The sequence below is a fragment of the Mesoplodon bidens genome (genome assembly GCF_964165515.1).
Source record: "Mesoplodon bidens genome assembly, chromosome: 1".
NCBI classification, from domain to species: domain Eukaryota; kingdom Metazoa; phylum Chordata; class Mammalia; order Artiodactyla; family Ziphiidae; genus Mesoplodon; species Mesoplodon bidens.
The window spans coordinates 216,398,994-216,975,709 of record NC_138176.1 but is presented as its reverse complement, the minus strand read 5'-3'; the positions used below and the strand labels follow the sequence as shown (position 1 = coordinate 216,975,709).

The window sequence follows — 576,716 nt, the reverse complement described above, 5'->3', positions numbered from 1 at the left end:
GGCAACTGGGACAAAGTGAAGAGAAGTAGTTTGATCTAAACAGGAAAAGACATAGAGCCACCGAAGGAAGCAAAAACCAAAACCAAAACCAAAAATGTTCAGGACCCAAGAAGGATAGCTAGGGATAGGGAAAGCGAGAGTGACAGGAGAGGCAACCTGGGCTGGAGATTTTGGAAGAGAGAAATTTGAGTAGCTGCCATGCGCTGTGGGACTTGGGGGAGAGAGGGATGGAGAAGGGGATTTGCAGCAAGTTTGTCACGGTACTTCTGAGCCACTCTTACCTCTATCAAAGAAAGCTTTAATAAAGATCTTCATCACTCTTCAAGATTTGGGGATGGGATTTATTTTTCTCTTGGATAAGTTATCATGAGGGGTTAGGCTTTAAGGAATGGCAGAGAAGCCCAGATTTATTTGCAGCTATCTATTTGGACCTTTCTAGAATGAACCACCCTGTGGGTATGGGTGCCGAGCTTGTCCACACCGTGTAAAGTGGTGATTGTAAAAGGGTGTGCCCAGGAGGTGGCCAGAGGGCACAGCAGGATGTGACGGTGGCTCAAGCACAGAGCGGTGACAGGGTATGTTAGAAGGTGGCCCTCAGCAGAAGCCAGAGACCTGAGGTACAATCACCTCTCCAGGCACTGCTCACCAACACACTTCGGGTCACCTACCAGTGGGCTTCCCTAAGACTTGTGAACAGTCTTTAGCACGTTGTCTTTGGGCCTTCCATTCTGAAGGATGTTTGGTGAAGGATGTTTGGTGAAGAATGGCCCACTGGCGAAGCAAGGTTCCAGCTGCTGGGTACAGGGCGGTACTGGGATTCAGTAGTGCAGGCCTTCGAGACCAGAGCTAGTGCTGCTTAGTCTCAGCCTCAGCTTCCTCACCTGCAAAACAGCAGTCTTGGGAAGATGACATTAAGGATGCCTTTCAGCTCTGACACGCACTGATACCTTTCCAGGTTCTCCTTCTTTACTGCAGCTATTGGCGCCAACTGGTCCTGCTCCAGAGGCCTGGCCGACTCCCCTTCCGCACTGCGCACATGGTGCCCTTGCCAGTCAGACCTACCCGGGAGTGAGCAAGGACAGGGGGCCCTGGCTAGAGCATGAAAGCAGCAGGCTTCTGAATAGTAAGCACTAGGCTGGCTGGGGGAGAGGGAGGGCATCTCCCAGTGACCCAGGAGCTCTGGGAACCACGGCCCCTGCCTGCGTGCGCCCATGGGAGGGTGAGAGTGCACGCGCGCGCGCACACACACACACATACACGCAAACGAGACGTTAGAGCCTATCCCTGGAGTTCAGACAGCTTGCCTAGCAGGAGAAGGCAGCTTTGTTGTTCTCCAGACACTTCTCAGAGCCACTGAAACAGCAACTGGATAAATATAGGAGGATGACACCATCACTGAGTGCGTGTGCGTGTGCGTGTGCTAACAAGCCCGGGAGCTGCAGACCGCCACGTGGTCCCCAACCTCCAGGAATGGACACTCGAGCTTCCCAGAGCCAGAAAATCTGAACGTAATGTGCCTTCATCAAAGAAGCCCGGCAGGAGGGTGAGATGAGGCCGCTCCTCCGAGCTTTCTCAGAGGTCGCCCTCCGCTCGGCCCTGCCTATATATAGCCCTGCTGACTGCAGTGCACATGCGATCTTTCTGAATGAAATACCAGAAATCCTTCCAGGCTCTGTGAAAGCAGCAGCTAAGTGGCATTTGAAAGTCCTAAGAAATGAGTGGGGGAAACAGAGCAGGTGTTTTTTCTCCTCATGAAAGGCAAACGCTGATTTGGAAGGTTTTGAGGTAGGGAACGTGGGCCAAACTCAGTACTGCCAATTTTTAATTACCAGCACAATTAGCTGCCTGGCTTCACAACAAGCCTATTTTGTCAAGCTCTGTTTAAGAACCAGCAAATTGCAGCGTTAGCACCAAACAGATGAACGACGCAGTGATCATATCCTACTCTCGAAAAATCAGTCCTCTTCCTACAGAGTCCTGGGCTTGTAGCAGCTCCTGCCACCAGCAAGTACATGACACCCTCTTCTTGGCCCTGACTAAATTGGCATAAGGGCAGGGATCATGTCTCTGTAGGGCCGTCTGCCCTGTGGTTGATCACTGCACATTAAGTGATCTATATTAAATCGGTGTGATATACACATCAGCGTTAACTCCTCAGGATAAAACACAACAGAGCCCCTCTGTCCTCTTATTGGCATCCCTAGTGATGACCATCACTTGAAATAAGTTCCAGCTATTTAATGTAAAGGCATACAGCCCCTACAGGTTACTAAGTAACATCTCCTTGGGGACAGGATTTCTATGGGAGACCCAGTGTCCAGGAGTGTCCATAGGGCCTTGGAATGCCTGGCAGAACTTTTCTATTGTTTAATCTGTTACTCACATCAAGCCTCAGGGACTCAGACAGGCCAGGAGTGCTCCTCTGGGGTGTGTGAGGTCTCTGAGAAGCAAGAGAGGCTCAGAAATGACAGCAGAGGAGCTTTTCAAGGAAAGAGAGACTGCAGACACTTCTGGACCACAGACTTTGCCTCTGGGATTGAGTCAGAGAAGCAGAAACCACACACTTTGATCAGTTCCTACTGTGCTTTCACTGAGCCTGCAGCCCTTTCCTTCCTGGGTCAGACACTCCAGAGCAAACCTTAGGGCAGTCATGGTGGAAGGAATCTCAGACCCCTTGGGAGAGACCTACGCAACGATTCTGATTTCAGCTACTCTGCAGTGGGACGGGCGGTGGACTGAGTAGTGTTAATTGCAGAGTCACTAAGAACATCTTGCCCGTAGATAGTACCTCCCTTGATACCTGATTCCACCAATTATAAATCCACTTGCAAGAGACAGGCATTGCTTTTCTTTGAGAGTCATCTGCAGATACTGAACAAGGGAAAGCCAGTCATTTCCCACACTTTCCCTACAGATACCTACAAATGTACAAACTGCATTTCCTAGGTTTCCGTACCGAGTGGCTTCCAGTCAGGTGAGGCCAAAAGAGGCCCTAACAGGAAGGGGAGAAGTTGGGGTATTTCCATCCCTCTCTCTCTGCGTGGGTGGCATCTCTCGTGGTATCCGTGTTTCCTTGTGGTCCAAGCTCTCACCAGGCAGCTTGGCCATGGCTCCAGTGTCCTCTGGACAGTCCAGGCTCTTCTTCCTTGACACCTCCAGCTCTAGCTGTTATGCATCTCTGCCTCACCATCTCCTATTAGCTCTTCAGCTCTCCCATCTATTTGTATCTAGGTCCCCTGTTCATTCCCTTTATTGAACTATGTGACTTGAGCTCTGTTTTCTTGTCTCGACTCTGGCTTATTCAAAGGGTTGTATATAAACATAAGTAAGCCTAATGATAATTTTTTCTCAGCAAGACCTACAGTAGCAGGGAAGGCTTGGGAAGCTCAAGAAATAAGGACCCAAAAGGGAAAAACGATGAAGATTTTCCCCCAGGTCTTGTCTACCCTACAACAGGTCCCTCTGCCTCTAATGTTGTGTAGGAAGGCCATAACCCAGCAGCCCCCTGCCAGCATCCTGACTTGTCACTCTCTGGCTTTACACCATGGAATCTTTGCCCCTGCTGACATCTGTTTGCTGATACCCATGATTTGTGAGCTCCCAACTGCAGACTTTTGCACACCCATCCTCCTCCCCTATGACAGTATCTTTCCTACTCACCTCTCTGTCTGTATGACTCTTCCTCCTTTGCAGCCCTACTTAAAGCCTAAAATCTGAGCATTCTGTTATGGGTGTATGGCCTTAGCAAGTTATAGATGCAATCTGAGCTCCAATGCTCTTGCACTCTTTTGTTGGTTTTTGCCAGAGATCTTAGAGTTTTAATCATACATACTTTCCTATTTGACCAATAGAATTCTAAGGTCTATCCAGCAATGCGAGCATGTCTACTATTTCTTTTGCTCCCCGTTCCTACCCTTCCCTCGGCCCCTCCAGTCCCGACAATTATAACATCTAGCAGTGCTCTAGTGTGTTCAACAAATATTGATATACTGCCTAAACAGCTTCCCTCAGCTAGGAAGATAGGCTTGTATCTACTTGTCAGGACGGCATGCTTTCTGTGGGAGCAACGCTGGTCTGAAAAACCTCAAATCTGTTCTTTCTCTGACAGATCACCCCCAGTAGAATGCAGTCTCCAGGCATGAGGTTTGCTCAGTCATTATTTTTAACCCTCCCTGGGCCTTGTGTGTTCACACTACATTTGCAGTGCAGTTGTTGGTTTTTTGTTTGTTTGTTTGTTTTTTCCCCCAGCACAGACCTCCTGAAGGGGATTCTTGCTGATGGCATCTGTGGCAGAGACGAGCTCATGCCTGAAGAGATAAATTATTTACGGTGAATGGTGCCCTAATGGATTGTGTGATCAATAATGCTTATAATAGTACAGCACCGGTCAAATCACAGAAGGGCTTGAACGCATGTCTACATCATTCTGAGAAGACAGGGTCTACCAGATATCAAAAGGGAAAAAAAGGGAGTACTCATGACATCAACCTCAAAACAGCTCTAAATGAGGAGGAAAGTGCAGCACTTTTTTTTTTCGTTTAAAGAGACAAGTCAGTTTTTAGTCACAGGGATCACTGCACCAAAATGCCCCCAACAGTAGCCACTTACCAAGACCAACCTTACTGCACTGATCTAGCAAAGAGTCTCCCCGTGTTTCTAAGCTTTTCCAGAAGCTCCACAGACAGAAAGCTGAATTTCTCCCTGCGTGTTGGTATAAGGCCTGCCTGTAAGTAATGAAGACATTAGTATCTGTTGCTTAGAGTGTTAATTGCTTCTCTGTATTGCTTAGCTCCTGTTTCTAGGCAACATCCAATAGCTCAACAGGCCTCTGTGTGCACGTATGATCCCAAGTCTGAACTTTCTCAAGACTCTGCTCTTTTTGTCTGCTGGAAAGCTCCGCTGGGAGGTCCAAATGGAATTTCACACTCAACATGTCCGGAGTCAGTCGCATTATCTCCCTCTCTCTCCCCACCTCCTACCTGCTACCTTACTGTCCATCGCCCCCCCGCCAAAAATGAATCCCTGTTTTCCCTCTTTATCTACTGTCATCCTATCAGTGGTGCTGACATCTTGTGGTTCGCCATGCCAGAGCATCATGCTCTTCCCTTTCAAGGCCCAGCTCACATGTCTTTCCCTCCCTGAAGCCTTTGCTGGAGTCCGAACCCCCATGGTACTTGGGTCTCTCCCACTGCACTCATCACATTCACGCTGATGTTACGGATGTTTGTGCATGTGTCATCTCTCAAACAACACAATGAGTTTAAGGTATGGTCCATGTCCGATCATCTTGGAATATCCCAAAGAGACTAGCACAACACGATAGCAGACTTTCAATTAGCATTTGTTGAATAAATGAGTGAATGATCTACAAGCAGGCGGTGGAGGTGGCATAGGCCATGTTTGTCTTCTTTATCGCTTCTACCCCTAAAGTGTGCCCTAGAGGAGAGTGGAAAGGAATTAAGAGGAATTTAGGTGAAAAATCTCTGAACACTTTCACTAGACTGAGTTCTACTTCCTCTTCTCCGGATTCTTGTAGGTGTTTCACAAAGACATAAGAGTCCAAGGTGTTGGTCCGTAGCCCCAGCTCAGGAGCTCAGGAGACAATCCTGGAGAAAGGGGAGAGGAACCTGGGCTCTTCTGGGCTGGTTTGAGTGTGGAGAAGCTATCCCAGACATCCTCAAGACTCCAGGAGGCTGCAAAGGAAAGAACCAGATTGAGACCCCAGCTACGGCGCTGGAAAGTGCCTTTCTAGTCCTTCATGGGCTCCAATAACCTAACAAGGCTGGTGGCAGGACCACGGGGCCTGAGGCTTCACTTCCACACACTCACACAGGCTTTGTCTCATCTTTCTGAATCAATGGGGTTGTCTTGGTAGACAAGGTGTAGGGGACAGTGAAAGACAAAATGATTTTTAGATAAACTTCATACCCAGGTCTAGCCAGGAATAGGGCACTCAATCAATGGTAATTTCTTTCTGTCACCCCCTGCAATTGGTGGAATCCAAGATGCACTCCTGGGTGTAACTCTCAAGATAAAGGCTCTTTGCATGATCTCTAAAGAAAGCTTTCCTTCAGGCTCTAGGAAAGGTGCAATAATAGATTTGTAGGCAGTTCCCCAGTCCAGGTTTTAGTGCCCATATCACACTGAGTTCCAATATGTGTGGCAAAATCTCTCCTTGTTACACGGTGCTGTAAGGCTCAATTGTTGCAGTGAGAACTTTAATTTTGTATTTTCTCACTTGGGTGCAATTAAGTTTTCAAACATAAAAGTGAGCTAATGTCATCTTTGAGCATTTCACTTACTTTCTTTTTCTTATAAAGGAAACCGCCCTTGAATATATTTGACTATGTGATTGCACAGTCAAATAAGGACACATTTAAATGTTCTAGTGGGTAACTGCATCTACAATCTACTTTCATTACTGGCTTCCAACACTATACATGTATAGGAACACCTACCTTGATAATGTCTCTTGATATTCACTTTGGTTTCTTATGAATGACATAAGCATTACTTAGCTGATTTATTTCCCCTTCTAATCTTAGCAAGTCACCTGATTATCATTGAGGATGATATCCATTCTGGAGAGACCAGTTAGGATGACTTCAGGACTAGAAATACTATCTGGCTTATTTTTAGTGCATTTCATCTAAGGATTTTTCATATGAATAGGGAAATGAAAACCTTTAGATAGGTGACTGACTCTGCACAGTCTTACATTGATTGGTCCAGGGCCCATGCCAGAAATCACATCCATGATTCCTGATTATTCCTTCAATTCCTCTAATTCTTTAAAGGCAAGAATCTCAAAGCACCATATGTCTTTAATACCTTTTGTCAACTAGGTTCTCCTCTCCTGTATAACTTACCCCCTGGACCATAGCAAGTCGCTAACAATAAGTTATTGATGAGAGCATGATAGAAAGAATGAAAAAATAAAATGTCAAAGAACCCCTTGACCTTCTGTGGTTACTGGACCTTGTCTCTAGTTTTGTAATCTGAAAAAAAACCAAAAACAAAACAAAACCCGGCTGATCCAATCCATGGCTAGAGAAATCAAAAGCATGTTCCATGTGCTTTTGACAGTCAGGATTCTTTACAGAAACATAAATTCTCAGGAAAAGAGTGATTATGTAATTCCACGGCAGGTTGACTGTTATGGGAAAATGTGTACTTTGCATTTATCAACGTTCAGCTGTAACTGTCTGTAACTTCACAACTGAGACCCAGGCTCTCATTTTATTTTCTTAGCTAGGCAGGATTGGGCAAGGATCCATCCTACCAGAAAAAAAAGCCCTCAGGACCCCGACCTCACTCCAGTAGAGAAAGGTGTTGGTGACAGAGTTCTAGGAGAGGCTTAGCATGAATCTCTGTGGAGCCAACAGCCGGTACAATTGCCATCTCTGAGGAAAGCTATGATTAAGAGCTTGACCCTCGGTAGTAAACAAAAGGGTTATGAGATTGTATGTAGCACCGAAGAGTTTGCTGGACTGAATATTTGTGAAGCCCACAAGTACAGAAGTATCAGAAGGAAGATACTTTCAAATTTTGTATACTCCATCTCTCTTGATTCTGCAGAGATGAAGAGGAATTATTTTTTAGCTAAAAGGCCCTGGGAAGGAACATTCAAAACCTTACTCTTTTAGAACTTACTAGAAGTATGGAGGAAAGAACAACCGAGTCCTTTCTGCTGTAAGTTCCCCATCAGATATATGCACGATCCTCACCTACAGCTTCAAATATGCCCCCATCTTGAAGCTGGGAGAAAAGCCCAGGTTAGTTCTCCACCATTTTCCGCCCGCAGTGCCCACTCTAGGGTGACGACTGCCTTTCTCCCTGCACCATGACCTAAATATCCTCTCGGCTTTTTTGTAAGCTTAGCTCAGAGTGGCAAATGTCCCTTTCCTCAGGCCCCAGTTTTTTGAGGCATGTGTAATGTAAGAAGATGGCTGCCCAAGCCAGCCAGCTCCTCAAGCCTGATCTATCGATCAAAATGTCACTGCCGTTAGGGAGGTGCCAGCCCTCTGTCCTGAGGTGGTGGCTCATTCCAGAAGAAGGCTGCCTTCCTTGCCTGTACACATGATGTGTTTGAGGACAGGAGCTGAAGACTATTTCCTCTGAAAACACCAAGTTAATCCATTTCCTTAAAGCCACTTAGATGCTAAAGAGCAAAAGCAGAATTCCTACTAGTGCTGTTGACATTTTCTGCCTCCGAACGATTCCCTTTCAATCAACAAAATGAGTGCTTTACGGAGTCTGAGCTTGGCTTGAACAGCACAAGAAAGACCAAAATACCTCCCATGAGAACCCTCCTGACACAGGCTGGCTTCCATCCACATGCTCAGTAGATTTTAGGTCCTTCCCCACCCCTCTTGCCCAGCATAGCTACCCGGCTTTCTCTCCAGGGCTATTCTGAGCTTCTGCCAACATCCAGTGATGAGGCTGACATTCATTAGCGCTGATGATTCATATGCTGTGCTTTCTGATCTGGGGTCAGGCACTGAGGAACATCTGCAGGAGATGCTGGGCTCTGACTGCTCATGCCTCTGCTTTCTAAAGAAACCTGTAAGGTGCCAGCAAATGTAAAGATGCAGGCTCTAGCCTCGCCTATCTGTCCTCCCAAGGAGGGCGGACTGAGATGAGGAAGGGGGAGCGGGAAGAAGGAAGCGAGGTCACACGGAAGCATCATGCTTCTCTGATGCTCCAGCTCTCTTCATGTATGAAACAATTCTGGTTCTTTGCTAACAAAGCATTAGTCACTGGGAACCTTGTGCCGTCAGAGAATTTTGCTTACAAATATGGCAGAGAAGCTGCAATGTGCTCACCAAACCTGTTGCCTTTCTCTCCTGGGTCCACAGCTAGATGACATTTCCCAGCCTTCTTTGATTAGATGGAGCCGTGTGACAGTTCTGTGAAAGATGTGCATAAGTGACGTCATTACCGCTGAGGCAGGCCCACAGGACATCCGGCATGACTTGCGCGCTCTCTCAACCCCATTAGTTGGCCCAAGGTTGACACCCAGGGTGAACTTGGGAGCCACTCATTAAAGGCAGAGGTTAGGTCCCCAGATGACTCTGGGGAACAATGGACTGCAAAGGTGGGTGAAAAGTAACCTTCACTGTGTTCAGGCACAGAGACTTTGGGGTTGTTATAGGAGCTGGGCTTACTTACCCTAACTAATACAACCATCTCCTTTCACCCCAGTCCCCAAATTGTGTGGCTGCTGCTCTAAATTTTTAAAATATTAGCAATAAAGGCTCCAAACTCATAGATCTTTAAAGAGGCAAATGACATTACAATTCTAAAGGGGGCTGTTCAAATCCTTTAGTCTTAGAATTCATTTGTATCCAGTACGGCTCGAAGTAAGTAAATTCCATGGTAAAGCTTTGTTGTTTTGAGTCTAATCACAGATTTGAGCTATAGTCATCTTTGTTGATATAGAGTCTGACTCGTATTCTGTTTGTCTTCTAACTTTAAGAAATTTCCACTGGCAGCTGAAGAGTCCTAATTCCTTGAAAGGGAAAAATGAAAAAAAGGAAAAGAAAAGGAAAAGGAGGGGGGTGGCAATTACGAACTGACTTCTTTTTTCCTTATCAATTCATTTGACTCCTGAATTGGTATTTAGCATTACATTTATTTGTGTAGGCTTCTTGCAGATGGACCTGTGCTCTGTAATACTTTATAACCTTCCCAATGGCTAGCACAGGATTTTATAGTTTGCTGAATAGTTTAGAATAAAATCCTTCTTTGTCCACCTTTTACTTGCATCCCTTGGAACATCCCTCTTTTCAGTCATTTTGCATTTTTGACCTCAGGAAAAGGATGACACAGCAAAAATTAGAGAAAAGAGGAGTAACTAATTAGCCATGGCGAGGAAGGGAGTCGGAAGAAAGCTCCAAGCACTTAAAGGCTGGTGGGTCCCTGAGAAACATTCCAGGGGTCCAGCCATGCAGGATTGAAGAGGAAAGACAGACATCCTCCTAACGCACCTTGGTTGGTTCTGCCTAGAGAAGGAAGGGACCTGCATCCAGGTTCCCAACTAAAGCCCAGGAATCAACGTGATTCCACGAGATAATGCTATTCTCATGCCCCTCCGTGGTGTGGGGCACTGCTCGGAATCATGTGAGTGGCAAAGAAATGGGGCAAGGTTTTGGACAGCCTCTTCTGAGGCCCAGGCTTGGGTGGCAGAAGCAGTTAACACCTACCTGCCAAAGAGGTCCTGGAAAGAGCTGAGAGAGAGCTGGATGTGAAGGTGTCCCGTGGTCAGGAAAAAGGGATGACTCAGCAGCCCCCTGGTGAACCAATAACTGAAGACCAGATGGCGAGTTAGACACCTCGGGGGAGGCCAGCATGGATGGAGAATGATCCTGAGGACCAGATGTCCCCTCCCAATACCTGGCACTATGGAAGGCTCCAAAATTTAGATGCAACCCAGGGAACGCTGGGAGCAGGGAAGCCAAATTAATTGAAATTCAATTTCTGCAATCCTCAGAGGAACGGAGGCTCAAAAAGAAAAAAGGAAAGCAAAGAATTGCATCTCTGACACTCCTGAATATATGGAATGAAACTGATACCTGTTAGGTGTGATCCAAGAAACAGGGGTTTCTATTAACCTTAATGAAAAGACAGAAGTATGTTAACTAGTATTGTGACTTCAGAACAATGAAAACCCCACCTTCCCTGACCTCTGTGCCGGTGTGTGAATTTCCACCATGAGTATCTGTTTTGCCCTTTGATTTAAGATTTTCCTCTGAAAAGACACATGCTGTTGAGGGATGTTAACCTTATCAGTTGCTTATTCCTTAATGTGAATCAGTTTATCCGATGTTTCTCTGACATCAGGGTGCAAGCAAGGAACGTTCCCTAGAGAAGGAGGGAGACAGAGGGTGAGGGATGGGGAGAAAGGAGGGACGGACGTGGGAGGACAGGAGAGAATGAATGAATCAAGGGGCGAATATATGCAAAAAGAGTAAGAGAGTGGTACCTCTGGATATGAATTTTGCCTACGTCGTAATTTGGGGTAGGAGCAGCCATATGGATGGAGATAATTCTGTGTTGTTAAAAACTGTCCTGCTTCCCATCAAGGTGGCTGCGCTTCCTGAAGGGGGGTGGGGGATCTGAGGGGAGGGGGGCGCTTTGTGTGATTTGTCTCTGAGAGCTGTGTGGGCTAGGGCAGCAGCACCCACCAGACCTCATTCCCTCCTTGAATCTCACCGAACCTTACAGACTAATGAATTCATTAAGCCCGACGGGACATCTGCAAGGCAGGTGCCTATTAAATCAGTTAAGCACCGATAAACATGATTTCAGGATAGAGATGGTGCTCCGAACAGGCAGAAAGGACGATTCAGAAAAGTCCCAGGGCTGATAAAATAACGGCTTTCTCTTGAGGAGTTAAATCAGCCTTTTGTGCGACGGGGCTGCGGCAGGGCCAGAGCATATAAAGCAGGTGTGGGCTGTGACATGAATCTGAAAAGTTAAGCCAGGGGAGAAACAGGTAAATAACAGCGAATGTAAGACCTAAATCCCGCGGCAAGGCCAGTGACAGGGAGAGAGAGTCGCTGGGCAGCCACGGAAAGATACTATTAAGAAGGAAGAAAGCAATGCCCGGTGCTTTGTGTACCAGGATAGTGAATTATGAGGTTTTTTCCTCATCGTGACCTTGTGATATTGAGTAGCGTCCCTTCCGACAATCACTGTTGACATCTGCTACACGCGCCGATCGATAGACATTTCGCGTAGGATGTGGAGAAACTGTGTTCTGAGAGGCAAAGGCGGCAGCCTGTGTACCTGGTCCACCGCCGTGTCACCTGCTCTGCGGGGAGATTAGGCTGTGGAAATGGGTCAGCATCCTTCAGTGGCCTCAGCGAGAGAGGCTTTTCCGCTGCACTTCAGGGATGAGCCGGTCTGCGGGTTATTTTCCACTAACCCAGGCACGTGGCCATTCATTAAATCCGGAAATAAATCATGCGCAGGGCCCCCGGGGGAACTGCATTTGCTTTGCAAGGTTCTAATTCCGCACATCCAGCTAGAAAAGACAGCCGCTCCACCCTTACCAGTTCTGAGGGAATAAATTGTTGCTTATATTCGGCCTTAAGAGATTGCCCATCGCCTGGCTGGGATTTTGAAACGGCATTTCTCAAAAAGAACATGCTCATTAACACCCGTTTTGGATTTGATCCTGGTGAATATGGGGGCCAGTGGGGCTTGTAAAGACATGCCCCTCTTCCACCACGGGGAAGAGAATCCGCCATCACATGCGGATTCACACCTAATAGGCAGGTGGACGTCCCCTGCCAGAGTTTGCCCAATGTGCCCAGAGCAGCGTCTGGAATTTCATTGTATAAGAATCACCCAGAGAACTTGTTAAAAATATATATATATATATATATATATATATATTTTTTTTTTTTTTCCTGGGCCTGGATCCCAAAGATGCTGATTAAACAGATCTGTGGCAGGGACCCGGGAATCTTCATCTTTGTAAGCTCCTCAGGTGATTTCCCTGCGGGTGGCCTTATGACCCTAGTTTGAGCCAAGCCCAGCCAGCAGGCAGGACAACTTGGAGGACAGGTCAGTGTCTCTTTTCATCTTGGGTATCACCTCCCCTCCATGCTGTTCTTGCTGACTCTCAGCCCTTGCCTGCAGTTTCCTTCCTGCCTGGCTTGATTCTGTTAACTCCACTGCCAGATTGCACTTGGCCTGCCCGACTCTGACCACTGACTCCTGGAGAGCAAGCGTCTGTGTGACTTCAACCCCAGTGTGGCTGTGAGTGGCAGATGTCATGCTCACATGGGGTCGTGGTGAGCGGCAATAGTTAGGGCTTCAGCGATTTTTTTTGCATGGTCTAGGCCACCAAGGTTACTTTTTTCTAGTACTTTGCTCCTTACCTGTCAGCTAAAGGTACCAGACATAAGCGCCTACAAACTTCCACCCGGGGTAAATGTCAAGGGGAGGGATCCCCATCATTACATTATAAGCACTTTCTTCAAGTAGGAAGGAAATATACTGCTCAACTCTCCCAATAACCTGTGCTAGTGAAGAAAGCCACGGCACAGATAATCCAGTTCTTTTTTACTTTGAAATTAATTGCATGGTTTCTTGACAGCAGATATGCTTCCTAACTGTGCCTTGTTTTTACTGGTATGTGGCTGATATTTCCTAAGCCATATGCCAGCTGATTGCATGGTGAGATGGGAGTGTGTGGGGTGGCTAGGGGAAGTTAGTATGGGATTTGACTTGAGATTTATTATGATAACTACATTTATACGCAGTATGGAAGCTCTCAAGCTCTCACGTCACAGGGCCCAGACATTTGGACACAGAAAACCCTGGACAACAAATAACTGTAAGAGCCAGAACGTGGGCCAGGAGCTACTTCTAGCTGTGTCCAGAACAGCAGAAAGGGAGGCAAATGTGACGGCAGAGTTGACATGGATGACATCACGAGGCCTGTACATCCACATCAGAGTCTCGCCAACTTTTCACGTCGTGGGCGGGGTTTGCACTGGGATGATAGGTATGGTCGCTTCTAACTTTGAAATTCCATGAACTTAGAACCGCAAACCCAGTGGTCAGATGTGGGTCTAGAAATGAGAGTGACCCTTAATAAAGTCTCCACTAGCCCCAGAAACAACATAGCCACTAAAATTCCATGCTTTTAGAATTTGGAGTCATTTCTTCCAAGTTTTTGAACAAGAGAATTCAGTCAGTTGGTCAGCCAATTAACATGCACCCAGATGAACTCCCCCAGGGTCCAAGTTCCTGCCTGGCAATGGGCAGGATAATTGGGTATTAAACAGAGAATTGCATTCACACGGGCAGGGAAATTTTATGCTTAAGCCCACACGGAAGCAATAATATCTTAAATCAGGGATCGCTTAGTCTTCACGGTGGCATCAAGGGCTTCCATGGGAGGTAAACTGAGACTTGTTTGGCAGGTCACTGCCGCCTCCTCGATACCTTTCCTTGGTATTGACACTGCCTTATTTTCCTACTCATAGATGGAAAGAGGCACTTGCAAGTTGGAGGGAGATGGGCATTCCAAGCGGGGTGACCTGGCCTGACACATCTGGAATATGTGTCTGAGACGGCCAGCCTCAGCATTACGTGGTGCTTTGGAAGCCATGGTCGTTACCACACTGGCCAGTGTGGGTTTTAGGCTCTAGTTACAGCTGTCTCTATTTTTAGGTTCTTTGGACCTTTAAGGGTCTTCTTTAGCTTCTCCCCAACTTAACCAAAGTGGTAGAAAGTTATGACTGAATAAGAGAAATCTAAGCTAAGAGTTGGTTTCTGGGGACCCTCACCCTAATTTTTCTACTGCGTGGTATGCAGCATGTGTATTTTGTGTGGTGTGTGTATGTGGTAGGGCTGTGTGTGATGTGGGGTGGAGTTGTTTGAATGTGTGTATGGATGTGTGTGCTGTGTACGGCTGGATGTGTTATGTATGTATATACACACGTGTGGTATGTGTATGTGTGAGTGATGTGTGGGTGGATTGGATGATGCGTATGTGTTCATGTTTGTATGTGAATATGCATGTGATGTATGTGGGGTGTGGGAGGATCTCTGTACATGTGTGAGGTAAGTTTGTAAGACATGTATGCATGGTGTGTGTGTATGGTGTGTGGGTATATGTGTAGTGTGTGGAAATGTGTTTTCATGTGTGTGGTGTGAATACATTTGTGCATTTTGTGGGGGGTGTTTATGTGGTGTGTGTACGTGTATTCAAGTCTGTACTGTGAGTGTGGAGTGTGTGTTTGTGTGATATGGAGTATATATGCGTGTGTATATGTGTGATATGTATTGATGTGGTGTGTATGTAGTATGTAGGGAATTGTGGGGAGTAGCACAGTTGTGTACATGTTGGGGGTATGATGCGGGGCAGTTTGTGTACATGTGCAGTGTCTGTGTGGTATAGATGCGTGAGGACTGTGGGGTTGACGTGTGTATACGTGTGTGATATATATGGATATGTGTGTATGCTGCATGCGTGTGGTATGTGTAGTGTGGTGTGTTCATGAGTCTGGTGCACGTGGTGTATAAACATGTGTGATGTGTGGTACACGTGGCACATGTAAATTTGTGTGATACGTGTGTATATGTGTCTGTGGCCTGTCTGTGGTAGGTATGCATGTAATTGTGTACATGTGATTGTGTACATGTGTGTGGTATACGTAGAGGGTGTGTGTGTGTTAGGTGTGTGTACACACATGTGACACATGATATGTAGGTGTGGTCTGCGTGTGGCATGCATACGTGTGCCATGTGTGCAGAGTGCATGTGTGTATTGGCGCGTGTGTGGTCTTCCAGCTGAGCGGCAAGCCCTTTGGGGGACCAGCTGCTCTCACTCCCAGAGCACCTCCACTCAGAGAACTCTCGAGAGCATTCTTGGCTGGCAAGAGTCCATTTCCCAGGTAGCGTGAAGGCTGCATGACTCCCATGGTCGTCCTTGACAACCTCCTCCTGCATACATCACACCGCCCCTCCCAGTGCTGGGCCGGGAACTAACCAGCCGTGATATTGGCAGTCATGCTCGTGTGCTCCAACCACCCACCTGCATGTGAGGGGGCGAGGGGCACAACTGCACGCGCCACCCCATCTGGGCTCCTGACATCAGTGCACATCCTTAACGAGCAGGCTGGTTCATTAGAGGGAGATGCGGGCTGTAATTCCATGTTACATCACCTCCTGGCTCGGGTTTGTCTTTGCAGACACTGGGTCTCATCCATCGCAAGCTACACATGGCTTGTTGAAAGAACAGAGTTAGGGAGGGCCGGCAGCAGGGCTCACGGACCAGATGCCACGGTCCCATCCCTCCCTTTTTTTTTTTTTCAGCCTTTTAAAATGTTTTCCTCTCTTGGTTTAGCCTTCTCCTACCCACCCAGTAAAAACTTTGCACCTGTAGTAACTACCATTTATCAAGTACCTACTCTGTGCCAGGTACAATCTTACATGATCTCTGATGCTCATGGCAACCCAGCAAGGTCAGCATTCTCATCCCGCGGAATCAATAAGGAAATTGCGTCTGGGGGCTTAAGGGGCCTGCCTGCGTGGAAGAGCATGGGTGGGAAGCCAGGTCTGTCTGGCCCTTCCCACTTACAGATGGGCCCACCCACACGGTAGTTAGTGCTCAGCGTTATCTGGGTCCACTGGAAAAAGGAAGCGGGTTTTTCCCTACGTAACCTTTGTTACAAGGGGAATACTGCATTCTCATCAAATTTCTCCAGAAATTTGGAAAAGCCCTATTTCCATATTATGTCTCTTGGCATCCCCAGTCTGCCCAAAGATAAACATTAAAATCTACAGACACCTAAAAATGCCCCAGCTTTTCACGACCCCAACTAAGAATGCAATGACCAAGAGCTCCTTTCCTGCGGGCTCTGTCCGCAGTCTGTGTCTTCAAGGGACTGGCCCCTGGCCCACTGCTGATCCGCTAGGGCAGGAAACCAGGCCCCGCATCAAATAAGCTCACTCTCTCCGTTTATTCCGCTCAGCCACCTGGGATCTTCAAAGACCTGTTTCTTTGAAGAACAAAGAATTTTCCTCCTATCAGCTAAATTGGCTCTTCTCTCCTTTGGTTCCTTAAGAAAACCTGCTCCTGATTGCAAGGATGTGTCTGTTGCACAGGGGCAGGAGGAGAAGTATAATGTATTGGCTATGAACACAACTTTTAGAGTTAGACCTCAGAGATTCAAATCCCGTTTACACTGCGTACAAACTTTGAGATGTGGAGATTCGTTTAGATCCTCTAAGCCTCAGTTTCCTCATCTGTGGTGTGAGGAGAATAATGTGTGCAAAGCTATGAGCGTGATGTCTGGCCCCCGGGAAAAATTCAGGATGTTCACTGTTATCATTAGAGTTTTCAGTTGGAATGAATAGGAGACTAGGTGAAATTTGCATGATTGTACTTTTTACAGTAAGCCATTAATGATGAAGCCGTTTAGCTTTGTTCTCTGAAAGAACACAGATTTGATTAATTACAACAAGACTTTAAAATATTTCCGTTATTCAGAAATAACCTACAGAGAGTCCAAGCTCGTCCCCCCCTCCTTCCTCCCACCTTTCCTAGTCCTTCTTTTTCAGAGAGAGATAAATAGCAATTTTGTTGTCAGATTCACTGCCTCTTGCTCACCCTGGTAACAGGCTAAGGCTTTAACCTTGATTAAGCAACATCACATCTGATGCAATTCTCCCCTTCAACCCAGCCCTTGCTCTCCGGGCTCAGCCCTGCACTAGACTCTCCACCCCTGCTTAGCATCAGAACACTGCCAAGGCTAATCATCCCCCAATTTTTCTTTGAAACAGTTGTCTACCTACTTGAAGTTGGACCATTTTATCTATTCTGCAGGACAATCCTGCCCCTCAGAAAACGCTGGAGCACGTTAAGTTATTTCAAATGCACTTCAGAAGCAGGATCCAGAATCCAGGCCACGCCCCTCCCTGTATTTCCCAGCCGAATCGCACTGGCATTCTCTCATGAACCCAGAATGCTTTCCACTTACCCTTCCTATAAATGCAAGGCAAGAAAAATCTCTTGACACAACAAATTCAGAGTAATAGATGGATTTTTGGCACTTCCCGCCACTCAAAGCAAGCCTATTTCTAGATCATAAAGTACGAAAGGAGAGAGCAATCAGGTTAACATTGAGGAAAATTGAACATTGATCAGTGAATGTCTTTCACTCAGTCTCTCAGATCGTTCTCTCTTGCACACACACACACACACGCACACACTCATCCTTAAAGGGTACCTATTTCTTGCACATCATCCTTATGTTAATCTCAGTTCAAACACAGATGTGCTGACAGCACTGAGTCAGTCATTCACACTCACAAAGCTTTAGATTCCACTAAAGCATTAAAACTGGACAGTGAACTTCCAGTTTGGAGCCCAGACCTACTCACTAATAGAATGACCTCCTTGTTATGGGTGAAGACATATTTGACATTAAATTTGTTGCAAATTTTAACAGCATTCAATCTTGAGGCTGTGAGTTACTGCATCCTACATGTGTTGGTACCTTACTTGGATTAAAAATGGGATAAATCAGTAAAGAGTCCTTTCACCCAAGGCCATGTTCCTTTTACACAAAGGTCATATATGCACTAATTGGACAAAATATAAATCGTTTTTCTTTCCACGTTCATTTGTAGATCCTGACCTGTTTTGTGTCAAGAAATCACAGGGAGCCCAACTTGTGTCATCAGGTTGGCTTGATTTGCAGATGATCTCCTTAAATCATAGAGTGATATTAAATGCAATTCCAAAATAAGGAATGTAAAGTTCAAAGGGACATTTATAAAAAAAAAAAAGCCTATAGTGTTATAGAAAAGGTGATGGGAACCTTGACTCCATTTGCTGTCCTGTGTCATAGAAACTTTGAGGACAGGAGAAAAATATAACTCCCGCTGATAACACCTGTCACGTCCTTCCTGGGAGAGCTGATATAGAAGAACTTCTATCATTTTGATCACTTGAATAGCTGGTTTCTCCTTCTCCTTGTTGTAGGATTCATTGGTCTGGTCTCTAATTTCTATAAAGTTTACAATTTTTGACCTTGAATAAAGTGGGTAGACTCCATTTTTATTTTTCCTGTTAAATATTTATTTTGAAGATTTTAAGAAAAGTGTCCTGGCAGAGTTTTCATTCCAAGATGCCCATTCTCTAAACTTAAAAATAAACTAGGCATATACTTACTGGGAAAGGAAATAGATGAGTCTGCTTCCTTAACAGTAGGTGCAGTCTCAACGGGTGTGAACAGAAGACAACTTCTTCCACCCTCGGCCTCCCGCCTCCCAAGACACAGGTGCCCCCAGATACGATTATCAGATAAAATATAGGATGCCCAGTTAAATGCGAACTTCAGATAAACAACAAATAATTTTTAGTATAAGTTTGTTCCAAGTATTGCGTGTCCTTTTTCCTTTGCTCAAGCTGGCCACCCTACACCAAAAGCCTTTGAGCAAATTCTCCACAGCTGTCCTGGGGAGTCAGAGCTAAAGAGATGGATAATCCCACAGAATCAAAAGCGGGGTGGTACCTAAATGTCACTAAATCAACCTTTCATTTTACAGATGATCAAACAGAGGTCGAAGAGATAAAGACCATTTCTAAGAACCCGTAGCTCCAGCTCCTGTCTCCCAGGGCAGTGCTGGGCCCTCTAAGGAGCCTGTCTCCTTCCACAGTTCCTTGAGGAGTTGGCTTCTGACTTTATTTATTTATTTTTTATATTTTTTGCAAAGCAGAAATAAAGACACAGACATAGAGAACAAACGTATGGACACCAAGGGGGAAAGGGTGGTGGTGGGATGAATTGGGAGATGGGGATTGCCATATATACACCATTGCTACGATGTATAAAACAGATAACTAATGAGAACCTACTGTATAGAACAGGGAACTCTACTCAATGCTCTTTGGTGACCTAAATGGGAAGGAAATCCAAAAAAGAGGGGATATATGTATACATGTATACGTATAGCTGATTCACTTTGCTGTACAGTAGAAACTAACACCACATTGTAAAGCAACTATACTCCAACAAAAATTTTTTTAAAAATTAAAAATAAAAGGATTCCAACTTTAGAGTTAGCACACGGGCACATGCACTCCGTTTCCCTGTGCCTCTGTCTACTAAAGCAGTAAGAACGCAGCACAAGTAAATCCTATCACCTCCCAGAGAAGGGAAGGAGGACTGGCCACCTTCATAGGGAAGGGATGGGGGGAGGCAGAGGGAGGGGAGGCAAATTAAGGAAAACAAAGCACAGGTTAGCATCTCAATAAATTATCCTGCCTTCTAAGACTCGCAAGTCAGGCTTTCTTAAAGTGGGGACACACTCACGTTATTAACTTGTGATGACTGTGGTTGGTTACAGAATCTTTCCCCTGGAGACCTTTCCGAATCAGACAGAAAACAATTTGTCTTTGTTAGCCAAGTTGCAGACCTACCTAGAGACCTGCAGGGGGATGAATTTAAATGACTTCCCCAGGACTCTTCTGAACCTTGGAATCCATGAAAATTTAAACAACTAATATTATAATGTTCAAATCTAAGACTAGAATAAATGCAAAAGTAGCTCGGTATTATTACAGAGCTTCAATTTTGCTCAAGGCTTTACAGAATCAAGGAAAATCCCTCTAAAGGCCATGGGAACACCTGGGTTGCTTTCTTGAAACATTACAAGGAAAGTGTAGCACATTGGTTGATGATGATTAAGGATGCTATTTACATGCATATAGGACACTCAATTTCCTTACCACTTGCAAGGAATTCATTCTAGAGAGCACCTGAAATAGGAAAATGCATTGTTCAGCTATAAACTGGGATAATCAAGGTCGGAGACCAAGATGCCAAGACCCCCAATTTCCCAGACTCTCCAGTGGCTCAAGGGGCTTCATTTCCAACTCTCCCCGTTCCCATTTCTTCTGCTTTTCCTAAGTAAGCTGATTAGGGGAGCACGGAGAGTGTTCAAACAAAGTTCCTCATATTCCCTGTGCCTTAAGTGGTCCTATAACCTGTAGATAAAGGAGGACCATCCTCTCCCCAGCCCTGTAGCTGGGTGAGGGACTTGCAAGGTAGAGGTAAGTTCTCTGGGACCCAAGTGACAAAGACCGGGGCTAAAAGGCGGGAAATAGATCACTGCCTGTGGAAGCTACCCACATAACCCAAATCACCAACAATTGAAGCCATGAATATATAGTTGGAATTGTTTCACATATTTTGAGGGCTGGGAAAGGCTTTGGAGCCTACCTAGTCTAACCAGTTCATTTAACCAGTGAAGAAAGAGGGACTCATGACCAGAAATATTTTTTCAACCATGGTTGATATGGGAGAACCCTTCTTCCCCATACCCATGGAAGGAGACTCGTTAGCATAGAACCCCTGGCCTTCCCCCACTCCTTACCCCGGGGAAGAAAGGGTGACTTAATAGGATGGGGACTTTTGGAAGAGATTGTTCCACCTGGCCTCTTCCTCCTCTGTCTTTCTTGGGAATAAGTTGTCCACTGGAGGCCTGTTCTGCTTGCCTCTTTCAGGGAAGGTGCTCACTTGGTAGGGAGGGGAAAAGATGGTCTGCTCAGGTACAGGGCTGTAGAGTAAGTTTGCTTAAGTCTAGTGTTCAGTATTGGGAAGACCACTTGTCTTCCAAAACAGATATGCACATTCTTTTTTTTTTTATTGAAGTATAGTTGATTTACAATATCGTGCTAGTTTCAGGTATACAGTAAAGTGATACTATACATGTAATATATAATTTTTCAGGTTCTTTTCTGTTGTAGGTTATTACAAGACATTGAATATAGTTTCCTGTGCTATACAGTAGGTCCTTGCTGTTTATCTATTTTTTGTACAGTAGTGTGTATCTGTCAATTCCAAACTCCTAATTTAACTTTCCCCCCCCTTTCCCCTTTGGTAACCATAAGTTTGTTTTCTATGTCAGTGAGTCTGTTTCTGCCTTGTAATAAGTTCATTGGATCATTTTTTTAGATTCCACATATAAGTGATATTATATGATATTTGCCTTTCTCCGTCTAACTTACTTCACTTAGCATGATAATCTCTAGGTCCACCCATATTGCCACAAATGGGCATTATTTTGTTCTTTTTTATGGCCGAGTAGTATTCCATTGTACATATGTACCACATCTTCTTTATCCATTCATCTGTCGATGGACATTTAGGTTGCTTCCATGTCTTGGCTATTGTAAATAACTATGCCGCATTCCTGAATATCAGCTTTTGTAGTAATACAGGTGAAAAGTTTGGCCTCCATCTGCCTTAGTCTTTTGCCTTATTTCTCAATTGGTTCTGAATTCCAGCAGATGCCTTGGGACTCCTCAAATCCCACATTCACACCAGGGGTTCTCAAACCCTCAGGTTACATCCAGTTTGAAAATCTCATGGACCGTCTCCCCAGAAAAATGAGTTCTACAAAGCCAATATGTAGGCTTAAACACCAGTTGAAACAGCTCTGATTCATCTTCATGTTGAATTATAAAAGTTGATGTATGAGCAAGCCAGAAAGATTGAATACGCTCTTTCTAGGAGTGTATAAAAGCACTGGTATTTAGCAAATGTCTGCCATACCAACATTCAGCTATTCTGGACCCACATCAAGTCTGACTTATTTCACTAATTAAATAATAAAATTACTGAGGGACTGTTATATGGCAGCCTCTCATTTAGGCACTAAGGAGGGACACAAAGAAGGACAAGATAATATTCTTAGCCTCAACAAACCCAAAGTCTAATGGGGAAAACACAACACTGTGTAAAATTTCACAATACAATGTACCTTGCATTTGGTGTGGCCATATCATTCAGCTCTTGGCAAGGGAGTGACATTGGAAGTGGTATGTGCAACCTTCAGTTCATGTCCCTAAAAGGAAGAAAGAAGAGCCCCCCTTCCATTTTCTCCCTTTTTTAGAACGTGGCTGTGATGGGGAAAGCTGGAGCCTCCATCGTGTACTTCAGGATGGAAGCTATAAGTTGAGATGACAGAGCAAGAAGATGTAAGAAGCCTGGGGTTGGGGGGATTTCCCTGGTGGTCCAGTGGTTAGGACTTGGCGCTGTCACTGCTGTGGCCCAGGTTCAACCCCTGGTCAGTGAGCTAAGATCCCACAAGCCTTGAGTGTCATGGCCTAAAAAAAGTAGGCTGGGTGGCTGACACCATTGTGCCAACACACCAGCCCTGGAATGCTTACCTGGGTTTTTCTTTGGGAGAGAAATAGACTTCTATCTTGTTTAAGCTCTGTACTTTTAGGACTCTTTGTTACAGCAGCCAAACCAGCATCTAAAGTTTGAGCTAATACAATATGCAGAGATACTGACTCATTGGAAAATGGCACTTTCGATGTGATGAGCCCAGTGGCGGCAGGAATTTTTATTCTGATGTTATAGGCATGAAAGCAAGGCAAATCAGTTATATCTTCTAGCAAGCCAGAAGAATAGAATCAGAGCTAGAATTTTCCTCTGATATTTCCATGTCCAGTACTTGCTTTACTTAACGTGTCAGGTATACAAGGATAGTCCTTAAAGCAAATCCTTCCAAGGATTTCTAAGCAGTTGACCAGCGGCTGCCATGTGCCAATCACTTTGTTGAGCACTGGGGACAGAATATCAAGCAAAAACAAGGTCGCTGCTTTCATAGTCCATATAGTTGGTGATAGAGGTTACTTTATCACAAAAATGAGTGTGTCATTATGTACTCACACTAGTTTGCTTGAGGGAAGGAACATGGACTTCAGGGAACATATCACAAAGGAATCTGACCTAAATAAGAGTTCCTGGGAAGGCTTTCCTAAGGACATGTGCTTGAGCTGCACTCAGAGGTATAAAAGGATTTAACCAAGTGGAGAATGGGAGAGAGAGAATGTTCCAGGTGGAAGCAACAGTGTGTGCAAGGGCCCTGTGGTGAGAGGAAGCATGGCCGGTGTGAGGAACTGGATGAAGGCTTGGCTGAAGTGCACAGAGACAGGGAGAGCGGTACATGATGAGACAGAAAAATAGTGGAGCCAAATTGCAAAGGATCTTGAGGACCATGTTAAGGAACTTGGTCTTCAACCTCAGCGTACTTCATACCCAAGGAAGGATTTAAGCAGAGAATGGGGAGAGAGGGGAGGATGATACGCTTATATACACACACTGAACACTGACTCTGTGTATTGTGACAAACAGATGGGGTGGGGTGCAGAGTGAATGCAGGGAAAATATTACAGTTGCCTAGGTACGAAATGAGGACCATTAGGACCAGAGTAATGTCAGCGAGTGGAGATGGTTGTTAGCTGGAAGTTAATTTCCTGGCATAAAAGGGAATCACATCCTTAGACAGCCAGATGTAGTTCACATAGATATCTCAAAAGAGGCAAAAAAATGAAACCACAAAATTATGTAAATGGTATGAATTGCAAGTGTGCCAAAGTTCCAGAATCCACTATAGTAAAAATTTGCTTTTGCTAGAAGTTTTGTCACCTTTGACAAAATAAAGAGTTTTGTGGTGGGCTTCCCTGGTGGCGCAGTGGTTGAGAGTCCGCCTGCCGATGCAGGGGACATGGGTTCGTTCCCCGGTCTGGGAGGATCCCACATGCCACGGAGTGGCTGGGCCCATGAGCCATGGCCGCTGAGCCTGCGCATCCAGAGCCTGTGCTCCACAACGGGAGAGGTCACAGCAGTGAGAGGCCCACGTACCACAAAAAAAAAAAAAAAAAAAAAAAAGTTTTGTGGTAAATTTTTGTGTTTGTTTTACCTTCTTCCTCTCCTTTGAGAGCCAACAAATCTCAGTCATGTAAGTTACATTCAGGGTAATGATTTGAGACTTTCACTAGAAATAAACACATATCCCCTGTGGAAATTTGTTAAGTGACTAATAGAGAAATCAATGGCCATCACATCCTCTGGATATGTCTCTACTGTTTTGTTTTGTTTCAGCCCCTGTATGTTTTTATGCTGCTTTTCTACTAAAATGGGAAAATAATAATCTCTTTGTCTGTCTAAAAATATCTCTTTGTAAATATTCTTCAAAAGCTCATAAGCTCCTTGAGTGAAACTATTCCCCTCCCTTTCACCAAAAGCACAAAGATAAGTTATTCCTTGATGAAATTATTGACTGTACATCCCATAAGATTCCCTTCAATAGCAAGTAAATATTCCCTCAATAACAATGGATGTGGAATGGAATAAAAATGGAACAGTGCGGAGAATATGAAAATTCTTAGATTTAATAAAAGATTTCCGAGAGGATCCAAGGAGGCTGGTCTTCCACAGAAGGGACTTGGTGACTCACAGCAGCTGCCTCTCCCCAGTGGCAGGGGCTTGCAGCCTGGAGGGGTGTGGCCTCCACTGGAAGGTGAAGGAGCACCAATTACTGAGTGGTCAAAAAGTCACAGGCTGGAGTCTGTGTTGAGCTCTGTCTCTTTAAGCTCCTGAAAGAGAAAGCCCACTCTGAGAAAGGAAGTCTCCTAGTTGCCTTTCCACATCTTACTAATTTAAACTAGGGGCATAACAATACATTTTTAGAGTTTAAAATTATAAAATTTGTCCCGGATTTTAGACTAATCTTCAAGAAACTTTTTTTAAAGTCACTTTCAAAAATACAGAAACTCAAGTGAGAAAAACAAATATTGCATATTAACGCATATATGTGGAACCTAGAAAAATGGTACAGATCAACCAGTTTGCAGGGCAGAAATAGAGACACAGATGTAGAGAACAAACGTATGGACACCAAGGGGGGAAAGTGGCGGGAGGGGTGGTGGTGGTATGAATTGGGAGATTGGGATAGACATGTACACACTGAGGTGGATAAAATGGATGACTAATAAGAACCTGCTGTATAAAAAATAAATTAAATAAAATTCAAAAATTCAAAAGAAAAAGAAGGGAGCCTGTAGATTTCATGAGGTCACCATACTGTCAAAAATCCTTTTTTCTCTTCTGATATTTAAACATCTTTTGTGATGTTTAAATTTTAATATCATCAAAATTTTAAAACTTTTCTGCATCACTTCATTCAGCTAAATGTGAGAATAATTCTATTGCTTATCAACAATCAAGTCAATGAGATTAGGTTGAAAATTGGTAAAATAATGCTATATAAATGCAAAGTACAGGTCAAGTTCTAATAAAACCATATAGACTTGCAAAAAGGAAAATACAGAAACTCAAGTGAAGATTGCAAAAGAGGTCCTTAAAAATCTAACTAGGAGGGAGAATAATATTAGCATTTATGTTGTTGGTATGTGCATGAGAACTCTAGGTGGACTGACCATTCTGGTTTGCCAGGGACCCAGGGTAACTCCTGGACACAGAAGTTTTTGTTTTAAAACTGGGACGGTTAGGAGAAAATTGAGATAAGTTGGCCACCATCCCTAATATACGTGGTTTATTCCTCTTCTGAAAAAGTTTAAGCATAAATCAATCAATCAGTAAGTATTGAGTATTTATATCTGCTCAGAACTTTGCTAGGCACTGTGAGAAAATAAGTCATGGTCCATCCCTTGCCTGAAATTCTGTGGCTCCTTCACTGTTTCCCAGGAGTTTATAATCTAATTTCCCTGAAATACTCAATGACTGATTGCTAAACATTATTTGTCAGGCACTGGGGTTGGCACTTGGGATACAAAGATGGATGAGATACGGAGTCTGGCCTCAAGGAACTTACTCTTTTTTGGGGAAAACAGACACAGTAAGATACAACACAATTTGGTAAAGGCTGTTACAGAGCTGGGACGAAGGCCTGGGCATGCACTCCATAGCAGGGCACAGCTAACTGTGGCTGCAGACGTGTGCAGACACAACCATGACACCAGGCAGCATGTGGTATGTTTCATGCAAGTGGTGGTCTAGACTCTAGCTAATAAATACTGTAATAGTTCAAAGGAGAGAAAGAGTCCTCTTAGCGGGTCATCACCCCTACGTGTTCAGACGAAGAGCTTATTGAAAAGATAGGATTTAAGGTAGACCTGGGTCAAATTTTAATAGGTACTTATATGTGTTGTAGTTGTACATTGTAATATGTGGAATACTACTCTGCCATAAAAAAGAATGAAAATTTGCCATTTGCAGCAACATGGATGGACTTGGAGGGCGTTATGCTAAGTGAAATAAGTCAGACAGAGAAAGATAAATACTATATGGTATCGCTCACATGTGTAATCTAAAAAATACAACAAACTAGTGAATATAACATAAAAGAAGCAGACTCACAGATACAGAGACCAAACTAACGGTTACCAGTGGCAGGGGGAATACAGGGGCGGTGGAGTGGGAGGTACAAGCTATTGTGTGTAAGTAAGGCTCAAAGATTTATTGCACAACATGGGGGAATATAGCCAATATTTTGTAATAACTGTAAATGGAAAATAACCTTTAAAATTGTATAAAGCTACTTCCCTGGATGTCCAGTGGTTAAGGCTCTGCGCTCCCACTGCAGGGGGTGCGGGTTCGATCCCTGATCGGGGAACTAAAGTCCCGCTAAGGTCAGATGATGAAGGATCAAGAATTGCTGAGAAGTTTGGAATTCCTTCTATAGATACTGGGGAGCCATTGAAGCCTTTTGAAAAGGAAAGTGCTTGGTGAAAGTTATATTTTAAGAAACTTAATCTGGAAAAAGTGATAACCCAGGTCTTGCATGAATTAAAAAAGGCTCTGAGTTAATGAATTAAAACCAAGGGAGTTTTACTATGTGTGGAAGGGAACATTTTTTAAAGTTCTCCATTTTTACTGCAGAATGTAGCTGCTGGCTGGAGGGAGGGAGGGAGGGGATCTTGGCATCTCCTTAAGGGGGCTGGGATGTTGATGCACCTGCAGAGAGAGGAACTGGCCCCTCCTGTACAGAAAGAATCATGGCAGCCAGGAGGGAGCCTCTTTCTCCACTAAGAGCTATCTCACAAGTGGAGGAGGTCACCTACAAGGAGAAATCAAGGGCACAAGATCTTCCAGCTCCAATTTCAAAATAAAAACCAACCAGGAAAATGGTTACCCCTACGTATGTCTAGACTGAATTAAGCAAAAGTAAAGAGAAAAAGCCTCTGTGTCATTTTCTATCACAGATTCCTTCAAATTCCTTTCTCACAGTCTATTTCCGTTTCTAATTCTACCTGTACAAAATATAATCATGCCTGCTTGTAATCACTTACGCATACATGAATACTAGTACGTTAAACTTGTTCTTCTATTTACAAAGACAGAGTGATACAGAGTAGCTTAGGAATTGCTTCTTTTCCCTATGATTCTAAACGTGCAGCCAGTTTCTTTCTAAAACACATATTTGCAGATGTCACTTTAAACACTATTTTCTGAGATTATATTTTCCATAGAAAACAGATGTCTGCAATTATCCCTTTTTTGACCTCTGAGACTTATCAAAGTCAAATAGGTAATCATCCAATCAGACGGGCTATCATTATCAGAAGAAAAGTAATTATAATCTGAATATGTTTGAACATGATTATTATAAGCTTTAAACTGTTACACTTTTGATTGGGGCAGAATTGGAAGACATTATCACTTCATAATTCAAATGATGTAACTTCACTTGTTTTTGTCATTTAGAATCTGGAGAGCTAAATTTATTTAACAATATAATTCTTTAAACATGAAGCAAATTATGCAATAATCTCTTTAAAACCATGAGAATGCTTCTCAAAATCTTGACAGTGAAATTAGGGGAATTTTTTTTTTAACTAGAGCAAATCAGAGCTCAGCCCTGAGCCCCATCAGAGTGGAAAGCTTGAGGCCGACATGTTCATTTGACAGACATTTTGTGATCTGCTTGGTTCTGTTCAAAAGACCAGCTACCTTCCTGCCTACCTCTGGAGGCTCACCCATTGCTGGCCCAAAGCAAAAGGAGAACTAGGCCAAAATATACAGAAATGATAAGCAAGAAATGAAGTGGGAAAATGGATAAGAAAAAAGTATCTTTCCCAGGAAGATGTGTCAACAGAAGAGTGAATTAGATTCAAAACCAGAACTGAGAATTCTTTCAAGGACATAAGGATTTCAGGCGAAAAAAAAAAATAGGGTTGAAAACCTCATGCCTGATAGATATTGAGTAAAACAGCATTTCCCTTTGAAAAGAATTTTTTAAAAACCTGAAAGACAATCGTTCAGTCCAGACGTTTGATTAGGTGTTTGCTTAACTTGGTGAGATGTCCTGATTTTTCTCTTCCATCCTTTCCAAGAGCTGTTCCTGTCACACTGCACTTTCAGGCGGGCGTGCCCTTCTCCCCAGGGAGAAGGTGGGAAGAGGCAAGGCATTCCGGGGCCCCTGCAGGACCGAGTTCACACTGAACCACATAAGCACATGGGGCCCTGAGAGAGAATTGCTGTAGCTTGGAAATGTTGGTATTTGTGCTCTCTGAACATGGCCTGGGCTGAGGGCTAGAAACAGTAAGATAGAGGAGCCTTTACAGGGTTGGAAAGGTACTGAACGGTTATTGTTCCCTAAGCACAGAGTTTCTTAGAACAATGGTTTAAGAGGTGCCATTTAACTTGTAATTCTATCAATAGTTCAGCGGAGTGAAGACCTGTGGCTTTCTCCCCTGACAGCAGAACTTTGGTAAAAGCCAAGTTCACACAATCCCCTTCCACCTCCCTTATTCAGAGGTACCCTTTCTTCTTGTTTTTTCTTTTTTTTTTAACTTTTAATTTTATATTGGGGTACAGCCGATTAACAATGTTGTGATAGTTTCAGGTGCACAGCAAAGCGACTCAGCCATACGTGTGCATGTATCCATTCTCCCCAAACTGCCCTCCCATCCAGCTGCTACATAACATTGAGCAGAGTTCCCTGTGCCATACAGTAGGTCCTCGTTGGTTATCCATCTTAAATATAGTGGTGTGTACATGTCGATCCCAGACTCCCTGACTATCCCTCCCCCCACCCTGTTTTTCTTGTTCTTTTTTTTTTTTTTGCTGTACGCGGGCCTCTCACTGTTGTGGCCTCTCCCGTTGCGCAGCACAGGCTCCGGACGCGCAGGCTCAGCGGCCGTGGCTCACGGGCCCAGCCGCTCTGCGGCATGTGGGATCTTCCCAGACCGGGGCACGAACCTGCGTCCCCTGCATCGGCAGGCGGACTCTCAACCACTGCACCACCAAGGAAGCCCTCTTATTCTTTCTTGATGTGACTTCTTCCCTTCCCCTGCCTCTGCCAAGCCTATGTATCCAATTGTTTCATTCAAGAAAGAGCTAGTAAGTACAGTGTGGATAGAGCAGTGAACAAAACAGACATCTCTGCCCTCTGGAGCTTACTTTCTAGTTAAATGCTTGCCAATTCCAGCTGCTGAAATATTAACTGTTAACAAAAGGATTGACAGAGTTATCAAGGGTTTATGGTAGTGCTTCTTTTATCACCCAGGGAATCAGCATCTCTGGGGGTGGGACCCAGTGAGAATGTGCATTGTTAACTGCCATCCGCCCGCCCCCGGTGATTTGGACCCATCGGTGATGAGGACGCAAGGTGAGACTCCCCGCCCAGAGATGGTGAGAGCCTTGTGCTGCCCGCATCTCTGCAGGTGCCTCTTGGAATTTCAGCACATGGACAGGTGCCCATTCATTACACCTTTCCAAGGCTGGGCTGCACAGAAGCCTCCTCTGCTCTGTCTGGTGCTGTGGAGACTGTGAGGCCAGTGCTTTGTTAGTCCCTCAACAGCAGAGATCCTGTTTTATGAACATGGCTAACGATTTGTAACTCCCTATCACCTAGCACAGTGCCTGGCCTAGCATGAGCACCCAGAAACATCCATGTGAACGAACGGCTGTCAATTCCACTTGCCAAAAACTTTAACACTCTGTTCAGTCCAAGTAGAAAGAACTTCCTTTGTCTGTGTTCTCTCTGTTGGTCAGAGATTCCCAGCCTAACTTACTGTCTTGCAAGATGTCAAAGTGGAAATTTCCAGCTTGATTCTGACTCTCCATTTCATGTTGCCCAGACATTTAAATGATGGCACTACTTTTAGATGGGGGATATATTGTTGCTGTTTCGTCCATCATGCTGAATGTTTTATACATCCAGGCACTGCTTCTGATGGATTTAGCTTATTAAAGTGCGTGGCATCCAGCTGCAGCTCCCTTTTCTCTTTCCTTCTAATTGACTTTCAAGTAACCAAAGCAGCCTATTAACACATGGGGTTTTCATCAGACCTGGCACATTACTGTCTTTGAGCCTCGTGATCACATCACTTCCCATCTTTTCAGAATAGTCTCCCTCCTCCATTTTGCCTGGTCTCATTCTATCCAACTTTGAAGACCCACCCAGCAAGCTTGATGGCCCTGTCGTCTCTGAGTGGAGATACCAGAAATCTGAGTAAAATTTTTTTTCCACAGAGCGTTTTTTGACCACTACAATTGATCTCCTCATCGCTTAGTGTAATTATTTTATATAGAAATCATCTTCCTCCTTTGTCAGTTATCTTTTTTTATAGTTATAGATGCTCCCATACTTAATTAGCTAGATGAATAGCAGTATGGCAAGTGGGTCAGAGCATAGCTGGAGGGGTCCAGTAGACCTAGGTTTCAATCTGGGTCCTCCCCTTGGTGGAGATGTGACTTACAGCAGGTTACCTCTCGACTTCAGCTTTGCCATCTGTAAAGAGGTGATTCTGTCTACCTGCATTAAGCATGTTTTTTTCTTATTCCGATGCTTTGACATCTGGGGCCTTGCTGACTCTGGAGAGAATGTCCCTCCCAGAGCTAGCCAGTTTCTAGAATTGGCAAGGGACTGGGCCTGCAGACATGCCTTTCCTATACCAACCAACCAATCCAGATTCCATAGCTCCAACCACTTCCTTTATGGACTCTCACATTTATTTGGACCATGAATACCCTGCCTTAATTACCCCAGGGCAACTAGAGACAGGCCATAGGCCCCAGAACCCACTAAGATTATTCAAACCAGCCAATCCTATGCCAATTTGCCCTACTTTGCCCATTTCTTCCCACAGAAGCCATGATAAATGTTCTTGCCCACGATTTCCCCGGCTCCCTCTGCCTCCTGACTGACCCTGGGGCTTACCCAAATGGCCTCCCCTTGGCATGCCACTACTGTTTCTAGGGAAACGTGAGTAAAATCTTCTTCCTTTATGACAGTCATTTCCATGTCTGCACCTTTCCATACCTGATTAAAACTAATCCTGGATATATATATATATTTTATTTATTTATTTATTTATTTATTTATTTTTTTGCAGTACGCAGGCCTCTCACTGTTGTGGCTTCTCCCGTTGCGGAGCACAGGCTCCGGACGCGCAGGCTCAGCGGCCATGGCTCACGGGCCCAGCCGCTCCGCGGCATGTGGGATCTTCCCGGACTGGGGCACGAACCCGTGTCCCCTGCATTGGCAGGCGGACTCTCAACCACTGTGCCACCAGGGAAGCCCTATCCTGGGTATATTTGAAAATACTACCTCATATGGTTAATGTAGTGGTTCTCGACAGGAGATGATTTTTAACTCCCAGGAAACATTTGGCAATGTCTGGTGACATTTTTAGTTGTCACAGCTGGGGAAACAGGTGCTACTGGCATCAGGTGGGTAGAGACCAGGGAAGCTACTAAACATCCTACAATGCACAGGACAGTCATCCGCAGCAAGAATTATCTCACCCAAAATGTCAATCAAGAAACCCAGGGTTGGGCTTCCCTGGTGGCGCAGTGGTTGGGAGTCCGCCTGCCGATGCAGGGGACACGGGTTCGTGCCCCGGTCCGGGAAGATCCCACATGCCACGGAGCGGCTGGGCCCGTGAGCCATGTCCGCTGAGCCTGCGCGTCCGGAGCCTGTGCTCCGCAATGGGAGAGGCCACAACAGTGAGAGGCCCGCGTACCGCAAAAAAAAGAAAGCAAGAAAGAAAAAGAAACCCAGGGTTACAGGGAGGATTCAGTTAGGTAAAGTAAGTCAAGTGCTTGTGATCCTCAGGCTACAGAGTGTGTTAGAATGACCTGTTGGGCTTATTAAAGTGCATATTGCTGGGCCCACCCTCAGAGTTTTTAATTCAGTAAAGTTAACCTGAGGATTTGCATTTCTAACAAATTCCAAGGTGAAGCTGACACTGCTGTTTCAGCACCAACTTTGAGAGCCATTAGCCTAATTCATAGCAATCATTTAATAAATGATATCCCATAATTATTATTGTATCAGATCCTTTAGGTCAGAGACTGAACCACATACCTCGAATCCCACGCAGCACTGGGGTTTACAAACAGGCATTCAGTAAAAGGTGCTGATGGCTATTTGACATTGAAACATTACTATGTGGCAAGCTCTACTTACTAAGATACACTTGGGAGTAGATTTAAGGATTTGTCTAGTTAGGAATATCTTCTAGTTAGCTATTGCTGCATAACAAGTTACCCCCAAATGTAGTGGCTTAAAATAACAATCATTTTACTATATCTCATGATTTTGTGGGTCAGGAATTTGGGCAGGGCTTGGCTGGCTGATCTTCTGTTTCATGAGGCATTGACGGAAGCCACTTAGAGATATTTACCTGGCTGACAGGCTGATTCCTTCACATTTCTGGTACCTTGCAGATGGCTTGAAGGCTAGGTACCACTGGAACTGTGCACTAGAATTCCTTTATGTGGCCTCTCCATGTGGCCGCCTCAGGGTAAACAGACTCCTTACATGGCAGCTTAAGGCTCTAAGAAAGCGTTCCAGCTAACAGGGTGAAAGTTACATGGCCTTTTATGACCCAGCCCCAGAAGTCGCATTTTGTGGCTTCTGCTGTACACAATTGGTCAAAGCACTTACAAGCGGCCTCCCTGACTCAAGGGTAGGAGATAAGGATCCCGCATTTTAAGGGGAGGAGTGTCACAGAACTTGTTGGCTGTGTTTTTAAACTACCACATGTTTGGTTGCAGCTCTTTTGCTAGTGAAGGGAGTGAAACAAATAAGCAGACGACCCTCAGACTTTTTAATTTTATTCTGTTATTCTCTGTTCTGAATGTCTGATGTTAAATCCTCTCCCTAAATATATCATTGCAAGCCAAGCAGCTTCCCCACTATTGTTTTCACCTTATGACTGCGAGTGGGAATAAGTGTCTATATACCTGTCAGAATCGCCTGGTGCAGTAAAACCCACAGTGAAACGCCCTTCCCTGTTGCAGGTTCATTACCCAGCATGAAAAATCACATTCCCCCAAGGACACAGTCCCAGATGGTATTTCTCTCTCCCATTGTAGTCTACAGTGCCCGTGAGACAGGTCTGCTCCTGTCGCTGTCGCCAAGCGAGGCGATGGGGTCGTGTTCAGCCAGTTCAAACGTGACGCTCCCGTTGTCTCTGAATGGAAGCACGGGAGGCCTGAGTGACGCCCCCTCTCATGTCTCCAGGGCGGTGCTCCCTCTGAGATCCTGGGCTTTCTGACGGATCCCACACGTCAGCAGGAGCTCAACGATGAGCTCACCAGCAGCCAAGGATTACTCTGGTTGCATTACTCTCTGTGATTATCCAAAAGGGAAAACAAAAAGTCATTTAAACATGAAGCTTATGCTCCAGTACAACAAAGGATCTCCTGGAAATCTTTTATTTTTTAAATGACATTATAATGTATGCTTTGTTTTGTTTTCATCACTTTTATCAACATTTCTTAGCAGAGGCCCGAGCGGCTTGGTTTGGATAAGGGGAAAAAATGATAATGATTCATTTGTATACATTTGCCCTAGTGGGAATTTGATGTGGTGGAAATATTATTGGAATATTAAATTAGAGGCACTCAACACTATTCTCTGTTGTATTCGAAGCCAGACACAGGCTACAAATAGTCCATGGGACCAAGAATGCCGTGATAATTCAGTGACTCATGAACCCCGACCAGAGTACCTTGGTTATTTCTAAACTGAGTTGATATAAGCTGTATCCTGTCTCTGGGGTCCTTCGTGGCACTGTTTTAGTGAATTCTTTAGCGAGTGTCCTCTTCTGCTTATTTCTCTGTTAAATTCCCTCCATTAAGGCCACAGGTGCTGTGGTTCTGGAGAGAATGGGAGTAGGCAAGCACATACCCAGCTGTCCCAAAGGCCTTGTGCCTTCCAATAAATCTGTCCCCGCAAGGTGTTCCCATGCTGGTCCTTAGCAGCTTTCCCCCTGCATCAGAGCTGACCCACTCCTGAGACCAGAGCAGGATATCAGTCAGGATCTAACCAGGAAACAAGAAACCACCAGATAATTTGAAACAGAGATCTTGACTACAGGGATTGATTACACAGAGGATGGAAGAGCCCAGAGTCCAGCCCGGGGCGGGGGTGGGGGGCAGGGAGGCATCCAGAGACTGCAAATGTCGGCAGCTGACACTGCTGCAGGGCAGAGGACAGAGGGGAGGGGATTCCAGAGCTGGGGGGTGGGGGGCCTTGTCACCAGACGCAGGCTGGAACCACAGTGGGCAGACCTGCCTGGCAACCACTGGAGCCAGGGAGGTTTCGCAGCTGCAGAGGAGGGAAAGAAGTCCCTGCTTCTCCCTCCCTACCTCGCCCTCCATTCACCCATCAGTGCCTCCCATCCTCCAGTCTGGGAAAAGCAACCGACAAGGGTCAGACCCTTTGATTCAGAACAGGGTAGAGAAAGGGCAAGAAACAGACCCAGGGGCAACAGCCAGGGCGTGCACTGCAGGAAGCCCGCGAAGCCATTCTCACTCAGCCAGGATCCTGCACACGTCTATACTTCAGCCCAAGGTCATTGTCAGCTGCTCAAAGGTCTCAGCCAATGGCATTTATTCTGACTACACTGATGTAACCTTGTCCAATAACAGTCTTTCTCGTTAAGGCTCCACCCTGGTCGCATCTCCAGCTTTGGGCAACCTGCTCTTCCCACCTCCCAGCCGGGACCTCTTCTTCCTGTCTCTTGCCGCTCGCTGCTTTTCTAGCTCACTGACTCTCACTGACTCGCCAGCTCTTTCGCAATGTGGCTTTGTCAGTGATCCATTTTTGTAAGCTCATCCTCAGCTCCAACAGACGTGGCCTGGGTTTGGTATCAAATCATCCATAGAAATATCCTCACGTTTTCTCTTGTCCATCAGAAGGTGGTATTCTGCTCTCATGATGGGTCTCCTTCGAGCGGGAAGGGAGTTGGACCCCACTTCTTTTCAGGAGAGCTTGTGGGATGGGAAATATTGCTGTGACTAACTTTGAAAATACAGTGAGTCCCTGGCCGAACCTTTATAGATCTCCTCCATCTTAATGAGTAGTTTTTCTCAAACTATTCTCCCACCTTCTATCTCTCCCTCCCTCCCTCCCTCCCTTCCTTTTTATTTTCTTATAATTCCTAGAGACAGTAAGACTTAATCTTTGGGAAACAGTACATCTCTGCATACAGCTTAATCCTAGATTAAGATTTAATGGTTCTTTACTGTTTCTTGATTTTGCCAGACTAGGCTCTAACATCTTCACTATTAACTTATTCTAATATACTAATAGGAAGAAACTGAAATCAGGACCTACCCCCAGAGAACTGACTCCACTTGCTAACTTCCCCACGACTGTCAGGCAACACAGCCATTGTCTAGGTGTATAAGACCTTCTCAACCACAGCATTTCTCTGCAACTGTTCCTATTTTTTCTTTACCCATGTCAGGGGGTACACAGATCAGGGGTTAAACAGATCCCCTTATGAAAGGACTTACAACGATCAAGCTGGAGATGGGGCCTCAGAATTAATTCTGCCATATCTACCCAGCTGGGAGTGGGTGCCCCCAGACTGCAGTTCTGGTGAGGAGATAGCTCTCCACCAGTGAAAGGGGGTCCTCCAGTCCTTCCTGCCTGCGTGCCTTGGTCTTTTCACAGGGAAGGAGGACAGGAAGAGGTTTTTCTGGGGTGATCTAGCTCCCACGGGGAGAGAGAGAAGCAATCACATGAGGAAAAGAAAAGATGGTCTTTTCTCTTGAAGTTACGTATTCTATAGAAACTTGTCAGATCACTTTGTCTTAATCATGAACTAGACGTCAAGATCCTTGAGGGCATGTGCAGGCTATACACCAGAATGCCCTGACCAGCAAACAAGCATTTAAATACCTAACAAAGAGAGGACAGAAGCTAATTTAGACCAAGTGAAACACTCTCTTTTTGGGTTCTGATTCCCCTGTCTCAGGGGCGATATCTGGGAACTATAACGGTTATGATTGTGCTGAGCTTGGCTCTAAAAACCTGTGGTTTTCAAACCTATGAGAGCTAACTAAGCTGTTATAACAAGTGTTTTGCAATGTCCCTTTAATCTCCCGATGAAATGAATAAATGTAACATCTTCACTCATTTCAAAAAGAAATCAACACCATACCTTAACTGATATAAAGACACATTATTTATAATAAAATAATTGTCATTTCAATATGTAAATGCTCAGGGACTGTGCATTGTGACCCTAGAATTCACAGTGACGTCCTGAGGTTTCCCCGCTGTGGAGAGACCCCAGGAACATAATAGTCACAATGCAGCCCATACAGGTGGTTGTTTTGCCATCTGTGATGTGATTTTCTGAAATGGTGAATGACTCTTGACAATACAGCGCACCTTGTTTTATTGCACTTTGCTTTATTGTGCTTTGCGGATATTGCATTTTTCACAAATTGAAGGCTTGTAGCAACCCTGCATCAAGAAAGTCTAACAGGACCATTTTTCCAATAGCATTTTCTCACTTCATGTCTCTGTGCCACATTTTGGTAATTCTCGCAATATTTCAGACTTTTTCATTATTATTATATTTGTCATGGTGATCTGTGACCAGTGATCTTTGATGTTACTATTGTAATTGTTTTGGGGTGCCATGAATTGTGCCCATATAAGACAGGGAACTAAATCGATAAATGTGTGTGTTCTGACTGTTCCACCGACCAGCTGTAGCCCCATTTCTCTCCCTCTCTTTGGGCTGCCCTATTCCCTGGGACAAACAGTATTGAAATTAGGCCAATTAATAACCCTACAGTGGCCTCCAAGTGTTCAAATGATAGGAAGCATCACATGTCTCTCACTTTAAATCAAAAGCTAGAAATGATTAAGCTTAGTGAGGAAGGCATGGTGAAAGCTGAGATAGGCTGAAAGCTAGGCCTCTTGCACCAGACAGTTAGCCAAATTGTGAATGCAAAGGAAAAGTTCTTGAAAGAAATTAAAAATGCTACTCCACTGAACATACAAATGATAAGAAAGTGAAACAGCCCTATTGTTGAAATGGAGAAAATTTTAGTGGTCTGGATAGAAGATCAAACCAGCCACAACATTCCCTTAAGCCAAAGCCTAATCCAGAGCAAGGTCCCAACTCTCTTCAATTCTATGAAGGCATGAGCGGAGAGGAAGCTGCAGAAGAAAAGTCTGAAGTCAGCAGAGGTTGGTTCCTGAGGTCTAAGGAATGAAGCCGTCTCCATAACATCAAAGTGCAAGGTGAAGCACCAAGTGCTGATGTGGAAGCTGCAGCAAGTTATCCAGAAGATCTAGTTAAGATAATTAATGAAGGTGGCTACACTAAACAACAGATTTTCAGTATAGACAAAAAGCCTCCTATTGGAAGATGATGTCATCTAGGATTTTCATAGCTAGAGAGGAGAAGTCAGTGCCTGGCTTCAGAACTTCAAAGGACAGACTGACTCTCTCATTAGGGGCTAATGTAGCTGGTGACTTTAAATTGAAGCCAGTACTCATTTACCAAAAATTCTAGGGCTCTTAAGAAATATGTCTTTGCTCTATAAATGGAAGAACAAAGCCTGGATGACAGCACGTCTGTTTACAGCATGGTTTACTGAATATATTAAGCCCACTGTTGAGACCTACTGCTCAGAAAAAAAAAAAAAAGATTCCTTTCAAAATATTACTGCTCACTGATGGTGCACCTGGTCACCCAAGAGCTCTCATGAAGATGTATTTACAGCAAGATTAATGTTGTTTTCATGCCTGCTAACACAGCATCTATTCCGCAGCCCATGGATCAAGGAGCCATTTCCATTTTCAAGTTTTATTATTTAAGAAATACATTTTGTAAGGCTATAGCTGCCATAGACAGTGATTCCTCTGATGGATCTGGACAAAGTAAATTGAAAAGCTTCTGGAAAGAATTCACCATTCTAGATGCCGTTAAGAACTTTTGTGATTCATGGGAAGAGGTCAAAATATCAGTAGTAACAGGAGTTTGGAAGAAATTGATTCTACCCCTCATGGATGACTTTGAGGGGTTCAAGGTGTCAGTGAAGGAAGGAACTGCAGATGTGGTGGAAGTAGCAAGAGAAGTAGAATTAGAGGTGGAGCCTGCAGATGCCTGAATTGCTGCAATCTCATGAGACAGTTTTAACAAATGAGGAATTGTTATTTTGAGATGGAATCTACTCTGGGTGGAGATGCTATGAAGATCGCTGGGATGACAACACAAGATTTAGAATATGACATAAACTTAGTTGCTAAAGCAGTGGTAGGGTTTAAGAGGACTGTCTCCATTTTTTTGTTTTGTTTTTTGGCAACACCACGCGGCAGGCGGTTGGGATCTTAGTTCCAATCAGGGATCGAACCCGAGCCCCCTGCAGTGGAAGTGCAGAGTCCTAACCTCTGGACCCCCAGAGGAGGTCCAGGACTGACTCCAATTTTGTAAGAAGTTCTACCGTGAGTAAAATGCTCTCAAATGGCACTGCATACTACAGAGAACTTGCAGGGGCGTTGAAAAATACGTTCTAAATTGTTAAAGCTAGCCTTTATGAGTGTTTTCTAAGTGTTAGCAACAGTTCTAAGAGCTTTATATGTATGAAATTATTCGTACAATGATTATTTCCTTCTCACACGTGAGGAAACAGAGGCACACAAAGGCTAAGTAACTTCCCAAGGTCACAGAACCAGAAGGCAGTCAGAGTGGAAGTCAGACGTTAAGCAATCCGGAACCGCAGGAACCATTACCACTCCCTTTCTTTATTTGCATCTCCATTCATGAGACTCTTTTTCCCCAACCTGTTCCCTACTGGCAGGTCTAGCCTCTGATAGTATGACCTCCAGTTGATCACAGGGAGCTGTTTACTTACTCCGTCCTGTTTCTCTTTCTAAGCCTGAGCCTCCAATAACAGCATCTCAGCTCGCTCTCAGACATGCCTCAGTCCTCAGCTCACCCCCTGGACCCGCCTGATCTTGCTTTTCAGCCCTGGGTCGCTGACCTATTTCATCCATTCTTGCAATATGATAACCAACCCAAGAAAAAAAGAGGCCTAATTTACCGCCTTCCCTCTGCTTTTCCAGTGATCCCATCTGAGCCCCACTAATCTTCTGCTCACCTCTCCTCACCTCACGGAGCTCTTCCGTTTGCTCTGTCAGACCACTGGGTATAGCAATGATAACCTGCTCTCATTCCCGGAGACGCTCAAACAAAGGCCGCTTCTCAGATGGGGTGTTTCAGAGGCAATTAGCTCACCTCTCACCCAGGGCGGCTCAGCAAGAGCTTCGGAGAGCAGCTCTAGCAGGCAGAGGGCCTGCTCCCCACCAGGCCCGCCGTCAGCTGTGTGTTAGCACGTTCTCGTTGGCCTCTGTGCAGGTGGGTTACAGGCTCTGCAACACTGATGGTCCAGAATGAAGTCGTGGAAGACAAGGTCTCAATTTCCTACAGGGAACTTGATGTCAAGTAAGCAAACATAAGTCACTAGGTCTTCAAAAATCTACTTCACTTGACCTTTGAACAACACAGGTGTGTTGAACTGTGCGGGTCCACTTATACGTGGATTTTTTTCAATAAATGTATATGTGTATTGTAAATATATTTTCTCTTGAGATTTTCTTAATCAGTTTTTCGTTTCTCTAGCTTACTTTTTTTTTTTTTTTGGCCGCGCCATGTGGTATGCGAGATCCTAGTTCCCCGACCAGGGACGGAGCCCAGGCCCACCAGCTGTGGAAGCATCGTCTCAACCATTGAACGGCCAGAGAAGTCCCTCTCTAGCTTAATTTACTGTAGGAATACAGTATATAATATATACATATAGCACACAAAATATGTGTCACTCAACAATTTATGTTATCAGTAAGGTCGCCAGTCAACTGTAGGCTATTAGTATCAATAGTTACGTTTTGGGGGAGTCAAAAGTTACATGGGGATTTTCGACGGTGCAGCCTTTGGCAATTCTGAACCCCATGTTCAAGGGTCAACTGTAGTTACTCTGGCAGGAATCTCCACTAGGCCCTCCTCCAAGGACAGCATCCAGATGCATGTGATTTTTCAAGAGACATAAATGCACTAGAACAGGATTATGCCCATGATTTTAATTTGCACGTGCCTCTAACGGTTACTCTAAGGGAATTTTCAAATCAACACTTTGATGTTATTCTCTTATGGCTATTTCTTCTTCCCTGCTTTCTCCGCTCCTATGCAAGCAGCCCAAATCATTGAACCCAACACTCTCTTTCAGAAATGAGGAGAGAGGAAGATATAAAAAGACAAGAAGAGAGAGAAAGCAAAGCACAGCAGGACTGTGGGGCTGAGTTTTGGAGGTTACGGCTTTAACCCAAAAGGCGAAAGAGTGGGGGGTCTTCAACTTTGAACCATTTGAGATCCTAACAATAAGCCAGCCTTCCAAATTGAGTATCATCCCAATCAAGTCACAGCCAGACTATGTGTTTTCCTCAGTGTCAACAAATGTAGGCACCATGAAAAAGAGATCCTGTTCTCTTTCTCTTCTTTCCTTTCTTCTGTCTCTCCTTCCTCCACTTCCTCCTGAATGAAACAAACACAGAGGGATTCATCTGATACTAAAATGTCTGTCTCTCACAGGTCTAGAGAGACATTGGTCAGGCTACATGGAAACATTTTAAGCTCCTCCTAAAAAAAACAAAGGGAACAAATAAAATGTACTGTATTAGTTATATTTGTAAATGAAATATTTTAACTCATCTTTCAGACTTTACAAGTTCCATCTCTCAGTCACTACAGTGCTGCCAAAGAAGAAATTCTTGTATGTCTGAGTCACCTCTCCTGAGTGTCAGTTTCCCTTTTCTGCCATCTAGATTCTTTTGACAATAAAACCTAGTCTTGCAGCTTCCTATGCCACTGGTGTCTCTTGCCTTTGCCGCTTTCCAAGCTCCGGTCACACCTTTTCTAACTGCTCCTTGGCCGTCGTCACCAGGAGGTCCTCAACACCTTCACCTTGACACACCTGAACTTGCCCCCCCATAGGCACCACTCTCTCACTCCTCACCCCTCCCATACTTCCAGCCCCCTTGGCCCCAACCCTGGCTGAAAGTAAGCCCACTGTGTGTTTGCGTATATTTGATTTTGTGACAAGGTATTTGTATACAAGATGTACCTCTACACTAGATGTAAGTTCCCTAAGAGTAGGACCCGTACCTGATTCATCTTTATATTCATCACATCATTTAGCAAGTGCCTTGCACATTGGACTACTCACTGTTTATTTCATGAATGAAGAGGGTACTCAGCCTTGAGCATGGGTTGCAGTGAAATCAAAGGGACTCAGACGGATGGGGAAGGGCTGTAACACTGTTATGGCAAAGTCTAGGGCGGGGGGAAGGGGCCACAATGTCCTCTCCAAATGCCTTACCGACTACTAGTCATCCCAAATGTTCAATGAGGCATGATTGACCGACTGACTACGCTCATCTCTTCTGCAAGGCCGTTGGAGCGATGGGGAGATGGCATTTTCTTTTCACTATCTCCACAGGCACCAAGTTAGGGGGACACGTTATACCCGCTTTCTACCTAGTGTCATGAGCCATGGACCCCACATCCCTGCCCCTGCTGGACTGCCACGAACTTACATAATGTCTACAAACTTCAGATGAAAGGTTATAGGTCAGCACCGTCATCATCATAGTATTTCATTTTCCTGCTCTGCTGTGAGCTTCCTAAAAATAAGGATCTATCTACCTTAGTATTTAATTCATTCATCTTTATAACTCTGACACTGGCACATTGGTGCTCAACAAGTATGTGTGGAAGACCAAATGTTTCTTAGAGCTTCATAAAGATGGGTTAAAAATGCTCATGCAAGGACACATAATTACTAAGAAAAACTATTAATCAGCTGTTTGTTAATATTCACAAAATTGGTCCTAGATCAATATGCTTGAACTAACATTTTTAAAAATATTAAATCAGAGCAGTTTTTACTCTCACAGTGTGTCCTCTAGACCACTTGTATCATAATTACTAGTGATGTATTATATATACATATACATTTCATATATATATATATATATATATATATATATATATATATATATATATATCAGATTCATGTGCCCACACCCCAGAATGACTGAATGTTATTCTTTGGGGTGAGCCTGGGAACTTACATTTTAAACACGCACTATAGGAGTTGCCAAGGTAAACTAAAATTTCAGGACATTGACCTAGAGTGACTAGTGAGAGAACTGTCATGGGCTTAAGGGGAAAGTTGACGCAACTCTGAAACTCAGTTATCCAAAAGATCCAAGGATCTATTTCTGAGTTCTTTAAGCATATGACAGATCTCATTTTGTCTTAGATGGCTTAGAGCCAGGAAATTGGACAAGATGGCCTCAAGATCCTTCCTAGATATGTAACACTATGAAAAACACATTCTCTATCATCCCCCCAAATTTAACATGCACAGGAACAAAACTCTGGACCTGTCATTCTGCGTTGGTGATGAAAATGGCTTGACTCGTTCGTTTTCCTTTTCAGTTGCTTTTTCGTCTGCTAACTCAATCCAACGTTCCTCAGTGACTACTTAGTGCAAGGTTTGGGCAAGATACTTGCAATGAAACTTAGGATATGAATCAACCATCTATAAGGAACTCACCACCCAGGACATGAGAGAAGAGATAATCATACGAAAGTTAGAGAGCAACTCAAAACACTATAAGAAAGGTCATGAGTTAGTGTTTGTTGAGTACGTGAAATTAATCATATACTGTAAATGATAACGCCTCAGAGGGTTCCAAGGAGAGCAATCATTTCAAGCTGGAAGTGCTTTTGATCCCAGTCTCTACCAGTGGGAGAAGATTTGGAAAGGCAGGAAGGAAAAGGGAAGGGTGTATCCAGGAACTGGAATGACATGAGCACATTTTGGATGAGAAGGAGTAAAAATCGTCTGATAGGGGTGGAAGCTTAATAAAGGTGGGAAACAGATGACTAGGTTGGAGAGTGGCTTTGTGTGTATGGGGGTTACTAATGCCATAGCATCAGTATTTGGGACATTTTTCTATAGGGAAACTGAAGGATTGTGGGTCATGCAGTTTGGAGAAAGTAGTATTTTACAAAGATCAATCAGATGGCAGTTTTAAGATGATATTTAAAGAGAAAAGATGTGAAGTAGATAGACCAGCTGGAATGCTGTTGTAATGGACCAGACACAAGGTCAGAAGACTTTCACCAATATTAGAGCGTGGTAGGAATGAAAAGAAAGAAATGATTTTGAGAGATATTGTGAAGTAAGAAAGGACAACAGAACTCAGTGACCAATGGGAGACAGGGCTGCATAGGAGAAAGAGGAATCAAAATGGGCACCCTTTTTCATTGGATAAATATTGGTCACTGGTCAACCTTTCGTAGGCAAGGTGTTTCCTCTGTGTCTGAGCCTTGCCAATGCGTTTTTCCATTGACTTATATCAGCTTCAGTAATAATCCTGTCTGTGTGCATTTCCAGGCATTTCTCTATTGCATTCCAATGTGAGATGTTACCAGTTCCACTTGTTGAGAGCAAAGTGAGAGTGTGACAAAAACCAGGCCATTATATCAGTGATCAGTCATATCTTGGCATATCTGCCTTTCAGTGAAAGTACACTGGGTCAGATGTGAGGAAGTAACCAGCAAAAAACCATGGATGATGATAGATAGATAGATGATAGATAGATAGATAGATAGATGATAGAGAAAAGAATTATTCTTAGGAGGAAATGGTCAGCCCCTATGATATGCCAGCATTTCAAACAACTGAACCTGAACTCTGGTTTCCACAGTGGGTTTGGCTCCTAGGAGAAGAAGGTGCACGCCATTCTTGGGGCGAACTTAATAGCTCAGAAAGAGAAGAGAAAGCAGACCCAGAATCCCCTGAGGGAGAGCTGTGCTCCAACTCACAAACCATCGAAAGGGGATCTTCTGCTTCTACAGTGAATGAGTGTCTGACCAAGTCTGTAAATAAGGAACTTGAAATAATGAGAGTAAATGAGAGAGGCTTGCCTGGCACAGGCCAGCTCTTCCAGAGAGAAGGGCCAGTGCCTCAGGTGAGGACAGCCTGATTATACGGACTGTGTCTTATCCGGAGAGAGGCAGAAAATGTCCTAACCTAACCCTCAATCGAAAACTAGATGTTTGATGGACATGGGGATGGAGGAATTTGCACAGAATACCGCAAAAAGTGGTCAATGAGGGTGTAACTCCGGAAAAAGGGACAAGATGAGACCTCGGTTCAGATATGAGTAAAAGGTGGGGAGAAATTGTTAATAAACATCGCAGCCAGAAAATGGGGGTAATTTCCACATCTGGGCCTTCTGGAGCTGTGTGGGCAGAGGGAAAGGATCTACAGAGCTGGTAGAGTGCTCGGCAGAGGGTAGAGAAAGAGCATCTCCACAGACTGCCTGGGTGAAAGCCCCCATGTGGTGTGGGTCTGGAAGGCTGAGAGCCCCATGACCACCTGCAGGAAGAGCAGTGGCCACCAGCAGTAGAAAGGAGAGGCAGTACTGTCCCAGGACCCCAGGACGCCATTCCCGCCTGCGATGCGAGTTTTCACCAGCTTGTCACCACTTCTGCCTGGGCATGTCCCCTGCCCAAGGAGCAGAGGTTAATATGGGGAGTCCCAGCACCATAGCCAGAGGTACATGGATTCTTCTGGCAGCTCTAGCGACCTGCCAGGGCAGAAGGCTCTCACATGGAAACAGGAGAATGGAAACAATGAGGAGGAGGATGCCGGCAGATGCTGAGAGCTTGTTATGTGCCAGGCACTGTACTAAGCTCTTTGCACTTTCGATTGCTTTAAACCCTCCCAATAAACTGATGAGACCTTATTATTATCCCCAAATGAGGAGACTGAGGCACAGAGAAGTTTGATAACTTGTCTGTATGTACACAGCCTGGGTTCCTCAACACTGCGGAGATACCTCAGATGACTCTCCCTTTATTTGTCTGAAAAACAAACTCACAGGAAGAGCAGAGGCACAGATTAACTGACTGTCCCCCTAGGCTACAGACCTCTCCCGTAAATGTTTACACACACAGAGGCCTTGAACAATGCCTGTGCGCAGCTAAGTGAAAACCTTTGCTTATCTTCCAGATGACCCCCTGATGCAGGCAAAGGGAAAAAGTAAATTTGCTAAGCTTCCAATGTAGCCATCGTCCCCGTCAGAGGCAAGAGCATCTGTGTAATGATGAAAAGCACTATAATTTTAACCTTGTTATTGGACTAAGCACAATTTACGCTAGTGATGAACCAAAAAGGAAAAGATTTATGAGATGTAAGATAGCAAGATAAACTCTTGCCCCTTAGTGGCTATTAGAAACATTGCCAAAATACCATAAATGTGTGAAGAATGACATTATTATTTTTGCCTGTCCGCTGGGCATTCCCTACACTGCAAGAATGTATAGCGGCATAAGTCCACGGTACAGATGGTCGAGCTGGAGGGGAGAGAGAAGCTGCACTGACCAAGCCCCGGTCTGAGGTGGATGGATGTAGGGCAGGTGGCTTTAGGCATGGGGAGCACACCGGGTCACTTAAGGCACCACACCTGCCAGCATCCTCTTTATCTCCTGGTCCGGCCACCTGCTCTTAGGGCAGCTGCAGTGGCAATACCCTGTCCCATGTTTCATCAGGATTTGGGGTCAGATTCAGATCGACCACAAAATCTCGATCCTGAAAGGACAAGACAGTCCAGAAGGCACAAAGAGACCCAGCTGACACTCATCTGCCTGCCTCATAAACACAAAGCCCCATAAACAGAAGCTTCCAAGAAGTTAGAGCCACCAACTTGGCCCCAGGGAACCATGGGAAGCCTTACAAAAGAGAAAAGAAATAGACACCAGAATGTGGTTTAACTGAAACCACTTTGGAATCATTCTTGCAGCTGGCCAGTCTAGACTGGTTATCCTGGAAGGGACATCGTCAACATTCACATGTGAAGGTCCAGTCACAGGAAGTTAGTCATGGCTGAGTTTGCTGAGTCAGGTCCGGGATGCAGATTTTGTAAAGGCCTGGGGTTAAATCATGGGTCCCAAACTTCCCTGACCCAGCAGCCAACCTCATGGGCAAGAGGTATTTAGGCATTGACCTCTGGAGAAACTTGAGAGCAGGACCGGTCTTAGTAAGATAGGACAACAACTATTGGGGAAGTTGGGGTTCTAAGATTCATTCGGCCTTTGGAGACATCAGTCATTTCTTCTTGAGGAGCCAGTACAGGGCTCTACACCTCATGGGCCTGTCATATAGAAGCCAGCCGACTGGGTGAGCTTTTACTTTCCACAAATTGAGTGTCATCTCAATGGATCCATATCTCTCCTATACGGATATTAAGGGAAACAGTTGCAGAACATCTGCCAGTCACTTGAGGTGTCCTGAAGAGAGATACTATGTGAATAGGTGCTATGTAGATAGTGTCATGAAGCATGAACTTGTGAAGTTAGTGGTGTGGAGTCCTTCCGTGTGTAGAAATGAGGGCCGTGTGCCAGAGATACTGGATTGAATTATGGTGACTCCTGTATCTGACCAAGAGAGTACTTTAATTGCTGCATTCCATATCTAAATTTAGGCTGCAAATGAAAAAACAGTTTTTACAACTCTAAGTACACTTTCTACTACAGAGAATGGTGACTAAAGCAAAAGCAAAAATAGCTGCTTGCACCACGATTTGAGAAAACCTAAATCTGAAAATAATCATTTTTATTTGCATACGACCAAATAAGGACATTGGGGAAGCAGTGAGTCACCAGTGTTTTAGTATCTACCAGCTTCCAAGATGATGTGAGCGTATCCTTTAAGATGAGATTTGGATATTCTGAAATTTACATTAAACCTTACCCCTGATGTGTAACCTTAAGCTCCTGTCTGAAAAATGGGTTGAATCACAACTTTACAGAAGAGTTATGGCACAGCTCCAATGAATGATTTCAGTACTTTCAGAACTTCAAATACATGGGAATAATTCCTCACATCGGAAGAGTACTTTAGGTTTTTAAAGCACTTTCACCTACATCATCTCATTTGATCACATTTGATTCTCATAAAATCCTTGAGGCAAGCTGTTTGTAGGTGTGTGGTTGTCATATCAAAATATCAGTGAACTGGGGGTCTTTGTGTAGAGACAGGATGAATCACTGCCGGGTAGGAAACATGGCACAGATGAAAACTAGATTTAGAGATCTAAACTCCCTGTTAACATGTCACACGGCCCCTGTATAAACCAAAGCTCATAAAGTGCCAAAACTCAGCAGAAAGGTTTAGGAATTGCTTGCAATCCAAGTGTGTTTTCTTCTTCTCTATGCTTTTAGAAGACAGTTTAAAGAGAGTTAGGGAATGTTCTGGCCTTTTGTTTTGAAACCTCCTCGGCTTGTTGTCTATTTGTCTGCAGATTGTGAGATTGGTCTATTTGCTTTAAACAGAATGAACAACCTTTAAAATAAGCAGACTTCTGTGACGGGTTGACTTATTTTGGATGTGCAAAGATGCTCACTGAATTTCTCATCTAAGACTTGAAAATCCTTCTGTCTCCGTTAGTATGACACAGTTAAGAGTTGAAAGGGGAGCACCGTCTGTTGTAGCATGTTTTGGAAGGTGGCAGAAGAAAAATGTCTCTGTTCTACAATATGAGCAGCTATCTGCATCTCCCCAAGGATTTTTCATGAACCTAAGTAGGAAATCTTAGTCAAGTTCCCAAGGGCAAACCATCTTTGTCAGGAGACCACTGAAAACAATTTCCAAAGATGGAGGACACGCCTTCTGTGTTCCCAGCAGCTGGGTTAGCACTGGGGGGGGGGCAGGATGGAGGGTGTTGCTCAAGCCCTGCATCTCAGGAGAAGCATTTTCTAGAGAGTTGTGGATAACTGCATAGGTTTCACATATTAACGTATCACAGCAAAATAATAAAAATTAATGAAGATGACGTCCATGTTGTAGCCCCCCACCAGCCCCCTGCTTCTCGCTCTGTACAGAGGGGAAGGGGTGGAAAGAGAATGACAGGGCTGCCGCCAATCAATGCAGCTTACATGTCAGCCCACCCCCATCCAGAGTTATGGCCCATCTTTGTGCACACAGCTCACCGTGCAGGGGTTTCTCCAGCCAGAAAGGAGGCCATGAGGGTGAGTGAGTCATGGGGTGCTGGGCATCAGGACCTCAAACAGCAGGTCATTAATAGAAACCAGGGCTCTCGGGACACAAGGGTCTGGTCCTGGCTCCATCTCTAATTATTTGTGTGACTTTGGACAAGGCGTTCTACCTCCTTCACGTGTACAGCCGGCAGGGGGCGTGTGTAGGTGGTGGTGTTGGACTAAGTGTTCTCCAGGGCTCTAACAGCTCCTAAAAATTAGGACACTTTTGGTAAGGGATGTGTAGGGAGGTTGTGAAACTGAAGCGTAATTATCCCTGTTGGCTGTAAGAGAATAGACCTTGGAGGTGGTGCGAAAATAATCCACAAGAAATCCTTGTGATGGGCTGGGCAACTACATAGAAATATGGAATTGTGTGTTCTGGAGATCTATGAGGCCATATAAAACGGGGCTCATACAAGAAAGCCCACACCTTAACGCAGAAGAGTCAAGCGTTTGAACCGAAGCTCTGCCCTATCCTCTTTACAATCTCTCCCCATGATAATATAGCACCTTGCGCACACAATGAAATGTCAGCCACAGAAAACATTTCCCTTGGCTTTGTTGTTCCAGAACGGGATTCTTTTGTCCTCAATATAATGGATATGCAGAAACAATGATAGAACAGAGATTTTTTTCTAAAGCGATGACATACACACTGCCGCTTCCTCCCTCCCTCCTTTCTCCTTACCCCCACCCCCCAAAGTAAATCATTGTTTAAAAAAAAAATCCCATTGTCTATTGTCCACGGAGATCAAGATCTGCCTAGGAACAGCGCTGGCAGGCTCGCAGCGGCCGCGAGCAGCCGGTAGGTGGCGCACGAAGGCAGCGCAGGCGGGAGCGCGGGACCGACCCGGCGCGGGGGGCGGTTCTCGTCGCCCACACGCCCGCCCGCCGCCGCCTTCCACCCCCCCTCCCGTGCTAATTGCTGGATACTCTACTGGGACTTCGGTTAGGGGAAAAGAAAGCGGGAATGGGAGGCGGGGAAGGGAGGTGGGGAATCCGGTTCCGAACGCACAAAGCCTCCGGGGTCTCGGCGGCCCGGGAGCAGGGCGCCCCCCTTCCCCCCGTCACCTTTCACCGCCTTGCCGCGCCCGGCCAGGGCTCCGGCCAGAGGAGCACACAGGCCACTGGTAGCGGGAATGGGGGGTTGGGGGCCCGGTGGGGTTGGTGATCTGGGTGCAGAGCCCCACGCCCCGGTCCTTGGTGCCCGCCTGAGCCCGGACACCTCCCTCCCCAGCTCACGCATCCCAGGCATCGGAGCCCAAGGCCACCCCAAATGCTGTCCAGCCGCGTGCAGGGCTGCCTTCCGCCTCGGGCAAGGCCAAGGCCAGGGACAGGATCGGCGGCGGTTCAGGTCCCCAAGCTGCAGGGTCCGCTGAGCCTCAGAGCAGCAGGGTCCCATGTGGCTGCCTGGGCCCGGCTGGCGCCATCATCAAGCCTCCTTCCAGGAGGAGTCTGACCGATCCTGCCCCTTCCGTGTCGCGGGCTGGCGCTGTCAGTTGACGATGAACGGGCCACGCGGTCGTCCGACCCCCAACCTCTTGTCTAGTAGAACATGGTGTTAACGATGCTTGATGGCCCTGAAGTCAGAAGCCTGGGTTGAAACGTGAGCATTGACACCTGGGGTTTTGTAACCCTGGGGATGTTCCTGAACTCCCCAATCCTCCATCTCCCCAGCTATTAAAAGAGGCAGTAATACCTCATAAGAATGTTGTGAGGATTTTTCAAAAGCGGTGCTTAACTTAGCAGGAGGCCAGGCTAGAGGAACTTATCATTAACAACCTGACTCTCCTCGGAGGGGGAGGGAGATACACAGTTTGCTGCCCTTGAAACAGATCTGGCATCACTGTTGCCTAGACTGAGGAGAAGGGGGCCAAGAGGGGAGCCGAGGCACATCCTCAGACTGGTCACTCCCAACAGAAGATGCCATCTGTCCGTCGCTCTGCAGCCTTCATATGCTGTCCCTCTCCCTGTCCCGAGGCTGGTCTGCGGCTGTGTTAGGCCCTGCTCCTCTCCTTCCTCTCCCTTGGATATACATTCTCCCTCCTCAGGTGGAAAGTTCTGAGACAGACAGTGTGTGACACGAGCTTTGGAGTCAGACACACTCAGGTTGGAATTCTGACTTCCACATTTGCTAGCTGGGCGGAGCTTCAGTTTGCTGCTTTATGAAATGGTGGTCGCGATACCTACCTAAGAGTTCCTGTGAAGGTGAAAGGAGATAACGTTTCTAAACTGCTAGGCATGTATTGGGTTGGCAAAAAAATTCATTCATGTATTGGGTTGGCAAATGAACTTTGTGGCCAACCCAATACTATCTGTTCAGTAAATTTTTAAGTTTACAGTTGAAGGTAGGTTAGATAATCTTGCAAAAGATAATGAACAATCACTGGAGTTTCTGCAGACATCCACCAAAGCTGAACCCCAAAAACTACTAACAGTGAGTTTCTGTACTCCTTTCTGAGTCAGCAAGCTTTATTTCCCTTCCAGGAAAAGAGCAGAAATCCAGTGAGGGTACATTCTCCCCAGAGCCTCATGGGGGTAACTCAGACACTTAAATAGGCTTATTAAAATGGGCCACCAAATGCCAATTTTAGAGCAGTACTCCATCTGGAAGTTTCTCTGGGGGTGGGCCTTGCTTTAAAGTTGCATTCTAAGCCATGGTGTGTGCCTGGATAGTCAGTGACTTGGTGACTGTTAGCATTCATCACATGTGTGCTGCTGCCCAAGCAGGGGTGTGGCTGGGGAGTGACGCTGACCCACCCCCTACCTGAGGCAGGCAGGAGGTCGGGAACTGTTGCCCCTTCTCCAGAAGGACACTTGGGTATTTCCATGAGCATCAGATTTGCATAGCTCTTGGGAGGAGCTCAGGGATTTGTATAGCTCTTGGGAGAAGACCGTGTCCCTTGGGCAGCGGTTGGGCCACTAGGCAGTCTTGGTAGCCAGCCTCCAAGATGGCCCCCAATGACCCTTGCCTCCCGATATTCATGTCCTAGTGTTGTCCCCTCCCTGTTAAGCAGGGATGACCTGTGTAACCAAGTGTATGTTACAGAATCACAGTGTGTGACTTCCAAGGCCAGCACATAAAAGATGTTGTGACTTCCATTTTGCTGTCTCCCCTATCACTCACCGTGGAGAAAGCTGGCCACCAATTCTGTGAAAACACTCAAGCAGCTGTATGGAGTGGTCCACATATCAAGGAACTGAGGCCTCTGCCATCAGCCAGCACTGACTTCCCAGCCCTGTGTGTGAGCCATCTTGGATGAAATGGGTCCTCTAACCCCAGTCAAACCTTCAGATGACTACAGCCCAGCCTGACATCTTGACCTCATGAGAGACCCTGAACCAGAAACATACCCTTAAGCCATCCCTGATTTCCTGACTCACAGAAAAACTGTGAGATAAAAAACATTCAGGCCTGTTTTAGGTGTACAGATGCTGTGTAGATGACTAATTTAGCAACACTCAAAAGAGCCAGGGGGCTTCCACTGGCCAAAGTGGGGCTGGTAGTGAGGGTCCTGCCCCTTCACCTGGTCACCTCTGCTGGCTCCATATACCAATACATGTCTGGGGTCTGAAAGGCCCCCTTTTGACCTCAGTTGAAGGCCCCACCTCCAAAGGTTCTGGGAAAAAACTTTAAGCTACAGTCTGCCAGCAGCACTGAGTTAATAGTAGCCCTAACCTTTGTTTTCGCCAAGGGTTGAGAACAGGGCATTCCTCCCCTCCCTGTACCTCCCCGCCTGAGCCAGTTCTGGCACTTGGCCCAGGTATAAAATTGCCAGCGCTGTCACTGCTTTTTGCTTTTTTTTTTTTTTTTTTGTGGCCTCTCCCGTTGCGCAGCACAGGCTCCGGATGCGCAGGCTCAGCAGCCATGGCTCATGGGCCCAGCCGCTCCGCAGCATGTGGGATCTTCGCGGACCGGGGCACGAACCCGTGTCCCCTGCATCAGCAGGCGGACTCTCAACCACTGCGCCACCAGGGAAGCCCTGGTTTTTGGTCTTATTATGAGTGTGTCTGTTCTGATGTGCTGGTTTGAGCACGTCATGGTGGAAGTGTGAGCACAGCAAAGGAGGCTGTGTCAGATCTTTCTCTCTTCATGTTAGGAGCTGGCTGCTGAAAAGCCTATAGGTCAGGTGGGTAGAGACAGGTTACCATGCCCTGAAGGGCTCAGAGCTGGGCTACTCCACGGATCAGATGTGGAAGCTAGAGTGGTCAGTCACTTTGCTTCTTCCCGAAGTTTTCCTGGTCATTTTCATCAGTGATCTGGAGAGAAAAGCATGCAGCTGAGCCCATGCCCCTAAAAGTAGCAAACTCACACTTGTACACTACCTCTAGTAGGGGTCTCACACATGTTCACTGCAAGTCACAATCAAGAATCATGTGTTGAATTCAAGCAGAGTTAATTAAAATGAATTAGTAGAGAATAGTCTTGAGCTGACCAAGTGCTACTTGAAATCCTGTTCTTTCCTGAAATATCTGCCAATAAGTATAGTCAACTCATAGTTCTGTTAAGTCTAAGCAAATCCAAAATATTCTCCTGGGCGTCTGTACCATTCAGCTAGATGTCTGGGGCTGCCTGTTTTGTATAGACCCTTAGATCCCCATGGATCTAGGGTCATAACAGAGTTGGCTTGTCAGGAAACCTCAACCTTTTAAAGACCATCCTGATCCCCTAAAAATCCATTTCTTATTTTCGATGTGATTCTGACTTTCAGTTTTTTATTTTTTTCAGAAAGTTTTATTTCTGCTATATTTTTAGATTCAAAAGTATTTATTTAAGGTGAACAAATGATACAGCATACACAACTGCTGGGCCTGCTTTTTAATTGAGAACAAAAAGGGAATACCTAGGACAAGAAGATGCAATTACCATACTTATTGTTTTCATTGAATTTTTGTCAAGTTTGTTTATCTTATTGTTAATGTGATGATACAGCAATCCTTGGCAAGAGAATAACATTTTGCATTAAAGAACAAATCTCGATAAAAATGGAAAATGGAGTTAGCCACAGCGCACAAGGCCTTCTTTGGGAAGAACTCTTGAAGAAAAACCAACTCACACTTCACAGAAGAATATGACACTGTCGTTTTTCCCTCTATAGTACCAGAGTGTTCCTGAACAAAGGCCTCAAGGCATAATCAACTCGTCATCCATTTTTTGAAGTGATTTCTATTTTCAGGACCCTGCTTCCCTCCCTCTTTATTCCTAATGCATCTGGTCATTGGTGCCTTCTACTTTGGTCCTATCATAGTCAGTGTGACCTGTCCCCACCTGGAGAGTTCACCATGGTGACCCCGAGTCCCACGGGCAGGGTTATTGTCCACCCACGGGACCAGAGGAAGACCTCAAGGACACACCCACTGCATTCAGACAAGCTGCAGATATGTGGAGGCTGAAGGATGATCAGGTGATTCCAAACCATCTGGGAAGGAACTGATGGACTATCCAGATATATCCAAGCCCAGGATATTGTTTAAAAAACAAACAAAACAAACCCCCTTTTTTTTTCTATTGTTGGGATTTCTGATGGTACAGTACACAAGTTCCAACGTGCAATCTAATCAAAGATAGCTGTGTAGTGCTTAGAAATTTTCATAGCTCAACCATGAACCTTGTAGAAAAGAAGAAACTGAGGATATTTATACGTCACTGGTCAACAATGGCATAGATTTCTCTGAACATGTCTTCCATCTCAAAAGTCCTGCAGCTTGGATTCTATAAATGCCTTTAATCTGATTTTAATATTCATTCATTCAGTCATTCAACAATTATTTATTTGTTTTCATTTTTGGCTGCGTCGGGTCTTCGTTGTGGCATGTGGGATCTTTTGGTTGAGGCGCGTGGGCTCTTCACTGCAGCGCGTGGGCTTCTGTCTAGTTTTGGCGTGTGGGTTTTCTCTCTCTAGTTGTGTCACACAGGCTCCAGAGCGTGTGGGCTCTGTAGTTGTGGTACGTGGGCTCTGTGGTTTGCGGCACACGGACTCTATAGTTGAGGCACTCGGGCTCAGTAGTTGTGGCACATGGGCTTAGTTGCCCCATGGCATGTGGGATCTTAGTTCTCTGACCAGGGATCGAACCCTCGTCCCCTGCACTGGAAGGCAGATTCTTTACCACTAGACCACCAGGGAAGTCCCTCAATAATTGCTTAATGCCTGTTATGTGCTGAGTATAGATGTAACATTAATGGATAAAACAGAAATGTATCCCCCCTTACAGTCTACAGACAACTGACTCACAAACAAATGTAGATATGCCCACAAACTGCATACATCTGGGGGGAAAACTAAATGGATTCAGCGCTAGAAAATAACGTACTCTACCTCTACAGATAGAGGCATTAGAAATGGCCTAAGAAGAAAAAATTTAAATCAACATCTGAACAATAAAAAAGGTCAACCTTAACCATGTGTTGACATTTCAGGGAAAAAATACCAGGTGGACAAAGACCCTAAGAAGAAAAAAGTGTGATGTGTTCAAAGAGTAGAACGTTGTGGGGGCTTCCCTGGTGGCGCAGTGGTTGAGAGTCCCTCCTGACGATGCAGGGGACACGGGTTCATGCCCCAGTCCGGGAAGATCCCGCATGCTGCGGAGCGGCTGGGCCCGTGAGCCATGGCCGCTGAGCCTGCGCGTCCGGAGCCTGTGCTCCGCAACGGGAGAGGCCACAACAGTGAGAGGCCCGCGTACCGCAAAAAAAAAAAAAAAAAAAAAAAGAGTAGAACATTGTGAATATAGAACTCTGCAGACTAGAAAACATGCTAAATCATAGCCTGTCGGGTTTGATTGGGTAATTTAGTCTGGCCGCGCGATCAGTTCTGAAATCCCCTTCACGATTCACCCTTTAAATAGCCAATTGCCTTTTTTTTTTTTTTTTTTTTAACTTTTTGGCCACACCACATGGCATGTGGGATCTTAGGATCTTAGTTCCCTGACCAGGGATCAAACCTGCGTCCCCTGCGTTGGAAGAGTCTTAACCACTGGACCGCCAGGGACTTCCCAATCACCTTGTGCTTGAGTCTCTTCACAAGAAGGAATGTTCTACCTCTTGAAGCACCCATGCTGGTTTAGTTTAAAAATATGAATTTGTTCCAACCAGGAAGCTGGAATCATGAATTATGATCACGGACGTGCATCTGAGGAAATTTTCAAGTTGAAATGGAAGAAGCTACTTAGATCGCTGTATTTACCATTCTTTGTTATGTAGAGTGCCAAGAACACACAGCAGGATTTCAAGTTCATCACTTTTTTGAGAAGAAAAATATATGAGAATGTTCAAATAGCTCTCACAAACTTGCAGCAGTTTTTCTATTGTAGCAAAATTCATGTCAGCATCCTGGCAAACCAGTGATTGCACAATAAGGTCAGTTGTACCCTTGAAAGACAGCCGTGTATTTGGGCTGCAGTGGTGAGGTGGGAGTGACTTTCCTGTGGTATTTGTGGTACATCAAGTAGAGGAAGTGCAGTGTATCCACCAATTTTACAGAGGTCTTTGATAATGCAAGTTGACTTACACAAGATCTGTTATTGACTTGACTAAAGAAGCTCAATGGGATTCCGTGAAGATTCTGCCAGGTATTTACTGGTGTTCCCCACAGCCAGTTCACACCACTGACAGTTTGAGACTGGCTTGAGTATTTATTTGTTCCGAAGTACATCAAGAAACCTAAGTTCCGAGGTCTTAGTGAGGTGCTTCCAAGTTCACAACCCACAGGCCATTCTCTGTTAAAGCCATTCATGAGCTGTTATGTGGTGACTACTAAGCAGCCACCCTACTTGAAACAGCCTCCAAACGATTTTGGACCATCTTGCAAAGTTATAATACTGCTAAAGGTGTGAGAAGTCAAAAGTTGACCATGATTAAATACTAACCCATGCAATGAAAATCCCATTAGTAGCCAAAAGAAGTTCACTACCGAAATACCAGAAAAAATCCTTCATTGAATTTTTCTTCTCAGACAGCAGTAATGCTCTAAAAGTATCAAAGCAATAGAAAACTTAAGCAAAAAGCAATCAGGATATCTTGATGAGGCTGGCAGGTGGAGTATGATACCCATTTGGCACCTGGTTCTAGACCAGAGTAAATAAAAATCTACAGACCAGTGCCATAAATATCACAGCCAACTTCCTGAGTCAGCTCATGAGGATTGTCTACTGCTAGAAATTTAACTTAAAGTGTAAGACAGATTCACCAACGTGCCTGGAACGCAGCCAGTCCACCAGGACTGAAGGGATGTCAGCTGGGTCGACCAAATGTCAAGAAGGAATGTCAACAGGATGCTCGTGAAGATGTCCTGTGGTGAGCTAAGGTGGGACACGTCCAAGGAGTAAGCCAAAGGACTGCTTTCAAGAACCACTCAAGCGTGACTTCTGTGATGACTTCTAGCTGTGGCAGAGAGAGCAACAGACCTTGCTGGCCAGAAGGAAGGAGAAATGGAGCCGATCCTTCTGAGCAGAGGCATATGACAGCTGGCTCCATGAAAGAGCCCATCTGGAAAGAGTGACTGACCCTTGTGAACAAGAATTGGACTCATAAGCCACAGGTTGGTCCTTGCCTTTTATACAACAAACATAGAAGCAGCAGCCAGTTGGTCATCAGTATGGTGTAGTGGTTTGGCACCCAGCTTCTAGACGCAGACTGCCGGAGTTTAAATCCTCACTCCATCATTTACTAGCTGGTTGACATTAGGACGGTTTCTTAACCTCTCTAAGTTCATTTCTTTATAGGAATAATGATCATGCCTACCTCATAGAGGATTCAATGACTGTACGTGTTACCTGTTAGAACAGTGCCTGGCACACAGTCTGTGCTCAATAAATTTTAGTTACATTATCAGTCTTTATGGCTCCTCACAGGAAACTAGGGCTCATATGATAGTTTGCTATTAACAGGTCCGTGTTCGTGTTTCTGCCATTTACTACTAAACCTAAAGGTCAAATTACTAAGAATTTTTAATAGCAGTTCCTTGCTCTGTCAAATGCAAACAATACGACGTCATGGGTTTTGTGAAGATTAATGAAATAATAGGCATAAAACACCAACAGTAAGGCCTGTATGCCGTTGAGGCTCAATAAACGATAGTTATTCTTATTAGGTCCTGGTGGTCTGGTAGAGCAGAGCTGTGCTGTAGAAGCTTCTGTGATGGGAGAAATGCTCCATATGCGTGTTGCCCAATATGGCAGCCACGAGCCACTTGCGGCTGTTGAGCGCTTCAAAGGTGAAGGACTGAAGAACTAAACTTCTAATTTGATTTAGTTGTAATTAATTTTTAAATATCCGCATGTGGCTTGTGGCTAGTGTATGGAGCAGTGTGGGCGGGGTGGTTCAGGCTTCAGTCTGTCCTCCCCATATGCTCCTCCTGTCTGCGCCCAAATCACGTCCATCTTGTTGCCCATCAGTATCTTATCTGTACCAGGGTTGGACAAGAATGAAGAGAGGGGCTTCCCTGGTGGCACAGTGGTTGAGAGGCCACCTGCCGATGCAGGGGACACGGGTTCGTGCCCCGGTCCAGGAGGATCCCACATGCCGCGGAGCGGCTGGGCCCGTGAGCCATGGCCGCTGAGCCTGCGCATCCGGAGCCTGTGCTCCGCAACGGGAGAGGCCACAACAGTGAGAGGCCCGCGTACCACAAAAAAAAAAAAAAAAAAAGAATATACTCCAGGGGCTTCCCTGATGGCGCAGGGGTTGGGAGTCCGCCTGCCGATGCAGGGGACATGGGTTCGTGCCCCGGTCCAGGAGGATCCCACATGCCACGGAGCGGCTGGGCCGGTGAGCCATGGCCGCTGAGCCTGCGCGTCCGGAGCCTGTGCTCCGCAACGGAAGAGGCCACAACAGTGAGAGGCCCGCGTACTGCAAAAAAAAAAAAAAAAGAATGAAGAGAGGATATAAAACCCAACTTTGGCAGGTCGGTAGTGTGGCATAATAGAAAGAAGAAAAGTCAGTGGGTCTATGGGGACCGTCTCATTCCAGCTCTGCCTGTTATTCTTGGGCAAGTCACTTAACCTCATCTTCACAAGGAGAGAGTTGATACTGACATGACTTCAAAGCTCCCACCCATCATGCGATCACCAAGGGGTGAACGTAAGAAATATCACACAAACTTAGATTATTTTTTAGGTGATATGGGCCTCATTTAGCTGTGTGTCGTGTCTCCCAGATTTAAAGGTGGTGTATTTAAGTGTTAGCATACAAACTAATATAAGTGAATAGACAGGGATAAAAAAGAAGTCAAGGCCAAAGGGAAATTAACCTTGGGGCAAAGAAGAAGGACTTTGATTAAAAAAGAACATTTGTCCTGTGCCTATATGTGCTCCTGCCATATCTTTTTGCAGATATACAGCCTTCCAACAGTGTGGGTGAGAGTGGAGAGTGCTGGGGAATGTCTGACTGGTAAACACTTTGGATATATAAACCCATAATATGATTTCTTGTCTCCAGCTGAATACAAACTGGAAAGGAAGTTCTGCGAAACAGATCTCCTAGAATCCACCTGGGTAGAAGGAGCTCAGAACAAGGAACCTGGAGGCCCATTTTCCTTCTCTGGCTCTGTGGCTAACCAGCTGGGTAAACACACTTAATCTGGCTCACTTCTCTGGGCCACAATTTAATCATCGGTGTAGTGAATTGGTTGCACCCTACTCCTACAAGTGGGGAAAATCTATGTTCATGCTCAGAGCCCTAGAAATCTCAGAGATGCTTTTCTTTTCTTTTTTTTTTTTTTCTGTACGCGGGCCTCTCACTGTTGTGGCCTTTCCCATTGAGGAGCACAGGCTCCGGATGCGCAGGCTCAGCGGCCATGGCTCACAGGCCCAGCCGCTCCGCGGCATGTGGGATCTTCCCAGTCCAGGGCACGAACCCGTGTCCCCTGCATCGGCAGGTGGACTCTCAACCACTGTGCCACCAGGGAAGCCCAGAGATGCTTTTCTTTACCAGGAGCCAAAAGCATGAGAAATTACAGCAGCTAAGCCAGATAACAACCCCTTGCCCCAACTCACACACATACACATAATTTTAATCCGCTGAAGATCAAGTCCATGCCCTGTGGCATAACTTCTCAGTGTCTATCTGAAGCATCTACTTGTGAACAATAGGTTATAGGACTCCACTTGGTTATAAGCATAGTTCCAACTGATTAGCCTTGACAATACCCTAAGAGTGGTCTAGATTTTTTTTTTTTAAGAGACAGTAATTCCTCAAACTTTCAGGGCAGTGGTGGTTGTGTATGTGTCTGTGAAGGCAAGGTAAGAAACCTCAACACCTGCTTCCAAAAATGGTGAAATAGAATACACACAGTTGTCACCTGGGATGAGCTGGTATTAGCAGGAAAAAAACAACCGTGACATTCAGAACAGGAAAACCAGCAGTTAAAGAAAGCCATCCAGGATAATTGAGTTTATTAATCTATCTGACTTTAAATCATCTTTCCTCCATCATACTTATAGTCTCTAAGTCCACAGGGTGTTTTGAAACTCGGCCCCTCCTCCTCTGCTGCTCTCCCAAGGCTGCTATGTGATAAATAGCTCTCCCTGCTCTCTCCCCCTCCCCCATCCACCATTTCTTCTCACATTCCTCTCTAGCCATGTCGATTCTTTCCTGAGAGAAGAGTGGGAATCTCTACTCAAGTCCACTTATCTGGACCCTGTGTCTAACAGCAAGAAGTACTAGTTTTAGAGACACTTAGGGAGTGATTCCTATACACACACACACCTTTCTCAGACCAGAAGTCCCTGGAGGCAGTACTAGCTGGACCTTGACCCCTAATAACATCAGGATGAAAGTGAATAGACTATAAAGCAAACCAAGTCCACTTGCCGTAGTAAGTCCTGCTGCTTCACGGCTTTGCAGAGTCCTCTGGCACCCAGGTTGGTTACAGTAGACACAAGAACAATCTTCCCTGCAGTTTCTGCTTCCTGGTGACAGCTTGTCCCACCAACCTCCCTGGTTAGGAGAGGATCCTTCTCCTTTGTTGGGGCCATTATGACCAAATTTATGGCTCTCTTATTAGGTTGGCAGATGCTTTAAGTGAGGGAGGAAAGAAGTAGCCTGATTTGCACATAGTTTCAGTTCAGGAAACAAGGAAGTGGAAGAATTTATCCACGGTCATTTTCTGCTAAAAGCCTGCAAAATCCTTCAGCCACCATTGAGAAGAAAACTTCTCCCTGCTTCAAGCCTAGATTTCTGGTACCTTAAGGCTAGAAGGGATTTCTAGATCATGAAAACTTCTACCGGTAGGGGAGGGGGCCTAGAGAGAGAGAGGTTAAATAACAGGCCCAAAAGATCACACATTACAAAGCTAGTTAGGAGAGCCCCAGGGCCGAGGATGGGGTCAACTGATTTCCCCAGGTCTTACCCCTCGCGCGCTCTCTCTCTCCTTGATCATCTTCAAAAGGAATCTTCTTTGGTGGGCCTAGGAAGAAACAGTAAATCTCTGAAAGACGTAAAGAAGATTGGCAATCTGTCTGCTAGCTTCCCTTTCTTTCTTTCAAGATATTCAGCATTCTGACTTTGCCCAGGAAATGGAGAAGAAGAAAAGAGAATCAGATAACATTTTAAACAAAACAAAGCAAATAAAGAAAACTGCTTTTTAAAAGAAAAGTATATGGTATGTGCGTGTGTGTGTGTGTGTGTGTGTGTGTGTGTGTGTGTGTCCAGGGCCATGTATCATTTTGGAGTAAGCTAATTAAAACTGTGAGCGGCCTTTGCATTAAGAGGCACATAGAACAAGGCCTTCTTTACCTATTTCAGTCTTTAAAAACCTTAAAAATTAGTGTGAGGACAAATGATTTACTCTACCTCAGACACTGGGTCTCTGCTCCGCCCTATATATTGCAGAGATCATCCCATTTCCTTTCGGCTTCTCTCAGCTCTCTTGCCAAGTCGTCTGTCTTCCATTATTAGTCATTCTAATAAACACTCCTAATAAACACGAATCCAGGATGCTACTTTTGGCTCCTATGCTGCCTTTAGGAAAGACTGACACCTGCATTAACTTTGTCATCTGTCCTGGAGAAACCCAACTGAGATCTCTAACATTCTGTTGCAAGCTGCAGTATAACGGACATATTTGGTGTATATTCTCTTGTTAAATGGAATCTGAATTCCTAAGTGAACTAAAAATACTTAATTATTAATAAAATACCCCAGGGATTGGTGACATTTGGGATGACTTTATCACGCTGTAGATACTGAACAACATAATGTGTATGGTGGTATCTAATTCAACTTCTTTTGTTTACAAGAACATTCCTTCCCAATTCGTTTTGATTTATATGCCACGTGGATTAGTCCCTGACCATCCAGCTCGGGGTGGAGGTAGAGGGAATTTCCTGAGGAATGGGATGGGACTGAAGCTGGGGCAGTGCAGGGAAGACCAGAAAGAGGCACCAAGGAGCCATCTCCTGAGAATTGGAATTGGTTTGGGGTAGATGGCAAATGAGGAGATTCTATTCAGGTAGAGGCAATGGTGGCCATGGATGGAAGTTTCTGGAAGGATCACAGGTCCAGAGAATCACAGGACTAGGTGCCAGGCTTCCAGTTTTGCACCAATTTGCTGTGTGACTCTGAGCACGTTACTTAACCTCTCAGGGACAGAGTTTTCTCGTATATTTGGAAGGGATAGTTACACGCCCCTTAGCTACCTTATTGAATTGCTCACAGTATACATGAAAGTACTTCCAACAATTAAAGTGCTTTATGAAGAATATATTCAAAATGGGGAAGAAGGAAATAGCATTTACTAAGCACTGTCTATGTACCGAGGGTTGTGTTTGATACTTTTACAAACATAAAGTCAATCAGTCTTAGCAAAAAATAATCTGAGATAGACCTGATTACCCCATTTATAGGGGGGAAATTTGAGGCTCAGAGCTTTTGCTCTGAGGTCACAAAGTGGTGGAGCCAGGCTGAAAACCTACAGAGATAAGGTATGTATTTGGATACACAATATGTAAAAGGAAAATGGGTCACAACCTTAATTTTTAAGTAGAAATGTTCAGTCAGCCTAAGGTTTGGTTGACTTATATATGATTATGCATATCACAACATATGAAGACTCCCATGAAGTTTTAATTATTTTGTCATCAGCCAGTTATGATATTAAGGAAGAAAAATCTCTAAGTATAGTGTCAAAAATCGATTATTAAATAAAGTAAACATTGAGGAGGTCTTGCCATTAGGTTGATATGATCTTGATCTGTTAGTGCTGGATGGACCAATCAGGTGGAGCTTTCACTCATCACTTCCTTGTTCCGGGCACATCACTGTGAGTTTGTGCCCCCAGTGGTAACACTTGTCTTTCCTTCGTTTCTGCTCAGACCCTGGCTCTGCCCAGGTTGGTGGAGATCCCGTTTGCACTTAGATGCTTTGTACCCTGTTGGTCCTGGTTTGCAGTGTTTGGCCTGGAGATGAAGGTATTGATGGCTGTTTATGAGACAGACAAAGTGGAGGAGGGCTTGGAGCAAGAGACCAGAAGCCAGCCCATCACCTGCTCCCTCGATGACCTCGCTTCACCTCTTCATGCTTCAGTTTCTCCATCTGTTGGTGGAAAGAGTGATACACGATACCTGGCTCTCAGAGTGTCAGGAACATCTTTGTGAAGCACTGAGAGATGCTCTAAGGGCCCTGAAAGACTTCATGCTTCCCTTTACTTGGTCAAGTAAAATCCCACCTGGTGGGCGAAAAATTACAGACCACGTATATTTTTTAAATAAGCAGATGATCTTATACCTGAAAAAGTACTTGCATTTCTTTATCAGTGGGTGGCGTACCATGAAACCCATTTCAATGACAGGGCCTAAATGTTTGTTTAAAAAATAAACAAATAAGCCTAAGCATGTACAAGATGCACATACGGCTGCTAATATTTATACTTGTTTACTTTCCTACTACAAAATGCATTTCAACTACTTTTAACATTCTTAGTGTGCTTGTTTTCACCATACACACACACACACACACACACACAGCCATGGTAGATTAGCAGCGAGATGGTATCATCACCCCCATTTTACAGATGAGAAAACTTAAACCAGGAGAAGTAAATAGATGACCAAGTCCACACGGATAATTAGGGGCAAAGTTAGGAAAATAATCTAAGTCTCCTGTCTCATAATCTGGCGCTTCTATCAATCAATCTCATTTTTGATAATTCTGAAGACTGAACTTTTTTCTCTTCCTGTTCTTGCACATCTTTTGTTCTCCACTCATTGATATAACGGGGCTGTAGCTGCCTTCTCATGCTTCTTCTCTGGGAACGGAGCCCTTTAGAGCCTGATGTCCTCAAGCAAGGTTTGCGGTAAAGTGAGAGCTCAGACATGACTGCTTGTTAAGCTTGTTCCGCATTGCCAGCCCGAAGGAAAACCGGCCCCAAATCACATTACCCAGTCCCTGGGACCTCTCAGCTGCTTTCAGTGGGGGAGCCCGTCAAGCTGCACCAAGTCATAATCAGGCTGAAATAGCCGCGTCGTGATGCTCTCACAGACAAGCGTTTGCTTTGTATGTGCTTCTAAAGTGTATCCTGACTTAACAATCCAAAGGGAAAGCGTGGGTTAAACGCCAAAACATCACTTTAAATGGTAGTTTTTTCTTCCTGTGGGGAATTCAATTGCAAAGATCATCAGAGACTGATGAAGAAACACAGAAAAGCCACAGCGGATGAGGCACTAACCCCATTGTTTACTCACATTCAAGAGTGACTAGCTCTCTGCATGCCCTTTGCCAATCCAGGTTGCTTTGAAATTCCTTCCAAGGAAGCACCCCCTGCCCGGTACCACTCTGCAAAAAAGTTCTACTGAGGGTTTTAAACAGTGAGACAAAGAAGGCTGTGAACGGGAACCCCACCATGACAGCCAGCTAGCCCGCTGTGGCCGCCCATGGTCCAGCTGCCGAAGCTCAGACGGAGAGGACGAGCCCTCTTGAAGATGCTCCTGTCTGCCCCGCTTGAGCTGCTCCTGCCAGGGCCAGCATCCCTGGGAAACTGCCCTGTAACATGAGCAGCTCCTTTTCGATAGCAGCCTCCCAGCGGCTCCCCACCTCCATGGCTTCCGTTGGACATGACAGAGCAGCCGGCCCAGCCCGGCTCGCCTTTCGCTGCTGAAGACCTCTTGGGACTATTTTCCAAGCTGGAAAGCACAGGTGGGCAGAAGCCACGTGGGCAGCCCCGGGTGGCACGCCTGCCCTCCTACCGGCACGGTCTCCTCCAGCTTTGGGTTGACGGGGTGAGTGATTTGAGGGTCGGATGCCCTTCCCAAGCGTTATCAGTTTCCCCTCTTCTTCCTGAATAGCCCGTGCACCTTCACCCCTCCTGAAACCCTGCCTGGAAACAGAACAAAACAGAACACTGCGGCCGGCCCATCCCCCAGGAGCCAGAGGGCCAGATCTGGCCCGGAGCCAGGCTCTGAAGAAACGGCGGAGGGCAGAGAGAGGCGGCGGTGGGGCAGGGAGCCTCGTGTTACACATTCGAAACCTAATTTTGGATCAGAGTCATACTTGTAGCCAAGCCCGAAAGATCACCGAGGCCCCCAAATGAACCCACAGCTCTGAGGCGGGTCCTGGGCGAGTCCTCAGCTCTCGTGCCCACTTGCTGCTTTCCTTAGTTCGAGAAGGCTAAGTCAGGCTTGTTTGGATTTTCACTTTAAATGAAAAACATTTTTGATGTTTTTTAATTTAATGTTTTTTTTAAAGCAACATCAGTTGTCTCTTTGCCTCTTGCTAGCTGAGGGCAGTGCGCATTTCCCACCCCCATCTCGCTGTCCATGTTCAGCTGACGTGCTCATTGGAAGCCAGGCTCCCTCGTGCTCCTTCCCCCGCTGAGTGAGGCCTAGGACACAACCTCTTGCTTCGAGGTGACACCGGCACAGACAATAGGCCATCAGGGCAAGGGCAGCCTCAGGTGACAGAAGGAAGGTGCTTACCTTCCTATGAACAGTAAAAACGACCCTCTCTGGACACGGAGGAGAGAGGATCCTGCTGGCCTCCGGGAGCGACAAGAGGGACAAGAGCTGCTCTCTCTCTCGTCTTCCAAGGGTGTGGGCACTTCCTCTGGAGGATTTGCTGCTGCCAAGAGCAGGCTGTTGCCTCCCTGGAACTCGGGGTATCAGGATGCTTGTTTGCAGAGCTGGCCGGCCAGCAGCCCATAGCAGCTGGTTGTAATTATGCATTGCAGCTTCAGAGGAAGTTGCTGGCTGCGGGAACGGGAGCGCGTGTTGGGCCTGGCTGCACACTGGCTGCTGGGCTTAAGGGAACAATAGGGATAGAAGCCGGTGGCAGCAAGGGAAGGGGAGGAGTGGGACGAGGGTGAAGACAGGCAGAAAGAAATGGCGCAAGCTGTTCCCACTGCTGCCGGGGCCGAATCCGGAGAGACCCGTGTCTGCGCTCCGGGGAGCCCTGCTCTTATTCCCAGACTTGCGACCAAAGTCTCTGCCCCTCTGGAAGCAGCCCCCAGACTTTTTTTTTTTTTTGAAAGCTGTACCTGCTGAGCACTGGATTTCGAGGAGTGTGCCTGGCTAACATATCAAATAGCACTCCTCAGCCTGTTTAAGCTAAATTGACTGCATCTTTGTAGCAGCTGGCCACAGAGAAAAACAAAAGAATTCATGATGAAGAAGGCACGTCTCTCCTGGATAGAAAGTACGGCAGCCACAGCAGCAGTTAAAACATTTCAGTACCAGGCTAAACTCTGTGCCCAGATGTGGACATCAGGTGGGAAAGAAAAAAGGACAACTTTACAGAAGTGAAATGTGGGTTAATGAACAAGTTGGTTTTTCTTTTTTCCCTCCTGGATGGAGAAAAACTTGTTAATGTCTGGCTCTTTATATTTTCCAAGATTTCTTCAGTGTTTCCTAATTAGAACGTAGCTGGAAAATGAACATAGGGGATGGGGTGGGACACAGGGGTGGAGGACTGCCTTCCTGCTGCTGTGTCTGGAGCCCAGCCTCACATCAGCAAGGACCTTCCGTCACACATACAGACACTCCCACCCATGTCTCTCTGTGCTTCCTTCCTCTGGTCCATCGGGAGGTTGCCTACAGCATCCACACGGCTTGGAGTCCCCAGCAAGGTACTCAGAATCCAGTTTTTGCCAGCTCAGGGAACAATTTCAAGGCCCACATCAGACCAGCAGACAGGCCTGAGATTCCTGTGGCCTCTTGATGACCCCTCTCCACTCGTACAGCTCCTGATTTAAGTCGCTTTAAAAGGGCAGGGCAGGTGTCTTACCTGGTAACGGGCACCCTTGATGTATAAAAGTGACAGCCCCATGCAATGACACATGATGGGCTTGGGCTGGTCAACGAGGAGTCCATTTCATTACCTTTCCCCCTTGTCCATTGCCTTGCACACGATGGCTGGAAATGCTATCAATCAGGAGGTGTGAATGCAGAGAAGTGCCAGCCTGTGCATGGGCATTGCAGTCTTGTTCCCACGTGAGTAATGGAAATGCACAATGACACTATTCTCTTTGGGCCTGATGGCTAGAATCTCCTTATTGCCTGGGTGGAGGTATTACGGTGACGGGTGGAAAGAATTTTTCTAGTAGAATCCAAGTAGGCAATATTTTTTCTTCCTTTTCCTTCTCTTTCTTCCACATGAGGTTCTACATTTTCTAAACACACACACACACACACACACACACACTGTTAATTCCTAGAACCATGCCGGTCAATTCAGTAGCCCCTAGCCATTGACGGCAATTTAAATTAATTAAAATTAAATAGAAAATTCAGTTCTTCAGTCATATTCTAGGAATATTTCAAGTGCTGTGCAGCCACGTGGGGCTGGGAGCTACTGTATTGGACAGCACGGAGTTACAAAACATTTCCATCATTGCAGAAAGTTCTATCAGACAGCCTGTCCTGGAGCATCTATTTTCTCGTGTATCGTAGGATTCCTGTTCCTTTCACAATCCTCTACCAATAATTTTTACAAAGGTAAAACTGTTTGTTTTTTTTCTTTAACAACAACTTAAATCAAAACTAATAAACTCCCTTTAGGTTCCTGAGGGGAAAGTTCCCCAGCTACTGTGCTGATAGAACCTTGTCAAATAGTTGAACAGGGTGTGGCATTGTAGACATTGAAAGGACCTCAAGTCAGCAGGGTTAGTCTCAGGCAGTCCTGACCCTTATGTATTCCTGTAGATAATTTTCCTAGACAGTCCTAATCCCAGCTAGAAGAAGCTACTATGAGGCTAAGCTGTGAGTCAAGAAAGATACCAGGGCATCTCCAAAAAAATTTGCACAATAAATAGAGAGAATAGCTCCTTTAGAACTACAAGGTAGACCACACGACAAGTTCCTGGCCACCGGGCTTTGAAGAGGGCGGAGCAATGAAGCACTTTGATGCAGCTGGAAGCACCTTCAAAGCTTCCACGGGGAGAGATTATGGCAACTACCTGTAACTGGTTGTTCAGGTCCTTTGTGTGTGTGTTGGTGGGGGTAGGGACTGGACCACACAAAAAGTAAACAAATATACCAAAAGCTACACTGGAAGCACTCTCCCCAAACTAACTGCAACCAAAGGAAACAAAAGATAACCTATTTAACTGAACACTTTTGCTGGAAGATTAAAAATTCCACCCAAACTTTTATTTATTTGTTTTATTTTCTGACTTAGAATAGAACCTTGTTGGCAACTGGTAAATCCTTTTAATATTTAAAAATCTGTCATTTCAGTTCTTGTTTTGCAAAATTTCCCAATCTGTTTTCTTCTCATCTTGCATAGGAATGATTCACTTAGCATCTGATGAACAAGTCAGACAGCATGAACACAGACTTTATCCTGAATCTCCCGCAATTTAATTGAAGGTAAAAGTGTCCAAGGTGCAGGCTCCATGACCAAGTTATTATTCACAAATTCTCATCAACTTTTATTCTGCTCCATTGTGGTGAGGGTATGGGTGGGTGACAGCGCGTTCCTGGAAGCAGATAAACGGGATATCACCAAAGCCGCTTTCTTAGTCCAAGCTACTTTGTCACAAAGCAGCTGTGAGGTATTATAGCCACAAACCTGGGCTACCAACTGGCCTGATTTTCCCATTTTTCAAGGAGTAAATGTGGACCTGGCCGTGATTGAAAGTGAAAGCTGAAACAGGGAGGGAGAGTAGGAAAGCGCCAAGGCTTGTCAATCCAGTTTGGAAAGTTCTAGAGGGTAGGAGTTAGAAATGTATTCGAGCAAGAGATCCCAGCCCTTTCTTTCTGACCCGCCGTGGGGAGTGTAAGTGGGACTGGGGAAAGGAGTCCTGTTGAAGCTTCTCTCTCCCGATCCGATCCGTGAGGCAGGGAGACAGTCTGACAGACGCTGCCAGCCTGGGTACCAGTAAAACCTGGTCCCTTTTCAACCTTCTCCCATGTCCTGGGCTGCAGACCCTGTCTGGGAGGGAAGCAGCTCCAGGTGTAAGCAACACCTCTGATAGGGCGGTTGGCCACACATCCTCAGGCTACAAGTCTGTTCTCTTCTTACACTAGAGGCATCCTCATTTAGCTGGGGCTAGGGCGGGGGTGGGGGTGGGGGAGGGGTGAAGCTGGAAGCTGTCCTCCAGCCCGTGGCTGACTGAGGCAGCCCCACTGTTTCGCCCAGAGAGCAAGAAATGGCACCTTAATCCTTGATGAACAAATCCTCTGAAAGCGAAGCCCCTCCATAATGAAGCTGGCTGTTTTCTTTTTCTTTAAGTCTTCATAAATCATGTGCGCCAGCGTTGGCATGAGTCATATGGCTCGGCAGCAAAGCTCCTGCTAAGCCACACAGCTGCACGGGACAAAAATACCTCGGTGAATAGAGCATGTTTGTCCTGCATGGTTTACGGTATAAATACGAAATCAGCAAAAATGCAGGGGTTCCCCGGCCTCTTGAGTCTCATAACCCTTTGGCTGCCTCCTCTGTGCCTTCTGCTGCCCTGTGTCAACCCACTTCCCCACTTCCTTGCTTTTGTTAAGGAAGAGAAGGGTGTCATCGGGGTCACTGTCATGTACGGATCGTCAGATTCGTCAGTGAGCAGCACTTTAGTCTAAGAGAGTTTTAGTCAATGTGGAACCTCCACCCGGTAAATGGACTCAGTCTTTTCATTCTAATGGAATAATGACAGACGTCCCCCTTGTGAAAGGACTTGCAGATGGATGGGATGACGTGATGCAATGAAATCGTGTAACTCCAATGCTGAGCGTGCCCTTGGTGGATTTGGGGGCCCCTGTGGCGTCAGAGGTGCTGCTCTCCGCTCTGGATAGCTGTGTCCTTTCAGAGGCTTGTCTGGCCAGGCTCAGTTCCAGCCCCTCCAGGCCTGGTCTGGGGTTGCTGGAGTGACCAGGTCAGGTGGGGTCCATTCTGCTCCAATCCAGGCCACTCCCGCAGGCTTCTCCTCCAAACCTTTTCCCCACTTCTCTGGAGGAGCACAGATTAACCCTGAGGGTCCCATTACCTCTTTTTTTTTTTTGGCGGTACGCGGGCCTCTCACTGTTGTGGCCTCTCCCGTTGCAGAGCACAGGCTCCTGTGCTCCGGACACGCGGGCTCAGCGGCCATGGCTCACGGGCCCAGCCGCTCTGCGGCATGTGGGATCTTCCCGGACCGGGGCACGAACCCGTGTCCCCTGCATCGGCAGGCGGACTCTCAACCACTGTGCCACCAGGGAAGCCCCCATTACCTCTTAATCTCCTCTAATTTAGAGCTTCCAGAGTCTTGTTTTCGGGCAACCTATTTATATTCTTTTGGTTCATATTTAATCATTTTAAACTGTACCCACTTCTTCTCTGTCCTCCTTGGAGGGGTCCTTATGATTTCTGTGTTATTGCCTCATTGGATAATGAAGTTTCTGACACTAAAGTGTGCCACTGGAATGCATTTGCCTCATTAATGGAGGTTGTACTGAATGTAGGTCACTTAATATCTGTTTGGTGGCATATCTCATTTACCTTCAGCTTAGGGTATCGCTTAATATGTATTTTAGGGCTTTGGTGTTAAGAGATGTATTTTTTAATTGAACACATATTTTGAGTCCTGACATCTGACATGTTCGGCTTATATATAAAGTGTTTATGTAATTTGCCTATCTAAATTCAGCGAAGTATAAAATACACTAATGAATGATAGTAAACCACTCCACACATATAAACCTCTGTGTATTTGTGGCTGGACTAGAAACAGCCTAAGACTTTTCTAACATACTATTGCTTTTGGATTTGCTTCCCCCATATACAGGATAAATTCCTGCCTTTAGGATAGATTTCCAGCCATGTTTCTGCTTTGGGGCTTTAGATGTGGAAAAACAAGGAGAAACGTAAGAGACAAGGTGTTTTCGGTGATCATCTTTTCTCTTTGAACTATCTGCTGACTTCCTCAGGGAAGCCATCACCTGATGTGGTGAGAGAGAATGGATTTCAATGTCAAAGGGGACTGGATTTGAATCTATTCGCTTGTGACCTTGAACAAGTTGCTTAGGGTTAGGGTTAGGGTCCTTTCTAAGCCTCACTTTTCTCAGCTTTGAAAAGTGGGTGATGATATATATTTCCTGGGTTGGTTGTGAAAAGAAAATGCTTAGCCCAATCTCTATCTAAAAGGGTATTCAGGAAGTGCCAGTTCTCTTCCTATTCCGATCTTAGCTTAGATATCAGTTTCAGATAGGTCATGTTTACAAGATAATATGAGGAAGTATTTCTGTCCCGTCTCCATCACCGTGTAAGATAATTAAGCTAAATCATCTATTAGAATGTGCGTCTACAAAGTTACGTTCATCTCACATTGTGGACGCCAGAGCACCAAGCCACTGCCCTGAAGACTCTTTTCTCTACTTACCAGCCCTGGTCACGTGGAATCAGCCCTGTGGGGAAGTGGGCAACAAGAGTTCCAGCCAGGCTCCAGGCTGGAGGAGGACCAAGTGAGGTGTACACCTACCTGCCACTACCAGCTCCATTGGGGTGATATGTTTTGAAAGCCATGGAGAATTACCTGTCACCCACACATCCACCAAATTTCTACTTAATTACTACTGTTAAAGTTTCATCCCTTTTGTTTAAGAGCTTGTCAGCGGCAAACACACAACTCAAGCTAGCTTTTTTAAGGCATGGGAACTTCTTGGCTTATGTAACTTGGAAGTTTAAGGAGGTGACGTTGACTTCAAGTCCATCTGGAACACATGTCCACCCACTAAAGCAATCACTCTGGCTGTGACACACAGAATTTCATTTGTTGGACTTGGGTCACAAGCCTTCCTGTGGAGCAAGGGGTAGAGACAGTCCTACCTAAACTACAGGGACAGAGAGTGAGTTGAGGGAGGCTTGCCAAAATAAAAAGATTGCTTTCTGGGCAGACAAATGCAATAGATGCTGACTACAAGCTACTGTAGAACAGACAATATTGTGGGAGTGTTAACACATGAATCCAGGTTGTCAGCTCTGTATCAGTCAGCGTCCAGTCAGGAGACAGAAACTGCCCTAGTTATTTTAATAGAGAGAATTTAATATAAGGAATTCATAACTAGGTACAACATTGTTAACAAGGTAACTAAAAGTGTAAAAAGAGGATAATAAGATACTACTAGGGTTGGGGGGAAAAGGGAAGAAGATGGAATTATCAAAATCTAGGAGCTTGGAGATGCCGTATGGAGCTAAAACTCAGACCCCTGGGAAGGGGGTGATACTTGGCTGGCGCTGGTGACTAGGGATGCACAACATGGCTGGTTCTGCAAATGCTGGGTGAACTAAACACTGGATTCACTCGCTGCTGTGGGAAAGAACTGCTTCTGCTGAGTGAAGAAGTCTGGCTGGGGGGCTGCTCACAGACATGGGAAGGAGTTAGTCCCTTCTCCTCCTCCAGCTTTGCAGGCTCCCTCTAATAACCACAGTTCTCAGATTGGAGCTGCTGGCAAAGGGGAATCATGGTTTGCTGACTCCAGCTCCAGCCTCAGAAAGCCAAGTATACAAGGGTGGGTGTGGAGCTGAGGGACAGTGACTGCCTAACTGAGAGGTCATCACATTTTAGTGTGCAGTGTTTGCTTCCTTAAAGACAAGCAGACAGTAAGTGTACTAAAGACACGGAAGTCTGAATGGCGTTGAATAACACTTGGAGATATGAATCATGATTCTCTCCTACTTCAAAGTTCCTTCTTCCTTGGGCAGAGCAGACCTGGTATCAGACGGACTATACCAGGTGTGACCGTAAAATAAAGAGATGGCATCTCCAAGGAAAGCATTTCGTTAACTTTAGTTATTCTTTCAGATATCCACGCTATAAGTAGGCCTGGCTTTCCCTTTTCTCTCTAGGCTGTAGGTAGTCAATGTCTTGGTAATTACTGAGCCCACGTGGATCAAAGATCAGCTGAAACTCCCGATGACTAAGCATAAACAACCTTGCCAGAGGAAGGAGTCAGTGTGTTTATACAAAATGTTCGTCCTTTTCCGGAGGTAAGCGTCTTCTCTTGGTCAAAATTTCTCATTAACTCTGTCACTTGAGATTAGCTCTTGAGGCCCTGAAGTTCAGCCAAATTGAAATTCTCTAGTTATTCTAACCATACTAGTATGACTCCTTTGGTCAAAGCAAGTTGTGTGTGTGTGTGTGTGTGTGTGTGTGTATGCGCTTAACAAGGCCAGGTAGAAAACACATATTCTGTGTAAGCAATAAATGTCAGAACATCAAGTACAATTTGGTGAACTTTAGTAGAACAGTTATTAAGCAATACAGCCCTTTTCTTTGCTCCAACAAACCGTGAAGGCTCCACTTCAAAAAAGGAGAAAAGCCGGACAGCACTACCAAATCATGAATCCATTTTGGGTTCACTGTTAGCAAAAGGCTGTCATAAAAACTAATTTTATGCCTATTAATAAATGAGTCATAAATAACAATCATTCCCAATAAGAATACACTTTCAAGGGGAAAAAATCATGGAGAAAGAAATCTGTCGTCATAAGTGACTTTGAGCCTAATAAAAATTGTAAAAAATACTCTAATGTATTTCCACTAAGTGCTTTATAGTTTCCAAAACGCTTTCACATCTATCTTCCCATTCAGTCCTCACAGGAACTATATGAGGTAGGTAAGATTTATCATTCAATTTTACAGGTTGAAAAAACAAAAGAAACAACTGAGGCTCAGAGAGGCTTAAGCAACTTGCTTAAGTGGTAAATTGTGGGGCTGGGTCACAAACCAGGTTTTCTCATTGCTGCGTCAGCTGTTTTCTCATTGCTGCTTCTTTAACTAACTATGCTCAGATTTCCAAAATATGTATAAAAGGAGATGATCATAGCCTGCTATTTCCTACATATATAAAGTAGTAAGATCGATCCTGTTAGATAGTACCACATCTACAGAATGTAACTTACTGGTAATTGGGAAGCAAGTTTTGGAATTTGAGAAGAAGAATAATAGCTAACCTTTACTGTTACTACTTGCCAAAATCTCTTCCTTATGCAACGCCTGAAACTACCCAAGTGGTATATATTTCTTCTAGCGTCATTTTACAGATGCATAGACAGAGGCTCAGATAACTTTCCAAAGTCACTTAACCAGTAGGTTACAGAACAAGGATCAGATGGAGGTTTGTCTGATCCAAAACCCATGCTGGCCCCTGCTCTTCTGCGCAGGCTCAGCCTCGGGCAGGACCGCCCCAGTAATAAATGCTGATCCATCCTGTTCTCCCAGACCTGCCCAAATGCAGAGTATCTAAATAAAAAGGACGAAGCCACAGCCTAACACGCTGCAAATATAGCTTCACCTGGGAAAGACGTGAACTTCAGCTTTGATTTGCTGAGTCATCTTGGTTAAGACCCTCCTTCACATTCTTTCTCTGTTAACAGGAAATGAAAATATCAGGCCCGTCTTAATGGCCATTTGCCCCTGATTTATCTCCATCAGAGCTTGCTATCACAAGGACAGACCATTGACCAGAAAAGTGGGTCTTTCCCCCCTTACTTGGTTCAATACCCTAGAATGAGAAATGTCAGATATATTCCAGTTATTACCTAATTGGCAACAGTGCATAATATTTTTTATATTGCAGGCCTGAAGGCAGACAACAAAATTCAATTCTGTCACAAGTAGTGGTATTTTTTTGAAATATTCAGGCACAAGACAACATATTTCCCAACAAATAGTTCGGTTGTTGGTTTTTTTCCTCCACTTTTTTTTTTTTGCATATTTCATTCTTTCTTTTTTTTAAAATTAGTTATCTATTTTATACATATTAGTGTATATATGTCAATCCCAATCTCCCAGTTCATCCGCCGCCTCCCCTGCCCAGTTCGGTTGTTTTTGCTAGCTTTGTGTTGTCTTCAAAACATACCACAGGCATTAAGTCCATGTTATGGATTTAGAGCTTTCTTTTTGCTGCTTCAATTCTAACTTATTTTCAAATTATAAAATTTAAAAGTGCCTGAAACCACAAAACTTTTTTTTTTTTTTTGGCACTCATAACTGAAAAAGAGATGAATTTTTTTCCCTAAGATTTTTATAAGGGATTTGCTGTTAGGCTGATGCTTCTTAACTGAAGCTCTTTTTTCTGACCAACTTTTAATTTTCTGAAAGTTGGGGCTTATGATATGGAGAAGGCACTAACAAGTCCTAATCTGGGATAATGAGCTGGATGGATAAATGAGTCCCTGACCACCACCAAAAAATCGTCATGGCCACAGATTCTTTTTTCCCCCCTCAATTAAGTGTAGATGTGATTACCTGAACATGTAGCAATATTCCCTTAGTAATTGTGCTAGACTAACGGTCTAAATTTATTTTATGTAATATTCTTTTCAATAACAATGTCTATTAAAGACATCTGGTAAAAGTCTGTAATGCTTATTTCATGGATAGGCAGCCTAAGAGTGTGTTTTAAGAATCCTGTTTTCAGTTTAATGTTATGGGCTGTTAAGGAGAAGGGTTATGGGTGTAACATTATTAGTTGGAATTTGGCTCAAATTGGAATTGGGCCCAAGAATTTACTTATCCACAATACTGTGAAGTGCTTTTTAAAATATTAAAAAGTTTAACTAAACAAGAATATTAGTATAATTTAATGTTTTACCTGCAGTTCTCAAGGCCATTGAAAACACTTCCTAATCACCAGATTTCAAACTCAGATGTTAGCCTGTCTCTCATACTGCAAGGCTTTTAAAAGTCAGAGGTTTATTACATCAGGTCAGTATTTTAACCACAAGAAAAAAAGATGTATTTGCTGAATTGTTTGACTATAGCTGAAAAAGGAAAAACTACCATATGCCATGGACCCTTTGTTTGTTAGGGTTTGAGGTGCCAGCTGAGCCACAGGGGTGGTGATGGGACAGTGAGGCACAGGGGCCCCAGCCCAGGCCTGGCCTGGCCTGAAGCCACCATATTCACACCACTGCCAAGTAGAAATGAATCACCCTGCCCATTGGCTAGGCTTAGCATCCCTGTAATTTCATTTTAAAACCTCAACGATCAAGATGAAAAGAAAGCAATAAAACATATCAAAGTTTTACCCGTGCAGTTTGAAGAGCCCCCCCATTCTGCACGTCTGTGGCCTTGACACTTCTTTTGGCATCGCTATTTAGCGACACAGGAGTAATTCACCACTGTCAGGGAATTTGGCTGTTTCATCACCTACATGAGAGACCTGCATAACTCCATGGTGATTGCTGTCTAGATGAATTATGTGGCTCCTTCGTGCATTTTTTGACTGAACAGTGATAACTCAGATAATGCATTATCCCCTGCCTCTCTCGGAGAGGAACCTGTCCTTTTTTCTTACAGAGCAGTGAAAGAAAGACCTCATCGAGGCATTTAAAGTGACATCACCATGCCAATCAAAACTTCTCACAGTCAGTAAGAAGCAATTGCTGGGCCAGATTAATATAGTAAAGGTAAATCTCAGTGACAACTCTTTCAGCTGTTTAGAGCTGGTGCTAATTGTTCATCAAGCTCTTAGAAAAGAGTAGATGAAGCAATGCCCAAAATGTAGCCGATAAAATTTATTTCATAATCTCATATTCATATGTGCCAGGGAATTTGTGGGTTTTGCCATCTGTCCTTCATCTGTCCATCCATCCACCCATCCATCCTCTCTCCATTCATCATCCATTCACTCGCCATTCATTCAACACATATTGTGGCACGCTCACTGGATGCCCTAGCTAGGCACTAGTGATTCAGCAGTAAGCCAAACAGATGGGCGTTGCTCTTCTAGGGTTTATTGTCTATTGGGAAGACAGAAATTAAGTATTTACAAGTGTGATGAGTATTGGAAAAGACGTATGCAGGATACTCTAGAAGCAGGTCACAGGAGAACCTAACCTCATCAGAGGAGACAGAAAGACTTCCTAAAAGAAATGATGCTTAAACTGAGACCTAAAGGATGCGAGACTGGGGAGGGAGCCCCTTTGGCAGAGGAACAGCAGGTGCAAAGTGCCTGAGGCAGGCAAGAAATGCTGGGCAACCAGGAGAAACTGGCAAAACTGCGATGTCCATAATGGGTGGGACGTGAATAGGGCAGAGGAAACTGGTTCTAGATGAGACTTATTGATGTTCCATGCTGAGCCATGAACAACAAACTGAGGGAAAAAATCTTATGTCAACAAGATTTTATTAGAATATGATTTTAGAGGCATGGAGAATCTTAATATTCTGTATATCATATACACTGAGTGTAGGTATGTATATAAAATATGTGTATATATACTATATGGTGTCTGTGTATATATACATATAGGTACTGATACATATATTCTTATTAAATTATTCTTAAACTATGACTATTAAACTATAGTTTGAATGTAAATAATAAAATGATCATACTTGTCTCCACCACCCAGATTAAGAAATGCATCTCTGCAATATTTTTTTTTTTTTTCTGGCCGAGTGGCTTGCAGGATCTTAGTTCCCCGAACAGGGATTGAACCTGGGCCCCAGCAGGGAAAGCGCCAGGTCCTAACCACTGGACTGCCAGAAAAGTCCCACATCCCTGTAACTTTTAAGACACCCTTTAAACCCTCTCCAACGTATTCCCTTTCCTTCATTTTTGTTTATAATTTTACCACATAAGTGCATATCACGAAGCACCTTATTGGTGTGCGTGTTTCCCTGAATTTTATGTAAATGCAATTATATTCTATGTATTATTTTGAGACTTTCTTTCTTGTACAAGCTATGTTGAGAGTCAACCATGTTAATGTGTAAACATTTCCTTTTCATGGCAGTAGAATAGAACTTCATTTGTAGCTAACGTGGTGAGAGAGGAAAACAGTACGAAGTCTGAAAATCTATAGGCAGTTCTCAGATTTCTTTTTATTCATCAGTATCTCTGACCTTCCTCACCCATCTTTTTTTTTTAATAGATCTTTATTGGAGTATAATTGGAGTATAATTGCTTCACAATACTGTGTTAGTTTCTGTTGTACAACAAAGTGAATCAGACATATGCATACATATATCCCCATATCCCCTTCCTCTTGAGCCTCCCTCCCACTTTCCCTAATGCCTAGGCGGTCACAAAGCACCGAGCTGATCTCCCTGTGCTCTGCGGCTGCTTCCCACGAGCTATTTCACATTCGGTAGTGTATATATGTCCATACTAAGTAGCAATGAAGCTGATAATGAGCAATACATTTGCCGGATATTACCTGGTATTTTCAAGAGGCTTTGTACTTTACGCTGTGCAAGCCCATCACTGCATTCAAACCTCACCAGAACGGTAGGAGGTGGGCATGCCCCAAATTTCCAGTTTGACAAGTGAGGGAACTGAGGTCTAGAGAGATTAGTTGACTTGGTGAGTGGCCCCTTTATGTGGCAGAGGTACAAAATCCAGTGTTTTCCTCTCTCCTCTTCACCACCAAGCTGGGCCATGGGAAATGGGAACAAGGCAGGACTAAAGACTTGAATGATTTGAAAACTTTGTGAACCATTTGTCCTGATAGCTCATCATCTCATTTTAACCTCTAGGTGTGAGCACAAAGACAGATCCATTCTGATTTAATTCCCAAGTCTTAAACTCACCCTTGCTCCTGGCCTTCTAAGATTTTAGAGAAAAGCAACATCACAGCCTACACTGACCAAGAATTGACCACGTGAAAAGCTACGTTCAGAACCTACTCTCTATACTCCCCATAACTTTGGGGTGCATTGCAGTGTTTAGTGATGAGACGAATTTGCCACAAATGCCTTGCCTTCTAAAGCTTTCAAAGCTTATTTTCATTAATTTCTCGTAACCCAGTAGCCCTCACAAATGGTACTGGCTGCATGGCAAACTTGCACTTGGCCATGTTCAGGGAGGCAAGGTGATCAGGAGCAAAGATCTTCTCACTCCTGAGCCAGTTTTCTTCTCCACTCTTGAATGCTCTGTCTATACCCGAGGGGACTTTCAGTTGTGGCACTGCCTGAGGTTATGTTCAGATTGTCTCTGAGGTCCTGAATCTAAGCAGACCACCGAACTCATCCTTGGGCAGAAACTATTTGCCATGGGCTCCCCTGTGTAGAAGGTGAATTTCCCAGGCTGGTTCTGTAGTCCCAGGGCTGGGTCATCACAAGACAAGTTTTTGGGCCTTGGAGATGATGTGAAACATCAGGTATTGGCGTCCAGCTTGTACACCAAACTCCAAATTTTCATCTGTATTATTTTTTTAATCATCACCCTTCTACCATTACCTATGTTTTGAAATATGTTTATCCACAAAACAAACCACTTTTAAAACACTTAGGTCTCATGGTCTTATCTTGCATAAATGAATGCCCTACTAGGCTTTAACCCTGCAATAGCACCTGGACCTCCAGCCTACGTCCAAGGACTGTCAGGCCATCTGCAGCACAGGCCCTGAGGTCCATGTAGTCCCTTGGCATTTAAAGAGTTTAGATTCACTGCTTGAATTACTCCAGAGAGACCCAGGAGACCCTTGACCTGTACTGATTTGTAGTTTAGCTGAGGCAAATTTGATTAAAATGAGCTGCAGGGTTGGAGAGTAGACACCCAGATACTTCAGCTACTGAATGAAGCTGGTCAGCTGCTCGTGATCTGAGTCTGGGAGCAGTTTCACTGTTTTCTTTCCATTCTCAAGCACAATTACGGGAGATTTTATGTGCTAAAGTGGTATTTGCCGACTTGGGGATTTGCAAAGGTCTTGGGTATCCTTCTCAAATGCCAGGAGTCTGCTCTAGCCATCTGTAACATTCTTTGAATGAAACTTTCAATATACGTATACATATATGTATAACATATGAAAAAGATTGCATATATGAAAGAATGGTATTTACTTGGTATAATTAGAACAGTGGTTCCCAGCTAGAGTTGCTTTTTTCCCCTGGGGACTTTTGGCAATACTTAGAGATATTTTTGGTTGTTGCAACTGGCCAGAGGGAGTGTATGGGTTGGGGGGGAGGGGATGCTACTGCATCTACTGGGCAGAGGCCAGAGACGCTGGTCATCCTCTTACAGTGATTAGGGCGGCTCCGTATAACAAATAATTGTCCAGTACAAAATGTCAGTAGTGCCAAGGTTGAGAAACTCAGGATTAGAGTAATATTTTCTCTATTGTTCCAAAATTTTATGACATTTTTTAATACAGGCATAGCTCAGAGGTATTGCGGGCTCAGTTCCAGACCACCATGATAAAATGAGTATCACAATAAAGTGAGTGACACAAATTTTTTGGTTTCCCAGTGCATATAAAAGTTATGTTTACACTATACTGTAACCTATTAAGTGTGCAATAGCATTATGTCTAAAAAACAATATTTATACCTTAATTAAAAATACTTTATTGGGCTTCCCTGGTGGTGCAGTGGTTGAGAGTCCGCCTGCCGATGCAGGGGACAGATCCCACATGCCGCGGAGCGGCTGGGCCCGTGAGCCATGGCCGCTGGGCCTGCGCGTCCGGAGCCTGTGCTCCGCAACGGGAGAGGCCACAGCAGTGAGAGGCCCGCGTACCGCAAAAAAAAAAAAAAAAAAAAAAACACTTTATTGCTAAAATATGCTAACCATCGTCTGAGCCTTCAGAGAGTCATAGTAGTAACATCAAGGGTTGTTGATCACAGATCACCACAACAAATATAATAATAATGAAAAAGTTTCAGATATGTCAAGAATTATCAAAATGCGATAAACCTGTATATACGTGATTACATAATGTCATTGTGTTTAGGTTTTCTTTTTTTTTCCTTTGGTAAGTTTTGACATCCCAACACCAAACGATTATCATTCTTACTTTCCGGAGAATTTCTTTTATGATTTAAGTTATGTCCTCCCATTTCATTAAGGGCTGACCAATGAAAAGCCAGATGTGAACCCTCTGCATTTTTGGTAAATCTACTGTTGGAGACAGAGTTCACAGTGGCACTCAAGTCACTTTATGTAAAGATGCTTTCAGAATACATTTTTCTAACATCTCAGGGCCAGAAACACTTCATCTGCCTGGGTGAACTGTTATATTTGTTGACTTTTGGGCAATACGTACAATGTGTTTGCCGCTTTGCCTTTGCTGCTAAGAAACTCGGTGCTAAGTTTTCTCTTCCCATCTTCCTCATCCCTTCACCCTCTTTACTTGTTGATTCTTCCTGTCTTCTTAGGTCTTGTTTACTTTTCTATCTGCACCGAAACTGGTCCTTTTAGAATTAGTTAATTACCTAACTAAAATGGTCCCCTCCTCTCTCCATGGCCTCCCTCCCACTAATTCTTTGTGTTCCTCCCTCCCACAAATTCTTTATTTTTCCCTCATGGTTTTTATTCCCTATCTTATCTCTTTCATAATTTTAAATGTAGCTGATTTATTACCTCTTTCAATATGTTGCATTATCTCATGTCCCTGTTTTTTTTTGTTTGTTTTTTTCTTTTTTGCGGTACGCGGGCCTCTCACTGTTGTGGCCTCTCCCGTTGCGGAGCACAGGCTCCGGATGAGCAGGCTCAGTGGCCATGGCTCACGGGCCCAGCTGCTCTGCGGCATGTGGGATCTTCCTGGACCGGGGCACGAACCCATGTCCCCTGCATCGGCAGGCGGACTCTCAACCACTGCGCCACCAGGGAAGCCCTCATGTCCCTGTTTGATGTTTCTGCTGACTCTCTTTTCACAGCAGATTGCTGCCTGTGTGTGATTTGTAATTTTTGTGTGTGAGTTTATCTTCAGTGGAGATTGTTGTTTGCTTTTTGTTGGAATCCCATGCATCTTTGTTGGTTAAGGAATGAGTATATACATATTCTTTTTGAAAGTTATTAGTAGTAATTTTAAAATATACACATGCTATATTTCATAATAAAATTTAATACAGTAAAGGTGTGAAAAATTATTTGAAATTTTTTATTACATCATCATATAAATAATAATGGAATGAACCTGGTGTCATATAGTTGGGGATTATCAAATAAGAGTATGTAGAATGTTAAAATATGAAAGTTGAGTCTATGATATTTTAGAAAGTGCTGGCCTGGAAGTAACATACATCACTGGTCTTCCTATTCCTGTGGCAACCATTCCAACGGCCACATCTAGATACAAAGGGAACTGTAGTCTCTGGCTGAGCAGCTGCATCTCTGCTTTGAGGGAAGTGTGAATTACAGTTGTCAGCCCGCCATGTCTGCCACAGTGGGCCTGATCCCAATGTAAGGGCCGTTCTCCTTCCTTCTCTTGCTTGTCTCCTCATTATTGAGCCTTTAGTATGCTGCAGGGTCTCCTCATCCCAGCCCTCACTCCACACTCAGTGCTTTTCTAAGGATGGCATCAGGGGTTGGGGGAGAGATCTGTGTGCCCACCCAAGTACTAATAAAGTCAGTCCTTCCCTAACCATGGAGAAAGAGTGGTGACGAGCGATGCTCTGTCCAATTAGAGCCACAAGAAAGTTAACTCTGTGAAGGGAAGGACTCTGCTGCTCATTTGCCACTGTGTCATCAGTATCTGAAAAGTGGCTGGCACAGAGTAGGTGCCCATGGATTCTTGCTGAAAAAATATGAATGTTTAAATAAATACCTGTTTCTCTATCCTCTTTCCCACGGGAATAAATAGACTATCTTTCTATCCCTTTCATCTTTCCTCCTATCATTGGATACCCACTTACACCTCCTAAGATTTTGCCAAAATTTTCTATTCTCACATTCATCATTCTGTTCCACGGAATTCTCCTGTTTCTGCCCCACTCTACTCCTCTTGTCTCCTGTCCTCCGCAACAACCCTCAGTCAGTTTTTATGCTCATCAGCATCCAGACCCTCTTCCTTGCACTGGAACCACCTTTATTTCACATTAACAGTGATTACTGAAGTATAAATCAATATATTACAGAATAACCTGCAAATGTCCATTGGCATCCATTGACTTAGGTGGTGTCCCAAGGAGACTTCAGTGGCAAGAGTACTTGACCCCTCCCATGACCGGCTAATCTCTCTGCCTGACTGGATGGCGCGGGTTGAGCCACGCAACTTGGAGTGGTAACAATACTTCCAGTTTCCCCAAAGCGGCTGCTTCACACTCTACACATTAGCTCCTGCTGCTGAGGGGCTCCTGAGGGGCTGCTGAGGGGCTCCAGCCAGCTCCTCTTTGGGGCAGAATCCCCAGCCTCTGTCCTTTGTAACCAGCCTCATTGCTGGAGAGCAAGGTTTAGCTGTTTCTAAAAGGCTCCTCTCAAACATAGGCAGAACACTCTATGACATAAATCACAGCAAGATCCTTTTTGACCCACCTCCTAGAGAAATGGAAATAAAAACAAAAATAACCAAATGGGACCTAATGAATCTTAAAAGCTTTTGCACAGCAAAGGAAATCATAAACAAGATGAAAAGACAACCCTCAGAATGGGAGAAAATATTTGCAAACACTGCAACTGACAAAGGATTGATCTCCAAAATATACAAGCAACTCATGCAGCTCAGTATCAAAAAAACAAACAACCCAATCCAAAAATGGACAAAAGACCTAAATAAACATTTCTCCAAAGAAGATATACAGATTGCCAACAAACACATGAAAGGATGCTCAACATCACTAATCATTAGAGAAATGTAAATCAAAACTGCAGTGAGGTATCACCTCACACCGGTCAGAATGGCCATCATCAAAAAAATCTACAGGGCTTCCCTGGTGGCGCAGTGGTTGGGAGTCCGCCTGCCGATGCAGGGGACATAGGTTCGTGCCCCAGTCCGGGAAGATCCCACATGCCGCAGAGCGGCTGGGACCGTGAGCCATGGCCGCTGAGCGTCCGGAGCCTGTGCTCCGCAACGGGAGAGGCCACAACAGTGAAAGGCCCACGTACCACAAAAAAAAAAGAAAAGAAAGAAAAAAATCTACAAACAATAAATGCTGGCGAGGGTGTGGTGAAAAGGGAACCCTCTGGCACTGTTGGTGGGAATGTAAATTGATACAGCCACAATGGAGAACAATATGGAGGTTCCTTAAAAAACTAAATATAGAACTACCATATGACCCAGCAATCCCACTACTGGGCATATACCCTGAGAAAACCATAATTCAAAAAGAGTCATGTACCACAGTGCTCACCGCAGCTTTATTTACATTAGCCAGGACACGGAAGCAACCTAAGTGTCCATCGACAGATGAATGGATAAAGAAGATGTGGCACATATATACAATGGAATATTACTCAGCCATAAAAAGAAATGAAATTGAGTTATCTGTAGTGAGGTGGATGGACCTAGCATCTGTCATATGGAGTGAAGTAAATCAGAAAGAGAAAAACAAATACTGTATGCTAACACATATATATGGAATCTAAAAAAAAAAAAAGCTTCTGAAGAACCTAGGGGCAGGACAGGAATAAAGACACAGTTGTAGAGAATGGATGTGAGGACACAGGACGGGGAAGGGTAAGCTGGGACAAAGTGAGAGAGTGGCATGGACATATATACACTACCAAATGTAAAATAGCTAGCTAGTGAGAAGCAGCCGCATAGCACAGGAAGATCACAAAGCTCAGTGCTTTGTGACCATCTAGAGGGGTGTGATAGGGAGGCTAGGAGGGAGATGCAAGAGGGAGGGGACATGGGGATATATGTATATGTACAGCTGATTCACTTTGTTATACAGCAGAAACTAATGTAACATTGTGAAGCAATTATACTCCAATAAAGATGTTTAAAAAAATTTTTTTAAATAAAACTACACTAATAATTTTAATTGACTTAAAATGATGTCAGAACAGCACAGCTGCCAAGAAATACAGGGCCTCCAAATAGGCTCTACAGCAGGAAGAAGGCATTAAACAAAGCCAGGTGCCGAAGGCTCTGAACCCCCAAATTCGGTAGAGTGTTACCAAAGAAGAGATATTCTCATCAGAAAGCCCATGCGGCCCTATTAGAATGCAACTTCTACTCCAGCACACAGTATAGCAGAAACTTTAAGTTTCCAGAACAAATCCCTGGGGGCGGGGGCGGGCCATGATGTGTTATTTTTCACTGTATAAAAGTTCTTACAATTGAACAGACCATCAGCATATTTAAATTTGATTAAAGAACTGTTCACATACAAAGAAAAAGGCCCATCTCATTCCTTAACGCCACCCCCCTTCCCCACATCACAGCTTCACGAACTAAGGCTGTGGGGAGCTGCTAGCTGGCCTATGTTCTAACCTCCAGAGTATATTACATAGGACTCCAAATCCAACTCCAACTGCTTTAAGCAAAACAGGGAAATTTGGGAGAAGAACACCGTGGAACCTCTTGATAGTCAGGGAAGAGGTCCTAGGAGAAACATGTATCTGCAGCGTTCCTTTCTCTCTGTTTCTGTTGGCGCATCTGCAGTATGTCCTCCATGCCCCAGACTGGCAGCCACTGCTCCTTGGTCCGCAAGGCAGAAGGCATTCTGGAGAATATTATCAGTTACTGTTCAGCCACCCAGAGCGTGGCTAGCCCAATCATCTGTCAGCCTCAACTCAAAATTTTAGGGAAGAGACTCATTGGCTTAGCTTGGGTCAGGATGTCACCCTTAGATGAGTTAAATCTGGTCAGGGGACAGTGTCAGAATAAAATGGCTGTTGCTACTGAAGCTATTTATTCATTTAACAAATATTTTGAGCATCTGCTGTGTACAAAAGCATTGTGCTAGGCCATGAGAGCGCTAGGCAATGATGTAAGAGTAAAGGATAGATTTAGTCCTTACCCCTGCAAGAACTAATAGTCCAGTAGAGAAGAAAATAAACATATAATACATTATCAAATTCATGGGTTTCAGATTGAGTTAATACCATAATGATTATTGTGATAATAGCCATGAAAATGTGCTGCTCAGGTCTCCCGCTGCAGGGACCATAATTGACAAAAGGTCCAGCTGCTGCTCCTCTGGATCCACCACCATGCTCCTGTGGTGACCCTCACCTCCCTAATGTGCAGACACACCTTAACGTTAACCCAGTGAGTCATGCCCTTGTGGATATTTCCTCTCTTGAGTGCAGGCAGAACTTGTGGCTAGCTTGCAGGCAATAGCATTTAGCAAAGGTGAAGGGATTTTTCATATGTAATTCATTTCCCAAATCCATTCTCCCAAATCAAGAGGGAGATTATCCTCGTTAGGCCTGATTTAGTCAGGTGAAAACCCTTAAAAGAGGGCCTTAGATCCTCCTGGAGATAAGAGAGTTCTCTGGAGGGTCTGAAGAAGCAAGCTGCCTGTTTGTGAAAGGGCTCATGACAGGCACGTGTGGCCCGGAACTTGGGGGCACCTCTAGGAGCTGAGAATGGCCCCTGGCTGACATTTTTAAGGCCAGCATGAAAATGAGTACCTCTGTCCTACAGCCGCAAGGAACCGAATTCTGCCAAAAACCACGTGAGCTTAGAAGAGGATCCTGAGCTCCAGGAAAGAACACAGCCGGGCCAACACCTTGATGGCTGCCTGGTGAATCACTGAGTAGAGGACCCAGCTAAGTGGTGCAAACACTCCCTACCCACGGGAACTGTGAGATAATACATGTGTGCTGTTTTAAGCTACCAGGGTGTAGCAAGTTCTTAGGCAGTGATAAAAAACTAATATATCTAAGAAGGACCAGCACTTTCCCTGCAGTGCCTCATTCTCAGGGGCCGCAAGTGCCCTTCTCAGGAGCTGCCCCACCTTCTCTCTCGTGGCCAAACTCATAACTAGGGTTACTTCCCTAGCAGACCTGGCTAGGGATGTGCTGTGCCTGACAAGGAAAGAAAGAGATTATTTACTAAAGGTGTTGCAAGAATTAGCCAGCATGTACCAGCAGAAGCCAGGGGAGTACCCCTGGAATTGAATTTTGATGGTGCTTGATCAATAGGGTCAAATGAAAGGCAGGATAAACAGGAATTTATTGCTTTAGAGACATTTTCTCAGGACACTGCTTTAACACCTTAGCAAGGACCCTGGGGAACAGGGTGGTTTCTTAGAAGCCTGGAGAAATTGCTGGACAATGCCAAGCAAAGTGCAATGCCTGAGTTACCCTGGCAGGTGGTCGAGGAAGGAATAAGAAGACTGAGGGAAGTGGGCATGATGGAATGGATAGATACGTTATATATGTTGGGTTGGAGGGCCCAGAGGACTCACTGTTTATCAAGGCCAAACTAGCTTTTGTCGCCTGTGAATGTCCAACCTGTCAGCAATAGAGACCAATGCTGAGCCCCAATATGGAATATTCCTTGAGGAGAACATCTGGCCATTTGGTGGCATGTCAGTTACATTGGGACCCCCCTATCCTAGAAGAGCCTGGGTGGCTTCAACACCAAACATTTATTTCTCACAGTTCTGGAGGCTGGGAAGTCCAACATCAAGGTGCCAGGAGATTCAGGGTCTTGTGAGAGCCCACTTGTTAGTTTACAGAGGGTAGACTTCTTGCTGTATCCTCACGTAATGGAGAGACAGACAGAAAGAGGGCGAGAGGGAGAGAGACAGAGAGTGCTCTGGTATCTTCCTCTTCTGATAAGGGTTAATCCCATCATGGGGTTCCACTCTCAAGACATCATCTAAACCTAATACTTCCCAAAGGTCCTACCTCCGAATTTCATCATAATGGGGGTTAGAACTTTAACATATGAGTTTGGGAGGGACACGAACATTCAGTTCAGAGAATCTGACAACCATGAAAATGCACTTCTCAAATGATTGACCACAGGGAGTGTAAGTGACTGGTGGTCCCAGCTGCTGCCATTCTGGACCCGCCATTGGGCTTGCACCAAGGCCTAACCTGTGGGCTCCCAACCCACAACTGAGCATGGTGGTAGGTGCTGATGAAAGCCTGTTCCTTCAAGAGCTAGGATTCCCCCAACACGTGACTTTGGTTGGCAGATTTCCCATAGTCCTGGCTAAAACTTTCTCTGAACTGTGCTGCGCTTCACGACTCTTCCTACCCATCTCTCCTTCCTTCACTCTCCCTTTCAGGGCTGTCAGACCTGTAGCTGGTGGCTCTCCTCACTTCCTCTCTCTCCCTCTCCCTTTATCCATCACAGGCAATTCTCCCAGTAAATCTCTTGTATGTTTAATCCCATCTAGGCATCTGCTTCTCAGCAGATAAGAACTAAAATATTCCATAAAATATATAGGATGCTGAATGCTGTGATGGAAAATAATGCGGTGGTGCTGGGGGTGGGAAGGTGATTACTTTACATAGAGAAACTGGAATAGGCACTGGGGAGACTGATCCCAGGCTCTAAGGAAGTGACCGCTGAGTTGGGATGTAAAGTAAGGGGAAGGCAAGAGCCAGGCATAGAGCCAGCGGCCTTGCATTCTGGAATGGGGAAGGCCAGGAAGGCTGGAGTGCAGTGGGTGAGGGAACGTGGCAAGAAGAAGATGGAGAGGTTGACAGCGATCAGCTACTGCAGGGGTGGTTGATCATCTGGATAGCACGGTCAACTAGAAACAAGGGAGAAGCAATCCCATGGGTAAAAATAACACAATGATGCAGAGTTTACACTTCTATATGACAGCTCCTTCCAGTACTAATGTATTCATTCATCCATCCACTTGTTCATTCATGCTGAAGTTTTAATTCTCCAAAACAGAAAACTGCTTTCCCTTCATCCATTTCAGGCCCATAGCACAAAAGCTTGTTTGGAGGAGATCATAAAGTTCTAGGGATTGGACTTCAGCTTTTAGATCCAAAACTTGTCTTCTGTCTGCCTAGATGAGATCAGACTGTCAAGGATCCTCACACCAACTGAACTCAAGAGAGGCTGATGTCTACACCAAAATAATCCATGTAAGAGCCAATGTGTTGATTAGTCAGAGTAGTACTCTTGCTCTATAGCAAAATCTATCCAAGGAGTTAAGATTTAATCCCAAGGTTGTTTTAATCAGCATCCATCTCCCAACAGATGAAACCCTCTCTCATTTCTCCTAGTAGATCCTTTTGTAGTTTCCATATGGATCATATTCCTACTTCAGTTAACACGTTCTTTCTTCAGACAGAGCACAATGCAGTTGATTAGATTAAAGCTTTCCTGGTTATAATCTCATAGCCACCTTCTTCCCTGAGCTTAACCTCCAGGTTATTGTGAAGGAATTGGGGGTGTTCTTATAACTTTCCAACTGCACATTTCTTGGACTATAAATAATAGTAACTAGTAGTAGCAAATAGTAATTATTATAGATGTTGTATAATGCTTGATTATGATGGGCTAAGTCCTTTTCATAAATTATTTCATTAAATGCTTAAAACTACTCTGTGGGACTTCCCCAGTGGCGCAGTGGTTAAGAGTCCGCCTGCCGATGCAGGGGACATGGGTTCGTGCCCTGGTCCGGAAAGATCCCACATGCCACGGAGCGGCTGGGCCCGTGAGCCATGGCCGCTGAGCCTGCGCGTCCAGAGCCTGTGCTTCGCAGCGGGAGAGGCCACAACAGTGAGAGGCCCGCGTACCGCAAAACAAAAACAAAAACAAAAAAACTACTCTGTGAAGGAGACGTTATGATACCTATCTTATAGGAAAAAAACTGAGGCTTAGAGAAGTTACCTGTCATTATGACTTCAAAGCCCATCCTTAGTTTCTTCCATTCTCTGTGATTTCTGTGCCCTTTTCTCTCCTTTCTCCCCTTTCCTCTTTTTTCTCTGTAATTTATTAAAACCCATCCATGCAATATATAAAAATATTTCCAAAAATACAGAAGTGAATAAAGTGAAAGAACAGTGCCCATCTCGTCCATTTTCACTTCCTAACCCCAGGTCTGCCCCACCCTGGTTCTCAATGAAAGTAAATCACTCACAAAGTTTTCTTGAATAAATCCCACCCTAGTCTACACACACGCACACACACACATTTTTTTATTTGTGTAGTTTTCCCCGCAAATATAAACGCTGTGTGTAACTGGGTGTCTCAAACATTTTCCCACCTCACTACTTATTGATGCATTTTATTCTTTTACATTGATTCATCTAGACACCACTATTTTCCATTGATCTGCCTATTTGGACATCAAAATCAAAGTATTTTAGTTACTGTAGATACAGTTTAAGGCGATAGCATTATTCTTCCCCTTTATTTTTCGAATTTCCTTGACAATTTTCACATCTTTTCTTCCAAATTGATTTCAGACACATTTCTTTTTTCAAGTTCAAAACAATGAGAGGATGGAAGAGGAAAACATATTTACATTTTAAATGGGATTGTAGTGAGATTGTAGATGAATTTAGAAATAATTGACATCTTTATCCTATTTTGTCTTGCTATCTAAAACCAAAAAGTACACAATTTAGCCAGGAAAACATTTTTAAAAAGTAATAATCACAATAGGGTATAGTAGTGTTAGAGTGGCCCATGTACAGTGTGTTACGGACGTGTGGGAAAGGAGAGGAGGGGCATCTCGTCCAGCTTCAGGATTGACTTTGGGATTGAAATCCACCTCCCAGGCAATTCCCTGGTGGGCCAGTGGTTAGGACTCTGTGCCTCCACTGCTGGGGCCTGGGTTTGATCCCTGGTTGGGGCACTAAGATCCCCCAAGTTGCATGGCACAGCCAAAAATTAATAATAAAAAATAAAATAAAATCCATCTCTCAGCCATCAACTCCTCGGTTTTAGTTACACAAAATGTGTTTAATTTATCTTCCTCCTGTGTGTTGAAGAAAATTTTCAGGTCTCTTTTAAAACTTCTCCCAGCTAAACATCAGACTTCTCATCTGTTTCTTTTCTCTTATAGACATCAAGCTCTTAAATTACAGTCCCCAGAATAGATGGCATAGGCCCTTAGCCTGTGAGGATTTAAATTTTTCAGTTTTAAGAATCTGTGTGACATTTCATTTGTGTGAAATTTTGTGTGGCCAAATTTTTCCTGGAGGCACAAATTTGAATCCTATAGGCTTTGGTGGAGGAATACATTCATTTATCCACCTATACATTCATTCAACAAATATTTAGTTGACGTTTGTGCAGGAATCATTCCTGAGTGAGTCTAGCTGATTTTCAATCATCTGCGTAGGAGACCAGCCTTACTGTTTTCTATGCTAAAGCACACGTGAGGAGAACTGGGTGAGGATTCTAGGTGAGGGGTACCATGACACTATCAAATATCTTGCTTGCATGCTGTATTTATTTCTTTTTTTTCCTGTTCTATTGAGATATAATTAGTGTACAATGCACTGCACATTTTTAATTGTATAATTTGATTAGCTTTTACATATGTATAAATCTATGAAATGTTCACAATCAAAATAATGAACGTATTCATCATTCCCGAAAGTTCCCTCATGCCCCTTGATAAGGATTCCCTCCCTCCTTCCCATCCCTAGGAAACCACTGATCTGCTTTCTATCACCATAGGTCAGTTTGCCTCTTCTAGAATTTTACACAGATGGAATCAAATGTATGCATTTTTTTGTCTGACTTTGTAAATTCAGTATAATTATTTTGAGATTCATCCATGTTATTGTGTGTATCGATATTTTGTTCTTTCTACTGCTGAATGATATTCCATTATATGGATATAGGACTTTTTGTGTATCTGTTCATCTGTTGATGGACAAGTTGTTTGTTTCCAGGTCTTGGCTATTACAGATAAAGCTGCTATGAGCATTCTCATACAAATCTTTCATTTCTATTGAGTAAATATCTAGGAGTGGAATGGGTTATTTTCTCACTCACATGCGCCAATCAGTATTTAGCTGATGACTAAGGGGCACACTCTGCCGTTCTCTGGGATTCTCTCCCTGTGCAACTCTCTTCTTTCTGATACACTGTCCATTGAACTTTAGCTATCTTGACGTCCTTGAAATCCCAGCTCCATCTCCTCAATTCATGGGGATTGCCTGGCTCTGCCTGGGTTCCCCCTCCCTGTGCTGTGGCCTGAAAACATTATCCAGGCAGTACACTGGGCAATTGTAAAGATCATCTGTTCGTATCCCCTCTCTCAATAATCACTTTCCTGGCTGCTTGTGGTCCAGTGTCTGAAAAAAAATTGTTTCACATGTTTTGTCCCATGTTCTTTTTTTTTTTTTTTTTGCAGTACACGGGCCTCTCACTGTTGTGGCCTCTCCCGTTGCGGAGCACAGGCTCCGGACACGCAGGCTCAGCGGCCATGGCTCACGGGCCTAGCCACTCCGCGGCATGTGGGATCTTCCCGGACCGGGGCACGAACCCGTGTCCCCTGCATCGGCAGGCAAACTCTCAACCACTGCGCCACCAGGGAAGCCCATTGTCCCATGTTTTTAGTTATTTAAGGCGAGAAGGTAAATCTGGTCCTTGTTAATTCACCTTGGCCAGAAGCAGAAATCCCTTATGTATTCCTGTTAGAATACCCTAAGATTGCTTGCACCCTTTTTAGAAGTCAAGTCTTACTGAGCTTGCAGTCTATCACAACCTATAGGTTTTTCATTTTTAGCCCTCAAATTCCTAAAAAGTAAGGTCTCCCCAATCTTGTACTTGTGCGATTGATTGATCAACCTAAAGTCAGCTCTCATATTTATTCTATTAGATTTCTTCATATTAATTTTGGTCCTTATATCTCTTGGAATCCTGTTTCTAGCATCCATTCTACTCTCTATCTCATTTATTAAATGAATATTTATATTCATTAATTTTAAATTAATTAATTTTAAATTAAAATTAATTTTACGACAAAATTAATTAATTAAATTAAATTAAAATTAATTAATTTTACAATAAAATAAATAAATAAAATAAAAGAACTAAACAAATAAAAACAGATACACAAAATAATTACTTCGGATAGTGGTACATGTTGTGAAAAACTGAATACTGTCATAGAGAACAACCAGGATAGGGAACTGGCTGTTCTAGCTTAGGCTTTCAGGGAAGGTCTTTGTATAGGTTCTTGGTTGCAAACAATAGAAAACAGCTCTACTAAACTTAAGCAGAAAAGACATTTTGGGGAAGAGTTTCAGGTAACTAATAGCATTGATACATAGACTGCAGAACCCAGCTTTAGTAGGACCCAAGGGAGGCAAGACACAACCAAGAAAAAATCACATGGTAGTCTGCACATCAGCTCAACACCAACCAGCCATGGCCACTGCTAAGAGCACCACCACTGGACTAAACCATCACTGATGAACACCACCAACTTTAGCTATTATTAGGATTCTACTGGACTCTCCATGGCACCAGAGTCACCAAGGAAACTGCAACTATCCCTGTCCCTATGCATCATCACGCTCTTCAACTTTGAAATGTAGGAACAGGAAATGATTGGCTGCATTTGAGCCATGTGCCCAGGTCTTAGCTTCCTCGGGTAGGGTAAAAGAAGACCCGACCCTTAAGAGTTTCCTGGTGGGAGCTAGAGATGTTCAGTTGTTGGGTAGATAATAGTCAGTGTCTCCACAGCCTCTTTAAAAAGGTGACATTTGAAGTGATAGCTGAAGGATGGGAAAAGGCAGCCGTGTGAAGACCTGAAGAAAATGCATTCTAGACCAAGAAAACAGGAGGAGCAGAGATTAAAACAGGAATAAGGTTGGTGTTTCCAAGGCACATAACGTCCCTGGAGGGCTGGAACATAGTGGACAAGGGAAGGAGAGTCAACAGATGAGATCCAGGAGGTGTCAGAGGCCTGACAGATACAACCTTAAACACCACAGAAGGGGTCTGCATGGTATTTTTATTGCACAAGGAAATCATTGGAATATTGGAGGGTTATAGAAAGGGAAGTGATGTGACCCCGCCTGGTGGTGTTCACTTAAAATTTAGAAAGCATTTTTTTTACATTAGATTGTAAAAATGTTACAGCAACATTGAAGAATTTCAGGAAAAAATCATCTAAAATTTCGTTCTAGGGGAATTCCCTGGTGGTCCAGTGGTTAGGATTTGGCACGTTCACTGCAGAGGCCCGGGTTCAATCCCTGGTCGGAGAACTGAGATCCCGCAAGTTGTGTGGCACAGCCAAAATAAAAAGAAAAATTTTATTCTGTTGATATTATTTTCATTGCTGGCTATTTTCTTCACATTTTGCCTTTATGCGTACCTACATACCTTTTATATCTCTGCCCATTGTACATTTACTTTTTTTTTGGCTGTGTTGGGTCTTCGTTGCTGCGTGTGGGCATTCTCTAGCTGCAGTGAGCTGGGGCTACTCTTCATTGCAATGTGCGGGCTTCTCATTGTGGGGGCTTCTCTTGTTGCAGAGCACAGGCCCTAGGTGCGTGGGCTTCAGTAGTTGCAGCACGTAGGCTCAATAGTTGCAGCACGTGGGCCCTAGAGCACACGGACTTCAGTGGTTGTGTCGCACAGGCTCAGTAGGTGTGGTGCATGGGCTTAGTTGCTCTGCAGCATGTGGGATCTTCGCCGACCAGGGATCGAACCCGATATATATCACATCTTTATCCATTCATCTGTTAATGGACATTTAGGTTTTTTCCATGTCTTGGCTATTGTGAATAGTGCTGCAATGAACATAGGAGTGCATGTATCTTTTTGATTATAGTTTTGTCCGGATATATGCCCAGGAGTGGGGTTGCTGGATCAAACGGCAACTCTATTTTTAGTTATTTGCGGAACCTCCATACTGTTTTCCATAGTGGCTGCATCAATTTACATTCCCACCAACAGTGTAGGGGGGCTACCTTTTCTCCACACCCTCTCCAGCATTTATTATTTGTAGACTTCTGAATGATGGCCATTCTGACTGGTGTGAGGTGATACCTCATTGTAGTTTTGATTTGCATTTCTCTAATAATTAGTGATGCTGAGCGTCTTTTCATGTGCCTGTTGGCCATGTATGTCTTCTTTGGAGAAATGTCTGTTTAGGTCTTCTGCCGATTTTTCTGTTGGGTAGTTTGTTTTTTTGTTGTTGGGGTGTCTGAGCTGTTCGTATATTTTGGAAATTAAGCCCTTGTCGGTCACATCATCAGCAAATATTTTCTCCCAGCCTCTAGGTTGTCTTTTCATTTTGTTTATGGTTTCCTTTGCTGTACAAAAGCTTGTAAGTTTGATAAGGTCCCATTTGTTTATTTTTGCTTTTATTTCTATTGCCTTGAGAGACTGACCTAAGAAAACATTGGTATGATTTATGTCAGAGAATGTTTTGCCTATGCCCTCTTCTAGGAGTCTTATGATGTCATGTCTTATATTTAAGTCTTTAAGGCATTTCGAGTTTATTTTTGTGTATGGTGTGAGGGTGTGTTCTAACTTCATTGATTTACATGCAGCTGTCCAACTTTCCCAGCACCACTTGCTAAAGAGACTGTCTTTTCTCCATTGTATATTCTTGCCTCATACACTTTTACATTTGATTCTTTTCATTGAATATTGTATATTACACAGTGTTTGACACTAGGGATAATGCCATATTGCAAATTTGTCTTTACACATTTTCTTTAGGGTGCCCGTTTAGGAATGGGATTACAGAGTCACAAGATACAACATTTTATTTAAAATGCAATGCATATTGCCATAGAGCTTTCTGAAAGAGTTGCCTTGACTTATAATGTTACCAAAGTCCATGAGTATATTAGTTTCACCAGTTATATAAGTGCTGACTCTGCAGAGGTAATATGACCCAGGTTGTTCTCATTTTCATGCCTTTGATAACTGCCGCTTGCCCGTGCCCATTGAGGCTCTAAGGAAGCAGTGGGTCGGGCAGTAGGAAGAAGTGAGAGGGGAGGCACTATTTCTCTGGCCCAGCCTCCATGTCTAGGATTGTGAAACCACAGCCTGACATACTGCTTTGCCCCTTCCTTGGGACTCCTGCGGAGTTCCACCGGTAGCGTCTCCTTTGCTGCGGCTCCTGTTGACGGCTGCTTCCGGTCGGCTCCATGTCTCAGATCCTGGCTCTTTGTGCCTTCCTCCCAATCCATGACTGCCCCTCCTCCTCCACCCTCTGCCTTGTTGGCTAAGTAGCCGCTCCTCCCTTCTGTGCTTCCAGGGTCAGGTTACCTACCGAAATGAGGGAAATTCCCACCATCCCCACAGCCACTTACCCTTGCTGCAAAGAATGCTTCCCGGTGATCTCAGTTTTCTTACAGAGATTCAGAGCCATGCATACATCCAACAACTAATTATTCAGCGGTGTATTCGTCGAAATCCCAGCAGGAAACAGATGGCACACTCGAACTGGGCAACTGAAAAGAGTTTAATAAAGGGATTATTTGCAAATATGGGCAGGGGTTAAGGAAGCCAACCAAGGCTGATGTAGTGCCCAGGGGCTAGCAGCAAACAGGAGGTACTGCCACCTAGAAGGGCAGGAAGAGAGTGGTTACAGAAACGCAGAGAGAGTAGCTTGATAGAGAGGGCTGCCTGGCAGAATCTAGGACCTTGGGAAGAGGGATGCAGGCAATCCATCGTAACCCAACCAAGAGGATGTCAGGAGAATACATACCTAAGCTCCCTTTCCTCCTGCCCCTGGTATCCTGCCCCAGCCTCCATTAGCTGAATCCAATCAGAGGCCATAGGACAAAAGATCCTCTTTAGGGAGGCAGGAGTTGGAGACACAGTGGCAGCGTCACTGCCCATGTGAGTAAGACTCCTGGGGATGAAGGGTATCCTGAGCATCCTATGGTGACTGAAGTAGACAGGAATACACACTATGGTGGGGTTGGTCCAGATGGTCTCAAGGCAAATACTGAGGCAGCCAGTGTTTAGAGGGGTTAGAAAGAAGGGTGAGGGTCTTGCCAGGAGTGGGCACAGTTCTTGTGCCACCTCCTAACTCTTCCTAACGATGAGGATATATCCAGGGAGAGCCAGTGTTTTCCTGAGTGCAGGAGATCCAAGAGCTATTCTTAGACTCACAGCATGGAGGTGTAGGGGCCTGGTCATATTGTTAACCACTCTTTAATTTGCTGTGTCCAGTTGCCCCATGTCCTTCCATGACCCATTGTCTCTTGATCAAGAATGTGCATGCTACTTATTTCATAATTAGCAAGTATGGGCCCCTATCATGGTGCTGGGAATATAAAGATACATGTTGTGGTTCTTTCACTCAAGGAGATTTAGCCCATGGGCATGTAGTATTTAGAACAGAAAGTAACAAGCACAGTGAGAGAAATACAGAAAGGATACTATGGGAGCACAAAGGATGTCAGGGAGGTGATCACCTCTTCTGTTGGTGGGGTTTCTCTGCTGAGACCCCTATGTCCATCATTAAGCCAGACCTTCAGTTAGACGGTGATACCCAGAGATTCTGAGACTCTGTTGCTCTGCAAAGTGTGAACTTTCTTCCTGTGAATGTGTCTTTTAAATATGTTGTGTATTTCCTCTTTGGTGAATTATTATTTCTATTCATCATGTTTTTTTCTTATAAATTTAAATCCAGTTTTTTCCGTATTATAGATATTATTCTGTCATACTTGATGCAGATCTTTTTAACAGGCTGGTTTTTCTTCCTTTTAATATTAGTGATGTTATTCTGCATTGTACAGATATTTTAAATGTCTGCTTATTTAAACCTGTCGTTTGTCAGTCTTTTCTGTTTACATGGTTTATGTTTCTTTAGAGCTGAGAATATTACCATTTCTCTACAGATCTACAAACATCTTAGTCTATTTTCTACCAGACTATCATATAATTTTGAATTACTTAGCACTTTTAATCTATTTGAGAATGATTTTGCATGTTCTTAAACATATGGGCATACATTAATTCTCCTCCAAAATATTATAATATTTTCTGTATTATCATCCAATTTACTGATAAAACTCTGGGAAAGCTCAGAGCCAAGGCTGCCACCCAAACCACTAGAAGCTTCCTTTTGGGCTTACACTAATGTATTAATCAATAGTCTTGGCGAGTCCCCTATGGGTTACCCGTTTCAGTGTGTATATTTTGCATGGCAGTTGTCTCATTCCTGACATAGATGGTAAGTTCCATAAAAGCATCGATCATCTAATCATCCCATCACCTAACAGAGTACCTTACACTCTGTTTATTTGGCACCATAAACGTTTGCTGAATGAAGGAATAAATAAAAGAATGAATGAAATCCATCCACTGTTTTAATATTCATCTTCCTGTAAGTCCACAAGGAAAAAGTGAAGACCCTGAAATGCTACTTAAGCCACCTGGTTTATATTATTTCCTGGATCCGGTAGTCTCGTAACCCTACCAAAAGAGAAAAGTATGTTAGGTACAGTGCATCTCTGGTGGATGCACACTGACTCCCGATCATCACTGCCCTCTGGTCTAAGTGCTCACAAAACATCTGCTCAATAGTCTCTTCTAAAACCTTGTCAGAAACCATCAGTAAGTTTCTTAATTTCCAGAATCCATTCTCACCTTGCCCTCACCCCTTTTTGAAAACGAGAGTAGGGAGCATATCTTAATTTGGCTTGGTTTCCTCTTTGCTGAGCAGTATTCTGAAAAATAAAAAGCAGTTGCTTAATAAACATTTAATGAACGAATGTACAAATGAGCAAATGAAAAAAAAAAAAGAAAACTATTATCCACCTAAACCTTCTAGACAGTTTAAATGAAATTATCCAAATAAACAGGTAATGTTGGGGGATGCACACCAACGGATCACCTCTGTTCTGTGCTCCTTCCGGGTGTGATGTAGAGGCAGCTGGAAAGTGCTCACTGCATTGGAAGGGATTCACAGAGAGGCAAACCAATGACCAATCCCTGCCATCAGGGCAAAGCACTTCCTGGTCAACATGGCAATCCTCAAGTTTAGGTCATTTGAGCAAGATGTGACTCAGGCTGGGAAATGTTCACAGACGTGTGGCTTCCATTCCAATTTGCAGCTGTTAGAGAGGCCTTTTATTTTATTCCTTGGTCAATAAAACAAGAAAGAGAGCAAATCTGTGTGTGTCACAGTTTCTTCTCTGGTCTGATCACTTGTGCAAGGGTCTAAGTCGGATCACTAGTTTTGGGGCGTGCAGCAGGAAAATGAAAAAGAAAGCCAAGTGTATTCTAAGTCATCTGCTTTGAATGTTTAACTTAATTCTTTAATGTTATTGCACACGAATGGTGTTTAGTGCCATTGGTCATAAAGCAGAATCAAGCTAATCTTACTGAAGGTCACGCTGAAAGTCCTCCAATTTTGTGAAGCATTAATATTCAATTGGAATGAGTACCTTTTGTATTGGAGACTCTGGCAAGCAATGCCCAGTCTAAGAAGAGGAATGAATCAAGGCTAAGGCTACCTTTGGTAATGATGTGTTCTAACTAGGATCATCAACCCCTCTGCTGGCCTGGAGACTGGTCAGTACAGGTGAAGAGAAAGAGCGTGCACTCAGAGTTAGCCTCAGCCTACACGTGAGCAGCAGCGGGGGCCAAGGGAGAGCCCCCCTCACTCACTTGCTGCCCTCCACATCTCTCCATAGGACTGTTACAGAAACAGGGGTCCCACAGGCTATAGTTTGCTGACACCTGCCCTATATTCTCAGCTTCTTTGAAGAAGAATGTTCCTTGACCTTCCTCTGGCTGACACCCTGCTCTCCCTGAGGACATGTCTTCCCTGTAACCCTCTCAGGTGGTCTGGTAGTTATTTCCTCTTCATAAGATGGAGCCCGGGTGGAACGGGTGTTCTCCAGGTTCTACTGTGTTGCTTTGAGACCGTGCTCCCTCTCTCCTTCCTAAAAACACTCAGCTTTGAATCTCACTCCTCAGATGTTCCCATCCACTAGTTTCAGCTTCTTACTGATCCCTAGGCCACTACCCGTCACTTCTTGAAGATTTTAGCAACCGACACGCTATCACTGTCTTCAAAATCAGTCTGATTATTACTCATGTAATTTCAATAACCAGATATTCTTTCTAATACAATGGCCTTTCAGGTTTTCATCTCCTTTCTCCAATGGCCTTATTCTCTCTTCAATTTCTGTTACTCACTTCTATGGCCATACCTTGGACCTTTTCATTCTTAATACATTCAACACCCTTAAAATCCTAATTTCAGGCATGCTACTCTCTTACCTTACTGCCTATTATCTTTCGAGCTCATACCCCAACACAGACAATTCTGTACCAGGACTTTAATCCAATGCTCCTATCACCTTCTCACTGTTCCACCCCCTTGCCATCCCCTCTCTCCTCCCCACGCAGTTTAAATTCCACAGTCTATCTTTCTAATCATCCCTTTGCATACAGACTTGACTCCTTTGCCCCTCTCTCCCTTGTACTGGCTTGACTAAACCAAAACCCTAGCTAAATTTCACCTCTGCCTGCTTCTACCCTCCCAGCATGGCCAGGTAAACACCCAAACATGCTGAGTGATTTCACTTTAAATTCATGGTCGCTAACCTCAGGTGGTCCTAGATATTGCCTGGAACTCATCCTGGTTCCATCACCTTGTCATGTTCCTAGGTGACCAGTTCATGTCTGCTGTCTCTTCAAACCTCCAACACCTCCTCCCCCATCTTTGCTCTCAGCTGATGGTGTTGCTTCCAATTTCACTGAGAAAACACAAGTGATTCTCCCAATACCCACATCCAACCACTACCTCCCTGTGCCCATATACTCCACCTTTGGGTACCATCCTCTCTGACCTACTCAAGGATGTTGCCTCAGCAAGTGTCCTCGTTCTTCCCCAGTATCATCGAGGGTTCCTCCTCTACTGGAGAAGTCTCATTATCGACAACCATGTTGTTATTTTCCCATTTGAAAAAAAAAACCCTCTTGACTCTACTGCATCCCATTTATCTCTTTCCCTTGACAGCAGAACTTAAGAACTGTCTGTTCCCACTGTTTGCAGTTTCTCTTCTCCCATTCTCCCTGAAGCCAATGCTGATCAGGCTCTCTCCACCACCACTCCACCAAAACTGTTCAAGTCACCAATGACTCCACGTAGCTCAGCTCCAGTGGGCAGTGCATGGTCCTCATCTAACGGCTCTATCAGCACCTTTTCTCTCTGTGTAGGCCTGGAGAGTCCACAGTACACTGTGCTTCTGAAGAATGGAATGGGGTTCTGGTTTGATGAAATTAAATGTGTGGGATATGAACAAACCAATCTACAAGAATATGTCTTATAGCTACTTACCCATCTGCCTTCTCTGACTTAACGATGATTGATGACAGAGTAGTAGTAAGGAATGTTAATTGGCTGCATTTTAGTACACTTAGGTTTCTTGCCAGGGATCGTGGATTGATGGGGGGAAAGTTTGAAGGAACACTGTAATTTTTGTTTTCCAACTGAAACAGCTCGACCCCTCTTCCATCCCTCTCAATATTTTGAATCACAGAGTAGTGTTAGACTTGGAATGCATCTTACAGAACAACTAACCAAACCGTTCATTTGATAGAGAAAGTCCAGAAAGGCTGAATGACCTTCCCAAAGTCTCACAGCCAATTGGTGACCCATCTGAAAGAGACCCTGAGCCTCTCACTCTGAGTCCCATATCCTCTCTACACACTTGCCCCCGCTCCGCTCCCTTAGAGTTCTCTCAGTGTCTACATTCTGCAGGGGTACTTTCACCTCACCTTTCAAGGGATCTGTTTCTTCTCCTGGACTGTGCAGGGCCTGTAAGTCCAGCATCTTTTCCAACACACTTGTAGTTGATAGGTTTTCTAACAGTTCTTTCAATGCATGCATTCTTTTTTTTAAATTTAAGGATAATTAATTTACAGTGTTGTGTTAGTTTCAAGTGTACAGCAAAGTGATTCAGCTATACACATATATGCGCATATATATTTTCCAGATTCTTTTCCATTACAGGTTATTTTTTTAATATTTTGATTTTATTGCAGTATAGTTGACTTACAACGTTGTGTTAGATTCAGGTGTACAGCAAAGTGATTCAGTTATACATATACGTATATTCATTCTTGGTTAGATTCTTTTCTCATATAGGTGATTACAAGATATTGAGTATAGCTCCCTGTACTGTACAGTAGGTCCTTGTTGTTTATTTTATATACAGTAATGTGTATAGGTTAATCCCAAACTCCTAATTTCTCCCCCTCCCTTTCCCTTTTGGTAACCAGGAGTTTGTTTTCTATGACTGTGAGTCTATTTCTGTTTTGTAAATAAGTTCATTTGTATCGTTTTTTTTTAAATTCCACAGATAAGTGATATCATATGCTACTTGTCTTTCTCTGTCTGACTTGATTGACTTGCATGCATTCTTTACTGAGGCCTTCCATTCCCTTTTCAAGGAGTCCTGTTGTCCTCCTGGATGGTTTGAAATCTTCGGTTCCATCAAGGAACATACTTCACTTATCAGGGCTAAATCTGACAGTGGGTTTGATTTGTTGCTTTGGCCCCAAGTTGTAAGAGAGACACTCTTGGCAGGATCCCAGAGTGCATTCCAGGGCCAAATACTTAAAGATGTTCTTCATTGTGCAACATTTGAAAACACCGTCCTAACCTAAAATTCTAGACTCGCTGTTTGTTCAGCCATCAGCACAATGCAGTTGCGCCGCTCCTGTTCCATACCTCAGGGAGCCCTCTGGCCTCTGAACCTCTGTGCACTTTGTGACGGTCTCCTGAGCTCTGCCCAAGTTGTGCTGCTGCAATTGAGTTGTTTCTGTATTTATATGGATAGCAAGGAAAATGGGAGGAGAACAAAGCCATCCCCCTCCCCAACCCACAAATGACAGACCTTTTAGGACAATAAGCAAGGACACCTTAGTGAGATAAACTCGTTCTAAGGACAGAGTCAAACTTGCTGAAAGCTATTACCATACCTAAAGAAAGACTGTGTCAACTTAAAGGTTGGGGGCGAGCGGGTGGTCTGAATAGCAGCTGTCATGATAACTAACACTTCACTTGGTATCAAAAACTATTCTGGACTCTTTATATGTATTATATGAGATGTATTACATATAATCCTCACAACTCTATAAAATAGGTATTGTTATAGATGAGAAACCCGAGGCACAGAGAGATGAAATAGCTGCCAAGGTCACCCAGCTAATACAATAGTAGTACACGATTTGAACCAGGTCCTGCCTCCAGACTCTTTGCTCTTAACCACGGTGTACCTTGTTTGTCTGGAAGCCACAAATAGGAGAGCTAGGGTCCATCCTTGGCAGAGCCAGTTGGGGACTTGAGGGTAGACTGTTTGCCTCTATCCCTATGGACAAAGCCATCCCTTTGGTGGAGAAGATTTCCTCCAACTATCTCAATTAAGGAGCCATTCCTAACAGCATCCATTTTTCTGAATCTCCATTTTAAAATCCACTTTAAGATTATAATGTGGTCTTTCATGGAGCTCAGCCTACAGAGAGGAAATACAGATCTACACATGGCATTCGAGGTTTTTGCTCAGACTCTGTGGGTCTTGGTTAACGTGAGTCTGATAGCTCCTCTGAATTCACTCTCTGGATGCTGACAGATCAAATGCCGGGCTAAGAGCCAGGGGCCCCGATACAGTGAGTGCTGCCCTGGGGAGATTCAGGTGTGGATCTCACCTGCGATCTACAGACATCTTGGCATCACAAACCTTTTCCTTTGAAGTTTCAACTGGTCCTATCTTCCTTATTTGATTGGTGGCTTCTTGATGGAAACTACTGTGTTTTAGATGTCTAGGCATTCCCCCACTGGGTCTGTCATTGCCTCACCCCCATCCCTAAGAAATTTCAGAGTGCTTCAGCTGACTTCCAGCTGCCAGAATTGCATGTCTGTGCTGAGAGCTTTCCCCCCAGAACAGCAGAAGGCACAGAGCAAACTGGAATTGCCAGGCATATAATCTACTTCCCTCCCAGTAGTCTTCAGCCAATGAGTCTTGGGACTAGGTGTATAAATACCCCAGCGCTCTCCTCCCTCTGGCGGGGTACACTGAGGTTCTGTGTTGCACTGTTTCTCTGTGGGATTAAGTTCCAGTCACCCACATGGGTATCCATCTTAATAACTTATCCTGTTGGCTGCTTCCTGGCCCCTGTCTCACTTCTCCACTGCTCTGGAGCGTCCATGCCCTGGACACCTCGTCTCAGGGTCTGCTGTGGGGGGAGCCCCAAATAAGACAAAGGACGAAGGCAAGTACTGGTGACAGAATGCCTACAGTGCCTGGCGTCATATTAAGATTGTTATAGGCATGATCTTATTCCACCCTCTCCGCAGCCATAGGATATAAGGAGTTACTTCACTGCTGATAACCTGAAGCACAGGATGATGTATAACTTGCTTAGCTGCTCAGCAGGTGAGCTGGATGCTGAATACTCACTGTTCTCTTTGGCCTCACAGCCTTCCTGTTTCCATCCCACTCTGTGGCCCAGGCCAGGGTTTCATATTCTGGATTAAAGACTCTAGAATAGGTGGAATCAATTTGTTGATCTTTCTGGAATAACCTCTGATGATTTCCTACTACCTATTCCATGGATAGATCGGCAACGATAAAACATGTATCAACATAAGCAAGTGTTTTCAAAACACTTTTTCCTCCTCTGTCCTGTCTCCCTTCGTAGAGACTGAGGCCGTGCCAAAGTTAAGACAGGGAGCGGGCATGACTCATTAACAGCCTGCTCAGCAGGTGTTTGTAAAACTCTCCGAAGACAACTGACAACACAGACAGAGAGGCGAGAGAAGACGGAAGCCAGCTAGGGTGTAAAGGCCAATGCCTGCATCTCTGTGCCTGGCTTCACTCCCGCAAACATGTTCTTAAGCTGTTGCGTGGACTTCTGGAGAACTGAAGTCCTCCACAGAGAACTCCACAGAGAAAGGCAGATCTCTGAAGGTTTGGTGTCTTCTCATATTTGGCAAATAAGACCAGATTTTTTGTTGTTGTTTTTTTAGCCTCAGAGGAAAGCTATAGTTTTTGTTTTTGTTTTTTCTTTTGCCCAAAGATCTCCCTATGGTCAGTCTATCAGTCTTTATTGAACACACATAGAATATGAATTTAGCAACAAGTTCTTGTCCTCAGAGACATTAGGGTCTCTTAGCAGAATTGACCAACCTAATCCTTCCATGGAACTAGAAGTCTGCACTCTCCCCCTTGTCATGCCTCACCTGGATACCTGCATCTCAGAGCTAGAGTGACATTCTTAGTCACCCAACGACAGAACATTGCCAGTTCTGCTACCTTCCCGGTGATAATTTAGTGAGTGTCTAGCTCCTGGACAGGCCTCAGTTCTGAAGGTAAGACAAGCGGGGTTGAACGGGGGCTCTCCATCCAGATCACCTGTGAAGACCCTCCCTCTCGAGATGACGAGATGGATCGTCTGTGAGCGAGTAATTGTCCTAGAGCCACTATTGATTAAACGCTGAGAAACATGCTTAGATTGCATGTGCTGTCAGCTGGACCAGTGATGGCTCTGTGTCTTCCTGTAAATTCTTCTTTTCCAGCTGGGCTTTCTCTGTGGTTCTGTATTAAAATAGACGCTTCCTAATTAGATAGATCTCTGTCATGAGGATCCATCTGAGAACTTCGGTGGTATTTTCCTCTTAGATATCTCTTCACAAATCAGCCCTGTGCTCTCCAGCTTTTCTAAATCATAACTCACTGAATAGCTCCTTGAGCAGGCAATAGCCACATAACTAGTAATTAGTGTCCTGTCAGCTGATATCAGCAGCATTAGTTTTTAGCTGCTGACATCAGCAAGTCATTCATATATTTAAAGCCATAGCGACTCATAATTGCGATGAATACATCTGAACTATCCAATTAATAAGATCTTTTTTTAAAAAAATAAAGCAAACCATGTTTGGGTGAAAGTATATAAGATGAATTAAAATAAGAATTACAAGCCAAATTTCAGCACAAAAACCAGTCTATAAAGAGCCCACAGTCCTAGACAGTCTTCCCAGCTCTGGCACAGACATCTATCATAAATCCACAAACAAGTCTGCTCCTTTCTGATTAGAGGATGGAGTGGTTTGGTCAAGGTTATAGAGAATATCTGTTTTAATGACAGAAGTCAGTAGAACAGCAGTACTTTGAGCCTCTCCATTTTTTTATTCACTGATTTCTCATAAAAGAGTCAGTGATTTTTCTTTTCAAGTATGTTCTGATTAAAAATAAGGTCAAATAAATACTTGATTCTTATTCTGAAGAAAGAAAAATAATATGTAAAGCTTCCATGTATTTGAAAATTCAAAAATTGAAATTTTAGAATAAGTGAACCCTATGTGAACAATGCCTATATAGCTTTTCAGAGGAGTTACAAATTAACTTGACCAAAATACAGAATAGGAAAAATAGAATCATTTTAAAGAAATTAAATATGAAGAAAAATACCTCTTTTGTTGGAAAAGCTATTTTATGCTTAGGAAATACTTAGAGAAATAATAATTTTCTTTAAGAAATGTACTTTGTCTATTACTTAACTTCTCCTAGCACCCCAAAAGACTATCAAAATGACATCTATTTTTAGATTTTGTTCTGAGGTTTTGCACCAAATTGATGATTGCTACACCTGCAAAGCCTTACCTATCAAATTGAGTTAAGCATGAACCAGATTGCAATTGCAACTCATCTTATCAACCTCAAGAAAACTCAAAATACAAGAGCTCAGATTTAATAAAGGAATACTAAACAGGAAACATTTTTCTTTCACCACAATATGAGAAAATGTTTGTTCATCATATAGAAATGGCAACTAAGGGTGTTGGAAATTCAGAAGACAAACATGTCAGGAAGCATTTTATGCACCATTTAAAATTATATTTAAACAGTTCCCCAGCTTTAAATTAAAGAAAGGAGAAATTATGTGCCTAAGCTTTCATAAATGTCATATACCAAATTCATAGAAATTAATAAATACAAATCAAGTACAATTTATCTTTTTTTTCATTAAATAAAACAGTAATTCACCAAGTCCAAATGAGAGTTACAGACACTTCCACATTATTAAAGGGAACAATGATACTGTATTACCAGAAATGTTAGTAACACATTAGGTATGTTGCTTCAACTGAACGGGAATAAATTAGAAATAGCATGTATGTTTTATGATGTAGAGATAGTTTTTCTTCCTCATTTAATTCACCCCTCTTTTCTCATAGTTTAACACTTCCCGTGGGGCAACAAATGGTATCAGGTCATGTCACAAACCAGTTCAGGGCGATGGAATGGCTATTAAACCAGGAGCAATAGATAATAAGGAATATTTATATACTTGGGCAAGATTGGGGAATAAAATGTTGAACCTTCACTAACTTTTCTCATTTGTTGACCTGCACAGGCATCTAATCCTGCTTACATTTTTGAAAAGAGAGTCTGGACAAGGGGGCAATTTATAATGGTGACTTGTAATTCCTCACAGTGGATTGTAACCCAGGGATCTCTATGTGCTCTGTGGTCTAGTGCCAGTTGGACTGGAGAGGGAGATGAAGTGCTGAGACAGGAAGGGGCAGAGATGAGGGTTATTTTCTTTATTAAAAAGTAGCTTTTTCAGCTCAGAAAATTTCTGTTTGTTATATGATTTAGAAAATACAGAAACAGATTAAAAAGTAAAAGTCACTGATCATCTAACCTTTCAGAGATAAACACTGGTAAATTTTGGTGTGTTTCTTCCTGGTCGTTTAAAATATATATACGACAAAATTTGAAGCATATCTTTTTTGTGTGGGCATATTTCATATTATTAGGTATTCCCCAAAAATATGCTTTTGATTGGCAACATAGTATTTTCCTGTTTGTGCTGTCATCTATTGAGCCATCCCCTGTTGTTGGACAACTATGTTGTTTCCAGTTCGTTAATGCTCTAAGTAATGTTGTTAACTAAAACATCCTTGCTTGTACATTCTTGTGTGCATGGTTGATTATTTCCTCGGGATAATTCCCTATTGTCTTATTCCATATTACCAAATTACTTTTCAGAAAATGTGATACTGATTCACACACGTAACATCAGGGATTGAGGGTGAAATTTACTTGCAGCCTTGCCAGCACTCAATATTATAAATTGAAAAAAAAAATCAGTGAAAATTTAATTAAGTGAAAATTGGCATTCCTTTTTCATTTTAGCCTCCTTAACTTATTTATGGGGCTCCTGAAGCCCAGAGAGGGAGAAGAACTTGTCTGGGTTCACACAGCAAGTAAGGGCAGAGCTGGGCCTAGAACCCAGGTCTGCTGGCTCCCAAACCTTTTCCCACTGGGCCCTGCCACTTTCCTGTCATTCTTTTCCGTTTTAATTTACAGTTCTATGGTAGGTGACTTCTGAAGAACTGTTTCAGTAGTTTTATTATGTTTATAAAAATACACATGATCATTAAGGAATAGAGAACAACAGCAAAAAACATCTACTCTCTAGATATAACCCGAGACAATCATTTAGAAAATTTTATTTAACATTTCTGATATATGTATGGACATTATGTCCATATAAAATTATACTGTGTGTAATATTTTATAACCTTTTTCATTCAGCAGAATGTTTCAATATCTTTCCCTGTTGTATAAATATAAAGCATCATTTAAAATATTTGCATAGTAATTCATTATGTACTAACATTTGTTTAACTAGCTCCCTATTCATGGGCATTTAGGTGATTTTGAAGAAACTGGACCTTTTGATAATCTTTCTTGACTTTAAAATAAAATACCTTAAATTTTAAATGTTTTAGATAAAATATTTCAAACATACATGCAGTGCAAATAATAATCTAATAAACACTTCTATGCCTAGCACTGAGTTTTAACAAATCCCAGCAATTTGTCATAGTTAGGTCAAATCTTTTTTTAAAAGAAATAAAACAACATACATATCACTAAAGCCTCCTGTGTACCCCTTTCCAGTCATATTCCCTCCATTCCTTCCCTAAAGGGAAATTGTTGCATAGCATTCCCATGAATGGTTTTATATGGATTGTATCTGTAAGTGCATAATATATCCATAAACAACAGATAGCATTGTATTTTTGTTTTTAAACTGTAAATAAATATTATTATACTCTATACATTCTCCAACTTACTTTTTTCAGCATTATATTTTTTTAAGTTTTATTCACATGGAAACATAGCTTTAGGTCGTTCATTTTCACAGCTGCACAGTATTTCACTATATGACTGTGTTTGACAATTCATACAGTCATTCCTCTATATTGAAGGGCATTTAGGTAATTTCTAATATTTTGCTACTACAAATTACACAGCTGTGAATATTCTACTCCTTGTGTAAGAGTTTATCTTGAGTAGAGAATATTTCCTAGAAATGGAACAACTGGATGGTAAAAAGTATAAGCATCTTAATTTTGCTATTTGAATTGTCCTCCAAAGTTGTTCTACCAATTTGTATCCCCAACGTTAGCACACCAAAGTCCCTGTTAGAGTCAGGCTTTTTAGTCTTTCCAATCCAATAGGTACGAAGTGGTATCTCATTTTTATTTTTACTTCCCTGATTATTAGTAAGTCTGACCATCTTAGCATGCTTATTGACCATTCAGTTTCCTTCTATAAATTGTCTATTTATATCTTTTGTTCATTTGGCTATTGGATTGTTTGTCTTACTAATCCTTTGTGAGTTCAACACATAGCAAAATGTCTTCTAGTCTGTAGCTTATCTTTTTACACGTTTGGGGGTTTGGTTGTTATTGTCATGTGGTTGATCTTGCTCTTGATGCTGAATTTTTTTTTTTTTTTTTTGCGGTATGCGGGCCTCTCACTGTTGTGGCCTCTCCCATTGCGGAGCACAGGCTCCGGACGCACAGGCTCAGCGGCCATGGCTCACGGGCCCTGCCGCTCCACGGCATGTGGGATCTTCCCAGACCGGGGCACGAACCTGTGTCTCCTGCATCGGCAGGCGGACTCCCAACCACTGCGCCACCAGGGAAGCCCGATGCTGAATTTTAAGATTATGATGTCATCACATTTATCACTATTTCTTTATGGTTTGGGATATCGTATCTTATCTAATAAATTCTTCCCTACACTGATTTGTTATAATTAAAATTATATTTTCTTTTAAAAATTTTGTTTTTCACATTTGATTCTGTAATCCATCTGAACTTTTTGGTGTGGTGTGAGGTAGGGCTCATTTCTTTTCCATGCAAATTGTTTTAGCACTACTTACTAATATCGATATTGATTTGTGATGTGACCTCTGTCTTACCCCAAGTTTTCCATAGTCCAGTTTCTGTGTTTTCATGTTTGTCTCATTGATTTGTTTCTCCTTGTTCTAAAGTCACACTGTCTTAAATATTCCCATCTGATATTAGGTCAGGATTATACCAATTTTTTCTGTTTCAAAAATTTTTGGCTAATTTTTGCCCTTTACCAAATGAATTTTAGGATTAGCTTGTCCAGTTCTGTGAAAAACTCCAGTGTGGTTTTCACTGGAGTTGTATTTACCTTTTAGATTAATTTAGAGTCAGTCGACTTCTTCTTAATCTATTAAGTCTTCTTATCCATGATCATAACATTTCACTCCATCTTTTCAAGTCTTCTTGCGCGTTCATCGATAAATTTTTTGAACACTTCTTCAAAACGTCTTATACACTTTTATTAGACTTAATTCTTAAGTAGTTATAGTTTTTATTACTCTTATAAATTCTTTCATTTATTATGTTTTCAGATTAATTATTACTTGTTTATGGAAATGCCGTAGAGCTGTACTTTGATCTTACTGGCGTAAGCCAAATTCTCCTATTCGTTCTAACCAATTACTTACTGAGCACGTTTTTTTTGTATTTCTTTGGGAGACAATCATATAGTTCACCTATAAAGATAATTTTGTCTCTTTGTTTCCAGTTCTTGTTCCTCTAATCATTATTTTCATCTTATTGTTGAAGAGTGGGGTAGTATCAGGTATCCATGTTTTTCTCCTTACTTTAAAGTTCTAAAATTGCACAGTTAAGAAAATGGCTTCTATTGTTTTTTATATTTGATGTCTATCATCAGGTTTACTGAGACTTTCATTCAGCACATTTTTATTCAGGGCTTTCTCTGTGACAGGAACTTTGCTAAGTGATGCGGACAGAGTGGTGAATATGACAAAGTCCTTCATGGAGCTTACAAGATAGAGAGGGAAACACACACACACACACAGACACACACACACACATATTCAGGAATGGATACATGATATGTAGAAAAATAAAGAGTTATAGGGGAATGGTTATTTTAGATAGGGTATTCAGAGAAGGCCTCTCTGAGAAATTAACATGTGAGCAGAGAACTGAATAAGTGAGTTGGGCTGTGTGTTGCAGGCTCTGAGGTGGAATTCAGCACCTGGAGCGTATATTAGGAAGGGAGGGGAAGGAGAGAAGAGTGGGCAGAAGGAGAAGCGGAGCTGCAGTGCAGGTCCAGCAACAGCCTTGCCCACTTCAATAGGGGGCTCTAAGCTACCATGACCCCATCCAAGGGGTAGAATAAGTAGGGGCAAGGGAACTTCGCCTTTACAACCTTGCAAGGATCAGATGTTAGACGCAGCTATCCCAGGAAGTAGTGTGACCATGAACAGCTAAGGTGGAAGAGGCCATCCACTGCAGGCTGTCCACTGAGATTCTAGAAGCTGAGGTAGCGAAACCCTCTGAAGGGAATCTGGCTGAGCACCAGAAGCCATGTGATGATCTGGAAGAAAGGCAGTCCATGCAGTGGGCAATGAAAGAAATGCCTGAGTTAGGCATGAGCCTAGTATGTCTAAGAAGCAGATGAAGAGCAGTGTAACCAGAAGGAAACAAGCAGGGAGAATAGCAGTGGGAGATGAGCCACTGAGGTAGCATCGTCAGGCCACGTAGCTGATGACAAGAAGACTGGAATTTACCCTGAGTACCAACAGGAGGCTTTGAGAAGTCATAAGAAGGGACACAATTTGATTACATTTTAAGAAGTTCTCTCTGGCTGCTGTTGGCAGAAGTGACTACAGGGAATAAGAGTGGAAGCTGAGAGACAGTTACAATCAATTGTGTAAGAGATTATGCTGGCTTTCACTGTGTTGATAGCTGTGAAGGTAGTAAGAACTGCTTGGATTAAGGATTTATTTGAAGATGAAACCAGCAAGGTGTAATGAGAGGTTGGATGTATGGTAGATGGAAGGAGAGTGGTCAAGGATGACCCTACATATCTGGCCTGAGCAACAGTAAATGAAGTTGCCTTTACAGAGTTAAGAAGTCCCTAGAGAGGTAAAGGTTGTGTGTTGGCAAAAGAAAAAGGGAAACCAAGAGCTCTGCTTTGTACAAGTTAGGTTTGAGATACTTATGTTACATTCAATGAATGTCAACCAGGGAGTTGGGGCTGGATATGCCTTTGGACATATCAGTGAACACATGGTATTTAAAGTCACAGGAATGAATTAGATCATCAGGATGGCAAGTGTAAAGAGAGGAGGGAAAACAAAGAGAATGGAGGGCTGAACTCCAGGGAACTTTAAAATTTACGTACCAAAAAGATACGATGGCACCAGTGAATAAGAATGAGAACGGATGACCACTGACCCAGGAAGAAAATCAGGACCATAGGGTCATAGTAGCCAAGGGAGGAGAGTATTGCAAGAAGGAGGGAGAGATCCTTTGTGTCAAAAGCTGCTGAGAGACCAAAATAATAATTTTCCATTAAACTTGGCGGTGAAAATGGTGATAGTTATAGACTGATTTAGTTGGGTTGAGGAGAAAATATTAGGTGATAGAGCGGAAACAGTGAATCTAGAAATAAGATGAAGGGAATTCCCTTCTATTTATAATTTACTAAGATTTTAAAAATCTTAAATGTTTAATTTCATCCCCAACATTTTTTTGCACCTGTTGAGAATGACTTTGCTTTTTCAATCTGACAATGCTGATTACATTCATACATTTTATGATGAAACATCCTTGCATGATGGGGAAATTCCATTTAATTATGATATATCATATATATGTAAAATTCAATTTTTGTTCTTATTTTACGTAGGATTTTCCTATGTTTATACGTGAGATACAGTTGTTTTTATGATTATCTTTTCTTATGCTCTCCCTTTCTAGTTGTAATTGCAAACTTATACTAGCTTCATAAAATGACTTGGGTAGCTTTTCCACTCCTTCAGTTTTTCAAAATATTTCTATAATATTAGGATTATCTGTTTCAATTCCTATCAGACTGTCTGGGTCCAAGGTCTTTGGAGGTTAGGAGGTTAGGGAGGGTAGAGAGAATATTTTACTTGCAGATGGTTGCAGGTTTACTGTTGCTGGGGGTTTTTTTCTTCTTGAGTCCATTTTAAGACTGTCATTTCTTTCCTATTTGCTCTCAGATCAATTCTCTGTCTTCCTGCTGCAAACCACATGACTGAGATTTCCTATGCAATTAGCTAGTTTTGGTCAATGGTGAGCACTAGCAGAGGACTATCGGGCAGAGGAAGAGGGAAACCCAGGCGTTTTTCCCATTCTCTCTCCGCCTCTGGCAGTGTCTGTCTCTCCTGGGGTTCCAGCTCCCACTTTTTCCCCATGGTCCAGCTCCCTCGCAGCCCCCCCGCCACTAATCCAGCTCCCACTGGTGACTCTGGGTCTTACCCCCCAGTAATGCCAACTGCCCCACTTGGTCCCTCCAGCTTTAGCGGTAGTAATAACTTCCTGATGGGACTAATTTCAGTGTTGGCTCACCACCTGCTGTTTCACTTTGAAGTTTTCCTTTTGAAGCGAATCTCCTGTAATATATCCCTTTTATTGGCCTACCTGGAGAGGCTCTGTTTTCATGACTGAACACTGACTGATCCAGGTAGTTTATATTTTTCTGAAAAATCATCTATTTCATTTGAGTTTTCTACTTTATTGGCATACATATGAAAAGTGATTGGCCTATTATTTAATTAGGATGTTTAGAATCTCTACCATATACATAGTTATGTCCTCTTTTTCATTCCTAATATTGTTTGTGTCTTCTCTCTCTCTCTTATGTCAGTCTTGCTAAAGATCTGAACAATACATCCAGTTTACCAGAGCTAAAAAAAGGAAGGGGCTACTATCTACGTATACTGGCTTCCTGTACAAAAGTTATCACTGGAAAGATAAGAAGGAAGATAATACTTGTTGTCTTGGGAGGGAAATTGGATGGCAAAGTAAAAGAAATGGAAAGTAAGGTTTTAATTACATACTAGTTCATACATTTAAAAATTTGAACAATATGAAGGATTCTTCTAATTTAAAATAGCAAAAGAGGGCTTCCCTGGTGGCGCAGTGGTTAAGAATCTGCCTGCCAGTGCAGGGGACACGGGTTCGAGCCCTGGTCCAGGAAGATCCCACATGCCGCGGAGCAACTAAGCCCGGGGGCCACAACTACTGAGCCTGTGCTGTAGAGCCCGTGAGCCACAACTACTGAAGCCCGCGTGCCACAACTACTGAAGATCACGCTCCTAGAGCCCGTGCTCCACAACAAGAGAAGCCACTGCAATGAGAAGACTGTGCTCCGCAACAAGAGAAGCCACCGCAATGAGAAGACTGTGCTCCGCAACAAGAGAAGCCACCGCAATGAGAAGCCCGCGTGCCGCAACTAGAAGAAAGCCCTCACGCGGCGATGAAGACCCAACGCAGCCAAAAATAAATAAATAAATAAAATAGCAAAAGAGCAGATTTTGGATTTGCTTGCCTTTCTCTTATTTCTGTTTCCTGTTGATATTTTATTAACTTCTGCTTTATTATTATTATTTCCTACCTTTTTACTCTCTCCAGGTTTACTCTGTTCCTCTAGCTCACTTATTTTCAGTTTTCATACCTTTTTAATAAAGGAATTTAAGGCTACAATTCATCTTTAAAATACCATTTTAGCCTATCTCAGTTTTTGACAGGTGGTAATTTCATAGTTTTTATTTCTAAATATTTTATTATTTCCATTGTGATTTCCTACTTAATCATTGGATTACTTAAGTGTATCTTTAATATTTCAAACATATGTGCCTTTTAGGTTTCCTTTTTATTGTTGGTTTCTAATTTAAGTGTACCATGACAAGAGATTGTGGTTTATATGGACACTTTACTTTGAAATTTGTAACCTCATTTGGATGGTCCATTTTTTACAAGTTCCACTAGTACTTGAAATTAAAAGCTTTATTCTATTAGTTGGATATAAGACATGTGTGTGTTTATGCACATATATTAACTCAAACTTGATAACTTTATTTTTCAAATTTTTATTTTCTTGTAATCTTGTTCTGGTTGATCAATTCATTTTTAATATAAGTGTGTTCAAATTACCCACTATATTTTGCAAAATTGTCTTTATAATTGTCAGTTTTTGCTTAACTAATATCGAGACCATGTTGTTAGCTGCACAGAAGTTCATGATAATTATGTATTCTTGGTGGATTGATACTTATATTACGTAGTGTCCTATTTTTATCTTTATTAATGCTTATATTCTAATTTTTCTGATATTATTAAGTCTCTATCATCTTTTGTGTATATGTGTGTGTGTGTGTGTATTTGCCTGGTGTATCTTGTTTCATTCTTTGTTTTCAAATTTTCAGAATCTTTTTAAGCCATGTATCTTGAAAGAAGCAAAGGACTTAGCTTTTAAAAAATACAACTTTGAAAAGAGATGAAATTGTCTCTATTTTCAGGTAACAGGATTTTATACCTAGAAAATTTGGAGGATTCTACCACCATCAACAACAAAAACCCTCCAAGAACTCATAAGTGAGTTCAGCAGGGTCACAGGACATAAGATCAACAAGCTAAAATCAACTGCATTTTTATATACTAACAGCAAACAAGTGGAAACAAAAATTTTTTTAAATGCAAACAATTTACAGTTGCTCCAAAGAATATTAAGTATTCAAGTATAAGTCTAACAAAAATGTATGGAATCTGTATGATGAAAATTACAAGATGCTGATGAAAGAAATCAAAGGTGGTCTAAATAAATAAAGAAACATTACTGTGTTCATGGATTGAAAGACTCAACATAATAAAGATGTCAATTTTCCAAATTGATAAATAAATTTAATGCAATCCCTATGAAAGTATCTATAAGATTTTTTTGTAGACATAGTTAAGATTATTCTAAAATTTATGTGAAATGGCAAAGGAACTAGAATAGCTAAAACAATTTTAAAAAAGAATAAAGTAGGCAGAGTCAGTGTACCTGATTTCAAGACATATGTAGCTACAGTAATCAAGACTATTGTGGCATATATAGAGGAACAGACACACAGATCAGTGGAGCAGAATAGAGAACCCAGAAAGGGACCCACACAAATATGCTCAACTTATTTTTGACAAAGGTGCAAAAACAATTCAGCGAAGGAAGGATAGCCTTTCCAACAAATGGGCTGAACCAACTGGATATCCAAGAGCAAACAAAACAAAATATCCAAATCAAATATCCAATATTTGGATATCCAATATCCAAAACAAAACAAACAAAAGAGCAAAACCCACCTAAACCTAACACTGTATACAAAAATTAACTAAATGGACTCAAGGTGAACGATAGACTTAAATGTAAAATGCGAAACTATAAATGTTTAGAAAAAACATAAAAGAAAATCTTTGTGACATACAGTTAGGCAGAGTTCCTAAATTTGATACCAAAATCACAAATCCCTAAAGGAAAAGCTAATAATTTGGACTTCATTAAAAGTAAAAACTGTATTTCTGGGAAAGACTCTCTTAAAAGGCTGAAAAGAAAAATTACAACTTGGGAGAAAATATTTGCAGAACACATACTGGCCAAGTGATTTGTATCTAGAAAATATAAAGAATTCTTAAAGCACAACAGTAAGTAAACAATCAAGTTAGAAAAATGGGCCAAAGACGTGAACCAACACTCAAAGAGAACGTACAGAGATGGCAAGTAAGCCCATTAAATGATGTTCAACTTCATCAGCCCTTAAGGAAATGTAAATTAAAACTACAATTGAGTTATCACTAACACCTATCTGTATGGCTAAAATTAAAAATGGTGACTACACCAAATGCTGACAAGAATGCAGAAAAACTGGTTCACTCATACAATGCTGGTAGGAATGTTAAATGGTATAGCCACTCTGGAAAATAGTTTGGCAGCTTCTTTTAAAAGTAAACATATACTTACCATATGACTCAGCAGCTGTACTCCTGAGCATTTACCACAGAGAAATGAAAACTTATGTTCATGCAGAAACTTGTACATGACTGTTCATAGCAGCTTGATTCATAATAGCCCAAACCTGGAATCTATCCAATTTTCCTTCGATGGGTGAATGGATAAGCAAACTGGTATATCCATGCCAAAGAAAGTACTCAGTAATAGAAGGAATGAAATATCAATAAACGCAACTTGGATGAAACTCAGGGGAATAATGATGGGTGAAAAAAAAGGTTACATACTGAATGATTGCATTTACATAACACTCTTGAAATAACAAAATTATAGAGATAGAGAAAAGATTAGTGGTTGCCAGGGGTTAGGGATGGATGGGTAGCAGTAGGGAGCCTTGTGGTGATGGTACAGTTTTCTGTCCTGATTGTGGTGGTAGTTCCAGGAAGCTCTCTCTGTGCAGGCTATTTGTTCAGGAATCTTTTTTTTTTTTTTTTTTTTGCGGTACGTGGGCCTCTCACTGTTGTGGCCTCTCCCGTTGCGGAGCACAGGCTCCGGACGCGCAGGCTCAGCGGCCATGGCTCACGGGCCCAGCCGCTCCGCAGCATGTGGGATCCTCCCGGACCGGGGCACGAACCCGCGTCCCCTGCATCGGCAGGCGGACTCTCAACCACTGCGCCACCAGGGAAGCCCTGTTCAGGAATCTTTTGCCCTTTGCCGTCCAAAAGGAAAGATAATGACAACCTGAAAACTTTCTGAGAATGTTGTTACAATTGAAAAGTAGTTTCCACAAAAGATGCAGAAATTTGTTTTCTTGGAATTAATCATGACGTGGAATCTACAGTATTGATCAAGGAGAATTACAGTTTAGTTTCATATTCATACAGTATATGGGCAATAAAAATTATTCCTTCTGATTCAATATGTTAAATGTTGGATCTCATCTGGATACATTAAAACGTCATTCAACTTTTAAGAAGTATGTAGACATGTGGCCTTTTATCAACTAGAAGATTTCCTATAATGTTGATTGGAAAATCATTCTGATAGCTATCCTTCTAAAATTTTAGGAGGTAAAAGATTTAAGATTGCTAAATGTTTTCCCTTTGACTTACTCTGGACTACCATTAGGAAAACATGTATTTCTGAAATAATTGTTCTCCAATTAAAGAAGGAGTTGGAAAGGACTTCTTACTTCAAGTCCTTTCCTGAAATATCAGTTTTTATAAATATCCGTTTGGGTTATAATTTCCCTTATCATAATGGGTATGTAAACACACATCTCGGTTTTTAAATATGGGTTTTTAAAATAAATAATGCAGGATACACTTCTTGAATGTTCTCAATATATCATCGATTAAAATGATACTAATCTATAGGAGGCAGATGCAAAACTTGGGTAATAGAATTTTGGGCTAATTAAAAAATACAATACATTAGTAAATTCTTTTAACAATTAAATTTCATTTCACAATTGTTTATTGTGATTAGTGATATATTTGAACATATCTTTACTACTGTATTTTGTTTTCTTTCCCTTTTTATAATTTTTCTTCTTGTTTTCTGCTGAATTGGTAAATGCCTTTATTCCATTAAATATTCTTCTGCTTATTTTGAAACTATAAATTACATTTCTCTCCTTGCTGTTGTTACCCCTATATTTTTAACTATGTAATAATAAATTTCCATTAAAAGTTTTAAGTTATTCTTTACCACCATTCTCCTAAACACACTGAGGGTCTTGGCAAGATTTAGCCACTTACAGAACAACTCCTGAAATTATTATTATATAGAGTTTTAGTTTTTCCTCTTTTTCTAAGTAAAACAGTTAATTATTACAGTCAGTGGTTAATTAAGATATATCCACTTATTTTGTCAATTTCTTTGCTTATTATATTTCTTTCATCCAATATCTTCCCAGCCCACCTAGTTCAAATCCTCATTCTTACTATCTGGGAGGCATTAATATTTCTGTACCTCAGTTTCCTCACTTCAAAATGAGGTTAAAAATTTATCTACCTCATATTATTATTGTGAGGATTAAAAATAGTTGATGCATGTAAAGTGTTAGATATTGTTAGAATTATTATTATTAGGCTCTTTTCTTTAAATTCAAGTTAATCCTTTAATGGATCTACGAGGGGTAAACTTCCCGTGGGTGAAATATCTTTATTTTGCCTCTCTTTTGAATGCTAGTTTAGTTTTGGCATGAGAATCTAGCTAGATGGGAAATTATTTTCCTTCAGCAGTCTGGATAATTATTTCATCTATCAATGCTGATGAGAAGTGGGCTGCCAGCTCAGCTGTTATTCTTCTGTAGGCAACCTGTCTTTTTTCTCTGGTAGCTTTTAGGATTGTTCTATTTGCCCTTGATGTTTTTACAGTTTTCCTACAATATGGATTTATTTTTATTTATGCTGTGAACTTTCAGCCTGAGGACATGTCTTCAATCCTGGAAATTTCGCAGTCTCATCTTTTCAAATGTTGTTCCTGTCTTTCTCTTTCATCTATTTTCCCCTGGAACTCCTAAATATTTGTTTTGGATCCTCTGCATCTATTATTCATGACTCTTTAACTTCTCTTAAGTAGTTTTTGTCTCCAGGTGCTGCATTCTGTGTGTATTTCTCCGCACTTTTTTCCAACTCTCTCTTTGGCTGATTTCAATCTAGACTTTATCCCATCTATTGAGATTTTTAATTTCAAAGAGTGCCTTTTTCCAAAATTCCTAATCAGTTCTTTTTCATATCTACTTGTTCTTGAGGATGTTCATTATTGTTGTTGGTGGTAGTTTCTATAAATAACTACTCAGTTGTGTAAATATCCATAGCCATGCAGTGAGGTAAGGAAAATTCAGGACCTTGACCAGCTAAATCTTCAGGAGGGTGAATGCTTTAAATTCATTCTATTTCATTTAGCTATAATTTTCATGAACCAAGTGCCTATTTTATTTAAAAATTACTCCACTGCAATGACAAGGATTCTTAAAATGTCTTATTTTCTACTTAGCTCCCTATTTCATCAAGCTCAGGGAGTCAAAAATGTGTCTGCAACAAAAATACTCACACTGCACACACATTCCCAGGAAAATCAAACTGAAGGGTAACAGGTATGCAAAAATACAATACCCGCCCCCCCCCCCCCGTTTTTTAACTGATTCTTTATTTCTTCTCAGGCAGTGCAATGGGCCCAGGTTAATTTGCCTGGCTCACAGAGGACAGTAATTAGGAGCCCAACGGATTCAGAACATCACTGGCTTAGGCACGATTTTTGACAACCTGTCTCCGTACTCCCTTTGGAAAGCCCCGCAAACTCATTCTTCTATGCAAAGGCGTCCAACTTTTCAGAGAACCAGAAGGATTGTTAGGAAACATTTTCCTTGCCAAGAGGATACGAGCACCAAAGCATTAACTCACTTGTCCCTTTCAGTCTGCAAAATACAGCCAGTTGTCCTGGATGAGCTTTACTGCTTCCCAAGGGTAAAATGGTTTTAAGCTAGGACACTTTATTAATTCTGTTTCTTCAGGAGTTCAGCCTGAAAGTGTCCCTTTTATCTCAAAGGACTCTAAAGCCTTCAAAAAGTTATGTGCTGGATGATAACTCCTCATGTGAAGATCAGCCTCCTCTGAAGTGCTGGTCTGGACTGAATCTCAAATCTAATATTTATTCTAACTAAATATGCTGTGGGGTTGGTTAGAGTCACTGAACAATGGGTAAGGAAAGCTTTAGTTTTCAACTTTCTGTACATGGCATTAGCTATGTTAGCATTTGTGCTTTCAAATAAGTTTTGAACGTCTGATTTTTTTCAAGGAAATGAATGTAACTATTGCATATCTTTATACTTAAAACAAAAAAGATGTATATTATTACCTTAACCCTTATTACTATCCTGTTGTATGGCTGTAGCAGTGTTTACAACTGCAAGAGCCCCTGAGAGAAATGCAAGAGCCCCTGTGCTTATCCTTTCCTTTATAAGTCCTTATATTCTCATATTCAGTTCCAAGTACCAAGTAGGGTAGATTTCTTGCTCATGAGTTTTATTTATCGGTGATTGTAGAATTTTAGATTTGGAGGATGATGTAGACACTAACGTTCTGATATGCATAGATAGGGTAACCAAGCACCAGTAAAGTCAAGATCAAACAGTTAACTAGTATCAGGTCTAGGATTAGAACTTATGGCTCCTAACTCCTGGTCTAATGTCCATGAAGGCAGAAGGACCTATAAATAAATACAAATATTTGGTCCATTCAAAAACCACCTGAGATATCCCTTATACTTCATAGTGAGTCTATTAGTAGTATAAAAATTGTTACTTCTGACATGTTACAAACAAAATCAACAATCTCCTGGACCCATTATGAGGTATTTAAGAACTTTTTTTGAGGGCTTTGAAAGGCAAAGGAAGATAGCCAAAGGAGCTCTCTGCAAATGGGCAGCTTTCCCAGATAGCCCCAGAAGGAAAAAAGAATGAACAAATCAGTGAATCAGAGTTCTTTTAATAGTTCTTTTATGATGTCTAATTGTGAGTGTAAGACCCTATGACTTCATCACAAAGTTTAGCACTCTGGTTGAAAATCTTGACTAAATCTGCACCCTTTCAAGACACTAAAATTCTGTCAAACTCTTGTCCCTTAAATGAAGAGACATCTACAAAACTCTGAGGTCATCACTCGTGCAAAACCATACTCAGAATCACAGAGGTCACCATTTCAGGTAGTATATTTCCAAATACTTAGTGTGTATCAAGCAATCTTTTTTTGTTTTGGCTGCATTGGGTCTTTGTTGCTGCGCATGGGCTTTCTCTAGCTGCGGCGAACGGGGGCTACTCTTTGTTGCAGTGCGTGGGCTTCTCACTGCGGTGGCTTCCCTTGGTGCAGAGCACGGGCTCGAGGCGTGCGGGTTTCAGTAGTTGCAGCACGTGGGCTCAGTAGTTGCAGCACACAGGCTTAGTTGCTCCGCGGCATGTGGGATCTTCCCGGACCAGGGCTCGAACCCGTGTCCCTTGCATTAACAAGTAGATTCTTAACCACTGTGCCACCAGGGAAGTCCCCAAGCAATCTTATTTAACCCATCTAGTAAACTGGTGTGGTAGATCTCATAATCGATATTGCCTCCATTTTATAAACAAAGAAACTGAGATGTAGACAAGTTATATATATGACTGGCCAGAGGTCATGTAGCCAGTAACAGCAGGGCTGGGATTTGTACCCATGTGTCTCTGACTGCAGAGTTTAGCTCCAAATCACTATAAGCTCCATTTTGTTACAGATGGAAATGAGAGTTTGTGAAAGAAGGTATTTCTGTACCCCCTGTGCCTAGAACTGTGCCTGACACCTAATGGTACTTAGTAAGTATTGGCCGGATACACAAAAGGATAAATTCACGAGGGTAAAAAGGACTGCCAGCATCTTCAAGTGGGTTTGTAAAGCTCCTACCAAATTTACAAGGTATGCTTGACCCAAGAAAGGTTTTCAAACAAGTCTTTGCTGTTACTTTGTTAGTCTCTCTCAAATTGCTTCAAAGGTGTCACAGTGTAAACTGCGAGGGTCCAAAGCTTTCTACTGTCTGTTTACTCTAGCACGCTGTGCTGTTTAGTTGTAAACTGGTGAAGATACTATGTAGCAGGAAATATTTTTATCCCTGGAAAATAAATTTAGGGAATACACCTTTTTTCAATCCTTGCTGTTCTTCAGTGTCTCTTAATGAATTTGCAAGAAGTATATTCTGAATGGTTAAGCATGGCCTCTTGAGTTGCCCTGGGCTGGAAGCCAGGCTCCATCCCTTATCAGCTGTGTGACATTGGTAGAGTTACCCCTGCCTCAGCTTCCTCATTCAGAAAATGCTAGAGTTGTGGGGAAAAAATGAGTTAATTTATATCAGAAGCGTGGCCTAGTGCCCACTATATAGTATGCGATCTATAAATGTTAGCTATTACTACATCAAAAGTATCTTGTTTCCTTCAGTGTATGGAAGGAAACCTCATTCATTCATCAACAAACAGGTATTGAGTGCCCCCCAGGTGCCAGCCTCTGCTCCACGTGCAGAAGATAGAGAAACAAAGCAATTGTCTGCTTTCATGGGCCTCACATCCCAGAAGGGGATGCGGAAGATACATAAAATAAGATGTACTGTGTGCCTGGTGGCAAAACATGACTCAAAACAGGCTAAGATGGTGGGGGAGGATTATTTCACACAGGTTGGCAAGGAAGGTCTCTGAGGGACACACCTGAAGGGAGTTAGCAAGTGGATACCTGGGAATAGAACATTACAAGAGAGGGAATTTCTGGCTTATTAAAGCAAAGAAGAAGAAGAAAAAAGACAAGGAGGCCAGAAAGCAGAGTGAATAAGGAGCGGCAGAAGACAGAGCCCGTGAGGTAGAAGCAGCAGCCAGACCCTGCGGGAGCTTGCAGGCCACGGTGAGGACTTTGGATTTCACCCCAAATGAGAATATTTGACTGACATATTTGAAAAGGAACAGTGAGGCTGCTGTGTGGATACTTGTCTGTAAAGGGGCAGGGCAGAAGCAGGAAGACCAGTTAGGACACTATTGCATTTGTCCAGGTGGGGGAAGACAGGGGCTTAGCCCATGATGGGAACAGGGGGAAAATGAGTAGTGGTCAGATTCTGGGTATATTTTAAATGTGGCGCTGACATGGTTTGCTTTGGGCTGAATCTTAGGAGTGAGAGGAGGACAGTCAAGGATGACCCCAAGGTTTTTATTACCAAGGCACTGGTAGATTGATTTTGCCATTTCTTCTGTTACTGGGACACTGGAAAGGAAGAATATATTAGGAGTCTCCAGAGAAACAGAACCAATAGCACGTGTGTATATATGTGTGTATATATATACACACATATATACATGTGTGTGTGTATATATATATATATATATATATATATATATATATATATATAGGGAGAGAGAGAGAGAGAGTTTTATTATTAAGAGCTGGTCCATGTGATTATGGAGGCTGACAGTTACCAAGATCTGCAAGGTGAGTCGGCAAGCTGCAGGTCCAGGAGAGCAGATGGTGCAGTTCCAGTCCCAAGGCCAGCAGGCTCATGACCTAGGAAAAGCCAATGTGTTTCAGTTCCAGTGTGAAGGCAGGAGAAATCCAATGTCCCAGTTTGAAGGCAGTCAGGCAAGAAGAATTCTCTATTATTTGCAGTAGGGTCAGCCTTTTTGCTCTGCTCAGGCCTTCAACTGATTGAACGAGGCCCACCCACATTAGGGAGGGCAATCTGCTTTCCTGTCTATTGATTTAAATGTTAATCTCATCCAAAAAAACTCTCACAGAAACACCAGAATAATGTTTGACCAAATATCCAGGTACCCTGTGGCCCTATCAAGTTGACACATAAAATTTACGACTATGGAGGAGGAGCAGATTTGGAGAGGAAATCAAGAGTTTTGCTTTGGACATGTTAAGTTGGAGATATTATTAGACCTCAAAGGAGAGATGTACTCAAGCAACTGGGTACATAGACCAGTGTCCTTGAGATGCAGTACTTTTCTTTTCCCTCGTGCATCCCATATGCAATCCTGATATGAAATTCCTTGTATTAACATGGACTTTAATTGATCCTGCCCTAGTTATTAAGATTAAATGCTAATTTACCAACACTGATTTAGCTGTATCAGAAAACGTATTTCTTAAGACATCATGGTTTCTCATTTTTCTGAACCCCTTCACCTTTGCTGTTTCAGCTTTCTGGATGCCCTTTCCTCATCTGTCCATCTGGAAAATATTCTTTAAAGGTTCTTGAGATGATATCACCTACTCCTTGAATCTTTTCCTAAATCATTTAGGCAACCTTCAGACTACAGACACTCCCATTCTTCCTTCTCTTCAAATTCTCCTTCCTTTCCTTTCTCTATTGTTCTTTCTTTCTAGAAAATAGAAAGTTTTCTTTTCTCTCTTTATTATATAAGTATACAATTAGAGCAATAAAGAAAAGAATAAATGATAGTAGAAAGCACCTAAAATCCCAAAATAATGATGAATAACTAGCTTTCTAGAGTTTGCTAGATTTATATACACAAAATTACATAATTTTATAAAATAAAAGCATTTTTATAAACTGCTTTTGAAAATCAATTAATTATATGTCTTAAAGATTTTTAAATGTCAATCAATATAACTGAACATGACTCATTTTTAACAGTTGCTTATTTGAGTGTATGGATATAATATAGTTTTCCCATCCCCCAATAGTGGTTTTCACTTTTTTTTTTGCTATGATAAGTAATGCGATAATTCATGTGTGCAATAATATATGAATCCTTTAAATTATTGCATAAAATTCATTGTTTGGATATTATATAATTTATTTAGCCAGTCCCTAATTGATGGATATTTCAATTACAACACACACACACACACACACACACACAGTTGAAAGAATGGAAGGAAAGAAGGAAGGAAGGGAGGGAGGAAAATGTAAGAAAAGGGAGAATTATTGGCTTATATAATTGAAACTTCTAGGGCACCTTGGCCGTAGGCCCACCTGGATTCGGGACAGAAATGGTGTCACGAGGACTCTCCATTTCTTGGCTCTGTTTTCCTCTGAGTTGGCTTTATTTTCCAATAGGCTTTGTATTTGCTACATCAAAGCTGGCCCCAGGCAGCTCCAGGCATTTACGGTCCTTAACTTCCATGATTCCTGGAGGATAAAAATGTTCCTTTTCTGGCATTTCCAGCAAAATTCCCAGAGAGAGCTTTAATTGGACCAGTCCGAGTCACACGTCCATCTTTGCATCAATCACTGTGGTCAAGAGGAAGGTGATCTGGGTGACCAACATGCCCCTGCAACCAGGGAATGTTCAGTCTCCCCACCCCACTGCTAAGTTCATGGGCTGAGAATGTAGGTAGGAGGGTTTGAAAAACTATAAAGGTGTTCTGTTACCGGATGACATGTGCATGGTAATTGAGAAGCCAAAAGCAACAATACTTAAGGAGATTAACATAGTTTTAAAAAAACACCAGTGCTTGCGTCAAAAAAACCCCAAAGTTTTTAATGACTACAGATCTGTATAATGTCCATGGCTGGAACTTCATTTTAACCAACAGATGCCATATTGCTTCTACTTTAAGGTTGGGTGATGCTGACCCTTGCCAATCAGCCTTTTCTTCTTGTCTTTTTGCAACATCTGTCAGTTACTAATCCACCGATGGTGAGCAGAACTGGATCAATAAACTTCCCCTGTCTGAGCAGCCATCACTTCATCCCTGTGCCTCGTCTGTTCCTTATGGCACCTGAGGTATTACAGGCTTTTTCCTTTTCCCATGCTGAAGATTTTCTTTAACAGAGAGTTGGCAGGAGGGGATGCAGAAGAAATGAAAAGCATGGCAGCCAAAGCTGAGACCTTTGTTTTAAATCTCACAGGCGCTAACTAATACACTGATCCTAAAATGGTCACATTTCACATTCGATGATTTTCTGGCCTCCCCAAAAGCCAACGTATAACCAGAGGCATGACTGGACCAAGGTATGTGGATGCCTGGATAGGTTAATCATTTGGTGGACCTTGAAATCACTTTGTTTGGCATTTACTCAAAGAAGAAACTGGGGGTAGCAGAAGAGGTTCCATCCTTAGTAGCTGTTCCCCCTCCGTAGTCCCAAACTTGTATACCCCACTCAGTAAGACAAAACCCTTGTGGTACCAGGACATACCCTTCTTAGCAGGCAGGTTATCCACCGTCTACCTTTGCATGACTCTAGGGTCTTGCAAACCCCACCCCACCACTACACCAGGCAGATGATGCTGGCATGCCTTTTAAACATGCACAGTGCTCCCCCAATGTATTTCTAGACGATATGGTTTTCTCCACCTCAGCGCACACTTAGTTGGGTCATCCTTATACCTGCCCAGCTCAGAGAAAAGAAGAGAAATTTGAGGAAGCTGACATTAACAAGTGGATCACTAAATTTTGGAGCCAAAGTTAACCAATTCTGAGCCAGTGTGAACCAGAATTTGGTGACATCAAGAAGAGTGAAATGATAATATGTGTGTGATGGGGGATGAAGATTGGGTTGGGGAGAGAAGGAGAGTTTGCCAGCAAAACAAGATGAAACATAAAACTATTTTCAAACACTTTTTAGCTGTGGAACCCTTTCTTCAAAGGCAATCTTACTCCAATTTGAGTTGAGTTGAAGAGCAGCCAGGAACCAACCAACTCCTCTCCCCGCCATGCCCAGCCCCTGAGGCCCCTCCCAGGGAATTCTTAGGGCTCAACATGGCTTTAAAACTGCTGACCTAGACTGTCTACTAGAGTGACAGTGAAGAATGTACTTTGCTCAAAGACAAACTGATGTTGCTTAGGCTTTATTCCAGTGTTAAAAAGGGAGCGTTCAGCTGAGGAACAGGCAATATTAAACTATTAAGCAGATAGCTTTGGGCGATTTTTCACCAGACAATGAAAGTGATGCTTTGTATACTTAAACTGTTGTATCTTATTATTTTTTTACCTTTTGAATGGCATGTGTAGAACAGTAAACCTTCCCTTAATATTGGCTGTCATTCTGACTAAGCTTAGGTTAATTTTTTTTCCAATCCCCTTCTCACAGGTTTTGTCTTAACTGTGACAAACCCATTCCTATGACTCCCTCAAACTCTGGTCAATTAAGAGCTGACTACAGGGCTTCCCTGGTGGCACAGTGGTTGAGAGTCCGCCTGCCGATGCAGGGGACACGAGTTCGTGCCCCGGTCCGGGAAGATCCCACATGCCGCGGAGCGGCTGGGCCCGTGAGCCATGGCCGCTGAGCCAGCGTGTCCGGAGCCTGTGGTCCGCAACAGGAGAGGCCACAGCGGTGAGAGGCCCGCGTACCGCAAAAAAAAAAGAGCTTACTACAATTATGTTAGCCTGTTGTATGATTTATCTTTCCTTCTCTCCACTAGATTATTAAGCTCCCCTGGGGAGGAAAATGTTTCTGTTCAAGTATGCATCCCTTGCATCTAATATAGGACTTGTCAATAAATATTTGCTGGATGGGTGACAATAGCAGCAACAGAAGGGCTCTAAGACACCACCACCACCAACAACAAAACACAAAGCTGAATTCAGACAGGTGCATAAGACAGAGGCTTTGGAGTTGATTTGGATACAAGTTATGTAAACTCTTTAAGCCTTCATTTTCTCACCTGTAAAATGGGGATAATAAGATGGTAGAGGGGCTTCCCTGGTGGTGCAGTGGTTGAGAATCTGCCTGCCAATGCAGGGGACATGGGTTTGAGACCTGGTCTGGGAGGATCCCACATGCTGCGGAGCAACTAGGCCCGTGAGCCACAACTACTGAGCCTGCGCGTCTGGAGCCCGTGCTCCGCAATGAGAGGCCACCATAGTGAGAGGCCCGCACACTGTGATGGAGAGTGGCCCCCGCTTGCCACAACTAGAGAAAGCCCTCGCACAGAAATGAAGACCCAACACAGCCAAAAATAAATAAATAAATAAATAAATAAATTTAAATTATTAAAAAAAAAAAAGATGGTGGAGTTACACCTTTCTCAGGCGTATAGTTGTAATCACCTTAAAACCCTTACACCATCCATGAAGTGAAATAAATATACATGGTGTATTACATTCCTCTACTGATTCTGAGCAACTTCCCTCCCTCCCTTTTTCATTTCTGAGCACAGAAGAAAGAGATGGAATATACATATACACACAAAACTGAGAGCATGTAGTTGAATTCATGTTAGAGCACATTTGGGCTAATTCTAGTTTACATACCTCCTAGGGTTGTTGGGATTATTACGTTGGTTAACACAGGAAAAGCCTTGCCTAATATCTGACCATGGCCATGGATGTACAATAAACATGAGCCATTCCCCTTGCTGACTGACAGCTGATGCTCTGAGAGACTCTGTAAGAGGCTGGCTCTATTCCATTTGCCTTTCTTGCACCCCTGCACCTCTTTAAGCCAATTTATAGAATACCTCAAACCCCTGAGAAACAGCCTTTTGAAAAAATAAGCCACACCTGACTATGATTTTCTTACACCGCATTCAAATAGTTTCTACAGAATGGTAGTGCAGTCTTCCTCTCCTCGGGACTGTTGTTGAGGACTGGTCACAACTCCCTTTCCCATTTTGTAATTTTGGTAAACTGAACCGTTCACTCTTTCATTTACTCATGATCTCTAATGCAGTTACGGAGCTCTGTCATGGCCGGGCCCTGTGTTAGGTCCAAAGACTAATAGAACACAAGCGAGAGGCAGACAAGTAGATAGACAATTATAATATGACGTGATGGTATACGTGCCAAGACAGAGAACTGCACGTAATTTTCAGAGCACCAAGAAGGTGACTAACCCAGAGTTGGGGCTGAGGCAAGCCTGGCCAAAGACAGCCTTCTGGAAGAATTTCTCCTTAGCTGAAACCCACCTAAGCATTGCAGCAAGAGCCTTCTGTTACAGTGAGATCTGGGTAAAAGTCAGTGATCTTAATTTCATAGAAATGTAGACCCTTAAAATTAGAAGGAACCTCAGGGACCTTCTTCTAATGTCGTGTTTCTTCAACAGTGTGTGTGCTCTGGGGGTCGGACAGCCTGGGTTCAAGTTCAGACTCTGCCACTCTTCATCTCTGGTTTGGGGAAAGTTCCTTAAGCTTTCTGTGCCTCAGTTTCTTCACCAGTGAAGTGGGGCCTAATAACAGAACCTGCAATAGAGCAAGTTTTCAGTGACTGTTGACCATTAAAATTATATCCTAGGCTATTGCTGATCACCAGTAAACGTTTACTACAAAAAAGTACAATTTTTCAGTTCTTTGATTATTTGTTAAATAATTGATTTTGAAGTTAACAATTTGGCTGCCGATAGGCCTCAATAAATAAGAGATTTTATAAATATTTTCCCCAAATTTCAGAGGTCTTCAATGTCTTACATGGAAGCCAGACCTTGTTCAAGGCGATGCCTTGTTATCTCAAACTACTTAGCACTGGGAATAGAGGTACATGTGAAATAGAACGAAAGGCTTTTAAAAAATTTGTCTGCCATGGACTTTAGATAACTTTCTCCTAGTAACCATAAAACTATTATATACATATTAAAATACATGAACAAGAAAATAAACCCCATTAATTCACACTCCTCTCAAATTTATGACCTGGTCTAGAGCTAAGTAAAGCCTTTTGTAATTAAAAAGTGAAAATGAATCACATAAACGGGTCTTTATTTGTTGTTGTTGGCTGAGTTGGGTCTTTGTTGCTGGGTGTGGGTGGGCTTTCTCTCGTTGTGGCGAGCAGGGGCTACTCTTCGTTGCGGTGTGCGGGCTTCTCACTGCGGTGGCTTCTCTTGTTGCGGAGCACGGGCTCCAGGCGCACAGGCTTCAGTAGTTGCAGCACGCGGGCTCAGTAGTTGTGGCATATGGGTTTAGCTGCTCTGCGGCATGTGGGATCTTCCCGGACCAGGGATTGAACCCGTGTCCCTTGCATTGGCAGGTGAATTCTTAACAACTGCGTCACCAGGGAAGTCCGTGGAATCAGGGTCTTGTTAGGAATATTTAAATACTTAAGGAAACAAACTTTTGAAACACCCCTTGTCCATGGGGATGTCACCTACATACAACTGGTTTACAAGGTAGAAGGAGCTCATTAAAGTAGCTCTAAGAGGCCAGTAATTGTTAGACTAGATAGAGTGCATGCCTCGAAAGTTATACAACTCTAAATCTTTAAAGATATTACATAGTTAAGATTTTCAGTTAAATAATTACTGACCTTTCCCCCTAATAAGGAGGTTTTATTATATAGAGATAGACATTAACATGACACTCAAAGTACTAATGCTGAAAAAGTCTAGTCACCTTACCCCTTCTGGGATTTTTGCCTTTGTGTTGCTGCTTCCCTACTGCTTACAGGTCAGAATTCAACACACGCAGTTAAGGTTAGGGAAGGGTCTTGAACCCTGGGTGCTAGTGATCCTGGCAAAGCAGATGGTAAGGGGAGTGTGGCCTTTGTCACAGACTACCTGCCCAGGCAATTGTGAACTTAAGTAGATTTACAACTACCTTCGATATTTACTCTCTCCTACACAGAGCTTTCTAGAGTGTGTTTCATTCTGTGGGAGATAACAGGACTTTGGCACCGCTAGGCTAAACAAAGTTAAACATGCTTTGTTGAAAGATTTCTTGCGGCCTTCACCGTGGTAATGAATCTTCGAGAGAGAGAGATGCAGTACAGATCATCTCCTAAACTTACTTGACTCAGAAACCTTTCTGGTGAAACATCTTATAGGACCAGGTTCTTCAGAACACGCTCTAGAGAACAGTGTACTAATACATCTGCTGCATTGCCAAAGTAAAAAGTGTAATCAACTTGAATCCTTTCAATGGTAGCCTGGTCCCAAGGATAGACTCTAGACTTCTGGATGGCCTTGCACGGTCTGGCTCTTGCTTTTCTCCCAGCCTCGGACTCATTTCTAATCACACCCTCTCACACTCATGCTCCTGTGAGAGGAAACGAGTGTGGATTTGCTGAAACAATAGGTCTCAGAGCCTTGCTCCACTCTTTCCTAGCTCCCCACTTCGTACCCCCGACCAACCTTAGCTTGGCTCACGTCCACCCAGTTTTGAGCATGAGTTCTGGAGAAGCCTGCTTAGACCTCCAAGCATGCACTTGAGGCCTCTTTTACGTGTTCCCATACCCACTTCATATTCGTCCCATATTAGTCCCTGCATCTACCGCGCTGAGTCTAGCTGGCCATCGTTGAGGTTGGGAGTGTGTTCTTCTTTTTTTTCTCTTTATTGAAGTATAGTTGATTTACCATATTGTGTTAGTTTCATGTGTACAGCAAAGTGATTCAGTTATACATATATACGTATATATCTATATTCTTTTTTTCAATTCTTTTCATTATAGTTTCTTCCAAGATAGTGAATGTAGTCCCTGTGCTATATACAGTAGGTCCTCGTGTTTGCCTATTTTATATGTGGTTACTGTGCATCTGTTAATCTCATACTCCCCATTTTTCCTTCCCCTCTCCTGCCCCTTTGGTAACCATAAGTTTGCTTTCTACAGTAAGTTTGTTTTCTGTCTGTGGGTCTGTCTTTGTATTGTAAATAAGTTCATCTGCACTCTTTTTTAGATTCCACATAGAAGCGGTATCACGTGATATTTGTCTGTCTCTGTCTGACGTACTTCACTTGGTGCGATCGTCTCCAGGTCCATAGGGACTATGTTCTATACACCGTCATGCCTGGCACACAGCAGGCCATACCCGTATGTGTGGAGTGACTGAAGTGATATCTCTCGTTAGACGGTTGAGGGCACACCCACTGCTGCTACTAGGTCAGGACTCCTGGGCCCACTCTGTGGGTACATATAAAGGTTTGCTCACCCCTAGGTGGGCAGCAGGGGATTCCTATTCTCCCTTGGTCACCACGTATTCTTTAGGGGACAATTAGGAAGCCAGTGCTATTGAGCCACATTAATAGGGCTGCAGAAGTGGCACATACACGGGAGTTTCTACACAGAGACCTCTTTCTTGACTCTGAGACACTGCGCCCTATCAGATGGACATGGAAGGATGACGCAGAGTTGACCTAAAGAACAGGGAACCTGGCTCAACTTCTTAGAACTGCCAGCTTTGGCTTAGAGGCAGAGCCTCAGGACGACCTGGCACAGGTACCTCTTCATCCAGCCCTTCTTCTCCTTGGCATCCAGGGAGATATCATCAAAGTCTCGGGATACAACCACGTAATTTCTTTCTCGTCACTGCTGTGGCATCTCAGATTTCTTCGCCATTCTAGAGCAATAGCACTCATGATGTGTCCATAGCTCCCATCCGGAAGTTTGGCTTTGTAGCAGGCTCACATAAAAGATAAAGATGGTCGTGATACCAGAGTGCTTGGTAGAGAGAAGGGACTAAACTCGCTTCCCCAGAACATGGACTTCTCTATGACTTTCAACGAGTATTTTACGATGGTGACCACCAAAGCCGGCAACCTGATAAGAAGATATCATGACAATCTAGAAGTAGCCAGTATGAAAGCCTTTGCTTCTTCTAAAGGCACTGGAGCAGACGAACATCTCTAATTCAGGGTAACTTGCCTATGTTGCTCAAGACTGAAGTCGTGTTCACTTCCTGCTTTTTTCTGCTAATCGTCCTGCACAGTTAGGATGGGGTTTCCGACCTCAAGTGTGTCACAGTGGAAGACTTACTGCACAGGTCAATTTCCTCAAAGACTCCCCACCCCCACCCCCCGCCCCTATTCGCCATCACACAGCTTCACAGTCCTTCTTTTCCCCACATTTCAGTCTTGGAGCTCATGGCTGCCACTCCCACTATCTTGACGAGATACAAGATTGATACCTTGTGTGTGTGTGTGTGTGTGTGTGTGTGTGTGTGTGTGTATGTACATATACCCATGAACAGTCAGCCAGCCTTTTTGTGTGTGTTGTAGTCCACTCATGCACTAAACTCGGGCAGCAAACTATACTGTGGCTGTGCAAGAGTAGCTCCACTTGTCTTCAGGGAGCTCTGGGGTAAAGCCACAAAATGTGCTCTTCCACCTGCTCATGCCCCCAAGGGAAGGATGCAAATTCTTGTGTATTTTTGGCTTCCTTTCATCATAGGAGAGGTAAACAGCTCAATGGGAATGCATGTTGCTGCTATCGTTGGAATTTTTTTTTTCAGAATGACAAACTCTCAGTGAAGAGTTAAATTCTGAGGCATAGGAAAAAAGCTAGAATTAGAACCCAAGTCTCCAGACTAGAGACTCAATGCTCAAGACCCTCAAACTTGCTGCCTCTGTAAATCAAATTGCAATCTTGTATGGGTGATATAGGTGCCATGGGGTAGGAGGAGGGCTAAGAATTAGACTCTAGTGCAGAGAGAGGAGAGTGAATGCAGAGTCATAGCTTCCTCTCTGCAGTGAAACCATATGTTTCCTGAATTAACACAGACATTATTTAGTGAACATGTGCAATAGACAAAGGCCACTTCATGATGTCTTTTTCTTATAATTTCTTATAATTTTCTCTATGTTTTTAGAATCAGGACTGACTTTTTGCTATAGAACTCAGTTTAATTTCCTAACAGACTTGAAGGAGGGGCAGTTAGTTACGATACACAAAGTTGTATGGTAACTAACTAGCCCTCTGAAAAAGTATGGCAACTTCAGTGAAAGATACTCTTTCACATTGGTTTCACTGCTTAGAGGTAACCTCACACCATGCCAATCAAGATTTTGCTGCCCATTTTACCAGATAATTCAATGGATGTTAAAGATATAGTTCACCATATAGACCTGATTAATTGAAGAAAAATATAGCTTCTTATTGCTGACACTATGAGGTTAGAAATAGCATCCTATGCTAATCTGCAATGCCAAGAAATGAAGATGGTTTAAATCAGATCTCATGACTAATGCATGAGATCCGAAGTTCTTTTATTCCTGGCTATTTTAGAAAACTGAGGTGTATTTTTACCCAAAAAACTAATTCTATAAGATTTATTGAGATAATACAAAATGCCTTATTATTAACAGCTCACAATCAAGATTTTTGTCCTACTAATGATCACAGAAACAGTTTCTCCATTTTAATTTTTTCAAAGTTACGTATTTGCAGTGGGTTAAGTCCAGATTCAAGGATATTATATTTGATTCTTAGTTGTTGTTAGTGGGTTTTTTTTTTTTTTTTTTTTGATACTCAGTATCTGGGGAGATGACAGAAAGTTTAGATTACTTTCTGTGGTTGTTCTTCCATTTTAATTGTACTTATTGTGAATTCATTTAAACAGAAAGAAATATATCTAGCAATAAAGTATGCCTGTCATATTTGATTGTTTTTGTTATGACAATTATGAAATACTGTGTTTTTCCTATAGTTCTAATCCATGAAATCTGCAATCTTTCCACTTGATTTACGAAGGACCCTTAATTACTGCTGTCATTAGCACCTAGTGTTCAAAACAGTCTGTTAAAATGTACTGTTCGTCTCACCTCCAAGTCCCTGCTTGCTTTATTTTAATTTTTTTCCAAGGGTAAGTAAAACAATAATTGCCCTAATAGCAACAATCATTATGTACAGCGAATTAAATAATATTCCAAGTTTTTTGTTGCCTATTTCTTTTTGTTCATAATTTGGCATTTGTGTGTTAAGACTGGCCTAGAGTTTGAACAAGTGTCCACAGGCAGGGTTACTACTAGCGAGGACTTATTACCTGGGTTTTAAAAACAAGCCACTCATTTGTCTTTTTCTTTCCACATGGATAGGGATAACAGACAACTGCTGCGAAGCTTCAATGTTTCTGCCTGGTCATGCACAGTTCTGCAATATAATGTATAAACGTATAACAACAACTTGGGATCACTTGATACCTCGTTTGGAATAAGGAAATTAAATCCAGCCAGGCGCGTCCCCACCGTCGTCCGCGCGCACACACATACACACACATACACAGGCGCGCGCGCGCACACACACACAGGCGCGCGCGCGCGTCAAAAGTTGATTCATTCCCGAGATCCCCCAGAATCTTTCTTTTTCTCTTTTCTGGTAGCGCCGGCTTCCCAGTCCGGGTGGCAGTGAGGTTGGGGGCGTGGGAGGGGCGGGGAGGACGAGCAGAGGGAGGCGGGAGCCGGGTGCCGGTGCGCGCCGCGCCCGCTCCTGCCGGCGGAGAGTCCGCGCCGGGTTTTGCGCCGTGTCCCGGGGCTTGTCTCACGGCCTCCAGCCGCCGCCGCTGCCGTGTTTACTGAGCTCGCGCGTCCTGATATCACTCCGCTGGCATGGAGGAGGAGGAGGAGGTGGAGGAGCGAGAGGAGGAGGAGGAGGCGGCGGCGGCGGCGAGCAGTTGATCATTGTGATGGTGGCAGGAGCAGCGGCGGCAGCGGCAGCCCAGCCGAGCGTTAGGGGCTGCTCTCCGCGCGGCGTTTTGCAAAGGACTTCACCGATCTACTTTTGCAGTCGCCTCGGACTGTCCATGTGTTTACTTCCCCCAGCCCGAGGATTCGATATCTAGGTTCCTGTGAAATGCAACTGAGCAGCCAAAGTACTTTGAGAACACGGGGCGGCATAAACACCAAAACTTTTTTTGTGGAAGGAAAATGCAATAAGCAAGCTTGCCGTTTTCCGATGCGGTGTGGAGTGAGTGTGTGTCGCGCGTGTCCGCACTGGAGGCATATGCTTGTGTGTGTACATGGGGTGTGTTTTTCGGTACGTAGGGAGAAAATGCTTGCCAACCACCGGAAATCTCCTGGAATTTATTAGAAAATAATGGATTATAAAAAGAAGGCAGGCGAAGAACGGATCTTCCCTTGAGTTGCAACCCGATTTGCTGCTGGCTCAGTTTGTTGTGATTCTTTTTGTTGATAGGTGTCTGATGGTATTCTGATAACACCCCCCTTTTTTCCCCTCGAGCTTTACAGTTTAAAAAAAAGGAAACAACAACAACAAAAAACCACCCCAAAATCTCTCCCCCTTTTTTTCGCCCGGTCGGGATCGCTGCTTCCATCCATGTGCTTGCGTCTCCCCCGCGTTCCACTTAAACTATTTTAATCCTTGGACCCAAGGAGGAGGCTGATAGGGGGTGGATAAAAAAAGTTCTTCCAAAATAGTGTGCCCGGGGAGCAGGATGGGGGATTTCGCAGCCCCCGCTGCTGCCGCGAATGGCAGTAGTATTTGCATCAACAGTAGCCTGAACAGCAGCCTCGGCGGGGCCGGGATCGGTGTGAATAATACTCCCAATAGTACTCCCGCTGCTCCGACTAGCAATCACCCCGCTGCCGGCTGCGGCGGCGGCGGCGGCTCCGGGGGCCCCGGCGGCGGCTCGGCGGCCGTCCCCAAGCACAGCACGGTGGTGGAGCGGCTCCGCCAGCGCATCGAGGGCTGCCGGCGGCACCACGTCAACTGCGAGAACAGGTACCAGCAGGCTCAGGTGGCGCAGCTGGAGCTGGAGCGCCGGGACACCGTGAGCCTCTACCAGCGGACCCTGGAGCAGAGGGCCAAGAAATCGGGCGCCGGCACGGGCAAGCAACAGCACCAGAGCAAACCCCAGCAAGATGCGGAGGCTGCCTCGGCGGAGCAGAGGAACCACACGCTGATCATGGTGAGGGCGCGCTGGCAGCGGGCACGGGGCGCGCGCGTGGGGGGGGGCGTGGAGCTTCTTACACGGGGGGCACGGGGATCTGATTTGCACGGCGGGCGAAGTGGGCTGAAGCCGAAGGGTTAACGTCAACTTTTGTGAGGTAAAAGCTGCCGTCGCCGCTACCTGTTCATCTGTCAGGGTTGTCAGATTTGGGGAAGAGGGGGCGAGAGGGGGAGAAGCCAGTCACGACTGCGAGGGGCGGAGGGAGCCTGGAGGAGCGTCGGAGTGAGGCCCTGGAAAAGTTTTAGCCCCCTCTCCCTTTCTTAGATACCGATTTGAAAGAGTGAACCCAGAGTTGAAACCTCGCTCCTCCTCTTCACCGCTCCCCACCCCACCCCTCGCCTGGCCGCCTGGGCTCCCCAGACCGGTCCCCCTTCGCCCACCCCTCTCAGTACGTCCGCCGAGTGCAGGGAGAAATGGATGCTGTCGCAGATTCTGGGCGGGCACCAGGCCCTCGAACCTGGGGGGAGGAGGAGGAGGAAGGGAGATGCTCTCGCCTCCTCTCCCCAGCTCACCCTCTTTGGGCTGAGAAAGTCTGAGAGTTTTGTGAATGAACTTTGAGGTGGGTGAGAAGCAAGCGAAGGTGGCTGCGCGCGCGCGCGTCCACGAGAGCGCGCGCGGATGCGGGGCGCGAATGCGCTCCCTCGCAGCTCGAGACCCCGGGCCGGCCCGGCAGGTGGAGCGGCTCCGAGGGTCGCGGCACTCGCCGGGGCGGGAGGGGAGAGCGACGCCCTGGGCTTGCGCGGAGAGTCCCCGCCACGCAACTTCGCCAGGGATTCTCTCCCCTCCTCCTCTTAAACTTGCTTGCACAGAGCTTTCTCCGCTGCTCTCCCGCCCCGCTCCCCGCCAACTTTCCGGGCCAGTCTGATAAGCCCGGAGGAGTGAAAGGTAGCGGGAGGTGAAAGAGGCTTAAATGGCTGGGTGGGTGGGTTGGAGGTAGGAGGAGCAGCCAATGGCTTAACTCCTCCGGGAGGAAGGGGCAGTTCCCACCCCCTAACCCTGAGGGTAGAATCCTTTCTCCTATCTCCACTCTCCGGTTCTTTTGCTTTCCTTTCGTGGGGGGGGGGGGAGCCGGAAGCTTGAGAAAGGTGTCTGCAGCCTCCTCCGCCGCCGCACGGCCCGGATTTGGGCTGCGCGCGTGTGCGGAGTGGGGCGGGCGGTGGGAATCCGGGAGCGTAGCGGGGCCGCGCGCCTTCTCGCGTTTCCCCTGCAGACCGCACCTCGATCGGCGGCGCGGGAGGCCCTCTTGTTGTGCGGCTTATAAATCGCACACGTCCCCGGTCTGGGGGTCGTCGGCGTCGGAGGTGGTGCGGGCGCGGGCTTTCGCTGGGCGTTCCGTGACAAAGAGCCGGCTTGGGGGAGGGGAAGAGGAGAGGCCGCCGCGCTCACTCCGCACCCTCCCCACCTCCCCCCACCCCGCACGTGAAGAGGAACAATTTGTTTATCTTGGGCTTCAAGAATCCTTCCCTCCTCCCTGCTCTCCGAGGCCGCCCAGCCCCTCCTTCCTCCCCTCCGTCCTCGGCGCGATCCTGCCCAGTCCCGCCGGCAGCACCTTCCCTCCTCCCTTTCCTCGCTCCCCCCTCGTACTCCTTTTCCTCCTCCCACCTTCCTCGAGCCCGCCTTCCCCCTCCCTTCTGGAACGCGGCCGTGGGGGAGGGAGCGGGAGGCGCTTTGTCCGCCTCGCGGCCCGGCTCGCCCCGGAGGCTGCCCGGCTGGGAGGGGCGCTGCGCCCCGAGGCCCTGCCCCCCCCCCCCGCGGCCGCCCCCGCCCCGCGGGCCCGCGCTCCCCACCACCCCCGCCGCCGAGCTAGCCCGGAGCGCGAAGAAGAGGCGGACTCGGTGGGGAGGAAGAACGACGGTCACGGAGTCAGGGAGGGAGGTTCTCGCTTTACAAACAGGAAGCCGAAAACCACTGACACACTGTAGCTTTTCTGATTGTACCCGGAGGCGGGGTCGGACCTGCATCTTGACTGTATCTCGCATTCCCTGCTGGTACCTATTTCTCTCCGGGTCCGCGCCGTCTCCCATTCCCCGACCCCCCGTCGCGCTCTGCCACCAATGGGGAGACTCACTTCGTGAACCTAAGACTCAAGTAGTATTTGAAAGGCGCTGAGAATATCGTCGTTGCCTGCTCCACGCCCTCTTTTCCTGTGTTTGTACGCCCCACACGGTCGGATTGCGTAGGAATGGGCTTTTCGGGAGGCTCCAAAAATCTCAGTCCCACGGCCTCCCTCCCGACCTTTGGGGATGGAGGACTGTTGTGGCGTTACCTCGCCAGCTGAGCAGCGCTGGAACAAAAAGCCGGTGCCTGGTCGCTTTTGATCGCGGGCGAGATCAGTAGAGTTTGCGGCCGGAAAGTTTTGGCGTTTGGGTTGTGTTCTCTCGAGGGTGCCATATCTGCCCTGGGAGGGGTAGTGGGGGCACTCTGGGTGCGCGCGCCTGGGTTATGATACACCCGCAGGTGGGAGCAAACCCAGGGTCCTGAAGTTACCTGGAAGGAGGTAGCAAGCCCAAGCCAGAGCTTACTTTTGAAAATGAAAAAAGATGGTGCTTACTTGAGTGGATGAGACCGAAGCAGTAAATCTCATGGTGAATCCCAGTTCAGCAAGTTAACAGACTTGAAAAATGATTGCCTGAAAATATTATTTTTCTATCAATTTTGTGAAAATAATTTAGCGTATCGATTATACCGATGTACAGGAGTATGTTCTAGCTTTAACTGTATTTCACATATGCATCTCCCATTGATATAAGTGGTCCAAGTATGTGTGATGAAAATAAACAGCCTTAAACCTTAAGCAAAGAGTTGCATGTAAATTCTAGGTACCACAAAAAAGAAAGGAAAAGAGTTAACATCCTCCTCTACAAGTTATTTTTCCTTTAAAAATAGTTTTAAATTGTACATTGGCCCCTGAAATGAAAGAGTATTTTAACTTAGCCTGTGTGTGAGATAAAATCTTGAGAACAGGTTGCAGAAAACCACGTTAATCTTCCTTTTTTTGAATTAGCTGCTGGATTTTAGTTGGGCTCTGGGAGGGGGGCGGGGCACAGAGCAATTATAATTAGTTCTCAGATTGAGCTATTTGGAAACCCCTAAAGAAAAGCCATAATCAACCAGAGGCAAATAATAATGATGGTGATGATAAAAATAAAGATGAATAGGATTCTTTTCTGTTTTATTGCTATTGTTTACCTTCTGAGGGCCAGTATGTCCAAAGTACTAAATATTGATTAGTTCTTTTTCTGCTTGGCTTGGATTAAGAAGGCAGTCTAATCAAGGCTTTACCTCTTTTGATTTGTTTTCTTATACATTTACAAGCATAGGCATGAAAAGCAAACAAGCAAACCAGAAGCAGGGTGGGTGAGGTGAAATAGAAATCTTCCTTTGGCTCCAGGCTGCTGGGAGGGGCCTCGGTTTTGTGTGGGTCCGTAATAGCCTTGTTAGAGAGTGGATAGCCCAGGCCTGGGTTGGAAGCTACATTACTTCAGGTGAAAGGTAGTTTCTGGACATGTAGTCAGTCAAATGACTCTCCCCACACACACTTTCTTTATTCAGAAGGGTCTCCCCCTCCTCCCCTCCAAAAGAGTTGTTGCTGAGAACTATTGATTTCACCTATTAGAGAATCTCATTGAAAAGGTGTCTTTTCCTAAAATAGTTTTAATTTGTGGTAGCAGAATGAGACATTGTTCATTTTCTGTACTTAAATCTGAAGTCCTGGTTAAAATTTTAAGATAAATTCCAACTGACAGATTCATTCTCAAGCCAAAGACAGAGTGGCTTGACAAAGGTGTAATCATTCAGGCATACCAAAAAGCATGACAATGCAGTCTTCAGAATTTCAAAATGGTGGTAGTCTTACTTGACCTGGATAAATTCCGTGTTCTCATAACCTTTCTACTTCATAGCGCCATCATAACTTTCAGAGTGTGCTTAATTTATACACAGCTTAAAGACTGTATGAATCCATGTGATTCCTGCTCTGAAGAGTTTACCCCATAAAATTCATTTGACAATAAGCATATTAAACGCTGAGTATTAGAGAAAACTGCAACCTATCCAAAATGTTTTCATCTACTCCTGGAAGAGATCCAGGAAATGTCAACATACTAGTCCAGGGCTAAAACTCCGTGTAAATGAATCCGGTTTCCCATTTCTTATCCTGTTGAAGGTAAATTACTGGCTTTGTATCCAGGTTTTTTGGCAAGCTTGTAATGTCAAACCATTTCTAAATCTTTCCTATGAACCTTTTCTTTGGCTTATCCTGTTCTGCTTTCCTGGGTGATAGGATTGATAGTGTCCCTTGAAAAACCTTCCATAGCCCACACAGGGTGTGCCTTAAGTTTGTGAAAACTTTTTGGAATTTCATTTCCCTGTGCTTCACAAGTGTTTGTCTTTTAATTCTCAAGAAGCATTGAACAGAAACAAAGCTACAGTACATGTTTAATTGTGTTATGTATGTACTTTAGTTGTGGTACATTTTATTTAGTAATGGGCAGCCAACGATCAGAAAAATAGAGGCATAGTTGGTTAATCATTCATCATAATCTACAAAATGCTCTTCAGGCTGAGTTCCTTTCCCAGGGAATGCTGAGTTTTCAGGCAGATGGCATGTTTGATACTTTCTATCCACTTGCATTAGAATCATAAGGGCTAGCTTTAGAATCTTTGGAGGTTTTCTGCCACTTGATATGAGGAAAATGAACAGTCCCCGGACAAGGTGTACTGACATTTCTGTAAGAAGGATGAGGATTTTAAACCTTAAAATGGAGTTACATAGAGTTATTTTCTAAATACCTCTCTGAGACCAATATAGCCAACTGTTGTTAAAAAGGCTTCCTGGCAAGGTTTTTCCATTTGGTTGAGATAAGAATGGGGGAATCTCTCCCTCTTTCTCATCCGTGCTGCTACTATAGGAGGAATCTAGTATGATAAGCCATTCTGCACACTATGTAGTAGTTCTTGGATATGTCTGAAGTACTTAGGGTTTATTTAGTGTCGCTTACAGAGTTTTACTTGCAATCAGTGCTCCATGTGTATTAATTAACACTTCTGTACTACATTCTTGAGCTTAAGATGGCGAAATTCTGTCATCTTTTTCCACATTACCCATCATAGAGAACTGTGAAATAAATCAGACATCAAAGTCTCATAAGAAGGAACATATTTAAAACTCAGTCCCAAGATTTTCATAATATCTGCCTTTTGATTCTCCCAAATAGCTTTGCATTTTTCACTCTATTATTCAGAGGCTGATTATTGAGTTTTCAGATCCAGCTGTTTGCCTTGTTTTTCTTTCCGCCTCCTGCTGCCAACCTTTTGGTCTTTTCACTGATCTTTAGCACTTTTACCAAAGAGTGGGAAGAAGCAATAAGAAGAGAAATTTAATTTTGGTGCTTCCTCCTCTATAACTAATGAAACAATTGGATAAGATACCAATTATTTTGGAATAATTATGGGTTTGATTCAGTATACCATTTACTCTTCATTAGTGAAAATCATAGAGAATAGACTGGATTTTAAAATGTCATTCATTCATTCAATGATTCTGGTACATAGTCCGTAGTGCTTCATGGAAGTGAAAAAGCTAAATCACACTCTTGCATCCAAGACTTTGACAGCGTAGTATGTTCTTTTTAGATTTTCAGCATTATTTAAGCTAGGTTTAAGGGAATAACAGGTGTTTGTTTTTTAATCAGCATTAGACTTGATGCCAGTGACTTCTCAACAGTTTCAGGCTGAGTTATTCCCCTTTCCTGTGACATTTTCAGTAAAATAGTATGCTTACTTCCGTGTTGTTTCAAACTAATTTGACATTGCAAAAGAAGCTGACTTACAGATGTCTGCGCCAAAGTTATTGGATCCCCCAAATCAAGTTTTCATTTAAAAAATACAGCATGCTTTTCAGACAGACACATTCAAAAATTCACTATTCATGTTTGTGAGATGGAAATGGAGCTTTTGGAAAATCAGCTATCACCAAAAACTTAGGAAAAAAAAAAACAACGTTTTTTTGTTGTTTAAATCTAACAAAGTTTAAAGAACTAAAGGAAGAAGACTGGATAAAATCACTCAGAAGATGGAGTTGAGGGTCTGCCGTCTAATGAATACTTAAAGATCATAAGGTTCTATTCCGTGGGTCAGAGAAGGTGCACACTTTGTTTTAAAAGTATACCTGGCTATTCCATCTGTTAAACAGTTGAGGGGCTTTTGAGCTGTGGATAAGCAACTCCATTTGGGAAAGAAACACGGTGTTCCCTTAGGGCCGCCATACACACGTGCATAGAAAAAGCCGTTACTACTATGGATCAGTGCTTTTTTTTTTTTTTTTTTTTTATGGCAAGCTGTGCATTCTGTTCTTGGGGGAATTTAATAAAAATCTCAAAAGGCCTTCAGTACTTCCTCTGACATAAGGAAAGTGATTTCCTAAGAATAATTGAATAGACACCTCTTTTAATTATATTGGACCTTCCATTGGTTGGAATGACCTTTATGCTGAGTAGAATCTTTTAAAGTAAGAATAACTAACATTTATCCTCCTTAAGCAATGGCTTAACAACCATAGAAAACTTGAGCGAACTCTTTAAACTAACAACCTCCAGAATTTCTAACTCCTGAAGTCTCCATTCTGTTGGGTAGAGTCTGGTTTTGTAATGTTTCACGTTATGGACTCTCAGTCCTCAACACATTTCACTTGTGCTTATGTGTGCGAAGACGATTTTTAGGATACATTACTGGATCATTTCTTTCCTTCCTTCTCACAAGATCTTTCTCAACCTCCAGAAAACCCATGGCAGGGCCAGGGCTTCTTTCCCTTCAAAAGAAAAGGCTGAAGTGCTGAGTCTATTTGTGCAGATTCAACCTGAGTCGTAACTGTGACTCAAAAGGATTGCATAGCTCTAAGACAAGCTCTGCTAGTGCCCTTCATTCTCACAGTGGTGGGTTATTTTTCTTTCTTTGATTGTTTGTTAGATGCTGAAAGTAACTCAGTGATTGAGAGTGCATCTAAAGGGACTGGTACCCAGTAAAGGACTTTAGGAGCTCTAGTGGTAAGGTAAGAGAGGCAGGGGGTGAGGATTTTGGAGGCATCTCCTGGAATGGGTGGCAAAAGAGGTGACTGGTTTTGCTCATTTGGGGTAAACAGATAGTATCCTGGCACCTTGGGAGTTTATGGCGATAACATACGCTTTTAGTAGTCTATTCTGAACCTGCAGACCTTACTAAAACTCAAATATGTATTTTTCAGAGCTAATGGCATTATTGTTTGTATTCCAATATCTGGAAAAAGAAACATTTCCTAAAATATTTCCATGCTCCTTTAAATGACTACTTCTGCCATTTAAATGGACTTACCATAGAATTCCTTTAAATCAGAAATTCTCAATCGGTGGAGATTTTGCCCCCGCCCTGAACATTTGGCAACGTTGGGACACATTTTTCAGTTGTCACAACTGGAGGGGTGCTACTGCTGTCTAGTGGGTAGAAGCCAGGGAAGCTGTTAAACATCCTACAGTGCACCCACAACAAAGAGTCAACCTGTCCCAAATACCAGTGTTGCTGTTCTTGAGAAACCCTGCCGTAAACAAGGAGCTCCCCTAGAATGTTGAAAGTACAGAGTGTGGCTTTCCTCACAGCTTTTCAAAAACACTCTTACTACTTAACCGGGTGGAGAGGGGAGTGGATGCTGCTAGGAGGTAGAGAGTCCCTGGGAAGAAGTCAAAGCGCCGCCCGCCCTGTTGCTTCTCAGCTCCGGCCATGGGACAGTCTGGCTTTTCACTTCATGTTGGGAAGGTGAACAGTAGTCATTCTTTTTACCTCCTGGAGCGATTGTTTGGCTCAAATGAATTAATATATGTAAGAGTCCCAAAGACTTGATGGTGCTACACAAAGGCTAGGCTTATTTTTATGAATTACTCTCCTGTCACTTACTTGCTTGCCTCCCACCCAAGTGCAGACTTAGAGTGATTTGGGGCTTATTTCACTCAGGCATAAGCCAAGGTCTCATGGTGAGGGCTTGAGCAACTGCTACATATTGGACACGATTTCTAGGCATTGGGGATACAGTAATGAACCAGGGTCCTTGCTCTGGTTGGACTCACAGCAGAGCATCATTCATGTTTCAGATTAGCTGTATAAAATGGTCTTTGTGGTTTTATGAGAACGTGTTAATGGAAGTCATTAATAACCCAACATTTAGGAAAATCCCAAGGATACTAAATGCTTTGTATCTTCTTGCAAGCTTTCTATAGCTTTCTTGCATTGCTTTCTAAAGCAACATTTATTTCACTGTCTTTCAAATAAAATCACTTTGTGGAGGGGAGGGGGTTAGTGGTGTGGTGGAGAATAAGATTAAAGGATGGTTGTTAAAAACGAGGCTGATGATCCTCTTTCTTCCCTTTTTTTGGACTAGGTAACACTTGTAGCACCATAATCACCTCTTGACATCAAGCTTTTAGAGGAAATTAGACAAAGAGAGGGAGCATTTAGAAAGAAACAAGCAGAAAGGTGCAGGGACTTGAAACCATGTCACACGAAGAACAGTTGGGAGACCTGGAGGTGTTTAGTCTGATTTCAGGGATGATATGATTGCTTTCTTAAAATATTTGAAGGGCTGTCATGTGAAAAAAGGATTAGATGTGCTCTTTATGGCCTCAAGGGGATAAAGTTAGGATCAGTGGTTGGCGGTTATTAGGAGTAAGGTTTGGTTTAATATATTAAAAAAAAACAATTATATGAAAATGGAAGCTGTTCACAGATGAAATGGGCTGTGTTGATGAGCGAAAATGTGCCAGCAAAAGTTGTTCAATTAGCTGAAATGTTGGAGAATAGATGACATCTTTTTTAAATTATAAAACTTTAAAACAATATAAAAATAAAATACCAGTGAAAAGAGGATAGGGCCTTTGTGTCTCTTTAATCCTCCTTATATCCTCATGATAGAAGAAGATCGAACTGGGAATTCCCTGGCAGTCCAGTGCCGGAGTTCGATCCCTGCTCAGGGAACTAAGATCCCACAAGCCACGTGGCACAGCCAGAAAAAAAAAAAAGAAAAAAAAAGCAACGCCAAAAAAAGACCTACCTGTACATGGGAGGAACTCCAAATATTTGTGGAATAAGTTGCTCAATGAAAATGAGTAGATTAAGTGACTTGATTCCTCTTCCTCAGTGTCTCCCCTCTGCCCCCAGAAGTTATCAAGAGAATCTCTCTCTCCAGACCTTCTTTTTTTGCTCACATATATACTATATAGTGTACATCACCACACACCACACGTTAGTTTTCTCCTACTTGAATGGAATCATATTATAAATGTGGTTCTGAGATTTACTTTTTCCACATAATATATTTTGGAGACCTGTCCAGTTCGATCCACATAGATCTTCAACTCATTTTTTAAACTGTTATATAGCATTCCATAATAAAATGTTCCATAATTTATTGAATGATCCCTTATTTCGAGAGACTCTGGTAGTTCCTCATTTTCTGCCAATTAAGCCTTACTTAATTGCAATAAACATCCTTATCCATATATCCTTGTATATGTGAGCATTTCTGTAGCACAGATTTGGACTTTTTTTCCGTATATGTAATATGTATAAACAGAAGAAGTTGGCCAACAAAATCTCTTAATCTAATATCGTTTAACATAGACCTCGAATCTTATTACACCCTATTTTAGGGCAAATGATAATTGTGTCTCCCGAAAAATAGGGCTTAAAAAAAAAAAGTATCAACTCTAGCGACTGGTGTGTGTCTTTGCAGTCTGTGTGAACACTGTTACTTTTTAAAGGCTGTAGGTCTGGCCACACATCTTACACGAATGACTTTCTTTTCATCTGGTCCCAATGACCAAGTGAGTAGGAGTCTAGTTAACAGCTCTTGTTCATGCTGTGAAAGTGGGAAATTCACTGTCTTGAACAAGTTTGTAGTTCTCTTTACCTTTCCTGAGCTTTGTGTTCCCCAGGCCTGCATGGTTTTATGCGTCAAATGTGTATCCATTGGTGATACAGTACCTGGGGTGGCAGCGGGTGCGCCTTTGAGTGCTCATAAAAATTGCAGGTCCGTGAGTTGCCACTTCCTACAGGTTCAGTTACCCTGACTAATCCAGTCATCTGTGTAACATGGTAATAACAACCTGCTGACCTGACCAGCTGTAGAAAATGCTTCAAAATGGACTTGGCTCCACAGCTGCCTTATAGTGTTTGTTTCCACAGTGAGTCCTATCAGTTTTCATTACACACAGGTGCTGAAGTGGTCTCAAGACCGCCCTCCTTCAGGCTTCTTGGTCATTTTGATTTACCTCTGGCCTGGCAGCTGCCCTGCCGCGCGATACGAAGAACTATAGTCTATATTTTTACGGAGCCGGAGGAGTTTGGCTTTAGGATCTACGCTCTTGGCTACAACATTATTCTGCCTTCACCTGACTGAAGCGTTCTCTCTTGAAAAGGGTGAGTGAGCAGCTGCCTTTTCTAACTAACCATGACCTCCCAAGGAGCAATCGTCACCTATTTGAACTTCCTTTAGGTTTTAAGACTGGTTTGAACAGGAGCCCACATGAAGATCCGTGGTAGTGCTGGTCCTCGGCTGGCCCTGCTGTTTTCTAACGAGGATCCCCCCACCGCTTTGCTGTCTCTCGGCCTCACGTACCTCCGGCCTCATGTGTCCCTCTTTCCTCATCTCCTTTACCACCATCTCATGCTTTACCTTTGTCAAGTGACAGGAGGACCTGGAAACTTGTACAAAATGTAGGTGGCAGTGATGTGAACAACAGAAGTAAACCGAGGGTGGAGATGTAGGTGATTGGTGTCCACTTTAGAGGTCATTCTCTCCCAAGTGATTCCAATAAACCAAGCGCTGTGCTTCAACTGATGACCTAGATACAGAGTAGCGGCAGCCATTTTCTGCCATTTAGCTGCACTGCATAGCATCTTAGTGGGAAAAACCCCTTTGGCCTGCTAAGCAAATGCAGCTGTGTGCTCAGTGCAGCCTTTAGGGGAGGGGGCTTCAGTTTAAAGACAGCTGGATAGCTTCTGCTTCAGTAGTTTACATAGCAAGAGTTGCTTGGGCACATAAAATAAGAACCTTTCTCCTAATCCTGCAACTAGGCCAGCCAGTACGATCAACGTAGATATTCCTCAAGTTGCTGCTCTGGTCACGCAATACAACTTCAACCTTTGACTCTTCTGCTGACAGCCAAGTTTAAACAGTGAAGTTTAGTTTTTGCTAGTCTACTGTCCCTCTGAGGAGTGTCATCTGACTTTTTTTGTGCTTGCTCCTGATTTTTCCTGGATCTGTTTCTTTCATTTCTAGCACTAGAATGTCTTCTTTGAAGGATTACTTCCACATATGTATAAGGTGGACAGCTGCCTTGCATTTTGCCCCAAGTATAACATTTTACCTTTACATGATTGTAGACAGATAAATGCTTCTCTGTTTTGAATATTAGTTGTTTCATAGCTATCTGATTATAGTTATTAGATAAAAACTGCTTTCCAAAGGCTGGTGAGATTACAGCTATGCTGCAGTAAACTTCTAATTGCTAATTCCTTTGACAAGTATTTTCTTATTTCTCTTTGAAAGAGTCCAGAGATGATTTGGAACAGGTAATAAATGCTTAGAATCAAGTCTTAACTCATTATTTATGGAGTTTTTAAAAAACATATCTTATGAAAAGGAAGTGTTTCAGACCTGTTTTTTTGAAGAGAGTTCAGTAACTATGGACATAAATTCATTCAGAGGTATATCTGGAGGTTAACGTTAGCATTTATGCAAAGAAATCGGACATTTTATCAGAGCTGGACAAAATTTTCTGGATACTAAGTAAAAGAAATAAAACTGCTTTAATGGTTGGTTCTTGAGTTTTGGTTTCAGAATGGCTAAGCGAGTTCCCAGCGGGGGTAAAACATACATCCCCTAGGCCCACTCCCATCCTCTATTCTGGGCTCCTTTCGTCCCCAGTTCCAATCTACTGTGGCATTTCAGTCCGTCCTTCCTCCCGGCCTCCTTGACAAGAAATGTGGCTGCAGCAGTGGCTGCCTTTGCAGAGCACGCAGGTGGTGTTTATCTTTAATCACTTCAGGTATTTCCTCACAGTGGTGTGTGCAGATCAGCACCTCCCTGGCTGTAACATTCTCTTACTGTTCACATCCTGCCGTAGCCCTTTCCTGCGAGATCCTCTGGTGTTGGGTAAACAGAGGTGGTTTATATAAAGAAGCAGCTTTCTCAGTTTAGAAGTTGTTGCAGCTAAAACGGTTGAAAATGTCTTTTGCAGTTTAACTGGGAATTCCTAAATGGTTTGCAGCTGCTATTGGATTTTTAAAAACATGTTCAAAACACGTTCGTTTTCTTCCATGAAGGACGGAAACAATGACTTGAGATTTGGATTTCAGGCTGCTGACTTCTCGGAACCTATTGAAGGACTATTTGAAAAAGCTGTTTGTCATAACATTGGATGACCATATCAAAAAAAAATATCTTGGGGGAGGTTGTATATGTTAGAGTGGAATAGGTCTGGAGCCCACGATGAACTTTGACCATGTCATGGTAACTTGGAGGGTGGCAAAGTAGGCTAAACTGGTACTTTGGGGATCTGGGAAATCTGGCACCCCAGCTACTGAAATTCAAATGGACTGTTGCTTTTTTTTTTTTTTTTCCTTCAGTGTTTGATCCTGGTCTTAGATTGAAAGGACTGATATGAATCATTCAAGGGCTTTTTCCTAACCTGAAGTTTGTGGTCTGAGATTCCAGTTGGAACACTTGGAAATATGTAACAATAGTTTCAAGGAAGGGAGCTTAATGATAGTGTGTGCCTGGGAGAATCGTGTCTTTGTTCCCTCTGCTGAGGTGCAGGTTGTCTGTGTTACTGGTTTGGTAGGCTCCGTGTTTATCTGTGGTCTGGAATGTCAAAGGACTGCCAACCTAAGAATTGTTTGCTTCCTTCTCTACCCTAAAGTGATGGTGTTGGAGTTTCTCATATTGGCTCATGGGGGCGGGGACAACCATATATGGAAGAGGGAAGGGAGATTGGCCGGCTTTGGTATTCTCATCCTTTCTTCCTAATGCCATTTTCATTACTCTATTAACAGAGAGTAGATACGCTGAGTAATTATTTATGTCTGTCTTTTCCTTCACAGTGTAATGCACACTTCACTTGTTTTCTTCAACTTTTCGTAATCTGTGTGTTCATGATACACTGAAGAGCAATCAATTTGAGAAGAGAGATAATTAGCTTTGACAGACTTACAGAACTGAGACTGTAAGAGGAGGAAGCAAGAGTGTTGCTTAAGCAAAGGATTCCATTACTGGGTTTGAGAGAAATTATCCAGATAAATTCTTCAGTGTTAAAATTCACCACCATCTGGGTGGCCCGGGTTATAAGAAGAAGTGGATTATTGTGTGATTTTTAAGAATTTAAATATTTTTCATAGTTTAAAAAATACTTTTATTCCCAACATAAATTTCTTTTAACATCTTTATTGGAGTATACTTGCTTTACAGTGGTGTGTTAGTTTCTGCTGTGTAACAAAGTGAATCAGCTATACATATACATATATCCCCATATCTCCTCCCTCTTGGTCTCCCTCCCACCCTCCCTATCCCACTCCTCTAGGTGGACACAAAGCACCAAGCTGATCTCCCTGTGCCACGCGGCTGCTTCCCACTAGCTATCTGTTTTACGTTTGGTAGTGTATGTATGTCCATGCCACTCTCTCACTTCGTCTCAGCTTACCCTTCCCCCTCCCGTGTCCTCAAGTCCATTCTCTACATCTGTGTCTTTATTCCTGTCCTGCCCCTAGGTTCTTCAGAACCTTTTTTTTTTTTTTTTTTAAGATTCTGTATATATGTGTTAGCATACGGCATTTGTTTTTCTCTTTCTGATTTACTTCACTCTGTATGACAGTCTCTAGGTCCATCCACCTCACTGCAAATAACTCAATTTTGTTTCTTTTTACGGCTGAGTAATATTCCATTGTATATATGTGCCACATCTTCTTTATCCATTCATATGTTGATGGACACTTAGGTTGCTTCCATGTCCTGGCTATTGTAAATAGAGCTGTAGTGAACATTGTGGTACATGACTCTTTTTGAATTATGGTATTCTCAGGGTACATGCCCAGTAGTGGGATTGCTGGGTCATATGGTAATTCTATTTTCAGTTTTTTAAGAAACCTCCATACTGTTCTCCATAGTGGCTGTATCCATTTACATTCCCACCAACAGTGCAAGAGGGTTCCCTTTTCTCCACACCCTCTGCAGCATTTATTGTTTGTAGATTTTTTGATGATGGCCGTTCTGACCGGTGAGGTGATATCTCATTGTAGTTTTGATTTGCATTTCTCTACTGGTTAGTGATCCCAGCATAGCATTTTTTTCAACCACTTTTAAATTGAAGTATAGTTAATTTACAATGCTGTGTTAGTTTCAGTGATTCAGTTATATATATGCATATAATAATATATGTATTCTTTTTCATTGGTTGGATTAAATTATTCGTACATTATTTTCTCTTTTCTGGATTAAAAAGAAATGTGTGGAACAGAGTGTGAGAGGTTGACGGTGTCAAAAAGGGAAGGGGGCGGGGTAAAATTCGCAACATCTAAGTAAGAGAAATGAGCAAATAAGGCTCCCGTGTAGCCATTATTCCTACAGAGCTTCCTCCCTGGGCCAAATCATGCCCTCATCCACAGTGGAGGTCATGATGATATGGAGAAAAGGGATCTATCTAGAACGTTCTGAGATATACTGGTTTAATGCTCATAGGAACGGAGAGGAGGCTTTGTAGGGGAGTTTCACTGAGAAAGAAAATGTTGAGACAGCTCAGGGTCCAGTCTATGGGATGAGTTCCGTTAGGTGACTGTCAGCTCTCAGCTGCAGGATCTCTAAGCATTGACCCGGAACTAGCTTGAAGGTGGGCTAGGAGGAGGTGGGGAGAGTGGAAAGGTGTGCGTTTCCCTGCGCAGGGAATCTTCACTAGGGATCAGCGTGAAGAGCTCCTTTAAAATGTGCAGCTTTTCTCCTCTCCACACCCAGGAGCTGCTTCTGCTTTCCCCACCCGCTCCATTCCTCTGTCTTTTGTTCCATGAATAAATATTATGTGGTTTGGTGCTCATTACTCTTTGATATGAAAAAAGGCAATTCATTAGGTTGAAGGAGGAGGGGGAGGGAGACACCATTTTTCACCCGGTGCATCAGGCGCGGTTACACTGATTTGAATTCCCAGAAAAGTAATAAAACAGTGAAAATAATGATAAAACAGCTCCTGGGCTGACAGCTGTGCAGCACGCGGGAACCCCGCGCACAGTCCCCCGTGCTGCAGCAGAACAATATTGCAGAGCATATGGTGCCTTGCAAGCCAGTTGTTGAACTCGGTGGCTCGCTTTTGTCTGGGTGACTCTCCTAGCACCGGGCCTGTGGTGGCTCTTCAGAAACTTCTAGTCTCCTTGGCAGGAGGGCTCTTGGCTCCAGGCCAGCCGTGCTGTACGGTGGCTGACTCTGGCCACGAGGAAAAGCTCAGGCTTGGGGAGCGTTCACGCCTCCTTCCTTTGGTCACTAATCAGATCATTTGTTCCGCAAGGAGAAACTGGGATCTTTTTTCTCCATGGCAGCCCAGTGGCTCCATTACCAAAGGAAAATTTTCTGCAGGAATGCCAGTGAATTATTAGGGATGCATTACTTCACCGGGGGCTCACTTCTTCTTGCGAGTAACCATTGTTTTGTTTTGTGTTTAGTGCCTTTCAGATGCACTTTGCACATTCCCTCTTCATTCTAAAGGCTAGAACAGCTAAAGCTAGCAAGTACGTTAGGGCTAGTGTTGCTGCTCCCAGGGAGTGCGTGTGCCCGTCTATCTAGTTTTTAAAAGACGTTGCTAAAATAGGCCCTTTGCTTAGCATGGGTCTTTTTTTTAAATGTGTGAAGCTGGCATGTGTGTGTGCATAAAAAGACTAATTAACTTCACTTTCCTCAGAGGGGTCTCCTTGGCCGCCCCGCACATGTGCCCCACGTCGGCCGGAGTCGTGCCACCATCCTTAAAGCCTTTAGGACGCCAGCCTCTACGGAGTCAGGGTCACTCATTCTGGTTCCTCTCTTCTTGACTCCAAAGCACAAGGGAAGACCCAGAAGGGCCGCACGGTCCTGGGAGAGTGGTTCCTGCAAACATAGCAGAAGGCGAGTCTCAGAGAGAATCACACTCCATGAGGAAGGGTGGTAGCCTGTGCTATTGTGCTGCCTGCCTGAGAATATTTTTATTTCAGGAGCTGAAAGGAGAAAACGGGGGGGGGGTGGGGCGGGGCGGGGGGATACGACGATGGAGGAGCACCAAATGTCACCATATTCTTGATCTCTATGGGATTTTTTTTTTTGCAGAACACCCATAAAGCTTGTATTCTGAAGCTGGAATGAGTGAGTTTCTTTTTCTCATGAACAAATGTCATTCCAAGGCCGAATCTACTGGGAAAAAATATACATATGTATGTGTATGTATATTTATTTATTTCTGTGATGTTCTACTAATGACTAATCGGAGAGTACATCTGAACGCTCTTCTGGGGGAACTGATATTTTTTCAGGCCTTTAGTTTTACATTTGTGTTCACTGGCCTTGAAAAAAATGTTTCTAAATGGAGGAAAATCGATCTGCCATAAATCTGGTATAAGTGGGGAGGCACTTGCCGTAGCATTCGGGGCCTGGGAGAGTGGATGCCTGCGCCCTGGATGTGATGCAGAGCGTCCCGAGGAATGAGTGGGGTGCTGTTTGCTGCTTACTTGCTGGGTTGGTTGTAGGAGCTCCTTGATGGTGTGAAATCCTGTCAACCTTCCCTTGATGGTGTGTTTCCACAAGTCATAGTCAATCAAGGGAGAGGTATTTCGGCTTTTACCTTCCTGAGTTTCCTGAGTTAGGGGAGCAGTCTTAACCTTGTCTCGCTTTAAGAGATGGAAGCAAGAAGACAATGACTAAAAAAGACCTACACTTGACTCTCCCTGTTCCTTGTCCTGGGCACCTGTGGAGCTACCCACAGCTACTCTGGAGGTTTTGCTACAACTATTACAGCCTCGCTCAAGGGACAGCTGGTAGAGAAGTTGGAAGGGACGAATAGAGGAAAAAGAGCTAGAAAGGAAAGCAGGAGACAAGAGGAAGAAGGTGAGAAATGATAAGACATTTTGGGGCGTTCAGAATAGGTGAACATTTGGCTAGACGAAGTATCCTTGTTCCCACTGGATTAAATTTGTAAATATCTTTTTGGCCATTTTATATTTGCACAGTAATATTGGATATTCTAATTATGCAGTGCGCTTATGGGATAAGTAGAGCTACAGTGAGACTCAGCTCACTTACCAGGTCACTAAATGAGTGGGTGGCAAAGCAAAAGTAGAAACAGCCTATTGACCTTCTACATTTGGTACAGCTTTTCCGGTTGGATGAAGAACCGTGAATCTGAAAATCCAGCTGTGTTGTTTTATACTTAGGAAATAAAAATCTTAAGGGGTTATGGGGAGAGTTCAATTAAAAAAAAACTTGCCCCCCCAATGTGATTTGTATTATAATTATTTAATACCTAAAGGACTCTTATAATTGAATTTTAGGGTGCTTCATTTACATTCTAGCTGGCGAGAGTTAGAAATACTGTCACTTTGTGGTCCTCTAATCGTTGTCCCAAACATTCACAAAATGCCCTGTGATTCAATTATAAGTATCTTCTGGGGACTGTGTAATTATATACCACCTAGTTATCATCATAAAGCACCAGGGGATGGTAAGCCAATCAGGTAGCGTTAGTGGCTGGTTGTTCAAACCCTGTAATTGATAGTACAAAGTGCTTTGCGTAAATGTACAAATTTTATAAGAGGGAATGATCTAGCTTTAGGGGCAGGAAAGGGTTGCATACTCATTTTTAAGTTATACCAATATGACTTTTGAAGTAAATGCTTGCTGATGATATTAAATAATTGACAGATTTGTTTAGCGTAAATGAAATATGAAGTCTAAAGATGTGGACCAGAAACGCTGTAGCAGTGAAAGAAAGGGGAGGGTACTGGTGCGTACATAAAGCTATGTCTTTGTAAAACGAAAATTAAACAAAGAACAATACAAGAAAATATGCCACGTAGGGGAAAGAATTACCGGATATGAGTATCAAGTAATCTTTGAATTAAAGAACGGAGAATGAATATTTTCAAGGATATTTCAAGAATATTTTCAAAATAAGAAGTCTTTAGCCTGCTCCTCCCAGGGCACCACGGAGGCATCTACTTGCAGACGTCGCCTCTCTTCCAGAGCTCTTTAAACTGGTCGCCAGCTCTCGACAGCAATTGCTTCTGAGTAGTGTTCAAACAACCCTGACATGAGTCCCCTGGTATGTCATTATCGAGTCTCATATTTAACCTTTTTCTAATAGCCTCCCCAAAGTCCAGAGTTTTCAGTTAGTGCCAGAGGAAGTTCGAAAGGGTGTTTTTCCTCCTCTTGACTGCACAGCTGTGAGGAACATCGTTACCTGGAAGTCACCTTTGTTTTTCCTCTTTTTTTTTGGTCCTTTGAGAGGACCAGGTAGATGCGAAAGGAAAGTGACACGTTGAGATAGGCCAGATTTTGTGGCGAGTGTCAATACATGAATAAGAACGTCTCTTTTTCTTATTTTTACTGAGTCTCTTGCTTGATTAACTCTATTCTGCTGGGAGAGAAGGACCAAGGAACACAGGCATTCGTAGAGAATGCGGCTCTCCTCCTTTTCCCTTTCCTGAGCTTGTTATCAGTGACGCATGCGTGATGCTGAGAGGTCAGGGACCAGCTGCAGAGTGTGGACAAGCCCGAGAACAGGGGCGATGGTTACACTGGCGTAGGACCCACCTTGGCTGCTCCTTACGGTAGGAAAACAAAACCCTTTTGCCCAAGTGCTGAACAGTCTCATGACCACTGTGCCTTTAGAAGGAGGGTCCTTTGTTTTTCTTTAAAGGAGATTTTTGTTTGTTTGTTTGTTTGTTTTGTTTCGCCGCCCCGCGCAGCATGCGGGATCTTAGTTCCCTGACCAGGGATCGAACCGGTGCCCCCTGCAGTGGAAGCACGGAGTCTTAACCACTGGACCGCCACGGAAGTCCTGAACCTTTCTTTTTTTTTTTTTTTTTGAGGTACGCGGGCCTCTCACTGCTGTGGCCTCTCCCATTGTGGAGCACAGGCTCCGGACGCGCAGGCTCAGCGGCCATGGCTCACGGGCCCAGCCGCTCCGCGGCATATGGGATCTTCCCGGACCGGGGCACGAACCCGTGTCCCCTGCATCGGCAGGCGGACTCCCAACCACTGCGCCACCAGGGAAGCCCCCCTGAACCTTTCTTATTAAGAGAAGCATATGGAAGTGGTGACATCTCTGATGTCATAGAAATCGGAGAGAGCATTCATGAATTCAGGAGACTGGGGGACACCCAGAGGTCTCGTTCCTGAGAGGAGGCTGGAGGCAGTTGACCCAAAGAACCGTCTGCTTTGCTGCTTCTCAGCCTCTGGCCTGGTGCTGGGAGCAGTGGGCGACTGCAGATGTCCTTGCCCCACTGTCACCACCCGTGGAGATGGAGGAGAGGGGCTCTGGGAAGAGAGCTGGATAGAAAGGGGGGAAGAGAGGTAACAAAGGGCAGGGACCGCCGGGAGACGTTTGGACGTGGACCCTTCACTGCTTTTTGAAATAGTCAGAGGAAATGTTTCTGCACGGGTCTTGGAGATACATGGAAAGCCTCGTGGAAATCCCATTCTGACTTTCCTTCGTGGCTTGTTCCCTACTGACCCATCTTTTTGGTTCTGCACAAATTCCCAGGCACCTTCTGCGTCTGCAATGGGTCCTTCTCACAGCTTGTGGTTCTGCAGGGGGAGAAGCGAGGCCACCTCTTGAGAGGGTCTCCTCCCTCTAACCCCTTACCCAGGGAGTCCCATCCTTCCCGAGACGAGGGCTCTGCCCCGTGCTGTCGGGGTGGTGGGTGCTGGGCGCACGTGAACACGCCAGCCTTTGGTCTCAGCGGCGGAGGTCTGCCGCTGTCAGGGTTTTCCCTGTTTTTCTCCTGACCTGCACTGTAGGGTTCCCAGGTTCAACCAGCACCAAGCCGGTAGCTTCCTCTGGGTGGCTGTATAAGCTCTGTTCTATGTATAATACAGACAGACTTTCTGATGATCAAATATAACAAATGCTCTGGCTCTGGCTCCCATCCCCATGATCGGGGCGCAGTTTGTTCCAGCTCAAAGAACATTACATGGAGAGCCAGGAAATCAGGTCTAGTTCAGGCTTTTCCCCAACAAACTAGATAACCTTGAGCAAATCACTGAGTCTCCTAGGACCACAAAACTCATGGTTTGATTCCATTGATTTGTAAGGACACTTTACAGGAGGAAGGAAATATTTCTAAAATGCTAAAATGTTTAGTAACTTTGTGTAGCCACGCTGGTACTACCTGAAAGCCTAGGAGTATCTGCGTCCTTCTTTCAGGCTACCTAGAGGTTCCCACCAGGTAGAAACAGAAACAAAAGAGATCTCAACGTTCACTGAACTGACTGAAGTGTTTTGTCTAACAGACGGTAGTTTATAAATTTAATGCGTATGTGCACGTGCCCTGCTTGGAAATAGGGTGTGTAAAATTCGGCAAGTCAGCAGGATGTGAAGAATTGTTTCCTAATTCTGCTGGTCCTCTCTGTTAAGAACTCTGGGCCCCTCCTTCCCTCATCATGCTCTCCTAGCACCATATATATGAGTGGTCCTTGTCCTGTATAGCTTTTATGGGTGAGTGGCCAACACTGTGTGACGACCTTCTTTAAAGCAGAGACTGAGCCTGTTGTATAGGAGGAACTCCAAAGCTCTTTCTTGAATGGACCTGAACTGTAATATTGGCTGAGATATTTCATCACGTCCTTATTAATTATGGCATGAGTCCTAAACTTCAGGGCTGGAGTCTTAAAATGTGGCTGGAAAACCCAACTTTTTTTTTCTAGTTGGTTGAAGCCATTTTTCTCTCGTCTTTCAATCAGCGCGTATCCACCTGCCATCTAAGAGCGAAACCAACGTGTCCTTTTTTGTACCATTTCTTAATGATTTGTAAATTTACAAATCATTATCCTTCCTTTACTAAGGCCAAATAATATCCCGGGGATCTTAATCAGTTTTTGAAAGTCATTGTACAAACTTCAGTTTACAGGCCTTTGTAGCACGTATGTGTAGGTGACCCTCAGGGTGATTCTTTTAGACTCTTAATTTCTTACTGGTAGACTATCTCAAACAATGTAATACTGTATTACAGTACTTTAGCTGAGTTTACTTTATTAATATGCATTTGGGCAGATAAAATTATGAGGATGAGCAGTGGGCTGATTTATACGACTCAAACTGTGCAAACAGGGAAGACACAGTCTGTAAATGTAGATATTGCTTCTTCAGTTCTAAAGATGTTTACTTTGTAGTAGGTTTACCAGCACATTTTCTAAGTAAAGAATTTCATAAATTAGAGTTCTTGGATCATCTCAACAAAGCAAGAAAACTAACAAAAAGCTTTTTAGTTGGGATACACTATCTAGCAGATTCTTGGGTACAAAGCCATTTTTCTGGCTTCTGCATCTTCTCCTTTGGGCAAGCATATTTTCTCTCTGGTTCTGTCTGAGTAGTTTTGACAAGCATATGAAAAAAACCAGGAGAAGGCCCCAGAATTAAGTCACATTCAGATTGTTTTGCTAACAACTCATTGTTTTATAATTCCAAGGTGAAAGATAAAAGTCACTCCAATCAAATTAAAAGGGCAAGAAATGAACTTGGTTGAGTCTAATGTTTGTTTTAGGCTTGGGATTTACACGGGTGATTCTATTGCTCTGATACACTGATAAACGTCTTATCCCATGCCACAATCAAGCAACAAAACAAAACAAAACAAAATTCCCTAAAACAAACCAAAAACCTTAACCTTCTTGGTTTTAAGTTTGCAGACAGGTTTTTTCCTAAGTTAATTTTTTCTCACCTATTTCTTGTGTCTGTGCTTCAGCTAACACCGGCCTAGACTTATTACTGGTGACCCTTCCATCACTGCATATTCATTAGAATAGTAACAAATATTAAGGTGTGTTGATTGTAAATGACCACGTATGCTTTGGCTCTTTTAGTTGCTATACTGATTGGCCATCAGCCTGAAAACTGCTCTTGTTCCCATTTTCTTTTTTATTTGTTTCAGCTCTCTGGCAGACAGAGTCTCAGCCTGTCCTTCCAGAGGGCCGGGGGCAGTTATTAAGAAAGAAGGAATAAAAAAAATAATTGTCTCACTTGGAGAAAGAAGACATGCATAAGAATTGTGTGTGTATGTGCGTTTGTGTGTGTTTAGAAATTTGGTTGGATTTTTGTTTTACCTCAGAATGGAACAGCTCATGCTTCTAAGCTATTCATTTATATAACAACTACATAGCTTCCAGAATTTGCCATGACCTGGAAGGGGGCCTCCATGATCCTATTGATGGAAAGCGTACTAATAGTAACAGCTCGCATTTCCTGAGTGCCAGACACTGTTTTAAATGCTTTACATGTTATCATCTCTCTTAATTTTCACAACCATCCTGTGAGGCTGTTGTAATTATTATTTCCATTTAAAAGATGGGGCTACTGAGTCCCAGGTTTTGACTACTTCCCAAGGTTAATGAGTGGCAGGACAGGGATTCAAACCCAGACAATATTCCTCCAGCGTATGTGTGACTAACAACTGTGTCTAACTACTTCTCAGTGTTGGTCCTAGGAGGAGAATGATGGGTTTAAGACTATTTACTTGTGCTGTGGAACATGGTTGAAGGGAAATCTTGAAGGTCCACACCCAGATGCTACTCTTCCCTATTTATTCCCTGACTGGCTTTTTCCACTCAGCCTGACCTTAAGGGCAGGGTGCCGGTTCTGGGGTGCTAGGGGTCAGCTCTGGGCTGCCTGGCTCCTGTGTGTGTGTGGCCTGATAGCCATGGCTGTTCTCAAAATGTACCATCTACTTTTATCAATTTGTTCCTCTACCAGATTGCCAAAGTCAAAATCTTATTTGGGCTTCAGCACAAATCTAGAAGACTAGCATAGCTGCCTTTGGAGCAGTGCCTGATGAGAGCCTGTGTGTGTGCGCCTTACTATTATTATTATTGAAGTATAGTTGCACAAACTATTAGGTATAAAATAACCCTTTTTTTTTTGCGTTACACGGGCCTCTCACTGTTGTGGCCTCTCCCGTTGCAGAGCACAGGCTCCGGACGTGCAGGCCCAGCGGCCATGGCTCACGGGCCCAGCCGCTCCGCGGCACGTGGGATCTTCCCGGACTGGGGCCCGAACCCATGTCCCCTGCGTCGGCAGGCAGACTCCCAACCACTGCGCCACCAGGGAAGCCCGAAAATGCCCCTTTTTTGACAGCACACGGAGAGAGGGTTTTCCAAGAGCACCAGGTCCTCAAGGTTAGGGTCAGCCTGTGCTCCACAGACCCAGTTGCTGAGGTGCACAGATGCTTCCTAACAGGAATGACTAGTGGTCAGAGCTTGAAGCTCCAGAAAGGCAGGGATTTTTGTCTCTTTTATTCCCTCCTGTCTTCTGGGCCCAGAATAGTGCTTTGGACGGAGTAGGTGCTCCATATATACCTTAATTAATTGCAGAGACAAGCATGGCTATCCCTTGGTATAAGGGTTCCTCTCTGAGTTCCATACTTCCCTCTCCATCTTTCCCTTTCTATAAACCACCAGAGTTCTCTCACCCATAAATTTATCTAAATCCTTCTTTATGAATATTTTTGGCTTCTGTACCTCCTGAGGGGATGAGCGTTCTGTTTTTATGGAGAAGAGATCTTGCCTCTTACATGTTCTAAAGCAGCTTCCGTAATCAAAGGTGGGAGGAGAAGTTCGGAGCAAACTGGAGAGGAATATGGACAGATGAGGGGGCGAAAGAGAGTCAGGGCACAGGGAAAGGGGAAAAGAGGAGCTGTCTCTCTTGGCACTTAAGTCTTGATGTGCTGAGGACACTGTCTGTGAAGCACTGGATGAAAGCATGATTCCGTAATTTAGTGAAGTGACTTTATTTGGTGAGAGCAGTGGCTCAAACGGTTGATGACACAATAGATTCTTTTGACTTTTCATTCAGGGTCAGCTGTTGATACACACATGTATAAGTACCGCGTGCTAACCGATTGTGCCACTGGAGCTCTGATACACACATATAATTTTGGAAACTAAGTGAAATATATATGGAGGCTTGGCTTGCATTCTACTGAACAGTATCCTTAATAGTAAATCTCTGTGCCTTGAATGAAGTTTACTTAATATCTGGGCTCAATTTCCCCACCTGTAAAGCCGGGATAACAGTAGTTCCATCCTCACAGTGCTGGTGTGAAGACTGAGAGGTAGAATTCATGTAGAATTTTCAGTAAAGTTCGAGATACACAATAAACATTCTATAAATGTCAGCTGTTATTATTAGCACATCACCAAGATGCCCACTTTTGTGCCTCGTGATGGCAGGCTCAGAGAGTAGCCAACGTGTTTTCTCTAAAAAAAAAAAAAAAAAATAGAGCATGACTCTAGGTGTGTGGTAGGCGTCGTAAGGAGGAATCGAGCTTTTGCAGGCTCTCTTGTGCTTCTTGTGTGGAAAGTATTCAGCATGTGTAGACCCTGTTGCAGTGACTTTCAACATGAGTCCAAATTCCTTCAACGCTTTCTATCAGTGTCATTCATTTTGGACTTGCCATATACTGTCTTCCATTATTTATCCCTGACCATTCACAGGGCACCTTTAATGAGCCAGGTGCTGGGCTAAGCACTGAAGTGATAACTGAACTACCGCCCATGCCCTGGAGGAGCTTGAAGAGTATTTGGGCGACTGAAGGATGGAGGTGTGAAACACGGGGCATCAGCACAGAACTGCGAGTTGCTTAGTGTTGTTGAGACAGAAGTTTCAGGGTAGAAAATGGTGGGAGAGGAGGCTGGTAAGATAGGCAGGTATTAGGAGGCAGAGGGCCTTATATGCCATGCTCAAGAGCTTAAATCCGATGATATAGGTGAAGAGAAACCATTCAAGGATTGTAAACAAGGGAGTGACGTGGCCAGCCAACTTGAGATAAAGCATACTGTCCACCACGTGAAGGGTGGGTTTGAGACAAGGATTGGAGGCAGGGAGGTCAGTTAGGAGATTATTGAATACTCCAGCAGGAGATGTTGAAGAGCTTGAAGTAGGAGAGTGTTAGGCAGAGATGGAGACATGAAACCATTTTCAAAAAAGATCGAGGAAGTAATTCATTGAGTAGACAGGAATTATCGAGAGCAATAGAGATGACTTCTAGGTTTCTGGCTTGGCTAATGGCATCGTCACCCAGTATACGAAATGCTTTAGGTTTTGGAGAGAAGATGATCAGTTCATCTTTGGACTTGCAGAGTTTAAAGAGATTATGGTCCATCCTAAAGGGATGTCCAGCAGTCATTTGGATATACAGGCCTTAGAATTTAGTCCAGAGTTCTGAGTTGTAGGCAGAGACATTGAAGATGGCTAAAACTCCAGAGTGGATGAAATTGGCGAAGGGTGTATAACATGAAAAAAGAGAAGGAGGTCAGGAACCTTGGAAAACAACATTCAGTGTATTTTTAGAGGAGGAGAGCCTCAAAAAGAGATAACGAAGGAATAGTCCAGTTGGTGAGGAGGACCAGGAGAGTGGTATATCGACAACTAAGGAGAGCGTAGTATCACATGCAGCAGGGTAAGGACCAAGCAGTGCCCTGGGATTGGCAACTGGAAGCTCCTGGCTTTTTGTCAGAGTCATTACAGTGGGATGGTGTGTGTAGAGGCGGTGAGTGCGAAGTGTGGAAGAGGAGAGGCTGGCTGGACAGGAAAAGACAGCATGCGTGGGAAGGTAGGGAGATGGCTACGAGGTCTCACATTAAAGAGAGGGGCCCCTTTAAGTAGTTGGTAAGTCTATTGGAGATTAGGGTTTCTTTACTATTTGTAATTTTGTAGTAGTTGTTTTGTTTTGTTTTGTTTTGTTGTGGTACGCGGGCCTCTCACCGTTGTGGCCTCTCCCGTTGCGGAGCACAGGCTCCGGACGCGCAGGCTCAGCGGCCATGGCTCACGGGCCCAGCCGCTCCACGGCACGCGGGATCTTCCCGGACCGGGGCACGAACCCGTGTCCCCTGCATCAGCAGGCGGGCTCCCAACCACTGCGCCACGAGGGAAGCCCTGTAGTAGTTGTTTTTACAATGCATATTATTGTCTAATTATTACTATTATTATTATTTTTTTAAGAAGGGTACATTAAATTGAATTATGGTGTTGCCTCTTTAAAACTTATACATTCTCCTCTACATAGGAGTGATATGATCAGTTGGTTTGCCTTGTGTATGAGTAAGTGTATATATATATAATATAATTTGGATTCTTGTGAAGGACAAATAAGAGGAAATAAAGCCATGTGATTACCGATATATATTTCATGGTGAATTCTTTATTGTTTCTAAATATACACATTTAATGGCTTTTATTTTGTAACAAAAAAAATGTTCCTTTTATTGAGTATGTATCAGTTTATATATATTAATATTAATTTCTGTTCTGATATGAGTTGGAGTGTCTTTTAATAGAATCTATACGAATTGAACGTCAAAACTTCAGGGTATTGAAAAATTAAGCTAAAGTTGGGCTTAATTAAAAAAACCAAAGTCGTTGTCCATTTTCTTTAATTAAAGAACATTAGAGAATGATTCATTTCTATGAATCATTTCTTTTGGAAGAATTTGCCTCTTCTGCATTATAGACTCTTGACTGTTTGCATTGGATGTAGGGCATTCGTAGACTGGGTATCAGCCTGGCGAGACTTGGCTTTTGTGGGATTTTCGGATGCTGGACAAAAGTTACTCTGTTCATGACCCTAATCATGGAATTCCAGGTTGCTCAAGGCTCTGCCGCCTGCATCATGGGCTTTTGTGTAGTAAGGACAAGGTGTAATCTATATGCTCTAGGAGTTTACCAGCTAGAGGACTATGAAGAAGGGTCAGCTCAAGACTAATTAGAGTCGGAAATAGGCCTGGTAGCCTTGATAGTCTAAACATTAAATCCACCTTCCTGGTTGCTCTCCTTTTCAAAGAAGTGCCTGGGCTTCTGTTTTGTGATAGCTGTTGGCTTCTGTTCTTTTTTTTTTTTTTTTGCTGTACGCGGGCCTCTCGCTGTTGTGGCCTCTCCCGTTGCGGAGCGCAGGCTCCGGACGCGCAGGCTCAGCGGCCATGGCTCACGGGCCCAGCCGCTCCACGGCACGTGGGATCTTCCCGGATCGGGGCACGAACCCGTGTCCCCTGCATCGGCAGGCGGACTCTCAACCACTGCGCCACCAGGGAAGCCCCGGCTTTGGTTCTTTCATCTAGATTTTATTGTGCTTCTCAGGGATAACTTGTGCAGGGTCCCCAAGGCTTTTGAGAGAGCGCTTCCTAATGGTTATTATTTGTCTCCAGATTAAGAGAGACTTGGAAACGTCTGAGTGTTTTTCCTTCCTAGACATTTTCCCACCAGACCTGGTCAGTGCAGTTGAAGGGGGCTGTATCATGCATCAGGGACAGTGCTGCCCTCAGCCCCTGCAAGGAGCTGTAAAAATAAATCTCTACGGGCTTGGTCTTGGGTACATTTAGGGGCTAATCAAGATGGTAGGATCTTGAGCATTGTTTCAGAGTAGCAGTTGTTTTTTTTAGCTTTCTGTTCAATAATGCTGACGTATCAATACATGGCGGTGTACACAATGGTGGATGAAGATTAGATGTACAGGAAGCCTCGTAGAAATTTTGGAGAGAAAAGGCAGAAAGTGTGATGGTTAAAAACCTCAGAGAAAGGGATAAAGTGTGGTCTGTTGGAAGGAAAAGCATTTTGACTGCTCAAATTAGAAGTTTGAGAAGAGAGAAAATGAATAGTTAATTATTGGTAAATGTTCAGAAATGTTGGAGGAAAATCTGACAGGGTTTTTCCTAAAAACTGGAGTAAACCTTAGGGATTTGCATCTCAAACCTTATTCACTTTGGGGTTTGAAGTGAATAGTGACACAACGAGTGTTTGTCTTGAGGCTGAATAAAAAAGACCTCACGTTGGTCTATCCCAAAAACCTTACAAAGACTTTCCCCCCCTGTCCATTTCTCCCTTTTTTTATTTATAAGTGAGTTCTCTCCCCATCTTCATTTCACTATTCAGAGGGTCTATGCAGTGCCTGGCTCCACAAAAAGAAATCAGCCATCCTTTAACAATGCTGCTCCATGAAATTAAATTTAAATTTTTTTACTCTGTAAATGCTTCATCTCACTCAGATCTAAATTATGAGGACTAATACCGGCCGTCAAACATGAGTCTTCTGATGGGGTGGACTGTGCTGTGGTGCTTTTTTGTCCATGGCCAGAGAGGGGAGTCCTCTGAACCCATCAGACTTAGGAACTAGGAAACAGAAGACTGAATGAAAGTTACATATGAGAGAGAGAATATATGAAAGTATGTGCAAGGATGAGATAGGAAGAAAAGTATTTCAGGAAAGCTCAAACCTTATCAGTGGGATCAAAACTCTAAGCACTTGAAGTACTTTGTAGATATTTACTTAGTAGTTAAATATTGCTGTGCTTTAAGAAATGATGATGCTTTCAGTTTTACAAATGGTTTTCCTAAATGGATTCAAGGTTGATTATTCCTGTCACCAAAGTGTTTTTCTTTAGATAAATCTTTAGCTTCAGCACCTTTTTTAAAAATACATTTATTTATTTTTGGCTGCGTTGGGTCTTCGTTGCTGCGTGCGGGCTTTCTCTAGTTGCAGCGAGCGGGGGCTACTCTTCGTTGCAGTGCATGGACTTCTCATTGTGGTGGCTTCTCTTGTTGCGGAGCACGGGCTCTAGGCGCGCAGGCTTAAGTAGTTGTGGCTCGCAGGCTCAGTAGTTGTGGCACATGGGCTTAATTGCTCCATGGCCTGTGGGATCTTCCCGGACCAGGGCTCGAATCCGTGTCTCCTGCATTGGCAGGTGGATTCTTAACCACTGCACCACCAGGGAAGTCCCAGCCTCAGCACCTTTTAAGTACAGATACCTCTAGTATATTTTCTAAATGTTGTTTGGTTTTATAAAACTTGTCTAGATGCCACTTTGAGGAAACAAAGTCAATTCATTACATAAAGCCTATCTGGAAAACTCTACTTTTTGCTTTGCCGTATTGAGTCTCTATCAACATAAGTAAATCAGTGGCTAATACATGAAAATAGAGGCTTTCCCTTCACCTCCAGAGTCTACATAGCCTGTCACCTCTTTTCCCCTTTAGAAGTGGTAAACTAGTCATGATCGGCAGCTGAAGAATATTTCTGATTGATTTCAGAAGAACATTGGAACTTACTTACCATTAGAATCAAGGGAAAGACATGTTATGTTGTAAAGTGGCCGAGCCAGGTTTCTAAGGCTTCAAAGGTTGGATTATTTATGTAAACATAAGGAGTCTTTAACATTTTAAATTGTACCTGGGCTCTGGTAAGTCCCACTGAGACATTAATACTTGAGCCTATTTGACATAGCTAGAGACAGACAACTTTCTTAGCTTCAGAGACCACCGTGCAAAATAAAACAAACAAAAGCTTTAAGAAGCCAAGAAATTGAGTCTGAGCTCATCACAGTTTATGCACCCAAGTGAAAATGACTTTGCCTTTTGACGTTTCTATCTACAGCATATCCAGTGGCAGAATTTTCCGTAAAATAGCTCTTCTGCAAACTTAGAAAATGCAGGCTATTTTAAAAGCTTAGAGACTTCCCACGTGGTGCAGTGGTTAAGAATCTGCCTGCCAATGCAGGGGACGTGGGTTCGAGCCCTGGTCCAGGAAGATCCCACATGCCGTGGAGCAACTAAGCCCCTGTGCCACAACTACTGAGCCTGCATTCTAGAGCCTGCGAGCCACAACTACTGAGCCCACGTGCCACAACTACTGAAGCCTGTGCTCTGCAACAAGAGAAGCCACTGCAATGAGAAGCCCGTCCACTGCAATGAGGAGTAGCCCCCTCTCACCACAATGAGAGAAAGCCCGCGTGCTGCAACGAAGACCCAGCGCAGCCAAAATAAATAAATTAATAAATTTTTTTAAAAAAGCTTAATGTTAAGTCTGTCCCTTAGTCTAGATTCAGAGTTTTTAGCCTCAAAGACTTGCTTTGATATTGGAAGTATACGTTTTCCCTGAAACCACCCTGTTTTAAAAAAAATAATAAAGATCACCACGATGTAACCCATTCCTAAGGATGCTGTTGAACTACAAACGGTATGTTACTGTGATTCTTTAGCTCTGGGAACAAGAGGTGAAGGACACCCTTTCCCTACGTGTTGGTTGGTAATTTCAAAATAAAAAGAGTAAAAGGAAGAGTTAATAACATAATCCATATGTTTCTCCATGAGGGGAAAAAAAAAGATTAAGGAGAAACTATTAGATCTTAGCTGTGACCGGTCTTTATATGGGAAGAGATTAATTCGAGTGGACTAACTATATCTAAAATTAGAACTGTGGGAAAAGGATTATATGCAACAAAATGCAAAAGATTAATGTGGAAGCATGAGGCCTAAGGATTAGATACATTTAAAATATTAATCTACATTAGACATTCACACAGTTCCATGCTATCAATAAGGAAATAGAGAAACAAGAATATTAGTTCAGTCAAAGGTTTCATTAATTACTCTTTGGTTAATAACTAGTTTTATAAGACATCTTCTAGCTTGCATGTGTTGCTTTTTGTATAACGTATCGGTAGTAACCTGTAATTTCCGCCTGCTGCTTACTCATTAGGAGAGGCACTTAGATTCACAGGGCAGGCGTCACACTTTGGTTAGCTTTTAACCTTAGGAGACAAACTGGATTGTGATTGGAAGTCTTTTTCTCCAGCCCACAGTAATTATTAATTTGCTTCTCTGGTAGAGCTAATAGCAGTGGACTAAATGGTGAGGTTTAGAGATGTTTGACCACAGAAGGGTGCCTGTCTTGAAATGCATAAATACTGTGTGTCCCAAAGTCCGTCTAGGGGAGAGTATTGAGGAAGTCTGTAATGGTCATGCCCTAAATGAACTGCCAGTTCATACCCAAGTGTGGATTGTGAGGTGTAAGGAAGGTGAGAAAAGTGTATCCGTTGAGTTAGTTGAATTAAATTGATTTCTATAGATGATAAGACTTTAATGGCTGAAGGTAGGTTCTTTTCATGTCGTCTGAAATGAGTAGACCAATGTTTACAAGTCCATCTCAAGCATATCTGTTAAAAATTGTTCATTTTACAGTAACATCTTTGCCAGTGGTTTCTAGAATGGGTTATGTAGTGAAAAACTGAGTAGGTTTTCCTATCACATGAGCCTGGAGCTGAGGACAAGACCTTGAGGATGACCTTCTCAGGGTGAATTCTGAAAGCCCTCTTACACCACCCTGAACTTTTGCCTTGAATTCTGTGGGAAATGCTGTCATATAGACTCCGACTTTAGAATGTCTATGGAAGCTGCCCTTAACAGAAGCTGCTTCTAGCTGCCATTCCTCTAGCAGACAAGCTGACACTCATTTCCAAATCCCTTGTCAAGAAATAATTTGGTTGGTTTGGATGACTGCATTTAGAAGTAGGCCCCTGTGCCCCTCCCCTGTGGCATCAGAGGCTTTGGCAGGAGGGATAGAATCGAGTCCACCTTGGTCAGTGGATCAGAAGGCGCTCTTGGATATGTTATTTTTGCAGTTGGAGAGAGTATTCTGCTCTTTTCTGCTGCTACAGCTTGTTCAATTCCAGTGGGCTGCGATATAAACATTGACCAGAGGAACCAATCAGGGGTGTCCAAAATATTTCCAACATTATGTACGTCTGTCTTGTTAGGAACTCATATGTTTTCACACTGGAGTATAGAAGCCCTGCAAAGATAGTGAAGGTTAAGGTTATGGTTCTACTACCAGGTCCTTACACGAAAATATATTTTATATATTTTTATGTATATTTATATTTATATATATAATTATTTTTCTTAGTAATAGTACTTGTATGGTACTTACTACATACCAGACACTGTGCTAGTTCATTTAATCTTCAAAGCAACCAATGAAGTATGAGTATTGACATGTGAAGAAGCTGAGGCACAAGAGGCTAAGAGACTTGACCAAGGTCAGGCAACTAGTAAGGGTAGAGCTGTGGTTTGAACTCAGGCAGGCGGCTTCTAGAGTCCGTGCTCATGACTATTATTTTTTAAAAGACTGAACACAGGTTTTTTTTCTTCTTCTTTTTATTTTTCCACAGGAAAAACCCGTATTTATTTTGCCTTATGGGTTGTAGATGGTGTCAGACAGAAAATCTTTTGTGGCAAATGTCTAGCTATAGACTCTGAAGAAACGCCTGCTGTGGATGTCCTGATTCTTATTTTAGATCATTATAAAAAATGAATTTAGTATGTTCTTTTAGGGTTTGACTTCTTTTGTATATTTGCATATATTACTGGGTGTGTTTATCTCAGAGAAGCCTTAGAAACATGTACACACAGAATGCTCAGAGAGTTACCAGATAAAACGATCCTCTTTAATCTGAACTGTGGACCTCTCCCATTGTCTGATATACTTAGAGAACATGTTTTGCTCCTTGGATAATCTCAGGCTTTTGTAATTTTATTAAGGATATAGCTGTTATTTAGAAACTTTTAATTTGTATTTTAATGAAAGCCGAGAAGGTGGCATCAGATTAGATCAATTTCTCTGTTCTCTACTTATTATGTTAACGTGTTTCATGAATTAAAAAAAAAACTTTATATCCTTCAAAGGATTTCTGATTTGCAGTACCTTGCTTTGTCACTGATGGATCATTTGAAATTTTCTTAAGGAAATAAGTATTCTATAAATCATACTTTTTAAATTTTATGTTTAGCATATGATTAAAAACATAAAGTTGCATTCAAATTTAACTTTATTTTTCGAGATTGGATTTTTATGTGGTCAGCAGCCCTAAGTTAGAAGTGTGATTATAGAGGTTCCCTTTATTGGAAACACCTTTTAAAAGTCTTATTTGAGAGACAACAACGAGTGTTTAAGAAAACCTGAGGGAAGTATTTGTATCAATATAATTACGAGCCCCAAACATTTACCTTGGGATTATAGTAAAAAAAGATATAAGATAATGGCCTTCCCTATAATTAGGATTTTATTTGTATTAAGACCCTAAAAATCACCACAAATCACACTAAAGATAAAAGAGGAGACAACAACAAGGTCCTATTGTATAGCACAGGGAACTATATTCAATATCCTGTAATAAACCATAATGGAAAAGAATATGAAAAAGAACATATGTATGTATAACTGAAGCACTTTGCTGAATCACTGGCATTGTAAATCTGTAAATCAACTATAAATTAAAAAAAAAAAAAAGAGAGAGAAGTACTCCTGCATTTTGAGAACAAAAAGTAGAACTATTTTGTTCTGCTGAGGAAGAGGAAAGACAGTCCCAGCAGGCACTAGGCCTGTTTTGTGAGTAGAGAGACTCCAGCACGAGTTGAGGTGCCTCGGTTGTTAGCGATTGCAGTCTGAGCGCTGACACTGCAGAGGTGGCCTCAGGAGCTGGGCTCTGTATCTGTGGGTGAAGTGCCCCATGCTTTTTAAAAGTCTCATCTACCAGTGGAGATGTAAATCCAAAGTGCTAATCCTTTGTCATCAGTAACAATCCCATGACACTGCTTTACAAGATAAGTGTTACTGATTCAATTTGGTTGGCTGTGTTGAGCTTCCTGAAAATCTGCTGCACTTTCAGTTGACTGAAGCATGATTCCCTTCCTGCCCTGTAGGGTATTAACCAGCTCTCACGGTGGGTCTGGAAGTGGCCTAAGCCGTGGTGGATGGAAGGGAATAGCAACTTTGGAAGCAGGGGTTTGGCGCCCGCGGTGAGAGTGGCAGTTTCTAAGTGACTTTCTGAAGGAATCCTTCAAGGCATCCAAAAGGCAGCTGGCTCCACGTGACTTGTGTTTTGTTTCTTTGTCAGCCTCCCCGTCCTTGTACTGAGGTAGAATAGTCACCCTCTTGACTTCGGAAGCCCGGCAGTAGCCTTGAACACGCAAGCACAATGTTCTGTGTGTCAGTGTCTTCCCTAGGAACACTTACGGGCCAGCGATGGGTAAGGAGCTCCCTGAATCTTAAAGTACAAAAGGGCCCATTTTCTGGGGACCCTGGATATAGGTTGGAGTTGTTTGGAACACATGAAAGAAAGTAAACATTAAGAATATAGGAATACAGTATGACTTGATTAAGTTGAACCCGGATGTTCAGATGTGTGGTAATTGTAATATGGCTTTATACCATATATAAAAGAGTATCAGTAAACAAGTTAACTGAGTAAATAAAACAAAAATTGGGGAGGATATTTAACCCATTAAATAAAACAAACTGCTTTTATTTAGAATCATCTATTTTTTTAAACAGGGGAAACAGTAATTACAAATAAAATCACCAAAGTGAGGATCTTAAAGGACATGTATTTAGCACATATTCGTAGTCCATAACATTGTATCCATTTTGAAGTAATTCCTAACTTTGTATTAGCCCATACCACCTTAACATCCGTTAGTGTGAATTAATACATTTTTTCTATATTTAAATTGATATCTGTGTTTATAGTGACTTTGTGATTTTGGTGGGAAGCCTTCTATATTAAAACCTAAATTTAAAAAGGATGATTTTTGCATTATAGGAAAGAGTCTTAATTTCTCAAAGTCTCTGCCGTAGTATTCATTTAATGGCAAGATTTTTGCCTATAAATGTTTGGTTATTTGTATTCAGTTTTTCATTTCAGTTGCATAAATTAAGTGCACTTAAATTGCGCTCTTCATGCATAGGTTCCGATTCCAAATCAAGGAATATATACTGTGTTTGGGGTCATCAAGAAACGAATTTAGGAAACTGTTCTTAAATCTCTCTCTTGCTTCTGAATATCCCCGTAGTCCTAGGTTCTGCCTGAAGAGACCAATTGCTTCCCAGATTTATCCTGGTGTTAGTCTTTTGTGCTCATTGATTTGTGTTATTACGGATGTAAACATTTTTGTATTAATGTTCATGCCCAAGTAAAACTTATGAGATCGTTTATAGGTTTGCATACTTTACCTTTGAATTGTTCTTGAGGGCATTTCTTTTCTGGCCATAGTTTTATTTGAAAAGTGAAAATTTAGAGTGAAAGCACTTGTGTTAATTAAGAGTGAACCCTTGAGTTTCAGGAAGTGGAAGAACTTGTGCTTTAAGACTTAAAAATAAAATGTATTGTTGTGGGCCATGAATAACTCAAAACCTAGTGCTAACTCATGTGGAAATCTTTGTGGAATAAAATCTTTGGATAGAAAGGTAATGAACTGAAAACAAATTATTTTACATGTCTATATAGGACAAATGTTTAACAAAATTCAGCAGCTCAATTAGTACATTGCAGTGAAATGAGGCTTCATGAGTCTTGTCCTGTGGAATGTTACAGAATGTTAGGATACAAGTTGGGGTTTCTTAATTTAAGCAGGGCAACTTGTTTGAGTTGTATGAAGTAACAGTATATTTTCCCTGTTAAAAATCTAGTGTAAAAGATTGAGACAGTCCAACATTTTAACACTAACTGAATATTTGACGATATTAAGGAATTATTATGGAGTACTTTTTAGACTTGTTAAGGGTATTATGACTATGCTTTTGAAAAAAGAGGCAATAACATTTAAAGGTACATTCTGAAATATTTACAGATATGATACGATGACTGGGATTTGCTTTCATATATATGGAAGGGAAACTAGGTGTCATAGTCTGTTTGAGCGGCTATAACAAATTACCACAGACTAGGTGGCTTATAAACAGTAGGAACTTATTGCTCAAAGTTTTGGAACCTGGAAGTTTGAAATCGGGGTCCCAGCATGGTCTAGTAAGGGTCCTCTTCTGGGTTGCAGACTTCTTCTTATACCCTCACGTGGCAGAAAGGGCTAGGGATTCTCTCTGGACCCTCTTTGATAAGGCACTGATCCCATTCATGAGGGCTTCACCCACATGACATAAGCATCTCCCAAAGGTCCCACCAACTAATACCATCACTTCTGGGGGTTAGGATTTCAAAATATGAATTTTGAGGGGGGACACAAACATTCAGACCAGAGCATTGGGTATGAGGAATAGATGAAACAGGAGAGGCCAAAGGTTGAAGCTGGACAGTGGGGATTCATTACATTATTCTGTTTGTTATGTTTGAAATTTTTGATAATAAAAAGTTTTAAAAATGGAAAAAGGCACACACATACACAGAACTTATACAGTAGAAATACACTGATATTTTGTCAAAGGTAACTAAGGAGGGTTTCGAGGGAAAGAGGTGCCTAAAAATATCAGCAGTTTGATTATGTTGCCATTATATACAACTACATGTATACAACTACAGATACATGATTTTAAAACCCAATAATATTGTAGTTTTATTTTAATTAAGATAAAGCTTAAAAAAGGAAAGAACATTTGCAGTTTTGGCAACAGTCTTTAATTCAGCAAACATTTTTTTAAAGCCCCACTGTACCAGGTACTGTAGAGATTGCTGGAAATTCAAAGAAGAACATGGATATGGGCCTTGTACTAATGTAGTTGGTAAGAATTTTACATGTCATTCCCCAGTATAACGTGATAAGGGCTCTAATAGACTTACAAAAAAACTATTATAGGAACACAAAGGCTAGAATGATTTAAATCTACTTTTGTAGGTCAAGGAGAGCAGGTAAAGAGCATGTCAGGCAAGACTGCAGGGAGCTGGCCTCTGATCTGGGCCTTAAGGGGGATGAGTAGGGTTTTTCTAGGCAGAGAAGATGGAAAAGCTTTTGCAGGCATAGAAAGCAGCACAGTCAATAGCACGGAGCTGTGAGAATGAATTCAGCCAATGGTAATAGGCTCAGTGAACATGAAGTACCGGGAAAAATGGGGTGAGTGCAGTGGAGGAGAAGGCAGATACAAGAGCATGAAAGTCAGGGCTTCCCTGGTGGCGCAGTGGTTGAGAGTCCGCCTGCCGATGCAGGGGACACGGGTTCATGACCCGGTCCGGGAAGATCCCACGTGCCACGGAGTGGCTGGGCCCGTGAGCCGTGGCCGCTGAGCCTGCGCGTCCGGAGCCTGCGCTCCGCAACGGGAGAGGCCGCAACAGTGAGAGGCCCGCGTACCAGAAAAAAAAATAATAATAAATAACATGAAAGTCAGATCCAAAATGTGAGTTCTCCCCACAGCCTGAAGAGTAGCATCCCTTAGACCTAGCCTGAAGTTCCAGGTCCAGTTTCAAGCTATACCTATGACTTTGGATAGGATTTGTCACCCAAGTTTGATCAAGGGGTTCTAGGTACCTAGCTGCGGTGTCACTTCACTTGGGGAGACAGACTGGCATCTGTGTACAGATGAAGTTGGCTAACAAACAGCCAACAAGACTCTCCACTGCTCTGCCAAACAGGTTGCTCTCATGCGTTTGTGGGAGTTCCGGCTGCTTTCCTACTTTATGCTGAAAGATACTGGTGGGGTTTGAAGCCCAAGTCGTAGATGGACTGTTTCCTGGAGTAGATCCTAGAGGCTCTGACTTTCTCAGACCAGAGGAGGGATGTCTGACCAGCCTCCTTGAAGAATTATTCTCCTACTGCTAGACCTTAGGATCCACAGCAAGAAGCTGAAATGGCTTCTGAGCAGAGGTGGACTTTTACCATGAAGTGAATGAAACTTCAGTTTCAGGTCTCCTCTCTTGCCCAGCCCTCACAGAGTTCTGGGAGAAATTTTCATATAGGCATGCTTTATTTTATATTAGTAATTTCACTATTAAAGAGTTAAATATTGCAGGCTTCAGGCCCCACAAAACCTGAAACTGCTTTTGCTCCTGAGCATCTTGTAGAAGTGTCTCTGCTTTACTTTTCCTTTCTGAAAAGAACAGATCACAGTATCTTCCCCCTCACAAATCAGTCAGAGATTACTAAGCAATTGTATATAGCATGGAACCAGAAGCTATTTTCTGAGCAAGTGAAATGTGATAATTCATTTGGTACTGATGGGAGAAGGGAAGGGTCTCCTCCTTGTAGGCTCCCTGGGTAGGTGCTACTGGTCCAGCAAAGAATCTTTGCTGAGTTTGGCCCTGCCCAGGGCAGACTACATGCTGTGCCTTGTGTCCACTGTCCTGCACTGATCTCTGTGTTCTCACTTTTCTCCTCTCTGACCTACAGCTGCCCCATAGCCCAGCTGTGTAGAGCCAGATGCAAAGCCAGTTCTGATATCGCTGGCATTGAGGACATGAAGAAAGGTGCACGAGGCTACTATCTCTAGACGGGCCCGCGATATTTCCATGACCAGAGATGTTTCTGTGCTATACTGAACAGACTAACCTTCATTTTTACATTGCTCCTTTTAATGTATTTGCATTATAGTCTTAGAAACCATCAAGTCAACATAGTAACTTCAAAAATATGGAGCATGACTCGGAGAAAAGGCCATTTCCTGGGCTGGGGTAGGGAAGGTACAACAGGGACCTGGAACATCTTGTTGAGTCAGAAAGAAGTGGGGAATGGTCAGAGAATCAAAAGGGTCAAACAGGGGCTTCCCTGGTGGCACAGTGGTTGAGAGTCCGCCTGCCTATGCAGGGGACACGGGTTCGTGCCCTGGTCCGGGAGGATCCCACGTGCCACGGAGCGGCTGGGCCCGTGAGCCATGGCCACTGGGCCTGCGCATCCGGGGCCTGTGCTCTGCAACGGGAGAGGCCACAACAGTGAGAGGCCCTCGTACCGCAAAACAAACAAACAAACAAACAAAAAAACCAAAAAGGGTGGAACAGCCTGCTTCATGGGCTCCCACTGGTCAAATTGGGAGAAAATGAACGTCAAAATAAATATGGCAATGGGTTATAAATAATTAAGTAAAATAAGAATCTCTAAGTCCATACTGATACAGGAATTGAGTAAATAAATAGAGTGGGGGAGAGAGAGAGAGTAAAACCCTTACTTAGAAGGCCAGCCACTAAATACAAAAGGAAGGATGGAGTTGCAAAATGGCCCATGTATGGTAAGACTGGTAGGTGAAAGTTTGATGAGGAACAGGATATTTACATAGTCTCAGTATCTCCCCACACATTGCTTGTTAATTACGAAGCCAAATAGAGTAACTTTATAGTAGAGAAACCTAGGGGATATCACTTTAACCAACTGATCCAAGTTAACATTGACAATCTAGAGACAAACCAACATCTTGTGCTCCTTGGTATGATGCGCTGAGGAGACACTGTGTTATTCTAAAAAAGAATTACCTGAATCTAATCATGGGGAAATATCAGACATACCCATTCCGTTCTGTAAAGGAATGGGCCTGTAATCTTCAAAAACGTCAAGATCAAGAAGACAAAGGACTGCTGAGGAGGGCAAGGGCAGGGACCACAGGAATGGACAGGTTGGAAAGGAGAGAACAGATACTTCTACTCTTTGGGTTGGTGCTGGCAGCTACTGGCTTGCTCAAGAACAGGTTTCTGAACCAGTTTTCAGACTTCGCTCTTCAGATGAGGTGGTGTGGGAGGGCAGGTCCTTTAAATGAGGATTACAAAAGGCATCAGAGAAGACTCTTACAAGTTGGATCTCCTCCCACAGTTGGGGGTAACAGATAGGAAATTCTTCGCTGATGGTGACTTGAGTTTACAGGCTCTACTCTGTCAATACCTTTATATTTATCTGGCTCTTGTTATCTAAATGATGTTTTTCAAATTCCACCATAAGGAGGAGGGGACAAAGCTAGGATGACTAAGTGAAATCCACAAACGATTACATAAAAATGTTTCATCCTTTCAGCCACTGTGAAGCTGGGGAGATCCTGGCGGGGAGAAGGACTCAGATCTCATTGTCCTCCCAGCCCCAAGACCCTCCCCCGAAGTCCCTCTATAAAATGGCTTGATCTCCTCCCCACCCCCCTAACCTCCCCCCCACTGAAAAAAAAGTTTCATCCAAGTGTTTTAAGTTGGCTGATTTGATTGGAATGTTCTGGTCATGGGTTGGCTGTTTTGACTAGAGATTTAGTCAACACCCCAGCAGTGTTTGCTAGCATCTGTATCTGTGGTGTCCTATGGAAAATTACACAAGCTATTGAATTTTTCCATTAGGAGCCTCAGCCCCAGTTTCCTCCCAGACCATCTTTTTCTGGCCTCCAATGAGGACTGCTAATGGACAGCAATGTAGCCAAAGGACGCTCAAGGGAAGTTAAGAAGGCCTGTGTCGCAGAGGCCTTTGGCTAGTCAGACTTCCCGTGTTTGTTGTATAATTTTCATAATGCCATGTTTAATACATAGTGTAGGTTATGTTAGTTCATAACTATAATGTTTTGACAGCTGGTTAAATGTTTTATGGCTGTGGTTTTAGGATTTAGCCTAAATAAAACATTTCAGGCTCATTCTGACAGGTGTACAATACTAATTTAAGAATTAATTTTTTATACTTAAACATCACATTACTTTCGTCCTTTTGTGGATTGGTATTTGTTCCATCATTTGAAATTGCTTATTCTGTCTTAATGGGAGTATTTTTTGTTAACCAGGAAGCTAGGTACTGCTTCATATAACTTTTTTTTTGGAGTTAATGAGTAGTTGATGGCCATGATTTTATCTCTATGAAAATGACTGAAGTTAAAGACGGGTGGAGCAGTCTTACCAGGAGTTGAGCGCCTGCATCTGGGGATTACCTTTCTCTGCCCTTTTGTCGATTTTTTGCTCTTCGTAGTTCGCTTTTCAAGTCCATGTGACTTTTGACTTCGTCTTTCAGTTTAACGACTCTTTCCTGTAAGTGCTTTTCTTCACAAGGTTTTTCCACAAAAGTGTTTGCTGGTCAAGGTTCACTTTTTAATACTGTAAGAGACTTTTCTTAAAGACACTGTTGTACCCACCACTGAGAATGTGCAGTACTGAATTCAAAAATCAGACAGTTGGGGCTTCCCTGGTGGCACAGTGGTTGAGAATCTGCCTGCCAATGCAGGGGACATGGGTTCGAGCCCTGGTCTGGGAAGATCCCACATGCCTCGGAGCGGCTGGGCCCGTGCGCCACAGCTACTGAGCCTGCGCATCTGGAGCCTGTGCTCCGCAACAAGAGAGGCCGCGATAGTGAGAGGCCCGCACATCGCGATCAAGAGTGGCCCCCGCTTGCCACAACTAGAGAAAGCCCTCGCACAGAAACGAAGACCCAACGCAGCCAAAATAAATTAAAAAAAAAAAGAATAGATTCTCTCCATAGAATCCATGTCAAAAATCAGACAGTCACACATTCATTTTTATTATGGGAGTGTGAAGGAGAGAGGTTGAAGAGTGCCGGAAAAAATGACTGTAGGAGAAGGATCCAGACTGAAGGCCTCTGCTTCTTCCTCCTTTCCACCCTTGTGAGCTGTTCACTGTTGCCGTGACTGCCACGTACTGTAGGGGGATCGTGATACCTGTGTAAGGGTTGCAGTGGTAGTAATGAAATGCCTTTAGCATAGGCCGAAATTGGGAATTTTTACTAATTTCCTTACTCAGATGTTTAAACATCTTAAGATGGTATCCAGCGAACCCGACCTGTTTCTGTATCCCTCTCGCTGACTGGTGCCTTCTTCCGCTGCAAAGGGACAGTTCACACACAGTCAGCTACGTTTATACCAGTCACAGCCTCCCCTTTCTCCCACCCACACCCCCCTTCCCACTTAAGGTTTCTTTTAGTTTTTGCAAAGCAGCCATGTGAGAGGAATAAAATAATTTTGAAGAGCATTATATGGTGGGAATTTTGACAATGAGTGGAAGATGGTAATTACTCTCTTCCATTAGACTCAGTGGCTTTGGACAGATAAGCTGTATTGAAACGTGTGACCAGGGCATGGGATCATGGATTGTCTTTCACTGTTGTCATGGCAACAGTGATGCAGGTGGCCTATAACTGCCGGGCTGTCAGATCTTATACATCAAACTGGTGCGAAGTGAAAATATGTTAGAGGCATTGGGGAAAAAATTGCCAGCAGTGTTTATAGGATCAGCTGGAGAAAAGTGAGCCAAGTTGAAGATTTCCGTTAAACGCTCTGGGTGTTTCGGAAGAAATCAGAGTTTTTACTTTTTATTAATAAGAGGAAAGTGGACTATCAAAAGAAAAAATTTGTTTTCTGGATGTTGCACTGCTGTCTGCGTGCACATAATTAACACAATGCCTTTCTTCTTCCCCCTTGAGCTAACGTGATAATGTAGTGGCTTCAGAAGAGGAGAAGGAGACACCGTGTTGTCTAGAAGCTTTGCTGGGGGGCTGGGAAACCAGTTGTGCACAATGCAAGAGGTTTGCAGCCTTCTTTTTCCGGAGAGCTTCACTGAATTGTTGTTAGTAAGAAGTCGTTATTGTGGAATTCTTATACAGCGCTTTAAGTATTCTGTGGAGTGGAGTGTTAGACTCAGTCATGCATACTGGACTAAATCTGTTTGAATGTAGGAGGGTACATTCAAATGTGGAGAGATTCCTCTTTGTCAAGCACTGTTACCACACCTATTTTTTCCTCTTTTTTTTTCTTCTTCTCTCTTCATCTCTTCTGTTCTCAGTGTTTTCTGTCTTTCCTTAAACATTTATAAATGTTTTAAGCTGAAACCCTCAAATGCTAAGCAACAATGAATATAACTTCTGTGTGTGTGTGTGTGTGTGTGTGTGGTGCCTTGTCTCAAGAAGTTGAAACTAGCTTTGTAGTTCTCATTTAATAATGCTATCTTGGTAAATAGGAAGAAGAAAATCATGTATGTTTCCATTTCCATGTTATATTTGAGGAAAAAGAGGTTCTGTGGAGTTTAAAAAGAAGTATTCCTGGCTGGGTCAGTCTGTTCATTGGTGAGTCAGGCATAACAGACGAGGCAGCCGATCATTCCTGATGGGCCCCTGAGTTGGACAGTGTGGCCCTAGCTTCTGACATTTTATTTGAAATATCCTCTCTGTTATATACTTCAGTACTGAAATCTAAGTTAACAAGAGTAGGTAAAATTACCTTTATATGCCATTGGCATATAACTGACCAGTCAGAGTCCTAGGGATTCAGTTTAATCCACACACATGTGTTGGACATGTACTTAATAGTAGGTATTTTGCTTGTACTGGGCTTCAGAAGGAAGTAGCTCTAACATTTGTTGAGGACCTACTATGTGCAAAGTAATTAAATTATTTAATTCTCACAGTATTCTTAAAAAGTTCATATATCATTACCATTTTGCAGAAAATAGCCTTGGCAAAATCAAGATTGAAATGTCTGACTCCAGACTCCATGTATTTTTTCCTTATCATGTGGTTTCAAGAGATGTGCTTTGCGCCTTCAAGGAGCTCACAGTTTCACTGGAGACGCAGGGAAACATTTAGTAATTACAATACAGATTGTTAAGTGCTATAACAGACATATGTACTGAGGAGTACAAAGCAGGGGCCATCTAACTCCCAAGAGGAGTTCATGCTGTAACTGGTTATTACAGGTAGATGAAGGTATCATTTGAAGGTAGATGAAGAGAAAAGGGAATTCCAGGCTAAGAGGACATCGTGAGTAAAGACACAAAAGAATGAGACCATGACATATTCTGGAATGGCAGGTGTGTGTGTGTGTGTGTGTGTGTGTGCGCGCGCGCGCGTGTGTACTCATGTGTGTTGAGTTAGTTGACGGATGGGTGCGGGGGAAAGGTGTATAAAGTGATTCTCTAGAGTTAGCATAGTCTATATATATGTGTGTATGTGTGTGTGTCTTGGGGTCCAAAGATTGTGGTTGCTATTTTAAGTCTTTACAAGCTAGAGGTTGTTGACTTGCATGATAGTTCCCTCTAGATTTTGTTCAATTTCTATTTTTCCCCCCGTGCCTTCTCCTTTTTCAGAATATTTTTTGCTTACCCCACTTTTTTTTCCCCATCATTCTGGTTGAGGGCTTTCTTGTTTCCTTAAAGAAACCTAAATAGAAGGAGCTAGTAGGCAGAAGAGGTAAACAGTCTGGTCAGCCCTCAGTCCAGAGAAATAATTTAAATAATTAAGATGAGGAAGATTTATACATTCAAAGGACTCAGTGGTGATGGTTCTTCAGCTTTAAGCCCCAAGTAGCTGATTGAAAACTAGACTCAGATTTAGTCTCTGTACTAACTGCTGGCCAATATATTTTCATCCTGTAGTTTATATACATAATGGAGATTTTAGTCCTCCATTCAGTAATGGTCATAAATTCTCTGCTTTTTGTGTTCTTGTTTTCATAAAGGCACTGCTCCTTTTAAACCTAACTCCTTGATGAATAGATTTTATTCTGAAATGAATCTCATGATTTTGTTGTCTTGTCTGTTTTATTTGTTTTTTTATTTTTTCATTTTTTAAATTAAAAAAATTTTTTATATGCGTGGCTTGCAGGATCTTAGTTCCCCAACTGGGGATTGAACCCGCGCCCTCGGCAGTGAAAGCACGGAGTCCTAACCACTAGACCACCAGGGAATTCCCAAAGCCTTGTCTATTTTAGATCAAAAGAGAAAAATAATGAATTTTTCTCAAGTTATGATTGTCAGTGACTTCCAAGCAGTCCAGGCAATTATGATACCAATGATTAAGAAAAAGGTGAACATTAAAGCCACAAAAAGCGATGGAATTTGAGTGTTGGTGTACATCAGTCTCCATGCCACACTAAACTAGTTTGTTAATATAAGATTTCAAATCCTGCTACTTTTAGAGGTATTTGGAAATACCGATTTTTTTGTTTTGTTTTGTTCAAAGAAACCAGAGTCTAAGGTCCCAGTCTCATGAGGAAGATTCTTCTTGACTTTTATAGCTCACTCATCTGTGGGGCATGCACATGAATATATACTTCTGTTGGATTGGTATGCCTAAGACTCGTGCATATGGCAATTTAACAGTGTGTTATGTAAGGATATTTACTCCCAGTGCTATAAATCCATTGACCAGAGCTGAGGCTTATGATAGTCAGGAGCAATTGGAAGGAAAAGAATATTCTTGTGATACCCAGGGCTGAATAGAAGGATTAGTCAGTCCACCCTTGCCTCCAAGCAGGGAATGTTTAATCAAAGAGGGAGATTTTGAGAAACAGCAGGAAATGGAAAATTAATTTAAGCCTCCTCTCCTAGAGTCTTTTCACGTGTCTCTAGGGTGGTTCTTTTTTTTTTTTTCCTAAGAAAAGTGAGTTTTTACAAAGAAATATCCTGAACTATTGATGCCAAATGATTTGTTCATTTTAGAATGACTGTCCCTAGTGGTATAGCATAATGCAGACTGATGGGGCCAGTAAGGAGTCTTAAAAGTAGGGGCCTTCCCTGGTGGCGCAGTGGTTGAGAGTCTGCCTGCCGATGCAGGGGACACAGGTTCGTGTCCCGGTCCGGGTGGATCCTACATGTCGCGGAGCGGCTGGGCCCGTGAGCCATGGCCGCTGAGCCTGTGCATCCGGAGGCTGTGCTCCGCAACGGGAGAGGCCACAACAGTGAGAGGCACGCGAACCGCGAAAAAAAACAAAACAAAACAAAAAAGTGGGATTAGGAGCATTGAGGTAGAAAAACCATGCTAGGTCATTTAAAATCTTTATTGAATTTGGAATCATATTCAGTTATAATTTCTTCAAGGACAGAAATGTTTCCCTAGTTATTCCTTTGTGTGTTTGCACATCAGGATCTCAGGATTTCAGCATCAGTGGGCCAGTATCTCCATCACTCGACTGGTATGTCATGGATACATTGACCAGACTGTGGAAGAGGGTGTCATTTTTTTTCCCTCCATGTTCCTCACAAACAGCTTCTTAGAGTTACATGCTCACTTATTAATTTGTCAATTAAGTTATTTAAACAGGCAACTGTTTGTTATACTTTATCAATACTAGGCTTCGTAAACAAGAGAAACAGATGTGCTCTAACTTGAAGATGCCCTGTTTTGTGAGACAGAGGCCGGGCTGACCTCTTGGGTCTTTTCGTGTTTCATTCCTGTTATTCATTGCACAAAGTACTAAGAGGTTCTGTAGGGATCCTTGACACTAACTGCACCTAAGTTAGCTCTGAAAAAGTAGAACTGGAGATGTAGACTTGATGAGAAGTTGAAATGGAGTGTCAGGCTAAGACCATGATAATCTAGTTTCACATGAAACCTCTGGATCCACCACTGGCTAAATCTAGTGTCATGATTATTTTGATCACTATTTTAAAGGGCTTTTTCTCTAATTATGAATAAAATGCTTTATCCGAAAATATGAAGTACCCAAAAAAGGACTTTATTTTACACAACATCTTTTATTTTTTCTTTCTTTTTGGTCGCACGGCTTGCGGTATCTTAGTTCCCTGACCAGGGTTTGACCAGGGTTCCCTGGCAGTGAAAGCATGAGTCCTAACCACTGGACCGCCTGGGAATTCCACACAACATCTTTTTTTGTGATAGGACACAAGGCCTAAGGAAGTTCCATGCTGGTGGTGGTGGCTTTGAAGAGAGTGGAAAGCTTTCTGTGGTCAGCCAAGTCAAGGAGCTTCAGGACAAGGATCCTGGGATGTATTCCTGCTAAGCAGAGGATCCCAGTAAAAATAATAGGATTATCTGTTACTCCTCACAGAAGCACTCTGGACTCTCCACACCCATTCAGGAAGTTTAGAGAGAAAAGCTGAGAGGGCGTTGAATTAATATCTCCAATGAAGGACAGTGCTGCTATTAGACTATTAAAATATACACGTGACATATATATGTAATTTAAAATCCCTTTGGCTGGTAAAAAAAATGTTTTATAATGATGCCTTAATTCTTTTTTTAAAAAAATTATTTTATTGAAGTATAGTTGATTTACAGCGTTGTGTTAGTTTCTGGTGTACAGCAAAGTGATTCATTTATACACACACATACATATATATTCTTTTGCATATTCTTTTCCATTATGGTTTATTACAGGATATTGAATATAGTCCCCTGTGCTATACAGTAGGACCTTGTTGTCTATCCATCCTATATATAATAGTTTACATCTGCTAATCTCAAACTCCCAATCCCCCACTCCCCTTTATAGTGATGCCTTAATTCTTTTATTTAAGATGTGGTATTACTGGTTTTTAGTACCAAATGAGCATCTCTGCTCGAGAACAGAGGTTACTGATATGATGTGTACAATAGTACATACTGTACTGGGAGAAGAATAGTGGAGAAATATTATTGTTTGAGTCATTTCCTGACCAGTGGGATGGGTTGCTCTATAAACCAAAATTTGGTCTCTGCCATGATGAAGCTGACAGTGTTGCTTTGGTGTCAGTGTGCTAGTAGCCAACGAGACTGAAGATGAGGTGGAATTTCTACCTTACTAGCCATCCCTGGGGTTAGCTGGTAAGGCTGGACTGTCTTGCAGAGCCCAGGAAAGTGGTATCATGAGGACAGGTAAATGGTCCACACAGATGTCATCTCGTTCCAAGTTACATCAGTCCTGCTGTGGCTCATATTTGTTATAGACTGATTCACACAGAAGAACCATTTTGATTTTTCATATCTTTTTAAATCAATATTTTTAGCATGTCTTTATGCTTTATATAAAGCTGTATCTCCAATAGGCCGGTTTAATTTTTTATGAAACCAGTTTCAGATGAAAGGCTTCCTAATGCACAAAAGAACCTCATCTCTCCCTCAGAACCAAAACAAACACACACATAAACAACAACAATAAAAGAGTTTCAGTTAAGATTTTCAAAACACAAATACCCATTGAAATGTACCTAATTCTCTGCTAGCAACCACTTTAAATTATTGTTCTTTTTAAAGGAAAATCCAATATAGTTGAAAGCCTGTGCTTTTATAAATATAAGATTTTTCCTTGCATTATCTGAGAGAAGGAGAAAAGCATGTCTGGCTTTTTCGAATTTAACATATTCTGGCTAATCAGAAAATCTCTATTAATTACATTTATGAGCTCTATAGTACTGGAAGAGGGTCTTTGAAATTTTTTTGGTTAAAAAAATGATGAAAAGAGTTAAACTGTATATTATCTTGTAATTTTGGAAAAAGCACATTATTGGGTCATATCAGTCCAATGGCTTTTAGTAGGAGAACAAGCACTGGTCCCTAAGACCTTCCTCACCATCTGAGAGGATGAGGGAATTTCCTACTGTTAAAACAAAGCCAGCAACGTGGGGGCGCAAGGAGACACTTGTCCACAGAAGAATAAGTTTGGGTGTGAACTGCATTTCCTGTTTTGCAAAGAGTCAGTTTTTCTGGATTTTCGGCATTTCGACTTCTTTTCTCTCTTTATGGCCATACTCTGGCTTTCATTCCCTTAACTGTGTAACGGGCCATTTTCATTCCGGACACAGAATGAAGCGTTGGTGGGATGGCAAAGCAGCAAAGACAGCAATTGGGTAGATCATAGGAAGGGAGCCAGTAGGTACACCTTGGCTCCATAACTGACTAGCTTTGTGTTTTGGGCAGGTGTTATGGACTCAGTTATGTCCCCCCAGCAAATTCATAGGTTGAAGCCCTAACCCCCAATGTGATTGTATTTGGAGATAGTGCCTTTAGGGAGATAATTAAAGTTAACTGAGGTTAAAGGGTGGGGCCCCTAATTCAGTATGCATGGTGTCCTTGTAAGAAGAGCGAGACACCAGGAGTGACTGTATACAGTGAAAAGACTGCGTGAGGACACAGTGAGAGGGCAGCTGCCTGCAAGCCAAGGAGAGAGGCCTTTGGAGAAACCAAACCTGCCAGCACCTTGATCTTGGACCTCCAGCCTCCAGAGCTAGGAGAAAATAAATTTCTGTCGCTTAAGCTACTCAGCCTGGTATTTTGTTATGGCAGCAATAGAAACGAATACAGGAGAGTTACAAAATCTCTAGGCTTCAATTTCCCCATCTAAATTTAAGATGGAGTCAGAAATCATTCTCGTGTTACAGGGTTTTGGTATAAGAATAAATGATACAGTGCCTCGTGGGTGCCACCTCATATATGGAGGGTGTGATGCCCACAGGCACAGGCTAGAGTTCATTTTCTAATGGCCCAGGCTTTTTGCTGAGCACTGAGCACTACAACAAAACAACACAAAGCATCACACATGTAAGTCTGGAGTTTCCCACCGCATTTTGCCTGGCTGATGTCTTACAGAAGACCCAGACTTAGGGCACAGATGATGCTTTTCGGTTCCAACACATTATATATATCTCCTTCAAAAGTTAGTTGAGGGCTTCCCTGGTGGTGCAGTGATTGAGAGTCCGCCTGCCGACGCAGGGGACACGGGTTCGTGCGCTGGTCCGGGAAGATCCCACATGCCGCGGAGTGGCTGGGCCCGTGACCCGTGACCCCTGGCCGCTGGGCCTGCGCGTCCAGAGCCTGTGCTCTGCAACGGGAGAAGCCACAGCAGTGAGAGGCCCGCGTACCGCAAAAAAAAAAAAAAAAAAAAAAAAGTGGTCTCTAGCATGGCAGAAACAATAATGCAGTGGAGAAGGACTGTCATGGATGTGGGTAAATTTAGAACACAAAACTTAATACAATTAGGAAAGATATCATCAGTGTGAGTGGAGTGCTGAGTCAGCCAGGAAATCAGGGAGGAATTCAAAGGGGAACTGGCATTTGAGCTGAGCCTTGAGAAGACAGTGGTCTCTACAGATGGGAGGGGGTGGAGGGGGCATGGCATCCCGGAGGAGGGAGAGTGAGCGCGCAGAGCAGATGGTGTGACCCGCAAACAGTGGCTGGGAGCCTGGGCTGCCGTCATCCAGGGGGCAGAGGTGGGGCTGGCGTGGGGCGGTGAGGCCGAGCGGATGGGTGGGGAACACGCGGACTGGGCTCTGAGCGCAGAGTGGTTCTGAATGTGATGGCCACGCAGGGATTTGTGGCAGGGGCGCGCCATGATCTGATCTCTGATTCTGAGTGCTATGTCTCACAGCAGGTTTGGGATGGATTGGACGAATTGCAGACAGGAGGCCAAGAAGCCAGTCAGAGGGCAGTCGTCCAGGGGCGGTCACTGGGCATTTGAATGGAAGAGAAAGGTTTTGAGATGGGTGTGTGGCGGGGTTGGGGTGGTGGAACGTCTTTTTTTTCTGAATGCCTCACTGTGTCCAGACACTCTGCTTATATCCCTTATCTAATTTCTTCCTCTCAAAAATCCATTTTTCAGATGAGGTCACTGAAGCTTAGAAGCATTTCAGAACCTCCTTGACATTCGAGACCTAGAAATGAGGAGGGTTGAGCTTCAAAGCCAACCATCTCTGACTCTCCACAAAACCTCATCGCCTTGCCCCGCTGAAAATAACGGGCGATAACAATTTATCGATTCTATCAATAAAGAAAAGTAAGATAAGAACGTAAAGGACACAGTGCATGTCCGTCTACCTGATACTGTCTCTCTGTTTTGTGCCTAAGTGATTCTGAGCCTAGTAACTGTTTTTATTGTATATTAGAATCTTGTACACAAAGAATGTATTGTGCCACAGACAGAGCTGGGAAGGAAAAGTAAAAATGAGTCAGAGAGTAAGGGAAACAATGTAGCAGTTCATCTGGGAACTTCCTCTGTATAGACCTGCACCCCCCCACCACCCAAATAAGTCACCTTGCTCATTTTAAGAGCAAAAGGGACAACAATCTATGTCTCTAAAGTTCTATTTCTGCCTAAACCCTGAAGGCCAGGGGTGAATGGCCTGACACGGACCAGTAACCACAGAGGCTTTGTGCCCGAGTGCTCAGGACTCAGGGCTGCAAGCAGAATCTCACCTAAAAATGCAATTCTTGATGCACATCAAAATGAGATATTGAAAATCAAAGACATCTGGAGTAACGGCACGGCATCCACTTGGTTTCACGTTCACAGGTTTTCAGAACCCTGATGAGTCTGGGTGGTGATATATAAAGGGTGAGGGGAGAAGAGGGATATTTCTTCTCCTTTTTGTTGCTGAGACCCCATGGCTGGATGTATGTAGTAGCATGCTACATGCTGCCTGCATGTAGTAGGTGCTCAGTGAATGTTCATTGAATTCACTGATTGCTTAAATGCCAGGTGACACGTTCTGCTTGGTGCTTGACATCCCATGTTTCATTTGATCTTCACAAAACAATGAAACCTGGTCGTTCTTTAAACAGATGAAGAGACTGATGCCTAGAGAAGTTACCTGCCCAAGGACAACACCTTGCAATGTAATAGGGCTGGAATTTGAACCTGGATTTGTGTAGCCCTTCAACCTTTGCCCATTTGAGTGTACTCTATTATATTCTTTATCAGAATATTGTTTGGGTATCAGTCAACACACTTCACGCATGCAAAATAGAAGTTAGCCCAGTTTGAAAATGTGAGAACTCTTAATTCACTGGACCAAGCACATAGTAGGTGCTCAATGAATGTTGACTAAATGAATCACTAGTGCTTCTTTCTCTTTAGCCTACTACTTTGTCATTAACTATCGTGGAGAAAAATATGGAAGACTTGAAGGTTTTTAGCTTTCAAAAAGTTATTTTTGGGCTTCCCTCGTGGCGCAGTGGTTGAGAGTCCGCCTGCCGATGCGGGGGACACGGGTTTGTGTCCCGGTCCGGGACGATCCCACATGCTGCGGAGCAGCTGGGCCCGTGAGCCATGGCCGCTGAGCCTGCGCGTCTGGAGCCTGTGCTCCGCGACAGGAGAGGCCACAACAGTGAGAGGCCCGCGTACCACAAAAAACAACAAAAAAACAGAACAAACAAATAAAAAAACCCAAAAGGTTATTTTTAAGACTAGTTTCTTAACATGGGGGGTTTGAGAAAATGCCAAACCAGTCAGAGAGAGCTGGTCAGTGCCTCCTATCCTATGCTGGTTTGGAAACACTTGGTAGAAACACGATATTGGGGCTACTGTAGTAATTTCTCCCATCTTGCTAAGAGTGATCACCTCCCTCTTGTCACCAGGAAGGGAAGAAACAGTGAGCTGGGAGATGCAGTTGTGAAGTTTCTGGTTTTTCAGGAATGGTCAGATGAGTGGCCGAACTTCACCTTCTTTCCCATCATTCCCTTAACTCTTTGATGTTGATCGTAGGATTAACCCATTTCTTCTTTCTGGCCAGCCTCCATCCTCTCTTTCCCCGGGGTTCATTCCTTCTTGCAAAATATCCTGTTTCTAAAAGAGCTTCTCCTTTAATATTTTAAATCCGACAGCCTTTTCTTTTAATCCCATTTCAAACTCCTATCTTTTGTGGAAAAATAACCAGATATCCCCAGCCCTCCCCTTCTTTGGATTTACCTGGGTTGTACTGGCTGAACCACTGAAGAAACGAGGCCCACATGACTGGCTTGAAATGAACAAAACCTAGTATCCGCCTTTTCCCTCGTCTGAGCTGCTCCTGTACATTTGAGGGTCTGAGAAAAGGTGGGGAAAGGCGTCGGAGAGAGGGGAGGAGGGGAGAGATTTTTACCTGCAGGGGAGATACCATGATCACGAGAGGAGAGGGACCTTGATATCAAGACCTAAAGAAAATTATTTTGGAAATGGGACCTGCCTTGAGATAGATCCATTTCTGTGCTCTTGACCTGAATTTAAATCTAAGTCCATGAGTGTTCTGCATGGAAGGGAAGGTGTGGGACATGCTATATTTGGTAGTTTTTTGGCAGATAGGGTTTCCTGTTTCACTGTGTTTTAAAATAAAGCTGCCTGTGCAGATGAATTCTCTAGGGTGTTAAGTTGTAGGTCGCACACTCTTGGTGGGCAAATCCTGTGATGTGGTTGCTTAACAGTTCCAATCTGATGAAGGTAAGTAATGGTTCATTTGTCGGGTATCTCAGTGTAAAATTTCCAGATAAGCACAATCTACCCCAGTAAGTGCTAAAACTTAAAACAAGCAAACAAACAAAACAAAAAACCCAACCACACACTGCTAGAAAGCGTTCTTAAAATATTTTACATTTCCTTCTCTCTGCAAGTAGAGAATATTGGACAGAATTCGAGTCTCTCTTGCTATCTCAGTCATCATTATGAGGGTAAATATTGCACCTCTGTTGTGTGATGGTGTCATTAGGGTCTGTTCATACGTGTGGCACTCATTGTCCCTAGACGTGCAATGTCCCCAGACTGCTGTGTACTCTTTGTTCTTTTAAAGTTTGTCTCCTCTTTTGCACGTGTTACTCCTTGTACCGCTACCACTGCATCGGCCCCTGGGAGCCCCTCTCCACCCCACCTCACATTTTACATCTAACTTGCCGTACCTGGGGCATGAGATGGCACAGATTATTGGAGGGTGGAGTTAAAGCGAGAACAAATAGTATGTGAATGCAGACCAGATGCCCCCTAGAAAGTTATCTCTTTAAGTTCTACTCTGTGTACTTTCTTTCTTTCTTTCTTTCTTTCTTTCTTTCTTTCTTTCTTTCTTTATGGCTATGTTGGGTCTTCGTTTCTGTGCGTGGACTTTCTCTAATTGCGGCGAGCGGGGGCCACTCTTCATCGCGGTGCGCGGGCCTCTCACTGTCGCAGCCTCTCTTGTTGTGGAGCACAAGCTCCAGACGCGCAGGCTCAGTAGTTGTGGCTCACGGGCCCAGTTGCTCCGCGGCATGTGGGATCTTCCCAGACCAGGGCTCGAACCCATGTCCCCCTGCATTGGCAGGCAGATTCTCAACCACTGCGCCACCAGGGAAGCCCTGTGCACTTTCTGATACTTGGCTTCTCTGGAGTGTGTCTGACTGAGGTTCCAGCCTGTATTCTGGTTAGTTAAGGTTTCAAGACAAGTGAGCTGTCATCCTGTGACTCATCGTGTACTGTTTTAAGCAACGACCCAGCCTCCAAGAATAAAAGGATGTCTAATCATCTCCAGTTTCCTGCTACGGTTGACGTCACTGTCATCGTCATTACCTTCAAGTCCATCACGTTATTAAGTACCCGAAGTAGATAAGTTGCCAGACAAAACATGTTACGTAGACACAGTCCTTGGTGTCTTGGCGTCTGTCTTCTTTAAATAGATAACACAAAAATGGATCTAATTCGGACCAAGGTATTGATTGCCCTGCAGTAATAGATGGCTTTAACCAGCCATCTGAAAGCCCAAGTGCAGGATCCCAGTTGCTGAGAACCTGCTGCCTATAGCAGATGTCCACTGTGTGAACTGGGTGCTGAGACCACAAGCAGAAATTTTACACACACACACACACACAGAAATGTGTGTGAACATGATGGGGGCCCAGAAGAGCAGCATGTACCCTTCTCGGGAGGTGGAGAAGTCAAAGAAAGATGAAGCCGGGGCAAAGTCATCGTTATTAGCTGGGTGAAGGGGGGAGGGGCCGGTCTCAGGAGAGCCTGAGCAAGAAGGAGGGGCAGGAAGAACCCCGGGGGTGGGCAGTGCTGAGTGCAGCTTGTGCATCAGGGAGTGACTGCAGTGACAGTGGACAGGAGCACAGGTTCTGCATGTCACGATGAGGGGCCCGGGGAGCAGGCAGAGGAGAGGGGCACTGGAGTTACAGATTAGGTCCCTCCTGTGGGTGTGCGTCAGGGGTACTGGAGTTACGGACTAGGTCCTTCCTGTGGGTGTGCGTCGGGGGCACTGGAGTCACGGATCAGGGCCTTCCTGTGGGTGTGCGTCGGGGGCACTGGAGTTCTGGATTAGGTCGTTCCCGTGTGTGTGTGTTGGGGGCACTGGAGTTACGGATTAGGTCCTTCCTGTGGGTGTGTGTTGGGGGCACTGGAGTTATGAGCAGGAGGGGTTTGGGCTTGAACTAGGGTCGTGGCCTCATCTCTAGATTCTGGGAGCTGGATTTGAGAAATGTGTGTGCCATAAAATTCAAAAAGCTTGCTGATGGCCATAAAAAGAAACGAAATTGAGTTATTTGTAGTGAGGTGGATGGACCTACAGTCTGTCCTACAGAGTGAAGTAAGTCAGAAAGAGAAAAACAAATACCGTATGCTACCACATATATATGGAATCTAAGGGGGAAAAAAAGGTTCTGAAGAACCTAGGGGCAGGACAGGAATAAAGACGCAGACGTAGAGAATGGACTTGAGGACATGGGGAGGGGGAAGGGTCAGCTGGGACGAAGTGAGAGAGTGGCATGGACATACATACACTACCAAATGTAAAGTAGATCGCTAGTGGGAAGCAGCCACATAGCACAGGGAGATCAGCTCGGTGCTTTGTGACCACCTAGCGGGGTGGGATAGGGAGGGTGGGAGGGAGACGCAAGAGGGAAGAGATATGGGGATATGTGTATATGTATAGCTGATTCACTTTGTTATAAAGCAGAAACTAACACAGCATTGTAAAGCAATTATACTCCAATAAAGACGTTAAAAAAAAAAAAAAGCTTGCTGGTGGCTGTAGGCGGTGAGGAGCGGGCGCAGTAAAGCATGAGCCCTAGTCCCGAGTGCAGGTGCCGTCACAAACGGAAGGGTCACGTGGGAGAGGACAGTAATGGATTCAGCTTTGTGAAGATGGCCAGGGAAGCCCTGGTGGTCCAGGCTGAGTTCTCAGTATGATCTTGGAGAATCGGGGGTTGGAGGGTCCCACGGATTTGCTCTGTGAAAGCTGGAGACAGCAGCTGGCATTGCTGGGAATAGATAAGGTGGGAACAAAGGTTCTTCTCATTCAGCCAAAGTTAAATCTGACAAAAGAGGGAAATGTATGTTGCACCCCGATGGCAGGGGACTCTGTGACATTTGGAGGAAGGCGGGGCCCCTGGCTGAGCCCCACCCCCAAGCCCAGGCCCAGCTCTGGGGATGGTGGGTGGCGGCAGCCCAGCCTGTGGCAAGGCAGCCCCTGTGCAGACGCGGGCTCAGATCCGCCCTGCTGATTGGCCTGGGGCTTGTTCTGGGCCATCAGTGGCAGGCTTCCATCCATACCTCCGAGGGACTGCCACTCACCGGGGGTAGGGCCAGAGAAGAGGAACTTGTTTTTCTACAAAGTGACTTCTGGCTTTGAGACAAAAGAAAAAGAACAGTTTATTGCACACTTCAGAACTCAGAAGCTATGGTTCAGTTGAGAAACAGAGAGACCCAAACAGACAGAGGAAAGAGGGAGGAAGGGGGTGGGGGGAAGAGACCTGAATAGTTTGTTCAGCTTGAAACACAGCGGAAAGGAAGAGAAAGTTACTCTTGTGCTGGTCCTTAATTAGGAAATTCACACTCTGGCCCCCAGGTCTCTTAGGGACCACGCTCTCCATCTTTTGAAGTGCTTTCTCTCTCATCGGAGATGGGTCAGGGTGATGACTGCAAAGGAGCAAGAAAGGAGCAAACTGGTTGAGGTTTAAAGTTTTCTTAATTAGAAGAGCCGAGAGGAGAGGAGTGAGGGCAATCCGAGTGTCCCCCAGTGTGGCTGCCACGGTCAGCACGGGGAGGCCTCCTGGTTAGCTTTATCTGACTTGTGGGTGTTCTTTGTTGGGCACTGAACAGATTCCCTTCTCTGTTATTCAGTTGGGAGCATGTAGCCTGAGGATGGCGATTCGCTAGAGCCTGGCCAGCTCGTCTTTGCACAGCCCAAGATGAGGTATACAATTACTTCGGCAGCTCACCGGGCCTTTCAGCCCCTCGCTGTACACGCAGCAGGAGGACAGGTTCATCCTCCCGCGCCTCGCCCCCTCCCCCTCCCAAATTCCTCCTTACCTGGATGAAATCCTGGTGTACAAGGACCTAGCCTGCAAATAGAACGGCCGGCGCCTGTTACGTCATCAGGCCCGGCGAACCTCATTGGCAGAGAAGTTAAGAGTCTTATTTTAGACCCAGAGACTGGGCCCCCTGGATCCAGCTAGAACAGGTCTCTTCCAGCCTCAGCTGCCGGCCCTCCTCCCGCGCTTGCTGGGGCTTCAGAGGATGGACTGTAAGAGGGAGCTTGCTGCTAAATGCAGGGTGAGCAAGACAACCTCACTGCTCTTCAGCTGGGAAAAGGAAGATGCTGACAACGCAGAGATCGCTTACCACCAGCTAGCCGATATTCTGCCCTCCGCACTGGCCCATGCCGCCTTCCTGGTGGCTGCTAACCGTTGTGCATCGGGCAGGAGCCGGTTATAAAAGACCCGGGCTGGTCCTCAGCCTCTCATCCTTTCCCCTTTGCTTCCCATAGTCAGGGTTTAAAACCCGTGCTTGTATATCCCAAGTAGACCAAGTGTATTCCAAAGGATGTCTCAAGCTAGGCTAATACCATTTCAACTAAGATGCTTTCTCTGCAGGCGGGAGGTTTAAACCTTCTGGGATAAAAGCCTTAATGCAGCGAACAGTGGTATAGATTTGATCCAGGAAGGCAGAGTAAATAAAATATTTGAAAAGACTAGCCTTCACTTTCGTGGTTAGGACCTACTGAGCAACCAGAAAGGACATTTTTTCAGAAATTGAAAATCTGGACACATCATCTGGCAAAGCCTTTTCTTTTTTTCCCCCTGATTTAATTATGAAAATTCACATCTGGTTATGCCTTTAAGGAATTTTTTTTAAATCTTTTTTTTTTTGGACAAAGTGTTTACATATCTACCACAAACCTGTAAGCTGACCGCAGGCTACAAATAGAATTTTTAGATATTTCAGCTCAGGGTTGCCTGGGAAGGTTCACGTTCCCTACACTTTAGGGTGACATAACAGATGAATAACCTCCCTGTGTGGAAATCTGAGTGCAAAAAGAGCAGTGAGAACTGAATTAAGATCTTGCCGTCTTCACGTTTGGCGACTGTGCCTGCCTTGATTTCACAATAATATATCGCAGTCGCCCCGCCTACTTCCCCTGCTTGTCTCTCGTCTGCTGTCAACGCTCAGCAGCTAAAATTCTAGTGATGGTTAATATCACCATCATTATTATCAACTTGGGGCTCTTAAGGGTCAGACATCCCTCCTCCTGGCGGCCTCAGTGTAGACCAGGCTCAGAACAAAACCGGGGTGTGGCGGGGTGGCCTGGGGTCGCCCTGGAGCGGTTCTGTGGGCCTCTCCTGAACACCCCTGCAGCTCCCACAAAGCAGCGCCTGGCAGCCAGCGTCCGGGCCCGGGTTTCCTGTTCCGTGGTCGTCGCCTGGGCCGGGCCCCTGACGGCACACATTGAAACGCAAATGACGGCAGTAATTGGCTGAGAGAGAAACCAGGACGAGAGAGCGAGCGGTGCGGCGGGGAGTTAAGTGGCTAAGTGACAATTACCGCACTGCAGCCTCCGGGATCACGAGCTGCCGGCCGTTTGTTCTCGGTTTTAAAGGAGCAATAACACATTAATTGGAGGAGGGCGTCCCGGTTAACGTTGCCTCACCCGGTTTCTCCTCTGATTCTGCTTTGAGGAGGGGGAGTATAGGTGGCCTGGAGAAGGGTGGCTGTGCTGACTGCCTTTCCCACACCCCCCACACCGCCCCCCCCCCCGACCTCCAGTCGGATTAGAATTTTGGAAATTTTTGCCCTGGATTCGGGTAAACCGGTAGTTGGTTTAGTGTGAAGATTTTGTTAAAAGCTCCCTTACGGGAGGGACAGGTTTAACTCTCGGTCACAAGATTCTGGTGTCTACCTCAGGGAAAAGCGGGGCCTTAAAATCAGTCCAGGTTGCCTTCTTTCCCTCCAAGAAGTCCATTAACCCTCTGATTTGTTTGTTTGTTTTAATTTCAGTTTTACTGCAAAAGTGATCAATTAGCTAGATATAGCAAGGAACAAAAAGAAGGTCCCTGCCCTTTTGGGAGCTTATAGTCTGGTTTGAAGAGAAGGATAAGACATAAATAAAACCATGGTCTGTTGTGACTTCCCTGGCGGTCCAGTGGTTAAGACTCTGTGTTCCCAGTGCATGGTTTGTGGGTTCGATCCCTTGTTGGAGAACTAAGATCCCACATGCTGTGTGGTGCAGCCAAAAAGGAAACAAACAAACAAAAACCATGATGTGTTGTTTTACTTGGAGTGGAGATTCATAATAAGGAGAAGTCTGGGGTCCTGCAGAAGGAGTGGGGAAAGAGGAAGTTGCAAACTAGCGTAGGCTGGGCTAGGCCTGCCCTGCTTTCTTTGAAAGGCCATTTCAACCCTGTTCTGGTCATAAACAGCCATTAAGATGATTAGCTTGGACTAGAGGTAAGCAGACTAAACAAACGCAGGAACTAGTTGAGAAGCCTTTCTCTGTGTAATCTACCTTTCTACATTCAAACAGGGTTCTCAGGGTCTAAATACCTTACAAGTACTGTCTAATGGACTCATTTTGGGTGGGTTGATTTCCTTCAGCCTAGCCTAGGTTTTACCAGCCATTCCCTCTGGTTGAAAGCTTCTTTTGCCTTGTGCAGAGAACTGGTTATTTCAGGAACAGGCACTTGTCTGCTTTGGGACATGTTTCTACCTGGAGGCCCAAACCTACAAAAATCAGCAAAATGATTACAGGAAAAAGTAGACCCTTTCTAGTGGCAGGTAGAAGCACAATCCTTCTCTTGCCTAGTCTTGGAAGGCCTCGAGAAAAGCTTGCCTCTCAGCTGAGGCCAGATTTGTTGCAGGCCCTGAGTGCAGACTAGGAAGATACAGCTGGTTTTTTGCTATGCCCACTTCTTCGTGAACTCACCAGGCAGAGGTAGACATACTGGCTTGTGTAATTAGAAAAGGCTTTCTGTTCAACTTCTGAAGAAAGCCTGGATGAGAATTTGTGGAATCACATTAGTAGTAGCTAATGAATAAGACCGTCCAAGAAGATGAATAGATTGCTCCTTTAAATAAACTTTCCTACACAGGATCTTAGCATTGTGGTAAGAATTAGACTATCTAGATTTGCCTTCTGACTCAGCCACCTGCTAGCCATCTGACCTTGAGAAATTGTTTAATCTCGTAGTTTCTCGACTGTCAAATGAGGATAGCATAACCCCTTGCAGGATTGTTCTGAAAAGTAGATGAGTTACTGTAGCACTTAGTAAGGCTGTATGTGAGCACTTACAACAGTGCCTGGAACATAGTAAGTGCTAATTAAATGTTAGCTGCTGTTGTTACTGCTGTGTTGTTATTATTCATATCTTTGGTATGAATCACAAGAGTAATAACATTCTAACATTCCGTGAACACCGGGGGCGGGAGGGGTGCCTGGGCAGCCCAAGAATCATTCCCTCTTGGGTTCATTTTACTTTTTCACTGTTAGGTGTGCCACACTGGCAAATTAGCTTCACAGAAAGGATTCCGTAGACTGTATGTCTAAAGGTTAAAAACAACAATAGCACCACAAAAACAAGCAGCAAAGTATTTGGATACAAACTTGGTTCATCAGTCTTGGAACAAAATGGTGTCGGCAAATATAGAAGGTCAATGTTATTCTTGGGGGAAACTGTCCATTATGTTGTCGAAAATTGCATTGGATATGGAGAAATATGTTTTTTAATACCTTGAATCATATGATTCATGTACAGCAAAATTCACTCGTTTCGGTGTACTGTTCTGTGAATTTTGACAAATGCACAGTCACATAACCACCACGATTAAGACACAGAACAATTCCATTGCTATACCTCCAAAGAAAATTTCTTTATGCTACCCTTTCGTAGTCAAACCCCCCCACACACACACCTTTAATCCCTAGCAACCACTGATCTGTTCTCTACTCCTAGTTTTGCCTTTTCCAGAATGTCATGTGAAGGTAATCATAGAGTATGTAGCCTTTTGAGCCTTTCTTCACTTAGCATACTGCATTTTAGATTCATTCATACTGTTGTGGGTATCAGCGAAAAGCTTATTTTTAACTCACAAATCATTGAATTGAATTTTAGAGCTGGATGCAAGCTTAAAGATCAGAGCCAAACCCTCTTATTTCCCAGGTGAAGAAACAGACCCCTAGGGTGAAGTGACTTGCCCAAGGTCATGAAGCTAATTAAAGAAAGAGCATGAATTTGGAATTTCCTACCATTAGTCCAGGCAGCATCTGCTAAATCATGCTGGGATTAAGAAAAATGGGTAGCTGATGTCAAGGGGGAGCTCCATTCTTCTTCTTCTTTTTGGTCAAGATCTGATCAAGTAAACTAAGCCTTAGTTATGATAATTTTGGAAGAAGTAGATTTCGAAGGGTTGTAATTTCTTTAGAAAGTATATTGATTAGTCTCTTAGTAACACATTTCTTTCTGTGGCATATCAGTATGTTAATCATGATTTGGTAATAGAGCTTAGCCTGAAGGCCTATTATTTATTTTATGTTTACAGCATGTTCTTTTTTTTGTTTGATTGTTTTTGTTGTTGTTGTTGTTGTTGTTTTTTGCGGTACGCGGGCCTCTCACTGTTGCGGCCTCTCCCGTTGCGGAGCACGGGCTCCGGACGCGCAGGCTCAGCGGCCATGGCTCACGGGCCCAGCCGCCCCGCGGCACGCGGGACCCTCCCGGACCGGGGCACGAACCCGCGTCCCCTGCATCGGCAGGCGGACTCTCCACCACTGCGCCACCAGGGAAGCCCTACAGCATGTTCTTTTTGATATCCAATTTATAGGAGTATCCTGAATATGGCTATCTTCCTTTCAGTCGACCTCTTACTACCAGGATGGTTCTAGGTGGCTTTTCCTGGAGCACGCAGCTAGTGGATCCAGGCTGGAATGACGAGCTATCAGTTTCCTAATTCATTTGTGAAACAATTACTTGTGGAAATTCTACGACATGGAAGAACTGAACCACGGGAGATATAATCAAGACACTGTTTTTAAGAAGCTTACATTTGAATCGGTACTAAGAACTGGGTACACGAGAAACTCTAATTCAAATTAGTTCTTTTGAATACACTCAAAATCTTGCGAAGCACTATGAAGAAATAAAGGTGATAATGCAGACTCCCTTTCCTCGAGAAGCTTACAAATACCAAAGAGAGATACAAATAGAGTGCTATTGGAAATGTGGTTTCTTGGTTGGGGACCAGTTGCGATGTATTTTAGTGATGCATAAAGCCCCCCAGAATTTTGTGCCAGGGATGGACAGGTCAGTCTGTGCTATAGGAGACTTACCTGGCAGCAGCTCATGGGATGGATGGAGGGCCAGAGACTGGAAGCTGGGAAGCAAGCTTGCCGGGAAACGCATCGGTCTGAGCAGAAGTGAGGAAAGCCAACCCATTGGGACAGTGGGATTGGAAAGGAAAAGGTGTTTTGGAGGTAGAAGAACTGGTTGAAAGAGGGAGCATTCAAAGAAGATTAGGAGATTGTGCCCTGGGTGACTGGAGGGGCCGTCCTGATGTGATGGACAAATTAGGGTGTGTCTGGGAGAAGGGGGTGGGTGGTAAGTGGATGGTGGAGAATAGTAAGGCAGGGAAGGGAAAAGACTTTCTCCCTTTGTTCCTGGGTCAGTTCTGTGTGAACAGAATTTTATGGGAATGATTTTGCTTATGGGGGAACCTGTTAATAAGTATTCATGATTGACTGTTACTCATTTCTAGAAGGCTAAATATTTCCCATTTTCCTTAACATAATTCCTTAAGAATTGTGGTTTTTGTCCTCAAGAGTTGATGGCATAGTTAGTTACGATTAGACAATGATTTTTGACCCCTTTTCCTACCGATGGCATGGTTCATTGCTTAAAAACAAGCAGTGTGAGTAGTGAAGAAGACAGTTTTTACATAGGGTGGAATACAGACTGTAAATTATCACTCTGAAAAGGGCACACCTTAGAAGTTAAAGGAACGCATGTTAAGACAACTTCAGGATGAAGGTGCGTGCCTAGAAGACTGAAAAAGTAAATAGAAGTTTTAAACCCAGTGTTGATCAAAATGTGGGAAACCATATTCGCTTATACTTTGTTGATATTTCTGTAAATGAATACGATATATACAGAGAAAAATCTTGCTTTAAGTAAAAAAGAGCTAAAATGTGACTTTTCAGAGCCTTCTAGAAAACCCCAAATACTTGTACAGCATGGAGTTCCTTGTGGCAGCCTTATTTACAACCGTGAAGAACTAAGAACCGTACAAACCTCCAAATAACAGAATGTCAAGGCAAATATTGCTTAATAGGATATTTTATTTGGCTTAGAATGGGATGCTATGACAGGCATGAGTATCTAAAATAATATTCAGTGGCGAGATGTACAAGATAGTTGGACCCTCTGCTGAGTAGCAGAGGACATGATTGCTAAAGGAATCTAGTCACACACAAAAATGGAAGTTTGTAATACAGGGAAGCGATTGGTAGAAGAGTCCATTTTGTGTTTTCATTTTTTTCCTGAGTCAAATGGTGGGGGCGTAGTCAAAAAACAGGAAGAAAATTTCTAGTGAAGTAGTTTACTGTTCATTACTTTGTCTCCTCCCCCCTTCTTTTCTCTCTCTCTCTCTCTCTCTCTTCTCCTTCCCCTTTTTAAGTGGTTCAAGTTCCATTGATATTTACTATATATTCTCGAGACAGTACTATGACAAATTAACCCTACCAGTGAGAGTCTGAAAGCTGGTACTTGAGCAATGATTCTGTCATACCGGAAGGATCTGGAGCTAGTCACATAATTTTTGATATTTTAGATTTCCTGATCTTCTCTCTCACACTGATGTAGAAGACCACTGAAATAAAACAGGTAAAATCACTTGAAGCATCTTGACAATTAAATAGTATATTGTTTAACTCTATTGTGAGACAAAAGAAGATAAAAGAAATGGCTACTAGAGATGAACTGGTGAGAGTTTGAGTCTGAAAATGTATGTTTACCAAAGTGGAATTAAAGAAAGAAACGTTGCAGTGGACACTGAGGGGACAAAGTCTTAGGGCCACACTTACGAGGCCGAGCCCACAGGGGGGACATTCGAACCCTCTGTGAAGATCAGCTCGTCCCAACTTAGAGCGACTTTGGACACCTCCGTGAAGCTTTTAATGTTTTATGTATGTACAGAAAGATGCTCTTATATTGGAAAATAAACATTCATGGATGGCCTTTAAGAGCTGTTACTTAGATTCAGAAAAGACATGCTGAATCCCAAAAGAGAAAGCATCCTGGTGAAATGGAAAGTTTATATGAGTTTAGTTAGGGCCAGAATTTCCTTTAGTAAAGTAAATTTAGACCAGTAGTAGTTAAAGGAGAAAGCATAAATAACTGACAAAAGTATTAGAAGCCTAAGAAGCTGCCTGTAGGACAAACGGCCACAGGTGTAAAATAATTTTAAATGAGGGTTTTCAGTACACCTGGAGCTAGAGTTTCTGCGAAAATGTGACTCTAAATGAAGGTAGCTCTACCCAACAGGTAGGATTTTGCATGTTCCTAAACGACTTGGGTGCCTCATTTTTCATTTTGAAACTGTACTGTAAATTAAAACTACAAGGTACATGTTGGCTAAGCATGCTCTTGGGTGAGAGATAAGAAAAGAAATTGGACGTATTTTCAGAATTCCCAGTTCCATACAGTGTGTCACCTGCTTTGACCAAGTAGCTCTAAAAACGCGACTTTTCTAAGTAGCTTGTGTCTGGGCACAGAGAGTGGGAGTCATTAAGAAGTGGGAGGGGCCAGGGTAGAGACCCATCTTCTGTTTTCCTTTTCCAGAAAGAGTCAAATAGGGCTGAGAAGGGAACCCTTTTGGCTTATGACTGGGGAGTACAAGTGGCTCAGGTAACCAGGGGCGGGGAATGAAGTAATGGTCCTGAGTTTTAGGAGGGCACCCTTGGGCCCGGGCTCTGTCCCCTGTGAAACTGATCCAAACTAGGGGTGTCCTTTGAAGTGACTGGATGCTCTGCTGGGACCAGCCCTGTGATCTGCAAAGCAAGATGAATAACTTGGTCCCAAATGTTTAACTACTACCCATTACCTGTTTGTTAAGAGCTTGGGAAGAAATAAGCAGAGACAAGAACAGGTTAGACAGCAGCTAGTTAGATCTTTCAGCTTCTCTATACTATGGCTGGAATGTAAACAAATCCTCCATTTTGTGAACTTGTTCACATACTGCTAACAGCTTGGTTGTGGTCCTGGGAGCAGATCCTCAGATGCAGAAAGCTTTAGAGAGGACTTAAAAAGGGAGCATTTCCAAATTATCACTCAGGCAACTGCAGCCCCAGAAACGGTAGCAATCACACAACACCAAACTGTGTGAACTGTCCTTTTAAAAATAATATTTTCTAAGGTTACTACTGGACTAGGTGGTTAATTGTAGGGGAAAAAATCTTAACATTTTAGATATTAGACCTTTGTATTTTCCCCACTTTTGATAAAACCTTGAACCTCATGTGTTCAAGGCATGATTTAGTCCACAAAGTAGGTGAAAGGATTCTCTCTCTCTGGAAAAATAAGGCTTGTTTATGGGGTCCAAAAATTGTTGCTAAAAAACTTCCTCTTTTTTCTTCTTTATGAATCTTTTTTCATTTTGGAGGTCAGGAAATAAATGCTGGTTTGAGGTCATGTTTCATAGTAACTTGAAGTGAAAAGCAGAATATTAGGAATAAAGTGATGGGAAATGAGGTGATGGGGGAAATCTGAGACATAAACACTCAGATACAGGAAGCTGGGGGTTTAGGAAGAAATAAACTTCGAAATGGCTGATCTACCAGTAAAAATGTATAATGAGATCAACAGTATTTCAGTTGTCTTTGAGGAGTCTGATCTTTAGAACAAGAGAGTGCCAGCTTTACGCACTTTACTGGTGTGTACACGCATATCACGTTGCTCATGTGACAGCAAATCATCAAAAATAGTTGAGAAAAGTTTTGTAAACAAGTACACCATTGAAATGATTGTAACAAGACAAGTAAACAGAGCTTTCAAGTTGTGTATGCCGTTAATGGATAAATATATCTGAGTGATCATTGATCCTTAGCTTGTCCAGTCATGTATATTTTCTCTAAGAGTTTGGAAAAGTTTCTCTTAAGTGCATATTACAGGATAATGGTAGTCCTTCATTCATTCATTCATTCATTCATTCATCCATTCTTACGGATTGCTGAGTGTTGGCGACATATCTCCAGAAATGAGGAGATGGGTTTGGCCATTCTCTGCTGGCAGTAGAGTTAGTAGTGAATTGCACCTGGTATTCCTAGGGCTGAGGTCCACTGTCAGCAGGTTGGTTTTTTAAAAAACCTAGAGTCTTTCTTTTGCCAGTTGACTCCTTTGAAGGCTGCAGGAGCCCGTGTGTGGGAGAGAACTTGGGCCTGGAGGAGGCGTGGAGGGAACCAAATGCCTGTTAACAGCTTGGGACAGACAGGGACTGGCTAGTTGATTTTAAAACCAAAGCAAACCCCCAAATCCTGCCATGAACAATCCGTCCTTTGGCTTAGTTAAAACAGGGAAGACTGAGGGGAACCTTCTGGTAAAACTAAAGAATAACTGGAGTTTCCAGAGAGGTGGATGGCGACCTAGTGGCATAACTTTTCCAGATGGAGCTGCATATGAGAAAAAGAACACGATTCAGGGAAGTCTTAGTGTCAGGCCTGAGGACCCCAGATGACCTTTATGTGCAAACAAGGAGCATACTCATCTGTCTTTCTTCTTTTTCTTCTGACTATTAGGATTCCATATGCAACACACAGATATTCTAAATCTGGCCCAGGGCAGGAAGGATGAAGGTCTATTGAAATGGTATGGGGGTGGGAGTGTCTGTTGGTTCAGACACGATTTGCTGAGTATCAGCTGTATGGATAAATGTAGGAGGTATTTTCTTCCCATACCTAAGGAGAACGGGCAATATGGGGAAAAATAAGAGAAATCCTTTACTGCTTCTAAAGAGGCAAGGCTTTTTTCTGAAGGTGAGCTGTGAGGCAGGGGAAAGAGCTGAGACCCGAGAGGTTTTTTCAGTTTTTTACTCACTACCCAGATAGTTTGGGAAAATCACTTTGCCATCCTGAGCCTTAATTTCCTTTTCCATAAGATGGGACTAATCATTTCTCCCCTTCTCCCTCCTAGATTTTTTGTGAATACGAAATGAAACTGATCATAGAAAGAATGCAGAGTAGACTGTATATGCACATGTCAGAGGATTGTTATTAAAAAAGTAATAATAACAACATACTCCTTTTACTGGAGTTGTTGGCTGGCCTCACCTGTTTTCAGAGATTTCCTGCTGGATGGAGCCTCAGGAGCACAGCTGACTTGTAAACAGAACCTTTTCTGGTTCCTTTTGATTTTAGGGCTGTTGGTATGAGCTGAGTCCCAGTGGGGCCCAAGAGTCTCCCTCTGGTCTCCAACTTCAGGGTCTATTTGTAGCAATTTTGACAAGTCCCCAATTCAGTTTCTTTTGAAAAAATCCCTAAGTGGTTTTAGTTCTGATCTGGGGAAAGCCCGGTGGGTGCTTCAGTGACTGCCTTATTTGAACCTTCACCTCCCGACGTCCGTCGCCGAGATGGACTTGGCTTGTGACGTTAGATGTCACATGCAGAGGACTCTGATGGTCTTCCGTGGATGCAGGCTTTTGGCCGTGGTAACGGCCCTGACTGTGGGCTGAGCCCCACGGGAGGCCCAAGAGGCTACAGGGAAGGAGGGAGGCCGTGAGATACCAATGGAAAGAAACCCTTCCTCACGTTCTGTTGCGGCCGTTCCATCCTGCAGGCCTAACTCTCCTCTCAGAGTGAGCATCGCTGCTTTACCGTGTAGTGTGTTGTGTCTCTGTAGAGCTTGTTTTAAATTAGACCAGGCCTGCAAAATGAAAGGGAAGAAAGGGAAGAATTTCACTCTGAGAACATATGGAGATGACCAAACTCATCCCACTTGGGCCCCCCGGGCAGAATAAACTTGCACTCCTAGTGGTGAACAGCAGTGTGCCATAAAACATTCTCTTCTTGAACCCTTTTGACTGGGAAGGAGGCACAAGGGGAAAACACAGCAGGAATTCTTTCTCTTGAGCTGCTTCCTACTCTGTTGCTTACATTCACTCAACAGATCTTATTGGGCTGCTACTGTGTGTGAGAGAGAGAGAGATAGAGCCTGTGTTTTATGGACGAGACTGATTAGCTTGGGCCCGGTTTTTGTTGTCATTGGTGGGGCCGTGGATCCTATTTTATGTTTACTGCCCCTTGACATTTCTTAAAAGGAGTCTTCAAAGCAGAAAGTCCTATTCTGAAGACAGGTTTCTGGGCAGTAAAGTTGACAGGGTTTAACATCGGGAAAGGAAACCTCATAGAAAAAGAAAGCAGGATAAACAACTCCAGCTCCATTCTGCAAAGGCCTTTGATGGGAAAAAGGGGCCTGTTTATGAAGATCGAGGGGCAGGTCTGCACCGTTCACATCCTCAGTGGTGTAGGGCGTGCAGTCTGTTTCTTACCTTCCCCGTAGATGACCCCCGTGTCTGTGGGAGCGGCTGAACATTAAAGCTGTTCATAAGGTCGTGCCAGTGAGACTTGAGTGTTTACTAACAGGATTTCTCAAATGGAGTCCCTGTTGACTTGTTTTCACCTCCCCATCCACTTCTCCCCGGCTCACCCAGTCTCAGAGCCCCCTGTCTTCTTCAGCCAACCAGTGCCTGCATATTTAGTGCAATTGGCATTTACATATTGAACTTGAACCTGACTTGCTATCACCAAGGCAATAGCTGAAAGGTTTTATTTCAGTGAACACTCACTGTTGGTAAATAATGGGAGTGTTGTCTCGCGTGGTCCCCAGGCTTACTGTTTTTCTTCCCAGTGACGAGACAGTGAGTCAGGGAGGATTGTGCTGCTGGGACTTCAGGAGTGGGTTGTAGATGTGGGTTTACACTTGTGCTCATGTACAAATGTGAATGTATATTTTGGTTTTCTTGATGTGCGTAATGTTATGACAGGGACATCTTTTATGCCCACACCTCCTCATAAACCGATTGCTAGGGGAAAAAAATATCTAGGCAGAGGAAGCCTCAAATATTTTTAGAAGATAAAAATCATATTGCTATAACTACAGAGAGTAAAACAAAAAATAAAGAAGAGGTCGAGAATGTAAAGCGGTCCAGGTATTGTAACACACTCCTTTACAGTAAGGCATGGGAGAGAAATGCACCCATCTAGCCGTTCATGTATTTTGCATTTAATGATGTATAAATATTTGGCTGTGCTTAATCATTAAAAGTCTTAATTCCTTTTCCTCTGGAGTAGACTGTTCCATTCAGAGTTCTTTTTTACATACAAACAAAGAGAAAGATTATGTGGGGTTTTGCCTTATGTGGACTAGATCAACAGCTTAAAACCAGGGGTGGGGTTGAGGGGAATCAGTGTCTTCAGCTAAAGTAGCCATCACATCTTGCTTCTCTCATCATTTTCTGCACCAGCCAGGCAGCCTTCTGCATCGGGGAAACATAAATCAAAGGTAAAAACTGAACAATGGAAAATGTCTTGTATTTTCTTAACTCGATGTTGAGAGCTTACCATCTACAATTTTAGGTTTTAGGTTTTTAGCAGCGCTCTGCAGACTGCCTCTGGTGAAAGACCCGTTTCTTCTTCCATTTCCAATCCATGGTGGACCGACACATTGAGAAAACACAGTAAAAATGAATTGCTAGAAAAACGATCACCTGCTTGGAATGTTCCTTCAGTTACAGATCTCTGTAACAGCTGCTATTTCGCACTCGCAAAGCTGGAACTTATCTTGGGCGTGTGGAACGTTATCGGTTTGGCAATGAGCACTCGGTCCATAGACCATACTTTGAATAACACTGTCTTCGGGCACATTCTGACCCACGACCAGAGCGTCTGTCTGTGATGGTTAAAGGAGGAAAAGAGCTAAAGAAGAGATATTTCAGCTGTGTGTCATTTCTGCACGTACTTCTGTGCTAGCTCATTCTAGCTCCTTCCTTAGTCTTTACCTTCCATTCTTTATATTGTGTACCTTGGGGTTAATTACATGTCTTAACTTCCTGCTTCCTGCAGATTAACTTTTACTTCAAAAATCTACATGATTACATGCACTTCTTTTTCCCCGAATTAACTACCACACACTCTGGTATTCTTTGTGTAAGGGAGTAGCGTATTTTTTTTGTTGTTCTTAAATACTTTTGAAATAAATCCAAACAACCATCTTGCATCTTGTAAACATGTATTTCGGAGTGAATTACACCTTCTGTGATTCCAAACATTTTACAGGTCAGTCTGAGGCTTTTACATAACAATTAAAAAATGAATATTCTGCTAACTTCATGTCTTTGGCTTTGAATGCGTATAAACAGGGCGGCAAATAAGAAAGTCCTGAGATTAGTAATGCAGAGTCAGTATTTGGTTGCGGGACATCTGGGAAATATCAGTTACTCTTACATATGGCTTAACCTTGACTAAACATTTTTTAGCATTTAGAGGAAACTTTCTTTTGGAGATGGGAGTTGTTTACTCTTTAGTTTCCCAATGAAAGGAGTAAAAATACAGACATGTAGAACTACCATTTGCTTCTTACATGAACTGCATTCACTCATGAATTCAATTTCCTCCAGTTTGTTCTATTTCATTTTTATTTTATTTTTTTATTTTTGTGGTACGCGGACCTCTCAGTGTCGTGGCCTCTCCCGTTGCGGAGCACAGGCTCCGGACGCGCAGGCTCAGTGGCCATGGCTCACGGGCCCAGCCGCTCCACGGCATGTGGTATCTTCCCGGACCGGGGCACGAACCCGCGTCCCCTGCATCGGCAGGCGGACTCCCAACCACTGCGCCACCAGGGAAGCCCACTCCCCAGCTTGTTCTATTTTAAAAGCCCATCCTGGGAGTTCCTTGGCGGTCCAGTGGTTAGGACTCTGCCCTCTCATTGCCGAGGGCCCCGGTTCAATCCCTGGTCGGGGAACTAAGATCCCACAAGCCCTGTGGTGCAGCCCAAAAGAGCCCATTTTGCTGAAGAGGCTGCCCTCCTTTCTGCACAGTGAGGCAAGGCTTTCCCTGCCCGTGGTGAGCCCTAGGAAAGAGAGGGCCCTGAGCTCCTGGTCCTGAGTTTGCCCAGTTCTCTTAGTGACCCCAGAAGGGGATTTAGAAGACAGAGCGCCCATGTCTGGATGGGCAGAGCCCTTGGGGTTTTTCACCTGCCCTCGTGGACATGGTTTGGTAACGGCGCCCACCCAGACTTTTTCTCTCTCTCTCTCCTGCCTGTCTTTCTTCTAGTGACGATGGTCTTCAGGACCTAGGGGCTGGGAGCCCCCCTCCGTTTCTTTTCCTTTCCAGTCTTCAGGATGGGCTCTGGTGAACCTGTGCCGAGTTGGGAGCTTCCCTACCCTTGAGCCCAGCACGAAGCAGCTCCTGTCTTCGGGCAGTGGGTGCTGGAGTCAAGGCTGAATGTATTTGACTCTATAGCTGCCTTTTCATTTTTATGCCCTTCTAGTCTGTTCTTGCCCTACTCCTTTCTTTCCTTGAATCCTTCACTTGCCATCTTTCAATTTTTCTTCTAAACGGCTCATCAAGTCCAGGCAGGCTTCAGGAGCAGAGTGTGGGATTCTTCGAAAAGTAAAGTTCTAAGTGGCCACCCCCATCCCCATGGCAGAGCTGGTGTCCCATTAACAGCCCCAAGCTCTTGGAGGTTTTCTCAGAGCACTGTGTGCAAGGCACAGAAATGTAATAAAAACGGTAGTGATTAAAAGAGTCCTCATTTTCTCGAGGGTCCTTCTGCCATTTCTAAACTAAACTAGGGGTCACGAGGCTCGCACTAGCAGTTTGATCAAGCTGCAGATGATTGGTGTGGGAGTGAGTGATATTTTATAAAACCCATCATCCTAGTTCTGTTCCTTGGTGCTGGAGTGGACACTACAGTGCCTTCGTGTCCTTAGCCTACATTCTTTTTTTTTTTTTTTAAATTGTCCTGTGTTCTTTTGTAGATAGTAACCCATACGTTTCATGTAAATGTGTTGTTTCTGCGTAGTATGGTAAGACAATCTTTATTTTTAATTTTTTTTTATTTTTGGCTGTGTTGGGTCTTCATTTCTGTGCGTGGGCTTGCGGCGAGCGGGGCCCACTCTTCATCGCAGTGCGCGGGCCTCTCACTGTCGCGGCCTCTCTTGTTGTGGAGCACAAGCTCCACACGGGCAGGCTCAGTAGCCGTGGCTCATGGGCCCAGCCGCTCCGCGGCATGTGAGATATTCCCGGACCGGGGCACGACCCCGTGTCCCCTGCATTGGCAGGCAGACTCTCAACCACTGCGCCACCAGAGAAGCCCTAGCCTACATTCTTTATCCCTGTTGTTTTCAGGCCTCTTGGAAAGCGTGAGAGGGAAGGAGGGACGGCCCTCACTTCTAGGAAAGGCTGTTGATTGCACCTGATTCATTTCTAGAAGTATTTGGGGACAGAAGGAGCTGACTTGTTTTTAACTCTGCTTTGCTCAGAAGGAGATCGTGCCTCCTTTGATAAATACTACTAGTCCTCTGCGCAAAGATTTGATATGCATCATCCCTCGTAAATACCACGGCAACCATAAGATAGCTATTTATCATCAACCCCACTTTGAGGATGAGTAAACCGAGGCTCGGAGCGTTTTAATGACCTGCCCTAATGTCTCAGGGCTTTGTGAGATTTGGAATTTGAGTTCAAATCCCTTTGACTCCAAAACCCAGGAGCGTATTGGGAAGGGGTGTCACGATGCCTAAAAGCATTGGCCTCCACAGTGGAGAGACACTTCAGGGCTGCCTTTGACATGGGACCGCCAGATCTTGTTGGGTGTGGAGGGAACAGCCTCTCATGCTGTTCTAATACCTTTTGGGGAAGTACCGACTGGGCAGATTCCTATAAATTAGGAACATTGGTGTTATAAAACTACATTGATAAGATTTCTGCTCTAGACATGGAGAGATGAACAGAAGACTCTTTGGGACGTTTCAAATGAAAGTACTTGAAGAAGTTACTGCGGATGAGTTGTGGTCTCTGTGTCTGCCTATGAGTGGGAGCCATGCCCCAGTCAGGGAGTAGCAACTTGCGTGTGACAGCTCATTTTCAGGAAGAACAAACTCTGCAGTGGATGGTTGGAAGGGATAGAAAAGATGCAGGCAGGTTTCAGGTCAAGATGACCCCGTGCAGAGGCCATGAGTGAGGCCAAATGCTAGCTCAGAATAAAGGGCAAAGGAAAAGAGCTTTTGAAACAGCCTCAACAAAGTCGGAGGAACCAAAGGGCAACCAGAGAAGTAGGGTAGAGGTGAAGGCAGGACTGCCGGGGGGCCTGGAGCCTGAGACCTTGAAGAGGCAGAGAAGAAAACTGCAAAGTCAAGACCAAGTGACTGGAGACTTTTCTGAACCTGAGCACAGAAATCTCATTTGTCCCATTCTCATGTGTACCCTTCATCCTGAGATCTCCACCAGTCAAGGAGATTAGTTTGCTTTATTTCTGTTGTTTGCTTTGTAAATGCAATAGGCCTGTATTTTCATTTTAAAGATACAAAGTTTAAATGTTAAATATTCTTTTTTTTCGATTGCGCAGAAAGATCTAAAGCAGAATCCTCAGTCATAATATCTCATTTAATCCTCATAGACCTTGAGTTGGGGGATAGAGAAGGAATATTCCTAGAAAGAATGAATAATAAATAGCTTTTATATTGTGTTTAAACTACTTAAAGTATACATGTGTTATATATTCTTCCTAACATCCTGGGAGGAAAATTGGCTGGTAAACTTATTCACTGACAAACATTTAGATTTTTTTTTTTTTTTTGCGGTACGCGGGCCTCTCACTGTTGTGGCCTCTCCCGTTGCGGAACACAGGCTCCGGATGTGCAGGCTCAGTGGCCATGGCTCACGGGCCCAGCCGCTCTGCGGCATGTAGGATCTTCCCGGACCGGGGCACAAACCCACGTCCCCTGCATCGGCAGGTGGACTCTCAACCACTGCGCCACCAGGGAAGCCCAAACATTTAGATTTTGATGTTAAGAGCACAGGAGGCTGGGACTTCCCTGCTACTCCAGCGGTTAAGACTCTGTGCTCCCAGTGTAGAGGGCCTGGGTTCGATCCCTGGTTGAGGAACTAAGATCCCACATGCTGCACGGCACAGCCAAAAATAAAAGAGCGCAAGAGACTTGCATTTTAACTTGTTTTTTTTTTTTCTTTTTGCGGTATGCGGGCCTCTCACTGCTGTGGCCTCTCCCGTTGCGGACGCGCAGGCCCAGCGGCCATGGCTCACGGGCCCAGCCGCTCCGCGGCATATGGGATCCTCCCAGACCGGGGCACGAACCCGTATCCCCTGCATCAGCAGGCGGACTCTCAACCACTGCGCCACCAGGGAGGCCCGAGACTTGCATTTTAACTTGTTTTTTTTTTCCCCCAAGAATTTATATTTTAGTTTTTTCTTAATTCTTCAGTACAGTTAGTTTTGGAAAATCCCAGCCATGTCTTGGCCAGAATATAGGAAAGACTCCCTATAGTGAAGTGGTTAGGAGCCTTGATACTGGGAAGGGGACATAGCTGGGTCTGGTTCCTGCCACTGTCACCTGCTAGCCATGTGACCTTGGGCAAATCACTTAACCTCTCCAAGTCTCAGTTTTCTCATCTGTACAGTGGCAGTAATACCAACCTCAGAGAGACGTTACGAGCATTAAATGAAGTGCTAGATCTCAAGCACTGAACAGATGCTGAGCCTATAGTCGGCACTGAACATGGGAAAAAATTATTGTTATTGTCATTGCTATTAGTTTTCTCCCCCTAGAGGTCATTGTGGTGGCAGCTGAGGATTCTGCCTGAGGTGTTTTCCAAGAACCAGGGAGAGCTGGCAGATAGAAGGAAAACAGAGAGAAGCTGGGGCCAGCTGGGGATGAATAGACCAATTTCTTAGATTTCTCCACAGTACCAATGTGAGTTGTTGGCAAAAAGCAATATATGAGTGACTTTGAAGACTAGTTTTTCCAGCTTCAGAAGCTATGAGTTTTGATTGATGGCCACTCCTACGCACCCTCTACCCCAAAATGGCAGGCCGGGGATCCCCATACCTCTGCTTCTCTTGTATTCCTGTGGGTTCCCAGCAGAGCACCTCATACCCAGTAGATGTTCAGTGCCTGGTGGGAAGACAGATCCAAAGGGCCAAGGAACTCATCTATCCTTTCGGTACCAGAGTCCCTCTGATGGAAGTTTATAAGAGATTAAGCTGAAAAGGTAGATATAAATCGGTACAGAAAACCAGACAGTCACAGATCTGTTGATTTCTGGTCCATCCATCACTTTCACTGGGGCCTGTTGTTATCCTTTGCCCCCACCCCCGCAAACAGACACACACACACACACACACACACACACACACACGCGCGCGCACACACTTTCTGTTACCCAGGTGGAGTGGTGACTTAAATTTAGAGGCGTTTTACCCTGGAATCCCTGTGGTTGAGATGAACACACCAGACCCCCTGTTTCTTTTGTCATTTTCCATGTGAACCCAGAAGAGGTGCCGGAGAAGTGCCAGTTGCAGTCAGCATATCCTCTTCTGTGGCCCTTTATGTTTTTCCGATGGAGAGGTACTCATGTCTACAGAAGGAGGGATTGTTGGCAGCTATGGTGACCTCTAAATGGTTTTCTTCGCTGTTAATACTGTCGAGGGAGCCGGGGGAATGGGAGCTGGAAGTGTCTGTGTGACACACCGCTGCTGAGGTGTTCGTGGTTGCCGTTTGGATCACAACGGGCTGTGTGTTCCTCCCCCATGTCCACCGCCTGGACTCATATCTCAGACACACACACATTCTTCAAATATCACATTCTGGGACATTCTTGCCCCCCACCCCAGCCTGCCCAAGGGACTTGCAGATAACGAATGAGAGCTTTCTTAACTAATGATATTCTTCACCATCTGTCCAGCTGGTCACTGAGACCATAAAGCAGATGCTCTTTTTTTTTTTTTTTTAATCCCAGTCCTTGTAAAATTATAAATGTAACCATTTCTATCATTGAATCTGAAAGAGGATGTCTGCTGATCCATTTTCATTGCGGGTTTTTTTTAAAAATTATGATTACTGTGAGGCTGTGAGTCTAAGAAATGATGTGCTTTTTTAAAAAAGTCCTGGGCTAGTGTGTACGTGTTGAGCTTTATTGCCGGCCGCTTTGGATTTCTCAGTGTTCAGAAAGTGGGCACCCTCACCCCTCTGTTGTTAACATTTAAAGCTCATGGGGGCGATGGGAAACGTGGGAGGGGGTCTCACCTCTGTGTAAAAGCTGTAAAATGAGAAAGCCCAGCAAGTGTTGGTTCCCACCTGGTTTCCTGGAGGCGCAGGAACGTATGTCCAGGAAAAGGCTGGCTGGCAGAGCCAGCTGGGCGGAGCAAGTTCAGGGCGGCCTGCAGCCTGTGTGGATGGTGTTTCGGAGGGAGGGAGGGAGTGTGTGTGTGTGTGTGTGTGTGTGTGTGTGTGCGCGTGCCTGCGCACATGTGTGTCCTCTGCGGCAGCTCCTGCAGACAGCTGTTGAGAAACTGCCGGTTGTATTTGTCCTCCCCAACAATGACAGTGCATGGTACGAATCCCCAGGAACTGAGACAAAGGAGGCTACAGAAAATGAGACTTAGGCAAGTGATCCCGGGAGCTGGAGTTGGGGGCCGAGCAATGCCGCCCTCATATTTCCACGGCACGCTGTTGTCTGTTGTGGGAAGTTTGGCGGTTCTCACAAGGACCCTGGGCTGGCAAGGAGGCTGGGCTGCCAGACCCTGCTGTGAGGTGATTGGCATGAAGGAGGTTCCCCTGTGGAGAGGGAAGGGGCATTTCTACTTCCCAGTGATTTTAAACGATGACCACCTTGACCAGATGCAAGGGGAAAAATCATTTGTGTACCAACAAGGCTCAATCAAGTGCAAATACAGATAACAATGAATCAAAGCCTGACTGCCTTTGGTAGGTGCCCTCCTCTCTCAAGGGGCTCATTTAAAGGCATTTGCCCCCTCTGTGTTGAGGCTTTAAAAATTGTTCATCATCTCAGAGGTGCCATTTTTATTTCAGGGATTTATTTTTCAAGGTTCGAAGTTAGGCTTTGCTAAGCAAAGTCCAATTTCATTTTGGTTCCTGGGTGTCTACTGAGAGCTGCTGTGCAGTTTGTTTGCTTGCTTGGGGGATGCTGCCTTCACTTTAGTTGCTTGCCTTTTCCCCCCCCCTCCAGAGTGTGTCCTACTTTATTCTGATTATCTTCATCAGTGCACTGAAAAAGTAAGCTCCCTTTCAAAAGGGAGAAATGTTTTTATAATGGAAAAATAAGGTTATAACAGATTAAAATAAGATGCTCTGTGGGCCTCAAAGTACTTACTTAGGGGGCTTCCCTGGTGGTGCAGTGGTTGGGAGTCCGCCTGCCAATGCAGGGGACATGGGTTCGTGCCCTGGTCTGGGAAGATCCCACGTGCCGCGGAGCGGCTGGGCCCGTGAGCCATGGCCGCTGAGCCTGCGCGTCCGGAGCCTGTGCTCTGCAACGGGAGAGGCCACAACAGTGAGAGGCCCGCGTACCGCAAAAAAAAAAAAAAAAAAAAAAAAAAAGAAGTACTTACTTAGGTTAAAACATCTAGAGGGGTCCTTTCCCAGGCATTGATTTTAACATGAATTTATGCAGCTCATTCAGCAAATACTTCTGAAGCCTTTGCTTAGTGCCAGATACTGAAGTGGGTCTCAGAAATGCAACAGTGAACTGGACAGACATCAGAGAACTTAAGAACCTATCTTGTCTTTAGTTTACTATTAAAAAAAAGAAACAAACTAGCAGCACTATTTGCAATAGCCAAGACATGGAAGCAACCTAAATGTCCATAGACAGATAAATGGTTAAGGAAGATGTATATATACACAATGGAATACTACTTAGCCATGAAGAAGAATGAAATAATGCCACTTGTGGCAACATGGATGGGCCTAGAGATTATCATACTAAGTTAATTAAGTCAGACAGAGAAAGACAAATACCATATGATATCACTTATATGTGGAATCTAAAAAAAAAAGATACAAATGAACTTATTTACAAAACAGAAAAAACCCCAACTCTAGTGTGATCTTTCTCTATAGAATGATTTAACTATATATTCTAATCTGTAGGCCCTCTGCTACAAAAGTCATCCCTCCTCCTCTTTTCCTAGCATCCTACGTCTAGACTTAGCAGTTGAATTTTGCTGCTTGGTCCTCTCTCCTCTACTGAAGAAAGAGGCAGCCACGCTATAGTGGAACCTTGTGAAAAGAAAAAGACTCCACGCTTCGCCTTCTACAGGGTAATAACGTTCTGAAGTTGCAGCAGTCAAGGGGAAATTTTTTTTCATAGGTCAAGTCCAAGCTGATAAAATCACATATTGATTATCCGAATATTCAAGGAACCTACAAAGCCTGAACTTTCTTAAAGTTACCCATCTTTGGGCATTTCCATTGTTCTTTTTCACATTGTTCAGATCATAAGTAAGGAGTGTAAGAAGTTCTGAAAGTCTGATCTGTCAAACTGTGAATTTTGTCAGCAGCCCCTTCAATGTTTGGGTGTAGGGGGAAGGTAGGGGGGGATAGAAACTGGACAAGATGAGGATTAGAGGTTATAATTATGTTAAAAGTTAATGTTTAAGGACTGCTTACCATGTACTCTGGAGTGGCCTAAGAATTTCTGCATAGTGATAATGATACAAAAACCACACATACCTTTTGAGTGCCAACTATGTGTCTGGCCATAGTTTTAGCCTTTTATAGATATTTACACATTTAATCCTCACAACAGCACTATGAGATAGGTGGTATTATTTGTTATTGTTTTAAAAATGAGATAAAGGTTTTAGAAGGGTAAAGTCATGCTTTTTAAGGTCCAGTGTGTATGTGAGAGGGTCAGGACTCAGCGCCACATTTTTCTCACTTGAAAGCTGACAGAGTAAGCTCTCGGTTGAGTTCTCTTTACAACATGCTTGTTTTCATTCTCTTACAAATTTAAGAACTGGCCCAATTAGTCTGAAAAGTGCCTAGGCAGAGACCCTTGGCTAAGCACGCAGATACACCCCAGATTTTTGAACACTCCTTTGTGAGTTGACTTCAAGTTGATGGCCATGACCTACTTTTCCCTCTAAGAAAAGTACTCTTGATATGCCTTTCAAACACCTATCGAACACATGCTATGTACAAAGCCTGTGTGTGCTCAGGCTCATGGGCATACATTCAGCTATCAGCAAAGGATTGCAGAGAACGCAAAGACTGCCAGAACCATTGGGACAGTTGTAAAACACGACGCCCGGACTTTCTGACACTCTTCCCATTGAGAGGGGAGGGCTGCATTGGGGTGGGCTGGTGACTACTTGGACCAATACAATACATGGAAGTGATGCTTTGTGATTTCCAAGGTGTCCAAGTCTAGGCCAGAAAAGGCCATGGTAGCTTTCACCCAGTTTTCCCGAGACTCCTGCTCTAGAGGCCAGCGCAACTTAAGAAGTCCGACTACCCTGACACTGCCACGCTGGAGAGGCCGCTGGTAGATGCTCTGCTTGACAGCTCCAGTGGAACTCCCAGCTAACAGCTACTGTCAGTTGCCTGCCATGTGGATGAACCACGTTGGGTAGCCAGCCCGTTGGAGCCATCTGATGATGCAATGAGCTCTTCCCAAATTCCTGACTCACTAAAACAAAATGGTTTTTCTAAGCCACTGAGATTTAGGAATGGCTATTATAACTACAGGAATCAGCTCTGCCTACAGAATTTAAAAATGAATCAAGTTTTAATACCAAATATTGTGTGGTTTAATGATTTTTTACTAATTTTCTTGGAAAGGATCATAGCTTATGATCTGAATATATTGCAGTGTTAACAGTGGTCACTTAATTTAGAGACGGCATAAATTCCAAATGTAGTGGTTTCTGTAGTCATTTAAAAATTACCAGTGTTTACTCTAGTTATTGTATGATCTTTATTCCTCAATTTATCCTTCCTTTTCTGTTCACTAAAAGCAGATAAAATCAGGATAAGATCGACATTTACGTATTACCCGAAGTATACATTTTAAATACAAGGAAAAATTCAGTGTTGTATTATATTTATTGTCACAAGTAGAATAGCTGCGTGGTCTTGGTAGCTGAGTACGTTTTTTGTAGAATAGTAGAGACGATACAGAAAACTGTGCTGTTTTAGGAATTTAATACTTTCAACCACACCCCTCCCCACTCCAATGACTTTTCTACTCCGGGGCATTATAATTTAATAACATAGAGAAATGGTTAGCAAGTTTTGTAGTAAATGCCACTTATGCCTTCTCCCTCCCCTGACGAGATTTGCAAACTCGTGGCCATTTCGATAACTGGACTCAAGTTATGTACCTGAGCAGTAGAGGGAATTGAACCCTTTCTGAGAGCCTTGGGTCTCCTTTCCTCTGTTCCTTCTTCTTTTCTTCTCCTTTTTCTTATTCTCTTCTCTCTCTCTCTCAATCTCTCCCGTGCACACACACTTCCCGTGATCCACTGGGGTTGTAATCTTTCATGATTTCCTCCGTTACTATCCTGAGTCCCTCTCCCTGCTTCCAAATTAGGGAAAGTATTCCAGAAAGCCTTGAGATTGGAGAAGAAGGATGCCAAATGCCTCTCAGGGTCACTCAGGTATTCATAGGTGCACATCGTTGTTGTAGCGGCTCGTGGAAGGGATGCTGGTCCTATAACCCATTTACGTAAAAGACTGGGAGTCTTTGAGATTAAAAATAGCCTGTGTGGGATAAAACCCCCTTCCGTGTCTGAATAATTGATTGATAAAAAGATTTGTGGTTCATCTCTCAACACGGGTCTAAAGCTATTAGGTTCAAAGTGATACTAATCAAAAATTGGATGTGATCTCCAGGAAAGGAAGCAGCAGCTAGGAGGATGGGAGACTCTGAGGCAGGTCTGGCCCTGCTGGCCAAAAGCTGGGCCATTCCAGACCAGGTCAGGCTGTAGCTTTCTACAGCAGCTCCTATACAAGCCTCCGGTGTCACATATAGTCCCTGCCTCTGGTGACCTTAGTGGGAATACAGCTGGGATTCACTTAACACCACTTATTATTTTGGAATTATTCAGCTTTGAATCCCCAAACTTCACGTTAGTCATTTGCAGCCATATGATTTTTTCCCCCTGCTCCTGTTCTTATGGATATACTTGTATCCTGAACGAAAGTGGAACTCCTTCCTCTTAGATTAATTCCAGGGCACATCTATCCACATACATGTCACACTGGGCAAGCCACCGATCTATGTGGTCTGAGAGGTGTATATTTGAGAGGGAACTCTGTAAGTGTAAGGATGATACTTCCTAAAACCTCTGTTTTGGATAGGAAGCAGACTATTCAGGGAGCCAGCACATGTCAGGAGCTGGCCTTTCTTGCATGTCTTCTGTGTTAGCTATTTCACAGTTCATTTACTCCTCACAGCAACTTCAAAGGTAGCAAGCCCACTTCCCTTGTTAGAAAATCAAGCCTCAGAGTAGTTACAGCCCTGCCCAGTAACAAAGCTGTGATTCAGACTCAGGTCTGTTTGCTGCTCAAATCCGTGCCCTTTCAGGATTCTGATTCTATTTTTTTTTTTTTTTTTTTTTTTTTTTGCGGTACGCGGGCCTCTCACTGTTGTGGCCTCTCCCGTTGCGGAGCATAGGCTCCGGACGCGCAGGCTCAGCGGCCATGGCTCACGGGCCTAGCCGCTCCGCGGCATGTGGGATCTTCCCGGACCGGGGCACGAACCCGTGTCCCCTGCATTGGCAGGCGGACTCTCAACCACTGCGCCACCAGGAAAGCCCTAACACACCAGTCTTGAAGAGCAAAGGTCTAATCGGGGATGCTTCATACATCTGATTTACGTATCTTCACCCATCTTTTTTGGACTGCCTGGTGCATGAGACACATGGGTGTGTCCTGGAAAATTGCTGGTAAATCAATCATTGCTAACAGTGTGTGCTAACTAAGAGGCCTGACATTTAAGCTCTCAGAACGAGGAAGGTCTTGAGTAAATCCTTCTGTGAAGTTAGGACGCCATTCACTGATCGAGCAGCTTCTCCATGCCAGGAGCTGAGCTGTGGCATGCTTCCACATGGAGCGTCTGTCTGGTGGAGGTGCCAGGAATATGGTGCCAGGGGACTGGGCAGAGGAGGGCCGTTTTTATGATGAGAATAATCTCACAGGGATCCAGTTGATCTATAGTTTTGGATTTTCACATGTTAGATTACTTTTTAAAGAGGGAGTGAAACTTACAACGCCTTTGTGGGCTACCAGAGACTATTAAGGCAGGGCTCTGCCAAAGGTTTCAAAAATCTAATATGGATGAGTCAAGGCCCACACTCACAGCAAACTCTGTTAGCTTTGCAAGGCTTATGATTTGTGAAGGTCAGCAGAGACTGTCTGGACTGAGTTCAATCCAGAAGGTCTCGAAGATGGTAAAACCATTGATTTTGAAAAGTTACAGCTCTGTGGGTGAAAGGCTGCTTCTGACTTCCGGAGGCAGAAGGAATCAGCTGCATTTTATATGAGAAATAGCACCATCAGTAGAGCCAACTGATATGAGCAGTTATTATATTTATTTTCCTTCTGCTTCAATAAAATAAATACTAGCAATGTGTATCAGGAAAAAAAAAACTTAAAAAGAGAGATGGGATTCTACTTTAATGGAATTTTACAAAGGAAAGTCAAAGCAAACCATAACTCCAAACACAGCTGAGAATTTAATGTCAGTTCATACTTCACTTCCGTATACGTACCCATCACAAAGTGGCTTTTGGATTTTGCTGTACGTCCTCACAAGTTTTTACTTCTACTTCCTTATGAAGTCTTGGCATTTGATGGTGGAGATGCCTTCGTGGATAGGAGTTCTGCCCTGTAAGTAACTTTACATGTCAACAAAAGATAAAGACAACCTCAATTCAGAGGGAATGGTGAAAAAACTTTCAGTTTAAGGAGATGGGACGTTTGGAGTGATTGGAACCTTTCAGCAATTTGAAAAGAGCCTTGAGAAAACCTTCTGGTAATTAGAAGAGAGCTTTAAAGAATAAGATCAGAGTCCCACTGTAATAATTAGGGCATAGCTGTTCTGTTGTTTTGGGTAAGGTGAGGAGGGATGAAGGTCATGAGGGAAAGGAAGTGATGGTTTCTGTGATAGGGAGACGGGAAGGAAGGTGTGTGGGTCTCATTGGATAGTCTGAGCTGATCAGTACAATATACTGTGAAATACAGTAAGTCCCCTACATATGAACCTTCAAGTGGCGAACTTTCAGAGATGCGAATGTGCCCCTGTATGCCAGCTGTGGTACTGTACTACTGTACTTTTCAAGGTACTGTACTGTAAGATTAAAAATTTTTTCTTTATTTTTTGTATTTTTTTAATGTATTATTTGTGTGAAAAGTATTATAAACCTATTCCAGTTCAATACTATATAGCTGATTGTGTTAGTTGGGTACCTAGGCTAACTTTGTTGGACCTAACGAGCAAATTGGACTTACAAACACGCTCTCAGAACGGAACTCGTTCGTATGTAGGGGACTTACTATATTGGCTTCCAAAAAAGACCAGGCTACAGCAGAGTCAGAAGGGCTCCAGTTATTGATCTGCCAGGAACCAGAGGGCCCAAGTTCGATGGCTACCCTCCACCTCTCCCTGAGGAGTCAGCCAGACAAACTAATGCTTGAAGTGTGAAATGGCAAAAAGCCACCTCATGGCAAAAAGGCACCTCTAGCCCAACCATAAACAACAGAAACACGTACAGTTCAGTAAAAGCCTATGATAGAGCACTTAGATGACACCAATTTGGTAAACTTTGGATAAGACTGTGCTCCCCTTTTCGTCTTATGTAATGTCTTCCTCATCAAAACACAAAAGGCTTATAATGTGTTTCTTCCGTTTCCTCTGGCATGAGTGTTGAATGAGAATGCTAAGATATCTCACTTAGTGAAACAATTAGATATTTCCCGCTCAGTTTGGTCACCCCATAGGCACTTTATTGGTTGCATTTTTTTCCTGAAATACCTCCTTAAAGATCAGATCCTTTGAAGAATCAAATCAAAGTGGATTGTTTGTAATTTAGAAAGCAGAGACCCATTTATGTGATTAAATATGGATTATAATACAGTTGGTGAAATAAGAAGTCTGTTTCTGATTTCTTTAATAAGAAATAGAGTTTTCCCAGCAGCTCTAAGGAGGCAGGAGAGGGGAGCACAAGGTCTGCCTTGATGCTGTGTGACACACATTCTTTTCTTAAAAAAAAAATTTTTTTATTGAAGTATAGTTGATTTACAATGTCGTATTAGTTTATGGTGTACAGCAAAGTGATTCAGTTATACATGCATATATATATTCTTTTTCATATTCTTTTTCTTTACAGGTTATTATAAGATACTGAATAAAGTCCCCTGTGCTATACAGGAGGACCTTGTGGTTTATCTATTTTATATATAGTAGTTTGTATCTGCTAATCCCAAACTCCTAATTTGTCTCTCCCCGACCTTTCCCCTTTGGTAACCATAAGTTGTTTCCTATGTCTGTGAGTCTGTTTTGTAAACAAGTTCATTTGTGTCATATTCTAGATTCCACATGTAAGGGATATCATATGATATTTGTCTTTCTCTTTCTGACTTACCTCACTTAGTATGATAATCTCTAGGTCCATCATGTTGCTGCAAATTGTGTTCTTTCATTCTTTTTATGGATGAGTAGTATTGCATTGTATATATACTACATGTTCTTTATCTATTCATCTGTCAGTGGACATTTAGGTTGCTTCCATGTCTTGGCTATTGTGAATAGTGCTGCTATGAACATAGGGGTGCATGTATCTTTTTGAATTATAGTTTTGTCTGGGTATATGCCCAAGACTAGGATTGCTGGATCATATGGTAACTCTATTTTTAGTTTTTTAAGGAACCTCCATACTGTTCTCCATAGTGGCTGCACCAATTTACATTCCCACCAACAACGTAGGAGGGTTCCTCTTTCTCCACACCCTCTCCAGCATTTATTGTTTGTGGATTTTTAATAATGGTCATTCTGACTGGTCATGACACACATTCTTAAGCGAGCTCTCTTTTCAACATGCCCAATGTCTGTTATTCTACCATTATCCACCCATAGCATCTGTTTGTACATTAACTATTTTAGAGAGTACTGAACAGCATATAGTGCTACTGTGTGTTTAGCAAAATCGTAGGCTAAGAGAAAGAGAACTGGAAATCCCTTTCCAAACCAAGTAAGAAGTAAAGAGGATGTTTCAATTTATAGTAGTCTGGATGGTCAATTATTATCAGTTATAGTATCTCAGCCATGTGGCAGAAGATTCTGACCTCATAATGTTTACAAATATAAAGATCATGTATGCTTCAAACAAGCTTAAATAATAACTGTGAGGACCCCGGAGTAGCGTATAAAAGGGAATATGGACCCCTGTGGAAAATAGATCAGGAGCCTCTCTTATTGTGGACACTGGCAGGCTTTGACTTTCTAGGTAGGATGGCATGACTTGAATCTTCTGTCTCCCTTGATTCCTCCCTAGGAAGAACACATCTATTCCTTTTCTGAATATTGGCCATTCACCACAGTCCTTTCCTACTCTTGAGATTCATCCCTGCTCCCACCCCCTTTTCTAAGCTTTGAGTTCACACCTGGCTGCCCCTTTGCTACATAGCCCAGTGATATTTTTTTTTTTAAAAAAAGGAGGAGAAGAAGAAAGGAAGAAGGAGAAGAAAAAAAAAAAAAGAAAATAGGTGGCTTTAGAATCCAGCTAACCTGAATATGGGTTATTTTTCTTAATAGCCCTGTGATCTTAGGCAGGTTCCTGAATAGCTCTGTGCCTCTTGTTTCCTCATCTAGAATGATAATAATACCTACTTCTTGTTGTGAGGATCTGATTAAATAATATATATAAAATGCATATAGCACAGTGTCTGGCACATAGCAAATATTTAATGAATGATAGTCACTACAGTCCTGTTAAAAATACTAAGATGAATGTTGCAGAGACTCTCTTGTAAACCACAGAAACATTTCATTTTCTGGAACTCAGTTATTCAGCAACCTCCTGTACTGATCAGAATAAAAGCAAGTAAATATTGTACAATTAAGGAAGTAAGCAGAAAAGGTTCTAAATAGCCAAAATAGACACTCAAAAATCTATGTTCTAGAACTATGCATTCCCCTGATAAGGGTGCTTTCCCAGTTTTTAATGCAGTTCTTGACTCATTTGATCCTATGTATTTGTATTTTACACATGATTTTTAACTACCATGAAAACTGATCTCTAAGTCTGTAGCAGATTAGATGCAAATTGGAAAGGAGCAAATTGGAAGGGAGAAGGACCAATATAGAGGCAGATCCATGGCGGGCAGAAATAACTCGATAACAAAAAAAAGGAAAACCCAATGAAAGCAGACAGAAAACTCTTAAGAGCACAGAAATTCAGAGCCATTTAGTGGATGACACTGGTCCTTAAACCCCAGCCTATGTCAAACTCACCTTGTTAAAACACAGATCACTTGGCCCCAAGACGGTCTAAGTCAGAAAGATATTATATTCAAAATAATTAATTTTAAAAAGTACTTTTTGTGGATAAAGAGGGAACTTTCATCTCTCCAGAAGAGCTGGCCATCCACAGTGATGAACTGCCTGAGAATCTTGAGTGGCAACGCCGGCAGGGTATTGTTACAATGTTGGGGGTAGGAGCTATCTGTTCCTGCTTGACAGTGCTATTTATGATTTGTTTTAGAGGTATTTGTGTTTGTGTGATTGCTGTGTTTCCCCATCCTTTTCTTAGTGACTTTCTAGACAAAAAGACTTCACAGATGTTTTTTCTGCCACACCAACTGTTTGATTCAACTTAGCTCTCATAAATAGTTGAGTGTGTTTCAGTAACAATGTCAAAACACTGGGCTCTGTGGCAGTTGCAGTATACAGGCACCATATTGTCATCCTCTTCTTAGTTTCTTTTGCCAGTTAGTGGCAATTTCTGCCAACACCAAATAAAGTCTAAGTAAGAAGTCTTGGACTAAGGTGACCATTTGTGAAAGAGGCAACCGCTTTCCTCCTGAGGCCCGTTTCCATTGTGAACCTCGGATTTTAAAAATTTTTCATTAAGTAGGAAGAGAGATCTATATTATTATTGGCCATGGTTGCATTTCAGTAACTGGGTTTAAACTTAGTCTCATTACTTTCCTTGAATTGATATATTGGAACACTTGCATCGTTGTGTACGTTGATCATTGTTCCGATTACAGACATCGTTCGGAGTTTTCTAATACCAGACCTTCTAAGAGCAGCATTTTGTTTCTCGCTAATATTAGAGGTGCCTGAGTGCTGTCTTGCTTCTCTGTCAGAGGCAGTGTGTTTTTTAACCAGAGAGAGAAAGCAGTCTTCCGTGTCATGGTTAGGGGATTACTTTCATTAGGCAGATCTCTCTCTATGATAAATCTCCTTGGTGCATTGAACTGTTTAACTTACTTAGGGATGGTGTTTTCTTTTGAGTCCAGTTCTGGGAAAAAGTGATGGCTGTTCCCAGGGTGTTCACTGAGAAATGAAATATGACTCTAGAGTTTGGTGCTGATGGCTGAGGGAGTAGGGGAAAAGGGGAGAGATGAGTAGAGCTTTGAAAAATCCATCTCTGCATGTGAGTGCCACGTAGAAATCCACATCAGATGTGCATGCCTTATTGTCACTACTGATGATACAAAATCTGAGCCATCATATTTCTTGATGGTAACTTGGAATAAAACCCAAAAATTTCTGGGACCACAGTTGCTTATTCTCCCTGCTTGTTTAGCTGAGCGGATTATTCTCTGCTGATGTCATTGAATTTCAGCTAGAACCTGGACCCTCTGGCTGAAATCCAGTGGCATGTGCAGTTAGATTTCTATTTATATGTGATCACACAGATCGTTGCATTAATACTGTAATTAGGAATAGGTCAAACCCTTTACTTCTGTTATGAACAGTACAAAATATTCAGTACCTGTGTTTAAATAGATTCTAGATATTTAAGAACATCAGAATATCATTTATAACAGTGATAGGCAATGGCTATTTAAAAGTGTTTTATAACATTAATGTAGGATCTGACACTCTCTGTAGGGGAAATCCATAAAATAAGACTTTAATTTTCCTTTTAATTTAGTATCTGGCTTTGAAATGGCTTTCTGTGCATTTACTGTGACTGGCCATGTTAGCACTGATCTAATGCACTGTCCAAAGAAATCTTTATAATGTTTTCTAGGATCTGTGTTATTAAGCTGTATCAGAGGCAGGGTCTGAGGGTTAAGTTAGCGCATCTTGGTTCACAGTTTTTACTTTGATTTCAAGCTTGTGCTAATCATGTCTGTGACTTCTAATAGCTTCCCTGGCCCTTTTCTTTGAAGCCCTTGCAAATCCCAGCTAGACTCTTCCAGATTTCATTAATATAAATAAAAATTGATATTGCTTCATAGATCACATCATATATCAAAAATTAAGGCTCTTTTGAGTTCTAAATATAGTAACTATTTTGTCAGAGCAAAGCATTTTTACCTATGTTTTAAACGCCTCTTACCTTTCTATTTGAAAAAGATGTATATTTGATTTTGCCATTGCAACGCCATAGAAACCCTGACAGTTTCTGCAAAACTAACAAATCCTTTTATTTTTTTCCTGTCTCTTAACCCGATCTTTAACTCTTACAGACATATTTAAAATCACCAAGGTCTGTTTTTTGCCCCAGCCTTCTTTATAAAGTTGACTCCCTTCAGCGAGGAATATACAAACACAAATTTATAAAATTTGACCTGTATCAGACTGTCTTCAGGTTCAGACGCAGTATTCCCTGTATTGATTATTCACCCCATTTCTTTATGTGTTTATTTTATAATAAGGATTTAGTTTATTTCCTTAATAACCAGATCATGAGAACGTACGAGTGCTTCTTTTTTCCTTTGACCTGCATCCCCATCAGCAAATGCTCCTAAAGCACATTCCTTCGGAACTATGCATTATCAGATTTTAAAGACTTTTCCATCCATAAGTGTGCTGTAGAGTAGGGGAAGGTGATTTCCTTCAGGGAAAGGAACCACTTTCTGCCACCCGTCATTCCTTCTGGAAGTGTTTACTGCATTCCTAACTTTATTCCCTTGACTGTGCTTGTCAGCTACCTACCGTGTTCCCGTGAATGTGCTAGGACACTACAACGGATAAGAAAGTTGCTTTTTCTTCACTTCCAAGCTTAAAGTCACCCTAAAAGCTTTTGATAAAATAACTATTTCTTTGTAGTATCCAACTCCATTTAGACAAATTTTACAAATGAAAGGAAACCTCAAGTAGAAATAATGGCAGTTGTTCTAGAAAGCACTGAACCCTGTTTCTGCTCTCCATTTAGAATTCCTAGGCCATAAATGAAATCACAGCAAGAACAATCTTCACCCGAATTGTAGTGTTGTTCAGCATTCACAGTAGAACCGATGATATAACCAGCGTTTTACGTACAAGATGCAGCCTTCTCAGGAGAAAACACATCCCCAGACTCTTCTTTCATTTCTCTCATACCTGTTCTCATTTGCTTTTTCTTCTGTTTCTCTATTCTAACTGTGCTTGGATTTTTTTTTTTTACTGGGTCAATAGCACAGAGATCCATGTTTAAACCCAAAGGATTAATTCAGAAGAACAAGTAATTTCTATGAAAACATTCATTGTCGTGTTTTTTTAAACAACAACAAAATTGTAAAAACAAATGAAATGTTCAGTAATAGGGGAATAGCGAAACTAAAATAATAGGAATTTCAGAAAGCTATAACATAGTGATTGGGTACTTTGTTGAAACATGGAAACATGAAATAACATAACAGAGACAAGCAGAATATAAATACTGTGAACATACATAGTATCAATAATGCCATATATATGTTTGTAAATATGTATATATATAATATATATAAGGTTATATATATTATATATAACCTTCCATTTCATGTCTATTATCTATCTATCCATTCATTGACCAAAATCAAGCAGGAATAATGAAAGAATTACATCAAATGTTGGCTTGTTTTTCTTACCAATGTAACTTAAATGTGTAATTTAAAAAAATACTCTAAACTTGAAGGACTATCACCAAAAACAAATGAAGTATATAAGGGAAAACAAAATTCTATTTTACTTTTTAAAAGAATCACACTTTTTTTCCCCTTCCTGTTCCATTGTATGATGATATTTAATTTTAAAAAAGTATGGTCCTGATTTCTCAGGTGAATAAAATAAAGCTTCTCCAGAAATCCACACTCTGGTTTTGAAGAAACACTTTTTTTTTTTTTTTTAAAGAAAAAAATGAGAGTAACTCTACCTTTGATTGGAGGTTAGGCTTCCATCAACCTCAAGCATCTGGAACTGGGAAGTGAGTTTGAAAGAAAACCAAAGTAAACATTACAAACAAAAAACTCAGAGCAAGGTAGCAGGGGGAAACCCTTTACAATTAACCCTGGAGAGGGTATGGAGCCACCCTGAGATCCTCAGCAAACCAACCATGTGGAACATAAGAAAGCAGTCTAGAAGCAGTGTGAAAGCAAGAAGTGCAGAGAGCTGTTGGTGGGAATGTAAATTGATACAGCCACTATGGAGAACAGTATGGAGGTTCCTTAAAAAACTAAAAATAGAATTACCATATGATCCAGCAATCCCACTACTGGGCATATACCCAGAGAAAACCATAATTCAAAAAGACATATGTACCCCAATGTTCATTGCAGCACTATTTACAATAGCCAGGTCATGGAAGCAACCTAAATGCCCATCGACAGACAAATGGATAAAGAAGATGTGGTACATACATACAATGGAATATTACTCAGCCATAAAAAGGAACGAAATTGGGTCATTTGTTGAGACATGGATGGATCTAGAGACTGTCATACAGAGTGAAGTAAGTCAGAAAGAGAAAGACAAATATCGTATATTAACGCATATATGTGGAACCTAGAAAAATGGTACAGATGAACTGGTTTGCAGGGCAGAAATTGAAACACAGGTGTAGAGAACAAACGTATGGACACCAAGGAGGGAAAGCCGCAGGGGGGTGGGGTGGTGGTGTGATGAATTGGGCGATTGGGATTGACATGTATACATTGATGTGTATAAAATGGATGACTAATAAGAACCTGCTGTATAAAAAAATAAATAAAATTCAAAAAGTCAAAGAAAAAAAAGAAAACAACAACTCACACACAAAAAAAAGGAAGTGCAGAGAGGAGGTTAAAAAGAAATATAAAAGCAGACTTGGAGACCGGGAAGGCATGGCAGTTTGGGGTCATCTGTCATGAGGTCATGTAAGGCAGGGGCAAAGAGCTCTACTGGGTTTATTTAACAACCCCCCAGAAGTAATTGAATAGCAGCCTGTTATTACTAATAATATTCATAATGATGATCCTGTAATAAATCATCGAGAAAATGGTTTCTGTTTAAGAATATATGAATATAAATATGTCATGTTTTAGAAAGATTTCCATCAAAATAGCTTTTTACTTCAATGACTAAACTTCGCTCTCTGGATAATTCAACTATGTGGAATGCCATATTTTTCTTAAAGCCAGATAAAGTGTTATCTTAGCCATCACCTTAGAACATTCTTTCGCTGACCAAGAGGCTGTTCCTTAGACTTCTTGGGTTTTTTTTTTTTGGCTGCGCCATGCGGCTTGCGGAATCTTAGTTCCCTGACCTGGGATTGAACCTGGGCCCTCGGCAGTGAGAGCGCAGAGTCCTAACCACTGGACCGCCGGGGAATTCCCTAGACTTCTTGTTTTACTGCCAATAAATTGATTTTTCCTCTTCCTATAATTTCAGAAAAAAATAGCTTCTGGCAAATAGTCCCTGGAGTCTGGATCAGTCTTTTGGGGCAAATTTTGTTTCGGATTCCTAGGATATAGTTTTTATTAATTGTGGTTTCTTTTTTAAAGATAAGAACTTTTAAACTTTTATTAACAAGTAAACTGTTACCGTTTCATTCTCTGATGTTCAAACATTAAACAGCTCCTGCATGGCCTGAAGGTGAGAAGGCCTCTGAAGTTGAAAAGGCAAGTCAGTGTGGTATTTTAGGCATTTTACTGCATTCTAACTCTGTGCTTAAGAGTCCTAGATTTGGAGTTAGATCACTTGGGTTTAAGTCCTGACTCTGTTACTTACTAGCCTTATGATGCTGGGCAAGTTTCTAACTTTTTTAATCCTCAGTTTCTACATCCAAAAAATGGGTCTTATGTAATAGGGCTGCTGGGAAAATCCATTTAAAGCGCTTAGCTTAGTGCCTGCACACAGTCAGCACTCAGTAATTAGAAGCTGTTAATATTACTCCCTGATTTGTTTTTACGGCCAGAACATGATTGAATCTTTTCTTAATGACCCAAGGAGACTTTGAAAAGAAAACCAACATTAGCTGAAGGTGTACTGTGTGTTCCAGGCTTTTTAGAACTTATGTCAGGATACCCTTAGAGAGTCCTTAGGACACGCAAGTATAGAGAAGTGATTCCTGATTATGAACACCGCTTAGTTTGCTAAAGTGAAGGCACCATGTGGCACTGGAGGCTGTGGACACCTGGAGTAGGTGCCCCGGTGATTTCCGGAAGGTTCAGTATTAAGCTCCAAATAGCGTCTGGGGCCCCCTTTCCTCTCTGTCAGCGTCTCCTTACTTCTAATGCCATGTGGCCTTGCTGCAACTGATTCTCATTCTTCTCCTTTTTTTCCTCCTTTACGCCTTTCTTTCTCCCCTGTTATCTCTCCTGTCACCAGCTCTCCATTTGGAGGCTCTTCAATAAAAAGTTTGGTCTCTTGATAGACGCTGAAAGCCAGTCGATGTATTTCTTTCCTTTTTTACACTGACTGGCCCTTCTAGGTGACAGTATAAGTCCTCGAGTTAGGGTCTGTCCCCGGTACTTAACGCACTGCCTGGGCCAGGGTGGGTATTCAGTAGCAACATGATGAAAGAACCCATGACATGTAATTTTGGAACTTTGTTTACATGTCGCGGAGTGCTCAGAGGTTATATTTTTTACCTCCAAAGAGGTTGTGGGGTATGTGTGTCTAAGTTCCTTTTGAACCTGAGGTTTTCCCAGAGTTCTAAAGTCTCTAGAAAGCTGGATGCAAGATAAGCAAAATATAGGTGTAGTTATGATTTACATGTTGTCATTCAGACAGCTGATTGTGACAGCAACCCAAGAACCTTTAAAAAAAAGAATCAACAAACAAATGGATAAACAAAAACAATAAGAAAACCATCCCCAGGGAGCTGTCTAAACAAGAGGCAAAAATCCTCACGGCTCTAGGATCTTTCACGTCAGTATTGGTGGTTTATCAAAAATATACTAAGCTTGGGCTTCCCTGGTGGCGCAGTGGTTGAGAGTCCGCCTGCCGATGCAGGGGACACGGGTTCGTGCCCCGGTCCGGGAAGATCCCACATGCCGCGGAGCGGCTGGGCCCGTGAGCCATGGCCGCTGAGCCTGCGCGTCCGGAGCCTGTGCTCCGCAACGGGAGAGGCCACAGCGGTGAGAGGCCCGCGTACCGCAAAAAAAAAAAATAAATAAATAAATAAATAAATATATATATATATATATATATATACACTAAGCTTGCCTAGAGCAAGCCGATTAATACCATCCTGTCATACCCACAGAATTGCAGCAAATGGCAAAGGAGAGTTTTTGATCATCTGAGTTGTGAATGTGTCACCCCTGTTACTTCAAATCACTTAATTTTAACAATAAATGAGATATTTGGGTTAGGGGCAGAGTATCAATAAGAATAACAAATTCTTGAGTGAGAAGGGACTTGAGAGCCCATGTGGTCTGACCTAAATAATCCAGGAATTCCTTCCATAGACTCCCTGACAGATGGTCATCCACTTGTGTTTTGAATACTTTTTAGTGTCAGGAAATGTGTTATTTCAAGAGGCAGCGTATTTCATTGTTGGACAGTTTTGAAAGTTAGAAAATAATATTTTCATATATCAAGCCAACATTTCTATCCTTCTAACTTCCATCCACGGATCCTAGACTATTTATTAGCTATTCTACAACTGTATTTTAGCATTGGGTGACCAAAAAGCTGTCAAGTGTTTGTCGAACACCTAAGTGGAGATTTCTTAGTGGTTGGTGCTGCCGAAGGTTCCAAGGTGGTCCCTGCCTGTGGGGAACTCAAGACAAACACACGCTAAATTAACTGACAAGTGATGATCGGAGAACTGAAGCTTTCCCTTCACTCTCTTGGGTATGGGAGTCTTATGGAAGTTAAGACTAGGAAGTAAGCCTTGAAATACGAGTATGATGTTCCCAGGCAGCAAAGGTGTGAAAACAAGAGGGGGGCATAGGGTTTTAGGCAAATAATGAAGAGACACAGAGAATAGTAATAGAAATTAAGTTAAATAAGAAGGATATGGAGGAATTTGAAAGCTCTGAAGAAGTCTTTAATTAATCAATCACATCACATCTTCCATGACTGTTTTTCAAATCATAAAAGTACAATAATCCATGCCTGTAATGAAAAGGTAAATAATACAGAAATGTCTTAATTAAAAAGTGAAAAAAAGGACTTATCTCTTTGCTCTCCTGCCCATTCCCTCAACCTAACCACAGTTTTCACCACTTGGTGTATATTCTAGGACTTGCAAAACTGTGGCCCGTGAGCCAAAACGTCCCCACCCCACCTGTTTTGGGGTGGCCCACAGGCTAAGAATGATTTTTACATATTTAAATGGTTGAAAAGCGTTCACAAGAAGGATATTTCATGAGATATGAAAATTGTATGAAATTCAACTGTGTCCACCAATAAAATATTGAATTTTGTCAATAAGAAGTTTGTGGGAATTTTTCTCTCTCGTTATGTATCTACATAAAAGCCTCGATTTTGCCTTTTGGTCCGCCAAACTTAAACTGTTTACTAAGTGGCCCTTTGCTGGCCCTGGTCTATGCTTTCAAAAAAATGTTTATAGATATACACACATATGCCTGTTTATGGTGTTCTATTTTGTTTATAAAAGTGGAAATGTAGGGGCCATTTACAGCAAATCTCTTTAGATCTGAAACAATTAAATAAATAAGAACCACTGTTGGTTGTGAGGGCAAAGGGCAGACAGTGTCTCGAAGCTACCTGGCCCAGAGGAGGAACCCAAGGGTCCAGGATCCGGGGGTGTGGTCCCTGCAGTGACACAGGCGTAAAGGGATGTGCTCCCAACCTGGGTTACCTGAATTCAGATGGGAATCGGAGCCAGATGTGAGATGTTCCAAAAGAATAGTCCAAGGGGTTAAGTCACTGAAAGAGACGAGGTGGGGAGCAGTCAAAGGTGCCCCCGCCTCCAGGTTAGTGCTGTGGAAGACGTGAAGAATGTTGTTGCAGGGCACGTTTTGGAGAGGCAAGCATCAGACTTGCTGACTTTGAAGCGGTCCATCCAACGCTAACCAGGAGCGCTGGTTGTTGGTGCTGACAGTTCACGTTACCGTCTGAAGAATGTGTAACCCCTCGAAACTGTGCGATTGCATCTTGCATGATTGATTTGAAAAGATACAACTTTCACATTTTGAATGAGGGGAGTTCTCGGTGCCTGTTTATAGCTATTCGTATACAACTCGTAAGTGGTGTCCATTAGGTTAATGCTGGATGTTTGGGTTCATGTTAAAACAGCGTCTGGGGCTTCCCTGGTGGCGCAGTGGTTGAGAGTCCGCCTGCCGATGCAGGGGACGCGGGTTCGTGCCTCGGTCCGGGAAGATCCCACATGCCGCGGAGCGGCTGGGCCCGTGAGCCATGGCCGCTGAGCCTGCGCGTCCGGAGCCTGTGCTCCGCAGCGGGAGAGGCCACAACAGTGAGAGGCCCGCGGACCGCAAAACAAAACAAAACAAAACAAAAACAGCGTCTGGAAAAGAATCATGGGGACAGATGGATCACCATTTACTTCCCTATTATGGGGAAATCGGTTTTTTTGTTTGTTTTTTGTTTTTTTCAACCACTGCGCCACCAGGGAAGCCCTGGGGAAATAGCTTTAAGTTTAAGAATATTTTGAGGGAAGGAGCCTCTCGTTATAAAAAAGTGAGATTTTTGAGGGGCATTTGTGGATGCCATTTCCACCACCCTCACCCCACTGACCAGATATCTGCACATAGGGTTGTGTGATTTGTGGCACAGTGGTAGGTAGAGCTTTACTGTGCACACACAATATGGGTTTGTGTTCCAGGTATGTTCTGTGGGTGTGAACTTCTGTGAAAAAGAATGAAAGTTTCCCTGTTGTGCTATAATTAGACCGTGTAGCCGATGCCCCATAGCAGCTCCACCTTGTGGATTGTGTCTTAGTGATGAGTCCCTAGGACTACTTTTCAGAGTATCCTCACTTAATACTCATTTTAATGTTTAAATGCTAGACAGTTAGGTAGTTAGAGGTGGGTAAATTTAGCCTTTCATTTGACATATGTGTGAACCATTTCTGGGTTTTTTTGTAGGTTTTACTCAAGCCTCGCACATACTAATTTTCTTCCTTAACCCATTTGGTGAAAGCACCTGATAAATGACATCACAAAATAAGAAACGTGAAGGAGAATGTAAGTAGAATGACATCTCAACTCTGAGACAGGAGCAGAAATTTAACACACAGGGATGAGGTATCTGTAAGTGTATGAGGGGGACCTCACTGTGATTCAGAGAATGGCCTGGTTCTAGTGGCCCAAAGGCTAGGCCCTGGGCTTGAAATCAGGAAGCCTGTTCTGATTTCAGCACCTCCACGGGCTCGCTCTGTGACCTTGGGTGAGCTGCAAGACTCCTCTGTTTGCCAGTTGGAAAATGAGCGTATCACAACTTAGCATTCCAAGTGGGAAGATGGGAATAAAAAGCAGAATATTTGCAAGCACTTCTGAGCATCCTTAAAGATGAGTGACGTTTGAATTTTCAGCATTGCTAGTGTTCTGTTCAAGGTGTACCTATCTTGGTGAAGACTCATTAGATATTTTTTTGCCAAAAATGAATCAAGCTGTACCTCCTGACCCATTACTTTTATAATCATCCTGGCACCTTTAATATGGTTTTAAACTTAGTGCCTATTTTGGGAGAAATCATGGATTCTGTTAGCGACATTGTTTCTTGTCCTTATTGTAAAAAAGAATCATAAGACTTGTGGATATTTTTGTCATTAACGTGGCATTTTTGCTATGCTTTCAGAAAAGTATAACTTTAACGTTCATAATGACATGGATTTTCTTTTTTCAACGGCAGGGAATTTCTGGGATCTGACTAAGCACATAGAGTAAAAGAAATGTGGATTGATTAACATGCTATTATATAAACTATGGAAGTGGAGTTTCTAAATATCTCCATTGTAGTAGCCCTTCACTGTCATATTTTTCCCTGCAGAGTACCAGTCTGTGGATACTGGAAACTTCCGTGGTAGTTTAATCAGGAGAATTAAATCAGGATAATTTAATCAGGTGTCAAAGAGGATTGTTGATAAAAGTGATTTCACCTTAGTAGTGATTCTGAACTGTGTTTTCTCTCCCTCATGTGTAGAATCACTGCCAGAGAGAGTCAGTTTATATTCAATACATGGGAGTTTTTGTACCCCCGGGGGTGAGGACCCCTGGCGCCTGAGGAGCTCCTGTTACAGGTGCTGAGGTTGGCCAAGAGTCAGAGGCTAAAAGTGTCTTCATTCAGCTGTTAGTAGAGAGAAACGTATTCCGTGGAGCCCACACCAGTGGAGCAAATTGTGAGAACCTGGTAGATGATACCAGATTGTATAGCTGCGCCCCGGGCAGTAGGTGTCACTGTAGTCAGTGGCTTTTACTGCTCAGAGTTGAAGGGGTTAATTGGGTCTGGTTTATTTGGGCAGATAGAGGTCCATCTGTGCCCTCCGGGCTGCTTGTCTTTGTCTCTAGGGCCCCAGTTGATACCAATGAAAGGCTCCAGCCCATGCTGAAAGGCACCCTTTTTCTCTAAGAAGGGAAGAAAAAGATACTCTCCCATCTATAGTTTAGAGTCTGAGACTAGGCTGTTTGATGTGATGGGGTGGGTTGAGTTGAGGTGGGTAAATAGGTGAGATAATCCTTCTAAAGTCTGGTGGGGGACCTGGGATGGAGGGGAAGGGAAAATTCTATTAAGAGAAATGAAAGAAGATGGAATAGCGGAATACATTTCCTTGTTGTTATTGGCCCTGGGCCCTGTTATATTCAGGCTGTGTGAGCTATCAGAACTTCTGTCGGCATCCTTCTCAGAAATTAAAAAATCTCTCTCTAGCAGAGACGTACTTCTCTTTTGCCACTTTCCACTCCAGAAAGTTAATTCTCAAACGCTAAAATGGAATTTAGGATTTAGAAACAGCTACTGTGTTGACTAATTAAAAAAAAAATCCTATCCTGGGATTACACAGCCAACTGCTTTTTCAAGTACACCCACTTTTCCTTTTCCTTTTCTAGTAGCACCCTGGTTTGAAAACAAAATAAAACGGAGTAAACCCACTGGACAGTTTCAGATTCCTTTTCTTATTTTTTTGCCTAGAGAACCCACCTCTCTGCCCACGCACCACCCAGGCAGCACGGTGTCGTCTGCCCTTTAAACAAACAAACAAGAAATACATGTATATGATTTATACCCAGATACTCATGAAAAATAGCTCCTGTCCAGTCTCCGCTCTTCCTCCCCTAGCCTGCTGGTTGGTTGTACTTAACACCCTGATTCAGCCCTGCTCTCAGCGGTACAATACGCGAAGCTCAGACTGCACCCCCCCCACCCCCCGGCCCCGCCCCGCCCCTCCCTGCCCCGCCCCGCTTCTGTCTCCCTCGGAGCGAGTGGCGCGTTTTAAGCCATCCGCACCCTCGCCAGAGCCAGGTGGCGTCGCTTCCTGCCTTCCCTGCCCGCTGTTGCTAAGTGAGAGGCACCAGATCACACATAAAGCTGAACCAATCGCATCCTGACCCCCCTAGGCTGGTAAAAGCCGAAGAAAAGAGACTCCCACCGCGTTGTCTGTGGCCGGTGGGTCCTCCTCCCCCTCCCTCTCCCCTCCCACCTTTTCTTTTCCAACAGGAAGGGGAGGCGGGGAGGGAGCCGGCAGGAGGAAGAGCGAAGAAAGAGGGTGGGGGAGGTGAAGCCTCGCACGCCTCGCTGTACTTGAGATAAATGCCATTTTTTCTTTGTGAGGAAAAGGAATGGGCGCTTCTCTTGAGCAGTCACAGGCGGGCCGAAGTGCTGCTTTCTGCCCCCAAACTGCTCAAACTCTGAATAAGACGTCTGTCGACCTGCACATCTGCTTTGCTTCCTCCTCCTCCCTCTCTCTTTCTCCCTCTCTCTCCATAGCTACGAATCTTTTCATCCCCCCAGTTTTGCAGATCTTGGCACCCTCAGTTGATTCTTCCTCTTCACCTCTCCATTTCCTTTCTGTCTCACAGTATTCTCCCAGTCCGGAAAGCCTTTCTTTGAATGCACAAATTAGCGGAGGATATTTTGTATCTTGTCCTGTGGAGGAAGTCATCAGGTTATCCTAGGGAACGAGCAAGAGAGGAGGAATATTTATAAAGGCAATTAAAAAAAAAATCCCCTGTTAAGAATGTCATTGTCTTTGGCAAGGTCTGTGCAAGCACAAAGTGAAATGAAAGGCAGTTCTTAACTGGATAAGTGCCAGTGTAGACAGCCAGTGGTATAGTTGCGATTATACAGAGAAAATGACCTTTCTCCTGTAATTACCGGGATATTTTGGGCAGCATCAGACCCAAGTTACCTGGGTGATTACGGCTTTGTAGATCTGACCTTAGAACAAAACAGATTCCACTTAAGTTCTCCACGGAAAATGTTTGCTATCTTTGGCCATAAAAGTAGCAAAGGCATCCACTGCTTTTGCAACCAGGTGAAGTCCAATTACAGGGAGGCTTTCTTTGGTTCTGTGTCCAATAGATTCCCAATAAATTTCTTCTGACCTTCTGGAGGTGGCTTATTATTTGGGCGCTCATGTGCCTTTGGAAAAAATAACCTGTGTTTATTTCTCAGTCAAGAGAGTTGTGGTTTCCTGTAACCTATTCTTGGATTTGCTGTGTTTTGATGGGATATCAAAAGGACGCTACTCGTGGTTAAACTGCCCATTTCCCTCAAGAAATGTTCCTTTCATACTTGAAATACTATCGTACTCCTGGGCCAGAAGTCCAGTCTACTTACTCAGTATCATACAGAAAAGTGATCATTATTCTCCCACTCCACCTGCTTTTTTCCAGCCTTTAGACTAATTTTTGTCATTCTTTCTTTCTTTTTTTTTTGAACTAAAGCAAAAATGGTTTCATAAAGGGAAGCATGGGGGATCAGATTAACCAAAAGGGAATTACCAGTGAAAAACCTTCACAGATGCTGAGTACCTGGAATGTTTTTCTTTTTAAGAGTTTAGCTTTCTCTTATTATCATGAGGTAAAAACCAGGCAATACAGTTCTCACATATACCATTTAAAGCTACAATTCCTAGATAGTCTACAGACATCATTTCACTCACTTTCAGTCTCTTCCAGATTAAATCAGAACTATTTGCAGGTAGCCCACTGCTCAGATCTGAGTGATACCTTCATCTTCTGCTGTGCCCATTTTTGGAAGGGAGACACAATGACAAAATAAAACTCCGAAAGTGGGCAAAGAAGTTAAAAGGAGGTGAGGGGACTGGCCAGCCGGTCCTGTAGAACTGCCTTGCCCCTCAGTCGGTCAGTGCGGTAGTACTGTTAGCAGTTATTCATTTACCACTCACCTATTTTATGTTCAGTCCTGTGCTGAAAGTTTTGAGCTAGAAACACAGTGCAAGCCAGGTCCGCCTTGGTACCTCCCTCTCTGGGTTGCAGCCCTCTCGGTTTTATCACCTTCATTGTTCAGACACAGGCGCCATGCTTCAGCCACGTCAACCTGCCAGGACCAGCTCTGCTTGCTGAAGGAAGAGAACGCGTTGACCATTCTCTTCCTTCAAACCCCTGGATCCTGCCTACCTCTGCTGCCCTGAATTCCGTGACTCAGCTATTCAAGCACAAATCCCTCTAAGCCCCTCAGCACTCTCCCCAAATTTGCACTTGCCTAACGAACTCCATAGACATTAGTTCTGACTTCTTTGCCCTGGATGCCTTTCTAGATATGTCCTCTGTTTTCTCTCCTCTGTGCCTTTGCTTAAACTGGGCCTTCCTTCCAGATGGCTTCTCTGCCTCCAGTCTCTCCCTGTGGCAATCTGGCCCCCCCAAATCCCATCTCAGATTCGGTTTCCTCAGTGTGCGTTTTCTCTCAGTCTCTCCCACTCAGACTGCATCTTCCAGTCCTCTGAACACCACAGCCTCTTTCTTTAGAAGCTCTCCGCAATCTGCTTTGAGTTGTATTTGTTGTATCCTTGGTGGTGCTAAGGGCAGTTCAGAGGAGGGCATTCGACACTACAATATTCCCCATCAGCCTCCCTGCAAAGCCACTTCAAATAAATATATAATTACACACCGACTGCGCTTGCTATGCAAACACAGCTTCAAGATAGTCTCCCAAGTGCCCTTTGCATCCCAATTGCTAACCCTAAATTCCTCCTTTATAGAAATTCTGAAACTGTATCCTCCCCACTTTATTTTAAGCTTCTCGGGGCCGCAGCTGTGTCTCCATATTTCCCGAAGCATGTAACACAAGTGCCTGGCACCCAGAAGGCACTGGAAATACCCATTGAATGATCACATCATAAAGCCCAGGAGACCTTAAAGATTAGGTCTGTAACTCTCCAGGTTTTCAAATTATATGTGTAGAGAAGGGTGGAATTTTATGTAAATATTTTAATCAGATCATGAGACAGCAAAGGTCCGTGAAATATTATCGTATTTGTCCATCAAGAGAGGGTAGGTGATGATATAGTAACAAACAGCCCCCAAATCTTAGTGGTTTGAAGCAACAAAACTCTCATTCTTGCTCATATTTATTGTGGGTCGGCAGGGGGAAGAGGGACTCTGCTTATCATCATCGCTCAGGGACTCATGCTTGATGAAACTAGCCGCTATCTCACACCAGTGGCTGAGCCAAAGGAAAGAGAGCTCTCGGAGGGTCTAACGTCAGCAATTTAACGTTTCAGCCCAGAAATGGTACCTGGCACTCTGCTCACACTTTATTCATCACAACTGGTCACGTGATCCCGTCTGACCACAGGAGGGCCAGGAAGTGCAGTTCTGCTGTGTGCCTGGAAGATAGCAAGTTAGAAATATTTGGAAAATAGCATAAAATAACTCCCACATTTTATTATGCTTTTAGAGGAAGTTTCTATTTAATATTGAGCTTGGAAGTGTAGAGAATATTCACGTAATTCCTCTCCCTTTACGTACCGTCTTCTTTCCCTCACACACCAAGACAGATTGCTTTGCTTGGCTCTAGAAGGCTTGGCCACGGCAATTAAGGGATAAGTGGTTCCGTTTTCTCGAAGTATGAAGTGAAGAACTTGCCCATTGTTTATACCTCTTCAACTACTCTCACCAATACTTCAGAGGCTCTTATGATGCGTAAATTAAGCTCTAGACACCTATCCAAGGACTGCCCCCCAGGTTCACTTAGAGTGTTGTCACAGTCAGGATCATAGAAAATCAGTACGAGTTTTTATAAATTTATTCCAAGAGATTAGTGAGTATACACATGTTACATACTGGCTGCATTATATTTCATAGTAAAAAAGTTGGAAACAGCCTAAATGTCCAACGATAGCGGATTAACTATGTTAATTATGGTATATGTAGAAAACGGAGCATGTGTCGCCATTCAAATTATATTTTAGAGGAATATTTAATGAGATTGGGAAAATGTTCACAATATATTGATTGCTAAATTTTTAAAAAGCAGGCACTAGAACAGAACGAAGAGCAGATTCTGCTTTTTAAAAATGCATATAACTGGAAAGAAAAATACGAATATAAAAATGCATTATAACTGGAAAGAAAAATGTGAACGTGACCAGGGCTCATCTTTTTGTGGTAATATTATGAGTGGTTTTTGTGCTTTTTCCCTTGCTTTTCTTTTCTTAAGTAAGCAGGAATGACTTGTATAGCGTATAAAAAGGTAATGTAAATATCTCTGGCATCTGTGTTAATTTCAAGTAGCATACCTGGTGTTCGTTCTTTTACGTGAATAAGAGGCACGGAAATGACTCTCGTGCTTGGTGGAACGAAGCTGGTGCCAAGGCAGAGGTGCAGAAGCAGTGTTCCCGTGAATCAGGAGACAGCTCGATGTCAGTTCACACTTGTCCGGGCGTAGGCATGTTACCATTTCTTGCCCTTTCTTTTGCTGAGGTGCTGTATAGATCTTTCGTGGCATTTTGACTTGACATTTCACAGCTGTTGCAAATCCACTAAGCAGGGACATGCCATTGGCACTTTGAGGCCGCTGGTAGCACAGGGGTTTGTCAAGAGATGCTAAATTTGCTGAGATAGTGAAAAACTGGCATGTATTTATTTTGGGTTGATACAAACTCCTGTGAAATAGGGGCCGATTCTGGAAGAACTTGTAACACTCATTCATCCCGTGTTGTTCACCGAGCTCTAATGCTACAGCTGTCATCCATTCTCAATGAACGATTGTCATATTGTCAATCCACAATAATACGGGACAATTTTCATTCCCCATGTTGAAGTATCGTCATTGTGATATAATTCAGTTCATATTAACAATACTTTGATGACAATTCCTTTCCACTCCACCCTTTCAGTCCTCCCCCCTTTTCTTAACCAGAAGGAAATGTATTTTGACAGTATCTCCAGTGTTAACAGTTTTCTGCTTTTCAAACATTTTGGGCCCATAGCCCTCATTGAAGCTTCAGAGAACAACTTCAGAGAACACACCAATCTTTTTTTTTTCTTATAGAACTATCTTGGGATTAGATAGCACCTTACCCACAAGAACTAAAAGTATTGGGTTGGCCAATATGTTCGTTCGGGTTTTCCTGTAACATCTTCCGGAAAAACCCGAATGACCTTTTGGGCCAATCCAATATTTTTACCTGTGTGTCTTATTTATTCTTAAGACCTCCCCCTGGAAAAAGAACATGTATTATGATTCCCTTTTTATAAGGGAGCATAATCAGGACTCAGCCATCTTCACTTTAGGGTTTACAATCTGTTCATTGGAAAAGGCTGCTTATTTTTCCAAGTATTAACAGTGATGTCAGGAACTGCTTACATGGTGGAATTAACTACCCTAATGAATTTATATTCACTGATTTTCCCTAGAGGGGAAATTAGTTCTATGTGTGAGTCTTCACCAATTTTCAAGGTACTTTGCTGTCACAATAGACTATTTTAAACTGATTGAGAGTGTTGTCTTTGTTAGAGTTTTCCCAAGAGCTGAAGCTAGGTGAGCACAGTTGATACGATTAAAATATATGGTGTATACTTGTGAAGCTGTTCCAGCTACAGTGCTGCAATTTTAAAAGAAAAAAAAATCATTGTGACTGTTGGACGTTTTCACTTTTCTCAGTTTTTAATTCTTCACTCGTCCAAATACTTGCCCCGAAACATGTGGCAGAGTTGGGGAGAGGGAGAGAGTTTGGGGAAGGGAAGGAAGTTGGATGTCAAAAACCACCAGAACTTTTTGTAAGGTCATGAATCCCCCAGATGACTGCTTGGAAAATGTTACAGTATTGCCTTCTGGGGGCCTCTTCCTCCGCATTCTTATAAGCTAAAAATCAGGGCTTTTGAAACAGCACATTTCTCAAAGGTAGGGAAACAAAATCGAAGCTGGGTGAGGAAAAGCATGCTGTTTGGGATCTGAGAGTGGACCAGAACTTGAGGTAAATGAGTCTAGAAATGTCTCCTCTTCTGCCTCCATAAATGAAGACTCGAGAAATAAAGGGAAGAAGGGTGAGAAGCAGAGGGGAAGGGGAAAATACATGGTAAAACATGCATGTCATGTTCAGACTGTCATACGCTTAGTGCTGTGGCGCATCTTGGGACAGTTCTGATGAATTTGAAGACTTTATCTCTTTGACCCCATAGGGGAGACCTGCTTTATGAGCCTCTCAGGTCTTTACCACGCAAGCGGAGACACCTCGGGGCTGTGAGGTGCACGACTGTTACTCAACAGCTTGGAACAGGAAGTGGAGATCCTGCCACTAACTGAAACTTCAAACTTCATGTAAAGTGTGTGCCCACTTGGCACGTTGCCAGGGCACCAGGACCCATCTCTCCCCTCCAGCAGGAAGCGCCGTGGGCCCCAGAGGAAGTCCCGCAGTCACTCTTGTGTGCAGCACTGCCTTGTCACATGGTCCCGACGTGACAGGGTCAGAGAAAGGAGACATCAGCCTTACTTCTGACTCTGCCCGTTTGAAGAGAGAGGACCAGGTCGGGACGAGGGTGCGGTGCGGATAGGGGTGTGCGTGAGGCATGGTTTTGGTGACCCACGTTTATAAGGCAGTTCTTTGTGGTAGGGACGAGCTCTGCCAGCAGCCTTTAAAGCCACAAGTCAGAAACAATCAGCATAACTTTTGCATTCCTTCATTCCTTCATTCCCTCCCTTCCTCCCTCCCTAATGAAATGGTTAATAGCGCTGGGTCTGTAGTCAGACAGCTGGGTTTGACTCCCAGCTCCGCCATTTCCCAGCTGTGTGATTTGGGTACACTCCTGACCGTTTTACCAGTAAAACGTGGATAATAATAGTTCCCACTTCCCCAGAGCTTTGTGAGGATTCGCTGAGTTAATATGTGCTCCGAACAGCACGTTACACTTAGTAAGACCTTAGTAGAGGTTAACTGTTTTATTCTGTCTCATGAACGAGAGATGGCGACCCACCTAGTCTCACTAGGATCTCCTCTAGTTAGAGGTCTCTTGTGAAATACTCACCCTCTCTGCATTGACGGAATTGCAACCTTCCCTTTAAATCCTAGTTTGGTTTCTCTTTGCATTTCTCCTTGTCTGAATCATTAAAAAAAAAAAAATGTTCTCCCATCTTAAACAGTGCAGGAGGTGAGATCACGCCTTTGATTGTTTGCTGGGGGGGGCAGGGGGGATAGGATTAACTCTCTTTCCCCGGTTTTCAGTACTTATGCTTCTGCCTTGCTCCCTCTTCTCTTCTGTTTCTTCTGTTCTCCTTCTTCCTGCCTTTCTTTGTCATCGTCCTACCTCTGGTCTACTCCACGGAGCCTGGGCTAGCGAAGGCGTAGTATCCAGTGGTAGGTGTATACCACGCTCATTCCTAGTTGGTGCTTCAAGACTTTCTCCCAAAACAGTGTAATTTGCCTCTCTAAAATTAAGATAGCTCAATCTGCATCTGTATAAAAATGCTTGCATATTATTGGACGTTAAATAACTCTTATCTAAAGAAAATAAAGTCTTATTTTAAATGTCAGGAATATAAAAGTTTAAAATACATTCACGGTGTGTCATACAACACAGTGATTCCATGAAAGTTGCATAGAATGCATTTCACAGACAAACAGAATGGATCCAGCACTTGGCTAAATAGTAACGGTAGTTCAGTTCTCTCGGGGACTTGAGTTGAATTAAGCGTATTAGCTCAGATTGTCATAAAGTCTCCAGAATGGAAGGAGGTAATATTTTATGTTTATGTAATAGTGGAAAAAGACTATCATTATGTATAATATATATATTTGAATCCTATTTAAATCAGTAACAGGTTCATTCCTGACGCTGATTCCCATACTTTGGCAAGATGAGGTCAGCATGAAAGACATAAAGATGGCAATTACTCTGTGTGTAATTTAACATTTGCATTTTTCACAAAATTAGGATTTCCTTTTGTTAAGCACTTTACCCTGTGTATTCTTGATTTTTTTTTTTTTTTGAGGTGGTGTGCGTTGGAGTTTCTACTTTCTGTTTAACATCATGTTAGATGTAATGTGGTCCTCAAGGGTTAGAGGAAGGAGGGATGGGCACGTTAGTGGATGGCAGCTGTATTAACCTTGTATGGGAGAGAGAGGGTCGCATTAATTGTGCACATTCATCGTCTTCTGCCTAGAGATGAATTCCCTTTGTGAATTCTACATAGTGGTTGAGAACCACACGAGGAGCACCTTGCTCTTGGGAGTTTTGACAAGTTTTGAGAGGCATCTCCTTAGTTCAAGATATATATTTCCTTGTCTCCTGTCCAAATATCAGTTCATTCATTCAGATGATTGGAGACGCCCTCAACACTGTGATGGCGCAGAAGTGAGACTGAGAAGGCATCCCTCTCTCCTCCCCTTTTCCTCTCCCTCTTGCCCTCTCTCCCTCCCGTCTCCCTTCCTCTCCCTCTCCCTCTCCCTCTGTTTTTCTCATATGAGACTCGATATTCATACTATATAAAGGGAAAGAGCCAGAAGTCAGGCAGCATCCCTCCCCTTTTCCTTTTCTACACTAAATGCTCAGTTCTCAAGTGCCTTGTGGTCTCACGCGTGTGTCCACCCATGTCTCCCTGTGCTCCCTTTCCCGCGTCCTCTTGTTTAGCTTCTGTGAGTGTTTGAGTGTGTTTGGCTCCCTGCCCCAGCAGTGGCAGAGGAGTTTGCCTCTGCTCTCATGTGTGTCTTCTTTTTCTTTGCGGGGGGATGGTTGCTAGAGGTGATAGAAGAGTATATTTGCTCTTAAAAGATAAAAGAGCAAAGTCTCAGAGGCATTTTCTGCCAGTGCGTTAGCACTCCATATCAGAGTAGCTCTTGTTGTTTGGTGTGTGTGGCACAGGGACTATCCACTGAGGGGGCCCTTTTGTCAAGTTCTTGCCTGACCTTGAGTTCAGGAAACACTCCTGGGGAGTAGGAAATTCAGAACTGGAATGAGTGGGGGAGTCATACAAGTAAACCAGCAGTGACAGGGCAAGGGGCCAATGGGAGGAACAGGTGAGGGAAGCCTTATGGAAGAGGTGACGTCACCTGGATCTGTAACATGAGGAGACTCCAATGATGGGGATGTTTCTGACCACGGTGTGTTGGGCTCTCAGACCACTCGAGCTGAGTGGCCAAGCGAAGGCACCTGAAACAGGGCCCCTTGGCTGGTGGGCTGCAGGAGTGAGTGGGCACACAGATTTTCCCCTCCTGTGTCCAGGTGACCCTACTGGGGAGCCTTCCAGCAGGCAGGTAGGAGGATGCTATGGCATCATCATCCAAAGCTTCAGTGATACCTTTCACAGGTAACTGTCTCGACCACACCAGCTTCACCTTGGCCTCTCCCTTTGAAACTTAACTCTTCCTTCCGTCATTCCCTCAGACCTCATCCTAAGGAAAGTTACGGAATTTGTTTACTTTGCCCTAACTTACCACCGCGTTATTCTGTACACACAGAGGTAGCCCTGTCATCGTAGTTGTCATCCCAAGAGCACCTTCCGAATAACAGCTGAGCTCGCACGTGTCACCTCCTGTCCTTTGTGTTTTGTGTAGACGAATTCCTTTAATCCTGATAACAACCCTGAGGGGTAGGTATTCTTATTATCCCCATTTTATGGACGGCAAAACTGAGGTACAAGGAGTGCACTGTTTGCTCGAGGCCACACATCTAGTCAGTGGTGGAACTGGCATTATGGACTCAGACTGTACGGCTTAGAAGTCATTGCTCTAAATACAAACAGTGCTTCCTCAAGATACCATATGCAGTCATTGTGCTTCCCTTAGGAAGTCTGGGAAGTAAGATGCAAGATCCTTGCCCTGAGGAGAGGCAAAAGACACATTTAAAAATATCAGTGTTGTCTGGGGTAGGACGTCCTACGACACTGGGGAGGATGTTTGGTGGTGGGGGGGAGGGTATTTCTTTACCTAGGTGCGCTCTACCTGGATCACCCAGATGGAATGGGGGGGACAGCAAGGAGGATACACCTGTGCCTCCGTATGACCTGGGGGAGGGTCGGCTAAAATTAAAAAAAAAAAATCAGAAGCCTTGTGTAGGCTGTGTTGCCTTTGGTTTCTTTGTGTGTTTTCAACAGCTTTAATTTTTTTACTTCGAGTAACGAGAGGCGCACCTCTGCCAGCCAGCTGTGTGACCTTGGACGAGTCATTTTGTTCCCTGCCTTATCTGTAAAATGAAGGAGCTGGATCACATTATCTTCAAGGTTGCTTCCAGCTCTGAAGTCTTCTGGTTCTGTGTTTCTTGTGTTTTTGTTAGAGCACTCATGACACTGAACACATCTAGCGCTTCTGACTGCATCGCTCTCTGATTTTCTTCTTCCCCCATGTAGAAATTCTGAAGCAGCCTGTGATCTTTATTAATCACACAGAGACTGTCCTCTTCTCAGACTCGAGTGGAATGGCTAAGGTGCCCTCTGTAGAAGACATCGTGGCTAATGTTCTCATTACTGACTAATTGGCTAAAGAGACTTCTCTCACATTGCATTTAGCCTGATTGATAGTTTTCTATCACCTGATGGGTAGAATGGACGGCCAAACCAATTATGTCTGCCAAGAGAGGCCCATACAGCAGAGCAGCACCGCCTGAGACAAAAGGCCCTTATAGATGATGTCTAGTCGGGGTGCCTGCCAAGGGTTTGTTAAGGGAAATGGTTTTCTGAAAAGTACAGTTTGACATGCCTTGAAATACATGTGCCTTGGGTCACCCCTAAGCTCACTGGGCCTTGTCTTACTGAAGGAGGAGGGTACATTTCTGGTTATGTTTCAAACCTGGATAGCTGGGATACCTAGTTAGCTTTGTGCGGAGTGAAACAGAGACGCCAGTTTGTTCAGAACTGAAGCTGCAGAACTGAAGCCCTCCCACAAGTCATGTCACATGGAGACGCGCTCTTCCTCAGATGCAATCTTGTAGACATAGGGCATTACTCAGATTCCTTTTTGGATTCATTTTCTTTTTATGTTGCTTAGGCTGTTGAGAGGAAATAATATTGAGGTCACTTGCTTAGTCATTTCAGTTGAGGCCATTTCTTTTTAGCTAATGCATTAATTTATTGAAGTCTCTGTTTAAAGTGCAAACTCTTGTTTTAGAGTGGAAAGATCCTCACGTGGTACGGATTCACGTGAAAATCTAAGGGAACTTCTCGTTCACGTCTTAGTCTTTTTTTTTTTTTTAAAGCAGAGGGTCAGAAGGCATTTATAGTGCTTCACTGTAAACAGCCTTAATTTGGGGGATATTCCGGGAAAGAAAAATCAGGGTTCTTAGTTCCTCACGTTCCCGGTAATCTACTGAATTGTGTAACACAGTCAGCAGCAGAGTAAGAGATGCCAGTGAAATAATATGATGTCTTCTACTTCCGTTTTTTCTGTCACCCCCAAGCAGGGCCACAGTGATGTCAGCTTATGCTTGGGATCCTTGGAACTTGTGCTGGTATCGGTATGACGTAAATTCTTATGGCTGAAGGCAGTTTCGGTCCATGTTGGAAAGGGAGACGTAGGAGCCACGAGAAGGGCTGTGATCGCAGCGTGTAGCATGTTGTGCTCCTGAGCCATGTCACCTTCAAGGGCTCTTCTTTGCGCTTTTTTTTTTTTTTTTTTTTTGCGGTCTGCGGGCCTCTCACTGTTGTGGCCTCTCCCGTTGTGGAGCACAGGCTCCGGACGCGCAGGCTCAGCGGCCATGGCTCATGGCCGCAGCCGCTCCGCGGCATGTGGGATCTTCCCGAACCGGGGCACGAACCCGTGTCCCCTGCATCGGCAGGCGGACTCTCGACCACAGCGCCACCAGGGAAGCCCTGCTTTTTTTCTTTAAAGCCACTTTATTGAGGTCTGATTGACATACTGAAAGCTGTCCATATTTAATGTAATGCAACTTGCTGAGTTTGGAGATAAGAATACAGCCGTGAGACCATCACCACAATCACGACCTTGAACATAGCCGTCACCTCCAAACGTTTCCTTCTGCACCCTCTATTTTATTGTTTAGAAGATTAATTTTTTTTCCTTCTGTGGTAAGAACACTTAACATAAGATCTACCCTCTTGCAAATTTACCTAAGTATACAATTCAGTTGATTATAGGCCCCACGTTGTACAATAGATCTCCAGAACTTACTTATCTTGCATCCTGAAACTCTGTAGCCTTTCACCAGCCCCTCCCCATGTTCCTCTCCCCATTTCAAGATGTTCTAAAATACACACCAAGAGTTTGATGCTTGAGATCAGCTCTAGGGGACCAACTGCTGGCAAAAGAAATGAAAGAGAGCATGATTGTTTTTGTGACCTAACAACTTTTAAGTAAATTATCCTTGTGTGACTATTAAGTAGAAACAGGAAGAAAGAACACTTCCCTTGGAGCGGGAAAAGGAAGACTGGAAGTGTGTTTGAGGCGGGAGACGGGACCTGTTCCTTCTCAGCATCTCTGTTCCTTCTGCCCAGGGAGATCCTGCTACTGTAGCTGTGCAGGGAGCTGTGGCCGCACCACGCCGTCTGCACTGAGCGGTGAGAGGGCTCGAGGCCGAGGTGCCGACTTGAAAGGGTCATTGTGCAGCACAGCAGTGGCATGGCCGTTTCAAGAGGGGCAGGTTTGAGGTGACTGTAGCCCTTTGATCCTCCGTGTAGCGCTCGCTGACAATGCAGAGGCAGTCGGTAAACACGCATGTTCCTGCGTGTTGGGTGACTGAGGTCTCTGTGTCCCGCTCCCTGACTGCCGTATCCACCGGCTGCGGCGGTGCAGGCTGCGACCTGGGCAATTGGTACCTTCTCCTCTTGCCTCACATTAGCAATGCTTTGTCAGAATGGGCCTCAGATACGTTAGAAAAACACACGCGCTTGGTGTTTAGAGAAAACCTGGACCAGCAGGATATGTAAGCAGGAATACTATGAAGATCATAAGGCTGTGATACAACGACAAGCCATTTAGAAAAGAAAGATGTCCCGGTCCTTACTTTACTATACAAGCCATTCCCCGTTGGAGATATGCTTTGTTTCTGGTTTGAGTTCATCTTAAGCCATTCCCAGCTCTGCTCCTTCATCTTCTGTGAGCTCCTCAGTAAGAAATACAGTGGGAAAAGCCTCTAACAAAAAAGTAAACAACTTAGACATAGAAAACAAAGTTATGGTTACCAAAGGGGAAGGAGATGGAGGGATAAGTTAGCAGTTTGGGATTAACAAATACACACTTTTACATATAAAATAGATACAACAGGGACCTACTGTATAGCATAGGAAACTATATTCAGTACCTTGTAATAACCTATAATGGAAAAGAATTAGAAAAAGAATATATATACATGTAAAACTGAATCACTTAGCTGTACACCTGAAACTAACACAACGTTGCAAATCAACTATAATGCAATTTTAAAAATTAAAAATAGGGGCTTCCCTGGTGGCCGCAGTGGTTGAGGGTCCGCCTGCTGATGCAGGGGACGCGGGTTCGTGCCCCAGTCCGGGAAGATCCCACATGCCGCGGAGCAGCTGGGCCCGTGAGCCATGGCTGCTGAGCCTGCGCGTCCAGAGCCTGTGCTCCGCAACGGGAGAGGCCACAACAGAGAGACGCCCGCGTACCGCAAAAAAAAAAAATTAAAAATTAAAGTGGGGAGGATGGGCGGGGGGAAGTAAACAGCAGGTTCTGAAAGGAAATAAACTAAAGCTTTACCCCTCAACCTTAGATGGAGCAATTTGGTGTTAAACTTTATTGTTCTATGAACATTTTAGGGGTAAGACTTACATATTTTCCCTAGAGGTAAAGACATGGTTTGTCTCTTAAAACCTGTATTTTATTAAGTGATGACTCCATTGATTGTGGTATTGGATAAAAACAGGGAGGAAAACCTGGTCTTGAGTTCAAACATCAGTTCTGAAAAGGACTGTATTGATCTCAGTCATTTGGAACATGGACATTCTATCTCTGAGGGTTTAACCTTAGGTCTTCCTAGACTCATATTGTTGGACATCTAAAGACATTTTGACCTGCGTCTGGTAAATTGCCTTCTGGCAGGGTTTGTAAACATTACTCTGTCTGATTCTACCCATATATAACTGCCAGCAATGCATGATTTGATTTGGTTATATATCATTAAGTGGAATTTACTGGAATTAGACAAGCAGGGAGTCACATACAATCAAATAATAGAAATGCCTTCTTTATTACCCCCTTCAAGTCCAAAGCAAAACAAAACTTTGCTCAGTTACTGAATAGTTGAATTTATAGATATATGAACACTGGACAGTAAAACCTCAACAAATTATTAAGCATTTCCTTTTTTTGGTCAAAAATTTCTGTCAAAGTCAAATCACAACCAAATTACCACACATCAGATGTTCATTTATAAGGAATCAACTTCCAGGTTGGGACAAGGACTCAGATTGTATTTAGCCCCGTGTCTTCTATGATGTCACTTGGTAGGCAGTAGGACCCCTGTCAGGTACATGGAAACTCTGGGTCCTAGGCTGGCCTCCATCATGATACTCGGCTGGCTTACCTCACAGGGTTCTTGTGAAAGCTATAGAAGCCTTTGGTAAACACTTGGGTGCTATTCAAAGCTGTGTTGTTGTTGTCATTCTTCTTCTTCTTATTATTATTAGTCTACACTGTGAGAAGAGCTGTGTGTAATGATGACTCTGAGACCCATTGCAGGATGATTAGTCATCAAAAAACAATTTATGTGCAGGCAGTTGTATTTTCAAAAGCAGGTAAATTATTTAATATACCTTATGAAGATTTTAAAATAAGAATTGAAGAAAGTTTCAAAGTCTCATACCACTGCTCAACGCAGGCAGACGTCATTCCATTTTACGCTCAGTGCCTTGCCAATGTGCCACCATTTACACTGTTCTCACCCATAAATGATTGAATCCTCCTGACAACCCTGTGTGATGGGCGCTGTCTTGACACCCATTTTACACACCTGGAAACTGAGACCTAGAGAGATGAGGTGACTTGTCCAAGTTCACAGAGCTGATAAGCATCAGGGCTTTTTTTTTTTGTTTTTTTTGTTTTTTTTTGCTGTACGTGGGCCTCTCACTGCTGTGGCCTCTCCTGTTGTGGAGCACAAGCTCTGGACACGCAGGCTCAGCGGCCATGGCTCACGGGCCCAGCCGCTCCGTGGCATGTGGGATCTTCCCGGACCGGGGCACGAACCCGTGTCCCCTGCATCGGCAGGTGGACTCTCAACCACTGCGCCACCAGGGAAGCCCGATCAGGGCTGTTTTGAATCCAGCTACTCAGTGCTCTTCACCACTGCACTGTATGCCTCATGTAGCATCTGGCCCAAAATAGACCCCCAGTGAGTGTTTGGTCAAATGCCATTAGCAACCTAAATGTCTATCGACAGAAGAATGGATAAAGAAGTTGTGGTACATATATACAGTGGAATATTACTCAGCCATTAAAAAGAATAAAATAATGCCATCTGCAGCAATGTGGATGGACCTAGAGATTGTCATACTGAATGAAGTAAGTCAGACAGAGAAAGAGAAATAGTGTATGATACAACTTATATGCAGAATCTAAAAAAAATGATACAAATGAACTTATTTACAAAACAACAACAGACTCACAGACTTAGAGAATGAACTTATGGTTACCGGGGGGGAGGGGAGGGGGAGGGATAGTTAGGGAGTTTGGGATTGACATGTACACACTGCTGTATTTAAAATGGATAACTAACAAGGACCTACTGTATATTACAGGGAACTCTACTCAATATTTTGTAATAACCTAAATGGGAAAAGAATTTGAAGAAGAATAGATACAGGTATATGTATAACTGAATCACTTTGTTGTACACCTGAAACTTACACAACATTGTTTATCAACTAGACTCCAATTTAAAATAAAAAGTTAAAAATAAATGTCGTTAGAGACTCCAGGTGCCCTTCAGGCTGGGCCCAGTCAGCCTTTCCCTCTGACTTGTTTCTCAGTATTCTCCCACTCAAAACCAGAAAAACCTTTCTTCACCCTGTCCTCCAGTTTTCACTTTTACTTACATTCATTCATTCATTCACTTATTCTTTTGGCAACAATTCTTTTGACACACTCCTCATGATTAATAATACAAAGTCTGGGAAATAACACAAAGTACTATGTGGCCCCTATGCCTGTGGAGTTCATGGTCAAAAGGGGGGTGCAGAATCATAAGCAGAGTACTTATGTTTTCTTATAGAAAGAAGCAATAATCAAAGCATGAGGGTGTCACAAACTGTGTGGACACTTAGGGGAAGGCTTCATGGGGCGGGTGACATTTGGGCTGGACTTTAAAATATGAAGGAATTTTCAGGGGAAGAAATAAGGAAGAAAAGAGGGAACAGCCTATGCTAAGGCAAGGAATGAGAAAATGGAAGGCAATTCAGAACAGCAGGGAGAACTGAAGCTAGAGGTTTGGGTGAGATTGGGAAGGGCGCTGGGTGCCATCGGTTTTAACTTCATCCTGTAGGTGAAACATTTGAAATGTCTCATGAACGTGAGGCCCTGCAGACCTTTTTTTAAAATTGAAGTATAGGTCATTTACAATATCATGTTAGTTTCAGGCATACAGCAAAGTGATTCAGTTATATATATATTTTTTCAGATTATATTCCATTAGAGGTTATTATAAAATATTGAATATAATTCCCTGTGCTACAGTAAATCCTTGTTGCGTATCTATTTTATGTATCGTAGTGTGTATCTGTTAACCCCATATTCCTAACTTGGCCCTCCTTCCCTCCCTCTCCCCTTTGGTACCCATATGTTTGTTTCCTGTATACCTTTATTTACTCCACTGCCCCTCCCAGGTCGGCCCTTTCCCAGACTCTGCCTCCATCTCTTTTTCGAGTCTTGAACCCTTCCTGCTCTGCAAAGCCTTTCTGTGTCATGAAGCCTGAGCTTCTCCCTTCTCTAAATGCCTACCTTTTGCATTTGGAAATTAATTATGCCTCTCATTCCCGGTCATCTTTTCATGGGCTTATGTCATTGCTACAGGGCAGAAATAGTCATGAAGGGCGAGGAAATGCTGCTGAGATGTGTTTCTACAGAGCTCTCAGTGCCATGCTGGTCATAGGCTCTGTTCAATGAGTATTTTTAGGTCTATCGATTATGTGAAATCCATATACACAGAAGAGGTTCAGCTGGATCCTTGTTCTTCTGTAGCTTTTCAAAACTTCAGACAGGGCTTCCCTGGTGGCGCAGTGGTGGAGAGTCCGCCTGCCGATGCAGGGGACACGGGTTCGTGCCCCGGTCTGGGAAGATGCCACATGCCGCGGAGCGGCTGGGCCCGTGAGCCATGGCCGCTGAGCCTGCGCGTCCGGAGCCTTTCTATAACCTTTGACCAGAAAAAAAGAAAACATCAAGCAGAGCATGAGAGCTAAAAGGAACCTTGGAGGGTCAGCAACCTGTTCCATCCCCTCATTCTTTACAACGAGAGGGTTTTTGTTTTTTGTTTTTCCCAGTGGCAGAACTGACAAATTCATTGTAAGAAACCTTGGAATGTCTCCAAAAGTGCAAAGAAAGAAAGAGAAAAATTGATCATATTCCTAGATCTCTAGTGAGTTTTCCTTAAAATAAATTTTTAGAGGTGACATTGACAGGTTGAAGAGGACTCACATGTTAAAATCTTTTATAACATCTGGCTAAATGCCCTTCAGTAAGATTGTGCCCATTTACCTACTTGTACCAGCAATGTGTGTGCGAGTCTAGTACTCTTTTATGTAAGGTGCAATAGACATTATTCTCAAATAACGAACAGTTTTTATAGTCAGAGGGCTTTGAGCCTGCTGAGGCTTGGTGAGGAATTGAATGGAGAAGAAGTGAGATGATTTTAAATCTCTGGTTTAACTCTAACTAATTAACAATTTCAGTCTCCTTGAGAACAGAATGATTTCCAGTCTGAAATTTTCACTCAGATTAAACGCACTCTGCATTCAGTGCTAGAGGTCTAACCAGTTCCAAGACCAGGTCATCTGCAGAGCAGCCCCTTTCAGTTTTGTCTGAATTTTACCACCAACTCTGATAAAAGGGGCACTTAACCTCTTTGAGCTTCCCTTGCCTTTGCCTTATCTTTGAAAATGAGTGGGTTGAACTAAATTATATCTAGAACCATCTCCATTGATGATTCTATTAAAACCATAGATCAAATCGATACGGAAACTCCTGGAGTTATGGGAGTACTGTTGCGTGGGTGGGAAAATGAGACCTGTCTAGTTAAAAGCTGAGGCAAATCTGAGACCCAGCTAGAGTTAGAATCCAAAATTCCGCATTTTCACTGGACAGTTTTTATTTATGTAGTACTCGCTACAGAAGACACCGGGCCAGTCAGCCAAGGCAGAGGCTGCAGAGTTAGTTACAGTTACTGGTACAACAATTGCTTCCATTTAGGCTTGGGGATGAAGCAAGGCTGGAAATAGACCCGTAAGAGAATTTGAGTGTAGTTCAGAGGTTGGAGAGATCACCTAATTGGGAGAGCAGGAAAATCTTTATGAAAGAAGAAAGTTTTCAGATGCAGCTTGGCAAGTAAAGATGGCGGAAGGCCGTTTCAAAGAATCTTGTCATTTCCAAAACATCATGATTGCTAACTCTATGAAAGATTAAAATTTGTGGAGGAAAGTTTCCATGCCACTACTACGGGATTATTATAAAATTTAAGTTAAATTCCACTTCAACATTGTCATTTGTTGAAAATATTGGTATAACCAATATTGCGAAGCCTTTGCCAATAGATTACTTATTTGAATCAAAATTTAATATAACAAAATTTCAGTGAAAGCATTGTGGCAGGCTCAGCGGGTTTGTTGCCTATCCCCTAATAACTTTACAGTTCCCTCACATACAGTCACAAACTTCCTCAGAGTTTGAACCAATGTGAAGCTTTTTGTTCTCCACGGTAGTCTACAAGAAAAAAAAATTAGTTCACTGTTAAATATTTCTTCTTTCAATAATAATATTACATACACACGATCTCAGCTTCAATCCTCAGAGGAGAGCTGAAGGTCCAGTGTTCTGATGATTTCACTTGGACACTCACTGGCTATATTTGAGGAATAAATATTTAAATCATAGAATGAGTAAGCCTTAGAAGAATAGTGGACAAGTTTTCTCTTTTGTTAATCTGTTTGTGCTCCAATTTGTTTTAAATGCCCAATTTTTAAATTTTCTAATGTAACAGACCAGAGGGAAGAATCCCAGCTCATGGCAATATTGAAGGAGAGGGTCATTTAGTGCAGAAGCTCAGTATCACTAGATTCTGCAGCTGTTTTCTGGTTGGATTTTCATCTCTGCTGTCGTTGCCTATTGTGAGATAACTAGAGCTTGAGTTTTTCAGATGGTATTATATGCTGATGCTGTGTAACCAACCTATGTAATTTGAGTTTCTCATTATCAAAGGTGGCAGCCTTAATCTCTGTCTAGCGCTGCAGTGCCTGGAGACGTAATAATGATGATGATTTTTACCATCCCTGGGGTTTAAACTGTCTTCTCTGTTATGAGGCTGGCCCAGTAGCAGCGGGTAACTTCAGAACTCCCTCCTCCTGAAGCACTTAGCTGGCAGTGTTGGAAGCCTGCATTTGTGTCTCAGCAAGCTGGGAGACTAGGATGGAGAGCCAGCAAGGGATTGGGGAGCAGCAGCGGTGGGAGGGGGGCGTTGGGGGGGGGTTAGATGCCTGAGAGTTGAAGGGGATGAAGCTGCGATGAGGTAAAGGAACCTATGGCTTTAAGGAAATACAGAAGCAGAAATGGATAGGAAAGAAAGAAATATTAGAAGAAAAGGGAAGGATAGGAGGAGGTGGATGGGATGAGGGTGACATGCCTTGGAATAAGCCGATCCAAGCCTGGCCCTTGTTTTCATTTGACCTGTTAGGAAAAGCGGATTTTACCTTCTGTGTCGTATCTTCACCCCCCGGAGACAGTCTTTCCCCTTGCATGTGTGTGGACAATTTAGGGCGGACCTGTTGCCAAAGCTGGTGTTTGGTGTCCAGTGTCTCATGTGTGGTAGTTTATCAATAACTGGTTGTAATTTTAGAATAATTTAATCCGCTGTCTCCTAAGAAGCTGCCACAAGGTTACTGCTGTGTGGTTGGTGTGGCATTTAAAGATGAAGAATGCAATTATCCTAAAAATGGGAGGGGAGGGGTGGAGTGAACTGTGGACAGGATCAGTGCCAGAATTAAAGGAAGAGAAAAGAATTGTGGGGGAAATAAGTTGGGGGCCAGATGGACACAGAGAAACCCGGATGAGCAAAGAGAAAGATGTGGTGGGAAAAAAAGATCTGTGCTTCACTTTATTCATTTTTTCTTCCTCATGGACATGCTGTATCATGCACTCCCAAATGAAAAGAGTGTGAATGTTTGACTAGCTCTCGCTCAGATAGAGGAGGAAAAAAAATCAACTCATTCTGTTTCCATCGTCTTATTTTGCCAAACCAAGCAAAGAGCCCTCTTTAAACTATCCACGATAACTTTAGCTAAAAATACAGGTTTGGGACCAACAAATTTAGATTGATTAATTTGGTGTGAATTTTAAAGAACATAATACATTGACACCTTTACTTTTTTTGGTTTTGAAACAAAAACGCACACATTTGCTAAGCTGGCATTTACGTAATAATTAGGGGTATCTTAGTTCAGTCTTTTAAAAAGAAGCATATAATTGAAGTGATAGACATAATATTTGCAAATCGTATTATACTTACTAATATAGTGATAGACCCTCTTTTTCTTTAGCTTGTGATTTCTTCCTAGTTGGACTCTTTACAATGAATCTTTTTCTTAAAATTTCCCTTTTTTTTTTTTTTTTTTTTTTTTGCGGTACGCGGGCCTCTCACTGCCGTGGCCTCTCCCGCCGCGGAGCACAGGCTCCGGACGCGCAGGCTCAGCGGCCATGGCTCACGGGCCCAGCCGCTCCGCGGCATGCGGGATCCTCCCAGACCGGGGCACGAACCCGTATCCCCCGCACCGGCAGGCGGACTCTCAACCACTGCGCCACCAGGGAGGCCCAAAATTTCCCTATTTTTAACAAACATACTTTTTGTGCTGTAATACAGGGTGAAAGCCAGTTGGAAATTAATCTAGCCTAGCAATTAACAGTCACAAATTCAGGTAGCACACGAATAACAAAGGGATAAAAAAGAGAGTGAATATCTAAAGTCGAATATAAGCATGGATATGACCCAGAAAAGAAAGATAATTCAGTATTTCTCTTAGTTTGTGGTCTTTGAGGCATAATTGATAAATGAGGGAAGGTAGTTAATTGTCCTAGTGGCAGTGCCAGTTTTGAAGAAAGGGACCGTGGCTGGAAGTGGCCCAGTCTGCTCTTTTGAGGTGGGAGATTCACAAATAGGGATCATCTCCCTTTTCCCCAGTTGAATCAGCTCCACTGTGCTGAGCGGAGTTTGGTTTTACTGAGGAGATGGAATCTGTCCCCTGGGGGCAGGAGAGTGTGTATCTAAGCGGTCTCTGACCCGTGAGCTTGCTCCCATGGTTCTGTGGCACTTCTCACCCTGTAACATTGGGACAGGGGCTTCAACTCGGGTCAGTGGTTTCACCACAAAGGCCAGAGGTCCTTGGGAAAACCAGAAGAAATATCCAAGTGACAGTGACAGCTGTGCAAAAATAGGGGAAGAAAACGGAGAAACCTGCGAGTAGATGAAGTCTGTCTGTAGGACTCTCACAGGAGAGCATGAATCATCAAAGAGGTTCCAGAGTTACAGCCAAGAAGTATGTATGGCAATCAGTGGTGCAAAGGGTAATAATACAAACATAATAAAGAAGAGAAAGGAAGACATGCCAGAGATAAAGGAGGCCTCACGTTAAATGAATAGGGAGATAAGTGTAATGATTATGCTCAAATGACTGAGCTATTGATGGCAAAATGGCTGAGCTGCTGAACTGCTTTTTAAGACTGGCCTTTAAGAAGATAAATAAGGATAATTAAACAGCAATGAAGACCTGTTTCATTAAAAAAAAAAAAAGAAGAAAACAAATGAATAGGCGAGGTCTTGGATGATGTGCTAACCAGTGTTAATGGAAGTAATAATGAATTCATCAAAATATGGATGCGAGAGAGAGACACACACACACAGACAGACAGACTGACACTGCATGGTTATCCAGTGTCCAAGAATGAATATTCAATTGTCGGCAGAGATAGCACAGGTAAAGCACAGCTCCATTCTCTTCTCTTATTTTTTTTTTTCAGAATTCTTACCCCAGGAACCTATTTATCATACCTTCCAATAAGACTCCAAACTCAGTTTTCTCTCTTCTTCCTGCCCCATCTATGATCCAGTGTTGCTAATGTATAGTAAAAATGAACAGTTTAAGAGAGCATTGTCCTGTATCTTTCACAGCACAAGAGGCCCTGAATAATTCATTTCTAAATAGAATTAGTTTGAAACCTGTTCCAAGCACAGTACCTGCCCATGGTAAGGACGGTCATCCCTCAGTATCCACAGGGCATTGGTTCCAGGACCTGCCAGGGACACCAAAATCCGTGGATGCTCAAGTCCCATAGTTGGCCCTCAGTATCTGCCGTTTCACAGCCACATAGCCTGTAGTACTGTATGTTTATTGAAAAACTGCCATGTGTAAGTGGACCCATGCAGTTCAAACCCATGATGCTCAGGGGTCAAGGGTCAACTGTATTCCATAGGCAGTTGTGGAATAAATAAATAAATTAGGAAAACTACATTGCCAACAAATAGAGTATTTGAACAGGTAAATATACGAACATCTAGGTGATATTAGAGCCATGAGCCACAACTGGCATAGATTTATCAAGCTTTTTATGTTAGACCAACTTAGCTGATTATTGTTTTGGAAAATCTGAAAACAAGTGGACAAAAAAGAATGCACTGAATATATTATTATTTCTACATACATCCAGATGTGAATGGAAGAGTTGACACCAGGTCTTATAAAATCTAGTTTGGAAAATGAATTCAAATTGACTCAAATGTGTCAAATTGATTGAAAATTGCCTAAAGGACTGAAAGTATAATGATAAATGGCAATGCATCGAGTCTAGGGGAGGATGAGAATCTATGTTCAGCAAGATCTTACTGAACATCTTCATTAATTATCCGAGAAAGGATGTTAAATGTATAGAAGAAGCTAAATAGAGAGGAATTCTAAACGCTGGGTGGGGCTGAGGACAGTAAAAAGGGAACCAACCTGCTCAGGAACAGAATGATGCTAGTAATTGGATTGAAATCACCTAATGTTCCGGCAGTGTTTACTCTGCAGGGCACAGTCCCAGGCACTGTTGGAGCTTTAGAGATGAGTTCAGGAGACTCAGCAGACAGATAATGAAAACAACGGACTGCAGGGTGAGGAAGAATGAAGGAAGTGCAACATTGGAGGTGGAGCAAACTGCTGTGGGAGCAAAGAAGGATGATGAAACTCTAAACAGACCAGCCAGGACTGCAGATTCATGTTGTTACACTTTAAGAAAAACAAGGGAGCAAGAAGCATTTAGGGGAAGTGACTAGGGTTAGGTCAAGGTTAACCCCGTGTGCAACCGAGAAGCACCAAGACAGAGTGACATTTTTCTTCAAGCACATAGTATGAGCCACAGATTTTGGAGTCAGGACATTAGGGCTCGTCTAGTGCAAACTCACCTCTCAGTGGGACCTTTTTTTAAATTATTCTTTTCCTTCTTGTGTTAAGGTAAATTACTAGATACTCGTCTTAGTTTCATTTTTAAATTTTACTCTGAGGATCAATTCTGTGGAAATACATATAATTATGTAAGAAAGCATTGCACATAAAGATGTTCATTAGAGTATTATTTATAATGAACCAATGGCAACCGCCTGACATCCAGTAGTTGGGAAAAATTTAAGTTTCCTGTCTTCCCTTGTGAGGATATGGATATTCTCCAGCCACTCATGGGTGTTTATGAAGAATTAGAAGAGGAAAATATTCATCTTTTAATGTTAGGTGAGAAAACTAGAATGGAAAATTTACCATAGAGTGTAATTAAAAGCAAAAAGCTAGTGTATGCTTAGAAACAAAATGTATCAGTGGTTGTTTTCGTCAGGGGGGAAGAGGATGCTATAAAATGTAGTGTTTGTTGAGTCGGACCAACTAATTTTTTCCGTGTGTTTATTCCTGTCTCTAAAGGTTTTTATTTGTATTTTAATATGTTTTGATGAGCCTCTAGTAAAGGTACTTAGGGAAAGTATAGTGTTTTAGCTGTGTGGTTTTTCTTTGGAAAAAAAGACTTACTTCCTAACTATTGAGAGGTATCAGCTCTCCTGAAGATGGATGTTTAGTAAGCACGCCTGGAATACCAAAAGGAAACATGGCTTTTGGTCTTATAATAAAGCTGTAATTCAATGGGTAAAAGACAAGGATGTACATTATAACCACCACGATAATGGAGAGCCTCCTCACACACACAAACACCCCCCTACCCCCAATGATTACGCCAATTGCTCCTAAGGACTGAGAGCCTGTCGGTGGGTGAGATTATAAACACCAACCACCCAAGGTGAACAGGGATACCGGGCTCATTTTATGTACTGTTTTTCAAAGTAGTTGAGAATACTCGATGAGAAGCACATTTCTAAAGGAAGTCTAAGCAGAATCGGCAAAACTAGAGCTGGCAGGCTAGTCCTCTAAAATCTCCCTGAAACGATGGAATTGTTCTTTTTCCTTCCTGTCTCTCTCTATTCCATAGTCACTCCATGCTCTTCCCTTCCATCCTTACTTCCCTTTCCCGGCCTAGGTGCACATCTGGCCATGGCTAGAGTAGTTTGTTTTCAGTGTATTTGTTTTCAAAGTATTTTCCATCAGGAGGGAAAAATCCTTCCATATTCTTTATCAACACATTTTATCTCGAAAATTGTCAAACATGCAGAAGCAGAGGAACAGTACGATGACCCTTTGTATGCCAACAGAGTCAACAGTTACCAAGATTTGCCACACTTGCTTCATCCAGCCCCCTCTTTTTTTTTTTTTTGGTCAAAGTAAAGATCTCAGCCATCGTGTTGTTTCACCCTTATTTACTTCAGGATGCACCTCTACAAATTATGGACATCTTTCAGATAATCACAATGCTCTTATGAGACCTAATGAAATGAACAGTAACTCCTTGGTATCATCTGATACCCAGTCCATAATGAGATTTTCTTGATTATCTCAAAATAGCCTTTTCCTAGTTGGTTTATGTCAATCAGAATGGAGACAAAGTCCACACATTACACTGGTTGTTCTGGCTCTTAAATCTTTTAAATCTCAGTCCCTGCTTCCTCTCCTCCTTCACCACCCTCCCACCCCCATTAACATGTTAAAGAACATTCTTTTAATGACTTGGAAAAATAATCATGGAGTACCCTCAGTAAGGACTTGGAATAACAAGGTTGAGGACAGTTAACTTGGCCCATTTCAATTTCTGTGAGAATTTTGCCAGAATATTTCAGATGGTTCTCTCACTTTTATTGTTAAGCATTTTGGAAAGAGATTTCTCAGCCTCCTTAGCTAAGCCAGTCTCATATCATTGAAAAGACAGACATGTTTTCTTATATCTAACCATTTATTTCCTAACCACCTATTTCCTTCTAATATAGGTCAGGCCTTTCCCCCTTGATCTGACTTCAGTAGAACCAAGAGGTCTTTAGTTATATTATGGAGTTCATGTAACCCCACCTATGTCCCTCAGTGATTTATTTATTTTTCTGGTGATGGTTCTATTGTTTTACAAATTTAAGCATGAGGCCCATATAGGCTGGTGATTAAAAACACAGATTACTGGATTCAAATCTCAACTCTGCCACTTCCTAGAGGTGTGTGGCTTTGGAAAGTCACTTACCCTCTTGGCACCTCAGTTTCCATATCTGTAAAATTGGGATAACAATAGTACCCATCTTTATAGGGTTGTTGTTGAGATTAATGCACACATACATACATTGCTTAGAATAAAGTGTGTCACATACTAGGCACTTATATGTGTTAGTTATTGCTGTTATAGCATTAATATGTCCTTGTTGTAAAAACAAGAAAGTCAATCAACCTCAACTTGTAGATAGATAACCCTTAGTTTTCTTTAGATGGTTTTGAAGAAGGAAAACATGTAAATAAAAGGAAAAGGTGAATAATTTGTGAAACTGTATAAAAGTTCTGTTTTCAGTATCAGGAATCATTCTCTGGATCGTGATCATTTTTTCCCCAGAAAAGTTGAAATGTCAGGGTTAACAGCATTTCAAGTGAAATCAGCTTGGAATAGAGACTAAGAATGTAGGCCTAAAAGTCAGTTGTAAGAGTTTGCCTCATTTCTCTGTTTTGGATGAATAATGTTTATTAAACTTGCATAATTAAATGAAAAAGCACAAGAAACTATTTTAACAGTCATGTCTCAATGCCAGCAAATGTTTCAAAGAACAAACGTAAGCTTGTTTTAACAATTCTCTACGAATTTCCCTCCCGCCACTTATCCCCCCAAAGCAGCCTTTGCAATACTAGTGCTCAGGCCTGGGCATAAAGGGCCGAATGTGAAGGGTGTAAAAGAACCCATTGTCCAGGCTGCCCCTGGGTGATGTGAGGACCTCAGAGGTGTGGGCCCAGCAAGGAGGAGCTAGCTGGTCCACAGGGCCTCCTCAGAGCCCGGCTGCCATGCTGCTGACCAAGGCCACTTAAGCTGACGAGTTGAACATACTCTTAGAACCTCATGGCTAAACAGACGGAAGTCCTGGAAGTCAAGTGACTCAGGTCTCACAGGAAGGAAAGATGGGAACTCAGTTTGACCTCCTCCTGGTCCAGAGTTCTCGCCTTCATTCTGCACAGAGATGTTAATAGGGGTTAAGAAAAAAGGATGATATGGCCAAAAGGCTTGGGAAACACTGGGTTACCTATGTTAAACAAGTGTCTTTGCTGAAAGACTCTGAGCCCTCAATATCTTAAAAGGGGGGTAATCATGCAGCATTTCTCAGATTTATTTGAACATGGAACCCCTATTGTACTGAATATGCTTTGGCTGATAAAAACTCCCTCATGCAGTCCTTTTCTTAAATAGAGTACACGACACAAGAATAGAGGGAGAAAGTAATAGCATAAGCTCGTAGTATTTTTAATAGTCATCCTGACCTGTATTTGAACTAGGGGTTATACATTCTCCTATTGAGCTAGCAGTGGCAGATGAAGATAGGGAGGGAAAGGTAAAAATTGATTAAACTGCTTATTTAGTGGGTAGAGCTAAAAAGAGGTGGCCATATTTTATTGTCTGTTTTCAATTCCTTGAGTCATACAAGGAAGAGGTGCGTTCTTCTTCTGACTGCGCCTCTTGTCTCGTGCCTTCCTCCCTGGCCTACACGAATTTTGCTATTTCTAGAACCAAGTTAATCCATTGTTCTTTGCTAGGCATCTTATTGATCTTCTTTGTTATTAATATTCACTTTTAGCTGCCAAATTAGCTCTAACGAGCCATTTATGTTTATTTTTAGCACACTTAGAAAGCTGGGATGTATTATCCAGATCGCATTCTGAATTGTATCCACAAGGAATTTGAAGTGTCTCCTTTCCCCTCCTTGTCCTGTTTCCCTAACTTTATCCCAAATGAAAATAAAGGAAGCCTTCAATTTATGAGCAGGCTGTTCCAATAGTTTTTGTTTTGTTTTTCCTTTTTTGAAAACTCAGAACTTATGTTCCCATGAAAACAAAGTTCCTAGGCTAGCCCAGTATAAAATAATTTTATCCATAGAGACTTCAAAAAAAATTATCAAGAATTTCTTGTTGCCTTTTTTAAAACTATTTATTTATTTATTTATTTATTTATTTATTCGTTTTTTTGGCTGCGTTGAGTCTTAGTTGCAGTGTGCAGGATCTTCGTTGAGGCATACGGGATCTCTCCTTGCGGCGTGGGCTCTGGTCCAGGGCGCGTGGGCTCTGTAGTTTGCAGCATGCGGGCCCTCTCACTGAGGCGCGTGAACTCAGTAGTTGTGGCGCGTGGGCTTAGTTGGAACCCGCGTCCCCTGCGTTGGAAGGCAGATTCTTTACCACTGGACCACCAGGGACGTCCCCGTGGTGATTTTTTAAAATGCACATGTACAACAAAAAGGAAGCAATTTTATTTCAATCATCATAAAATGTATTTACCCACTTTTTAAACAGGTACTCCTCTCTCCTGCTCCGACTTACTCTTGCTGGAATCAGTGACTTACTTTGGCTTTCTCCAGGGTTGTGGAAGCAGTGTAGTGTAGGATTAGATGAAGAACTTTGGAGCCAGATTGCTGAAGTCTGGGCCCCTGATAGGTAGGCTACCTGCCTTTTCAGTGACCCAATTTCCACATCTCTAAAATGGGGACAATGATGGTAAGGTAACTATCTCATAAGGTATCCAGTACATAGAAAAGTGCTGAATAAGTGTCTGCTATCATCATGATGATGGTGCAAATGGTGGAGATGGATCTAACAGGAGTAGTGGGGTTGAGGACGGGGCTCATACCAAACCAAATTAAGTAGAAGTACTAGGGTCAGTGGTACCAGGAAGTAGGTACGTGATTTTAGGAAAGTGAAGCTGGCCAAAGAAGGGAAAGAGGGAAGAAAGACTCTCAAAGTGGTTGTGACTTGGAATAGCAGTAGGAAAAAAAGGACTCAGAAAGGGAAGGAAAATCCTTGGGTCATTTTTTTAAAATGAGGAAAAAAATGATGTAGGTAGATGGCTTTGCCATTTTTCAGCCTTGAGACCAAGTCTAATTCCTTAGCTACTTTGAACATGAGTTTTCTTATTTTATAAACTGAGGATAATAGTATTAACCTCGCAGGACTGTATAAAGTTTAGAATGATGTGTCTGAAATGCCTGGTCCATAGGAGACGGTCAATAAATGGTAGCAATTATTCTCATGTAAAGGTTATGTTGCTAAAGTACTTCCAGGCAATCACTTTATTTTTTCATCCCTATTTCATCTCTCTTATATTAGTAATCCATGCTCACTTTTGAAAAATAGAAAATTAAAAAGTTAATTTGTCCAAGATCACAGCTACAGAATGGTTAAATTGGGATTGGAAGCTTGCAAGTGTAATTCCAAAGCTCTTGCCCTTAAACAACACACTAATTTGTAAATCCCAAGGGAAATAGTATCACTGTTTCATTTCTTAAGGGTCTACACACAGAAAAGAAACAGTATTCTGTTTTCCGTTCGTTGTCTGTTTTATTTCTATGTAACTGCTTGGGCACTTTAAAAATGAAAAGGTGACCCCCATCTTTGCTTTCCATGCATCATATCTTGTCCAGGAAATATGTATCTGGCTTCAGTTTGTTTCATTGGCAGTTATGTTCCCAGCAATTCTCTGAAGATGGAATTTTGCCTTGTCACCTGACCCAAGCCTAAACTTAGGTAAATTAATGAGAGTGAGCCAATTTTTACAGAAAAGCTGACTCAGGTGAAAGGTTCCCCCCCCCCAACCCCAAGTCAGTTTTTTATTTGTATTTCATCTGGTCTGTGTGGTGTTTGGCCCTCCTGTTTGCAAGTTTTGCAATTGCACTGTCTAACAAGCAGTAGCTGATGGGAGTTTTAATCAAATCCTTCACCCTTCTTAGTGCTCAAGTAAATATGATCAGTTTTCTTCCATCCCCTCAGAAACAGGCTCCCACCCACTCCAACATAGCTGGTTCCACACAAGAAACCAGCACGCAAATCCTAAGCAAAGAGAGTCCAGTGCCAAGGCTTATTTCTTTTCTCTCTATTCTGTGAAATATTTATACACTGTTTACTCAATAGCAAACTTTGAAGCCATTATAAGCAAACCCAGAAATAGGTGCTTTATATCTCCTATATTAGCAAAAACCTCGGGTGGCCAAATGCACAGACAAAAATCAGCCATGAACAAGATTTCATAGTGCAATTATTTTGTTTATTTATTTATTTATTTATTTAGTGGTACACGGCCCTCTCACTGTTGTGGCCTCTCCCGTTGCAGAGCACGGGCTCTGGACGCGCAGGCTCAGCGGCCATGGCTCACGGGCCCAGCCGCTCCGCGGCATGTGGGATCTTCCCGGACCGGGGCACGAACCCGTGTCCCCTGCATCGGCAGGCGGACTCTCAACCACTGCACCACCAGGGAAGCCCGCATGGTGCAATTATTTTATGTGTATCTGAAAACGACGTTTTTAACATGGCTGCTGTTTTGTTCTAGCCTTTCAGTTGTCTCCACATCTCCTCCCTGCCCCTACCTAGCAAAAGACAAGGCTCCTGTTTGCATTAGGGCATTTACATAGGCATGTCTTTCCTGGAGAAATATGGCAGCAGCTAAGATAGCACAGGCCTTGTTAATACTTAACACTGAATAAACAGGGCAGGTAATGACCATTGTTAATACTTCCAAATGCAGTACAGCAGCACAGTTGACAAAGGTCAGGAGGAAAAAAATAGCACTGCTGTTTGCAGTGGGAAGAACTCTCTGAAATTATACGTGAGAAAACAAGAGGCTGGCATACATCCTGTGTCTTAAGGCCTTTGTCCCTGGGAGTACTGCCGAGCTCTCTCAGAAATGCTGTTTAAGGCAGTCTCAATACTGAGAAAGATGGCAAGTTAGTGGCAGACTCTTAGTACCAGGAAATCCTCACTTTAAAATATCCGGGTCCTTAATATTTCTCCAGGAAAATGAAGCAGTCAGGTTAACCTACCTAAATATTACATTGCAGGCAGCCTTTTATGCCATCTTCACTGGGGACATTCCTAGCTGCCCATTGTACACTGAAGCTACGTGATGTATCTTTTTGAGGACCTTGAAGTGTTTGCTGTAAAGGACTTTGGTACTTCCAAGAGTAGCTCATGGGAGACACCTATTAGAATAGGTGGTGTTTTCTGCAAAGATGCTTAAGCTTCTAGATTGTATAGCAATGGAAAGATGAAGCTCTAAGATAGATTTGGGGCATCTCCAGGGAGCCTGCTTATCCTGTTGACCATGTTCTTAAGTGAGAATCCGTTATCGGGGTGACCAAGGAGTTGCCCATTTTCCTATGCCAGAGGTTTAAGAATCTGTTCATTCATTCATCCATTCATTCTCATTCTTTCATCACTCTTAGTTATTCACTGAGCATCTGCTATGGATCAGGCCATTTTTCTCAATGCTGGCGATAAAATAGTGCACAAAATATCATCCCTGCCTCAAAGACTTTTAGGTCCATCAGGGCAGACAGACAAGTAAAGGGGTAATTACAATACGGTGAAACAATTACAGAACACATGAGGTATGCTTCTTCCAGCCTTCTGAGCGATCTGGGAAGATTTCACCAAAGAAAGTGTCTTTGAAACCCAAAGATTTAGTAGGAGATAGTCAAAATGTTGGGTAGGGTAGTTTTCAAGCCTGAGAAAACACACCAAATCCCTGGAAAAGAACATAGCTGGTTAGGGGAACTGAGAGTAGACCTGCATGGCTGGAGGATAGAGTTCAGGGGTAACTTAAAAATGGGTCCCAGAAACCAGTTGGAACCCACGTTGGTCAAGAAGCTGAGGTTTAAACAATCTGGAAGAGAAAAAAATATCATCCTCCAATTAATGATTTTTCATATGAACAATTTAAGCTGAGAAGTTAACATTTCATCTTTCTTTAAATAATTTTTCATCTTTTAGTTTTTTCGTCTTTTAAAATTTTTAGTTTATTGTCAGTTATTACTGCTCTTTGTTAATTACAATCATGAAAAGTTGAGAAAACATATAAATGCCCAACATGAGGGGATTAGTTACATAAACTGGCAGCAAACTAAAAAACACTATTTACAATGAGGAAAAAAGTATAAGAAAGGTTTGAGGAGTTATTCATTTTCCAACCCATTTTTAAAACTTATTAAAACATGAGTAGCAGAGACCACTTCTAATTCATCTTCTTGCCTCCCTCAGTACCTGATAATAACAGACTCTCAAAAATGCTTGTGGACACATTAACAAATGAAAGGGGAAGCATGGCCTCAAGAGGCTGTTGGATATTCCCTTTCACACAAAAAAATTAACTGCAGAAAAAGAATTGCATGAAATTGGACAAAGCTATTTTGATGAATGTAATATTTGAAATTAGTAATTCAGGGCCAAATAATTGTCCTATGCTTTTTTCTATTTCTTTTCATTTAGTGAAATTAATATATTAAGAGAAACAAGATTGTTTTCCTTATTTAGAACATTCACTCTATCACTGCTACAACAATATTGTTTGACTTATTTATCATATTCCACAAGTAGATATGTGGAATTAATTCATTTTCCACTTTAACACTGTGTGTGAAGAGTTTTAATTTTTTTATGGTATCTTATACGTTTGTTTGGTTTTTGTTCAGTACATGTATCAGCAGAAGTGGTTACATGGGGGAAAGGGACACCTAGAGGTTTTAAATTAGAATCAGGGTTAGTTCTTAAATTAAAATTTTAGGTTACTTGAACTTGGGATATCTATACCAGCACTTGTGTGTAGACAACCTCTTAGATTTGGTAGAATGTTAGCTAGATTTGGTAGAATGTTAGCTGACCCTGACTAGCACTGATTTTCATTTCTCTTTTGATTTTTCAAATTAAACTTTTAATTTTGAGACGATTGTAGATTCACATGTAGTTATAAGACATGATTCAGAGAGATCCCATCTATCCTTAGCCCTGTAGTATAATATCACAACCAGTATACTGACACTGATTCAGTCAAGGTAGGGAACATTTCCGTCACCACCAGCATCCCTCACATTGTCTTTTTATAGCTACACCTTTTTTAACCCTGGCAACCACTGACCTGTTTCCCATTTCTATAATATTGTCACTTCAAGACTGTTATATAAATGGACTCATGCACTCTGTAACCTTTTGGGACTGGCTTTTTTTACTGTGTAAATCTCTGGAGATTTGTCCAAGTTGTTGTATGTATCAATAGTTCATTCCTTTTTATTGCTGAGTAGTATTCCATGGTATGGATATACCACACATTTTTTTCACCACTTATTTCTTGGAGGACATTTGAGTTATTTCCAGATTGTGAATAAAGGTACTATGAACAATCATGGACAGGTTTTTCTGCTGTCATAATTTTCACTTCTCTGGGATAAATGCCCAGGATATTACAATCGCTTGATCGTATGGTAGTTGCATGTTTCGTTTTTTAAAAGAAACTGCCAAACTATTTTCTGTGGCAGCTGTATTACCTCACCTCCCCACCAGCAATGTGTGATTGATCCAGTTTTCCTGTATCTTTGCTAGCTATGTTTTGAGAATTCTTACTGCTATGTTTTGAGAATTTTTTATATATTCTAGATACAAGTCTTTTGTCAGATAGGTGGTTTGCAATTATTTTCTCCCAATCTGTAATTTGTCTTTTCATCCTCTCTTTTAAGAGTCTTTCACAGAGCAAAAGCTTTTAGTTTGGTAAAGTCTGATTTATTCATTTTTCTTTTACTCATTCTAGTTTGGGTAGAAAGTTTAACAACTTCCTGCCTAGCTCTGGATCCCAAAGATTTTTTCATTCGTTATGCGCTAAGATTTAGTTTGACATTTTACATTTAAGTCGGTGACTCATTTTGAGTTAATTTTTGTGTAAGGTGTGAGGTTTGGCTCAAAGTTCTTTTTGTTCCCCCCAGCCTATGAATGTTTAGTTGCTCCAGCCCATTTGTTGAAAAAGTTATCCTTCCTCCATGAAATTGCTTTTGAAACTTTGTAAAAAATCATTTGTACATATGTATGTTGTATGGATGTATTTTGGGGTCCTTTATTCTGTTCCATTGATCTACTGTCTATCTCTCATACTGGTACTGCCGTCTTGATTACTGTTAAGTCTTGGAAGTAGGTAGACTGATTCCTTCCACATTATTCTTCTTTTCAGAAATAATTTTAGCTATTTCAGTTTCTTTGTGTATTTATATAAATTTTAGAATATTCTTGTCATTACAAGAAACCTTGCTGAGATTTTGATAGAAATTGTATTAAACTTCTATATCAATTTGATGAAATTGACATTTTTTACTATGTTGAATGTTCCAATCCATGAATTCAGCAAGCCTCTCCATTTATTTAGAACTTCATTGATTTCGTTTATCAGTGTTTTTAGTTTTCAGCATATAAGTCCTTACATGTTTTGTTAGATTTACATCTTTTTCATTTTTAGTGATTCTAAATGGCATTATAGTTTTAATTTTGGTGCCCACATTTTTTGCTGGTATGTAAAAATATAACTGTATTTTTGTATGTGAATCTTATATCTTGCTACCTTGCCGGTCTCACAAGTTCTAGGAACATTTTTTGTGCCTTCCTTACAGTTTTCTACCTAGCCAGTCATGTCCTCTGCAAAGATCCTTTTTCATCTGTATACCTTCTATTTCTTTTTCCTGCCTTATTGCCCTGACCAGCACTTCTAATACTTTGTTGACTAACAGTGGTGAGAGCAGACATTCTTTCTTTGTTCCTGGTTTTAAGGGAGAAAGTACTCAGTCTTTCAACATTAAGTATATGGTATTTTATAGATGCTCTTTATCAATTTGAAGAAGTTTCCCTCTATTCCTAAAAATTAAGAATTTGAAAGAGTAAAGAGGTTTGAATATTATAAATCTTATAGGTTATTATTGTTTAGCTTAAGATATTCTTATAGAGTTTATCTTCTTGCTAGTTGGATATATCTTCAGGACTTATGCAAAACAGGACAACCCAGAGAGGTAGATGTCCTTTTTATTGCCATTTCATAAGAGATTTAAAATTTCTTTTTGCTTTTTATATTTGACTTTGATTCCTTTCTCTTTCTGTTTTTTAACACATCAATAGACAATACTTTTGCATCATAATTGACTAATGGAAACCTTTTAATTCACACTTTAAAATAATATATATTTATAATGAGTATATAAAAATATTTCAAAAAGCTATCCTAAAATTAGTTTCAGTTGAGATTCAAATTAATCTTTATTTGATTTATACTTGCCTCCTTTTCACTTGAAATTTTGTTTTAGAATGTGCAGCTTTACTTTATCCTATAAAATTAAATATTGCCAGACCTACTCATGAAGATATCTATTTCTTCAAGGCATGCTATGAACACAGAACAAGTATATCTTCAAGTTATAAAAAAAAGCAACAACAAAAAGTTAATTCATATAAATTATATTCCATTGTAACCCACTGTGTCACTCAACAATATAAAAATGTTTTTCCTTACATATTCTTCTATATCATCATCTAGACTCTAAGCACCATGAAGGCAGGTGTCATTTCTTTCTTACTTAGCTCATTCAAATGAGGCATTCATTTGCATTGGTTGAATGACTGAATAATTTCTGATGGCTATGTAGTATTCCATTGTTTGGATACACCATCATTTATTTAAGCAGTCCCTTTATGTTGGACATTTAGGCTGTTCCCAATTTTTGCAATGATAGACATATAACTAAATCTTTGTACTCCCTCCTGCTTTGATGAACCATCTCACTTCAAATTACGTTATGTCTTCATTAGACTTTTAGACATCCCGTATAGTGTCTTGTCATTTTAATGACTCCACTCTCTGGTTGTTTGGTTGGATACTTATGTCAAGCTTCTTAACAACTGAACATATGGCATTACTTTACTGTTCTACTACAGTGTTGGGAAGTCAGAACAATGTTGGATGGTGAGCTCTTTAGAAGAATTGAGAAAGAGGTTGACCAGGAAAGATTTAAAACCTGTAACTAAAACGTTTAAGACTGATTTAGCAGAAGATCATGGAAAGGTGGTTCCAAATTGTGTAGCTTCTGCAGTGCTGCTCCTGCAGAGACTGGCTTTGCCCATACAACCAAAGGAAGTCTCCTCACATGGCTGAAGTGTTTTCAGAACAGTTGAAGGTGTAGTGGAATATACACAGCACTTCTGTCAGAAGAGGCAAGGCGTCCCAGCACCATTGTTAACATATATTTATTGACTATACCTGATGGTCAAGAAAGGATCTCTTTTGGGGACTGTGGAGAGGCACATAGATCCCAAAAATATGATGCTTGCCCTCAAATAACTTAAACCATGGCTGGGGAGGCAACACGGAAGTGCTGTGGTAAGAGCTCAGGCTGCAGAATTAGATACATCTGGGTTTAAACCATGCCCCTTCCTGGATATATGGCTTTGAGAAAGTTATCTAACTTCAGTAAACCTCGGTTTATTCATGTGTAAAATGGAATAAAGGTACTATTTAAGGTTATTTTGAAAAATAAATAGAAAAAATGCATGTAAGACTCTTAGAACAGGGCTTGGCAAGAGGTAGGTGTAAATTTTTTCTTAAAAAAGGAAAAATGGCACAGAAGGCTGTATGGCATTGTGTCAGAGATAATATAGAATTTCAGAGGGCAGAGGGATTGCATATGGCTGGTGAGATTAAGGAAGATGCCACAGAAGGAAGTAGAGTCTTAAAGGACAGTTGGAATTGTAGGTGGCTGAGAAAAAAATATGAGAGGTATTCCAGAGAAAGGGAAGACATGAGTCCAGGAAGAGGAAGAATGGCAAGGTGTGTTCGTGGGGCTGTAGGTAGACCAGGTGGCAAGGGTGAAGAGCTATGTGGGTGCCCCTGGCAAGCTAAGCATCTGGCCCCTTGAATATTTGTTGAACATTTCCTAGTGGGAGAGTAAGGGGAAAATGATTTTCTGTCAATAAGATCAGTATACTTTTCTCTTCCTGTTTCTATATGTTCAAAATAAGATGTCTAGGGACTTCCCTGGTGGTCCAGTGGGTAAGACTCTGTGCTCCCCAATGCAGGGGCCCTGGATTCGATCCCTGTTCGGGGAACTAGATCCCGCATGCCTGCCGCAACTAAGACCCGGCACAGCAGAAATAACTAAGTAAATAAAAATTTAAAAAAAATTAAGATGTCTATTACATGCTCTGAATGCAACATGACATTTTAACTTATTTGGACTTGTCTTTCATTTTAATTTTCTTTAATCACTCAAAATTGGATACAGCTAGTTGTACCCACCATGGATGGAGGTAATCTACATGGTTACAGACACATGGTCTCTTCGCTCGAGGCATTGTTTGCTTTGATGGGAGGGGGTCTGGTTTACATTTCACTAGTGAGTAAGGAGTTTGAGGGTAGAAACCCGAGTTAACTGGCACTGGATTTCTGATTTATTAGTGGTGTTTCAGTGCCCCCTATGGGATGGTGCCAGGGCAGCTCTCTCATTGGGTGTCTACGTAACTGGACAGTGAGGATGAAGGATGGCAATAGAACCCAGAGCTGGAGAGGTAGGTTAGAGCCAGACCCTGGGGAGACTTGACTCACTGGTTAAAAAGGTATGGATTTTATTTGTTAATCAAAGAGGTCTCTTGGAAAACTGTTAAACAAGTGCCCAGATGAAATTTAGGAACACTTTTTTGGTGGTGAAGGGCATGGGTGAACGAAGGCAGAAAGCTCCCTTGGTGGTAAATTCAGAAATATAGGGATAAGGTCATAAATGCTGACTTTGGATGGGAGTACAGCAGCTGGAAGGAAACTGAGAGCTGCAGGCAACACAAAGAAAGAGCTGATGGGCTGGATGGCTGATGATACAGAGGAAGCTGGGAAGAGGGAGTGAGGCGGGACAACGGAGATCACATTGACCTTCCAGGTATGTCTGTCACCACAACCTATAACACAATTTATGTCTTCTGGCAAATACAGTATAATAGATTGTCATACATCAGGGGAATGGAAGCTTAGATTTCAGAAGCAAAACTCATTTTTGAATCTAAACAGCACTCCTTTCATCTTCTTTTCCTCACTGAATTAGCTCCAAAGTAAAAATTTTTTCTGATTGTCAAACTTGCAGGAATTCTGTTTTTCAAAACTTTCCATTTTAAGGCCCCTTTCTTACCAGAAAACTTGTCTGATTGAAGAGGTATTAAATAATAGGTGACTGCTTAAAACCTCTGTAAGACTTTTTTTTTGAGGTTTATGTTACTTCTCTAATATATGTAAAAATCAATTTAGACTTACTAATTCAGAAGTTTTGATAATTTAGGCAAGAAGAAATTTTCATTGTAATTCTCCATAAAAAAGGTTTTCCTCCCTTTTCCCTTTATTTTTTTCCCAGAGGTAGAATGTTTAAGATGGGTTGACTAAGAGAATAAATTGTTTATAGCTCTTTGGAAAAGTGAGTAATATGCTAATGAAAGCATCTCTTCTCCACATATGTAGAAACTTACCAATCTACCGATGGACGAGAGGTTAGATGTATATAACCAAATGTTAAGCGCTAAGAAAAATCATTAGGGCCCCTTAGTGTATGTGACCCAAAAAGGGAAAAAACCCTCCTTGGAGTATAACTAATGAATATCCTTTCTCTGCTTTGTAGAGTCATCAGAATAAAGTGTTTAGGGCCTATATATCTCTTATACATTATTTAATGGGATCATTATTTCATTTATTTCCCTTATTTCAAATTAGAAATAGCTTCGTTTTTTTTTTGCGGTACGCGGGCCTCTCACTGCTGTGGCCTCTCCCGTTGCGGAGCACAGGCTCCGGACGCACAGGCTCAGCGGCCATGGCTCACGGGCCCAGCCGCTCCGCGGCATGTGGGATCTTCCAGGACCGGGGCACGAACCCGTGTCCCCTGCATCGGCAGGCGGACTCTCAACCACTGCGCCACCAAGGAAGCCCAGATTCGTAATTTTTATCAAGTGTGTTGTGTTCCCCATTCAAAATATTTTGACACTTATTTTGTTTGGACTGATCCTAAAGGATTTTTCCTAACATGAGCCGATCTTATGAAACTGTTGTGGATATGTGAGTATACTCAACAAAATGCATTCAAGTAGGTACCTTAAGGACTTGATGCTTGGCAACACATGTTTTATTGATTTAGTTCTAGTTAGTCATGTGCTTGAAAACAGCATTTCTTTAAATAAAAAATTCTTAGTTCTAATTTTTAAATGGTTCAGACTGATCTTTCCCCTACAAAGAGAATGAATTAAAGAGCATATACAACTATACTAGCAAATAAGTATATATTTACATATTCAGCTTGAATGAATGCTAACATTTAGAAAACACTTCTGCCATATGGCACAAACATAGATGTGTGTGTGTGTATATATAGGTGTACTTATCAGTGGTACAAATTTCCAATCACCCCAGTCAAAACATCTGATTTAAATTTGTTCCTCCTGGGCTTCCCTGGTGGCGCAGTGGTTGAGAGTCCGCCTGCCGATGCAGGGGACACGGGTTCGTGCCCCGGTCCGGGAAGATCCCACATGCCGTGGAGCAGCTGAGCCCGTGAGCCATGGCCGCTGAGCCTGCGTGTTCGGAGCCTGTGCTCCACAACGGGAGAGGCCACAACGGTGAGAGGCCCGCATACCAAAAAAAAAAAAAAAAAAAAAAAAATTGTTCCTCCTGCTGAATGCCACATACTCAATTTGGAATCAAGTGAAATGAGCCATTTTTAGAGAGGTCTAGAACTAACTTCTAAACAGGGCCCTCGTATTTGTAGCTAAGGAATGATGTTTTAAAAGTGGAGCGTGGTGGAGAATAAAGCCTGAAGTTTCTCTGATGCCCCTTCCCCTGAGTTAGTATACTCAATGCCACTTTCATGCATAGGAGGGTAATGTTACCTTTTGCACTGGGAAACAAAAGTTTTAGAATGTGGAAGAAGCCAATCAAGGCAGTGCCTATTTCCACACCATCTTAGTGGAAAACAATTTCTCTGAATAACCAAAAGTTCATTCATTGTCTGTAGTATCCAGCCATTTGTTCAACAAATGGTAAGCCCAGCCTTAGGATGTTTAAATAACAGTATTATGCTAAGATACATTCTGTCTCGAATGAATTTAGCTTAAACTGATAAAATTCCAGTGATTTTAGACCTTTCCAGTTACTCAGTACATTTATGTTGAGTGAAATAAACGACCAACCCTTGTGTCTGGATTACTGAGAATAGTTTCCTTGATTTAAGGAGAACTTCTTAGTAAAGTGATGTTTAAGATATATTATTATTATAATACATGTTACAGTTGACTAAGAGAATTCACTCATGTAGAGATTCTTTTTTTTTTTTTTTTTTTTGCGGTACACGGGCCTCTCACTGTTGTGGCCTCTCCCGCTGCGGAGCACAGGCTCCAGACGCGCAGGCCCAGTGGCCATGGCTCACGGGCCCAGCTGCGCTGCGGCATGTGGGATCTTCCCGGACCGGGGCACGAACCCGTGTCCCCTGCATCGGCAGGCGGACCCTCAACCACTGCGCCACCAGGGAAGCCCTCATGTAGAGATTCTTAAACATTGATCAGCATGGTGGATTGAGGACAAGAAACTTTATAGGAAATGATGTCTTGTGAACCAGAATAAGAGACCAAGGAAGAGGCCGGGAGAATGCCTTCTGTCTGCACTGAACTGTGGCACGGACTAGGGACGTGGGTTAGCATCGGCAACACATGTGATGGGAGGGCTGAGGGAAAGCTTATTGTAAGAAAAGTGAGAGAGCTCAAGCTGCAGAGTGAGGCCTGGGAACCAGGGGCTCGTCGGTTCCTGACTTTGACCCCTGTCTGTGTCTTCCTGGCAATTCCCAGTTAGTAAACCAAAATTCTAGTGACTGAAACGCACATCACACGCAAACAACAGGCTCGGGCTGCCATTCTGTCCAGCGTTAGCTGTGGTCAGACCTGAGCAGATAGATGCCTATGTCTGTACAGTGGTGTTACACAGACTGTGTTTTGGGTATCGATCATGGTATTATAGTGAGAACTCAAACTCACAGGAATAACTACCATCAAGTCACAGTTTGGAAGGTGTTAGAATTTTCAGGAAAGATGACTGTTTTAGATATTCAAGCCACTCAAGCCAAGTATACAAATTATAATTTATGAACAACTTCACGGTCCCCTTTCTGTCAAATCCATTGCTAAAGAGTGTGTTTCTATGGCAAAAAGTCAATTGCGTATCAGGTTAACGTGTGTGTGTGTGTGTGTGTGTGTGTGTGTGTGTGTGTGTATAAAAGTTGTTTACAGATATAGATCCATCTCTTTTTTTCATTCTCATAGATTTTATTTGTTTATTAGAGTAAGACACATTGAGATTATCTGAAAGATGAACTATGTATATTCAGTATCTGAAAATCAATATAAAGGCAGGCTTTTAACTTGTGAGGAAAAAAAAAAAGAGTAAGATTTGTCATTTGCCTTTTCATCTCTTATCGGCCCATAGTTTCTCTTCGGAGTTCCTTCAGGGACCACTGCCATAAAGGCATGAGAGGTGGTAAACTGTATTTCTAATAAACCTACTTTATTTGAGAAAATATTTGGTCAGAAAATGTTTGGTCCTCACCATGTGATATGATTCTAAAAGGTCAGCAACTTGTAAACACCATGTGAAAACATTTAAAAAATATTCTAACTCTAGGGTAAATATCACAAATATTAATCCTAGACATTGGAATCTCTTTTCTCAGCAGTTGAGAGTGACTTAACAACACCCAACAATGCCATTTCTTACTGATGAAAAATTCTCTTTGACATTAGGACCAAATGAATGACTGTGAGTTATTGGATTAATGTGGCCTAAGGGCCATGTCACTGAAAGGCTTTCCCAGAGATTTTAGTCAAAGAGCAGGGAAGCAGTGTTAGTGGATGGAAGCCGGTGGCTTCTCCAGGGTGGTATGGGAAAGACAGAGGGTCAAGAATTGGAGTCTGGTAAGACTAGTGTTTTCCCCCAACTTTCCCAGTTAGCTGTTGATGGAAGAGTGTGATCAACCTGGTCTTCCAAGGCCGTCCTGGGCTGGTGACTTTGCAATGTAACCTGATCATCCTTCCCCTTTTTTTGTTCCAAAGAGCTGAATTTAAAATGGGTGAGAAGACAAAAGTAACTGATACAGGAACCCTTTTTCAGTTATTTCTGTTTCCTCTTTCTTTCTAGATCTCTGAGGCCTCCCCGCTCTGCCCACAAATGTAATAGGATACATAAACATTTCCTATTCTCCCTTTGCTTCATTTTCCATATCCTTATTATTATTTTAGCTGCTAGGAATTGGTATTAGGAAGAATCCCAGGAAGTAAAAGCTGATTATGATTGCTAAGAAGGACCAGCCCAGTCTTCTTCTGAGATTTTCTTTTGCTCTTGAAATGAGTATAGATAATTTTCCTCAAGTTGATGGTAGATTTTTTAGCTATTATGAAGTCTTTCCACGCTTTATTACATATCCTTTTCTTTTTCTAATCTTTTTAAAATCTTACTTTTTTCTCAACAGAGATTAGTTTTCAGTGGAAATTTATGAGCAAAGCTATTTAAACAAAATGCAGATAAGAGATCCCTATATGTTTTCTTCTTGTAACATTTGCCCCCAGCAATGTATAGGGCAATATCCTATGTTATAGGATGTGTAGTCTTCAGAGATTTCTTTTCAAAATTATTACCCACCTCTATCCCATTATACCACCAATATCATGAAGCTTTTTATTTCTCAGGTATAACCAAGTTTATATTCACGTGTATACCGTACCTACCTCAGGGGGTTGTTGGGAGGCTTAAATGAGTTAATACATGCAAAGCACTTAGAACAGTGTCTGACACAGGGTAAGATATATGTAAGTATTTGCTGTTATTATTACTACCTTGTTTTATTGTTTTAATTTGATGGAAGACTATAGAGTGTCCATTTCAGTTCATCGTCAGCTATGGTTGGATGCAAAGTTGGCCCAGAAGTGGTTTGCCCATTAGAGGTCAACAGAACTACTTCTGTTGAATGAGAAAACATGCCAACCACCCTTTTCTCCATTTTTCTCAGGGTTTTTGAAGTGTTCCCTAACTTAACGTCTTGTTCACACTAATATGAATTGGGGAGGGGAGGGCTGCAGGTCCCTCCTCCTTCCATTCTCCTTCTCTCTATTGGCATCTTAGACTTAAGGACAAGGCAAAAGAGTATTTTTTTTTTTTGGATGCCTCATTGTTCTGATAAAAAAGAATCAGCTTATTTTATATAGCCCACTTAAATTTGGAAAACCCTTGCAAGGCACATGATGTCAAGTGGCAGCCTCTAAGCAACAGATGAGTATACAACCTCTAAAATTCAAGGTCAGGATACTTGAATTTGAGAATATTCAAATACTGACTGTTTACCCACCTGGTGCTTTAAAACTGACCTGTGTTTCCCACAAGATGTCTTGAGGTTGAATTATGTCACAGCAGTAACATCTTTAACACCTTAGGCTGAGATGATTTGAGAGAGATCAGATTTCATCAGGTGAGTGACAAGACCTTAACTCCCTCTTGCAGTGTATATAAAAACAATCAAACATTAGATGCATTTTACTGCAAACTAATGTGTGCATGTTGAAATATTTTGTTTCAAAGACCTGTGAAATAGGAACCTGTCTCCCCTGTGAATGTTTATAGTGCTCATTACCAAAATTCATCTCCAGGACGTATGTTTTTCTGTTTTTTTCTCTTTCTAATCTCCTTTCGGGAGAATGGAGGGTGGGTGGAAATCAATTTTCCCAGCTAGAGCTGCATTCTTCCAGTTTAGAAGGGATGTTTCATTTTAATTTGTTGTCTGATGGAATTGAAATATTTTTTTCCAGTCTGTTTGTTATTTGAAAGAGCAAACCCTATTCCTGTCATCATCTATTACCTGGGGTAATATTTAGTAAGTGCTTTGTTTGTAAACAGACAGTGGTTTTTAAAAGATCTAGTTGTGTGCTGATCATGTTTTCAGCAGCCTAGCATGGCTGTTTAGCAGCTGCAACTGTTAGTTTGCCTCTTTTCCATGTTTTAGTTTTAGATCTCACTTCTGAGTTGATTTTTTTTTCCCTGATGTTTTCTAGGTTAAGGAAGATTGTACACATATTACTTGTGAAATCCCCAATTCTTTTTCTGTCAAGGATGATGAGGATTCACGAGTGAATGAACCTGTTCTAGATCTTTCTGGGAAAAGAAGAGAGATGAAACATTAAAAATTCGACTCCTCTGCATTGCCTTATCACTACAGCTAAACAGGACAAAGGGTGCTGATACCATCAGGTTAAGGTTAAGTTACCGACATTAACAGCCCCTGTCTCCCAACCCCCATTCCATTTAGGACCCCAATTTTTCTACGTGTGTTTTTCAAACCAGCGCCGATTTGAACTACTTTGCTCAACTTCTCTTTTCCTCTTAATTATTTATTTCACAAGCAATTCTCAACTCTTCAAGAAACTGAAATCATTGTTTGTTCTTTGGATGGTTGAAAATACAGCTGTGTTTGAGGAATGTGGGGATGGGGAGGTGCTATTTCTTATCTTAAAAAAAAAAAAAAAAGCAAACCTAATTAAAACGGTAGAAATACTTTTAGCCAGGAAATGACTGTGTGAGTCTCTCGCAGTGGAGCAGCTGCTGTGAGCCCGTCAGCTGGCACCAAGCGAGCATGGATTTGGGGAGGGGGCTGCTGGGGGGCTTCCCTGCCAGCCCCGCGTGCTCTGCGTTTGCTCTGAGCCTTCATTGTCTCCCTTCCGTCGCCTGGTGTTCTTTGTCTGCGGTGGGTAGCTCGTGTCACACACTCCACTCCGTAGCCAGTCTCCCTCAGCCTCTGTTCATCCCATTTTCTTTCTTTCTTTCTATTCCCACTACTCCCCGTCCCCGTCCCCCCGCCTTTACTGGTTCTATGATTCAAGTGATCGGAGAGGATTTTAGTGAAGTAAATGCTCAAAAGGTCCAGCTTCTAATGAGCTTCAAAGAAGCAAAGACACAAGACGTGATGCCTTTAAAATGGACAGTGTGCCTGTGTGTATTTGGGAGTTATATGTTCTTGATGTAACAGTTTATAGTGACAGTATATACTGGGGGGGGGCATGAGTGGGGGGCTGGGGCTTGTCCTTAAGTAGCACACCAATAATAGGTAAAGGGGGACGCTGCTGAGGAACACCCCTCCCCCAGTATTCCGGGGGTATGGAGAGAACTGTCAGTGTGCCCTGGCTTCTGTGCCATTGTTAACAAGAAACGAAATGTGACGACAAATGCCTTGTGAATTTAAACGGCCAGGTACATGTTGAGAACGGCTTCTGAAATAAACACGTGCATCCACATTCTGGCTGGTGTAAAGCATTAATAATGGCTTAGTGGAGCTTCACTCTAAAGAGCTCATTTACAGTCTCTCTTCTCTTCTGCCCGTTACTTGTAGCTTACAATGCTTTTTAAGTGATTCTCTTGCTTGTGCTGAGGAGGAAGACAGCAGGGGAGAAAGGTGGGGCTGACAAGCCTCTGAAAGCCATTTGTAACTGACACAGAAACTTTCCTTGGGGGCACTTCAAGCACTCCATGTAAAGAAATCATATAGCTGGGACAGACTTAATTCAAGGAGCCTCATTGTTAGAGATATGGAAACTGAGCTTAGAGGATGCTTCAGGATGGCTCCTAGGACACTGAGCCCACGCGTGGCCACACGAGGGCTTGAATCTGGTGCTCTTTCAAGACTCCTTCAGAGGCACGTGCTAATATCTCAGTCCCCTTTGAAAGATGTCATTGGCAAAATGTTATCCCTAAACACAGCACGAGAGCATTGCCTGGTGTTAGCCCTCTATGGCGAAGCCAGTGAGATAGGACCCTGTGTTTCTCACAGCCCTCCTGAGCTATCTGAGATTCATCGTGTTGGCCTTACAGGTATCGGTCCCTGGGCCCCAGCCATGCCAGAGCTCTTGTTTCTGCCTTTCTTTCCTGCACCTCTCCCTGACCTGTCCCCTCCCTCGTCACCACTGAGCACGTTTTCTCCTTATACCCAACGTGTGTCCTGCATTTTTCTTTCACTAGGTACTTCCCACCCAGTATATCCGGAACTCTGTCCAAAAGCTCCTCCTAAAATTTTCTCTTAGGTAACCCAGGCCTAACCCATGTTCCCAAGAAGCAATCCTAGCATCATTTCCAAATGTGCCCCAATCTGGTGTGGCAGGATCAACACAGGACAGGCTCAGGGGCAGTAGATCAAGTCCTGGCTAGTACCAGTTCAGGAAAACGTATTAACTCCTGTGGACTCTAGAATCCTAAATCCTCATATACATTTACAGCGAGGAATTTTGAGAAAGAATTGGTCAACTGAAACATCAACCCAGTCAAACTGTGTTATTCAAAGCTCAGGTTCCTGGACGCCCAGATCTTTTGTCTCACACTGGAGCTGGGTGCCTTGTCCCCGCACTGCTCTCCTGGTGCCCTTCACAGAGCATTTCCACGTGGGTCTGCCAGTGCTTGCTCAAGGGACTGGTGCTGCTGGTGAAGGAGGATGGCAAGGGATGCTCTGTAATTGGAAAAGAATTCTAATACACACAAGTTTCTTCTCTGCCAAATGGTTTGGGTATATCTAGTAAACAAATCAAGGGATGGGGTAGCAGTGTTCATGTAATTTCTGTTTTCTGTGTGGTGTGGATGTTCTGATTCTACACCAGAGTGTAAGCCTCCGTGGGCAGCCATGTAATGACACAGTGTTAGGGCTGGGTTGCTACTTCATAAGTGATTAATGGTAATAACAGTAAGTTCCAGGTCTTCTGAGTTTAAGTCTAGTATTTAGAACCCCTAGTGTGATGGAATTTGAAGTCATTATTGTCCTCTGAATATTTACGAATGTATCATGAAAATAAATTTGATAGGAAGTTGACTAATCTTACTCTTTCCCACTGTGACATTTAAAATCCTGATTTGTGTTTTCTGCTTCTACTTCTATGTAGGTTTTCCCATTTGGGGCCTCAACTGGAATAACTCTTCAGATTTTTAAGCTTATTCCAAATGTAATTAGGAGTTCAACAGAACAGATTTCAGGTAGAGAAAAATCAATAGTGTTCATTTGAAGAGTTTTCATCTTTCCATGTTGCTGTGAAAAAGGCATGGTAGTCCAGGTGTGAATCTGGGTTTGCTGGGTTTTTTGAAAAGGAAAATTGTCCCCCAGTGTCGATGGACGGTATCTGTTAAGCCAAGGATGTGATTAAATAGTAATAAACTTTTGTGAGGCAAACATAGATTTCATTATCCAAATAAGTTATAGTATATGGGGGAAGACTCATTGTGGTTTTTATAGAATCATCTGGATAAATTGCGAAACACTGTTGGGTTAATTAATACTCAAAATGATACCTTTGATAAATCAAGGTGTACATGTGTGTGGATGTACAAACAGGGGAGAGTATTCATCTGGCTTTTGTATTCACCTGTAATTTTTTTTTTTTTTTTTTTTTTGTGTTACGTGGGCCTCTCACTGTTGTGGCCTCTCCCATTGTGGAGCACAGGCTCCGGACGCGTAGGCTCAGCGGCCGTGGCTCACAGGCCCAGCTGCTCCACGGCATGTGGGATCTTCCCGGACCGGGGCACGAACCCGTGTCCCCTGCATCGGCAGGCGGACTCTCAACCACTGTGCCACCAGGGAAGCCCCACCTGTAATTTTGACCCATGTCTTATAAGCACTCAGGATAGGGGTGAGCCCAGTTTTTTAGACACAGCTCTGTACCAACTTCAGCGACTTTGACTTGTCACTCTGCTACTTATGAACTCTGAGACCTCATGGCATCTTTTAAGCTCTTGGCTTTCCTTTCACTGGAATTATAATACCTGCTCCCTGCCTTTCTTAAATGAGTACTATAATAGTTATCAGGAATCAGGATATAGGGGTTAACGCCCCCCATGAGAAAGCAATTTGGAACCTTCAAAGTGGTTTCATTATAGAGAAGAAGCTCTGAAAATGTGTTTTAACCTGGTAAGAACTGATGGTGGCTAAAACTGCAGCTGCTCATGGGGAAAACTAGAGAAGAATGTTGCAAATTTAATAGACAGCTATTCCATTCTGGGCTGAAACAGCAAAATCCACCTGTGGATTTGGTTTTGCGATCATACTTGCAATCCATTAGAAGGGAAGGAAGACCATATCTTTTCTTAATTCTTGGCTCTTTCTTGGTCCTTTCTCTATTGAGGGCGCCATTGAGACGCTGGATCTTGAACCAATCTCTGTCCTCTTCCACACCACCATTCTTTGTGTTTAGGAAAACTCTCAAGCAGAAGTGGTGCTGGGATAAAGGTATGGGTAACTGGCCCTATGGTTTGGGTAACTGGCCCTATAGTTTGGTTTTGTTGTAAGTAGAGGGAGACTGGGATATGGTGATGAAAGGACAAGCATTCTGGTCTACTTTTCTGGTTGTTGTACCAATTTATTACATGATCTCAGGCAGATACGTTTATGTTCCTTTAAGGGGCTGGTATTGATTTTAACTTCACCAGCTGTGGTGAGTTTTAGTTGATGTCGGCAAAGCGCTTTTTATTCCCAGGTTGGATCGTGCCATGGGAAATGCTGTGTTGTTTTTTAATTTCAGAGATAGGGACTAGAGGTTCTGGATCTCCTGCTGCTTTGCTGGCTCTTTTTGTCCCGTAATTTCAGACTTATAGCAATAAAGCACCACTGAAAGTAAGGAACCTTCTTTACTGAGGTAAATGAAGATGACTATCACAGTTTTAATACATTAATCAACTGGTATTGCTGTTTAAACAACATCTCAATCAGATGCTCCCTTGAGATTAAGTGGAAACCCCACTGTGATTTGCAAGAGGAAGATCAGATGAAAAAGTAAAATGTAGCTATGATTGGATGTTTTTAGGGAAGGTATTTTTTAAGTAATCCTTAATTATATCCTTCATATGGCACTTGTTATAAATGCTTGATGAAACATAGTGGGCAGAAATACTGTAAAAAATGGGAGGAAATAGCACATTTCTTCTCAAAATATATGTGGTAATTCACATCTATGAGGCAAGGGTCATTTACTGAGTTTCTACTGTGTATCCAGAACTGGGACCCTGAATCGTTCGACTTAAATCTTTAATTTATCAATAGTGTTTTTATTCCACAGTTTCAAGTTGGACTTTCTTTACTTGAAAAGATAAATGTTTTATCAGACCTACAAAGAACTACATAACATTTGACACTGTAAAAATCATATTGGATGGGATATAAATAATTTGGAGTACCAAGTTTCCGTGTAGTCTCCATAGCATTTAAAAATAAATCCTGGGGCGGGACTTCTGGCTCCGTAAAGAGGTCCACAAATCCTCTCTTTAAAGAGGCAAATATAAAATTGGACAAAATGAACAAAAGCAATCATTTCAGTGCTCTGGCAATTGAATCAAGGCACAAAAACAATCTGAGACATGTTCATACTAGAACAAGTGCCGAACTTCTGTCCAGAAGAGTGGGAGTTCATGGAATTCTTGCCTGCGGCCCAGTCACTGGGGAGGTTGTAGGGGTGAGGAGACCACAGTCGCCAAGGACTGGCAGGTTGCCGCTGCTCTCAAAGAGGACTCACTTGGTTTGGAATGGTGGGCAACACTCATGACCAGAGGTGGACGTAATGAACTTGGTGGCTAGGGACTGGGGAGGGCCCGTGGCTCTGTTCCCTTGGGGTTGCAGATGTGGCTGGGTAAGCATATTTCTGGATGAGGCTGCCCACATATGCAGCAGACAACAGAGGGTCAAGCTATCCATGCACTCCTGGCCAACCCTGAGGCTGAGCACATGCACAGAGGACATGAGGAGGGGCTTGGTGAAGAGCCAACGCTGAGATCCGCTTGAAAGTGGCCTGCACTCTGAGGGTGCTCCTCTGTCCACAGACAGGTCCGTCAGCAGGAACGGGAAGCCTTACTGGCTTCGGGTGCGTGATCACAGCGCTGTGAGATCACCGGCCCAGCAGTAAGCTCTGCAGACACAGGGGTGACACCTAGGAAAGAAGAATGAAAAAGAAAAACAAAGATGAAAAAAGAAAAGCAAACAGAGAGGAGACCTCAGTGACCTCACACGACAGAGGTGATAGATTTCACAGAATTCATCCAGGAAAATTACTGAACAACTCAAGAAATAGACAGAAACAGAAACAACAAAAACCTTCAGGGGGAAAAGATCACAATCCAGAATTGCTACCATAGATCCATCTTGAATGTCCGTTTTCAACAAAATATGGTGGGATATGCAAAGAAAGAAGAGAGTGTGACCTATACTCAGGAATAAAAGCAGTTCACAGAAAGTGTGTTCCATTAATGTAAAGTTGAAAATGAATTAATGTAATATACCATATTAATAGAATAAAAGATTGGATGTTTTCATCTCAGTAGATGCAGAAAAAGCAACGAAACCCAGAACCCAGCCATGGTAAGAACTCTCAACAAACTAGGAATGGTAGAGAATTTCCTCACCTGATGAAGGGCACCTACAAAAACCCTACAGCTAATAACATCGTACAGAATAGCGAAAGATGAGATGCTTTCCCACTAAGATAGGGAACAAGGCAAGGATGTTTGCTCTTAACACTTCTACTCAATATTATAGTAGAAATTCTAGACAATGCAACAAGGCAAAAGTAAAAGCATCACGAATGGAAAGTTTATTTGTAGATGACTTGATCCTGTATGTAGAAAATCTACAAAAATACAAGGAATCCACCCACACACAAAAAAACAATTAGAATTTATAAATGAGTTTAACAAGGTTGCAGAATACAAGATTCATATATAAAGAACATTCAGTTTTTCTTATAAGCAACAATTTTAAAATTGCCTTTTCACTCTGTTTATTGTTTCTTTTGCTGTGCAGAAGCTTTTTAGTTTCATGTAGTCCTACTTGTCTGTTTGCTTTCATTGCCTGTTCTTTTGGTGTCAGATCCATGAAATCATTACCAAGACCAATGTCATGAAGATTTTCCCCTATGTTTTCTTTTACAAGTTTTATAGTTTCAGGCCTTTAAGTCTTTAATCCATTTTGAGTTGATTTTTGTGTATGGTATAAGAGAAAGGCCCAATTCCATTCTTTTGCACATGGATATCCAATTTTGTCAACACCATTTGTTGGAAGAGACTATCCCTTCCCCATTGTGTATTCTTGGCACCCTCGTTGAATACCAGTTGTTGACTGTATATGCATGAATTTATTTCTAGGCTCTCTGTCCATCGGTCTGTATGTCTGTCTTTATGCCAGTATCATACTGTTTTGATTACTGTAGCTTTGTAATATATTTGGAAATGAGGAAGTATGATGCCTCCAGTTTTGTTCTTCTTTCTCAAGATTCATATGGCTATTCAGCGTCTGTTGTGGTTCCATAAGAATTTTAGGATTCTATATCACTAAAAGATGCCATTGGAATTTTGAAAGAGATTGTTTTGAATTTGTAGATTGCTTTGGGTAGTTAAATTATTCTTGAAGTAAATGTGTGTGTGTGTGTGTGTGTGTGTGTGTGCATGGCGGAAGCAGTGATGCTAAGTGCAGGAACGAGATAAACAAAATTATTAAAACACCAGGGTCACAGTTATAGCATTAACGTGTTCACATGTTCCCTGTTGTGATCCAGCCCTCTAAAGGCCTTGGGCCATTAGTTTTCAGAGACAAAGTGTAGCGTGACCAAAGCACTTGGGTGGAAAGACAATCAGATTATGTATCCTTTGTAGTAGGAGGAAGCTTAGCACAAATCATTTGGTGAGGCTGGTGGGATAGGACGTAGGTAGAATCTCTGGGTTTCAGAGTGAGTCCTGTGAGCTCCATGACTCATGGACGTGTAATAACATCCCAAACCAGAGAAAGTTCAGCTGAAAAGTTATACACATTCAGTGACAAGTTCAACAAAATCTTTGTCCAGGTTTGCATCATAGAATTACCATAATAGGGACGAAGAACAGGGAAAAGGCAGTTAAAACCATCAAAGTATTTTGTCCTTAAATGCTGGCTCGCGGGAGGCTGATGGTTCTGATTCGCCTGGCATTCCCTCTGGGAAAGTGCTCCAGAGAGTTCATTATTTCATTAATTCTCACAGTGCCCTTGTGGCATAGGTAAGGTGGTGCATACTATTAGGAAAAATCTTGGTAATGGGATATCAAAGAATCCATTCCCAACATTCTTTTGTTGGAGGGCAACGCCTTTGGTGGTCCTGGGAGATTTGTGTCCTTGGCCACGATTCTTGTTTCTCTCCCTGCCAGAGCCCTCCTCTGGGCTGTGCTCTTGGATAGACAGAGTTCATAAATGCCCGGGAAGAGGGAGTTCTACCAGTGGAGGCGACTTGCAACTTAGTACATCTGTACCCAGCAGCTGCTGGCAGCCAGAGAAGGGGCAGTTTCAAGCAGTGAGCACTGCCTTGGATCCTGCACCGCTGCTCTGAGAGCTTGGATCCTGCGCCACTGCTCTGAGAGCTTGGATTCTGCGCTGCTGCTCTGAGGGCAGAGCAGGGCTGGGTGATTCTCCAAGGAATATGCAGTATTTGAAAATGATAACCCCTTGTTGAATAGGGGGTAAGACAAGGACATGTTTATCTCACTTCCCCATCTGAGGATCTGGCTCCTTAGTTGGGAGTTGCTTTGCTTGGCCATCCAGAGTTTTTAAACTCAATTTTCTTCAGATAAAGCTTACATACAACCAATGCGCCAATTTTAAGTGTACAGTTTGAGCTTTGACAAATGTATACATTCGTGTAACCACCACGGTACCGAAGATATACACCATTTCCACCGTCCTAAAATGCTCTGTCTTGCCCCTTCCCATCCTTGTTTTGTGTAAGTTTAAGCAGGGACAGCTAAAGAACTGAAGTGATTTGTAAACGGCAGTTTATTGGAAGCCTTTAATGGACTTTGACTTTGCTGTTCTCTCCAGCTCATGAAAAGGGAATTTATCCTTGTCTGGAAAAACTGTTAAAATGCAGCAAAAATAAACCTTAAGAATTAAGTGTGGGACAACTCTTCTGAGGCTCCCTGCCCTTTTGATTAGTTACCACTGTTGTCAAGCCAAAACGTCTATCCAAGTCGTCATTGTGGGGCAGCCCACTATTTCATAGAAGACTGGCACCAAACAAACAGGCCACAGAAGAGGGGGCACCAGAAGCCCGGTGAAGGGTGGAAAAGAGAGACTCTGTAAACTTACCACTCTGTGTTTCTTCCGGAGAACTCCCATATTGTAAATGAAGATGACTGTGAAGGGAGAAAAAAAGATGCCCAAGCCCAAGAAGAGATGGAACTGACTTATATTTTGACATGCTGGGAACACAGAGAGGCTGGCTTCTTTTTCAGCTTCTCATGGACAACATAGAGAACAGAAGGAGCCTTCTGGGCATACAGTGATGTTGTGTAGCGTTTCCATCACAGAATGAACAGTGAGTGACATCATAGCCACAGAGCTCTATGGGGACTGATGGGATCCAGAAGCAATAGGATGGCTGTCTTTCCTGCTTGACCACAGCTCCTGTTCAGTCATTTTCTTTGAGGCTGTTGGCTCACATGAAACTGCTGACCAGGATACCTCAAATTATGCCCAAATGTTTATAAACAGTCATCCCCTTGGGAGAGAGAGAGAGACAGGGAGTATAGTGCAAGTTTTCAACAAAACCTTAATGTAGGGCAGGTGAGTGGCTAATTTATCCATTTATCTTTCTAACGTGAAGGGAAAGAAGCCTGCTTTCTGCTGCTCTAAAGGCTTCGCAGTGGCTACCTCACATATCACTTCTCACACAGCCTTAAGCCTTTTCAGACTGGCAGGTCGGCAACCCTCAGGTTGATAGTGCAGAAGTGCTAAGTGCGTTTGATTGGTATCATGACTGGTCCCTAGCAATTGATTACTGTCCATGGTGAAATATGCAGGGCAAGCACACAGCCAATAGCAATCAGTTAATCCATCATGGCTGTTTGTTCCTCATCTCCTGAGACCTATCAGCCACATGCTATCTGACCCCACCAGGCAAATTGCTGATGGCTGCTTTGTGTGTACAATTTACTGTGTATTTACTGCGTCTTCTGTGTTAACCAAAACCACTAGCTTTAGTGAGCAGGGAAACACGGGTGGGGTGGGAGTGGTTCTTGCTTTGCAGTGTCAAGTTTACTCTCTGGTTAACCTCTTTGGCCTCCTTTTCATGGAGATTTGTGATTCATTGGCCTCCGTTTTGTTGCTTAAAAAAAAAAGTCGAACAACATAGTGGCTGTATTATTAATATTAATTGTAAGACTGGAGATAGGTTGATTGGAATAAGATCCTGGAGGGTTGTTTGTGATGCAGATTTTTTTTAGAAACAAGAAGTGGGAGAATAATGAATAACAACCAGAACTAATCAGTTCTGTGCGTGCACATGTGTTTAATCCAGTGATAATGACTAAAATAGTTATAAAAAGAAGTAGAAGTTCAGTGGCTACACCATTTTCTTGGCTTCCTTCCAAGATGCTTTATCCTTGGATCTTGGCAAATATGCCTGTCCCTGATATATACTAAGAAACTTCGGTACTCAACCCAAGGAAACACAGTAGGAGGGGGAGGGGGTCAGCTGGGAGGAGAAGAATAAAGAAATGACTGTTATGTGTGATACTGCTCTGATGACAAGTGATAATACTGTTTATGACCAAAATCAGAAAAAGCACAGTTTATACTCAGCAGTCTATAGGAAAAAAAAAAAAACGAGAGCCACGGATGGTAGAAAGCACACGTTGGTCTGTTCTGCTCATCCTCACACTGCTTTCAGTCGAGCTGGAAGAAACAACATGAGAGGTGTTACTAGGTCCACCAGTGAACTTGGGAGGCCATCAGGAATGAGATTGGGAAGAACATGAGGAGGTGTCACCTTAGAGACAGCAAAGAGATCCAGTCTATTTCCATAGCGACCCTTCAAGAGCTGGCATTCTATAATTTATAGAAACTGTTGTAAGGATCTCAGTGGAGATCTTTGTTGCCTCTTTTGGTGTTTTTTGTTTGTTTTTTTCAACACTCCTTGGTATCTGTAGCACACAGTGGAATTCTAGCTAATTCCCCACAAGCTAGGGCGAATTTGTGCATGCTGTGCTCCTGGATGAGGCTTTTTAGGACACCTACCTACACATGGTCACTTCTAGAGGGGACAGAATCTTAATCCTTGGACATAGTCATTCCTCACTCGGGGCCTCTTAGCTGAGTGACATGGACAGCTGGTTTAAGTGATTCCCAGGTTAGACAGGCATGTTTCACTGTTGATCACAATTCATCTTAGCTCAAATAAATAGATGAAACACATCTAAAAGCGCTGACATTTTATTGTTGCTGTGAGACTTCAATTATTGCAAAGTATTGGCTCATCCTTTCTGCTTATTATCTAACATGTGGTGTTAGATCCTTGAGGATCTGAGCGTCTTTGAGATTTGATCTTTCCTTCTCCACAGCTCTGTTCCACGGCAAGATTTCCCTTCTCTGGAGTCGATGTTCCAGTCCTCCTCTCATTCTTGAGTCACTGACACTGAGAACTAAAATAGCAATCAGTAATTTCAGCTCTGTTGCTGGAAACTTCTAGATCAAGCCTGTGCTCTGCTAATACTTGTCACTCTTCTGTACTTATTTACCACTCAGCAACAGGTAACACACTTAACCATCACCCCGCTATAAAAACATTGGTGTTCAAACTGGATTGAAAAGGCTGCATGCTGTGTGGTTTTATTTTCATGACAGTTCTGTAAAAGCAAAACGATAGAGATAAACAGAATGGCAGTTGGCACGTATTTGAGGGGAAGGGATGATGGGTGAGGTGAGGCACAGGGGATTTTTTTTAGGGTGGTGAACTATTCTTTCTCTGATACTGTAATGATAAATACATGACACTGACTTTGTGAAGACCTACTGAACTTTTCAGCACAAAAAGTGAAGCTAAATGTACACAAATTAAATATACAGATATATATTTAGGGAGTCAGAGGATCTCAGGATAGAATGTAGATTGCGACAAAAGAATCTATATATATGATACAACTTCACTGAAGGGAGTGGAGGATAAAGGTGCTGACATAAGTAGCTTTAGAAATGAGTGAAGCCTGCAAAACTAAAGGCAAAAGGGGCTGTACATAAGCACTGTACTCTAATTGATAGCTTTTCCCTATAGAAAGTATAGATGAATAGTTCTGAAACAACGGTAATGCATGTTGGAATTGAACAATTAAGTAAATGAATGGTAGATTGTGGGAGGCAGGGGTCTCACTGTTGAGGTGGAGGGTTACAGCGAAGCAAGGAGAGGAGGCTAGAATGATTCATAAATAGAGTTGGAGACATTAGTATGATTTTGTGTTTGGCTTAATATAGGTACATTTGCATACAAATAGAAACATTTGTAGATGTGTGTATATACACGTTACTATACACACATACATTCCTTTGCTCCACCAGTTAAGAGGGCCTAGAAATGACACCCTCGTAACAACAAACCCATCTAGTGCCCAGATCTTGGTTTCTAATACCATTCACCAGTAAAAGGAACCAGGACTTCTTGAAGAAATGGCTGATTGTAGGGCTGGAGCAGCAAGATGAGCCTGGAAGATCTTGTAAGGTCAAGAAGTAAGGAAGTGTTTTAAAAAACCCCCACAATAATAGGGGTATGCCAAAGGGACACAGGAGCCAACTGAAAGAGCTCCCAGTGGCCAACGCTGGAACCATCAGAGCAACAAAATAAATAAAATAGCATTGGATTATAACCCAAAGTATAAAATAAACATTCATGAGTTCATACTGATATAAATGATTGAATAAGTAAATAAATGGGGAGAAAGACAGATCCACTGCACGGAAGAATTCCAAATCATTTATGGAACTACTCCACTGACAAGGAGGTGGAACATAATTTCCCACTCCCCCTGAAGCGGTCACAGAGTCACACAGTGACCTCCCGCTGAAGAAGAAACAGGGAAAAAAGAGTGACTTTCCAGTGAGGAAATCTGGCAAACACTGTCTCAGCCAGATGATGAAGATTCATATCAGCAGTGATAAGTCATTTTGATATCACGCACCCTTGATGAGATGTGATGAAAATGGCACCTCACCTCTGTGGCCTCCCTCCCAAAAACTTGTAACACCCGTGTAGCCATGAGAAAAGCATCAGACAAATCCCAAATTGCGGATCAGTCCTCTCCAAACTGGTTATCAAAAACGAGGAAAGTCTGAGAAATGATCCCCAAGCCAAGCCAAAAGGAGCTTGAGAAGACATAGTGACTAGAAATACTGTAGTATCCTGGATGGGCTCCTGGAACAGAAAAGTGACCTTCGGTAAAAACTAAGGAAATCTGAATAAAGTATGAACTTTAGTTAATGATAATGGGTCAGTATGGGTTCATTAGTTGTGACAGATGCACCATACTAATATGTTAATAATAGGGGATAGAGTATATGGGAATTCTCTATACTATCTTTGCAACTATCCTATAAATTTAAAACTCTTTGTTATGGGCTAAATTGTGTCCCCCTCCACCCTAAATTCATGTGCCGAAGTCCCAACCCCCAGTACCTCAGAATATAACCATATTTGGAGACAAGGTCTTTAAAAAAGTGACTGAGTTAAAATGAGGCCATTAGGGTGGGGCCCTAACCTAGTATGACTGGTGCCCTTCTACGAAAAGGAAGAGCTACCAGGGGTACACATGCACAAAGGGATGACTGTATGAAAAAACTGTAAGAGGGTGGCCATCTTCAAGCCAAAGGAGAGAGGCTTCAGAAGAACCCAAGTGCTGACACCTTGATCTTGGACCTCCAGCCTCTAGAACTGGAAGAAAATTTCTGTTGTTTAAGCCACTCAGGCTGTGGTATTTTGTTAGAGCAGCCCTAGAAAACTAGTACACTATTCTAAATTAAAGGTTATGTAAAAAAAAACACTGGGGCTTCCCTGGTGGCACAGTGGTTAAGAATCTGCCTGCCAATGCAGGGGACACGGGTTCGAGGCCTGGTCTGGGAAGATCCCACATGCCACAGAGCAACTAAGACCGTGTGCCACAACTACTGAGCCTGTGCTCTAGAGCCCGAGAGCCACAACTACTGAAGCCCTCGCGGCTGAAGCCTGTGCTCCACAACAAGAGAAGCCACCGCAATGAGAAGCCTGTGCCCCGCAATGAAGAGTAGCCCCCGCTTGCCGCAACTAGAGAAAGCTGCGCACAGCAACGAAGAACCAAACGTGGCCAAAAATAAATAAATAAGTAAGTAAATAAATTTATTTTTTAAAAAACAAACAAACAAAAAACACTGGCATTCTTTCTAGACCCAACGCAGGACCTTTGCCTGGATTTTCTTGTTCATTAAGATCTCAGCTCAAGATCACAGAGGAGCCTTCTCTGACCACACCATCACATTACCCTATTTTACTTCCCTGCATGGAGCTTACCACCAATGGTTATTGTTCTCATTTGTTAATTCATTTATCACTAGTCTCCCTGCAGTAGAATATGACCTCCTTGAGAGGAGGAACCTTCGCTGTCTCTTTCACAGCTGAATCCCCAGCACCAAACACCAGGACCAGTGCTGGCTACATAGTAGACACTCCATAATCATTTGCTGAATGGATAATGAACCCCCTGGAGTAGGGGAACTCTTGATGTGGACCACTTATTCACTTCTATTATTAGACTAAAAGCACTTCTATGCATCTTTCTAAGTTGCTGAGACCTAGAGGGTGGGCGGACTCTAAACCACGTGGCCCAAGGTGTTTGATTTTTGAAATGTTCTCCCGTCTGAGAAGCAGCCTGAGTCTGAACCAGTAATGGAGGGCAGGGCATGCTGACTTGGCCAGAGGCCCTCATCAAGCCTCAGAGACTGGGACAGAATCAAGTCAAAATAAGGCAGTGGTAACAGCCAAGGGAGGTGTGTATGTGGGCAGGGGAGAGGGAGTCTCAAAGGGAGCAGGATGGAGGGTGGCATCTGATGCTAAGGGCAGACACAGGCTTTGTCTTCTATGTGTAGACGTGTTGAAAGCCAAAGAGGCCCTTCAAGATGAAGCTCCCGTGCTAGGATAAAGAGACTGGTAGGAGTGAGAGCCTCCAGACAGCTAGCTAGGTCCAGGGCTGGGCTTAGTCTCTGCAGGAAGCTGAGGGTGGGGAGCCATAGGTCAGAAGCTCTGTGGCAGGCCAGCCAAGCAGGTAGCAGGATGGTCCAGGAAAACACAGCTCAATGCTCAGTCAGGCCCTGAGTCTCTGTCTATACCTACCTAGACCCTGCGTGGGACAATAGGATGGTCTCAGACCCCATGTGCTAATGGTGGATAGTCCAGCTGTGAGCAGCTGGTCCTGGGTAGAGCTGAGACAGCAGGTGGAGGACACCATTGTGGGCAGTGTGGAAGGGGCCCGGCAGATGGGGCAGACAGCTGGGTGAAGACGCTGGTCTCCACAGGGGGGAGGATGGATGAGCTTGACCTCTAGGCACAAGATGTCAGAAGGCAGGTTTAAGTGATCACGATGAAAAAGATTTAAGGAGAGGGCTTCCCTGGTGGCACAGTGGTTGAGAATCTGCCTGCCAATGCAGGGGACACGAGTTCGAGCCCTGGTCCAGGAAGATCCCACACGCCGTGGAGCAACTAAGCCCATGCGCCACAACTACTGAGCTCACATGCCGCCAGCTACTGAAGCCTGTGCACCTAGAGCCCGTGCTCTGCAACAAGAGAAGCCACCGCAAGGAGAAGCCCGTTCACTGCAACGAAGATCAGCCCCGGCTTGTGGCAACTAGAGAAAGTCTGCACGCAGCAACAAAGACCCAACGCAGCCAAAAAAAATTAAAAAGAAAAAGATTTAAGGAGGGAGCTATGAGCCAGGCAAGTCTAGACTCGTTTACATCATGTTGAAGCAAAAGGCAACTTAGACTAAAATGTTTTAAAATTTTATTTACTGGCTCTGTGATCTTACATCATTTCTAACCCTTAGTTCCTTCACCTTTAAAGTGAAAGTAAAAATACCTGTGTTACAGGGTTGTTGAAAGGTTTGGAGATAATATCGGAATGACTCCTAACACAGGGCCAGACACATACAAGATGCCTAATAAACAGTGGCCGAGCTTATGATTTACTGATACCACACAGGAAGGCTTGTGGCTTTTGTTTCTGTCAGTTCCTCTAAAAGTAACTAGTTATAAAGCCCTTTGAAAGGGAAAGGAGAATGTGTCTTTGTTTCAGTGCCATCTGGAGATGGAGAAGTGACAAATCTGCTTCCTGTTCTACAGCCAGTTCCACAGGGAAGGGCCAGGTGGTGGCAGCTGGAAAGGGGCAGGCTGACCTGCCAGGTCTGTGGGAGGCGGGCGTGTCATCCGTGGGAGGGTGGAGGAGCCACGGAGAGCAGATGGGGAGTGGAGAGGCAGAGAGGACCCCGGGTTCTTTGACAGCCAACCCCCCGGGGCCGGGGTTGGAGACCTGGGAGAGACAGGGTGTCGCAGTTGCCCAGTGCACTTGTGTCTTCTCCCCGTCTTGGGATGCAGCTGTGCTGGGAAGTCAAGGGGAGCGCCTGGAGGGTGTGGTGGGGGTGCCTCTGCCCCCAGTCCGGGAAGAGAAAGAGCAGAGAGGCCGTCCGAGGCTGCTCGTTTATGAAGTGTTTCCAGATCTTCATGTTTTGGTAGGACTTTCCCGTCAGAGAGAAGTGGTGCTTGAGATGCCACCCTTGCCACCTGTTGGGCTTGTTCTATCCTCACGTTAACAAGCCCCCTCTAGAGGTTCCGGCTAGTGCTGGCTGGGCCTGGGGAGAGGCCTGCAGCCAGATGTGGTGCTGAAGCCTCCTCTGCTCAGGCAGCTCGCCACTCCCAGGGACGGAGAGCCTGGCAGGCCTTGCGGCTCCCTAGTAGCTTATTGCCTTTGAGGCTGGTGTCTAGAGGTGGACTGTGGTCCAAGCATTTCTTTGTGATCTCCTTGGGCTCCATTGTTCACAGCTGCTTCTCATTCAAGTAGGAGGAGCACAGGCATGGGGGATGAGGTGAGTTCCAGTCCCAGCTGTAAAACTAACCAGCTGAGCCGTGGGCCGGGAAGCAAGTGCCCTGGGCATCGCTCGCCGCCCCGCCTCCTACCCCCATAGTAATGGGAGGGTTCGCCTGATAACCTCTAAGGGCCCTTTCAGTTTTGGTGTCTCCCGATTCCATGGTGATACATTGCCCTGAATTTCCGTGCAAGAACAGAAGAGAGCATAGAATATCCTTTTAATGCTTATCTGGAGATTTAATCTACATGTTCTTAATTAGCATTACCAATAGGAACAGAATGTTCCAAAGCAGAGCTGTATTGCATTTTTAAACAATGCAAGTTGTGAGTTTTGACTTTTTCTAGTTAGTCTTAGGTGAAAGACACACTTAGACGAAACAGGTTGTTACTTTCATAATTTGGTGATCTCTATCAGAGATGATTTAGGGCAGGGTTTCTCAGTCTCAGCCCTGTTGACTTTGGGGTCAGATAATTCTTTGTTGTGTTTGTCCTGCGTATTTGTGGGATGTTTAGCAGCATCCCTGGACTCTCTCTACTAGATGCGAGTAGCAGCCCCTACCCTCCCGCACTTGTGACAGCTACCTTGTCTTTAAACATTGCCAAATGTGGCCCCGGGGTGGGGGAGGAATCACCCCCAGTTGAGAACCACTGATTGAAGGCTGATTTGTTGTATGTATTTGGAAGGCAGAAAAATAAATATAGAAGCAAACTTAATTATGCGTATGCCTCTGGGAAAAAATACTGAATTTCTCAAGAGGTCATAGTAAAATCTGAGTTAGCAGAAGTGTAGGACTCTCTTTTAAAGCTCCTTTCCTACATATATACCACTGTCTGTACCTTCTCAATTGCACTTGAGATATCATTAAAAGAAAGAGGACCATCCACCTTTTTTCCTTCTGAAGATATCACATATGATTCCAAATAATATTGGATGACTGTATATTAACATACCATGTTTTAATCATTTCTTAAGAAATGCATGAATAAGACATCAACCTCACATATATAGTATTTTCTTGCTGTGACTCTAGTCAAATCTTCCAGCCTGCACATACTGATAAAGACTGTCACAAACTCTCTTGCTTTCTCCAGTTCCAATATGTTTAATTACTCCAAAACTGATGTTCGAAAGATTTATTATCACCTGCATTGATTACTATTTTATGCGAGGAGAAAACCCAATGAAGAGAAGAAAGGAAAAGAACCAAACCCCAGAAGAACCAGATCTGTCTTTCCTGTATTCTGTTTTGTGTTCCTAAGAGCTGCTAGAGAAGAAATTGTGAAATGGGGGTGAGGTTTGCCTTGTCATTCAGGCTGAAGTTGCCTTAAAAGGAGAACATGGCATGCTGTATATTTCCCCTTTCCTTTTCTTTTAGTTTCCTTTCAGCCATTCTCAGAAATGTAAGCAGGAAGAAAATTGCCATCAATTATGTTGAGAAACAACTGAAGTCAAATCCAACTGACATTTGTTTATAAAACTGTGCCCCATTTTATTTTCAGTGCATTTCCAGTTCCTCTTTTGCCCTTGAACATTCTCCTAACTCCCACGGTGAATATCTTTCCTTTAATCCATGCCTGGATGTTGAATTCATGACCAGTCCTTTTTGGTTCTTACTTCTTGGTGTCATCTCTAAGTCAGCCCTTTCCCTCTTCCAGTGGCCCTTCTTTAGCTCAAGCTTTCATAACCTCACACTCCCCCGATGGTAATAACCTCGAGGCTCTCCCCCTTGCAGTTCAACCTGTGAGATTCATTGGCCTCAAGCCTTTTTCATTATATTCGTGCATTTATTCACGTGGGCCAGATATCATTCTAGGCTCTGGAAATACAGCCATGAATAAAGCAGACAAAAATCCCTGCTCTCGGGCTTCCCTGGTGGCGCAGTGGTTGAGAGTCCGCCTGCCGATGCAGGGGACACGGGTTCGTGCCCCGGTCCGGGAAGATCCCACATGCCGTGGAGCGGCTGGGCCCGTGAGCCATGGCCGCTGAGCCTGCGCGTCCAGAGCCCGTGCTCTGCAACGGGAGAGGCCACAACAGTGAGAGGCCCGCGTACCGCAAAAAAATAAAAAATAAAAAAATAATAAATCCCTGCCCTCATGGAGTTTACATTCCATTCAGGGCAAGGGGGGGAGGGTTGCATATGGAGACAGACATTTTACAAAATGAATAAATGGTAGAGTAGGGTAGAATATGGTAGATGCTACGGATAAACAAGGTGGAGAAGGGAAATAGGGTGCGGGGTGTGTGTGTGTGTGTGTGTGTGTGTGTGTGTGTGTGTGTGTGTGTGTGTGTGTGTGTGTGTGTAGGGAAAGAGTGGGCTTGATTTAAAATATGGTGACAGGGAAGGCTTCACTGCGAAAGTGAGTTTTAGGCAAATACGTGGAGAGGTAGCCAAACATGTAGATCCCCAGGGAAAGAGCAGTCCAGGCAGAGGAAAAGCATTTGTAAAATCTTGAAGCATGTCAGGTGTTTGAGGAAAGGTCTGAGAAGGTGGAGGTAAGGTTAGAGAGTTAATGGGGCTGGGGAGGAACAGATGATTCAGGGCCTTGAGGACCATTGCAAGGACTTCAGCCTTTATCTAGAGAGATGGGATGCTGTTGGGTGGTTCGGAGAAGTGGTGTGATCTGACTTACAGGTTAATAGGATCATATCCTCAAGTCATTACTTCCCCTGCTTAAACCCACCACTTGACAGCATATAATCCCGTTATCCACAAACTCCCCGTCCTCTTGGCCCCTACTCCAGGATTCTCCCCCTCATCCTGCAAAAGCCCTCTTCCCTCTCAGTAAAAAGAACAATCCCCACCCCCTTCAGATTCTACCCACCCTTCAAGTTCAAGGTGAAACTTCTGCTTTTCCAGAAAACCTGTGCACCCAACATGGATTTCTCTCTGCTTTTATCATATTTATTGATTATGTAAAGCATGCATTTGGTCTTTCTCATATACTGTCTTGCTCTGTTTTGGAAGCAGGTCTCATGGGTATCATACCAAAAGGTCTGTGGAATTTGAGACCTGGAAGGGCCTCAGGAATCATCTGTTCTGACTCCTTCACCTTACAGATGAGGAAACTGAAGCTCAGCAGAGTTTAGGACATTACTCAGATCCACTTAGCTAGTGGTTAATGTGTAGTAAATAGCCTTTTGTAATGATGTTATAAGCTCATTAATGTATGATACCATGCCTTATACTTCTCCAAAGTCCCCTGTAGTAGTAGCTAACGTAGTACTTATATAACAGATGCTTTTTAAGTTCAGTTAAATATAAAAGTAAATTGATTTTTTTGGTTTGTCTGTTTGTTTTTAAAGGAACACTATAGCCTGTTAATGCATCAACCACATCTTGAATTCACAGATATTCTGATGCAGAAAGCCAAGTAAAATACTTGTGTGTGATTTGGCTTTGGATTTTAGGGACTTGCTTGTGAATGTGGTTAGATGAAAGAATGAAAAATGTTGCCTTTCTTGTAGGTATTTGTTCTGATGAAATGGTAAAAGGTAATTCTATCATCCTTACATGATATAGCTATTTTCAATATTTCAATAAGATTTATCAAAGCAATTTGGATTGAAATTGAAATTTTTTTAATCATTCTTTGTCCAAAAGGGAAAGACCAGTCATGGCTGAGTCCCATCCTCTGAGCTGTTTCTTTGGAGAATTATTGGTTTTGATGGCAGACATGATCTTTCGATGTGCACAGATGTTGATGGCCTATCAGGACTATTTCAGGAGACCTAATTCATCCTGTGACCCAGAGATGTCCTTGTGAAGCATAGGGTTTTCTTGAAAACATAGCGCCAACGTGGGGGTGATGCTAAGACCCTGTTTCAGTAATAAGTACACAGCAAAACAAAGTGGTTTCCGAGAGTCTGTGGTCCAGAACATAGACTCGTTACACTTAACCTTTAGACCCACCCACACAAATCAATAATGATTTTCCAGCGTTTCAGTCTTTGCCAGTAAATTCAGCACTGGTTTGAGTTTGGCCTACATATGATCAAAACAACTGGAAAAAGTATGGAAAGCAAACGCAATTTGCCATTGCTCTTCAGGCATGGCAGCCAGAGCAAAGCTCCTGAGGTTTGAAATAACTTGTGGAGAAATCCTTCTGGCTTTTAAAGGCCGGTATTAGTGACCCATGGTCCGACTTTACGACTAGGTCTGTTAACTTAGCTGAGTGTATCATTGATGACAGTAATGCTGAGAGGAAGGAGGAGATTCCTGATTGAGCCAAGCAGCTTGAGTGATGGCTGCCCACTGGACCCTTACTCTAAGGAGCCGTCTAACAGATGAGTATCGTTGGTCACAAATCCAAGGTAAATGGTAAATGGTTCGATGAACACATCAGAAATAGTTTTACTGAAAAAGAATCCAGATATGTATTCATATGGAAGATAAAATGAAATATCTGGTACTTTTGTGCATATTATAGGGAAAATATCCTCTGTGGTATCTCCTTGTATGTTTATGTATATGTGTCTATAGTTCTCTAAGTACTCTAATTGAATGTTGTTCCTTTAGAGTTGTGAAACGCTTCATCCGTTTATTTTCATACTTAGGATATGGACAATTCCTCTTTGGAAATTTTCTTCAGAGTTCCTACTTGTGTCCATTTTTGAAATCGAGATATCATTTACATAAAATAAAATGCATGACTTTTTAGTGTACATTTCTATGAGTTTAGATAATGTATATATTTGTGTAACTGCCACCACAATTATGATATAGAACATTTTCATCTTTCCCCAAAGTTCTCTCATTTTAGCACGTTGTTGACTATTACTTTTTCTTGGTGATAACTACTTTAGTGGATTTGACTTTTGTACGAATTGAAAAACATAGGGCGCTAAGTCCAGCGGCTAAGTGGCTGGAGATCGACAAGATGTGACTATAAAATCATGGCATCTGTTTTCTGATGAGGCTTGTAAACTGGTTCTGACCGTCATTTCAAAGTTGAGCTCCACAAACATTTTGAGCAATGGGTTGGATATATTGTGTAATAAACCCTGGTATTGTCTCCCAGTGTGGCCACTGCTATGAAGAACAACACTTATTTGGTTCCTTAATAGACCCCTGGTATTTATAGCCTGAACATTTTGTGTATTTTGAAAAACCCAAAAGATCTGAGACAGGAAGAAATTTGTAATTCTGCCAAGGCACAAGTTTGAGTCTCGCCTTTATGAGCTGGTTGGGTACAAGAGTAAGTGAGTTCACTAGTGAGTGAGACAAGCCCCCTGCAAATCACCCCAGCTGCAAAAAACTGACCATTGTAAGGATCTCTTCCAAGTCTGAGTGAGGGAATTTTCATAGAGTGATAGAAGCATGGTGGCTTTGTGAGAAACAGCTCCCCAAAGAAAGTTAAAAGTAGTATTGGAGATGGAAGTGAAGAGGGCTAGAAAGTAATTTTTCTTAACCAGTAGAATGGAGGTGTTGACCACCATTAATGAATTTTAAAAAATTAAATAATTTCAGAGAACAATTGGGCTAATGCAAAAAATAATTCCTTAAGAGAGAAACAAGTCAATAGGGATCGAAGAGACCCCTTACGTTTTCAGTCATATTTATATTAGTATGAAGTACAAGGCAAATTATATGCTATTGTATTTCTGAATTTGGCAATTCATGAAGATTGAGGCTTGCTTCTATAGGCTCTGTTGTGATAGTTTAGATACCAGCATCATTAAATATAGTTATATCTGGTGTGTCCAAGAATATGGGGGAAGTTGACACTTGAAATAGAATCTGTTGCACTGGGGATGAAGGGAGTCCTTTGGGTACTTTCAGTAGATTAGTGTACAATCACTGGATTGGTAGTTGATCGACAGAGGCCCAGTAGGGTGGTGGTGAGTGGGAGCTGCAGTGCCATTTAAATCGCTCAGAGGATGGGGGAGTGTTCATAACTGGGGGAGATCATCCAAAGGGGGTGGAGGCTGATGGCTCTCCTTTCGCGAACTAGAGAGGAAAACTGAGATATGAAGAGACTGCAAACTAACCCCAAGGTCTTTGAAACATAGATGTAGATTCTAAGGCTGCCTTAGCATTAGTATCACAGTTTCTAGCGAATAGTGTAAACCCGAGATGTAGATTCTTATGTTCTCAGTGATCATGGGAAATTCCACGTCTTTATCTGGGAACTGGAAATAATAGAGTAATTCAGATGTTGGACTGCCTACTATGTGCGAGGTACCCTTCTAGGCCTCTGGAAATAGAATGAAAAGGCATAGGCTCTGCTCATAAGGCACTTCTAATAGTGAGAAGCCAGACATGAATGTGAACCACGAGAACTCCATGAAATTTGCTGTCATGAAGTTAGGTACCAGGCACACTTAGAACCCGGGAGAAAAAGCCCGTAAGTCTACCGCAAGATATTAATACTTAGATTCATCTATCCCATGATTGACCTTTTCCCCTCATTTGGAGGAAAAAAAATGATACTAAGGCCCTGAGCAATTAAATGACTTTCCTTGTCATCTGTCATCTAAACTACTTGGGCATCCTAATCTCCCTTCTGCTTACTAATCTCTTGATTCTCTGGTCCATTCTTAAAACCACTGCTCCGTTCTCCTTTTAAAACTCTGAGGGGATCTTTATTGCCTGCAGAGTAAGTCCAGAGTCCCTGCCATGATTTCAGAGCCACGATTTCCTTTCTTCCCACTACGCTCCTCCACGAACTGAGCTTCAGTACCCTGCCCACTCTCCTGCCTTAGCGTGCAGCCAGCATTTCCTGCTTCCAGCTTTTGCTCATGTGCTTCTTTCTTGCCCAGCTTCTTTCCACCTATCAAAAACAATGCATGCATTCAAAGCTCAGCTCAAATGCTACCTGGTCCAAGAAGCCTGCTCTGATTCTCCCGGTTCAATTTAATTACTGATTCCTTGCGTCTCCACGATGCCCATTTGCAGACAACTTCTATGACAACGGTCGCATTGTGCTTTGATTATGCTTAGTGTTTATAGTTCTAGGTCTTTCATTCAATTCTAAATCTCTGGAAGACTGTGGCAGGGACTGCATCCCTCATAACCCATTGACCTCAGAGCCCAGAGTTAATAAATAAACCCTCATCCAATGCTGTTGAATATTGCCCAAGGTCAGATGTTAAGTGGAAGATCCAAGTCTAAAAACCTGGTTCATCTGATCTTAGGAAGATTGTAGGAACTCCAGGACATTACCTAGCATGTATCCACTCCATCAGTTGCTTCATCTTGCAGAAAATTCTTTGTGAGTCCGTGGTGCAGAATCGCCAGTGTTGTCATGGCTCCTGAAATTTCAGGGGCAGCCAGGTTGAGGGGTAGTCGGGATGGATGTGTTTCTGTCGAGCATAATTTCCCCATCTACTGTACGCCCTATGAATATTTGAAGGGGAATCTGAAAGCTGTTTCCTATGAGGGCAGTTCAGTTGAAATGCCAGAAGTAAAGATTAAGGAATATTAACATAAAATCTGTATTGTGAATTCTTTTACATAAATATGTTACCATTGTAGGGAGAAGTGGTGTCAGGGAGCTTTTCAGATGTCTACATTTTAATACCCAAATGAAAAGTTTGTTATAAATTATGAAATGTGGAAATTCTTCATCCTTATAAAGGTCCTTGACAAAAGAATATGCTGAAAGGAGATACTGTGTGTGTGTGTGTGTTCATTTTTCCAAGTATAATTTTCTGGTGCAAAAATGTGGGACAGCAGAAGGGAGTTGAGGTGAAGTGAGGGGTAACTGCCTTAGTCTTCGGTATTTTAAACCAATCTCTCTCTTATCTATCTATCTATCTATCTATCTATCTATCTATCTGAACTGTGTTGTGGGAATCATATACAAGTTTCTGGTCAGCCCAGCATTATCAACGCAGTGGGAGGTCTGGAAAGAGGAAGAGGATTGCAGACCATCCCTTCCTTGACACTCTGCAAGCTTCCTCTGCTGGTCAGGGAAGGATCCGAGTTGTTACCATGTTATCATGATCCGTGCTGCAGGTTCATGGGCTTTCACCTGAGGTCCTCCATTTACCAGCTGTCTGGCCCTGCTCCCTCTCCCTCCCTCCTCACCCTGGCTCAGGCCACCCAGCATCCTTTACCTGTTTCTCTTGCCATCTGGTCTGGTTTATAGTCACTTGTCTCAATGCTACTGGGCAGGTCTGGGGCTACACACTGGTCGGCTTGCTTCCCCAGAACAGGAAAATGCTGGTAAATGAAAGCATCAGTAGCCTTCTTGTTCTCCACTCTTCAACAGAAAGGGTTTGTTTTCTGTAATCCCCACAACCACGAAAGTATTTGAAAATGAGCGCATTTAAACAGTCATCTTTGGTGGAAAAATTCCTACCAAGAGGTAGTAGTTAAGCTCCAGCCTCTGAAGTGGCACTGTAGGATTTCAAGCCCCTTTATCTCTCAAGGGTGCAGGTCTTTGACCTCTATGTGCCTTAGTGTCCTCATCTGTGAAATGGGGATAATAAAGCCCACTTCCTAGGGAATTTGTGAGGATTAAGCAAGTTAACATAGATATAGCACTTAGAAGAATGTCTAGCCATAATAAACTCTATATAAATATCAACCTACTGTTACTGTAAGAATGGTTTTGCCTGCTGCTCAAGAATTCAGTTTATGCTAATTGAAATGAATTATTAGGAGGGGTTAGCAGCCTTCTTTTTTTTTTTTTTTTTTTTTTTTTTTTGCGGTACGCGGGCCTCTCACTGCTGTGGCCTCTCCCGTTGCGGAGCACAGGCTCCGGACGCGCAGGCTCAGCGGCCATGGCTCACGGGCCCAGCCGCTCCGCGGCATGTGGGATCTTCCCAGACCAGGGCATAGAACCCGTGTCCCCTGCATCGGCAGGCGGACTCTCAACCACTGCGCCACCAGGGAAGCCCTAGCAGCCTTCTTGACCAGAGGAGACTGAGGCACTGGGCAGAAGCAGCTAGCTAATGGAGGTCAGGTGGAGTCCGTAGTATTGCTTGACTTAAAATGCATATGAACTCGTCCTGGGCCTCTGCCCACCCTCTGCATATCCTTAAGGAAACATAGACACCCTGATGTGAATCTAAAATCAGATGGAGCCGTGGGGGTGTGTCTGTTGGGAAAGAGAAGTTGAGTTTAGATGAAAGTATAGCAAGAAAATAAATAGAGCAGTGAACCCTGAATGCAGTTCAGGGCCAGCCAAGAGGCAGGGAGGCTCCCTTCCCCTTTGCCCAGGTGTTTGAAGAAATCATATCCAAACCTGTGCTGACCAGAATTCAGTCCTGCAGACACTGTGATTTTGCCATTTGCTTGCATCTGTGTTTTGCTAAAAGCTTTCAGTTTTAGGTGCCCTCCAGAACTCTTCAGACCTGGCAGGGACAACCTTTCTCTTGCTGTCTTCTGCAAGCAACCTCAGGACAGCAGATTTCATTTGGGAAACTACTGGGGATGAAGAATTGCCTGTGTGTGTGTGTGTGTGTGTCCCTTATATAGGAAACCAACTTGATATTTTTTCATGTTATGTTTAAAGAGGCATGTACTCTAGGCTCTGCCGGAAGATAGAATAAGATTGTACTATTTTAATGCCAGCTTACTTCTCAATCCCTTTTCCTTCTTTTGTTTCCCAAATGCTACCAACAGGAAGGGCACAAACACAGAGACAGAGAGGTGAAAGAACTGTGTATTTAACAGGGGTGACTGCTTTCACTGAGACCTCTAAGTGTCTCCTGTCCATCTCCTTCTCTCCTTCACCTCTTACTCACTAGTGAAGAATCCCCAAATATCTGTGAAGGTTCCCTAATAGAGTTCTTTTCCATTGCTGCTGTGTATTTTTGTCTATTTGTGGTTTTTTTCTGATGGAAAATATAAGGATTTTTTATTTTTGGTTTTGCCCTTAAATTAAGTATAATTATTCCCAATTATTAAAAATGGCATGAATAGTCATTTGTGTACCAGATAGATCTATGTCTACATCTTTCCATGTCCATGTTCATTCTATACGTAGCCCTCAGATAGAACTTGCATTCTTCACATCTCTTTTGTAATGTCTTCATGCAGCAGAGCTAGTGCACTTGATGAGTGGTGCGTCAAGAGGTCTCTGTCAAAATCTTTTAAGAAAACTGGATATTGTGAATACTTTGTCTTTCATGATGAATATTTTTGTCAGTGTTAAAGCCTTAGCCAGTCTTCTGGTTAATGTAAAAATGTCTGTTAAAAAACAAACAAACAAAAAAAACGGGCTCCAATTTAGTGATAATAAGGTTACCCATCTGACTCTGTTAGAAACTGATCACCAGCCAGAAATCTCTAGTTAATGTGAAGATTAGCTGGCAGTCCTCAGGCACTGGTAAGAAACATCCAGGATAGTAAAAGGCTTTCCTATGGCTAACAGATTCATCCACAGGAGTGGTAAGCCCATCCCATTAATAATCCTGTCAAACTAGAGACAAACCTACTGAATTTTACTGCGTCTTAGGAAAAGGAGAGGCAGGGACAGATTCTGCCTGTTTTACCTTTGATGAGCTGACTTCCACCATTTTTCTAACGTGAAAAATCCTTGCATGTTTCTAGTTGCTAACATGTGGCAAACGGCAGGGAGTACTGTGCTGTGTTTTGCATGTCTTACAACCTAGTGCATTCATCCTAAACGGGGTACAAAGTCAAAAGAGAATTTTAAAAGTTCAAGAATTAGGAAGACATGACAACATATATTTTCCAAGAGTTAATAGGTGCACAGGGTACACAATTCCAAAGACACAAAGGGAACAGGATGGGAGCAAGCAGGAAGCCTTGATTTGAAGCAGTGTTTTTCCGCTGATGTGTTTCAAGCAGTATTTTTTCATGTCAGTTGCTCTGACAAAATCATTTGCACTTGGGGTGGTGGGCAAGTGGTGGTGGCTTTTTGTTTGCTTGGTTTTGGCTTTTGCTGATGCAAAAAGACATGAGTGTAGTCCTGATGCAAATGTTTTTCTTCAGCGTAATGACATTACTTGGCCAGATATTTTTCGCCAGTATCCTCCCTTCCCCCATCCTGTGAGCTGAAGCCTTCTTTGCTTTTGTGCTCTTCTAAGAAGCTCACTGGCAATAAGCAGGTGTACATGGGTAAAAATATGAAATAGTTAAATAAGGAATCTCAGGTAGACTAAAAGTGGGATGAAGGAATGATACGTTAGAAAGAGTTATATTCATTAAATATGTAAAAAACACACCTATGTTATAACTTTTTGTTTAAATGCAGTTTTCTCATTCCAGTATCCTTCTAATATAAAATAGTTTTTTAATCTGAAGCAAATCATTTCGGATATAGGGGAGGAAATAAAGACATGAAGCTGCCTTTAGTCTCAGAAGTAGTTGTAGGGAACAATAAAAACCACAGTGATGGTGATTTCAGCCTTTTCTCCAGATCCATAGGCCACAGAGGCCGACTGAGCTGTGCCTTATAGTTCATGAAAGGAAGAGTTTAGAATGAGCCAAAAACAAAAACTTACAAGGTCATATAGAAGAATTCTGAACTTTCAGCATGTTTGTGTCATTAAAATCCAAATGGCTTATTTTGTGGTGATTATACAGATTGCGAGATTGTCATTAAAAAAAAAGAAACTAGCAGGGAGTTATTTTTGGTTTATAGAGACACAAGGGCTTATGGACTTCTTCGGTAACAAAGTAAAAACATTTTAAGGGCTTCCCTGGTGGCGCAGTGGTTGAGAGTCCGCCTGTCGTTGTAGGGGACGTGGGTTCATGCCCCGGTCCGGGAAGGTCCCACATGCTGCAGAGCGGCTGGGCCCGTGCGCCATGGCCGCTGAGCCTGCGCGTCCGGAGCCTGTGCTGCGCAACGGGAGAGGTCACAGCGGTGAGAGGCCCGTGTACCGTGAAAAAAAAAAAAAAAAACATTTTAAGAAACAAGCTATTTTGGAATGATGGAATATTTTTAGTCCTTTTTAGATTATTACAGTTTAATTATGAAAACAACAGTGTTTTATGTCTTCAGGGTCACTTGTTATTGTGTACCAGAGCTGATTCATACAGGTTTGTGATTACGCACATTTCTTTCTAGTTTTTTGGTTCAGTAAAGTCAGGTTGGCACTTGAAATCGGCCACAGTGGTTGTATTTACACCATAAACATTGGCAAAATCTACATACCAGGGCTTTTTTTTTTCCCTGGGGAGCTGGTTATTAAATATTTATCATCATATCACTGGATATAAAGCCTGAGTTGCATAAATCAAGTTATGGGAGAAATCCAAAATAAGTAGAACCATGGTTTGGAATTCAAAAATGTATTAAAGGGGTAAACAACCTAGAGGAGGAGAACCAGAAATGTGGCATTTGTGGCAGTTACCACAATATTTTCCACAAGTTGTAAGAAATATGTTTTTCTGTTATTCAGAGTAGCTGCTGGCCTCGTCTTACCATTTTGGATGGAATAACATGAATCATATCTTCAAATGAATATCAGCCACAGGACAGGGGGTCCTTCATTCTCCAACAGTCCCCCTTGTGGAAGAGAGCTAAGATCCAGCTCTGAAAATAATAGGGTGCTTCTGGGGAAGCTCTAACAGTTACATGACATTTTTTCCTTAACCTCAAAATATTAATAGCTCTAATAGCTAGTATTTTATAAATATATTGTAGAATGTGAAGTGTGAGGAGACATAGAGTCAAAATAATAAAAATCAGATCCCTGCACACCACCCCTCCACCCCGCCACTTGCCCATTTTCCCTGATGCTGGGGCACTTTGAACAAGAATAAAGAGTTAACTTCTATTATTGGGATTCTCTGAGCTAATGGACAGTCTGACCCCTGGTATAATGCCATTCTACTAATGTATTTCAAATTTTTGACACAAGGGATGATTGGCCAAGGAAAATAGAAAACGTATATCTGTTTTGCTGGCAACTGCTTCATGCAGACATCTCGTTGTCAATCGTGTAGTCAAGATATTGTTGTGTTGCTTCTGGCTGGGAGCAGTTACTCACCCAAGTACTATTTGTTACACCCTTGCTACTCAAAGTATGGTCCGTGGACCAGCAGCTTTGGCGCCAATCAGGAGCTTGCTACAAACACAGAATCTTGGGGGCCATTCTAGACCTACCGAATCAGAATGTGATCCGCAAGATCCCCAGGTGATTTGTATGAACATAAACTTTAGGACACACTGCCTCACCTGTTCACTATCTGAGGCGCTCTTTGCTCTTTCAAAGAAATGGTAGGTTTAAGACACACAGAGAAACAAACTGGAAGTTTGGATAAATGGCCGAAGAATCCATTTTATTCATGGTATTGTCTTTCCCTTCACCTGCCTCTAGTCTCCCATTACAAACTTATTTGCAGAGGTTAAAAAAAAAAAAACAAAAGGCAGCACAGCCGTATCCCCAGTGTAGAGAGAGAATAACCTGGCATTTCCAAAGGGAACCATATTTTTTGGACTATTTAACTATTTCTAAACCTTGATCTTACATGGTAACCTGCTAAAGTTGAAGCCTCACATTAAATAGCAGTTCTCTTTCTCATTCCTTCTTCTTCCCTCTTTCTGAATTTTTAAAATTAAAGCCTTTATTTTAGAACAGTTTCAGATTTACAGAAAAGCTGTGAAGATAGTACAGAGAGTTCCCATTTAGCTCATCTCATCCATCTCTCTTGATTTTTGACCAAAGTTGTATTTACTTCTCCCTGATTGGCAGAGTTTCCTGGCTAAGGAAGCAAAGTCACAGCACCTATAACACAAATAGTAGTTGATTAAGGCTAATTACAGTGCTGTCACATAAAAAGGGGAGAAAAGAAAGCTGGCTTTTCCCACCAGCAATGAAATAACCTGCTGTCTATCTACTGACTCAATAGCTTTAATTGCCAGAACATAATCAAGGTCTGGTGAATTCGTTTGAACATATCAGCAGGCACCAAATATTTCAATGAGATCAAGTTGTATAACTAGTTGTGCTCTAACTCGAGCTGCAATCCCTCTGACAAAGTAAACTTTGTAGCCTAAAAGGCAACAGCTGTTGGAAGAGGCCCTCTGTTACGATGATTTGTGTTATTAACACTGTGTGAACTAAGAAAGTTTTAGGTTTAACGTGGCTGCCTTAGATGAGCAATAACCAACCCTCTACTATGTCTGACTTCTTAGTTTGATGAATTAGGTCAGGAGTGTGTTTACACTTTCTTTGGAGACTCATTCTGTTGCCCATTTATTGAGAACTTTTCCCCAAAGAGACAGCAAGGATGGGCATTTCCTTTAACAGACTTGGTTAGTATATTTCAGAGCATCGGTAAGAGTCAAACATGACAGCAACCATTCTTCCACATTTTATTGACTTCTACTTTCTGGTTCTTAGGAATGTAGAACCAGAAATTAAGGCACGTATAAGACAGTCTAGGGAATTCCCTGTCAGTCCAGTGGTTAGGAATCCATGCTTTCACTGCTGAGGGCCCGGGTTCGATCCCTGGTCAGGGAACTAAGATCCCACAAGCCATGTGGTGCAGCCAAAAAAAGACACTCTACTTCCAGGAAGTCAGACCAGGAAGTGAATCTAACAAATGATTTTGAAAAAGGGGGGGGGTCCCAGGATGGGCCCATTTGGGGACCTTGCAAAGACAATGACATCTGACTGGTTCCTCCCTACCTTGTTCAAATACTCAGTACCTGCTTCAGGACAATCCAATGGAGGGTTGTCTGTTGGTTGTTAAGTATGTATACCCTTGAGCTTTCTGAAAATCGAGTTCAAGTGAAAAGAACCCTTTTTGTGGAATAGTAAAAATAATTCCTCTCCCATTTAGTAATCATTGAATACCTCAGAGGAACTCAAACTCTTTACCCACAAAGGACCCAGCCAAAATTCTCAAAAGAAGGTAAAGGTAGGTAGTGTTGTTTTCTTAACTTTCAGAAACAGAGGCATCACATTGCAGACTGAGAAGTAAACCCAGCTCAGCGGCCCCCAGTCACTTTCCCAGAGACAACCCTTTTCGGGAGGACGGCCATTGTTCGGGTGCAGGGCGACGAAGAGGTGACAGTTTCTGTCTGTCACCTTGCAACTCCAGCTCTGTTGCTGGACTGTGCTCAGTGACTCACCTGCTCTCTAAGAAGGCTCCATGTCTGCAACAGACCTGTCTCCTGGGGGACTCCTAGGTAACTGGTGGACTGAGCCACGGGGACGTGAGTAAAAGGGTTTGGGCTGGGGAGATATCTCCCCCATTTCTTTTCCTCTTCCTTTTCCCCCAGCCAGGATTTCCTGATCTGTTTGCCTCCAGCGTTTCCTCACAGGCCCTGAGAGGCTGTGGCTCCCGTGAAGCTGCTGAGGGACTAAGCAAGCTGCTTGTGCTGATGTTCACGTGTGCAAAAAGCTTAGCATGTCAGGAGGACCATGGGAAGGGGGCAGGAGGCTGAGGATTTGGCTTTTCAAGTTCCTACTGTTAATTGTTTCTTTTTTTTTCATTTTCCTTTGCCTCTTCTACTACCTCTTTGAGGCTGAAGAGGCCCAAAGTGAAGTCTGTCCTAATTTTAAACTTGCCTCTGTGACTGCCCTGTAATTTTCATTCCACAGCCTAAATTGGAACATGTCTCCGTAGGCTGGGCTCAGAGCATCTCTTTCTGTGAAGCTTTAACAAACTACCCTTGATATAGCAGAGGAATTTCAGCATAAAAATCCAGGATTCAGTCTTTGTCAGGTGACCACCTTGGGAAGAGCTTTGTCCAGTTCTAGAAGGTAGTGGGCAAGGAGGGTAACTATACCCATTGGCTACAGCTGGTCATCTCTAAAACAGATGCATTTCAACAGATGCCCACAGGACAACATGTTTATATTCCTTCTTTGACATGAGGAAATTTGAGAAAATTTTTACTGCTATCATATGATTCAGATTCTTTGTGCGTGTACTTCCAAGATTAGAGTTGTGACTCTGACCAAGAAGATCATGTAACTCTCATTTGCTGTAGGACCCAAGTCCTTATTTTCCTTCCCTCACGTAGTCCTCCTGAAGTGAACTCAGACCACTGCGAGCTTTCTTTTCCTCTGAATTTCTAGGCCAAGCATAACTTGGATCTCTGTGGTTCCCTCTAACTAAATGATAGTCTCTGTTTTCCATTTGGTATGTGTCCATTACCTGTCAGGTGTGGGGTGAGATATATAAAACAATCTCAGTGAATGATGCTTCAATTAAATAATTATTACCCACTATAATGATCTAAGAGTCAAGAATTTTCTTAGCATTTTAATCAGGGGTACTAATGGACTTAAAAAGTTCTCCCATTAGAAAGATGGAATATTTATACTTTCTGTACATATATCTGCCCTACAAACAGAAGATGGATTTCTATTTACCTAGGAGCATGGAAGAAATCAGCAGTCGTCATCCTGGTTTTTTCTTCAATGACAGTCAATGTTTTGCCAGATTAGTCCATTACAAGTAACCGTTCATTTCCTTCAGGACCCATATTGCCTCAGAAACTTCAATACCTGCCAATAGCTGAGGCCAAAAAGGCTCAGACAATCATGAAAACTACTGCTGGCCACTTAGTTTTTTAATTCCATGAGCACACTTGAACTCCGACCTTGATGATGGCCACCTTCCTTTCTGCCGTAGAGTGGTACCCAATATGAAGGAGATACGTCTTAAATCCTATTCCTGCTATGGAGGCCTCAGAAGAAGGATTTCAGCCTGAAAGCAGCCCCACAACCTGAATCCCCTTGGATGCAGTCTCAAGGGGGCTAGGAAAGGCCCATGCTCTGGGCATCATCGATCTTTGGGCTACCTGGTTTGTACTGGTAGATGTCAAAAACTGGGGAGACTCTGAGATTTTACCCTATTTACAGTCTACCCAGTTGGCTGCCTCTCTTCATATAGGTGATTTTGTTAAAATGCTTTCGTTCTGCTGGAAAAGACATGCCAGTGAAACACATGTGGTTGGTGTGCCCAGATGGTTATTGTCTGGCGCCCAAAAGACCAAGCTCTTTCGTTCAGTTCCCACAGAGACTTGTTAGCTCCACCTAGGGAAAAAAATGGTCTAAGGACTGTGAATTCCAGCTCCCACGCAGGATAGCCATCTTACAAAAGTGTGCCACTGGTCCCAAGAGAAATCAGTAGAGGCTGATGGATGTGCTGGCATGAATCCAACACGACTGCAAGACAGACAATGCAAGCACAGCTCTACAAAGTAATTAGTATCATTGTCATATACGTGAAGGACAACAGAGTGTTATTATCACTGTGCTCCTGATACTAATAGTTTTCCAGAGCCCTAAGGGGATAGGTACTTTAGCCACGTTGGAAAAATGGAGAAGGAGCCCTGTTGGCTACAAACCTAGCACAGACCTGAGTGTGATGATAGGCATTGACTCACTTATGGTTCTGCCATCAGGCGACTCTCTTGACATGGCCCAAACTTGGTCAGATCCACTTCCTCTACTCTTCCTGTTTGTCCTGCTTATGTGCTATCTCTTCCACGAAGTACTCCTCAGTCCTCCCCCTGCCTGAAGAAGTCTGCTCTTCCTTTGAGTCAGGTTGGTACTCTTTGGCAGTGTAACTCCCTCCCTTAACATTTTAGCTGTGTGTACACTTTATGTCTCACCTTTCCTGCTAGGCTATAAAGTCCCTGAGAGTAGAAATGCTGCCATATGCATGTATGTATTCTCCACCTTGTCTTTGGTACAGAGATCACACCCAATAAATATGTAGTGAAAGAATAAATGGTTGAGCAATGACAGAATACAGAAATAGGCAGAGCATCTCTAGACTATCAGTGGTAGAGCCATATCTAAGCTCTGTCGACAGAAAAGGGTCCACAGGCACAGCTACCAACAGACGGAGTAGTCAGAAATACAAACGAGAGGAAACAGACAAATGAAGACACTGACAGAGGAAGAGTCGTAACATCATTTGACTCCTTCCACTGTGTCTGGTCTGCTCACGGAAGCTTTTCTCTTCATTTTGTCTCTGGGATCGGGGCTGGGTATTGTTTGTGGAATTCACTCAGGAAAACTTCGTAATTTTCCAACATAGTTAATATTCAGATATGAAAAATCTCTTACAGTTTAAATGGTGAATAGATGCTAATTTATACATATATACTTATGCTCAGAATGCCTAATTAATGATCTTCCGTGTCAGTCATGGGTATGTTAATGAGCTTCTTTTGCTCCTGTGTCATAATTGCATTGCGCCTCTCTAGCTTGAGGTTCGGAGAACAGTTTAGCTGTGGGTTATGCAAATGATGCAAAATAACAACAAAACAACTAAAAATTATTCAGTGATCCATAAGTTTAGGGAATGTGGAAGTATATGATCATAACAATTTAGTGTGAGTAGATGTAAAGACAGCCCCCCCCCAAAAAAAAGGGATCAGCTACTTTCGTAGTAACTCCATTTGCTGAGTTAAAAAAAAGGTTTGCTTGATGTGCAGGACTATCTCTCTTTGGTCCAAACAGTCAATTCACCATCTTTTTTACCCTAAGGACAAAAAGGCTCTGTGATGAAGGGAACTCTATCAATAGGTTTTAGCCTATATTTAGATCTGTTCTATTTCTCAGAACCCAGAAGTGCCAGCTTCTACCTACCTTCCATAGTCTTTCTCTTCTCTGCCTTATATTGTATTTGATTTCTTCCCCAAACTCTGGCATATTTTTCAGCCAGAAACCTTCCCACTTTAATCTGGCATAGTCAGGTTGGACTTGATTCCTGACGTTTCACTTTCTGGCTCTGTGACTTTAGGCAACTTAATTGACCTCTCTGAGCCTCTGTTTCTTCACCTGTAAATGGGGAAAGAATACCAGTTGTTAGAAAAGACATGAAAATGAAGCGAGTTAAAGTGTCTGAAGCCCATTGCAAGGCACGTAGCAGGTGATAGGATTGCCCCTATTTTCCCTCCCTTTTTCTATCCCTCCCTGATAAATGCAGTGGTTAAGACTACAGCATCTAGAGCTAGACTGTCTGGGTTGTTGTTTTTTGTAGGGTTTTTTTTTTTTCGGTTATCTTTGTATTTTATTTTATTTTTTAACCTTTTGTATTGGAGTACAGTTGATTGACAATGTTGTGTTAGTTTCAGGTGTACAACAAAGTGATTCAGTTATACATATACATGTGTCTATTTTTTGCATATTCTTTTCTCAATTAGGTTGTTACAGAATATTGAGCAGCGTTCCCTGTGCTATACAGCAGGTCCTTGTTGGTTATCCATTTTACGTATAGCAGTGTGTACATGTCCTGGTTCCGCCATATCCCAGTTCTGTGACCTCAGACAAGTTACTTAGCCTTGCTGTGACTCAGTTTCTCGGTATTTAAAATGTCAGTGCTTGGCATTTAGTAAGTGCTCAAAAAAAGGCAGCTGTTATTATCTGAGAATCCAAGCAGCTGGGTGACAGCCCTCTGCAGATCTGTTTGTGGATCGGTGTCTGCTGTCAGGGTCAGGAGGCCCTTCTCCTGGGTTATAATCAGAGTGCCTCGGCCCTTTGTCAGGGACAGCGGGGCACACAGACGCTGGCCCTGCTTCTAGATCTCTGTGTGGAGGCCATCTCCTCCGTTTCCCCTCTTCTCTACGGAGAAATCCGTCTTCTTTGTGAGAGTAACACAAGCATAGATTTGTACTACCCCTCCTGGATATACATGGCTCTCCCTGCCTCTCTGTGCAGGGGTGGAGTCTGGAATGCCCAAGCTCTCTGTTCCTCTCCTGTGTTCTCCCTCCCTCCTCCCCTCCGACAGGCTGTGGGAGGAGTGAAGGGCTTTGTGCCAGACCTTTCACTTGGGGCCTCTATTTTCCCTTTCTTTTTATGCCAAAGGCAAAATTGTTGAGTTTGCTTTTGCTGGAAGTGAGGCTTCTGAAACCATTCAGCTAGCCCTGACATTTTTAAGATAACAAATTATTCTCCAAGTGGTATCAGAATGTGACTTTTCATGATCCTGATCTATAAGTGGAACGAACTGCTTGGCTTTTGAAGAATGACGAAGCCATGAATTCTAATAACCGATCCCCCCAAAAGCAGTCAAATTTAGCCCCTTAAGTTCTCCAGATATACCCACCGCAGCAAGGCTATAGCACTTCACATCCAGGGTTGTGATTTACAGATTTCAAAATGCTTTCAGAAGAATTCATCTGATGCTCACATATCCCTGGCTGGTACACATGCCAGAATATATTATTCCCATTGTACAGTTAACAAACTGAAACAAAGCAAACAATCAAACAAAAAACCCTAAGCTCAGAAAGATTAGGTGACTTGTCTACTAATTACATTGATAGGAAGTCCAGTGTCCTGACTGGGACTCAGAGATTTTAGACCAGTAGCTTTGGTGAATCAGAAAAGGCAAGATTATCTTGCGGTAACCAGTGGTACCTGCCCCCCTCATCCCACTGGCTTAACACAACAAATGTTGCTCCTGCCACATTTCCAACTCGAAGTTCGTGGGAGAAGGGTGCGGAGGCTCCGCTCCACCTGGCCACTCGGGGATCCAGGCTGACAGAGGCTCCACCATCTTTTGACACTGCCATCTCGATATGTGACCTCAAGGTTTGCTGCAGCAGCAGAAGAAAAGGTGGAGAATTCACGGGGGCTCTTTCTCTGCTCATAGCCTATTGGCCTGGCCAGACTAGCTGCATGGCCCCAGATTAACCACATGGGAGCCTGGGAAATCCTCCCATACACTCAGAAAAGGAAGACAGCCAGCTCTGATGAGGCCCAGAAATCTCTACTGCAGGCTTTTAGGTGGTCCATTTAAAGACACTCTGCAGTACAGGGAGCCCATTTGGAATTAAGGATGCTTTATAATAAATATTGTAACAGGGACATTTTTTTCATTTGTTTGAGAAGGATGGAAAGAGATAAAACCAATTCAAACAGCACCCGATGTATGAGGTAGTTGCCAAAAAGAAAAGGGAAATAATTTGTATTCACAATAGGTCATGTTAACATTTCCCTTTGTGTTTGTTTTAAATTTTAGCCTTATTGAGGTATAAGTGACAAATAAAATTGTAAGGTATTTGATATATGTATACATTGTGAAAGGATTTGATATACATATACATTGTGAAAGGATTCCCCCCATCTAGTTAATTAATGTCCATCACTTCACATCTTTATCTCTTCTTCTTTTTTTTTTTTTTTTGGTGAATATTGTTCCCTTTTTGGACCTGATAGCTAAAAAATTAGAATGTCCTCCAAAAAGTAAACAGCAAACTTGTGATCTAAATGTACTGATTCTCTCCCTCCTCTCCCCTCTGTTTTATAGAGAAACTTTTAAATTAAAAAAAACTCTTCAAGTTATTCCTTAGGAAATATCAAGGTTTACTCTTAAGATATTTTAGAAAACGCATCGTGTCATTCCAAACAAGTTTTATTAACCACTCAGGTTATTTCCCAGGAAAGAAGCATCTCCATGGTTTGTCCTCTCTATGTTTGGATAATTGATGTACAGGAAAATTGCAGTCAGGGACATGAACCAGTTTGACTCTGAGCTGCATAGAGGGCTTGGCTGTGGATGGCCTTTTGGTGTGAAAGATTTTAGAATATTCAGAGATAAGGATGGGACCTGTGAGCTGAACAGAAAATAAAATGGTCCAGGGCCAGCTGGACTGCATGAGATAGTTCTCATGCAAAGTGAATCTCTTGCATCCATCCCCGTTCCAAATGGTAATCTGCCACAGAACCAGTTGCTGCCTGAATATCCTTGTGTTTGAATTGCCCTCGCCTCCAGCCAGTCGACTCACGTACGGAGCTTCCCTATGGCTCCTACCCTGCTCTGTGCATTCTGGAAGCAGCCGTACTTGTCATGGGTGGAGGATCGGCCCAGTGTGAGCTCACTACGAAACACCTATCAGCATAGCAGAAATTCTTAGAAAAGCTTTTCCACAGAAACAGAGACATGTTTTTCACCCCCACCCTTCTCTTTCAAAACGCAGTATTTTTTTGATAAAGTGAATTTTAAAACATAAAACAGGAATCCAAAACACACATGCCAACAGTAATTATCATCATCATTGGCATTTGTATGTAAATCTCATGACATGGGGAGTTCAGCCTTTTTTGCAGGCATCACCTTAGTCTCAACAGACACTTCTGAGTTTCATAGGTCAGAAATTTCATTCTCTGTACTCCAGGGAGATAAAATGTGAAAGTGAAGCAACTCATCCGAGGTGACAGGCAGGACACACAGACAGATGAGAATGGGGTTTCCCAAGTGTGCCTGGGCATGGGAGTCCACCGACACTTGTTAACAATATGGTTCCCAGGCTGCACCTCAGAACTACTGAATCCAAGTTTTCGGGAAAGAGGTCCAGGACTCCTTCTTTTTACCAAGCACTATGAATAACTTGTGCGACACACAGTTAGCAGTAACCTGATCCAGCAGAAGGGACAACTCCTCTCTCATTTCAGTCCCCTGTCACCACTGGAAGGAAAGGAAGGTCTCTAAGAGGATGAGGAAGTTTACCCCAAGAACTCAGGTGCACTGTGGGAATAGCAGCTACTTCTGCCCATCCCTGGAATTTTCAAGAAAAGTACAGTTTTATGTGTTTTTAAATGTCAACACTTCATACCACTGGTTTTCAAAAAAGGCCCTTGGGACTAATAGTCCTGTCTGTAAGCATTCTCCAGGTGGTCAGAAAATGGGGTACTTTCAGAATTTGTGTTTTTTAAATGTAACTTTTGACTGGGTAATAAATGCACAAAGTACAAAGTGTTAAAAACAGTATATCGTGGAAGATAAATCTCCTTTCCACCCCTTTTTTTCCTGTCTCCCAGTTCCGTTTCCTAAAAGCAACCACTGTTACCATTTTCTTATGTTTCCTTCTAGTGACATCCCAAGCATATATATGCATATGTAAGCGAATTTTTTTTTTAACCTAAATGGTATCGATGTTTAACGTCTATGTCACTGTGTCTAATTAAATTGATACTTTTCCTCTGATGATGCACTGATTTTGTGCTGTAGCTTTTGTAATAGAGAATGCTAAAATCCCCAGTGGCTTACCACTAAAAGTTCATTTCTGTCTTGTGCGACAGGCCAGTGTGGGCATTCAGTGGACATTCCTTCCATCTTGAAGTTTGTTCATGGGTTTTGGAACCTTTTGCTTCCAGCCGATGGGGAAAAGAGAGAGCCTAGAAGATCATGGGGAGGTTGCTTGCTGGAGGTTTCTAGGGGTCACCCCTGGAAATGGCACACATCATTTCTGCCCACAATCCTTTGGCAATAACTAAGTCAATATCTCCATCTAGCTGCAAGGAGAGCTGGGAAAATGTAGTTCTTTACTGGGCAACCAATCACCAGTATCCAATCCATACAGGTGAAGGGGGGCACACATCTTGGGTGGACAGCTAGCCATTCTGCCATAGTTTTCATCCCCAAATGTACCTGGCTTTTTTTTTGTAATTACAGTGAGTGGGGTTTTTGACTCTTGGCATGTGGGAGGACAGTAGGGAGGTTGGTAAGGGATTTTTATACCCCAGATGTGACCTGTGAGAGTTTGAGAATGACCACTTTATTCAGAAGGCCAAAGATCAAGTTCAGCTTTTGCGCCTGGAAGTACGTGAGCCCAGGTCCCAGAACTGCCCCACTGCATCTGTCTGTGAACAAGGAACTCCATTGCCCACCTGAACACTAGTTGACCTCCTCAAACTAAATGATTTCCCTATTATCTAACCCAGATAGAGCCAAGAATAGAGGGATTCCAGAATCCCCAAATCCCAGTCTACCTATAAAACATTCTAGCAATATTCTTATCGTCCTTTTCAAGATTTAATTTAATGGTCCCTCCCCACGGCCTCCTCTCTTGCTAGGCTTGCTACACAGCAATTTTGCTTTTTTTTTTTTTACTTACAAAACTTTCTTTGCTACTAGAGGGGAAAAAAATGAGCAAAAAAACAAATCAGCAACATAAAGAACTTTTGTAAGTTAAACGTTGGAGAGGGAGAAGTTCTGAAGCTGCTGGGAACATCGCAGCCTAACCTCCCTCCCGCCACCTCCTGTCAGTGGCGGAGGATGGCTCCCTCCTCCAGAGCTCTGCCTGCGTCAGCCCCCAGAATAGAAGCTTTGAGATGAAGCAGTGATGGAAGGAAAAAGCAGAAGGAGGTGAGCCGCATCTTTTCCCTACCATCCAGCCCGGCCTCCATGAACCGGTGGCCTCACCGGTGGAGCTCCGGCAGGCAGGGGAGGAAAGAAGCCTCGCGTCCCCCCGGGCATTTCCGCCTGAGTTTTCTCTTCCTTGCTGGTCTGCGTGGCCTCTGTGGTCACGGTTCTCCATGTCAGCACATTCGAAATTGCTGACTGTAAACACTGAAGGCAGCGTGCCTGCTACTGAAGAAGCCACAAGGAAAACAGCTCTGGGCAACTGTGGATATTCTCGGTGTGACTTATTCCCGGCTCCCAGCACTGGCCCTTTACCAAGTCCAGGGCTCTGTGGTTTGGGTGACATGGGGAGAAAGACAGAAGGAGGGGGAAAAAGAAGGAGATGGGTCTTTTGAGATCTTTTCTTAAGGAAGTAAATATTGGTTTTCTATGGGGTCCTTTCTTTGGGAGCTGGGACAGGAGAGGAATTCGGACAGCTGGAATAAATGGGAGGACTGCCAGCCAGCAAAATAAGAGGATGACAGCCAAACCCACGTGCAAATAGAAGTTGGGAGCCATTGGAGTCCTGAGGGAGTTCGCCAGATCTTGGGAGGAAATGGTTACCAAAATACCATTGTCAACCAAAGCACCTCTTCAAGCCTCTGGGGCTGGCCCAGAGTGGCACCCAAAGCCACGATGGTGTGTGGTGCCCTTCCCACAGGACGGGACTTGGCAGGATTCTGAGCTGGGTGGCAGCGGGTCTCTGGGGCCCTGTCTGGGGCCTTCCACAGGCCAGGGTGTGTGTGTCTTTGTAGCCTGTCAAACCACAACCATTCACAGAGGGCATGTGGATTAGAATCTTCCATGGTCAAATCAGGAAGAGTGTGTTACCCAGCTCCAGAAAGTTTGTTAGTCTGTGTGCTTGTGCTTAAGATAGCCAGCTTCATCTTTTCTTGTAAGGACTACAATGGGAAATCAGGAAGGAGGCTCTACCTAGAACAATTCGTGACTGTATATCGAGAGCCTTGTATGTAAAAGTGATAGAGGCTGGGTTCTGGGGTGGATAAGTCAGTTCCCCAGAGAAAAAGAACCAAGAGGACAAATATATGTCTATGATATGCATATGAGGATATATAGATACATATATCTACGTATCCAATAGGGTATATATGCCCATAGGGGTGTGTGTGTAAATATATATATATATGAAGATAAGATATATATATATATATACCTTACATATGAAATAGATACATGTACACACATATACATCATATATATTATATATATCACATATATCCTATATGTCGACAATGTGTGGGTATATATGTACATATACATATATAGGGATGTGTATATAATACCCACTCACATTAAGGAGGGCAATGCTTTACTCAAAGTCTACTGATTTAAATGTTAATCACATCTAAAGAAATAACCTTCACAGCCCCATCTAGACTGGTGTTTAACCAAAGAACTGGGCACCATAGCCTAGTCAAGTTGACACATAAAATTAACCATCACATGGAGAATTTGTACATTGGCAGTGGAACGTTATATTCAGATGAAATGTCAAATGATAGAAATTTCTTTAGAGTAAAACATGTTATAAGTCAGGCTGTCTCATTGACATGCTTGCTGGTTTCCTTGTGACAAATTATACTTGGTGTAATCTCTGATCTTAATGGGCATTCATTGGAAAGAGTTCTTTTGACCTTGGTGTCAGAGGAACAGCCCATGGGCTAACACAGAGCACTGAAAAAGTGAGAGTTCAGTTCCTGATCCTGCCTCTGTCTTATGATTAGAGCCTGAGAGTAACTAATTTCTACCACCACTTCTGTACGTTGAGAAGCGTGTCGATAAGGCACAGAGGCTGCATCGCTAGAGGGGAGAGTGCGAACCCTGGGATGAAACTGCCCAGGTTCAGATCCCAGCTCAGGCACTACTGGTGTGTTGTTTAACCCACCTGTGCCTCAGTTTCCTCCTATGTATAATGGGGATGATACTAATAGTTTCTACCTCTTAGGGCTCTTGTGATGATTAAATGTATGAACATATGTAAGTGTCTGCACTTACAGGCACATAGTTAGTGCCACATAAATGTTTGCTCTTATAATGATTACTTCCTCGGAATATGAAGAGATAAAGTCTGAGTAGAAGATGGAGATGGTTGAAGAAAAGTTTTTAGAAGTAGAGTATACATTAGAACTTTGCTCTAATCCAGTCCATGTTTGAGACTACTTTCTGGTGTTGTCCTTTAGGGAATTCCGTTCATAATCCCCTTAGATGAGCTGAAACCAAGGTGGAGCCTCCTTGTGTCCAATTCTGCGCTGAAGTTAATAGTGTCATGGCGAATTTCCGGGGTATTAATAATGAGCTAATACAGCTATGAATGTTAAATGTCTTGGAAGCAGTTTCCTGATGGGCAAAAAGCAGATGTGGCAGTGGCCGTGGTCTAATTGCCCGAGAGGCAGTTAAATATAGTTTTAGTCCTTTTCCAAGCAGTTATTTGAAAGCTGAAATATTTTCCCCGAAAGGCCTGTCAGTTGTTCTTAGACTCCCAAGTGTAGCACAGAGTAGAAGCAGCACTTGGGAGTGTGTTTCCTTCCTATACATCTAATTTATCTCTGTAAATTGTTGGGTTTTCTACATAGGTTTTGTTTTGTATACTTCCATGTATAACTTTTTGGTGTAGAGCAGTGTCTTTTATTGTCCTACAGACTAATACTAGTTACCTTTTATTAAGATTTCCTGTGCGTCAGGCACCATACTGAAGGCCTTATATGTATCATCACATGTAATCTTCACAATAATCCAACAGAGAAGGTACCATTATTATCACTATTTTCCATGGAAGGAACTGGGTGGTTACTCTAAGGGGTAACCCTTAGAGGGGTTACCTTGCTCCAGGTTCACCATGGGTAGCTGAATTCCAGGTGTCAGGAATACAAAAGCTCAAACACTTACCACAGTCCTCTAATGTTCTTTAAGTTCCATAAATTCACATCAGCCCTACCTTCTGCTAGGGGCTTGGGGGTGTTTTGCAAGGTGTGCGCTCAACTGCTCTCAGGTTTGTAATTGTTTTATTAAATAGTACTGAGTCCAATGTGGTGTGTTAGGAAGTGGTCATTTTCACGCTAGTATTGTTGGTGTTTCACTGAGCAGGACTTTTCCTGGGTGCCCGACAGCCAGCCTGTGTGTGTAGGTTCTCTGCTGCAGACCAGTTTCATCCCTGGAGGAGATCTGGGGACTGAGACCTAAGCCTTGGGCTCTGGCTAGGTCTCATGTCCATCTGGCAAACAGCACTTCACTACCTTGGGAGCAAGAAGAAAAATGCCATTTAAATAGCAGTTTAAAGCTAGAGGAGGGACAAGGAAGGAATAAAGTTTACGCGAGATGTTAAGAAAATCTCCACTGCTAGTGAAAATCTAACGTGGTCCAATTTTCATGCGTACTGTCTGTGTATTTTCAGAAAGAGTGATTCTTTTATGCAGCAGCGATGCTGACATGTCAGTGATGAAAGTTTTACAACAACAGTCAGAGAGGTTGTGCAATGTGGAGAGTCTTCCTCTATATTTAGAATAAAACTTGGTGTTTTTTACTGCCAGGATGTGAGCTTAATTATAGCATGTTGCAACCTTTGCCTTTGTAAAGGGAGTGTGTGTGTGTGTGTATGTGTGTCTGGAGAAGTTCAGGTGCTTTTTTGTTTTCCTTTAAGCATCAGTAGGAGTCGATATATGGTATTTTAAGAAATATGCTATTTCTTGACTCTCAGTGAATTTTGATAAGCTCCCTGAGGGCAGGAAGCATGTTTTATTCCTCTTTTTGTAGCTCTTACCATAGTACTTAATATTTGTTTACTTGAATAAAACCAGGGATGTCAACTTAGGCTATTTGGAAGGCTTTCATTATGATTTTTACTTAAGTAATGCACTAATTATTCTACTGGAAATAAATTTTTTCCAGCATGGAAACTTATATTTTAAAAAAAATTTTTAAATTATTCATCATATTATCCCCAGAATTAGCAGCTATGTGTTTGGTCTAGTTATTTCTTGACTATTCAGGAATTACCTCTCTGTGTTTGTACATACCTGTGTGTTTAGCATCAACAAAAAATTTACTGCATTGAGATTAGTCACATTGTCAGGCTCATTTCACAGACTGAAAAGTACTTGATTCTGGCCACAAGTCCTTCCTATCAACCATGAAAATTTGCTGAAACCCATGTTCCCTGAGTCTGAAAGAATCAGCCTGGATGGTTTATCTAGAAGAATAATAAATACCACCTTGCCTTTAAAGACCTTAGTGTGAGTCTGGTGCATATATTATCTACAGCTTCTGAACATTAAGATTTTGCCACACTTTGCACATAGTTAAGTTTTCACTATTGTGTATGTTGAATGATTCATTCAAAAGACATCAAGATGGAACTAATAAGGATGAAACCAGCCTACATCTGGGGGGTATATAGTGTTCACAAAGTTTTATTGGTATTTTCCATTCTGATTCTACCATCATACCATTTGGGGAAACTTAACATTTTCTCATTAGAAGATGTCTGAGGGCTTCCCTGGTGGCGCAGTGGTTGAGAATCTGCCTGCTAATGCAGGGGACACGGGTTCGAGCCCTGGGCTGGGAGGATCCCACATGCCGCGGAGCAACTGGGCCCGTGAGCCACAACTACTGAGCCTGCGCGCATCTGGAGCCTGTGCTCCACAACAAGAGAGGCCACGACAGTGAGAGGCCCGCGCACCGCGATGAAGAGTGGCCCCCGCTTGCCACAACTAGAGAAAGCCCTGGCACAGAAACGAAGACCCAACACAGCAAAAATAAATAAATAAGTTAATAAACTCCTACCCCCAACATCTTAAAAAAAAAAAAAAGATGACTGATGCTAAAATAGAATGTAGTTAATCAGGACTGAGGAGATGTGCAGTGCATACATTTATCAGGGAGCAATCCGCTGGCTTCTCATTACAGCTGTTAGCTCCCAGGCAACACCTTCCCCCTTTTTTTTGTTTGTTTCATACAGTGGCTTATTAAAAACCACTGCCTGCTTAAATGCTTTGGTATGATGTACATGGGTAGGTAGGTGAAGCTGTGCTGGTAAAACCATGACCTAGAGGAATTGAAACATTCTAACAATTGAAATAAAATTTTGATTTAGTTTTATAAAATGTAGGGGAAAATCTGCCTAGGACAAACATTTATTAAATATCTATCTAGTATCAGGCTATCTAAACTCAGTGAAACAAAGTTGGTGAAGCTAAAGTTAACATGATGATTTGTTAACCTCTAAATACCTCCATGCAGTTAAAACTTTGACTTCAAATTGTATCTGAAAGAGTGTTGTGGAAAATGCTGTCTTGTCTGTGGTTTAGTTTTCGTATTAAGGATAAATGTTTGACTATTAAAAAAGAGGACTTGGCATCCAGCAATCATCGATCCATAATACCAAGTATGAAACTTCTGGGCTTAAGGATACATCTTTTTTTTTTTTTTTTGCGGTAGGCGGGCCTCTCACTGTTGTGGCCTCTCCCCTTGCAGAGCACAGGCTCCGGACGCGCAGGCTCAGCAGCCATGGCTCACGGGCCTAGCTGCTCTGCGGCATGTGGGATCTTCCCAGACCGGGGCACGAACCCGTGTCCCCTGCATCGGCAGGCGGACTCTCAACCACTGCGCCACCAGGGAAGCCCAAGGATACATCTTTTTAAAAGTGTTTCTTTACAAGATTTTTGACAAAGTCACATCAGTGTATTGCTGGAAGTCATTCAAACATCTGAATTCTTCAGAAGCAAGTAAAATGATAATTCACATAATCTGCAGGAATAGAAAGAGTTCTTTGCTTTGGAATAATTCAGTCTTAAAAAAAAAAATCTGGAATCAGCCATTCTTCCAAGGACTCCTTCTTCATTTTAGTGGAAGATAGTCTTTGGAGGCCACAAACTGGGCCCTAGGGGCGCTCCTTGCTACAGGATTGTCATTGCTCTTAGGCCTTTCAGTTGACAGAGCTAGGAACTGTGTGTGTGTGTTTTTTTAAGAAAAACTGTCATGGACTTAGATTGATATTTTAAATTCAAATTTAAGATTAAATGATTTTTTACTTAAAAAAATTCTTTTGATAAATTCAGGATATGATATGCAAATACTTATTTAAAATGTTTTTATTGAGGTATAATTGACATACAACATTATATTAATTTCAGATGTGCAACATAATGATTTGATATTTGTATATATTGTGGAATGATCTCCACAATAAGTCTAACTAACATCCGTTGCCGCACATTACAGTTTCTTTTTCTTGTGATGAGAATTTTTAAGGTCTACTCTCTTAGCAACTTTCAGATATGCAATAGACTATTATTAACTTTAGTCACCATGCTGTGCCCTATAGGAAGAGTTACTTCCCTTGGAATAATTTAGTCTTAATTGAGAAACTAAAATTTAAAAAGCAGAGAAGCAAAACTCCCCTTAATGGCCCAGGGAAATAAGAAGGAAAAAGGGAAGCCTGGGAGAGTGAATGAAACTGCCCAGAGACGACCTCAAATCAGAAGTTCCTGGAACTTCCCTTTATCCTTTCCTAGGACTTGGGGTGAGGGAATCCTCCATTTTTTTAAACTTTTGCCTTTGGACTGCAACCTGACATTTAATACCGTGTTGTATTTCAGAGTTTTTGTAGTGAATAATCAACAGATTGTGGATAATCAACAGAAGGGAGCTATTTAGCATATAAAATCTGCTACTGCAAGAAGATCTCCATTGAACATATTCTAAACAAGTAAATCGCATACGTCCAGTGTAGGTATTAAATCTAACTCGATACACATCCACGCTTGGTCCTGGTTCTTTCTATTTGCCTTTTAGCCCAAATGATACTCTACATAATCACGTGGATCCACAGCTGATCATTCCCTAGAATTCCAGGATTGCTGCAATGGGCTTATCTCCTTAAATAAACTGTAAACATCCTCCTGTGCCCATTCCCCCATAACCCACCTCCCACCCCGGGGCTCAAATTCCACTGGCTTCCTTTTCTTCTTCTCTAATGTTCAGTTTGTTTCTTCTCTACTTCTTTTCTCTATTTTCAAAGCAGGGACACTTTACTTTTCCAGCCCCTGGCAATCTGTGACCTCTCTAGAGCCCTTCCAGGCCCCATCAATTGTGGGTCCTCTTTATTCTTTTCCTGTCAATCATGCCTGGCTTCTCCAATATCTTCTTTTACCTCCATATGCTGTAAAGATTATAAACTTTTTTCCTCTAATAGAAGAAGCTTTCTATTCTTTGATATTATATGATTGGAGGGGCAAGGTGCTATTCAAAACAATCTTATATTTTAAGTGTTTCATTTTGGAAGAATCTTTTTATTTAAGTGAAACATTCTTTTTTTTTTTTTTTTAGATGTTGGGGGTAGGAGTTAATTAATTAATTTTTGCTGTGCTGCATCTTCATTTCTGTGCGAGGGCTTTCTCTAGTTGTGGCAAGCGGGGGCCACTCTTCATCGCGGTGCGCGGGCCTCTTACTATTGTGGCCTCTCTTGTTGCGGAGCACAGGCTCCAGACGCGCTGGCTCAGTAGTTGTGGCTCACGGGCCTAGTTGCTCCGCGGCATGTAGGATCCTCCCAGACCAGGGCTCGAACCCGTGTCCCCTGCATTAGCAGGCAGATTCTCAACCACTGTGCCACCAGGGAAGCCCAAAACATTCTTTTTTATTTTTGTCAGCACCCCATTTCATAGGTATCAGTAAAATAAATTTTGATTTTATATTTTTGTTATGAAATTATATGTTTCGTTGAAGAAAAAGATCAAAATACAAACACGTTTATGTAAACATTTTACCTTGGCAAAAACTTAATTGTTTTGAATTATGATGGTCGTTATTCTAATATAGCAGAGCAAAAGATGTTGCCCAAATTAACCTGTCAAGCTGAAAATGCTTTGCCTCACTGTAACTTCATAGATAGCTGCTTTATTTAGCTCTGAGGAATAAAATAACCAAATCACAAGTCAGTTTTCTAATGTAACTACTCCAACATGTGTTTCTATGTAGTTTACACATATACTATGTGTCTTTTTTACATGCGAGAACCAGAAACCTGAGTTTTTTCTCATCAATGGTAGGAATATATACAACAGGGAGCATACCTCAGTAAGAAAAAAGAGTCATGAAATTGTACCTTCTTGAAGTTTGCTTTAAATCATCTTTCTGATGAGTGATTTAAATAAGATACAACCTAAGGTGATGGGGGCCCAAGGGCCTCATGTCATGGTCATAAAGTAGTGGCTCTCAGCTGAGATGTCGGGTTCGTTTCTTCCAGTCAGCATCATGACCAGATTCATCACAGAGAACTGACTTCAGTAATCACACGGTGGTTCCAGGCCACAACTTGTTTGCAGCAGGGCAGAGGATGGGAAAGAACAAAGCTGCAGCCCTGTGTTTGTGTTCATCAGCCCACGGTTAAGTGGGCGTGGACTACTGAATCTCTTAGCTTGGCTATTAAAGAAGGTAATGAAATCCTCTGGGTTGAGTCCTCCTTGATGCTATGTCTCTTTGTTTGGTGTTAAAGGTTTCTAACGGGAAGTAAGAGAGACTGAGTAATTCACTCAGGTGTGTGTTTCATCCTGAAATATGAGGGCATGTTAGATCAAAGGGCCCAGAAGCTGACTTTCTCTCTGTATCTTGCAACTAGTGAGGTTTAGCATGTATCTCAACTCTCTAAAGATACACACATGCACACAACATGTGCTGACACACCTACATACACATATCACACATACATGCACGTGCCTTGTTGATGTCTGGTCATTATTATCATTCTTTCTGCCTCCAGAATTCTCCCCCAACCCTGAAAAAAGGACTCCAGTACCACCATCAGCAGTGATGGCAAATTAGGATTACCCTAGTTTTGTGCAGTGGAAGAAGCCTACAGCATGACACTTGGGGAGAAAACCTCTTAATATAGTACAAGTTGAAAGTTTTATACTTAATTCATCGACCTACCTCTGTGTGTTGATGGCTTTGTTTCAGAAACTTACAGTTAAACTTACAGATAAATTCATGAGTCCATGGATTATTTCGCAGAATCTACAATATGGTAGGAAAACCAAAGATTAAACACATATAACAATTTAGACTAGAAAATCTTATACCCTGAAAAGAATTTTCAAAGACAGTATAAGTTATTACCAAATTCTGTAATGTGGGCAGCATAAGTTGCCAATAATGTACAGCTAAATCTAGAAATAGAACACAAAATAAAAAGGTCTTTATGTCTTTATGAAAATGAAAGGAATATTATGTCATCATAATGAAACCCTAGACCAAATCTACGTAGTAGGGGTGGAGAGCATTTTAGCGTATGATTGTAACTGAACAACACAAATGTGACATCCAGCTCATTCATCAGCATCGCTCATGATCTATATTTAACATAGATCACAGGACAATACCATTAATAACAAAGTCTGAGAACTGAGCCAACTCCTGAGTTATGTAAGTAAATCTTAATGAACAGCAGTCCCCTGGTGTTATGTCTCTGTGTACCGGGACTCGGCAGAAATGGAGACTGAGCTCTACTGTGCTCTTAAAGTGAAGGGTGACATGTGCCGGGCATTGCATCGTGTTGTACATGTAATGTACAAGTAATGGCATCCATGTGAAGGAATTCAGAAAGCCAGTGTGCTGGAGAGAAGCCAAGTGGGCCCCCAAGGAGGGAGCCAAGTTTTGGGTTCATTCATGAGGCAGCTAACTCAGGCTTAGGGGAACAATTTGCTTCCTTTCTCAGCCGACTTTCTTTGGCCAGGTCTAAGATCTACCACAGAATATTTATTGAATGCCTCCTCTATGCCAGGTGATTTACCTATATTACCACTGCAGTAATCCTCATGGAGTTGAAGAATTGCTGTCCTTTTCTACAGGTGAGGAAACCAAGGCTCAGAGCAGTTAAGTACCTTGCTTGAAGTCATATAGACAGGAAGTAAGGGGTGCAGATTCCAATCATCCTTTATTTTAGATGCCCTAGTAAACCTTGAGATATTTCTGTAGGCTGAATGTTTGTGTCCCCCAAATTCATATGTTGAAACCTAACCCCCAAGGTGATGGTAGTAGGAGGTGGGACCTTCGGGAGGTGATTAGGTGCGATTAGTGGGAATGGGATTAGTGCCCTTGTAAAAGTGGCCAAGAAAGCTCCCTTGCCCCTTCCACCATGTGAGGACACAAGGAGAAGTCTTTGACCTGGAAGAGGGTTCTCACCTGACCATTCTGGCACCCTGATATCAGACTTCGAACCTCCAGGACAGTGACAAATAAATTTCTCTTGTTTATAAGCCACCCAGTCTATGATATTTTTGTTATAGCAGCCCAAATGGACTAAGACAGATATTGTGCCGATATGACATAGATTAATTGGAGTAAATGTGGAGAAAATAAGTTTGCTAAATACAAGTGAAGGTGGTTGCTGGCAGATTAAATGAAGTATTAGTGGTTGGGGCAGTGGAAGGGCCAGGAAGAGAAAGTGTAAAGGTACACCTAAAAAACAATTTTAAACAATGCAGAAGAGGTAGGCGGGTCGGAAAAGTACATCACTAACAAATGATTTGGCGTGAGAAGTACATTCAAATTCAAGCACTGTGCAGAAGGCTCTGTACTGGTGCCTTGTTCAGACATATAGGAGGTATCAAAGCCCTCAGGAAATTTATAGTTGAATGGAGAAAAAAGACATATAATAATGTATTAAGAGCTATCATTAGAGATATTAACAGAGTGCTGTGGAAGCCCAGGAGAGAAGAGACTAAATTGTAACTGAGAGATTTGGGAAAGGATTTGTTGAGTATGGGCCTTGAAGGATAGATAGTGCTCTGGCTGGTGGTGACAGAGCCTGGGGTGGGGATAAAAGTGTGGGAAAAGGGCATTCCAAACAGAGGTCGGTAGGAACTTGATAGGAATACCAGGAGATGCCTAGAGGATTGAGTCAGTGTCGTAAGCCAGACTGAGCCATCTTTTGGAGCATCTGGGAGGTCATGCCAAGACGTTTGGACGTCACTCAGCCTTAGGGAGCCATGGAAGATTTCTGAGTAACTTAATGATGTCTGGAGTTGTGCTTTAGGATGATCATTCTGATGCCTCTGTCAAGAATGAAGAGAAATGAAGATAGAATCAAGACTTTTACAGTAATAGTTTCTATAAAAGGTAAGGGAACCTCAACCAAGTCTGTGGCAGTGAAAGAGGAAGAAACACATACAAGAGACAGTCATTGAAGAGGTAGCATCAGAATGTGAAGAATGAAGAGTAGCAAAGAATCAGTGATGTGGCCGTGGGTCTTCTTGAGTAAAGGTATCCTGTGTTCCAGGAGGGAGAGGAAGTAAAGCTGTTCATGGAATAGAGACTTAAATTAGAAGCCAGCCTTCGTGGTTTGCAGCGTGGGAAGCACTACTAGTGACAGACTCTTCTTTAGTCATATGTACATCAAGGTTAGAAAAGATGACTAGGAATATTGTGTCTGCCAAAGACAATAGCTGTACCACACGTTATAGTAATTGGGTTTGTGTATATCCGAAAGTGTTTGTGCACTGGATTGCACTGTGAGTACCATTGGCCATACCTTAAAATTAGTCTCAGGACTTCCCTGGTGGCGCAGCGGTTAAGAATCCACCTGCCAATGCAGGGGACACAGGTTCGAGCCCTGGTCCGGGAAGATCCCACATGCCGCCGAGCAACTAAGCCCATGAGCCACAACTACTGAGCCTGTGCTCTAGAGCCTGAAAGCCACAACTACTGAGCCCGTGAGCCACAGCTACTGAAGCCCACGCATCTAGAGCCCATGCTCCGCAGCAAGAGAAGCCACTGCAATGAGAAGCCCGTGCACCGCAATGAAGAGCAGCCCCCGCTCACCGCAACTAGAGAAAGCCCGTGTGCAGCAACGAAGACCCAATGCAACCAAAAATAAATAAGTTAATTAAAAAAAATTAGTCCCATTTTTTTAAATTACAGTACATGCTATACACATATATACCTTTAGAATATATTCATATATACACAGATACATTACTTAATATAGATACAATAAATATATCTTTGATATATATAAAATACATCATATATATCTTTAAACCACTTTTATCAAGGAAAAGATAGCCTCCATTGACTTGAATGAACTATTTTTGTTTTAATTTAGAGTTTCATCTTTTTTTAAAAAAAATTATTAAAGTATAGTTGACTTATAATGTGTTAATTTCTGCTATACAGCAAAATGATTCAGTTATACATGTATATATTCTTTTTCATATTCTTTTCCATTATGGTTTATCACAGGGTATTGAATATAGTTCCCTGTGCTATGCAGTAGGACTGCGTTGTTTATCTCTCCTATATATAATAGTTTGCGTTAGAGTTTTGCCTTGATCCCTTGTGTAGCCCTGGAGGCAAAAGGAAACTGTGCCATTGTTTCAGAAGGCAGCAGGCTATTAAACTATCTCACCCCCTTTTATAACCACCACCACCATCACGCCACTCCCACAGCCGTCTCATATCTCATCACCCAGGCATGATTATAATACGCAATGTGCTAATGTAATATGGCATATGCATTAAAGTGTCGTTATATTTTCTGATTTTCCAATCCAGAGGTGGCTTGAAGTGTAAGAAGCCTTACTAACTGATAGTAGATGCAGGTTCTGGCCTTAGCTTGCCTCTGTGACCTTGAGCAAGTCACTTCATGATTCCTGGTCTTCGTTTCCCTTGCTGTGAATGGATGGAGTTGGATGAGGCAGTCCCTGTGATTCCCCCCATCTGGAGGCTATTCTGTGCCCTTGATGCCCAGGACTGAGTATCCCTGCCCTGTCTCTCCCCATCTCTAGTACTAAGTACCTACCCAAGGACTACGGGCAGTTCAAAACGTTCACTGTTATAGTTTCAGAATATGTCATTGCCTGTATTTTAAAATCTCTTGGCCTCAGAGACCACACATAGCCCTTGGCGACCAGATTCTGTAGGGATGTAAGCCTCCACACTGGCACAGGAGACAGGAAAAGCAGGGAGCACTGTGTGTGTGGTATCAAAGAAGCGCTTTTACCTAGAAGACAACCACTAAATCAGCGTTCGTCTGTCTAGCCTCAGAATGCAGTAGGGATATTGAGTTGAAGTCCATGTATCTTGATCTGTCCGGCTGGTGAAATTTTGAAGTCTGGGGAAATTGCATGAAGGTAGGAACAGTGTAATGTAATTTATGGAGGTAGTTCTCCTAAATTCATCAGCAGAAAGCACATCTGTGTACAGAGAAGCAAGGGTAAAAAGAGACCTTAGAAAGGAGCCAGTGAAGCTACGGGAGTGGCCAACATAAAGTCGAGTTCTTCTGTTGCTGCCTTTGAGGACAAGTAATAAAAATGTCCCTTGACATAGCATTGTCTAGACCAGACTTTTGCCATTAAGCCCTAATTCACTCTAAATTGTCACTGACACGAGTGCTGTGGGGTTTTGTGGTGGTGGGTTAAATCTATGACTGAGGTTAAGAATAAAATATTTAGTTACAGGAAACAAGAGTGCAATAATCATTATATTTCCAGGAAGGGCAATATTTGATGAAATTATGCAGATTTGAATTCAGTACTGAAAGAAAAGTATCTCTACAAACCTTTTTACTGAGTGTATCTTTCAGAACATGTAGCTAGAAATAAAAGTTGGCAAATAGCATTTCAGCCTCTCTTTCCTTCTTGTTCCCCTTGTTTAGAAATAAAAATGAACAGGTGTTTTCTGACTTATTTTTGGATGCTAATGGGATACAGTTGTTTGATACCTGGTAGAAACTTGACTTCCCTTGCTTTCATCAAATAACAGAATAGACTATTGGCCCCTGAATCAGCCTCTTGGCTCTCCCAAACAAGATGAGTTTCTAATGTTTTGGGTTCTTGAAAAGCTTGACCAAAACCATGATTTCAACAGAACTTCCTTTCAGGAGGTCACTTTTTAAAAGCTATTCAATCTTTTCTTTTCTTTTTTTTTTTTGCGGTACGTGGGCCTCCCACTATTGTGGCCTCTCCCCCCCTCCCGTTGCGGAGCACAGGCTCCGGAAGCGCAGGCTCAGCGGCCATGGCTCACGGGCCCAGCCGCTCCACGGCACGTGGGATCTTCCTGGACCGGGGCACGAACCCGCGTTCCCTGCATCGGCAGGCGGACCCTCAACCACTGCGCCACCAGGGAAGCCCAAAGCTAGTTAATCTTAGAAATATAATATTGAGTGAAAAAAATCAACTCCCTACTTAAAGTATGATACTCTTTTGATAAATTGCAAAGATAAGCAAAACTTTATAGATACATAGAGAAAGAGACAAGGTACTTTCAAATTCAGTACGTCTGTTGTTAAGGTAGAAGAAGCCTATAGGTCAGTGGTAAAGCCCAATCTAAATGCTGAAACAGATACTAGAAGGAGAATTTTCAGTAGGGAATGAGGTCCTAAGGATCCTTCTGGGATAGTCTTTTCAGGTCATATCCAAAACCCAACATTCAACTATAAGAACCTAAATGTTCACACAAAACAATTTATTGAATGAAACTGTGTTCCATGACTCGATACTTCATTACCACAAATGCCATAACTTCATTACTTAGTAAAGATAAAATTTGGTGTACTATTACTTACCTGCAACACATTGATTATAAAGTACAGGAAAAAAACTGAACACCATGTTTTTTATAGATCTATACACATGTAATAAAAGTGTTATATAAAAATGAAGAAAGCGATTTTAAAGAGGCTATTCAAGTGGCAGTGTTGGGGGGATGGGGGCACAGATAAAGAGGAGGCCGTGGAAGTAAATATATCTTGGAAAATTTCTAAATTATTCTTTTAAAACAATAAGCCAGCCGAAGCATTGAGAATGAGTGTTAGATAAAGGCAGCACCTTTCTTCCTAAGAAAGGAACAACCCCAATATTGGATGTGATGGATCTATGATGTTACTGGAGAGGAAAGGCGGGGAATGTGGAGAGAGGGCGTCTATGAACAAGACATTGCTGAAATCGCTTTTGCTTGGTAAAAAGGAAGCTTCCTGAGTATTGTTTGGGGAGATATGTCTATTGCTTCAATCTATTTCACGTAGGTTACTTATTTATGACTTTAAAGATAATTTAATATGTAAAACCTCCTCTGCTGAAATGTGGGTATTAATTTACAAGCATCATTTATTGCATTTATGGCTGATGGATTGTTATGAGTCAGAACTAATAAACTTGTAAGGATTCATAGAATATCAGTCGGGGGAAAAAAAAAAGAAGTGTCTGTATGGTTGCCATGTAACTGCATCTGCCGGGAAGGCTGGATGACAGGAGAGGACTGCTGGGCCCCATGTCTTGCTGAGGAAGGGGGGTGATGGACAGTAGGGAGAGCAGTAAAATGGATGATGAATCCCTTCTAATTGAGTGGATATTGGCAGCAGTACATTGACCAGGACATGAAGTGTCTGGCAAAAGCGGAGAGCTTTGGCTGAACACGGTTACAGCCGCGTGGAAGTGCCCGTTCTATAGTGAGCCAGGTGATGCTAAGGAAACCGGGCTTTGTTGAAACAAACCAGGCACAAGATTCAACAAGCAGAAAATTGCTGCAGGCCTTAGGGTTTATTTTCTCTCCGCAGATAAAGAATCTTGCACTCCATGTTATGTTCCAAAGTGGTGTTAGGGCAAAGAGGTTTAGAAAAACAACGGCGGCAGCCCACCAGAGTTCCTTGCCATGGAGGAAAGCCGCGGGAAGAGTTGAGTTGGGTATTTGCCCAGCCCTTTGCAAGGTGAGGTCCCTTCTCTCCACATGCTCTTAAGTAAGGGGTAGGGAGAGCCACGTGGTTCATATTTGTCGTTGGATGGAGGTAGAAATAAGAGCCGAAGAGCCCCCGCTGACTTCCTCCGCCCTCTTTCCGAGCGTATGATGGGCCAGGAGGAGGCAGGTGAGGGGCGTCTGCCTTCTGATTAAGGGAGGCTGAACACCCAGCCCACGGTTGGCTTTTTTACATGTTAATCTGTATGTTCACTTGAGAGAGGAGGATTTCTACATGTCTTTTCACGCAGCCTCCCATTTCCTTTTTTGGTTTTTCTCCATTTCTTCCCTTCCTTCTCCCTCCCCCGCTCAACACATTCACACGCACACACTCACACACACACACACACACACTCACAAACATGTTCACAACACACTCTCTCTCTCACTTTCTCTCTCTGGGTTTCCCCCTCCCTGCTTTGCTAGCTCCTGGTTTTCAAACAAAGCCCCAGGCTGACCTCAGGAAGTAGAAGGACTCTGGGTTAAGAGTTGCCTGTTACTGTAATTGTTTATTAGACCTGAAGTTGGATTGGCCAAATTGAATTAAATAAATATTTAGCAGGCAGAAGCTGTCCTGTCTGGAAACATCAAAGGACTGTGACAGACTCCACTACCGGCCCTGGCATCAGGCCCGACAGTACAGCGGCTGCTGCTGGCTTTTACAGGCAGGACCCAGGCCTTTACCATCCCAGAAAAAGAGCCCTCTGTGGTTCTGTACAGATAATGACGTATTCTGTAATAACCTAAATGAGAAAAGAATTTGAAAAAGAATAGATACATGTATATGTATAACTGAATCACTTTGCTGTACACCTGGAACTAACACAACATTGTCAATCCACTAGACTCCAATATACAATAAAAATTTTCAAAAAATTCACATTTATAAGAAGGAAGGCTCTTCAATGTAAAATGTGTTCTGTGTTGGATGTCTCTCCATCCTGCCCGCCCCACCCCGCCACAAACACACACCCCAGGGCCCCGTACTTTGCTCCTTTTAGGAAGATGTTTTGACGTGTTTTGGTTAGTCTCTGGCGGCAAGCTACAGAATAAGGAGCAGTGATACATTCATTTTACCTCAGAAGATAAAGAGGCTCGCTCTACGGAGGCTTATGGGCTGTGCCTGAGTGGAAAAAGCCAACAAGGGAATCTCGAGGGGCAAACCACGCCCTCAAGGGTCACGTGGTCTGTCATCTGTCCTGTCGGTATACGTATCTCTTTCTCTCATTTGTTTTCCTCCCTCCCTCCCTTCTTTCCTCTCTCAACCTATTTCCTGAAAGTAATTTCTGTGCAACCCGATCTTCCCACGTGGCTCACCCCAGCTCCTGGCCTCTCTCTGTGTTGCTCTCCTTTTGGTTCTGCTAAACTGCACTGCTAACTGCATCTCTTTCTCTACATTCCCCGATATATCTCCCAGAGTCAGAAGCTGATGGAGCAAGTTCATCTTTTCAGCCAGACTGTGTCATACAGAGACTTGGATCAGGCGTTCCTCCTCGGTTCCACCAGCTATGACCATGAAGCTACAAATTCTTGTAGCATTTGGTCCCTTCATTGAAAATGGAGATATGGGAGATCAACACTGCTGGTGAAAGTATTTGAAACTATCAATAGATTAGGTCTATGAGTATCACAGTATCTTTTCCAGTGGTTTGTCTCTCATGCAAACCTACTTTTAGAGGGGCTTTGGGTAACATTTTTCTAGAAATAAAGATTATTAGTTGACGATACTTACTTGGAATTTGTGGTGATTTTAGCTTTTTGGTTGACATTTCCTTGGCCTAGCAGAGACTTGTTTGGAAAATAGTGTCTCAGCTCTCCATATCCGTGGTTCAGCATCCGCAGATTCAATCAACAGTGGATCCTGTAGTCCTGTAGTACTTATTGAAAAAAATCCACATATAAGTGGACCCCTGCAGTTCAGCAGTCCAAACCCGTTGTTCAAGGGTCTACTGTATTTCCATAGCACTTACCTATTAGGTATTATAAGTAATCTAAAGGTGACTTAAAGCATACAGGAGGGGCTTATCTGGTGACACAGTGGTTAAGAATCTGCCTGCCAGTTCAGGGGACACAGGTTCGAGCCCTGGCCCGGGAGGATCCCACATGCCGTAGAGCAACTAAACCCGTGCACCACAACTACCGAAGCCCTCACGCCCTAGAGCCCATGCTCTGCAACAAGAGAAGCCACCGCAATGAGAAGCCTGCGCACCACAATGAAGAGTAGCCCCTGCTCACCGCAACTAGAGAAAGCCCACGCGCAGCAACAAAGAACCAACGCAGCCAAAAATAAATAAATAAATAAAGTTAATTTTAAAAAAGAGCATACAGGAGGATGTACATAAGTTATATGCAAATACTACACCATTTTATTTAAGGGACTTGAGCATCTGTGGATTTTGGTATCCACAGGAGTTCTGGACAAATCCCCCGTGAATATCGAGGGATGACTGTATAAATTAAGCAATGACAATTTAACCACAGGGACAGAGGGTATATGGGAAATCTCTGTACCTCCCCCCTCAATTTTGCTCTGAACCTTAAACTGCTCTAAAAAAATAAAATTAAAAAAAAATTTTTTTTAATCAAACAAAAAAATTCAAGCATAGGAGAAAATTAGTGTCCTGATCAGAGAAATAAGAACAGAATACCTTTTATTTACATGATACTTCTCTTACGTTTGGTCAAAGGAAGGCAGTCAAAAAAAGCGCTATTCAAAGAATTAAGGAAATCAGGAAATTGTTTCTATAGAAAGTACTTTTTTAAAGTTCTTTTCACTCTTCAGAAAGTGATTCCAAAAACAGGGATTACTGAAGGAGATGACATGGGAGGGTTGTTGACACTGTGAAGATGTTTAAGTAGGAGGAAGATAAAGGCCCCTGATGAAGAGAATGCCTTCCATTGACCTACACAAATATCCAGAACTTCAGTTTGGTAGAAAATAATTAGAGCAGGTATGGGGACATGCTCCAGAACATCGAATTCAAAAGTGATAATGTAATCAAATATTGCATAAAATAGCAAAACATAAAGTGGAAAACATTTTAAGATGTCTCTGCAGTTCTAGGTGGTACAAGGTCCAAAGAAGAAATGGCAGATGAAGCCCAGTCACAATCAAGTTGTGTCTTAGCCTGTTGGTGAATTTTAGTGCCAGGAACGACAGGCTTGCTCAGGGAAGAGGGACTTGAAGGCAGAACAGCAGGGCTTCATGGCTCCTGGAACTTGGGGCGTGGGTTAATGCTCTGCTGTCACCAGCTTGAGACCCTTCATTTTTTTTTTTTTTTTTTGCGGTTCGCTGGCCTCTCACCCTTGTGGCCTCTCCCGTTGCGGAGCACAGGCTCCGGACGTGCAGGCTCAGTGGCCACGGCTCACGGGCCCAGCCGCTCCATGGCATGTGGGATCCTCCCGTACCGGGGCACGAACCCGTGTCCCCTGCATTGGCAGGTGGACTCTCAACCACTGCGCCACCAGGGAAGCCCAGAGACTCTTCATTTTTTAATCAAGGGGTGCTGCATTTTCATTTAGCACTGGGTCCTACAAGTTGCATAGTCGGTCTCACTGGAATTGGAGGCTCCTTCACAGCATCTTGGGACACAAGAACCATAACCTAAGTGATTCCAGGATAACAAAGGAAACATGGACTCATCTTCCAACTCTGCCACCTCACTTCTTCTTTAGAGAACTAAAAATGCGACTGTAGTTGCCCTTCTGACTGCTCCGTTCACACAGCCTACAACTGGGCAAGCCTTGAAAATTCCTACAGCACTGACAAAGCCTTCAATTTCATAATTAGAAATCTAAAAACAATCATGGAATCAATTAGTAATATGATAACCTAAGCAGTGAACATGCTAACGTGTGGTTAATCAATGAACGGTGTAAAGGTCTAGTGTCCCATTACTCCCCATTTAAGCAGAAAAAGGGACTTAGAAGGACAGAGAAAAGGGAAAGTGACATGAAGGGGAGGAGGTTACGGTGGGGGGACGGGGACAGCGCACAGTGACATGTCTTCACCGCATTGCAGTTTTTGCCTTTAACTCTTCCTTGCTGCTGTGTTTGAGTACTTGTAATTGACCCTCCAGTCCTGCCAACCCTGCTTGCGTTAATCGATAACGATGTCTTTTAATATGGCAATTTCGTAAGGAGGGAGCTTCATCCCTGCGGTAACGGCTGTTTCGTATCTTCAAAATGGCGAGACTGGCCTCTCCTCCCTTGCATCCTCACTCCGTCTTTGTACTCGTGAAGGTCCAGCGCAGGGTCTTCCTCAACCCCTCTGTCAACTCAGGGTATGAATTCGGGTCCACAGACTCTGCCTGGAAATGTGTTCTGGTGGGGACAACTCTTTTGGTCACAGAGCTTTTCATGGGACGGGACAACATGGACTTCTCTCCTTCAGTGTGACTCCTTTGATTCCACTTAAGGCCTCTGTCTTCCACCTGATTAAAAGGATCTCCATTTCTCCTGGAAGAATGTCTGTTGTAGAAACCATTCCAGCAGCTTTACTCTATGAGAACCGTTTGTGTAGGAGAGACACCTTGTCTAAGACAAGGCCTGAAGACCTTTCACCTCTACAACCAGGGGAAGGCGGGGCAGGCGATAGTGGACAGTGGATGCTGGCCCATCCCCACGTGGTCCCCTGGCTGGGGCCAGGCTGGGCATCCACGCCAGACTTCCCTACAGCCAATGGGTCTGCAGTTCCAAACTTCATCAGATCTAATAGCAGAAAAAGTACGTGCTCTCTTCCTCCACTTCTGTCTTCTCTGTGGCCCTATAGCATGATTAAGTGTCTAGCATCTTGCAAAACAAAGGAACAAATTTAGCTCTTTCCTTTCTTCCTTAAAAAGAACACAATCAACCGAGACTGTGGCATAACAACAGTTGACTCGTAGTTGCTTCTTGTGCCTGAAAAGCCAAATATACTCCAGCAAACACAGCCTATTCCTGTATATTATGTACTAATAAGTGCTGTCCTGATTGTACAGATGCTAGTGTATTTGAGTTTCAGCTGTTCCCTGAGGTAAACTATCACACCTGAATAGTGATACAACATTAATAGAGGCACTGTGATGGTTTCATTCGAACTTCAGTGTTCTAGAACTCCCTGGTGACTAGAGTGATATAATGGCTCTGTTTTACTAGCCTCCAAGTCATGATGGATAAAATGTGGGCAATTTCTAGTCCAGAGAGTGCTAACTATCCAACTTCAAAAAAATATCCCTTTGTGGTGATTAGCAATGCCAGTGGCTAACCAGCATCATGGGCAAATGAAATTTCATTATCATCTAGAAATTTCATTTTGCTTTTTAATGCAGTTTTTTTTACTGTACTGGACCTTTAGCATTGCTGCTAGAAAGGAACAACACTGCTTGATATAACAACATTTGATTTTTCTCTCCTTTCCTGTCCACTCATAACAAAGCACCAAAATGATCACATGGGAAGTGATCTACCTCAACCCTGCGTTTTGGGGGCCGTTGGACAGTTTCCCATTATCTTGCTTATGTCGTAGTCTCTAACTCGAATAGCTTTTTAATATACCTCCTTGAAATCCGGAAGTTACCTTTGACTCTTGCCTTACTCTCCTCATCTAATCTGTTGTCAGGTGTTGTTGATTGTGGCTCACCATTGCTCCTCACATACATCACCTCTTCTCCGTACCTGTCATTCTTGCTGCAGTTCAGACCATCCCTGGTCCCCTAACCTATATCAGTAGCTTCCAAACTGCTTTCTCTCCTGCGTTGATCTTCTCTGATCCACAGATTCCCCCCTTCCCTTCTGAGTCCCACTATGTCACTCCTAGCTGGTCACTGCTTGCTCGCAAAGTCTCAGGAGCTCTCCATCGCCCACGGACAGAGCCCAGATTCCACCATAGCCAGCCGTCGACGGTGCTCTGTGATCCAGCTCCAGCCGCCATGCTGCCTTCAGTGGCCTGGTCCCCCCTGGACATGGCTGTTCTTTTTCTACGCCTTGCCTCCACAGCCTCCTTCCAGTGCTTTCTTTCAAGCTGTTTCCTCTTCCTGGAATGCTTTCCCCTAATCTTTACAGACCCCACCCTGCCCATCCTTAAAGATCCATAGCTTCATCAGGAAGCCTTCCCATATCCCTCCAATAAGAATTCATTTCTCCTTCCTCTTCACGCCCATCGCCATTTATTTGTTTCTCCTAACACTCCTTACTTTCTGTATTATTTTTATATATTTCCTAGTAGCCCATAAACTACCTGAAGGCAGGGTCTAAGAGTCATCCTTGTTCCATCCAGAAAGCTTTGTATGGGGCCTTAAACGAATACGGTCCTTGTCAATGAATATTTGCTAAATTAATAACTCCATTTCCAGTCTAATCAACGAATGGCTTTGGAGTTGATTATTAAGTGAAACTATGTTTTAAGTTAAAAGAAAGTTATTACGGGCATCACACTGATGGAGAAAAAAGGTATCAATAAGGAGAGAGGAAGGCTAAAATGAACCCTATGGTGTTGGATCAGGATCAGAGTAGTAGCATAAACTACTCTCTATACACAGAGAGATACAGAAATATACATACATGTATATAAATGGGTTAGTATGCATACATATATTACATAGCTCCATCTGATGAGAAGGCCTATCTGCTGAGAAACAAGAAGCTCACTCAGCACCCATATCTTGTTTCTAAACACCATTCCCCAATAAAAGGAACCAAGCCTCCTTGGAGAAGCAGTTGTTTTTCAGGCCTCAGGCAGGGAAAATACAAAATGAACCTGGAACATCTTAACAGTGCCAGCAAATAAGGCAACACCCCCCTCAAAAGACAAGGGCTTGTCAAAAGAACACAGGAGTCCATGTAAATGTGTTCCTAGTGACCAAAGCTGGTACAACTTGGGCAAAAAAATAAAGATAGTACTGAATTTTAACCCATAGAATAAAATATATATCCAGGAGTCCATACTGCTTAAAACCAAACAAACAAACAAACAAACACAAACATGGGAGAAGTGACAGCTCTTCCTTAAGTAGAATTCCAGATCGCAAATGTGGAAGGAAATTGGGAAACACAATCACCCTTAGGCAAACACCACGGTAACGCTTATTTCGGGCAGGGACCACAGATGGATGCTAAGATTAGTGGGTAACATTGGAGGAGAAACAGGATTCGTATAGTGTCAGCATATCCCCCTCAAGATACTTTGTTACTACACAGGGAAAGATAGTGAAACTCTACAGTGGAAAAACAGGCAGGCACTGTTCTAGCCAAGTGATCAAGGCAAATACCACCAGTGATCAGCCATAATGACATCATGAACCCCTTGATGCACTGAGAAGAACACAACGTCATTTTCGTAGTGTGCTTGCTAAAAAGGCATAAGTTCATTCAAGCCATGAAAATACATTAGGCAAACCCAAACTGAGGCACCTTCCGCAGAATAACTGTTCAGTACTCTTCAAAAGTGTCAAGGCCAAGAAAGACACGGGGAGACGGAGGAATTGTTACAAACTGGAAAAGAGTAAGGAGAGATAACTGGATAGGATCCTGCAACAGCAAAAGGATATTAGTGTGAAAAATGGTGAAATTCTAATAAGGTCTGTAGTTTAATTAACAATATGGTATGGGTGTTAATTTCCTGTTCCTGATAATTATACTGTGGTTAAGTAAGACGTGAACATTAAGGAAAGCGACGTAAAGGATAAGAAGGGCTTTGTACTATTTTTGCAACTTTTCTGTAGGTCAAAAAATAGTTCAAAATTAAAAAAAAAACTTTTTAAAGGAAGGCTATTAGTGATTAATATTGTAAACATTTCTTTAATCCAGAGAGGATCCAAACTACCTTTAAAGAAAGTTAAGCAGTCAAACATCCCTTGTATTCTTTCTAGTCGTCATTCTTTTCCATGTCTTACATCTCGTTTCCACTTGTTTCTAGATATATGGGTCTAACAGCCTGTGCAAAAAAGCTCTTTCCTTCTGGTCAGAAACTACAGAACATATGCCATCTCTGTATGTGGATGTTTGGGGTTTCCAGCTGACCGGGGCTCTGTCTGAAATCTCTTCTGACAACATGATGCAAACAGCAGCATTTTCTCCTTTGCCTGGACCCTCCCGTCACCCTGGGAAGTTCTTCAGCAAGAGCAGAGGCTGCCCTCTTTGGTCCTGTGCTTTTTCTCCACCCTCCTGTTTCTTCTTGCATCGGGACTTGGTGGAGTGCTCAAGATGGCGCCAGTCCTAAGATGGCGGGACTGGTACAATATTCACCTCCTTTGCCCGCTGTGCATTCTCTTTTTCCAGTGAACCAGTCGACATACTTCTTTTCAAAACGTTTTATTTTGGAAATGTTCAAACATACAGAAAAATAGACAGACTATAATAAACCCTCTGTGAACTTGTTCTTCACCAGACAGGTGCCATTTCCAAGGGTCATCAATGGCCTCTGTTCTGCATGCTGAGGATGAAGGTGACAGCACTGGCCCCAGTTCGTACACTTCATTCATACTTATTTTTATACTCTTAGTTTAGGGACAATGCCTTGTTTCTTGGCCACTTTATCTTATCAGTAGGAGCAACTGCTCCAGTGAGGGTTCCCCAAAGTCCTCTCTCCCACCCCTTTGCACAATGCAGATTGAGGTCATTTCTGCGGTGGCTAATGAAAGAGGGACCTCTTTAAACATTTGCTTAGGGGCCCAAATTTAATTTATGCTTTTACTCTAATCTTTTTTTTTTTTTTTTGCGGTACGCGGGCCTCTCACTGTTGTGGCCTCTCCCGTTGCGGAGCACAGGCTCTGGACGCGCAGGCTCAGCAGCCATGGCTCACGGGCCCAGCCGCTCCGCGGCATGTGGGATCCTCCCGGACCGGGGCACGAACCCGTGTCCCCTGCATCGGCAGGCGGACTCTCAACCACTGCGTCACCAGGGAAGCCCCTACTCTAATCTTAAAGACATTTTTTGCTCTAAAGTCTGATCCTTCTAACAGAAGCTGAAATCGTGTTTTGCTGATTGTGTGACTAAACCCTGGAGGAAAAAGGGTAATGAAAGGTCACCAAACCAGAGTTCTTACAGTTGTTAATCTGGGTTTTTCCATCATCAGAAACTCAGGTTTAGGAATCCCAGGTTTTATTCCTAACAAAGCATTCCAGCAATTTTTGGTCATCAGAAAGTGATGATCTAAATGGATACTGAAATGAGATGAATAAGATGCTCATTTCCTGAGGGTAAGAGAGATTTTCACATCTGTATCCAAGTAGGATACCAAAGCGTGAAAGCCACACCTCTTTGAGAGAAGTAGTATTTGGGAGTGAAACCTGCCAGATGATGAAAGTATACTTTGCGATAACTGACTTCAGTGATTTTCATAGTCATCTAACAATTTTACAATAGGGTATGATTTTTCTTTCATGGTGGTGAGAAGGAATGCCATTTCTTGGTTCAGGATAACAGAATTCAAGATGTTTACATGGAGAGAAAATTTCATGGGTTACAAATTAGAAAAAAAGTGAAAACATTTTTATGTAAATAACATAAAAGTAGAGATCTCAGAGATGGATCTTTATATATTTTAAGTTAAAGCAGCCTCTTTATGTACACACAAAGAAGCAATCAAAAGAAGAGGAATATCTTTGTCCCCCTGTGACTGTTGCCTCTACTTTGATCATCTCAGACTTGCTATTAACAGCATGTTCTCTTTTACCATACTTCTCCATCTTTGCAGTAGAATTTCTCTCTGAGATTTTAGTACAATTCCGCTGCTATCTTTGGATGAGAGTGACATTATGGGAGCTCAGAGATTTTGTGAGTTTCTGTGTCTGGGGAGAGATAAAGAGAGTAAGTTGAAGTTGTCTGGGGTCAGTATCACGTTTTTTTGATTCCATGGTGATATTCAAACACTAAGAAGAAAAAATAAATTAAAATGTAATGTTTCTGCTGAGTGGGGATGGGAGAGACTTCATGTCTTGTTGAGAAACAGATCTAGCATTCCTAGAGACATTAGATTCTGGAACTATAGCAAGGTGGTGTCTCAAGACAGGGTTATAAGCGAGTCTCCTAAATATATTGGTCTATCCTCTTTTGCAGAGCTCTTCTTCCCTAATAAAGGGAGGTAGTAATCAACTACCAAGCCAAAGAAACTAAGCAGCTGACTTATAACCAACAACGGGGTCAGTAACTTAGGGCCCTATGAGTTTCAAAAAAGTTACCTACATTTTAATAAACTAGGGAAGCATCTAGATAGTTTTAGAAAGCTTTTCATCATAAATGTTTCAAATCTTTAAAAATTATTTTGGCACTTAAAAGACGTAGCCTCAGTGTGCGTGTGTGTGTGCATCTTAAATGAAATACTTCATTCCCCGAAGTGCAGGATAAGCAAGGCACTTAATACAATTTTCAGAAGGGTTTTACCATAGTGCACTCACCGGTATTTCCAGGCCTGAGATGATGAGGCAATTCCGTGAATGTTAAGTCAGGAAACCAAGGAGAACACAAAGAACCAGATACACCATTCCTTGCTTATGTAAACAGTAGTCCTTGACCTGACGTCAGCAGTTATGGACCCTGAAAGCTACTGTCCTCGTGACTTGCCATGACTGTTCCCAGACAGGCGGAGGTACAGGAGCGCGTGCCTCCCTGCAGGCGGGGCGGTGCAGCCACGCTGCCGGCCCAGTGGAGCTTCACTGCCCGGTTCCCCACCACCTGGTGCCTGGGGTGTGGGAGCCGGAGTTTTTTCTACAGCAGGTGCAGCGAGTAACAAAAAGGCAAGTCAGGGGTGCAAGGCCAGGTCCTCTGTTGTTCTGGGGACTCCGCGTATGCTGGTCTGGAGGCTCCACAAACGTGCTTGCAGATTGACTGCTTTTCAGCGTCTTAATTACCTTTCTGGAACCCTATCGTGGGCAGAGCTCACGTGGGCCGCAGACCGCCTTCGCACCCCAGCGCCATCCGCCTCGAAGGGAGAGCTTTATCCTTACGCCCACCGGATCGGGGGCTGCTGCAGGCTAAGGCTGCCAGCAGCTCTGCTTCATCTTGGCTGTGTCCCTTGTGCCAGGAACGTCGGGGAAGAGACAGGGACTTGGCAAAACTCCTGGCAAATGGACGGCGCCCCAGTGAGCGCCGTGCGTAGCGTTTCTTAGCGTGGCCAGACATCCACCGCTGCCGTCTCCCGCTTCCTCGGGACACAAGGGCCATGGCGGGGCAGATGTGAAAGTGAAAAACAGAGAAAAGTAAAAGAAACCGAAGCCCAGAACTTAAAAATAGAGGGTTTCCCAAAACTTTTGCTTCTTGAGTGAGAAATAAATTTAAATCTTGCGTCTGATTCCCTTGATCTTCCCGACTTAGCTGAGGCAGAAAACCAATCCATTGCCTTATCGACTGGGATCACTAGCCTGAGGTTAGGGACCCACCGTCGTCTCTGAAGCGGGCCTGCCTTCTCTCTGCGGCTATATTATCCCTCTATCATTTTTGCGCTCATTGCCTTTGATATGGTAATGATCTTGCACAAGAAAAGCCTTTTTTTTTTTTCTTCATATGAGTGCTTAAGGAATTAAAGGTGACTGAGAGGTGGAGGGTGTTACGAGGGATGGCAGTTTGTCATTAAAAAATAACTAAGTTTACCCCTTGGAATAAAAAGAGAAGAAAGGAAGATAAAGGGAACCCAAGTGGGAGGACAGGCAGGTGTCTCTCGGGGGAGGCAGGAGCCGGGGTTCCTAACAGGCTGGCTCACGGCCCTTCAACGTTGCGTGCGTGCTCCCCCGGCCCCTCATTGATTTCTCTCTGCCCTCCAAAGACCTGGCTGCAGTTAAGCCTTGTGTCCTCCCCGTGATGCCGAGCCGAATCAGATTTTCCTTTTAGTTGTTCGATCACATTTTCCTTCCTAGAGCTTCGAAGGCACACTTGGGACCCTCTAGTAATTGCCTCCCCGCACTGAACTGCTGATACCTTTATTGGATTGGCATAGGGTTTCAGAGGACTGTGTTTAACATGCAGTGAGCCGCAGCAATGCAAACAGCCCCAGTGTTTAAACAAGCATCCATTAGGCCAGGAAACAAGGCGGTGCCAGCCCATTCGGTGCTCTGGAGTGCTGGCAGCTTGAGGTGCGCAGGGCAGCCGGGCCGCTGGAGCGGGGAGAGGGCAGGCGGGGCGGGGAGGCGGAGGAATTGCAGTGTCAGGGAAGGAGCAGATTCTCTGCGGAAGAGGGGGGTGCGGGGTCGGAGGGGGGAGGGAAATGTGGCTGGGGACATGTGCAAAGCTCATTAATACCTCATTATGTTAGAACTGCAGTCTCCCCGCAGACAGGCGGTTAACATTTGCGGTGCCAGAGGAAGAGCTGTGGGAAAGCAGCACTGACCCCCCCCCCCTTTTTGTTGCAAGCCCCACAAGCTCCACACACTTGCTTTGCACCGAGGGAGTGGTGGTGTTGAATTTGGAGACAAATGAGGAGTAAGAAGAAAAGAGGGCAGGGGGATTCGGCCTGTGGGATGTGGGAGGCTGTACTGTCAGCTGCCGCCACCTGCCCTTATTGGTGTGGGTGGAGCAAAGGGAAGGTGATAAAGCAGATAGAAAGAAGGTTCTGGCGGGGGGCGGGGCAGGAAGAGGAGGTTTTGCTTTCTTCAGATCCGACCTGGCTGGGCCCAAACCCTTCCAGGCTTCACCCCAGGGATTTAATCCCCGTGTGCCATAGCTCTGTAGCTCTGGCCGGAGCTGGACCCTGCTCCTCACTCACCCCCGGCAGTAACCCCAGGGGCTCCAGCTCTGAGACAGAGGCCTCATGGGAGGAAAAGTTGGAGCCATGTTCTGTAGAAACTACAACTTTCCTGCAGACGCTTAATCCTGCTCTGTTAAAGGATCAGGTGTTTCTCTCTGCCCTGAACCCTTATGTGTCCTCTATCCAGAAGTGAAAGGTGGGTGATAGCCACTCTAGCAAACAGTTACACAACAGAATGGACCACAACACAATGGTGTGTGGATTTTGCATCATGAAGGCCCCTTAAGGTAATTCATGTTCCAGTCCTTTGAGAATATCCCATTTCTGCCTTTTCGTTTTCTTTGTTTTGTTCTTATTTCTACCTTAGAATTTTCTTTCTGTGAACGTCCAGCATTCGGGTTCTGTTTCTAGCATAAGTGGACACAGACACACCCAGAGGTCCACAGGGACGTCGCCCATGGACACTCAGCCCACGTGCTGGAAGCAGTGAGCAGATGAAGCAGCACGTAGCCTTGATGGATGTCCTAGGAAGTGACAGGGCCGTCTTTCAAGTATGGTTTCTGAGGACCTTTATGGTCACACTTCGTTCTGACTTAACACAATATTCCATAAAAATATGGATTATCCATTAACTTACAGAAAGGCAAAAGAGTTAATTTCATCATTGAAAGCCATTTGTATTCCTTTTGGAAAAAAGAAAAAACAAAACTAGAGTCCTGTTGGCCAGTAGCTTGTTACATACAGTGGTGCCTGTAATGAACAGCTAAAAATGAATGTATTTGATCATCACAACCAGGTTTATTTAGGTTAGAAATAGAGTTATGGCTACAAATGCTTCTGAGGAACATTAAACCAGGCTTTTTACAGTGTGGCCTCTATAGTAAAAATAGTCAAATTCAGGCTCTGTGTACTAAAATCTATTATTCTTTCAACTATGCAGCTTTGACAAATCAAGCAAGAGTCATAAGAACAGAGCTAGGAAATAGTTCAATTGCTATACTTTCATAGCCATATATAAGAAAAAACATGCCTTATGCTGTTTACATGTTGACTTTCCCAAGCTTGATTCCATTAAAAAATAAAGCAGGACAAAAAATGAAGAATTGTTACAAACAGTAGACTACTTCTAGACTTAACTTCTGTATGTAACCACGGCAGGTCCCTATTGTGGGATGTATGACATCCCACAAGACCTTGCCTGTTTTAGACTCACAAACTTACAGAATGAACTTATGGTTACCTGGGGGTGGGGGGAAGGGGAGGGGGGAGGGGTAGACTGGGAGTTTGGGATTGACATGTACACACTGCTATATTTAAAATAAAATGCCTGTCCATGAAAAAAATAAATTTAAAAAAAGTAGAATAAGCATTAAACACTTAAAAAATACATTTGCCTGTTTTTCCTGGGCTGCTCCTGTCCCTCGATCCTTTTCAGTGGCCTGAGCAAGACCCTCACAGATTTGTCTTCTTCACCCTGTCATTTCCCAGCATCTAAACTTTTCCATCTTAGATTCTTCTGCTTTCCTTTCTAGGAAAGAGAATGGAAGTTAAGTTTCATCCAAACTTTCTACCTAACCAAAAAATTATGACATCCAGATTGCCCATTTGTGGAGAGAAGGAGAGTGATATAGCAGAATTACAGTTCAAAGTAAAATGGGATTTCAATTTCCATTAAATAGAAAAAGTGAATTCCTAGCTCCCTTCAGGCTCTTGCCATGAATAAAAACTTAAAGTGAAATATCAGAAAATCAAGGACGAGATGGAACCTAAAGAGATGTTTCCTTCCCTTTTCACCCCCTTCTCCAGTGGAGACCATATCTAAATCATCCCAGATGGCTGTTCTATTTTTAAAGAGCTCCAGAAAAGGAGATTCTACCACCTCCTCAGTAACCCATTCCAGCATTTCTTGTTCCTCTCAGCCAGAATACTTTTTTCCCCCGAGAGCCCTAGGAGGAAGAAGAGATACGCTATCCTAGGTTTAGGGACTTGGGTTAGTCCTCTCTAGGATTTTACCCCTCAGTGGACACTCCGAGGCATGGGTAATGTCTTTCTTCAGTAAAAAAAGGTTGTTTTTCTCTAATCTTTAGCTTTATATTAGTGAGCTTCTTGGGGGCCCATGGAAAATCCTCTAGAGGGCCTGCTGTTTACACAGCCCTGTCCTAGGTAAGAGGACGGGCAGCAAGGAAGTGGATTCATTTCAGTCTAAGAGAAGAACAAGGTCATGCACAGCTGCAGAGTTGACCATCTGGGACAGATGTACTGGGACATCTGTACTGGGATGTACTGGGACAACTGTACTGGGACAGGCTTGTTCATGCACTCACTCACCCATTCATTCTTTCATTTGGGAAATACCTACTGACCTCAACCAGGGGCTAGACACTGGGCACAGACACATCAGTCAACAACGTGGACTAGGTCCTTATCACCAGTGAGCTACACTTGGATGGGGGAATAATACCAAGTCAAAAGTAAGAAGCATAATGGTTATACATTGTGATAAGGGGTGTGAAGGAAATAAAACAGCGATGTGCTCGAGCATAGGGGGGGTGAGGCTAACTGAGACAGCATGATACTTGCGCTGAAACCTGAAGGATGACCAGGAGGTAGGAGGGGCAGGTTCAAGGCAGAGGGGAAACAGGTGCAGAGGCAGCACAGGAGGAGAGGCCCGGGTGGCCAGAGCACGGTGGAGGAGGGAGCCTGGCCTGCCATGGGCTTGGAGACACCATGTCATCCAGCGATTCCAGGCCATGAGGGTGACTTGAAGAGAATGGGAATCTAGAGAAGGACCTTAGGCAGCAAGACATGCTCTGATGAATGGTTTTAAGCGATTCCTCTGGTGGCTTGTGGAGAATAGATTGGAGAGACCGTAGGATGAGAAACAAGGTTAACCGGTTAGGTAGAGAGCACAAGAGGCCCGGGGAGAGGCGAGGGTTGGGTGAAGGCTGTTGGGGGCGGGGGAGACTCAGACAAGGAGGTAGATGGGTGGACGGTGTGCTGAAAACACAGACGCTGCATCCAGGCATAGGTTTGCTCCGTTTGAAGGCAACAGAATACATAGAAATCAAAAGTTTTAAAGAAGTAATTATCCCCTTTATAAAATGATTCACCACAAGGATCTAATACATGTAGTAAGGGAAGGAACGTGTGTATGTGTCTTTGACTATAAATTTTAATAAGACATATAAAATCTTAATAGACAGATCATGGAATTCGAAGGAATCATAGAGGTCATTTTCCCCTACCTTCCACCCAATAAAGAATCCCTTTTACAAATCCCCGGCAGATGAACATGCAGCTTGGTATGAAAACTCAAGGGACAGGAAGCTCAATAGCCTCACAGTGAAGCCCTTTCTATTTTCAGAAGTTCCTCCTTATAGAGAGGCTGGATTCTTTCTCCCCATGATTTCCAACCCTTGATCTTAGTTTCATATCAGAGGAGCTACATTAGATTAAATCTAATCCATTTCCTACATGGCAATGGTCAGCTAGTTAAAGAGGAGCTCTGGCATTCCTACTCCCCAGTTCTTCTCTTTCTCCAGCAAAATATACTTGGTTCTTCATCTGTTTCTCACGTGATATGGTTTCTGGGGCCTTCTGTGCCCTGGTTATACCTTCTTGCTGCCTGATGAGAATGAAGACACAGAAAGAACCAAGCCCAGCCTTCCAGCTGCCGTGAGTGTAGAACATACACAGTCCCCCTGGATCTGGAGAATGTACATTCACTACTGTAACCTGGAGTTACAAAAACACATGGCTTTGAACTTCGAGGAAATCAGGGCTGCTTATAAAACAGGTTCCACCCAACCTGATCTGTTACTGCTAACCTGTAGGAGAACTGTTGTTATGCACCTTTAACGCTATCATGCCAATAAGATACATTCAATTAAGCAAAACATATTCAAAAAAATTTTAACAATGTATAAATACAATCACAAAATAATCTGCCGATTAAAACAAAATTTACAGTACCTACAACAGAATTTACAGATGCGTACAATAGTTTGCAGATTGTTACATATATTGTTTTAAGAAATACCATTCATACAAATACATGATTTACAATATCCCCATTATAGCAAGAAAGAAAAAGATTCGTAAAATAAAACGTCTTTTAGGCATTTACAGTGCCAAGTATTGAAATGATTATTCTCACTATGACATAAGAATAATACTCTTTTAGTGGCAAAAGATAGACTTCATTAGGCCAAGGACCACTGAAGAGCTTCTGGAAGGTTCCAAAGTAAAATCTGGCTATCTTTCCCCCAAAATAAATAGAACAGCAGCAATGCCTACGTTTCCCATGAACATAAACTATGAAAATTCCTTTTATATTAACTGGGCCTTAAGTACGTGACTCATTACAAATAAAAATAAACAAAATTTTAGAAACTAGTTAACACCAATAGCCCAAATTTGGTTTTTACCTGCCTGTAAATGCCTAGGATAAGAAGTTTCATCATGAAGCATATATTAAGTGTAAAATTAACAATTATTTCTAACTCTATATATAAGCCAAAGTGCTCACTCTTACCATGGAAGCAAAACCTAAAATAATCTACAGAAATAGTATGTAAACACAGAGAGTTTTGAGATAGACTAGGAACATCCTTCTTGTTCTGTGGATCAAAATGCAAAGGTCTCCATTCCATATGGGCATGAACACAAACACTTTTGTTAATTTAACACACGGATCTTACACGACTATGTGCATACACATATGTACACCATGAACCAAATGTTAACAATGTTTCTAGCTACACCACACCTTCAAGCCCCATGTGCTAGAAAGTAAAAACTTAATATGAAAACTACTTTTCCTTTTTTTTTTAAAGTAAACTTTAAAATGGAAAAACAAACCCAACACTCCTCTTTGCAATAGGTACTGAGTTCTAAAGGTTCAGAGTCAAGACCCCCTTCAGTTGTTCCCAGTGGAAAGAACACACAGGCTCCCTCACTCTCTTCAGGAGGTCTGATCGTCTCCAGTGGTTTGTCTTAAAAACTGCTTTCCAAGGTACGATGTAGCCATGCTGGTTAAATTCTTCCTGCTGCCCACTTTGCACCTGATGTAGCCATACAGGTTGGCCCCTTGCAGCACCACACCCATGATAACCACCGCCAACCACTTCACTCTGAAGGAGAAGAGGGCACTAAAGGCAAATATTACCCACAGCACCGGACAGGCAATGAGTCCTAACCAGAAGATTCTTGATTCAGCCTCTGAAACAGTTTTACTGTCTTGAGGAGAGGCCTTCCTGGACTCAAACACCCAATGGCTTTTTCCATCTTCATTAGTATGATTCCACCAGCGCAGGCCAACCATTAGTCTACCTGTGACATTCTTTTTTTTGTTTGTTTTGTTTTATTTTTTTGCAGTACACGGGGCCTCTCACTGTTGTGGCCTCTCCCGTTGCGGAGCATAGGCTCCGGACGCGCAGGCTCAGCGGCCATGGCTCACGGGCCCAGCTGCCCCACCGCCACATGTGGGATCTTCTCGGACCGGGGCACGAACCCGCGTCCCCTGCATCGGCAGGCAGACTCTCAAGCACTGCGCCACCAGGGAAGCCCCTACCTGTGACATTCTTGACTGCCCAAAAGTCACATGACAACAACAAGATAATTGTCACCATACAGGCAATAAAGCTGCTGCTGAACAATTCACAGAGAAGATAGACTATAATTGCACTGACTTGAAAGAATAAATGGAAAAATGATGCCACTGGGTGTCTGATTTTGGATTTTTTTGGTCTACTAGTTGTCTCCTCTTCTGCATCAAACAGTGAAACATCTTCAATGTCATCATTACTGTCCTGCTGCAACATGGCAGCCCGCGCCAGCCTGTTGTTACACTTTAGGAGGATCATGAACCACACTGAGAATCTGATGAAAGCTTTAGATCCTCTCTCCTGAAAAAAAGGGCATATAACCACAAAATTCTGCATACAATTCTTGGGGATTCTTAGAGATCCTAAAATCCATTTTTATGTAAACCTCAACTTAAAAAATCAGCAGGATTCATGTTGTGGAACCCTGGTTCCATCATCTAAAACTGTATATTTGCATTATCCTTATACTTGATAACAATATTGAACGGGGGGGGGGGATAAGGAACACCCACTTGGAAATCCCTGCAGGTCACTACGGAATCATTAATGGAAGAGGAAAGTTACAGGAAGTCTTCAAGAGGCATTGTTGGATACGTTGCTTATGTTACCTCGTTTAGTGTATACAGTCGTCTTCTGAACTACACAATATTAGCCCTGTCTATGAGGAAAGTGAAATTGAAGTGAAGGATATTAATAAAGAAACATAAAGAGAATTACAGAGATCCAGGTGAAGGCAGTGCCAGTATAATGTGAGTTTTGACAGCTCCAGAGGTGAACCATGGTTGATGAGCAAGTTTGGTTTCCTGGGAAATGCGTCCTTGTGTTGGTGCCTTTGTAGAGATGTCCCTGGAGAGTGGTTGTCCCTGTGATTGGTCATTCCCGTGGCCTACATGGGCGGCATGCCATGCTCTATAGGATCACACTGGGGTTGGGTTAGTGGCCAGTATGTATCTCTACCTGAGCCACTCAGCTGCAGAACTGTTCTGAGAACATCTGAAAGGACTGCAGCCCTTACAGGAAATCCCCTTTCAGACAGTACTTCCTTATGTGCCTGCCGCCCACTGCAGAGAAAGAGCATTTCTGAAGATGCCTCCCCTCTTCCCCTATTTCATTTGAGAGCCACACGCATTTCAGAATAGTTTGGAAATAAGAAACACATTCCATTCACAAGCGGAGAGGCATGAAACTAACGGAAAGCATAGGCTTTGGAATTCAAGTCTCAACTCCCTCACATGAGCTGTGTGACCCTGGGCAGTCTGTTTCATCTCCCGGAGCCCTAGTTTCCTCATTTGTATAAATGATGTTTATTACCTTGCAGGGTCGATGTGGGAATTGAGAGAAAAGATTTGGGATTTGGCTGGCATAGAATGGATACATGATGAATGTTTGCTACTTGCTGGTACCTTGGAGGAGGGCTTAAATTCTTGGGGCCCGTCTGGGTAACAGTAGATTTGGTTCAGCAATACCATCAGGCTTACCCTGGTTTGGACCTGGATCCCCGAGCCATTCCAGAGGAATTCCTGTCCCCGTACCCACCCCTCATCACCATCAAAATTTTGCTTAAGGTAAAGAGGAAGTGTTCACCATAAACCCATCCTCCATGTGAGGTGCCATGTCACAGGGGCGTTTAGAGGACCCCGCAGTACTACTTAGTCCCCAGCCTCTCAAGGATACCGGATGTCGTGGTACCTTAGGTGTGCACATGCACACGTGCGTGCACGCACACACATACACGTCTCTGAGATGAAGCAGTATGTGAATTTTCGCAGTTAGCAGACCTCCGTGGTAGTTCACGTGGACATTTCTGAGCGAATCCTTGGTTCCACAGAGGTAAAAAGCAGAACTAAATACTGGGTAGGGCTAGTACTGCTTATGGAAGTTCTCTGAGACTCTATCTAAAAGTCAAGTTTAAATAGAGAGATGGGGCTAGCTAACCTCATCATTCTGTGAGTCATTAGATGTGAACTAGACTTGGTCATCTCCCTTTGCTAATAAGGAAACCGGCTTAATTAACTGAAGGAAATTAACTTGAATCATTTTGCAGCATGAATCTGTTTCCCAAGAGGGGCTGAATTCTTCCCTTCCTGTGAGCTGATGCTCATTCGGCAGTCAATTCAAGAGGCTGTGTCGGCGCGCTGTTGCTGCCAGCTGACAGATGTAGTATTTTCCTGATCAAGCTCCCAAGCCTTTCTCTTTGCCCCTTGAACAACTGAGCACAGAGTAATAAACTACTTAGAATGATTTTGCAACATGGGGGTCATTTGCTTGTCTTTGTATTGTGGGAGTCAAATGCCTATTCTCAGTAAATATAAGCCTCCCAATTGACTTAAGGTAATTGAATGATTTTAGATTTATTGTGTATATGCTTTTCTCCATAGCCTCTGATTCTAAGCAGGCATAAAATCACATCAGGAAAACCTGAGTTTGGATATTTGAGTTGTTTCATCTGAGTTAAAACCAACATATGTAGAAGTTGGGTTATCAATTCCAAACTTGGATTACTTTGTGAAACCTCACGTTTCCAGTGGAGCTGAAGGTAATGTCTTTCTTCGGGTGTTACTCTGGGGCAATTCTGCAAAGGACAAGGAGAGAAAGATGTTTTTGACTCTATTCCAGGTTGTTTCGTTTTCCTTTTTAACTGATTTTTACGCAGTATATGATTGTCTTTCCCAATTTGTTTTGAATTCCTCTCGTCTGGCCCTAGGTGTCTGTTGTGGTTGGGCCTGGTACAGTTTGCTTAGGCGGTTGGCTGTGTTCTTTCCTTTCCTCGCGCTTCGTTTAAAGGAGGTCTAAGCTCACAGAGTAGCTGTATTTCTAGAGAGACCTGCCACCTTTACAGGCTTTACTGTGGTCATTTTCTTTTTCTTTTTTCTCCTCTCTCCACAGTATGGTTCTTTGTGGATTAAAATCAAGGTTCCTGGAGCTAGAGGTGGGGACAGGGCATGGGAAGCCTGGCCACATTGTGATGAGTAATAATCATGACTGTCTCCCTCTGCTGTAAGCTCTTCCAGACCGCTCCCGTCCTATTCATCTTTGCATCCCCAGCTTCTCCTGGGACGCCTGGTGCATTAATGATGCTCAGTGAGTGTGTGTTGAAGGAACAAGCTAATTTTTGCAAATCCCTTTACAGTTTATAAAGATACTCCACAGAGCAACGGGGGGATTGTTTTCAAGACTTCAACAAAAAACTGTTTCCCTCCCTCAGTTCATTAGGATTGTGAAATTGCTTTGGAATTTTGGAACAGTGATACTTTTACTGTGTGCATTTCACGACAAGCCAGAGGCTAATTGCTTTTTTTTTTTTTTTTTTCTTAATGCGAGGGGCTGTGGAAGGGGGTGAGAAAGGAGGGAAAGAGTTTGTTAACTGGATACATTTCTTGTCAAGAAATTTAAAACTCGAGATATTTCTGGATTTTTTTTCTTTATAACCGCAGTTTACAGCTCTTCCTCTTTTACTAGGATGTAGGTGAATTTTAACAAAAGCAAGAGGTATGTTTTCAAGGGAGGAGGACAAGTAGGCAGCGAGGGAAAGACTTTGTTTTTATGACTTGTGTCTCGACTTGGCAAACACTCAAGGTTATCCTACTCAACCAAATAATCCATATCGCTGCCACATCAGCCATGGCCGAGCTCCCCTTACAAGGTGCGCCAGACGGACTCTTCTTTTGGGACATTTGAAGGATTTCAACCCTTGTCTTGTGCTGCAGTCAGTGGCAGTCCTGACCCTATACCCGTCAGCTCTCACAACCACTGTACGTCCGCCTCTGGCATAGACTCACCCAGGATTCATAATCAAGCAGCTTTTTTTTTTTTTTGAATTGAAGTATAGTTGATTTACGATATTGTACTAATTTCTGCTGTACAGCAAAGTGATTCAGTTATACATATATATATTCTTTTTTTAAATATTCTTTTCCATTATTGTTTATCACAGGATATTGAATATAGTTCCCTGTGCTCTACAGTAGGACCTTGTTTATCCATCCTGTATATAATAGCTTATATGCACTAACCCCAAACTCCCACTCCATCCCTCCCCACCCACCTCCTCCTTGGCAACCACAAGTCTGTTCTCTATGTCTGTGAGTCTGTTTCTGCGTTGTAGATAGGTTCATTTGTGTCATATTCTAGATTCCACATATAAATGATATCATATGGTATTTGTCTTTCTCTTTCTGACTTACTTCACTTAGTATGATAATATTCTAGTTGCATCCATGTTGCTGCAAATGGCAGTATTTCATTCTTTTTTATGGCTGAGTAGTATTTCATTGTGTATATATACCACATCTTCTTTATCCATTCATCTGTCAATGGACATTTAGGTTGTTTCCATGTCTTGGCTATTGTGAATAGTGCTGCTATGAACATAGGGGTGCATGTATCTTTTTGAATTATAGTTTTGTCTGGATATATCAGGCAACTTTTTCTTAAATGGCTTAATCTCTAGGCACTCGTCACCTTAATGCTGACTTTTGCCATAAAACTCGAGTGTAAAAAGTAGGAAAATATTTGTACTACTGTGTTCCCGAAATCATTGGCACTTAAAGACCAAAATCAGCAAAAGCAGACAAACTTAAGAATTTAAAAAATTAGAAAAGTCTTTGATTTTTACAGATGAAGCAAGAGCCGTACTAAGACTTAGCCCAGAAAAAAAATTCAGGGGAAATGAATCAGGATGTCCACTGGCTGGATCAGTGACAGCATTTATGTGCAGCATTAGAAATGATGCTGGTGCCTGATACACACACATAATAATAATACTGTATCTTATGCGATGCAGCAATTCAAGTGAAGTGTATTCCTACCATTATGCTAAAGTTGTATTTACCAGAAAAATTTTACACTGCTTCAGTTTTTACATTTAAATCTAAATTAATTAAAAATTTAATTAAAATTTCAATGTCATCCTTGCAGTAGCTGCATTTCAAGTGCTCAGTAGCCACAGGTGTCTCAGGGCTGCCTTCTTGGACAGCATAACTAGGGACAGCAAGGGAATGAGAACCCATTATTAGGGGACCAGGCACTTTGTTAGGTACTTTCAAAAGACATGATCTCAAAGCAGTCCCATGTGTTATCTACATTTTATATAAGGAGACAAGCTCACTGAGATTCAGTGATTTGTGCAAAGTTGGACAGTTAGTGAGGGAGCTGGAAGGACAGCTGTTAATCTAAACCCAAAGCCCATGTGTGTGCTGTGCTGATGTGGCCATTGCTGGTTGTAATGGTATATACCACTGAGCAGGAGATAAGGATGCTTTCCTTATCTCCCCACCTCCCTGTAAAGTTTGCAAGCCTCTAATTGTTTTAACAAGCTTGTCTGAATGAATGAATTCAAGAAGAATTCCAGGTAATGACAGCCCCGAGGTATTGCTTGTACACATCTACTCCATGTGCTTCTCCCCTAAGATTCTGAGATTTCTTTCCTCCCTTGGTTCTTAGAAGCGTACAATTTATCTGCAGGCACCATTTGTTCCTGAGAGAAAGAAAATCTTTTGGCAAGGACTATGATTCAAAATATATGTTACTTTGACTGATTACCTGTATTATTGCAGTATATCAGAAAGCATATTGCTGGTGGGTGGGACGCAAAGTAATTTGGAAGTACTCATTTTGACCTTGGCTTGGGATGACCTTGGCCTATTGCAGATTCTTACTCTGCAGCTGTATTAGTTCCTAGGGCTGCCATAATGAAGTACTACAGACTAGGTGGCTGAAAGCACCAGAGATTTATTGTCTCACAGCCCTGGAGCCTGGAAGTCCAGAGTCAAGGTGTCAGCAGGCCCTCTGAGACTCTGCATGGAATCTTTCCTTGCCTCTTCCTAGCTTCTCATGGTTTGCTAGAATTCTTTGGCATTCCTTGGCTTGCAGCTACATAATTCCAATCTCTGCCTCAGCCATCACGTCGCATTCTCCCTGTGTGTCTCCATGCCTTCACATTTTCATCTTCTTATAAGAATGATACCACTCATGTTGGACGAGGAACCCAGTCTACTCCAGTATGACCTCATCTTAACGAATTACATCTGCAGTGACTCTGTTTCCAAATAAAGTCACATTCTGAGGTCCTGTGGGTAGGACTTTAACATATCTTTTTGTTGGAAGCATAATTCAGTCCTGTAACAGTCCTGGCTATACCTCTGCTTCAGAGCCCTGGGAAAGTTTCCCTGTTCTGCTCTTTTTCATTTTTAATTTTTTTTTATTGAAGTTTAGTTGATTTGTAATGTTTCAGGTGTACAGCAAAGTGATTCAGTTTTATATATATACATATATATGTATATATATATTCTTTTTCAGATTCTTTTCCATTATAGGTTATTACAAGGTATTGAATGTAATTCCTTGTGCTATACAGTAGGTCCTTGTTGTTTATCTATTTTATGTATAGTAGTTTGTATCTGTTAATCCCAAATTCCTAATTTATCCCTACCCGCCCCTCCCCTTCGGTAACCATTAGTTTGTTTTCTATGTCTGTGAGTCCATTTCTGTTTTGTAAGTAAGTTCCTTTGTATTATTTTTTAGATTCCACATATAAGTAATATCACATGATATTTGTCTTTCTCTGTCTGACTTACTTCACTTAGTATGATCATCTCTAGGTTCATCCATGTTGCTACAAATGGCGTTCTTTCATTATCTTTTATGGCTGAGTAGTATTCTGTTGTGTATGTATCTGTGTGTATGTATATATATATATATATATACATACCCACACATACAACATCTTCTTTATCCATTCATCCTGTTATTCTCTCATGAAGGACTAACTTTACAAACCTTCATTCACTTCTTTCCTCAAGCCCTCGGTTTTTCCTTCTTAGCAGTGTTCTTCCTTGGAGGTGAGGTCCTTGCATCAACTTCAGTGAAAAAATTGAAACCATTAGAGCCGAGCAGCCTTGTCCACACGCCCCCCGCCCCCACACTTCCATCTCAACATACCTCTTCCCCACGCTTGTCTTTAGAGCCGTCTTTTTTTTTTTTTTGCTTTTGCTGTATGTGGGCCTCTCACTGTTGTGGCCTCTCCCGTTGCGGAGCACAGGCTCCGGACACGCAGGCCCAGCGGCCATGGCTCACGGGCCCAGCCGCTCCGCGGCACGTGGGATCTTCCCGGACCGGGGCACGAACCCGCGCCCCCTGCATCGGCAGGCGGACTCTCAACCACTGCGCCACCAGGGAAGCCCTAGAGCCGTCTTTTGATGGCTCCGATGTGCCATTCTTCATTGGTTCAAAAGCAAATATCTCGATGGGAATGTAAAATAGTACAGCTCTATGGGAAACAGTATGGTGGTTCCTCAAAAAAATTAAAAATAGAACTACCATATGATCCAACAATTCCATTTCTGGGTATTTACCCCAAGGAATTGAAAGCAAGGTCTCGAGATATTTATGAACCCATCTCCATAGAGGCACTATTCACAACAGCCAAAGGTGGAAGCACCCCAAACGTCCATGGACAGATAAGTATATACGTATAATGGAATATTATTCAACCTTAAAAAGGAAGGAAATTCTGACACATGCTACAACACGGATGAACATTGAGAATATTATACTAAATGAAATAGTCCAGTCACAAAAAGACAAATACTCTATGATTCTACTTTTATGAGCTATCTAGAATAGTTGCATTCATAGAGACAGAAAGCAGAATGCTAGTTGCCAGGGCCTGAGGAGGGGGTATAAGGAGTTATTGTTTAATGGGTATAGAGTTTCAGTTTTGCAAGAGAAAAGAGTTCTGGAGACGGATGGTGGAGATGGTTGTACAACAGTGTAAAAGGACTTAATACCACTCAACTGTACCCTTAAAAATGGTTAAGATGGTAAATTTTATATTATGGGTATTTTAGCAGAATTAGACATTTGCAACACAATTTTTCATGTGTCCCTCCTTTCTTAATGTCCACCTCTCCTGCCCTCTGATTTCCTTCACCTTTGAACCCACTCAGGATTTCCTTTTCCTGAAAAACCTTGACTTCACCTCCTGACATACAAGCCATGATGCCTCTTTCCCTCCAACTTTTCCAAATGAGATTTCTTCTGTAGAAGAGTCACAGACAGCATCTCCATTCTTCACCATTTGCTTCTCTTACTGACCAAAAACCTGGCATTCATTCACAGCAGCATTCTAGAACTTTGCTATCCAATAGAGTAGCCCCTAGTTGCGTGCAGCTCTCTTTTTTTTTTTAATTAATTAATTAATTAATTTTTGGCTGCATTGGGTCTTCGTTGCTGCCCGCGGGCTTTCTCTAGTTGTGGCAAGTGGGGGCTGCTCTTCGTTGCGGCATGCGGGCTTCTCACTGCGGTGGCTTCTCTTGTTGCGGAGCACAGGCTCTAGGTGCACGGGCTTCAGTAGTTGTGGCTCGCGGGCTCTAAAGCACAGGCTCAGTAGTTGTGACGCATGGCCTTAGTTGCTCTGTGGCATGTGGGATCTTCCCGGACCAGGGCTCGAACCCATGTCCCCTGCATTGGCAGGCAGATTCTCAACCACTGCACCACCAGGGAAGCCCAGCTCTTTTAAATTTAATTAAAATGAGCAAAATTTAAAAATTGGTTCCTCAGTAGCTCTAGCCACATTTCAAGTACACAACAGCCACATGCAGCTTGAGACTAATGTATTGGATAACGTAGATACAGAACATCTCCATCCTCTCAGCAAGTTCTGTTGGACAGGCTGCACTGTTCTTGAACAAGGATTCTCAGCTCAGGAGAATCACTTGGAGGGCTGATTGAAACACAGACTCTGGGCCCCACCTTCCGAGTTTCTGATCCAGAAGTCTGGGGAACTAGCTGAGAATTTGTATCTCCATCAAGTTCCCTGGTGATATTGATGCTGCTGGGTGTCCTGGAGGAACCCTTTCTTAGATTCCCACTGAATTACTCTGGTACTAATTTAATGGTCTCTTAGGTCTCATTTCAAAGCTGCAACTGATATGACAAATCTGACCACAAATTGTTCTTCTTTGCTTTGTCCCACTTTCCTAATGTTTTATTTTAATCTCTCACTGATTCTGTTTCTTTGTCTCTTTGCTGACTGCTCTCATCTAATTAAGAGGGCCCGGGACTTCCCTGGAGGCGCACTGTTAAGAATCCGCCTGCCAATGCAGGGGACACAGGTTCAAGCCCTGGTCCGGGAAGATCCCACGTGCCGTGGAGCAACTAAGCCCGTGCGTCACAACTACTGAGCCTGTGCTCTAGAGCCCGCGAGCCACAGCTACTGAGCCCGCGTGCCACAACTACTGAAGCCTGTGCGCCTAGAGCCCGTGCTCCGCAACGGGAAGCCACCACAGTGAGAAGCCCGCGTGCCACAACGAAGAGTAGCCCCCGCTCGCCACACCCAGAGAAAAGCCCACACTCAGCAACAAAGACCCAACACAGCCAAAAAATAAATAAATTAATTAATTAATTAAAAGAAAAAAGAGGGCCCGTCTCCAACCGTGTGTTCACTTTCTTTGGGAATTTTTGCTCTCACGTTGTTCAGGCCCCCTCAGATGTATGGATGGGTGACTCAAAGAAACATCGCCTTATTTCTAAGGCCCTATCTTCAGGTTTATGTGATAACTGGGTCTGGATGCCCTACTGCTTTTGAACACTCTGATGTTAGAAACAAAGCTTCTGTGTCTCTACCCTCTCTGGCCAATGAGCTGACGCTTCTCAGATCTTTGATAATTGTTGCCATGCATTTCTTTTTCCTTAAGTGATGTTAAGATGCTTGCATGAAAAGCTCCATAGAAATGTCAAGTGTTATGTGTACCTGCTTATTAAATATTCATGTAGTTGGAGAAGTCACCACTGCAGTGTGCTGAGTAATTTCGTTAATGCCTTTCCTCCTAGTGACCAACTGTTTTATAGACTTAATTTGCTTAATCCTTTCCATGAGGTATAGTAGGGGTCATGCATGAATATGCCCATTTTCAAATTAGAAATTAAGGTGCAGAAAAGTTTCAAAGAGAGACCAGAGGCACAAAGGTGGTGATGGTTCTGCTCGGGATCTGCAGCCCACGTGCGTGACTCCCATGCTAAGCCCCCAATTCCCTGCAAAGCCCCCAACTCTCTTGCAAAGCCCCCAACTTGCATACAATGCTCCAACCATTAGCGAACACTAAGCTTCAGGGTTTTAAACATAAAAAGAAATTGCTAAATGTGATTCAACGTGTACTTCGCATAATGCATTTCTGTGACACTTCATAGTAATGAGATAATTACCATGGGTACAGTATTAGAGTATACATATTCTGATAAGTTACAGCTGTAAGAAATCAACAATGGCCATTAATCATTCCATGTTCATTCTTTACGAGTCTCAGACTAAATGGTAAGCTGCAGAATTCCAACAAATCTAAGATGAATTTTATAGTCATCATTTCTGCCATTTAGATGAGGAGTTTATGAATACAATAGACTCTCCCTAATTTAAACTAATTTGGGCAAACTGCTGCCCGAATTGAGAAGAATTGAAGTATAGGAGTAAATATATACTACCTGTGATATATTTTAAAGTAACAGCTGCAATTCAAACTAGACCATCAAACTGTTAGCAAATAAACATCCTCGGGAACTACTTTAATTAATATATGAAAAGGAATCATAATACCTGTATCAATCGTTTATTTAAATTTGAGTCTCCTGAGTCCTTGAGTCCATGAAACCCATTTCTGTCTTAAGTAGCTTAAGCGTTCCCCTTATAATCTTTATTATACCTATTCTTTCATATAGTGAGCTCTTTTTTTTTTTTTTTTTACATAAGGATAAATATCAGGTTGGCCCTTAGCGAAGTTACAGCTAAAGGCTAAGTTAGCAGGAATCGAATTAGGTTTTACTACACAACGTATTCAGAAACAGTGATAGTCACAAACTTTTTCATTCTTTCAAATTTAGGAATTAGTTACATATTTTAGAAAAGAACCACAAGGTTAAAAGGAAACCTAAAATGTCAGTTGGCTCATCTTCCAACTATATCCAAATTGACCTAGAAAGATTAAAATTCTAGGCTGTTAGATCTATAGGGGATTTTAGAGTATTTTGTCCAGGAGAGAATGGAGGTGGAGAATAGTCACCTGATTTCCACAGAACACACAGCTTGGTCATGAGAGAAGTGATTCTAGGACCCAGGGCCCGTGACTCTAAGCCTATGATTAGACCCACCGCCCACCTGCATCTTCTAGGTGAAATACACAATGATCCATGCCCAGAAAAGGTGGACAGCTTCTCCCTGTAACCTGGTGCAGTATCCAGTTACCCAACTGGCACATTTAGACTCTTCATGTAGTTTAAGTTCATTTATTCAAAAATCGCTCATGGTGGAAATGAAGAAACAGCTTTGCATCATCCTGTAAATTAGCAAAGTTAACCAAATTTTGGTCACCAGAATGGAAACATCACTGTTGTCTATGTCTGGACAATGAGCACAACAGGAGCATTTCCTGAAAGTGTCCAATAGATACTTAGGAGCAAAAGGAAAATGTGCAACAGGCTCTGAATTTCTTTAAAAGCAAGGATCCTCTGCATCTTTCGTGTTTCTGCACCCAGCTCAGCACCTGATACCAAGCAGACCATCATAAAGTGAGAAATTCTTTTAAATGAACCCTGTGATTTACACACTTGGGTTTCTGGTTTTTTAAAAGATCTCTGTGATTTAATATTTAGTGTAATTTTTGTTTCTAATTTACTAAAGCCAGGAAACATTTGCAGAAGGGTGTAATGGATTCTTGCTCTCTGACTTAAAATGAGGCTCTTAGTTACTCAGTAACTACCTGCCAAATACCGCTACACTTCTGAGTTAACAGTGCCTTCCAGGGTGATTTTGAAAGTGAGTCACTGATTTGAATCCAGAGTCTAAATAGAGCTGGAACAAGCCTTGGCGATCTGGTAGTCCAGCCCCCTCTCCCTTTACAATTGAGGAAACGGAGGTCCCGAGAGGTTAAGTCGCTGCTGCCGGATCACATAATTAAGTTTGTTTAATTGCTGTGCTTCAGTGAGAACTGGAAAACACCACATGCATAGTTTTGCTTTTCACTTCCTGACGTTTTCTGTTGTGTGCACTCAGGGAATTTTTAAATACTGATAAGCATGTGAATGCAAACCTCATTTAGTTAAATCTGGCAGTGTGGGCAGTCTTCAGTGAAATCTATTACACTGCCTTGCTTGATGCCTTTATTATGTTCAGCTCTTTTTGATTTGTGGTGTTTGATTGGACAAAAGGTAGCAAAGTATTCATTGCAGTAAAAAAATCCTCCTTTCTTTTTTTTTTTTACATTCACATAACTTCAGAATATCCCCAAAGTCATCATTTGTTGTTACCAAAATATTTTACTTCAGAACTGAGACTGAGGTGAAAAAAAATCTGTTCCAGGGGACTTGAGAGAACCATAACCATGCAAAAGTAGGTGGTTACAGAAAATATTACGCAAACTTAACTGTAGCATTATGATGGAAACCGCATAAATAATACCTGGATGGCTAGGTAAGAAAGATAAAACCACTGAAATACATACGTGTGACTCTACACTGTTACAGTACATTTACAGTGCACCACAATTTGAACAGAAAGTTGACGAACTCTGAATCTGTTACAGGCAAAGTGATTTCTTGCACGGGGCATCGGGCTGGAGCAGGAAATTCTATCATTCCTTGTTCGTTCTCTGAGTTAGGTTGTAGCCCTCGTCTCTTGGTGCCTCGGTTTTCCCTCTGTGTCTCTCTGAGGTCACATGAATTATCAGTGTAAAGTAACATTTACTAAACTGAAGGGAACAACTGGTCATTTTTCAGAGCCTTCTAAATCATGACGGGCTACTTCTGAGGCTTTGCTTGGAGTCATCTCTGACTACACTTCTTTGCTAATAGTTCAGGGGCAGATATGAAGTGTCTTTTGAATTTGGGTTTAAAATTGGGAGACAAACACTTTTTTAAAAAATATGCTGTTAACCTCTGTACCAAATAGCATTTGTTGAGCTACTTGCTTCAAGACCAAGTGTGTGCTGTATTGATTTATAAGTTAAGGATGACTTTAGGGACTTCCCTGGTGGCGCAATGGTTAAGAATCCACCTGCCAGTGCAGGGGACGTAGGTTCGAGCCCTGGTCCGGGAAGATCCCACATGCCGCGGAGCAACTAAGCCTGTGCAACACAACTACTGAGCCTGAGCTCTAGAGCCCGCGAGCCACAACTACTGAGCCCGTGTGCCACAACTACTGAGGCTGCGCTCTAGAGCCCGTGCTCAGAAACAAGAGAAGCCACCGCAATGAGAAGCCCATGCACCACAACGAAGAGTAGCCCCCGCTCGCCGCAACTAGAGAAAGCCCGCGTGCAGCAACAAAGACCCAACGCAGCCAAAAATAAATAAATAAAAATAAGTAAATTAAAAAAAAAAAGGGGGTGACTTTAGCCATTGGCTTGATCAGCCATGCAGGGAATGATGTTGGATCATGTTATGGGCTGAAATAGTGTCTTCTCCCATATGTTGAAGCCCTCAGAATGGGGCTGTATTTGAAGATAGGGCCTTTTAAGAGGTGATGAAGTTAAAATGAGGCTGTTAGGGTAGGCCTCCATCCAATCTGACTGGTGTCCTTCTGAGAAGAGAAAATTTGGACACACAAAAGGACATCAGGGATGCACACCCACAGGAGGAAAGGCCATGTGAGGACACAGTGAGAAGGTGGCTGTCTGCAAGCCCAGGAGAGAGGCCTCAGGAGAAACCCAACTCGCCAACTCCTTGATCTTGGACCTCCACCTCCAGAACTGTGAGAAAATACATTTCTGTTGTTTAAGCCTCCCAGTCTGTGGTATTTTGTTATGACAGCCCTAGCAAACTAATACAGATCACTTCAAATGCCTTACCTTTTGCAACCAGTGTCTCTCACTATGAAATCAGAAGTTAGCATTGCAAGTGACTCCTTTTCCTCCAGTGTCTCTCAAAGCCTCTGGATAAAGTCCAAACTTCTTAACACGGCAGACAAGCCCTCCATGATCTGTATAGCTCTCCCTTCTCCAGCGTCCCCGTTGCACTCAGACGCTACCACTTGAGTTTCACTTAGAAGCCATGCTTCCTTCTCCTCACTGTGAATCCTCCAAGTCTCAGCTTACATACCAGTCCCCCCAGGAAGCCTTACCTCATCTGGACTGAGTAACACGCCCTTCTTTTGTGCTTCCACAGCACAGGCATCTATGTCAAATTATCTTGTCTTTGTTCATCCGCTTCTTTCCCCTCCACTCTGAAGGCTCCTGAGGTCAGAGACTGAATCTTGTTCACTCTCGAGACCCTAGTGCCTGATCTAGAACTTGGCACACAGTAGGTGTTCCGTTAGTTGAATCAAAGCGTGAACACATCCGTGCAAGATTTTCCTTTAAAATAGTTATGGAGTGCTTAACCTGTGTAAGATACTGAGAAGACAGAGATACGTCTAAATCAGATTATTAGTTGCATTAGTATGCTCGGGCTGCCGTAACAGAGTAGCACACAGACTAGGTGGCTGAAACTTCAGGAATGCATTTCTTTACAGGTCGGAGAATAGAAATCCAAGATCAAGGTGTCAGCAGGGTTGGTTTCTTCTGAGACCTCTCTCTTTGGCTTGTCCATGGCCGTCTTCTCCCTGTGTCTTCACGTGGTCTTCTTTCTGTGGGTATCTGTGTCCTAATTTCCTCTTTTTATAAGGACACCCGTCAGACTGGATGAGGGCCCCCCATAGGACCTCATTAAAGATCCTATCTCCAGGTGCCCTCATGTTCTGAGCTGTTGGGGGTCAGAGCTTTAACACACAAATTTGGGGAGGACACAGTTCACGTTCATCATGAACACTGGCTTCATAGATTTTTACCACCTTGGGGTACCTCTGGGGTGAATGTAGACTGTTATGTTGCCATCTGCCTGGGAAGGTTATTTGCTATAAAGGTTGGGTAATAGGTGTATATTTTCGTCAAGAAAGGGGCATTTTGGAGTTGACTGTTGTTTCTGGGGCTTGGACTAGGCTATTATTTTGGGAGTTCCACACCCCCAAGAATAAACTCTTGGAGGACGAAAGTAACGAAGCAGTTGAGAATGTGGTGGTGATGGCCAACATTACCAAACTCACTGGAAATTCCCATTCTGAAACCGCTAGTACGTGGTTAACCCCAGGAAATTCAGTGGTCACGTGTCCAGTTCCTACCCAAGAGATGAAAACATCAGATGCAAAGGTTTTTCTCTGAGCTTCTCTGCTCGTCGACTTTCAGGACTGGGAGAGCTCTGTGGACCCTGAGAATCTGGTCTTCTAGCTTCAGACTGGACATAGGAGATCTAGGCTTCCACTCCTTAAAGGGCAAAGAAAGGGTCCACCCGGGCTCAGCCTCGGTCACTCCCTGTGCGTAACTGAAATCACTGGCCATAGTGAGGCTGTGGGGAAGAGGCTGTGTATGTGACTTTGACTGTTGCTATAACAACAGTACCTCCGTCTAATTTCTTTTGAAAAATGAATTTCAGCTGGTGGGCTGAAGCCGAGCAGCTTCTCCCCACAGTTGAAAGCTCAGCCGACAGTTTTCGGAGCCCAGCTGTTTATGGGTTGAGTGCGTGGTCCCCTGCCTGCCTCTGCCCACTGGAACATTCTCGGAGCCAGTAAAATCATACCCGTGTTTGCCTGAATGTGAGAAAGCGCCTCTCTACACGTGGGCCTCGTCACCCACGGAGGATTCATCCTAGAGACAAAAATCCTCTCCTCCAGCCTTGTTTCCTATTTGTGAACAAAGTTACTCCAAAGATGTAAATAACGACGATCCCTTTGCTGGCAAATGCAGGCAAGTCCCTTAGCTTTCAGCTTTGGGGTAAAAACCTGCTAAGAAATGGAGGTGTGGGGGTCAGATGCCATCCAGAAATAAGGAAAATGTCCTGTTTGCTCACTAAGATGGTGTGTGTGTGTGTGTGTGTGTGCGCGCGCGCGTGCATATGTTTGCGCTTGTGTGAAAGGGAGAGAGAGATGGAGAATTCTCTTCCAGGAGGGTAGCTCTTACCTTTGCTTTCTGTGAATTTCAACTGCCCGAGGAAGAGCAGTGCCTGCCTCTCTGAGGGAAACAAGAGGCTTTTTATAGACTAGGAGATCTTATTTCGATACTTTTGTTTCCAAAGGGAGATAGCAAGTGCTGGGATTTTATTCAACAGCTGTGTCAGGACCAGGCGCAGTGGGCTATTTGCGTCCCCTAAACTGGTGTGGGACTTCAGTGCCATGGAGGCACTCCTGGAAAGGGCTAAAAACAAAAAGGAGAATTTGTCATTGAAAAAGAAGGGATGTGTTGAGTAAACAGTGAAATAAAAATATCCTTGATTCCTACCCAAGGGAGAGAAAAGTACTCGGCCTCCCTGAAGTATTTCTCCTCCCGCCTCCCTCCTCCCAGAAACTAAACAGATTGAAACCTCATGCTTCGCTCCAATATGCCTGTTCTTTGGTCTGTGCTGTCCGTGTTAAGTCTCCAGCTGTGAAGGATGTAGATAAGATCTGATCTTTTCATTTGCTCTCTTCCTCCCTATGGTTTTCCCTTCTTCTTCCCTGACCTCCTTCGCTGTCATTTCTTTACAGCTCTAAGTAAAATGCCATTAGGAATTTCAGATTGTAATACAAGGTCACGCATACAGGCGTGTTTGAGTAGGTAAAGTATGCGTGACTTCTAGTAGGAGATATTCCTAAGGAAATTGTTTCTTGTCCTTAAAAATAAATGTAGTGTCGTGTGTGTGCGTGTGCGTGTGTGTGTGTGTGTTTATGTATCTGAAAAGACAGAGCAGTTCAGTGTTCAGATTGTAGTATTCTGATGGCAACTGGCAACTGCAGATCTCAGCGGAGTTTCTCCTACAGAAAGCTACTGAATAAAGGAAGCTGCCACGGGGATGCACACATCTGCTACCTCCTGAAGTTTTCAGCTATCATCACTTCTCAAACACATGCTAAATTTACAGAGTAACATCCTTCCTTGTAGAGGAACACTACACTTTTCTGGGAATCAGGCAGCTCTGACTCAAAAACATGAACACATCCTCCTAAGGCTGTCACGACACAGGTGTCTAAAACACTTTCCCAGAATTTCTAAGCAAGGTTTGCTCGTGTTTGATCAGGAGTCATCAGATGCAGAACAGCACAGTAGGTGAGAACGCAGATTTGAGAGGCAGATGGACCCAAGTAAGGCTCTGCTGTGTGTCCTGGGACAAATGACCATCCTCTCTGAGCCCATTCCTCATTCATCATAGGGGCATTGTGAGGATTAACCAAGGTAATACAGGTAAAGCATTAAGCTTGATGTCTGGTACATTAGAAGCTCTCAGCCAATTATAATATTAAATGCCAATCTTGAAATATTTAGTAAGCAGTGAACCAAAGTCTCTAATAAAAACTTCGAAGTTTAGAGCTTTCAACTGATAACTATGTGAGGAGATTTGAAAGTCATATAACCTTGGCATTTGCAGAGATCACAGTCTCGGTTTTAATGAGTAGCTAATAAATTAATTGAAACCCCAGTTTGGACTACATGTATGGAGCTTGTGAAAAACCTCATTACTTCAGATATAAAGAGTACACAAAATTCATGTGACTTGTGATGAAAATATACTTTATTCATTCAACTGAGAGTAAGCCAAGAGCCTCTATGAACATTCATGTATTTGGAAATATGGAGATTTGAGGAGATCTTGGGACTTAGTGTTTCTCAGTGTCAAGGGCCTTGATCGCCACTGCTCCTGTTGTTTTATGATCCATTCTCAATGTGTTGTTGTGGATAAAGTTGGTCCAATTTAGGCATAACTGAAGGATAAAAGCGTACCTAAAAATTCAGCCATGCACAAAAGATTTAAAATGCTTTTAAAGAATCTCTTATCTTGGCAGCTCGCAGCTGGAATTGGGTGGGCATCCATGTTCCAAACACTGAAAAGAGGTATGACCACTCTTGTGTGTACATACCTAAAACTGCTTAGGAATAGAGTTTTAAATCTGGCTCATAGCAAAAAGGAAAAAGATCATGGTCATTTATAAAAATAAACTCAAGGTCCTGTCCCCTTGCGCTGGGGGTTCAGCAGTACCCCAGCATTCCCTTGGGCCTCTGTAGCTGAGGCCTCAGATGCTTTCCAGGAGGGCAAGGCCCCTTCTGCAATGATCCTTTTCTTCCTGGAGCATTTCAGAAGAGAGTTGTTTTTTGGTTTTTTTTTTTTTTTTTGGCCCTGACACGAGGCTTGTGGGATCTTAGTTCCCTGACCAGGGATTGAACCTGGGGCCACGGCTGTGAAAGCGCTGAGTCCTAACCACTGGACCACCAGGGAAGTCCCAAGAACAGAGGTTTTTAACTGACATCCCCTCCGGGGACCCGTCATTTCCTACTGACTAGGTCCAAAGAAGCTGTATCTATCCTGGGATGGTCACAAGCAGAGGTTTTAAACTCTTGGCTCTCAGGGAAATTGTGTGTGTGTGTGTGTGTGTGTATTTAAATTCATATGACTTTTATTATGTAATAAAGTTGTTTTCTCTCTAAAATGATCTTAGGAGTATATAAGGCTGACAAGGTGTATTTCAGGAGTTGTGAGAAGAGATCTCTTTCTTGTGTGTGTTGTTCTACCCTTCATGTAGATCCCCTTTAAACAAACATACTCAACTTTTGTCAATATACAGCTGACGTGTTCACTTTCTGGTGTGGTCTCTGTTTTGGGGAATGAATCCATTCCTTTGCACCTGGCACACAGGCATACGGCACACCCTCAGTTCATGAGGAGTGAAAATATAAAAAATAAACGTTTTCATGCAAAGTCTTGTAGAAATCCAGCAAGCTCCTCAGTATTCAAGATCCTCTGCGCTTCGAAATATCTCCATCTAGAGCTTTGTTTCTTAGTCCTGTTGATGAGCTGTCCCAGAGTATCACCAGTCAACTCAGGAACATTTGATATTGACATTGGGTTTGTGTGTGTGTATATTTTTTTAATCAAACAAATAACTTCAGAATTTCAGGACTCCGACAGAATTGTTCTTCCAGATCAGAATCTCTAAAAACTGGGGACGCTAGACCAACTACCTTAGAGAAATCAGAGGTTTTTATTATATTTATTTAGATGCCTGTGCTGCCAACCTGTGTCCCAATCTGGGCCCTACCTTGGGCGACTAAATCAAACTGAGGAAGTGGTACCAAGAAACCTGCATTTTTAACAGCCTCTCAAGTCACTTTAAAGTCGGATAATCACTGGTCTAGAAGATTGAACCTCTAAATAAACCTCCAAAGATCCTTTCTAAGGACGCTTAAATCTAGAAGACACTTCGGGAAATGTTTTGCACACTATTCATATTCTACTAATTAAAATATCTAACACATGAATATTCTGGGTCACTCATCAAACACATTAAATAAGCAAGTCAAATTTATCTGTGTGTTCATACGCTTATTATCTGCTGGTAGAATGAGAAGAAAATAACCAAATGAAAATTGATGTGGTTAAACCAAATCATCTTCTGGTTTGACCAGAGCAGATCAGAATGACCAAAATATTATCTTGGAGCCTCTAAATTAGTTATAGCATCTGCAGGCTGAGATTCCAATGGGTCTTTAATTCTTGGGAAATACTTGTGTCTCTAATATTTGGTGAAGGAAGTTCACTCACACTTTTGGTTGGAGGGGGTGCTTTGGCAGGTGAAAACCACTTGAAACCTTTGTAAGGAAATTTACAATTCAACTATGAAAACATCCAGCATTTTGAGTTCACATCCGTGTCAAAACGCTTGACCTTGGTAATGTTATATAAAGTCTCTGGGTTTCAGGTTCACATTTCCTTTCCATGATGCTCTTCATAGGCTCTTGAGTTGTTCTCAGCATAGGTTTCCTGGACCCTTAGAGCCCTCAAAAATCTTAAGGAAGGGACAGTCTATGAGCCATCTCCAGCATTTTAAAATAATCAAAATAAATTGTACATTTATTCAATTGTCATTAAAACACCATACAGGCCAACATTTTCAAATGCCTGCTTTAGGGATCTTGTTACACAAACTGAGTGTGGTTATTTGAGAAATCTTTTTAGTTTTCATTCATTCGTACAATCTTATGAAGGAAAAGGCAAGCTGTTATGGTGTGATGTGTTCGAGGATGCCGTGGGAGCACATAGAGGGTCTCCAAGATTTGAAGGTGCGGGGAGGGGCTGTCAAGAGAGACTGTACAGAACGTAATGTCTAAACTGAATGGTGATGGACGGATAGAATTGGTCGGGTGAGGAAGTTGGGTGAGAGTATATAACATATACAAAGACTCGGAGAGACAGAGAACAGACACCATGCATCCCGACTGTGGCAAATCATTAAGTATACCTGAAGGTTTAGGGTTGCTGGGTGTTGGAGGGCCAGTAGAGGGGAAAAAGGTTGGAGGTGACAGCTGAGACTGGAGACGTAAGCAGGGAGTCAGGATCAAGTTGTGGAGGGCTGGCGTGTGAGACTTAGATGATGCTGACGACAGCAGACAGCTCCAGAGGAGCTGCAAGTGAAGAATGGGTCCACATTTTTTTTTTTTTTTTTTTGGTGGTATGCGGGCCTCTCACTGTTGTGGCGTCTCCCGTTGCGGAGCACAGGCTCCGGACGCGCAGCCTCAGCGGCCATGGCTCACGGGCCCAGCCGCTCTGCAGCATGTGGGATCTTCCCAGACCGGGGCACGAACCCGTGTCCCCTGCATCGGCAGGCGGACTCTCAACCACTGCGCCACCAGGGAAGCCCTGGGTCCACATTTTATAAAGAAAATCACAGCCACAACACAGAGAATCGGTTAGAGAAGAGGCAAGACTGGAGCAGAGAGGCTAGTCAAGAGCTGCTACAGAAATCATGAGAGCAGTGTTGATGACCTGAACCAAGGTAGTGACATTGGGGGTGGAAGATGAGAATAAAAATCGTTAAGGATAAGAACAGATAGTCCTCAAGGTGTAACTGGTTGGGGATGGTGGGGAGAGGGTGGAATCAAGCAAGGATGAGTCCTGAAAACAGTCTGAAAGAACTTTATCACGATTAGCATGGGAGCCCAGGGCCATTGATGAAGGCACGACTGTGCTTCACCGCCTGCATGAATCAGGAGTGTGGGCCATGCAGTCACACCTGAGTCTGAATTTGAATCCGGGTTGAGCACCCGCCTTTCCCCCCAACCCCCAGCTCTGTAATCTGGGACACAGTGTTTAATCTCACTGTACCTAAAGTTTCTCCTCTGTAAGTGGTTCTAATAAATCCTACCCACCTTTCAGAATCATTAGGAGTAAGAGACAGGAATCTGATAGTTACCCCCAATATCTTCTATCCTAAAATCTTCATTATTTTAATAGTAGGATCACCATTTTTATTCCCAAGCTCCCTGGTCCTCCCCAATTTCATCCAAAGTCTGGGACAAGTCAATGAGAGTTTTGTTTTGTTTTGTTTTTAACTTACTAGCACTGCTAAGAGTCTAAAGGAAGAAAGAATATCTTCATCATGGACACACTGGCCCAGGGGACCCGTTAGAATCTGCTGGGAATGTCAGCAGAGGCCTAGCTATCTTAGCCATGTTCCTCCTTGTCATCCACCCTCCCCATTCCACCTCCTCCAAAACACTGCCCTTTTCTCTGTTGAACCATCAGACCAGCACATGACCTGCCCCAAAGATTTGCTATGAGGATAATATACGATCCTATGTAAAAGTGCTTTATAACCCCAAAGACACAGCTATTCTTATTACTACTGGTCTGGGTGTCATATCACCACTCCCAAACCCATTCTGTATCTCCCTGCCTCTAAGTTTCTCTCTCTGTCTCTCTGTTTCTCTGTCTCTCTCTGTCTCTCTCTGTCTCTCTCTCTCTCTCTCTCTCTCACACACACACACACACACACAGTTTGACAGAAACACAAGCCATCAAGCCACACTGTAGGCGAGAGACTCGTGCTGGAGCCACTGTGAAGGAGGAATGGTTTCCCTTAGAGTAACTGACACATGAGAGCAGCCCCCATTGTACTAGGCAGGGGATGAACAGCAGCTTCAGCTCCTGGCACCGCAGCGTCCCTTAATGGGAGAAAACGTGTATAGGTAATAATACAAGAATACCGGAACAAGGAAGCTGAAGCTCGGTCAAGAGTTCCTGTGATTCTTCCACAAGAGCACAGACTGTACTAAGGAGGCTTCCAGCTTTGGGAGGCAGAAGGGCCAGGGACTTCCTGAGATAAGGCTGTTCGGGATGAGACCCTGACCTGAATCCTTGCGGGGATGGGGAGCCCCCAGGACATTTCCCGTTCTCATGCTCACTGAGCAGAGTGCTTGCAAGTTCCTCAGCCCGCAGGTCGATCTCTTCCTGCCCACTCTCCGTCTATCTCCCAAGAGAGAATGAGGAGAGAGCTAGACTAGCAAAGGATGATGAGACACAAGAGGGATGCTTAGATGGCTCTGCTATTTTGGATACAACTAAAAACTATAACATGGTTTCAGTGTATCTTCCATGACGCCTTTCTTATATTTCCAACGCTGGTACAGGAAATATATGTCAAGATTTGGGTTAAAGGGGCCAGCAATGGAGAACTCTAGGCCCTGAAGGAAAAGGAAATACTCAGTAGCTCCATTCAGGTTGCATCCTGGAAATGTATTTGATTTGAGCCTCAACCATCCAGTGCTGTTCTACAATCTAGGACACAAATACATTAGCACTTGGACTCAGGCTTGAATTGCAAATTTGATCTTTTGTTGTTCATATTTAAAAAGCTATACAAGGTGCTTGGAAAACGTTAGGCTTTTGCAGGCTAGGGAACAGAAGTATTATCATTTTACCTATTTGTATTTAGAGATCCAGGAACTAATCTATCTCAGCTGCAGTTGTGACTATTGATATCACTGCATTTTAAAAAAATTTAATTGTGTTTTTAAAATAGTAATAGCTAAGGCATAGTGGGTGCTTACACGATATCAGACATGAAGCTAAGTGCTTTCCCTATTATTTCATTTAAGTTCATCCTCACAGTAACTATAGGAGTTAGATATTATTAACCCATTTTACAGATAAGGCATCCAAAGCTTAGGAGAGTTTAAATAAGTTTTCCAGGATTCATTCATTCAACATGTATTTATTATCTACTTTGATAATAAATACAGTAGGGGCCCAGTAGTGGAATAAAGCAGAAAAATCCCTACCTTCATGTAACTCACTTTCTAATGGAGGGTATCGCAGCTAACATTTATGAAGTACCAGACAATATTTATATGTATTAACTCTTAGGTAGAGGTTCTTGGGTTTGAAGCCAAGCTTTCTAACTCCAGGGCCAGCAGGGCTGTTTCTGTGTTACTGTTACTATTACTGTTCTGTGTTACTATTCTTTTTTTTTTAACATCTTTATTGGAGTATAATTGCTTTACAGTGGTGTGTTAGTTTCTGCTGTATAACAAAGTGAATCAGCTATACATATACACATATCCCCATATCTCTTCCCTCTTGCATCTCCTCCCAGCCTCCCTATCCCACCCCTCTAGGTGGTCACAAAGCACCGAGCTGATCTCCCTCTGCTACTGCCCTGTTCTGACTCACCCACCTTGGCCTGCTCTGCTGATAAGAGGTGTGGCTTGGTGTTCCCAGCCAGACCTGTCTGTCTCCATGGTCTCGGCCACCACTGTTTTCCAGCAGAACAAACAGACCATTTGCCTTTATTTCTCCATCCTGCCCCATCCATTTCATGGCCTAGAACAGAATCGTGGACCTGTAGTTTTAAAAATAAAGTCAGGTTCATTTTTAAGACAAGTGCCTGTTTTTTTGTTTTTGTTTTTTACAACTTTATTGGAGTATAATTGCTTCACAATGTTGTATTAGTTTCTGCTTTATAACAAAGTGAATCAGTTATACATATACATCTGTTCCCATATCTCTTCCCGCTTGCGTCTCCCTCCCTCCCACCCTCCCTATCCCACCCCTCCAGGCGGTCACAAAGCACCGAGCTGATCTCCCTGTGCTATGCGGCTGCTTCCCACTAGCTATCCCACTAGCTTCCCACTACCTTACGTTTGGTAGTGTATACATGTCCATGCCTCTCTCTCGCTTTGTCACAGCTTACCCTTCCCCCTCCCCATATCCTCAAGTCCATTCTCAAGTAGGTCTGTGTCTTTATTCCCGTTTTACCCCTAGGTTCTTCATGACATTTTTTTTTTAATTCCATATATATGTGTTAGCATACGGTATTTGTCTTTCTCTTTCTGACTTACTTCACTCTGTATGACAGACTCTAGGTCTATCCACCTCATTACAAATAGCTCAATTTCGTTTCTTTTTATGGCTGAGTAATATTCCATTGTATGTATGTGCCACATCTTCTTTATACATTCATCGGATGATGGACATTTAGGGTGTTTCCATCTCCGGGCTATTGTAAATAGAGCTGCAATGAACATTTTGGTACATGTCTCTTTTTGAATTATGGTTTTCTCAGGGTTTGCCCAGTATTGGGATTGCTGGGTCATATGGTAGTTCTATTTGTAGTTTTTTAAGGAACCTCCATACTCTTCTCCATAGTGGCTGTACCAATTCACATTCCCACCAGCAGTGCAAGAGTGTTCCCGTTTCTCCACACCCTCTCCAGCATTTATTGTTTCTAGATTTTTTGATGATGGCCATTCTGACTGGTGTGAGATGATATCTCATTGTAGTTTTGATTTGCATTTCTCTAATGATTAATGATGTTGAGCATTCTTTCATGTGTTTGTTGGCAGTCTGTATATCTTCTTTGGAGAAATGTCTATTTAGGTCTTCTGCCCATTTTTGGATTGGGTTGCTTGTTTTTTTGCTATTGAGCTGCATGAGCTGCTTATAAATTTTGGAGATTAATCCTTTGTCAGTTGCTTCATTTGCAAATATTTTCTCCCAATCTGAGGGTTGTCTTTTGGTCTTGTTTATGGTTTCCTTTGCTGTGCAAAAGCTTTGAAGTTTCATTAGGTCCCATTTGTTTATTTTTGTTTTTATTTCCATTTCTCTAGGATGTGGGTCAAAAAGGGTCTTGCTGTGATTTATGTCATAGAGTGTTCTGCCTATGTTTTCCTCTAAGATTTTGATAGTTTTTCGCCTTACATTTAGGTCTATAATCCATTTTGAGCTTATTTTTGTGTATGGTGTTAGGGAGTGATCTAATCTCATACTTTTACATCTACCTGTCCAGTTTTTCCAGCACCACTTATTGAAGAGGCTGTCCTTTCTCCACTGTACATTCCTGCCTCCTTTATCAAAGATAAGTTGACCATATGTGCGTGGGTTTATCTCTGGGCTTTCTGTCCTGTTCCATTGATCTGTCTTTCTGTTTTTGTGCCAGTACCATACTGTCTTGATTACTGTAGCTTTGTAGTATAGTCTGAAGTCAGGGAGCCTGATTCCTCCAGCTCCGTTTTTCGTTCTCAGGATTGCTTTGGCTATTCAGGGTCTTTTGTGTTTCCAAACAAATTGTGCAATTTTTTATTCTAGTTCTGTGAAAAATGCCAGTGGTAGTTTGATAGGGATTGCACTGAATCTGTAGATTGCTTTGGGTAGTAGAGTCATTTTCACAATGTTGATTCTTCCAATCCAAGAACATGGTACATCTCTCCATCTATTTGTATCATCTTTAATTTCTTTCATCAGTGTCTTATAATTTTCTGCATACAGGTCTTTTGTCTCCTTAGGTAGGTTTATTCCTAGATATTTTATTCTTTTTGTTGCAATGGTAAATGGGAGTGTTTCCTTGATTTCACTTTCAGATTTTTCATCATTAGTATATAGGAATGCCAGAGATTTCTGTGCATTAATTTTGTATCCTGCAACTTTACCAAATTCATTGATTAACTCTAGTAGTTTTCTGGTAGCATCTTTAGGATTCTCTATGTATAGTATCATGTCATCTGCAAACAGTGACAGCTTTACTTCTTCTTTCCCAATTTGGATTCCTTTTATTTCCTTTTCTTCTCTGATTGCTGTGGCTAAAACTTCCAAAACTAGGTTGAATAAGAGTGGTGAGAGTGGGCAACCTTGTCTTGTTCCTGATCTTAGTGGAAATGGTTTCAGTTTTTCACCCTTGAGGACGATGCTGGCTGTGGGTTTGTCATATATGGCCTTTATGATGTTGAGGAAAGTTCCCTCTATGCCTACTTTCTGCAGGGTTTTTATCATAAATGGGTGTTGAATTTTGTCGAAAGCTTTTTCTGCATCTATTGAGATGATCATATGGTTTTTCTCCTTCAATTTGTTAATATGGTGTATCACGTTGATTGATTTGCGTATATTGAAGAATCCTTACCTTCCTGGAATAAACCCAACTTGGTCATGGTGTATGATCCTTTTAATGTGCTGTTGGATTCTGTTTGCTAGTATTTTGTTGAGGATTTTTGCATCTATGTTCATCAGTGATATTGGCCTGTAGTTTTCTTTCTTTGTGACATCCTTGTCTGGTTTTGGTATCAGGGTGCTGGTGGCCTCATAGAATGAGTTTGGGAGTGGTCCTCCTTCTGCTATATTTTGGAAGAGTTTGAGAAGGATAGGTGTTAGCTCTTCTCTAAATGTTTGATAGAATTTGCCTGTGAAGCCCTCTGGTCCTGGGCTTTTGTTTGTTGGAAGATTTTTAATCACAGTTTCAATTTCAGTGCCTGTGATTGGACTGTTCATATTTTCTATTTCTTCCTGGTTCAGTCTTGGCAGGTTGTGCATTTCTAAGAATTTGTCCATTTCTTCCAGGTTGTCCATTTTATTGGCATAGAATTGCTTGTAGTAATCTCTCATGATCTTTTGTATTTCTGCAGTGTCAGTTGTTACTTCTCCTTTTTCATTTCTAATTCTATTGATTTGAGTCTTCTCCCTTTTTTTCTTGATGAGTCTGGCTAATGGTTTATCAATTTTGTTTATCTTCTCAAAGAACCAGCTTTTAGTTTTATTGATCTTTGCTATCATTTCCTTCATTTCTTTTTCATTTATTTCTGATCTTATTTTTATGATTTCTTTCCTTCTGCTAACTTTGGGGGTTTTTTGTTCTTCTTTCTCTAATTGCTTTAGGTGCAAGGTCAGGTTGTTTACTCGAGATGTTTCCTGTTTCTTAAGGTGGGATTGTATTGCTATAAACTTCCCTCTTTGAACTGCTTTTGCTGCATCCCATAGGTTTTGGGTCTTCATGTCTCCATTGTCATTTGTTTCTAGGTATTTTTTGATTTCCTCTTTGATTTCTTCAGTGATCACTTCTTTATTAAGTAGTGTATTGTTTAGCCTCCATGTGTTTGTATTTTTTACAGATCTTTTCCTGTAATTGATATCTGGTCTCATAGCATTGTGGTCAGAAAAGATACTTGATACAATTTCAATTTTCTTAAATTTACCAAGGCTTGATTTGTGACCCAAGATATGATCTATCCTGGAGAATGTTCCATGAGCACTTGAGAAAAATGTGTATTCTGTTGTTTTTGGTTGGAATGTCCTATAAATATCAATTAAGTCCATCTTGTTTAATGTATCATTTAAAGCTTGTGTTTCCTTATTTATTTTCATTTTGGATGATCTGTCCATTGGTGAAAGTGGGGTTTGAAGTCCCCTACTATGAATGTGTTACTGTCGATTTCCCCTTTTATGGCTGTTAGTATTTGCCTTATGTATTGAGGTGCTCCTATGTTGGGTGCATAAATATTTACAATTGTTATATCTTCTTCTTGGATCGATCCCTTGATCATTATGTAGTGTCCTTCTTTGTCTCTTCTAGTAGTCTTTAGTTTAAAGTCTATTTTGTCTGATATGAGAATTGCTACTCCAGCTTTCTTTTGGTTTCCATTTGCATGGAATATCTTTTTCCATCCCTTTACCTTCAGTCTGTATGTGTCTCTAGGTCTGAAGTGGGTCTCTTGTAGACAGCATATATATGGGTCTTGTTTTTGTATCCATTCAGCCAATCTGTGTCTTTTGGTGGGAGCATTTAGTCCATTTACATTTAAGGTAATTATCGATATGTATGTTCCTATTCCCATTTTCTTAATTGTTTTGGGTTCATTATTGTAGGTCTTTTCCTTCTGTTGTGTTTCTTGCCTAGAGAAGTTCCTTTAGCATTTGTTGTAAAGCTGGTTTGGTGGTGCTGAACTCTCTCAGCTTTTGCTTGTCTGTAAACGTTTTAATTTCTCCATCAAATCTGAATGAGCTCCTTGCTGGGTAGAGTAATCTTGGTTGCAGGTTTTTCTCTTTCATCACTTTAATTATGTCCTGCCACTCCCTTCTGGCTTGTAGAGTTTCTGCTGAGAGATCAGCTGTTATCCTGATGGGGATTCCCTTGTGTGTTATTTGTTGTTTTTGCCTTGTAGCTTTTAATATGATTTCTTTGTGTTTAATTTTTGACAGTTTGATTAATATGTGTCTTGGCGTATTTCTCCTTGGATTTATTCTGTATGGGACTCTCTGTGCCTCCTGGACTTGATTAACTATTTCCTTTCCCATATTAGGGAAGTTTTCAACTATAATCTCTTCAAATATTTTCTCAGTCCCTTTCTTTTTCTCTTCTTCTTCTGGAACCCCTATAATTCGAATGTTGGTCCGTTTAATGTTGCCCCAGAGGTCTCTGAGACTGTCCTCAGTTCTTTTCATTCTGTTTTCTTTATTCTGCTCTGTAGCAGGTATTTCCAGTACTTTATCTTCCAGGTCACTTATCCGTTCTTCTGCCTCAGTTATTCTGCTATTGATACCTTCTAGAGTATTTTTAATTTCATTTATTGTGTTGCTCATCGTTGACTGATTCATCTTTAGTTCTTCTAGGTCCTTGTTAACTGTTTCTTGCATTTTGTCTATTCTATTTCCAAGATCTTGGATCATCTTTACTATCATTATTCTGAATTCTTTTTCAGGTAGACTGCCTATGTCCTCTTCATTTGTTAGGTCTGGTGGGTTTTTATCTTGCTCCTTCACCTGCTGTGTGTCTTTCTATCTTCTCATTTTGCTTATCTTACTGTGTTTGGAGTCTCCTTTTTGCAGGCTGCAGGTTCGTAGTTCCCGTTGTTTTTGGTGTCTGTCCCCAGTGGCTAAGGTTGTTTCAGTGGGTTTTGTAGGCTTCCTGGTGGAGGGGACTAGTGCCTGTGTTCTGGTGGATGCGGCTGGATCTTGTCTTTCTGGTGGACAGGTCCACGTCTGGTGGTGTGTTTTGGGGTGTCTGTGGACTTTTTATGATTCTAGGCAGCCTCTCTGCTAATGGGTGGTGTTGCGTTCCTGTCTTGCTAGTTGTTTGGCATAGGGTGTCCAGCACTGTAGCTTGCTGGTCGTTGAGTGAAGCTGGGTGCTGGTGTTGAGATGGAGATCTCTGGGAGATTTTCGCCATTTGATATTATGTGGAGCTGGGAGGTCTCTTGTGGACCAGTGTCCTGAAGTTGGCTCTCCCACCTCTGAGGCACAGCACTGACTCCTGGCTGCAGCACCAAGAGCCTTTCATCCACAAGGCTCAGAATAAAAGGGAGAAAAAGTAGAAAGAAAGAATTAGTAGAAGTAGAAAGAAAGAAAGAATGGAGGGAGGGAGGGAGGGAGGAAGGAGGGAAGGTAGGAAAAAAGAAAGAGAAGATAAAGTGAAATAGAATAAAGTATGATAAAATATAATGGAGTTATTAAAAGAAAAAATAATTATTTAAAAAAAAAAGGACGGATAGAACCCTGGGACAAATGGTGGGAGCAAAGCTATACAGACAAAATCTCCCACAGAAGCATACACATACGCATTCACAAAAAGAGGAAAAGGGGAAAAAAATCATAAATCTTGCTCTCAAAGTCCACCTCCTCAATTTGGGATGATTCGTTCTCTAAAGGAGGGAAGGAAGGAAGGAAGGAAAGAAAGAAAGAAGATAAAGTAAAATAAAATAAAGTTATTAAAAAATAATTATTAAGAAAAAAATTTAAAAAAAACGGACGGATAGAACACTAGGACAAATGGTGGAAGCAAAGCTATACCGACAAAATCTCACACAGAAGCATACACATACACACTCACAAAAAGAGGAAAAGGGGAAAAAATCATAAATCTTGTTCTCAAAGTCCACCTCCTCAATTTGGGATGATTCGTTGTCTATTCATGTATTCCACAGATGCAGGGTACATCAAGTTGATTGTGGAGCTTTAATCCGCTGCTTCTGAGGCTGCTGGGAGAGGTTTCCCTTTCTCTTCTTTATTCTCACAGCTCCTGGGTCTCAGTTTTGGATTTGGCCCCGCCTCTACGTGTAGATCGCCGGAGGGCGTCTCTTCTTTGCTCAGACAGGACGGGGTTAAAGGAGCAGCCGCTTAGGAGGCTCCGGCTCACTCTGGCCGCGGGGAGGGAGGGGCACGGAGGGCGGGGCGAGCCTGCGGCGTCAGAGGCCGGCGTGACGTTGCACCAGCCCGAGGCGCGCCGTGCGCTCTCCCCGGGAAGCTGTCTCTGGATCCTGGGACCCTGGCAGTGGCGGGCTGCACAGGCTCCCCGGAAGGTAAGTGTGGACAGTGACCTGTGCTCGCACACAGGCCTCTTGGCGGCGGCAGCAGCAGCCCCAGCGTTCCACGCCCGTCTCGGGTCTGTGCTTTTAGCCAAGGCTCGCGCCCGTCTTTGGAGCTCCTTTAAGCAGCGCTCTTAATCCCCTCTCCTCGCGCACCAGGAAACAAAGAGGGAAGAAAAAGTCTCTTGCCTTTTCGGCAGGTCCAGACTTTTTCCTGGACTCCCTCCCGGCTAGCTGTGGCGCACTAACCCCTGCAGGCTGTGTTCATGCCGCCAACCCCAGTTCTCTCCCTGCGCTGCAACCGAAGCCCGAGCCTCAGCTCCCAGCCCCGCCTGCCCCTGCGGCCGAGCAGACAAGCCTCTCGGGCTGGTGAGTGCCGGTCGGCACCGATCCTCTGTGCGGAAATCTCTCCGCGTTGCCCTCCGCACCCCTGTTGCTGTGCTCTCCTCCGCTACCCCGAAGCTTTCCCCCTCCGCCACCTGCAGTCTCCGCCCGCAAAGGGGCTTCTAGTGTGTGGAAACCTTTCCTCCTTCACGGCTCCCTCCCACTGGCGCAGGTTCCGTCCCTATCCTGTTGTCTCTGGTTTTTCTTTTTTCTTTTGCCCTACCCAGGTATGTGGGGAGTTTCTTGCCTTTTGGGGGGTGTGAGGTCTTCTGCCAGCGTTCAGTAGGTGTTTTGTAGTTGTTACACGTGTAGGTGAATTTCAGGTGTATCTGTGGGGAGGAAGGTGATCTCCGCGTCTTACTCTTCCGCCATCTTCCCCCTCCAAGTGCCTGTTTTTTTAAGGTTAACATCCCTGCAGGAGGTGCCGAGGGCCCGGAGCTTTACTTCCTTTAGACCCTGAAGCTGTCATATCTGAACTTGCCACTGTGTTGGAGCTACATTCAAGTATCTGCCATATCTACGATCAGAACCACGGTTTCCTGGTTTGTTCAATAAATAACGTAATTTTCTAGCACGTTCTACTTAAGATGATGGATTGAGCCAGATCTTGTTTGAAGTCAAATCCCAGTGTGTCCCAGGTGGGGCCTTGTTTTCAGAAATTCAGGACACCTGCCAAGCAACTACAGAATGTTTGGTGATTAAAAATAGAAAGTTTAGGAGCAAGGGTTAGACTGGATTTTTACTTAAGAACCTCTTTTGTTTCCTTTTAAAATGGAATTCTCTACTTATGAGAGAAAGGCAATAAAGTAGCACTTCTTAGAATCCCCCAGATTGTCTCCGGAAGGGTTTTATTCTACAGGTGGCGCCCGGGGAGCCTTCCCAGGTCCATGTGTGAGTGGGGCGTCAGAGGGGAGCCTGCCCCTCTCCCCCCTTGCTCCTGTGATACGCAGCCCCTCTGGCAAGGATAGGAGAGTGCCCAAGTGGGGCTCTTATGCCTCTTCCCTCCTTCCCCAGGTCACCCTGCCTTGTGCCTTCAGCTCTGCAAAGTTACTGAAACCTCTGTCTAACCCAGTTTGCCTTCCCTTTGTCATCATCCACCAAGCGTTTCCCCCGGGCTTTTCAAAGGAGTCCAGTTAAATGGACACAATACTCTCCAGGGTGAGAGATTCCATTACCAGGAATGTAGAAGCTCAAAGTCAAGCATTCTTTAATGTCAGTGGAGTTGCCTCCTGCTCTGATCCAAGCTCACCTCCCTCAGCCCCTGTGAATGAAACAATAGAATCATTCATTTTTGCCACTATTAACCACTGCTATGAACGTGAACTGAGCCCTACCTGCAGCCCCACAGATACACAGTAAGCAAGTCAGCCGTAGCCCTTCTTCTTGGAGCTCACTAAACAGACACTTAAGCAATTGCCCCAAAGTATGGTAGAAGCTATGATGGGGAAGTAGAGGTTGCTTGGAAAACGTATTCCAGGATTTCCAACCCAGTGCAGGTGGGTCAAAGGAGGTACCTATTGTAGTTGGGGTGAAGGGATGTGAGAGAAGGTTTCCTAGAGGAAGTGAAGTCTAAGCTACAACCTGGAAGATGAGTAGCTATTACCAGGGCATGGGGGAGAAGTATGTGCCAAGAAAAGAAAACAACATGTACTGTGCCTTGGAAGCAGAAGGAAGCTTAAGACCAAACAATGAAGAATCCCAGCACTTAGGAGAGCGAAAGAAGAATACATAAGAGACTGAGAAAGCACAGATGGAGAGAATGGAGGAAATCCAGAAAAGTGTGGTATCATGAAAACCCATGGAAGCATACTTTTAGAACAGGGCAGGCTACTATGTCACGAAGTGCTGGGAGGTCAAGTAAAATAAGAACCAAAACGAAGTTTCTGGTTACGTTAACCATTAATCTTCATTTCTGTGTTATTCAGTGAATGTGTGAAATTCCGTAATCTTGGAAGATTTTCAGTGTTCTTTAAAGTATTGTTGATTTAATTCCTTAACGTTCTCAAGTCAGATGTGACAAGAACTTAAGATAGGTTTTAGCACCTTTCTAGAGCATGACACATTTTGGGCCAAGTCTCACATGTAGCATTCATTTGAAAAATAATAATAAGACGATGCTTCCCAATAGGAGAATTATTGCCTTAACTCTTTCTTTTCTTTTGTTCCACCCTCTAGTCTTTAGTTTGCTTTCTATCTCTTAGCCGTATGAGCTCTGCTTTTGGGCAAAACCTTTTCCCATAGAATTTGAATTGAAGCCTGGCCAATTTTGAAATTAGAAGTATAACATCTTTCTGATGTGTTCTAAACCATTTAAAAATGAGTTCGTCGCGATGCATACCGCCATGCTTAATGAGTAAGTAAACCAGGACTTGGAGATTTAGTTATTCTCTTTCCTGTTTCTTTTCCAGCTCCAAGAGACTGTGAAAAGGAAGTTGGAAGGAGCCCGATCACCACTTAATGGAGACCAGCAGAATGGTGCTTGTGATGGGAGTTTTTCTCCAACTAGCAAGCGAATACGAAAGGACATTCCTACAGGGATGGAAGCCATCAACAATTTGCCCCACAACATGCCACTGCCTTCAGCTTCTCCTCTTCACCAACTTGACCTGAAGCCTTCTTTGCCCTTGCAGAATAGTGGGACTCACACTCCTGGGCTTCTGGAAGATCTGAGTAAGAATGGGAGACTCCCAGAACTTAAAATTCCTGTGAATGGTTGCAGTGACCTGGAGGACAGCTTCACCATCTTGCAGAGCAAGGACCTCAAACAAGAACCTCTAGATGACCCTACTTGCATAGACACATCAGAAACGTCTCTTTCGAATCAGAACAAGCTGTTCTCAGACATTAACCTGAATGATCAGGAGTGGCAAGAATTAATCGATGAACTGGCCAACACAGTTCCTGAAGATGACATACAGGACCTGTTCAACGAAGACTTCGAAGAGAAGAAGGAACCAGAGTTCTCGCAGCCGGCCACGGAGACCCCCGTCTCCCAGGAGAGCTCCAGCGCCAAGAGTGACCCGTCCCACTCTCCTTTTGCACACGTCTCCCTGGGCTCTCCCCAGGCCCGGCCTTCTTCTTCTGGTCCTCCCTTTTCTACTGTCTCCACGGCCACCAGTGTACCTTCCGTGGCCAGCACTCCCGCGGCCCCCAACCCTGCCAGCTCCCCAGCAAACTGTGCTGTGCAGTCCCCTCAAACTGTGAACCAAGCCCACGCTCCAGGCCAGGCTCCACCTCGGCCTGGAAATGGTTATCTCCTTAATCCGGCCGCCGTGCCAGTGGCTGGTGCAGGGTCGGGGCCTGGTGCTGTGCCCGGCTCTGAGCTGTCTCCGGCCGAGCAGCTCAAGCAGATGGCGGCCCAGCAACAGCAAAGGGCCAAACTCCTGCAGCAGAAGCAGCAGCAGCACTCGAATCAGACTGCAAGTTGGTCTCCTTTAGGGCCTCCATCCAGTCCCTACGGAGCAGCTTTCACTGCGGAAAAACCAAATAGCCCAATGATGTACCCCCAAGCCTTTAACAACCAAAATCCTATAGTGCCTCCCATGGCCAACAACCTGCAGAAGACGACAATGAATAACTACCTCCCTCAGAATCACATGAATATGATCAATCAGCAGCCAAATAACCTGGGTACAAACTCCTCAAACAAACAGCACAGTATTCTTACTTACGGCAACACTAAGCCTCTGACCCATTTTAATGCAGACTTGAGTCAGAGGATGACGCCCCCGATGGCCAACCCCGGCAAAACCCCCCTGATGCCCTACATCCAGCAGCAACCCCCGCAGCCACAGCCGCAGCTCCAGGCCCCCAGGGCACACCTGAGTGAGGACCAGAAACGCATGCTTCTCATCAAGCAGAAGGGAGTGATGAATCAGCCCATGGCTTACCCGGCGCTTCCATCCCATGGTCAGGTAAGTGTGAAAGTGGGACGCGCTTGGAGGTGCTCTCGGCGTGCGTTGCAGACCGTCAACGTGCGGTGCTCCCCGTGCTTCAGTGGCAGGGGGTTAATCACCTGTGGAAATCCTTCTTACATATCCTCATGTAGTTTATACGTTTGTTGGAGGTTTTTTTCCTCTTTTTCCTAAGAGATGGGGAAAGGCGGCGCAGTATACTTTCCTGTATTTGAATGCCTGGGAATCGAACTTCTTTTATTCTGGACAGCAGATAAGAAAGCGAAAATGGCCTAACATGCTCACTAGGAAGGAAGCAGGCTGTCGAGGTCCCATGACAGAACGTGGTTCTCCTCCTGTAGCTTCTCTCCCGGGTCATGCGGTCCAGGACTGGGGATGGCGGGAAGGCCAGAGCGTTTAGGGATCTCTACAACCGTCTGAGAAGGTTCTGAACAACCTTGGCCTGTCTCACTGAGTTATGAGTCATGGAAATTTGGATTCTTGATGTTCAAAGGTGGGAGAGTTTTCTGTGTTTGCAAAGGGAAGTGGAGGATAGATTTTGGTAGGACCGTGTAACGTTTTAACATTTGTTGATGTACGAGCACCGTTAGAAGCTGTTTCAGCCTCGTGACTTGAGAGTTTAGTAAAACCTCTCCAATTCGTTCAGCTCTGATTCGGGAGAATTTGATGATGACCGTCTCATAGTGCTCTGTTAAAGTCTCCTCTTTCCCACTGTCTTTCTTCATGACATCCTGGTATCGGGGTGTAGGGCTCTCAGGGATCCATGGTAAAAATAAGTGGCAACCATTGGGGAGTGGACTCGCATTGACCAGCATGGGCTCCCCTCGCCCTGACCAGTGTAGCAAGCAGCCAACCCTCCTTTAATTTAACACATCATCTGCCTGGCAGGGCGCGAAGGGAAATCCGCGGCTCTACTGATCTTACCCCGACATGGGTGAATTCATGAGCCATCATTTCACTGCCAACTGCTGTCAGTTGTGTAGGCACAATTCTGCGCTTCAGTCCGCCCCGATGCCCACATTTGCATTGCAGTTGGAGACTTTGCAGGAAAGTCTTTGCTTTAGGGGCCCTCGTGCAAACAGGTCCAGACTAGTGCTTGGATAGGCATCCACAGTGGGATGCGTTGGAAGCGCTGGGAAGAAAGGCAGGCAGATCTTGCATCACCAGGCACTGTTTGCATGTGCATCTCCATGTGTGCGCCCTCCCCCAGCCCCCCACCCCACCTCCCCAAGCCTGATGGAGGCTGCAAGGCTGGAGGTGGTGCTGGCCTGCAGAGGCCTGAGCTCTGTGGCTTGATGCTTGTCCTTCACAGCCCTTCCAACCCCAAAACCTCGTAGTGGTTTCTTGTCTGCACATGCTGACCGGCTCTAGAGAAATTCTGCCTGGAGAAATAAAACTATAGCTTGGTTGACATCAACGGCAGTCAGTCGCTGGTAGAAAAACATCATTGAAATGGGAACTTTTATGTCTTATCTTGGTTTCATTAAAACTCTATATACCATTGGAAAAAGGCAGCATTTTATACATTTCAATATTAAGTTCTGAAGCAGGCAAAAATATAGGCAATACACAAGGATGTTTGTTGTAGCCCAGAGGTTTATGAGATGGCAGGCTGTCAGAACGGTCTGCTCTTAATCTTAAGGCATCTTGTGCTTCTACATCCGCTGTTTTTCACACCAGCTACGCTAGAGTCCTTCCTCCAGACCAGACCAGTGATTTCAACTCTGCAGACGTGGGTGCAACGTAAGCCAGCCTCACTCCCCACCCTCACTTAAACGTCTTTTGAAATTTGCCAGCTTGGGATGAAGCTCCTGTCTTTGCTGGAACATGAATTTTAAAGGTGCTTATTTCAGGTCCTTATGCTTGCCTGGCTATGAGTAACCAAAGCCTTGAGCTGCAGAGGTCATGTTGAGAAAGGGCTCAGTCAAGTGATGAAGAAACGAAAGTGATGGTTTTTTCTAGATTAAATCTGCGAGCTCCTCCTCTCCTCCTTCCATCTCACGAGGGGCTTTCAGGATGCACAGAACCTTCCTTATTAGAATAATCATTTCTTAACCTCATAAAGAACCATCAAGCAAAGCATGCTATTTAATGAAATATTAACTCACCACTGTTTGAAACAAGCTTCGACATACATATATCAACATGTGACTGTCTTTCTGCAAACATACCATTTATTTCATGCTTTTATCTGATTGTGGAGAAGTATTGACACAGCCCTTGGAATAGTTAATTACACTCTACGCGAGTACATTGCACAAATACAAGCATGAATTACAGGCAAGATATAAAGTATAATTATACATAGGTATAGTTCAAATTTGTTTTCTGCTGTTGCTAGTGAAAATTCACTTTACTCTTTCTTGGCCACAAGGACCATGATGAACGCTCAGTTTTAATGAGTAACTCAAGCACTGAAGCCAATAACACTAGAACATTTATTTCAAGATAATTTTCTTATACAGACGTTTACTTATTTGGGACATTTGCAGCAAACACCATTTCTCTCAGGAACAAATAGAAATTCACTTTGTTCCTGGAGGCTTTGAGGAAGAGGGAGCCAAAAATAGAGAAAAAAAAACACAACTTATTTCAAAATTTTGAATATGTTTTATCTGGTAGTTCCACTTCTCAGAATTTACATATTATTTCTTATAATTAGAGAATTGAACAAAGATTTATGTACAAAGGTTATGCTCATGGTTTTACTTATGATTGTGAAAATTAGGACCAAAATAAGCATTTTGGAAAAATGAATAATGTACATGAAAATCATGCTATTAATGAATGATTAATCACATGGAAATGCTCAAAGTATGAGTGAAATGAGCAGATCAAATAACAGCTTGTATGTCACAATCCAAATTGTTTTTTAATAGGTATAGAAAAATACTGAATAACTAATATATTAAGAATGGTATTTCTGGTTGGTAAAATTATGAGCAATTATCATTTTCCTCTTTATACTTTTCTTTCATTTATTTGAGTATTATTTATTGTGTTTTTCTTTTCATCTTTATTGGAGTATAATTAACTTACAATGTTGTGTTAGTTTCTTCTGTACAACAAAGTGAATCAGCTATATGTATACACATATCCCCATATCCCCTCCCTCTTGAGCCTCCCTCCCACCCTCCCCCTCCCACCCCTCCAGGTGGTCACAAAACGCCCAGCTGATCTCCCTGTGCTATGTGGCTGCTTCCCACTGGCCATCCGTTTTACATTTGGTCGTGTAGATATGTCAGTGCTACTCTCTCACTTCATCCCAGCTTCCCTTTCCCCGCTCTGTGTCCTCAAGTCTGTTCTCTATGTCTTCGTCTTTATTCCTGTCCTGCCACTAGGTTCATCAGTGCCGTTTTTTTAGATTCTATATATATGCTTTAGCATACGCTATTTGTTTTTCTCTTTCTGACTCACTTCACTCTGTATGACAGACTCTAGGTCCATCCACCTCATTACAAATAACTCAGTTTCATTCCTTTTTTATGGCTGAGTAGTATTCCACTGTATATATGTGCCACATCTTCTTTATCCATTCATCTGTTAATGGACATTTAGGTTGCTTCCATGTCCTGGCTATTGTAAATAGTGTGCAGTGAACATTGTGGTACATGTATCTTTTTGAGAAATCCTCTTTATACTTTACTTAGTTTTTTTAATGTTCCATCATACATGTATGTTTAGTTCTACCACTAGGAAAAATATGTTTTTAAGGAAGGAAAATACCCTATTTTTTAAATGTTTACATTCTACTGATTTTTTTTCAAAAAATCCTTAGTTATCCAATTTGCCAGTAGGATTGAGGTGATACCATTACTTTCTATTCATTTACATATATGAGTTGTGAATCCCTCCTCTAGGAGGTAGTTCAAACCCCTTCTCCCCACACTTCACTCTCTTTTCCTTTCTCTCTCCACATCCCCTGTCATTCCTTACGATCTTCTCTTAATTTGTATGAAAATCAGCTAAAATAGTGACAATGAAAATATTAATAAAATTTCCACCATTATAAGCTTTCAACTCTTCTCTGAGATATGTTCTTGTTATTATTTCTTTGATCATTTCTCCCTTCCGTTTTCTCCTTTTCCACTTTCTGGAACTTCTCTTCATCATGTATTGGACCTTCTGGATTGCTCTCTAATTTTTAAAATATGTGTTTCTGTGATGAAATAACCAGAACTTACTTTGGTTGTGTCTGTTTTCCTGATCTTGTTTCTCAAGGACAGGATGTCTCTCTCTCTCTCTCTCTCTCTCTGTTTTTACTAATTTTTGTATAGTACAGAATGCTGTGTCTTAAACATAAGGAAGTTTCATAAGTCATTTGATGGCAATGATCAAAGTTTGGACCAAAAATATGTTTACAGTTGATTATCAGCTCCAATGGGGAGAGTGTTAGCACAGATAACACAGAGCTGCCATTGAGATCAAATAGAAAAACTGGAAAGGCAAGTCTAAAAAGAATCCTTTGATAGGAGGTGGTTATCTTGAACCAGTGGAACAACAATGAGATTGCTGGGATGGCAAACTCTGTCTCTGTGTCCGACAAGCGAAAAAACAATGGAGCAACTATGAAAGAAGTAAAGCAAAAGCAAATAACTACTTTCTGGTCAAGGAAGGGTACAGGGATACCCAGACCCCAAGAATAATTCCTGCGGGGAAGAATGGAAAGTGAATGATTTCCAAAATGTGACGTTAATTTTTACTAGTTGCAATCATAGGACTAGATAAATCATAGACACTTTGCTACTTTATTCTTCATATGTGTGTTTTCTGTGTGTGGCTGGGTCTATCATAATGAGTCCATATATGCTTATATTTTACAGAATGTTTTCCCCTTTCAATTTTATTTTACCAAAGTCTGTTGGGTCTCCTGTGAGGTATATTATTATAAGCTTTGGAGCCATAAAAATCACCACAGAAGGATGAGAGCTCCAGTATTCACAGGCATCATGGAAATCTCTTTGAAGATACATTTTTCTTAACCTTAAAACCTTGGTGGGCTTCCCTGGTGGTGCAGTGGTTGAGAGTCCACCTGCGGATGCAGGGGACACAGGTTCATGCCCCGGTCCAGGAAGATCCCACATGCCGCGGAGCAGCTGGGCCTGTGAGCCATGGCTGTTGAGCCTGCGCGTCCAGAGCCTGCGCTCCGCAATGGGAGAGGCCACAACAGTGAGAGGCCCGCGTACCGCAAAAAAAAAAAAAAAAACACAAAAAACTTGGTGCCTCTTTGTTTAGTTTTTGTAAATTATGTATTGTTTATTTTATCCAGATAATACACGACCTAGTTCAGAAAATCAAATAGTACTATAAGGCTTATCATGAGAAAGAGCAGCCCCCTGCTTCCTCCCCTCCATTCTAATTTCTGCTTCCCAAAGACAGTTGCTTCAATTCATGAAGTTGTTTTCTCTCATTTATCTCCATAAACTGCTGTTCCTCAATATTTCAATTGTTCGATTCTATAAAAGATGAGGATTTAACTCACTTACACTGCCTCCTCACAAACAACCCCCTCCACACACCGCCTCTCTTTTTCTCTTCGCATACTCTCAGTAGAACTCAGTATATCACAAATTATGATTTTGAAAGTATTGCATATTTACATGGCTGACTTTTGCATAGTGCCTCACAGTTTAGCTATGTAGTATACTATGGTTATATTTCCTTTCTTGTATAACCTTCTGTTTTCTCTGGAATTTATAACTGCCTCTTTTTTTTTTTTCTTTTTTTTTTTGGTGGTATGCAGGCCTCTCACAGTTGTGGCCTCTCCCGTTGCGGAGCACAGGCTCTGGACGCACAGGCTCAGCGGCCATGGCTCACAGGCCCAGCCGCTCCCCGGCATGTGGGATCTTCCCGGACCGGGGCACGAACCCGCGTCCCCTGCATCGGCAGGCGGACTCTCAACCACTGCGCCACCAGGGAAGCCCTGACTGCCTCTTTTTAAAATTGATGTTATCTCTGCACCTACTTTCAGTCTATCCTCAACCCTTCTGACTGTGTACAACTTTCATTATGATCAAGTATGTCAAATATTCTGTTTTTTATTATTTTCTTTTTTTCTCTCTCTCCCTCTTTCTCTCCTTCCCTCCCTCTCCTCCCACCTCCTACTTCCCTCTCTCTCTTTCTCCTTCTCTCCCTCTCTCTCCCTCTCCCTCTCTTTCTTTCTTTCCTTCGGTGTCTCTCCTGAAGGCTTATATGCTCTTGTGCCAATATTCTTCTGTCCTACATTTTCTTGGTCTGCCGCTTAACTGAAGTCATACAACTGCCTTTCACCATCATTCTTGGAATATTTCACCCCCTTCTGTGTTGCATTATCTGTTTTTCTTGATCCCTCCTTCTCGTCTTTCTCGGCTTAGTCCCTTAAATTGGCGGAGCACATGCTCAGAGCTTCTTAAGAAATGGTGCACAGGAGACTTTTTTTGAAGATGATTTTTGAAAATGTCTTTATCCTAACATTTGACTCATAGTTTGCCAGATGTAGAATTATAGTCAAGGAAACATATTCCATCCAAATTGTAAAGGCATTTCTTCACCATCCTGTGGCTTTCATACTGCTGAGAAGTCCAGTGACATTTGGATACACACTCTATGTGTGTAACCTGTTTTTTCACTCTGAGAGCTTTTCACATCTTCTTTTATCCCTGAAATTTCTTGATGATATGCTTTAATATAGCCCTTTTTCATTCACTATGTCTGGTACTGTGACCTTTTTTTTTTTTTTTTTAAATTTGGAACTGTGTCCTTAAGATATGTTCTTGTATTATTTCTTTGATCATTTCTCCCTTCCCTTTTCTTTTTTTTTTAACTTTCTGGAACTTTTATTCATCATGTATCAGACCTCCTGGATTGTTCTCTAATTTTCATATCTTTTCAATTTTCCATATCTTTGTCCTTTTGTTCTACATTCTGTGAGATTTTCTTTTTTTTTTTTTTTTTTTTTTCTTTTTGCGGTACGCGGGCCTCTCACTGTTGTGGCCTCTCCCGTTGCGGAGCACAGGCTCCGGATGCGCAGGCCCAGCGGCCATGGCTCACGGGCCCAGCCGCTCCGCGGCATATGGGATCCTCCCAGACCGGGGCACGAACCCGTATCCCCTGCATCGGCAGGCGGACTCTCAACCACTGCGCCACCAGGGAGGCCCCTGTGAGATTTTCTTAACTTTATGCTCCAACTCTAAAATTAAACATTTTATTTTATTTATCACATTTTTAATTTCCATAAGTTCTTCCTTGTTCTCTGATTTACCCTTTTTCGATCTAAAGCTATTAATTATCATTTTAAAATTAAGTTTTCTTGTACTCCCTGCTTTGTCTCTGTTTCTCCTAAGCACCATTTTCCATATGCTCATTTTATTTTTCTTTCTTTCACATTGAAAGCTTTTCTCACATGTTTGTTTATTTAAAGGGTGAGGCACGATAAAGCTAACTAGTTGCTCTGTGCGCTTAGACAGGACTTGTCAAATGTTGGGCTTCACTGTAGGGGGATTGAGCTAGAACCCAGCCACTTCACTGGGCCAGTGTCTACAGATTTTTCCCCCCAGGGCCAGTCAGAAAAGACTCCCTCAACTTCGTCACAGAGAGTTGTAAATCTAGAGGCCGGCTTTCAGGAGCTGAGCAGAGGAAGGGAATCGGCAGGTGGTGGTGATGGTGAGAGAGGTATCTCAGTAAATACTTTGTAGACTTTCACTTAATTTCCCTGTTTTGTATGGCTCCTCAGCCCACCCTCAGCCAGGGCTGGGATGCAGGATTCCAGAGTTTTGTGGCTTCACTTCTCCCCACTCCTTCTTCCAGTCTGGGGTTGTGTGTCTGGTCCACCTCTTCATTAAACAGAACTTTAGCCAATTTTCCTTTTGTGTGCACCCCACACCTCCCACCCTGGCATTCAGAGGTGCTTCTGACTCCTGAGATTTTACAGCATCCTTTAACTTGACCCCTCTTGCTTTATTTCTGGCTTCCCCGCTGCCGGATTAGATTTAGCTTTCCCTAAACAGCTCAGTCGCTCACCACTCAGCCATCTGATTTTCATCTTCCAGAATTTTGTTGACACCCTGGATGGCTATTTCCATCTCCCACCCTCTTTGTTTTTGGATGCTTATGTCATTTTTATTCCTTTATTGTCACTATACCAGGGAGTAGGAAAATCCAAGACAAATGTGGATGTTCAGTCTACCAGAGGCTTCCTTGGCGACTTTCAACACCTTTCTATCTGAATATCAAATACTGTCTGATATTGAAATTTATATGTTACAGCGTATTTCACATTATTGCTTCTAACATTTTGGGCTTTAATAGAGCTGATTTCATGAATGCTAAAGTGCTCTCTTGACATAAAATTTACATGTCAAATACATGTGTTCAGAAAGACAGCAGTGTCAACATGACCATCATGCTATTTTAGAGTAAGATCTGGTGGTTATAACCATTGAGTAGTTTTTAGAATCTTGAAAATATTGACTTACTTCAAGGACTATAGAAACAATTTAAGTTCCATGACCCTGACTAAGCCAATAGCATCTGGCAACTCAGATGCAAGGTAAAATATTGACAGAACCCTCATCACTGACTTAATCCAGGGCCTCCCAGCTGAGGGGAAACCCGTGGGCAGAAGCACTACCAGATTCCAGATAATAAATGAAATGTTCCAATTCATGGGTATAATAGGTCATTTGCATCCACATACTGGCATATTTTGAAAATTCTGATTGATATTCTGTCGGAGTCTTAGAAATATGAGGCTAAGAGTAAACAGCAGAAAAAGAAAAGTTTTAGGAAAGGAATTCATTTTATAATAGTACTGTGGAAGAAAGGTTTTAATTAGCCCCCTATGAGAATAGTCTTTTTTTTTTTTTTTTTCTTTTTGCGGTATGCGGGCCTCTCACTGTTGTGGCCTCTCCCGTTGCGGAGCACAGGCTCCGGACGCGCAGGCCCAGCGGCCATGGCTCACGGGCCCAGCCGCTCCGCGGCATATGGGATCCTCCCAGACCGGGGCACGAACCCGTATCCCCTGCATCGGCAGGCGGACTCTCAACCACTGCGCCACCAGGGAGGCCCGAGAGTAGTCTTTAAAGGTTTTGTGGGATGAGAATATTCTTATTTACTGAGGGAGCTTACAACCCGTCAGACAGTGGTTCTGAAACTTTTGTGGGCCTAAGAATCACCTGGGGAAATCGTTCAAGAGACAGGGGATCAGATTCCACTGCCAAAGGTGCACAATCAGTAGGTCTGTGATGAGGCTTGGGAAGGTGGATGTTAATAAGCAATCCACCACCATTTTCTACTGGAGAAATAGTACATAAGGTAACTGGAACTACAGTTAAAACAACCTATGTTTATTTCATTGCTCAGTATTTGCATATGCTTAAATTATTGTCCGTGAAACTATAAATTCTGCAAGGTCTCCGACTTGTATCGTTTGGAGTAAGATGGAAAAGTTAGGGTACTCTGCGCTTCCTGGATTTCTTTTTCTTTTTTAGGATAGAGTGATTTTTTTAAGAGATCAAATCCTGTGGATCCTGGCTATGTTTTGTAAATCATAGAATTACTCCTCTTGATTCTCTCAATAGGACAAAGCAGGTCATCCTCTATGCCCCCCACCACCGTGGTGAAGGGTGGAATTTCCCTTTGTCTCCCAGAGAGCGGGTTGGCCATTCAGTCCTCTGTTTCAGGACCTGCTGAGGGCCCAGCCTTGTGTGTGCCCAGCTGCTTTCTCGGGATCTGTAGAGAGTGCCATGGCATGGAAAGTGCACACATTAAAGGAAGCACAGGGCTTACTGAGGACCTCTTTTAGGACATCTTCCTCAGGGCAAGACTGCTGGCAGGCACATCAGGAGGGTCACAACTTGGGGTTCTGTTTCCTGACGCGGTTACATCAAGAATGGCATCCAAGCACCTTTCCCAGATGTTCCTGGGCTTTGCGGAGGTGTTGCCTTGGCCACATGCTATGTTTAATTCTACTTCCTGAGTCTTAGATTCCCTTCCTTGCAAAGTCGTTCACTGAACCCTAAGCCCCGGCCCAGTGCTCCCACTGGGTATCCAGTGCATTCACCCGTAAGAGAGTAGATCTGGCTTTATTTTTACCCTGACAGGAGCCTACTAGCCTAAGGGTCTATCACAAGTATATAAAATTGTGAAACCTGACCAGGCAAACCCTCCTCAAGTGTATTCACTCCTAAAATTCTTAGAATTCTAAATATAGACTAAGAAGATATATCAAAATAATATCATCTACAGTGTCTGGCAGTCTGGTTGGGGAGATGAGGAGGCTTATGAACAAGTAAATACAAGGCAACAAGTGGTTAAGTGCTGTCTTACTAAATTCTACATTAAGGCTCATGGGCAGAGAGAGGCGACGGTCAGGACTGCCAAGAGTGGAAAGGAGAAGCCTCCAAGGGGGAGGTAAGCCTTGAGGCAGACCAAGGATAGGTAGGAGTTGGATGCGTTGAAGGTGGTGGAAAGACATTCTGGTGCAGGCAAGGGGTTGTTCCTTAAGAGTTGATACAGGGCTTCCCTGGTGGCGCAGTGGTTGAGAGTCCGCCTGCCGATGCAGGGGACACGGGTTCGTGCCTCGGTCCGGGAAGATCCCACATGCCGCGGAGCGGCTGGGCCCGTGAGCCATGGCCGCTGAGCCTGCGCGTCTGGAGCCTGTGCTCCACAACGGGAGAGGCCACAGCAGTGAGAGGCCCGTGTACCGCAAAAAAAAAAAAAAGAGATGATACAGATTCTGGCCAGTCTGGAGGGAAGGTTACCCTTGGAGAATAGTGAAGCGAAAGGCGTGGGAGAACAGCTAGCGGACCTTCTACTATTTGAAGTAGGAGACAGTAAGAATCTCGATCTGGATGTAGCATTTAAATTTTAAGGAAAAACAGACACAGCAGCATTTAGAGGAAAGGAATAACAGAACTTGGTGATTGAATATATGAGATGAAAGGGAAATGAATCAAATATTTATGACCATAAGGTTAAATATTAGGGTAGTATAATAGTTTCTGAAAGATGATAAGCATGTCATATATACACCTAAATATCAAAACTTATTTGTATTTAAAAGCAACTCAAACAGTTGTTATTATTTATCTTATTCTGCTGATTTGTATCTCTCATTTGCTAAGGTACAGGTTCCACGCTCTGCAATAGGGTGAAGCAAGCACATAGCACTTTTTTAAAAGTTTGTGTTAAATTGAGCCACAAATAGCTTCTCCTGTGTTTTGTAGTTGGGCTTTTTGTTTTTACAAGGGTTTAGTTTTCAATAAATTCATATTATTATGAAAATAGTTGTTTTCATTAGAGTAGTAATAGACTATTATATGTTCCTTTTGCTTAGTATTTCTATCATAAGGATTGACTTGGTCACATCTTACCTAGTACTCGAAAGTCCTGTCTAAAGAGAGCCATCGTGCGAGAATATGAGAGGAGCAGGATTCCAAGCTTTCAAACATAGTACATCATCATTCATTAACTACTCATAGCAACTCTGGACTTTTCTTTGAAAAACAAAATGCTGTTTTTCGGATACAAAGGTGTTCTATTATATCTTGGTTTCTGAGCAAGTTTCTATGGAATTCATCTTTTTTATGACACCAAGTGGTTTGCATCTGACCCCGTGCGTAAAGAATCAAAATACCTTTCACGAGTTAGTTACATTTCTAATACATTGTCATGATTAGTTAATATGATCCATGAGCTTATGCAGCTTATCTATACATTTTCACTTACTAAAGAGTAAGTATTGACTCCATATAGTATCCAAACTGATAACTCTCATTTATTAATATTATGATTTCCTAGAAGACGTTTTATCAACATACCTGCATTCCCTAATTGCTTTTGCATCCGACACATTTGAAAGTTTATTTGGGCTTCTTTTCTGCGCTGGGCTCCAGCCAGTTCCTACAAAGGACATTAATGAGCTTGCTAGGCCACAAATGCTTGCAGTGCCAAGCTGAAGGTAGACAGTGGTGCAAGGAAAAAGGTCATCTCTAGGGGGAGAGAGCAGTGCACCTGAGGCCACGGCTAGTGTTTCTAGTGCCTGGGTGAGAATCGGGAAATGGTCACCCCTTCTGAGAAGATGGACTGAAGCTGCAGCCCCATACGCATCCCAGGCGTGAAGCTGCAGCCCCCTTGCACCCTCCACTGGACACTGTTGTGCTAGTCATGAATTGCACAACCACAGGTTGGGGCTCTGGTACACCTGCTCATTCCCTAAAAGCCACTAAGCGCAGAGCAGAGAGTCAGCTTCTCAGGTCAGTGCAGTAAGAATCCAAGTACCGTGTGCCACGCGGTGCCATGCTGTGCTGTCCCTGAGGGGCCTGGAATGTGAAACCATTAGGTTGAAGGTTGAAGGGTGACCAAAGGCCCTGGAATGCAGGGTGGTTCACATCTGACTGTAGAGCAGCCTTCATGACAGACAATGCTAGTTTCAATATCACTTCTTACTAAGATTTTCCTTGCTGTGGTAGAAAAGCCCAGAGAAAATCATTTGGCCTCTCAGAGCTGTGACAAACTCGAGAGCGGAACTGCCAATAGAAATATCATACAAACCACAAATACAAACCATGGAATTAAAAAATTTCTATTGGCCACGTCACAAAAGGCCCAAAGAAACGGATAAAATTAATTTTAATATATATATGTATTTTTTAAAAAGCAAATGAATTGACTATTTAAGCCAGGCTTTTATTTTTATTTTTTGTCCGTGCCACACAGCATATGGGATCTTCGTTCCCCAACCAGGGATCAAACTCGTGCCCCCTACAGTGGAGGTGGGGAGCTCTAACCACTGGACCGCCAGGGAATTCCCTTAATCTATTTTTATTTAGCCCAATATATGAAAATATGATGTCAAAGAATATAAATATTGTTAATGAGATATTTGACATTGTTTTCTTTATACCAAGTCTTTGAAATCGGGTGTGTCTTTTACACTTACAGCACAACTCAATTTGCAAGGCACATTTTGGGTGTTCAATAGCCACACGTGGCTAGTGGCCAGGTGTTGGACAGGGCAGGTCTGAAACAACAATAGCAAAAGTCTGCTCTGTGATCAGAAAGGCGATCGGCAGGACCAGAGGTGAAGCAGGATGAAAATGTTTTGGCTGTTTCAGAGCCGCTGATTCTTTATGTCACCTCTTAACAGCTCTGTGACCCTCAACTGGACAGAATAGACTGGTGCCTCCCATTGCCCTCCCGACATCCCGAGAGCCACACGCAGCAGGCTCTGTGTCCTTGTCATTAGAATTCACCTGCTCCGAGTGGCCCACGGCCTTCAGATACTTCCACAGCCGTTTGTTACCCGGGGCTTCCCTTATTCATTCAGACCCTATTGTCAACATATAACATTTGCAAGCAGCAGCCTTGGGGCCATATAAACATCCTGCGGTGGGTCAGGAGCGCCTGACCTCCTATTAACATGTCAATGAGAGTGGCTGGTGCTCTGGGCTTGTTTTCTAGGGTTTTGATGAGCTTCATTAATTATGTTGAGAAAAAAAGGTGTGCAGCTGGAGAAGAACCCACTTAGCTCCACGCAAACGTGAATAATTGGACAGTTGACAGAGTGTTAAATTGGCGGTCTAGTGAGAGAAACTCGTGAATAAACACAATTCCCCCCCCGAACGCCACAAAGCAGGTACAGTTCTCTCGCCAGCCACCTGCACCTTCTCTGGACTTGAGACGCGGCCGGTGTGAGCTCGTGTGAGCTCAGTTAGGGAGCTGCCCTGGCAGGTCAAGAGTGGAGTCTGGAGCTAGGAGGGATATTCACATCCTGCCTTCACCTCTTCATTACCTGTAGGACCTTGGGCAGATTACAGAAGCTCTCTCTGAGCTTTAGTTTTTCCATCTAGAAAATGGGGGCTATAATCATAGGATTGTTATGACGATTCTGTGTCTTAATTTATGTATAGCATTTAGAATAGTATCAGACCCATAATATGTACTATATGCATTTTTAAAAATATAAAACATTAATCATATCATAAGCTTTTCATACCTTTTTAATCCTCTAGGAGAGTATAACTGTGTTTCCGTTTTCCTCTAAGCTAACTTCATTCATTCATTCAGTAAACATTGATTATATACCTGAAATATCTAGGTATTGGGCATACAAAGATGGAAAGATTCTGGGAGAAACATATTATTCTATATAGGAAAATTATGTGGACAGGGACTGCAAACAAAATGGCAAAAGTGTATTAATATTCTCTCTTAAAAACCCACTATTAGCAAGTTTTAAGTGCTGATAAAAAGAGTTTTCTTTCATCCTGGCCACAACAAGATTGTTCCTCCTGCAATTATCTCTGTTTGAAATTAAAATTACTTGTCATATTTTAACATACAATATGAATATGTATACTTTTCGTTCATTTCTGTTAAATGAGCAAAAACACCTCAAGAGAAAATCTAGCTACTTCCCCATCCCTTACCTTAGAGGTCTCTTAGACTCTTTGAGGCCTGATTATTTCTAGAATCTTACCATATGGCAAAAATCATTTGTCTTTGTCAAAATCAGAAGCTTAAAAGGAGACAGGATTTAATTCAAATGAACACTTAGAACATCTAAACTTCTTGTGTATTAGGAGCAGGTAAACAAGTATTCCCAAAATAATGAAAACTATTATTACTTTAAAACTGCTTTTCTCTTTCTTTCTTTCTTTCTTTCTTTCTTTCTTTCTCTCTCTCTCTCTCTCTCTCTCTCTGGGGAGTTGGTTAGAGTAAAACAGGCATTTTAGTAAAACTTTTAAAACTTAACTCCAAAATAAATAAGAGCTCTATTGGAAATTTTACTATATTAGTTCTCTATCTATATGTAACACATTACACCCGCAATTTAGCAGCTTAAAAGAACAAGCAGTTCTGAGGAGATTCACGAGCAGCTGAGCTGGGTGGCTGTGGCTCAAGATCTCTTATAAGGTCGCAGTCCCATTGTCAGCTGGACCGCAGTCATCTGGAGGCTGGACGAGGGCTGGAGGATCTGCCCCCCGGGGACTCCCTCACATGGCAGCTGACCAGAGGACTCAGTTCCTCACTACATGGATCTCTCCACGGGGCTGCTTGAGTGTTCTCATAACATGGCAGCTGGCTTCCCCAGAGTGAGTGATTCAGGAAAAAGCAAGGAGGAAGTCACCATACATTGTATGACATAGTATTGAAGTCACAGACCTTTGCCTCTTCGTTATTCTATTTCTTTGAGGCAGATCATTTGGTCCAGTCACCTTCTAGAGGAGGGGAATTAGTTCTACCCTCTGAATGGAGTGTCACAAATTTGTGGACGTATTTGTGGACACCATAAGTACCATGAAAGGCTTTTGACATTTCATAAGGTGCTTAAGTGGTATTGGCACAGAGATGCTTAGGGTGGGGAAAACTGAGCTGGCAAAGATGAGCAGACTCATCTGGTGGGTACGGGGGTGGGCGTGGTGTCCAGAGTTGGGGAGGGGAGGGGAGGGAGGAGGCCGGGAATCATAGGCTCCAACACGCCAGAAATCTGGTTCTTTTTATTTTGCAACCCTGGTCCTAATATCAAATATGACTTGTGGCAGAGAATTAATGTAGAATTCTGAGGTCCAGTGCGAAGAAGCCTTTGCTTTTATTTAAAGCAGGAAATACAATTTTAGAAGACCTAGCATCTGAGCTACCATCTCGTTGACACTAAACCCAACCTTGTTAGTTACGTGATTTTTTTCACTTCTGCTTTAAGAATTCTTTCCCTCATCTTTTCACTTGAAGGCATTTATTGTTTCTGTCCTGTGGCTTCTATCCTATGACTTCTATCCTTGCCCTCGTCCTCTGGGCTATGTTTCCTACTGAAGTATTTCTCCCTGAAAGCCGTTTCGTGCTGATGCTGCAGTTCCACGGCACCTCAGAGTTCCTCCAGCACATCCTTCGGTTCCTCCGTCTTCCATCTTATGACCTGGGTGCTGCTGTTAGTCACGTTGTAGCTTCCTATTATTGCATATTACAGGGGCCAAAGCCCGCAGTGCCCCATGCTGTCCACTTAGTCATCTCTCTCCACATTTGTATTATTCACAGCAAGATGCGTGCATGCAAATCCTTTAAGTCCTTCGGGCTTTTCTTTCCATTTCCCCTTCAAATATGAATCACCAGCAACATTTCCTGAGGACCAACTGCACAAGAATGAAGCTATATTCCCGTTACTGTGAGCATCACAAAGGATGTAAAAGGCATGGTTCCTGCCCTTAAGAAGTTTATCCTCTAGTAAAAGCTGGATTAAAAAAAAAAATTTAAGTAATAACAGCATACAGATTCCTATTTATACTCAATAGAGTGACATGTTGTCCAAGTTACAGTGATGAAATTCAAAGGTTATTCTTTTGTACACCTTTTAATAGAGAAAACTAGCTGTCTTTTGGATTAAGTAAATGCATGTACCTTGATGAGAAATACTGCTACAAGAAAATCATTCAGTGGGGTTGACTTCCTAGTATTGTAACTACATTCCACCCAATCTGATGAAAAATGTGTTTTTGAAACCAAAATAAAGCAAGCATTTATGAATAATCTGTACAAAAGATACACCCTATTAATGTAATATATAATTAGCTACAACTAGTAACTGAAATATAAGCAGAAGGATAACTTGTTCATGTTCTAGTTTTTTTGTTTGTTTGGTTGGTTGGTTTTTTTTGCGATACGCGGGCCTCTCACTGTTGTGGCCTCTCCCGTTGCGGGGCACAGGCTCCGGACGCGCAGGCTCAGTGGCCATGGCTCACGGGCCCAGCCGCTCCGCGGCATGTGGGATCTTCCCGGACCGAGGCACGAACCTGTGTCCCCTGCATCGGCAGGCGGACTCTCAACCACTGCGCCACCAGGGAATCCCCCAGATGTACTTTACTTTTAATGGACTGTTCAGGAAAAGGGAATCAGGGACTTGTGGGCTGCGAAGAGCTGATAAGGAACAAAAAGTATAAGTTGAGCAGCAAACGATGAGACCTTGGGAGGGGACTGAGGCAGTGAGGAAGCCCTTTGGAGCTCGTTACTGAGATCTAACCTGTGATACCAGAAGCAATGGGTAGTCATTGTAGGTTTCTGAAAAGAGGAGGGTACTATCTTGATCCAAGTGATTGGCACGAGAGATGCTGGGAAACAGGACACCTGGAACAAAATAATCAGGACCTGACTGATAGGACCCGGGAAACAGATCCAAAGAAAAAGTAAGAGGTGTGAAAGTGACCATGCGCATGAGCTGGGACAAATAAGGAAAACAGGAGTCAAATTTCACTTCCAAGCCTCTGACTTAAAAAACTGAGGAGAGACATCAGTTACAGGTAAAGGGAGAGTTGTCCAAAGGGAATAGTTTGAACACTATTTAGCATACTTGTCAGTTGGACATTCCATTTTCAGTGGAGGAATAAAAGACCAAAACTGTGGGGTTTAGGTTTATTTACACCCAGGTGGTAGTTGAAACCATGAGTTGATGAACCACTTCTTGAGGGAAGTTGTACAAGAGAAAAACTATATAACGTCTAGCAGTAGATCTAGAGATAGCTAGAATTAATGACTGGGGAAAAATGACAAGCATACAAGAAATACCTGTTGTGTATATGTGTTCATTGTATGAGTGTATATGTACATGTGTGTTTGTGTATATACACACATATATTTACTCGAAAAATACCTGAAAACACATTCATCCTAATGTTAACCCTAGTTAGTTTTAACTGCTGGAAGTATAAATAAATGGCACTTCTTCTCTTTTTCCCTTCTTTCTTTTTTGCTTATCTGTATTTCCTGATTTTTCCAGTTGAAGATGTAGCACTTGTATAAGTTTCCTCATAAGGAGAAATCATTTTGAAGTCCTTGGGGAAATGAAAGAGATAGGAATAGAATTTTCAAGGTCAGAATAAAAGGGAACCTTGAAATAATGGTCTCAAGATGAGGAAACTAAGAGCCCCCCAATAGTTGTGTGATTTATTACTAAGCTTTCAAAATAAGAGTATGGGGCTTCCCTGGTGGCGCAGTGGTTGAGAGTCCGCCTGCCGATGCAGGGGACACGGGTTCGTGCCCCGGTCCGGGAAGATCCCACATGCCGCGGAGCGGCTGGGCCCGTGAGCCATGGCTGCTGAGCCTGCGCGTCCGGAGCCTGTGCTCCGCAACGGGAGAGGCCACAACAGTGAGAGGCCCGTGTACAGCAAAAAAAGAAAAAAAAAAAAAAAAAAAAAAAAGAGTATGAATTTTTTAAAGCTGGGGCTTAAAATATATACATGTCAAGGAGAAGAGCTGAGTTATCCTCTCTTCTAGAACCTGGATTGATTCAAAGCAGTGGTTCTCAACTAGGGATAATTTTGTTTCCGCGTGCCCCGGTGGACAGTTGGCAACATGGAGACGTTTTTGGTTGTCACAGCTAGGGGAGGGAAGGCTGCTACTGGCGTCTAGTAGGTAGAGACCAGGGCTGCTGCTAAGCATCCTACGATGCACAGGACAGGCTCCGACAGCAAAGAATCCTCCAGCTCAAAATGTCAATAATGCCGCAGTTGAGAAACTCCGATCTAAAGGGTGGTGCGTATGAATAGCTCCCATCCGTGCAATGCTTTGTGTGCCAAGATCTGTGCTGGGCTAAGCACTTGACATGAATCATTGCATGTCATCTTCAAATGTCCTGGAAACTCAGACATACAAAGTTAGGTAGCCTCTTCAAGGTCACACAGTCGGCATTGGAACTAGGAACTAAAAGAAAGTCTGTTTGAACCCAAACCCGAGCTCTTGAACATTATGCAATTTTGCCTTCAGGTTGACCCTCACAGAGTGAAATGGGAACAAGAAAGCCATCTGAAGATCACGTCTGACATTCTGGTCTCATTTTTTTCCTACCCTCGCCAAGGCAGTGGCTTTTATTCCAGGGGAATAAAAGAAAAGTTATTACTTTTATTCCAAGTAATAACCGGTAAAAGGGATTTAACACTTAGTTCTGTGTCCCTTCCCCTCTCCCCCTCCCCCCATCCCCATCTTCCAGGTAGATGTTTCTTTGTATGAGAATTGCGTGCGTTTCGTTGGAGCTGGGCTTGGGAGGTGGTCTGGGCCGGTGTGGTTTTGGTTTGCTTGGTTGTGGAACTGCTGTATTTCTGCTCTGCAGGCCTTTTGGTCATGGAGCAGCAATCTGAAAATGTCCGAGACTTCCCACTTTATAGCATCATTTAAGCACACTGGCAACAATGCAGGCAGACATTTTTACGTTATTCTCATCCAGCTTCCTGGGTCTCTTCATCTTTATCTCTGGATAAAAAACTCTTGTCTCCAGCATTCTGAAGTTACCTCAACCTCCGTGTTACTTTCACCGAAGGACACTGCATATTTAAAACAAAAATTGCATTGCTTTTAGAAAGCTGCCTTCCGTGGGTCCTTGAAAACATGGATCCAACAGCTAGGTGGATCTAATTGGCTTGCGTGTCAGCTGGGAGGGAAGAGTGCAGTTCCCACTGTTGTGTGCAGTCATATATCTCCACTTTGCTACCAGCACTTACCATTTCTTTTCTGATTGAAAATTTGTATTTTTAAAGGCTTTTGTCTTACATATACTAAATTACTATAGAAACAAGAATTGGAAAGTATCAATCAGGCTCTTCAATCTGTCTTCACTTTGCCATGTTTCCCACACCAACATGGGATTGAAATACAGTCATCCCTTGGTATCCAAGGGGAATGTTTCCAGTACCCCCCATGGATACCAAAATCTGAGGATGTCTCAAGTTCCTTACATCAAATGGCATAGTATCTGTCTGTAACCTAGCCACATCCTCTCTTATACTTTAAGTCAACTCTGGGTTACTTATAATACCTACTACAATGTAAATGCTATGTAAGCAGTTGCTGCATGGCAAATTCTTTTGCTTTGGGGAGCTTTCTGGAATTTCTTTTCAAGTATTTTTGATCCATAGTTGGTTGACTCCGCAGATGTGGAACCAACCTACAGATACACTGTAATTAGTTCTAACGGTGACATGTACAGAAAGACCATAGCACAGTTCAGTGTGCCCCACCCATTTCTGTGACTCTTTCTGGATCACACAAGATTATTTTAAGTAATAAAATGTCAACAGTAATAAATATAATTAGGAAGGAAATTTGGATAAACCTGTGCACAGGAAAAGACTTATTTTAGAATCTTTTCCTCTGAACTTTTTTTTCTTTGGGTCAGGATTGAGTTTCAGTGCTATCACTCCAAGAGAAGGAGAATTTATTTGTATCCTTTATCCTGTTTTGATTTTGAGGGAGAAACCTTACAAATTCCTTATCCAATTTCTTTTTTTTTTTTTTTTTTTTTTTTTTTTTGCAGTACGCAGGCCTCTCACTGTTGTGGCCTCTCCCGTTGCGGAGCACAGGCTCCGGACGCGCAGCCTCAGCGGCCATGGCTCACGGGCCCAGCCGCTCCGCGGCATTTGGGATCTTCCCGGACTGGGACACGAACCCGTGTCCCCTGCATCGGCAGGAGGACTCCCAACCACTGCGCCACCAGGGAAGCCCCTCTTATCCGATTTCTTTACACATGAAGTCAAAAAACCAAAATACTACCTTTTTTTTTTAGTGAATACAATGTTTCAAGCATTGTTCTACACAGCCTACCTATGTGTCTTCATTTAATCTTCACGAAGCTTGTCATAACCGTATTATTATCTCCATTTATATGTGAGAAGACTGAGGCTTAGAAAGGTCAAGTGATTTTTTTTTCTAAGGGCATGTAGCTAGTCAAGGGGAGAGTGGAGATTTGAACTCAGATCTCTTTGAATTCAGGGCCCAGGCTTTGCTTAACTACTGTGCAAAACTGCCTTCCAGTTAGACCTGGATTTCAATATGATTTTCTCTCAAAGAGCTAACAGCAGTTTCACATATTAATCTGCTCTCCTCATGTCAAGCTGAGTAGCTAAGTGGAATGAGTTCGTAATATCGGATGAATCTTGAATATGATCCTACAGCCAATCTTCCGTCTATATCCAGTATCAACAGTACTGTCTCTGAGGTCCTTATAAATGTGGAGGTAGTATTCCTTGAAATTTGAAGAGGGACAATTACAGCTGCTCCACTGAGGGCCCAGCCACTGTTTTCCTAAACAGCCCTAAGTACCATCATGTATGAGAAACAGTATCCAGAATTCTGGTTAAAAAGTATTATGGTATATTGAAACCAGGAACCATTTTTTTGGTATAAGAGTCATGGGGACTCTTACACATGATTTTTGTGTAAGAGTCACGGGGAGGCCAGGCCATCCCCACAGGGGGCTGTGAAAGGCAGTGAGGAACAGTGGGCCCAGGAAGTGGACGGACCTTAGTTTGAACACTGGCCCCTTCGGTTACCAGCTGTGGAGTCTTCCTCAAGGTATCATGTATATTTGAATTTCATATATATTTCTTAACTTCAGTTTTCCCATCTGTGAAGTGGGGATAATAATAATCTACCCAAAGTTAATTTATTTATTATTATCATTATTTTAGGGAGGGCATCAGAGAGAGACAGACAGTTTTCATGCAAAGCTTCCTAATTTGGGATCCAACAGATCCTGATTCAGACCTCACATTGGATGTTTAATAACTGTGTGCCTGGGGCGGGTCTCTTCAGTTTCTTCATCTGCAAAATGAGGTGATAATGCCTACCTTGCAGGGAAAATTAACTATGGTGAAGGTCAAATGTTTGGCATGGAGCAGAGACTCAGCAGATGTTGGCTCTGATCAGTGTTTTCTGCGTACCAAAGCTGCTGAATTATTGCCCTAGAAGCTTAGACCAACTTCCTGAGTACCTTCCAGGCTCATGGATTTTAACTTTTTTGTTTCTTTTTTAAGTAGCACATACAATGAAAGCTACAGCAGTATCACCAGAAAAAGACACATTCCCCAAACAAATGTGTATACAATTACAGGGGATTCATAGGCACTCACCTCCCACCCCCCCAGAATAAGATTCCCCAATTTAGACCCAAGAGTTTAAAAATGTATGACAATCCAAATGGAATAGTGATCGCTTAGTATCCTGTTATTCCCGTTGCAACTTTCCCAGTATCGCTAAAATGGAATTGTTTACCAAAAAACTCACTTGATTCAGAACATTTCAAGAACACACGTTTCATTAACGGAGACAAGCTTCTTTTAACAAAACGTACTTATCACATGCCTGTTATGTGCCTAATAAGGTGGTGGGTGTTATGGGGAACAAAGGCAGCTTAACATGTGGTCCCCTGCCCTCAGCGTTTCCTTCTAATTGGAGAGGCAAGTGAACAAGGCTGCAGGAGATGTATTAGCGCTATATGCTGATATAATCAAGCACTAAATTGTGTGTGCTTGTGTGGGTGGGCGCACAAGCCTCGCATATCATTCTCTGACCTTGAATTGTACACAAATCATTAGCGTCAAACTGGAGTTGCCCACTGCTCCCCCGCCCCCATCTTTACTTGGCCGGCTTCCATCACAGCCGCTCCCTCTGTGTCTGAAAATGAGGGGATGAAATAACACACTGAAGAAGGGAGGAAGATCCGTAGAGAAAAAAGGGGTCACCTGTCTGTCTGTGGTTACCATTGCACGCGGGTTCCATGTTGGAAGGGGGCTGACCCAGGACGACCCAGGCTTCGTGAAAACCTCTCAGTGGGACACACGACAGCTTCTCTTCCCTGTTTACAAGTGAACTGCAGGGTCTTCTGTCAGGGACTGAATCTGAAGAGGAGAGGAATAGTGCAAAGAAGAAGGCCTGGCCGGCGGGAAGGGAAATAAACACGTTGAAGTTGCAGACTTTGTTTAGTCGTCACAGCTGAGATGGCATGGGACTTCGGCATGGGAGAAGATCTGCAAGAGAATCGTTGGGTGAGGAGAAAGAGGCCTGCCCCTAACATTTATGGGCCCAAGACAAGAGTACAGAGGTAGACCCACATACCATATGCTTCATATGTATTAGTTGTAGCTAACGGTTAAGTAAAATATGTTCTGTCATCTGGCTTTGACAACTGTAACTTCATAGCAACTGGGAAGACCAGGTTTGAATGCAGAATCGGTTCTGCAGCGTGGGTTCCCTGGACCATCTAGTTCTCTTCCCGTCCTTGGCTCTGTGCTATACCACGGGGGCCTCCCACACTTCTGGGACCTTCTAGCCCACACCCCCCATGCACACCCACCTTGTCCACTTTTGGGGCCTGGAAGTGCACACAGCTGTGTGTCCACCTTCCAGAGCAAAGAGCTCGGAAAGCAGACTTGAGGCTCTCTGGGCAGGGTATGTGGGGATTCTAGGTATCCAGGACACAGTCTAGAAGGGAAGACATGGGCTCCTCTCTCCTTGGCCCTGCTGACTACCTGCCCTGGTAGGGAGGGGTGGCTGGAGGAAGACCTGATTGGGCCCTCTAAAGCTGGGGGTCAGGGCAGGGGCCCCTCAATGCCTGTGTCAAAGGGCAAAACTGAAGAGAAGGAGGAAGACTTAGGGAGGAGTGTGTTTAAGTCACAGTCATTAAGGCTGCTCAGTTCATTCGGGGGCAGGGTGGGTGGTAAGTTGGGAGCAGCCAAACAGCTGGAAGAGAGGTTGATGAAAAGAAGGGAGAAGGCCAGACCTGGACCACCTCTAACAAAGACCGGGGCTCCATTTATTATCGTGTTTAGTTAGAGAATGAAAAAAACTGCTTTTCCAGAAGCCAAAGGGCTCTATAATTCAGTGACAAGAGATATGAAAGGCAAAAAGAAAGATGGTTTTGGAGCTAAGAGCAGAGACTGGGAACGACTTATCCTCAAGGCTGCCTGGCCCCATCTTCCTCCTGCACTTTGGGCCATCTGCGTGCTGTATACTGGCCCCTGAGCCCTTTCAGAATGAAGCATTCCACCATATTGTACTCCCCAGAAGAGAACGAAATTGAAGGTTAATTTTGATTCCCCAAGGAGAAAAAAATTACTTTTTAGAATACTGAAAAATAACTTATGTAGATTATTGAGTATAAATATTGAAGATTTAGCTAGACAAAGAGAGGATAGTTGCTGTATTTGAAATTGCACTATTTGCAGAATTAAAGAGGAAAAGATATTTTAAATTTTGCAGAAATATACTTTGTGGAATTGGAGAAAATTCTAATGATACTTATCATTTATCTCCGTATCACAAATTCTTTTTTTTTGTTCTATGAGTAAAGTATTTGATTTAGGAGGGAAGAAAATGAGTAACAAGATTTGTAGCAAAAAAAAAATCAAGGGCTTCCCTGGTGGTGCAGTGGTTGAGAGTCCGCCTGCCGATGCAGGGGACGCGGGTTCGTGCCCCGGTCCGGGAAGATCCCACGTGCCGCGGAGCGGCTGGGCCCGCGAGCCATGGCCGCGGAGCCTGTGTGTCCGGAGCCTGTGCTCCGCAACGGGAGAGGCCACAGCAGTGAGAGGCCCGCGTACAGCCAAAAAAAAAAAAAAAAAAAAAAAAATCAAGATGCAACTTTGTATTACTATTTCCTAGAAGTATTTTTATCCATACTTAGCTTTACTTCTAATCAGGCAGGGAATTTGAGAGGCCTTGGGTCCTTTAACCTCACCTAGCATTGTCCCTTGGCCCCAGAACATGTTGATGGCAATTGTAGGGCAAAAGTAAGTGAACATGGTTGACTTACAGTATTCAGAAGTTTATCATTCAAGATTTTTATTCTTCACAAGTAAAGCCAAAGAACCATGGTATAGGTAATTAATAATTATACTGGAGTATGAATTTGACACCAGTACAAGGAGTAAGCAAGTCAGAGTTTGTGCACGAGCCCACAGTGGCCCAGGATGGCCCAGGGTCTGAATTTTCTTTCCCTCTCTGTGTCCCTGCCTGTCGTCTACCTCAAAGTACTGCTCATGAAATGAGAATTTGTTATTATCCATCACCTACTGTTTAGATTTTTACAAATTTGGTTAAGTTCACGTCTGGCGTTACGATAATAGTGATGTCACTGACACCTATGGTGGGCAGTTATTTTTTTGTGGCAGATATTATTTTAAAAGCTTTAAAAATTCCTTTGGTCCCATATTGGTCAAATCACTATGGATCTGAAGGTGTGACCCCAATGAAATATTCAGTTATAGTTGGTTGTATTTTCTGGGGAAATGTATCTGCTCTAGTAGTATTTGCAAATTTGGATGTAAGGATGTTTCTGGATGTATTCCCCTTACATGTCAAGAGTTTGTGCTACAGTGTACAAGAAAAATGCTTGCTCTGATAATATCACAGAAGGTGGAAGAAGGCACAGATATTAGGAAGTAAACACAAAGGGCAGCGTGGGGTGGTCAGGGCAGAGAAACTCAAAGGCACATTTGAGCTGAATATCAAAGGATGTAGAAGTTGGTCAAAGAGAGAAAGGACTCCGGGAGAGGGAACTGGATGGTTTAATCCACAGTAGGGTTTGGAGCTGGGAGATCATATTTGCTGAAGAGATAGGAAAGAGTCAAAATGGAAGGGACATTGGTGCCTAACTTAGTGGTTTCCAAGCTTGCTTGTCCATTAGAATGACCTGAGATTTTATGCAATGTCAAAACCAGGCCACATTCCAGACCAGTGAACTCACAGTTTCAGGGGGTGGGACGCAGGCATCGGTAGCTGTCAAAGCTCCCCAGGTGATTCCAATGTTCAGACAAGCCTGGTAACCACTGGCCAGACGAGCTAGGAAGGACTTAATCCTGGAGTCCGATCCACAGGGGCTTGTGGAAGAGACATGATCACGCTCATTTCTGGAACAAGTAATGCTGTCCACACCCAGAGTGCCCCAAGCAGGGAGTGTCTGGAGGCCACCATCCGGCAGGAGAGCAAGTGTGCAGGGGCCTGATGGTGGGCTGAAGGGGGAGCCTGCCCTTTGGAGTTTAAGACCTTGATTCAAAGTAAAGACCCTTCTTGACCAATTTTAAATTTTAGGCTATGAACTAAAACTCTCTGAGTTCAGCTTCCCTATCTGTAATAGGAATTTATAGGATTTTTTTTTTTTCGCGGTACGCGGGCCTCTCACTGTTGTGGCCTCTCCCGTTGCAGAGCACAGGCTCCGGGCCCGCAGGCTCAGTGGCCATGGCTCACGGGCCCAGCCGCTCCGCGGCATGTGGGATCCTCCCGGACCGGGGCACGAACCCGTGCCCCCTGCATCGGCAGGCGGACTCTCAACCACCGCGCCACCAGGGAAGCCCCGGTTGGTTGGAATTTTGATGGTAGGACAAAGTTGAAGGGGCAGGAGGAAGATCTGTACGGAGAAGCCAGGGCTGCCTGAGGTTTCTAGCAAGGGAGAGTGCAGAGAATCCTGCAGGGAGAAAGCACACAGGGACAGGAGAACCAGCCGAGGATAAGCCTTTGGGAACACCAGTATTTAAGGATTAGGCACGTGAGGAGGAAACAAAAGGAGGAAAAGAGAAAGAAGTAGCTGGGAGTCTGGGAGCTGTGGGGACAGCCAGGCAGGAGTGATGTCCTGGGGTCTGAGGGTGGCCACCAGGCAACACTACAGAGAGGTCAAGAGGTCAAGGGCTGGAAAATGACAGATGAATTGCATGGTGCTCCCAAGTCTGCCGGGGATAAGTGGGGCTTCCTCTTTAGTTCTGGCAGTTTTTTACACATGTATGTATATTCTGTGTGTTTCTCTATGTACAGGTAGGTATATATGTGTAGGCACATTCACAAGGCATAACTGGACGCCCTGTGTGTGTGATCTGTGCTCACAGCCTGAGCTGGAGCCAGAGCTCAGAAGATGGATGAAGTGGTACCTGACCCAGTCCTGATGGAGTGGGTGCAGGACAGCGGCCAGAGTGCACAAAGGAGCCTGGCTCTCCTCGGGTTTCAATAAAATAAAGGCAGTGGATCTGCCACACTTTATTTTGTGGGAGAGCAATGGTTGGTTTGATTAGGACCAGAGAAAAATACGAGAAAGGGAAGATGAAAGGACCGTGTGTTAGCAGCATCTGCTCAGCCAGGACTCATCCTTGGAAATTCCCTGCTTGTTTCCATGAGATCCACGCACAGGAAATCCTCTTTGGGAACTTTCTGGAATATGGCCACGAGGAACCCCTCTCCCAGATGCTTTTCAGAGAATCCACGAAACCATCTGCAGAAGAACATTCTTTGGAAGCAGAGGGATAAACCTGAAGTGAGTCTGTTCCTGACGCTGGTAGGAAATGATAACATCCTCCTTTCTCAGGCGCCGGGGACCTGCTCAGACTCCCGCCGGCAACGACCCTCCTCTTCTGCGGCCTGAGAATTAGTGATTCCAGCAGCTCAGGCCGTGGGTGTTGAAACGTCTTCGTTGACAAAGGAAAATCCTCCTGATGAGACGTCCATTTTACACCTTAAGAACAGACTGAGGGCCCCTCTCCGGAGGCCTTGTGGAGGCAGCGTGCTGCCGTGAACCTGTGCCTGGCTGACCTTGAACTCTGGGCGCTGCTCTCCGGGCTCCACCGCTGCTTGTCTGCAGAGGCCGCGCTGCCACGGCCGCTGGCTCCCAGCCAACCGGGGACTAAGGCAGCCCCGCCCAGAGCGGCCCAGAGCGACCCAGGGCTCCTCTGACTTTGACTCGGGGGCTCCCCAGACAGCGGGGCTAAGACCCACCCACTGACCGTCCCCCTCTCGCCTTCCCTTGGGGGCGCCTCGCAGCGCCATCCGACAGCCTCTCTTCCCATTTTCTCTCACACGAGTGTTTTCCCTTTAAAAAAAAAAAAGAGATCTTGGCACCTTTAATACCGTCTTGGTGTCTACTTCTTGGAAGACCTGGACCAACACACAGTGTATTTAAGAGGATAAGTGTTCAACAATGCTGGAGTCAAGCTTTAGGGCTCTGCTAATTATAAGCAAGGTAATTAACATCTCTCTGTCTCAGTTTACTTATCTGTAAATCGGGAATCATTTTAGTATATTTTTCATAAAGTTGTTGTGGCCGTTAAATGAGAGAGTGCATGTCCATCAGTTAACGCTGTTCCTGACACTTATTAAGTACCAATTGCTTGTTATTATTTTTGAAGTTAACACTAGTCTCAGGGCTCTTTATTCCAATGTACTTCAAGGTAGTTTATATAATACAGAGTAGAAACTCTGATAACACTGGCGTCAGGAGACAAGACTTTTCAAGATAAAATCAGAGCCTTTCTTCCTGTGAGTGCAGATCTGGGGACATGATTTGGCCTACCACGTTAGCGGATCCATGGCCCGCTGAGATGGATGGTGGTTTGTAAGGTCTTGGGCTGCCCTCTGATATCGTGGTGCCATTATGTTTTGAGAGTTGGGGTAAGAATAATGCAGGACGGCATCCTCAGAGGTGAGGGGTATGCCTCAAACTTCTCTTTATTTTTACTCTGGCTCCTAGATTCCAGTCTTGTCATGGTGGACAGATAACTTCTCACTCTGACTTTATTACAGATGACCTGACTTCTGATCCAGTGTGATAAATTCAATCGTAAATGTGGTTCATCTTCTAAACTTCTCAGTGTCCCGTTAGATCCCCTGTCTCCAAAGCATTATATCTGGATTTGCTCACCACTGTTTCTGGCTTGTGAAAAGCACAGAATAGCCAACAGAACAAGGCTGGAATGATGACAGAACAGTCAGTGGTAGAGAAACTGTTTGCCTATTATCCTAGAACTGCAGGCAGTACATATGCCACCCCCTTGAACCTTTCCTCGGGCTTCATATTTCAGAACACAGTACTTCTTTCAACGATTTTTACTGAGTATTAAACTAGCTGTGTGGGATGCAAAGAAATATGTGACAAGCATTCAAGGAGCTTACAATGAATTCATTTTTTAAATAAAGTCTCATTTGACCAAATGGAATAATTTCCACTGGCACTGCAAAAAAAAAAAAAAGGAGCCAAGAGTCATTAGGCAGCCGAGCCATTGTCCTGTCCTGGTCAAAATTTTATGAATGACTTGGATAAAGTTATAAAGGGCACGTTTATCGAGTTGGACATGGCATGGGCTGGGAGAAATGATGAATACAGAAGACGGAAGGAAAGGATGGAGGTCTAAAAAGAGCTTCACAATTTGGAAAGTTGGACAGAATCTATCAAAATAAAGTATATCAGGAATCCATGGAAGGCTTGCCAGTTACTGTGTGACTTTAAGCAAGTTACTCAACCTCTCTGTGTCTTTGGGCCCTTAGGTGTAAAATAGGAAGTATGGCAGCCCCTACACATAGGCTCATTTTCAGAATTTAACTCAATGCATGTAAAGTGCTTACCGTGCCTGTCCCATCATAGATGCTCAGTACATGTAGTGAATACTCCTTTTGGTCTGCAGCTGCCTGATGGAAGTGTATGGTAGCCCCCAAAATGGTGGGGATGTTTCACTGTGACTGGTGCTTGTCAAACCATATTATGTGACATATGTCCAGTGACTACTTTAAGAAGGAGATAGAAAAACGGGATTGAGTTCAGAGAAAAGGAGCAACAGTAGTGAGAAAGTTTAAAATCATATGACAAGAGGTTAAAAGAACAAAGTATATTTAGCCTGTAGCCGAGAAGACTTGAGTCGTACCTAATAGCATTTTCTAATATTTGAAAGGTTCTCATATAGTAGATGGTTTAGATTTATTCTCTCCCCAGGGGCCAAAGGTAGATATTTCAGGAAGACAAATTTTAGCTCAGTCTAAGGAAGAATTTGCTAATAATCAGAGCTGCTCGAGGATGGTAAGAACTGCTTCAGGAAGAAATGAGGTCCTTGTCACTAGAGGTGATGATAGGCCAGATGGCCACTTGATGGGTGGACTTGGTGACCTGTAATGTCCGATCTCTGAAATTCTGTGATTTTGAGAATAAACAGGGCTATTTTAGTCAAGACAATAGACCAGAAAAATTATGATCAAGATATTGATTTTTTTTGTACACCAACGGAGAAGATCCAAGGCCACCAGATCGGCGTCTGATGGTGGCAGTTTTCCTTTCATGCTCACTGGACGGGGGAGGGCTGGGGGCAGTGAGGTCTGGAACCTCCATCGTGTTCTAGAGCAAGCACTCCCTCCTCGCCTGTCCTCCTGGCTTTGTTGGCTGTACATGAGCCCACTAGCTCAGAAACAGACCTTCCCCTTGGCTGGACGCAGGCAACCAAATAAAGAGTAGCAGGACAGACTGCTCACTGTTTATCTTTCTTAATCTCCTTTAAACCTCTTCCTGCCTCAGCCAGCAGTAAACCCATCACAGAGGTTAAGTCGACTCCCACTCCTCTTTCTTTTTGGTGTTTAATGTCACCGATATTTGTGTTTCCTGTTTGCTTTGGGTTCTCTTTATTGTTTAAAATTACCAAACTTCATTATGCCTGTGCTAATTAATTATCCTTTTTTATGTCGTATTTTCATGACTTTTTCTTATTTGGATTTTCCTTCCTATTTCCACTACTCGAATTTAAAATTTGGAACCACATGGGTACTCATAGACAGTTTTGCCTCCCCTTGGTATATATATATTATTGTCTTGAAGACCTGTTACTGTTACAAAGTAGCACATAGGTACAGTTTATTAGTCACAGTCTCCTGAGAGCTACAAGTAATATTCTTCAATAATAGCAAAGGTTATAATAGTTGATTTACTTTCTTTTGGTCAAGGGGATGGGCCACCAGCGCTCCCCAGTGCTCCTCCCAGAACCACAAAGTTTAAAGGTGAAAGATGGCCACTTTTCTTAAAGGTACAAGCTTCTCCTGGCTTATGTGTAGCCTTAGTTCAGACTCCAGCAGTTCATGGAACTTAGACAAGAGGCTTTACTCCAGCCTCAAATGCCTGGGTGTAAAGACATCAGGATGAAGCCATTCATTTGCTCTCTGATACCTGGCATTTGACTCTGAGCACTGCCTGCTCATTCTGCTTCCCCCGTATCTTTCTATCCAGAGAACTTCTGGAAGCTGGAAGAGAGAGTTAAGGTCAGTCACTGCTTGTATCCATCCAGTTCCCCTACGTTGCAGGTCCTCGTGATTGTCCTTTTTCCAACAGGGGAATCTTTTCTCCTGACCACTCTCCTCTGCCCCATTTGCCTTTTGACTTCATAAGTTGTAAAAGCTATATTCATCCTTCTGCTTCAGAATATTCTTTGACTACACAGGCAGGTACCCAGTTCACGCTCACACTTTCCATAAGGTATCTATCTGTTCCCTGTGGGCTTTTCTCTCCTTTCATTCCATATATACTGAAGCCCTCCCAAGTGCCTCACTCTGTAAGAACAGGGGAGATAAAAAACATTGGCATTGCCCTCGAGGAGCTTGTGGTCCATAGGAGGGGAGATAGATGGTTGCAGTGTAGCGTGAATGAGCTGGGGTACTGGCAAAGGCAGGTGCCTGTGGAGTCGGAGGAAGGATGCACATCCAGACAAAGGCGAAGGAGTCAGTGTGTGAGGCAGGTGCCCTGAAAGAAGTGAGACCTTATCAGTTTTCAAGGGGAGTGGGAGTTTTCCAGAGCCAACATTTGGAACAGAACAATTTTTCTAAGGAATTTTTATGAGGAAGCCTGTAATGGTTTCCCCATAATGAGTTTATTTTGTTCTCCTGTAGACTTATGAAATGTTTTGCTGCCCTGTGAAAATTAAAACTTAGAAAGAAGGGGTTTGTAATACAGTCTGCACAGACCTGAACTAGTCTCATGCTCTCCAAACAGTATCAAACCTCTGATGCCCGTAAGAAAGATGAGCTAATGTATAGAAAAGCATTTCATAAAGTAAAGGGAGCCATAACAATGTAAGGTTTTCCCATTTAGGATTATCAAACAACCTTTTTGGAATATTTTTCACTCCTTATAAATTCCCTGGTGATTTTAAATCTGACGAACTGAAATCCTTTGGAAATAGGAAGCAAAGAACATTGTGCAATGTAGATATGCCACTAGGTTGATAAATCTAGTACATGTGTTCAAAAACAGGGAGAAAGATGAGGAGAGGGGTTGCTGCTTTTTTACAATTGCTTCAACCGTACACATCCCCGAAGCCATTTTATTTGGACAATTTCTTTTTTCTCTAACATGTACGTTGACAAACTTTTTATTCTGATATTGGTTCATCTCTTTGTATGAAACATTTTTTATCTTGTGGCGGCTTCATTCCCTCAGACCTCCAAAAGTGTCAGACCCTGAGATTTATGATCCACCAGCGTGTAGCACAAGATGAAGTTCACATTCAAATAGGGTGAGAACAGGATTGCTTACCATATGACAACTGCTCCATTGACACCCCATTCATCCTCTGGTGAATCTTCTAGAAACCTCAGACATCTAAACAGATCCAACTCTAGGGATAAGAGACAGAGTTTAAGACACAGAGTAACCCTCAGGACCAAGTCCGTTGACTGGGAGTTGAAAGTAGGCAGAGGTTAGTGATGAAGCAAGCTTGATTGACCTTTCTCCAGGGTGAGAGCACATAGATGATTTAGAAAATAGAGGGAAGCTGGGAGGGGAGATTGAGAAGAATCAGAGTCAGCCTGAAGACGGGTATCTAAGGTTCAGATTCCAGAACCAGGCTGAGGCCATCAACAGAGGAGGTCACCCCTCCAGTGGAACAGGTCTGACAGCTACCGTGCTGAGAGCCCTAGCGTGCCCAACATCATGTCCTGCAGCGAAGGACCAGCCTCAATCCCTAAACAGCACTCGGCTCTGAGAGATGATCTTGAGCCTGGATCAAGAGATGCCCCGCACTGGAGACCATGGCTTTGCTCTCTGCTGTTGCCACCAAACCCGAATCAGCATTGAGTGGATCATCTGCAGCCTGGGGTCATCCGTGAAACACAGAACATGGAGGAATGGTGTGTGTGCTACTCCGCCATTTAGCATCATTGATTCTATAGACCTAGAAGGGCCCTCAGAGCCCATCAACAGATGACCATCCCTGGGGCACAGTGGACATCAGAATCCACATAGGATGTGGAGGAAAATGTACTGGAACATCAGCAAAAGGATTTGGTGTGTAGTCCATATTTTGCCATTAATCTGAATCTTGTGAATTTGGGCAAGCCACTATACCTCTCCGGCCCTCAGTTTTCTTGCTGGGAACTGAAGAAGCTGAATTCGTAGCAAAAACAGCTGACATTTTTAGAACACTTACTATTTGTCAGGCACTGAGGTGAACGCTTTATAGACAACAGAGTTAATTCTCAAACAACCCATGAGATTATTTTCCTCCATTTTTAAGTGAGGACATGGAAGGGATAAGGAACTTACCCAAGGTCTCATAGCTGGTAACAGGCAGAGATGGTATTTGAACCACGTCTAGCTCCCTTAACCTTGGGGGGTACTGAAGTTTCTTCCCTCTTTCACACCCTCCAATTTTCTGACCAGGGTGTCTAAAGACTTTAGCAAGGGAGTTAACACTGAGGGGTTTATCACCAGCTTCGCTGCTCTCCTCGGCACAGAGGTGATCAGAGATCATTTGCCTCCTGAAGAGGCTTTTGTGTTCCTGTCACCCAGTCTTTAAAACCCTACCCCCTGGGGACCTCCAGGCCTTCCCCATAATGCTCAAAGCATCCTTCCAGCTTTGCTCCCTCATCACACTCAGCAAATACACCTGCAGGCCCCCCACCTGCTCCTCTTTCACTCTGTTTATTCAAGAAAGTAAAGGCTATGTATTCTGGATCTGGAATATATGGGCATCCTTGGCAAGGTTAGTTGGTTTATTCTTTACCATTTTCAAAGGGGGAACATACTGTTATTATAAAGAAAGAAGCAACTTTTTTGATGGTACCATTTGAAATTGATGAACCTTTAAGTGGATTAGAAGCCCGTCCTTCGTCTGTGTGCATAGGTGGAAGCAGAAATGAGAGGGCGCACAGTGCCCTGGATGCATAGGTGCTGGCTGAGTGCAGGGCTGTAATGGAATTGCTTCGTGCTCTGGTCAGTTCTCTATCCTAGTCTTTTGGTGCCATCAATTCTGCATCTGTAACACAAGAAGACAGTGATAATGTGTGTACTGTGCGTTCCCACTTACAGGTTATTTTCACATATGTTACTTCTCTTAATTCTGACCTGCAACGACAAGTATTTTATAAATAAGGAAACTGAGGCCCATAGAGGGTTCAAGATTTGGCCAAGATCATCCAACTCATAAAGAGCAGAGCCAGGAGGCAAACCTCATGTGCTCTTTTCTATTTCACACTAGCCATGTCTGTACGAAAGGCAGAGACAATTAACCAGACAATTAACCAGACAATTAACCAGACAATTAACAATTAACCATGCACTTTGGCAAAGGTGAAGTTCCGGGAATGGATCACTACCAGTCCAGAACCGGGAAAAGTGCCATTCAACTAAAGATACATAGCCTCTGAATCTTCGTGAACACTGGGAATAAAATTAAGCTATTGATGATAGGTTTCACACATCTTTAGACCCGGGACGGTTTCTGTATCGTTTATGGTTTACTCTGTGACTATGACATGGGCACAGGTTGATTTGCAGAGAAGTTAAAAAAAAGCTTGAAACTTCCCCCTAAAATTAATTATGCCTTACAAAGTTTTCATCAAGCTCTGTTCAATAACACAGGGATGATATACTTGATTAAATGATCTTTAGCAGTATACAACAAGTGTCCAAAAATGTGCTTTCAATAGTTCCAAAACTTGTACCTCCTTTGAGCCTGATTCCCATAGGTGGTGAATCTATGAATCTCTTACTTGGTATAGTTAGTATAGCCTGTGATGTAGCTGGTAGAATCAGGGTGAAGCCTGCCATGTTGCCAGCCCAGCTCAAAATTCAAGTCCTGAGGTCATCAGGCTCTTAGAACCCCTTTCTTTGTTAGAGAGAGACCAGGTACAGACTTAGAAGGGTGGCTTTCACTTCTCTATTTCCTATTAGTGACCCCTCAGCTATTCACTCATGAAGTCGTAAGGTCAGTTTCACACAGGAGTGGCCCTTCACCCTCCTTGCATGAGCAGCTGTTCACAAGCAGCCATTGTTTTAACGTGAGAAAGCCGAAATGATCAGTCAACAAACATGACCGAAATGATCACAGTCTACAAACATGACCATGCTTTCCTATTTTCCTTTGCACTCTCAAGAGAAGTCCTGAAGCCACATACTCAAAATCTACTTTCTGCATAAGGGCCTGGGCCGGTCTGCCCACCCAACTTAGTTCAGTTATTCTTTCTATCAGCCCCATATTGCCCAGAATGAACATGGGCCCTCTATATGGAAAAAGGGAATAATGAACTATTTATATATAGGCTGTCAGCAGTTGAGAAGAGAAAAAGCCTGAAGGTATTCTATACTCTAAAACAATTTGGTTGCCCTTTCTCTTCCATATTTCTCCCCAAGCTCCAGCATTTACAGCCCTGGGCACTGGCAATATAAATCGGATTTTCAGAGTGAAAGGAAGTTGTCTTTCTTTTGAGGAGTCTCAGAAAGCCCTGGAGAAGAAGAAAGGAGTCCATATTAAGTCTGTGAAACGAAACATGCCAGCCAATAGCAGACCTAGACCATACATAAACAGCATCCCAAAAAGTTGGATTGCCATAACTGTGGTGCTCTGTATCTGAGAAGAGGTTGGCCTTCAGTTTCTGGTTCTGGTTAGCTATCAGAACCCCACTGGGTAGTCTGCAAGGTTATAGAGCCATTGGTACCTTCAGAAAGAAGGCACCTAAGAGTACGGTATCTGAAAGGAGAATGTAATTAGAGAAAGTTCTGGAACTTAAGTCATTCAAAGAGTGAATGTTAAAAATCCAAAGAAATTTCATCTAAAACGACCATAATTTGCCGCTTTTCTGGCAAGAGGCTCTCAGAAGATGAGTAATCTTCTAGGGTCGACGATTCTCTACATTTTGGTAGAATGCTCTCTCTTTACTTCCTTTCATCTTGCACATAGTCCTGTCTATCTTAACATGGGTATATATGTACAGCAAGAGCTTTATTCTCAACAGTCCTTTTGGAAGCAAAGAAAATTTATGTGGTTGAGGTTTGCACCGAAGCTAGATGTTGACAGCACAGCCTAGATTATCTTGTGGGCTCGTGGAAAACCCTGGGCAATTCCATCTAATTTTTCATCCAAACCAGGACACTTTTGAGAGTGAAAAGGGGCACTCACCAAACGGGTCACCAGGACAATGCTGTAAGCCAGAGAGGTCCTGAGCAAATCAGGAAATACCATCATCGTAATTTTGCGTGGTCGGGTTAATTGGATGAGGAGAGAGGGCTGAGACAGTAATAACAGCTTGAAACTATCTTTTAGGATTTTGTCTTGCCATTGTTTAAATGTTTACTTTTCTTTTACATAGAATCATATAGAAGCTTAGATTTCATAAAATACTACTCGCTCTTGTTTCTTTTGTTCTGATACAAGCTACAGGTCAACTAGCTACAAATACACAGGGTCTAGAAAGAAAAAAAAATGAAAAAAAAACAGTGATTCTAAATAAATTCGAGTTTAGTCAAGTGAGAATTTTAAGCAAACTGAAAAGATATGGTCTACAAAACTAGGAGTTCTTGTTCCCCCGTAAACCTCATAGAAGTCATGGAACACGAGGTTTTTTATATAGTGAAAATGTCCATGTGTAATTTTGTTTCTAGTAAGCATCCTGAACTGTGTTTTCCTATGAGATGGTTTTCTCTATAACTTCTCTAAATAACAATACTATTTAAAATATTAACAATTATAGAAAAATAACTTTTCAGGATTTTATGTAAAATTTCAAAGAAACGAACTGAACCGCAAATGGGCTGTAAAGGGATATTTTGATAGGATGGAACAAACATGACACATTAAAAGCTGAGCGGTTAAGTGACAGTGGATCTCATTTGGGTTGGTAACTAGTCTGAACCTGATGATTTTGTTGCCACCAAGCTCAGTATTGTTAGGACGCAAGTGATTTTCAGACTCAAAATTTTAAACTATTCTTTCCAGTCATGCTGGTTTTGCCTTCACCGTTTTCCATCCCTGCTGGTTCTCCTTCTTCTTCTGGTTAAAATCCTTGTTTAACCTCTTAACTGGGCCGGGGTGGGGGGAGCCGGACACAGGTATACAGTTTAACCCACCCATCAACAGTGAGGTCAGACCTTGTCTTTTTTTTTCCCCCATGTTTCTTGTAGGCGCAGGATCTGGGCCCTCCTTTCAATGTATTTGCTCTAATTCTTTTCTACAGGAAGTTTCTAGGGACCAATCAGAGCCAAGCGGTTGATACAGTTTTCCTTTTAACCAGTTAGTCACTGGTCTGAGGGCTAATGGAATCCTATTACAGAATGACAAGCCTGAGTATTTGCTCGCATACACAGAGCAGGTCAAGCATGTCTGGTTTTGTCGTCTCCGATTCCTGTGTTTGTTCATTATTTTTCCCTTTTCCTGTGATCAGGATAGTCATCTATGCTATCAAATGGGCGTCCATTTAGAAAAAGATGGTATGCATGTACAGTGCAAGAAACAATGAGATTTAATGGTGTTTAAATATGTATGTGAGGAAGATTTCCAGAAAAGGAAAACAGTAAAAAGGGAGCAGAGGTATTGCTGAACAGGAAGAAGAGAGACATAAGAAAGAAACAGGGGTGCATCCTAGCGGATTGAAACCACGGGCATTTTTCAGTTCAGCTAATTTTTCTCAGTTGTTTGTAGTCTCAGCCACAAACAATGGCCAAAGAATACATTTGATTTAATTTCATCTCAGACAATGTGTCCCTCCAGATCGCTGTATCCTCTCTATTGAATTTCCTCTAAAAATTGACTTGCATTTTCTCTATTCTTAGAGGAAAATTAGGTCTTATTTCCCACTTATTTCATAGCTAAAACTTAGACAACACTTACTCTCTTCTCTTCTTTTGTGTTTATTTTTGTAACCTATAAGTGCATATTTCTCCATGAAGAATTTTTTTAATTGGTCAAAATTTTATTATAATGTTGTTGTGTTTCTTAGCATGGGATTTTCAAGTTATCTTTTGTCTTATTACAAAAATGATTTGTGTTTATTGTAGAAAATGTTTTCGAAAAATACAGACAAGCAGAAATAAGAAAATTTAAACCACTGAAAAATCACAATGACCCAAAATAACCACTATCAAAATTGCTGGTGTGTTCAGCGGTTTTTGTTGTTGTTGTTGTTTTGTTTTTTAATGATTAAAGGGCTATTTTTGAGGGAAGGATTCTACCCATTTCAACACTATATTTCCAGACGTGTGTATCTCACACATTAATGCTGCTGCATCTATAGAATAATTTTTTTAATGACTGGAATATTTAACCAGAAAATACCTGACATTTGCAGCTTCTGCTTAGCTTTAACGGTGCCCTGGTGAGAAGCAGCCGTCGACGTGTCATTTCTGTGCACACACACAGACATCCATCCATCATGAATATTTAAAATTTAATCATTAGGTGCAGCAGCGGCGGCGGCAGCATATTTGTTGCAACTGATCAGCCACTAATGGTTTAAAAACTTAGAAATTGGGGGCTGCTTTTGTCAATTGAAGGAGATTATTCCAAGCCACTGAAGCTCCTTGTCAGAATGGAAAAGTGTATTAAAAGAGATGGGATTGCACACCCCAGGGTCGCTAACAATATATAATTCACTAAGCGCACATGCTTAAGAGAAAAATAGCTCAAACGGATGAGACTGGAGATCCCTAAACTAGTCTTCTGTCCAAATCAAACATACAAACAAACAAACAAACAAACATTCCCAATTCGGTTTCCTCCTGAGTCCCACGTAGACAGAGGTTTCTGCTTATGAGGGCCCCTGGGCTTGGTAACCTGGGTTTGGCACTTTGCTCATTCATTCCTCCAGATTAACTTTCCTTTTCAAGCGAGTCTTTCACAACAATAGAAGCAGCAGTGTATTCTGTTGTTACAATAATCAGGTGAAGTCTGTTTTCTTGCATTACCGCGGGCTTGGTGATCAGCGACTAGGCATGGCTGGAAAGTATTTTTGAAGATTCTATTTTCTGTGCTTAATTTGAACAGTTCACCAGTACTGTCCACTTGCTAGCGCTAGCCACAGCACTTTTTTGTTTTTTAATCATTCCCAACTCTTTAAATCAGATTTAGAAAGCTTCGTAGAGAGGCCCAGAAAAGGTGTTCTAGCTTACCAAACGCTTCCTTACAACCTGAGCTGTCAGAAGTCCTTGAGAGAAAATGACAGGATCAGGTATGCATGGAAACACATTTAAAACAAGCGTTTTGAAATTCCGTATGACTCTTGCAGGAACCACTTTACAAACGTTTTCATGATTTGCTCCACAGATTGAATCAGTGAGTGATCGTGTTCTTTCCACACTGCCCTCAGCTTCCCAACTTCCCACACCCACCCAGACTAACCGTGACCTGTGCTATAACCCAGAAGAAAAGGGCAGTATGTGTGGTGTTTTAATGTTCTAATTTTACACAACCTGAACAATGGAGAAAGGAGACTGAGAAAGAGAAGAGAGAAGGAAATTCCATTTCCCTATGGCTGGCCTGCCTAGATTCAGAAAATACTAGGTGTGGACTGTGAAAAATCTTATTGAATAATGTGAGAAAAAGCAGATCCATCCAGTCTCATGATCCTGTTTTGGGCTCCCTCCGCACTGCCTTTTTGCTCTCAGAGAGCTGTTGCATGGACCAGTAGCTTCACAGGGAAACCACACAGTTTTCCTCCAAAATGTCAAAATGAATCACCTTGATTTCCTAAATTACAGGATATCCTGAGAAAGCCACGCAAAAGGTATTTTTAAGTATAGGGAAGAAGCAAACATGTTTAAAATGGAGCTGTTTTAAGGACTGTAACTCTAGAGAAAAGCTCTGTCTGCCACCAAAAGCCATCAACAAATGACTCTTTTAAAGTACATCTTGGAATATAAAATAATACTTAAACTATTATTCATAGATCATTTATTTCTTAAACCCTTCCCCTCATAGACAGAAATGCTTAGTTTGGTGAGAGAATCTGGTTAGTAAAAGAAAAATAAGGTGCAGTGCTAGCTTGTTATAATCTATAGCTTAGCTATAGCTTATAATCTGTAGCTTCCGGCAATCTTCAGGAAGGGAAATTAAGGCACAAAATAATCCAGGGAAGATTGCATAAACATTCAGCCACAAAGTTGGGGAGAAAGCATTCCAGCTCCTGATTTTTTTTTTGAATTTTATTTTATTTGTTTTTTTATACCGTTCTTAGTAGTTATCCATTTTATATATATTAGTATATATATGTCAATCCCAATCTCCCAATTCAGCTTCTGATTTTTTTTTTTTTTTTTTGTCACTGTCAAGCTGTCACAAATAACTGCAGAAAAGTCTGCTTGGGGCATTTCAGACTCTGAATTCTCTGTTTATAGGGATGTTAGGATTTCCTCCCACTCCTAAAGATATATTCTCGACTTAAGGGTTAAAGATCGGCATTACCCTGATAAACCTTACTCTGACTCAAGATTTACTTAACCGACTGTAATTTTACTACTGCCCGGATTCAATCTGTTGGGCAAATAAAAATCACTTTCAAAATGACCTACCTATGTATTTATTCAGTTTGTATTTTAGAATGATAATGTTGGGTATAGGAGATGGTGGTGTCAATGAAACTATTATATACCACTTACCATAGACTTTTATAAATGGGACTGCAAAAGAGAAAATAAAGAATCACAGCATATGTGAAAATAAGAAATCACATCACAAATGCTTTCGTTCAGTTAAGCATCTACTTCAAATCCAAAAACACTGAGTTAAGTAAAATTGTAGTCAAAGTGGTTTCCTGCTTCCTTTCGGTCTCAAGCCAGTCCAGTTGCTGACATCACTTACTCTGTGAGATCTTGGTGCAGTCTTGAAGAGGATATAGACATAAATTGACACTTTCTGACATCTCTGTCTTCGGAAATGAACTTGCCATGCAGCAGAATGTGATTTCTTTGCTCTTACTTAGTTTTTCTAGCTTCAGTTCCTACCTGGGTATTTCTGCCAATTTGACCTGATTCAGATACCTAGACCTTGGATAAAGACACTCACTCTTGGCAGGAGGGATAAATTAGGAGTTTGGGATTCACATATACACACTACTATATATAAAATAGACAAACAACAAGGACCTACTGTATAGCACAGGGAACTATACTCAATATTTTGTAATAACCTATAAGGGAAAAGAATCTGAAAAAGAATATATATATATATATATATGTATGTATGTATAACTGAATCGCTTTGCTGTACACCTGAAACTAACACAACATTGTAAATCAACCACACTTCAAAAAGAAGACACTCCTTCTTAACTTATGTCTTTTCCCATTTCTGTGTTGGCGTACCCCTGTATGTATGTGCTCTTGTCTCATACAGCCATATGTCCAATTCCTTCTCCCTTTCTCACCCTCCCCACTTCTCCCCTTCCATCTTCTTCTTTGTTTTTTATATTTTAATTTTATTGGAGTGTAGTTGATTTACAATGTTGTGTTAGTTTCAGGTGTCCAGCAAAGTGATTCAGTTTTGCATACACATATATTCATTCTTTTTAAGATTCTTTTCTCATGTAGGTTATCACAGAGTATTGAGTAGAGTTCCCTTTGCCATACAGTAGGTCCTTGCTGGTTATCTATCTTATATATAGTAGTGTGTGTATGTTCATCCCAAGCTCCTGATTTATCCCCCTCCCCCGCCATGTTTCCCCTTTGGTAACCGTAAGTTTGTTTTCAATATCTGTAAGTCTGTTTCTGTTTTATAAATAAGTTCATTTGTATCTTTTTAAAAAAATTACTTTCCACATATGAGTGACATCATATGATATTTGTCTTTCTTTGTCTGACTGACTTCACTTGGTATGGTAATCTCTAGGTCCATCCATCTTGCTACAAATGGCATTATTTCATTCTTTTTTATGGCTTAATAGTATTCCATTGTCTATATGTACCACATCTTTATCCATTCCTCTGTCGATGGACATTTAAGTTGCTTCCATGTCTTGACTATTGTAAATAGTGCTGCACTGAACATTGGGGTGCATGTGTCCTTTTAGATTATGGTTTTCTCCAGATATATGACCAGGAGTGGGATTGCTGGATGGATCATATGGTAGTTCTATTTTAAATTTTTTAAGGAACTTCCATACTGTTCTCCATAGTGGTTGTACCAATTTACATTCCCACCAACAGTGTAGGAGGGTTCCCTTTTCTCCACACCCTCTCCAGCATTTATCATTTGTAGACTTTTTGATGATGGCCATTCTGACCAGTGTGAGGTGATACCTCATTGTAGTTTTTTTTTTTAATATTTATTTATTTATTTGGCTGAGTCAGGTCTTAGTTGAGGCACAAGGGACCTTGGTTGCGGCATGTGGGATCTTTTCGTGTGGCACACGGACTTCTCTCTAGTTGTGGGACGTGGGCTCCAGAGTGCACTGGCTCAGTAGTTGCGGCATGCAGGCTTAGTTGCCCTGTGGCATGTGGGATCTTAGTTCCCTGACCAGGGATGAAACCCACGTCCGTCCCCTGCATTGGAAGGCAGATTCTTAACCACTGGACCACCAGGGAAGTCCCCTCATTGTAGTTTTGATCTGCATTTCTCTGATAATTAGTGATGTTGAGCATCTTTTCATGTGCTTTTTGGCCATCTGTATGTCTTCTTTGGACAAATGTCTGTTTAGATCTTCTGCCCATTTTTTTGTTTGGGTTATTTGTTTTTCTGATGTAGAGCTTCATGAGCTGTTTGTATATTTTGGAGATTAATTCCTTTTTGGTTGCTTCATTTGCAAATATTTCTTCTATTCTGTGGGTTATCTTTTCATTTTGTTGTTGGTTTCCTTTGCTGTACAGAAGCTTTTAAGTTTAATTAGGTCCCATTTGTTTATTTTTCATTTTCATTATTCTAGAAGGTGGATCAAAAAAGATATTACTTCCATCTTCTTACTTCTTTGGTGTGTCCTCTCTGTTGGACATTGTGCCATTTCTGATACACACACACACACACACACACACACGGTCTCTCCTTGATGTCTGCCCTCAGAATTCAATTGTGAGAGCCATTAAGCTTTAGTGACTATTTGACTGAGAAGTCAACACCCATTATCTCTTCTAAAAAAAAAGAAGTCCTCTCCAGGATAAAAACCTTGCAAAAACCACATTGACACTATAAAGAAGGAAAGGAGGGTGAATAGTATGGGCCAGATGCAGACTAAACCAGTGATAGGCTTTTTCCAACCCTCTGGCCTCTGAGCAGTGGTTCTCTTCCTCTCTGCTCACCAAGTCCCCAGTTTCTCTGCTGCCTTGTCCTCTAGTCCGACTCCATGTCATTCCACTACTGGTGGCCTGCACACTTGGGTAGTTTCCCTATAGTTCCTTTCTCTCACCCACACTGTCAATTCCAGCCCCTTAACAACGTGTGAAGCAAAGCAGTGGCTGGATGATGGGGAGGGTACAGCCTATGATTGAGAAATGGACATTTCACAAGGTGCCAAGCAGAGGATTAAGAACAGTACAAGCTGCTCTCAGAGCCTCATTGTCATGACCAAGTTCAGATGTGTTGGCAGTGATTCTGAAGCCTGCTAGAAAAAGTATACAGTCTTAAGAGATTGAAGAGATTACCAATGGCCTACTCTTTGCCAAGGAGTATACCCACCAGCTTGGTACTGTTACTCCCACATCAAATCTGTGCCTAATGAACAAGATAAAGACACTAGAATGCCACCAATGTTTAAACGGTGGCACCTAATTGATTTTAATCTTAGGTCAACAGTGTGACCAGAAGGATGTTTCAATTACTGTCACCATATGGGACACCAAGTGTCTGATTAGTAGGGATGTCCCTGTTCTTCATTCTTTCAAGCGACCACTCATTAATCTGTAAGTTGCTGTCTCTGTCGATGAAATTGTGCCCCAGTGGACTCAAATAGTACGCACAGCTGCTTGAAGGTGCACGTTAGCTTACAGCCAGAGAGTGGCGAAGGTTTGGGAACAAGCTGGGTCCTTCGTAAGTGGTGCCTGCTAGAGCCAGCGGTGTAGCAGCTGCAGACTCCTGCTCTTACCCCACCTCACATATTAGTTGTGAATTTGATAAACGCCATCCTCAAGAGCAATTGATTTATTAATTAGCTGATTCGGAATGTTCTTAGGACTCATTTGGGATATAGAGTCATTATAATTTAAAAATATCAGTGAGTGCAATAGAAGACGAAAATGGCACCTCCCAGGGGCCCTGTGGGCAGAGGTCTTTCCTTGGGTGGGTGGGGTTTTCGCCATGGCCATAATGCCGCCCACTGGAGGTCACCTCATCAGGCCTTTGAGTGAGGGCTCCGGAAATTAGGGGATGTTCCTTCCATGAACAGTCAGGTTCAGGACTAGGATAGGACCAGACCAAGCAGGAGAGTTCTGGATCTTCAACTGAGGATAGTGGCCATTTCATTAGAAGACGCAAATGAATTAAGGTACTTTAGTTTAGGTGTAATTTCTAGAAAAACCCAAACTGTATGTAATTACCTATATCTATGAAGAGGGAGTCTATAAGTTTTTTTTCCAACAAAAGACTTGATGAGCTGGGGAAGATCCAAAAATATGGGCTAGATTAAATTATCATGAATGTTAATGAACAGGTTTTTGTTTTTATTTTTGCTTTATCTTTAAACATGGGTAATTAAGACCTGCCAGTAAGTTGGCATTTTAGTTCATACACTCTACTTCTGTGTACTTGGCAATGGGTAGTAAATCTAAAATTGTGACATATCAAGTTATTATCTGGTGTGTTTTTAAATGTGACCCACGTGATCCAGAAAGGTGATGTGTCTTAGTACCATACTCACCTTTGGGCAAAAGATAGGCATATTCCTTCTGTTGAATGCTAAGTTCTACAGTAGATTGAGGAGTTGGGTTGGGGAAACTAGGTAATTCCCAGAGCCCCATTATCAAATGGATACACCTAGAGCTTCGGGGAAGAACAGAGGTCGTGAGTTATAGTTTTAGTCCTGCCTTTCCTTTAGAGGGAGAAGGAGTGGAAGAAAGCATGTGCAACAACAAAAGGAGCCATGCTTGTTTTCCTTGTTTACTGTCTTAAAGCCTCGTTGATGGAACAGGGCCACAGACAGACAGAAAGCTTCCTAAAGGCCCCTGTGGCTTTCAAAAGTACTCAAATAACTCTAAAAATCAGATCACCTGGCTTCTTGCACACGGGCTCAGAGCCAAAACGACCTTGAGCAGCTTGGAGTGGGATGAGAAGGGCTTTAGAGTCAGAAGGATCAAAGTGTGAATGGGCCCTAGGAGAGTGATTTTGAGCAAGTTGATGAATCTCCTTCAGCTTGTTTCCTCAGGGGTGTGTGTGTGTGTCTCTGAGTGAGTGTGTCTGGAAGTCCTACCTCCTAGGGTGGTGGAAGTGATTCAACTAGAAAATGTATCTGAAAATGACTGATACCCAGTAGGTACTCAGAAAATACAAGTTCTCTTCCTTTTTTTGGATGTGCGATGCAGTCACTGACCTCTTCTGTACTCTAGTTTCCTTGTATATGAAACGAGGGATAATAATGTTAGCACATGTGGATCTGTTTAAAATTCTTCTATTAAAGGGTAACTACCACTCCCTCTTGGGAGAACACCAGAATCACAACTAGCTGCTGGACAGTCATCGACAGGAAGACACTGGAACTCACCAAAAAAGATACCCCACATCTAAAGACAAAGGAGAAGCCACAGTGAGACGGTAGGAGGGGCACAATCACAGTAAAATCAAATCCCATAACTGGTGAGTGGGTGACTCACAGACTGGCGAACACTTATACCACAGAAGTCCACCCACTGGAGTGAAGGTTCTGAGCCCCACGTCAGGCTTCCCAACCTGGGGGTCTGGCAACGAGAGGAGGAATTGCTAGAGAATCAGACTTTGAAGCCTAGCGGGAATTGATTGCAGGACTTCCACAGGACTGGGGGAAAGAGAGACTCCACCCTTGGAGGGCACACACAAAGTAGTGTGCGCATCGGGACCCAGGGGAAGGAGCAGTGACCCCAGGGGAAACTGATCCAGACCTACCTGCTACTGTTGGAGGGTCTCCTGCAGAGGCAGGGGGTGGCTGTCTTTCACCGTGGGGTCAAGGACACTGGCAGCAGAAGTTCTGGGAAGTACTCCTTGGCATGAGCCCTCCCAGAGTCTGTCATTAGCCCCACCAAAGAGCCCAGGTAGGCTCCAGTGTTGGGTTGCCTAAGGCCAAACAACCAACAGGGAGGGGACCCAGCCCCACCCATCAACAGTCAAGTGGATTAAAGTTTTACTGAGCTCTGCCTACCAGAGCAACAGTCAGCTCTACCCACCACCAATCCCTCCCATCAAGCCTCTTAGATAGCCTCATCCACCAGAGGGCAGACAGCAGAAGCAAGAAGAACTATAATCCTGCAGCCTGTGGAACAAAATCCACATTCACAGAAAGACAAGAAGAAAAGGCAGAGGGCTATATACCAGATGAAGGAACAAGATAAAACCCCAGAAAAACAACTAAATGAAGTGGAGAGAGGCACCCTTCCAGAAAAAGAATTCAGAATAAGGATAGAGAAGATGATCCAGGACCTCGGAAAAAGAATGGAGGCAAAGATCGAGAAGATGCAAGAAATGTTTAACAAAGACCTAGGAGAATGAAAGAACAAACAAACAGAGATGAACAATACAATTACTGAAATGAAAAAGACACTAGAAGGAATCAATAGCAGAATAACTGAGGTAGACGAACGGATAAGTGACCTGGAAGACAGAATGGTGGAATTCACGGTTGCGGAACAGAAATGAAAAGAAATGAAGACAGCCTAAGAGAGCTCTGGGACAACATTAAACGCAACAACATTCACATTATAGGGGTCCCAGAAGGAGAAGAGAGAGAGAAAGGACCAGAGAAAATATTTGAAGAGATTATAGTCGAAAACTTTCCTAACATGGGAAAGGAAATAGCCACCCAAGTCCAGGAAGCGCAGCAAGTCCCATACAGGATAAACCCAAGGAGAAACACGCCAATACACAGTAATCAAATTGGCAAAACTTAAAGACAAAGAAAAATTATTGAAAGCAGCAAGGGAAAAACGACAAATAACATACAAGGGAACTCCCATAAGGGTAACAGCTGATTTCTCAGCAGAAACTCTACAAGCCAGAAGGGAGTGGCATGATATACTTAAAGTGATGAAAGGGAAGAACCTACAACCAAGATTACTGGGCAAGGATCTCATTCAGATTCGATGGAGAAATCAAAAACTTTACAGACAAGCAAAAGCTAAGAGAATTCAGCACCACTAAACCAGCTCTACAACAAATGCTAAAGGAACTTTTCTAAGTGGGAAACACAAGAGAAGAAAAGGACCTACAAACACAAACCCAAAACAATTAAGAAGATGGTCATAGGAACCTATATATCGATAATTACCTTAAACATGAATGGGTTAAATGCTCCAACCAAAAGACAGAGGCTTGCTGAATGGATACAAAAACAAGACCCAAATATATGCTGTCTACAAGAGACCCACTTCAGACCTAGGGACACATACAGACTGAAAGTGAGGGGATGGAAAAAGATATTCCATGCAAATGGAAATCAAAAGAAAGCTGGAGTAGCTATACTCATATCAGATAAAATAGACTTTAAAATAAAGAATGTTACAAGAGGCAAAGAAGGACACTACCTAATGATCAAGGGATCAATCCAAGAAGAAGATATAACAATTATAAATATATATGCACCCAACATAGGAGCACCTCAATACATAAGGCAACTGCTAACAGCTGTAAAAGAGGAAATTGACAGTAACACAATAAGAGTGGGGGACTTTAACACCTCATTTACACCAATGGACAGATCATCCAAAATGAAAGTAAATAAGCTTTAAATGACACAATAGACCAGATAGATTTAATTGATATTTATAGGACATTCCATCCAAAAACAGCAGATTACACTTTCTTCTCAAGTGCCCACAGAACATTCTCCAGGATAGATCACATCTTGGGTCACAAATCAAGCCTCAGTAAATTTAAGAAAATTGAAATCATATCAAGCATCTTTTCAGACCACAACGCTATGAGATTAGAAATTAATTACAGGGAAAAAGATGTAAAAAACACAAACACATACAGGCTAAACAATATGTTACTAAATAACCAAGAGATCACTAAAGAAATCAAAGAGGAAATCAAAAAATACCTGAGACAAATGACAATGAAAACACGACGATCCAAAACCTGTGGGCTGCAGGAAAAGCAGTTCTTTTCTTTTCTTTTTTTTTTTTTTTTTTTTCGGTACGCGGGTCTCCCACTGCTGTGGCCTCTCCCGTTGCGGAGCACAGGCTCCGGACACGCAGGCTCAGCGGCCGTGGTTCACGGGCCCAGCCGCTCCGCGGCATATGGGATCTTCCCGGACTGGGGCACGAACCCATGTCCCCTGCATCGGCAGGCGGACTCTCAACCACTGTGCCACCAGGGAAGCCCCTGAAAAGCAGTTCTAAGAGGGAAGTTTGTAGCTATACAAGCCTACCTCAAGAAACAAGAAAAAATCTCAAGTAAACAATCTAAACTTACACATAAAGCAACTAGAGGAAGAAGAACAAACAAAACCCAAAGTTAGCAGAAGGAAAGAAATCATAAAGATCAGAGCAGAAATAAATGAAATAGAAACAAAGAGAACAATAGCAAAGATCAATAAACTAAAAGCTGGTTCTTTGAGAAGATAAACAAAATTGATAAACCATTAGCCAGACTCATCAAGAAAAAGAGGGAGAGGACTCAACTCAATAAAATCAGAAATGAAAAAGGGGAAGTTACAACAGACACCACAGAAATACAAAGCATCCTAAGAGACTACTACAAGCAACTCTATGCCAATAAAATGGACAACCTGGAAGAAATGGACAAATTCTTAGAAAGTTGTATAACCTTCCAAGACTGAACCAGGAAGAAACAGAAAATACGAACAGACCAATCACAAGTAATGAAATTGAAACTGTGATTAAAAATCTTTCAACAAACAAAAGTCCAGGACCAGATGGCTTCACAGGTGAATTCTATCAAACATTTAGAGAAGAGCTAACTCCCATCCTTCTCAAACTCTTCCAAAAAATTGCAGAGGAAGGAACACTCCCAAACCTATTCTGTGAGGCCACTATCACCCTGATACCAAAACCAGACAAAGATACTACAAAAATAATTACAGACCAATATCACTGATGAATATAGAAGCAAAAATCCTCAACAAAATACTAGCAAACAAAATCCAACAACACATTAAAAGGATCATACACCATGATCAAGTGGGATTTATCCCAGGGATGCAAGGATTCTTCAATATACACAAATCAATCAATGTGATACACCATATTAACAAATTGAAGAATAAAAACCATATGATAATCTCAATAGAGATGAGAAAAAGCTTTTCACAAAATTCAACACCCATTTATGATAAAAACTCTCCAGAAAGTGGGCATAGAGGGAATCTACCTCAACATAATAAAGGCCATATATGACAAACCCAAAGCAAACATCATTCTCAATGGTGGAAAACTGAAAGCATTTCCTCTAAGATCAGGAACAAGACAAGGATGTCCACTCTCACCACTATTATTCAACATAGTTTTGGAAGTCCTAGCCATGGCAATTAGAGAAGAAAAAGAAATAAAAGGAATACAAATTGGAAAAGAAGAAGTAAAACTGTCACTGTTTGCAGATGACATGATACTATACATAGAGAATCCTAAAAATCCACCAGAAAACTACTAGAGCTAATCAATGAATTTGGTAAAGTTGCAGGATACAAAATTAATGCACAGAAATCTCTTGCATTCCTATACACTAATGATGAAAAATCTGAAAGAGAAATTAAGGAGACACTCCCATTTACCATTGCAACAGAAAGAATAAAATACCTAGGAATAAACCTACCTAGGGAGACAAAAGACCTGTATTCAGAAAACTGTAAGACACTGATGAAAGAAATTAAAGATGATACCAACAGATGAAGAGATATACCATGTTCTTGGATTGGGAGAATCAATATTGTGAAAATGACTCTACTACCCAAAGCAATCTACAGATTCATTGCAATCCCTATCAAATTACCAATGGCATTTTTTACAGAACTAGAACAACTCATCTTAAAATTCGTATGGAGACACAAAAGACCCCGAATAGCCAAAGCAGTCTTGAGGGAAAAAAAAGGAGCTGGAGGAATCAGTCTCCCTGACTTCAGACTATATTACAAAGCTACAGTAATCAAGACAACATGGTACTGGCACAAAAACAGAAATACAGATCAATGGAACAGGATAGAAAGCCCAGAGATAAACCCATGCACCTATGGTCAACTAATCTATGACAAAGGAGGCAAGGATATACAATGGAGAAAAGACAGTCCCTTCAGTAAGTGGTGCTGGGAAAACTGGACAGCTACATGTAAAAGAATGAAATTAGAACACTCCCTAACACCATACACAAAAATAAACTCAAAATGGATTAAAGACCTAAATGTAAGACCGGACACTATAAAACTCTTAGAGGAAAACATAGGAAGAACACTCTTTGACATAGATCACAGCAAGATCTTTTTTGATCCGCCTCCTAGAGTAATGGAAATAAAAACAAAAATAAACAAATGGGACCTAATGAAACTTCAAATCTTTTGCACAGCAAAGGAAACCATAAACAAGACAAAAAGACAACCCTCAGAATGGGAGAAAATATTTGCAAACGAATCAACAGACAAAGGATTAATCTCCAAAATATATAAAGAGCTCATGCAGGTCAATATTAAAGAAACAAACAACCCAATCCAAAAATGGTCAGAAGACCTAAATAGACATTTCTCCAAAGAAGACATACAGATGGCCAAGAGGCATATGAAAAGCTGCTCAACATCACTAATTATTAGAGAAATGCAAATCAAAACTACAATGAGGTATCACCTCACACCAGTTAGAATGAGCATCATCAGAAAATCTACAAACAACAAATGCTGGAGAGGGTGTGGAGAAAAGGGAACCCTCTTGCACTGTTGGTGGGAATGTAAATTGATACAGCCACTATGGAGAACAGTATGGAGGTTCCTTAAAAAGCTAAAAATAGGGGCTTCCCTGGTGGCGCAGTGGTTGAGAGTCCGCCTGCCGATGCAGGGGGACGTGGGTTTGTGCCCCGGTCCAGGAAGATCCCACATGCCATGGAGTGGCTGGGCCTGTGAGCCCTGGCCACTGAGCCTGCATGTCCGGAGCCTGTGCTCCGCAACAGGAGAGGCCACAACAGTGAGAGGCCTGCGTACCGCAAAAAAAAAAACAAAAAACTAAACATAGATTTACCATATGATCCAGCAATCCCACTACTGGGCATATACCCAGAGAAAACCATAATTCAAAAAGACACATGCACGCCAATGTTCATTGCAGCACTATTTACAATAGCCAGGTTGTGGCATCAACCTAAATGCCCATCGACAGACGAACGGATAAAGAAGATGTGGTACATGTATACGATGGAATATTACTCAGCCATAAAAAGGAACAAAATTGAGTCATTTGTTGAGACGTGGATGGATCTAGAGACTGTCATACAGAGTGAAGTAAGTCAGAAAGAGAAAAACAAATATCGTATGTTAACGCACGTATGTGGAACCTAGAAAAATGGTACAGATGAACCGGTTCGCAGGGCAGAAATTGAAACACAGATGTAGAGAACAGAAGTATGGACACCAAGGGGGGAAAACCACGGTGGGGTGGGGATGGTGGTGTGCTGAATTGGGCAATTGGGATTGACATGTATACACTGATGTGTGTAAAATTGATGACTAATAAGAACCTTCAGTATAAACGAACAAACAAACAAGTAATACTAAACTTTCATTGGGTTATTTGTATGGAAATATGTGAATATAAATGTTTCAGACATTACATGAAATTTCTAAAAATCTTAAAAAAAAAAGAGTAACTACCTGAGCATCAGTAAAACAACTCTCCCTTCTTTTCAACCCCCCTTCCTTGTTTGACATCTTTCAAACCTCTTGGCTTTCTTCAAAGGGGAACTTCTCCCTGAGCCCAGTCGAGGCGCACTTGCAGGGCTGCTCTCTGCACTGGGCGTGCGTGCATCGCCGCTGCCATGGCTGGAAGCCCAGGGCCTCCCAGGGGATCCCTTGTCTGCAGGTACTGCCCCCATCCCGCTGTGAACCCGGGACCTTTTATTGATCTTTTGTGCATCTGGCTCCACTGTGATACCAGGAAGAATGGAGGTTGCTGGCCCTGGACTTGGTCCTGGACAAATAAATGTGTTTGTCAAAGCCCTTTTCCTGACACTGGTTGTCTCAAGCCCAGGTGGCATTGTGGAGGGTAATTAGTTCTCTTAATTGAAGGGAACATCAGGAGCTCTGGGCTGGTCACCGTGGACACACGCAAAAAGATTTTGTTAATGCGGACTGTTACTCGCCCTTTCATCATGCTAATGGGTAGCCCGTAAGAAATTTGACTTCCTGTCACTGGCACCAAGCAACACCTATCGAACAAAGCATTGTTTCTTTTCACTGTTGATAAGTGTGACTTGTGGAGGCCGGCGATAGCATGCTCATTTTTATCTGCTAAGTGCACAGCGCTTGTAAAAAACCAGCAGTGGCCTTGTTACCACTTGACATGACACTAGGTTTAGCTGTTTACATTGACACACTGCTGCACCCTTTTAGAGCTGCAGCCAGGGGTCAGATTCATTAGAGCGTCAGCGCTGGGAGGCGGCATTCGGCAGGACTCTCTCTGCTCCTCTGTAGGGAGCAGCAAAGCAAGGAGACCGAATCTTGGAAAGGGTGGCTTTTAATTCTTTTCTTTGTTAGGATTGTTTGAGAACCCCTGTTTATTCTCTAACCATCCATGGAGAAGATGAGAGAGAAAGAAAGGTCTGGGGGTAGCACTCACGCCCCCCCGCACCCCCCCCCCACCCCAGCGGTGAAGCAAAGGATCGCTGGGACCCTCCGTGTGTTGCCCTTCTCTTTGCCAACATGTGGCTTTTTGTTGCCCTGGAGAGCTGCAGAGAGGGAGTAAAATGCACGTGTCTTTCTTACCACAGCAAACAAGGCTGAAAAGCAGAAGTAAATGGAGCGGAACTTTATCCTTCCTCCTTTGTTTCCTCCTTTTTCCTCTCAATTTTATGAGCATCCCCTGGACAAATTTGGGGACCAGACTGCCTGTATAATGCTTGAAACCATTTATCTTTTGCTTCCAGTCTTGTTATCCTTTTGGACATATAGGAAACGGAGGGTCTATTCCAGAATCCTCAGTTCATCTTGCAATCCCGATAGCAGACAAGCTGCTGGTAACCTAGTACAGCTAGAGTGCTCATTGCATCAAGAGCTGAAGAGCAGGCCTTCACTCTCACCACAGGAGTCTCAATCCAGGAATCCACGTGCAGCAGGATGCACGTGACCCACGAGAAGCTGCCTTGCAGCGCCATCGGTGTTGCCTGAGAGCATGCTGGCTGCAAAGGGCAGGCAGAGCAACCATGCTCTGTGAGTTCAGGAACCTCTGGCGTTACTACGCGTTGCAAACATATCTCATGCCCTGTCACAGCTTCTTTGTTTGACAGGCAGCAGAAGCTCCTTTCCACCTCTACCTTTCTGTAAGGATATAAGGATAATTAACGCATTTCCTTGGGTTAAAAAATACACCCATTTTATTTTATTTTTATTTTTTTATTTTTTTGCGGTACGCGGGCCTCTCACTGCTGTGGCCCCTCCCGTTGCGGAGCACAGGCTCCAGACGCGCAGGCTCAGCGGCCATGGCTCACGGGCCCAGCCGCTCCGCGGCATGTGGGACCTTCCCGGACCGGGGCACGAACCCGTGTCCCCTGCGTCGGCAGGCGGACTCTCAACCACTGCGCCACCAGGGAAGCCCAATCCACCCATTTAAAAAGCAATTGCCGTATCATTCTGCCCTTGCTCTCGGAGACTGGATCACTGCATCTGTCAAGAATATCCCTTGCCAGGCCTTTTCTTCTAGCTGCTGCTGCTGACACAGCACAGCGGGTTCTTCTGTCTGAATGATTCTTATTAGGTCACGCCAGGAGATATCTGGGCATTTTCCTCAAGTGCATCCTACGACGTCATAGTGCCACTGAATCACGAAGCTCTGAGAAGTGTTATCAGGATCTGTCGTGGCTTTCTCTGTCCAAATATTATGATACCCAGTCTGCAAGGCCGTCGTTGTCAGCCTGGCTTGGAATTCACCAGCTGCTCTGGGGAGAGATCCCATCCCATGAACTGTAGTTATATCTGCACCTTCTTGTCCTATACGCCCAGTACACAGCCGCCAACGTGGGATCCCAGGGGCCTTGGCGCCATTTAGTGGCTTAGCATGGATTGTATGTCATTGCTGTCTGCATCCCAGGCGCTGGGATGCTGCCAAGGACTTCCACCCGCAGGAGGAGAGAGGTGTTCGCAGTGGCATAAGTACTTCTACACAAGATGCTTTTCTGTCTTTGGGGGTTTTTTGATACCTTCCCATTCGCCTGTGCTGGCTCAGAGTAAGTCACGCGCTCTGCTGGGGCCGTTAGTGCTGGGTCAGAAAAGCAGGGGGAGTTGATTCCAGGTACCATGTCCACCACCTGTCCCCAGCAGCAGCTCCTCCCCCCCACCCCTTCCCACGGTGTCCCCTTCATCCCCACCATCTCCTTGGCTCTTTGCGGGTCATTTATAATCAGCAGTCATGGCGTACAGGCCTCATTAGTGATACAGCCATTCCTTCAGTGCTTCAGAAATAATCATTTAGAAAAAAATGCACGGTTTCCTTCCCTTGAGAGCCCATGAGTGATGCATTTATTTCAGTTTGGCTGGCTTGGCTGGCTTGCTCAGCCTTATTTCCATATTTATTTCAACAAACAATGTAGGGTGGGAACAAGAAAACACATGCTGGGTGTACACACGGGCTGCATCTCTGCTCCCAAACGCAGTTCCTCTTGAGGGAGGTGTAAAAGGCATGTCAACAGAAGTGCCCTCCGTTTTAAAAAAGAATGGAGCCGTCTGCTACTACGATGGGGTACCCTGTAGCGGAAGTTGAGCTAGGTCATCATGGTTTGTATTTGGAAAGTGTGGATAACAGGCCGAAAGCGATTAATTCTTAGCCCCCATCATGGTAAAGCAGGTGTCCCAAGAGTGCTTAAGCCCTCGACCCCTTGCTCTTGTAGGATCTGATTTGTGTGATGGTGGACAGCGATGAATTTTCAATGCCAACTGAGCATCAGATGCCTCGGTGCCCATGAGGAGTGGGGAGGGGCACGTGGGGGGTAGTAAGCTGCTCTGACGAGAAACTGTGCCAGCAGGTTCTTGATGGCAAATGGTGTCCTCAAGCCAGACTTGCAGATGTGCAAGCCACCTGGCTCCCAGAAATCTGCTCCCTGAAACAGCTTTTCCGCTTTATTGAGAACGTGGCTAAGGCTTGCACTTAGCCCACCTGAATGTTCTAGGGTGAATGTTTTCAAGTGACATCAGCCATGGATCAGAAGCGAAGACCTCAGAAATCTAGAGCTGTGTCACTGACACTGTGTCAAGTGCCAGACAGGCCACTGCACCATCATTAACCTCGCCATTTCAAGCTGAGAAAGGGAGGTGCATACCGTATCTTGATTCTACAGGGAGGCTTTGAAAGTGGCAGTTAGTGAAGAATAATAATAATGGGTTTTCTGCTCCAGGGTGAAAGGGGCTAGAATGTGCAAAACCGCATCTTGTCCTAAACATAACAACACCATTTTCCTGCAGGAAATTTACACAGTTCATCCATTGTACAAGAGAAAGAAATGCAAAAAGCAAATGCGTAGAAGAACCAAGAATAAACATTTTTGATTCAGGGACCTCAACAGCAACACTTCCAGAATTTCCTTTTCTCAGAAATGCATTTTCTAACCTTAGGATTCCTGTTTCTAAGAAAGACATCTTGGTTTCCCCAAACTAGTTCAATGGACAAAGCAGGAGTGCTCAGGGGTGAAGAAAAAGATGGATTGGACAATATCTAGAGGATACTATTCCTCCCCCCAAATTAGACATGAAATGATACTAGACAGGAGGGAATACCTCTAGGGTAGGTAAATATCTGTAAGGTAAGGAAATACTGCTGAAATGCAGTATTTTTTTCAGAAGTAACCACCCCCCCAAAAGTTAAAAATCTAGTGCCTGGTTGAGAATTAATAGTAGATTCACATACATGCTAATACCACTATTAGCTTTGGAACCAAAAGAAGACATCGTTTATTAACTGAGGGAGATTTGGTAGAGTGGCGTGTACAGGGCAGCCTCTAACACTTCGTGTTATCCCAGTCATGATGGCCTAGGAAAATGCATCCCAAACCCCGTCTCCGCGGATGCAGACTGCTCACTTATTGGGAGTGCAATCTAGCACGGACAGGTCTCCCAACTAGCCCATCTTCCATCCCTTTCATCTAATGCAGGCGGTACTATATGGTTTTTATTTATTCAGCCAAAATAGTTTTTATTATCCTTACAATGAATAGTATTATAAAATAATTGTTGGAGTATACATATAATTAATATAATATAGATGACTATTATATAAAATAATGTACTATAAAAGATGGTGGGAAAAGTACCTTCTCTCACCCAATCTGAGAGAACTGAACTGTGCTCTTGTGGGAAAAGAGACTGGGAAAGGGATGGTTTGGGGGTTAGTTACTGGGGTTAGTAACTCTCCAGCAAATTACAGGTGATCTGTAAGCTTGCCATACCTTCTTGGGAAAATAGTCGAATCATAATAAAGACAGTATTGGTTTGTAAGTGGGAGTAATGATGTATTCCATCAAGAGTAGAGTTGTCCATGCTTTGCAGCATTCCTTGGCCTTTGGAGAAATGCACAGGTTCAGGCAGCTGAGAAAGGCCCCAGCCCCCTATCAAAGGAGGGCTCCAGCACTTTGCTAAGCCCCTGGGGCTTGCTTGCTGGAACTGTGGTATTCCGTTTTTAATTGGTAATCTGACCACCCCTAAACATGGCCTTAAGACAGCAGAAGCTGATAATTGAATAAAGTTGATCGTCCTCGTTGTTTTACATTGGAAATAGTTCTGATGACAACCCTCTGAGGGTATTTCCTATTACCAAGCTAACTCCTGCTCATGGAATCTTACCCTGTATAGGTCTGTGATTTTTATTGTTATTGATGCATTTCTCTCAACTGCCCTTTCTAGATTCTTTTCTTTTACTGACGAGTTGGCAGACAGTAGACGTGTAAAGCCGACAAATTGATTGAGTGGCTGAAATGCAGATGTTCGTCTGGTCTCTGTAACACTTTCCTGCTCTATTAGTATTTATCTGTTTATTTATGTATGTTCTATTTTGGTGCACTTTATAATGTGGTTTCTGTATAGAAACTGTTACGGACGTACAGAGACGGAATGATGAGTCTTAACATCTTCTTACTGGCGTTTCAGGCCTAGAGAGCCGAGGGCCACACGAGCCACCACCTTCACTGGCTTCCCTGATAAGGTTCTGTGTCATCTGCAGCATGAGTGCAGCCCCCAGACCCCCTCACTCGAGGCTCCTTTACCTTTAAGGATAAGCATAAAAACATGTTCCTGAATATCAGGTTCCCTGAATTATAAAGTGCTTCTTTTTTATGACATAAGGGGAATTTCACTTATAATCTTTGCATTTAGATTTGCTTCTTTTGAGCCACAGTAAATTCCTTCTTCATGAAAATAACATTGGATTCTTCGGTTATTGTACGAAGGAAATGAAGGACGTCTTTGGAAAAGTTCTCTTAAACTTTGGGCGAGAGGCATCAGGATGTGATAGAAAAAACTCCCGACGAGAATTAAGCAGGTTGGGTTCAAGTCCAAGAGCTCACACGACCCAGTCACTCATTTTCCCTCAGTGGCTACAGGTCATCGAGTGAAAATGGGGACCGTGCCCCCTGGTAAAATGGGGAGGTCGAGTTAGATCATTTCTAGCCTCCTTTCAACCTTAAAAAACTAGTTTTTCAGTCTGGGAACGTGTAATATTATCCTTGGTATCTGTATGTTTTACCCACTGCTGGACCGACTTGTAAACCCAACCACAGGCTTTCTGGTTCATGGAAACCTATAGGCTCAGAGTCTGGAAGGAATATGGCAAGAACCGAAATGAAATCAGTGTTAGGATACCTCAAATAATAAATGAAAGCTGAACTCAACGCGTCTTAATTGATCAGCAACGTTCACTGAACACTTAGATTTGCTGCATAATATAATATAAGCTGTCCTGAGGCGCCTGAGCTAAAACTCATTCACTGCCAACACAGGACAGAAATACACACGTGCACACAGCCAAGGGTCCCTGTACAGGCTGTGGACACACGGGGCCACCTCTGAGCTGGGATGAAGGGGTCACCGCTCTCCCTCAGCCCCCGCTCTTAACGAAAACATTTACTGTAGTTAACTTTCGTTAAATCCAAATCGCTATGCGAGAACACGTATCAGAACAAGGGAGCTCCCTCCCCTTGTCCTGTTCCCCTGTCCCTGTAACTGGAATCTTTGCCAGAGCGGTTTGCTTCCTCATCCAACCGGAAATGTATCGGTGGAAAGTGAATAAAAGCCCAGGACTCCTTTAAGCTGACTTTTCCCTTGAGAACTGAACAATACTCACGTCTGGGGGTAAGCAGAAAATCAGGGCCTACTTCATGTTTCACACCCTCTCTCTAACTATTCTTAACTCCTCTCCCCTCTGTTCCGGGAAGGGGTGGTCATCCTTTCATGACCTCTGTAGTCAATCCAGAGTTGTTGAAATGACTGACTCAAAATTAGTAAAATTTCCAGAGCAATTCTATGCAGTGCTTCATGTTCAAGAAATTCTCCTTTATTCCACCGTTCCCAGACGCGGGCCCGACTAGTACTGGGCAGAATTTGGGGGCGCAGGGTAGTAATTGTAGGGCTTTGCTGCTCCCCAGAAAGCTAGCAGCATCAGCTTCACTTTGGAACTTTTTAGAAATGCAGAAGCTCAGGCCCCACTGAGGACCTACTGAATTAAATCTGCATTTCACCACAGTCCCGTGATTGCTGTGCACCTCCAAGCTTGAAGAGCACTGTTTTACAGGTGGCACACGGGATCCCCCAGGCCTCGTAGCAGGGCGGCAATTTGGGTTTTCAAGACTAGGACCAGGCTGCGTCTAGTGGTGGCACCAAGCAGAGGCTATAGGGCAACCCTTCCCTCCAGAGAACTGTGCCAGATCTTTCAAGCCGGCAACTGTGATCCACAGAAGATACTATTGTTCCAAGCGGAAGAAAAGATGGATGTTTAACCACACTAGAAACCCCTAATATCATCAGTTGTTGCATACAGATTCCCAAAGAAGTGGGTAAATCCTCTGGCAGAAGGCTTTTGTGTGGGAATGGAGGTACATTTCCTATTAAAACCCACAGTGGATTGAAGCCTAACTCCAAAATGGCAGCGTGCTGTATTTTCCATTTGTTTCCCTTGTACCTGTCACCAGGTTACCCAAGTGATTTGGGATCTCTGTTAGGGTAAAGTTTTTTATGTCAACCAAAAGCACGAGGGAGCATCCTTTTTTTTTTTTCCCCCAGCTTCGTTCACTGATTTTTCCTCTTAAAAATCCTCGCTGTAGGTTTCTTCCCACTCTTCAGGGAACCGAGCCCCACCCACAGTGTCTCAAAGACCCTTCCCTCTCAGGGGGTGCAGGTGGAGGTTCCCTGAGTGAGCATGGATACAGCTCTTCACTTTTCTAAAGAGCTTCTAGAAGGACCCCCAACCTGACCCCATCAGCAGCCTCACCCTGCTTCCGACCAGCTGCGTCTCTTGGGTCTGCCCCTGGGGACACTAGCAAAAGGGCAAGTGGGTTTGTCCCCAAGCTGCAACCCCGGGCAACGGTGATGGAGGACTCTCCCGACCTGGGCAGCCCTGGGCCCTGCCGTCCTTGCATAGGAAGGAAAAGCAACAGCCGCCGAAAACAAATGCTTCCTTCTTAAACCTGGGGCGTCGAAACACTCTGTTTCTCCTCGTCTTCTTCCCACCGGGATCGTCTTGCCAGAAAACCTTATTTCTCGGGTTTTCTCCTCTTTTCTCTTTCCCCCTGGCTGCGCCCCTTGCCTCCCACTCCAGCCTCCACACGCCGTTCTCATACCCCAAATCGAACATGTACAGATTTTACGGTTCACTGGAGAATAAGTGGCTGTCATTTCACAGACGGGCCAGGATGTAATTAGCCACAATGCATTGGAGTAATGGAACAGATGTCTCTTTGTAAACTGAGTTTGCTGCCGAGCACCGCATGTGTGTGACCTACCGACCGCTCCAGGCGATTCCACGCTGCTCCCCTCCCCCTGGCCTTCTCTGCCTTCCTCCGGCCCCTCTCTGGCTTCCCCCGAGCCACAGGCTGGGCTGACTTGAGTGTCTGTGTCTTGATTGTTTTGGGTTTTTCCCCCTCTGTGCTGCCCTGGCATATTTCTGCGGCTAAAAAGCTGCTGGTGACATGAAGAAGAGTGAGCGCGCTGAACCTACGTTTATTGATGGAGTCATTGAGAACGGGAAGGTAATACCCCTCTTATGAGATAATTGGCAGTTTCAAGTTGCACTTATTACTGGATGATAATACACTAGCAAAATCATAAATTACTGTTATACTCTCTGACCTGTTGTTGTTTTTCTTAACTAGAAATAAAGGAGATGTGTCTCCTTTCTTCCAAGGTTGTTATTTAAAATTTAAGAGGAAGAACGCATGCTGGTCACGGAAGGATGATACATCCAAATATCAGATACTTAAACTTACTGCCACATAACCTTTAAGATCATTCGTTTACACAGACAGTGGGATCACGTGGACCTCTGCTTTTCTATGTGTTTCACTTTAAATCTGAAGGTCTTCTCTTTTTTAAAAAGAAAATTATTTTTAAGTAATAACTTTTGCACATCCTTCCTTTTGAGGCTGTAGATTTCATAAAAAGGTACCAGGCAAAATTCCTGCTGTATTTACTGTGTCTTCTCTCTCTAGGGGGATGAGAGGTACAGACAGTAAACCACATGCAACTCCTCCCTCAAGCCTCCTGCACATTTGGAGGAAAACAATCCTGATTAAAATATGTGGGGAAGTCAAGTCCCCAGGATGGTGCTGGCCTTTGTTCCTCAGGGTATCATGTTCGGTTTGATTGATTTTTATCTCCTGGCCGCATGCTCAGAATCCCGGCTTTGGCCACACACAGGAGAGGGCAATCCTGGGCTTGGGTCTAAGGCTACTCTCCAGTGTGTACATGTATCTGGTACCTTTGTCAGGTGAGAAGTACTGTTCTGGTTGTCACCTTGGTCACTGGAATCAAGAAGGCCACAGCCTCTTGGTCAGCGATAGAAGAAGTTGCTATGTAACATGCTTTTATTAATAAGCAGGGAGTAGTGTATTTATCATACAGGAAAACTGACCACAGTGAGACGGAAGCCAATAATTCTAAACGCTCTAGTCAGGACCTTGGGTTTGGGTTTGGAGCCTGGTGTCAATAAATCTTAAAATGTTCGGTTAATTCAAAATTTTCATTTTAAGATTTTAAATGTTGATTATTTTTCCCCCAACGGAATCAAAGACCTTCATTGGGGCTTTTAAAAATCATTAAAAAATTTAAAACAGCAGTCTCAAGTTAATTTTTACCCTGAGGAGTTTATAATAAATAATAGGTGGAAATGGATCTCTGGTGTATGAAATTGATACTTCTACTGGTTTAGCAGCAAGTAATTGGAAACCTTCTCACCATGACCTCATTGACGGCCCCTTGCTTATGAAAGTTGAGACCTCCCCCAGTCTCTGAGGGATTTGGGTGATCATGATTGTGTCCTCAGCACAAATTTGGAAAAGGAAACTTCTCTGTTTTTTGATAGTCTCCTTATTGCGTAGCAGCCAGAATGTGGAGTGCCTGATATGCTCTAAACACTCTTTCAATATCACTTTTTTTTTTTTTTTTTTTTTTTTTTTTTGCGGTATGCGGGCCTCTCACTGTTGTGGCCTCTCCTGTTGCGGAGCACAGGCTCCGGACGTGCAGGCTCAGCGGCCATGGCTCACGGGCCCAGCCGCTCCGCGGCATGTGGGATCTTCCCGGACCAGGGCACGAACCCATGTCCCGTGCATTGGCAGGCGGACTCTCAACCACTGCGCCACCAGGGAAGCCCCCTCCATATCACTTTTATTGTTTTGTTTTTTATAACTCAAGGGAGCCCTTCACATCTTCAAGTTGTCATTATAAGCTCCATTGCTAATAAAACTATTTCTGAATGATTTCTGCTGCCGAATTAATGACAAGTTGGGATCAAGCCCCAGTTTCATAAAAGATCAGTGACTGTGCATAGAATCATGTTGTGTGCCTCCTTGAGGACAGGAGAGGTGATAGGATCATGTCTTATTTCTTTACCCTCCTCAAAAACTGGCACAATGTGCAAAGACAGATGATAATTATTCTAACATGAACTAGATTTCCGGAGATGTAAATAGCATGGGATCATTAGTTATTTTGAAATTACAGATACCTGAGGGAGCCAGGATGTATTGCCATTTTACAGAATCTATGCATCAAAATTTTGGTCAAGGTCATCCAGCTCAGCCTCTGGCCAAGAGCAGCAATCTCCTCTAAAACTCTTGTTTGTCAGGATAAATGTTGAGTCCTGGCTTGTCATCCACTTTCATTTTTTGGGTATGGAATGATCTGAAAGCCCTTCCCTGCATTCAGCTGCAGAGTCTATGTCCACACAACCACCACCTTGTTTTTCTGTTGACAACAGGGTAAACCTACCCTTCTTTTCACATGCAACCTTTAGAGAACTAACAAAAAGCTTTCATATGGCTCTGTCTTCCTTTTCCCAACTTGGATTCCCAGTTCCTTCCACTATTCCTTATATCAGCATGATTACCTGACCCTTTGGCACCAAGCCTGTCCTCTTTCTGATGTGCTGTCTGTTTAAAAATGAGATTCCCAGATCTGTATACAAAACCCCAGGTGTCACTTGACCAACGCAGAGTTCAGTAAAAATGATCACGCCTTGTCTGCATCCTAAAGATGCGTGCATCAATTAAAAGTTTCACATCTTTTCATATAAACCACATTTAGACAAGATTTTCCTAATGCAGTACAAGAGAAATTAGTGTTTATGAATCTGTGTGTTCAAGTATGAGTACTTACTTTTTGTGGCCTGGTAAAGTTCATTCTTTTCCCTTGTAGTTGTCATTCTTCCTGCTTATTATGCCAGTATACAAATCACTGATGTAAACAGCAAAATTCCTTCATGGGTGGTTGTCCATCACCACGCAGGAGAATCTAGACCCCCCAGGGTACATCCTCCAACTCCATTGTCTGCCCCCTGTCAACCTTGGCAGCCTCATCTCCAAACATCCCCATCCCCCCAAAACATCCTCTGAGACCCGCTGCTGCAGTTCCTCAAGCACACGTGTTCTTCCTGTCTTCACACATGCTAGTTCTCTGCCTGGGAGGCTTTGGCCATGTTTTCTCTGACTCATAAACTTCTACTTCTCCTCTAATGCTTAACTCAAGAGTCACCTCTTAGAACAGACTTGTGGTTACCAGAGGTGGATGCCAGGTCTCAGGGGTCGGGGAGGATGGGACGAAGGTGGTCAAAAGGTACAAACTTCCAGTTATAAGATACATGAGAATTAGTGATGTAATGTACAACATAATGGCTATACGGTGTTTTAGAAAGATTTCTTTTTTATTTTTAAAATTTTTTAAATTAATTTTTATTGGAGTATAGTTGATTTACAATGTTGTGTTGGTTTCTGCTGTACAGCAAAGTGAATCAGTTATACATGTACATATATCCACTCTTTTTTAGATTCTGTTCCCATATAGGTCATTACAGAGTGTTGAGTATAGTTCCCCGTGCTATACAGTAAGTTCTCATTAGTTATCTATGTTATGTATAGTAGTGTGTGTGTGTCAATTCCAATCTCCCAATTTATCCCTCCCCCCCCTTCCCCCTTGGTAGGCATAAGTTTGTTTTCTACATCTGTGACTCTATTTCTGTTTTGTAAATAGGTCATTTGTACCATTTTTTTAGATTCCACATAAAAGCGATATCATATGATATTTGTCTTTCTCTGACTTACTTCACTCAGTATGACAATCTCTAGGTCCATCCATGTTGCTGCAAATAGCATTATTATGAGGACTTATTCTTAACACTGCTGTATGGTAATTTGAAAGTTAAGAGAGTAGATCCCAAGAGTTCTCATCACAAGGAAAAAAACTTTTTTCTTTTTTCTTTTTTTGTATCCGTATGAGATGACAGATGTTAACTAAACTTTTTATGGTAACCATTTGCACAATATATGTAAGTCAAATCATTCTGCTATATAATAATCTCATACAGTGCTATATACCAATTATATCTCAATAAAACTGGAAGGAGAAAAGAAAAATGCTGCACAAATGAACAGAGTTAAGAAGAGTTTAAAACAGAAATAAAAGTATTTCTGGTAAAAAGTAAAAAGAATCACCTCTTAAGCTCTGTTGGAATCATGGAGCTGGGGGCACACCAGAGGTTTCCACCCCACAACTAACCCTTGAAGCCAACATCTGTTTTGTGTTATTTTGACATTATAAATAAAGACCATAATTCATCAACAATTAAGATAAACTTTTTTTAAAAAAAAAGAGAACTGCCTCTTCTGCAAAGCCTTCTCTGGCCCACTTTCAACCTTTCATCTCCGTGAAGCACCTGTTCCACACAGCTACTGCAACATTTATCACTGATTATGTTGCCTTTAACTGCTTGTTCATTCTTTTGGCCCCTCTAGACTTTCAGCTCCTTGATAGACAGTGTTTTGTTTTTTTGTGGCTTTCCACTGTCTCAGACGGTGTCTGGTGTTTAGTAAGATTATATGTGAATACAATATTCTACAGTTCTGCTCCTATACGTCACTCTTTGTTCAAAAGGATGGTGAAAGAAGTTACATCCAATGCTTTGCTCAAGTCAAGACACCCTGACCTATTGGTGGAGTAATATCATTAACGAAGAAGTGAGCTTCGGTGGTTTGTTTTCTTCCCTCCCTTTAAAAAGCTCAGGCTAGATGCTCGTGCCCTAGTGTCAAGGCTTTCTAACCATGCTGAACATCCACTTTACTGATGATTACAAGCACCATTATGGCTCTATCCTGAGCCATACTATAATTGTCCTTTCCTAAATGTTAATGGGTTTATGATTAACTATAATTGCATATAGGACCCCACATTGAGGAATAATTATAGGTGCTTATTCTCTCACCTCTTATATCCCTACTATGTGCAGATATGTCAGACAAGTAACATTCTGACAGCACTGTAATGGCAGCGTAATCAGCAGACAAGATGATGCCGGATTCTTCAATTACATGCTCACTTTTTCAAGAGTTGACATACCACCACTATATTTATCATCAATTAAATTTCCCTATATTAGTTACTTGCAGTAATTTTTGAGGCAGTCACCTCAGCTCAAATTGCCATAGCAAACCACATAATCTCACCAAATAGAATTATTATCAGCAGTCATCGTCCTCATCAGTTCTTTATTAAAGACTCATTGCTCAAACCATTTTAAATGGTGGCTTAGAGTAAGTCATTTATAACCACAGTTTGGAAATAGGCACATTATATTTCCATTTCATAAATATGTTTTATTAGTCATGAGTAGTATAGTATTAGATTACTATTAGTATTCTCAGCAGAGGTTGGAAAATGCTTAATTAACAAAGATATTGGATTGGAAAAAAATGACTCTGGGCATATTTCTTCTTGACCAAATTATTATCTATGTTTTTCCCTCTAGTCCTTGGTAATTTTTAATTGCATGCACTCATCCGAGAGAGTGTATTTCCAAGGGTCTATGTAGGGAAGCCAAAACCCAGTAGAGGCAAATTTTCTGAAGACTTCCCTGTTACCGTGTCAGGATCTCCCAGCACCTTCACCTGAACCCAGTCCCCAGTTCCTTTTTAGAAACCATCAGCGGTCAGTCTTTGTTCCTGAAGGACATTGCTGGGAATCTGTTACACATCATAAAACAGCTAGACTCCTGTTCTGGTTGTGGTGACCTAAAACTGGTATTTGAAATCCAGAGCCATTTTTTTCCATCACCCTCCGGGTGCCTTTTATTCTGAGAACGTGTAGCTCCCTGTTTTCCTTGCTCTGGTTCAGCCTCATTTTTTAGAAGAGCAGTGAGCACTGGAGTATTCACTGTGCTAGGGAAACCACAGAGATGATGGTACCCAGACTATCATGCACAGAGATTGTACTAACCTTGGGCAAATACAGGTCTGCTGTTGCCAAGACCTTTCCTTCATCGTTGCTGTTTTAAATTGGAGCTTCTGGTTTACCTTCTTTTTGTTCTCAACTCTTGTTAGGATTCTTCCACTGTTTTTATTTCATTTCATTTGTAGTGGTGTCTTTAGCATCCTTATATTATCTTGTATGAGATGTGTTTTATTATTTCCCATTATTATTTTCCCAAGGGATATGGCTCTTTTTATGATGGTGTAATATGTTCCTATCAAGAACACATGGATGTGTTCTCTGAAGAAACAAACTGATGGCTGCACGTGTGGACACTTTGCTAATACAAAAGAGCAGGAGTTTGTGTTTCAGCAGAAATACCGGAGTTGTGGACAGCTTAAGCCTGAAGTGGCTTGCTGGTTCTCTAACAGCAGGCAATTATGTTACACTTGGGGAGCCTCCACGCAGGCTGTTCTTATGCAGATATTTGACTGAGGGAACAGAAAGAGCAGTAGAAATATGTGAGGGACACGTGACTTCTCCTTAGCGATTGATTGCCCACAATTGTGTCCTAACTGCTGATGACACCGTTCCATCCATACTTAACATTTGTTCAGATATCTTTCCCAAGGTCCCTAGTTATGGGATTCGTGTTCATAAAAGCTTCTACTATGGCCCTTCTGTTCACCCAGCCGGTGAATAATCCCCAAGTTAATAAAAAGGCAAGCACTCTTATCAACATGGCGTTAAAAGACTCTACCCAATGCAGGTTCATACTGTGAGGGAAAAGTAATCTTTCCTGACACCCCTCGTGGTGTAAAAAGTGAGCTAGCCCATGCCAGCTTTCCCAAGTCCTTAGTAAGGTTTTGCCTAAAATGATGGGGAAGGGCTTCCCTGGTGTTCCAGTGGTTGGAACTCCACGCTTCCAATGCAGAAGGCATGGGTTCGATCCCTGGTCGGGGAAGTTCCGTTTGCCACGCGGTGCGGCCAAAATTAAACAAATAAATAGACTTTTAAAAAAATGATGTGGACGAGGGCATTGACTTGGGATGCTAAAGTGGAGGGCTGGGATTGGGGATGGCTAAAAGTGGCTTCTGGGGAAGGCTGCTCAAGAACAACAAAGAAACTGACACCACGTGCTCTCCTCCAATGGGAAGGAAACACTTCTCATTCAAGTGGCCTTTTTCTTTGAATCAGAGACCTGCCTTACACGGTGAAAAGACCGGCCTCGCGTAGCCAGGCAGACCCATGGCACATGCCCCCTTCCTCCAGCAGGGCTCCCGGTGGAGAAGCGGCCAGGGACACAAAACCACTCCCAGGGTGATATCGGGAACCCGGCTTACAAATGAGGATTGATGTTGCGCTGAGCAACTCTAATGGCCTTATCACAGCGATCTTCTAGAACACGCCTCTCTCCCCTTCTGCCTTCACATCTGACTGGTTATCTATTGTTCCTCATTGCCAGGGCCTGTTTGAAGAGCTCTGCAGCGTTTGCAGGTATAGAAGAACATGCAACTTTTTTTTCCCCCCTTGAAGTCATTGTCTATATTTAGGTCAGTGGCGTGATGAGGGATGTTGATGTGTTTTGTACCTCGCGCTGAAAGATGCTTCCTCCCCGGATCTGAGGGCAGGCGAGGCGCTGACGGCACAGCCTGCGGCCCGGAGCCCGCAGCCCACGCTGCCCGCGACCGGAGGGTGGGATCTGCCCTCTGCCGCCCGCCAAGCTGCTGCCCAGGGTCGCAGAAATCTCACCCTGGCCCCCCTGAACCTCTGTGTGAGAGAGGGGACTGTCTTATAAGAAGGTGAGAGGGAAGGTCGAGGGACGTTGCTTTATCCTTTACCTGGCGTCCTCACCCCACACTCTGCTCCGTCAAGTCGGAAACGCGGCCCGGATAAATCCTGCCCACAAAGGAACTGCGCTTTTTTAACATGCAAATGTGCAGTCGGGGAGAGTAAATAGACGTCTCCTCCTTCAGGGAACTCGGAGACAATCGTGGCAACCTCCAACCCCACGCCAGCTGCATTCCCCTTTCCTCTTCCCATTCTAAGAAAGATATTCTGATTTTTTCCCCCATTATTTTTTTAAGGGAGGGAGGGGCTTGCATTGAATTGCTCTTAAGCCACTGTCTTACCCCAACTTCCTCCCGTCTAGATAGGCTTCATTAATTTGATAAGCCGACACCAAAAGAGAGGGGTGGCGGGGAGAGGGGGGAGGGGGATTGCAGGAGGGGCTGCCTAGGGGCTGCCCTGAGGTTTTAGAAGATGAACTGCTAATGATGTTGAAGACGTACCTTTTCAGACTGCCTGGTCCCTCTGGAACATCAGGGTCCTCTTTCACTTATTCTGATTGTACTGAAAGAACGGGAAAGTAGGGGCCTGGTTGTAGCGGAGGAGGGGGCATCGTGCTGGGAGGGGCGGTAAGGAGACAGATGGGCCTCGGAGGAGGAATCAGAACGCGTCAGTTGCACAGCTTGAAGGGCCTTTGCTTTAACAGGGTATCTGATATTGTCATGCTAGAGAGTCAGAAACTAATGGGGGGAAATAGATTAATTTGCTAGGTCATTGATTGAACAGTCTTGCCTAATACTTACAAACTAGTGAAATTAGCGTAAATTGGCGATATGAATATTTTGATCCACTGACCCTTGAATTCAAACGGAATGGGATGCAAACCACGATGCTTTTGACCTTTTCAGAGGCACTCATCTTTGCTGGCCCTTTCCCATCCTCTGTAGCGGCAGAAGCTGATTATACCTAAGATAACCGTATTTAGAATCTGCCCAAGATGTCCTGTTGATGCCGCTTCTCCTGGTTCGGGCAAAAAATTATCTATTTGCCCTAATTATACCTCTCAGCGACTGGGAGAACCTGAAAGATACCCAGCTTCAGTATGCGTTTATTTTTTATCGGTCAGTATGCGTTTATTTTTTATCGTCTGTTCTCTTGCATACTTTCAAGATCATTCTCAAACATTTACTGAAAACAAAGGTGTGAGACCTTCTGAGGATGGAAAGCCATTTAAGCAAGAATCTTTTCTCGTTTGAGTTAGTAGCAATAGAAGCAATTTGCAGATTTAACAAAAACCCAGAATATTCTTGAATCACAGATCAAAGTCCTACAGTGGCTTGTTTTGCTTCTGAAATAAATACCAAGATGGGGGTGGGAAGTCAACAGGCATCGTTAGTTAAGTGAAAACAACCCAGACTGCCCCCACCCCCACCCCGAGTTTCTGCTTCGGTAAATATTTTACTTCCTCCTCAGTTTCACCGAGTGACAGTGATTGTTTGGCAGTGTCAGAGCTCAGTGCTTTGTGGACGCCAGGAGCAGCTTTGAGCCTGAGGGATGGAGGCTGGGGGTAAATATTTCAAAGAGATGAACAGGTCTTGGGCTGCAAACTTAGCAATTGCTTAACTAGGGTCTAAATTCTAATTAGATTCTAATGGCAAATAAACATTCATTCATTAAACAGATGTTTATCGAGTCCCTGCTGTGTACCAACCACTCTTGTAGGCGCTTAAAACATATCTGTGTATGAAAAAGACAAAGATTCCTGCCCTTATGCAGCTTACGTTCTAGCAGACATTAAACATAATAAATGAGTGTAAATTATATAGTATGTTAGTTGTAAATGTTGTAAATGCTGTGGAAAAATAAGTAGAGCAGAGTGAAGGAGGTGTTAAAACTGAGGCGTATTAAAATGTCTACGAGTTTATTTGAGCAGAAATGGATTCGAATCAGGACGCACCAAACCAGAAGTGGTGAGGCGGGCTGCACCGACAGGAGCTGGGGAGAGACTTTTATACAGAAAAGGCAGAGGCAGAAGAAGGAAATCATTTGACTAGCTATAGCTCCTACGTCTGTCTTATTTGGGAAAGCCCGGTTGGCTGTGATTGGTTGTCCTTAGGTTTTGATTTCTTAACCTTGAGGCATCACAGGCTTAGGTATCTGTTTGCTTGCTTGCAGAGGCTGCTAAAGTATCAGAACACCTCAATCTAATGGTCTCGTTGTTTAATTAATTGAACACAGAGTAGAGTGAAGGTCCTGCCTGGGCAATGGGTTTACGAGCCGCCCACACCAAACACCAAGGCCAGGGGAGGCCAACCCTCACACGCAGACACATGAAGCTGAAGACCCCAAGAGAGGTGTGACTTCGGCGGCGGCAGCCGTGGTTGGGTATCTTAATTGTACCTGCCAGGGCTGCCATGGCCAGTGGTACTCTGTATGTGTGTTTGTCTATGAAAGAGTTCAGGGTTAGAAGGTGGGCGAAATGGTTAAGGTCCTCCCTTTGGGGTGGAGGGCTGGCCTTAGCAGTCCCAGTTCATCTCAGGATTCCCAGCTAGAGTTCTGGGTTCCTATTCTGCTTTTGCCAGTGGTTCATTACGTAACCTGCGGCGTCAAACTTAATCTTTTCCTGACAGCTGTCATGTTCATAGAATCACAAAGTACAGTTATTAAAATGTGGCTGACTTGAATGATGAGGAATTATTTATCGATGTTCTAAGAAGGACTAAGCCAGTATTAAGAGTTCCTTAACACCCAAAGACAAAACTACAAAATGTCCAAGTGTTCCCCTGTATTTGGCCCATTTTATGCATTTAAAAACTATGGTTTCTTTCCCTCCCTGCATGTGTTCTACACCTGCAGCTAAATAGGAAGAATCAAGGCAAATATGCCCACACCCATCACCCTGCCTGATTTCAGAGCACTTCAGGGAGAGGTAATGGACGATCATTTCTTCTGTTCTTCAGAATCAGTGCTATGCTTCCTGCATCACTGTAAAGATGGTGTGATGGCATCGATTTAGTTCAAAAGCAAAGCAGATGAGTTCTGATTGATTCTTTTCCACTCCTTCAGTAGGACTGAAATTAGGACTCCTGGCTTCCTGCCTGATTAGGGCTTGGACTACGGAGCAGATCAGTGAAGTGGGTCCACACTCCCCAGCGCAGGCAGCCATCCTGCCGAAACCCTGATGTCTGTGTGTACTTGTGCAGCTGCTTCCTTTTTGTTTGTGGTCCGCAAAACAAAGGAATGGATTCAAAGGAAGCCCTACCTCTGACGGAGCAGATGCTGTGCTTAAGTGTGGAGAACGTTTACCCTGGCAGAAACGCCCTGCCTGTATGTGTGCCTGGGGCCAATAAGGAGACTCCTGAGATTCAGAAGCACGAGGCCTGATTCTTCCTCCAGTAAACCTGTTGCCCAGAGAGCCAGAGTGGGACCGGCAGGAGGCCTGGGGCCCAGAACTCACACTAGAAACCCAACGATAAGCACAGAGTGGGAGGCATGGCCAGCCGCAGCCCTTTCCGTCTGTCTCTAGGGCCCCAACTCCCTCGTTTGCCACCGTGATGATGATCTGACTTTCAGTTGCCTTAGCCACACACAGGACTAAGGAAGCTGTGGGAAATTTAGAAACTTCGGATCCCAAATAGACAGTTTATTTCTGGTTTCATCTACTCTCCAAATATTGAAGTTCCTTAGGTAATTGTGAGCGTGGAATTAATAATTTTGAAAAATAAGTACTTCCTGGATGCTTACCATTCAGCTGGTACTGTGATAAGTGTTTTATCCCACTTAATCCTCATGCATTCTTTTGAATTTAGGCACTATTATTTGCAACATTCTTTCAGTTGAATGTATCATAATTTATTTAATGAATCCTCTACTTTTGGATTACCTATTATCCTCCTTACATGGAGGAAGAAAATGAGCCTGGTTTAGTTATCCAGCTACCAGGGTGCAGAGTCAGGCTTTGAACTCAGAAAGGGTGGGTTCTAACAGCCAGACTAGGTTCCCTGACTCTTCTATTCTGATTGGTGGTAGAAAAACATGCCCGGCAGCTGGGCCCTGCTTACTTAGATTATCTTATTCCCTAATACACGTGTCTGACAACCTTTGCAATAGATAGTACATCTAATGGACGAAACTGAAACTCAGTGATCAGCTCGAGGCAAGCATACAAAATAATGCATTCCTATAATGATAACAGTAGATTTACTTTGATAATAGAAGTTGTTGCTTCCAGTTGATTTGACAATGGGTTTTCTCATAGGAACCTTCAAGCAGTGTCACCAAACATTTTCCACATGGGAAATAGGCATAGAACAGTTAAGCAGTGTGCAGAGAAGTCCTCAAAAGTACTCCTATCCCCTGAACCAGCAATTCCACTTCTATATATATATATATATATATATAAGGATGTTCATTGCAGCATTATTTATAGTGGTGAAAGTTGGGGAAAAAAGCACCGTATGACCAAAAGTAGGGGGTTAATTGAATAAATTATGATACATTCAACTGAAAGAATATTTCAAAACTGTTATTTTAGAAGAGTGTTTAATAACATGGGGAAGTGGCCCTGATATAATAAATGAAATAAGGTGGAATATAAAACTACCTGTGATCCCAACATTTAAAGAAGAGTGAGAATGAGAACAACTTGAGATTGGATTTTTGGTTTAATGAAATGGAGGATAAGTGTGAGGAATTTTTTCCTAATAACTAAATCTGGAGTAAACGTTTGAAGAAATAACCTGGAGAAAATTGTGACTTTGGAAGAAATACTTTCTCTTATACATTCCCAGTAAAATGAGCGATAGGATAGCTCAACATCAGTCTTAAAACTACTTTATGTTCCTCTTAAGTTTTTTTTCTTTTCTTTAAAACACATTTAACCTGAAGTTATAGTTCATCAAAGCCGATATTTTTGCAATTTCGTGTTCCTTCAAAAGCAGTCTCTTTCAAAGAAAAGCAGAGCTCTCTGTGCCGTTTGTGTAATAGTTGCTTTATTGCCAAGTTCTTCAAAGTTGGTCAAGTGTCTGACAAACGTTTTCCTGATCAGAAAAATGGCAGGTGGGAGACTTGCATTGCTGACATAGCAGCACTCATCGCACCCGCCTTCCTCTCGTGTGGCAGGTCGTATGGATGCAAAGAAGGCAATTCCTCTGTTATGCTAGGGGTGAAAGAGAGGGAGAAAGTTTGAGTATTGGAGTGCTGAGCACAGTACCATTGACCAAGTGAGAAAGCCCAAGGCATCAAAATCCTATCTTACCAGACATATCAGAGCAGAAGAAAATGAACAGGTTCTTCAACACGTGAGAAGGCAGCTCTAGAGGAGGACTCTGTGTGTCCCCCAGTTCTGACAAAGTGTAAAATGTAAACACTCAGAACCAGTTGAAGAAAGCCTTTGCGTCTCGGTAGGGTTAGAGTGGAGAGGAATCCGAGTCGAGCATTTGTAAGAAAGCTACCTAATTATATCTAGATATTTGGGCTCATCTGGCTTTCACAATTTATTGTATCTCTGAGAGCCTTTGGGCGTTTAGAAAATAAAGTCATAATCACTCCCCATGACCACTTACCAGTTGGCAGTAGAGCCCAATTGAAAGAAAATACCCCAAATGCCCCAGAAGGCAAATGGAGGGTTAGCCTTGCAAATCTAGCCAATCAAAGGATTGCAGACATCACACCGGTCTACCCTAAGCCAAACCTGAGAAAAAACGTAACACATGAAGGAAGAGTCATATAGACGAGGCAGTTGGAACCTTGTTACCCATGGAACAAAATACGAGCTTCTTAGCATTATGTACAAGATTACATATAATCTGACAGGGGACTATATTCAATATCCTGTGATAAACCATAATGGAAAAGAATATGAAAAAGAATATATGTGTGTGTATATATACATATACACACACATATATATGTATATAGGTATAGCTGAATCACTTTGCTGTCTAGCAGAAATTAACACATTATAAATCAACTATACTTCAATAAGATTAAAAAAACAAAAACATTATATACATTCTGACCCCAAATATCTTTGCAACTTTCTCTCCCTCTCACTATGTCTCTCATCTCCGCAGGCACACTGTTCTTTTCTCTTTCCCCTGAGTGACCCATGCACTTCCGGGTGTCGGAGCCTCAGCTAATGATGTTCCATTGGCCCAGAATGGCCCAAAACGCTCTGCTTCTTTGCTCCTCAGGATCACTGTCTACTTTTCATGTCCAATCAGATACCACCTCAGTCAGAAATGATCTGACGTTCCTTTCCATACCTGTACACTTTTATAGGTGCCTTCATCGCATGTTTATTTCATTCTGCCTTACATTTTAGCCTGTGATTTATGTTTCTCTCCCCCATCAGATTGTTACTCATCTGTAAATACCTCTGATGGATGCCAAGCCAGATGACCTCATACAGTAGTTGCTTAATACGTGTTTGCTGAATTCAGTCAAATACAAGATAGTATATGAATATGAAGATACGTGCAACCATGTTTTCCGGACCAAAAATGTCAAGAAATGTGACCTTGGGACAGAATATTTGAAATTAGACTAGTCCTAAAAGACCCAGATTGCCAAGGCTGCTGTAATACCAACCCATAATAACAGCTAACAGTTTTGAGTATTTGCTACATTCTAAGCACTACGCTAAGTTCTTCCCATATAACATCCCATTTGACCATTCCAACAATCTTATGAGGCTTAAGTACTATTATTATCCACATTTTGCTGATAAGAAACCAAGACTGGAGGAGCCTCTTAGCCAAGAAACCAAAGGGCACTGCATAGACACCAAGTCTGCCTCTTTCTTTGCAGGGTGTCTCTCTCTCTGGCCTTGGAGGAGGCCCTGGTGGGAGGTGATGGCTGTCATTCATGCAGTATATCTGGGTATCTGCCTATTTCAATCTCAAAGTGGGCCTCACAACAGGCATTAGTGTGTTTTGTAGCAGCTTCTCTGCTTCTGACATTGGTATCAGGTATCATTCGACAGTATTTGATGATTTTCCTACTCTAGGGAAGCTCTAGAGTATATCAGCTCTGAAGTAAGGTGGGCTTCTTATAAGTAAAATAGTCATGCATAGGAAGTATATTAGTCAGGGTTCTCCAGAGAAAAGAATCAAGAGGATATAGATTTTGATACATATGTAAGAGGAGATTTATTATAGGAATTGGCTCACATGATCATGGAGTCCAAGAAGCCCCACAATATACCATCTGCAGACTGGAGAACCAGGAAAGCTGATGGTATAATTTAGTCCCTGTCTGAAGGCCTGAGAATCAGGGGGGCGCTGATGGTCTAAGTCCCAGTCGGAATCTAAGACCCGAGAACCAGGAGGGTCAAAGTCCAAGGGCAGGAGAGAGGGACGTCCCAGCTAAGGTAAAGAGAGTGAATTGGCCCCTTCTCCACTTTTTTGTTCTATTCTGACCATCAATGGACTGGATGATGCCCACCCACGTTGGTAAGAGGACTCTTCTTTACTTAGTGTGTTTCAAATGCTGAAAATGTTTCTTCCAGAAACACCTTCACAGACACATCCAGAAATAATGTTTTATCAGCTATCCGGGAGTCCCTTAGGCCAGTCAAGTCAACACATAAAATTAAGCAGCACAGGAAGGCACGGCAGAATGACCTGAGTTAACTAAAGGAAACGTCATAGAAGAGATTAGTCTACATTTAGCAAATATTTGTGGAGTACACACTATGTGCAGGTACTCAGTAGCCGCTGGGGACAGGATGCTGAACAAGACAGACATGGTCCCTAACCCCATGCACAAGAGTCTAATACACAGGTAGACATTAGTGAGATGATCACACAGATACATAATTAAAGCCCGGGAGGAAGGCCAGCGCTGGGAAGGAAATGTATAGATGGCCGTGAACATGTATAGCCTAGCAAAGGGCAAAACAGACAAGGAAGACTTCTCAGAGATCTAGAAAACCAGTAGGAGGTAACTAGGGCCGTGATTCTCAACGTGTAGTTCCAGGACCAGCAGCCAAAGCATTACCTGGAGACTTGTTAGAATTGCAGATGATCGGGTCCCACCCCAGGCCCACTGAATCACAAAGTGGGAGTGGGGCCCAGCATTCTGGGTTTTGGCCAGCCCTCCAGGTGATTGCGATGGGCCCTGAAGTTTGAGAACCACTGCACCAGCAGATGAGGTGGGGCGGAGTGTGACGGAGGGCAGGGCATTCCAGCTGGGAGAGATAGAGTAGTGAAGTCCAAGCTCGGAGCAAGGTGGCGAGAAGTGGAGCTGCCAGGAGGCCCCACAGAGAGGATAGTGGGGTGGCACGAGGCTGGGAGATATGCTGGGGTCATGTTGTTCCAGGGCCCGTTGTAAGGATTCTACCCACTGTCCTAAGAGCCATAAAAGCCACTGAGGAGCGTTAAGCAAGAGTGTGATATGGTCACACTTGCATTTTGAAAACATCCCTCTGACCACAACGGGGAGAACTGATAGAGCAAGTCGACTTCCGTTCTCTCATTTGAAGACTGACAGGAGGGATGGAGTGATTGGATATTGAGACAAAGGGAAGTGAATGGGGTTGCGGTGTATTCAGGAGGTGACAGCGGAAGGGTTTGGCCATAGTTTGAAATGGGGACAGAGAGAGAGAGATGATTCTCTCAGGTGGAGCCTGGGTTTCTGGCTCATGAACTAGATTGATCATGAAGGCTGCAGTCACTGAGATACAGGGGATGGAGGTCACGTGTTTTATTTGGGTCATGTTAAATTTAAGGACCCTTTGAGATATGAACTAGACCTCAGTGGACATTGGATGGATGAAAGCCAGGAAGACATAATGTTGATGGGGACCTCTGGTAACTGCATGAGCCAAAGGATTGAGATGGAAATGAGTTTTGTGAGGTTTGCTTCCCGATTTCATTATTTTTCATGGTGTCATTCACTTACTTATTCATTCTACCTATTACGCCCTTCCAAGAACATGGAAACGTTTGAGATAGAGGAAAATTAGTAGGTAGGATGGGGACCAGCTATAGCAGGTCTTGAATTCCAAGCTAATAATTTTGGATCACCATTGAAGGTAGGCAGGGTTACGTCACATAGGTAGGTACGTTTTGAGAAGATGGACCTAGCAGTGTCACATGCAGTCAAGAGACTAGAGGAAGACCATCACAGTAACTCTAAGGATGCTAAAGGACTACCTCATTCTTTCTGATTGAAATATAAGGTTAGCATTTGGGGACCCCAATCAAGTTCATCTACACTCATTATATTCCATGTATATGACTGTGTATCTTTAACCTATGTCTCCTTGTAAGTTTGGGAATAGGAAAAGATCAACTTGGAGAGTGTGGAAACTAGGTCTTTTTCCCGTTTCAGTTTTCCATAATCAAGGAGAGGTAGGGTGTTTTCACGGGAGCTAATATTAATTAGAATTGAAAGACCTACACATAGCAGACACTCAAAAAGATCTCTTAAATGGAATCGCACTGACGTCCGTGGAGTAGTGAGAGAAGACACAGCTCCACACTGGACCCCCTGAGGGGAAAGGGGAGAGCATGGGGCCCTTGCATGAGAATTAGGACCTTGGTGACCCGCATCTGTTCCTTCCTCTCTCCCTCCCTCCCCCACTGCTGCCATGGCGACATGTCTGGAATCACAGTAAGCCTTATACCCCGGAGGAAACAATACTCTGTTTGAGCGCTGTAAGTTGGCCTCTGAGGCTCCCGGTCTGCAGGCCCCATTCCCCCCAATCAGGGGCTTCTTACAAAAGGCAGCCTTTTACCAGAGGGTCAGCGACACTGCCGCTCATCGATTTGAGCCCATCTTATCCCTCGGCACTTTCCACTTGTTTGTTTTTGAACTCACACCACAGCCTCGATGCTGTTGGTCTGGTTGTGGCGTGACGTTACTGATGTGGCCATTTGCATCGCCTGCACGTCCTCTGCTCTGCCCGTAGAGCATCGCGCCTCTTGTTTTCTCGTGTCCTCTTGTCCCTGCCGTTGACTCCCCAGGCTGGGGCTGTTTGAGCTAAAGGGAGTTAGGAACAATGCAATCAACATCTCTATTTTTATCTTTGCTCCCCCCCGCCCCGCCTTTCTTCCCTCCCTCCCGATTGACTCACCATTTCTAGGTCTCAGAGCTTGGCAGACTTAAAAGAATTATATTGGGGCTGAGGTGAACGTATGCACAGATGTGATATTTCTACCATTCGATAAAGAGTGGGTTTTTTTCCTAGTGACACAGGGGTTCAAATGTTATAAGTATTATTTATTATGTCATTCTTACTGGTGCAGTCTTGCTGCTCAAGCTACTGTTTATCTCTGAAGTCTAAGAAGAATTGTAGGCAAGGGAGGGAGCCCAGAACGGATTTCTGAAACTCATCTTTAGAGAAAAGTCCAGTTTTGAAGTGAAACTTAACTTTATCCTGGTTGAATTCTGGCAGCTTGAGCTGGGTCCCAGCTCATACACATCATAGTACACATCTCATAGAACTGTCTTGAGAATTAAATAAGCAAATATTTATAAAGTGCTTAAAACAGAGTCTAGCAACTTATAAGCTCTCAATAATTATGTTGCATTATGTTGCCTATTATTACTCAACAGGCTGTATTTACCTGTTTTAAGATAAGTGATTGAGTCCTTAAAGAGTTTTCTTTCAGCAAGCACAGTACCCCTTGGGATTTTACCATCCCTTACTTCTGAATTTACAAGCCACCCATTTTATGGACACTCAAGTGGGCACACAGTTGTAGAATAGACCTCGTTGTCTCTCATTGAAAAGTAGAGCTTTCCACCTTTCCAATCTGCCTTGCTTATAGCCAGAATTTTATTCTCACTTCATCAGAATTAGGTTTTGGCTCTCATGTGGTCCAAATCCAAGTGCATTTCTTCTCCAAGTAATCATATTTTACGTGCAATGACTTTTCCTTGGCTTATCTAATGCCGCCTCATTAGACTCTAAACCCTAATGATACTCTTTCATTTCAGTAACAGAGCCACGGGAATCACATAGAAGACTCTCTGTAGAAGTTCTCCCTTTGTCTTCCCGTCCCTAGATCCCTCCCTGACCCCTTGACTGGAGTGGGGAGGGAAGGCCAGCTGCTGGCCTCATTTGGCAACAGTCCAATGGAGGGTCGTGGAGTTCAGATCAGTTGGGATCCAGAAGGTCCTCAGGAAACTCCCAGCAAGTCTGAGAGCCCCCCAGGCACTACATTATTACCCTGGCTTGCCAAATCTTGGGGGGAGCTGCACCACCCACCTGTCAGCTTTCAGAGCCATATCGAAAATGATCTGAAGCACAGTCCATTGCAGTGTGGTCATATCTACACAGCAGCCACAAGTCAGGACTCAGAGAAGCTTAGGCACCAGTTTGTAGGAAGCAGTGCTACTAGCATTGAAATGTTCCCCTGGGACAAGAAAAGCCCTCAGGATGGCTTCCAAAGCCTGAGGGAATTAGACACACTCAATCACCTTCATTGTGTTTAAGTGTTCGGTGATAGCTAGTCAGCTCTTTTGTTTCTCAATAGTATCTTTATCACAATAACATGGATTCATAATTTGAGAGGTCACATAGCTCTGTACAGCAGATATGATGGAAAGCAGTAGCCCTACCCTACCCCTCTTCCCTTCCTGATGGCTGTCCCCCAAAATTTTAACATATTCTAGCTGCTTCTGCTGGTATGAACCTCTGTGGTTTTTAAAAATTAATTAATTAATTAATTTGGCTGCATTGGGCCTTCGTTGCTGCACCTGGGCTTTCTCTGGTTGCGGCAGGTGGAAGCTACTCTTCGTTGCGGCGCGTGGGCTTCTCATTGCGGTGGCTTCTCTTGTTGCGGAGCACGGGCTCTAGACACTCAGGCTTCAGTAGTTGTGGCACACAGGCTCAGTAGTTGTGGCTAGCAGGCTCAGTAGTTGTGGCGCATGGGCTTAGTTGCTCTGCGGCATGTGGGATCTTCCCGGACCAGGGCTCAAACCGTGTCCCCTGCATTGGCAGGCGGATTCTTAACCACTGTGCCACCAGGGAAGTCCTGAACCTCTGTGTTTTTAAATGACATGTTTGTACAGTTATCTCTTGATTATTGTGTTTTAGTTATTACCTGTTGACACCTTACCATGGGAAATATGGATTTATCTCACTTACTCCTTCAGCCTCTCAAACATGCTCCATCTTCCTCGCTCTTCCTAACGACCGTTATATCACAACTTTTGGTGACATCAGTATTTTGTGTGTGTGTTATGGCTCGATAAATGTCATTCACAGCTGAGACACATGATGGACTTTGATCACATTTTTATCTCATACATCTCTTGTTTTTCCCGCAGTTATTGGCTCTATCGCTTTATTTGCTTGCTTAGTTTTTTTATGTTCCTGTCCTTAAATCATCCACAGACTCTTCATCAGCAGTGTAGATCTCCGCCTGATACATGTGTAAACGTCAGGAAATCAGTCCACTTCTTCATGGAGTCATTCCTCCTGGAGGTCTGCATCCTCTGCCCCCACTTGGATTGGTGCTGAGGCTGCTGCAGAGCTGGCATCTCCCGCCTTCGTTTCACCTTGCTCCTACGTTGGATCCGGTGTTCATAGATCCCAGGTCTTCTCTAGCTTGGCTTTGTCCTCATTTTAGTGGAATGTATCCTCTCATCACTGCCTAAGAACTCACAAATTTACATGAGAGGTAAATTTTTGAGGTCTTGCATATATGAAAACAGCTTTCTTCTTCTCTCGTATCTGACCGGATATAGGATTCTGGGCTATAAATAACTCTCAGGAAGAATTTTGAAGCACTTAATGCATTTTTTCCTGGCTTCCAAGATCACTGTCAAAATGTCCATTGCCATTCTAATTCCCACTCTTTGGACACTTATAGCATTTTAAAAAATTCCTGGCTCTCTGAAATTTCACAGTGATGTACCTACTATGGCTCTCTTTGTATTTATTGTTCAGGGAATTTTCTAGGCCCTTTTAATATAGAAACTCATGTCCTTCAGTTCTGGGAAATTTTCTTTTATGATTTCATTGATAATTTCCTCCACTCTGTTTTCTCCTCTTCCTTTCTGGACTTACTATTTGGATGTTGTAACTTTTGGACTGAGCCCCTATTTTCTTATCTTTTTTCTTCTGTTTTCCATCTCTTTCACTTTTGTTTTACTTTTCAAAAGTTTTTTTAACTTACCTCTCCACACTTTACTTTGATATTATTTCTGCTATCATGTTTTTAATTTATAGAAATTCTGTTTTAATTTTCTAAATGTTTAGTCTTATACCATCCTGTTCTTTTTTTTTTTTTTTTTTTTTCTTTGCGGTACGTGGGCCTCTCACTGTTGCAGCCTCTCCCGTTGCGGAGCACAGGCTCCGGACGCGCAGGCTCAGCAGCCATGGCTTTTCCCGGACCGGGGCACGAACCCGTGTCCCCTGCATCGGCAGGCGGACTCTCAACCACTGCGCCACCAGGGAAGCCCCATCCTGTTCTTAATTCATAGGTTCAGTGCATTTTTCCTGAGAATATATTAATAATTTTTTTAATGTTCTCTTTTTTGCTTTTATTTTCTCTTTTTCATTTGTTTATTTGGAGTCTGGATTTTGTGTCAGAGGTTTTCCTCAAATGTGTGGTTATTCTTGCCTGTATATTCATTGTTATGAGGGAAGTATTAACAGTCTAACTGGGAGTCCTATGTTTATATGTGAAGACTTTCAAGTGGTGATGACTGGCCTGGAACCCAGCCATGGGGCATCCAAGATCTATCAGTCATTTCTCCTAGGCTGGTTAATTTCCCTAGAGAAGAGTATGCTGACCTTCTGTCTAGGAGATGTAAGACTGGCTGCCAGCGTTCTTTTTTTTTTTTTTTTTTTAATTTTTATTTATTTTTATTGAAGTATAGTTGATTTACAATGTTGTGTTAATTTCTGCTGTACAGCAAAGGGACTCAGTTACACATATATATACATTCTTCTTTTATATTCTTTCCCATTACAGTTTATCACCAGATACTGAATATAGTTCCCTGTGCTGTACATTAGGACCTTGTTGTTTATCCATTCTAAATGTGACAGTTTGCATCAACCAACCCCAAACCCCCAGTCCATCCCTCTCCCTCCCCCCTCCCCCTTGGCAACCACAGGTCTGTTCTCTGTGTCTATGAGTCTGTTTCTGTTTTGTAGGTAGATTCATTTGTGCCATATTTTAGATTTCACATTTAAGTGATATACGGTCTTTGTCTTTCTCTTTCTGACTTACTGCACTTAGTATGATAATCTCTAGTTGCATCCATGTTGCTGCAAATGGCATTAGTTCTTTTTTATGGCTGAGTAGTATTCCACTGTACACATGTACCACATCTTCTTTATCCATTCATCTGTTGATGGACATTTAGGTTGCTTCCATGTCTTGGCTATTGTGAATAGTGCTGCTATGAACATAGGGATGCAGGTATCTTTTTGAATTATAGTTTTGTCTGGGTATATGCCCAGGAGTGGGATTGCTGGATCATATGGTAGCTCTGTTTTTCATTTTCTGAGGAGCCTCCATACTGTTCTCCATAGTGGCTGCACCAACTTACATTCCCACCAGCAGCGTAGGAGGATTCCCTTTTCTCACACCCTCTCCAACATTTGTTATTTGTAGACATTTTAATGATGCTGCCAGGGTTCTTGAAGGCAAGTGGAGGAAGGGTCTGGAGTTGGGGGAGCTTACCTCACCAGTGACGTGGAAGTTTCCACTCAATTACCTTGTTTCCAGTACAGCAACCCCACCTTCAACTGTGCTTTGTGTCCAAGTGCCAGATCCCTCTGCTTCTGCTTCTTCAGAGAGGAAGCCACCAACCCTTTCAGGCTGGAGAAGAAATAGTCACATGGCCATGTGCAGTAGGAAAAGGGTCTCAGAGTCTCATGCTTCTTATACAGACTTTCAACCAACCCTCCTGTTTTTAGCCCCATTTACACCCCATCATCAGAAATATCTGGTGCCTCCAATTCCTGAGCTTTTTAAGGTTCTTAACATACATCGGCTTCCTTCTCCTTAGCTTCCCCCATTGAAAGTTTAGATTACGGCTTTTTCTGCTCTGCCAAATTAGTTACCACTCATTCATCTGCTTTCCAGTTTCCAAAATTATGTTGACATCTCATATCTGCTTTTGGCTCCTTCCCTATCCACTCTATGCAGAGTTTTGCTCTTTAAAACAAAATCTCTTTTTTGTCATTTTTATGGAGTGTAAGGAGGTATGGTAAAAAAGGAGTGGAAATAAACATGTATTCAATCTGCCATGCTTAACTGCAATTCGTGAGCGACCCTTTGTTTCTAAGGAATACACTGTTTCCATATGCATCAAAATAAAACTGTCAGGGTTACTTGGCAAGGCCCACATCCTGGAATATTTCCACTTGGGGCTGCCATAGTGATATGAGTGTGCATCAGAATACTCTTAAGAAATGCAATGAGATTTAGAGCTATCCCAGGTAACATAAATCAGATTTCCCTGGTTTACGGAAGATTAGAGAGATCCCGGCCCAAACTCCAGGGCAGCCTAAGGAACTAGAAGTACCTAAGCTATGAGACTCCTTACGAACTGAAGAAATCCAGCCATCCCCTTGTCCTAGGCTTTTCTAGACTGTGGGCACTCTGGAAACACAGTGTATCATAGTATGATAGTGTTATCATAGTATCATAATATGACCGATGTCCTTAGGGAGATTTGATTTAGGTTCTAATGCTAGCTTTGCCGCTTGGATCACAGTTGTCTATGTGCAAGAAGCACTAGGTTAATATAAAAAAAGAAAAAAGGTGTTTCATTTTCCTCATGTAATAAGAAGCCAGATGAGAGGAAATGCAACTGATCCATGATGTCAGCTATCTCCCACCTCCTTCTCTCTTCCCACCCCAAGTCTGTGGCTTTTATCCTAATACTTGTTATTTCAAGTCACAAGATAGTATCTCTACCACCAGCCTGACGCCTGCACTCTGGAAGCTGAGGAAAAAGAAGAAAGGGACAAGGGGTGGGGGGGCAATCACAAATTCCCAGCATACTCTCCGTGCATCTCATTGGCCAGAACTGCATTACATAACCACCCCAGCTGCAAGGGAAGCTTGGAAGTCCCTCCTCAAATACAATCAGTATTTTAACGAAGAAAGTAAAAGGAATATTAGCTGGGCAGCTAGTAGTGTCTGCCACACTAGGTGTATATCCTTGAGCGAGTTATTTAATCTCCCTTGGCACCTATAACCTTATTTGTAAAGTGAGAATAAAAATACCTACCTCACAGACTCGTAGTGAAAAATAAAGGAGGAAATATCTAGAAGAAAACATAGCACCATACCAGACACATAATATGCCCTCCGTAAATGTTAGCTCCCTTCCCTGTGATCCAGTCTGATTTCCGAACACGCCACGCTGTTAGCATATGCTGTGAAGACCTATACAGATGTATATTATTTGATAAAAATTAAGTTTGTTTTCAGCATTACAGAATACCTGTTAGCAGAGCATTTAGTAAAAATGGAATCTGGGGAACACAAGTCAAAAAGCGTATTTTTAGCATAGAATGACTGCATATAAGACATAGCGGAATATAAGATTATAAAGATGATTTTACAGTCCATGTCTTTTATTATAATCCTTAATCTTCCTTTATATTCCTTCCCTTTATAGCTCTCACCCCCCCGCCCCCCATCCACCTCTTTTTACCACATTCTTCTCTTGATGTCTTGAGAGGTTCCTTAATTTGTATTTACTATTATTTATCTACAGAGCTTTATTATGCAGTCATTGGACCATCACTGTGTGTGTGTGTGTGTGTGTGTGTGTGTGTTTGTGTTTCTTTAATCGGCCCCGATGACTGACTGCCCCTTTGCTCCCTTCACCCAGCAAAGCCGTGTGAAGACCTTGTAAACCAGGTTGAGTCGAGGAGGTGGGGAAGCTAATGTGAGAGGAGGACTGTGGCCAACCAAGCCACAACTGAGGATTTATGAAAACTGCAGTGGTCTGTTCAAGTTTGGGAGCCAGAGGGTGAGAACACATATGGCTTCTGTCTTTTTTTTGTCCGTAGAATCTTCCTGCCTGTATGTACTTCGAGTGCTTTGAGTCCTGCCTTGTTTAACACCTCATGCCCTATCACCTGTCACACCCCAGGCCCTGTCACCATGCTCCACCCTAGCAGAGGACAGGGACCAGTGTCACATTTACTAACTTAAATTGGAAGGGACCTTTGTCTTCCTCTCTCCAGCTAAATGAGCACTGGAAACAGGGGAGAGAGGTTTAGTGCTGTGGTTATTTCTGTACAGTGAAAAATAAACCATATTCCAATCCACATGAGCCAGACTGCCTCCTAAAATCAGCAGCTACAAACACATCCTCTCAAGATAAATACAGTAAGGGAGAGAGAGAAGCCTCTGCCATTGAAAAATGGTGCCCTTCACTCGAGGCTCTTCTCTAGCTGGTCTTTGCCTCCATTGAGTTCTGGCTGTCAGTGTAGAAGCCAAATGCCAGAGTCCAAAGGAGAAGCTCTTTCACAGGGAAAACAAAAGGCAGCTGTCAGTTTAATCCCAAGCTCCCTGATAACATTCCAGCAGAGTTCCTTTTTCTGGAGATGAAATAAGAACCCTGGCAGGCCCTCTTGACTGGCCACATAAATCATTTGTAGTAATTGCTCTGAGAGAAGAGTGCCTCTCAGGCTCCATGGTTAGAAAGGGGGGTAATCACACACCGACATTCTATTTCTCTCTCTCTCTCTCTCTCTCTCTCTCTCTCGCTCGCTCGCTCTCTCTCGCTCTCTCTCGCTCTCTCTCGCACATGCACGCACACACACACACATTGTGCCTTTGCCTCTGACTCATCCCACACACACGTACTTTCACCCATATGCACACCCCCTCTGCTCAGGAGTTGCTCACACCAGGGTGGGCTCAGCGATCCATATTGACAAAAAAAAAAAAACATGGCACGGAATATAGTGAATAGTCAGTTTTATGTTTCCTTCTCTTTGAGCTTGAGCCAATTTAAATTCTTCTGGAGTACAGTTTGGGAGGGGATATCGGGAGGGTCGACAGGGAAAGTGGGAGGGAGAGAACACAAAGGTAAGAGGGGGATGGTTAGGATTTGGCTTTGTTGGGCTTCTCCGTTGCTGTGTATTCTGTGATGTGTCACCTGCTTCCTCCTTTTTGCCTTTTCTGGTGAGAACTGAGATGCGGTCATAAAAATCCTCCGCACTGTGATCTGGGAGCTGCTGCTGAGGCTTGGCAGTTCACTAAGGACCGAACTCTCAAAAGCCACAGAGCTATAATATCCCTTCCCCTCTGTGGCCAATAAAGATGGTGATAATCAAATAACAGGGCTTAGAAGTGGTGTGGTGCCTACAGCGGTTGGCCACAGGCCGGTGATATACACCCTTCCCTTGTCCCCTGATGTATGTTCATTGAAACTATTGAGGCCACCAGAGATTGGAGGGGGGAGGGGCCTGCAGGCACACACAGCTGTTTGAAGAATGAATGGATGGATAAATAAGTACATGAATGGATAGTTGGATGAATGAATGATGGGTGAGTAGAGTTCAGCGTTGTGTTATGAACGCAGCTTGAAAAGCCAGGACAATTGCACAGCCTCTGTGACAGCTGGACGACTTGTCCCTCTCCACACACTGTACGTTGTAGCCATCCTCAGCTTTGTGCCCGTGGACAGAGGAGAAAGTGAGGGAAAGGAGTTGCTGGACGTGAGTGGAGAAGCATACGTTTCCCCCTACTTCCCTTCAATCCTGACTGTCTCCTAACCCAAGCTGTGACTCAGAGCTGTCTACCCTCACCACGAACATGGAAACTGCTAAGCTAAAATTCACGGTCATGTGTTTTGTTTGTTCAGAAAAAATATCAGACTTGGAAGGCATCCTTCATGCCCAGAGCCCTTTTTACCTTTGTCAAGCTAATTATAAAGTCAACCCTCTGTATTTATTTCCCAATTTATTTGACACCAAGTTACTCACTTCGAAAGCAGAGCGGAGTGTGGGCCACGAACTGTGTTCCACCTGCTGTACCCCAGGCCGAACACTAGGTGTGCTCCACCCCGACTCACTTCTGCCACAAAGGCGCCAGGTGTTTTAGGGTGATGTATCCTGTGGAGTCTGAGCTCAGCCCTTCCTGGGTTGGATCCTTCTCTTCTCTTCTCCACCCATAACCCTTGAAGTGATCAAACATTCCTCTCCTGGCTACGAAGCCAGTAGTTACAGGTCAGCATGTGCTTGTACATGGGACCAAAGATGGCTCCTGTGTGTGAGGACACAAGTATGTACATTTCATTTTAAGATTTTTCTCGACCGAGGCTTCTCAGATATAGGTTAGTACATTTTTGCTTTAATCCGCAAGGTCCGTTTAGGTTGGAGTTCTAAATTCAGTCAGACACACACACACACACACACACAACTAGTAATAATAGCTTCTATGTGTGTGATGGTTTACAGTTGGCAAGGCAGTTTTCCATATGGCAGGTCTTGTTGGTAGCTATTTTTAGCCTGAAGAAACCAAAGCTTAGAGAGAGATAAGTGACTTATTTAGGGTCATAGAGCAAATAAGTGGCAGAAACAGCTATGGAAGCAGCTGATGAAACATATAGTTTCATCTGTCATTGAGCATATATTGTCTTTCCAAATTATTGTGGCAAATTTTAGCAAATTACTTTTTACATTAATGCTAAAAAGATGTTTATTTTAGAAATTTAAAAAATATATACACATGAAGTGTTTTAAAAATCATGCATAATTGTACCATCCAAGATGGTCTCTCTGACATCATTTGAAGCAATTCATTCTAGTCATTTCTACATACATAAGACTAATATAAGTCTTTGATATATTCAGCATTAAATCAGGCAGCGTTCGGCTTTACATCTTACTTTTTTCGCTTATTGAGAATTTTTTTCTTTGTCATTAAACATTATTTATAAAACATGATTTTTAGTGCCTGTATAATTTCCCCTGTTATGACTATACCGTAAATTATTTAAAATTTAATCCATCTCTGATTGTTGAACATTTTATTTGTTTACGAACATCCTTGTAAACAAATCTTCAGTGGAATTTCTGATTATTTTTATAGTATAGATTCCTAGAAGAAGAATTGCTGGGTTGGAAGTTATTAACAACTTTTTAGGATCTTGACATGTGTTGCATAATTGGTTTTCAGAAAGATTTTATTCAATATACACCAGCCATCTGAGTGAGCTCTCTCTCCATACTCTTTCCAGCTTTAAAGTTTACCTGTGCAGGAGCACCTAGGGCGAGGGCCTCTGGCAAAAACAAAACAACCAACACACCTCTCCACAGGGCCAGCTCCTTAGGGACAGGTGGAGACAGAAATTGCAATTCCTAGAGGGAGTGCACCCAAATGATTTATGGGGATATCTGGAAGGTAGCTTGGGGTGGGGGGCTTTCCGTGACACTTAAGCAGTCTGGGTGGTTGTCTGTCTGTCTTCAGTTTTGAAGCAGGGCTTCCCAATGCCCTTTTCCTCCCTGCCTCTTTACCCCCATTATTTCCCACAGGCCAGCATAATTTTGTTTTTCCTAATTTATAGTCACTGTTCTAGACAGACCAAAGAGAAGGAACGGTGGTGGAGTCTATCTAGGCTGCTGATGAGTAAGCTTTACCTAGCACCTGAGCACCTTTCTCCTCTGCCCCCCATTCCCTCACCCATTCTAGAGTTAAGACAGAAGGTGAATGTGACTGGGCCTGAACCAAGGTCTTGGTGAAGCCTCTGCACAGGCACCGTAAGAAGCTGAAAATGCCGTTTGTTCCCGCAGTCACTTATTTGAAAATTTCCCAGTGCAGACAGCTGTTGTGTGTATGGGATTAGAGCCACTACATAGAACAGTCTCCTACAGATTTTTTCATAAATACTAGTCACAATGAGGGTTTTACTCCTGGGGGTGGGGTACAGCGGGGAGGCTGATGCTAGTCCTGTTGTATTTTGTTTGGCTGTCCTTGTGTTTTCACCTCAGCCTGTAGTCCCCCTCCTCACTTCAAAGCCCAGGGAGTTGTGGGGAGCAAGGGTGGCCAGTGGCAGAGGGGATTGGGGCTGGGACTCTGAAGACTCCTCTCCTTCTCCCCCTCCCACCCCCAACTGCTCTTTGTCACCGACTCTGATGGGTGTTTGCCTGGCTGTGTCGCTTCTCTATTTAGCTGCAGTGATCCTTTATCTGGTTGGCTCAGAAAAAATGTGCTTTAGGTGTCCTGTGACACGGGGCATCAAGGGAACCCATCCTTCCCCTTTTTGCTGTGTCCTCCTGTACTTTCCAGATTCTTACTGATAGGTCTCCCAGTGGGGTATTGGTGATCCACATGACACAGGGCCTCAGTCAGTATCCAGCCACATGTAAGGGAGAGGCTAACTTGTACCTGCTCTGCCTGCTGCTAGAGAGGCCTCTGCCTTGTGGGTCATGAGACTTCCTGGGGAAGTTGGGAAGGGGGTTGGGCACAAAGGAGCATGTCCTACTTGGGACGGCAGGAAGCAAAGGGACTGGACGGGAAGTGGGCTCGGGGGACCGAAGTGTAGCTTTGATACCTGAAGGCTGGGTCTCTTCACAAGGAGACTCAAGAAGGGGCCCTGCTTCCAATTTCCCTCTTCCATTCCCAGAGCTAGTACAGGGCTTGGAAGAATGCCCTTGGTCTGTTGGTCCAGTGTTACCTGTCATCCATTTAAGTGTTCCCACTTTCAAGTGACAATCCTCTCCTTGGTCCTGCCGTGGGCAGAGCATGTCTGGCGTACTAGCCTGACTTTTACGTCCTAATCTTGAGTTGAGGAAATATATGCACAGGAGTCAAAGAGACGTCTTTATATCTGACTGTACATAAATGAAGCTTTTTTTTTTTCTTTTTGGTGCAATAAAGTTTGTTTTGGCAGAAGGAAAAAAAATTATGAATATTAAAAAATTGTGGCAATATAATAGTAAAAAATATATTTTGATATTTTTATTTGCATTTGTATAATCATTAGTGAGATTAAACATCTTTGTTAAGAGTTACTGGCTAAATTATATTTTTCATTCATAAATTATCTTCTATTTATGCCTGTTCCTCATTTTTAAAATGAGATATTTCTTGTTTTTAAAAACTTACATATTGGGCTTCCCTGGTGGCGCAGTGGTTGAGAGTCCGCCTGCTGATGCAGGGGACACGGGTTCGTGCCTTGGTCTGGGAAGAGCCCGCATGCCGCGGAGCGGCTGGGCCCGTGAGCCGTGGCCGCTGAGCCTGCGCGTCCGGAGCCTGTGCTCCGCAACGGGAGAGGCCACAACAGTGAGAGGCCCGCGTACCGCAAAGAAAGGAAAAATTAAAATTTGCATGTTTTGCAAATATTTTATCCCAGTTTTTAATCTGCCTCTTATTTTTTTAAGTTTTAAAATATTTATGTAAGGAAAACTATTAACTTATTCTTTTGTAACTTCTAGTTATTTTTATACCTAGACTTAATGCCAGAATCATTAAATATTGACTTTTTAAACATTTTTTAGAGTTCATTTTTTTACAGTTAATTATATGCTTTCCAGAACATGTATTTTGGTGTAGTTGTGAGTCCAGATCTACCTTCAAATTTTTCTCCCAACTCTTATCTATTTAATGATCTTTCTTTTCCCCATATTTGTTTTTAACGCTTCTTTTCAAATAAATTTGTTTATTTATTTATTTATGGCTGCATTGGGTCTTTGTTGCTGCGTGCGGGCTTTCTCTAGTTGCGGCAAGCAGGGGCTACTCTTTGTTGCAGTGCACGGGCTTCTCATTGTGGTGGCTTTTCTTTGTTGCGGAGCACGAGCTCTAGGCGCTCGGGCTTCAGTAGTTGTGGTGTGCGGGCTCAGTAGTTGTGGCTCGGGCTCTAGAGTGCAAACTCAGTAGTTGTGGCGCACGGGCTTAGTTCCTCTGTGGCATGTGGGATCTTCCCGGACCAGGGCTCGAACCTGTGTCCCCTGCATTGGCAGGCAGATTCTTAACCACTGTGCCACCAGGGAAGTCCCTCCCCATATTTTTAACATATAAGTTCCTAAGATCTCCTCTTGAACTATCATTTCTCTTCCATTGACCCATCAATTCCTACCTCAATAGCACAATTTTCAATTACTCTAGCTTTATAGTAGGTTATAATATCACACATTGCTCTTCTTTAGCTGCTTTAGCTCTCCCTCTCAGTTTATTTTTCTAGAATAACTATAAAAAACATTTCATTAGATTCATAAATTAATTCCTCTGGAATGTTGATTTGAATTATATTCAATCTATAGAATAATTTGGGAAGAATTGACTTCTTCACAATATACAGTATTTCCATTCAGGAATACGAAATTTGTCTCCATTCATTCAAGTCTTCTTTTATGATTCTCTAATTTTCTTCATATAGTTCCTATTCATTTCTGATTAAGTTTATTCCTGGGTAACTCAAGTGTTTAATTATTTCTGTTTCTGAAATCACTGCAAAGTGACATATTTAAAGGAGGATCCTGATTAGCTAAATTGGGGTTAGACTATGAGAACACCCAACAGAACTTGACAAGCTAGAAGTCATTAGTAATTAAATAATTTCCATCTAAAAACTAATGGGATTAAATTAACCCATTTTAAGGTATTACTTCTTAGACAAGAAATGTCCAACTGCTATTCTTATATTATCATCAATGACTGTCCCTAATAACACACCACTCTTAGTCAATGAGTAAGTGAGAAATAAATGAACTTCACGTCTATAATAAATTCGTTTTTAAACACATTGCTGTTTATCATTACTAAATAACAATGTTCTAGACTCATTATTCCCTACTTCTAAAGTCACACTTCTTCCTAAGTCAAATCTCAGGCCTTACCTCAGTAAAACTTGTTTTCCAAAAGCATACATTTTTCCAGGACAAAAGTAAACATGTTAGTGTAGCACTGTTTGAACTTACACACACAGACGAGACCATAATGCATACCTAAATTACTATGTTTGTAGAGAGAGTATATGTTACAGAATTCTAGAGCACAAACAGACCTTAAAAATCAACTAGCCAAAAGCCATCTAGTCTTCTTGGGATCCATGAATGCCCTGAAATTGTTAGCGAGTTTGTGTTTGTGTGTGTGTGCATTTTTCTGAGGAGAGAGTCTATAGCTGAATTTCATGTGCTTGCCGACTCTCCAAGACCCTACAAACAGTTGAGAATGACTGCGCTGCTCTAAACCTCTCATTCGTCAGAAGAGAAAGCAAAGGCCCAAGTTGTTGAGGAGACATACCCTTGGGCACACAGCTCTGATGGGCCAGGGCCGAGGCAGGAAGTCAGGTATCCTGATCCCCAGCTTTTTCTGCGACACTTTTCTGCACACTGCATTATGGAGATTCTATCACATGCCCCCACGCCCTGTGTACCTACGTCACATGCCCTGGGTGCAGTGGAACCAGTGTCGAATTCGGAGCCCAGGCCCCAAGTTGAGATTTGGCTCTGGACTCACCAGTTGTGTGACCCTGGGCAAGGTATTTGGTGCTGGCCTCTGTTTCCTCTTCTATGAAATTGTGAGGAGTAAGACCTACTCACGGAATTTAGAGAGGATATAATGGGATGATATATGGGTGCCCATATATACCTAAGTACTTTATAACCTGTAAAGTGCTTAGAGGGTTAGTTATTATTTTCATCATGGCTCTGGGGGAACTGCAGTAAAGGAGGCACAGTGGACGCATGTGGCAGCGTTGGTAACATTCAGCTGCCACCTCGTATACACCAAACATCTCAACCTCCACCAGATCCAGACTCCCAGCACTAATTAGCCCTCTCCACTGCTTTGATAGCAAAACACAGTCATTAACTTACACATCTCCCAAACACCTGCTGACAACAATTCTCTTTATGATGATATGCCTAGGAAAAAGAACATATAACTCTTAGAACTTCATAATAGGGCTTCTGTTTTTATTTCGTTTTGCTTTATAAAATCTTTATTTTTTTCCAAAAAAAAAAAAAAGGTAAGCTATATAACATTTGAAGGAGTATGGTAAACTACGGTTTAAGAAAAAAAAAACATTTCTTTTGGAAACTACCTGGCAGCCCTGCATTTTAAATTGGTCCCTCAACTTCATGGAGCATTCAGCAGTTCATATTATCAGGTATCTTGGAAAAGCCACAAATCTGGCTATTTGAGAGGGGAATATTTATGAAGGGTAGTTGTATAATTTCTAAGCACTATAATATATATTCATTTAACACTGCTTGCTATAGAGTACAATGAGGCATAAGACATTTTTGTCATTTAGATAATAATATGTTACATTTGAAAAGTGCTATTCAGTTTCCAAAGCACTTTGACAAGTGCTTATATTTAATGTATAGACATGCATTTTATTTAATACTCTCAACAGTCCTGTTAAGAAGGAATGATTATCCTCATTTTTAAAATGAAGGAATGGAGGTTGACTGACTGGAGACCCACACTGAACCATCAGCAGACCTGGGACTGGACCCCACTCTTCTGACTTCCATCCGTCTCTCAGAGGTTATAAGACAGCCCCACCTGGAAGACTCTGGTCCCATAACAAACAATTATACTCAATTTGATTTTTTAAAAGAATATATATATGTATTTGCAATTTGTATTATCCCAATATTTTGAGTCAAGGGAAATACAGAAAACTATTCAGAGAATGAATGAACAAAAGGAAAACCAGTAAGCCAAAGCTAAGGTAATGAGAGGAAGACAGGCATAGCAGAGGGCAAAAGAAGTGAGTTGTTCATGGGAAAGTAGTGAACAAACTCAACAGTAAACTCTGGATAGGAGAGATAGGGAATCAAGGAGAGAGAAAGAAACACTATGACAGACACGGACCCAGCTGTATCCAGGCATTCTGCGGAAAGATTCACAATAGAAGATGTATACAGTCATCCCTCGGTATCCATGGGGGACTGGTTCCAAGACCCCCCACGGATGCCAAAGTCCTCGGATGCTCAAGTCCCTTCTATAAAATGACATGGTACTGTTGGCCCTCCATATCCCCAGGTTCCTCATCTGCAGATTCAACCAACCACAGAGATCCAAAGGTGCTTGAATCCACAGATGTGGATCCCTCAGATACAGAGAACCAACTGTGTGATCTTCCAGTAGGAGGTTCTAGTCAGCTAAGAACCAACCAGCTCATTCCAAATGTTCCCAGTTGTAGGATATCTTGAGGCTTCTCTGTCCTGCACTCTACCCACCCCATCCAGGACCAGCTGGATCCCAGTGGGCTAGAGTTAGAGCTCTCCCCGTCACTGGTAGCTGGGATTTGGAAGTAGTGTGATGCTGATCTGAGACCTAAGAGTGAAACTTGTTGTTTAGCAAAAGAGAACCTTGGTGTTTAGAAATAGCCAGGCCGGGCTTCCCTGGTAGCACAGTGGTTAAGAATCCACCTGCCAATGCAGGGGACACGGGTTCGATCCCTGGTCCGGGAAGACCCCACATGCTGCGGAGCAACTAAGCCTGTGCGCCACAACTATTGAGCCCGTGTGCCACAACTACTGAAGCCCGCGTGCCTAGAGCCCGTGCTCCCCAGCAAGAGAAGCCACGACAATGAGAAGCCCGCGCGCCGCACGAAGAGTAGCCCCCGCTCGCCGCAACTAGAGAAAGCCCGTGCACAGCAACAAAGACCCAACACAGCCAAAAACAAAACCAAATAAATAAATTTATAAAAAATAAATAGCCAGACCACAACACCCTGAACCACACACCCAGCGCCATCCTGAAGAGGGCAGTCTGTCTGTTCATCTGGCCCCCTTCTGCCCAGGTCACTTGGGCATCTGGGGAGCCTAGACCCGCTGCAACCTGCCTGTACTTGGGAACTGACTCTTCACAAGACTGCACTCCTTCCTATTTCACGTCTTTTCTTCTCATTGAACAACTTTCCCACTTTAGTCATCTGCTCCGCTCCTGTTACTAAGCGTCGCTGCTGCCTGGAATCTCCAAAGATGTGGACATGAACAGACGTGTGTGCCCACACGTGTATACACACACCCTGTTCCTGCTCTCTTACACTTGGACCTCCTTTGGATGGTGACCCAAGTCAAAATCTATCCTCACGTTTACCGTCTTCACTCTGACAGATCATGGCCTTCCTGTCCAAGGAAGAAAGTCCACTGTTGCTGAGCCTGGGGCGTCTGCCCCTGCTCCCGCCTCTGGCTTCAACACTCCCAGAAGCAGTGCTACTGAACCCTGCCCTGTGGCAAAGTACCTTATTTGGGGAGTAGGGTTGCCAGATTTAGAAAACAAACAAAAAACAGGAAGCCCGGTTAATCTGAGTTTCAGATAAACAAAAATTTTTTAGTATGTATTTGTGTTAGTATACGTTGTTTGTCTGAAATTCAAATTTAACTGGGTGTCCTATATTTTATCTGGCAGCTCTCCTCAGGAGAGTGCTCACGGCCCCCCCAGGGAGAGGTCTGGTGATGGTCAGAGCCCTGTGCTAAAGGTGGACTTTGCCGTGGAAACTGGCCTATCCCATAGCGGGCTCCTAGGTCCCTTAGAAGCCTGCTTATTTCTAAGAACTAAGCAGATTCCACTTGATCTGTCAATCAGGCCCAGGCACATCCGAAACCCCATAAGCACCAAACCAGATCCCTGAAAATAAATCTTCCCACCTGGATGCAGCTCTTTACAAGCATCCAAATGTCATCTTATTTTTTCTCTCAGCCAGGATTATCTCCAACTTCTCAAATAAGGGCCAAAAACATTGCACATAATTCAAACAATTTGCCAGCCCGGTCTCTCCTCAACAGGATTACTGGTCGCAAAATAAATGAAATCAGTGCTGTTTACAACTTATGCAAAATTATTATTCATTTTGGGCAAATGCCTGTTTGTAAAACTAGTCTACCGTATTTTGGGTCATTATCTTCCATTCCTTTCAAAAATTAAAGCAGACTTTGAGTTTTCAAATAAAAACAAATCAGAGGCCTTTGGGATTCTTTCTGCTTTGTCTTATGTGTGCAGTCTTCAGTGAAGGAGGCCTCCTTTGTTACTAAGGTCCAACTGAAGAGGTGCAGCACTTTTTTTTCTTCTCTTTTTAACATCTCTCTGATTCTTTGAGAAAGACTCTTTATAATTTTCAGTGCGTTGTGTACCTCGCTCTCCATTTCATCTTTATTTATTCTCCTCATCAAATCGAATACTAAGTACGTAGGTATTCCCGTATACTAGAGTTGAGACCCTGGAAAAGCCACATCTTTCTAAATTTGCCTTTACTGGGACCACGCACATGTCGGCTTCTGTGTGACTCTTCTCTGAGGACTCTGGGACTCTACCTTTTCAAGGAAGGTGGCACAGATGATCATTAAGCAAACCTAGACATAGAAATGGCCTTCTTCCAGTTCTAACGACTCTTAAAACACTGCACTCATCAACCTGCACCAGGAAACATTTATGAGTATTTACAGTGGGTGGTGCATGTAACATTTTAAAAGGAAAGTAGGAGCTGTTAAAGTCTGAAAGAACTAGCCTGGCTACTCTTTTCCAAAATGAAAATAATGTTTGGCATAGATTTAATACTATAATAATATATGTTCTTTAATATGGTGGAAGAAGTAATACAATCTTTTACAGTGCAGTTATGTTTTATACAAAGATTTACACGTTTTCCTTGGTAGTATAAATACTTGGTCTCATATTCCCGCTTTTCTCCTATTTCCCTTATTCCTCCTGAAACTTGAGAGGGTAAATATTGACGTACATTTGCTTCTGTTTAAATATGAGTCACAGGGCTTACTGGGAGCCCTCCCTCTGGAAAAATAATTGTAAAGTACCACAATTGATATCAGCTGTAGCTGTGCTTGGTCCTCACTTGATGCAGCAGGGGACCGCCTGATTCAGAAGTCCGGTCTTTTGTTTCTAGAGAACAGAAGACGTGGATCGCTTCAACCTGGAGAAAAGATGAAACTCAAACTCCTTCCTGTCTTCCTTCCTTTCCCCCGCCCCAGTCTCATCCTACTTCTAGTTTATAAGCTTCATTTCCAGTTTCCTTACATGAACCTGATAATATATTGTCATATGAGGGCAAAAAGAGTTCAGTGAACTGCCTTCCTTGGATTTTTGAGCTTCCCTCCCACTGCCCAGGGTTTAAATTAACCATCTATTTCCTTAACACACACACACACACACACACACACAGTTTATCTGTGAAAATTTGTCCAGTTATTTTCTGAGTTGAGTTGCTTTAACCTTGAAAGTAGAAGAGCCACCTTGATCATTAGACAATTTGTAACATTAGGTTGATGTATAGCATCCGGGGCAGCGGTTGCCTTGCAAGAATCACTTGAGGAATGGTTGATCCCAAACAAATAGCAATGGTTATAACTCATGGAAGTGATTCACTTTAGAAGCAGTGGGTCATTTAATTATTACTTCACACACCAAAAAATGACCCTACTCACCTACGAACACTAAAGGTCACGCTTTTGAATGTTCTCATCCAATCCTTAAACCTTGGAGAACAGGGTTTGCAGTAAGGCCGGCTGGGGTCAGAATGCTCTTATTATCCATGGTACAGAGAAGAAAGCTGGGGAAAGAAACTCAAAACCTTAACTGCCTAAGCTAATGACTTATAGGCCAAGAGATTCAGCTGCCTTTAATCTGCCCAGTTCAGATAAAGAGATACATTTATTAGATATTAAAAAATTACAAAATGTAATGGGTGAAAGTCACAAATGGGCCTGGTAGGAAGATCAGGATTTAAACGAAATACTTATACATCCTAGTTAAATTGGATAACTTTCCCTATTTTAAAGTACACTACCAAAAGTAGGTTTGTTATTTTCTTTAATTTTGGAGGTGAGACCTGGACTAAGGTTAGAAATCGGCCGAATGTCAGTCTCTGAGGGCTTCTACTTTCTGTAATTGGAGGAAGCAATATTTTGGTGGGACTGGCCCTCATCTGTCTTACCTCATACACTATGAGTGATGTGATACTGGGGGTAAATAACATCAGGAAAGCACACCATGACCCGTGGTTAGCAGGCCCAACCATAAAAAGCCAAGGCAGGTAACAGCTATGGCCTTTGTGCTGACTTTATCTTTCCCTTCCACTTTACGATAAGAAGATGTGTGGTACAAAAGGCAAGGAAAATTTTTGGGTTTTTACTTATATTTCATACCCTGTGTTTAGTATTTCTGAGAGGTTTAAAAGAGACATTTTTAACTGGCCCCTTTAAACACATCATCATAGCTTGAATTAATTTGTGAGCAAAGTAGCATTGTTACCCACATTTTAAAGGTAGATGCAGAGGCTCCTGCAGGCAGGTAAGTTCTTTCCATGTAATGGAACCAAGGAAAATTCCAAAGCTTCGTCCCAGGTCTAGCTGGACCCGTGCCTTTCAATACTAACAAATGCAATACAGTTGGAATAGAAGCAGTTATCGAAGGTGGTTGGCAAACTATCTAACTTTTTTGCCCATCCCTGTAATTTCCAACACACCTTTGGATACTGAGCTGTGTGCAGAGTTTCGATCTGTCTAGGATAAGGGATAGGACTATCAGAGATGAAAGGTGCTTTGGGAGCCTGTGTATTGGGTTGGGTTGGACCATATAAAGTTGCTGATGTTCAACGGTTTCTGATTTCAAAACTGGCAATTTCATATAAATCAACCTAATGCATACCACTCACTTTAAATATTTTGACCAAGTCCCAAAAAGGGTAAATTATTTTTTTCATATTTCATTATGAAAAGTTTTAAATGAAACAAGAGTTGAGGGACTATCACAATGAACTCCCACATATATGCCACCCCAATTCAATTATCAGGATATTGCCACACTTTCTTCACTAATCCCTGCACATTTTCTTTGTGCTCAAGTATTTTATTTATTTTATTTTATTTTGGGGCATACCATGCAGCATGTGGGATCTTAGTTCCCCGACCAGGGATCGAACCCGCACCCCCTGCATTGGAAGCACAGAGTCTTAACCACTGGACCACCAGGGAGGTCCCCTGTGCTGAAGTATTTTAAAGTAAGTCCTAGACCTGAGGTCACTTTGCCCCTACATTGTATATATACATATTCATGTCTAAAATATGAATATTTAGGTGACCACCATGTCATTATCCCACTTAAAATTATTAGTCATTGCTTGGTCTATATGAACATGGTCTCAAAAATGTCTTTTATGGTTGGTTGTTTTTTGTGTGTTTTTTTGAATTTTTGAATTTTATTATGGTTGGCTTTATGGTTGGTCATGATCCAGAGTCCACCCGCGGGGTTTGGGTGTTAAATCTTTAAGTCTCTTTCTTGGCGGGGGTGGTGGTGGGGAGCACATTTATTTCATTTATTCTTTTGTTCCTCCTGCTGAAGTATTTTTAAAGCAAATTCCAAATCCACCTGAATTCAATCTCTACCTCTCCGCACAGTCACTGGCCAGCCAGCAGTGCCCTTGCTGCCAAGAATGGGAGGGTGCCCCTTGCCACCAAGAATGGGGTATTTGGTTTAAGTCTGCTTTTTATAAACCTGGAGCAGTATATCCCCTTGCCTCCTTTTTATTATACCCCCTTGACTTGTTGAAGAAACTGGGTCAGTTGTCCAGTGTCACATTCTAGATTTATCTCTTCACCGCCAGAGCAAGTTGTTAGCTTTAAGTGAGCCTAGCCATAGCCCCTCACCCCGCTTTCCTGACCCCAAGACCGATCCCACACCATGATTCTGCTGACATGTTCATAGCCCAGAGGGCCAGCACCACCCCTTAAGTGGACTCTAATTATAAACATCATCTATGTGTGTATATCTTTTTTTTTTTTTTTCGGTACGCGGGCCTCTCACTGCTGTGGCCTCTCCCGTTGCGGAGCACAGGCTCCGGACGCGCAGGCTCAGCGGTCAAGGCTCATGGGCCCAGCCGCTCTGCGGCATGTGGGATCTTCCCGGACCAGGGCACGAACCCGTGTCCCCGCATCGGCAGGCGGACTCTCTACCACTGCGCCACCAGGGAAGTCCTGTGTGTGTATATCTTATCGTGGGTTTTATGATTTTAAAATAATACAAACTTTAGTTGAAGTAAACTATAAAGTTTCACATGACATAGATATTATTTTCTTCAATTACAAGAACAAATTGAAAGCTTCAGTTTCAGTAAGCAGTCTCATCTGGAACACATGCAGGGGCCGGGCCCTTGGACATTACACTTTTAGGCATCTCAACAATCCTGTGAATTATTAGCCTCATTTTACAGATGAGGAAATAGAGTATAAGGGAAATTAAATAATCTACCTAAGGTTTTCTGGGTCCAAGTCCAGTGCTCAGGTGTAAAATAAGATCTGTGAAACCTAACTACTGAGTCTTTGTGCTAATCACCATTCATTCATCCATTCATTCATTCAGATTTATTCATTTAGTCGTTCATTCTTGCTATGTCCCAGGCATTATGCTTGGCTTTGGTGAATACCCTTCTTTTGATTTTTTTTTAATGTTTTAATCCCTTTTTTTATTGAAGTATAGTTGATTCATAATGGTGTGTTAGTTTCAGGTATACATCTAAGTGATTCAGTTTTCTTTTAAGATTATTTTTCACTATAGGTTATTACAAGGTATTGAATATTGTTCCCTGTGTTATACAGTAAATCCTTGTTACTTATCTATTTTCTATATAGTAGTGTGTATCCCTTCATCTCATATTCTTAATTTATCTCCCTCTTTTGATGTGTGATCACTTTAAAACATATATATTGTAACCTTTTTATAATTACTGTAGAGAATTATAGAACTACCCGCTGCCTTAAGTCTCATTATTCTAATACGAAGTGTTTGCTGTATTTTCTGGAAGGGTGAGCTAAACCATGGCGTGTAAATCCATGATGGTTTGTTTGTTTTTTAACACATTCACATAACTAGGTTTTCCATCATAATGGACTAATTCCTCTAGAGGTTGGAGCCACAGAGTTCACACCCACAGAAAACTCTGATAGGGTCCTCTAGCCTGGAGGACTTTTAAATGCCTCTGAAAAGCCTGGGAAGATGGTAGCATCTCTTAAAATCCATGTAGGATCTTTGTGCCAGCTGGGCTTCATTTCAGAATCTACTGCTGTCGTTACAAAATAGCTGTTTTCTCTTTAATCTGTGTGCCACATTGCAGCAATTTTCATCAAAAATATATTAAGCCCCTGCTGTAAATTGGCCGCACACACCCTTGTCAGACACGTGAAGCGTAAAATATCTTCTTTTTTCAAAGTTTTTCCTTTCTCTAAAGCCCTAGCAGATATCAGCACTTCCTAAAGCCTCATAAAAGTCCATCATGTCTGTAAGCCAAGGATTATAATGCGTAACAAATCTGACTGAATGTCAGAGGCGGATCTTATCCTTTGTTTGTAAAAAAAAATGATAGAAAAGGCATTCTAGAACAAAAAACTAAAGCCCCTACATTTCCACATCTGATGAACTCTCACCTCAAACTGCCTGCCCAAAAGAAACTAGTTTCCAATCTCAGGGAAGAGATTTCCAGTGGTACCTAAATCTTACCCGACCAAATGCCGGCATTGTCTACACCTGTGCTGAAGAAGTTACAGTCATACTTACGATGGGGGCAGGTAGGTAGGTGCGTGAAGTGGGTGTGTCTGCCTGTGAAAGACAGAAGGAGAGAATGTATTTGTGGGTGCCTTTCTGAGCACTTACAAACGTGGGAGCACGGTGGACCACTCTCTCCTAGAGTAACTTAGGATCCTCCAGAAGCATTTTACATCCCGACAGCAACACTAACACACATCATAAGTGGTATCAGCTTAAAACTTCATTCAAGAGGGTCTGCTAAAAGGACAGAAGCTCCTTCCTGGCCTGCAGCTTTCAAGACACTGCATCTTTGTGGTAGGAAGATTTGTCAACCTGACACCTAGAAGTCTGTGGCATGGAGAAAAAAAAACAGAGTCCATTCCTTCCTGGAAACTGTGACTTTGAATCTTTCTTCCACTTTTCGGTTTCTTGAGAACACAAGAACTGTAGTGCCTTAAACATTCCCGAGAAGCTCCTAGAACAAAATAGCTTTGAGAATTTAACAGGAAATTGCCTCCGATTTGTAAACCGTTCTAATTTCACCCTTAACACTCACTAAAATGCATTCAAAGACATTTCATGTATAAGATGCATGACACACAAAGCATGACCCATTCAACTAAATTCAAATTTAGTCAACATCCTTATATATTTTTGTTTTTATAAAATGACAGCCAGAAGTCTACATTTTAAGGGGCATCCAAATTTACTTGCTTGTTTTCCTCTTCAGTAAAATGTTTCTGAAACTCAGCATTGTAATAGGGCTGTTGCTGGGTTAGTCTTTTTTTTTTATTACTACTATTAATGAAATTTCCATTGAGACAGTCTTTCAGGCTTTCCTGAATTTCAGGATGGATTATTGACATACCTGACAGGTATGAAGCAGAACTTCCATTGATTCCCCCGTGCTTTCTCACCTAACTGTGGAGCTGCCCTTTCTAAACCCTGGGGAAGAAGCAATATAACTTCAGTCTCAGTCACTTTCTAAGAGAGGTAACTGCATTGGTAAGGCAGAGTGATTGTTTCCCTTGAAAAATTCAGCTATTTGGGAGTTTCTAGGTGTCATTGCCACCAATTTTTTTTTAGCTTATGCTGCTTATTTCTTTTCTTTTTTAAAATTAATTTTTCTTGGAGTATAGTCGCTTTACAATGTTGTGTTAGTTTCTACTGTACAGCAAAATGAATCAGTTATACGTGTACATATATCCCTTCCTTTTTGGCTTTCCTTCCCATTTAGGTCACCACAGTGCATTAAGTAGAATTCCCTGTGCTATACAGTAGGTTCTCATTAGTTATGTATTTTATACATTGTATCAATAGTGTATATATGTCAATCCCAATCTCCCAATTCCTCCCACCCCCTCCCCTTTCCCCCTTGGTACACATACATTTGTTCTCTACATCTGTGTCTCTCTATTTCTACTTTGCAAATAAGATCACCCATTGCCACCAATTCTTACCTTCTTTCAGAAAAGAAGCCTTCAGGGCAGGCAACCTCTTGGCACCTGACCCCAGTCTATTAAGCAGCGTGAAGACAGGAAATCTTGGCCAGCTCCACTGAGGAGTAAAGGCTGTTGGCGGTGCCAGCAGCAAGAGTCGGAATACAGATGTGCTCCTCCTGCACAGAATCCAGATGTGCCCCCTCAAGCTACATTTTTGTCACAAAACTGGGATCAGAGAGGCTAGCATTTTTCCAATAGGTCCTTTGGAAAACTGGAAGAGAGCTTTTCAGACCAAGTAGAAGCGCAAGTTTGGAGGCCATCTCAGTAAGTCATTGGGGTTCACATTACAGAGCCAAGGAATTGCCAACATGGAGATGGAAGTGGTTAGAAATGACAGGATGCTTACACAAAGCCTTGTGAATAGACATATGGGCAGGGCCAGGAACAGAGAGAGGCGAGTAAGGCACCCGGGCATTCAGTGCCCAGTCAACTTGGGTGTGAGGACACCGGCCACCCCATTTGTTGTCTGGGTTGATTTTGCTGATCCAGCCAGCTTACTAGCCTCTGCACCATTCTGCATGTGACCCTCGGTGTGGTACTACACACCAAGTCAGAGGGAAGGACAGCCTTCCCAGCTAGAGCATCCTTCTTTGGCCAAAGATATGTGATGCCTTTGCCTGTTATCTGGCATTTGAAGGAAGCATGGTATTCTGATTAATCTTATTGAAGTAACTTGAATACGGATCATGAATGTTGTTAATTTTCCCAAAAAATACATTACATTAAATGAAGGAAGTACGATGTAATCTTTACTTGGTAATGATTTCCATGTTACTTTGGGATCATAACAGAGCCCAGGGCTCATAAGCACAAACATCAATTACCCAGGTAGGACTGTGCCTTAGGTACATGAGTACTTTCTGACAGGAAGTTCTGGCTAATGTTAAAAGATGAGTAGCCAAGATGTGCAGCGCCATTTGTTTTTTCTTTTTCCTTCTAATTAGAAAAGTAATGTATTCTCACTGCACAACTATAGTAATAGTCTTCTATTACTGGTTGTACCCCACCGGTGGACACTATAGGTGGAACGTGCGAATACGCACCTGTAGATGCTTGCTGAGAACACATAAATAAATTGTAGAAGAATGTGGAGCTGAAGATCAGCATTTCTGAACTCGGTATGTAAGTTGGATTCTCCGGTATAGAAGGCAGTAGAAATCAACTCATGTGAACCAGAGCCAAAAAAAAAAGATGGGAAAGCTGTTAGGTAGCTCACAGATTCCAGAATGCTGGAGAACCATGGAAAAGCATGAGAGGAAGGGCAACTCCGGGGCTCTTTTAACAGGAAGTGGTATTTAGGCTTTTAGGATGCCGCTGCCAGAATGAGTCAACTCCAGGTGTTTTCCATCTTTGTATCCATTTGCTTGAGTCTCAGAGACTTAGGAAAGAGTGTCTGTATGGCCAGTGGGTCATATGCAGACACCTTGGTAAGAGGAGAACAGGGCACCTGCCTGGTGGTTCCACAAGCATTAGTGGAGATGGCTCCCCAGGAGGAAATTGGGGTACCGATACCAAAAGGGAGAATAGGGAAACTAGCATCAGTAAGAGTCCTCTACTGAGAGGTCCCCCAGCCACTCCACGTCTTCATGTTCACACCTCTGATACGAGCAGATGGGGTTAGCGCTTTTTCCATGAATCTATAACTCTTAAGTTTAGGTCAGATGGGCTGGTGGAAGGGATGACCCAAGAGCATATAGTATAAGAGGTAGCTTTTACGTGAATAAATGCATATCCTTTCTTTGGATACATAAGAATGGATTCTACCAGTAAGGTAATGCCACTCATCCTTATTAGCATTCTTTTTTTATTATTATTTTATTTTATTTTACGTCCTTATTGGAGTATAATTGCTTTACAATGGTGTGTTATTTTCTGCTTTATAACAAAGTGAATCAGTTATACATATACATCTGTTCCCATATCCCTTCCCTCTTGCGTCTTCCTCCCTCCCACCTCCCTATCCCACCCCTCCAGGCGGTCACAAAGCACCGAGCTGATCACCCTGTGCTCTGCGGCTGCTTCCCACTAGCTATCTCTTTTACGTTTGGTAGTGTATATATGTCCATGCCACTCTCTCGCTTTGTCACAGCTTACCCTTCCCCCTCCCCATATCCTCAAGTCCATTCTCTAGTAGGTCTGAAAGAAAACTGTTCTACCAGAGCAACAATTCCACCATCCAAAGAAACGTTAATAGTGTGCGTAGCTTCTAAAAAATCTCGTAAACAGAAAAAGAAGAGTTTTTGGCATAGTCTGGCACTGAGTACATTGCATTAGTCTTACTGTTATCTGGGTGACTTACACCTACAAAGTACGTGACATTTTTAATGCTTTCTATCTGAAAATAACAGACCAGAACAGAAAAGCTTGTATGATCTTGGTTAATTCACTTAAACTCTGTAGAGTTGTGAGAGAGTATTTATTGTAGAATGTTTGTAATTCAGAGCATATTCGTTTTTAAAGGACATAGATAAATCAATGTTAAACAAAATTTCTTTCTTAAATATTTTAAACCTGAATTGGCGTTAAGACATCAGCTTAAATCTCTGTTCCAAACTCATCTGTACTGTTGTAAATATGCTCTTTGTAAAGGATACCATTTGCTCCTTGTTAAGGGAGGCCTTGGAGTCGATGACCTCTTGGGTCGCTTTCAGATTTCACATACTATTAGCCTGAGTCTCATCCTTTTGTATGTGACAGTTTTTCTACTCTCTCCTTATCTCCATGAGAATTGCATGCTTGGCCTTTGTCACGGTGCCTGAAACTTAGCAAGTGCTCAATAAATGACTGAATTGAATTCATTTGTTCAAAGCAGCAAAAGCTTATGGAGCACTGTCTGTATTAATGCTTCTCTAGCCTATAACATGCATGGGCCCAAATACTGAAAAGCTCTAAGTTCAGAGCTTTCCAGAGCATATGCAGCACTCTCCAGCAGAGAGAGCCTCCATACTCGCTGTGGCCATCTGTCTCCTGTGGCTGCTGTGGGAAGGGACACCTTCTATAATGATCCAGGGAGCTGGCTGTTAACAGTAGCTTAAGTTGCTGAAGAAGCAATACAGAACATGTGGCTAGAACACAATGCACTAGAAACGCTGTAAAATATGCTCAGGGTTCTGGGAATAATACTGGTTTTGGAATAATGTGCCTTGTGGCCAAACAGCTCAATGGTTACTTTCAGGAGGTGAATTTCCCTGTATTATGAGCAAGTTGCCTTGACTCTCATCTTGAAATTAATAGTGTTAAAAGATAAATAAATGCACTGAAGGGAACACTTACTTATATCATTCAACTTTAGAGAAAATTTATCTTGTAAGTCAATGACATAGTCTGTTTGGGTTAAAGGATACCTTTATCTTTGAGGACAATGGATAAGACTAAAGATTTATGTAACAATAAGGATAGTTCTATTACAAAACTTTTGAAATTCAGTACATATTAAGAGTTAAGAAGAAATTTAAGCAAAATTTCTAGCAGAACTGTCTATAAGCTTGATTTAATGTCTTGATGTCAGCTTTGTTTTCTATTCAAAAATTCTGTTTAATGTTCATCAATATGGTGATTTAAAAGGACATAACCTGGGCTTCCCTGGTGGCGCAGTGGTTGAGAATCCGCCTGCCGAGGCAGGGGACACAGGTTCGTGCCCCAGTCCGGGAAGATCCCACATGCCGCAGAGCAGCTGGGCCCGTGAGCCATGGCCGCTGAGCCTGCGCGTCCAGAGCCTGTGCTCCGCAACGGGAGAGGCCACAACAGTGAGAGGCCCGCGTACCTCAAAAAAAAAAAAAAAAAAAAAAAAAGACATAACCTCCTTTGCCAAAATCCCAGAACAAAAAAAGAGGGGACACTAGAAAAATTTTCAGGTTTCTCCCTGTTGCTGTGGGCACTTAGTCAAAAGCTGATTGATTAAGAAGATTTTTAATTTAAGATTACTCAGGTACATTGACATATATACACTAATATGTATAAAATGGATAACTAATAAGAACCTGCTGTATTAAAAAAAATTAAATTAAATTAAAAAAAATTACTCAGATACAGCGTTATTCACAATAGCCGAAAGATGGTAACAACCCAAATGTCCATCAACAGATGAGTGGATAATCCAAATGGTATACAATGGAATTATTACTCAGCCTTAAAAAACAATGAAATTCTTATATATGCCACAACATGGATGAAAACTTTGAAAACATGATACTACCTGAAATAAGTCAGACACAAAAGAATAAATATTGTACAATTCCATTTATATGAGGTACCCAGGATAGGCAAATTCATGAGCCAGAAAGTAGCATAGTGGTTCCCAGTGACTGGGGAGAGTAAGCAGTAGTTTAATGGGTGCCGAGTTTCCATTTGGGATGACGGAAATGTTCTAGACATGGAAAGTGGTGATAGTCGCACAACCTTGTCAATGCGCTAATGCCACCGATCTGACCTCTATACTTAAAAATGGTTCAAATGGTGAATTTTGTTGTGTATATTTTCCACAATTTAAAAAAGTGGTTTTATCTACACATCAAGAAAACAACAATTACTGTGAAAATTTTAAAAGGAGGTGGAGAATAATATATTGTTGAGGTTTTCTTTATTATTATTAGTTTGTTTTCCTTGACTTGTATTCCTCAAGTTGTTACCATAATTCTCTTACTAAGCTTTTTGTAATTCTCACCACACCTTGAGAAGTTAGTATTTTTCAGTGCCCCAGTTTTACACGTGATAAAACTGAGATTTGCAGAGCTCACCTAAATTCCCTGAGGTCACCCAGGCATGAAACAGTGGAGCCGGGGTCCACACCAAGCTCCCCTGTGTCCACGGCCCAGACCCTCTCTAACAGCCCCCGTGGTTTCTGTAAGGAAGCCGTCTTCACTGCGTTCCTCATTCTCTTCCTGCCGCTCCGGCCACTTGCCCTTGGTCTTCCTCATTGACCTCTTCCCGTTCTACCTTCCCCATAAACTATAAATGAAATGGTGGGTTCGCCAGAAGCCTGCCTGCCGTTCGCTTTTCTTCCCACACTTCACTTGCACCATCACCTGCTGACGTGTGTGTTCAGTCGTCTCTTTGGGACTCGTGCCTTCTAGGTTTCCTTCTGCCTCCCGAGCCCTCCGCTTCATTCCAGATGTGGACGTTCTCTCTCTCCACTGGTCCCTAGAGTAGAGTCAACTAATGGCTCAGGCTAGGTGGGTGGCCCTCCATCCCACACTGCGCCCCGCCTGCCTCCAGCCTCTTCAGGGAGTGTTAGTTGAGAGTCTGAATCATTCGTTTTCCACTTGAGCTTCCAAACAAGGTCTGAATGTCCCATGTGCCTGCATTCCCGCAGTCGGCTGGACTTCTCCTGAGAATATCATTCTGGCGCCTCAGGCTTGGCCTACTCAAAGTCTGGTTAATAGCTTCAAAGCCTTTCAGTCACCCTCGTGCAGTCAGCGTCAACCCCCAGATCCAGATCTTTCCATGCCCTTTGCATCACCCCCTTTCTGAACAATGTTGCCCTCGTTGAGGTTGTAAAAGATCGTTGGAGTAACCTCCTCTCTCATTTCCAATATTTCCTGTTTCCAAGACTCCCTTAAAAAACTGATTATATATCACTTCTCTGGGCAGAAAACTTTGATGGCTTCCCAGTACTTACAGACTGAAATAAAAACAGACATGATATTCAAGACTCAGATTCCAAGCTCCCATCCGGGCCTTACCCCTGTTGCATCTTTACATCCCCCTGTATCTGCTCACACCAGAACACCAACAATTCCTACCCAGACTGGATTCACCTGCTCTTCACCTTCCTTAGCTCACAAGGCTCCCCCTGTCTAGACTGTAGTTCCCTCTGTCCACCCTGGCTATGAAATGCTACCCCTCTTCAAGACTCAGTTCTGACACCTTTTGTGAAGCCTTCCCTGGTTCAGGACCACTCATCCTGCCTCCTCATCAATTGTAATTCTCCCAATGTTTCTGCAGTACACTGTGCGTTCCTGTCTTACGATGTTTGACATATTCTGCCTTATACTAGTTTCAATTGTGTGATGAAAGCTCCTTTAAGGGAAAACCATATTTCGCAGCATTTTGCCTCCTCTATGGCACTTAGTCTACTGACTTTCACGTAGTAGACTCAACAAATGAAATAAATTGGCTGTATTTAAAAGGATTTTACATGATGATCTCTAAGGCCACTCTCTAGCATTAAGAGGTCTTGGTTATATGAAATAAACCTAAGCCAACTCTTTCTGAATCGGTAAAAATTAGATACAGCTGCAAAAGCATAGGTTCCCCACCCCCACCCTCACCTCCCCACTCCCGAAATAGTGGCTTAAAAAATAGCAAAGTTTATTTTTTTCTTATACAGGAAGTACAGGAGTATGCAGTCCAGGGCTAGTACGGCAGCTCCACAAAGCCATCAAACCATCAGGTTTCTTCCAAGTCTCTACGCTGCCATTCCTAACTTGTGACCCTCATGGTCTATAATGGCTTTCTAGAGCTCCAGCCATCACATGAGAGCTCCAGGCAGAACTTCCAGGAACAGAAGAATGCATGCCCTCTTTGAAGGGAATCTCCAAGAAGATCTCCCCAAACTCACTTACGTCTTACTTACTTGCATCACTTACATCACTTAGTTTCTTGGCCACTTTTTATCAGCAAGAAAGATTGGGGATTATAGTCTTTTAGCTGGATAGCAGTGGGCCCAGTTAAAAATGGGGAAATGGATACTTGACAGGCAACTCGTCATCTCAGCCCCATTCTTTTTTTCCAGCTTCCTTGAGATAGAGTTGACAGGTAACACTGTGTACGTTGCAGGTGTACAGCGTGTTGCTTTGATCCATTTATATGTTGCACAGTGGTTACCACCAGAGTGTTAGCTAACAGTGCTAATCACTCGGGTGATTACCATGTCTCGTTTCTGGTGAGGACACGTAAGATCTACTCTCCTGGCAACTTTCAAGTATATAATACAGCATTATTACCTATAATCACCAGGCCGTTCGTTAGATCCACAGAACTTGTTCATCTTATAACTGGAAGTTTGTACCCTTTGACCAATAACTCCCCATTTCCTCACTGCCCACCATTCTACTCTGTTTCTCCAAGTTGAGCTTTTTTAGATTCCACATATAAGTGAGATCATACAATATTTGTCTTTCCCTGTCTGACCTCTTTCACTTGGCATAATGCCCTCTGGGTTTGTCCGAGTTGTTGCAAACAGCCAGATTTCCTCCTTTCTCATGGCTGAACAATATTCCATATACCACATCTTTATCCACTTGTCCATTGATGGACACTCTGGTTGTTTCCATAAGAGCAATATTCTTTTTTTTTTTTCCAAAGATTTTTTTTGATGTGAACCATTTTTTAAAGTCTTTGTTGAATTTTGTTACAATATCGCTTCTCTTTTATGTTTTGGTTTTTTGGCCGTGAGGCATGTGGGACCTTAGCTCCCCAACCAGGGATCGAACCTGCACCCCCTGCATTGGAAGGCAAAGTCTTACCCACTGGACCGCTAGGGAAGTCCCGTATGAGAGCAATATTCTTTTTTTTTTTTAGATGTTGGGGGTAGGAGTTTATTAATTAATTTATTTATTTTTGCTGTGTTGGGTCTTCGTTTCTGTGCGAGGGCTTTCTCTAGTTGTGGCAAGCAGGGGCCACTCTTCATCACAGTGTGCAGGCCTCTCACTATCGCGGCCTCTCTTGTTGCGGAGCGCAGGCTCCAGATGCGCAGGCTCAGTAGTTGTGGCTCACGGGCCTAGTTGCTCCGCGGCATGTGGGATCTTCCCAGACCAGGGCTCGAACCCGTATCCCCTGCATTGGCAGACAGATTCTCAACCACTGCGCCACCAGGGAAGCCCAAGAGCAATATTCTTAATGGTCATGTTGAAGTTGGAGGATTTCATTTTATTAGTTCCTCTTCCGACTGTGTAGCGGAAAGGATTAGAGACAACTTGGAGCAAAGAATTGGTGACAAGATGCAACATATTTATCGTTCTCTTAATATCTGAGAAAAGAAACCAGGAAATAACCATGGAAGAGCATCGGATGAACTCACTGATCCTAGTTTCTATTCAGTTAAAAGAAGTAAGCACCGTGAAGAAGAGGGACAGGCAGACAAGTGTTCGGCAGGCCCCCAGATGCCACCACAAAGGAAGACAGGAGAGAGGGTGGCTCTACAGGACAATTAGCTGCCTGCTAGGATTCCTGTCTGAGGTTTGGGTTTTTTTTTTAAGATTTATTTTTTATTTATTTTAGGCTGCGTTGGGTCTTAGTTGCGGCACGTGGGCTCTCTAGTTGAGGTGCGCAAGCTCAATAGCTGTGGCCCGCGGGGTTAGTTGCCCCGCAGCATGTGGGGATCTTAGTTCCCTGACCAGGGATCAAACCCACATCCTCTGCATTGTAAGATGGATCCTTTACCACTGGACCACCAGGGAAGTCCCCCTATCTGAGTTTTTAATTTAATATCCCAATGAAAGGGGAAACATTTTAGGATCATTTCTTCTCAGCATAGGAATGAAGGTGCTTCTTGAGGTTGAATTTTACTCTGGAGCCTAACCTTCAGGTGTGTTGTCATTAATTTGTTGGGATCTTTTATGTCTCCCTTAGCGTAGCATCTACCCAAAGAGTGCTTCATTCCACACCTTTTAAAAGGCACTGATTTCCAAAAGTGTGAAGAGAGTGGAGGGCGAAAGCTCTGAAGCAGAGAGTTAAGTAGGAAGCTTTGAATTGGCGCAGTTAATAAAAAAATTAAGGATTGCTATGAAACACTTCAGGCAAAGCTAAGCAAACTAGGGGATTGGGTAGTGTGAAAGCAGATGAAATTCATTTTGGTTAAGTGTCAAATAATGCGCTTTGGGGAAAATAATCTCAATTTCTCATAATCTCTGATAGGCTCTGAACTCATAGTAAAATAATTTAAGAGTCATGGCTGATAACTTGGGGAAAATATCTGTCTGGCATCCAGCAGCAATTTAAAAAGCCAATAGGATGCTTGGGGGGTTAAAAGAAAAAATAATATAGAAAACTTAAAATAACTTAGAAAACATTAGTGCTATTCTGTGTCCACTTTTGGTTATCATAGGAGATATTAAATCCCAGAAAAGGGACTTGAAAATCGTTTAGAAAAGTAGTGTGACTTGGGATTTATATAAGCTTACTGACTTGGAAAATGGCATTTTGGAAGAAAGAAGAGGAGGTGTAATACAGAGAAGAGGAAAAACAATTTAGAAAGGGATGCTTCCTCCTTGGTTCTGGTGTCTTATGATATGAAAAGGCTACACAGTGAATTCAACAAAAAAGAATATTAAACAAAGATATCAGATGATCTTTAACCAGTGTTCCTTTAAATTGTAGGTCTCCCTGTTCCAGGAGGGGACTTGTATTTGATTAAGGGACACAGAATTACATTAACATTTGTGTCTGTTCGGCTGAGAATGAATAAGTGAAGTGTAAGGAAACTCCCTGTGGGATACTGGCCTGAGTGGGGATACAGAATGGGGAGGGCTCAGCTGAGTGCCGCCTGTAGCCCGGGAGAGAAAACTCAGCAAACCCAATTAAGTCATGTCCATGTTTCTCTTAGACATAGAATATTTATTTTTGCTCCGCCCGTGCTCTCGTGATTCAGCACTTCCTACAGCAACAGTTGGCAGGGGTGCTTCTGGAAGGCAGAGGGTGTTCAGACTCTGCCGGAGGAAGGCCCCAGATAGATGAGAAGCAGGATTGGAAAGCAAGGCTGGGAACACGTATCATTTCCCTGAAATCAATATATGGTGCTCTCTTTCTCCAGTGGAAACTGTACTAGCATTAACCTGGACCCCACTTCAGCCTCACCTCCTGAAACACATAATCCTCGGTTATCCATTTTCCAAATATAAGTAACTGCTGAGCCGTGCTTCCTGCTGGGAACACAACCTGCCCGGGGACCGCAAGACTGTCGTATTGACAGATGTGTTTGTTACCAGCTGACACCTTGGAGAACTGATTGATTGGTTCAAACAAAAATCTAGAGATTTATTTGAAGGGCCAGCGAGGTCCTTCACAGCATTTTCTCAGTGCAAGATGTCAGTTCTGCCATAAGAACAGGAAGCCAAAGAGCGGCCACTCTTTTACAGGTATTTTGCCAACAGAAAACAACCCAATTTCCACCTAATCTCTGTGAAAGCAGCATCTGGGCTGAGATTTACGGGGCTTCTTAAAATAGATCAGCTAAAATGATGCTTGAAATCCCCAAAATACTGTTAAATGCCCCTTTTCCCCTTCTACTGTTTCTCACATCCTTAAGGTATATTAGTACTCATCGCCCCTGTGTTAGTTTGCTTGGGATGCAGTAATAGTGGACCACAGACTGAGTGGCTCAAGCGAAAGAATTTATTTCCTCGTGGTTCTGGAGGCTGGAAGTCCAAGGTGTTGGCAGGGCTCATTTCTTCTGAGAGACATTCTCCTTGACTTGTAGGTGGCTGTCTTCTTCCACTGTCTTCACAAGATCCTCCCTCTGTGTGTGTCTGTGTCCTAACTCCTTTTCTTACAAGGATACCGGTCATACGGGATTAGGACCCACCCTAAGGGTCTCATGTAACCTTAATTACCTCTTTAAAGACCCTATGTCAAACACAGTCACATTCTGAGGTCCTAGGGGTTAGGACCTCAACATATGTATTTGGTGGGGGACACCATGCATTTTACCCATTGCACCACCACCAACTTAAAATTCAAGCTTTAGTGACTTTCCCTGGTCCATGTGGCAAGTAACTCTAGGAATTGAAATTCACAGCCCTCCTTCTCACAGGTATGAGAAGCTTGCAAAGCACAAGTTGGCACCTGCTCATTTGTCAGTCAAGGGGCTTTCTTAAAACCCAGAGTAGTTCCAGGACCAAAAACCCTCATTAGCATTTTAAATTCAGGAAATCCATTTGTTTTATCACAGAAAAAAAAAAATTAGGGAGGTGGTATGTGAACAAGGGGACAGATCTCTCTATAAACATCACCTCAGGCGCTGGGTAGCCATATTGTTCTTGCTGGGTGACGTCTTTCCAAACAGTGCTGTACAGTGTGACACCAGCCGAGCAACTGCCCAGCAACCACATGCAACCTGTTCTCGTCAGTGGGGGCAGGGATCACCGTATTCCGTACAAAAATAAAAAGCCGCATTTACTGCCCAGGGCACTCATCAGGAGCACTCTGAACCCAGAGCAAGCATCGGTAACCCTTCTCTTCCTACTCACAGCCTTTCCAAGGGAATTCGGAATACAGCTCTGCTGTCAGTTTTATTTTCTGCCCAGAGCCCTACTAAAATGAACTCTGCTGTTTAATATTTTAAACATGTAAAGAGCAAAACTTCATCCATGCTCTTGATATCAGGATCTGGCAATGCCTGGGAGGACCCAGAAGCTAAGGGGCAGGATGGAATTCAGACAATGTGTTCCGTCCCCACCCCACCCCCCCCCGAAGGCATGTGGCAGGGTGGCTGTCATTTAGGAAGCCAGGTGTCAGCCTGGGCTCGTAAGCTTTTGTGTCCAAGCTAGCCTTCTAAGCCTGTCCAGGATCTCTCTCTGGTGGCAACAAAGAAATGAAGCCGGGGAGCCCCTTAATCCCCAGTTTTGGAAGCCCCTGCTGATCGGAGGTGAAAGAAGGGGGCTGCTGCCTTGGCCAGGGCATACCCGGGTGAAGGCGTAAGGCCCTAGAAAAACGGACAAAATACCACACCAGGGGACTAAATAGGAACAGGTAGGATTTTACAAAGCAATGCAAACGTGATTCCTTTTTAAGGAGGGGAAAGAGATCCTGAGAAAGGAGATACACACACACACACACACACACACACACACAGAGGAAAACATCAGTGTTCATGCAGTAGCAGCCTAGGGCCATAGGGAAGTATCCTTAGCAAGTGGAAGTAAATTGCACCAGGAAGAGTAGAGGGAAGGGGTGGTAAGGGGGTCCCCAAACCTCCTAGGTAACCTCGGAGCCGCCTCACCAGACCCTGTGCTCGTACACTCTGAATCGGCTCCTCCTGTCACTCGCCAAGATCCTTTGGAATGCCGGTGGAGATGCAGGACGGTTTTAGAAACAGGAAATTGCAAGTGTGCTGCTTAAAATACTTCAGGCTGTGTGTGAGAGAAAGGAGAGGGGGTCTGTGTCGATAAGGGGAGACCTTGTGTGGAGGTACCCAGGCGGGCTAGTGGGCATCGGGTTGGCCTTGCCTAGCTGGCTCCTGTCTGCAACACAGGCACCTTGTTCTGCATGGCCATTGCCCTAGAATGGCAGAACCAAGAGTCCTGTCTTTTCTTCTCCGGCTTCTCTTGCATCAGGGAAAGCGGTTGTGTGCGGACGCTCAGGAATGTAAACATATGCATTTTAATATCCACGGCTCCCCCCCACAGTCAGTGAGCTGTTTCCTCCCCCCAGGTGGAAAAAGGATGGCGGGCCTCTCTGACATGCTGGTTAGTCTGAAAACAGACCGCTACATGCATAATGAAGAGGCTCGGAGGAGTCAGTCTGCATGTTAAAATGGTGTTTAGCAGCCCAGGCTGTCACACAACATAATTTGAAGATGAATGCGCATCCATCGCTGACGGGCAGGGTCCCCGGCTAGGAGGATTACCTGTCTGCTCGCTGCAACGGGGCTTCCGAAGGGCCACGGGTTCACACCGCCACCCCCCAATCTGTGACGAGGCCAGTGAGCCCTCTCCTGGCCCTGCCCAAATTTGCACGATCAGACGGATGCCAAGAGGCTGTGTGAGCTAGCAAGGAGCAGTTAAGGAAGTGGCTATTGATCCCAACGGAAAGACACAGGACTTTCAGCACGATGGGGTCCAGGGGCTGCAGGCGATAACAAAGGAAAGTGTTCCACTTGACACTTAGACGCAGAAAAGCCAGCCCTGAGCAGCCCGGCACTGGCAGGTGCCGCCCACCACGCAGCTTGGGCTACAGCCGCTGCCCCCGCCGCCGCCGCAGTTCCCAGCCAGTCGCGGCCTTTGCAGGAATGATGTGTAGACGCCACTTTTGTCTCTGAACATTTGACAGCCATTAGGACCTGACTCCAGGGGCAGGACATCACACCAACACAGGAACACTGGAGAAATGAGGTTAGAGCAGAGAAATTAGCCATCTGCCGGATGCAGACTGCCCTGGACGTGGCATTTACATAGCAACAACAGGCTGCACGTGTCCATTGTCCTGTGCCACAGCTAGTCGGAGCACAAACGGGCTTATAAGGACCACATTGTCTTTAAGGCCCCTGGACTCAGGGAGGCTGCATGTGACTTCCCCCCCCCAACCACAATTCTAAATGCCTGATGGAGCTGCAGCTAAATGCCAAGCCCTGGGGAAGGATTTGTATTAGCTGGAGGTTTTATGCATTGCTCCCTTCTTGAGGTTCCCAGACACTGGAAATAGGCAGCCTACAGCCAAATTTGGAGCCTAGGAAAGAGCAGCAAATAAAACTGTAAGGCCCTACTTGGGATGTCACAAATCCCCATCTGAAAGATAGAGGGGAAGACTGCTTTTAGGTAAGAAATGATTCAGAATTGAGCCCCGGACATGTTCCAGCCACGAACAGCTGAGGGGTTGACAGCAGAGACCTCTGTTTAAAGCGAAGCCTCTCCCCCAGATGCTGTGGGTTCCAGGCACACACCACACCACTGGGCCCTGGCCACCTCCTCCTCAATAAAAGAGGGCAGCCCACAGGTGCTCCTGGGCTGGACTGTGCCATTCAGTACAGACCGACTGAAAGAGGTGTGAGGAAGGCTCACCTCCACTTAGCCTGTGTACTGCCGTTCCTGAGAGCCTGTTAAGATGGGGAGAGCCGTCTGAGTCTTTTCTACAGAGGTACGTGAGCCAACACTTGTTTCTGTGTCCACGTGAACCCTAAATTTCACTATGCCAGGTTGGCCTACAAGTCACTTAAATTCTTCCAAAAAATGTTTTGGCTGATTATTTTTTAAAGCTGATTTATGAATTGGGCATATAGATCTAGCCTTAATTTGGAATGTCATCATTTTTCCTCTCCCTTCCACATCCCACCATATTAACCTCAATGTTTGTGTTCTGTAGTGCAGTTCTCCCTGGCACTCAGCATCCTCCTGCCTCCAGTCAGACTCAGCTTCCGTTGGACCAAACGGATAATCGAATATATTATCTAATCAAATGACATAAACGGGGTGCTGGCACGTGGGGGAAATGCTGTGAAGGGATTTTGTCATTGTTACCATTTTATGCTGTTCGTTTTAGTCAATTGCCTTGACCTTTGGGTGCCAGATATTTTCTCAAGTTTTGCAGCAAAGGCAGCATCACCATACCCACGTGGTCTAGACATGAAATAAGCTTGGCTTGTGTTCAGTGTCCTGGAAGTAAAACCAAACTTCACTGCCTATGGGGTGGCGTGAGTCTTTTACCTCGGCTTGCCCACCTATGACATTAGAACAATAATAGCTAATCCTGCCTAATGCAGAGAAAATAGCCATAATGGGTGTGCAGTGCAGCTTCTATGGATGAGTGCTTCAAAATCATTAGAATCAAGCTCTTACCATAAATCCAATCTAGTAGTAGAATTGGGACTTTGAGGTTTATCAAATGTCAAGACCCTGAAGTTTACCAAATTTAATCACCACACCTCAACCTGGCAAACTGTAGAACTCCCCAGTTTTATATCAATTTGTAAGTATAAAGGGCTTTCCCATTTACTGTTCACACCCCAAAAGTTCAGCAACTGAGTTGTACAGAATAAATTCTGATCCAAATTGGAAAGAGTGCGTTATATTGCTTCATGTTTTAGGACGTCTCTAAATTTTTAAAAATTAATTAATTTATTTATTTATTTATTTTTAGCTGCGTTGGGTCTTCGTTGCGGTGCGCGGGCTTTCTCTAGCTGCGGCGAGCGGGGGGTACTCTTCATTGTGGTGCGCGGGCTTCTCATTGTGGTGGCTTCTCTTGTTGCAGAGCACGGGCTCTAGGCACGCGGGCTTCAGTAGTTGCGACACGCGGGCTCAGTAGTTGTGACGCATGGGCTTAGTTGCTCTGTGGCATGTGGGATCTTCCCGGACCAGGGCTCGAACCCATGTCCCCTGCATTGGCAGGCGGATTCTTAACCACTGCACCACGAGGGAAGTCCTAGGGTGTTTCTAGGTTCTCTTCTGCAACTTTATTTTTTTTATTATTATTATTATTTTTTTTTGCGGTACGCGGGCCTCTCACTGTTGTGGCCTCTCGCGTTGCGGAGCACAGGCTCCGGACGCGCAGGCTCAGCGGCCATGGCTCACGGGCCCAACCGCTCCGCAGCATGTGGGATCTTCCCCGACCGGGGCACGAACCCGTGTCCCCTGCATCGGCAGGCGGACTCTCAACCACTGCGCCACCAGGGAAGCCCCCAACTTTATTTTTTTGATGATGATGTACAACACATTTTGAGGGCAGTAAGTAAATTAAGAACTTAGAATTCATAATATGCAATGCAAGCAGCATTCAGAGACTAAGGCATTATGGGTAAGAAGTTAGTGGAACCAGTTATAGTGATTGCTGAGCATCGAAATTATGATTTCAATGACTGCCCTAGAAGCAAAGGTTAATTCTCAGAGCCTCTGTAGTTCTTCGTCATCAGAAAAGGGAGACACATGCAGAGCCCCACAGAGGATGAAGTGCATCTCTGTCAGGGATCACAGGTGATGACCAATGAAAAGGTAGCAAACACAGGGTGAAGCGTTCCATGTGCCTTCGCAGTTTGGTAGAATGAAAGCACAGGGTAGGCTTCCACTGAGAAATCTGAGGTTCGTTCAGAGTCCTTGGTTTGAGGTTCCTTGAGCTACGTCACAGATTTGTGGTGCCCGCATTTTACATAGATGCATGGCACCCAGCAAATTCTCAAATTCTGAGAGACCCAATTCTCTTCATCACCACGAAGGTGTGAAGATTTCAGTAGCTGTGAACAGGGGAAGGAAGGGCCTCTGGGCACCAAGTGAGTTTTCTGGATCAGGGCCACGTGATAAAACTTTCTGTGATATGAAAGATGTCCTTGGGCTTTCCTGGTGGTGCAGTGGTTGAGATTCCGCCTGCCAATGCAGGGGACGCGGGTTCGTGCCCCGGTCCGGGAAGATCCCACATGCCGCGGGGCGGCTGGGCCCGTGAGCCATGGCCGCTGAGCCTGCGCGTCCGGAGCCTGTGCTCCGCAGCGGGAGAGGCCACAACAGTGAGAGGCCCGCATACCGCAAAAATAAATAAATAAAAGTTGTCCTTTATCTGCATGGTCCCGTGCAGTCGCCACTAGCCACATGTGGTTATGGACACTCAAAAAGTAGCTAGTACCACTGAGGAACTGAATTTTTAATTTAATTTTACTTAAGTGCAGATAGTGGCACTGCTTTGGATAACCTAGCTCCCGATTTTCATGTGATTCTTAAGAAGCTTGGAAGTCAGAAACAGCAGCACCTCAGCTGGCCTGGAGGCACAAGAACAGCAGAGTCCACGAGCTGACAGAGAACAGCACTTTACATGGGCGCCATATGGCTTGTGCCCTGCAAAATAAACTAAGACGGATCTGTGACAGAGGACGGGAGAAGGCTTTCCCTGTCGGCCTCCCCTCCTCCACTCATTCTAATTGCAGAGAGTGGAGAAGGGGCCAGTGTAGTCAAGGCTGGTTATTGTCAAGCTCAATCTGCCAGGACTTTTATTTTCCAATAAGCAATCTGGCCAGCTGTGGCTAAAAATGAAATCACCAAAGCAGACAGTCCCTCGTCCCTCCTCCAGTTATTGATTTATAAAGAATCCAGCCCATGTTCCAGTCTGTCGTCATATCCTATGCTTATATGTATTGCTAGCAAAGCCCAGGATACAGATACAGCCTGAGAAATACTTCTAGAAATAGACAGCAGATATTAACTTGTGTTTCTAAATTTAAGGAGATTTCACTGGCCTTTCTTAAACATTTTAGAAACAATGTTAAATATAAACAATCAGGGCTATAAGCCTTAAAAAACACAATTAAAATTGTGACCACTTGGAAGGGGTTTTTTTGGGGGGGAGGGTGTCATAAAGTATTCTTTAAATTAAATTTCTAAATTTACTTCAGTTGTCTTCAATTATTATCAGCCACCTGATTATAACACTTTGAGATTTTGAACTGAGGGGCAGCAAAGCCTACTGGAAACCTGCAAGAGTCTGCATTCTGTGAGGTCTATGAGTCAATCAATCATTAACATTTACACAGCTCCCCGTCCCCCGCCCACCCCCGTCAAAGGCTGCCCTCGGCTCTTCGGGGACATTAAGGGCAAAAATAAAATTGAAACTACTGACCCTGATCTTAAAGCCTTGGCTAACTGGCTGGGGCAATGGAAAGTCATTGCATGCAAGGCCTACGGAAATCTTGCAACCATGTCTTCCAGTGGTCCTTCCCGTCCCTCCTTAGTCCAATTCTGAATCAGAGATGTGGAGGGATAAACTGGGAGATTGGGATTGACATATACACACTACTATATATAAAATAGATAACTAATAAGGACCTACGGTATCACACAGGGAACTCTACTCAATACTCTGTAATGACCTATATGGGAAAAGAATCTAAAAAAGAGTGGATATATGTATATGTATAACTGATTCACTTTGCTGCACAGCAGAAACTAACACAACATTGTAAATCAACTCTACCCCAATAAAACTTTTTTTAAAAAAGTAGACGATGTGACGTAGATTTATGATGACTCACAGCATTTCCTATGGTAACTTAAAATCACTAGGGCCTTATAACTGTTATGGAAGCAGGGCTGTGGACTCACTTTCAGGAAGAGTGAGGGAGCAGTTGAGCCTCTCATGACTCTTTATGAAGTAAAGAGGAAATAGACATCTCAGTTCATCCTAACGGCTGATCCAGCTCAACGGTTTTTGAGTGGGGTGGTGGATCTTACATCCCCATCCTTCTCTCCTTCCACTGTGACTGTCCTCCAAGACGCAAGGTCAGCCCTCTGTGCTTTTTCCTTTGCTCAGGGAAACTCTCCTAAAATTCCCTGACCCTAGTAAGGATGATGCCCCACTGGTTTTACTCTTCTCTAGGACCTCAATGGAGTAGGCTAGGCCCCCTCCCCACTTCAAAGATACACAGCCCTGTGAATCTCTGACCAAAAGATCATCTCGTCCATTCACAGCAGTTTCTTTTTCTCATCTCCAGCTCTCTTGGGATATAACAACCTCCTTTTATAGTCAACATATCCTTTATTCCACCAATATTTATTGCATTACTTGCAATGCGTCAGGTACCTGTCTGAGGCTTGAGGACAGCATTGGGAAAAAGATGAAGTCCCCACTCTCAGACTGTGCATGGCAAGTGGCTGGAGGAGGCCTGCAGAGGTGACACTTGAGCTGAGGCCTGATTGACAAAAAGGAGCCAGCTGAGTGAAGAGGTCAGACAAGAATGTTCCAGGCCGAGGAAGCAGCGGGTGCAAAGATGGAATGAAGCTGGCTTGTTCAGGAACATCAAGGAAGTCAGTGTGGCTAAAGTGAGCAGCAGGGAGACAGGGATGGAGGAGGTGATGAGGCCCCGGCAGTAGACAGGAGTCAGGTGATGCAGAGCCTTGAAGGCCATGGTAAAGAGGATGAGTTATATTCTAAGTGTGATGGGAAGTCTTTGGATGGTGCTGATCAGGGGAGCAACATGGTCTGATTTATGCTCTAAAAAGCAGCCCTATGGAGAATGGATTGAAGGAGGATACAAGGATCCTCCTGGCTTGAGTCCAAGCAAGTGATGCTGATGGCTTGGATGGGGAAGGTAGTGGTGCAGTTTGAAAAGTGGTCCAATTCAGACTTTGTTCTGGAGGTTGAGCTGACAAGATCTGCTGAAGGACTGGATTGGGGTGGATAGGGAAAGGACATGTGAATGATTCCTAGGACTTTTCCTTGGCCAACAGGGTTGGTGTTGGTATTGTCTACTGAAATAGAAGAGACGTCATGAGTGTCAGGAGTTGGGGGGAAAAAAGAACAGAAATTCTGTCTGGACATGTTAAGTCCAAGATCCATATGAACCTGCATATAGTACTTATTCTCCTGCCTTTCCCTGAATTCTTCCTTCTAGGCAACTGAACGGTGCTCCAACTTTCTTTCTTTTTTTTTTTTCTATTCTAATTTTATTGACTTGAGTCCCCTCCCTCTTTTTTTTTGATGCGTCTGGCTAATGGTTTATCAATTTCGTTTACCTTTTCAAAGAACCAGCTTTTAGTTTTATTGATCTTTGCTATTGTTTTCTTTGTTTCTATTTCATTTATTTCTGCTCTGATCTTTATGATTTCTTTACTTCTACTAACTTTGTGTTTTTGTTTGTTCTTCTTTCTCTAGTTCCTTTAGGTGTAAGGTTAGGTTGTTTATTTGAGATTTTTCTTGTTTCTTGAGGTAGGATTGTATTGCTATACACTTCCCTCTTAGAACTGCTTTTGCTGCATCCCATAGGTTTTGGATCATCGTGTTTTCATTGTCATTTGTCTCTAGGTATTTTTTGATTTCCTCTTTGATTTCTTCAGCTATCTCTTGGCTATTTAGTAACATATTGTTTAGCCTGTATGTGTGTGTGTTTTTTTTACATTTTTTTCCCTGTAATTTATTTCTAATCTCATAGCATTGTGGTTGGAAAAGATGCTTGATATGATTTCAATTTTCTTAAATTTACCAAGGCTTGATTTGTGACCCAAGATGTGATCTATCCTGGAGAATGTTCTGTGTGCACTTGAAATGAAAGTGTAATCTGCTGTTTTTGGATGGAATATCCTATAAATATCAATTAAATCTATCTGGTCTATTGTGTCATTTAAAGCTTCTGTTTCCTTATTAATTTGCTGTCTGGATGATCTGTCTATTGGTGTAAGTGAGGTGTTAAAGTCCCCCACTACTATTGTGTTACTGTCAATTTCCTCTTTTATAGCTGTTAGCAGTTGTCTTATGTATCGAGGTGCTCCTATGTTGGGTGCATATATGTTTATAATTGTTATATCTTCTTCTTGGACTGATCCCTTGATCATTACGTAGTGTCCTTCTTTGTCTCTTGTAACATTCTTTATTTTAAAGTCTATTTTATCTGATGTGACTATTGCTACTCCAGCTTTCTTTTGATTTCCATTTGCATGGAATATCTTTTTCCATCCCCTCACTTTCAGTCTGTATGTGTCCCTAGGTCTGAAGTAGGTCTCTTGTAGACAGCATATATATGGGTCTTATTTTTGTATCCTTTCAGCAAGCCTGTGTCTTTTGGTTGGAGCATTTAATTCATGTTTAAGGTAATTATCAATATGTATGTTCCTATTCCCATTTTCTTAATTGTTTTGGGTTTGTTTTTGTAGGTCCTTTTCTTCTCTTGTGTTTCCCACTTAGAGAAGTTCCTTTAGCATTTGTTGTAGAGCTGGTTTGGTGGTGCTGAATTCTCTTAGCTTTTGCTTGTCTGTAAAACTTTTAATTTCTCTGTCGAATCTGAATGAGATCCTTGCCAGGCAGAGTGATCTTGGTTGTAGGTTCTTCTCTTTCATCACTGTAAATATATCATGCCCCTCCCTTCTGGCTTGTAGAGTCTCTGCTGAGAAATCAGCTGTTAACCTTATGGGAGTCCTCTCGTATGTTATTTGTCGTTTTTCCCTTGTTACTTTTAATAATTTTTCTTTGTCTTTAATTTTTGTCAATTTGATTACTGTGTGTCTCGGCATGTTTCCCCTTGGGTTTATCCTGCCTGGGACTCTCTGTGCTTCCTGGACTTGGGTGGCTATTTCCTTTCCCATGTTAGGGAAGTTTTCAGCTATAATCTCTTCAAATATTTTCTCGGGTCTTTTTCTCTCTCTTCTCCTTCTGGGACCCCTATAATGTGAATGTTGTTGCGTTTAATGTTGTCACAGAGGTCTCTTAGGCTGTCTTCATTTCTTTTCATTCTTTTTTCTTTATTCTGATCCATGGCAGTGAATTCCACCATTCTGTCTTCTATGTCACTTATCTGTTCTTCTGCCTCAGTTATTCAGCTATTGATTCCTTCTAGTGTCTTCTTCATTTCAGTTATTGTATTGTTCATCTCTGTTTGTTTGTTCTTTAATTCTTCTAGGTCTTTGTTAAACATTGCTTGCATCTTCTCGATCTTTGCCTCCATTCTTTTTCCGAGGTTCTGGATCATCTTCACTCTCATTATTCTGAATTCTTTTTCTGGAAGGTTGCCTATCTCCACTTCATTTAGTTGTTTTTCTGGGGTTTTATCTTGTTCCTTCATCTGGTGCATAGTCCTCTGCCTTTTCATCTTGTCTATCTTTCTGTGAATGTGGTTTTCATTCCACAGGCTGCAGGATTGTAGTTCTTCTTGCTTCTGCTGTCTGGCCTCTGGTGGATGAGGCTATCCCAACTTTCTATTTAAGCCCCTTGTTACCTCTCATCAGTCTCCCTGCACATGGAGAAGCTGGTCAGTCCCCCTCCAAAACCTTTCCTGTATTTGAATACTGTTTCTGTCACCTCTTAACCTTTTTTGCTCCAGGATAAACAACCCAATTCCTTTCATCTCACTTTGTGGCCCCTTTTTCTATCCTTTGAATCATGGCTGTTGCTGGTCTCTGGGTCCTCACCAGTTTTCTCCATGTCATTTTGTAAATGCCAGAACCAAAGTAGGACACAGAATATCAGTCTAATGCCGGTCAAACAGAAAGATTGTTTCCTGCTCTTTGTCAGTCGCTTTTTTAGCCACCCCCCCTTTTTTTTCACAAACCCCTTGACTTGGATCCTTGGTCCACCTGTGCTCTCTTCCCCTTTGCTTCTGTCTATACCTATGCTTTGCCATCCAGTGTTTGTGCTTTTGTTTAGGGAATTAAGGGATCCACTTTGCAGATATCTGCTTTGGGTGTATTTCCATCCTGCTTTTGTAGGAGTCATCCAAACACAATTCAGGGAAAGACTCTACTTGAAAACCTCTGCCAGAATGGCTGGTAGCCTGGCCGCACCCTGCACTTTTTCCAGTAGTGAGCAGTAGCTTCTTTATTTTTCTTTTATCTATCAATGTGCATCTTCAAAGTGCTTTCTAATCTGTTATCTGCTGAGTCACTTCCTTGACCCTCTCAAGAAAGGTTCAAAAAAAAAACAAAAAAAAACAAAAGCAGAAGTGGGTGTGGGGTTTCTAGGGTCGTGTAGGCAAGACAGCAGCCACTCTGGATGCGATCTGACCTCAAATAGATCTCTTTAGACATGTCAGCATGTTTTAGTTCTTGCTAGACAAATCGCAACACTTCTGCCATAAAATACAACAAAAATGAATATTCCAAAATAAAATCAGAGCAAAATACCATAAATTAACTGCAAATGATATCAAAGAACTGTTGATTTACGAAATAATCATTCTTTCAACCTAGATGAATTGGAAAATTGTTTATGCAGATCCGTTTATCATTTTGCCTTGGGTTAATACATTCACATTTGGCATGCTATTTGGTGGAAAATATTTATGTAAGTAAGATTCTCATCTCCCATAAATAAGTTAAATGGCAGAGGAAGAAACAGAGCTTCTCATATTCTCTTTGGCTTTGCCCTTATTTCCCTGAGATGGGGAAAGGTGCCGAGTCTTCTCATAGCTGCAAGCTGTACCTTCAAGGTTAAAGGAAACTGAAATATTTCCTAAGCAGTTGGAACTATAAGATGCTCTCAACTAAGCTGAAGGTAACGGGCTTTTGAGGGAACCCTAAGTACAGTGGAAAAACAGGATGCCAAAGGATGTCCACCGTGCCTTTCACAGAGTCAACACATGATAACAAGTATTTGATTTGATATCGGGGGAGGATGTGAACAGTCACAATGAAACCAGGATGTGTTGGAAAATAACATGCAAACTGGAGATCAAGCAGAAACTGAACAGAATCATTCTCTTCCCAGAACTACTTCAGTCAGCTGCTAACTGTCCGTTCTTTGGTTTTCCAGCCTCACAGCCCATGGTTTCACCTGGGAGATTGTAAACTCCCATTTCATTCCTCATCCTTAATTTAGCTAGACAGAGCTTTGAAATGGCAACTAAATGACCTTTTGGTGAAATCAGATCTTCCCTACTGGCATCAAGCAGGGAGGAATCCAGACCCCGGAGGCCGGCTAATGCACCCCAGCAGCTCCTAGTCACTCTCCTGGAGCCCAGAGAGGGTGTAGGACATTAAAAGGGTTACTCACATCCTTTGGCCCCCCGCAGTTTATCCTGTAGGGGGTTACTCTCTGCGCAGGCTTTTCTCTTCTGACTGCCTGCCTAGCAGAAGGTTGCTTAGGGCAGTAAAATGTTTATTACCTGTTTATTGTGTGAGTAACTGCAGTCTAGGAGGAGAAAATATTTACTGGTTTACTAGGGCAATGAAAATAGGATTAAGAGTTCTCAGGGCCGAGGAAGGAGCCATATAAAACCCAAAGAATCATTTGCCATGCAGCCCGGAGAAGCCCAAGTCCCCCTGCATTATCCTTTCATTCTAGTGGTGGCTTTTCCTCTTATTCTCAGACCCGTGTAATTCACCATTATGGATTTGGAGATTGCTGGTATTCTAAAAGTAAGTCTTTCCCCAAAGAGAGTTTGGCTCGTATCCCAGGTGGAACTATCAAATTGCACTAAAAGACAGGTCATCGACCTGGCTAACGTTTACATGCACATTGTTTCTCTTTCCTCCAAAGTAAGTTACAAACAGCTTAATTTCCCCCAAATTTGCAGTGTGAAGATTCAATAAAATATCATGTAACGGTTCAAGCCATCCTACAACCAACATTTGCACTGAATTCAGTTATCATGGCTTAGGCAGTTCATCTCTTAAGATTTAAAAATTACTAGTAGAAATCTTCAATTAGCTCTTAAGCATGACTTTCCTCCTGCCGTCCTCCCCTCCCTTGCCTCTTTTCCCTTCTTAGGAGTCTTTCTGTCTTGATCATTCAGGAACAAAGCAGAATTTAAATCCTGTTCATATGTCACAAAATTATACTTAGCAGTCTCTGAAGCTAAAATACCGGCATCTTCTAAAAGGCTGTCATTCTTAGACGTGGGCTACAGGATTGAGTCCTAATTACTTTTGGAATCTACTATTGTCTCTCCATTCATTTGTTCACTTATTCATTCATTCACTTATTCATTCATTCACTCGCTCTTTTCATCCTTTTGACAACTATGGATTGAATGCCTACTATGTACCAACCACAGTGCTAGGATGGCCAGGGTGTGGTTTTGGATTCCGTGTGTTTTAAATTCCAAAACTTGAAACGTGTCTCAGAAGTAAAGGGCACAACTGGAAAGAATCCATACATGTGACTTCACGGTGGTCCTGTCGTCGTAATTTCTCATCAAGTTGAACACTTCTCTTCTTAGCCATCCCCTCAAGGTGCTCTTTTCAAGTCTGAGGTCCAAATCTGTCAGGGTGCTTGTGTACAATCCATACAACGTGGATTGAAGGGTGGGCGATTTGGCAGTCATTTTATCAAGAGGATACCTGTAAATGGTTTTAGCAAATCATTCCAGCTCCACCAAGGCACTCTGCGCTTAATATGAATTGCTGGTGTTATTAATTGGGGAACGTCAGGGTCCGCCTCTTATTCTGTTTGGCACGAGCCTACCTTCTGTTCCCATTACACTGAGCCTTTGGGTAATACGCTAACTGTAGCCCCATCCTCACCCCCATCTCTGCCGGCATTCTTCTTCTGTAGTAGCAATGATCCATGCACACGTACACATTCCTGAATAGTGAAGAATAAACTCTAGGGTGGTAGAAAACAGCTGCATCCACCAGCGCGGGCAGGCATTTATCCTCGTGAGGATTGTGATTCCCTGGTCCTTTAGTGATAGCCTTCTCTAGGGTTGAAGAACCCAAAGCATTGGGAGTGATTTAAGGTCTATGATCTGATGAACACCAAGATGAAGGGTGAAAAGGCTCAGCAGTCATGTCTGTGACATCAGATATCAGGATGCTTGGGATGTGTAGACCATTGTGAAGATGACGGACTCTTTGCCCTTTATCTGTTTGTCATCATGAGCACCCTACCAGCCAATAAGTTTCAGAGCTGGAATTAAAGCTAAGAATCCCCAAGTTCAGGGCTTCCCTGGTGGCGCAGTGGTTGAGAGTCCGCCTGCCAATGCAGGGGATGCAGGTTCGTGCCCTGGTCCAGGAAGATCCCACACGCCGTGGAGCGGCTGGGCCCATGAGCCATGGCCGCTGAGCCTGTGCTCCGCAACGGGAGAGGCCACAACAGTGAGAGGCCCGCGTACCGCAAAAAAAAAAAAAAAAAAAGAATCCCCCAAGTTGTTGGTTCTGTCCTCAGCTTCTGGACTTCAGATTTATAGACTGGTTTTCTTGCTGCTTTTACAAGCTACCAATAAAATTTCTGAGTGTACACTTAGACTTTTGAAAATGTAGTATTTGATATATTAAAGCTGATTTTGTTATAATATTATCATAGGATTATAGAGCTGGAGGAAATGTAATACATTACTTCAGGGCTGGGACCCTCTACTGACACTTGAATCCTTTCTACAGTATCCTTGCTAAGTGGTTTTCCAACCTCTACTTGAACACCTCCAGTGATGGAAAATTCACTAACCCATTCCATTTTGGGACAGCGTATTCTTTAAGGCCTGCTATAATACATGTAAAAGTTAATGGAGGGCCAATAATGTTATGATAACTTCTTTAAAATGTCTGTGAATTGGCTGAGCAGGAACTATACCTGAAGAATTGTAATGTCCTTTTGTTTGTTTGTTTGCTTGTTTTAAAGAGTAAGGGGAGGTTAAAGACATAGCAATGATTCCTAAACCTCAGTGTGCAAAAGAATCACCAGGTGAGTGAGCTTGCTCAAAGTGAAGATTCTCAGGCCTCATTTCTGTGATCCAAGTCTGGAATCTCCAAAGCACCTACAGCTGATTCTGGTACACATGGTCTCACTGGACCACCTAATGAAGAAACTCTGGCCTAGGCTGGGAAATTTGGACTCTGATAAAACTAAGGAGTCCCTGAGAAATCTTTTACATCTTTTGCTTCCTCAACCAGAAAATTATTTCCAACAGCTGAACTCTGGAGGCATAGTATGTAGATTAACTAGTGATTTTACTCATTATTTTACATCCTATAGCCCCAACTACTGATGTAGGAAATAGTGATTTGGGTTTGAGTGAATCTTCTTCCCAGTGTCTGCTGATGGGCAAAATGTATTGGAGCATGGGCACCAATGCTCACAGAATCTTCTTCCTCTTCCAGGCAAGGGAAGGTCTTCTTCACCATTTGACATTCTGTTTATGCATTTCGTCTTAAATTGGCTGCACAATGGAATAGTTAGGACGGACGCTGCAAAAAGAGTCCCTTTGGATTATGAGAGCTCTTTATACACAGGCCTATCCGCCCATCACATGAGGCTCAATCTTAGAAGAGCTCTGAGAAACGGCTCTGATTCTTGGACCCATCACAGCGTGTAATCGGTCTAGATGACGGCTACCCAAAACCTTCCCCAAATAGAGCCTCTTTAGAGGAGAGGGGTTGCGACCCTTCTGTTGGTTAGATATGCAGCATAATACATCACTGTCATTTTATTAACTGAAGCTGTAACTTTGGGTGAAGACTTCATGAATGGAGAACTCTCTAGAAGGAAGGTGTGGTAGGGATCCTTCATGGGAGGTCTTTCTATGAGGCATCCTTGCCACCAGCCCTGCTAGAGAATTTTCTAAAGCACACTGCCCATCCAGGCATTAGTCCTTTCACCACCTCTGGGCAGCCTTTCCGACCCGGTTTTGTCTCCCGAGTCCTGCCCACTCACCCTTTCTGCTGAGCCTTTTTTTTTTTTTGCTGAGCCTATTTTGCTTTACAAATATACACTGCAGCCATATCCTTTCAAGAGAGACTTAGTCTTACATCATTTACTTTATTGTGGAGCATTTTGCCAGGAGCCAGAAGATCTTGAGGGTCTTGGGAGTTCACCTTTGGGCTGATGGCAATTGAGCTAATCCTAAAAAGAGGCCAGCAGTTGGCTGGCTTCATCCCAAGGAAGAATCCAAAAAGGGAGGCTCAGACGTTTTATTTTTAGGAACAAAGAACAGCTTTCCAACCGAGTGCCTGCCTGGCCCTGTGACATCAGGATCCTATCCTGTCCTTCATCCCAACCACAACCCGTCTCTCTTCCTCCACCCTCTATATCAGGTCCCTTCGGACCTCGGGAGGGGCTTGTTACCAGGGACACAAACAGATGGTCCTTAGTGAGTTAAGTACTAAAGTGGGGATGGTCTTTTCCTTCCTCATCCATGGGAATAACTGCTAGACTCTGAGAGCTTCCACCCTTAGCCTATTGAAGCCAGAAGGGTCCAAAGATTTTTCCCCAGTACCATTATTTACTTTATTCATATTCAGAGATAATGAAAATATTTCTCAGGATGTCTCTGAATCCTCCTGAGAAAAGGAGCCTTGACATGGAAGGTTTTCAGCATCACTCAGATTTTCTTGACCGTTGATAAGCATCATATATACATGTAAATTTTCCTGGTGATTATACTGTTACTATATTCACCTCGTGTAAGATACACCACTCAAAATGGGTTTCCTAGAAAAGTCTCATTTCAGTCAACTAGAGAGTGTCACTGTCGGGCAGATGGCCTTCTCCCATGGATTATGGCACGATGTGCGCAGGAAAGTACACTTCATGAAACCAGCATTTTTTTAATATAAATTTATTTATTTATTTTTCTGTGCTGGGTCTTCGTTTCTGTGCAAGGGCTTTTCTTTAGTTGTGGCAAGTGGGGGCCACTCCTCATCGCGGTGCGCGGGCCCCTCACTATCGTGGCCTCTCTTGTTGCGGAGCACAGGCTCCAGACACACAGGCTCAGTAGTTGTGGCTCACGGGCCTAGTTGCTCCGCGGCATGTGGGATCTTCCCGGACCGGAGGCAGATTCTCAACCACTGCGCCACCAGGGAAGCCCCAAAAGCAGCATTTTTTGTGTTCCATGTTCCTGAGATGTGTCCTCTGGAGAGCATGTTTCAACTTACCTCACCTGCTGCTACATCAGGATTCAGGGGCCTCAGAGCCCCTCCAGTGTGAGGGAGGTGCCCACCCTCCTGTGAGAGAAGGGCTGCCCCCATGCAGCTCAGCCCCCCGCCCTCCACCTGCCTGACCCCAGCTCCTGGCCAAGTCCTCAGAACCCAAGGGTTCTCTGCCAACCTCAGAGTTCTCCAAGCCTTTGCTAATGGTAGGGCCTTTGCTTCTGCTGGGACTTGGAATTCCTTTAGTGAATTCACCAGGAGGTGAGCTTCGGAAGAAGACTGGAATATTCTTCCTGAAAGCACACTCTTACCAAAGCAGCCACAGCCGGGACTGGGCCTAACCACAGCCCAGGGCTCCTCTTCTTCCACTCCCATAGTTATGGACACTTGTGTCAGTGCTGACAGAGGCCAGGTGGATGTAAACCCTCTTGCCCTATATTACCACCTGGGAGAAAAGAGGGGGGAAACACACTGTTGACCTGAGGGGAAAGAGGTTGTTGAAGGGAGATCGTCCAGCTGGGTGGTCCAAAAGCACCGCAGTAGCTCTCTGGCCTCAGTTTTCTCGACCCAAACCCATCCATCTGCCAGGACCAAGCACACCACAGCAGAGCTGGTTTCCACCTTGGCCACCAAGGCCACCTTCTCTCCCTCATAGTGGTACTAAGAGCAGGACCAGAATTCACGCTGATATTGCTGTATTTCATAAACATTGGTAGAACAGTTTAGGGATCTGGTGTTATTTACCATTCATAAGGGGATACTTATACGTATAAATACAACCGGGTGTTTATACTTGACTGGCAGAGCCCTCACTGTTATATGGTTAAGGCCAGATTAATCTGAGCAATAATACATACTGACATGTGGGAATTATAAAGCAACTTGTGTTCAAAGAATCAAAAATACTTTTCAGATATGTTACCTTTTACTAGAACCTGGATTCAGGCAAATCACTTAAACCTGTGGCATAAGACTATCAAAAAATATACCTTTGGGGTGTCCCTGGTGGCGCAGTGGTTGGAAGTCTGCCTGCCAATGCAGGGGACATAGGTTCTATCCCTGGTCCAGGAAGATCCCACGTGCTGCGGAGTGTCTGGGCCCGTGAGCCGTGGCCGCTGAGCCTGCACGTCCGGAGCCTGTGCTCCGCAGCGGGAGAGGCCACAGCAGTGAGAGGCCCGTGTACCGCAAAAAAAACCAAAAATAAGAAAAAAAAAACTATTACAATGTTTTAGACACTAGGATTTTACAAGAGGACCTTTTTCTTGTGTCTGGGGAAATGATATAGACACCTTTGAATACAGGAGAGAGAGAGACGGAACTTTCTGCGGATGGAAATAGTCTGAGTGGGGGCCTATCTGAATATGATCTGCTGTCATAAGCAAACCCCCTACATTTCAGTGGAGCCACAGATGTTCATTTCTCACCTAACAGTCTGATGTGGGTGTCCTTGGTCACCAGGGTAGCTCTTCTTCACATGGTGACACAGGAACCCAAGTTTGTTCCCTCTTGGGCCTCTGCCCTCGGCAAGTTCCCAGACTCCTCTGTATCCTGTTGGCAAGTGGAGGGAAGGAGGTGATGGAGGAGACACCCCCTTTCTTAAGCAACTCTGGCCAAAGGGGCACCATTCATTTCCAATTACATCCCACTGGCCAGAACCCGTTATTTGGCCCTAGCTAAACGCAAGGCATTCTGGAAACTGTGGTCTCTGCCAGGCTGTCCCCTTCCCAGTTGTGACTCTTCAGTATGGACAGAGGAGGGCAGGGTTGGGGGGGCAGTAAGTTCTTTCTGCCACATGGACTTGGTTACTTATTTTAAAGTGATTTAGTGCACAGGAGAATAGGCAGGTTTGCAGAGGACACTTCATCACAACCAAAAATCAAACCCACATTATATAAATTCCAGAAGATCTGTGTTGGTTCTACAGCTGAGAAGTAGATAAGCAGCAGATGAAACTCAGTGTGGAGAAACGGAAAGCAGTGTATCTAGGGGAAATGATCCAAATTAGGTTGCACTAATGGTATGAGAATATCCCAAGGTATGGGATTCCATTCAGAAAACACACATGAGTGTCCTTCTGTACCATTGTCTGAAGACATGGATACAAGGGCGGCTACTACGGCCAGAAAAACCCACCAAAATAACAGACATTAGCTGGTGAAGGATTACAAATATATAACAAAATAATCTGTTCAGAATTTTCACAGTCCTCATCTAGAATCTTACATGCCATTCTGGCTACTATATCTCAAGAAATAGCTAACCAGAACTAAAGAAGCTTCAGGAAGGAACCAAGTGATCAAAGGTGGTGGTCCGTAAGCTTTTTGGAGTCACAGAAGCCTTTGCGAATCTCAAAGAGAACAGCAAGCATGTGCCCACACAACTTTGCGTGCCATCTCATGCCCATCTGTGGCTGACTTGTGGTAGTCAGACCAATGTTAAGAAACTTTGGTTTAAAAAATACTATGTGAGAATAAATGTTAACGTTTGGATTCTTCTGTCTCAATACAGAAAGACTGAGAGAAGCTGTATGTAATCAGATTTTTTGTTTAAATTACCAAGTGTGTGATGAGTGCCAACACGGACATTTTCACCAAATCCTGATGTAGTAAGGCAAATCAGGAGGACCACCCTGAAGTTTGAAAGAGGCAAATTCAAAAGAAAAAAAAATAGCATCACTGATTTACGTGGCAGGTTTCATAAGCTTATGGAGTGTCATTGACTTTTTTTTTAAGCGTCACTTTTAAAAAAATTTTATTTATTTATTTATTTATTTTTGGCTGCATTGGGTCTTTGTTGCTGCGCACAGGCTTCCTCTAGTTGTGGCGAGCGGGGGCTACTCTTCATTGCAGTGCGTGGGCTTCTCATTGTGGTGCCTTCTCTTGTTGCAGAGCATGGGCTCTAGGCACATGGGCTTCAGTAGTTGCAGCATGCGGGCTCAGTAGTTGTGGCTCACGGGCTCTAGAGTGCAGGCTCAGTAGTTTTGGCACCACGAGCTTAGTTGCTCTGCGGCATGTGGGATCTTCCCAGACCAGAGATCAAACCCGTGTCCCCTTCATTGGCAGGCGGATTCTTAACCACTGTGCCACCAGGGAAGTCCCTAATTTCATTAACTTAAGATGTGGTAAGGCCAGAATTACAAATAGCTTTTTTTAAAAAATAAATTTATTTATTTACTTTTGGCTGCATTGGGTCTTCGTTGCTGCGCCTGGGCTTTTCTTTAGTTGCAGTGAGTGGGGGCTACTCTTTGTTGCAGTGCGGGGGCTTCTCATTGCGGTGGCTTCTCTTGTTGTGGAGCACGGGCTCTAGGCACGTGGGCTTCAGTAGTTGTGGCTCACGGGCTTAGTTGCTCCGCGGCATGTGGGAATCTTACGGGACAGGGCTCGAACCCATGTCTCCTGCATTGGCAGGCAGATTCTTCACCACTGCGCCACCAGGGCTATTTCAAAGCTATTTTTTAAATGGCTTAAACCAATTTCATGGATGATGGGTCTGTGATGAGGGGTGTTAGAGAAAACTCAGTGGTTTGGTGCGTGGCCCTAACCATCTGAGGTTGACATCAACATTGACAGCCATCTTCCTTCACATGTCCCTCACCTTGTCCCTTGGTGCCACCAAAAGAGATTCAGTGCTGAGCTGAATGGATGGATGGGGGGCCTGACCCAGAGTGGAGTTTTTAGGTTAGAATGAATCACCTTCACCAACTGGAAAGTTATGGTGCTGATGTCTTATTGTTTGTGTGTTTGTTTCTTTGGGAGGCAAAGAGATATAAATTGGTTTATGTAAGTGACCAAATTTGTATGCTAATGAAATGGGCAATCATGGTGATGTGTACACTTGTTATGTGTACCCAAGACATTTTTGTGAGGGAGGGAGGACCGTATATCATTACGTCCAGTGTTTCATATGTATATAAGTAAGTCCCCTACATACAAACGAGTCTGTTCCGAGAGCACGTTTGTAAGTCCAGTTTGTTCGCAAGTCCAACAAAGTTAGCCTAGGTACCCAACTAACACAATCGGCTATATAGTACTGTACTGTAATAGGTTTATAATACTTTTTGCACAAACAGTACATAAAAAAGACACAAAAAATAAAGAAAACATTTCTAATCGTACAGTACAGTACCTTGAAAAGTACAGTAGTACAGTACCACAGCTGGCATCCGGGGCTGGCATCCAGTGAACAGGCAAGAAGAGTTATGACTGGAGGAGGGAGAGGAGGTGGGAGATGGTAGAGCTGAAGGATCGTCAGCAACAGGAGATGCAAGGCAAGCTGCAATTTCACTCATGCCTGACGCTGATGAAACGCACGTTCGCATCTTTGAAAGTTCGCAACTTGAAGGTTCGTATGTAGGAGACTTACTGTACTGAAGTACAGAAAGTAAGTAACTAGCTCAGCTTCACACATAAAATCTTGTGAGGCTCACCAGCTCCACTGGTTATAGAGCCAGGGTCCAGGGAGACAGTGTACCAGCAAACCTTGGTTGTTTCCTCCATTCTGCTCCTCCTCTGCTGGGTGCCCTGCAACCAGAACCTTCACGTCACCTTATCTCCATGTACCTCCTTGTCAAATAGAGTGAGTGATTTCTGAAATCAAGCTAGAGGAAATGGTGTGCAGAAAAATCAGAGGGACTGAGAAGTTGCCCCTTCTATTGTTGTCCCCTGAAAAAACAGCTAAGGTCTGCCCTAAGGTGCCAGGCTTTATTTTGTAATGGTTTATTGTTGTTCTTTGGATGAACCCCAAGTTATTAGAAGTTCCCCCTCACTGCCATTATTTTGGCACCTACAGCTTAAAAAAAAAAAATCATGCATGAAGCAAGGTCGCTGCTGAGTGCCTTACAAAGCAACCAGTGATGATCCCTTTGTGGTAGGAGAATAGGGAAAAAGATGAACGAAGAGGAAATACACGACACTCAGCCCCATGTTCAGCCCATAGTAGGTTCTCGATAAAACAGTTCGTCCTTCATTAATTGAAAAGATTATAGATGTCAAAGCATTTTCCAAATTAAAAAGCTATGATACGATTTCTAATGTTTAAACCTCTCACTCCCTTTGCCATTTACTGCATACTCCAAAAAGTACCTTGAAGTGAAGGAGGCCACCCTTAAAACATTTTAGAGGGTGAAAATATAATCATTACATTGAAATACTTTAGCCTACGTGGCATTTCTTTAACTTTGCACTTTCAAGCACAGTAAAGGCAAGATCAAGGTAACCGGATGCCATTTTATAAAATGTTACAACTCCAATTACAGTTCCTTTCCTTCTTTATTTTAAAGACTAACAACATTAAGATAGTGTGAGAAAGGGACTTCTCTGGCCGTCCAGCGGTTAAGACTCTGTGCTCCCAGTGCAGAGGGTGTGGGTTCGATCCCTGGTCAGGGAACTAAGATCCCACATGCTGTCTGGTGCAGCCAAGAAAAAGAAAAGATAGTGTGGGAGAGGCAAGGGAAGCATTCATAATCCCACCATCCTTACACAACAAGTAATTTCCATTTTTAATATTCTCTCCCAGATTTAGACAACACCCCTGTATATTTTTTAATCACCTCGGTTAAGTGATGGCTAAACAGCAGCTGTTAGTGGGGCTGCCTGAGAGAAGATGGGCATCTCTCGTCCTCCCAGCTAGAGCTAACCAGCCTGGGGGACCAGTCCCAGGGGAGGCCCTGGGGCTAACCTAGCTCCATTCACATCAAGGCTGGGCCCACATCTGCTTCGGTCCCTGCTTCCCAATGACTCCAGGCCCAACCCTGCTTTGCGAGCCACCCAGAAGAGGAGCAGCTACTGAAACAAGAGTAGAGCCAGAGATTATGACAAGGAACCAAGTCGAGGTTGAAAGGAAGCAGAAAATACCCTGTACCCTCTGCTGCTCTGAGCTGGGATGTGGGCATTGCTTTTACCTGCTTGAGATGGCTCCATCCCACAAGAGAACACAGTCTGTGTGCACAGCACTTTCTAATCACATGAGATGTTGCTGTTCCTTCCCTGCCTTTCCAATAGAATGCCCAATCACAACAGCAAACACATCCTCCATCAAGCTTCCAGCTTTTCCGATTCACAAAATGCTCTCTCTCGCCTGCATTCGCTTGTTCTATCTCCACGACAACCTTAGTAGGTCATCAGGGTGCTCTTTTTTAGCTCCACATTCTAGGAAAGAGAAATTGAGACTTGGGAACCTACTGTATAGCACAGGGAACTCTACTCAGTGCTCTGTGGTGACCTAAATGGGAAGGAAATCCAAAAAAGAGGGGATATATGTATACGTATAGCTGATTCACTTTGCTGTACAGCAGAAACTAACACAACATTGTAGAACAACTATACTCCAATAAAAATTAATTTAAAAAAAATTGAGACTTGGGGAGGTGAGGCCACGTCCTAGGAATGAAGTTCTTGAAAGAATGAATGTGAACTTGTGCTTGGATCCACTGAGCATTCTGGAAGGGGTAGTGGCCTGCTCTATCCACCGACACACAATCACACATACTCACCCTTGTCCGTACTCAAGCAAGTGGCTCTGCCAGGCATGTGACCGGAGTAAGTTGGGACCTTTCCAGCCGGGCATAAGTGAGCAGGATGTAGGGTTGCTGATGAGGGAGTCCGGCAAAATGATGTTTAAAAGTAAATGGTTTGGGCTTCCCTGATGGCGCAGTGGTTGAGAGTCCGCCTGCCGATGCAGGGGACACGGGTTCGTGTCCCGGTCCGGGAAGATCCCACATGCCGCGGAGCAGCTGGGCCCGTGAGCCATGGCCGCTGAGCCTGTGCGTCCGGAGCCTGTTCTCCGCAGCGGGAGAGGCCACAGCAGTGAGAGGCCCGCATACCTCAAAAAAAAAAAAAAAAAAAAAAGTAAATGGTTTCTGACCAAGATGGAAAGGGTTTGCTTGTCGGCAGGATGGCATGGCAGCAGGACTACAGATCCAGGTATGCAATGTCTTTTTGGAGCTACCATTTCTGTCCTGCGTTATTAAAAAATAACATATTGATTACTGCTGCTTCAGTTTACTTAGGGAAGCTATTTATTTTTGGAAAGTGGCAAAGGTAGGAAATTACTTCCTTCACTTTGGCATGGTTTCTCACCTCTTTTGGGAATCTCAGAGCCCACCCTCTCCCCTCTCACCCATTTCTTTGTAGGTTTAGAAAAGGAGTATATCAGTTCAGTATTATTTTAGTAACAGAAGTGCTGCAACTTTGGCTATTTTTAACCTGTCAGGTGCACTCCGCCTGCCATGAACTTGGTATATTCAAGTGTTTAATTCAGCAGCCTCTCTCATTTGAAAGGGAGCCTGTTCCAGCCCTCTGACCACCATAGCTCCACTTTTACAGCTGCTTGTAAATTTCTGAACATGCAGCGATATCTTTAGCGGTGACTCAGCATATTGCCTGTTGAGCTGCAAGATGCAGTCCTGCAAAAGCACACTGAGGCTAAATATACCCTCTCAGTCCAGCACTCAGCCAGATCAACAGGGACAGCATCAACATGAGTTTTTTAAATCCAGTGCTGAGCAGGTTGTTTCAGTTAGATTAATGAAGTAATTCTGGTGACTTGGGCAGTGCAAGTTATTCCACCTACCCGAGCTTTGAACACCAGGCTTCATTCTCTCTCCTGATTCGACATCCGACCAGAAGCTCAGGTACAGGGACCTATACCAGGTATGTTTTAATTCCGTGCGCCTCTTAGCCCCATCCTTGTACCTGGTTAAACAGACGGCCGCACAGCAACAGACTCAGGGCAGCTCCGTACACGGTCTCACAGGATCCAGACTCTTCTACAACCTTGCCTAGCGCCTTCGTCATTGAGGGGAGGAGAGAGATCCAGGATTTTCTTTAAGGAGCGTATCCTTTTGAGACTTGAGAAAGCCAAAGAATGTTCAATTCTTTCCTGGGCTCGTAGGAGACCTGTGAAAGGAAAAATTTCCCCTCTGGAGTTAAAGTTCTTGTCCACAGGGGATGCACTGACCTTTTTACCAGACCCTAAAGAGTTAAATTGTTGTTCCTGGATAAGGCCTTGGATTCTCAGAGAAAGTTATGTTTCCCGTGAATCTTCAGAAGCAGTAGTGTACACCGAACACCCTTGCTCAGTTTCCCTATAATTAAGATCAGCCAGTCCCGGGCCATCCACAGACCAGGAAGACGCTACATCCAGAGAAGCCAGAGGAACGTGAGGAAGCCTGGATTTTGGCCTTGGACCACCAAATAAGCACCCCCCCCAACTCCTGCCCTCCTTATGGAGGCTATGGGGTCGTGCCTGCCCTCACCCCACCAGATCAGACTCCCTTCAGACGTTCGTTAGAGTCAGTGGGGTCTACAGAGCCTGTCTATCCCCACAGTGTTCCACCTGCCTCTTACCCAGAGGCCACATTGGGGGCACACATTTTAGCCATCAATCTGGCAGTGGAGCCTTGTCTGACGCATGCACCTTCTCTCCAAGAAATGCAGAGATAGGCCTGAGGATCCCATGGAGGAAACCAATCTCTCAACTGTCCCCTTCACATGTCATTTTGTGGTTTATGATGCTAAGTACTTCCGTAACTCTCTGTACTTCAAGGATTTCTTTTTGGGATCTTATTGTTTGGCAAACACCATTACTCATCAAAATGTATTCAACAAGGGTGGCCACAAAAGCAAAGGTACTAAGCAGTGGGCTTGCAAAGCCAACCAGACAGGAGAACAAGAAACACTAATGCGTAACAGTAATAACAATAACAACAACTCTCCCTTATTAGGACTTACTAGGGCCAGGGGCTACTCCAAACAAGATATACATAGTAACGTAGAGAAACCTCACAACAATCCTGTGAGGTTGCATCCTTTCTTTTTCCAATCTTTCAGTGAAAACATATTTATTGGGCACCTACTATGTGCCAGGTACTGGGCTAGGTACTGGGAATATAACAGTGAAGGAAATAAACAAGGCTTTTGCCCGCAGGGAGCAGAACAGACCTAAGGGAGTGAAACAGACAATTGCGCAATAATTCCTAGAGGGGGCTTCCCTGGTGGCGCAGTGGTTGAGAGTCCGCCTGCCGATGCAGGGAACACGGGTTCGTGCCCCGGTCCAGGAGGATCCCACATGCCGCGGAGTGGCTGGGCCCGTGGGCCATGGCCACTGAGCCTGCGCGTCCGGAGACTGTGCTCCGCAACGGGAGAGGCCACAACAGTGAGAGGCCCGCGTACAGCAAAAAAAAATAATAATAATAATTCCTAGAGGGCAGGGACCAGCCGGGACCCTGCAGCTTGAGGAAGAGTCCTGTGTGTGGTTCAAGTTTGTGCATGTGGCTTGCGAGCCGTTAGAAACCCATGGTGGGGACTTCCCTGGTGGTGCGGTGGTCAAGAATCCACCTGCCAATGCAAGGGACACGGGTTTGATCCCTGGTCTGGGAAGATCCCACATGCCGCAGAGCAACTAAGCCCGCGAGCCACAACTACCGAGCCCGCATGCTGCAACAACTGAAGCCCACGTGCCTAGAGCCCGTGCTCGGCAACCAGAGAAGCCACCGCAATGAGAAGCCCCCCCACCGCAACGAAGAGCAGCCCCTGCTCGCTGCAACTAGAGAAAGCTCGCGTGCAGCAACGGAGACCCAATGCAACCAAAAATAAATAAAATTAAAAAGAAAAGAAGAAGAAACCCATGGGGGACTGTCTGGGCTCAACTCTCCAGCCCCGTTTCCTCCTGTCCCATGCGCTGTTCTTCCCAGTCCAGCGACACAGGAGACGCTGTATCTTACCTCCTTCCCTTGGCTCCTCTTTTCCCGCTGCCTCTGTTACTTTCCTTGACCCACCTCTGCACCGCTTCCAGAGTCTACTCCCCCAGAAAACCTTGACCCTTTTTGCCCCAGTCCGGCTGGGTTAGTTGAACTGCCTTTGTGCCTCCGGGGCCCCTTGTGCTCACCTGTATCACTGCACTTGGCCTCACCCCTTCCCGGGGAATCTGTTGAGGGGTCTGTTTTCTCACCAGCCTGCGTGCTCCCTGGGCGCATGCTGGCTCCATTCTTTGTTGCCTTTGTCAAGCAGCACAGGTCCTGACCTGCAGACGGCTACCAGTGAACACTTGTGGGGTGAATATGCATCTGGACATGAGAATGTCCCTTCTCTGCCCTAGTGGAAAAAGTTGGGAATCGGGAGACTCTGCATTTACCTGGTAGTAATTAATGGGACAAAAGGGAGCCAGGTGGGGGGAGCACTAGAGGCAGTGGCTGCTGGAGGAGAGCAGTTGTGAAACCCTCTCCATCTCCCCGAAGGGATTCCCACCCAGACTCTCTCTCTGAACAGTTGCAGTGACCGAGAACTTGCTGCTTCACCAAGCAATCTGTTGAAGAGTTCTCCCTTTTGTTAAGCAGACACCGCTGACGATTTTCAGAGCTTTGTCTTCTAGAACAGCAGAGTAACTTGACTCTGCTATATAAGAACACTTCACATATCGGAAGAGCGTTATCGTGACCCATATCAGATTCGTTCTTCCTTACGAAATCATTCTAGTGCCTTCAGCTATTTCTCCCTATCATGTCGCACAACTGGACACCCTACAGCCTCCTGAGGTCTCTCTTAAGACATGGTGTCCCGAGCTGAACAGTATGTTCCAGAGGGCTTCTGATCAGTATGGGCTATAGTGGTATGATTTCGAATTCCCTTGTTTTACAGCCTCGTCGCTTTGTCAGTTCTCACTACTCTTGTGGGCAGTGAAACTCCTTCGTGTCCTGCATACGACAGGCTCCTCAGACCACGTTTAATAATTGTGCTAATAGCAGCTACTGGTTATTGAGCACACCCTGTGCCCATGAGCCAGGGACCTTGTGGATCACTGTACCATCACTGCTTTCCTTAATTCTCCCATCTACACTGAGGCTGAGTGCGGTTAAGTCATTTATCCGCAGTCCTGGGAGTTGAACTCAGCAGACTGCCCAAAGCTCACATTCTGTTTAACCCACTGCCCTACCTCCCCTCCTGAACTTGTGTAGCTGATTTTTTTCACCTAAATTGCCACAGTTAGCTCTGTTAAGTTTGATCTGAGTTTCTACTCAAGTTTCCAGCATCTCAGAAACTCCACGGGTAGAGTTTTGAGCTCATCAGCTCAGGTGTGTATCATCATACCTGTGTTCCAGATCAACGACAATGCCTTATAGCTCCCCACTAGAGAACTCCTTCTGGGTTGACACCATCTGGGCACCAGTAGGGCCCAGAATTTCCATCAGCTTCCAAGCAACCTACCTTTGAATTCTCTGCCCCTTTTTCTCTTTTGTCCAAAAGTCATCATGAGAGACACCGTTAAATATCACATTGGTTTGCGGTACGTTATATACCTAGCATGCCTCCACTCTAACAGATTAACAACAGTAAGAAATGATGCAGAAGGTGGATTCTTTGTTTCATTTATTTTCACAAATTAAGTGTTTAATCTTTTGTCCAAAAATTTTGCCAGAAATCAATAGCACGTTCACCTTTACTCCCCGTGCGAAAGTGAGCTATTGCCGTGACTCTAGGCTTCATTATTCATTCTAGTCTCATGTTATTCATTCATTCATTTCAACATCAGCAGTGTTTCTACCACCACAGAAGCAAAAAAAAAAAAAAAGTTTTATCTTTCATCATTTTTCTTTTCCCCAAATATTAAAATAATGCATACTTCTTATGAAAATATGGGAAGTACAAATATAGGTAAAGAAAACACAAACTAAAATGGTCCAATAATCCTAGAGATAGCCTCTGACATCTCCTAATTCTTTTTATAATCTAGAAGGCAATTTGCCTATGTGCTAACGTAATTTATGGCAAGACCTAGGCTTGATTTCCCACACCTACAGCCTAAGAGCAGCTAGAAAATTAGGGAGGGACTTCCCTGGTCTTCCAGTGGTAAAGAATTCTCCTAACAATGGAGGGGACTCAGGTTTGATCCCTGGTCAGAGAACTAAGATCCCACATGCCTCAGGGCAGCTAAGCCCGCGCTCCACAACAACTAAGCCCACGGGCCACAACTACTGAGCTTGCGCGCCTCAACTAGAGCCCATGTGCCACAGACTACAGAGCCCACATGCTCTGGATCCCACGCACCACAACTAGAGTAGAGAGAAGCCCATGTGCCACAACAAAAGATCCCGCATGCCACAACTAAGACCCGACGTAGCCAAAAATAAATAAAATAAATAAGTAAATAATAAATCTTAAAAAAAAAAAAAAGAGAGAATTAGGCAGAAATGCTGCTGGTGCAAGGTGAGGAAGAAGACCGGGCCCCCGGGAAGAGTGGGATGTATGGTGGGACCCCCAGGGTGTCTCCCTGTTCAGCCAAGTGTGTTCTGTTTCTGCTGATGTTCAAGGCAGCACATGGTAGTCCCTAAACCTCTTGATATTGTTTCCCCAGAGGAATTCCTTGGCTGCTCTCCAGCTGTGGTTTTCCTCTTTCTGTCATAACTGCAGTGCCCCCCACTATCCAGCCTGAGAGTTCTATCTGGACACATTTCTCTCTTCCCCTCAAACGTCAGTTTGAACATCAGAGTTTAGAAGAGGAATCATATGGGCGAGAAGGTTCCCTCTGGGTGACTGTGATATGTTGGACATCTGTCTCCAAATACATTAGGTTCAGTTTAGAACCAATCTCTCAATCAATCACTGTGATTTTTCACAGATGGATGGATGGACAAACATCTAACAAAATGTCTTATAGATTCTCATCAAGAGAAGTTCAGGTGCAACGCTGCCTTAGAGGTCCCTTCCAGCTCAGTGATTCTTTGAATGTGTGATTGATATTTTGGAAACAGGGATATCAGTTGATATACTTGTCAGTGGCTGGCAATCTTCATGAAAATTCAGTATGGTCTAGGGAAAGCCTCGAGGAAACATGAGTTGTCTAGAGGAGCTTGGGGAAGAGACAAGCTAGTCATCAGATGGCATAGGTAGGAATGTGGAAAAGCCTGTCCTGGGAAAGTTGCTGATGGAAGATAAAGGAGGAAAACAAGAAAGGACCAGAAGAAGGGTTTAATAACACCCCAGCCTAATCCTGCAATCATACATGGCAGGAGAGGAGAAAGGAAAATGGAAGTGACCATTATGTCAAGAACTTAACCTCAAAAGGCAACAGCAGGTCACACAAGCAGAGGTTTCAGACACGGATCAAATTACGTGTCTGGTAGCAAATGAACAGTTGGGAACACATCAGTCTTTCTGGCCACTTCTGCACACACACCTAGATAACCATCAGCTGTAGTAGCCACGTCTTAAAATATTGTCCAAAAAAACCTTAGAAGATATGTTTAGGTCCTACAGTGCCTCCTCAGTTCTTTTCTTTTATACAGTAATGTGTACACAGGCATCTGCCAGGTAGGAAAACACCTTCTCTTCCGTAGACGCTGAGAGCTGTAGTTTAGATAGGAGCAGACAGCGCTCTCCCAAGACGAAAAAAAAAAAGGTTATTATCCTGAGTTGACCTGAGGAGGGGTCGAGAGGGAATTTAGAAGGTTATATGAAGGAGCTAATCACAGACCTGTTTTCTGTCATTCATTCATTCACTCACTCATTGAGTCCCTACCGTGTGACGGGTACTCACCTGCAAGAGGCAGGTGAGTACAAAGATGAAGGCTGGCAAGGGATTCATAGCCTAACAGGGGAGATGCACAGGTAAGTGCATGATCCTAATCCAGGCAGTGAGGAGGCCAACGGAGAAAAAGCACAGGGTGCTTTGGATGCTCAGAGAGGAAGCAACCAGCCGAGCTGATGACAGGGAATGCTTCTCGCGTGTGATATTAGAATTCAGCGTTCAAGGATGAGGAGAAGGAGTTAGCCAGGTGAAGAATGAAAGGGGGGGGGGTTGGCGCAGAGGAAACAGATAGGGGAGTGCAAGACACATTCAGCCAAATAAAAGTAGTTTGGTAAGGCCAGAGTTGGCTTTGGGGGGGGTAGGATGGGGGCAGTCAACAGATGGGGCTGGAGAGCTAGGTCGCGAAGCACACCCTGCTGAAGAATATGATTTTTACCCTGCATGCAGTTAAGGGCCGGGGGCGGGATGAAGAGTAGTACAGGCATCATCAGAGAGATTAGCCTCGTGGCTGGGTGACTGGAGAGTATGCTGGAGGGCAACCAGAGAGAAAAATGGAAAACCAATGAGGAGACTAACAGAGTGACCCAAGGGAAGTGTTGATGACCTGGACCAATGAAATACCAGGTGGGATGATAGAAAGGAGATAGAAGCTACCAGATTCTTTAATGGAGTAGACATGGAGAATGAGAGGGGAAAGGAAGAGTCTAGCATGACCCCCCTGGCCCAGCCATCAGGCTAGCAAGATGGCAGCACCATCCTCAGGGGCATGAGTCTAAGGCTAGAGTGCAAGGGGCAGGGGGACATGGGGTAGCTGATTTCATTCTGGTCCCACTGTGAGTATCTCTTTGCCGTGAGAATTTGCTTCCAAGCTGCTGATGGTAGAGCCGTACTGGCAGGAGACTTAGTCACACATTCATATCAGGTCCTGCAAAGCTAGAAAGCCTGCCCCAGAAAAAAAAAAAAAAACCTTGGGGAAAAGGGCAGGGGATTTGGGCTTTGCAAAAACCTGGATGTTTCCTGAGGGAATTGTTTGGTTCTGAGTTACCTGGTTCTCAGAATTACTTTGGTGCTCAAGAATATTGTGTGCTGATATTCCTAGTCACAGCTGTTTCATGGGTGCCAAGCTGTCAGACACTGACGGAGTCCAGACGAAAAGTTGCAGGTGGGGAAGGGGTGTACAGTGAGCAAAGAGCTGGTCTATGCGGGCAGGAACCTAAACCGGCTTAGCACAGCCTAACTGCTTAGACGCATCCAAGTCATCTCCAGGAATATTTTATTACCAGTAGCTTGCATTTGCACCCCACCTTCTCCAAGGCAGCTTCCCTTTGAGGTCAAATTTAGCTGGTACGTCTGGGTCTATTTGAGATCTAGGCTTGGAGTACTTTACTCCTAGGTATAGTTTGTGGGCTACTCTGTGAGAATGTCGAGGGGTGACTTTTTAAGGCCATCTCTCAGCCAAATGTGATTCTGTTACATAGACCCACATACTTCTGACTTTAGTTTGTATTGAGGGGCATAATAAAAATCTTCTCAAAATTAGAGATCCATTTCATTCAACACCATGGTAGACTTTAAAGTGAATAACCCTTTATCAACACACATCATATTTTTCAAAATCATCAACTTTTTCACGATGGGGGAGTGTTACTCTTAAAACATACTAAAACAGCTAATAAATTGGGATTAGAATGTTCAAAGAACATTCTTCCGCAGACAACCCACATGCTTCAGTAGTCTACAGAAAGCTGCTTTTTTTTCGTCTTTTATGTGCAGCTTTTCTGATGAATTATGTAGATGAACAAATAACTTTTAAGTTAACTTTCCATTTCCCATTCTCACACATATCTATTTTCAGACTACCAAGAGTGTCCCAACATAAGTTCTAAAGAAATAGAAATTTAATTTCAAACTTGCAAAAACTGTTCTCAACCAGCTTTGGACCCCACAAGGTCCATTAAATACATTTACTTGGAAATTACAGAGTTAAGAGTTTTGGGGTGTTTTTTTTTTCTATTTTAATTATTGTCATATCCTGATGCACTGCCTGAACTTCAGACAACCAGAAATTTCGGGAGAACTTCCTAGCCTCTAATAGTGTCATCAGAAGTACCCAGTGTCTCTTTGTTACGTGCATCGATGTTTATCTAATACTGACAGACAAAACCTCTCTCTCTCTTTCTTTTTTTCATTATTGTAGTGAACCACATATGGGGAACCAAAAAAGTTATTTGAAACCCTGAATCAAATCAACTGCAGTTGTAACAGAGCAATAGATTCTAACTTGATTGGTTGCCCTCATTATTGGCATAGTTATCTTTGATCCAAGATGCTAAAGTAGTGTGATGTCCAAGCCAGATAACAAAAGCAGCCTTTCTCCAGTGTCGTTCCAGGCGCTTTTCATTCTCAGAACCTACAGGTGTTCTCCTGGCTTAGGGCTGTTGAAATATGGAACAGCAAACAGCTGTCATTCATAAGAATTGGTGCTGGCCAGCTGGCCGAGCCAACTCCAGGAATAAAGACGTGCCTTTTCACTCTGATACACGGGGGCCTTGGCTGCGAGCAGACAGCTGAAGAATCTCAGGTGACAGCCCCCAGGAATAGTGTTTGTGGCACCCAGGCATTTACCACCCTGAAGAGGCCGGGCAGAAGGCATCTGCTGTCAGCATGCTGATTAAGGAAAGCAAAGCCTGACCAGGCCTACTCCCCAGGCTTTGGGTAGAGGACAAGAAACTGAGGGAAAAGCTGAGATGACAACATGCTATAAATTAATCTTATTTGCAGCATCTTCCATTGTATTCCTTAGGAAGGAAACACGTAGAATCATAATTGCACTGGAGCAATTGGTCATTTTAAAAAATTGAATGCAACATGTAATACAGAGACCCTTTGCATATTCCTGATGCGAGTGTAAATAGTTGAAATCTTTCCAGAAAGCAATTTGGGAATATGTTCCAAAACAGGAGCCTTAAAAATATTCATGCCCTTTGACACAGAACTTGTACTTCTAGGAAGCTATCCCAAGGAAATAATCAGAGATATGCACAAATGTTTATGGACAGGAGTGTTCATTTCAGCATGAATTAAAATGGTGAAAAATTGAAAATGATTTAAATGTCCAACAGTAGACAGTTGGTTAAATAAATGATAACACAGCCATGCAATGAAATAATATGATCCTTATGTTATTTGACTGAATACTTTGGAAGGAAAATTACCAAGTGATTATCATTTTTTGATAAAGATTACCAATGCTTTTGCTTTCTTGTTTTATATTTTTCTGGGTTGTCCAATTTTTCTATGGTGGATAAATTTATAATCAAAAAGAAAAACAATTTTAAGGAAATGAATGTTATATTAACATAAGAGCATGTTTACATTTCTAAATTTAAAAAAAAAACACCCAAAATTCATCAACCTAACACGACATATTTATATTTTTCACATTATACACTTGTTTAAGTTTTAACACAGTAGCAGTCATTGGGCATATGCTATTTTATAGTCCGCTTTTCAACTAACGTTATAGTTGAATATATTATACATAGTCTATACATCCATATTTATAACTGTGTAACAGTATCAAATATTAATGTACAATCACACAGGAGGTATATTAAGTTTGCCTTGGATGACGAGGATTTTCAGTCCCACCTCCTGCCCGCACCCCAGTCCAAGGACAGAATTATTCATTCCCTCATCTGTGTTTTGCTCGTTACATAATTCTTGGTTTCCATATTGATCTCCCGTCTGATGTAGGAGTTACTTGGGGGTGGGCCAGTGCCTGTGTGTCTCTGTAGCCACAGTGCCTAGCACTGGGTCTGATACATGTATCACACCTGCTCACTAAAGCTGGACACGTGAAACGAAGGAGAGACGGACGATGGACGGACAGAAGTGAACAGGGCTAGGATTTGATGGTTTAGTATCTGTCCGGCTTGAGGAGCCATGCAAACATACTGATTCTGACCTCAGCCTCAGGGAAGTGTGTAGGTCAGTAGCATAAAAGGCCTGCAGTTGCCCCAATACAGATTTTTCCCCTTTAGTCATTTTGTAAAATCGACATTTATTTTCACAGTAAGTTTTAGACCCTGGGTTATAAAGGCCTGTTTATAACAGTTCTCTTACCAGCTTCTAAAACTCATCTTTAACTTTTTGATCAGGACTTTTCCCATTTTGCCTTTGTCACATTCCTTTCCAAATTTCTATCAATACCCATAATAGCAGTGAAAATGATCGTAGCAAAAATAAACAAAGAAGAACAAAGAAAAGAAGGCTGTTTAATGGGTACACAGATTCTCCTTGGGATGATGAAAAACTTCTGGAAATAGTGTGATGGTTACAAGTGTTGTGACTGTAATTAAAGCCACTGCATTGTACATTCCTGTTTTTATTTTTTTTGCGGTACGCGGGCCTCTCACTGTTGTGGCCTCTCCCGTTGTGGAGCACAGGCTCCGGACACGCAGGCTCAGCGGCCATGGCTCACGGGCCCAGCCGCTCCGCGGCATGTGGGATCTTCCCGGACCGGGGCACGAACCCGTGTCCCCTGCATCAGCAGGCGGACTCTCAACCACTGCGCCACCAGGGAAGCCCTGCATTGTACATTTTTAAATGACGGAAATGATAAATGAAGGAGTATTAGCACAATTAACAAATGAAGGGAGGAGGAAAAGAGGGAAGGAAGGAAGGAAAATAGACACTGAGTCGTGTGGCACCCAGTCCTTCTATAAATCTGTTTTTTACTAGTTGAGCCCTTTCCTGAATAAGATTCAAGACTGCAGTAAGTCTTTTTGAAGACAGGAAGAATAAATTCCTCAGGTTTGTCTTGTATCCTATTATCTTGACCTAGCAGATAGGTCCAAAAAAAAAAATCACTCCAGCCTGCAAAAACTTTGCTGTTCCATTTTCTTTCTTCCTTTTAGCTCATCCCGCTGTCACCACAAGGAAGCCACTGATGACCATAAGCGTTAGCAGGATGAAGAACTATGGTTATAAATGTAGGGGCTCATTTTTTTCCTTTAAAATTATTACCTTCCCCTAGCGTTTTTCTTCTAGAATCAAACTAAAATGATTTCGGTGCTAGCCCTGGGTTTATTTGACTGGCCATGCTACCTCTTATCTATACACATGCTCTCTTGGAAGAAATATGTGCAATGCATTGTGGTAAAGATTTTTTTTTAACTATCATTTAGAAAAATACAGAAGGTGTTTGTTCCAAGTCTTGCTCTGAATGAAGCCGTGAGAGGGAAACACTGGCCGCCGAAGCTCCGGTGACCCACAGCCACTTTCCCCTTTCGTTCCCACAGAACAGGGTGGGGGTGGGTGTCGTCATTCACCCTTTTTCAGAGATGGGGCCGTGAGCACAGAGAGAGCATGGCTAAGTCCAGGGTGGATGCTACTTGTGGGTGGAGGAGTGACCACCGCTCTGGTCCTACTGGTTGTACAGGAGCCTCGGCCCAAGTCTGGGCCCACGTAACCAATGGGCCTAAATACCATCTCCCCTTGAGCCTGAGATACACAGTTTTACATCTCTGAAATCAGGATGCACCTTACACTTGGTGACCTGCCATAGTTTCATACGTACCTTTTTTTCTTTCTTTCTAGCAGTACATAACGTGTACCTTAAAGTTTATGAGTCTTAGAGTTGATGAAATACGACGTATTAGGGAGAACCTAAAGATAGCCATTTTGTAGAAATCTCTGCAATCCCTACCTGCAAGGAAAGTTAGAATTTGAATCTCTGAGTCATGCGCAAGGGAGAAGACAAGTCTGTGTTTTAGAGTCAGGCTAATAATTGTGAGCCTCAGATTTCTACTGCTGGACCCAGAGCACAGTAGTAATAAATGCAGTACAGGCCTCCTTTCTCCTGCAGGCTCCGTGGAAGTCTCTGCTTGAATGTGTACCTTTCTTTAACAAAGGGGCTATAACCTTGCATGTAGACACTACAAAAAGTAAGAATGGATCCTTTGTGGATTAGAGGTCACAGATGTCATTGTAACTCTGTGACTTGCTGTGGGCAAAACGGCTAACTGGGCTGGGTTTATTTCAGTGTCCTTTCCTTCCCTCCTGCCAGGCACAAGGTCCTGTCCCCTGGCTCCCCGGGGTTCATTGAACCTACCAGTCCTGTGTGTCACCCCTTAGAACCTAACTCTCTAGGGTTAGGGGCTGTGTGAGTTATATATATATCACTCTCAGTAATATGTTAAGTATCATAGCAATCTTCTAGAAAACCTAAACACATAGGTGAAAATGTTACACTGAGATTGAGACCTGGAAGAGAGATTTTTAAGAGGCATTTTGTTATCTGGCAAATCATACCTACAGGTAACTACCCACCCTACCTCCACTTAAGACTCGTCCTTTGCCTACACTGCATGCCAGATCCAGACTTAGAGCCTGAAACTTGGGCTGATTTTCAGGTCTGAAAGTCTTTAACATGGCAAAAGGAATGACTGGATCACAGGAGACAGCTTGCTAGCTGTCCCAACCAGGAGGTGACACTTCTGCTCCTACTGCCCACAAAAGGATAATCATTTTCAACTAAGGCTGAAATCAGAAATGTGAGAGCAAAACAAAAACCCTTCTCCCCAACCTCCTCTCACCTCCATTGAAAAGAAAAAAAAAAAGATAGAGGGTAGTGGTGGTAGTGATGAGATTGGCCGATGGGAAATGCTAGGATGAAAATGTATCACTGACTTTTGAAATTCAAACTACAGCAGGGCTTCCCTGGTGGCACAGTGGTTAAGAATCCACCTGCCAATGCAAGGGACATGGGTTCAAGCCCTGGTCCGGGAAGATTCCCACATGCCACAGAGCAGCTAAGCCCGTGTGCCATAACTACTGAGCCTGTGCTCTAGAGCCCATGAGCCACAACTACTGAGCCCGCGCGCCTAGAGCCCGTGCTCTGCAACAAGAGAAGCCACTGCAGTGAGAAGCCTGTGCACTGCAACCAAGAGTAGCTCCGCTAGCCGCAACTAGAGAAAGCCCGCGCGCAGCAACGAAGACCCAACGCAACCAAAAATAAATAAATAAAATAAATAAACTTTTTAAAAAAGTTTATTCATTCAGTGCACTGTTAAAAAACAAAAAAAACTACAGTAGTCTTAGACCATTTTTAGGTGAAAAAGAAAAAGAAGCGAATTGAGCCTAAAGAGAGCCTAACTGCCTCCTTAAATGTCTGTTTTTCTCAGCTGCACCAGTGTAGGCTCAGCACTGAGGTCAGACAGAGTGAACAATGGAGGAGGGGGAAGCCAGTGTGTCAGATTTCACCAGTGACGCAACACGGTTTAGACACAGCCCCATCAGTAACTCAGAGTCAGAGAGAATAGAGGGCTTAATATCTCCGAGGAACAAAGGGGAAGAAAGCCCCAAACTGCACCAAAGACCATTTCTACAGGCAGCCTGGTTTGCATTTAGTGCAGAGGCAGCAAATGCTGGATGGTCTGCAGAAGGAGCACTAGTGACCCTCCAGCAGGACGGCCTCTCCTTCCCTCCGAATCCATTGATTTTATTGGAGGTGGAGAGTAAACCACAGGAGAGGGCCCGCCCGGGGTTAAGTTTCTCAAGCTTCTAATGCCACCTAGGAAGGGGCTGGGGAATTGTTACCTCCCCTTCTCTTTCTCGTATTGGGGGGTGGGGGGGCAGGGGGTGCACCCAGGGAAGCTTAACCCTCCCTTCCTTCCCACTTAGCACTGAAATATCATGTGGGCCAGGAGCTACCTTATCTTGGAGGACTGGAATTCTCGCAGATGAATTCCAAAGCATGCTACCATCCAGAGTTTCTTGTGTTTTTTTTTCACGGCTGTGTTTGGCATCCTCTTGGCACTTCAGGGTAAAATCAGATTCACTGTCACTCTAGTGACATGAATAATCCATCCATATTAATGAAATGATAGCTGTTCCGTGCCATGTCTTTTCCTATTCTTAAGCTGATTTCAAATAACATGAGTCTCACTTTTTGGGGGGGAGGGGGGTGGATTCTCTTATTCAACTCCACTCTGGTGGGGGGAATGGGACAAAGAGGTAATGGAATGCTGGTGATGCAAAATAACTGTAAAATAATTACCGAGTTGCTCAAAACTCTGTATTATTCATCCGTGTAGTGAGAGCCCCTGTTCAGTACCACACTTGAGTGGCAACCTCACCAATTAGCCCTGCCGCTGCGGGTCTGTGAATTGCATGTGAAAACAGAATTTGTCCAGAAGTGTTCATGCAAATTGTGCAACACGAACGTGGCTTCCGTGTCAAGTGCTTTCACGTGTTCTGACAGACTCGTGTCTTTCCAGATTTCTCTGATCGGTGACCCCCACCCTTGACAGTTACCAGAGCTCAGAAGCCAAAAGAAACAGCTCCTGTTGCCCCAAGTACTATGTCTGTGGTGAGGTTTACGAGCTGCTCCTGCGGCTGGGCTTTTGCCTTAAAAAAAAAAATCAGATTTTCACTGTGAGAAAACAGATTAGGAAGGGAATACATGCAAATATCTATGTTAAAGCCACCAAAGCTATACCCTGGCCCCATGGTGCTTGAGTAGCCATTTGTCTTAGTGGAAACCTTTTTTAGTATTCTAGCATGAATATATGTTTCATATTTTAAAAATTGGTATTAAGGCAAAGATACCCAAAAAGAAGTGTCAGATCAAATATGAACTTTGCTTTCACTTAATAATAATCAGGGTGTATCATATCATTGTAAATATAGTACCTGTACATTTATAAACCATTCTTTGTTTTCCCCCAATATGAAGAAATTCCTAATCTTTCCTGAAGAAGAAATTATTTGTTCCATTTGAGCTCTGTTTAGAACTGTTGGGGTTTTTTGATGACAGTTTGGAGGGCCCAGATGGGAAGGAGGAGGTACCCTCTGGGGCTTCAAGGGCTTAAGCAGCCACAAATCATGCCCATACTCTGCTGGCCAGTGACACACGATCTTCTGAATGGCGCTCACACAAAGGGAGGCCCCCAAGACAAGCTGTCTTCTGAGGCCAGCAACACAAAGCTGGGGTGAGCTTGCAGGCCTTGAAAACGGCTGTCGACAAAATATCTGGTCCGGCTAAGACCTTCCTGATTTTTCCCCTGCCCTTCCACTGTCTAAGACCTCAGAAGCATTCACTCGAAATTGCTTGGCTCTCCAAAGCTGCTTGCATTGGGAGTAAAAGAAAAATAAGAAATGTCACCCCAATAGTGCTTTCAGGCTTTAACCTGCAAAGGTATAGGCACCAGAAAGCACAGCTTTGGATAAGAATTTCTCCAAACCAAATCTCGTCCTGATTTTGGGGATGGGGATGGAGTTGTCTGCCAGCCAGGGTCTGTTCTTGGACTTTTCTCAGCCTGATTTCTTCTCCGATTGCATCTTGCTCCCTCAATTGCAATCATTTGCATTGATGCATTTTGTCTGTTTTTGCAGTTCAGTCCCAGATACCCTTTTCTCCGGTGGTTTTTGACCTGACTTCCATTCCTCTCGGCTTCTAGCCCCTCCTCCTGGTATTGAAGGCTTTAGTGGCTCTGATTTGAGGGGTGGTCCTGTTTCTCCGGAGCCCCTAAAAGGAAAGTGATCAAGTAATCGACAGAGAGACTCGTGGTGACCAGCACCAGAAACCCCAACCTAGGAAGTGGCCCAAGTGATCTGAGTCTCGATTCTCAAGGACTCCCTTCTCAATGAGCCCCCCTGACAATTTAAAGGGCTGGAGGCACTCTTACAGAGAGCCCATGAGTGGAGGGAAGCTGAGGCACCACAGGCCGGTGTTACTGTGAGTCGTCGTCAGAGGCCCTCCAAGCTCTACACGTGCATTCATGATGCACCTAACAGGTATCATGGTAAAATCATGTCTGCAGGGAATAACTAGCCTACCAGAATTTTTAAAGTTCTTCCCCCACAAATTCATTCTCTAACTCTGAAGGGATAAAGACACTTGAAGGAAAAATCCCTTTCTAAAAGGAGAGAAAATTTCCCTAAGCTCTCTACCCTTCTCCTCAACACACAAATTCCCAAGTTATATTTCCTTTCTCAGCAGTGTAGATAGTATGGATTTGGTAAGTGTTAAGGGTTTCAATGGATTTTTTTTTCCCCACCTACTAACTCCCTTCAAAAGCAACCCATCCTACAGAAATGATATTTAAGTACTGATTTCCCTGCACATCTGGAGGGCAGGGCCTCCCTCTATTTTCACCCCTTTTGCTTCTCCCCAGTGCACAAGCCAAAAGGGCTGCAGGCTGCACAGACTCAGCTGTTCAGGATGCAGACACCGTGAGAGCCTGCTGCAGCTGGCCTTTGGCCACTGAGTAAAATTGGGAACGGGTGGCCCAGAATTCCTTCAGATGAACCCCCGACAAGAGCTGGCCTAGCCCAGGACCGCAGACCACAGCAAGCCCCTCCCACCTCTGCCTTCCCTAGGCCTTTTATTACCTTTACTTGGTCAAAGGAAGGAAAGCAATCTGTCTCTCTTCTACTTGTTTAATGAAAGAAAACATAATCATAGTTTGACACATTACTTTTGGTGGATGCACAGAAAGAATCTGCTATAATAGAAAGGGAGAGGGCAGGGGGAGGGGCAGGCGAAAGAAAAACAAATTGGCTGCTCGCAGAGGTCCAGTGTCAGGCGTCAGAGGAATCTTGTTCCTTCTGACACTGTGGGAAAGACCATGGCAACGAGGGGCCCAGCGAGAGCGAGCAAGAGAGGCAGATGGGGAGATTTGCGGCCCCTCCCTCAGATTAGAAGACAGAACAAATAGGTAGAAGCAGTCCGTTTTCCAGAGCCCCGTGGAGATTTCAGAGCGCTGTAGACCAGAGCACCTGCTTCTCAACATTCTCTCAATACCGGGTAGGAAGATTTTCAAGGAGATTTTTCATTTGTTCAGAGGATACACCTAGTTTCCAAGTTGCTGATAATAAAGCATGTTTTTACCTGGAGCCACCAACGTATTCTTCAATCATAAATTTGCAATGGCCTGACTGGTTTCTTAGAGATTAACTATTTTATTAGAAATTATTTTTACTCCCATCTCCAGTTGAGATTTAAAAGATCAGTGGAATAAATGCAACATTAACTATCTTATGAAAATATATCACACCCCTTCTGTTGCAAACAAGGGTTAGCATGAAGGCACAGAGTGATTTGCTGACTTTTAAAAAAATCCGTTAGAGGGACTTCTCTGGCGGTCCAGTGGTTAGGAGTCAGCGCTTTCACTGCCGGGGCCTGGGTTCGATCCCTGACTGGGGAACTAATATCCCTCAAGCTGTGTGGCACAGCCAAAAAAATAAAAAATAAATAAAAATAAAAAATCCATTAGAGAGCATAAACCCACTAACGGCCTTGGTGGAAATACTTAGTTATCATATTTGTTACAAATTCTGCTTGTCCTTAAAACCCTTTAATTGGGTTAATAAAATCGGGTTTCATTATTATTATTTCATTATTATTCTAACTTTCATTATTCTTCATCAGGCCTTCTTAAAAAAGTTAAGTGAAACACTTAGCAGGAAATAGAAAGTTGGGGGAACCAGGTAAGGAAGCACAAAAATGAAAAGGTTTCTTCTTCTCCAAGTAGTTTTGGGCATATTTCCTGTTATTGTTTGGCATTTTCATCCCCAGGATATATTGTCAGGGCTTTGAAAATATTCAAGGTATACACCTACCATCCTACTCCCAGTTAAAAGCCAGGTGCTATGTTTAAAATACCCTGTACTGAATTCAGATGTAAATAAAGTCAGTTTTTAAAAAGTCGGGAGAACAAGGAAATGAATGTTCCTTGTGGAATGATTTACATTCAGTTTTTTTAATAGATTATTATTTTTTTATACAGCAGGGTTCTTATTAGTCATCCATTTTATACACATCAATATATACATGTCAATCCCAATCTCCCAATTCATCCCACCACCACTTTCCCCCCTTGGTGTCCATACGTTTGTTCTCTACATCTGTGTTTCAATTTCTGCCCTGCAAACCGGTTCATCTGTACCATTTTTCTAGGTTCCACGTATATGCGTTAATATATGATATTTGTTTTTCTCTTTCTGACTTACTTCACTCTGTATGACAATCTCGAGATACATCCACATCTCTACAAATGACCCAATTTCGTTCCTTTTTATGGCTGAGTAATATTCCATTGTATATATGTACCACATCTTCTTTATCCATTCGTCTGTCAGTGGGCATTTAGGTTGCTTCCATGACCTGGCTATTGTAAATAGTGTTGCAATGAACATTGGGGTGCATGTGTCTTTTTGAATTATGGTTTCCTCTGAGTATATGCCCAGTAGTGGGATTGCTGGGTCATATGGTAATTCTATTTTTAGTTTTTTTTTTTTTTTTTTTTTTTTTTTTTTGCGGTATGTGGGCCTCTCACTGTTGTGGCCTCTCCCGTTGCGGAGCACAGGCTCCGGACGCGCAGGCTCAACGGCCATGGCTCACGGGCCCAGCCGCTCCGCGGCACGTGGGATCCTCCCAGACCGGGGCACGAACCCGCGTCCCCTGCATCGGCAGGCGGACCCTCAACCACTGCGCCACCAGGGAAGCCCTATTTTTAGTTTTTTAAGGAACCTCCATACTGTTCTCCATAGTGGCTGTATCAATTTACATTCCCACCAGCAGTGCAAGAGGGTTCCCTTTTCTCCACACCCTCTCCAGCATTTGTTGTTTGTAGATTTTCTGATGACGCCCATTCTAACTGGTGTGAGGTGATACCTCATTGTAGTTTTGATTTGCATTTCTCTAATAGTTAGTGATGTTGAGCATCTTTTCATGTGCCTCTTGGCCATCTGTATGTCTTCTTTGGAGAAATGTCTATTTAGGTCTTCTGCCCATTTTTGGATTGGCTTGTTTGTTTCTTTACTATTAAGCTGCATCGGTTTTGTTTGTTTGTTTGTTTTTGCATATAACCTACACACATCCTCCTGTATACTTTTTAAAAATTTTTATTGGAGTGTAGTTGCTTTACAATGTTGTGTTAGTGTATACTGTACAGCAAAGTGAATCAGCTATAGGTATACATATATCCCCTCTTTTTTGGATTTCCTTCCCATTTAGGTCACCATGGAGCACTGACTAGAGTTCCCTGTGCTATACAGTAGGTTCTCATTAGTTATCTATTTTATACATAGTATCAATAGTGTATATATGTCAATCCCAATCTCCCAATTCATCCCACCTCCCACTTTCCCCCTTGGTATCCATATGTTTGTTCTCTTATGTCTGTGTCTCTATTTCTGCTTTGTAAATAAGATCGTCCATACCAATTTTTTCAGATTCCACATATAGGTGTTAATATATGATATTTGTTTTTCTCTTTCTGACTTCACTCAGTATGACAGTCTCTAGGTCCATCCATGTCTCTACAAATGACCCAATTTTGTTCCTTTTTAGGGCTATGTAATATTCCATTGTATATATGTACCAAATCTTCTTTATCCATTCATCTGTCGATGGGCATTTAGGTTGCTTCCATGTCCTGGCTATCGTAAATAGTGCTGCAATGAACATCAGGGGGCATGTGTCTTTTTGAATTATGGTTTCTCTGGGTATATGCCCAGTAGTGGGATTGCTGGGTTGTATGATAATTCTATTTTTAGTTTTTTAAGGAACCTCCATACTGTTCTCCATAGTGGCTGTTATCAATTTCCCTCACACCGGTCAGAATGGCCATCATCAAAAAATCTACAAACAGTAAATGCTGGAGAGGGTGTGGAGAAAAGGGAATCCTCATGCATTGTTGGTGGGAATGTAAATTGATATAGCCGCTCAAATTTTAAGCAGGGATCTCTATCTCTGCCAGATTTCCAGTAGCCACATGAGGGCCAAGTGAGAGAAAGGTCTGGGAGTGAACGGGAGGAGGTGGGAGCCAGTGGACCAGGGAGTGACCCCAGACATCTGCATTCAGCAAAGAGCGTGTGAATTCTTATTCTTGTCGAAATAGACCTTGCAGTTAAATTTGACTCTTTACTCTTCAGTTCCCACTGTCAGTAACAAAGTCTCTCTCGGCCACCTCCCCTTCAGGTCCTGGATGGATTTCTCCCAACCCTCCCTCCCCACTTTCTTCCTTCTGATCCAGCCCCATTCTCATCTCTGCCTTACCTGCTTTTATTGTTTTAGTTCCTCTAAGAGCCTACTGTGGCACCTGGCTGTTGGTTGGGGCACACGTCTGTGCTGCACTCAGACCTGTCCATGGTCAGACCCACCCTGCCCCTCGAGGCTTTTCTCCCTCACGCCCCAGCACACACCTCGGCTGGGGCCTGAGTACGGCCACCTCCCTCCTTGCCCGTGGCTACTCCTCCCTCCTTCTCTGCTCCCTCAAATCCAAATCTACACTAACATCGAGGCTCCCAGTCAAGTCCCCCCCTTATCCATAAAGCTCTTCCCAGAGAATTTTAGGGCAGATAGACCCTGAGAGCTCACCTGAGCAGCTGTCCTCATTTTATAAAGGAGAATATGAAGCTCAGAGCTGTTCAGTGACTTGCCCTGGGTCAAACAATCCCTAGAACCCCTGTGTCCCATGTCCCCTTCCACCCCCTTTCCACTGTGTAATTGACCACCCCAGGACTGACCAGGAGGGCTTTGTGGGAATCCTGTGGAACCAGGGCACATGCCACAGTCTAACCCTTGACAGGCTGGGGTCGTCCTTCAGCTTTTCAACGAAGGGGAACTTTGTCTCTCCTCTGGGACTTCAGTGTCCCTCCAGAACCGAGGCCACGGTTGCCCTTCTCTTAGATTCCACCCACAACACCTGCCATTGTGCTGGGGTGCTGGAGGGCCCTGTGGACTCCTGGAGCAATCAAAACTTTTTTTTTTTTTTTCTGTATGCAGGCCTCTCACTGTTGTGGCCTCTCCCATTGCAGAGCACAGGCTCCGGATGCACAGGCTCAGCGGCCATGGCTCACGGGCCCAGCCGCTCCGTGGCATGTGGGATCTTCCTGGACTGGGGCACGAACCCGTGTCCCCTGCATCGGCAGGCGGACTCTCAACCACTGCACCACCAGGGAAACCCCTCAAAACTTTTTAAAAAGTGGGATCTTATATCTGAATTGAAAGAAAACTTTAATGGCAAATTATACATTCCACGCATGATGTTCTAGAGCTCCAACTACGGGTGAAGGGTTTGTGGTGTATGCTTGTTTTCTCGGTGGGTTTCCATTTTGGGCATGGAACTGTAGTATTCTACTGCACATAAAATCAAAGTGAAGTTGTAAACACAACCCATGCCCATGGGTTTTTGGTATTTGATTAAACAGGTCAGTTGTTTGCTTTTTTGTTTTGTTGGTTGGTTTGTTGGTTTTACCTGTGGCCGAGGATTCTCTAGGACTAATCAATTCTGAGACCTGGTAATTGAACTGAAAATGGCACTCCGGCTTGTGCCATGATGTCCAGTGACGGGCATGAGGCTCCACGTTCTTGAACCAGATCCCTGAACTTCCGTTAGTTTAGCAGCCTTGGCAATATATCTTACTGACCTCATCACCCTTCCATATCTGAGTCCCTTAGCAGAAAGTGAATCAGAGTATTCCAGACCTCTCTAGCTTCCTACCCAGCGTGTCTGTGCATCTGACTATGGGATATATTGGGGCTCTGTCCCCAGTGAGCCTCTGGGACATGCGGAGAGCGAGGGGGACCCGGCAACAGCCCCAGGTATTTCCGTGGTGACGTGGCTGGGCCCTGTGGCAGGGGATGGCCTCTCCATGTTGTGAGATATCTTTCAGCATTCTGTATAGTCAGCCCTCCAAATCCACGGATTCTGAATCTGCAGATTCAACCAAACACAGATAAGAAATATTCAGAAAAAAAATTCCAGAAAGTTCCAAAAAGCAAAACCTGAATTTGCTGTGCCTGACAACTATTGACATAGTACTTACATGTATTTACAACTATTTTCATAGCATTTACATTGTATTAGGTATTATAAGTCATCTAGAGATGATTTAAAGTATACGGGAGGGTGTGCATAGGTTATGTGCAAATACGCCATTTTATATAAGGGACTTGAGCATCCGTGGATTTGGGTATCCACAGGGGGGTCCTGGTACCCCCTGAAGATACACAGGGAAGACTGTACATGGACATCCACTCCTGAGGGCTTATGTTTACTGGCTAATGGGGACTCAGTGGCTTCCTTCTTTGCTGGGAAATTCTCTACTACTATATCCAAAAAGGAATGAAAGATTGGCCTTGTCAGCCTGTTTTACATGCTTCTAAATATGAATTAAGAGGTAGTGTTCACTGGGCCTTACATAAAAAGTAAACTTCAGTAAAAATTAAGCCCTGAGAACCTAAGGTAAATAAAGAAGGAAATCTTACTCTCGCTGTCTTTTCCTGTGTGTCACATGATGGGGACGTGAGACAGACTTAAAGTTGAATTCAGAGGTTCGTCATCCCCACCCCTGTGTATAAAGGCTTCCAGCCATTTATACTCCATCTCAGCTTCCAGAAAAGGTTTGGTTGACTTGGAAGGATTTCATCATTTCTGATTGAGAAATTCTCTATGAAGATAGGGGGAGGATAAAGAAGAGAAAGTAAAGCAAATTAGTTGGACCAACGTAAAAGAAACTAAGCGTGTATTAGAGAAATGGTCAAAAGGTAAAGTGCAGAAATAGGCTCCTCAAGGTCGGGGTAGCTTTCCCAGGTTGACAAATACCCTGAGCAGCAAGTTAGATCTACTAGTCCTACTCCAGCATCAATCAGCCTGACCTTCCTAGGAGCAGTCAACTTGGAGAGAAGATGCAGTTGTGGAAGCTCTTAAAGGAGCTGTGCAGGTTTAGGTGAATCCCGTGTACGTTGTAAAGGTGACCGGATCTGGGAAGCAGAGGGGCTAAACTAGAGGAAGAATTAACACAAGCAACTTCGGGGAAAAGTGGGGAGGGCTGGGCATTTGTGATGACATTATGGTAAGGGGGTCAGACCAGGCTTTAGCTTCTGGTAGAAAGGAATAGGAAACTGGTGATACCTTCCAGATGTTTAAGCAAAAATACTTAGGCTTTTAGAGGGGATGTGTGGGGCAAAAGATTTGTGGCCCATAACCCCCATCTTAGAAGGCCTCTATTGCTGTTGCCAACACGAATGGATTTATTCCTCACGAAAATGAAAGTTTCACATAAACTTCATCCTCATTCCAGGGTCTAGTTCCATATTTAGTTACCAACTTAATTTTTATCCTAAGCAAAAGGTGGTCATTTGTGAACAGGGATTTTTTTTCTCCAGAAGGATGAGGAACTGATCTGACCATTAAGAAAGAACAAAATATGAGCTGAACTTATAGGCACTGCCTAAAGTTTCTAATACCTCATGATTATTAATATTGATGATAATGATTGCAAACATTTATGAGCACTTGCTATATGCCAAGCACTGTTGAATCACGCTACCTGAGAGAAGTTTTGGTAAAATGAGTGAAAAGTTTAAGATCTGTGGAAAGGATGGTTTCTGATTGCTTCCAGGTTCCTTTATCTAGGTTACTCTGTGTGTGTGTGTGTGTGTGTGTGTGTGTGTATGTGTGTAGCTCTGTTCACTGTGATGGAGGAAAGTCCCTTGGAGGCCCATACTCCTTCTAAGGCTATTTTTATCCCAGTTTGTCCCCAACTCTTCTCAAAGTTAACAAAAGGCCTGGACCACGTTTGTTTTTTGGAGTCACCAGGTGTATTTACAAACGGAAGAAATGCCAATAAGGTTTTCTTATTTTTTTTAAAGCAGCAGAGGCATCTCATATGTTTTCTTTTTTTTTTTTTGAATTTTGAATTTTATGTATTTTTTTATACAGCAGGTTCTTATTAGTCATCCATTTTATACACATCAGTGTATACATGTCAATCCCAATCTCCCAATTCATCCCACCACCACTTCCCCCCTTGGTGTCCATACGTTTGTTCTCTACATCTGTGTTTCAATTTCTGCCCTGCAAACTGGTCCATCTGTACCATTTTTCTAGGTTCCACATTTATGTGTTAATATACGGTATTTGTTGTTCTCTTTCTGACTTACTTCACTCTGTATGACAGTCTCTAGATCCATCCATATCTCTACAAATGACCGAATTTTGTTCCTTTTTATGGCTGAGTAATATTCCATTGTATATATGTACCACATCTTCTTTATCCATTTGTCTGTCAATGGGCATTAAGGTTGCTTCCATGACCTGGCTATTGTAAATAGTGCTGCAATGAACATTGGGGTGCATGTGTCCTTTTGAATTATGGTTTTCTCTGGGTATATGCCCAGTAGTGGGATTGCTGGGTCATATGGTAATTCTATTTTTAGTTTTTTAAGGAACCTCCATACTGTTCTCCATAGTGGCTGTATCAATTTACATTCCCACCAACAGTGCAAGAGGGTTCCCTTTTCTCCACACCCTCTCCAGCATTTGTTGTCTGTAGATTTTCTGATGATGCCCATTCTAACTGGTGTGAGGTGATACCTCATTGTTTTGATTTGCATTTCTCTAATAATTAGTGATGTTGAGCATCTTTTCATGTGCCTCTTGGCCATCTGTATGTCTTCTTTGGAAATGTCTATTTAGGTCTTCTGCCCATTTTTGGAATGAGTTGTTTGTTTTTTTAGTATTGAGCTGCATGAGCTGTTTATATATTTTGGAGATTAATCCTTTGTCCGTTGATTCATTTGCAAATATTTTCTCCCATTCTGAGGGTTGTCTTTTCATCTTGTTTGTAGTTTTCTTTGCTTTGCAAAACCTTTGAAGTTTCATTAGGTCCCATTTGTTTATTTTTGTTTTTATTTCCATTACTCTAGGAGGTGGATCAAAAAAGATCTTACTGTGATTTATGTCAAAGAGTGTTCTTCCTATGTTTTCCTCTAAGAGTTTTATAGTGTCCGGACTTACATTTAGGTCTCGAATCCATTTTGAGTTTATTGTTGTGTATGGTGTTAGGGAGTGTTCTAATTTCATTCTTTTACATGTAGCTGTCCAGTCTTCCCAGCACCACTTATTGAAGAGACTGTCTTTTCTCCATTGTATATCCTTGCCTCCTTTGTCATAGATTAGTTGACCATAGGTGCGTGGGTTTACCTCTGGGCTTTCTATCCTGTTCCATTGATCTATATTTCTGTTTTTGTGCCAGTACCATTTTGTCTTGATTACTGTAGCTTTGTAATATCCGAAGTCAGGGAGTCTGATTCCTCCAGCTCCGTTTTTCTCCCTCAAGATGCTTTGGCTATTCCGGGTCTTTTGTATCTTTTTTTTTTTTTAAGATATTTTTTTTAAAGAAAGAAAGCAAAGTTTATTTAAGAAAAAACACAGTCTGGTGTAATTATATCATTCACAAGATAAACACAGGACTTAATGAAGAATATTAATTCATAATGGACTTAGAGCAGTGTGATCTAGTTACAGGACACAACTTAAGCCATAAAATAGGAGGTACCTTTCAATCATATCAGGGTTTCTCAGTGACCCCCTGTAAAACCTTGTGTGAAGAATATATCTAAGGATCTTGGGCACTTCCCTGGTGGTCCAGTGGTTAAGACTCCATGCTTCCACTGCAGGGGGCACAGGTTGGATCCCTGATCTGAGAAGTAAGATCTCACATGCTGCATGCAGCAGCCAAAAGAAAAAAAAAACAAGAAAGAATATATCTGATGATCTGAACTGGAAGACCATTGTGGACGTAAGGCCTAGGGGTCAGTGGCCCCCCATCGCTACCTGCCCATCGGCCCTCCCTGACCCAGTGTGAGCCCCTGTCCTAGACTTGCTTACTCTAAGAACCTGGTTCTCAGCCCAAATCTCTAAGTGTGTAAAGCACCAACCCCAGATTTCTAAATGTTCCTCCTCTTTTTTCTCCTTTCTCATGGCCTCCTGTAACCCCACCACGACGGCTGGCTTAGCTCTGCCCTCAGGGCTGTGGTGAGGGCTGTCCTCCTCCAGAGCCTCGCTGCGATCACACCTGGTTTGCCCACAGACAGGTTCAACCGTGAGAAAACCAGCAGAGCAGGCTGACACGGACCCTCCCTCTGGCAGCGTCTCCTGGGGGCCAGGGGGAATAGGGGGACCACTTTGTGGAAGTGGCTCTTCCCAGGCATTCAGATGGAGCATCCCTGAGCCACCCTCCCAAGGCTGATGGAGAGCATGGAGGATGTGCCCAAACCTTCTCTGCACAGCAAGCCCTCCAGCTCCAAGCCTTCCTTCCCTTCTTCCTGTCTTGTAGTGGCTGCAGCAGAGAGCACCATTTGGCAGCATGGTGGTGCTCTTGGCTGTAAACGGAAACATTGGCCTGACTCCCAGTATAACACAAGATAGGTCTCTGCAGCAGTTATGCAGTCTTGGCTGTGATGACTTCATCAGAAAGGGGAGGGGGGAAGGGGCAATGAAAGAGAAAGGTACAGCATGGGGGAACAGTAGCTCGGGAGGAAAGATTTCCCAGCAGCTCGGCTGAAGACAGTTGAGACTCCTTCCCCCTCTCGATGTTTAAATCAAGGGGGAAACAAAGGCAGCAGGCGTATGGGTAAAAAGCCTAGTTCCTGGAGCCACTGACAAACCACTTGCAGTCGTGTCGGGACAGTGGTCACTTGGATGCGGGCAGATGCGGTATCCACCTCTGTGGGGCAGGTCTCAAGCCCCTGGGCTGGGTTTTCTTAAGCCCTGTAGAGGAGACTGCCTATACAGGTCAACAGCAGTTTTCACTCATCTCACAAGTTCTTAAACTCTAAAGGCTGGGCTGGTTCTGACCCTGCTCTGTGGTTTCGAGCCTAGAATGGAGAAAAAAACCCAGAGAGCAGGGTGAGGCCCAAAGGGACGCTTGGCCAGGTGCATCAGAGGATTCTTGGAAGATGTCAGTCCCCTCGGAGCCTTCTCTGGCACTTGGGGGCTCTTTGTTGAAGCAACGAAAAGCTAGCCTAGTTACTGAATCTGTAGCCAAACCCAGTTTGTTCACATTCATGCCATGTCCAGGTCTTGACAGGAGAACTACCCCGTTAAGGATGTCTGTGGCACACCCCACAGTGTGAGTGGTGGAAATAGTCCAGATCCCGGATACAGCCTGAGCCCCTCTCAAACTCGCTACGTTCCATTCCTGGTCTGTTGAACCTAAATAATCTTAATGAGGTTTTGGGTTTTTTACAGGGAGGCAGGGAGGTTGTATTATAGTTTAATGAATCCTCTAAATGTTGGCCGTTTAGGTGGTTTCTTTTTTTGCTACTCAAAACCATTCACGCTATTCAAGATAAATCTTTGCACAAAGCTATGACTAGTTCCAGGAGATGAGTCCTTAGAGATGGAATTTCAAGGTATGATGTACTCGAGTCTTTGATCATTCTGTTCCTCCACCCTGGAGCCCCTTCCCCTCTTGGTCACCTGAGCCGTTCCAAGACATCGCTTCCTCTGGGAAGCCTTCAGTCCTCTCCCCGGGCACAGTCAGGTGCTTCCTGGAGGAAGGCCCAGGGATGTGGCTGGTGCCACGTCCCCTTCAAAGATGCCACGAGCTGCTCAGGAACTAAGGGATCCTCACTCCACATCAGAACTGTGGCCTCCTGGAAACCAAGCAAATAGGCCCTTTTTCTTTTCTTTCTTTTTTTGTCAACTTAAAGACTTTAGTTTTTTAGAGCATGAGACTTAATATTTATTTGAAGTAATACGTTCATAATAGAAAAGTTGAAAGAGTATGAAAATAAAAATCACTTAAAACCCTCCCCTAACATGATTGTTCTGTGGCTACTGTTCTAATAACTGCTTTTTCTTCCTCTCTTCACTGTATATATTGTAAGCTTTTTTTTATTTGATTAGATAATCTGAAAAGGCATGATTTTTATTGGCTGCCTAGTATTCATGGTATGGATGTACCATAATTTATTTAATCAAGCTCCTATTGTTGCACACTAATGAACTTCTAACCAATTTAGAGTTGCTTTGGTGGTGGAATTAATCACAACAAAGGGACCAGAAGGACTCTATAATTTACATCAAAGGCAGAGGAAAAGCATAACCCTCAAAGTTGTTTTTCCACTGGAGGAACCTATGGTAACTATGTTCAAAGCACTGATAAGGACAAATGGTATTTTTGTTGTTTTTACCTCCAAGTAAGTCCTTGAAAAACTGACCTTCCTGTCGCTGATGGCACTCTCCCATCTTACTCTGGACCAGCAACTTTAACCCTTTCTTTCATCTTCAGCAGAAGCTCCGGTAGCCTGGAGAAGCAGTCCAATATGAGGGTTATCTTTTTTCCTCCTCTCTGGTCATACCTGATCTTGGTCTAAGCTACAATTCATCATAGACAATTAGTTCAGTTCAGCAAATATTTATTCTGTTTTGCAACCGTGGACCTAGCTCTGTGCTGATGCTGGGAGCCTCATAACGAAACCTAAAGACCTTGCAGGAATGTTGTCATAAGGTAATATCCTACCAGAAAATGACTGCTTATAAGCATTTGGAAAGCTGGAACTTTCTACCTCTCCTATGTTACTTAGTAAGAAATACTGGTACAATCATGTATATACCATGATCATGGGCATGGAAAATATATTAGTGCACTGGGTGGGGAGCTGAGAAGAAACACAGAGACACATCAGAATATTAACATGGTTGCCTGTGAGTGTTAAAAATGAATGTTGCCTTTTTAAAATACTGTTAGAGAATATTTTTAAATTTTCCCCGTGATTGGGGGCAAAGTCAGCAAAACATGCATTTGTTAAAGAATCAAAAGTCCGGGTAGGAATGCCACCCTGCTCACTGAGAATCTAGAAAGAAAACCAAGTTTAAAGTCTTAGACTTCATTATCTTAGGAATTAAGCTAGAAGCAGAGCCATAGCACTTCCTTCACCCTGAATTTCTAAAGCTGCATAATCAAGAGGTCATAGCAATAATAGTGATAACAAGCTATGTGTTACGTGCCAGTCACTGGACCCTCGATGGAGCTGAGTTTCTACCCAAGCCTGTTGGGTTCCCCCAATGTAAACTGCTCCTTCTTAGAAGCCAAACAAAGAACTTTCCTGAACCCATTTAGCAGGCTTAGCACTGGGCCCCAAGTTACTGCCCTGTCTGTGATAAGCTTCCTAAATCGGTAAACTGCCTCAAACCTCAACTGTCTTGGCAACACAGCCACTACACATCATAAAACACTTTTTTTTATCCAAATTTCTTCAATAATCTGCTGAAGAAGCAGATTATCTTGGGGTGGGCCTATTGGGGCTCTGCTATGAATTTATTACAAGCAACTCTCCAAACCCACATTGAAAAATTATCCTGGACAAGCACAAAGAAAGTCTGTAAAAGGAGCCACCATCCTGAAACCAAGTTTCTGCCCTGACACTTAATCAACTTCAAAGAGAATTCTAAGGTTTTATTTTATTTTGTTTCTTCCTTCCATTTCTGGTTGAATGGTCTAATCTTACGCCCTTTCTTTAAATGTCAAAGTTGATACCACAGAGGCATCCTAATTTGGGGTATCAGGCAACATATAAAAAATGATGTATATTTTTGTGCTCTTTCAGCTTCATCCTTTGATCCCAATCGAGTGTCTACCTTTTTATTCTATGCCCATTCCTCTCCCCCCCCACCCCTTCCCATTTCTCATTACTCCAGAGTCCTCTTGGGTGGTCTGCTCAATTTAGACCAGATGCATGTTCTGGTCAGTGGAAAAGTCAGAATCCCAAAGACCACCATCAGCTGTGGGACATCAGGCAAAGTTATTTAACCTCTCAGAGACTCGGATTCTTTTTAATCAGCAAAATGAGTTTTAAGTACACTGAAGAAAACACTGAGCTGAGTGTTTTGCATACAGTAGGTGCCCCATACGTGTTAGTTGTCTTCTTCCACTGTTGCTTCTGGTCTTCTTCTTGTTTGAAGAGGGGACTTTCCTCAAATCATAGCTTTCCTACCTTATAGCAGACCAGGGGATGGAAAGTCTAGTGATGTTTGATGCTTCCTCCCTGAGTAAGGGAGGGAGTTTAACTGGCTTCACCCCTTCCTTGCTCTTGGCTGCGCCTCCAGAGCAGAGCTACAGGAGCACCGACCTTTCTGGAAGAATCATGGCATAGGTTCCTTTCGGAATTCTTGAGTTTACACTGCCTGCACAGCCCTCTGAAAATTAGAGAGTTCTGTTCCAAATGCAGAAGAATTGGCAATAGAAACTTAAGTAACTCAGCACTCTGACTTGCTTTTGAAAGTGCAGGGTTTGCAGTCAAATCACGGAGAGCGCTGATACCCCAGGTTGCAGTCAGTGCCCATAAACCAGGATTATTTGCCCAGTGAGTCTCAAAACGTGGGGCATGGTAATTATCGAAGGGCGTGTTAAATTGCTCCTAAAGACTCTGGTTCAGGAGGCTTGGAACAGAGCCTGAGAATCTGCATTTCTAACAAGCTCCCAGGTGATGCTAATGGTACTGGTCCTGGAACCACGCTTTGAGAACCCCTGATGTAGCCCTCATGGTTCCCCAACAGCCCACACTTAAACTGGAAGACGTTTTAGCACCTTCTTAGCCATTTTCCCTCTATAGCTCATTCATCTCCAAAGTTTCCATTGTCGAGGGAGGAGTCCTATGGATAGGATTTCCGTTTGAAGAGGTGGGGACTGAGACCCAGAGGTCAGATGGCCCCTTGAGCCTCAGGAAGCCAGTTCACCACCTGAGCCCCAGGGAGTCACAGCCGGATGCCTCCAGCCAGCTCTGCAGTGGGTGTCGGATTCTCTGACATGAATGTACTGAACTTCCCAACAAGTGTGAGGTTCTGCGTGAAACGTCAGCTTCCACCTTTGAAAAGACTTCCTCCTTCTGAAACTTAAAACTTGAACAGTACCTTTGCAGAAGACCCCTGACAGTGGTGAGAGGTTGGACAGAGAAGTGGCTTGTTGTATAGAATCTAGGCAAAATTCCATTGGGGCTGGATTTTTTTTTTTTGCGGTACGCGGGCCTCTCACTGTTGTGGCCTCTCCCGTTGAGGAGCACAGGCTCCAGACGCGCAGGCTCAGCAGCCATGGCTCACGGGCCCAGCCGCTCCGCGGCATGTGGGATCTTCCCGGACCAGGGCACGAACCCGTGTCCCCTGCATGGGCAGGCGGACTCTCAACCACTGCGCCACCAGGGAAGCCCTGGATTTTTTTTTTTTTAATTGATCCACTTCAGTGTGTGTGAAAAGCGCAGGTCTGTCTTCTGGGACATGCTTTTTGTTTATGTATTAATTTTACTTCTTCCTACCGTGAACTACCCTCCTGTCTCCCCCAGTGCCCTCCGGCTCCCACTTCCTTGCCGGCGACCGGCCCACACGACGTGGTGCGGAGCGGGAGGTGAAATGCGCCCCGGGGAGCGCGCAGCGGCCTCCCAGGTTGCGGAGCAGCGCGCAGGCCGAGGATCCCGGGGCCCCTGGGCGGCTCGCCCGCCGCACGCCCTCCCTCCGCTCCCCTGCCCGCGCCCAGACCGCCTAGTCGGTTTCTTTGTTAAGGACGCCTGCGCGGAGACGCATCTTCGGCCCCGGTAGGGGCGCACGGGCCTCACTCCTGACTTCTTAGAGTCCCCTAAGGACTTGTAAGCATATAGGCTCGAGTCGAGAGGCTAAATTACGCCCCAGGGGACTTTTTAAGTAAAATCCTAAATTTCATTTAGGCTGTTCGTAAGCCATGCGATGGCAAAGACACTAAGCCCAGGCTCGCCCCCGGCGCGGCCCTCACCGCGCCGGCTTCGTGCAGCCCGGGTTACGGGGAACGCTGACCCTCTCGGACACTCCGCCCCTGGGTCTGGGGTACGCCACTGTCCCTCCCCTCTCGGGTCGCCAACGCCCCCATCACCTCCTCCATCTCCCGGCCCTTCCGTTTCCTTCCACGGCCTCCCCCACCCACACGAGAAATCTCCCTCCCCTCGGGCTGGCAGCAAGGTCAGTAATAAGAAACCAGTTCAGTGTCAGTCGGAGAGAGGAGGGAGATAACCCCAGAGATACACGGCAGTGGAGAGAGAACTCATTTTGTGTAAAGAGGGCCTCGAGTCACCAGGGAATTCCTGGATTGTCTCAGGCTGTCGTGTGTGATGTCCATCACGCCGTGCGCACACCATCTGCTCGGTATTATGCTCTCAGTTGCCAGGCTACCTGCTATACGCAGTAACACTTGACTGCCTGGCTCCACGCTCCTAGCGTTAGCCCAGACGCGCGGGGCCGGGGGGACCGGGTGGGGGGAGGAAGGCGAGTCCTGATTAAGCCATCTGCAGGCTGGGAGGGGGGCGGGGGGGACACGCCGCGCGGGCGGAGCGGGCGGGCTGGCGGCGAGGACTGGGCTGACACCACCATCTGCTGGGGCCGAGGAGGAACAGCAGCTGTTCCTTGTTTCCCCCGACGAGAGCACCTGAAAAAAGGCCGAAGCCCTGAGCGTCCTCCAGCCAGTTCTCCGCTAAGCCCGGCACCCCAGTCCCCATCACCGCCGGAAGCCTCTTGCAATCCCCCCTCCAAGGAGCCAGCAGTCTTTGGTCCACCGCCAGCAACCCCGGCCCCTCTCACCCAAACACAAGGCATGTTCTTGAAAACACGTAAGAGAAGATAAAGCTTCCTTACGCACAGATTTATAAATAAACAGCTGGCTACTCTTGAGAGATTTTTACCACAGCTGCTTTTTGAAGTAAAAACTGCCTCTGTGGGGGAATTAGGGTGTTTTTTACACCTCTTACCTATCTCCAGCCCTTAGAAAATTGCTAAGATCTCTTCCCTGGAAGAGAAGGTATGTAAAATAGTTTCACTGGTTTTGATTTTTTCCCCCCTCCCTTTATTTTACTGAAGAGTGAGAGCTTTGGGGAGTAATGAAGATCTATGTAGTCAATTGGATTTCTGAGAGGAAGAGGCTGAATTAAGATTCTGGGTAGAAGGCAAGGGAGGTCGTTGGGCAGGGGGTGGAGTGGAGAACAAGCTAGTAATTAAAACTAAAAATACTGCATCATTTGGCTTCAAGGCATTACATTTCTGGTGTCGAAAGCCCGGCCTGGTTTTCTCTGATTGCACGCACAGTGTGTGTCCTCCTTAGAAACAAAAGCGGGGGCTTGAAATTCTGAAATTCGACAGGCTGATGCCCATTAAGCCCTCTTAGACTGGGGGGTAAAAGCTACCATGTCATATGCATCCGCTAATGGCCTCAGCCAGCTCAATTTGTAAGGTGTCACTCGGCGCGTCTTCACACTTGGCATACACACCTCAGGCTGGGGCTCTGGGTGTCACTCACCCGCTGTTGAATGCAGCAGAGCTGGTTGGGAAAGGTGTATCAACCTAGGCTCACAAATGTTTCATAGGGAGGGCAGTCCTTTAAAAGTGCACATAACCCTCCTGCCTCTCGGTCTTCAGGTCTTCGGTGAGAAACCTGAAAGCAAAATCTTTGAGAGAGAACCACTGGGGGAAATACATAATCCTGGGGGGTAATAACCAGACTATCCCTTTGGGAAGGGTTTTACCCACTGTGCTTTTGAGGTTCAGCAACACCCCGCCCCATCTGAAAGTAGAGCTTTCCTAGGAGACCTTTCCTAAGCCGAAATGGCTTACAGTGAAGAAGCAAGCACCTTAGGACACATCTTGCTAAGAATGTGCGAAATAAATAGAGATAGAGCACAGATGCTCACACAGTTCAAAGCTATGGCAGCTTGACGCTGAGTGTAGTTCCTGGGGAAGGCGCTTGGTGGCGCCCCTCTTGTTGCTGGAGGCGCCTGCTGTCTACAGTCACTCTGCAAAACAAACACTGAATGCTATCTTAGATTTTCACCTTCTTTTGTAAAAGCGAAAATCCTCTTCAGATTTCTTCCAGTTAGCAAAAACAGATACCAGTGTAGGTGTTTCTTAAAAGGGAAGTGGCGTAAATTGAACTCTTGAAAAGTGGCGGACTTGTATTTCTTTTTGGTTTAGGAAGACAGGGACTAGATAGGCTTAGATGAGTCTACATCCTCAGCTCATTTGCCTCTCTCTTTCTTTCTGGGTGGAGAGAAGGCTGGGAGAGCAACACATCACTACTTATGGCTCCTGGGCAAGCTCACCGGGTACTTGAGGGCTAGTCTCACAGGACAAGAATATCTCAAAGTGTACGAAGATAAACAGGGCCAGCCCAGCCCAGTCCTCTCATAAAACCAAGCCAAAGAGAACTTGATCTTCCCTTGGGTCTCATTTTCTTTCCAACTCCCTTCACATTATCAAAATTGGAAAATATCAAATATTCTGAAATACACAGAAAAAAAACTGTATATCTGTATTTTCGCTGATTGGTCAACTATCTGCACGTCCGTGTGAATTCGTTTGTTAAAGTATTAAGTCAATCAGCCACTTGTCTCCAAAGGTGGCAAGAAACAGCTTCATCCCATTGGAAGGAAGGGTTTGGAAAACAGGTAGCAAGTTTGGGGGGGAAATGAAAGAGTGAAATACCGTGACCTCTGCAGGGGTCAGCCCTAAAGTAAACTTTTTGGTGGCATAAAGTTCCAGGCATTGCTGAGTATAAGGTCTTTTTATTAACATTAATATCTCATAGCTCTCTACCTAATAATTGTCTATGTACAGAGAAAATACACAAAGACAAAAAGTTTTAATTTCAGTCACACCACACTTAACATTTGAAAAATAGAACACAGTGTATTTATGGGAGACACACTATATATTTAGTCTACAAGCAATTCTTAGGCACACACTTGGCACCATGGACCCATCGTCTGGGAAAGGCCTATGCTTGTGGAAGGAATCCTGAATTTAGACTCAAAATCAGTGTTCCAGTTCTGCAAGTTCTGGCTCTTCCATTTACTAACTGTGTGACCTGGGCCACCGCACTGACTAACCAAAACTTCTTGAGCTGTTGTTTCCCAGATGAGAGGAGTAATGGGGTTTGGTTTGGTTGTTTGTTTGTTTTGCTTGTTTTGTTTTGTGTGGGTGCTGATGGGAGGGACGAAGAGTCCCTGAAGATGCGGTTTCGGTGTACCTGGAAGGAAGACCGTGAATGGCTGAGCTCCACACAGTAGCGGGAAGGGGGTCCAACAAGCCCAGGCTACGGGGGCTCCAGTGCAGGGCTGCGTCTCTAGGAGCTGTGTCAAACACAACTCTCTGTTTTGAGAGGAAACTGCCCACATGATTGACTGTACCAACACAAAGAGGACAAATATTAAAATCCAGTTTGACTGCACCCTGTTTTTCATATAGGATGGCTCAGAAGAGGCGGATAAAATACATGTTGTTCACAAAGCAGGCTAGTTGCATGCATTAATGAAGGAATGCATTAATAACGATGGAAATACCATTGCAAATAAAATTTGATAACTCCACATCCATTTAAGGTAGTCACTTGCCTGTATATATCGGTGTCGTCTTAATTTCCTTCACCCCATATAACTGGAAATAATAACCAGTGTGGAAAAAAAGAATATCTAGATTTTACAATGAGGAAATTTTTTTTAATCCAGTTTAACTGGATACAAAAATTTAAATACTGTAGAGTTATTCACATTCACTTCTCATGATCTAAGTCTCATAATCGTGCCTCATGATATGACTGTGTATGTCCTTACACGTATACCCATTTAACTTGTGTACCTCTCAGAAAGCAGCTTCTCTTTGTTCAGATTAATTACTTGAAACTTCAGTGAATTAAAAGAAACCTTTCTGTGAAATGTTCAGACAATACTTTGCCATTACCAGCTATGCTTGATAGAATGAACAGGAAAAGAAGCATCGAGAAACTACATCTTAAGGTCACACACCTGCTTTTCCCATCAGCTGTTTTTCCCCAGTGGTCTACACCATCGGGCTGTTATTTCCCCTCTGAGTACAGTCTCCGAGTAGTGGCTTGGGCTGTGTGTGAGGAGTTTTCTAACACTTTACCTCCTGTTCCTTAAGGACCAGTCCTTAAAAGTTGCCATCATGTGATTTGATTTGACTGACACATAATTATAGAATCAAGAGACCCAATTCAACCCCCCACGTTTAAGTTATCCCAGACACCTGAGACCCAATTCTGTCTTTAAAGGTGTTGGGAGATTTCGTATTTTTGGTCAGGGTAACACACTCCTAATTCTCACCAATTCTCACTAGCAGGCTTTTTTTTTTTTTACACATGTCAAAGCTTTCAAATGTCACAATTAATTAGAATTTCATCAGATAGCAATCTGCTGATGAATCAACTCCAGCAGTCTTCTGTAAATGTCTCTCCTACTAGCTAAAAAGCCCATTTTAGCCAGGCAGGCAGTAAGAATGAAGAGGTAAGGTGAGGATGTCTCCTTCCAGACTTAAAATGAGCCCCACCTGAGGGCTTATCCCCTTTCCTTTGGAGGAGCACAGATTGTTAGCTGAAAACGCGGTTCTTGTTCCTTAGCCAGTCCCGTCAGAAACCGACTGGACCTGGTCTCAGATTTTCCCAGAGCCGTGCTCTATGACTGTCGCCCTGTAGCCTCTCCAGTCCTACCTGTGGTAAGGCCAGGTTTGAGAACCACTGGGTTCTTTTTATGGAAATGGAATGTGTGCCACTTGGGCTCCCGTAGGTCCGTAAGCCGGGACCTACCCCCTCCCCCTAACCCCTGTGCTTTCCTTCAAATGTGGAGTGGCTGCATTCTCTTCTCTTCCTGTCCTTCCAGGAGCAGCATCCGGTCGGGCTTCCCCGGACCACGGGCCCCATGCAGTCATCCGTGCCCCCGGGCTCAGGCGGCATGGTCTCCGGAGCCGGTCCCGCGGGGCCCAGCTTCCTGGGCAGCCAGCCCCAGGCAGCCCTCATGAAGCAGATGCTCATTGATCAGCGGGCTCAGCTGATGGAGCAGCAGAAGCAACAGTTCCTGCGGGAGCACAGGCAGCAGCAGCAGCAGATTCTGGCAGAGCAGGTAAGTCACGCCCGTGGTGTGATTCATTCGTCCGGCAAACGCTTATTCAGTGCCTGGTGTCTGTGAGGGGGGTCTCAGTTCATGTCCTTCATCAAGAAATTCACAAGCCAGGGGCTTCCCTGGTGGCGCAGTGGTTGAGAGTCCGCCTGCCGATGCAGGGGACGCGGGTTCGTGCCCCGGCCCGGGAAGATCCCACATGCCGTGGAGCGGCTGGGCCCGTGAGCCATGGCCGCTGAGCCTGCACGTCCGGAGCCTGTGCTCCGCAACGGGAGAGGCCACAGCAGTGAGAGGCCTGCGTACCGCAAAAAAAAAAAAAAAAAAAAAAAAAAAAAGAAATTCACAAGCCAGCATTTCCTGAGATCACAGAAGAACCTGCAGAATGTAGACCTTTCCGTTAGTTAGGCTTTTTCTTAGAATAAATTAGTTTGTTCTGAAAAGACAGGCTTCAGCCATCCATTTGAAGACCCAATTGCCAGAGACCGTTCTTCGGTTCAAGTCTGGCTCTTTTCTTCTGGCTTCTGGTACCGGGGTCTGTAGAATCAGCATGGGGGGCAAGGGCGGAAGGGGGCTGGCTCACATTCTTCGTAAATTCTGACATTTCCAGCATGAAGAAAAAAGAAAATAATTCAGAGAACTTTGCTTCTTGGAGGAAAGTGTCAGGAGGAGGGACTGAGAAGAATTCTTACAGAATTGGTTACGAACAATGGAACAGGAACAATAGCAGAATAATAGGGCCCACAGAACTACCTGGAAGCCTGAACTCGGGGTCACAGGAAGGGTGCCAACTGGAGAAAATTCCCAGCAGCTTTGAACACAGCTCAGGAAATGTTTGAGTTAAAGGCCTAACACAGAGAAAGCTTTGCCTTAGGCATCTTTGACAACCCTTGACATATATAATTCCTCCAGCTTTGAAAGAAAGCCTTCCATGCGGGCGACTCCTCTCAGTTTCAGTGGGTTTTGTTTTTCGAGATGCCATTGCCTGATTTCGTGTTATCTTGGGAGAGGCCTGAGGACTTCCCCAGGAGTCCCTGGATGCCTCCCGTGGGCGCCTCTCCAGCACGTCTCACCCTTCTATTATAGGAGACATGAGGCTGTCATCTAAGTCTCAAGGCCCACAATTACCCTTCTAGAATGTTCCTAATAGGATCAGAATTTCGGAAATGTATTAAGCATCCTCCACCATATCTATAGGAGAGGCTGTGTAGGACACAAGACACGTCGAAGTCCTTAGTAAACCAAGGGCAGCAGTTCAAAGTAACACCAGTCATCCCCCAAATAGAAAAATTGTATTGTTGAGCACAGTTCACTTATGTTCCCTTGTTCGCTTTTGTTCTTGAACAGTTGTGTAATTATCTCCCTTTTTACTGAGGTCAGTCAGCTGCCTGGCAGCTCTTGTACAAACAAACCTCTATCCCTCTCACCCTGCATAAGGTGTGTGACAAGGAGCCACGCTCGTATCTCTCAGACAGTGATAAATGGAGCTGCCGAGGGGAAGCTGGGCTTTGCAAATCCGCCCCTCAGCCAATCCCAGGAAATTTCAGGTGTGCCTGATCCTTGGAGAGATGGTCTTTGATGTCTGTGCTGTGACCAAGACACAAGGGGGAGTCGGGGTAACCAGGCCAAACTCAGCTGTTCCAGCCCAGGGGTGTCCCCTCTTGGCAAGGTCAGCCAACCCCGGGAATGAGGGGGAAGGCAGGAGACCGGGAGCATTGCTTTCACAGGATGGTGCCCACAGACCATGAGGTGAGAGAGTGTGGGACCCCTCAGAACCCGGGACACAGAAAGACAGACATAGGGCTCCTCAGAAGAGATGAGGAAATGGAAAACTGCAAAAATATGAGTATAATTCCTTAACGACTGTGTGTGCCGGGAGCTGAAGAGGAACCAAGGAAAGAACAGTTCACTCTGGGTCACATCCTTTGCTTACGGTATGATTTTGGAAAAACCACCTAACCTCTCTCCTCATCTGCCAAATAAGGTTTTCCTAATCTCCCAGCCTTCCTCCTGATGCTCAACGTGAGTAATGAGTGTAAAACCCTTCGGAAACTGCACAAGGTGTGGATCTGCCACTGGACCCTGGTGTCACGGGAGGTAGCGTAAGAGCTGCAGCCACACGTGCGAGCCATCCTGTGGGACTAGCCCAGAAGTAAGTCAGAGGGATGTAGCATCTCACCTGCACCTGGGGAAAGTTCTTATTGATGCCTACACTTTTGAGGTTGAATGTGGCCGTATCAACGCCAAGCTGATTTCCTTGGTCCCTGCAGCGGCAGTGAAGGCATCCTAACACTTTCAATTTTGCCAACAGCGTACTGGGAACACTTTGGGTTTCCGGAAAGGACATGTGAGGGAAAACAGAAAGACTGGGGATATCTTGCATATCTTTGGGAACTTTCAAATGGTTCTCAGTGGACTTAGAAATCAGAACAGAGCAAGTTGAAAGCAGGTGTGAATTAACATTTAATGTGTAATTCTCAAGAGCACAGAGCGTGTCAAATCCCACCCATTCACAAAGGGTCAACGGAATCTGGAATTTTGGATCTGAAAGAAACATTGAGGATCATGAAGTCCCTTTATTTTACACACGAGGAGACTGAGACCAGGGAGCTTACGTTATTTTTTTCAGAGATCGCAGAGCTAGAGAGGGGCAGGGCCAGGACTGGCACCTGGGCCCCCTGACTGCTGACCGACAGTCCACCCCAGGCCACCCCAGGGCTGATGCCCAGCTGTAAGTGGGACAGTTAAATTCTTACATAATATGGGAAGTTTGGCTTCTGAGAAGCTTTTAAATGCTCACCTTACTCTCAGTAATGTTCTTAGATTGCTGCCTAAAAGATTAGCATGGTTTCTTGTCTACGCTGTGTCTATACAATTAATTCATTTCAACGGTTTCGTGCAAAACACCACAGGATGGGGTGAACAGAGGCCCTTCTTTTCTTTGGTTGCCAGTGCTGGCTGGCCTTGTCAAGAAAAAGAAAGAAAAGGAAAATTATAGAGCTGCCCAGGAACAAAAACAAGAGAAAAAATAGAAATAAACACATGTGTTAAGAAGTGGTCAATGTGTGTTATTTTTATAATGAACACTGTAAAGGGCGGGGCCCTTGTCTGTTTTCCTAGCCCTTGCAGATGAAAGGTGCTTGATGCATATTCCACAGCTGCAGAGGAGGTTAGATGACATGCCGAAGGTCACGCAGCTACTTGACGGCAGACCCAGAACGAAAACCCCTTTCTTTGCTCTTTCCACCTCACTCTTATTTTCTCTCCCTTTTCACATACAGCATGATAATGATCATAATAGCCTTCCCTGTATATTGGTAACAGTGCCGGCAGTGCAGAAGCCCCGTGACTGGAAGAGGAAAACCTAAAACGCAGGCCTCCTGGCTCCTGGTGTACGTGGAATCCCCCGCGGTTTCCTCAAGGCAGTAAATGCTGTATGTTTGACTTGTGGAGATGTATTTGGCAGGCAGGGTGGCTTCCTGGGAATAAAATGAGCCTTTTTTTTAATAGGCCCTGAGAATCCCATCTTCCTATACCCGAAGCATCTATTTTAGGTCATTAAAAGTTAGGGCTTCCCTGGTGGCGCAGTGGTTGAGAGTCCGCCTGCCGATGCAGGGGACACAGGTTCGTGCCCCGGTCTGGGAAGATCCCACATGCCGCGGAGCGGCTGGGCCCGTGAGCCATGGCCGCTGAGCCTGCGTGTCCGGAGCCTGTGCTCCGCAACGGGAGAGGCCACAACAGTGAGAGGCGCACGTACCGCAAAAAAAAAAAAAAAAAAAAGTTAGCTGCTTGTCCGTTTGAGCTCGGTACCCACCGTGCTGAGGAAAGCACGCAGGCTGATGTCGGAAAAGCAAACTCAGAACTGCCTCCCTGGCTACACCTCCCTCAGAAGCCAGCAAGTCCACACGGCAGAAATGCCGCAGGTGTGCACCGAGGGTGTTTGCAGCAGAGGCGGGGCTCTGACAGCCAGAAACCAGAAGCACCCTGAACAGCCACCCCTATAGCACGGGCAAAGGCATCGTGGGCTGTTCTTATGGGGGGAATACCACTCGACAGTGAGCATGAATGGACCCCACTGCAGGCATCACCGTGGACGGAGCTCCCAAACGCGATGAATGCAAGAAGCCAGACTCCAGAAAACAGGCTCAAGTACATTGTCTCAGGCCACTTCCCTGAAGCACAGAAGCAGATGTAACTAACCTGTTGCTAGGCTGGGATGGTGCGCCCACGGGTCAGGGGAAGAGCAGTGGCTGGGAACGGGCAGGAGGGGCTTCTAGCAGCATTCTGCGTCTCGACCCACGAGCGTGTTCCTTTGTGAAAATCCGTCGCACGGGGCATGGATGCTACACGCTTGTGCCCTGACCTGTATGCGTGTTAGTCTTCAGTACAGAGTTCAGTTTTTGAAAACCGCTTCCTCAGAACAGCCAGGAGATCTAACTGTGCGCCTCCTCCCGCCCCGCCCCCCGGCCCTCCTTGTCCTATCGTTTCAGCAGCTGCAGCCGCCGCAGTTACCCCGGCAGCACCTCCAGCGGCCGCGCAACCCGTACCCAGTGCAGCAGGTCGCCCAGTTTCAAGGTGAGGCCGGTGCACACCTCTGCCATTGTATCCCTTCCAGTGGGCAAGTGTAAGTGAATGTAGAGCCAGTGACAATGCCACGGCTGCTGTGTTTGTGTCCAGGTAATATTAAAAATATTTAAGAACTGATGATGCCAACCAATCAGAATCCCAGGCGTTAACCTTTGGGTTGCTGGGCCCCAGAGAGGTCCTGGTGGGCCCGGGGCGGGGGCGGGGTGGCGGTGGGAGTGGGACTGGAGCAGCTGTTCTTTACCAAAGGTACGGAAGTATTTCGGTGGTTTAACAACCAGCAAAGACATACAGGTGCCGACGGACCTAATATCAGCCCTGTTTAAGTCTGGATCGTCATCTCAGTGGCCATGGGGAAGAGTTGGGGGAATCCCGTGTCACATCTTTCTTGCTAATCCCAGCAGGTCAGCTGACCATAGCCCTCACTTCCAGCAACCGAAGTAAAATAATCTGGCTTTTGGCAGCCACTAATCTCTGCTGAACACAGAAGACAAATAGGGACTTGAGTTTGATTGGACTTTCTTCATCCTGCCGCCCTTTGCACAAATCCTGAATCATGGCCCCAGGAGCAATGGGTGCACTGTTTGTCTGGCGTTGCCATTCCTCTGTAAAGTAGAAGGTCCACTCAAATATCAGTCGCTCCCTTCTCTAACAGAGAGAGTCCCTGTGGGTCTTGTATGGGGTGGAGGATGGGTCTGAGGACCCTTCCCAATCTCATCCACATGAGTTTTCAGGGAGCCGCAGGGGTCATGAAGCAGCAGAAATCCTAATTCCTGTCCGCTGTCCTTTTTGAAGACCTAGATCAGTGCATCCTAACTTCTCAAATGTTACCTATTGCTTTGACAATCTGCCAGAAGCTATGAAGCCCCTTGCACAGAAATATCCATATATATAAATAAATACAAACTTTGTGGATCATTTCACAAGTGTTACCCTTTTCCATAGACTGTGGGTGAAAATTTTGTGATCTAGGGTAGCCTTTTTTCAGTCTTTGGGTTGCAACACTCAAGTAGGTTGTGAAGATAATTGGCCACAACCAACATTTTTTAACAAAATAATAGAAGTGATTGGAGTGTATCATAATTAGGGCAACTTTTGTTTCTGTCCTAAACCCACGTGTGTATGTACTATGAGTTGTGGCTTAGAGTCTGAAAGCCACTGATGTTCACGGCCACATCTCCCTGAAGACTGCCTGTGGACCCCCTGGGGCTTGAGCCACTCTCACCCCCTCCCATCCCTGGGACATTTATATCACTTCAGATCCCTTTGGCCTCGACACAGGGAAGGACAAAGGGAATTGTTCTGTGCACTAAATCAGTGCCAATATTCTTTGAAGAATTCTGTTTCTCACTTGGTCAGTGGCAGGGAAGAGTGGGAAATAGTCATTGTTACCTGTGTAGTTTTTGTTGCAGACTCGGAGCCCTCTTTTGTACCTGTGGTTCTCAGACCTGAGCCTGCATCAGATCACCAGCACAGCTGGTTCAAAACAGAAGCCCGCCCTCACCCCCAGAGTCTCTGATTCAGTAGGTCTGGAGCGGGGCCCTGAGAATTTGCATCTCTAACAGGTTCCCCACAGTTGCTGTTGCTACTGGCCTGGGGCCATACTTTGGGAACTGGTGCTTTGTATTATGAACTAATTTAAACCATTAAATCTGATGCACCTGGTATTGTGTCCCTTGAGTTTTCTAGGTTCATAGCTCATGTATTATTTTTTGGAATACAGGGACCCACCAAAATTTAGTAACTCCTCTATGTTATGAGTTATTCTGAATGGTTTGGACCCAATTTAAAAGTTCTACTCTTTGAACTTTTCTAAAACCCCAAATCACAGGTAATCAACCTAAAAAACTTAGCTATGCTTAGGGTAAACAACCAGTGACATTTTAGGGTTCCTAAGCTGGTTGATATGATAATTTTTAAATTTTTCTTCTGTATTTTCATGTATTTTACTGACATCCTAGATATCATGATGTTATGTATCTGGGAAAATAGCAAATTCATAGATTAAAAAATATTGTCCTTGGAGAGAAGTTCTGTTAGGAGTAACTTGTCTGAGACCTACAGGTCCACTGACCACTACAGTTTTCAAAGGTTTTAAAGACGAACTTTCTCTTACTGAGTTCTGTGTCTCTGGGCAATGTTACATGCCTAGGGGAAAAGCTTATTTTACATAAGTATAGACTTCTTGTGAGTGAAAATAGAACACAGACCCTTCTAGGGAAAAAATTGCATGTTACCGTCTCTGTTTGAATATGGAAATTTTTCTTTGACGTTGTGATGTTAACCAACAGACAAGAAAATTAATTTGACTACAGTATCTCACAGTCATATCTGTTATAGACAAAAATAAAAAAGAAGAGAAAGTAGTCCATTGTTTAACGTATGTAGTTGTCAGATAAAGACGCATTCATTCTTTGAAGGCATTTGAAGTTTTTTCCTTTGTATATTTAAAATTACCCAAGTTCATAAAACCAGATTAATATGAGGTTTTTTGTTTTTCTTAGGTTGAAAATATGGTGCTGACTGCTGATATTAAAAGGTCCTTTTTTTTTTTTTTAATAAGAATTACATCTGGATAGTGTAGTCATTGACACCAAGTAAAAATAAAGGTCGGCTTGGATTAATGGTTTGATACTTCTTAAGAGGCACTGCAGCATTTTTGCCCTCTAAAGAAAGGAAACTATTTCTCATTCACAAAATTAGTCCAGTCAATATCTAATCCCTCAACATATTTATTCTAAGTTACAACAAAAATGTCCGAAATATGAAAAGTCCTTCCATCTGTTTCCAGCAGCCTGTTTATGTAATCTGGGTCTATCCAATCAATCTCTGAGTTAGCAATATTTTTCCCTTAAATTTTTTTATAAGCAACTCAATAACCCATTTCACCACAGTTGATCAGATTGGCCATGTAGTCAATACAAATTCAGTTGTTAAGGTCACAAAGCTTCATAACAAGATTGCAAGTTGCAATATATACCACCATCCAGTGTTTAATCAGGAACTTTTTTTAAAAACTCCACTTAGATACAATTAAGCTCAAAACAAAAAACTGAAACGTTTCTAGGGATCTCCCCCAGATCTTTCTGCTTTCCCTACAGTAACCATTTCATTTTTCAATTCAGCATGATATTGATCTCAAGCCACAAAAACTTGTCATAATCAAAATTCCCATAATTTTCTTTCTTAAAGAAAGAAAGAAAATATGGAGACATATTTGCTGCCCAGAAATCAATAACCCCATCAGGAAGACAAAAACACACTTCAGTTATCTGCCAGGGTGCCAGGCTTAACAAGGTTACACTATTCTCATCTGGTTTCTCATCCAGGTTCCAGGTAGGATCAAATTTGCTTATAGTATCGATTGGCTCCCATGCTGCACCTTTTTTAAATGTCCAGGAAAAAAACTATTTTTTTTTCATAGACTTAATCATTAGCAGGGACACAGAAAAATCCATTTCTGTGCACCTCCTAGCCCTTGACAACATTGATGGGTTCTAAGGGTGACATTTCTATTCTCTTGACTGGTTTAGAAATTTCCCGGAAACGTGTAAAGAAGGACTCACTCAAATGTCTGATTAGGGTTGAGTGACTTGGCATTGATATTGTGGTCAACTTTTAAGCAGCATCATTAAAACTGCCTTAGTGGTCATTGCTGATTTGAAGGAGTAGCCTTTGTTGGAGAAATGCATAAAGTTCATTGCCAAGTAGCAAGTAGGAGGATGATTTCTTTTTCTAACTCAGGAAGCTGGCCAGTTCGCACCGACATATTATGATTCAGAGAATCTGGAGCATGTGGAAGTCTACAGAGTGGATCCAAGAAATGTCCCATCTGTCGAAATAGTTTCTTAGCAGAAGTGATAGCCTTTAACCTCTCAAATCCTACTCAAGTCTTAGGGGAAATTAGCCTAATGGTCTTTATTGATAGTATTCTCTACTGAACCATATTCCACTTTACAAATAGGATATGCAAAGTGATCAGCCATTTCTGCCTGATTTAGCCCAGGAGGTGAATTTCCTCTCACCTCCAGAAAGATGGTATCTTATTGGTTGAGGATGGCATCATATCAAGACGGGTGAGAAACGATTTGTTTCTGAAATGTGAACAAAAATAATATCAGGGTGTATCAAATAGAAAAGTCAACTACAAAAGCCTATGTACTGCATGGTCCCAATTTTGACGTGTCTATTTATATATTAATGTAAGTTAGTGGTCATCTCTGGATGATGGGAATGACCTTAATTTTCATCTTTATGCTTTTCACTATTTTCCAAATTTTTTACAATCAGCATATGTTACAGTCAGAAAAAGAATACTCTGGTTTTTTTAAGGATTTATTATGAGTAGCTCCTTTCATCTAAGAGAATTTTGTCAGTCCCAAAGAAAAGTCCAACAACTTGTTACCATGCATTGCTTGTAGAGATGAGTGAACAGGTCTGTCCTTTTCTCCCTGCAGGGTCTCCCCAGGACATAGCAGCCGTGAGAAGCCAGACAGCCCTCCAGAGCATGCGAACTTCACGGTTGATGGCACAGAACGCAGGCATGATGGGAATGGGGCCCTCCCAGAACCCAGGGACAATGGCCACAGCAGCCCAGTCAGAGATGGGACTGGCCCCTTATAGCACCCCACCTACCAGCCAACCGGGAATGTACAATATGAGCACAGGAATGACCCAAATGTTGCAGCACCCAAACCAAAGTGGCATGAGTATCCCACACAACCAAGCCCAGGGGCCGAGGCAGCCCACCTCGGGGCAAGGGGTTGGGATGGTGAGTGGTTTTGGTCAGAGCATGCTGGTGAACTCGGCCATTACCCAGCAGCACCAGCAAATGAAGGGGCCGGTAGGCCAGGCCTTGTCCAGGCCCCAGGGCCCGCCGAGGCTGCAAAGCATTATGGGAACGGTCCAGCAGGGAACACAGAGCTGGCAACAGAGGAGCTTACAGGGGATGCCTGGGAGGACTAGTGGAGAATTAGCATCATTCAACAACGGCGCCAGCTACCCACTGCAAGCTGGCCAACCGAGGCTGACCAAGCAACACTTCCCACAGGGACTGAGCCAGGTGGTGGATGCGAACACCGGCACGGTGAGAACCCTCAACCCAGCTGCCATGGGTCGGCAGATGATGCCACCGCTCCCGGGGCAGCAAGGCAGCAGCCAGGCCAGGCCAATGGTCATGTCTGGCCTGAGCCAGGGCATTCCCGGCATGCCAGCATTCAGCCAGCCCCCGGCACAGCAGCAGATGTCCAGTGGCGGTTTTGCCTCAAGCAGCCAGAGCCAAGGCTACGAGCGGAACCCCCCTCAGGACATGTCATACAATTACAGTGGCGACACAGCTGGGGCATCCTTCCCCAGCCTCTCGGACAGTGCCGATCTCGTGGACGCCATCATCAAAGGTGGGCCGGGGGATGAGTGGATGCAGGAGCTCGATGAATTGTTTGGAAACCCCTAGTCAAGAGGGGCCCCGGCAGCCACAACTCTAGTGGTTAAAGTTTCAACCGTGAAAAAGAAACAGGATGTTGCCTCATCCTTGTTTTTTTGTTTATTTGACCTGCGTAATCTGAGCAAAACTGCAGCCCGCTGACAGTGGAAGATCCAGGTGCCAATCCACAGCCCCGCTGGGCCTCATTTCACCTGATTTTCACACAGCAATCAAGACAGACGCCCTGCGAATCCCGCTGCGAAAGAGGGGGACGCACCAGAGACAGGTGGGGAAGATGATTCTGTAGCCCCTCTGCTCGGCCCTCCCTGTGATCGTCCGGCCCAACAAGAGCTGCTCTGGCCAAGACAGACTGCTGCCTGACCTGAGGTGGCCGTCAGCCCCTCCTGGCCCTGGTCCAGAGTCTGTAGCTTTGGAGACACAAAGGAGAGAGAGCCTGGGACTGAGAGTCCCACGGAGCCTGCTGGGTGGTGGCACAAGCCAAGAGCACATGTCAGAAACGCGCTGAACTCCGGCTACAAAGAGATGTCAGGCTTCAAGACATACTATTGGTCTGGAGGGTGGGTGCAAAGAACAGTGAGATGTCACAGGAAGACACAGGATCCTACAGGCCTGTCTCCTGCCCGTGATGACCCTCAGGAATTTTGGAGCCATTGCCTCACAGGGTGAGCTTGGAGAAGGGTCCTGACGGTCCTGGGCGGGCAGCCCTCTGCTGGTGACCGGGGTGGCCATCGCTCTGGGGAGTTGAGCTGGAGCCTCCTGAGGACCCGATAGGACCCAACCCATCTGGGCAGTCCCCACCTACTCCTGGAGGCCGAGGACGGAGAGGCCCAGGCTGGACGCTGTGTGTCTGCTAGCACGGCCGCCCTCCTCCCCGGTCCCTGTCCTTATTCCTCCTCGCTCTGCCCCAGCCTGCCCTTGCCCTTGCCAAGAAGAAATGAAGCTTTTGTCTTCAGGGAGCCCGGGCAGAGGGAAAATAGGTGCGAGAAGAACTTAGACAGTGCCTGAAATGCAAAGGTGACACTGGAGTTTTCTTTCTCTGCCTGGAACTAAGCGGGCCACTCTATGCTTCTGGGACACCAGGGAGGACTGGCCTGGACATCGCTGGCTCTGGCTCCCTTTGGGAAAATCCTAGGGGTGATGCTCTAAAATCAGCCCGGCCCTTCATCCCTACTCACCGGAAAGACAAATCTCAAACCCTGAAAGCTGAGGAACTGAAAAGTCGACTGCTCCACGTCCCACATGTTGAGAACGAAAAGCAAGCAGGTATGGTTCCTTTCCTGTGGGCAAAGCGATCCCCTCCTGAAGGTCTGTACGGTCGTTCTCTTGGTAATTCACTCAACTCTGCCCTAACTGAAGTCTGTCTGAAGGGATCCACAGCCTCCGCTGTCGTACAGCCGATCTCATCCGTCCTCTCCTCCCCGCCCACGGTCAGGTTCTGGAGGCCGCGGGGCATAACCGTTGTCCTAAGTGAGTGAGAGTGGGGTGAGCTTTCCTCCCGCCGCCCCCGCCCTCCGCGTCCAAAAGGCAGGCTTGCGTCTGCGCACTCGAGTGTAACTCGCCACACCGGAGCCCCAGCCCAGCCACCGAGCCGGACTGGCTGCACTGGCGGCGGGTCCTGGGAAGGAAGGGGGTTCGAAGGAAGAGCTGGGGGCAGAGGATGCAGAGAGGCGGCAGGCAGGCAAACACTGCCCTTGACTCGCTCGCCAAGTACCAAGGTCATGGCCCTCCTCAGCCAGGGGCAGGATGGAGAACAAGTGGGCCACCCCTGGGAAGAGGTGGTGGGTGGCAGGCTGACTGTGAACTCCCTGTGTGGGGAGGGACACTGCCAGGAAAACTCTTGAGTGGAAACAGATGAAAACCAAAAACAAACAGAAGAAAGTAAACAAATGAGAAGACACAGAATATATAATTACCTTTTTCTGAAAGGTACAGGAAATCAATGTATAAGAAATGATGAGAAACTGGAGGTGGCTGATGGAGGGGGAGGGGTGCTCCATGCTCTTTTTAAAGCTTCCTCCGAATGCTCAGTACTGGGACCAACTACATAGAGAGGTAGATTTTAACAAGGTGGTTTTGTTTTGTTTTTGTTTTTACTACGGTGCTGATGTATATGTAATGTCTAAAAAAAAAGTTATTTGTAAATAAGTTTTTACAATATGACAGATATCACTGGGTCTACTATCTGTAAAAAATATACATATAAATATATATATACTGTTTGTTTAAAATAGAGTATTTTTATTTCATTCCTTAACTCATCATCCCAGCAGTGGTACTGCACTTCAGATGACATCATATTACTAATTTGTACTGTATGACCTATGGCAACTTCCTCCATTTGATTCAGATTTTTCTAGTTTTCTGTTTTTACTTTGTACATTGAGCATTGCTTATTTCCTTTTAAGAAATGTACAGAACTCTGAAATGTAGAAATGAAGTGATGTTGACATACCACTTTTAAAGAAAAAAACAAATAAAAGATCATTATCTGAACCAATCCAAAGTTGAGTGTGTTTTAGGACTGTCACTGGAGCTCCAGCCTTAGTTAAGCAGATGGATTATGCCTGGGTTTTAATTGATTAACTACAGTTCTAGTCTCCAAATTTTTATATCATTATTTAAACATTCAAGTAACAGTGGAGATCAGTCATTCCCAGCCTTTTAAATTCTACCACGCTACTAAAATGTTCTAAATTTGCACTCCAGGAGATGTGGCAAAGGTAAAAGAAGAGAGTCATCTATGAAAGGAATATACTGAATCCATGTGTAGACCCGGAACCATAACAATTCAAATTCCACCTGGTTCACTCAGCGAACTTGGAAACTGATAGTAAACTTTTTATTTAAAAAGGAAGAAAACTCAAGGAATATACTGGGCCTGGCCCCGCCCCCCCACACACACACACCTGGCCAGCACCACCCAGACTGACGAATGACAGGCTGGTACAGGAGCTGGACAAACCCTGAGATATCATTTCTGTTCCAAGGTCCCCTGCAGGATCAGGCAGAGGCTGGGACTTTGCCAGAAGGTGCCCCCTTGCTTGGCTTCCTGCCTTTTTCTGCCCTGTTTCCCCCACTCCCTCAGTTTCCCCTCCTGGGGGCCCTTTGGTGACAAATCACACACATGTGAGTCCACTCCACTTCTAGAAGACCTGACCTAAGTCTTCCCATCAAACTTTAAAAAGCATGGTAAAGCAACATGTTTCGAAACTGTCTGGGTGAAGCAGAAAAAGAGGCCACAAGAATAGAAAAAGGTCATCATCAAAAATAGATCCAAAGCAAAGGTGAGTTTTAATATGTACAAACCAAGAGAAAGAATGAACTTGACTATGGAAGAAGAGGCCAGCCCTACCCATGGTGGGCTGCGGTTCCAGACCAGCTGACAAATAACACCATGTAGAAAACAATGTGACACTGGGCTTTGTCCCAGTGATATGGGCTTAGTGACATGAGATCAAAAATGAACTGATTCACGGATGGGGATGGGAAGGCTGACAACAGAATAAAAACATGA

At 43.4% G+C, this 576,716-nt stretch overlaps 2 protein-coding genes across 3 annotated transcripts; one reads left to right on the top strand and one right to left on the bottom strand.

Annotated features, from left to right (window-relative positions):
• Nucleotides 1-135,449: 135,449 nt before the first annotated feature.
• On the top strand, nucleotides 135,450-575,868 carry MAML3 (mastermind like transcriptional coactivator 3). Of its 2 annotated transcripts, none has more exons than XM_081238436.1 (5): nucleotides 135,450-136,801; nucleotides 386,814-388,319; nucleotides 562,942-563,181; nucleotides 567,669-567,750; nucleotides 572,217-575,868. In XM_081238436.1, the coding sequence occupies exons 1-5, from the start codon at nucleotides 136,328-136,330 to the stop codon at nucleotides 573,209-573,211; spliced, it is 3,297 nt and encodes a 1,098-aa protein (XP_081094562.1). In that variant the 5' UTR covers nucleotides 135,450-136,327; the 3' UTR covers nucleotides 573,212-575,868. The 2 variants fall into 2 exon arrangements, with proteins under 2 accessions (XP_081094562.1, XP_081094561.1); XM_081238435.1 differs by having other exon boundaries at nucleotides 567,666-567,750.
• On the bottom strand, nucleotides 352,734-353,918 carry LOC308612441 (Golgi apparatus membrane protein TVP23 homolog B-like). The gene is made up of 2 exons (XM_081224917.1): nucleotides 353,605-353,918; nucleotides 352,734-353,363 (listed from the first exon to the last, which is right to left on the bottom strand). The coding sequence occupies exons 1-2, from the start codon at nucleotides 353,894-353,896 to the stop codon at nucleotides 352,996-352,998; spliced, it is 660 nt and encodes a 219-aa protein (XP_081081043.1). The 5' UTR covers nucleotides 353,897-353,918; the 3' UTR covers nucleotides 352,734-352,995.
• Nucleotides 575,869-576,716: the final 848 nt, after the last annotated feature.

Excerpts from the sequence above, each read along its gene's own strand:
- MAML3 (XM_081238435.1), top strand. The coding sequence starts at position 136,328 with ATGGGGGATTTCGCAGCCCCCGCTGCTGCCGCGAATGGCAGTAGTATT. Across the intron at positions 136,802-386,813 it reads GGAACCACACGCTGATCATG|CTCCAAGAGACTGTGAAAAG; the intron begins GTGAGGGCGCGC and ends TTTCTTTTCCAG. Across the intron at positions 388,320-562,941 it reads CGCTTCCATCCCATGGTCAG|GAGCAGCATCCGGTCGGGCT; the intron begins GTAAGTGTGAAA and ends CTGTCCTTCCAG.
- LOC308612441 (XM_081224917.1), bottom strand. The coding sequence starts at position 353,896 with ATGATCCTCCTAAAGTGTAACAACAGGCTGGCGCGGGCTGCCATGTTG. Across the intron at positions 353,364-353,604 it reads GGCAGTCAAGAATGTCACAG|GTAGACTAATGGTTGGCCTG; the intron begins GTAGGGGCTTCC and ends AGAATGTCACAG.